Consider the following 576,716-nt stretch of genomic DNA (forward strand, 5'->3'; position numbering starts at 1 on the left):
GCGGCTGTTATATGTATAGGAAAAAGTTGTTCAAAATATTGATTTCTACAACATATTTAAAAATTATCGAAATCGGTGGTGCCGTCTCTAATCCAAATAATTACCTTCACCCCGGAATCTAGATTTGCGCCTTCAGAGGTTGATTAGAACAAAATCCTGAATTATATTTTTAATCAATTGTATGGGTGACCTTCGTAAGCAGAAACCAAGTCGATATCTCATCGGGCCTAAGAGATATTGAAGAAATCCGTGTAAATAGATTTTAACCCTTTTTCCACACTTAAGGGTCGAATTTCTAAAAATACCTTCTTAGTGGGTGCTTACGTCATGAAAGGAATACACTACCCGAATTTCATGTTTCTAGGTTCAGGGGTTTGGGCTGGGTGTTGATGAGTCAGGACATTTGTCTTTATATATGTATATGTGTATATATATAGAATATAGATATAGATATAGATATAGATATAGATATAGATATAGATTAAATGCCCAGAATCGACACCTCGGCTGGATATTTGAAACATTAAATGCCCAGAATCGACACCTTGGCTGGATATATGCAACGTCTGGGTCCCAATGTTTGTTGCATATATCCAGCTTTTACTGTATTAGTAAAAAAGTTGTTTCCGAATATTTCGACAGCGTGATATTTCTATCAAAAACAAAAATCATATTCGCATTCATGTAATTCGTATTCGATTAATGTAAACGCGAGCCACAGTTTACAAAATAATGCGCTTTATACATATATGACACCCTGTAGATACTCAGGTCGAGACCCCCTACTGTGACATCGGTTACTTGACACTTGACGACTACGGTTTCTACACCGGGGATGGTTGTGTTAGTCGCGTCTGTATAGGCAAAATTCTACGTATTATGCCGAAAGTTTTTAATTAATATCTCCGAAACTACTGGGCTGATGTGGATACCGTTTTACATTTGGGGTTTTCTCCCTCCCCCTCTCGCCCCTCCAAAGCCAATGTCGATCGGCCACCGGGGCAATTCGAAACTACAGCCAATGTCTCTTTGTAGTTAAAATACAAGCTGCCACTGTGCTCTGGTGCCACTATTTGTAGATGCGTTCCATCAATCGAGCCCAGACATCGAGAAAAGTTCGTTATCCTGTTAAACTGTTCGCTTATAGCTCTCCATCTAGTTTCTGAATTCGGTTTCTACAACATACAGGGTGTTACCTGTAACATTACTCACGACTTTTCACCTGCTTTCAACCATCTGACAAAAAAAAGTTTAGAACAAGAGTTGCAGGGTATGAAGTGCACAATAGATATCAGTAACAAAAATTTCGAAAACTGTTTGTTTTCACGGCGAAGTCGAGGTCACCTTGGGTTTAACAAATAGGACCATATATTTTTTTTGTTTACCATATTTAAAGGACATTGAGACGAATTCAAATCACATATTACATGATATTTTTACTAACATATTACTTCATTTACAGAAGCGGAAATGTGAAATATTTAGCTTTTCGTCATATTTGGAAGTACGATCTTGTGTGGAAACAAGAGAAGACTAACGAAGAAACTGCAATGACGAAATAACGATGGCCAGCTCGTTCCCCGTACTTATTTCCACTTGATTTTTTTTATGGGGATATTTGCAGTCCGTTGTATATCAATCACCAATTAATAATATTAAAGAAATGCAAGAAAGAATTATCTCAGCATGCAGAGATGTAGATCCAGCAAGTCTATCTGCAGCAACGCATTCAAACTTCTATAAAAGAGCAGAATATTGCGTCGCAGAAGGCGGAATGCATTTCGAACATCTTATGTTCAAGTCGCGTGTTTACATTCAGTAATCTCTTCGGGGTCAAATAATGTTTACACTGTCAAAGTCAAATACGACGAAAAGCTAAATATTTCACATTTACACTTCTGTAAATATTAGTAAAAAATCATGTAATGTGTTTTGAATTCGTCTCAATGTTCTCTAAATATGGTAAACAAAAAAAATATATGGTCCTATTTGTTAAACCCAAGGTGACCTCGACTTCGTCATGAAAACAAACTGTTTTCGAAATTTTTTTTACTGATATCTACTGTGCACTTCATACCCTGCAACTCTTGTTGTAAATTTGTTTTTGTCAGATGGCCGTCAGTGGGTGAAAAATCGTGAATAACGTTACAAGTAACACCCTGTATACAAACCAAACAAGGAAACTATTAGTAACTACGGTATTAGATTTGTTTTTCGTGCTGTAATAAGGTATTTTTATATAAGGGAGCAATAAGATTAATAACAGCTTTCATTGCTTCTCAGAGTGGCACTAACCCTGACGAAGAATTATCTTACCATGAAACTTTTACTACTGATGATGGATCGCAGAAAGAGATTCCTCTAACCCCATTCAAACCCCCTACAAATCTAAAGCGTCTACGGAAAAGTGAGGATACAACAGTACAACAAGCGGTAAAATGCATGCAGCCTCTGTCTGAAGTAACTTCTGCCAGAGATGAGTATGCAGTATTTGGGGAACACGTAGCTAATAAAATGAGAAACTGTAAAAGGTCTCATTTAGAAATATCTATAGCCCACCACTACATCCATAACATTCCACTGCGTTTGGAAGTGGGAAAGTACATCGAAGAAATTCCGAAGTCAACTCCTTCGCCGCTTCTTTCTCCATTATCGTGCTCCTCACATTCCCCCAGCCCTTCAGTGTGAAACACACTTCTGCTTCAAACAGTGAATGTACTATTGGTACAAATATTAAAAATAACAGTGAAGATATTCATTCATTAACCAAGATTGTTCTTTTGCAAAATAGTATTTGTGGCCCTGAAAAGGGCCAATTGGTAGGTATTTTTCAACGAATTACTTTTTCGCTGCTGCTCTTGTAAATTTGGGAGACTTTGCTGTTTTTGGTTTTGGAGTTTTCGTCTTTGCTGCTGGCGCCTTTGTAGCTTTCTTTACTTTTGACAAATTCTTCGGTGGTGCTGCTGTCTTCTGTTTCAGAGATTCTGCTTTCTTAACAGCAGCAGTTTTAGCTTTCTTCGGAGAAGGTTTCTTGGTTTCTGTGGTTTGTTTAGTTACAGCAGCTGTTTCCTTCGGAACAGCCGCTTTTTTAGAACTCGTTAGCTTCTTTTGCGCAGGTTTCTTTTCAACTGCAGCAGATGCGGTCTTTTTCACGGAGCGTTTGGCTTTGCTGTTTGATTCGGAACCCTTCGAAGGTGTGGATAGCTTGAACGAGCCAGAGGCACCTTTTCCCTTGGTTTGCACCACCGCACCGGCAGTTACGGCAGTTTTTAAGTATCTCTTAATAAATGGCGCCATTTTTCCACCATCAACTTTATATGTCGTTGCTATGTATTTCTTGATAGCTTGAACTGACGATCCCTTGCGATCTTGTAACGCTTTGATAGCAGCATTCACCATATCTGCAGTTGGTGGATGCGACGATTTAGAACGTTGGGATTTTGTTTTCGATTTTGCAGACTTTTTTGGAGGCGACGGATTTTTTGCGGCATTTTCGACTGCCCCGGTGTTTCCAGAGTGGTTTTTCATCTCCATCTTATACAACTTATACAATAACTGTGTAAACACGATTTAGTAACAACTTTCACGATCTGTTCACAGAGTGCGCGGTCAACTCAGAAATTGAACTACTAGTAGAAGAGGCGCGGACCGCGAAGAGAGACCTCTTGTCTATTTCCCATACTACGTTGCTCAGAATTCCAGACCCGCATAGAAAGATTTGCGATTTATATAGTTATTTGCTCGATTCAAAGCACATATTATATATACAGGGTTTTAATTACTGTTAGTAGTTTGCAACAGTGTCGTTGAATGACGATTTTACATCCATTTTTAGCTGTTATATTTGCCTGAAGTGATAAAGTCCTATGGTTGTTGTTACTTAACTCTACACTGATCTTGGAAATTAAGCAAAAAATAGAAGAATATTTAACCCAAAACGATTTTTCATGCTAAAATAAACGTTGTAATGTTAAAACTATCAATTTGTGTGTACCAATCGTTAAGGGAGTTTTAATAATATCACAAATTCCATAAGTTTTACGTGGAAAGAAATACAATCATCAAGAAGACATAACACAAATGATTGACATTAAAGTTATTTGTACAATACCATTAATTTGATTAAAAACACTCAATTATGGACGACAATGTAAACGGGAATCTAAAAATTGATTTATTTAATAACTTTCTATCACATAAATTTGAATACTGGTCGAGAAGTTCTGGATCACTATACCTTGGTGCTTTGAAATAATATTGCAGGTTTATAAAAGTGTTTGTACACTACTGAACGTAATGCAATTTGAATTTTATTTAACATAAATGTTGATATTGTTAAAAAGTCTACTTGTCACTGACAAAATACAACATTTAAGTGTGAAGTATAATATTACGAAAGTTCGTGTGAGCACAATGAACTACACCTACCATTACATGGTTATCAAATGCTTCAACGTTAAAAGAAAATAATGTACCATAATATTGTAAGAAATAGAACTGAACAACGTAAGAAATTAATAGACCAAATATTTCTAGTGAAAAATAAAATCGGTGATTTCAGAGAGTTATGATGATTTGACAATATTGTTTTGGTGTTCCAGTACTGTAGTAATGAAACCAAATGAATGTATCGTAGTACGAATAATTATAAATCGAATGCAGTGTTAATCGTGTTATAGTTCTTACAATTAGTTCACTTTGACAAGCAACAAGGAAGCACCTCTGTTAGAATTTTAATGGTTTGAGGCGAAGTATTTTCTTTTAGTTTAGAGAAATACATGGAGATTTGTTTTGTAGAAATAAACACCAAAAGTTCGAGCAAAATAAATAAAAAGTTCCAATTCTATTCATTTACATGCTACAATGAATATAATTCCTGCTTGATAATTCTATGCTTCGGCCTCTAGAGGCGAGTCTTTCTATCCGAAAAACGCGGAATTATCAATCATCAGTGACGCATGACGTGTGCACATTGCTTACACTTTATTTATTTATGTAATACAGCTACAGCTACTAGTCATACGACGCTCATTTGTTTATGTGACGCAGGTACTCATTCACAACCTATTCATTTTGGTAAAGTTCCAAATGTCCCCGGTCGCCTATCAAGATGAAATTTTGAGGGGGAGGGGACCCCAAATATAAAGTGATATCTTCGGCTTCCTATTAGTTTCCGAGATATTAATTAAAAACTTTCGGTACAATACATAGAATTTGTCTTATACAGACGTAATTAACCCAACCGTCTTCGCTTTATATTTGGGGTGGTCTACCTGCTCCCAACCAACCCTCCAAATTTCATGTCGATCCGCGACTTTATCTTATATGAAAAATACTGGTTTTACTCAAAATAATATAATAGACCAGATGCCATCGGGCCCAAAGACCTGTAACTTTTTATACACTAAGGACGTGGGTAATAAACCGTACGCAATCCAGGTTTCTTTTGTTCTTAAGTGAATAACGGATTTTCTGCCATGTCCTCACGAGTTTTTCCTCACTTCGAGTTCGATTATCAAAGCGTAAAGACGTCCTTCCGTGCCAAAAAATAAAGCAAAGTTAAAAAGGAATTCATAGTGTTTATTATTTTGTGGCAATTTATTCTAGTTTTTTAACCGACTTCGAAAATATATATTTATATATATATAGAACTACGCATTCAGAACATAAATCCTTCGATTAAGCACGAGATATTAATGTCTAATAATGTCTAGATTTTGAGATATTTTGCTCATAGACTTTAAAAATATAGTTTTGAGAAAAACGCGTTTAAAACTGACGAACTCAACAGTATCATGTCGAAAGTCGCACTGTTTTGTTTTGTTGCAAGTTTTCTTGAAAGCATTTGTTGTCGGTTGTTCTTTGTCTGTCGTAGAGTAACACTGACAATTATTCATTATTGAGAATTAGAAGCTTTAACGACGTGTTTTAGTCATAGTTGACATGTTTAGTCAACAGTAACGGTTAAAATACCCTGAGGTGCAAGTATATGTTGGATACCGTCATAGATTAAGCAAATATTTTTACTCTTCGCGTTTCAGTTAAGATCAGGAAACTCTAAATTCTGTCTCCAGCTGCACTATCTTCTATATAAATACAATTACGCATACGACCCTTGAATTCCTTATTCACCATCCCTGAATCATACGCGTGACCCTTCGAACCTCATTAATATCCAAAAATTCCTATTGGTTCTAATCCTCATTCCCACCACTTTCAAAATCAGACTTTCAACTTTTTAAAAACAGTACAAGAACACTTTTCCTTCAGAATCAAAATACGAATCAGAGTCAGAAATAGATATGTGTAGTCACGTAAGAAAGAATCGCTAGCAGTAGAAAATTACTTTAAGTGTCTAATGTAAGAATTAGTATAGTAAGTTTAATAAAATATTTATTAAACATCGGAATCTAACAACCTTATGTTTAGCTAGGTTGGTCGTCCTGTTTTGTAATGTAGAATGTTTACAGGACGTATTTCAGGCATTCGCAGGGATTATCAAATGTCTGTAAAATATCCTCAACATCTGGAGCAGATATCTGTAGAATGTTTCACCGATGCTTCTGTGCTATCTGGGTTTAGGTTATGTCACAGATAATATTTTCTTCAGTATTATTAATGGTAAAACTGTTGATCCACTATATTGATGTGTTACACCGTTCAGGATAAGATGACAAATTTTATAAATCTTATAAATTAAGAAAAACAAACTACATCATTGATCGTTCCATTGGATGCTACACTATATACAGTGCGCAAGTCAAACAGTAATCGCGGAGAAGCATTGAAAGTGTAGATTTTAAATTAAAATAACATGATCAAATAGTTTAGCAAATGCTACAATTAGTATGGTTACTTTTGGTAATTATAATGTTCGACATAATTATGCGAAAACAGCTGTGAGAATTTTCATTAATATCATATATCACGGAGTAAAAATTAAGAAAATGTCAGAAAGGAGGGTGGTTTACGTAATAAAAATTGTTGGCCCTTAAAAGGACCGATTGGAGAAACATGTAGCGGCGTTTACTTCGAACTGGTGTATTTAGTAACCGCTTTGGTGCCTTCAGAAACAGCGTGCTTCGCTAATTCACCAGGCAACAAAAGTCTGACAGCAGTTTGGATCTCCCGGGATGTGATGGTCGATCGCTTATTATAATGCGCTAGGCGTGAAGCTTCAGCAGCAATTCGCTCAAATACATCATTCACGAAACTGTTCATGATGCTCATCGCTTTGCTGGAAATTCCAGTGTCAGGATGGACTTGCTTCAGCACTTTGTAGATATAGATTGCATAGCTTTCCTTCCTCCTCCTCTTCTTTTTCTTATCAGTCTTGCTGATATTCTTTTGAGCTTTTCCAGCTTTCTTCACAGCTTTTCCACTTGCTTTAGGAGGCATTTTCACAATGATTTTATACACTCAAACACGCTACGACAGTGAAAATCCACTTCTGAATGTCGGAACCAAGTGAAGGCGCTGTATATATGGTGTGAAAGGACAGCCGAGGGCGCACCAATCACGTGCGAGCTGCCGTCTCATTGGTCGACTCGAACCGTAACGGATAGCTATATAAACGGAGCTCTACCTCCAAAACCGTACTTTGCTTTTGAATCTATTGAGGTTCGTTTCGTTTTTTGTTTTTAAAGTTGCTAAAAAAATGTCTGGCCGTGGCAAAGGTGGGAAAGCTAAGGGAAAGGCGAAATCCCGTTCCACTCGGGCAGGACTCCAATTTCCTGTTGGTCGTATTCATAGACTTCTGAGGAAAGGAAATTACGCCGAACGTGTTGGTGCAGGAGCACCAGTATACCTTGCAGCCGTAATGGAATATCTAGCAGCTGAAGTATTAGAGTTAGCTGGCAATGCTGCTCGTGACAATAAAAAGACCAGGATTATTCCTCGACATCTTCAATTGGCCATCCGTAATGACGAAGAATTAAATAAATTACTGTCGGGTGTCACTATCGCTCAAGGTGGTGTATTACCGAACATTCAAGCAGTACTGTTGCCAAAGAAAACCGACAAGAAAACGTAATTCTACAAAGAATTAATCATACAAATGGCCCTTTTCAGGGCCACAAAATATTTTAATACGAAAGAATCTCGATCTGTTCATTGATTTTAGTCAACTTGTGAAATAAATTTTAAAAAATAATATTGAAAAAGTGAATTTTATTGCACTTTTTTAAAGTAGCTCAATATTATTTCAGATCACTTCACTTTTATCAATAAAACAATCGAATGTTTCGTGGGTAGCTGAAAATTGGGAAAATACAAGTACTAAAACACCATTTTAAAGAGCTACAGTATTGCCTCGAAATAAACAACTCGCTATTCTTTCTTCTTTGTTTGAGGTGGCCCGCCAAGTTAGAGATCGGTGAAAGCGAGAAGCCAATGTTTTGGGTAATAAATTGTCACGCTCGACTGAGCACTGACATAGGTTAGTAAAAGGATGGTATATATATATAAATAATGCTTTCTCATTCTGGTATATTTGCCTCGAAATAAGCGAAATAGTGCGAGAATGAGAGGGCATGCTATATTTTATCCTTGTTCAAAAAATAACATCGCTGCTCGGCCGATCACTTTATGATTTGCCGCTACTTCGGATCTCACTTGTTTCTCGTGTTCTCGATCGTCCCGTTTCGAGAACAAAGTCAAGCCGAATAGCATACCTGCTTCGTAATAAGCAACTGCTCGGTCCCGAGCGGGTTGCTTATTTCGAGGCAATCCTGTATACCATGCACAAATTCTTGCCGTAGCGGGCCTGTATTCCAAACATCTGACCCAGGTGGTTGATACAGATGTTTTATTTTAAGTAAGAAAGGAACCCATATACTATAGGGCCTATAGTCAGCGTGCTGTACGGTCGAATTGGAATGTCTGAGCTCCATACTACCTGCAATGATAAGTAGGGTAAGAAAGGACGTCAAAATCCTGCCAAGGGAAATACTTGCAGGTAACTCTCTCCCTCTATAAAATTCTGTTGTCCCGTTGGTGTAGTAGCCGCAGGTATAGACGTGTACTACATACCTTCAAATCATGCATACGACTGGAATTTAATACAGTGAATGCTACTACACCGTATTCCGCGTCAATAAGACGTGTTCGCATTCCAGATAAGGGTGATTCTCTCGCAACGTTAACCAACGGCGATACTACCTGCTTTTCAGTGAATTTGTAGAAAAGGAACTCCCCTAACTAATTGCGACAAAGTAAGACAGGGATATCGAATATCACTGTGTCTCATACTATCGTATTTTGTTTCCGTCCTCGAGCCTTCCGAGGGAGTTGTGCTTTCTACTGATGCGCGGACAATACATTGAGTCTCATTGAATCTGTCTAGGCGTGTGTCTCTAACACATATTCACGCTTGCAGCCAATAGGCGAGGGACATATGAACAGGGGGCTACAGCCAAACGGCTGCCGGCGTGATTCACACGCCGCGACAGATTCAATGAAACTCACACGATTACGAACGATCAATATATAAGTACTCATAGTTTTTCGCGAATATCTCAAAAACTAAGCGAGTTCGATATATAGGTTAGAGAAAAAAAATTATTTAAAATGTCGAATTTTACAGTTGTCTACTATCTATTCTGTAGTTTAGAGTTCAGTCGTTGAAACTAATACAGAAAGAGAGATATTCCCGTTGTGGATGACTTCTCACTTCTCACTTGCACATCGCGAAAGGTGGGGAGAATGAGTCTCGGATGGAGGACGAGAAAGACGGCGTCAGGCACGCATACAAGCCCCCCCCCCCCCCTGATACATACTAAAAAGACGGGGAGCGAAGTTGTGATCTCTTTTTCGTCAGGAGATTCTGGCTTTTAAGATACATTCTCAAGCTTTGCTTTTATGTACTAGAAAAATCTCCGGATTGATAGAAAAAAAAAGAAATGAAAGAAGTAATTTGTGTGCTTTGCTTCTTCCCTACCTAGGCCACATTGCTAGCACAGGCAAGGCAAGGACCCCAAACATTCAGGCCAGCTACGTGTCTATCTTTTCTTGTCAGTTACCGCTTTAGGAAATACAGGACAATCGTAAAATCATTTACACAAGAGTTTCGAGAACATAAGAATTTGGAGACTCATTCATGACGGTACGATGCAAACTCGGAATTAGTGTTTCTCATTCTGTGTAAGGTACTGCACATTTCAAACAATTTCAGTTTCTTAGACCGAATAAACTTAACTGGTCTAAACGTATCTTAGGCCTATGGTATGTAGAAGGTCCTAAATATTTTTTTTATAGAAACAAAGTATTCATGAAATAGAAGAAAAAAGTTCTAATGAACACCTGTCAAACAGTTCGTATATTATAAGTTATAACCAATGTTCTATTTAAATTGCAATACTCTGTAATGCTTCTGGTAATATCGATCATGATTACCACAGCGCCCGTAGCTTGTGGGATTTGCGCAGCGAACTTCTGATTGGGTAGAAGTAAAGTGGAGGGGAAAGTGGAGTTTCCGCTCTATAAAAGAGCCATGTTCTTGTTTCGAAACGTAGTTCCAAACATTTGATCGTTGAGTTACAATCGTTTGCGAGAAAAGTACAACATGACTGGTCGTGGAAAGGGAGGAAAAGGATTGGGAAAAGGAGGAGCAAAGCGTCATAGGAAAGTTCTTCGTGATAACATTCAGGGTATCACGAAGCCGGCCATTCGTCGTCTGGCCCGTCGTGGTGGAGTCAAACGTATTTCTGGCTTGATCTATGAAGAAACGCGAGGCGTTTTGAAGGTATTCTTGGAAAACGTTATCCGAGACGCTGTGACTTACACTGAGCACGCTAAGAGGAAAACTGTTACGGCTATGGACGTCGTCTATGCCTTGAAACGCCAAGGAAGAACCCTTTACGGTTTTGGCGGTTAAATTGTTATTCTACACTTCTGTTCGACAAAAACGGCCCTTTTCAGGGCCACCAAATTTTTCTTACGTATGAACACTGCGTTTGTTATTTTTCAACAGTCAATTTTGGCATTTTCATACCTTGTATCACTACTATGGTATATTTCTTTTTATGTATTAAGTGACTCCGTATAAAAAAGAAAAATATTCTGCATTGAAAATTTAAATTGATACATAATGTTACTAACGAAATATATAGATTTGAAATAAATAATAAATTGAAGTTCATAATATGACAGTTTTATTTTCTTTACCTGAAAAAATGAACGGTAGTATTAAACGTCTGCTGCAAAATGTATCTCAACAAAAACATCCTGTAAACAGGAGCCAAGTTCTTACGGCTGTAAAAAGTTGTGAGATCAAACTAACGATAAATACGGCCAAGTTCGTTAATTTAGAAATACCTCTTGCAATACTGAAAAAAGCTTTTGTGAAAATTAGGTTAAAAGAACGCTATTTAATTTTTGAAGAGTTACATGGAGGGATAAATTATTCAAACTTGGCCGTTACTTTTTAAATCAATGGCCATAAAAGGTGTTAGGTAACATAGCATTTAACAAGTATACGAAATTACATCTCTTCATCTGCCTCCAGTGCCGAGCTATAAGCCCCTTAAAAACGGCTAAGTTGTTTCGTGTAAAAGGAGGTATGTAGTGCGAGAACTTGGCTGGTGCACTATCGTGCACCTAGACAATGATGAAATTGCAATTGGTATGTGAGTACACTGAAGAAAAATATAAAATAACGATTTATGGTTATGCATTAGTGCAGTGGTTTTTTTACTCAGGGCGCTCTTTACAACAAATGAAGAAACTTCGGCGCACCTATTATATACATATATACATATATGCATATATTTTAGTAGCTAAAATATAACGGTTTGGGAACCACTGAAATATATAATATGTAATATTTTTTTATAAGCAAACTATCATTCAGATTAAACCAAGCAGTACACAAAAATTATGCAACATTTTATATTGTTTTTATTTTAATGATTTATATTGAGAATAGTATTTCATATTTTACTCATTTTTGATATAATTTTAATTATTTCACGACGTACCCAAATATTACTTCGCGGCGCACGGTGTGGGAACTACTGCATTACTGTGTAACATTGTACGAATTCAAGATAATTTTTTTACTTTTTAATACTGTATGTAATACGGCAGGCCTGGTCAAGTAGGGGAAAACCACTCCTGAAACACATGTACCGGTTCCCCTTCCAACGCTGCTCCTTCAAGTAAGATGGGACGGTTCCGACTAGGGATGTTCAATTCACCGGAAAGAATCGATTCTCGAATCGCTTCTGAATCGGAATGAGAGAATCGATTCCTTTAAAAAATCGAAACCAAAGAATCGATTCTGCAAGAATCGGTTTGAAAAAAATTGACTTTTTATGTTTCCTTTTTTATTTTCATTTTTGTAAACAGACTATTCCATACGATTCTTCTGTGCGGCATCGATTATTGTAAAGAATCGATCTTTTATTTTTTATATTTCGTGCTCTTACATCAAAAACAGGCGCTCCACATTGTTTGTATTTTAATCGCTATTCTTATATTTTTTTAGGAGTGAATGTGTTTTTATGGATCAGAAAAATCGATTCTTCTAAAAATCGATATAAAAAGTGAGAATTAATTCCCTAGAGCAGGCCTGTCCAAGTAGGGAAATTTACTCCTGGAACACATGTTTTGGGTCCGCTTCCAACGCTGCTCCTTCAAGTAAGATGGGACCGAGGAGACAATACCGCCGCTAGGAAAGACGGAGAGACGGTAGTCGGAACCGTTCCATCTTACTTGAAGGAGCAGCGTTGGAAGGGGACCCAAAACATGTGTTCCAGGAGTGGATTCCCCTACTTGGACAGGCCTGCCCTAGAGGGCAAAAAATCAATCTTCGATTCTCACATGAAAGAATCGATTATGGGGAAAATAGAATACCAAAGAATCGATTCAAAAGATCGATTTTTTTACCGAAAAAATCGATTTTCTAAATAATCGAATCGGAATTGAACATCCATAGTTCCGACTACCGTCTCTCCGAGAAGACAGTACCGCTGCTAGGAAATATGCTTTTCCTAATATTTTTAACGCTAAGCGCCCCAAGCATATTTCCTAGCGGCGGTACTGTCTGCTCGGAGAGACGATAGTCGGAACCGTCCCATCTTACTTGAAGGAGCAGCGTTGGAAGGGGAAGGAAAGCGTTGACCAGGCCTGCAATACGGGATAAGTTCTCTCGAAATGCTGCTTATTGATAGAATAGAAAGAACCTCTTGCAGACAGCTGAAGCTCTGTGAATTCTTTTCGAACAACACGACACTTTACAATGGCTATCGGTGTGTTGTTAGGTTTTCTTCTGAGAAAACCAGTACAAAAATTAATCGTTCTTAAATGGTTTTATTCTGATGGAGAGAAGTGCTGAATTTCTGTTACGCATATTGCCTCGTAGAATTCGGCTGAATGTTTATATAAAGATGCGATAGGGCCTCGTATAAACACAAGAGAGGCTTTTAGCGGTCGGTTCTCATTTGGCTGCAGAGTTAGTTCTCCCATGAAAATCATATTGAAAGGTGTCTCCTCCAAGAGCGTACACTAAAGGATTAATTATAAAAATACAAATAAAGGATTCATTTAATCATAACGCAGTTCCTAACAGCTGTACGGGTACGAAAAAACGGGAACCTTTAGCTACTTAGGAGGCATTCTATGGTGGCATCTGCGCACATTCGTTCCAGGCGTTCTATGTACCAAATCCCACACCCCGAATTTCGAAGCAGCCTTTCAGTTTGTCAATACTTAGGGTTTACCTTAATCCTCGTACTGACTTGTGCATTTTGTGTTAAAAAATCTCGACCTTCTTGAAACAACGACCATTTTATAAAATTAGAAGTTAATTACTTTTTATCATTTTCTGTTGAAATATTTGGTTAATACTTTTCACTTAAAACTTGTAGTTTTCTTCGAAATAAATGCCAAGCGTAGCAGTATACACTTGGAGTTCTTATATTTTATATTGAAAATATTTCCCTTAATCTGATACGATTTTTGAAAGATTAAAGTTACATTTTATAATGATATTGGCATAGATAGTGTGTATCTGAAAATCTAATAAATTGATCACGAAAGTGTTCTTCATTTGAAAAAGAATTGGGCCCTGAAAAGGGCCGATTGTTATAAAAGTCGGAACTTTAAACCTAAGCTCTTTCTCCACGAATACGTCGAGCAAGTTGAATGTCCTTTGGCATAATTGTAACTCGTTTGGCATGGATAGCGCACAAGTTGGTGTCCTCGAAAAGTCCAACAAGGTAAGCTTCGCTGGCTTCTTGTAAAGCCATCACAGCAGAACTTTGGAAACGAAGATCCGTTTTGAAGTCTTGTGCTATTTCACGGACGAGACGTTGAAAAGGTAATTTACGGATTAAGAGTTCCGTACTCTTTTGGTATCTTCGAATTTCTCTGAGAGCTACAGTTCCAGGCCTGTAGCGATGAGGTTTCTTTACTCCTCCAGTTGCAGGCGCACTTTTACGAGCAGCTTTGGTAGCCAGCTGTTTCCGTGGAGCCTTTCCACCGGTAGATTTACGAGCGGTTTGCTTAGTACGAGCCATGTCGCTAAGTATGCTTCGTTCAAACTCCGAAACTAAAGTGACGCGACGAAAATTTCGTTTTCTATATATGCTTATTGAGCGGAATTCCCTCTCCACTCTGATTGGTTATTGTTCGTGTGATGGGGAGAGCATAGTAGCGATTGGAGGAGGAAGGATAGCTGGTACTGCTACAGGGTGATTCTCTCGCTACACAAAAGCCGTGCCGCACAATGGAACCCCTGCTGTTCCGTTCCTTGCTTCGTCTCAGCCATAAACACACATAGAGCAGTTTTGGGTCCGGCGATATGACCCCTGGGTCTCTTTACCCGCAAAAATAGCAGGATTTGATTGTGCGGCACGGCTTTTGTCTTGCGTAGCGAGAGAATCACACTGTATATAGCAGTTCAACTTTGAAGAAAGATCACATTTTTCATTTTTTCATTTCAAGACTTGTAATGGTACGATCTGAAACTGATGTAACTAGATCAGTAACCTCTCAAAAATCTAATAGTAATAAATTAGATACAACTGCATCAAAAGTGATCGAAATTAATAAAAATGCTGAATTAAGTCCTGAACTTAATAAATCTGCGATAGGAACAAATACACACAATGAATCTTATAATAATAATAGTAATAGTAATTATAACAATAATAATAATGGAAAAAGGCAAATGTCTCCCGAATTAAGGAGGAGTGAGAGGATTAAACATCGTCCATCTCTTTCTTACGATGAAAGTGAAATGCCAGATGATTATCTTTTGTCTGCTTAATCCATAGTTTGCGAAATTCCTAAATCATATCATGAGATTAAAAATAGGGATGATAAAATTAAATGGTAACAGGCTATTAAAAATGAAATCGATTCTTTTTTGATTAACAATACATGGAATATAGTACCAAAGCGTGATAATAAAAATATTGTTGATGTAGGTGCTTGAAGCTCGTCTTGTTGCACAAGATTTCAGTCAACAATATTTAATAGAGTATAATGAAATGTTTGCACCTATTGCAAGAATTTCAAGTTTTAGATTTATTCTGACATTTGCTAATCAGTTTGATTTATTAGTACATCATATGGATGTAAAGACAGTCTTTCTAAATGGTATGTTGAAAGAAGAAATTTACATGAGAGTTCCTGAAGGAATTAAATGTAGCAATAATAAAGTATGTAGATTAAATTAAGCGTTATATGGACTCAAACAAGCAGTAAGGTGCTGGTTTGAGGTTTTTGAACAATCGCTCAAAGAAAAAGATTTTAAAAATTCTTCTGTTGACAGATGCATCTACATGTTAGATAATGGAGATGTATTTCGAAACATATATGTCGCGCTTTATGTAGACGATTTAGTAATAGCTACTGCTGATATTGAAGTAATGCATAGTTTCAAAAACTATATCAAAAGTAAATGCATGAATGATTTAAAAGATATAAAAGACTTTTCTTAGGCAGTAAAATTGAAAGAAAAAGGAATGAAATATGTATGGATCAAAGCGCATGTATTAAAACAATCTTAAAAAAGTTCAATATGTCAGATTGTAAGGCAGTTAGACCCCCCCTCGAAAATAAATTAGATAACATGGCATTGAATTCCGATGAGGAATATGAGGCTCCTTGCCGAAATCTTTTCGGATGTCTAATGTACGCGATGCTGTGCACCAGACCTGATCTGAGTACAGCTGTAAATATACATATTGAGTAGATATCTAACTAAGAATAATAAAAAACTTTGGCAATGTTTAAAGCGGGTATTTAGATATCTTAAAGGATCCATGCACATAAAATTGACCTATATCAAAGGTGATTATAATGATCTTCTATGCGGTTATGTTGATTCTGATTGGGAAGGAAGTGATAAAAATGATAGAAAGAGTACCACAGGCTATTTATTTAAATTATTCGAACGATGTACAATATGCTGGTCTACTAATTGTTAGTAAAAATGTTTCTCTATCGTGTGATATGATTAGATTTTCTCCTAGATTGTTAGTTTTTGAAATATAACAAAAAATATCAGCAGACGTTCCTGCGATCCAGCAGGCGTCTCTTCCACTTCCATAATTATTTAAACATATCTACATGTTTGTAATGTAGTAACAATTTATATCACTTTATTCTGTAGATTCTACAGAATTATTGCGTGAAAAAAGAACCTGAGTATCTGCTAAAGCATAAATCTTTTCCCGTACCAACTTGAGCATTTTGTCCGAACGAATGCTCTCGGCGAACGAACGTTCGTTCGGGTGAAATTTCTTCGTTCTCTCGAGCATCGCATTCGTGCGTACAAAGTCGTACTTCGGCTGTTCGCGCAAACCTTTCTACCTGGGGTACCGTAAACCTTTCTATCTGGGTTCTATGTAGAAAGGTTCTTTCTACCGTAAACCAGTCGAAGTCAGAATGTCGACAGGAACAGATGTCACGATCGCTAGTGCAGCGTATATTGTTATGAACACAATAATTAAAAGAAAAAGAAGAAAAAATCAAGATAAACGATGATGGATTAGTCAGATATATAAAAATAGAGCAACCTCTAGTGGTAAAAAACTAGTTAAAGATTTACAGATAGAAGCTGGTGGACATTTTACAAATTTTGTGCGGATGTCATCGGAAGATTTTGAATTTTTAATAAACGCAATCGACCCCAAAATTCAAAAAAAACGACACCAGATTCAGAAAAGCTGTGACGGTGAAAGAACGCTTAGCTATAACGCTACGTTTTTTAACAACGGGAGATTCATATACGAGTCTTCAGTATCTATTTAAAGTATCCAAACAATTAATATCAGAAATTGTTCCGGAAGTATGTCAAGCGCTTGTTGAAATTTTAAAAGAACATATAAAGGTAAATGTACGTATTTAAAAATACTTATTTATTAATTTATTTAATGTATACATAGAGTTGCTTACTAAATAACACATCTTTAATGATAAATAATAAATTACAAATCTTTTTCGGTATTTAAAATATTAATGATCGCAGTTGAAATAGGTGAAGCCGGTTTCCTATGGAAATTCCTTGACGTTTCATGATTTTGGAAATGCTGAACGTAGGGAGTATGATAATGCTGAGTTGATGCAGCTACATCATACATCCCCATATCCGCCTCGAATAAAATTTTGTTAATAGCGTACTCCACTTGAGCACGTGTGCGAATGCTATAGCTTCGGAGCTTATTGGCAATATGTTTTGTATAAGTCTCGCACTCGTCCGGTTGCTCCTTTGATACTGATTGTTTTAAAATCTTGAATGCCTCCTCCAATCTCTCCTCGTCCCTTTTTTCGTAAGCTCGCTTACGACGTTTCGGAGGCACTGGAGTAGCAATTTCATTCGTATCCGTATTTTCGATCGGGTTTTTGTGGGGTATGGGCTGTTCTGCATTAATTTCCTTATTGCAGCTTTCCTACAAATTTAATTTGTTACATTACTTTTAAACATTTATGTGGTTGGAACAAATGTATATTTTTATTTTTATTTTTATTTTTCCAGATGCCATCATTGCCAAACGATTGGCTGGCAATTTCGCAAAAATTTGAAGACTTATGGAATTTCCCACATTGCATAGGATCAATGGATGGAAAGCATGTGGTATTGCAGGCACCTGCCAACAGTGGGAGCGATTTTTACAATTATAAATCACAATCCAGTATTATCTTATTTGCCATAGTTGATGCCGATTATAATTTCATATATGTCGATGTAGGATGTCAATGTTGAATTTCAGACGGCGGATGTTTTAAAAATTGCGAATTATCGAAAAAAATACGTACAAATACTTTGGGGTTACCAGAACCCAGATAGCACCGTACATCCCAGGGACGTCCGTTTCATGTCCAGATTATGTCCGAACGTCCAACGTCCATTTTGAACATCCTTGGGATGTCCACAAAACGTATATTTCGTATGTCCTAGGAACGTCCGTCTTGAAAGTCCTACGGACGTCCGTGGGGCCAACATTTCGTATGTCCTAGGAACGTTCGTCTTGAAAGTCCTACGGACGTCCGTAGGGCGAACGTTTCGTATGTCCTAGGAACGTCCGTCTTGAAAGTCCTACGGACGTCCGTGCGGCCAACATTTCGTATGTCCTAGGAACGTCCGTCTTGAAAGTCCTACGGACATAGATGAGACGTATGTCCAAAATAGGGTAGAATGACCCGTACGTCACCCGCGCGGCGAGAACGACCGAAGTTTGGGGCCTGCTGTTTTATGACAAGGCCTAAACAGAAAACAGATCCCGGGCGCTGACAAACGATTGGCGGAATTTCCAACTTGGGAATATGACGAACCACCATCGACACTTTTTCGTGAAACGTTGTTGCGACAAGACGTATAGCGAGTCTCCGTACACTTTGAGTGTGAATTTCAAGCGTTGACGATCGTCATATTACGAGTGAATATTAGTATTTCTTACTGGTGTTTATAGTGTGTTGACGAGTTTTTCTGCCATCTCAGGTAAGTGTCACTTTTTTCTTAATTAACTTAATTCCTTAATTTTTCTTAATAATAGGTAATTATGCCTTTTTTGAGACGACAACACATATGTTATTCGTATACGATGCATACCGATTTTTTATTTTTCTTTATGAAATGGTTGTGCGTACAATTCTATGTATAAATATATGAAAAACATGTAGTCGGTATCCATCATATGTTATTTTTTATATTTATTTGCTTCGAATTGAATATATTATTCAACTGAATTTCTGTAGTTTAGACGCAGCACAAACATCAAAAGTGTGCAAAGATAAGAAAGAAACGAAGGTGTCCATACAGTTTTGGCTAAGGAGAGCTGCGGAACGCAACAAGATCATTGTAAAAGATTTGTAGTAGAAATAATAAAATAAATAATAGATATGTAATAAAAATAAAGATTATAAAAAAAAGTACAGAAAACGTTTTGTAATTTTAAATGATCGGAAAACATTCCTTATATGGCTTTCAAGACGTTAGTATAGCGTTCTGCAACGTTTTGTAAACGTTCACACAACGTACAGAGAATGTTACTTTCGGACGTTCCGAATACGTTCCGTGTACGCTTTTCAAGACGTTAGTATAGCGTTCTGCAACGTTTTGTAAACGTTCACACAACGTACAGAGAATGTTACTTTAGGACGTTCAGAAAACATCCTGAGAATGTACGCACAGGACGTCCCCTGGACGTTCCACTTTTTAACAGGCACCTTCCTAGGATCTTTAAAGGACATAACCAGGACTTATAGGGGACATATGGATGTTAACGGGACATTCTCCGTACGTCCGAAACGTCCAGCATGGACGTTCGATGGACATACATGAAATGTTTCTGTGCTATCTGGGAAAAATCGGTCTTGCCAAATAGGACCAAAGAAATACCATACGTATTTCTTACAATTAGTGACAGGGCAATTGCTCTAAGCGAAAATTTAATGAAATCTTTCTCTGGTGCTTATAATAAGAAATCAGCCGAAAAGATTTTTAACTATCGACTCAGTAGAGTTCGACGAGTAGTTGAAAATGTGTTTGGAATTTCTTCGGCAGTATTTCGAGTATTGAGAAAACCAATGTTATTGGAGCCGAAAAAGGCGCAATTAATTGTACTGATGGTGGCGTATCTGCATAATTTTTTAAGGAGAAATAATAACACGCGTTCATTACACTCTCCTGCAGGGACGACTTTTGACTCAGAACAAAATAGAGTATTCGTCGAAGGTGATTGGAGACTAGAAACAAATCCAAATTCACTAATTTCAATAACAAACATTCCTCGGAGATCACCACTAACAAGTAAACCTACGGAAGTGTCAGACTCCGATTTTTCTGAAATTTGGATACGTGATAATACATGAAAAACTAAGGGACACGTATTTTTTTATCGGCGGAAAATATCTTTCGATAGAAGACGAAAATCGGCCTAGGTATGTTGGAAGAGGAATGAAAATTAGGGGGTGAACTACCCCTAAACTGACCAATTTCTTGCTGCACAAAATCAGTTTTGATCTGATCGAAATAAAATCTGTTAAAACTTCAAGAGGAAAGCTAATTATGAAACACATATTTTTTTTTTTATATAAATATTTTGGAGGTAAACAACTAAATTGCCGCGCTCGTTTGGCATTGCGCATGAAACTATATTTTTGAACTGTTATAAACAATTAATATTTGTAACATGTTTAATTCACTTCACATAACTAACAATAAATGACAAAAGTTGATCTCATTGTATTTTGAAAGTCCCATGTCGAGTTACTGTTTATTCAAGTAATTTTTCGAGTTTTCGTCCACTATATTGGATCCGCCATATTGAATTTTGAAAATCTGATTTCAGATTCGAATTCAGCAATATAAAAAACCAATATATTAAAAAGATCGAACAGTTAAAAAATATAGTTTCACAAGGTGTTCCATGCGCAATGCCAAACGAACGCGGCAATTTAGGAGTTGTTTACCCCCAAATATTTATATATAAAAAAAAAAATACGTGTTCCATAATTAGCTTTCCTCTTGAAGTTTCAACAGATTTTACTTCGATCAGATCAAAACTGATTTTTTACAGCAAGAAATTGGTCAGTTTAGGGGTAGTTCATCCCCTAATTTTCACTCCCCTTCCAACATACCTAGGCCGATTTTCGTCTTCTATCGAAAGATACTTTCATATCAAAAATCATCAAAATCGCTTCACTGGTCTCAAAGATATCGCAATTTTTCCATTTTACCCCCCATTTTCGAGGGGTCGTTTCACCCCCTAAATGTGTTTTACCGCCGATAAAAAAAATATGTGTCCCCTAGTTTTTCATGTATTATAACATATCCAAATTTCAGAAAAATCGGAGTCTGACACTTCCGTAGGTTTACTTGTAAGTGCTTAAGAAATTCGCGACGTGTTTAAAGAGTACTTTATTACTAATGGGCGTTTAGAATAGCAAGACGAATATGCATAAATTTTATAAATTGTACTATTTTTTACGTACCTTCTTTGTGTCTAACGTTGCTCGCGGTTCGTCTTTGTCTAATAAATAAAGCATTCGCTTGAAAGCGAACCACTTTGATATGTACACATCCTTACGAGCTGTCAATAAAGAATTACTTTGTATTAATTATAATTATATACAATATTTACACCTGATTGAACATAGAAATAAATAAATACCTTTTCCCTTTCCAATACTCCTTGCACCCTTTGCTTTTTCCCGGCGAAAAGACGCTAGCAAACTATTCATTTTTTGTTTCGCTTGACTGCTTTGCATTCCAAAAACTTTAGCAATAGCTTCCCACGCGTCAATTTTCTTATTTCGCGAATAATGAAATTCGTCTTTCAAATTCCACAGTATTGGGTACTTCTCATATTCATCAATGAGACGAAGTGCCATTTCGTTTGTCCACTCCATGTCGACTTTCCTCAAGAGAGCTTGTATCGACAACTGGCTACTCTCGTGTTGCTCGTCCATTTCAAAGTGAGTACGACCCGTTAGTGTGTTCGCGAAGGCCCCGAGCACGAACGAACGCTTTCCGACCGCTGTCGGTCAGTCAAAGGATGTTCGTGCGAACAAGCGCTCAGTGTGGACAGGTTTCTGGTAGTACGTCCGTTCCTGACGACATTCTTACCTCGACTGGTTTACGACACCCCAGGTAGAAAGGTTTGCGCGAACAGCCAGAGCACGATTTTGTACGCACGAATGCGATGCTCGAGAGAGCGAAGAAATTTCACCCGAACGAACGTTCGTGCGCCGAAAGCATTCGTTCGGGCAGAAATGCTGAAGTGAGTACGAGGCTTAAGAGGGTAGACACGGGTAATGTAGCGAGGTGACATTACCGGCAAAAATGGGCATAAACATGGGTTTACGCGCTTCCGTTATTCGTCCTTGTATGAGAACATTTAGGGCTGGGTGAAGGCTTATTCGAAAGAGGAAGGTCCAATGCACACCGCTCAACTCATGTTTCAGTGGGATTATGTTAATGTTTAGTAATATAAGCGTCCAAAGTAGAAGTAAAAAATCGACAAAATGCATTCGCGGAATCGAAGCATTTTTAGGCCACTAATAGAGTGCTGTGATTGAAATCATGAGTTGAGCGGTCTAGCCACAACCCTTACCTGTAAATTAAGATCTATTTTGTCTTCATTTGTTGCGAAATAAGGACGAATAACGGATGCCCGTAAAAGCATTCTCACAGACCAGTTCCGCCATTTTGTGGATAAAACAGAGCAAGTCACGTGACAAATTTAGTTCTGCTAGTGGTTAGAAGGTGGCGTATAAGGAGAACGTCTGCTAACGTGTAATCATAGCAAAAGACAATATCTTTACAGTAAAAAGTCAGTATAAAATAGATGAAGAAACTTATATGCACAAATATAATTAAATATAAATATTGTTCTTGTGTAAAAAAACGCGATACAAATAATTCTTCTTGCCAATTTAAAAAAAAAATTGAATATGTATTTATTTTACTTATTTTACTTTATGTTTTTTATACACCTATATATTAAAAAATTATATACTAGTAATATTATATTTACTTATATTATATGGGTATGGGTAGAATGTACAACAAAGAAACCATAATAATTTTTTTTTTTTGTTATTTATTTAAAAATGATCGTTGGATTATTTTTGGCATAACCGCCCTATTTTTCTCCGCCTCTTCCTCTACCTCCTCTTCCCGTACCCTCTCCTCCGCCTCTTCTCCTACCTCCCCCTCTTGCCCCTCGACTATATTTGAGTTTCTTTATTTCTTTTTTCAGCTCTGCATTCTGTAAGATGGAACATAAACATAATTATTGTAGTATAATCATATGGATGTTGATTCCACGCTGAGAAATCGCAATTATATGTATATACTTACTTGTTTCTTATATGCTGCAAGTAATTTAATTAATTCCTTGTTAATTTCATTATTTTGTTTATCACTGCCTTCCTGATTTATCTGTTCCTAAACATGAAAATTTAAAATATGTATTTTTATCGTTTTTAAAAATTACAATTTGTTCATTAAAAAAAATGGAGAATGGTAATTTTTCAACTGAAATGACTTTCGTAGATTCAGATAAGTTGTGTGTATGCTAAAAATTTAATCTATATCGGTGAACGCATAAATAATTAAAATTTCCGAAAATCGCGACTTTTCATCTAAGAACAACACATAGAAGAATAAAAGTGATAGAGATAGTGAGCGTAAAGGTACTTACGTGATTCTGCTCTTGATTTCCGGTCACTTTATTATTTCGTTGGCTCTCCGCCATAGTACAATCCATTTTTTCCTAAAAATATGCACAGTTAATAATAAAAACTTCTTATTTCATAAAATAAGAAAGACACTAATGTACCTGCGTCTTGAAGGTACTCTTACCATCTTGGATTTCTGATGCTCTCTCTGATTCTTTTTTGTTTTCCGCACAACGGTGAACACGCGCAAGAAAGCAATAGAGTTTTCAATAGAATTTTCTGAGAATACTTTTTAGAAAAAGTTATTAATTTCTTTAAATAAATGTTTCTTAATTAATAAAAGTATACAGGATACGTCATGCAATTGGGACGGGTTATATCTTGAATTTGGTAAGAGATAGCAAAAAGCTGTTTATGTAAAAGTTCAATGGTATGATAATGTTTATTTTTCTATGACTTCATTTTCTTGGTGAATGCAACGATGCACTAAAAAAATGCAGATGCACTTTTTGTTTAAATAGAATTGTATTTCTTTCTTTACTCGCATCAACTCGGAAAATTCTGGATAAAAAAGTAGTATTAGAACTAATAAATGGAAGGGCCCCGGCTCCTTCTCTCCTTCTCTCCCCTCGCTGCTATTCCCTCTCACTATTACCTATCACCTATATCTAACAGTACAATGTTTAAAAAACTAATATTTCGTGAGATATCTCATATTTTTCATAAGTCATACCATTCAACTTTTACATCAATAACTTTTTCCTATCTCTTACTAAAAAGATATACTTCGTCCCAATTGCGTGACGCTTGTATTTCCAAAAACCTATAGTAAGTTTGTTTTTCGAAACTACTAAAAAATACAAAGGAGTGTTAGTCAATATTCTGAGTGAATGCAAATAATTTAAATAAATAAATATGTACAACTTATGTATGTAAACATTTGCAGAATTATTGCAAAGAGGAGGTATATTCTTCTCTTGTTATACCTCCTCTTTAAGCGAGGTTCGTTATGGGGCACTGCGAAAAATCCAGGCGGGCGTCAGTCAAAACTTAGCGAAAAGGGACGATCTCAACATTCAGAATGAGAGAATCATTCATAAAATGATTTTATGAAAAAAAAATTGAACATTTATGGGGCGCGAACCTGCGACAAAAAACTTTCCATCGGATCAGCGGTCGGACCCACCGACATTATTGAAAAACTGTCGAATATTTTAGGAGATAACGTGCATAATTTTCAATTAATTACAATTCCTGCTCCATCCGATTCAGAAATGTTAGAAATCATATAATGCACTAACAATAAGTGTGTAAAGGAGATATAATAAAATAATTTTTAACAAAAAAAAAATCCGACTTCGAAAAGCACTAAAAAATATAAAATAATTTCTATTTCATTTATATCTGTATTCCACAGCTATTAATACAATCTATTTAATCGTTAAATAGGATACTAAATATATTTCAACCTTTTCGGAGGCGGCGCAAAATTAAAAGTACCTGACTATATGATCCTGCCACTAACGATTTGATTGCGGTATGGCAAACTTGGTAATTAATACGTCGTAAGAAAACATATTCGAAACGTTATAGATACGGCAGAATACATTTGTAATTGTAGCGATTGTATCAGAAGTTGGTAGCTCTTCTGATGTACATGTATGTATACTGCATCACAAGGTCTAAGGAGATTTTTAATAACGTGTGAGATTCCCCTCTACAGCTTGCTTCTTAATTTGCGATCATATAAATGGTGGACAGAAATATATTACGTACGATAATTGATAAGGGATGATGATATGGTAAAGATAGACGATATAATGAAATTCCTATTATTTTTCAAAGAATAAATGAAATAGAAATTATTTTATACTTTTTAGTGCATTTCGAAGTCGGATTTTTTTTTGTTAAAAATTATTTTATTTCACACTTTTTAGTGGAACGAGCAGTATTCGAAGTTTACTTGCAGGGACAACTTTGAAAAATCGCGATCGGTATATTCCTTGGACGGTAACCCTAAAGAATAGGCTTTTTATTATAATAACAATAGTTATTAACAATAAGAAGTTACATAAATTTTGGGAAATGGAATCATCGTGGAATGATCTACGAAATGTGAAAACTTTCATCGCAATCAGTGCATTCCTTGAACCAGAACGTATTTTGCAATAATGAAAACCGTTCGAAATAAAAAAATGCGAAATGTTTTTATAACGGGACCAATCGGAAGACATATCCTATAAGACGCAAAAGATTTCATTCCGATTGGTCCATCCATCTCGGAGTAATCGGTGAACAAAGCCAGGAAAAAAAAAATATATACTAATCGAATTGAGTATCCTCCTCCTTTTCGAAGTCGGATAAAAATTAAAAGTATTTCTCATGTTATCGCATGAGAAATATGTCGAAAATATCGGTTTTTGATTTTTTTAAACACGACGCACCCGACAGAAAAATCTGAAAAAAATTGAGGACACCAGTCCTGCTAGTATCTAAGTACGGTGAAAGTAATAAAAATCTAGTGTCTCGAAAGTTCCTACCCGAAATCTCAATTTTTCTACTTTTTTTTGCGTTTTTGATTTTTCACGCCTAGGATTTGCAATCGAAAAATTTGAAAAAATTCACAATCATAAAGAAACATCGCTAGAATATTCTAGAATTTTTTCAGATTTTTTGAATGCCATTAAATAGGGAAAATATGGCAAAAACTACTTTTTCTTTCTCACCTTGTAACTACCCTCCCGGTTGAGATACAGGGTTGAAACTTAGTGTACAATGGTTTTTTATTATAAGCTATAAAATGGTGCATTGCTGAATAAAATCGGCTCAAGGGCACTTTTGACCATCTTATCCTGCTGTACCCTTTCTTCGGCCTTTGGGGCATCGCATTCGTGCGTACAAAATCGTGCTCCGGTTGTTCGCGCAAACCTTTCTACCTGGGGTGTTGTAAACAAGTCGAAGTCAGAATGTCGTCAGGAACAGACGTACATGCTACAGGGTGATCCTCTCGCTATTGAACTCAAAGGAAGTGCCGCCACAATAGAATGAAGAAGTCGACATCCCATTTCTGTCATCGCTTACTTGACGGAGGTGGCTCCTGTAGCGGAGACGGCTGTTTGCGTGAAAATGTGTTAAGAAAATGTGTATTCTGTTTTCCGCAGAGTTTAAATGGGACTCTTCTGCTCATTACACATATTTTCACGCTCACAGCCGTCTACGCTGCAGGGGCTACCTCCGTCAAGTAAGCGATGACAGAACTGGGATATTGACTTCTTCATTCTATTGTGGCGGCACTTCCTTTGGGTCCAGTAGCGAGAGGATCACCCTGTACCAGAAACACGTCCACACTGAGCGCTTGTTCGCACGAACATCTTTTGAAGCCCCGTACTGACCTGAGCATTCGTGTGCCGAAAACCTTCGTTCGGGCAAAAATACTCAAATGAGTACGGCCCGTTAATGTGTTCGCGAAGGCCCAGAGCACGAACGGACGCTTTCCGACGGCTGTCGGTCCATCAAAGGATATTCGTGCCAACAATTTTACTGTGCCGGTTACAAATTTCCAAGTACCGTTAGTCGACCGCTGTCGAATTTACCCTTCAGAAAAACTCAGTTTATGATATGGCCTGATAAACCGTCATAAACTGATTTTTGAAATCCGACATGTGCATAGCACTCCACCCTGCGAGTGGAGACCTTATTAAAGGATTTTAGCATTTATTAAAAATTCCAAATCTTTCGACGACATCCGCACAAAATTTTTAAAATGTCCACTAGCTTCTACCTGTAAATCTCTAATTAGATTTTCACCACTAGAGGTTGCTCTATTTTTATATATTTGATTAATCCACTATCGTTTATCTTGATTTTTTCTTCTTCTTTTTCTTTTAATTATTGTATTCATAACAATATACGCAGCACTGGCGATCGTGACATTTGTTCCTGTCGACATCCTGACTTCGACTGGTTTACGATAGAAAGAACCCAAATAGAAACGTTTACGGTACCCCAGGTAGAAAGGTTTGCGCGAACAGCCGGAGAAATTTCACGTTCGTTCGCCGAGAGCATTCGTTTGGGCAAAATGCTCAGGTCTGTACAAGGCTTTACACACATTTTCACGGACACAGCTACTGTGGCTACAGTATGCACCACCTTCGAGATATCGATGACAGAAAAGGGCTTGGGTCCATTCATATTGGTGTGGCGGCATTTCCTTTGAGTAAACTAGCGAGAGAATCACCCTGTACCTAAGGGCCTGAGTAACAGACTACATATTATACAGTATTGCCTCGAAATAAGCAAGTGGTCTCTGCTTCGAAATAAGCAACTCGCTATCCCCTCTTCTTTGTTTGAAGTCGCCCGCAAAGTGAGAGGTACGAGAAATGAGTGAGAGGTCCATGAAAGCGCGAAACTGATGTTTAGGTTAATAAATTTCACGCTTGACTGAGCAGTGACATCGGTTAGTAGAAGAAGGATGAAATATACAGTGTGTCCCACCTTAAGTGTTATAATTCCGTTATTCCGTAACTATTAATGATACAAAAAATTGTTGATATGGGAATTGCACAGTAAAAGGGGGCCTATGTTTTAGCTGAAGTGAAAAATCTTTTGCATTATTAGTTTAAGAGATATGATGGGCAAGTTTCGTTTTTCAAATGGAACTATATATTTTTTTTTAATTCATGTGATAGTGCTTCTCAAGACGAATTTATTAAGCTTTAATGTATACACTCGATTTTAATTAGTTTTCAAAATATAACGTTTACAAATTTCCCGATTTTCAGTAGATGCGTCTCGGTTTTAGTGGCAAGTTGTAAAAGCGGCCCTATTGTTGCGGTAAGTGCCATAGCGGGGGTCTACGCTAGGAACGGCAGACCCAAAGAATAACCGCTGTGACACTTACCGCAACAATAGGGCCGCTTTTACAACTTGCTACTCAAATCGAGATGTATCTACTGAAAATCGAGAAATTTGTAAACGTTATATCTTGAAAACTAATTAAAATCGATAATGCTTTCTATCCTTGTTCGAAAAATAACATCGCTGTTCGGCCGATAACTTTATGATTTGCCGCTACCTCGGATCTCTCATTCATTTCTCGCGTTCTCTATCGTCCTGTTTCGAGAACAAAGTCAAGCCGAATTGCAACCTGCTTCGAAATAAGCAACTGTTCGGTTCCGAGCCACTTGCTTATTTCGAGGCAATACTGTACTTTCAGCAATAGTTTGCAAAGGGCGCGTCTATCGAATTTTAGCGCTGTTGCCACATTTATGAGTTCGCGCGCGCACGGGTTCCGAGATAAATGGTAGACCCTGTATATGTATGTATGTATGTACTGTGCAGAGATGAGATGTTGTGGAGGCTAAGGAATGCGGGTACGATTGGTCAGAGTTTTCCAGTCACGCGTTATTGGTCGAAACGCTCACACATACTAAGCACGCCGCTTGATAAAGAAGTGTGTGGGTGCGTGACGACGCGACGTGGTGACTAGGCGGGGCAGACCAAGTGCTCCCCTTGCCCCTGTGCCGTCCCTCTCAGCAACATCTCATCTCTGCACATTGCACAGTATATCGGCCCTAATACGGACTTAGGAACGTCTTACGAACGTCTTAAAGATGGCTTTGATAATAGGTAAATGTTAGTTGAAATAAAGTCAAGGTGAATATAAAAACTAATTTTTTTCAATAATATAAACAATATAAACAATCAATATCAATATAACATAGAATTAAAATTTTTTTGCGACACTTATCAAGCAACGTATCAAGCAAAACTTGCCATTTCGTCGAGGTTGAAAGGAAAAGCGTTCGAGTGGTTTCACTCAAAACCTAAGTACATCGCAATGACGGACAAAGAACTTTTGGGAAGTTTACGAGAAATGTTTTATCACGAGCCGAGCAAGATTCATTTACGGCAAGAATTCGAGCGGCGTATTTGGAAACGGGAGGAAGCGTTTAGCCAGTATATGCATGAAAAAGTGATCATGGCGAATCGTCTTGGCATGAGTGACGGAGAGACTGTAGAATACATTATTAAGGGAATCCCAAATTTGCTCGTGCTCAGAGGCTGAACACGAAGACGTCATTGTTGCAGGCATTCGGAAAGGTATCGTTGTATGGGAAATCTTTGTCGACGACGTATCTACATATATACAAGCAAAGAAGAAAATACGTTTCGACCATGGAGGACAGAAGAGAGGACGTTTCAGCCATCGAGGGTAGAAGAAAGAATGTACCGTCAACTGAGACCTGATGACAGAGCGTATGGACCGCTGCGAGTGGAAGAGAGGCCATTGCGACCATCGAGGGAGAACGAGAGATTTACATCACCAAGAGTCAAGGGATACGAGAGAAGGGAAGTACCCAGAAATATTACTCGTTGCTTTAATTGCGGTACGGACACTATACCGCAACTATAGTGCAAACTGTCCTTTGAAAAATCGCAGCGCGAAATGTTTTAAGTGCCAAGCATTTGATCACGTAGCGGCGAATTGTTCAAAAACAGACGATGTAAAAGACGTTTATGATATTTCGCGGAATACGCGCGAAAAATATTATAAAAAAGTAGTGATAAATGGCAATAGTCTAACAGCGCTAGTTGATACCGGTAGTGATTTGTCGGTAATGCGTGGAGAGCAATACGTGAAAATAGGGCCACCAGCGTTGTTACGACGAGAAATTACATTTTGCGGAATTGGATCCCAAAGTAATAAGACGATAGGCGAGTTGGCAAATCATGCTGCATTAATGTATCGGATATTACCCAAATATTAATTGGATATTGATTACTATCTATTAAATACTTTTATTGAAATAACTGATTGTAAGGGGAAAGAATCGATCATATCGATTCCTGGAATAATTTCCAAGATCAATAAGTCTCCGTGTAGTGATCTGGTTGAATTTTTGATCTGAATTCGGAATCTGTTCGTAAACGGATGTATTTTACGTCAAGAAAACATATCCTATTCTGTATAAAATGTCCCCCAGAATGACATTTAGTGCAAGAAAAATATCCTGGGTGTTAAACCTATAAAAGACTTTATTTTCAAACGATATAATTGGTTATTATTAATCTATAACACGGGGCATATCTATTGAAATCATTTAAAAAGTGGTTGATATATTTAGGTTTTTCGTAACCACAGTATTAAACAGCTCGCAATCACATTAATCCTTCGAATTTTGATATGCGGCCATGGAATAATATTTTTGATATGACTTTTCGAATTATTTAAAAGAAAAAAAAACGGAATTTCAGACGTCGCATAGTGGCGAATTTGCCCGAAATCGTGAATAAAAGTGATACAATTTTCATGCTCATCTTAAAATTTTTCGGATGAAGTTCCGAATACGACCGGTCGCCGATCAAGATGAAATTTTGAGGGGGAGGAAGGAGGGAGGAGGGGACCCCAAATATAAAATGGTATCTTCAGCTTCCTGTTAGTTTCCGAGATATTAATTAAAAACTTTCGTACAATACATCGAATTTTTACTATACAGACGTAACTAACACAACCGTCTTCGTTGTAGTAAGCTGACATCGTCAAGTGTCGAACAACCGTTGACACAACGGGGGTTTCAACCAGGCCCTCCAAGCTCCACTCTTGTGATTTTGATGCAAATTTTAGGTTTACGCCTCACTACCAGGAGGCGCTGATGTCACTTCTCTACATGCATAGCTTGTATCACTGATTTTAACACACAACTAAAGATATCGTGACGTCATGTTCCCGCGAAATTTGTCGCCGCGTTTTTCAATTGTTTCAAAATTTAAAGAGACAAAAGAAATATGGCGCACATGGTTGCACATGGTGTGATGGTGGCAGCGTAGGTGATTGAATTTCCAGGTTCGTGAATTCCGTTATTATAATTATTACTATTATTATTACTATTGCTATTATTATTATGACTATTATGATTATTGAAAAAGATATTTTTTAAAGTTTTTTCTAGGTGTTTAGGTTTGTCAATAACTTCTGCTGATGAGATGCAGTAACAGGAGGAGAAGCTAGAAATTAAGTAAGTACAGAATGTTTTAAAATTGTTACTGAAAACATAACTGTTTACATTGCTATTTTAGTAATATATTTAATTTTAATTATTAAAATGTATCTTTAAAGAAATAGGAAGAAATTATGCATCAGAGGGTGTATTAACGAAAACAGCAGGTTGTTCTCCTTCCCCTTAGAGAGAAAGGATAAGAAGAGGATGGCACAGTGGGTGGAAGTATGTGACAACCCAAAGAAATTCTGAGTGATCTGTAGTAGATACTTTAAAGAAAAATACTTCATGAGGAAAAGATTAACAACATCAGCAGTTCCAACACTGAACTTACTTGGTAATTACTCTTATGTATACTTTTTATAGCATATGTAAATAATTGTTAATGAAAATATTTATTACAGTGTCAGAGACTACCTCTATTAAAATAGAGCAACAAGACACCTGCATGCAAATGAAAAGAAGAAAAAGAGGAAAATTGTAAGTGTTCAGTTTACATATACAATATATGTATAAAACCATTAACATGGTATTAATACACTAAGCATATATAATAATACTTTTTACATGAAGTGTATGTATAATATTATATAATTTTGTTGTTATAGTTAAACCTGACTGCACCAGAGGAGTGGAGAACGTGATTTTCGATTGCATGTTATTGTATATTATTATTGATATATATATATTTATTATATTTTACGAAAAATTTAATATATTTCCATTACTATACATATATTGTTGTAATATTTTCCTTTCCTTTATTTTTATTTTTCAAAGTTTTGAATAAGTAAGACCATGCACACGTATGTAGGGACCATGTGCTTGTGTGTGTACCTCACCGATATCATTTATATGTGTTTGTAGCGTCACCAGCGATCCTGGTAGTGAGGCGTAACACTAATTTTAGTTACAGCATTAAATACGGGAGTTTGGAGGGCCTGGTTTCAACCTGACTATCTATAAAGTGTCCTATTCAAAACTTTGGAGATACGACGAGTGCTGTAGCGTTGCCGGCCGCCTTCCGGGTGGCCGGAAATTTATCTAGCCTAACCTAACCTACGTATAAATCAAATGTGTTTAATTCCTTGAGAATTAGTAATAAAATATAAAACATAACGTAATGTAATTAAAAAAATGGATTTTACATGGAATACCCTATAGAAACGGAAGCCGATATCGCTATGGTGTAAACGGCTGTCCGACACTTGACGATGACGGTTGCTACAGCAAAGACGGTAGTGTTAGTTGTGTCCGTATAGGAAAAATTCTATGTATTGTACGAAAGTTTTTAATTCATATCTCGGAAACTGATAGGAAGCCGAAGATACCACTTTATATTTGGGATCCCCTGCCCACTCCCCCCCCCCTGCCCACTCCCCCCCCCTTCCCCCTCAAAATTTCATCCTGATCGGCGACCGGTCGTATTCGGAACTTTATCCAAAACAGCTACTCCCAATACGATTTTGATGATTTTTATCCGACTTCGAAATGGAGGAGGATACTCAATTCGATGAGTATATTTTTTTTTTTTTTTTTTTCTGGCTTTGTTCACCGATTACTCCGACATGGATGGACCAATCGGAACGAAACCTTTTGCATCTTGTAGGATATGTTTTCCGATTGGTCCCGTTAAAAAAAATTTTGCATTTTTTCATTCCGAACGCTTTTTATTGCAAAAAAACGTGCTATTTCATGTACGTGCGGTATACGTTCGCCGATTACTCCGAGGCGGATGGACCAGTCGGAATGAAATCTTTTGCGTCTTGTAGGATATGTTTTCCCATTGGTCCCGTTATAAAAACATTTCGCATTTTTTTATTCCGAACGGTTTTTATTGCAAAAAAGCGGGAAGTTTCTAATCTCAACATACAATGACTTCAATGATGCTTTAATATATTGTCAGGGGCATGATTCTGAGCAACTTTTTCATTATACATAATTAACGGAAACCTTTAGTTTTCGAGATATTCGTGAAAAACTATTGTTAGTTTTTCTGCCTTTGTTCGCCGATTATTCCGAGACGGATGGACCAATTGGAACGAAACCTTTTGCATCTTCTAAAGTATGTCCCCCGATTGGTCCCGTTCAAAAAACATTCTATATTTTTTCATTCCGAACGGTTTTTATTGCAAAAAACGTACTATTTCATGTACGTGCGGTGTATGTTCACCGATTATTCTGATACGGATGGACCAATCGGAATGAAACTTTTTGCATCTTGTACAGTACAATTCCCTATTGGTCCCGTAAAAAAAATATTTTGCATTTTTTTATTCCTAACGACCTTTTTTTCTAAATGTGCTTTCGCTGATTACTCCGAGACGGATGGAACAATCGGAATGAAATCTTTTGCGTCTTGTAGGATATGTCTTCCGATTGGTCCCATTATAAAAACATTTCGCATTTTTTTATTTCGAACGGTTTTCATTATTGCAAAATACGTTCTGGTTCAAGGAATGCACCGATTGCGATGAAAGATTTCACATTTCGTAGATCATTCCGCGATGATCCGATTTCCCAAAATTTATGTAACTTCTTATTGTTAATAACTATTGTTATTATAATAAAAAGCCTATTCTTTAGGGTTACCCTCCAAGAGATATACCGATCGCGATTTTTCAAACTTGTCCCTGCAAGTAAACTTCGAATACTGCTCGTTCCACTAAAAAGTGTGAAATAAAATAATTTTTAACAAAAAAAAATCCGACTTCAAAATGCACTAAAAAGTATAAAATAATTTCCATTTCATTTATATCTGTATTCCACAGCTATTAATACAATCTACTTAATCATTAAATAGGATACTAAATATATTTCAAAGTTTTCGGAGGCGGCGCAAAATTAAAAATACCCGAACAAACGGTGCTGCCAATAACGATTTGATTGTGGTATAGTAAACTTGGTAATTAATAAGTTGTAAGAGAAAAATTATAGGTCCGGTTGAAAACATTTGTAATTGTAACGATTGTATGAGAAATTGTCAGCGCTCCTGATGGACATGCACTATACTGCAGTTTACAAGAGACCATACTTAACTCGCGCCGCTCACTAGGTCTAGAGAGATTTTTAATGACGTGTGTTATTCCCCTCTCCAGCTTGCTTCTTATTATACTTTGCGATCATATAAATGGTGGGCAGAAATATATGACGTACGATAACTGAAAACCGGTGATGATATTGTAAAGTTTCACGATGCAATGAAAAGTACGCAAAGTAAGAAGCAAGCTGTAAAGGGGAATCACACGCACTATTAAAAATCTCCCTAGACCTCAGTAGGTCACTAGCTGCGCGAGTTAAGTGCGGTCACTCGTGAACTGCAGTATAGTTAATTCGTAATGGGTATTGTTGCGCGTGGATTTCAGGTGTCTAGGGATTTTTGGATCTTTACTACGTGGGTAAGGTGCCCGTGGAGCGCTAAAGCACTCTGCTCGCGGCGCGGGTTTTAATAAAGTACACTTTATTTTTAAGGTAAAAATTAATAGTTTGTATTTTATTCAATTTGACTCAAGTCGGGTTGAAGCTTTGAATCGTTCTGAGCTTGGCGGTGAAGATCCTCGATCGATGTTGGCTGCCATCCCCTCCTCGCTGGATCCTGAATCCTCCCTCAGGATCATCCCTGGTCCAATGGTAGTGGGGCCCATCCCTGTCCGGAGGCGGTCCCTCTCCCTGGCTTCGGTCCACCCTTGGGCGAGCGGAAGATGGTGGTGCTCCGCCAAGACTCGAGAACGATTCCGTGCACACGTGTTAAGAGAAAGCGTGGGATCCAGAGAAAACGTAAGATAACAAAAGGTCTCGCGCTAGCGAGCCAAGGCAACCCTTAAGAGAATTTACGACCCTCTGTAAATAAACAGGATGTCGAAGAGACTTCGACAGTTTCAAGAACCAACATGATTTTTGTTACGAGTAACGAATTAGATACAGCCCGCAATAAATTAGCTCTTTAGAAATTTCAAGTGTGATAGTCTTATTTCTCCGGATTTCCAACTCTCTCCCAGCACGATCACCCGTGTTGAGAGTTTTACAATATCTTATCTATTGTTTGTACATTCCTTTGAATTTTGGCTCCTAATTTATGAGCATTGATATAACATAATGCAGACATGCTGCAGTCATACCCTTATGGCATTGTCGCCATATTACATTTCATTCAGCGCTAGTGATTACAAGCTTGCGGCTAAATTCACATGATATCACACACATACATACAAGCGAGGTTCGCAACAGTATATTGATTCCCATTGAATATTGTTTACTTGAAATTATCAAATGGGTCATTTGTCACTGGTTGCCGACACCTGAACTAGGATCTTCCTAGTAGAGGAAAAGTTTTTAATTTTGCGCCGCCTCCGAAAACTTTGAAATATATTTAGTATCCTATTTAATGATTAAGTAGATCGTATTAATAGCTGGGGAATACAGATATAAATGAAATGGAAATTATTTTATACTTTTTAGTGCATTTTGAAGTCGGATTTTTTTTTTGTTAAAAATTATTTTTTAAGCATGTTGTAAAATTCGTTATTTTTTCTCTGAACTTGTAGAAAACCTACTCTCCCTCTGATTTTGATGATTTTTATCCGACTTCGAAAAGGAGGAGGATACTCAATTCGATGTGTATTTTTTTATTTTTTTTTTTTATGTATGTATGTTAACTGATTACGCCGAGACGGATGGACCAATCGGAACGAAACCTCTTGCATCTGGTAGAGTATTGTTGGAGACCGGAGTTGCAGGAATCACGGTGCAACAAAGATACTTCCGTAAACTAGTTTATTGTAACAGACGTATTGATCGTACAGTTGACTCTGACAAAATGCGCCCGTTTCCCAAATTCTGCATCTATTTATATATTATGAGAATGGCAGTGTGGAAGGGTCAAAGAAAGGAAAGGACAAAGGTTGTAGGTGACTAACTGTAGAAGGCGAGGCAGGATGAGTACGAGGATGACTGATTGTTTATGGGAGATATAGGAGATAGGGAGTAAACGGAGTGACTGTAGATGTGATTTTTGTCCTTTGCAGGAGATAGGGAAGGTGGTATCCAACACCTCCCCCCTTTTAAGAAATTGAGTGCGGCAGAATTCAATTCGTAGCTTAAGTTCTAACTTATGAATTATAATTTGCATGTCGTTAATCCTACATTACATACAAATTTGCATTTTCATGATCATATGCGTAGAACCTACATAATAATGTTTAATATTTATACAGACATCTGGGGAGGTACAAAATACATAAAAGATATATAAAGTGTATAATGGTGCGCTAAGTATATGATGTGATAATGTATAATTGGTGTAAAAATGAAAATGTAATAAATATATATAATTATAATCTAAACTGTGTGAAAGTGTACTAAAAATATAATTGGTATTATAATATAAATTGTCGACTATATATATATCTATATTTATATATACGTGTGTGTGTGTGTGTGTGTTATTCGATACAATTGTTTCATAAGGGAACAGTACTTTTTCTAGTTTTTATTCGATTTATCGGGGTAGTGTGTTGTGGCGAGGGAGGTCTGGAAGATTCTCTTCTCGGTTGGTACTGTACCTCCTCTCCTTCGGCGAGTTGGACCATTCCTCCCCTCGAATGGTAGGTGACTACATCTCTGGACGTCTCACGATATTCGCTCCGAATATCCGAGTCAAAGTTGCAGTTGATGAAGTTTTTTATTACAGGTGGCACGATTTCTCCATTCCTAGGATTCTTCGTAAAGCAGAAGAGTCGTTGGAGAAACTTGAAGCAGCCACACCAGCGACAACAGTTGAACCAAACTATTAAAACTACGATAGCGACTAAGATTGCTAACGCGATCGTGTACCAGTGTGTATGTTGAACAATAAATGGTTCATTTAATCTTTTGGTTAGAATTTGGTCGAATTCGTTTAGCTTTTTATTTGCATAACTAAACTCGGATAAATCTATATTTGTTAAGCGAACTGGCTTTAGTTCTGTAACTTCGGGCTTTGTGATATCCAAGTCAGTCACACAGCAATCGCTACCTGTTATACTGATAGTGGGTGCGTAATGTGTGATATTCTTCCTTGATTGCTTCGTTGGTTCCAGGCAATAGATATCCGTGTATCCTTTACATTGGCTTTCTAGCTTTAAAATACCTGTTTGATGCAAAACGACGTCCTCCATGTGCTCTTGGTTGTCCTTGCAAATAATTGTCAACGTAGTTGGTTTTTGTAACACATAAATCCAGTGGTTGTTACTTGTATATGACCACGTCTCGATAGCGGCCTTGATTGTTTTGGTATTGCAGTCCTCTGGTATCGTGGTTATGTGTTGAGACAGCAGTTGAACCTCGCAGGTTGGTCGTTCCGTTGATTTCCTGGTATGGATCTCCGTGCATACGTATTTCCCGTCCAGATACATTATGCAATTTGACAAATCTTGCAGGAAGGAGAATTGAGTTTTGGATTGGGAAATTATTAAGTATGGTTGACTAGGTATGATATAAGAAAATATGGATGTATTTTGATACTGTATAGGTAAAGGTAATAGATGGAATAGATCGAAATGAGTTGTTGTGGCCAGTGGAAAATTTAGCGCGAAAACGATGAGCTTATTAGCAAAAATTAGTTGTAGATTCATGATCTTGTAGAATATCGATATATTTTCAAAATTTGGGGTTGCCACTAATTCGTGTTCACCCTTGAACGCTTTCAACTCTTCGATTAGAATTTTCGGTGTTACAATTAGAGGTGAAATGATATTATGCCTTCCCAAATTGATCGCTTCTATATATTTGTCATGTTCAGATGAAATCCTGTTAGTTAGAGATAATAATGTGGCAATGTGTTGTTCTATTACTGACCTTAACTCTAGACGAGATAGAAATGAATTTGTCTCGATGGAGAACTTGTTGATACGCTTAACATTATCGTTCATCGTGTCTTCATTACTTTTTAGTGACGTTAGCGATTGATTAAAATTGCGAATTGTACTACTGATAATTTGAATTTGTGATTTTAGTAATGTTTGAGTCTCTCTATTGCCACTCAGTAACATATTAATGCTATTTGTATAATACCGGGCATCATCAGCATCTGGAGTGCCAAAGAGCCAATTTAATGCGTACGAGACGCCATTAATTAACCCGCGTCGCTTCCGAATGCTCGAACCCTGGCTAGATAATTGTTCGAGGATTTCGTGTTTATTATCGATATCTTCTAATCCTTCGCCTATAATTTTAAGGGTTTGCTCACAGTGATGATTGCGTTCAGAAGGATCTTTTAGTGACAAGGTACAAAGATTTTGTGATTTTATATAATGTGTTTGTAGGATTTTCCGTGCTTGTTTTAGATAAGTAATATTTATATGTGTTAGTAACGTAAGCTTTGTATTGGATAGCTGGGCTATTCCCATCTTATCGTAAAATAAACCACTTGTATGGGAAAGAGGAGTATTGTTATACATTTGGTAGAGTACAGTGATGGGAAGTAGAAGGAATAGATAAGTTGTCGTCATCTGCAAAATAACGTTTCAGCTGATTAATATGGATTCTTTTCAATTTCTTGCCTATTTGGATTTCTACTGTTTGATTAGGATGAACGCGTGTTATCTTGTAGGGACCTTTGAAATTTGGAGATAGCTTTTTACTGTGACCAGGTTTAATTTGTTTTTGATATATACAAACAAGGTCGTTAATCTTAAAATCGATGGGGTTGATTCTCTTATCATAGTACTCTTTACTTTTCGTTTTGGATTCAATGATTTTATTTCTAGCTATCTCAAATGAGGTATTGAGTTTGTATTGTAACGATCGAATGTAGTCATCGTATGTGTAATGAAATTTCGGTTGTTGGGTAATGGATGAAGGTAAGTAGGGTTTGTTACCGAATAGTAATTCATGAGGAGTGTAATTGGTAGATTTGTGGATTGATGTATTGTAACTAAATATTGCGAACTGTATATATTCATCCCAATCTGTTTGGTTTGGTTTGATATAATGTTTTAAATAATCCTTTAGAGTTAGATGATACCTTTCGAGAGCACCATTTGACTGAGGATGATAAGGAGTGGTGGAGATGTGCTTAGTTTTAAAAAGTTTGCTCAAATTTTTTATTAACTCAGACATGAAATCAGAACCCTGATCCGATAGGAAGGTTTTTGGAATGCCGAAATGCATAAAGATTTTAGTTAAGGTTCTAGCGACAGTTTCGGCTTCGTGATTAGGTATTGCTTCTGCGATACAAAATTTCGTTAAATCGTCTTGGGCTGTTAGGATATATTTATTTCCTTGTTCTGTCAGCGGCAATGGTCCTACTATGTCGATAGCTAATCTCTCGAATGGTTTTTCGGCGGTAGTGGTTATTTCCATAGGTTGTTTGATTGGTTTAAAATTAGTTTTATTTATCTGACACGAGTGGCATTGTTTTATGTATTTCTTTATATCAGATTTCATACTTGGCCAATAATAAGATTCCTTGATTCTAGAGTATGTTCTATGAAATCCGCTGTGACCTGATAATTTGCTATCATGATTTTCTCTTAATATTTGTTCGATCTCTTGTTTTGTTTTTGGGGTGATTCTAGGGTTGGCGAGAAGAGTAATTTCGTTTTCCGGAAAGACGAATTTGAGCATTTCAGACAATAAAGGTACTTTAATATTTGTGTGTTTTTCTGGAAGAACTAAAGTGAATTTGCAATTGGCTATGACCGCCTTGAAATTCTGTAGTGTTAAGAAGATATTTTTGTATTCTAGCTTGTCAAAGTGGAGGTTCATAGGAAAGAGTAGATACACTGACTGATCATTGTTTTCGAGTTTATGTACTCCGTTGAATTCTGCTTTAATATTTGACACTTGAAAATTTGAAGTTATATACTCAGAATACTGATTAGTTTCATCAAGATCCTGTGACCAGAATAATACTATCGGATTCTTGACTTTGGCTAGAGACGACATTTCTTGCTCATACGTAATTATTTCCTGATTTTCGTAATGGAATTTTATAAAATCTAGATATGCCTCCGAATTCTGAATGGTAAAGTGTATTTGATTGTCCTTATTTAGCGGAAGTCGGGAGAGGCCGTCCGCATTGGAATTTATTCGACCAGGCTTGTATTTAATTTCGTACTGGTATTCATTCAAGCGTAGTCGCCATCTGACTAATTTTGACGTAGGGTTTTTACAATTAAAGAGCCATTGTAATGGCCTATGGTCACTGTAAATAGTGAACGTTCGTCCGTACAAATAAGGTCGAAAGTGTTCCACGGAGTTTATGACGGCTAGTAATTCTTTTTCAGTTGTGGAGTAGTTCTGCTCCGCTTTGTTTAATGTCCGAGAGTAATAGGCGACTGGCAAATCCTTTTCACCTGTCATTTGAGAGAGTACTGCTCCGATTCCAAAGTTTGATGCATCGCACGTTAATACGAACGGTTTCGAAAAATCTGGATATTGTAATAAGGGATTCTCTAACAATTTTTGTTTTAGTGTTTTAAAAGCAGCTTCTTGCTCATGAGACCACGCAAAGATTTGATCCTTCTTTAGCAACATAGTTAAAGGCTTCGCGATGGTTGAAAAGTCTGCGATGAATTTTCGATAATAACCGACCATTCCTAAAAACATTTTTATTTGTTTCACATTTCCCGGACGCGGCATGTCTCTAATTGCTTCGACTTTCTTTGGGTTCGGTTTTACCCCTTTATCGGAAATAACATGCCCTAGATACTCGCACGATTTTTTTAAAAACTCGCATTTGGTTGGCTGTAATTTTAAGTTATTTTCGCGTAATCGTGAAAAGACGTTCTTCAATTTCCTATTGTGATCTTCAAGATTAGAAGCATATATAATGATATCGTCTAAATATACAAAGCATTGACGGTTATTTAATCCAGTTAAAATATTGTTCATCATACGTTGAAATTGTGCGGGCGCGTTTTTTAACCCAAACGGCATACGCGTAAATTCGAAATGACCACTGGGCGTAGAAAATGCTGTTTTTGGCGAATCGCGGGAATTCATGGGGATTTGATGGTATCCGCTTGCAAGATCTAACGTCGTGAAATAAGTCGCGTGTCCCAATTGATCTAATATGTCTTCTATATTTGGAAGAGGGTACGCGTCACCTATAGTTTTGTCATTTAGCTTCCTATAGTCTATCACTATACGCCATTTACGTTCACCTGATGCATCAATTTTCTTTGGGACTACCCAAAGGGGACTAACCCAAGGGCTTGTTGAAGGTTTTATTATCCCTTGTTGTAGCATTGACTCTACCTGTTTGTCGACCTCTCGTTTATGGATTTCGGGGTATCTATAGCTTTTCACGTGTAAAGGCTGTTCATCTATTGTTTTGATTTCGTGAGTGCATGCCGTTGTTGCGGTTAGTTTATCGGTAGGCAAATGAAAGATATCATTGAATTCGTTGCAAATAGATTCCATAGCTCGTCGCTCTTCGGAATTCAAATGATCGAAGCGTAAATTTTCATGCAAGACACCTAATCGATTACTTAAATGATTATTTTCTTCTTCCGGGGTTAGCTGATAGATTCTTCCGTCTCGAGGTACGGGTTCTAAAGATAGTTCTGGAATAGGTATTACTTTCTTTAAATGAGATCTGTTTATTATGCTAATATATGATTGCTTCTGATTATATACCTTGACGATAGCATTAGGAATAAGTAATTTTTGTTCGGCATCGAGTACCTCTGAAGAAACAATTCCTTCAGCTAGATCATATGGGTTTTTTACTCTGATTGGAATAATGGTTTCAGTTCTTGGATTCAGTGTTACAGTGGATACAGAGGTTTGAGGTATATTAGAACCTAAAGGAATTGGAAAAGGAATCGATTGAATGCGTATAGTTAAAGGTTCGTAATCAATTTTGCACTTTAACGCGTGCAAGAAATCACTACCTAATAAACCATCAAAAGGAATGTTCGTGTTCGAATCGATCACGTGGAATTGCGCATTTATTTTCTTTTTTCGGATTTCTAATTCGATATTTGTTTGTCCCTTACTGGTTATTGGACAGTTGCGAGAGATTCCGTTCAGAGATATGGGATTTGGGTCGATTATATCGTAACCATTTAAACTAGAAGCTTTGATGAGAGAGATTGATGCACCCGAATCGACTAAAAGCTTTAATATTTTGTCCTCGGAATTAGAATGTTTTGATTCGAACAATACATAAATAAGTTCGCTATTATCAAAAGAACTTAGAATAGTTATATTAGGAACTTCTCGAATTGGGAATTGAGGTGATCTGGATCGTGAATCGGTGGAAACAGGGTTTGTTCGTTCGTTATCGGATTCGGAGGATTCGGTGATTGGCGTGTATCCCAAAAATTTTGTTGTTGGAAATTTACGTTTGACCTCTTAGGAGGACATGTACTAGAATTATGTGCAACAGGAGATTGAAATTGAACGTGACGTCTGGAATTGTTATATTCGCGTTTCCTACATTCACTTATTACATGCCCTATGTTTTTACAGTAATTACACTGTTTAACTGGTCCGATCTGAGAAGCATTGTTAGCTCTTTGATAGGAATTTGGAACGGAACCTTGACGATTTACCCAAGGAGCATTACCGATTCTTTGAGTGGAGCCTGATGCGAAATTCGGATGATTTTGATAAGAAGTATTATTAGTTCTTTGATAGAAATTTGAACTGGTATTTGGATAGTTTTGGTGAGAACTTCTACTAACGTTTTGATAATGAACAGGCTTAGGAGATTGGACAAATTGTGGTTTCCTATTGTTGGAAAAGCATTCATGCGTGGAGTGATTGGTTCTGTGGCAATTTTTACAGATTCGTGTAGGATATGTTAAACGCAATGCCTTCTCTTCGCCTATGGCAGCAGTAAAAGCTTGACTGATTGTTCTGAATTCGCGGTATCTTAACATCTGTGATATCTGAGGATGCGTGTGATAAATAAATCTGTTTAATGTTATGTCGTTTATCATAGCTAATCTACCTTGAAGTGTATCTTCTGCTAATTCACTAGAATGCAGGAGACCTAAGATTCTCGACGTTAATTCTTCTAACCTTTGATAAAACTGCGTAACATTTTCGTTGTATTCCTGCTTCATATTATTTAATTCCTCTAATAATTGATCTAAGCTTTTTCTATCTTGGTATAGGGTCAGTAAGAGATCAGCTACTTCAGGCCACGTAGTTAAATTGCAGTGAATGTCCACTTGCTCTCGCGCTTTGCCTATGATTTTACTTTTTGTGTAACTTAGAAGCGGTCGATGTTGAAAAGGTTGGGATAATTCAAAAGCAGCATCTACTTGTTTAATAAAACTACGTAATTTGTATCTGTCGCCATCAAACGTATCTGGGATTAATTTAACTAAAAATTCTAGCGAAAGAATCTGTGGTCGTTCATTTGTTGTTATATCGTTTTCAGTCATCGTACTGGCGCGTTCGTTTAAATATAATAAATGATTAGAAAATAAGAATGAGATATGGTAAGAATATTGAAGAATATACAAGATTTAGAATTGGATTTAGGAATTGAGTTTAGGAGTTGAGTTACAAGATTGTCGCAAGCAGAGTATCTTCAAACGGTACTTACGATGTTTATACGTTGTATCAACGCTGACAATAGTTGCACGTAGTTCTCGATGTTGCTACTGGACCGTGGTTCACTTCCTTGATCCCGATTCTCTTCTTTGTTGGCCCCAATTCAAACGATTGAAATCGTTCCTTCACGTTCAGTACGGAAATAATAATTCCGTCCTATGACTGAATGCGTGAATGATGGACCATCCCACTTCTGACACCAAAATTATGTTGGAGACCGGAGTTGCAGGAATCACGGTGCAACAAAGATACTTCCGTAAACTAGTTTATTGTAACAGACGTATTGGTCGTACAGTTGACTCTGACAAAAATGCGCTACTTTCCCAAATTCTGCATCTATTTATATATTATGAGAATGGCAGTGTGGAAGGGTCAAAGAAAGGAAAGGACAAAGGTTGTAGGTGACTAACTGTAGAAGGAGAGGCAGGATGAGTACGAGGATGACTGATTGTTTATGGGAGATATAGGAGATAGGGAGTAAGCGGAGTGACTGTAGATGTGATTTTTGTCCTTTGCAGGAGATAGGGAAGGTGGTATCCAACAGTATGTCTCCCGATTGGTCCCATTGAAAAAACATTTTGCATTTTTTCATTCCTAACGAGATTTTTTTCTAAATATATGTTCGCCGGTTACTCCGAGACGGATGGACGAATCGGAACGAAACTTTTTGCATCTTGTAGAGTATTTCTCCCACATGGTGACGTCAAGAAGAGATTTTGCATTTTTTCATTGCTAACGACTTTTTTGCAATGAACGTAATGCTTGATTTCCCTTTTCCACCGATTTGTTAGAAAATTTGAAATAAACGAACGGTTGAGGCAGGCCATGTGCGTTCTGTCAGCGCGTTTCTCCTCTTTAAGGGGAAGTCCTTTAACTTGGGGGTGTTATAAACAAAAAGGGCATACTGTCGAAGGCGTTCTCACGACGGAGGATTTTTGGGACGGCAGGGCATTCTTGTTCTGACCGTCGACTTGTACGAAGCATTCGAAATACAGAGCAGAGTCAATTTTAGCAAACGCCCACAGTGTTTTGTTTTATATTCATTTCCACACCAAATAATAATCCGCTCCGCATAATCTGATCTTACAGATTACTCCGAGACGGATGGACCAGTCGGATCGAAAATTTTGCATCTTGTACAGTATATCTGCCGATTGGTCCCGCAAGAAAATTTGTATTTTTTCATTCCTAACGACTTTTATCGCAAAAAACGTAATACTTCATTTATATCTTTCGACGTTTACGCTGCAGGGTATGTACCGATTGCGATGAAACCTTTCACATTTACTAGGAGGTATATCCGCGATGATCTCACTTGCAAAAATTCATGGAATTTGTTAATAACTACTGTTATAGCAAAAGATCTATTCCTTCACGTTACTCTGGAAGGAATGTATCGTTCGCGATAAAACCTCTCATATTTAGTAGGACATTCAGGGTGTCACGCGACTACGTCGACAGGCTGGGGCATGTTTCAGCATGTTTATGTTGGAGCTGCGATAAAATATAAGAGCATCAATCGATGCGGCGCTTTTTTTCTTTTATCTAGTCTCTTCTTTTCTAATCAACGCTCTTATCGTTTATCGCAGCTTAAATACTAATTTTTTCGTTTTCAATAAAAGGTATTTATATAGATAACATATTATGGTTATGTAGGTGGTTTCATATTATGTACGTAATACAAAGAAAATACACCAAAATGTTTTTTATAAATTATATCTTTATTTATATTTCTAAGTCTTACAATATTTTGATATTTTTTTCACGTGTTGGTTATTTTCTGTATTATCATTTAATTGTTTACAATATTCTGATAATCTAATTTCCAAAAAATAATAAACAATATATGAAATTATATCCAGTTTATGGTCTCCGCAAGAAAACATCAATATGTTTGATTCAATGCTGCTATTAAGTATAGCATCTACGACATCTAGTTTGTGGCAATGCTGTACAAATAGATTCTCTAATTTTTTTATAAAATTAAAAAATCCTATATTTGAATGCACAAAAATACATGACAGCTCGTCACCGAATTTTTGTTTGGCACTGTAAATTAGTATTTGCAGTAACTGCTTCCTTGCATGTTGTACATTGTATAAATGTCAACAATTGCTGACAAATACGTCCAGTAATAAAATATATGATGCAATCAAACGTTGCTGGCATGCTATAATCATACTCATGTTCAAAACAATCAAATACACTCCAATTAGCATTTTTGATTGCATTATCTAATGTTAATTTAATTTTATTGAGTAATTCATTTGGTTGCTTCGATTTGTATAAAGATTTTATGTCAATCAGAGAAATGAGAGGTGGTTTGATTTCTTTCTCCACTGTACAATTGCCGTACTTCGGCGGGGATAAAATTGAATACGAACGCAGAATTTTGTACATCTGCAGAAATGTCGGGGTTGCAGAATGATCATTACATCCTCCTGCTTGACGAATGCAACCAAAGAATCGCTGTAAATAGTACAAATATATGAATTAGTCTGATCCGGTAGACTCGGTCTATATGACATCGAATAATGGAGATTCTACTGCAATTAAAACTGCTTCATTAGTACGAAAGTGATGTCAGGAAAATCAATTTTTTATATCATTAAAGATCATTATATCATTAATCTCAAGAGCATCCTGATTTATATTCCCTGATAAAACACAAGGGAAATTAAATTCATTAGTTAAGTAATTTGTGATATCTATCGTTGATCGCAAAGTCACTCGAAGTCCTTCGGCAGTCTGTCGACTAAGAAATTCGTTATTGCTAATAATTCCTTGTTCTAATAGATAATGAATAAATTGTAATAAATTTAATAAATTATTCACATAAATTATAACAAATAATACCTTTAAATCGTTGTCATATAATCGATTACGAATAGTTTTAATAAGATGTGGTGTGTCAGAGAACACAAAAACTTTTCTTGATGAATCAATGACGTGTGGAAACCAACTTTTTAATTCGTTTTTTTTCCCTGACACGCCCATTACATTCCAAAATTTTCGATTTGTAGCCGCACCATCAGTGACAACGCCGTGAATTTTAACTGCAGAATTTTCTAATATAATTATAGCTTTAATGATAAGCTCTGCCAATACTGTTCCTGGAGTTGGCCCTCTTGAAGAAAACACACATATGGGTTGTGCTGCATGTAAAGCATTTAATGGCTGATACATAAATACCAGTCCGTGGTTTGCTTTCTCGTTAAAACTCTCAGCTTTCAAATCGCCCTCTCCAAAATCGACTAAACCAGTAAAAGTTAAATTTTTCGATTTTATGTAAACACTTTCACGTGTGACCATTTCATCGATCAATATTATTCCATGCCTCTCATTTTCATTTCTATCTAGCATTTTAGTTTTGAACATTTCAAAAAAACTAGAATCAAATCCACAGCATGATTCTATGCAAGATAGATACCTGAAATTAGAGCAAACTTTAAAAATAAAGTACATGTTTATACATATTAACATACATTTATAATTATTTTAACATTTCCTTCTTGGGACAATAAATTAATATACATCATGTAAAATAATCATACCTGCGTATAGTACTTGGAGAAGGCAATGGCAATATTTTATTATTTAATATAAAGTCATATCCTTTTGGAGACCTCATATGAAACAGCAAACATAATAAAATCCATTTCTCAGAATAACTTGTGCCTTTAGCATTCTTTCTCAATGAAGATGATAATATTTCTTTCAGAGCTTCTTGTTGATATGTTGGGATCTTTCTTTCTTTCATTACATTTTCCAACATTTCTTCATTTCTATCATTTAAATCTTCTAGTATTTTTTCTATCTCTCCTCGTATCCTTTCAATAGTACATGTTTTACGATTTTTAAACCTTGTTAGATTATATTTCTGTTTCCTAATATCATAAATTATATTTTTCTTTGTCAGGGATAAGTTATCCACTCTAATTCTTTTTATCTCAGTTCCTTTATCATTTAAGCGCTTTCTCTTTCTGTCTACAGAGTAACTTAAACTTTTACAAAAGTCACATTGAATTAAATCTTTTAATAGTATAGGACATTTTTGATGTCTTAATATATTATTGCTTTCTTTTAATGCAACACTGGTGCACTCAATTTCACATTGCTTCTCTTAAGCTGTGCATATCTGAAAGGTTTCAACCATCTTTATCAAGTCTTCTAATATATTTAGTAATGACAGGAACTCATTACTTATACCAAATATGTTTAGATTAATAGGCTTTCCTAAAGCTTTTACTTGCATTTTCATGTCCTCAGTTATCCATATTTCTTTTATTGAAATTAACTGACTTTATGTTTCATTGATTTTACATACCATTCTATAAAATATTATGACAGAGGTATTTTCTAATGGAAATGTGTTTCTATTCCAACCAACAGGAACATAAAGCTTATCATTACATTTCAATTCATTAAATGTTAAAGTGTCTGAGATGTCTTCATAGTTGTTGTGTTTAGTACTTTCCCCTATACAGATATTGTTTATATTGTCTGCATTGTCTGTTACAGTACTTCCAGTATTTCCAAACTCTGTCCAAGGAAACAGTGAAGGTACTACACCTTCCTTAAGATATGCTCTTTTTAATGGAATCTATAAAATCAATATTAAGTACTCTTCAATTACATTCTATTACTTATAGCCTTATAGCTATAATATTTACAATAATTTTAACCTACCTCTTGAATAATTTCACCATCTTTGTTACGAAAATTTTTTTACAAATAATTTCTTCTTTTGCGAAGTGGTGTTCGCAAAAACAATGTGATGGATTTAAAACTAAATCCTTTCGTCGTCATGCTTTTTGCCATTCTTCCGATCTATTTTTATTTTTCGGTACACGAAAAAAATGTACCTTTTCAGGATTGCTTTTGTATCCCGATGTGCACCCAACAACTATGCACCTCATTTTTCAATATTTTAATCTATACAATACGAAATTAATTTCCTTTAATTAAAGTTAGAAAAAACTAACCTAACATATAGTATTTTTCACGAGAGAGTAAGAGTGTTTCACGCAGCTCGACTGAGCCAGGCCCTCCAAACTCCCGTATTTAATGCTGTAACTAAAATTAGTTTGGCGCAGAAAATCCAGGCAGCGCTAGTGTCGATACAAACACATATAGATGATATCGGTGAGGTACACACACCCAAGCATATGGTCCCTATATACGTGTGCATGGTCTTACTTATTCAAAACTTTCAAAAATAAAAATAATGAAAGGGGAAAAATGACAACAATATATGTATAATAAAGAAAATATATTAAATTTTTACAAAAATATAATGAATATATATATATCAATAATAATATACAATTAATCACAATCATACATACAATAAAACACACACTCTGCTCACAGATTATACTTAATATATTAATACTATGTTAATGGTTTTATATATTGTATATGTAAACTGAATACTTACAATCTTCTTCTTCATTTCATTTCTTCTCTATTTTAATAGAGGCAGCCTCTGATATGCAATATTTATTACAGCCTCTGTAATAATAGTTTTCATTAACAATTATTTACATATGCTATAAAAAGTATATAAGAGTTATTACCAAATAAGTTCAGTGTTGGAACTGCTGATGTTAATCTTTTCCTCATGAAGCATTTTTCTTTAAAGTAGCTGCTACAGACCACCTGGAATTTCAGTTTTCAGGTGGAAGCACAGACTTTGGGTTGTCACATACTTCCACCTACTGTGCCATCCTCTTCTTATCCTTTCTCTCTTGGGGGAAGAAGAACATCCTGCTGTTTTCGTTAATACACCCTCTGATGCTGCATATTTTCTTTCTCCTTCTTTTAAGATACATTTTAATAATTAAAATTAAATATATTACTAAAATAGCAATGTAAACAGTTAATGCTTTCAGTAACAATTTAAAAAAATTCTGTACTTACTTAATTTCTATCTTCTCCTCCTGTTGCTGCATCTCATCAGCAGAAGTTATTGAAAAACCTAAAAACGTAGAAAAAATTAAAAAAAACATCTTTTTAAATAATAATAATAGTCATAATGATAATAGCAATAGTAATGACAATAATAATAGTAATAATTATAATAATGGAATTCACTAACCTGAAAATTCTGTCACCACTGTCACCCACTGTGCGCCATATTTCTTCAGTCTCTTTAAATTTTGAAACAATTGAAAAACGCGGCGACAAATTTCGCGGGAACATGACGTCACGATATCTTTAGTTGTGTATGTTAAAATCAGTGATACAAGGTATGCATGTAGAGAAGCGACATCAGCGCTGCCTGGATTTTCTGCGCCGAGTTAAAATTTGCATCAAGTTCACAAGAGTGGAGCTTGGAGGGCCTGACTGAGCTCAGAAAGTTCCCCCACCACTAGCGCTACCCCACCATGATTTACTTCCATTGCGTTCCGCCATATACGCGGTAGACAAAATATACTAATATAGGAACGGCAGAGGTAATGAATCTTTCTAACGATAAGCCAGAATCAAAGTAAAAATGTTATAAGTAAAAAGTCGCGGGTAAAACGTTTGAAGTCAGTAATTTAAAAAATAATCAACCCGAATCTGAATGTAAGTAGCTATAAGCAGTACAAAATCGAAATTAATCTTAGACAATAATAAAATTGCTAAAAAACATTTTATTACACAAAAGAATACTTTGCGCTGAACAAAAATCATAATTCACAAATTTCTGGTCACCCGATATACAGCCTGTCCAGCGTGGCTCACGACATACAGCCGTACGGCGCTTGCGCGTTACCTTGGTAGCGGAGCGTGGCAGAACCAATCAGAGCCAACATGCGCAGACGAGACCAAAATTCGTTCATCCGTACTCTTACTCTCTCGTGAAAAATACTATACATGTAACTATATATTCTTTGAATAAATAATAAATAGGAAACTATCTACATATAGTATTCTACACTTATATACGGATATACATACCAAACTTAATTTAGATGATGGAACGTTATTCACAGCAGATATCACGTATTACGCTTACTAATTCACTTCGACTCGACCTACGGATTTGTAGTCACTGCGGCCAATTAGACAGTATCGCCACCTACGATTTCTTGGTCATTACGTCGCCACGGTAATACAGGCAACATATAAAAGCCGGGTATCCACCGGTATCAAACGCCCGTATCGTATCACCGTTCCGAACCCTTTTGAATAGGCAGACGTTGCCTCGTTGCATGCCACGGCGTGCTACGGCTCGGCCAATAGTTCTTCGTTTCTTGAAAGAAACTCCTATAGGTGAGAAGTTTCGATTTGCTGCATGCTGTTTCTTTACTGTAGGAGTCCGTCGCTTACAATTAGTACTGTACAACTTTTATTACATCTGCAATACGAATTTCAACCAATAGAGGAAGTAGAAGTTTCTACACCGAAACCCCCCACCACGATTAGGAAGTTATACATATATTTCTCATCAATACGGAAAAAGATCAATGTTGTTTCGACAACAGCAGTAGAAGCATTTGCTAGTTTCAACAGATTTATTCGATTTTACTAAGTTATAGCACAATGAATTTGCGAGCACAAGAGAATCACACTGTAGGAAATACTATTATAAATAAGAATTGTCCAAACCATATCGTGTTTGGTATCATTTTAATCAGAAAAACGTCACAAATATCTTGGTAACAGTTTTATAAGAAAAACATGAAACATAACAAAGTTCAGTCGTTGCATTAGTATTATCTCACTGATATATCCGATTCCAAATCATATTATCTCGTGCCTCAAGTGTCATGTTTCCACTTGACATAGCATTTCGGGCCTTCGCCTGGGTATGTTGTTTTTACGTTTCAAGTGGTCTCCGAACCTATGCTTTGAACGGCAAGAAACCGACAATTTTCGGATCGGCCCGTTCCATCACCTCCGTATCACAGCCCAATAGAACTTTCGATACTCGGCAACGGAAAAATCTCTGGAAAATTAACATTGTCCTTTTTCAATAATCATACAGGTGATTATTAACATTGCTCTTTTATGTACAGCGTATCACCGAAGATAATTGATCTGTTTAAATATATTTAGACGATAAAATTTATCTAAATTAAATTAGATTAAGTGCATAAATAATTTCATCGATTTTGAAATGAATCCAATAATACTGCAAGATTTCAAACAAATTGAAACCCAAGTGACGGCACGAAACGCTATGTCAAGTGAAAACGCATGAACCTTTCCTTCGATGGAACGGCAAAAAGAATCGACAAATTTTTCGGATGGGTCCGTTGCCTCCGTTCCTTTGGAACGGCTCGCAGCAAAACGAAACTCCTCGCCTGTAGTGGCCCAGTCCTATTGCCTAACCGTTTCTATCAAGAAACGAAGAAATGTTGTCCGAGCCGCAGCACGCCGTTGCATGCAACAAGGCAACGCCTGCCTGTTCATAAGGGTTCGGAACGGTGATACGATACGGGCGTTTGATACCGGTGGATACCCGGCTTAAGAGTCGGATAGGGCTGGGTTGTATGTATGGCGTAAGCCACGCTGGGCAGAAAGTATATCCGGTGATCATAAACTTGTGAATTATTCACTACCTTTGTCCTTTGATAAGCTGTTCCGTTCCTATATTAGTATATTTTGTCTACCGTGTATAAGGCGGATGCAATGGGAAGTAAATCATGGTGGAGTAGCGCTACTGGTGGGGGAACTTTCTGAGCTCAGTCGAACTGCGCGAAATGATACTACTCTCTCGTGAAAAATACTATATATACATACCAATTGCTTGAGCGTTCACGACCGAGAACGAAGATTATCGAATGGACATTCAGTGGGTTGTATCACTTTGCCTCTCTCTACAAGTACATACATATGTAAGTACTTAGTTTCCTTGTCAGTGCACTTCTTGTTTACTTACTCTTTGCTTATAGTGTAACTCAAGTTAGCCAACTATTGTTGATTTTGCTGGTAGTGATACCAACAGTGCACAAGAAAAAAACAGTTACGGTAAAAGTGACTAAAAGTAATTATACGGCAACACGGCAACTACATCAACTTACCATACTGTCAACGAAACGTCGAAAATGTGGGCAGAGCGTACGAATAGTGATGAAATTTTATCGTATTTATTATAACGATTGAATCATGCAATCATGTGGTCGATGAGGCATGAAACGATGACCCGCGATGAATGCAGAAAATGTTTACGATGTTTAGGTAAGGTTATGTTTCAATTAATTGTTGTTTTTTTTTGCGTTAGTAATGTATAATTCTTTACAGTCGCAAAATAGAGTTATACACATTGGAAGTATAATTTTAATTATAAAGCACGCATTGAATATATTATAATACGCGTGATTTATATCATTGAGAAATAGAAAATGGAAAGATCAGCTGAAGAACAGTATTCGATTATCATCATTATTTATGATTGTACATATTAATAATTATTAGCGCTGTATAAAAATGTACTTATGTGTTATTAAATATAACTAAAACATTCTAAATAGTTTTCTTATACTTAATGACATCTTTGTTGTTATCGGAAAATACTGTTATTTTAATTTATTCATTTTATCCTGTGAGCACAACCGCGTTACGCATTATGTTGTATCATATCGAATTAACTATTTTTTTTATTATATCATAATAATTGCAATATGAAAATAAAAATCAATAGTTATTTAAATATTTTTTTGTTATTTCATTAGAAATATTAAAATAGAGTAGAAATAGTTGATTTTTTATTAATTAAACTTTGAACATAAAATTTGCGTATAAACTAAATTATCTAATTTTATACCTAGAATAGTAAAAGAAGTAGGCAAAACAATAAATTTAATGAATTTTATAAAAGTTTTAAACATTATCACAAGATTCGATAAAAGTTAATTGTATATGAAATGTACATGTTATGTATTATAACTATCATATGATTTATGCAACCAAAATAATTTTTTTATGTACAGAGTTAGATGCTTATGGAAGTATGGTGTCTGTGTTACGTGCTCAAGGTCCTTTCACTAATGAGAAACAAAAATTATTACAAGAACTCGCTAAAGTTTTACATATTTCTAATGAAAGACATCGTGCTGAAGTGCGGAGAGCTGTTAACGATGAAAAGCTAGCAACAATAGCTGAACAGTAAATAGTTATTAACCAAATTATATCATAATTTTTTTTTATTCAAATTTTAAATTTTATTCAATTTCTAATATAGGTTAAATGGTCCAAATACTGGTACAGATTGGACTATCGAAGGGCGTCGTGTTATTCCACTTTTACCAAGGTTAAAAGCTCGATCTGCTTTTACAACATTAGCAAACAGCTTGGCCCTTGCAACATCAGCGGCAAACAAAAGGAACCTTCCTGTTCACGAAAAAATGGAGGATGCAAAAGGTTTTAAGGAAAAATATTATCTATTTTGGTAAATGTGTGGTTTTAGTCTATGTAAAATGGTGTATGATTGTAGAACTGTAAGTTACTAACTGTAAGGGGCTTTCCCCTCGCATTAATTCAAGGAACAAAGACTAATTTTGAAATATGTTCATTTTACTAGATATTAGAAGTGAATCTCCAGTGAAGATAAAAGTACAAGAAAAATTGCTTAGCAATTCTGAGTTTTTGCTTAACAAAGATAAATTAAGTAATGAAAATGTAGTAAACGAGGTAAAACCATTTGCTTGTTTGCTGCATAATATGAAGATATGTTCAGTTATCTTATCTCATTTAATACATTGTAGGAATTAAATAAGGATAAAGATGTAAATAATGAAAGTAATACTTTTGAGGTCAGTGAAAAATGTAGTGTTTCTGAAAAACGTAAACCTTCTTCTCCTTTGCAATCACTTCCAAGCAAGGTACTTGAGCAAAGATTAAGAATTTTATTTGTAATTAACATAGTATTTATAAACACCGTATGATATAGGTTCTAGTAGTGTCTTCAAGTTCGGTAGGAACTTTGAATCATGGTACTGCTGAAAAAGGATCGCTTGAAAATACTATTCATTTATCACGAATACCAACAAATTCATTACAGCATCAAAATGTCACGATAATACCACTTAATATTAATTGCGGAGAAAATGTTACAGGTTATTATCTTTATTATCATGTATTTATGATATATTTAAAAAAAATCTAAATTATTTACTTTAAAACCAGATTGTAAAGAGTCAACAGTACAAGAAAATGCCAGTGGTCGTTCAGAAAAAGCATCTGGCAATCTTGTGAATGCAGTAATCCCAGTAGGTACAACGAATATTACGAAAACTAAAGGAAGAATAATTACAACCCAGAATAAGCTTAATACAAAAATTGGATCTGCAATTTTAATGTCTAATAACGTATCATGTACATCAGAAAATAATTCACAATCTGATATTCAGGATTCATCAAACCAGGATAGTTTAAGTATGAATATAATATTCTGAAGAAACACAATAGAATTTTGATCATAATTCATTGTTTCGAATTTTCTGCATTGTTCTAGGTTCTAAAGTATCATCCATATCTCATAATTTACAAAAGACATTGAACGCTGATAATTCAAATTCAGTTGTTAGCCATACAAAGCGTATTATACCAGTGATACATTCTAACGTAAAACCTCCCATAACTAAGGCTATTACATCAAGTAATAAAACTTCTATTCAACTGTAAATTATCTTAAAAGCCGTGCTATATTCGTTCATTTTTTAAAAACATTTTTAGATAATCCACATCAACTTATGGCTGTATGTCCTGTTACAACTGTTTCCAATGGACCAGGACCACCCCAAGCGAAGCAAGTAACAACACTGACTTGTAAAAAGTTACCTACGACACTCAGTAATCAAACCACTGCCAAAATGGTATAACTTTATATGTACAACCAAAAAAAGTTTTATTAACATTTTGTCTGAAAATATAATATTTATAATGTTTTAGGGTGTTACATTAAACTCTAATACAACTGTAAATATAGCTCACCATCCTGACGCGAAATTAGGTTCTAAAACAAACGTGATCGTTATACAAAAGGGTCAAACCAAAGGTGTAACTCTTTCTCATGCTGGCAAGGTACGCAGATATAAAATTTGTAAAATAACAATTTTATATTTTAAATTAAAAAGCATTATGCACATTATAGGAAGTATTGGGAACCATGATAATGGGTGGAAAGAGTTTATGTGTCACAAATCAACACAATGCCTCCATTAGTGTGCTACCACGTCATATTACATTAAATAACGGAGATCAAGCTGTGACTATGTTATCTACAACAAATTCATCTCATACAGAATCTGTAACATCCAATATAAAGGTAATGATTGCTTACTTTTATCACGATAGTTACTTCTAAAAAAGTTTTATTATTAAAATTTTAATATGCAATAAATCCTTGACTACTACGATGATATTTAGCAGAAAATTGATCGCGGTTTTTCTACTTTTCAGTCTGGTAATACCATTATGTTCAATCTTCGACAGGATGTTTTAGAAAAAAATAAGACATTATCTCATCTCTTTGAATCATCTAACGTTCTTACCTCTGAATCTAAGACTGTGATACAAAATACAAATGCTCGTCTTTCGAAAGAACCAAGTAACAGTGATTTACATGTACAGGATAAAGAATTAGTTGTAAAAACCGATGCTGTAATTACTACTGTTAAAGATGAAAAACACAGGTCAGTTTGAAACTATGGAAATGTATTAGAAAATTGTTATTAAGAAGTGCATGTAATACCAATAACTAACTTTATAATTACTTTGAAAAACCTTTTGTAAATTGTTCATTGTAAATTAATAATATGTTTTATGTGCAAAATATTTTGCAAATTGAAATATATTCGAAAACTTAAGCTTCTTGAATAGAATAAAACGGTGTAAATTTTGTACGACATTAACGAATACAATTGAACGCATGCATAATTAAAAAGACTTTTATGAATAATTTAAAAATAAAATGAGAATTATTTTATTTTTGACTATAACATTTATTTTTTATTTTTTAAACTATTTTTTTATCATTACTCCTACAATTAATTAATATTTTTCTCTTTAAGGAAAGTAAAAATATATATGCAAACGCAAATTTTTTGTTTAAAGAATTCTGTGGATCCTATAAAATGTTCAAAAAGTAAACAAATACTTTCAAATTCAAAGTAATATGTAAATACATAAGGTAAATTAATGAAATTCTATTTAATAACTTTCATTATTAGTATTATTTTGTTCGCTTATATTATCAAGTATTATTCATACTTTGTTATAATCTAAGTGATTTGTAGGGCTTATTATATAGTTTAAATTATTTTCAACAATTACAGCTTCTACACTTTGTCTAAAAACTTTTATTTAATGATACTTCCAATTAAAGAACGGGACATAATATTAAAACTGTAATTAAACAGTTATTAATTTCATAAACTTCAAATATTTAGTACATAATCATGATGCAATTAAAAATTGTAATAATTTATAGCAAAAATTTGTGTGATGTATATTATTAAAGAAAAAAGAACAATTTCACAGAAAAACTGAATATATCATTATTTACATAGACGCATATTTCTGTGTATCTTTTTTTTTATAAACTACAGTCTTCAAGAAAATCGGTACTTTGTTAACTCAATTTAATGACTTATTCAAATACATAATAAATTTTTATGTGACATGTGCCAAATGTATAAATTACAGATAACTCAGTGGTCAAAGAATATACTGATGTGAATAGCATTTTATTAAATTTTCAGAAAAAGCTGAATTATAATTTCTTTTAATAAAGAAAAGTATAACTTTTCTATTAATGTTTTTCATAATATTTATAACGTTGATATTTTTCTTTGTAAATATTGTTGAGTTTATAAATGGAAATTAATAAATCTATTTACAAATTAATTTATGTTAAATAATATCAACATAATTAGGATTATGGAAATAGTAAACGAAACGAGGAATAATCTCAAACATTGTTCCTTTCACATCGTACAAATATCAATAAACTATATATTTTTTTAAAATACTATTAGTAGAGAAATGTATTCATATTTATTGTATTACCCTTCTAGTGCTTTGAAATATCGTTTATTAATGTAAAATTATGTTGATATATGTATGTATATATTTTAAGCTTTTATTCTTCAGATTCTTTTGTTTAACTATGAAAACTATCTTTTATATTGTTACAGTAATGATGTACTTTTTATATTTAATAAGAGATGAAAAAATTCAGTTTTATAGTCCAAACTGCATTATTAAAGTAATATATGTATGAAAAATAATCTAGAGTTTGTTTATATGATAAGTAAAGAAACTACTACAAACTAATTAGAATAATAAATAAAATTAAAATGTATGCAAATTACAACTGTATTTAGGTTAATCTGATATTTATAAAGAAAAATTTTGAGGTAGTCAAAAACTGTTTTCTTTTTTGTTTGGCACAAGACAAATTGTTGTTTCTTTAAAAGAAAGTTAGTGATGATCTTCTAAATAATGAACTGCTCAACAATACTAATTTCCTTTTGTACTTATGTTCTTGTACATAATTTTATAACTCAGCTATTTCATCAGTAAAAATAACATAATTCGATCATTTTATTAAATTGATTCAAAACAACAGTTTTTACAATTTCGAAGCAATTGAAAATAAAATGAAAAAGGGATGGCTGAATGCATTACCATTTATACTGAATATCAGTTTTCATGTATTTATCTGTATATAATTATAGGATGGCAGTTAAAAATACAAATTTAAAAAAACTGCAACATTAATAGCGTAATTTCTTATAACTCGCGAACTATGGTACCTAATTATGGTAATTATTTCATAAATTGTAAAATTTTATTACGTTTTTCAACTTTTCCTTGTACGTTTATTTGTATAAAAAATATATTGTTTTTGTTACTAGTATCTATTTTAGACAATTTACGTATAATTCATAATAGACTGTACATTAATGAAAAAATATTATTACAACAGTGTTTTTTATTGTTACCAGATACAGTAATATAATAGTTTAAGAGTTATTAGTACGGACGAGGTGGTGGTCCACCACGCATCATGCCAGGAGGTGGACCTCTCATTCCTGGTGGTCCCATTGGTGGACCTCCACGTCCCATTGGTGGCATTCCTGGTGGCATACCTATAATTAAACACAACAGTTACAGTTTCTGTATAAATGACTTAAAATAGAAATGTTATTTCTTAGATAAAAAGTTATTGTTAGAGAATTATGTTATTCTCTGGAACAACAAATGTTAAATGTTACCCATCATTCCTGGTGGTGGACCCATCATCCCAGGTGGAGGACCTCCAACTGGCATACGTGGAGGACCACCCGGATGCATTTGTGGTGGAGCAGAAACTTGACCTCTACCTCCTGGTGTCATGATTTGTTGCGATGGACCACCAACACCTCTAACAGGTCCTTGCAAACCAGCAGGTACTCCAGCGACATTAGCAGGCATACCACGGCCTGCGGCTCTTCCCATACCAGGTCCTGGTGCAGCACCAGGAATAGGTACTCTAGGTAATCCTTCTTCTGGAGGTGGAGGACCTTCTACAGTTAAAGATACGATATTTTCTCCTCTTAACAGAACAAAGCCCAGCACACGTTTATCTTCTCTTTCCGGTTGTTTTGTATTCTTTGGTTTAATCTTACGGAACTCCTCGCAATCTCCAAGTATCAGATTCATATGTTTGTCAAAGGCCTTGAACGTGCCTATAAATGTTCTAGAATCTTGCAAAATAATCCTAATTCTATAATTGATATGCTGCAGCATTTTATTGTTTTTGCCGATAGTCTGGAAATAACAAATGTTATTTTAATTTACAAAACCAATTTTAAAAATAAAAAAAAAAATATTGCCCTTTTTTAAAACGAAATAATGATCTCTTACTTCATTTAACGTTCATTAAATTATGATTACACTTATAGTTGAGGTTACGTTAACTTTCCTCAAACATTTAAAAATTATAACGTTCATATTATTGTTTTACACTTACCATTTTGATGGGTTTGTTTACGGTAAAAAATTAGAAAGAAATTATTTTTTACTATTTCATCAGTAACTAAGGGCAATAAAATATTAATTGTTACCGGCTACATCAAACTATTCGTTCCAACAATACAACCTTTCTCAGGCCCACCAAACTCCAAACTCCCGTATTTCATGCTGTAACGAAAATTAGTACGCTCCGCGAATTTCAGGATCGCTGGTGTCGCTACGACCCATATAAATGATATCGGTGAGATACACACGCAAGCACGTGGTCCCTATACATGTGTGCATGCACAGCCGACTCTAGTACTAGCCATGCTGAACAACGTGGCAACACCGCTCACGTGACAATCGGGAGTCCTATTTTCAAAAACAGAGTCTTGCGCTAGGAATTGTAATTAACGGCTTTTTCAATTAAAAGCTGTATGTAGTAATATACACTATTTTGTATTAATTATGTATAAACAATACATACACGTTGCAACTATGGCAAGTAGAAGTGATGTGGTAGTATAAAACTGTTATAAATGTGATATATATTTTGTGTACTCTCGAAGTAGTTTGGTGTTGTGAAGCATGATATTTGAAATATTTACAGTGGTTTCAAGAAAATTTAGGTATGAAGCAAAATGAAACCATCTTTGGATCAAATTGAAACATTTAAGAATTGATAAACGTGTATATAAGTTAATAAAAACCTTGAAACAAGCGAAATTATTGGAACGAAACCAAAGAGGTTATGTGAAGAAGTCTAGAAAGTAGTCGGGAGTCTGAGGGCGTTGATTGGCTGGGAGTCTGGGAATCTGGGAGGCAGATAGAGTAGGGTAGGTGTTGATATATTCAGACCGGACTTCCGCGGTGTTGCCATTTTTACTTCAGCACGGCTAGTACTATATAGAGTCGGCTGTGGTGCATGGTCTTACTTATTCAAAACTTTGAAAAATAAAAATAATGGAAGGGAAGAAATTACAACAGTATATCTACAGTAATGGAAATATATTAAATTTTGGCTAAATTTGACCTCAGGGGCCCAAAAGTGATGGCCTTTTTTTTATCTTCTTGAAGTATTTAACGAGTAGAATCTAAAAATCCTAATTTTAAGGCGCGGAATCCATCGGGTCAGAAGTTATACGTGTGTAAAAGTGAGCGTTTTTATCGTATATCACGGGTTATTTCGACGCCATATTGACTTGTAGCCTGTTGTCGTCCAATGAGTGGAGTCGCCGTCAGTAAAACAGAATTACATGAGTAGCGGCCGTTTAGGCGAACATTTTGGTTGAATTCGGGAAAATGGGGCACCCTCCGATCAAGCTGATTTTTTTACCATAGATAGCCCTTGAGATGGGGATTCCAACGGTGGCCATCCCATCTCTTAACTCCCACCCGTCGCCCCAGTAGAGGCCAAAAACTAAAATCGCTCAAAAAGTGGTTTCTGCAGCGATCTCGGTGAGTACATAAAAAATATTTTTTAAAAATGGAAAAAAATTTGAAAAAAATGAAGAAATAAATATACGCGTATACCTATGCGTCTGTGGTGACGTGTGCGTCAACATACCATCGTCGATTTGTTTAAATGTAAACAAATTTAAATTTAACTTTAAACAAAAGCGTGGGCGAAGCCCCTCCCCCTGCACCGCCTCCCCCTGCACCCCCTCCCCATTTATTATAACCTAACCAAAAATATAAAGAAAATGAAAAAACAAAAGTGAGAAAAAAAATGAAAGAAAATTTTTTTAAAAAATATTTTTTATGTACTCACCGAGATCGGTGCAGTAACCATTTTTTGAGCGATTTTAGTTTTGGACCTCTACCGGGGCGACGGGTGGGATTTAAGACATGGATGACCACCGTTGGAATCCTCATCTCAAGGGCTATCTATGGTAAAAAAAATCAGCTTGATCGGAGGGTGCTCCATTTTCCCGGATCCAACCAACATTTTAATAAAATGTCTTTTGTTACATTTTTCACGTGTTTTGTTTTACTACCTGTAGCTTGCATTGTTTCTCCGCCTGTACCTCGCAATTCTCGTCTTTTCCTAAAGTTTTCCATTATCATGCAAAATATTAAATGGAATTTTACCAATTTGCCTCAGTTGACAGAAGCGGCTGTTGCATGGGCTCGCGAACATAGATTATTGCGGGTGACTAAAATGTACCGTGTTCATCGGACAGCGATGAAATTGTTTGCATCAGTCCACGGAATTGGTCGCTTTCGATGTGTCGTTGGACGCGACAAATGCAAACAATTTGCAGCAACCATAGATTCACTGTTTTATTGTTATATAATATTTTCCGCTACTTATGTTGTTGTTATTTATTCCCCTATTCCTTATCCTGTGTTCTGACGAAGTACATGGGTACATTCACAATTTCCTTTAGATGAATAAAGTAACCGGCATTCGATTTGTAGGAATTCGGAGTACAACATCGAGACAAATTATTAAAAGAAAACTAACTTTAGGCATTCGAATTGTAGGAATATTCTTCCCTTGGTTATGTTATATTACAAGAAATGTATACATATATAATATTTGGCTGAAGAAGTTAGATCATTCATACATTTCTTAGGTCATGTAGCATCATAGCTGTCGTAGCATCCGTGTGTCATTTAAGTGTATGCGAAAAGTGACGTAAAATAGCATGCTACTCGGGGTAGACACGGCACGTGACGTCACCGATTCGGGACGTCGGTATTACAGCAGTTTTTTCGTTGGGCCTGGTGGAGCCACTTGCGTGGCCTGTTACGAACTTGAAAGGTTTAATTCTCAGCTAGCGTGCGCGCAACACGATCTAGGAAGGCAACAGTGCTTCAAGTATTTTTACAAACACATTCAAACGCTCATCTCGCCAGAGGCATCGCGACGATCCGCCTGAAGAACGAAAGCGAAACATTGGCGCGTGATTAGAGTGAGATGTAGGGTGATCATGCTATCCTTCTTTCTACCTAAATGATATAATTGTCCCGCTCCGGTAAATTCTGACTGACCAAACGCGTGGATTTTACATAGCGCACCGTAGCATCTCTCGCTGCTGAAAAATATATGCCTACTCTGAAGAACCGAAGGAACGTGCTATCTGAGAATAATTTTTGGAAAAGTTATTAACTTTTTTAAATAAATGTTGTTTAATTAATAAATACGTCATGCAATTGGGACGGGTTATATCTTGAATTTGGTAAGAGATAGGAAAAAGCTGTTTATGTAAAAGTTCAATGGTATGATAATGTCTATTTTTCTGTGATTTCATTTTCTTCGTGAATGCAACGATGCACTCAAAAAATGCAAATCCATTTTTTATTTAAGTGGAATTGCATTTTTTTTTACTTGTGTCAACTCCTTGAAACATTCTGCATAAAAAAGTACTATGGTACTATTAGAACTAATAAATGGAGGGACCTTGTGTCTATCCAGTAAAAGCTGAATACATATATGCAACAGAGACAGGGAACCAGACGTTGCATACATCCAGCCAAGGTGTCGAATCTCGGATTACATGCGACGACCAGCCAAGCTTGAACGTAAAAAGGGACAGACAGTGGAGGAGAGAAAGAGAGTCCAATGTTCAAAGGAAAGAGCCGAAACGTATCGGTGTGACTAATCCTAATTCAATTATAAACCTTTTTTATTTTTGACTTTTTTTTACTGAAACTTTTACTAGCGCATTGGTGAAATTTTTCTGATTAAAATGATACCAAACACGATATAGTTTGAATGGGGCGCTGTGAAAAATCCAGGAGGGCGGCAGTCAAATCTTAGCGAAAAAGGACAATCTCAACATTCAGAATGAGAGAAGGACAGCATGACTGTAGTGCGTCTCACTCAGCGTTCGGGCGGTGTTGCCTTTTTCGATTGCCTTCGCAGCACAGTTTGAGTGACGTACTCAAGCTAACGCTTGATTCTGACTCCGATTCCAAATCGGCAGCCTTGTGGCGACCTCTGCTGATGGTCGACCGTCTCGCCGAAGCGTACACTTCCGATAAATTTACCGCGACATCTACTTCCGGGAAAAGCGTCGTTTTCCCGTTCCGGATGGAAGTTATTCCATTCTCGTGGAGACGTTTGAAGCGGTAGCTTTGTGTTTGAGAAATCTTGTATTCCGTGCGTGGGTGTTTTCATCAGAGAATTGAAATGCGTTGTTGGGCGTTCTAAGCTGTGTCAAGTGCATTAGGACCAGTTAAATGTACATCGTAGTTACAAATTTATAACAATTGTCAATTAATAAAATCCTATATGAAAAACGGTGGTGAGCTAGTTTTCCATCAAGTGATAAAGTAGGAACCCTAACTCCTAAGGAATCACTTATTCCTACAATTGGTGACCCCGACGTGATCGTCGTAGTGCAACCGTTATTGAGCGCGTGAAATCAAAGCAAAAAAAAAAAAAACAGTAAATGCCGCTAGAACATTCACCCACGCGAGAGGACGGACAGCAAGACAAGATGGCGGACCGAAATGAAACGGTAAATGAGCCCGCTCCTGAGGCATCCATTAACTCAGCTACCTTACGACGGCTACCGCCGTTTTGGAAGGAGAATCCGGCTGCATGGTTCATTACAGTGGAGATGACCTTTGATCTGGCGCGAATAACCAGCGACGATACGAAGTGCCGTTACGTGGTGAAGAATTTGGACCACACTGTACTGCCCTTCATCATGGGCGTATTGATCTCTCCATCGCGTGGTAAATACGAGGAAATAAAGAAACGGATCATCGAAGCATTTGATGAGTCCCACGAGACTAAATTGAGGAAGCTGCTGCGAGGAAGTGAAGTGGTGGACGAGAAACCCTCGCATTGTTTGCAGAGACTTAGAAATCTGGCTGGTGGGCAAGTCGGAGAAAACGTTCTGCGTACGCTCTTTTTGGAGCAATTACCGGAGAGCATGAGAACTGTTCTCGCTATTAGCGATACGGCGGATCTGCAACGGCTAGCGCTCCTAGCTGATAAGATTGCAGAGATGTTTGTGCCAAGGGTGGCGGCCATTGAAGCGTCAACCCCTGTGATTCCACCACCGTCCACCAGGATAGAGGCGCTGGAGGCTAAGATGGAGAAGTTAGTCTCGATGGTGGAGACGCTCACTACGCGACAGTCCCGCCAACCCTATAGGTCCCAGCCAAGATGGCGGTCACGCGGTAGCCCTGGAAGGGGGCGATCTGGAAGTCGGTCAACTTCACGCGAAGGAAACAACTATTGTTTCTACCACCGGAGGTTCGCTGAGAGGGCCCATCGATGCGTCATTCCTTGTGGATGGCCAGGTCCACCGCCTACTGGAGCTTCGGCTAACCCTGCCACGCAGGGAAACTGATTGCGCAACCCCGGATCGAGATGGCGTCGGATGGTCGCGACGAGAACTGCCGTCTCACTATTGTAGGATTAGGGCGGGAACGGGTAGTTTAATCGACACTTATTATAATTAATTGATTAATTTATTGAAAAAAATAAAGTAAAGCGAAAAAACGAAAATAAAGAAAAGAACAAAAAAACGATTTGGGTTTGAATTGACACGCAATCGGCAGCACAGCTTTCCGCCGAGATCTCACAGCACACTGAACTCGAGCTTGTCGCTGTGCAAAGCGCAACGGGAAAAAACAAAAGACGAACAGCTTCTAGAAATCGACGTTTCCAGAATTCGATGTTTCCAGAATTCGCTGTTTCCACGCAATACTCCCACAACTCGGCCATCCTACCCTTCATCCGCCCCGGATGATAAACTATTTAGTACCCATGGCTTTACATATTCTGCACAGGTGGTCGTTGTCTTTGGGCCATCGCAATACCCCTCTTTAGTTACGTCATAGGTGTTACTATCTTTTACTTTGATAATTCGATAGGGTCCCAAATATTTCGGTTTCAATTTACTACCTGGTTGAACCTGTGTACGCTTAATAGCAACTAAATCACCTATTTTATACGCATTCGCTGATTTTCTACGCAGATTATATGTCTTTTTGTTTTCGTTTTGCACTTTAAGAATTTGCTTTTTCGCTTCTTGCCGTAGTTTTCTCTGTCGCTATTAAAATTATTAACAAGTTCAATTTCGATTAATTCCTTTAACATAATATCTGTTTTCCCTTTCATTTTTGTTCCTAAGAGGAGTTCGAATGGTGTCGTGTTTATACTTCTTTGGTAGGTATTGTTTATTATTCTTTGGATGTCGTTTATAAATTTATACCACTTAGTAGGATCATCTAGAGTTAATTTGGAAAAAACAGGGATAATTGTGCGATTTAATCTTTCTACCTGTCCATTAGCGCGTGGTAACCCTGTAGTAATAGTTGACAGTTTAATATTTTCTGTATCGCAATAGTCTGTAAACTCCTTGGAGGTGAACGCTGTACATTTATCTGTAATGATATGCGCCGGGCTTCCGAAAGTAGTTTTTTGAATTTCTAGCTTAACAATTACTTCCGCGGATGTTGTCGACTTAGTAGAATATAACCATACAAATTTCGTAAAACTATCGATAACAGCTAGAATATAAGAATATTTCTTGCTCGTAGACTGTAACGGTCCTAAATGATCAAGATGGTACGTTTGCAACGGAACTTCTCCTTTAAACAAAGGGTGCAAATATCCTTCTTGTTTGCCAGCTTTCTTATTTACTAAAATACATGGAATACAACTCGAAATATAATCTTTAATCTTTTGTTGAAGTTTCGGAATATAGTAATTTTGTTTTATTGCGCCTGTTTAATTAATTCCGTTTGCATATTTTCAGGTACGACTAATAACTCACGACCTTCCGAGAATTTATATAAAATATCGTTTTTAACAAAATAGTCTTCGTATGGTTTTTCTTTTAACAAATCTTTGATTACTTTAATAGATTCGTCTTTATCCTGCGCTCGTTTAATATGTATCGCAATACCGCATACCTCGGTAAACATAATCGGATGTCTACTTAAAGCATCTACGTGTTTCATTCTGACGCCAGGCTTATGCTCGATTGTATAGTCATATTCTTGGAGTAATAAGGCCCACCTCGCTATCTTTGTTGCAATGTCTCTTTTACTCATTGTTTTCTCGAATGCTTGACAATCAGTTACGATTTTAAATTTAATTCCTAGAAGATAAACACGCAGTCTTTTTAACGCTTCTATTACGGCTAATACTTCTAATTCATAACTAGAATATTTCTTTTCTGCTTCGCTTGTCTTTTTACTGAAATAATACACCGGATGTAATTGATTGTCATCTAAAGATTTTTGTAATAAAATGGCACCGTAACCTTTGCTACTTGCATCAGTGTGTAACTCCGTTTCATATTTCGGATTATAAATATTTAAAACTGGGCCTCGCGACAAACAAGCTTTAAGCGTTTCAACGGCAAATAGTCTCTTTTTTAAGCATATCACTTAAGGGTTTAGCTATTATTGCAAAATTAAAAATAAACTTGCGAAAATATTCAGCAAGTCCGAGAAAGCTTCGTACCTCTTTTACGGTTTTTGGTTCTGGGAATTTAATTACCGCTTGTGTTTTGGATAATGAAGGATATATACGGCCACTTTTTATTACGTGCCCTAAAAATTCTACTTCTAGTTTCAAAAAGGCACACTTTTTAAGATTTAATTCTAATCCGAATTCTTTAGCTGCATCCAGTACTAATTTTAATCTTGAAAACGCTATGTCTTCGTTTTCAGCAGGAATGATAAAATCGTCAATATATGGCACTACGATTCCGTCGTTTATTAATTTCCTAAAAACATGATTAACGAAACGTTGGAAAACCGCGGGAGAATTACATAGGCCAAAAGGAACTTTTTTGAATTGAAACTGACCTTTATGTGTGACAAAAGATGTGTATTTTCTGCTACCTTCCTCTACATTTTTAACCGTTAACATTCTTAAACCGTTTTTCATATCGAGCGTCGTGAAAATTTTGGCATCATGCAATTTATCAAGCTGGTCCTCTATTAGTGGTAGCGGGTATCTATCCTTCACTATTACCTTGTTGATCTTTCTATAATCTATGCACACTCTTGGCGAACCATCTTTTTTTTTTACTACAACTACTTGGTTACAAAAGTCGGATGCGCAGGGTTCAACAATATCTTCCTTGATCCATTCCTCCACCTGTTTATCTACGATTTCGCGTTCTGGTACCGGCAAACGTCTAGGTCTCTCGAAAATTGGCGTTTCGTCTTTCAACACGATTTTCATTTCCACATCTGTACTTTTAGTTTTTTCGAGTTTATAATCGGTAATTAACTTTTCAATACTTTGACGAGGTTCAACGCTCGTGCTTTCTTCAATATTTAAATTAGTATCGTTTTGTACATTGATTTCAGCAAGAAAGATATTTTGCGATATTTTTTGAATAGAGATACCGTTTGGATCGATTTTTACCTCCGCTTGACTTAAGATATCTCTGCCTACTATTACATCTAAATATATCGCATTATCCGGGACAACATAAATATTACATGGAAAATCAGAATTATCAATGTTCACGACAGAAGAAAAATAACCTAACGTGGAAACCGTATGTTTTCCTAGTCCCGATAAAGTAACATCTACTTTGTTTAAAACTGGCGCGTTCAATTTATCAGCCGAGCTTGCCCGAATTATGGTGAGTTGACTTCCCGTATCAATTAATGCATTTAAAGTAATGTTGTTAATTTTAATTTCTTTTGTCATATTATTTGAAGGAAGAACAGAAATGTTATTTATTTTCGGAGAAGTAACTAAATTTTCTTTTTTAATACTCGGACAATCGGACGCAATATGACCATGAGACTGACATTTGAAACATTTTCTCCCTAAAGACTTATCTTTACAATCGTTCGCATGGTGTCCTTTCTTACCGCATATGAAACAACGAATTTCACTTATGGTTGTCTTACTGTTGGCGGGTTGTCCTGGTGATTTCGAAGCTGCAGCAGGAGATTCTTTGTTTGTTTGCGTCGGCTTTTTATAAAAATAACTTTTCTCTCGGTGTTTCCTACGTAATTCCTCATAGGTTTCCAGACGCTTCTTCAGCTCCTCCAGGGTGGTAGCAGCAAATAGGATGAACTTGTTGGGTGTATCATCTGTTACACCATCCACGATGTACTGAATCAGCGCCTCCTCTTCCACCGAGCCCCTCGACGCTAATTCCTTCATAGTTAGATAGTATTCTTGAACACTTTCATGTACTGCCAGCTTCCGTTCTGATAACATTTTATGAATTTGTGCACTGTTTGACTTGGAAATGAATTCCTTTTTTAGCGCATCCTTTAGTTTATTCCACGAATTTACGGCGCGCTCGCTTTGAATGAACAATTTCGCTAATCCAGATAGGGATCTTTTGGCGAAGACTAATTTTTGTAAGTCTGTCCAGCGGAATATTTCGGCCGCTTCTTCGAAATCTTCTATCCATTTCTCCACAGGATATGCATTGCTGCCATCGAAAGTACGTAATGTATCTTCTACGTCTTTGTAGTTGAAAGCAAAGTTAATGTCTTTTCCTTGCGGTCGCACAGAAACAGTTTGGATATCGTGTTCACTACCACTGTCATTTTTTACTTTGTCAGCAGTTTCCTCGTTGTCTTCTTCTTCACTCTCCTCTTCTTCTTCATCGTCTGGTTATGCTAATAGGTTCAAATCTATTAACAAACTGCACATTCGGGTTATTATCTCTTTTTTGCTTCCTGTGAAATCGATTCCCAAAACATTACAGCTAGAAATGAGATCGCCGGTAGTCAGACGTCTTGCATACTCTAATTGCGCTGTGTATTCTTCCGAATTAGCGGAAAACGGAAAACCTTTAAAATTTCGTAACCTTTTACGATTGTTCCGGTCTCCCTCTTCGCGATAAATAAATTTGTGCAAGGCTTTTATTGCAGGCACAGAGGCTGATTTTATTTTTTTCTCAATCGCTTCGATTTGCCCTAGACACTCCATGGCGTACAAATAACGATGGTAAACCACACGTCACACGGTTTGTTTAAAAAAAAAAACAGGATAAGCAGAATGTTTAGTGCTTAACAACCACAGTTTTTTTTTTTTTTTTTTTTTTTAAACACACTGTTCTTGTTTTAATCCCACTGTTTCTCAATGTTCACACAAAAGCTTACAGCAAAGTTCACACAAGTTTTTTTTTTTGACGAGCCCCCAAATTTGTAGGATTAGGGCGGGAACGGGTAGTTTAATCGACACTTATTATAATTAATTGATTAATTTATTGAAAAAAATAAAGTAAAGCGAAAAAAACGAAAATAAAGAAAAGAACAAAAAAACGATTTGGGTTTGAATTGACACGCAATCGGCAGCACAGCTTTCCGCCGAGATCTCACAGCACACTGAACTCGAGCTTGTCGCTGTGCAAAGCGCAACGGGAAAAAACAAAAGACGAACAGCTTCTAGAAATCGACGTTTCCAGAATTCGATGTTTCCAGAATTCGCTGTTTCCAGAATTCGCTGTTTCCACGCAATACTCCCACACTATTAAGGATAGGAATAGTAACTTATATTTTTTAATTGATACATGGGCGGATATCTCCGTATTGCCGCACAGATCGGTAAGAGGAGAACCCGCCGTTACTAACTCTAAAATTTATGCGGCGAATGGCACTCCGATAAGTACATTCGGATCGCGGAGGTTGACTCTGAACCTCGGATTGCGTCGTCCGTACACGTGGGAGTTCATTGTCGCGAAGGTTCAACAGCCTATTATCGGTGCTGATTTTCTCAAGCGTTTCGGTCTTCTGGTTGATTTACGAAATAAGAGACTGATCGACGAATTAACTAAAATACAAACTATTGTATTGTATAGATCATAATAAATATAAATAAATATATTATAATAACACATGGCTTGTCATTTTTTAATTATTAAATCCGTTTTTATTATAGTTATTAACAGTTTTGAGTCAAATTTTTGTTAAATGACATAAAATATGTCTAACAAATGAAGGATATTGAACGCGTTACACTTTATACGTGAATCTTTTGACACCCTGTAGTTCAATATGATTTATATTGGTACAACTTAAGTACCATAATATAGGCAAAAACTTCCCAAAATTTCATTACAATATCTCCAATAGAACCGAAGCTATAGATTTTTGATCGCCAAAAGCCGTTTTGTCCCACTGTGCGGCGTCTAAACAGCATTATAGTCCCTGACAAATATCCAATTCCTCACGTGCAGGATTTCGCACATAGACTTGACGGAACGACAGTTTTTACTACTTTAGATTTAACGTGGGCTTATCACTAGATACCAATCAATCCAGAGGATCTAGCGAAAACCGCCATCATCACGCCATTCGGGCTATTCGAGTTTAATGTGATGACGTTTGGGTTAAAGAACGCAGCACAGAGTTTTCAAAGATTCATGGACGATGTACTCAGAGGTTTGAACTTCGTTTTCTGTTTTGTGGACGATATTTTGATCGCCTCGGCCAATGAGCTTGAACACGAGGAGCATCTGAGGTGTGTTTTTGAAAGGCTAAAGGTTTACGGGTTATCGATTAATTTGTCGAAGTGCGTTTTTGGGGCACATTCCGTACAGTACCTGGGGTACCTGATAGACTCCATGGGAGCCAGGCCTGTACCGGAAAAAGTTGAAGCTATTAAAAATTATAATAAGTCAAAGACAATAGCCGATTTGCGCAGATTTTTGGGTATTCTAAATTTTTATCGAAGGTTTATTAAGGATGCAGCTGCGATACAGGCTCCACTTTATAGATACTTAGAAGGAGCAAGGAAACGCGATAAGCGAATTATTCAATGGACGCCTGAGGCTGAGGAAGCCTTCGATAGGTGTAAAGGCTCATTGGCGGATGCAGCACTGCTGGTACATCCACGCGATAACGCATCTTTAATGTTAGCTACAGACGCTTCCGATATTGCTATGGGAGCGGTTTTGCAACAAGAAGTTAAAGGAATGTGGGAACCACTAGGTTTTTTTTCAAAGAAGTTCACACCCCAAGAGACAAGGTATAGTACGTATGACAGAGAATTAACAGCAATTTTTAAAGCAATCAAATATTTTAGACACATGTTAGAAGGACGTGACTTCACCATACAGACGGACCATAAACCACTGACTTACGTTTTTGCACAGAAATCTGATAAAGCCGCACCTAGACAATTACGTCAACTAGATTATATAGGACAGTTCACTACTAGGATAGTTCACATTTCGGGAGTAAATAATTCAGTGGCTGATGCTCTATCACGGCTGGACGTTGTCAGTATGCCAGTCGTGGTGAGTACACAAGAAATAGCCCAACAGCAGGAATTAGATACAGAGCTTACACGTATTCTGCAGGGTGGTTCTTCATTAGACTTGAAACAGCTTAAATTAGATGGTTCCGAAACTATAGTTTACTGTGATATATCCACCGACAATATCAGGCTTTATATACCAGCGGTGTTAAGAAGGCGCATCTTTGATACCGTCCACAATCTAGCGCATCCGAGTGGTAGAGCTACGAAGAGGATGATTGGCAGTAGATTTGTTTGGCCAAAAATGAATAGAGATGTAGTTCGATGGGCCAGAACTTGTATTAATTGCCAAAGAAGTAAGGTTGCCAGACATACTGTCAATGTTCCTCAAAAGATGGTTGTTCCAGAGGGTAGATTCGACCATGTACACTTAGACATTATAGGACCTCTGCCCATAGCGAAGGGTTATAAATACTGTGTTACGATGACAGACAGGTTTTCCCGGTGGCCTGAGGCTGTGCCAGTCAAAGATATTTCTGCGGAAATCGTCGCCTCAGAATTCTACGCCGCATGGGTGGCGAGGTTTGGAGCCCCGGCTACTATCACAACCGACAGGGGAGCTCAATTTGAAGCTCAACTATTTACTGCGTTAACGGTTCTTGTAGGGTGTAAAAGAATCCGCACCACTGCTTACCATCCAGCGTCGAATGGCATGATAGAGCGGTGGCATAGGTCCCTAAAAGCGGCAATAATGTGTCACGAGTCACGGGACTGGGTCGCGGTGCTTCCCACGGTGTTATTGGGACTGCGATGTAGTTTTAAAGAGGACATAGGTGCATCGGCAGCTGAATTATTGTATGGTGCACCCCTTAGATTACCTGGCGAATTTTTTATGAACGTTCAACCTCTTGACAGTTTTAATATTAGTAAATTCCGTGACGCCACGAGACAAGTACGACCAAAACCCACGGTGCATCACGCACGCAAATCGCACTTTGTATCCAAAGATTTATATTCGTGCAGTCATGTATTTGTGCGCGTTGACACTGTAAGAAGGCCCCTGGAACAGCCATACGAGGGCCCATTCCGTGTATGGCGGAGAATATCCGATCGCACCTTCCTTATAGAGTTACGAGGAAAGGAACAGGTCGTTTCGGTGGAACGGTTGAAACCAGCATTCATGGAAATATTGGAAGAGTCAACGCAACCCTTAAGGACCTATTCGAGGGTGTCGTCTGCTCTCCCTAACGGGTCGAGAGATTCGGAAGGGGGTAGTGTGGCGACTTCTGCTGATGGTCGACCGTCTCGCCGAAGCGTACACTTCCGATAAATTTACCGCAACATCTACTTCCGGGAAAAGCATCGTTTTCCCGTTCCGGATGGAAGTTTTTCCATTCTTGTGGGGACGTTTGAAGCGATAGCTTTGTGTTTGAGAAATCTTGTATTCCGTGCGTGGGTGTTTTCATCAGAGAATTGAAATGCGTTGTTGGGCGTTTTAAGCCGTGTCAAGTGCATTAGGACCAGTTAAATGTACATCGTAGTTACAAATTTATAACAATTGACAATTAATAAAATCCTATATGAAAAACGGTGGTGAGCTAGTTTTCCATCAAGTGATAAAGTAGGAACCCTAACTCCTAAGGAATCACTTATTCCTACAGCCTTTCTACTTAGACGCCACCTTATAACTACTAGCTGAACTAAATTTGTCACGTGACTTGCTCTGTAATATCCAGATAATGGCGGAACTCGTCTTTGGGAATGCTTTTACGGGAATCGGTTATTCGTCCTTATATGAGAAGATCTTGAGCTGAATAAGGGCTCATTCGAAAGAGGAAGGTTCAATGAAGGGGGCTCAACAAATCGTTTTAGTCACAAAACTCTTATAGTTACCTAAAATATACTTGGATTCAGTGGGCGTATTTTCTCGATTTTTCCTCTACTTTGGACACTCATATTATTAGATATCAACACAATCTCGTTAAACCATCGGTTGAGCCCCCTGCATTGGACCTTCCTTTTTCGAATGAGCCCTCACCCAACTCTAAGTGTTCTCATATAAGGACAAATAACCGATTCCCGTAAACCCATTAATAGGCCCATTTTTGCCGGTAATGTTACCTCGCTGCATTACCCGTGTCTAATAACTGAGGTAGCGCTGAAATCAGTTTTTGTTCGGCCTAATTTTCGACGAAACGTTGATTGTTTTACCGACGCGGAATTCGAAGTTCGGCCTCGACGCTCGCATCACCACTTTAGAAATAAGTTGCGACTATGAATATAGGCCTATAATTGTATTTATTTAGTTTTTGACTAAGTAAGAAAGAATTAATTAGTTGTTTACTTATCATATTCAGGGTTAGAAGGAAAAATATGGATCACTATGAAATATTATTTCAGTTGACAACAATTGATAAAAGTGACGATGGTATGGTTTCTTGTCATGTGTAAATAATTGTAATATTATGAAATTTTTAATAAAATTTTATGTTTTACAGAAGGAGCTAAAGATTTTAATACTAGATTGCAACAAATTTTACAAAAAGTACAACCGATGTTAACACAACATGACACAAAATTTATAACAAACAATATTAGGTAATATTATAAATGTTTTACAAATCAAGGTTAATCTATTTGTTGCTAAGATTGACGATAGTTGTTCTCTACAAAAGGATCACTATATACTAAGAGCAACTATAAGTGCCCAAAGCAAAGCGTTTATGTTTCAAAATAGCAAATATCAGATGGAACTAACATCTGATGAACAAGATTATTCTGTTTAACTATTCAGTTAAACTATTAGGTAACTTAACATAGAAAGGCTTATAAAAGTTAATATTTTCTGTATGTTTAGGTATCAATATGTATGGACACTTATTCATGAGTTACTAAATATAAAAGCATCCAATTCTGTAAATGATGAATCCTTATTTAGTGTTAAACAATTTAAAGCTTTAAAAGTTTCTATCGAATTGATAACTGCAATGGGAATTTTACCTGGACTTTTACCTGGTGTTGGAATCAATATGGCTAAATTATGTCCTAGAGTTACACAGCTACCTGAAGAAAAATTAACAGTTTCACATGTATGAAGAGTCTTACATTTATTAAACATGAAAAGAAGAAATCATAAGAATAGTGTGATTTTCTTCTTTCAGAAATATGAAAGACTACAATTCTCAATTCGTTCTCTCATGGAATTGTACAATGACCTTACGTTTCGTCCAGCAATACTTGCACAGATAGGTCCTCTACTGGCTGCGCTTCTACAAGTGTGTTATGCTCCATTGATGAAACCTAAAACATTTGAATCAAGCAAACAGAAAAATACAAATGAAACTGAATTCGAAATGACGGAAGAATTATATAATAAACTAAAAAACGATCAAGAATATTTCACTCGTTTGTTTAACAAATTTTTAAGCGAATGTCCGGTATCTACAAGTATGAGAGAATTGATGGTAATTCTCGGTGTGCCAGAAGCACCTGCCTGGCTTCGTTGTCGAACTCGTCAACATTTAATGCAGCTACTTATGCAACCTAATGGAGTTATTTCGCTTGTAGCTGCTGTTTGTGAAGATGTCTTGGATCTTGGAGAACATTGGAATAAACTGGATACTGTTTCCAGATTAATAGTTGTACCACCTCTAAAAAATTCAGATAAATATTACGAATCTATATGTTCACAAGTACTTTTTACATTTCATCTTCATAATTTTTTTTATATAGTTCACACATTTACTATATTTGTTTCAGTTACTGAACATTTTAACATCTACTCAGGTAAAACATGCAGCAGCAATAGCAATCTGTTGTATCACTGCACTTTATGAACATAATCGGGAGATTTTTGATAAAAATATTATGGATGTAATATGTGATCCACTGATCGTAAATGCAAATAGTGTACCAAAGAGTGAGAGCGAAGTAGAGAAATGTATAGAAAGTTTAACAAAATGTTTCATAACAATAGAAGCTAAATTACCTGTGAGATTTTTAATGAAAGTAGCGCTTCCATTATTTTGTTTGTATAACAATGTCAGGCAAAGTGCTTGCGTGTTGAAATATAAAATTAAACAACTTATATTACACCTTTTGCATGAAGACTCATTAAGAGATGATTTATTTGCTGACTTTCTTGGACACGGTTCAACAAAAGATTTTGGAAAGCATTTGGTATCAAAGTTTGGGCCAACAGGTGGAATTGAAATTACGGGAATAGATGAGACTCTTAAATACGAAGAATTTGCAGATACTTTATTGGATTTAACATCTACCACTAAACAATTATCAAATAAATTATTTCACTATTTATTAAAGTTTTTAGCACAGCTTATGCTATCGAAATACAGCAAGAAATCTGAGAAGTTACTACGAACAGAGGATGATGTAGTGGAAGAAATTGGGAAACAATTGGCTGCTGTAAAACTTTTATCGAACTTAGCTGATATATCTACTGTGCAAGAAACACAATTAGAACACCCACACGAATTATTTTGCTTTGTAGAAACATTATTTAATAGCTACATCAAACATACAAGTAATATGTCGAAAGAAAATGATTGTGAAATTTTATGTATGGGTTTGATGCTAATAAAACTGATCATAAATGAAAGAAAACAGGGGTTAGATTGGGAAATGTTTAAAAGTTTTGTAGAATCTTTAGAAAAATTTTCTCGTTCAAAGATTCCAAAACAGTTGGCGTCATTAACGAAGGAAGTAATTGAACTGATTAAGACTCAAGATCGATTGAAACAAAAACATTATCAAGATTTATCAGTGGATTATAAATCATCAGATAAGTTTGAAGAAGCGCTTAAGGACCTTACGGATTCACTCCTCCCTGTTCGTGCCCATGGACTTATAACTCTTACAAAATTGATAGAAAATGCGGACCCATGTACTATTAACAGAAGAGAAATTATTTTACAGCTATTTGAAGTTGGTAAAAGGAATCAGTTTTAAATCTAACTCTTCATCATCAACGTTATAATTGTGCTTCCTATTATTTTGTAGGAAAATTTGAAGCATGAAGATTCATTTATATATCTAACAGCAATTAATGGATTATGTACTTTTGCTGTTGCGTATCCACAGATTGTTATAGAAACATTGGTGCAGGAATACATCGATATGCCTCGACGTATCTCAATAGGAGAATTAACAGCAGAAACTAGAATGAAATTAGGAGAAATACTTGTAAAAGTAACGCGAGGTTTAGGTGCATAATCATTTATTTCTCTAATTCTTTTTCTGCACTAATTTTAATTGATTTATATGATTTGACAGGTGAGATGGTATCAGTCTATAAAAATCTTTTAATAAATGGATTCTTGTGCGCTACACGCGATCCAGATTCCTTAGTACGTTCTTCCAGTCTTTCTTGTTTAGGAGAATTGTGTAAAGTACTAGGTTTCCGACTGGGAGATACTGTTCTTGAGGTACGTTTAAACATTTCACAAAAAAATTTGAAAGTTATACTGTCAAGGGCCTGGTTCCTGATCACTTAAAAGTAATTATTATGATCTTAAAATTAAACAAATCCAAGAGTTTTTATTATTCCAGTGCAATAATTACAATAAAAAATGCAAAAAGAGTCATTTCTGAACACCTAAATTATTTTAAATTAAATAAAAAAAATAGTAAGTGGTTTTTTTAAAACCGTAAGTTTTTGGGAATTTTTTATTATAAATTTATGACATGGTTATTTATACACTAAATTAACCAAAAGTTCGACTCTGATAGACATTGGTGTAACTAGGTAAGAGCCATAGTGTACCTGCCCTCTCCCCAAAAATGTGGTCTAGCCTTCTTACCATTCTAAAATTTTCAACATTTTAAAATTTCAAAATCTTTAAATTCAAAAATTTTCAAATTTTCAAGAGACCAGAGTCCAGAGACCATCCCAGAAAAACATTTAAAGTATACCAATGCTGACCAGGAACAGGTTCCTTAACGGTACATACCGCCATGCATTTTTATTTAAAATGAAGTTATTAAATGAGTTAGATGCAGTATTACGCCATTTATTCGCATTTCATTTACTGGAATAAGTTAATAGATAGTAAATACAGTAAGCTAAAATAATACGTCTGGAATGATTATTGCCATGCCAACATTTATTTTCTATGTTTTATCAAATAGGACAGTTTTTTGATAAAACTGGTGGCCCAGCTACCATCCATATAATGGATGAGTTTAAAAATCAAATCAACTGATTTCAATAAGTTTGAATTTTATTTTGCGTGGAAATATTAATTTAATTTAACCTATCCTAACTTAATCCACTGATTAAGTGGATTAGGTCGCTTAATGGCAATTCAAAATTATTGAAATCAGTTAAGTTTGATTTTTAAATTAGGGTCTCACCCATTATATGAATGATAGCTGGGCTACGTGGTGCTATTGTCAGAAACAGTAGATAATTGAGGATCGATTGCTGACGCACACACGGCTACGGATGTGCACGTACAAGTGAAATTCAGTGTAGTAGTACTCACAGTTTTTCGCAAACATTTCCGAAATACAATGTCTTACGAGAGAAACTACCCGAGTGTAACACTCACTTATTAATGAAACATTGCCACTTAGTAGAGCTCGTTGAGCTGAACACGCCTATACCCCATTTTAGAGGCAGGCGGCTAATTGTTTAAAAGATATTAATTATTAAAGTTAGTTACTCCTTACATTGAGAAGTATGACAAACTCACACATACAAACGGTTAGCTCCGCGATAAAACGCTTCATTCGTAATCTAAAGGACCACGGTTCAAATCCATGGTTCCCAAATGCATTTCATTGCATTTATTAATAATTAATTACATACGCTGCAATTTTTAAAGAAGTTAAGTTGTGTTTTTTTATCCTTACCGCATTCGAAATTTACACGCGTTTATTTGTTATTACACACTCACACACAATTATTTTTTGCAACTTCAGTTTTGATCTGTTATATACAAATTTGCTGTACATACATAAATTTATAATCTTCTGCTCATTACTGTAAATACTTGTAAATATGAATTATAAATTGGCATGGTAGTATAAATGAATGTACCCTTTTTAAATAAATTGGACTTGTAAAAAAAATTGTGTGTGTGTGTAATAACAAATAAACGGGTGTAAATTTCGAACGCGGTAATGATGTTAATGTACGTACTGGATAGAAAACATAATTTAAATTCCTTTAAAATTGCAGCGTATATAATTAATTATTAATAAATGCAATGATTATAGCACAGCTGTAATAGTTATTTAAAAAGAGACAAATTACCTTTAAAAAAAAAAGAAAAAATAGTTTGGGATCAAGGACTTGAACCGTGGACACTTAGATTGTGAGTCATGTGTTTAACCGTGGAGCTAATTGTTTATATGTGTGAATTTGTTATACTTCTCAATGAAGGAGTAACTAACTTCAATCGTTAATATCTTTTAAACAATTAGCCGTCTGCCCCCAAAATGGGTTATAGGCGTGTTCAGCTCGACGAGCTCTACTAGGTGGCGAGTAGATCTCTTCGTTAGAGGAAAAAAGTTGCTTAAAATGTCAAATTTTGCAACATATTAAAAAATCGCTGAAATCGGGGGGGAGGGAGGGGGGTGAACCTTTTCTACAAGTTTACTGAAAAAAATTGCATAAAATATCAAATTTTACAATATGTTAAAAAATCATCGAACTTAGAGAAAGAGTGCCTTTTTTCTAGTTCACCGAATTTCAGAGTATCTGAATTTGAGAGTTTTGAAATTTTTAAATATTTGAATTTGTGGGGTTTAATCTAAATTTTTGTCGGAGGCCCACCCAAAGCTGTCTTAACAGCTCTATAGTCCCTGGGTAAAGCAACACATAGGGTCCTGTTTACTCATGGGAATAAAATTGCAAATGATCAATAAAATTAACATAATTAATGTAAACACAAATAATTAACACAAGCTTTTAAAGAATGTGACATAAGCCTTGAAAAACACAATTTTTTTTATGCGGAGTCGCTATAACCATGGGACCCCTGGCGATTGCTTAGCATGCCCATGCCTTAAAATACTTGGCCCACCTTAGTCCTTATCATGTTATACTAATAATAGAATATTCTATTATTTAAGTTTATGTAAGTCAAATTAGAAAATAAGGTTTAATTCAAAATTTTTTCCAGGTAATATACTGCATCACTTGCATTATAAAATCAGATAAAGCACCTGAATGTCGGCGAGCTGCAGTTATGACCAGTACTCTGTTACTTCGAGGTATTGGAAAGGATACATTAACTACCCTTGGGAAAGATTTGGTAGATCTGTATCGCGGGCTGAAATATCTACGAGATAATGATCAAGACCCTGTGCTGCGTTTGCATGCACAGTTGGCCTTGGAAGAATTAGATTGCATCGTACAAGACTTTTTGTTTTCACCTCCAAAACTTGAGAAAAAAATATTACTGTTAAATTCGTCATAATGAACAGTGATTGACTTGAAAAAATATTTCACAGTTAATTTTTTTTATAAAGATCATTTATATTCAGAATTTACTTTTTAACGTATAGTTTTGAAATTGTTGAATAGTATGAATTCAGATGCCTGATGAAATGTTAGCAATACCTTTCTTTTGGACCCTGCTTTTATTCGTATCAGTTCTGTTATGTTGCACTTTTTATAATTAATTTAACTTAATAAATATTTATCAAAATAATTAGCTATTTATCAGAATGGATGATAATTTATTATGAAAATGACTAATTTAAATGCATGTAAGAATAAATTAATTAACATTGAAATATTTGTTAGTTTCTTGAGAATTATTATAACAATATTATTGGGATTTAAAATGCTTTACAGTAATTTTCCATCTTAATGCTGTATCTAATGTATTATTATTATTTATGATACTTTCACCTAGTACTTTAGATTCATTTTTCAAAGCAAGTTGATTATGTTGGGAATTATTTTTAATTTGTTTAAGCTTTTGATTAGAATTTTCTCTATTCAATTGATTTGGGTCAATAAACTTTGTTAAACTTTTAAGGCTATGAAATATACCTTGATCGGATTGAATAAATGGTTCTTTATCATTGCCTTGAAATTCATTGAGATATGTATGTTGTCTTGAATAATAAATTTTCTGCTTATTTTTTGATTTAATTATAGATTTTGCATCTCCAAATTCTAAAAATGAATAAAAATGAATTATCAGCTTTTTAAAGCTAGCTGCTAATGTATAAAAGGGTTTAAACCTTTTTTTGTTAAAACAACTTCTGGAACACAAGTTTCAGGTTTAATCATTTTTTGTTTCTGACCTTTATTGTTAATTGGAGTAATTTGTTCAGTATTTCTAGCCAAAATACTTTTAGGTGTATGTATGTTTGAACAACAAGGATCTTTAATCCATTTTTCGCATTCTTTCAAGTCTGGATGTAAACTAGTCAAAGTATTTATTAGTTCGATTATCCTAGCATCGTAATTAGTAGATAATGTAAGTTTGTTGTTTATTTCATTTGATATAACTGTATTTGAATCAACCTTCATAGATTTATTAACAATTGCTACAGGTATTGTATTTTCATTTAAATCTTCAGAACAATATAATATTGATTGAGTTTCTGAAGTATTCATTTTTATTAATGGTTTCTCCACATCTTTAATAAAATTATCATTTCTAATTTCTGATGCATTTGTAAGTATTCCAGAAAAGATAAAAGGCACACGTTTAATAACAAGTTTTTCAACAATATAATCATAATTGTTAGAATTATAATTTGTAGTGCCTTCTTTAGATTTTCCTTTATATGTATTTTTAAAACAGCTGAAAAATAATTTATAACATTTTCTTTTAATGCTGCAGCTAGAACTTGCTTGTGAATTAGACACTGCACTTTCCTGCAAATTATTAGAAGTTTGTAACTGATCACTCATGTTTAAAATTTTTAAATGTGTTTAAAGTATGTATGCTTTCCCATAAAATAATAGTTAATTTTTATCGTTCAAATGAATCGAGAAAAAAAGGTTTGAATCTCAAAGCATTGAAATTGTACCATAATGATCACATTATAACTTTCAATGTAATATGCAAGTTTGGTAATAACAGTGGCTATAATTTACAACCAAAATTTGATATCTAGTTTTCTATTGTTATTCTCTTTTAATTCTTGTTATAAAAAATTATAGAAATTCTAACAATTTGTATTTCAAGTAAATACATTTAAATTTGGTATCAACAATTATTTAATATGTAAAATGTAAATAATAAGTTTTCAACTTGACAATTTCAAAACTAATTTACCGGCAAAGATTTGTTATATATATATATAAATATTATTTTTCTGGATAGATGGAGCATTTATAGCTTTGAGAATGTTTGTATACGCGCAGGAATGACAAGTATGGTTAAGTAAAATAAGGAAAAAGAAGTGAATTAAATTCATTTTAATTGTAATAAATCTGAGAGATAAAACGGTTTTGTAAATACTTGTAGAAATAATTAAAATGGCAGCAATAAAGACAAATCCATCAAGTTCACCTTCTGTTGAATTAAGTTCATATCGTGATCAACATTTTAAGGTTAATTGAACAGTATAATCACATCTCTTTTTTTAGTGTTTTAAATCTCCACATAACATTTTAATATTAGCAAATTTTTGTTGTGTTTATAACAATGTATGTATATTTTGCTATTATAATATCTCTTTTGTAAGTATAACACATTACATTGTTTTTAGGGTTCAAGGGCTGAACAGGACAGGCTATTGAGAAATTCTACAACTTTATATGTTGGAAATCTCTCTTTTTATACTACAGAAGAACAAATATATGAACTATTTTCCAAATGTGGTGATATTAGGAGAATTATAATGGGCTTAGATAAATATAAAAAGACTCCTTGTGGTTTTTGTTTTGTGGAATATTATCAAAGAGGCGATGCTGAAAATTGTATGCGATATATTAATGGAACGCGTTTGGATGACAGGATTATTAGAACAGATTGGGACGCTGGTTTTATTGAAGGCAGACAGTATGGAAGAGGAAAAACTGGAGGACAAGTATATGACATTATTTTTATCATTAAGGTTGCTAGTGTTATGTTACAATCAAATTTATTAATACAATTGTATTGTAGGTAAGGGACGAGTATAGATCAGACTTTGATAGTGGACGGGGTGGTTATGGTAAGATAATACAACAGAAAGTTACGCCTCTTTCGGATGGAGCATTTGGACGCTGAGATTTTGTAAATGTGACTACTTTTCTATATACAGTTTTGTATGTATAAGAAAATCATTAGAGTATCTAATTACTCGCATTTAAGGATAATTAATATAATATTTCAATTAATAATTTTTACAGTTGTGTATATAGTATAAGTAAGAATAAATAAATTGACAGAATTAGTTATTTAATATTTGTTTTAATAATTATCACTTCATACTAATCATTATTTATTTTTTTTTTTGCAAAAAGAAACCATGTTAAACAGAAAGTTTAACACATAAAGTAGGATGAACAAAATAAATTTCCTTTTATTAATTTGCTCTATATACTACTTATAGGTATACAATGAAGTTTACTTAATTCTGTAAAAAGCATTAATACATTTCTCATTTTTTAGTTTTAATCTAAAAAGAATACTGAAGAAATGTAAAATCTTTGGAATGATAGTTTTGTTTAAATATTAAAATTATTACAAGTTAATGCTTTTTACAATTTACTATAAATATTGTTTCATAATTTATTATTCAAAACGTGCAACATAGTTTATTCGATGGTTTTTTCAGTACTGCCCTAATGGCTTCCACGAACACTTCTTCCAAATTTTCACGTTTCAAAGCTGAACACTCAACATATTTGTAAGCCTTTATTTTCTTTTTCATTTTTTTGCATTCTTTAAGGGTAATTGTATCCACATTTTCTACATTTCTGAGGTCTCCTTTAGTACCTATCAAGAAGACATTCAAACAATTATAACTTAAATTATTAAATAAATTTATAAATAATAAAATACTATATTAAAGATACTTGCCAACAAGAACTATAGGTGTGTTTGGACAGTGATGTTTGATTTCTGGATGCCATTTGTTTGCAACATTTTCATAAGAAGTACGAGAATTCACTGAAAAGCAGATCAAGAAGCAATCTGTCTGAAAACAAAATTAAACAATGTATTGATGAAATTTTGAAATTTTATTACAAATTCTATACATATTAACACTTTGTTGACTGGTCACGAGTATACTCGTATTTCCATGCAGCAAAATGACCGACTGCACAGGATAGTTTTGGCATGAAATAGCCAGTCAGCAAAGTGTTAAAATACATATGTATAATATAAAATAGAGATGGGCAGATCAAATGCCCGCTGAAGAACTCAGACCACCGCGCACATAGATATATGTTGGTAAGGTGTGGAAATTTATAAATTTTTAACTTTGGTAATTTGAAAATTTATAAATTTTTAATTTTTACACCTTCAAAAAAAACAGAAAAATTCGGAAATGCAGAAATATATAAATTTTAATTTTTCGAGTTCAGAAATTGATTACTTCCGGGCGCAATTACCCATTACTGTTATAAGATACTATTAAAGAATAAGTAACTTACATTTGGGTAAGATAAAGGCCTAATTCTCTCATAATCTTCTTGACCTGCAGTGTCCCATAAAGTCATATCAAATTCTTGTCCATCTATATATATTGTCCCTGCATAGTTATCAAAACTAAAGAAAAGAGATTACAAACATCATAAAGGTATGTAGATACATATTCACAAAAATAATATTAAATATATGATTTTACTTTTTAATTAGATTTTTATTTATACATCTATCCCCCGATTTACACGGAAGACCGATTCTTCGATTCCTTTGGTTCTTTTTCAATTCCGCGTAAATCGATAAAGAACCAAAATGCGCATAACATAGTCAGTTATTTAATTAACTTCATTGATTTCAACGTAAAATAAAAATAAAATGCAAATGAAAAACAAAATATGTCAGTCTATTCATGCAATAATAAATATACATACATAAGTAAATACATTTAAAGTTATATGTATGTATGTAGTGTCCACCGATGACAAGAAGTCTCTTGGGACGGCACAGGGGCAAAAGGGCGTACTACGCACACACCGACTGACCCTATAGTTTTACACGAACTTAATTACATACGTCACGACCGCAAGTAAGTACGTGTAACATAATCAGATTGCGTTATTCTCATCATGGGACTTCTTGTGATCGGTAGACAGTAATTGATTTTATAAAAACTAGAAATACAAAATTAATAAAAAATTAGTCCAAAAGTTTAATTTCTATCATCGCTATCATAGAATTTTACGTATCACTCGATAGCATTTAAAATGCGATTTTGATTCAATTGTTGATGTGACAATTTCAAATCGAAAAGACTTGGTAATGAAATCCGTAATTAACAGTGGTGTTTGGTTTTTGATTAGATCTTCATAGACCTCTTCATGTAATTGAGCTAAATATTGATTAATATTTCAGTGGAATCAACGAGCCCGAGCAATACTCAGAATACCTATCTTTCTGTCTAATATTCAGCGTTGACTGTGGATCCATGTGGACCCTAGTGATGTGCGGCCCGATTGATATGTCAGGTTCCCGACTATTCGGGTTGGTTCCGAAAACATCGGGCGGGCTCGGACGGGTGTCCGAACATACAGGGTGATCCTCTCGCTAGGGGACACAAAGGAACTGGCGACAATGAATCTCTTGACCGCACCACGAAGACACACAGAGTCGTCTCGGCCCGGGTAGGTCCCCGATGATACGTGACAATACGGACCTCTTTATGGTGCGGTCAAGGGGTCCATTGTCGCCAGTGTTCCTTTATGTCCCCTAGCGAGAGGATCACCCTGTATGTAAGTACACTGAGTTGCATTGAACTTGTCGCAGTGAAGTTGGCTACAAATTCACTAACGCATTCACGCAGCGTTGGTGAGCCGATTTGTAGCCAACTTCACTAACGCATTTACGCCGCGTTGGTGAGTGAATGCGTGGCCAACTTCACTGCGACAAGTTCAATGCAACTCAGGGTACATACGTGCAGTCAGGTAGTCCGACTGTTTCGGGGCAGGTCGGATAAAGTCGGGTAGATTTGGACGAACTCCCGCGGTCTAATTCTTATGTATTTGTTAATACTTGCAATAGGCATATGCAAAATCTGTTTTATGTGGAATTTTGGAATAAGATAATTTTTATGTGGAAAAATAATACTTTTAATGAATTTATTTGATATGAATTTCATTCCATGTCATCTGTATGTTCATTTTATACAAAATAGATTTTGAACATGCTTATTGCAAGCATTAACAAGTATGTACATTGAGTCCCATCGAAGTTGTCGCAGTGAAGTTGGCTCGCTAACGCCGCCGCGGCGTGATTGCGTTAGCGCGCCAACTTCACTGCGACAACTTCGATGGGACTCATTGTACATACACGAGAGTTGAGTCGTGGGAACTCATCTAAGTCTGCCCCGCTTTATCCGACCTAACTCGAAATAGTCGGGCTATCCGACTGCACGCATGTATCGGACACCCGCCCGAGCCCGTAATATCGGATACCCGCACATCCCTAGTGGACCCGTTCGAGCGAGCAGAAAGCGGGAAATACTGTAATATGAATGCTTTTTGTGTATGTATGTACAAAAAAGGAGGCAGAGGAGGGATTTAACAAACGAACCATACTAAAAAAAGACTATGTACATATCCCCCCCCCAAAAAACATAGATGTGAAACAAAGGCCAAGCCCCCCCCCCCCCAATACCCCCCTCCCAAAAAAATCCTTTGGCCTTTGTTTCACATTTATGTTTTTTTGGGGGGGATATCATTACTTTTTTCTAAGTGTTTAAAATAATGCAGATTGTTTTTCTTGAGAAAGTTTTCCATAAAGCTTCCTTCTTCCTACCAAAACAGTTTTAATAATTCTTCTTACACGGGAACTGGTTTATAGAATTATAATATAAAAACTCTACCCTCTACTTTCATAAAGAAAACCTCTGTGGGCGGGACACTATTACACTTTTTAGGCATTTTTGATAATTTTCTGTACTTGTGCTAAAAGAACCTTCTTTCCACCAAATTTCAACATTTAACCTACCCATGAAGTGGTTTATTATAGTATATTAGTATGCCCTAGCCGCTAACAATTGAAACCCCTGTGGGCGGGGTACTTTCAAACCTTTTGGGATTTTTCGATTTTTCCCTTTATTTACACGTCAATATCTACCACCATGCCAAATTTCAAGTTTCTACCTACACGGGAAGTGCTTTATAATTTTGATGAGTCAGTAAGTCAGTGAGGCAGTGAGTCGTATAAACTCCAATTTTCCACCGCCTATATCTTGGAAACGGCTAAACGTAGAACTTTGAAACTCTTAGGTTTTGCTTATCTCCACTCTCGTAATATGTATTTTAAATTTCATGGGTTTATCTTGAAGTTGACAAAAGTTTTCAACTCGAAAACTACTAGGGCTAGAGATACGTTTTATACGTCATTAGAAAGGTCTCGTCGAGACCAGCTCAAAACCGTTTCGTTTGTGTTTCTAAGTGGTCGGAGTCAAAAGTTACAGAGGTTTCAATTTTTTTTATAGAAAGTATAGGTCGCATACATATTTTAGGTGCGCGTGCGGCGGCACGGGCTCTAGATACGCGAGGGACGAGCGGGTTATACCTAGTATACGAATATGTGCACAGCATAAATTTTTGTTTTTAACAGTTTCTATTTTTAAAAAACCGTTATTTTGAAAGCCCAATAAACCAGGGGATAGATGAATGTACTTGACAAACATTTTGCTTAACCACTGTATAAAATTATTTAAAACTTATGAATTACAAATATCTTTTACATTTCATTATATATGAAGATAAAATTTATGATCCTTGATTAATATAATACTTACACAGTAGGTACATACTCGGAAGGAAATTCATTTGTTGTGTATGTAATAAGCATACATGTTTTTCCTACTGTACCATCACCAATTGTAGTGACTTTAATTGGTCTATGTCGGGAAAGTGTTTTTTTATTTTCTGAAAAATATAAAAGTAATTTCATTTGTTTTAGTTTGCAATGTATTTTTATAAATGAGAAGCTCAATGGAAAGGGGGCACATTTCGCGCTTACGTTGATTTTTAGTTTTTTGTACCGTCAACAAGCTTTATTTTAATTTTTTTCCATGTAAATTTTATAATATTGTGGCATCTGCCTTTTTCCCACTGAGTCCTTCAAATATAAAAATAACCAACTTTTATTATTGTATAAGTACATAGATATGTACGTAGTTATTCAAATATTTATTTTATTTTAATGAATTTTCATTTCTGAATAGTAAATACATATAGGATTAATTCTATTAAGATATCAAATGAATAAAGCTTGCAATAAGTTTGTAATTTTTATGCCTTTTTTGTCGATGAAGGTAATAGGTAATTAAGTATTTACATACATCCGACGAGTGAACATCAAGGCTGGCTTTGTCATTGTTTGCTGTATGGCAAATTAATTAAAATCGAAAGTTTTTATGTTTTTATCAATTATATAAATATAATTTATAAATAATATATTACCATCCCATCATTATTAGTTCTAATAAATAAAAAAAAAAACACTTGTGATAAAATATTGAATTTTTTGGTTTATATGAAATTACATATTTTTTAAAAAAATTATCTATTTATAAAATTAAACATTAAAATATTATTTATTTTCAATATCAAAATTTTAACACACATTTTTCAAATAAATTATGTACAATATTAAACAAATTTTTAAATTCCATTGAATTAATTTTATAATGTACTTTTAATATTAATTAAAAAAATAAATCGAGTAATAATGTACATAAACAGTTTCAGTTGATATGAGAAACAATATCTTTCCTGTTAAAATCAGTAAAATTTGATGGTTTATGTTATGCATATAAATATGTGTATATGTAATTTATTTCATTCTATAATGTGTCGTCCGCATCACATATGCTGTGTTCGTACCTTTTTGAATTGCATACCTTCATCATTCTATATCTTGAATCACCAATGTCATTCCTCTCTTTTTTATCCGACTTCGAAAAGGAGGAGGATACATACTCAATTCGATCAGTATTTTTTTTTCCACTATACAGACTTTCGCTACAAAATTTCTAAATCTTTCTCTATTGATCAATATTTATCGAATATGTGAATAAAAATCAGATTTTGTTTTGTAATTTCAATAAATAATACTTTAACCTTAGAACTTTTATAATACTACACAGAAGTTAAAAATACATACCTTTCATTTCCGAAAATGAAAAAAAGAATTGATTTTATATACAGTATGTCTGGTTCAAGTGTATACACGCTATTATTTCCAGGGATGTATAACCGGTACGATTTTGTTACCGGTATAATGTCAACAAGATTATATCGAAATTAATACAGGGTGTCCCAGAACTGGATCGAATCCCGTGAAGGTATTATTGCCAAGGTGATTCTAAACAACTTTTTCCTTTGCCAAATGTTGGTTAAAGCTTTGTTTTGGGGGTAGCGCGGGCTGAACCTGCAAAAGTGTTGGCTATTGATTACGTTTAAACAGCAATCATGAACAAACACGGCGACACCACATCGATACAATTTGAAGCATCCTTTTCGAGATATACACAATTGAAAATTGGGATATCAACTTCCAAAGTGCGTGTTTTGTTTTCGAACAGCTGATAGCTAAGCAGGTAGTCCATTCTCTAGTATCCGAGGTCAGCGTCCGCCCAAAGAGACATGTGGAAAGACAAGGATGCACATCTGCCGAATCAACGAACCATTTATGGTTTTAAAAAACCATAGCTGCATAGCTGTCAGCTGTTTGAAAGCAGAACACGCGCTTCGGAAGTTGATATCCCAATTTTCAATTGCTTATATCTCGAAAATGAAGTTGCAAACTGTACCGATGTGGTGTTGCCGCACTTGTTCATGACCGCCGTTCGAACGTAATCAATAGCCAACACTCTCGCGGGTTCAGCCCGCGCTCCCCCCAAAATGAAGCTTTAATCAACATTTTGGCAAAGGAAAAAGTTGTTTAGAATCACCTCAGCAATCATCCCTTCACGAAATTCGTCTCAGTTCTGGGACACCCTGTATACTATTGTGTCCATCACACTTTAAACGCCTTTCTTTTCTCAATGAAATTAAATAATAGATAAGATTTAGAAAATTGATTAAGTATATAAGAAACATAAAGTAAAATAGTCCAACTTTTGTTTCTGATCTTGTATCAACATTAAATTTAGGTGCTATGAGCCGGAGGGAGCGGTTGAGTAGCAGGGGCTTTCTTTAGGTTATGGCGTTTGTCAGTTGACTCGACCAGTGTTGGTAGGTAACACTGGAAGTTTAAGGAAATAGACGCGTAGACGAACCTCCGTATGGCTAACGTGGAAAGCCGCAAGAAATGTTAGTAATAGGCCTCGTAACTTGAATTCTTGGTTACCTCAAGTGGTTAAAGTACACCTTAATGGGTTCTCCAGAGCGGTTATTACAATTGAACAACGATATATAGGGTGTCCCAGCTTATATAAGTGTTATAATTCCGTTATTCCGTAACTATTAATGATAGAAAAAATTGTTGATATGAGAATTGCACGGCAAAATACATTTTTTTTTCATACCATGTAATTGTGCTTCTCAAGACGAATTCATTAAGCCTTAATGTATGCACTCGATTTTAATTAGTTTTCAAGATATAACGTTTACAAACTTCCCGATTTTCAGTAGATACGTCTCGTTTCGAGTAGCAAATCGTAAAAGCGGCCCTATTGTTGCGGTATAGGTCTGTGTCGGACCACCACTCGCATATAAATGTTTACGCGAGAAACTTTGAATTAATACTTACTTTGCTATTAATTTATATTAAATTTTATAATATTTGATAATTGAAAATTATATTATTCATTTTTCTAAATTATTTTTCATATTTTGGGAATTCCTGTTTCCTGTATATCGCCATTTTCCCATATGGAAGCCTGATTTCATTACGAGTCTTTGTACAACTGTAAGTATTATACGGAGTGTGTTACTCAAAAATTGTTATAGAACGTTGATTTTTAATATTCGAGTATTATCACTGAAGAATTCGATGTTTTTGAAACCTGTGTACTCATTCTAGAGTTCGAAACTAAGCTGTATTATTGTGAAACATTATTGTTAGTAAACAGAAACGTCACGTTAACTTTTTCACAGATGTGGAGTTTTGTCAATTTCCTCTCATTAATAAATAAAAAATTTGTTTTATACATTTAGTGCAATAAAAAAATAAGAGTTCTTACTCGTTTTCTTACTTCTTTTTGCGCGTGCATGAGCTATTTTGAACGGCGTGAATTTTAAATATCAACAAATATAATTTACACCAGCTTTATTTCTTAAAAGTTTTTTAGAAAGCAAGATCTGCTTTCACAACAACTATCATAATACATTTAACGCCCCTCCTAATTTTTAATAATAAAGAAAGCAATTATAACTGCAACCTAATGCAAATTAACTTCATTTAAAAATCTGATAATTAATCACAAATCGTATTTTGCTCATAAGTGTTCACATCCTATAGGTAATCACTGATCAGATTTTGAAATAATCTTAATTAAGTTTTGAAAGATATGTTAATTAAAACAATTAAATTATGATGCAGAAAACTTTTATAGAATGTAAGCTGATTATTTATTTGAATAATGGAAAATCATAAAAGGATACAGCAAAAATAGTTAATAGAGGTCTTTCTACGTCCCGATATTAAGAAATAATATCAGAATTTATCTAAAGAAGAAATTAACTAAAAGTAAGAGGTGAATAATCAGAAAAGTAAAAAGAAATCACCAAAATAACCTGTTCCAGCAATAGTTGCTAATATTTAAAAATATTTTACATGGTGAAAGATTAGAAGGATAACGAGGCGCAGACAGTGGTACTCAACGCCAATATGGTATCCAAGGTTACGGGCGCAAGTCAAGTTGAAAAAAATCGGTGCAAATCGGGTTCGGGATTGCTTGGAATTCAGATCGATTCGGAAAAAAATGGCGATAATCGAGCAGGATTGGGCGAGTATTCGAATGTATCTTTCGATAAGTACGAATGGATATTCGATCTCGTCCGATTTCACCCGATTTCTTCCGACGGTAAATTATTGTTCAAACATAATCGTTATATACATCACTAAATTCGTCTGAAAATGCGTAATAAAGTAACAGTAATAAAAATATGCGTATAGTTCCATTTGAAAATATCACACCCATATTAATATCTCTGTAAATAAGATCTAAAAAAACAATACTTGTATGGAACAAGTAATAGCGTGAACACACTTAAATCAAACATATTGTATACACATGGTAAATGGTTTTCACAAAGGGTTATGGTACTAATTTTATTTCTAAGTCTGGTACTTTCTTGCTATTATAATAATAATTGTATTGATCGTTACAATTGTTTGTTAGATATACAAATTAATTCGACGTTTTGAACAATACGTCTTCTTAATGTCTATTTTAAATTTAAGTATTTTCCCAGGCTTTTGCGGATTTAATGTGGGGTAAAGTTCCGAAAGCGACAACCCTCCGATTTTTCTGAAATTTTTGCCAAAGCTTATCCTTGATTAGAGAAGAAAGTCCCTAAAAGGATTTTTGGCGACAAAGCCTCGTTTGCCCCCCCCCCCCCCCCCCCCAAGTTTTGACAGTTCTTACTAAATATCTTTGAAAATATTGATTTTAGAGAAAAAAGTTTGAAACAAAAAATGAAGCTCATAAAAAGCTCTACAAGAAAGATTATACGCAGTTTTTACGTAAACCTATTATTTTGGCTGTTATGAACAATAATAGTATTTTTTCCTCAGCTGTACACTCAGTCCCATCGAAGTTGGCGCACAAACACATTCACGCCGCGTCGGTGAGCCGATGCACCCCACCTATCGGCTCACCGACGCGGCGTAAATGCGTTTGTGCGCCAACTTTACTGCGACAACTTCGATGGGACTGAGTGTACCCTGAGTTGCATTGAACTTGTCGCAGTGAAGTTGGCCACGCATTCACTCACCAACGCGGCGTAAATGCGTTAGTGAACTTGTCGCAGTGAAGTTGGCTACAAATCGGCTCACCAACGGTGCGTGAATGCGTTAGTGAATTTGTATAATTATTATTGATGTATTTAAGTTAGGTTAGGCTATATATTTAAATCCGGAATTAAAACAAGAATGATTACATTTGGACACGTAATTGAAATTACTACGAATTGCTAAAAATAAATCTTCAATTAAGAAAGAGAAGACACCAAATTAATTTTTATTTTTTTTTTTTTTTAATTTTGCAATGAGGTCGGGAGGCAGGGAGGGTGTGCCCCAACCTCCGGGACTCCCGTAAGTTGTCCCTGCGGGCAAATGCTCGCTTACCAACTAATAAAAATTAACGTGGCGTTACCGACATGACTGTAGTAATTGGAAGATTTGAGTGAAGAGCAGGAAAATTTTCAAAAAACCCGCTAACAAAATAATCACAGTAGGAAGCTTTGGGAGGTAAGTTGAAAGAGCACTGGGGGCACCGGTGCATATACAGGGCAGAAGCCAAAGAATGTAGCTATACTAGGTAACAAGGAAAGAGGAAGCGCTCAAAAGACACCAAATTAATTTGTACATCTAATACCTTTAACCCTCGGACGGCGGACCATGGAGAGAGCCACAATTTTAATTTAAATTTGTATTTCACATTATTTGCATTTTCTAAACTCGACACTGTTCTTTTAAAATTATCCTTCTAATATATCAAACCCTTTGGTTTAAAAGTTATACATTTAACTTTAGATTAATATCCTTGTATACGTATCCAGGCTCCGTTGTTCAAGGGTTAACCATTAAATGGTATTAACTTTAAACAATAGAAAATTGTTTTAAATTTAAATTATACATATTATGCATTTATTATATTATATTTATTTACCTTTATTGTTGTTGCACATGTCTTATAAAAATGAGAATTCAGTGATCACGAGCCCAAAGCAATTTACTCTCAACTTCCCGCTCAATTTGATGGCGTTTCTTATCAACAGTAAGTGTTGCTAGTTATCTATTTGTCATCCGGTCAACTCCATTATCCGCTACATTATTCGGCTGTTGAGAAAGGGAAGAGATTGATAGTGCTGTGATATTTCATATCCATAAGACTTATTGATATGCATATGTCGATCTGCATATAAATAAATATTTCCAAATTTGCCGACGATTTAGCGAGTTTAGTTTTTTATAAGTTAATTATGTTATTAACAATATATTAATACAACAAGCTAATATTTATTCAATATTTAAATAGTAATGTAGTAACCTAAAAAACTACAAGTACTCGAGTTTAAGATAAAAAAGCTAAAAAGAACAAGTATCCCAAAAAGATAATAAACTAGATGTGTTCGAAATAATTTAAACCATCATTTATATCAATGCAGTTGAAACAGTGACTGTAGAATACTTTGTGCCTGATTCACTGCATCGCAACGGTGGACAATTGTTTGATTAAAATGATGGAATTATGTTTCCTAATTTGTGAAACTGCTCGACCCCATAAAACTGAGATCATCATACTTTCCTGTCAATTACCTTCATACGTGTTACCACGTTTTCTGAAGAAAATGGAATATTATTTTAATTATAATCTAATTAAAATTCAGTAACTTATAACCATTACAATGAATTTATTAATTAACAGTTTTTGCTTATGAAAAATATCGTTACGTGATTTAAATGACAAAATATTGATGATTTACGCGGTGGTTTTGAGTAATCCTGGAGAATAACAGGTCCATGATACAGGAAATAAGAGAGTTACAGTGAGACGAAAAAGTGGGTAGTATGCGTAGATAGATTGAGGGTGTGCCTTCAACACGCTTCGCATCAAATAATTCTAACCACGCCCTTCCTTCCGCATTCCATTTTTCTTTGCACCAATTTCGGAAATACAGTAATTAAATTTCGTTAGTGCATTGTTCTCATTTGTCATAATTTAAAATTCACAGATATCTATATTTAATTATATCAATAATTGAACTATATTGTACTTATATACATGTTAACAATATTAAAAAAAAAAAAAAAAAATAATGTGGAGGCATTTGATGTATGTAAATATTGTTATTGAGGTTACATGCAGTGTAGTTGTGCATCCATGAAAAGTGATTCTGTGTCCAAATCCTTGACACACAAGAAAGGTAATGTTTTAAGCACTAGAAACTATGATTCAGTTAATTTTTATTTAAAGACTAATCTTATATAAATTACTGTAAACGTTACAATTTGAATCTTTGAACCTTTAAATCTTTCACAAAATTTATTATTGTTCAAAAAATAGAACAATAAATATCAGGTGTGGTAAGTTCATCACAATTTACTTATACATACATATATGTATCTGCTATTATTCTATCATATTCAATGAACCAAATCGATAAAAAAGGAGCGTCATTGAAGAGTTTTTATCGGTGTAACCTAACTCGTCTCTTTGACGCCTCACAATTATTTACCTTTCTCCCGCGCAATGATACAAGACTTTTATGTACCTACATAAATAGGTTGCTAACATACGAATGAAGTAGCGATGACATAATCTGGTTGTTCGTGAACCTGTGTATTCGTGTTAGGCCTTCTGAACAACGTAATTAAAAACTATGTACTTAGATACGAAACATTATATCCTCCACGCGACTCGATCATTTAAATGCTTATGCTTACGTAAAAGATGCATTTCAATAATAGCGTACGTTCAAGGCTTAGTTTGTCAGCAAATCGTGCTAAACCGATAACCTTTATCTTTACAATATTTTTTATCTTATTTTGATAGTCCTTTCGGCGAATGTACTTTTCTTATAAGATAAAAAATGATTGTACAGTTTTTATTATTGCCTGAAATGTGTAAGTATTGTGGTAAGTTTTCATGAAACGGTAGAGGATTAACAAATGCTCGCGGTTTGTTATCAATCCCTCATCCTGTTTGATAGAAGTTTCATTCTTACCGCGGTACAGAAAAATATCCTTTCAAAGATACACTTCTATCAAGAACTGAAATAATTTCAATAATAATCAGTGTTTCATTCTCTCTGCGAATATTTTGCGCGAGAAAATGGAGGCCAAAGATGGTACTATAATAAGTCGCTATGCGGCTGATTTTTTGTGTTGATAAAGAATGATAACGTTATCACAGCGTGATCATACATCTGAAGATCGGTCATTTTAATGAAACTCTTTCAATTACGATAATATCTTAAAATATTTAAGAACTTTTAAGTAACTCGATAAACCCATAGCGTTCATTTATTACATTAATTTTGTAGAAAATAATATCTAATTTGATAAAAGTTTATTTTAAAAAAGAGAGAGATAAATAAATAAAAATTATATGATAATTTACAAAATAAGATGAAAATCACATCGCAATTAATAAGGAAGTGAAACTTCACTTCGATATAAGTTAAGTAGAGAAAATAATTTTATTAAATATAACGTTTGGTATTCAACGAAAAACAATGTTAAATAATTGATCGCGCGATTACGATTTAAACAATGTTAACGTATTTTCTTTTACACTGCAAATCGGTAAACTGCAAATTTCTTTAATTTAATCCTCAGACAACGGATCATGGAGAGATCACTAATTTTAATTTTTGTATTTCATATTACTTTTATTTTCTAAATTTTACGCTGTTCCGCCCAAAAATTATTCTTCCAATATAATATGAAACTCTTTTGTTTAAAAATCTTTGTATATGTTTTGTAAGTTTGGGTCCCAATTGAGCCAAACTCCGCTGTTCAAGGGTTATTAAATTACCGCACAATTTGATCGTGTAAATTCATTCCATGAAATAAAAGATTATATTTTTGTTGTAAGTGTGAAAAGTTACTTACCTTACAATACTATTATTGATGAAGCAATATATAATAAAATAGCTCGTGACTCACCGTTAATTACAAAGTTTTAGTCGAACAAAACAACCGATTAATGCGACAGTATGACATATTTTCACTTTTCATTCGATGCATGAAAAGGTACGTTCTTCAGGTTTGATTTTATCCACTCGAACTGATTGAAATTCTCTTAGATACCGACGGACGTAACGGGAAACCTGCGTGGACACAGTTCGCGCGACGACTGCTTCACGACTACGAAACACCGCCGACGCGTTTTAAACATTCACTGATACATCATTTCTACACATAGCTTACAAGGAGAGCTTTACATATGACTCAATCAGATCGTAATAAACTTTAGCATAATAGTGAATTGTACTATTATAAATTTCTTTATATATGCATTTAGGTGTAGGCAAACAATAGTTTAAAATATATTCAAGGTTAAAATTGTGATAAGCTTTATGTATGTATATTTGCGATCAGATTAGGCTTCCCTAGAGACAATGGTGATATAGGGGAAACAAGAATTCTCACAATTCTTATTTTGTCGATATTAATATTAAAAGTGATTTAAATTTTTCCTACGTAAATGTTTATACGCAAACGGTGGGAGATCACAAACCTATATGTATATCTGGGGCTTCCTTCCTTACATTGTCATTCTTCTCAGGAACGCCTAAGGGGAAAGCCGGGAGTTCGAATATGGGCAGGAACTACTAGTCTCTCTGGAGAAGCTTGATTTGATCGCGAGTGTACTCTATTGCAAAACTTTCTTTTAAATAAATTATCCATAAAGCAGATAGATTGTAATAAAGAGTAGTTTCTTAGGCGCGAATTTGAATCTGCTGCCGGAGAAAATTTTCCAAATTGCATTTAATTTTTAATTTTTTTTCAATTGTATATTAATGAAATCGTTAGTAAAATCAATTTTAATTCCATTTCATAGCATTGTGATAAGAACCATCAACTTTTTCTTTAAACTACACGTTTTAGGAAAAATATTATAAATTGTAAGACTTCATTAATCGTTATACTATAATTAACATTATAATTAATGTTTAATATATGTTTAATAATGTTTAATGATATTTAAAATTCATTCTAATAAATGTTTCCTAAACAAGTTTATAGTTGATTTATTTATGATTTAAATTTAAATATCTATTATCCGGCCATAAATATGTATATCGCTTATCATGTATTATTTAAAGAAATATTTTAATATCGATTATTATAATAATAAACAGGGAATTTAATTAATCGAAATAACTTTCCAGACATTGTAACGAAAGTTAAAAATAATTTTTAACCCGTAAATGATCAGTTGCTTATGATTGATTGTGTACATAAATTAAAATTCTAAATTACACACACTCTGTGCTCGGAATAATATTTAATTTCATGTTCATAAATGGTATTCGATTGATGACGTAGGTGGTTTAATTAATGACTGCACGACGGAACATTATTCAATTGTTTGACAAGTTTGGTACAATACCGCGATTTACATTTTTTCAATAGTATTAGAAACATTCTGTTCTTTAAATATTAAAAGTTTCATAAATTTTCTTATTGACTAACATTTGTTACTTTATTTGTATTTAAATTTGAAATAAAACGATGTATACGGTTACTAAGCGCGATAAGTCTCCTTAGAGAAAATGGCGATGTTGAAGTTCCATCAAAATTTCAATTTAAACTTTTACTCAAAGTTAAATAAAAATTAATATAATTTTTAGTTTCTGAATAGTGTAAAATTTAACATGTACATCAAATCTGAAAGCTTCAAAATTCAAATTTCGAATTTCAGATTTCAAAATTTCAAAATTCTAATTTTTAAGTCTCAGAATGAAATATCTCACAATGCAAAGTTTTAAAATGTCGAAATTTAAATTCTAAAAGTTTCAAAGTTCACTAAAATGTCAAAGTTCAAATTTAAAAGTTTCAGAGTTTCAAAATTCAAATTTCAAGATATAAAATTTTGAAAATGCAGATTTTATGTACGAAAATTCAAATCTTTTAATTTCTAAATCTGCATTTTTGAATTTTAGAATAGAAAACTCCAAAATTTCGAGACTCAAATTTTACACTTTCCGAAATTACCAAATTTCAAAGTTTTAGTTAGTGATCCTCTATATGTTTTTTCCACCGATCACAAGAAATCCTACGAGAATAACACAGTCTGATTGGTCGAGGTGGTTATATCACTAATTAGGCTCGTGCAAAAGTAGGGGGTTAGTCGATGTGTAAGTACGTTATATCCTCTCTCGGTGGACAGTCATGGACTTATGTAAATACATACACATACTTATACATATACATATCTGTGTTCTTCAAATATGAAAGTATCATTGGGTCCCAGATTAGGAAGATACATAGAGAAAGTTTCAAGGAGAGCAGAAAGCTTGCATTTAATGAGATAGAATACTATATAAATAACATTAATAAAATGTATTGCTATTTTGTACGTTTGCAGCTAATTTATTATACGAATACCAACATTTGTTGCAAGTATAAGAGGAACTGCAGAAAGTACGCAGAAAAACTACACGAGTCACTTTCATGAGTGTAAATGTATCTACTAGCGGGGTACCGAGTTGTTCGTTCGAGACTTATCGTTAGGTCAAGCCCGCGCGCTAAGATTGGTTAGTGTTTTTCCTTAATAATTTAAAAACGAAGCTTTAAACAACATTTTCCTCTGCGAAAATGTTGTTTAGAATCACCCCAGCTATCACCCTCTTAAGCGGCTTACACTCTTTCTGGGACACCCTGTACATATATTGTTGCGTGTGGATTTAGTGATCTAGGGATATTTTAGGATGTGCAGAACGTGGGTTATGTGCCCGTGAAGCGCTGAAGCGCTCTGCTCGCGGCGCGGCTTTTAATAAAACAAGACACCTTTGCGTAAAAAAAAAATAGAAATTATATGACTTCATTTTTCTCTCTATATCTTCAACAAAAATGAATGCAGGCGGTTTGAAGCTTGGAATCGATCTGAGCTTGGCGGTGAAGATCTTCGATCGATGTTGGCTGCCATCCCCTCCTCGCTGGATCCTGAATCCTCCCTCAGGATCATCCCTGGTCCAATGGTGGAGGAGTCCATCTCTGTCCGGAGGCGGTCCCTCTCCCTGGCTTCGGTCCATCCTTGGGCGAGTGGAAGATGGTGGTGCTCCGTCAAGACTCGAGAATGATTCTGTGCACACGTGCTAAGAGAAAGCGTGGGATCCAGAGAAAACGGAAGATAAAAAGGTCTCGCGCTAGCGAGCCGAGGCAACCCTTAAGAGAATTTACGACCCTCTGTAAATAAGCAGGATGTCGAAGAGACTTCGACAGTTTCAAGAACCAACATGATTTTCGTTAAGAGTAACAAATTAGATACGGCCCGAAATAAATTAGTTTCTTAGAAATTTGAAATGGGACAGTCTTATTTCTCCGGATTTCCATTTCTCCCAGCACGATCACCACCCGCGTTGAAAGTTTTACAATGTCTTATCAATGCTTGTTTATTCCTTTGAATTTTGGCTCCTAATTTATGAGCATTGATATAACATAACGCAGACATGCTGCAGTCATACTCTTATGGCATCGTCGCCATATTACATTTCATTCAACACTTGCGATTACAAGCTTGCAGCTAAATTCACACAATATTGCACACATACATACAGGCGAGGTTAGCAACAATATACACAGCTATGGCATGTAATATACAAACTTATAACTGTTTGGAATGTCACCACCGACGCGACGAGCGATTGTCTCTCGTCGGTGATGTCATTCACGCAGCTCCTTAGTGAGAAAAAATCCCACGAAAGCGCATCACTGACTCTAACCAAATTTTTATGCGCCTCGCTTATCTATCTACCATATATCCATAGGTAATAATTCGAAAATCATATTAGACACTTCGCCGCTAAAAAAGTACCGATTTTATTAATGTAGGTAGTACGAAGAAAAATGGCTGAATTCTCGGTAAATGTGGAAGGAGTTTCTGACAATCAAGCCGATCGAATTAACTGTTTGATCAAAGAAGTAATAATTTTATTTGAAGTTTATATCCTTTTCTATATTATTCCAAGTTAAATAAATTTAAACGAATCCATACTTAGTTACACGATTATGATTATGTATTTTCAAGTATATAGAGTTGAAAAAAATGATTAATAAATATAAAACGAGCCGGTACTATTGGGAATTACACTATTCTACTTTATCGATAAATATTTGGTCAGGACAAATCAAATACACAAAACTGCAGGAAAATGAAGCTCGTCTGCGAACAAGTATTATCGAGTCTACCAAACTAACAGACTTTAAAGAACAGGAATTGAAAAATTTGATTGCAGAAAGAGGAATATATTTCTCTGAACAATGGTCTCTCATATAGAATTTCTTTATTTAATATTAATTAAAAATTAATATGAATTCATTTTTATAAAAACTCCACGATTTTTCTAGTGACAGTTTCCGAATCAAAAGTACAAAATTCACTGATAATTTTTTGCGCGCGCAAAAGGAATATGTAAGTTTACACATCATTTAAAATATTTTGAGAAAAAATTTGTGAAAAGGAAATTTACACGTGTTTTCTAGTCAGTAGATATTTTATCGAAAGATATCAAACAATATTGCGATGAATATGAAAAAACAAATAAGGAATTGCTAGAACTTAAAAACAAATTAACAAAACTCGAAATAGACTGTGGTTTTAACTGTTTAAGCTTAGCCGAAGAGAATGATGAAATATTAAAAATTAATGCTGTTTTGATTGATGTAAGGTAAGTATAAGAATATCAAAAAGAAAATTTGTTAAATATTTTATGTTTATAACTAGCACTTTAAGTATCTTTTATTAAGTATTTTGTTTTTATTTATTAATATAGGGAAAATAATAATATTAAATTATTGAAGATTAAATCTGCGCAAGATATGTTGAAAGGATTGAAAAATGAAATAAAACAGAAGAAAATGTTGACTAATTTTTTTAATAAATAATTTATCTCATCATTATATCTTATTATTACTACTACTTGCAGTACATATGTAAATTACAATTTTTGTTAATGTTAAGCTATTATAAAAAACGCTGAGATAAGACAAAAGGATTAAAAATATATTCCATTTATGTAAAGTTTTGGTTTCAAGAAATGTATTAAATTCAAATTTCGCTATTAGGTAAAATAATCACTTTTTATATTTTTTACGTGCAGCGTTCAAAACATTTATTTACTTGATTTGACTATATGTATGTACAAAATAAAATGCAAAGAACCACAACAATTGGTTTTTATAATTGTAGATTTATTGTCCTTATTTGTATAATTTGAAGAATTTACGAGAATATAATGAGCACGTTTTATTTTAATGTATAATTTTCCCGCGCAAAGCATGTCAGTAAGCGCCAACCGACGGTGAGCATTGGTTAGAAGATTTAATTTATCAAAAGCCGGTGTATATGTACTGCGTTGTTTCGAGATTCTTTTCTGAAGATTTAATATTTTTTCACTTTGAGGAAAAGGAAGAATTTTTAAGTTAAGCCGATATGGAACTGACGGATGATAATTTGCTTACGCTTAGTGAATATTTAAAGCATACACTTAGTCCAGACGTAAATGAAAGGCGACCAGGTGAATATATAACCTCTATGTTCTATATGAATTATTGAAAATAACATTAAATTTTTCATACGATTCTGAACATTTAGGTATTCTAATTTACAAAAGTGCTTTTGTCGTCATTTTTTGTAATTAAACATGTAAACAAATCACGGTTTGCATTTTAACAGATTCACTTTACAAAAGAATTTTACTTGCAAGTGTCAAGAACTACTTCAATCCTTTTCTTTAAGTATTTAACAAACCAAGTTAATTTCTAATAACAATTATTTTAAAAACAGATATTCATTACTTGAATTTACGAAAGAATATAAAAAAGTTAAGAAAAGTGACATTCTCTGGTACCAATAATAAAGCGATTACTAAAGTATTCTATTTTTTATGGATATTACATAAATATGTGCTACACAAATTTTAATTCATTACATCCTGTATGATAAATTAAGAAATAAAATTATTAATTATTTTTGTTTGTTTGCTTTAGCTGAGAAATTTCTAGAATCTGTTGAAGTGAATCAAAATTATCCATTACTTCTTCTACATCTTGTGGACAAATCTGAAATCAACATAACCATTAGAATTGCTGGTGCAGTTGCATTTAAAAACTATGTCAAACGTAACTGGAAAGTGGTAATTACTTATGTTGTAGCTCTTATCGAATTCTTTATTAAATGATCTAAGTACTTTAATTCATGCAATTGGATTTCATTTGTATTAGGAAGAAGATTCTGTTGATCGTATTCATGCCCAAGACAGAGAAACTATAAAAAAATTAATCGTTAATTTAATGTTGCATTCTCCTGATTCTATTCAGAAACAGTTGTCCGATGCTGTTTCAATTATTGGAAAATATGATTTTCCAAATAAGTGGCCAGAGCTTATAGACCAAATGGTTGAAAAATTCAATACAGGGGATTTTCATGTTATTAATGGCGTTTTACATACTGCACATTCTTTATTTAAAAAATATAGATATGAATTTAAAAGTCAAAGTCTGTGGACCGAAATAAAATTTGTATTGGACAGATTTGCTAAACCTTTAACAGATTTGTTTGTTGTAAGAATTTGTTTATTCAATTTTTTACACAATATAGCATATTAACTGCTTCTTTCAATTGCTAAATTATATATTGTAGGCTACAATGAATTTAACACAAGTACATGCGAACAATGTAGAAGCATTAAAAGTTATATATAGTTCTTTGGTAATTTTATCTAAAGTGTTCTATTCTCTTAACTTTCAAGTAAGTAAAATAACTAATAAAGTAATATAAGAAAGTATTATATTAAAAAAAAAATGAACAATATTTTTTATTCTAGGATTTACCAGAATTTTTTGAAGACAATATGGCTGTGTGGATGAGAAATTTTCATACCCTGTTGAATACAGATGTTCCATCTCTACAATCTTCTGTATATTTACATATAAATCTGTTCTTATACTCGTTTTATGTAATAATATTTTTGCATTATAATGTTTGATGTATGTATAGGATGATGAGGAGCCAGAAGTAATCGAACAACTAAAATCACAAGTCTGTGACAATATTGGCCTTTATGCTCAGAAATACGATGAAGAATTTCAACCGTATTTACCTCAATTTGTAACTGCAGTTTGGAATCTACTTACGTCTACAGGGCAACAACCAAAATATGACACTGTACGTAAATATAAGAGAAAATTATACGTATTTAAATAAATTTCATTCTAATAAAACTATATTTTTGCAGTTAGTTTCGAACGCTTTACAATTTTTAGCAACAGTGGCAGATCGTGGTCAGTACAGATATTTGTTTGTGGATCCAGGTACTTTAAGTTGTATATGTGAAAAGGTTATAATTCCGAATATGAAATTTAGAGGTAATCACTGCAAATAATATATGTATTTAAAGCACGTACAGTTTCAATAAACATACGTTATTATCGGCTTATAATAAAAACTGTTTAACAATTAACAGAATCGGATAATGAATTATTTGAGGATAATCCTGAAGAATACATTAGGCGAGATATTGAAGGTAGCGATGTAGATACAAGAAGACGCGCTGCATGTGATTTAGTTAAAGTGCTTTCTAAATATTTTGAAGCAAAAATAATGGAAATTTTTGGCGCCTATATTCAGGTAAATAAATCAAATTATATAAACCACATGTATATGTCGTCATATTCCATTTATCGGTTTTAGGTAATGTTACAAAATTATGCGGAAAAACCTGCTGAAAATTGGCGAAGCAAGGATGCTGCAATTTATCTAGTCACTAGTAGTGCAAGTAAAGCTCAGACGCAAAAACACGGCGTTACACAAAGTAGCGAACTTGTTCCACTACCTCAATTTGCAATGCAGCATATTGAACCAGAATTAGTAAAACCAAATGGTACGTAAATTTGTTAAAGAGTGGAATCAAATTTATAGAATCATAACTTTAAACGTTGCATTTCAGTGAACGAATTCCCTGTACTTAAAGCCGATGCAATTAAGTTTATAATGACCTTTAGATCAGTATTGCCGAGAGAAATGATACTTGGAAGTTTACCGCAACTAATTAGGCACTTGAGTGCTACGAATATTGTTGTTCACACATATGCTGCTTGTGCAATTGAAAGAATACTTGCAATGAAAGGACCTGATAATTTGTATTTGTAAGAAAACAAATAGTTTATTTAAAAATGTTATAACCGTATTGTTGTGCACATTGCTTGTAAAATTCTTTTGTAGAGTTAAAGGAACTGATTTATCGCCGCTAACAGCAGATCTCTTAAAAGGTCTGTTTGCATGTTTAAACATGCCTGGTTCAGAAGAGAACGAATACGTCATGAAAGCTATTATGAGAAGTTTTGGTGTTTTACAAGAAATTGTTGTGCCATTTTTAGCAGATCTTTTACCGAAACTTACAGAAAAACTTGCCATTGTATCTAAAAATCCGAGTCGTCCTAATTTCAATCATTTTCTCTTTGAAACATTTGCATTATCCATTAAGTAAGTATTAAACAAACAAAAAATAATGATATCAATAATAAAAGTTATACATTTCTTATACGATTTTAGGATCGTATGTAAAACTCACAAGGTAGCGGTTTCATCGTTTGAAGAAGCATTGTTTCCAATTTTCCAAGAAATTTTACAACAAGATGTTCTAGGTATAGTATTGTATTAATTCTCGCACGCTGAATACAGGGTCATTTTGCCCCTGTACTTTTTTTTGTTGTGTATATGTATATTAAGGATATGTCGAAACTCGGGTTCGGCCGCAGAAATCTAAAATTTTGGAGTTTTAAAAATCTGAAATTTTGAAAATATGATATTTTAAAAACCTGAAATTGTGAGATCTTAGAATTTTTAGATAGTGAGGGGGCCAGTCCATCAGGTCGGGAGGGGGTAGCAGATTCACTCTAGCTCCCTACTTAGTTACACTAATGTCTAACTAATAACCTCGGACAAAATACTTTCGAATTCATGTCCAATTCTACCCGATTTTTCTCGACCTGACCCGAAGTTTCTACATGCTTTGTTATACTTAAATATATTTTTAATTTTGTATATAATTATGATGACATAATTATGGGTGAAAGTGATCCTATATCCAACTACCACGTTTTTCGAAGGTTACAAGAATTTCATCAGTCTTTTAATGAATGATGTTTTCAGAATTTCTACCATACGTTTTTCAAATTCTTGCCTTGCTTTTGGAATTACGAACTCAAGATATGCCAGAAGCATATTTGGCTTTATTCCCTTGTTTACTGTCATCTGTGCTCTTTGAACGTCATGCTAATATTCATCCATTGAATCGGTTATTAAGGGCTTTTATTAGCCATGGTGCACACCATATAGTAGCACAAGATAAAACAAATGGTTTGTTAGGTGTATTTCAGAAACTGATTGCTTCAAAAGCTAATGACCATGAAGGCTTTTTATTGTTACAAAGTATTATTGAACATTTTGCACCGTAAGTTTTCACGTAAAAGCAAATCATCTTTTTTTTATCTGTATTAACAATAATATAACATTTTCAGGAATGTTTTGGAACCATACGTGAAACAAATTTTTGTATTACTTTTTCAAAGACTCTCATCATCAAAAACAACAAAATTTGTAAAGGGTCTAATTGTATTTTTTGCATATTATATCATTAGGTATGGTGCGACTAATTTGGTTACAATTATAGATCAAATACAATCTCAGTAAGTTATTTTTACATTCGAAATTAAAAGTAAAATTAATTCAGGTAATTATAATGTTCATCTTATTTACAGAATGTTTGGTATGGTTATAGAACGTGTATTATTAGCAGACTTGCAAAAAGTATCGGGTGATATTGAACGAAAAGTAGCTGCAGTAGGAATCTCAAATTTACTGATCGACTGTCCCGCAATGCTAGAAAGGCCATTCAATACATATTATCCACGTTTATTAGCAACATTAGTAGAATTCTTTGAATTGCCGCAGGATCAAACTACATTACCAGAGGATGACGCGTTTCCTGAAATTGAGGATGCACCTGGTTATCAAGTAGGATACAGTCAACTTCTTTGTGCAAAAAATCCTCCAAAAGATCCATTAGAAGGTATAGGTTTTATAATATTTGTTTACAATGCATTTAAATGTATAGTATCTATCTGAACTTCCCTCGGGAAGATAGCGTTTTAGAGAAAGAAGGTCCCACTAGGTGCGTGTAAACATTCACTTAGAAAAATTTTATTTAATATTTTTGAAATTTCGCATTCTGAAATTTTAGAATTCTGTTTAAAACATACCTGGTAACTCTCGAGTATTATAACGAGTAGTGAAACCTCCTTTCTCTGTGTCGTCAATTGCCTTACAGAAATCTATTATGATATTTTATGTTACAATTTTTAATCATTTAGCGGTTGGTGACGTACGTTTGCATTTAGCACAAGGATTAGCAAGATTATCACCACGACAGTTACTCAATATTCTAGACCAAATTCCAGAGCCTAACGCAAATCATCTGAGGACCTATCTTCAAACAGTTGGCATTACTGTTGCATAATACAAGCTAGATGTCCGAGATAGACTAAAGATTCATCTAATTACTCGGAAAATAAACAATATCGAACTAAGTGAACTGTAACAAAGAGGCACAAGAAGTTCTTTTTTAATATTTGTTACGAAACGCTGCGAGACTGAACATTGTATCACTTGGTTATCATATGTAATTAAATAATTCAGCATTTATTTATCATTTTTATGTGATGCTGTTTGGAATCTGTGACTCCGACATCATAGAAATATTAACATTGTAGCACAACACTGATTGAAACAGTCAGCCGCTGTGTTATTTATATATAACATTCCTGAGGAATTATTTAAATCAATTCACTCTTTGTACATTAAAAAAAAAAAGTAAAACACGTCTCATTAGATTAGGTGATCTCTTGTTTAATAAACAGGTGAGTATCTAATCGAATGCTATGCTGTTGTATAATGGCCTGTGGATGAACTAATTGTTAAATAATTTTCAAAGTGGGATGTACAATTTTTATGCCTACTGTATTTGTAATGATTGTTGAACAAAAAATTTTAATCACATTTTGTATTTTGAACAAATTTGTTTCCACGTTGTTCCTTCTCATTCGTAAATGTAATTGAAATTTCCCGCCTTTAAGTCTTCCATAACCGGTGTAGGATATCTCTATTAGAATTGTATAACTAAGATGAAAATATTACTTTTATATTAATAAAACAATTTTACATGTCAAGAATATTACAAACACATCATTTAATAAATTTTTCAATAAAATAATACGTTATCACCTATTACACTTTTTTAAATGAATAAAAATAATTTTGTAAAGTGTTCTTCATATTTAAAATACGATTGGTTGAACTAGAACAAAGAGGAGGTATAACTTGGTATGTACATACTTACATACACCCTCGATCATGCTCGGCGTCCCTCTAGGAAAAATGGCGGTCTAAGCTAATGGAGGGGAAGGTGTCTCCACCACTGGGTATAATATCGTGAGCCAGCAGGCATTATGCCTAATTTACAAGAAACACTTTTGTATTCGAGAAGAAATAAAATTTTCTTAAATGCGTTGAGTTAGTTTAGGCTACTAATGATCAACGTTTACTGTAAATGAGACAGCTCATACATGAGTAAGGAACTGTAAAGAAGCGCAGATTTTGTAAGAGTGGAGTGTAAAGTGCCACAAACGAAAATCAATGTAATGCGACAAATTGGAGTAAAAACACGATTTGAATTTGAATGAGAGAGATTGGCGCGGTGCGGCGGCTATACTGCTAACCTACGCACGGACGCTAATTTTTTGGTGGGCAGAAAGGAACCATAGTTCCTAGAGTACGCTACCCTCAAAGTAAAGGGTATGTGTAACCCTTGGAGGGAAATACTTAAATAAATAATCGCTAAAACAGTCGGTTTGTTAATTAACCAATAAAATGAATAATGAGCTCGATTGGAAAGTCGGTTGTCAAAATAATTGATTATGCTTAGTTAAGCTTAAAGACGTCTGTGACGTCGGGTTCATTCTTAAGAATCAAGATTAATTAATCTTTATATCGTGCTTACTGGGTCATTGATGTTCTTAATAAAAAATGGCTGTATGCCAATTACAGCAAACAATGACTATAACTGGCAATTTTCAGTCTCCTTCATGAATATTTCAAACATATATGATTATAATTAAAGAATTTGTTTTTATAGTTTATTTATTTTGCAAGACTTTATTTATTTAATGATTTAAATAATCGCTCTTTTACAATTAATCCGCATCGGTTATGATATTGTCTTTATTTTTTTAAGTTTAAATTGTAAATTAAAGTGTTGTAATGGTTTAATTTGTGTTGAAAATTAGAGTTTTTGTAAAGTAATTAAGTTAATAAATTGAAAAAGTTGTAAAAACTTAAGTTTAACTGATTTTTACGAAATAACCTTCCCACGCACCGAAACCGGTACAGGTAGCGTTCGGATACTAGGATCGTTGGTGTCGCTACAATCACGTATAAATGATATCGATGAGATGCACTGTATACCTGTTGAATCGTCTTTATATGTATCTACTTACTACAAAAAGGGTATAGCAGGATAAGATGGTCAAAAGTGCCCTTGAGTCGATTTTATTTAGCAATGCACCATTTTATAGCTTATAATAAAAAACCATTGTACACTAAGTTTCAACCTTGTATCTCAACCGGGAGGGAAGTTACAGGGTGAGAAAGAAAAAGTGGGTTTTGCCATATTTTCCCTATTTAATGGCATTCAAAAAATCTGAAAAAATTCTAGAATATTCTAGCGATGTTTCTTTATGATTGTGAATTTTTTCAGATTTTTCGGTTGCAAATCCTAGGCGTGAAAAATCAAAAACGCAAAAAAAAGTCGAAAAATTGAGATTTCGGGTAGAAACTTTCGAGACACTAGATTTTTACTTTCACCGTAGTTAGATATTAGCATGACTGGTGTCCTCAATTTTTTTCAGATTTTTCAGTCGGGTGCGCCGTGTTTAAAAAAATCAAAAACCGATATTTTCGACATATTTCGTGTGATAACATGAGAAATACCTTAAATTTTTATATCTCCTTTATACACTGAGTGCATTATATGATTTCTAACATTTCTGCATTGGACGGAGCAGGATCTGAATGGAGAGAGTGAAGTTATTGTAAATAATTGAAAATTATGCAGTTTATCTCCTAAAATATTCGACAGTTTTTCAAAAATATTTCGAAAACTAAGACCGAGCGGCGCGGCGGTTATATGTACATATAGGAAAAAATTGTTCAAAATGTTGATTTCTACAACATATTTAAAAATCATCGAAATCGGAACAGTCGTCCGCAATTTAAATAATTATCAAAGTTTTCAATTTTAATAAAAATAAAACAATAATAATTGAAAATAATTACCATCTAGACTGAACTATTACAAATTTATGAATATATGCGTTAAAGTTTATGAAAATAACCCATACCATTGAATTCGGTGGAATAATATTTTATTACAGAAACGCACGTAAGATGATAATATGGATGCCAAAACGAAAACGATAAGAGTAAGCCTATAAAGAAAAACGCAAAAACAAAGGAAGAAAGGAAGAAACAAAAGAATGAAATCCGGAATGAAAGGAAAGAACGCTAAAACCGCAATGTACAAAACTTAAACCAACTCGAAACTCCCTTGCTTTCATTGCTATCCTCAACAATATGCAATATAAAATTAAATATTAAATATCATATATGAATATTATATCTTACCTGCTCTCATTCATATTGTCTTGCAATCTTCGACTTTCACACAATTCACAATATTATTTTCAGAAGATATCTATTATATCTAACGTATCATAAATCATAAGTCACTTTGTTTACACGGCGTATGGCGTTTTTATTTAGTCGCGTTCCAAAATTCTCTGCCAGTACTGAAATCTAGTTAAGTAATGTAGATTTTCAATACTGGCAGTGAATTTCGGAACACGACTTATACCCAATGAGCATACATTTCTCGAAAATTATACGCTCATTGAATAGCGCGTGTCGCGTTATCATGCTGGTCTGCCGAGCAGTGTTCAGTTTTTTCACAGAGATAAAAAATATCGATGTTATGTAAAAAAGTATTGATAATCGATTAATTGATTTACAGAGACATCGACAAAAATAATCGATTATTGGGAAAAAGAACCTATCGATATTTAATTAATCGAAACATGTTGCCCATCCATAATTCCGTGATAATGCTGCGAGTAGTGTCTAAGTAGTAAGTAGTACTCACTACGCTCTGCAGTGTATAAATTAGTATTTGTCACGCTAGTATTTCTAAGCAAAAAGGTTTCTCAAACAACAGTAAGGTATTGTATGTACTTAAATACATATTAATTTTAGAAAAGAATTCTGTGCTTTTAATTTTTATTATTATAGAAGATAGTGTGCACTTATGAAAGATAGTATGAGTTTGTCTGTTGTTTACGATATACATAATTCAGAAAATAATCATGGCTACCATCACCGCCAATAAAGCGAATATCTGCCGCTGTATTTTCTCGCTGTATCGTACAAGGTCTATCGTAGGTTTATGGTTACTAAAAATTAAAAATTAAAAAAAAATTAATAAAAAAATTAGAAAAAGTTGGAAAAAATTTAGAATACAGAAGACAAGAAAAATAGAAATTAAACATCTATGCCAGATTACACCTTGAACGATAGCCGTTCTGATTTATACCAGGCTTGGAATTTAACCGCTCTTTTCGGCCAATTTTCAAATGCTACGCCTTTCTCTCGCCGCGCCTCGCGACGACCATCATCTTTGTGACACCTCAGGCGCGTGCCATATTTGTATTAATAGCTTTCCACATCATCCATGGAGCACGGTTCATGTGGTACACGTCTGAGGTGTCACAAAGAATATGCTCGTCGTGCGGATCAAGACGGGAAAAAGAGGGCGGGCGTCTGAAAATCGGCCGAAGAGTGGTTAATTTCCAAGTTTGACTTATACTATGTGTAAAAAATTATATCAACAATTCTATAAGATATTGAATATTGAATTTAAAAATTGCTCATACTCCGGAAGCCCTTGCAAGTTCTAAATAATTCTCATAAATCATTGGAGAAAAGCTCAAATGCGACTAGATATTAATCATTTTAAACGATAATAAATTAGAGAAAAAAGGACCATTCTCTGGTTACGTAATTCGCAAAGTTTGAGCTTAGGTTTAAAGTCCGATCAGTATGAATCACTGATTAATTATCGCTCGCTTATCGTTGATGATCATCACATCGGAACTATATACCAAGTTTCTATCGCAATAGTATCCGATTGCCCGAAAGATACAAAAAAATCATTAATAAAAACAATTATTAAGAAAAAAAAACAGTTAATTTTCAAATTTCAAATTTTAAGCTTTCTATTTGCCATTTTCCATTATTTGTACCATAACAAAATTACTTAAAATAACCTTTTTCTATTGTTTTCTTTTAGTTATTCAGGTATGTGTAATTTGCGGTGTAGATCACCGGTGACCCCCATGGCGTTCAACGTGTTAAGCGTTTAATGTATTTTGCGACATCCTGGAACCAGGAACGTTTTTTTCGAGTGTGCAGTAAAAGTGTAGAGTATAATGATCAACAGTGTTGATCATCAACAATGTGATCAACGATGATCGCCTTCCGGCGGCCGGCAACACTGTAGCGCTCGTTGTATCTCCAAAGTTTTTAATAAGACACTCTATAGATAGTCAGGTTGGAACCCCCACTGCGTCAACGGTTGTTCGACACTTGACGATACCAGCTACTACATACAGCGAAGACGGTTGTGTTAGTTACGTCTGTTTAGGAAAAATTCTACAGGGTGATCCTCTCGCTAGTGGACTCAAAGGAAGTGCCGCCACAATGTAGCATGAATGGACCTAAGCCGTTTTCTCGACGGGGGTGCATGTTTCGATGACAGAAAAGGGGGATATACAGGGTGATTCCCTCGGCGCGCAACACAATAGCCGCCCCGCACAATGGAACCCTGCTATGTATGCGGGTAAAAAGACCCAGGGGCCATATCGCCGGACCCAAAACTGCTCTGTGTATGTTTATAGCTGAGACGAAGACAAGAAACGGAATAGCAGGGGTTCCATTGTGCGGTATGTCTATTGTGTTGCGCGCCGAGAGAATCACCCTGTAGTTCCGAATAGCCCTGGCGGAGAGGGGGGGGGCCCAAATATAGAGCGGTATCCATATCAGACCAGTAGTTTCGGAGATATTAATTAAAAACTTTCGCAGAATACATAGAATTCTGCCTATACAGACATGACTAACACAACCATCCCCGCTGTAGAAATCGTGGTCGTCGAGTGTCAAGTAGCCGATGACACAGTAGATGGTCACTCATTCAGTTGCAATCATTGCACCATTTTTTAAAGTAATTATTCTTGTGGTTTAGGCCGGCACTCCTGCCACGGAGAATATAACCTAACCTAGCCTACTACGGTTTGATATTCGTAGACGAACAAAGTGTTACCTTCTGTTTGTATATGTATAACTGGCAAATTCGTCTTACATATGCCTTACATTATTGGGTAAAATTCTGTATAAAGTTGTTTGCGAATATTTCGACAGCTTGTTACTTCCATTAAAAACAAAAATCATATTTGTATTCAGCATATCAAAACGAGTAAAACGACAAGATTAATGTAAACGTAAACCACAGTTTACAAAATAATGCGCTTTATACATATAGGACACCCTGTAGATACCCAAGTCGAGACCCCCTACTGTGTCATCGGCTGCTTGACGCTTGACGACCACGGTTTCTACAGCGGGGATGGTTATGTTAGTCACGTCTGTATAGGCAAAATTCTATGTATTCTGCGAAAGTTTTTAATTAATATCTCCGGAACTACTGGTCTGATGTGGATACTGTTACGCGGCATGGCAGCTTTCACAGTTTATTGCACTAATTCAGAAACACGATCAGTCATATTTAACATGACTTTTAAAAACTACCATAAGCTGGCCGGAGTGGTAGTTCATCCCGTATTAAAGAAATTACCACCCAGGGCTTAGAAGGTTCCAAACCATAAACTCAGAACATTCATTTCCACTGCCTAAACAAAAGGCCCAAACCTTCTTCTCTTTCGGGTCTTAGACGGACCCTGTGTGATGCACGTGTCTGCGCAGTCCAGTTGTCGGTTCCAGGCACCAACGGTCACCTTGACCATAAAAGCATTCATTCATTTATTGCCTGGGGTACAACCGATCCTTCCAAACCAAATGGCTCCCATGTGCATCGCGGCTGTTGGGTTCGGCTGGTTCGCTGCAGCTCCTAACTGACCGTTCTTGAGACCCGGGAAAGGGAAAATAGAAACTAGAGACAAAACATCAAACGCAGCACACTTATTGTCGATCTTCCGACCAGATCACTTCGTTCGTATTCTAAAGTCTCCGTTGAGACTCCGATCAGTTTGCTTCATAAGCATTCTTTAAATCACATATACGAACAACTGTTAACACTTGAGTCAGAGTAACTCATCAAATCATTAAGTCTTTGTGCAAGTATCAAATACATCTAAACATCACAATCATTCTATAATTAATTACAACCCTAATACGCTCTGTCTCTTTAACCGGTAGCAGGGTAGTACGCGGTTCGTGGCGTCGCGTCGCGTCGGTCAAACCGTAGCGAGGACTTACGACCTTCGTTGACGCGGATCGAATCGAAACCGCTAATCTCGTCGCAGACGCGTACTTGAAGAAACAGATACCGTTTTATATTTGGGGTTTTCTCCCTCCCCCTTTCCCCCCTCCAAAGCCCATGTCGATCGGCCACCGGGGCTATTCGGAACTAAAGCCGAAAAGGGCTTGTACCAAAAGTTTTTAATTAATATCTCGGAAACTGATAGGAAGCCGAAGATACCACTTTATATTTAGGGCTCCCTCCCCCTCTCCCTCCCCCTCATCTTGATCGGCGGCCAGGGACATTTGGAACTTTATCCACAATTTTTTTTATTTAACGGAATTGATATACCAAATGTACGGCAAAGTTGAAGGGGATGTCAAGAGAATGCTAGAAAAATTTTGTTGTTCGAAAAATTCCAAGTATTGATCGACTTGTAAGATCTTTGTAAGACCTTTGTAAGATCTATCTTACAGACTTGTTTACGCTTGTATCATTTATTTAATTTCTTATGCTATTATTCCGACTTATCACTTCCGCAGTGCCCTCTCTGAATTCATTTTCTGTTTCGTTTGGTTTCGTACCACTGTGTCAGCAGTCTTTCTGCGTTACGATATTTTGTCATTATTATTGTATGTTATACACTGTTACGAACCGGAAGGGGCAACTGCGTAGTCAGGACTATCTTTAGGTTATGGAGTTTGTTAGTTGGCTTTACCAGTGTTGTTAGTCACTTGTAACATAAAAATGACTTTAAGTCGTACAAAAAAATTGTCAAAGATCACCTTTTTTTTCATCTGCTAAAGACTTTAGGCTAACGTAGGGAGCTTCGGGAGGTTGGTTATCGTGGACGAATCTACGTATGGCTAACTTAGGGAGTCGCAGGAAATGTTACTAATAGGCCTCGTAACTTGAATTATCGGTGCACCTCGAGAGGTAAAGCTACACTAAGCCTTAGTAGGTTCTCTGGACAGATTATTACAATTGCACAACAGTATATAAATTACAAAAGATCTAGATGTATTCTCTTGTGCCGAGACCTTAAAATTGTTGCGTGTAATTTGTCGCGGTATTGAATGAACGATACCAGATTTACAACCTTATCAAGAGAAAAAGCGAATTGAGTTAAAGTGTTGATTTTCGATTCCGCGAAGCAAGAATCAAATCCTTCTCGGTTTTAACGAACGCGAACAAACAGAGAACGGAGTACAACGGTAAAATAATGTCTCACTAGTCTCGCAGCAGTCTAACGTACTGTATGATTTAGTGGAGCTCGAAGGGGATTTGAATACCTTATCTTGCAGAGTTTCCTCGTTAAAGAGATTTTCCGTAAGCGAACCGTACCTACTGACGCGTACCGAATTCTTTCTAGTTTCTAACTATACATATAGACCCGAGGTGCTTTCGCCGTCACCCTTTTTATACCCAAAAATTAAAGTAAGAAGATTGATGGGGACGTACGTTACGCGGTTCCGCGAGATACATCCTTGCTTCGCGTTGGTCTCGAATATTCTAGAAAACTAGTTGAATGTATGCATCCAACTCCATATAAGGACATTTTTGAAGACGAGAACGATAATTGATTAATTTTAATAATTATTGATAATTTAATAATATAATTATTAATAATATTATATATACATATATTTACTGTTGTATATTTCATACCACAGAAGTTCATTACAATTTAAATTCATTGGTGACTCCAAATTGAAACATGAATGCTGATTCTGTAAGTATAATATACAAAAGTATATATAGTCTAAGACAATTCATTTAATATCAAACATTGTAAATCACAAAAAATGTATATTTTGTAGAATGCGCGACTACGCCAATTACAATTAGAAGCAGAGGAACTCACCATGTATGCAATGCGGATACCTCCATGCACCTACGAAGAACGCGTGTATTCATCGCAACCATCAAAATTTGCGGTATCGTACACAATAAATCCTAATATAAGAAAAATGCCGCAGGAAAGGAAAACTGAAGATCCTGACTTATATTTACTGGAATCATCAACATCTGCGGCATGGTTACCAGCAAATACTAATATAAAAAAAATGCATCAGCAAAGAAAAACTGAAGATGCAATAAGCAAAGGTAGATTTTCATGATATATTATTCTTTTCTTATAAACACACTTTTTAACTATATTTTATTTATAGAAAAAGAACTTTCGTGCAGGAGAAGAACGAAAGTACTATCATATTTTATTTGTAAAGCGATGATGCCTTTATCAATAGTGGAAAACAAAGCATTTCAGCGATTTGTAAAAGACCTAGATCCTGCTTATAAATGTCCGTCACGCGATACCTTAAAAACAGAAATAATAGATCAATATAATAGTTTATCTCAAAATTTAAAAGAAAAATTAAAAAACAGACAAAATCTTACTATTACTCTTAATGTTTGGTCAAATACCTCGCAAACAAACAAATTTTTAGGTATAACAGTTCATTACGTAGACAACAGTAACTTAGAATCTATAGTATTGGATTTTATAAAAATACCACCATCGCAAATAAAAAAATCAAATATAGTAGAAGGTGTAGAGAACACGTTAAAGGTAAATTCTTTTATTTCATTACTTCCATTCTTGAAATGATATTTTTTTTTTTAGACTTATCTTCAAAATTGGAGTATCGAAGATAATCAAATAGTAGCTGTAATAACAGACAATGCAGTAAATATATCGATAGAAACCAAAAACTATTATATTTCCTGTTTTGCTCAAACAGTGGAATCGATTGCGGTAAATTTAATAAATAAAACAGAGAACTTTTTTAAAATAATTCGTTCAAATGTAAAAAGGGCCATAGAAGACTCAAAACTTAGTAATGCGTTAAGGAAAATGCTGGATAAGAGGGCGATTAGAAGAGATTGCCAGAAAACACTAGTCTTAGGTAAAATGAGATTTTTAACAGCAGGTTAATTCAGGAATTAATTAAAATAATTTTTAGACAATCCTGAGAAATGGAATTCAACACTTCACATGGTTGAAACGTATCTCGAACTTTCACCTTTCCTAAATGATAAAGCAGAGTTCAAGTTGGATTCGACTGAAATGGAAATTTTAAAAGAGGCAGTTGTGATATTACGTTTTGTGAAAGAATTAACAGATGAACTATCACCAGATCACCATGTAACAATTAGCGAAATGATACCATTGATTAGTTGCTTTCAGTCAAGTCTGAACGAATTAGAACTAAAAACAAACTTCGGTAAAAAATCAAAATCGATCTTAAGCAAAGAAATGAAAAAGTTTGAGAAGAAAGAGGAAAGTTTGTTGTGTGCACAAGCTACATTACTGGATCCCAGATTTAAAACAATTTATTTCACGGATGGATTTCTTCCGCTATTAGAAAAAGCTAAGAGGTGCATTATAACAGAAACAACAAAACATACTACAACTCCACAAAATAATTCAGATGATTCAGATGATTCATATAATGTAGATAACGAAAGCGATTTACCGAAAGGTATATGGAAAGAGCATGCAAAAAGAATCTATAAAAGGACGAAAACATCACACTATGATGACGCTACAATTAACGAAGAACTATCAAAGTATTTAATTTCAAAAATAGAAAAAGGTTCTTAAGTATTTCGCTTACATATTATGCTATCTCTACACTCTACACGTTGGATCAACTAGACCAAGTTTCCAACGTGAACCAATGAGTCCGATGGCCAACGTATCTGAATATTGCTATCCACACGTTTGCTGACATTTGCTTATCAATCAGTGATTATGGTAAAAACTGAGCTTATAAAACGAACATCAACACGAAGGGGAGCGGTAGCCAATGTTAGCGTGCATAGGCCAATCCTGACAAATTACATATGTATCTATACCGCAGTTCATCAGAGTCCATAATTGCGAAAAGACCAGTTTTCGTTCTTCGCGCATCTCCAGTGCGCATCTTCGCCCTGATTGGCGATACTCTCAAACGAAGTGGAAAGCGATTAGCAGAGAGCTTGCTGCGTTCCCCCACCATCTTCCAACCTACGCGTCGCAGTTATGGACTCTGTTGAACTGCGGTATACACAGATGGTTGGCGTTGCTATACATTCGAGCACATTGACCCAACGTGTAGAGGTAGCATTACATATCTCACTGTTTTTCTTTTGATATAGGATATATGACGCTTTTTCTTTTCTTTCCTTTAGATCGTAAGCAAAATCCGTTTAAGGTGTGGGAAGAAAACAAATTTTTATATCCGAATTTATATACTTTGGCTCAAAAGTTTCTTTCCCCTGTAGTTACGGTGTTGCCAACGGAAAAACTGTTTTCGAAAACTGCTACGATAATAATGGAAGAAACAAACTTGTCAAATACTCTATTGAGTAAATTAATATTTCTACATAATTTACCTGAAAAATATTGGGATCATGAACAAGACATTGAATGTATTGATATTTAAAACCTGAACATAATACTTCAATGGAATTTATTTGCCACACAAGTTTTGCCCTGAGACGATTATAGAATTTTCGGACACTGATGACCCTTCTGAGAAAACAAATTTCAGTCATCCAACGCGGCAGTCAATGTGTTAAAAACTATGAGTGACATAAACAGTGATGTTTTATTACCAATATATCTACGATCATCGATGTTAATAGGCCGAGGGGAATTATGTATATCGATACATCGATGTATTATCTCGATTAGGAATGGAGTGTAAAATCACTAACAGTGATTCATCACTAGACTACGGAAGTTTATGCAAATGCATATTTTAGAAAAATGGATGGCTGTAGTTCCGAATACGACCAGTCGCCGATCAAGATGAAATTTGGAGGGTTGGTTGGGAGCGGGTAGACGACCCCAAATATAAAGTGGTATCTTCGGCTTCTTATTAGTTTCCAAGATATTAATTAAAAACTTTCGTACAATACATAGAATTTTTCCCGTACAGACGCAACTAACACTACCGTCTTCGCTGTAGCAATCGTCATCGTCAAGTGTCGAACAGCCGTTCACACCATAGCGATATCGTCTTCTGTTTCTATAGGGTGACCCATGTAAAATCCATTTTTTTTTTCTTAACTTTTTGTAACTTTTTTCTTTCCTTGTCGTAAGTTACCGTAACTTACCATTTATATGTAGGTTAGGTTAAGATAGGCCAGGTTAAATAAATTCGCGGCTGGCAATGCTGCAACAATCGTCGTATCTTCATAGTTTTAAATAGGACACCCTATGGATAGTCAGGTTGGAATAACGATGACAGCTACTACAGCGAAGACGGTTGTGTTAGTTACGTCTGTATAGGAAAAATTCTACAGGGTGATTCTTTCGCTATTTTACTCAAAGGAAGTGCCGCCACACCAGTATGAATGGACCCAAGTCCTTTCCTGTTATCGAAATCTTTTCATGTACATAGCTACAGTATACACCTCCGTCGAGAAAATGGCTTGAGACCGTTCATACTACATTGTGGCGGCACTTCCTTTGAGTAAAGTAGCGGAAGAATGACCCTGTATGTATTGTACAGAAAGTTTTTAATTAATATCTCGAAAACTAATAGGAAGCTGAAGTTAGTATTTCTGGCTGTAGTTCCGAATGTCCCCGGTCGCGGATCGACATGAAATTTGAAGGGTCGTCTACCTGCTCCCAACCAACCCTCCAAATTTCATGTCGATCTGCGAACGGTGAGATTTGGAACTTTATCCGTCATTTTTGTTGTTTAATAAAACAATTTATCAATGAAAAGAATTGTTACAAATCAATGTAATAAGGACTGTAACATTTATCAAGATCGCAGCTGTTTATAGATATCATGAAATTGAAGTATTAATTAAATATTATCCACAAATCTATGAATATAATATTTATTACCTTTAAAATATTCGATTTACAGGCATTTTTAAAAAAGTGGTTAAAGCAGGTAATTTACCATTACATGTATTTAAAGTATACAACATGATACAATTATGTAATATTTTATGACAATTATGTACAATTTTGCATTCGTTGCGTCGAAAAATTAAACATTATTCATAATAAATGCAGCATCCTTTCTCCTTTCCGTTGATCGAGTTACCCAAAGTAAATTGCTTTGCTGAAACAAAAAAAGAAGTATTGACTTCAATAAATGCATAACAGGTTCTCTGTTAATATTGACTAAATTATGTAATAAATATACAGGGCGATAACTTTGAAACGTAACAGGTGGAATATCTCATAAACAACACATTGTAGAAAACAATGTTTCGTACAAAAGTTGTAGGGTGTCGAGAGGTACACAACATAAAATAATTTTTAACAAAAAATACAACCGACTTCGAAATGCACTAAAAAGTATGAAATAATTTCTACTTCATTTATACAAATACCCAACAGCTATTAATAAAACCTATTTACTCGTTAAATAGTATACTAAATACATTTCAACCTTTTCGGAGGCGGCGCAAAATTAAAAACTTTTCTTATACTAGAAAGATTCAAGCGTCGATAACCTATCAAATCATTATTGACAGCATCGTATATTCGGGTATTTTTAATTTTGCGCCGCCTCCGAAAAGGTTGAAATGTATTTAGTATACTATTTAACGAGTAAATAGGTTTTATTAATAGCTGTTGGGTATTTGTATAAATGAAGTAGAAATTATTTCATACTTTTTAGTGCATTTCGAAGTCGGTTGTATTTTTTGTTAAAAATTATTTTATTTCACACTTTTTAGTGGAACGAGCGGTATTTGTAGGATGCCGTAAGGTGGTTTACCGTTCTTATTGGTTAATTGCAACAACGATAGTTTTTAGTGATAACAAGTTCCATACAAGTTATAACAATAGTTATTAACAATAACAAATTGCATAAATTTTTGCAAGTGAGATATCGCGGAAATGTGAAAGGTTTCATCGCAATCGGTTCATGCCTTGGAAAGTATACATGTATACAAGAAACAGTAGAGAATCGGCGACTGCATGTTGACTCATACACTGGTAAAGACACGTAGGCATACGTAGAATTCAATGTAGTAGTAACAATAGTTTTTTACGAATATCTCGGAAACTAAAACTTTCCGTTAATTATGCATAATGAAAAAGTTGTTCAGAATCATTTCCCCGACAACATATTAAAAGTTCATTGAAATCGTCCAATTTTGACATTAAAAACTTCCTGTATTTTACAATAACAATGAAAAAATGAAAAATTTTTTTTCAATGGGACCAACCGGAAGACATACCCTACAAGATGTAAAAGGTTTCGTTCCGATTGGTACACTCATCTCGGAGTAATCGGTGAACACACACAAAAAAAAAAAAAAAAAAAAAAAAAAAAAAAAAACATACATACTGATCGAATTGAGTAACCTCCTCCTTTTCGAAGTCGGTTAAAAAATAATATTCATGTGACCTTGAGCACCGGTTTCAGCGTCAAGGTGAGGCGCGAATGAACTTTTTAAAATAAGATACGCACTTTTTATTATAATATCTTATTCCACTAATTAATTTGAACAAGTTTTATTGAAAATATTTTTTTATTTATCTAATATCTTTTGAGATATTAAAAAAAAACTTGGGAACTTGGAAACATGATTTTCTACGTAAAAATTCCGTGTTTTTGAGATTCTATTAATAAAGTATTTTTTCTTTTCTGAGTCTTTTCAGTTTTTGATTTTCAATTGTATTGTAGTCAATTAGGGAAACACATAACATGTGTTTGAAATGTCTAAATTGTATCGCGAACGCCAATTCACGAAATTTTATACTCAAGAAAGAAGGTGGTTACACTAGCGCGACTTATGTAATCATTATAATGATTGTTACAACATGTGATTCGATAAGTGCCGAAGTGATAAGAAATACTACTCAATCCATGATAATTAGATTGTAGCATTGCATTGATACCAATGGCAATCACTTTAAACACCTTCTGTAAATGTAAGTTTATTTTGTCTTTTTTGTCATAAATGACCTTTGTTGACCTGTGAAGACCTTAATTTTGCACTTTATTAAATTCGTCTCAACAGCCGCTATCAGAGAACAAGTACCAAAACATAGAATTCTAAAAAAAAACAAAGGTGATCTTCGTATCTCTAAAGCGACTCCACCTAGCAACAAAAGATTCCATGCAACTTTCGTTTTGAAAATTTTCCTGCTACTATCATACTTTCAAAGTTATTCTAGGTAGCAATGGTTAGCCTATATACAAACAGAAGCACTTCATAAACACTTATTGTTTACGACCCAATCTTAGTTATTCTAAGAACAGCCAACAGGGTCGACAGTTGCTTCAAGGCATTTAAATTTGTTCAGTTTTCGACGTTTTGATAGCAAATTGAGGTTCGTAAACAGCAGAGTATCCGTCCGCAAAAATTGCCAACTCGAGGATTTGGGCCCCAAGAGCTATTCAAAAGTTACAAATCAGTTGTTTTTGAGTCACTTCTAATGCAATTATACATATACATATGTGGTACCGCAGCAGGCGCTACCGATTAGTAACCAGTTAGTAATGCGACACTAGTCCATTCCGAATGGCTCGGCTTCTCAATCGCATAGTGACTACGGTTAGCTGTTTCTTGTTGACATTCGTGCGGTATTTTTGGCTGTAGTTCCGAATGTCCCCGTTCGCGGATCGACATGAAATTTGAAGGGTTGGTTGGGAGCAGGTAGACGACTCCAAATATAAAGTGGTGTCTTCAGCTTCCTATTAGTTTCCGAGATATTAATTAAAAACTTTCGGTACAATACATAGATTTTTGCTTATACAGACGTAACCAACACAGCCATTTTCGCTGTAGCAACCGTCAGCGCCAAGTGTCGAACAGCCGTTGACACCATAGCGATATCGGCTTCCATTTCAATAGGGTGTTCCATGTAAAATCCATTTTTTTAATTACATTACGTTATACTTTATATTTTATTACTAATTCTCAAGAAATTAAACACATTTGATTTATATGTAGGTTAGGTTAGGCCAGATAAATTTCTAAAGTCCTAAAACTTTGAATAGGACACCCTATAGATAGTCAGATTTGAACCCCCGCTGCGTCAACGGCTGTTCGACACTTGACGATGTCAGCTTACTACAGCGAAGACGGTTGTAGTAAATTTCATCTTGATCGGCGACTGGGGACATTCAGAACTTTATCCGTATTTTTATTACATAAAATATTCATATTTTTTATAACATATTTAAGTGAAACTTCCGAAAGGCCCCATCACCCTAGGACAGCCAAACTTCGGATTTATAGTAATTGAGGGACGAGAAATCGAATGAGACCATTTTCAGAACTGGCAAATAAACCGTTCTCGAGATAGACAGGGTATTCTAAAAGTGCGGAAACCCCCTATTACCTCGATAAGAACGCATTTTCACGGAAAATGACTAACTTAACCTAGGTTAGGGTTAGCGTTGGGGTTAGGTTAGGGTTAGGGGTAGGTTAGTCATTTTGCGTGGAAATGCGTTCTTATCAAGATAATAGGGGGTTTCCGCACTTTTAGAATACCCTATATAACTCGAGAACGGCTTATTTGCCAGTTCTGAAAATGGTCTCATTGGATTTCTCGTCCCTCAATTACTGTAAATCCGAAGTTTGGTTGTCCTGTGGTGATGGGGCCTTTCAGAAGTATACCCGCGATTGCGCAGCCCCACTACCTCACAGTCTGATTTTCAGGCCGAATGTAAGTATATTTCATACAGAGTATTCGAAAAGTGTTGAACCTTCCTATTATCTCGAAAAGAACGCACTTTTGCGCAAAATGACTTACCTAACCCTAACCTTAACCCTAACCCTAAGAACGGTTTATTTGCCAGTTCTGAAAATGGTCTCATTCGATTTCTCGTCCCTCAATTACTATAAATCCGAAGTTTGGTTGTCCTGGGGTGATGGGGCCTTTCGGAAGTTTCCCCAAGTGAAATATTTCTTCTGACGGATTAGCAAGGTTTGATCATCAAATTTGTTGGAGAAGTGGAAAAGCGGTCGATTCTGTATGATGAACCAAACATTCTTTTTTTCTGTTTCCTTTTCTTCTATCATAATAGTACACTACCATATTTTCTTCGTCACTAGAGTCACTATTTGATATAATTTTACTTCCTTGCACGGTAGATCATACTTAACAGAATCAACTTTTGTTACTATTGACTAGCTGCGTGTATGGAATAGACTCTCTAACCAGTAAGTAATTACTGTGATTTCAGTCACTAACCAATTACGTTTCTGTTTAGTAGCTTCATGTGCGGACGGCCTAAGGATCACGGTTATGGAAAATTCGCCGACCTTGTCAAAGTGCCGCTCACCGACCAAGTCCGCGTGCTACCATTCATTCCTTACGCCTTACGCCTTACACCAAACGTAATAACTTTTTAACTAGCAACAGGCAATGGCTTTAACATTTTGAAGATTGTTCAGGAGAACGTATTCCGTTTTAAAGGGTGTTGACGTACAAATGAACGGAGTTGTATGTACATGCAATCATTTTCCTAAAGTTTCAAATAGTGTCAATTGCAAACCAAGTCATGAAAGCTTCGAAATCCTGATAAATAATTAACCTTTAACAATAAAAGTTTAATTGATAAATTAAATCAGTTAAATTTAACTTTATCATAGAATATTACACATACTATACACAGCTTCATCAGGACTTCACATAAGTTCGTGGACAATTTATTGAAGTCACAGATAAGAAAACTCGACTGTATTACTTTTTAGCATTTACAAAATAACAATATTTTTGCATCATACAACACGTAACAGTATGTATAGGTTTTCGTATTATAGGAAGGTTATCTATATTAATATAATTACAAAAAATTCTTTAATTTTGTCCTTTTCCTTTCATATGTAACCTAATATGAATTTAGTCTATTACTTTTTACGTTAAAGTAATAATAAAGCATGAAAAAAGTAGGATATATACCTGAAAATAATCTTCAATTTCTTCAAGTGTACGATTGTTTGTTTCCGGAAGTGCAACGTAGATGAATGCTCCTTCCAGAATTGCGGAGATTCCAAAGATTATAAAAATGCCAGCAATGCCCACTGTTTCGCACACCTTTTCCAATAAGAAATAAGAAATTATGACATGTATGTAATTTTATTCGGATGTTTGAACTTGATAGTTTGCAACTTTATAAATATTTATTCTGTATTTCGAAGGAACGGAAAATTTGTCAGTAAACGCAGTTGTACAATTTCTCCATTGATAATTCAGCTGTCGCTAATAGAATTGTTTTTCGAGGGAAGGATCTTAGTGATTGGATGTCTCGTTAATATTCAAATATGATTGAATAAGGCGTAATGGTAAACTATAAAATGAAAGAAAGAAGTAAGTGCGACAGAAGCTATGCGAAAACACACTGACAACTGTTCTGCTCTGCCTAAACAGTTTTAAGTGTCTAGGAACAACATATAGCCCGCTTTATCCGGGCGTTTCAAGGCCTCTCGCATACAGGTTCTATCATTTATCTGGGAACCCGTGTACGCGTGAACTTATGAATGTGGCAACAGCGTAAAGCCGAGTATCCACCGGTATCAAACGCCCGTATCGTATCACCGTTCCGAACCCTTTTGAATAGGCAGGCGTTGCCTCGTTGCATGCAACGGCGTGCTGCGGCTCGGACAACATTTCTTCGTTTCTTGATAGAAACGGTTAGGCAATAGGATTGGGCCACTACAGGCGAAGAGTTTCGTTTTGCTGCGTGGCGTTCCAAGGGAACGGAGGCAACGGACCCATCCGAAAAATTTGTCGATTCTTTGCCATTCAAAGCATAGGTTCGGAGACCACTTGAAACGTAAAAACAACATACCCAGGCGAAGGCCCGAAATGCTATGTCAAGTGGAAACATGACACTTGAGGCACGAGATAATATGATTTGGAATCGAATATATCAGTGAGATAATACTAATACAACGACTGAACTTTGTTATTTTTCATTTTTTTCTTATAAAACTGTTACCAAGATATTTGTGACATTTTTCTGGTTAAAATGATACCAAACACGATATAGTTTGGACAATTACAATAAAGAAACAGCATGCAACAAATCGAAACTTCTCGTCTATAGGAGTTTCTTTCAAGAAACGAAGAACTATCGTCCGAGCCGTAGCACGCCGTGGCATGCAACGAGGCAACGCCTGCCTATTCAAAAGGGTTCGGAACGGTGATACGATACGGGCGTTTGATACCGATGGATACCGGCTTAACGTTTGGCATGATCGGCGATACTCTGGTCCGAGATTCGATTCGGGATATGAATATCTTTGTCCCTCTGCCGATCGCGCTCGAGTTTTGCCGACCCGAGCCGAGCCGAGTCGATTCGGTTCGAAGTTCTACTGCTCGTCGTGCATACTCGTATCCCAAATCGAATCTCGGACCAGAGTTCGGTCGATTACCAACTTAACTCTAGGGATTTTTACATCGCTCCCCACAGCTCTCTACATATGTATGTACAATATCACAGCCGACTCTAGTACTAGTACGCTGAACAACGTGGCAACACCGCTCACGTGACAATCGGGAGTCCTATTTTCAAAAACAGAGTCCTGTGCTCGGAATTGTAATTAACGTCCTTTTAATTAAAAGCTGTAGTAATATACACTATTTTGTATTAATTATGTATAAACAATACATAAACGTTGCAACTATGGCAAGTAGAAGTGATGTGGTAGTATAAAATTGTTATAAATGTGATATATATTTTGTGTACTCTCGAAATAGTTTGGTGTTGTGAAGCATGATATTTAAAATATTTACAGTGGTTTCAAGAAAATTTAGGTGTGAAGCAAAATGATCTTTGGATCAAATTGAAACATTTAAGAATTGATAAACGTGTATATAAGTTAATAAAAACCTTGAAACAAGCGAAATTATTGGAACGAAACCAAAGAGGTTATGTGAAGGCCAGAGAGTAGCCGAGAGTCTGACGATGTTGATTGGCTGGGAGTCCGGGAGGCAGATAGAGTAGGGTGTTGATATATTCAGATCGGACTCCCGCGGTGTGGATGAAGTTCCGAATACGGCCGGTCGCCAATCAAGATGAAATTTTGAGGGGGAGGGGGGAGGGGAGAGGGGACCCCTACAGTAAAACTTGGATATATGCAACAAACATTGGGACCCAGGCGTTGCATATATCCAGTCAAGGTGTCGAATCTCGGGTTACACGCGACGAGCAGCCAAGCGTGAACGTAGAAAAGGACAGACAGTGGTGGAAAGAGAGAGGTCCGATGATCAAAGGAAAGAGCCGAAACGTATCGGTGTGACTAATACTAATTCAACTATAAAACTTTTTTATTTTTGACTTTTTTTTACTGAAACATTTACTAACGCATTGGTGAAATTTTTCTGATTAAAATGATACCAAACACGATATAGTTTGAATTATAATTACTTGCTAAAATTGATGTTAAAAGTTGGCGAAAAGCAAAGGAGGGTTGGAAATGTAAACCGGTTGCGGCGTCGACTCGGGTTTCAAACGTTGCATATATCCAAGCGAGGTGTCGATTCTGGGCATTTAAACGTTGCATATATCCAAGCGAGGTGTCGATTCTGGGCATTTAAACGTTGCAAATATCCAAGCGAGGTGTCGATTCTGGGCATTTAATGTTGCATATATCCAAGCGAGGTGTCGATTCTGCGTCCGTACAAATCGTTTGTACCGTGCCGCGTTACCTATTCTACGTTCGTACACAACATGCGACGTGTTGAACCGGGTATCCACCGGTATCAAACGCTCGTATCGTATCACCGTTCCGAACCCTTTTGAATAGGCAGACGTTGCCTCGTTGCATGCCACGGCGTGCTACGGCTCGGACAATAGTTCTTCGTGTCTTGAAATAAACTCCTATAGGCGAGAAGTTTCGATTTGCTGCATGCTGTTTCTTTAGTGTAATTATCCAAACCATATCGTGTTTAGTATCATTTTAATCAGAAAAACGTCACAAATATCTTGGTAACAGTTTTTTAAGAAAAAAATGAAAAATAACAAAGTTCAGTCGTTGCATTAGTATTATCTCACTGATGTATCCAATTCCAAATCATATTATCTCGTGCCTCAAGTGTCATGTTTCCACTTGACATAGCATTTCGGGCCTTCGCCTGCCTATGTTGTTTTTACGTTTCAAGTGGTTTCCGAACCAATCCTTTGAACGACAAGAAACCGACAATTTTCGGATCGGCCCGTTCCTTCGCCTCCGTATCACAGACCAATAGAACTTTCGATACTCGGCAACGGAAAAATCTCTGGAAAATTAACATTGTCCTTTTTCAATAATCACACAGGTGATTATTAACATTGCTCTTTTATGTACAGCGTAGCACCGAAGATAATTGATCTGTTTAAATATATTTAGACGATAAAATTTGTCTAAATTAAATTAGATTAAATTCATAAATAATTTCATCGCTTTTGAAATGAATCCAATAATACCGCAAGATTTCAAATAAATTGAAACCCAAGTGATGGCACGAAACGCTATGTCAAGTGCCAACGCATGAACCTTTCCTTCGATGCAACAGCAAAGAATCGACAAATTTTTCGGATGGATCCGTTGCCTCCGTTCCTTTGGAACACCACGCAACAAAACGAAACTCCTCGCCTGTAGTAGCCCAGTCCTATTGCCTAACCGTTTATGTCAAGAAACGAAGAAATGTTGTCCGCGCCGCAGCATGCCGTTGCATGCAACGAGGCAACGTCTGCCTATTCAAAAGGGTTCGGAACGGTGATACGATACGAGCGTTTGATACCGGTGGATACCCGGCTTTGCATGTTGCATGTTGCGTGTTTCATGTATCTTTGGTGTACGGCCTGCCTTATACATATGTAGCCAAATCATATCGTGTTTGGTACCATTTTAATCAGAAAAATCTCACAAATGCATTAATAAAAGTTTCATTAAGAAAAAGTTAAAAATAAAAAAGTTTTATCGTTCAATTAGTATTAGTCACACCGATATTACGGTCGGATCATATTACACGGTTTCCTCGCCGAGCGGCTCGGTTCGGCTTAGGGGGATCCCCCCAAGTGGAGGGTATAGCAATGTTGCATATATCCAGGTTTTACTGTATTAGTTTCATCGGCTTCCTATTAGTTTCCGAGATATTAATTAAAAACTTTCGTACAGTACATAGAATTTTTCCTATACAGACGTAACTAACATAACCGTCTTCGCTGTAGTAACCTGGCATCGTCAAGTGTCGAACAGCCGTTGACACAGCGGGGATTCCAACCTGAAAATCTATAGGAAGTCCTATTCAAAACTTTGGAGATACGACAACTGTTGCAGCGTTGCCGCCGCCTTCCGGCGGCCGGAAAATCTGCCCCAACCTAACCTACGTATAAATCAAATGTGTTTAATTCCTTGAGAATTAGTAATAAAATATAAAACATAACGTAATATAACTAAAAAAATGGATTTTACATGGAACACCCTATAGAAACGGAAGCCGATATCGCTATGGTGTGAACGACTGTTCGACACTTGACGATGACGGTTGCTACAGCGAAGAGGGTAGTGTTAGTTGCGTCTGTACGGAAAAATTCTATGTATTGTACGAAAGTTTTTAATTAATATCTCGGAAACTAATAGGAAGCCGAAGATACCACTTTATATTTGGGGTCCCCTCCCCCCTCCCCCCTCCCCACAATAGTTCATCTTGATCGGCGACCGGTCGTATTCGGCACTACAGCCAAAAAGGCTAATAGTACAACTAGAAAATAAAGCGTTGCTTGTATATTTAATTTTTTCATAGAGGTTCATCTATCTCATCTGCTCAAAGCAAAACTCCGTGCATTTTTTGCAATTAATTATAATCAAAATTTAGCCTAAAAAAGTGACCCTTTCCTCCAAAAATTACCCACTAACTTTTTACAGCTTATAAGGTGAAATTAATTATTTAATGATGTATAGTTGCATACGTACCATAGGGAAAACTTTTGTAACTATAAAAATAAACAAATTGAAAAAGAAAAAGTTACAGCCACCACCGATTCCTCGAGCTCTTTGTGGAAGTAGTTCGGCAACCATTAATGCCGGAAGTGTCATCAGACCCAAAGTATTTACACCCACGTATAACAGTAAGCAAATGCCGATAACATAAATCTGAAACATGTTGAAGCAATATAAGTCAAGCTATTAGTTACTACATCATTATTTTAATTTACATTTGTGTCGTCTTTATGAGATGGGAGTTTGAAGTGTTGTTAGTTGGTCACAATTTGAAAACAATAATAAGTTTACAATTCTCACTGCTGTTCAAAATCAGCTTGAAACAGTAAAATTCGGAGAAGTAGTTTTTAATTTTCCAATTTTTCACACATTTCGTGTTCTTACAATCGTGCCTGCATCGTTACCTTGAACAGGATATATTCTATGGATTTTCTCGAATAAAATAATATTAACTCTTATTATAGTATAACCATAAATATTTTAAGAAGGAAACGATTTGCAGATTCAGAGTATCATGTATGTTCACGCGGCTAATAACGCTGCCCAGTAGCATTTATAGTTGGCCAACTGTTTCTAACAGCTGGGAATCAGTCGGGATATAGTTAATGTTTTTGCCTACTGTTAGATTTTCGTGGGATGACCAAAATCTTTCCGTTTTCAATAACTTTATTAGTACACTAGTCTTACGTCTCTACGTACATACACGAGGCTTGTATCTAGCCGACTCTCTGCTTAATTACTCTCCCCACTCACCCACGTACATACGCGCGGCACACGTTCGCAACGCTCACCTAAAACCTACACATGCCCAACTGTGGGCCTACGTTAAAAAAATGATGACAGTTTTCCTACAAATATCCAATTTTGAGCCAAAAATTACTATAATTGGTTAATTAACAAGAAATTTACAACAATACTACATACTACGTTGGAGTAACCAGAGCACGCCAATGTTTAAACGTTATCCTTGGGCGCGGTTTGCTATTTGTATGCCATAGTTGGCCCACTAAAGTTTTCTTATGTACTTACAGTGTATTGAACTTTATTAATTGATTATTCTTCAAATTTTTCTACTTTAATGTTAGAAAGCAAAAATAAAATCAATTGAAAAGCTTTCTTGCCGGCGCAACGGAGTGAGTCTTTCGACTTGTAACCATACTTATTACATATACAGTATAGACTCGATACAGTAAAACCTGGATATATGCAACAAAAGTTTGTCTGGATATATGCAACATCGCTATCCCCTCCACTTGGGGGGATCCCCCTAAGCCGAACCGAGCCGCTCGGCGAGGAAACCGTGTAATATGATCCGACCGTAATATCGGTGTGACTAATACTAATTGAACGATAAAACTTTTTTATTTTTAACTTTTTCTTAATGAAACTTTTACTTTACTTTTACGTCGCATGTTGTGTACGAACGTAGAATAGGTAACACGGCACGGTACAAACGATTTGTACGGACGCAGAATCGACACCAAGACTGGATTATGCAACGTTTGAAACCCGAGCCGACACCGCAACCGGTTTTCATTTCCAATCCTCCTTTGCTTTTCGCCAACTTTTAACATCAATTTTAGCAAGTAATTATAATTCAAACTATATCGTGTTTGGTATCATTTTAATCAGAAAAATTTCACCAATGGGTTAGTAAAAGTTTCAGTAAAAAAAAGTCAAAAATAAAAAAGTTTTATAGTTGAATTAGTATTAGTCACACCGATACGTTTCGGCTCTTTCCTTTGATCATCGGACCTCTCTCTTTCCACCACTGTCTGTCCTTTTCTACGTTCACGCTTGGCTGCTCGTAGCGTGTAACCCGATGTTCGACACCTGGACTGGATATATGCAGTAAAACCTGGATAAATGCAACCAAGATTGGGACCCAGTGGTTGCATTTGTCCAAGCGAGGTGTCGAATCTCGGGTTACAGGCGACGACCAGCCAAGCGTGAACGTAGAAAGGGACAGACAGTGGCGGTAAGAGAGAGGTCCGATGATCAAAGGAAAGAGCCGAAACGTATCGGTGTGACTAATACTAATTGAAGTATAAAACTTTTTTATTTTTGACTTTTTTTTATTGAAACTTTTACTAACGCATTGGTGAAATTTTTTTGATTAAAATGGTACCAAACACGATATAGTTTCAATTATAATTACTTGCTAAAATTGATGTTAAAGGTTGTAATGTAGAAACCGAACGCGAAATGGCGGGCCCCCGCGGACCCGCAACCGCGAGACCGCGAGCGCACAGGTTCGCGGCGCGACCACCAGGCGGCGACCGCGAGAACCGCGTAACTCGCGAGGCAAACAGCCTCATACATATACCGCGCCGCGAACCGAGGAAAGGCAGATCTACTCTTCCGAAGCGAGTCTCATGACAAGCGACAACGAAAGTACGATCATCTGCATTTCTGGGCTCCTACAAACTTCCTCCAACAGTGTTCGTCGGACGAGACGCGTACCGCGGTCGTCCGCAGGCCCTCCAGGCTCCACTCTTGTGATTTTGATGCAAATTTTAGGTTTACGCCTCACTACCAGGAGGCGCTGATGTCACTTCTCTACATGCATAGCTTGTATCACTGATTTTAACACACAACTAAAGATATCGTGACGTCATGTTCCCGCGAAATTTGTCGCCGCGTTTTTCAATTGTTTCAAAATTTAAAGAGACAAAAGAAATATGGCGCACATGGTTGCACATGGTGTGATGGTGGCAGCGTAGGTGATTGAATTTCCAGGTTCGTGAATTCCGTTATTATAATTATTACTATTATTATTACTATTGCTATTATTATTATGACTATTATGATTATTGAAAAAGATATTTTTTAAAGTTTTTTCTAGGTGTTTAGGTTTGTCAATAACTTCTGCTGATGAGATGCAGTAACAGGAGGAGAAGCTAGAAATTAAGTAAGTACAGAATGTTTTAAAATTGTTACTGAAAACATAACTGTTTACATTGCTATTTTAGTAATATATTTAATTTTAATTATTAAAATGTATCTTTAAAGAAAGAGGAAGAAACTATGCATCATCAGAGGGTGTATTAACGAAAACAGCAGGATGTTCTCCTTCCCCTTAGAGAGAAAGGATAAGAAGAGGATGGCACAGTGGGTGGAAGTATGTGACAACCCAAAGAAATTCTGAATGATCTGTAGTAGATACTTTAAAGAAAAATACTTCATGAGGAAAAGATTAACAACATCAGCAGTTCCAACACTGAACTTACTTGGTAATTACTCTTATGTATACTTTTTATAGCATATGTAAATAATTGTTAATGAAAATATTTATTACAGTGTCAGAGACTACCTCTATTAAAATAGAGCAACAAGACACCTGCATGCAAATGAAAAGAAGAAAAAGAGGAAAATTGTAAGTGTTCAGTTTACATATACAATATATGTATAAAACCATTAACATGGTATTAATACACTAAGCATATATAATAATACTTTTTACATGAAGTGTATGTATAATATTATATAATTTTGTTGTTATAGTTAAACCTGACTGCACCAGAGGAGTGGAGAACGTGATTTTCGATTGCATGTTATTGTATATTATTATTGATATATATATATTTATTATATTTTAGGAAAAATTTAATATATTTCCATTACTATACATATATTGTTGTAATTTTTTCCTTTCCTTTATTTTTATTTTTCAAAGTTTTGAATAAGTAAGACCATGCACACGTATGTAGGGACCATGTGCTTGTGTGTGTACCTCACCGATATCATTTATATGTGTTTGTAGCGACACCAGCGATCCTGGTAGTGAGGCGTAACACTAATTTTAGTTACAGCATTAAATACGGGAGTTTGGAGGGCCTGGTCGTCCGCCGATAGCTTCACTGCATCCGCCAGCCACCAGTGATGCTAGAACCGTGGAACGTGGGACAAATTTATACCCTCTCCACGACGTCCCACGACGTCCCAGTGACTCCCCTGCCGCAGTTGTTCCATCTAACACAAGTGCGTTGTCCCTCGTGTCCGTGTGAGCTGTGCGGGTTTGGCAGAGTTCGGCTGCTCTCGTCATTTCTACGTTATCGGCTCGATGTTCAAGCCGCTAAAGCACGTGGCAGCAGCATCGACGAATCAACAAAATAATATAATTTTGTCCATGGCAATATGGCTGAATTAAGAAACCAGGAGAATCAGTTCGAATCCCGATTTTACGGTTTCAGTTCTAATTCTTAATGCATTAACGTTTTTTTAATACATAAAAATACATTTTTAATACATTAACACTTTGACGTACATTAACTTGGGAAGTAGTTAAAAAACGGAGTTGAACTGCTTCCTTTATTTATATTTTTTTAAATATTTAAGTTTTATATATATACATATGTATGTATGTGATACAAAAGTGATTTCTTCAATTAGATATTACCGTTATTCTATTTATTACAATACGTAAATACGAAGACATACATACGAGGAAAATTGGTTAGGATGGAATGTAAGGATATAAAGCAATCTTTTACGGTTTGTTAGTTTTATTTTTTATTCGTAACAACTATTTTCATTTTATTCTGTGAATAGTCATTAAAATGAAAGACAGAAAAGTGCAGATTAATTTTTTAGTTAATTTGTACTACATACAATTTCATCAGGTTTCCGGCAACTGTTGCAGCTGGTCCACGCTTATACGATGCTGAATATTTTACCTTTATATAATATATTTAGGAAACAAATAAAAATATAGTTTAGTAATTGCTATAATACAGTATCAACTGTTAACCTTATTAAAAACTTAGGTAATTATTGAGATTAGGTTACACCTCACCGATTTTGATGAAATTTAAATATGTTGTAAAATTAGACATTTTGAACAACTTTTTTCTATACATATAACCGCCGCTCGGCCATAGTTTTCGAGATATTTTTGAAAAACTGTTGAAACTAACGCATTGAATTCTGGGCATCCGTGTGTGTCCGTGACAACGTACGCATCAGTATGGGATCGCCGCTTTTCTACTGTTTTTGCAGGCAGCAGCACGGTGACCGACATCAATATACATATATATGTTACAGTGAAACACCGAAATCTGGAGAATGTCGACTTTCACCGGTGAATGTCAACATTCACATAGTCGCTTGGTGTATGTCCGAAATATTTGCTAAATACCCTTATTTCTGACTTACACCGGTAAATGTTGACATTCACCATGCACTAATGGTGAATGTTGAACATGTTGGAGATTTATATTTTCTTCTCCGTAATTCAGTCGCTATAAAACGTCACAAGGGGGACGTAACTTTTTCGCCTCCCTTTCTGAAAGGAATGACCAAGAATTTAAAATACACAGTACATTCTACATGAGAAAAGAAAATAATAGTAATAAAAAAATTACTTACTTATGTGATTCAAATCTTATTTATTGCAACAACTTAAACTATTATGACACTTTGAATTGCACAAGAGTCCCTTGCTTTTACAACTGCATTTATTTGTGGAACACTTTCTTTTGCAATGACAGCGTGTATAGCCTTGTCCCCCGCTTTTCGAATTAGCTGCAGCTGCTTCTCTCAGCGACATTTCTTGAAAAGAAATCTCATCTATGGAAAGTAACTTTTCTTTGCAAATTACGAACTGATTACGTGTGTAAAGCTGCTTGAGGGTACCATTTTTATTTGCCAGTTTATAGAAGTCGGAGTCTTCTATTCCAACAACAACCGCTAACACATTTCGGCTATCTGTACGATCACGGTCGACATCAGGGACTTGTATTCGTACATTATCACCAATTTGAGCAGGAGGAAATTGTTTTTGTGAGGTTCGTAACATTTTTGTTGCTTGCAGTAGAAGATTTTCTTTCGCGGCCGCTCTTTTTGTAGAAATCAACTCGTGTTTTTCAGTCAGAATTTGATGTGAAGATGTTGTAGGTTGTAGGTCCTCTTCAATATTTTTCTTTGGAATATGGTTTTCGGTATGACCACCGCTCAAATTTTTTTTATAAGCATTAACAGTTTCTTCAAGCTGTTCTTCGGTTTCAGAAGTATTGGCAATTTCTTCGAGTTGTTCTTCAGTTTCAATATTTGCGATTTGTTCGCCAGGCAAAAAAGACGATGCTATGCCTCTTTTTGCTTTAACGCCAAACATGGCTTCATAAGGACTTTGGCGTATTCCTTCGTGGTATGTAGTGTTCTTGGCAAATTGAACAAAGGATAAACCATCTGACCATTTATTTGTATCGTTATCGTTCATCCATGCAGTTAGCATATTCTGTATATCCTGATTGGCCCTTTCAACTGAGCCTTGTGTTTGACTGTGACGAGGCTTTCTATGAACTATTTTAACATCTTTCCACATAGCGCATATTTCGGATATGACTTGATTACTAAATTCTCTACCTTTATCTGATTGCAATATTGCTGGTGCACCAAATGTTAAAAATATTGAAAGAACGTGATGCGCTACTTCTTCAGCTCTTTTAGTTTTCAAAGGTCGTAGCTGGACAAACTTAGTTAAATGATCTTGATACACCATTATGAACTTATATTCGCCATCTCTGTTTGACTGCAGATCTATCAGATCAACTTGACATCTTGAGTTTAATTCAGAACTAACCATCGGCTTCACAACAATACCTTTCTTAGGTGCACTGTGTTTCATTTGACACTGTTTGCATAAATTTAAATACAACATTACAACTTCATATGTGATATTTTTGTATTTAACTTGCAACTCTTTAAGCATACGTGTTCTTCCTCCGTGGCCTATTCTGGTGTGAGTTTCATATAGTATACTGTACAATTCTTCATTGGTAACATAATACTGTATGTTCGTTTCCCCTGGTTTTAATGGTACAATTAACTTCTCTTCATCATTAATTTTTAAAACATCAAAACGTTTTAATCGTCTGTAATCCAAAGGTGTGTTGCATTTAATTTTAGCAGAAACCACTTCAGAAAGTATTTTAGAATACTTTTCTTGAGAAAAATAAAAACAATTGTCTTCTCGTTTACCCGCAATTAATGCATTTAACTTTTCAAGAAAAAGATCACGATTTACTGCAGTATCCATTTAGTATAAATTAGGGTATCGGAAAAACAATTAAGAAAACGTTGCTCGCGTTATCAAAGCTTGCATAAGACTGACAAACCTGATTGACTCCGAGCAGAACAAAGGATTTGGCGGGAGAGAGCCAGTCGCTTGTTTTTTGACTCTTCTGTTTTGGACCTCCACCAGAGCATATCTGTGATTGTCGACACACACCGGACAGGGTCAGAATGTACAACAATGTAATAAAATATTCGATCTTTCACCGACGTATTTGGTATCTGTTGACATTCACCGGTGAAAGTCGACATTCTCCAATTTCGGTCATTCACGGTAACATATATACATATATTACGGGTGGGCTTAAAAATTAAATTTAACTAATTTTCATGATTTTGAATCTCAGTATGTGTGTCTGGTCGCCGTTAGGCGACCAGAATATCACTTTACCCTAACCTAACTTAATTCACTTATTGGGTAGAGTAGATTGGGTTAGGTTAGGCTATATTAAATTCCCAGGTGCCATCATAGCTACGATACATTGAAATCATGAATGCAGAAGTACACAAGGTATATATTGGTCATTGGTCGCCGTGCTGTTGCCTGCAGAAACAGTAGAAAAGCGGCGATCCCATACTAACGCGTACGTTGTCACGGACACACGCGGATGTCCAGAATTCAATGTGTTAGTTTCAACAGTTTTTCAAAAATATCTCGAAAACTAAGGCCGAGCGGCGGTTATATGTATAGGAAAAAGTTGTTCAAAATGTTGAGGTTTACAATATATTTAAATTTCATCGAAATCGGTGAGGTGTAACCTAATCTCAATAATTACCAAAACTTATCTTATTTTGCGTAATTATTCTGCATTTTCGCTTCCTTGCTTTGTAATGACGAATGACTGATTTTTTTTTCAATGAAACTTTTACTAGTGTATTTGTGAGATTTTTCGATTAAAACAAGATCAAACATAGTATAATTTGAATTATAATTTTTATTTACTTATTTATATTTAAATAAGTAAAAATAATGCAAATTATATGGTGTTTGGTCTTATTTTATTTAGAAGAACCTTACAATTACATTGGTAAAAGTTTCATTTAGCAAAAATGCAAAATAAAAAAGTTATTGTTGAATTAATATTGTCTCACTCAAGTGTTTTTTCTCGGACCCTTTAATTCTCGGACTTCTTTCTCTTTCGCTATTTGTCTTTTTTTATGTTCGCCTGCATTCAAGAACTCGTTCGACCTGTGTCGTTCTGCCAGCGTCACACACTTTCAGGAGAATCGGGAAAATCCAGCAGAATAACACATTCTATACTGAAAGAATATACTTATCTGTCTAAAAAATTTTAATAAATCTGGCAACAGATTTATTTTTGGACTGCTTTTCTTAAGTAATCAGAATTTCACCATTCTTCTGTACGGATCGTGTGTAGCAGTTTGTAGCAAATTCAACATATTTTCGATATTATGTAGAATACACAACCGATCGAAAAATATTAAAAATCCAGGATATTTTGTGCCGCTTTTTATATGTTAAGGGCGATTGAAATGAAATAAATGACCAACAATGAATAGTATAATAAAGGTGATCGCTGTTCATCTATTTCCTTTCTACGATGTACAGAATTGCCTCGAAATAAGCAAGTGGCTCGGGACCGAACCGTTGCTTATTTCGAAGCAGAGACCACTTGCTTATTTCGAGGCAATCCTGTATTTCTTCCACAAGTGACGGTTTCCTAACAATTTACAGTACAGTAAAATCTGGATATACATATGCAAGAGAGATTGGGATCCAAGCGAGGTGTCTAATCTCGGGTTACACGCGACGTCAGCCAAGCATGAACGTAGAAAGGGACAGGCAGTGGAGGAGAGAGAGAGGTCCAATGATCAAAAGAAAGAGCGGAAACATATCGGTGTGACTAATACTAATTCAGTTATAAAACATTTTTATTTTTGACTTTTTTAAAATGAAATTTTTACTAGCGCATTGGCCAGATTTTTCTGATTAAAATGATACCAAACACGATATAGTTTGAATTGTAATTACTTGCTAAAATTGATGTTAAAAGTAGACGAAAAGCCAGAGAGATCGAATCAAAACATTGCCTATATCCAAGCGAGGTGTCGAAGTTTGACCGAACGTCTTGCATATACATACTCAGCTTTTACTGTACTGTAAATTGTTAGGAAGCCGTCTCTTGTGGAAGAAATATATCGTAGAAAGGAAATAGATGAACAGCGATCACCTTTATTACACTATTCATTGTTAGTCATTTATTTCATTTCAATCGCCCTTAACATATAAAAAACGGCACAAAATATCCTGGATATTTAATATTTTTCGATCGATTGTGTATTCTACATAATATCGAAAATATGTTGAGTTTGTTACAAACTGCTACACACGATCCGTACAGGAGAATGGTAAAATTCTGATCACTTCAGAAAAGCAGTCCGAAAATAAATCTGTTGCCAGATTTATTAACATTTTTTTAGACAGATAAGTTAGTACATTCTTTCAGTATAGAATGTGTTATTCTGCTGGATTTTCCCGATTCTCCTGAAAGTATCTGACGCTGGCTCGAGCGAGTTCTTGAATGCTGGCGAACGTAGAAAAAGACAAATAGCGAAAGAGAAAGAGGTCCGAGAATTAAAGGGCCCGAGAAAAAACATTTGAGTGAGACAATATTAATTCAACAATAACTTTTTTATTTTGCATTTTTGCTAAATGAAACTTTTACCAATCTAATTGTAAGGATCTTCTGATTAAAATAAGACCAAACACCATGTAATTTGCATTATTTTTACTTATTTAGATATAAATAAGTAAATAAAAATTATAATTCAAATTATACCATGTTTGAACTTGTTTTAATCGAAAAATCTCACAAATGCACTAGTAAAAGTTTCATTGAAAAAAAATCTGTCATTCGTCATTACAAAACAAGGAAGCGAAAATGCCGAATAATTACGCAAAATGAGATAAGTTTTTAATAAGGTTAACAGTTGATACTGTATTATAACAATTACTAAACTATACTTTTATTTGTTTCCTAAATATATTACAGAAAGGTAAAATATTCAGCATCGTATAAGCGTGGACCAGCTGCAACAGTTGCCGGAAACCTGATGAAATATGTAGTATAAATTAACTAAAAAATCAAACTATACTTTTCTGTCTTCCATTTTAATGACTATTCACAGAATAAAATGATAATAGTTGTAACGAATAAAAAATAAAACTAACCAACCGTAATAAATTGAAATTTCTTTATATCCTTACAATTTAACCTAACCAATTTTCCTCGTATTTCTTCGCATTTACGTATTGTAATAGTTAGAATAACGGTAATATCTACATAATTGTAGAAATAACTTCTATATCACGTTCTTTTATTATATGTACGTACATACATATGTGTATATATAACACTGAAATATTTAAAAAAATATCAAAGAAACATGCAGTTCAACTCCTTTTCTTAACTGCTTCCCAAGTTAATGTACGTCACAATGTTAATGTATTAAAAATGTATGTTTATGTATTAAAAAAATGTTAATGCATTAAGAATCAGAACTGAAACCGTAAAATCGGGATTCGAACTGATTCTCCTGGTTTCTTAATTCAGCCATATTGCCATGGACGAAATTATATTATTTTGTCGATTCGTCAATGCTGCTGCCACGTGCTTTAGCGGCTTGAGCATCGAGCCGATAACGTAGAAATGACGAGAGCAGCCGAACTCTGCTAAACCCGCAGAGCTCACACGGACACGTGGGACAACGCGCTTGTGTTAGATGAAACAACGGCGGTAGGGGAGTCACTGGGACATCCTGGAACGTCGTGGAGAGGGTAAAAATTTGTCCCACGTCCCACGGTTCTGGCATCACTGCCAGCCACTGCCGGGACTCACCCATGCGGCATCCCGACCGCCGGACTGGACGTACACGACATCCGAACGTCCACCGGTGCCACGGTCTTCCGATTGTCGAGGTGGGACGAGACGCGCACCGCGGTCGTCCGCCTCAGAGACATCTCAACCCGTCTCCCGAGTATCATCCGCCTACCTCCGTCGCAATCCGCCGGGTCACGCCCGCGCCGCGACCGTACCGCACCGCGACCGTGCCGTACCGCACCGTAGCCGTACCGCGCCGCGACCGTACCGTAACCGTACCCCGCCGGTATCGCACCGCGCTCGTTAGTCTATAAGCCGTAGGATAAGCCGTAGTTGTAAGAATAGACCTAGATTAACGTTTAGATTGGAAGGACGCTCAGGGCCATAGAGTAAGAATACTGTAAATACACGAACCTAGACTAAGCACAATGTAACTACATCACTAGAATAAACCACGTTATTCCGCTAATAACCGTAGCAATTCTTACCCGAACCGCGGACACCCCGACTGAGTCGGCACCCCGGCGGAGTTAACCGTAACAAGGTTGGCGAAAAGCAACAGAGATCGAAATCAAAACCAGTTGCGGTGTCGACTCTGGTTTCAAAGGTTTCATTTATCCAGGCAAGGTGGCGGTTCTGGGCATTTAATGTTGCATTTATCCAAGCGAGGTGTCGATTCTGGGCATTTAATGTTGCATTTATCCAAGCGAGGTGTCGATTCTGGGCATTTAATGTTGCATTTATCCAAGCGAGGTGTCGATTCTGGGCATTTAATGTTGCATTTATCCAAGCTAGGTGTCGATTCTGCGTCCGTACACATGTTTTGTATTCAGCCGACATGCCGATTCTGTGTCCGTACATATGTTTTCTATTCAGCCGACGCGACATGCCGATTCTGAGTCCGTACACATCTTTCGTATTCAGCCGACATCATTTATATTCAGTCGTGGTGTCAATTCTATGTTGTTTATTCGATTACTATTGTTTATAAATATAATTCAAACTATATCGTGTTTGGTGTCATTTTAATCAGAAAAATCTCACAAATGCGTTAGTAAAAGTTTCATTAAGAAAAAGTTAAAAATAAAAAAGTTTTATCGTTCAATTAGTATTAGTCACACTGATATTACGGTCGGATCATATTACACGGTTTCCTCGTCGAGCGGCTCGGTTCGCCTAGGGGGATCCCCCCAAGTGGAGGGGATAGCGATGTTGCACTTATCCAAGCATTCTTTCGTTGCATTTATCCAGGTTTTACTGTAAATGGAAAAGTAAAATGAATACACGAAGATAGAGTCTTTTGCCCTATTTGCTATTTTCGAACAACTTAGAACAAAACTTGTCTCTGAACCACTTCGCGGACCCGCCGACACGCTGCTCGCGATTGTACGTCGAAGAGTGTCGCAATCTGCACCTCTCGGAGAAGACCAGAGTGGGCCTCGTCCGAAATTGTTTACATTGCGTTGTTGTGCGCCTAACGAATTAGGCGGCGGTCTCGATGCGTAAGGAGGCGGGATTTGCTTATCGGTGGTGCAGCAGGGATATATGCGCTCCTTTCTCTGTTTCAATCTTTCTCTTTCTAATTCGCGAATATTCCTTCACTCTTCCTGTCATACTAGAGATTTCGTTATTCATTAAAATATAATAAATTTTACAAAAATTGTTTTGATCTCAACGTTATAGGGAGGAAACATGCTTTCCAAAATTATTGCAGATTACTGAATTTGAAAGAATGCTAAATAAACATTTAAATTTGCAACCTGGACCGACCGGCGTGGTGGAAATACAACATTACGGTGTTTAGTGAATTAGTAGAAAACCTGGACTACTATAATGTATGTATGAGGAATTTCGATCATTTTCGCGAAACCGATAAGGAACGCTCCAGAGTGGTCAAGATTATCGGACCACACGAATGATGTTTTCGGGTTTACATCCGGCGATACTCAGAACCAAAGTCGACACGTGATTTTGAGTCGTGGGACCACGCTGATTTCGAAGAAGGAATTTGTTACGCTAACAATCGGAATTATGTCTGGAAAAGATAGACCATCTCGAAACATCAAAGATCGTTCTGCGCTCAATCAAGGGAGGTCCGGAATGTAAAACAAGCTATCGATGTTCATGGTTTCCGTTCGCACCTCCGACCAAGGTCAAGGGTACGATGGATCAAGATGATGGGAACAGGCCCATCAAAAGAGACAGTGTTCCGTTCCGAGGAACACGCGGTACGAGGATTTCGAAAGTTAATTTATGACGGTTTCGCGACGGTATAGCTATTTTTGAGTAACCTTGTAATATTGTAATAGTAATTTCCCTTTTTGCAACAATGGAGTTAGAGTTTTATTTTTTCGTTTCGGTCTCAATGGCTAAAACACGTCATAAATTGAGTCTTTCCGAAGGGTAATGTGACAACGGTCATCTAACGGTACGGGGCCTTCGAAGGCCAACCTGGATGGAAAAACCCCGGCGTTGTCGAACTTTCGAGGTCCTCTGGTACCTCAGGTACCGCTCCACCCTCTCCTGGACGAAATCGCGCTACAGGCGTAAGGAAGGGCGGACTCGGTGCTTGAGGGATGCGCTGATTGGAAAGTTGGCTTTTTCGAAAAAGGCCAATCAGCGTAGTCTCCCCGCTTACCGGGAAAAATCGACATTAAAAACAGCGACGTTCGAACGCGAGACAGACACTTCGACTGATTTTTCCGGTCCGTTACAAGTCAACGTTCGTGACTATCAGAATTAGAATAATTGTTTCAATCTCGGGCACATCGTGGACGACGAAAGCCTGCGGACTGACCCAGAGAAAGTAGCCGCCGTAGCAGACCTGCCAGCACCAACCAACGTCAAGGAACTCAGAAGGTTTTTAGGACTCCTGTCGTGGTACAGACGCTTCGTACCAGACGTCTCCAAAGAAGCCGCCCCGCTCACAGCCCTCCTACGAAAGGCCGTGAGATGGACATGGGGCGAACCACAACAGCAAGCATTCGACGAACTGAAGACGCCCGTAACATCCGCCGGTTTGTCCGCGGGGTTCCAGGCGCTAGCTTACACGGCACCGCATCCGGCCTATGACAACCGATTCCGTCCCGTTCCGAGGTTTGACCCAGGGCGAGCCAGGATTGGTCGTCGCCTCGTTCACTGCTAGGCTTGACCACGGCGTACGAGAAGACAGCCACCTCAGGCAAGCGGGCAGCAACTCCACCGCAGCGCGAAACCCCGCAGCGCGAATTTCAAATAAAGACCGGCGGCCCGAACGGGCCATCCCCGCTCCTGGTCTCCAGCGACTCCGCGCACGCCGAACACCGCGTCCCTCTCTCGCTCGCGCTCCGCGCCGCGCTTTCACTCCGCACGTTAGCCTGTAAGACCGCGTAGCGACAGCTACGACCGGCGTTAGCTCGTAAGACCGTGCGACTTATGTGACGGGCCGGGTCCCGAGCGTAGTTCGTAAGACCATGTACATAGGTTTAAGCGCGACACGGCTCCATCGCCAGCTCACGGTTATTTTTGTTGTAGCGAGAACGGCAGGAGATACCGCCGACACCACCGACGGCGACACCCGGGGCCGCGGCCGGCGGCCCACCGACCACCGCATAATTACCAGTCTTACTTATTTTTAATTTTTTGAATAAATATTTCTATTTTTCTACTAACACCGACTCGTTATTTACCCGAACCTGTTCCCAAGCGAACCCTGGCACGGGGAATCCGACCGCGGTGCGCAACGCCGTGCGCACCGGCCAGGCCGCCCCGTTACAAATGTTTTGGTTATAAACAAAGCACTTTTTATAAAATCTGTGACCACGTTTTGTTTTACCTCAAGAAACCATGAATCTTATCCTTAAGGGGGTAGACACGGGTAATGCAGCGAGGCGACATTACCGGCAAAAATGGGCGTAAAAAGGGGTTTACGGGAATACACTTTTCGTCCTTATATGAGAAGATTTGGGGCTGGGTGACGGCTCATTCGAAAGAGGAAGGTCCAATGCAGCGCGGTCTGGTCATGGTTCAACAAAATTGTGTTGATATCTAATAATATGAGTGTCCAAAGTAGAGGAAAAATCGAGAAAATACGCCCATTAAATCCAAGTATATTTTAGGTAACTATAAGAGTTTTGTGACTAAAACGATTTGTTGAGCCCCCTTCATCGAACCTTCCTCTTTCGAATGAGCCCTTATTCAGCTCAAGATCTTCTCATATAAGGACGAATAACCGATTCCCGTAAAAGCATTCCCAAAGACGAGTTCCGCCATTATCTGGATATTACAGAGCAAGTCACGTAACAAATTTAGTTCAGCTAGTAGTTATAAGGTGGCGTCTAAGTAGAAAGGCTATGGGTACTGGAAATAATCCGACACGTTTGCGGGGAGAAGCACAATGTTTATTGTGAGGCTTTACAATGAGAAACCCACTAAACATCGAGCACGCTAAATCTTAATCGGACGAGGAATTCAGATGCGTACCGTAACGGTTTTCAATCCAGACGCCATTAAAAATCTTAGTTCGTACTTCGGGGAAAACCCGAAAAAGGCATCGAAACCTAGAGGGTGAACTCTAGCGCGACAGCGAGCCGCTGTTGGCGCAGTAGCGCCACACCATTCCCCCTTTTAAGTAAGAAAGATAATAACTAATTTACATTACAAACTAACAATAAATGATTAAAGCTTACGGAGTATGTACAATATTTACAATAATACCAAGGTTTATGGTACAACGAGGGTAACAGTCTTCCTTGTGCGACCAGGCGCAGCTGGATAAGTTTTTAATATTCCCTTGGTGGGAGCAGATTGAGACGCGTGGTGCACAGTAGGTTTTGGACGTAGCCTTCTCATCATGACGCGGAACCTCTCGACGAAAACCTGTGGGTCGGAATCCAGTTCCTCCGAGTCAAAAAATTCCGCTGGAACTTTAAGGGTGGTTCCGTACAGCAGTTCGGCCGGCGATGCCTTAAGGTCTTCCCTGTAAGCAGTCCGGAGTCCGAGGAGCACCACCGGGAGAGCGTCCATCCAATCAGTCGGCGCGTGACATGATAATGCCACTTTCAAGGAGCGGTGCCAGCGCTCGACGAGGCCATTCGACTGCGGGTGATAAGCGGTCGTCCTGCAGCGGCGGCCTCCAACCAACTTCACCAGGGCGGCGAACAGCTGGGCCTCGAACTGGGATCCTCTGTCTGTTGTTATTAGACGGGGTGCTCCAAAACGCGCTATCCAATGAGCGAAAACAGCTCGTGCGACCACGTCGGCAGTACATTCGCTGATAGGCACGGCCTCCGGCCAGCGAGAAAATCGGTCCATTATGGTTAACAGGTAACGACAACCATGAGATGACGGCAGCGGACCCACAATATCGATGTGGATATGATCGAAACGATTATCCGGGACGGTAATCTTGGCAGGAGTCAGGTGATTGTGTCTGCCGATCTTAGCCCTTTGGCAGGTTAGACAAGACTTAACCCAAGAGGCGATATCGGCGTTCATTCCTGGCCAAACAAATTGATCTGCGATGTACTTCTTGGTCGCGGCTGTTCCGGGGTGCGACATGCTGTGGGCGATATCAAAGACACGCTTGCGTAGCGGTTCCGGAATGTAAGTCCGGATGCCCTTGTCGGATACGGCGCAATATAGGGTGTCGTTCGTCCCTGTAAGCGTGTACTTGTGTAACTGCAAACCCGAGGTTGGAGTACTGAGGAGATCCGGCAGTTGACTGTCCAGGGCCTGAGCCTGAGCAATTTCCCGTGTGTCTAGGGAAAGCGGCATAGTAACGGCGTCGATCCTCGACAATGCGTCGGCCACCTGATTCTGGGAACCGGAGACGTGCCTAATGTCGGTGGTAAATTCGGATATGAAGGACAGCTGCCGTGCCTGTCGATCAGTAGCCTGACCGTGCTTCTTATTGAACATAAACGTCAGAGGTTTATGGTCGGTTATGATGTGGAACGCCCTGCCTTCCAAGATGCTCCGAAAATGTTTAATTGCCTTGTGGATGGCGAGGAGCTCGCGATCGTAGGTACTATATTGGCGCTCCGCAGGAGAAAGCTTCCTTGAGAAAAAACTCAGCGGCTGCCAGACTTCTCCGATCCGTTGTTGAAGTACCGCGCCAACGGCGGTATTTGAGGCGTCGGTCTGGACTGAGATTTCCGCTCCCGTGGCTGGAAAAGCTAACAACACCGCCTGAGCAAGGGCGTCCTTAAGCCGCTGGAATGCCGCTCGGGACTCGTCCGTCCAAGCAATTGGCTGCGAATTCCGCACCTTTGTGCCGGCCACCAGCTCCTGCAATGGTGTCTGAACGACCGCAGCGCTGGGGATGAATCGGTGATAAAAGTTGACCATTCCCAAAAAGCGTCTGAGTCCCTTGACGTCTGAGGGAAGCGGGAACTCCGAGATGGCCTGAACCTTGGAAGGCAGGGGGGCAATTCCATTCTTGCCGATGCGGAAACCCAGGTAGTCGACTTCTGACTTGCCGAATTTGCATTTCTCGGGATTGATGAGTAACCCGTACCGCTGGAGCCTGGTGAAAAGGGTTCGCAAATGATTACGATGTTCGTCATCTGACCGAGATGCGACAAGGATGTCGTCGATGTACACTGTGCAGAATTCCAGTCCCGCGACGACTTCGTCCATAAAACGTTGGAAGGACTGGGCAGCGTTGCGCAGCCCGAACGTCATAAACGGGAACTCGTACAAGCCAAAAGGTGTGATAATTGCGGTCTTGGCAATATCTTCAGCGCGTACCGGAATCTGCTGGTAGGCTCTCTTGAGGTCAATAGTGGAGAAAATTGTCGTACCGTGCAGAAAGGCTGTGCAGTCCTGGATGAACGGGATGGGATAACGATCAGGAATAGTGACCTGATTCAGACGTCTGTAATCTCCGCAAGGACGCCAAGAACCGTCCTTCTTCCTGACCAGATGTAGTGGGCTGGCCCAAGGGCTGTTGGAAACTCTGCAGATACCCTGCTGCTTCATTTCCATGAAGACGTCGCGTGCTGCCTTAAGTTTCTCCGGGTCCAGTCGCCGTGCACGAGCCGTCAACGGTGGGCCAGTGGTTTCAATGGGGTGCACCACACTGTGTGCCACCCTGTTGACCGGGGACCAAGTACTGCTCTGGAGCGTAGGAAAATCGGCTAGAACAGTGCGAAAATCGTCGCTCCGGGTTATGCGGCTGATGGTGGAGACCCTGGAAGAGCACACACGACAATTAATGCTCAGTAACGTCTTGCCGTCCACCAGCTTGTGCGTGCGCACATCTGGCAGTAAGTGGAACTGCTCGAGGAAATCGTTCCCAACGATTGCCTTGGTGACGTCGGCGATGGTAAATGTCCATGGGAAAGAACGTCTGAGCCCGAAGTCCAGCTCGATCTTCTTCTCTCCGTATGTGGAGATAGTGGAACCATTGGCAGCCAAAAACGGTGCTCCAGGCTGACGACAACGATCCAGACGGGATGCTGGGAAGACGGACACGTCGGCGCCGGTGTCCACCAGGAATCTGATGCCTGATCGGCGATCCGCTACGATGAGGCGACGTTCAGGGGCGTCGCCGCTGTCAGCCGCCGCGACAGACGGCGAGCCTAGTTTTCCGCCTGCCTCGAGGTCCACGAGCATGGTGCATGGCAATGGCGAGCCCTGTCACCATATTTGCAGTGGACGTAACACAGCCCGTCCCTGGATGGGGCCCTGGGTCGTGACGGACTTCTCCCGCGTGAACTGGAGCGACCTGGCCTGCGCGCAAATGCCTCGAGCCTGCTGAGCCGCGTACATATCTCGTTCAGCTGTGCGGTGATCCTAACCAGCTCACCAGAATCGGCCAGGGTTGAAGGCGGCTTGGCGATCGCGCACGCCTCACGAGGTGATTCTAGAACGCCGAACTGCTCGCAAATTCTGTCCGCCTGTTCGGCGAGCACCGACAAGTCCGCGTTAACACTAACAGCCAGGATGGTCCGCACCTTCTCTGGCAAGCGTTCTAAAAAAAGAGTGCGCAGTAAATTGTCCGGGCACCTGTCGCCCGCCAATGAGCGTAACTTGCACAAGAATACGGAGGGTTTATCACTGCCTAACTCCTGCTTGTGTAGCAGACGGCGCAGTTGAACCTCCTGAGATTCACCGAAGGAGTCAAGGATACGCTTTTTTACCGCGTCATATTTCCCGATCGCGGGCGGATTGGTGGCCAAATCACGCACGGCCATGAGAACGTCGCCGGTTACGTTCATGATCACCAGACGGAATTGCGTTTCGTCGTCGGCGTATCGAGAAAACGCGAAATATGTCTCCAGTTGCACAAACCATAGTGCCGGGTCACCACTTATATACGGCGGGACGCGGGGGGCACGACCTGCACTCGCGTCACCATTGTTCGTAGACTCGGCCATATTGTCACTGGGCTCTCTAACTGGTGTAATTCGCGTTTGTGAACGCGTTTCCGGCATATCACTTAACACACAGCAGAATCTGTCTTTTTGGGCAGAAAACAGTCCTCAAAAAAAAAAAAACGCTTTACACTGTCTCGATTGTTTTTTTTTTTTAGGAGACACTTGCACACCACGCGGATGACACGCTACACGTACTGTTTTTTTGTTTTCCCGATCACGTCGGGGTCACCAATTATGGGTACTGGAAATAATCCGACACGTTTGCGGGGACAAGCACAATGTTTATTGTGAGGCTTTACAATGAGAAACCCACTAAACGTCGAGCACGCTAAATCTTAATCGGACGAGGAATTCAGATGCGTACCGTAACGGTTTTCAATCCAGACGCCATTATTAATCCTAGTTCGTACTTCGGGGAGAACCCGAAAAAGGCATCGAAACCTAGAGGGTGAACTCTAGCGCGACAGCGAGCCGCTGTTGGCGCAGTAGCGCCACAAGGCTGCCGATTTGGAATCGTAGTCAGAATCAAGCGTTAGCTTGATTACGTCACTCGAAGTGTGGTGCGAAGGCAACATCGCCCGAACGCTGAGTGAGACGCACTACAGTCATGCTGTCCTTCTCTCATTCTGTATGTTGAGTTTGTCTCTTTTCGCTAATATTTGACTGCCGCCCGCCTGGATTTTTCACAGCGCCCCATAACAAACCTCGCCCCATTCAAACTATATCGTGTTTGGTATCCTTTTAATCAGAAAAATTTCACCAATGCGCTAGTAAAAGTTTCAGTAAAAAAAAGTCAAAAATAAAAAAGTTTTATAATTGAATTAGTATTAGTCATACCGATACGTTTCGGTTCTTTCCTTTGAACATTGGACTCTCTCTCTCTCTCCTCCACTGTCTGTCCCTTTTTACGTTCAAGCTTGGCTGGTCGTCGCATGTAATCCGAGATTCGACATCTCGACTGGATAAATGCAACCACTGGGTCCCAAACTCGGTTGCATTTATCCAGGTTTTACTGTATCAGGATTTCGCGAAAGTACTTCGTAATATCACTTTGAGGATGCGTCAAGCATTTCCAGCTCTCCCCAATAAGGGATTGATTTGCAACGCTTGTCGCCTTAAAATATATTATGAACAGAAAAAACAGCAAGTGGAAGTTTCATTACCTGAACCAGGGCCTTTCGGATTATCACATGGAGAAATACGTAATAGTAGTGACAGTTCCAGCAACGTTTCAACGTCAGTAGAACCTTCGGTAATTATTTAGAAGTTGGTCCTCCTCACCGATTTTCGTGACCTTGAAATATGTTGTCAAGGTCATCATTCTGAACAACTTTTCCCTATACATGTTACCGCCGCTCGGCCTTAATTTTCATGATATTCGTAAAAAACTGCAGTTATACTTATGTCACTAGTACACTGTATTCCGGGAAAAATGGAGACTGAATAGTGATTGAAAGAGTGATTGAAGTGGTTTGAGGTTAGGGTTAGTGTTAGGGTTAGGTTAGGTTTAGGTTAAGTTTAGGTTTAGAGTGTACATGGCGTGATATGAGAGCTAATATTCCTCGTTATGGAACTCGTACGTCTCATTACGTGGGATATATAGCTGAGTTTTGATTCCAACGTCAACATGATGTTAATGAGCGTATGATGGCATTTTTCGACATCATGGGCGAAATGTTTTCGATTTCTGACAAAACACAAAATGAATAATAGGTATACAATATATAAAAAGTGAAAGAAAGAGTAATTATAACGTGAAAAAATCAAAAACAAAACCCTAACCCTAACCCTAACCTCAAACCACTTCAATCACTCTTTCAATCACCATTCAGTCTCCATTTTTGCCGGAATATAGTGTACTCGTAATCTAAGTTTAGCTAAAGATTTTTGCAAATATCTCGCGTTTGGAAACAGCGGGGAACTGTTTTATGATATGGTCAAATATTCTTAGCTTTCGGGCCCGTTAGTTCCTTGTAGCATTTCTTTTAGCAGGCCGGCCTGCAGCCAGGGTGTGGCACTTAGGATCCTTCAGCTTATAAGAGGTCAGCCATTGTGCAGTTTTAGCTTGCCGAGTATATCATAAAGTCACTTTCCAAAAGGTCGCCTAGTTAGGATTTTTAGGACTGAGCCACGGTAACGGTCCTTCACGACCAGATCACCAAGTCGACCCAGCGGAATTTTTCCGGCTGTTACAAACGACGGAATCACCCCTGCTCCAGGGACATATCGCGCTACGTGCGCACTGGAAAGGGTGTCTCCGGATAGGTCAGTTCCACCTAAACAGGAACCGCCCTTAAGGCCCACCCAATGAGGGTGGAAGGAGAGCAAGTTTTGCTAAAGGCCATCGTGGCAGTTTTGAGTCAGAACTAGCTTTTCCTTCAAACAGAACACTTTGTAGGTTAGAGCAACCAAGATAAGGATAGTTGTGATTAAAGTTATCAAATCAATATTAGTTCATTTTTTCCCACATGTGGTCCTTCAACCAGTCCTCAGACGGCACAAATTGCAATACAGAATTCCAAGAACGTGCAGATGAGAGGTCACGTTCTAAACATCTCGGAAACTAAGGCCGAGCGGCGGTAACATGTATAGGGAAAAGTTGTTCAGAATGATGACCTTGACAACATATTTCAAGGTCACGAAAATCGGTGAGGAGGACCAACTTCTAAATAATTACCGAACCATCCATTGTTGTAAGTTCCACAAATGTTTTAACGTCGTCTTTGTGTAATTTTCCCATAGAACATATTCAATTAGTATAGAAACCAACATCTATAAATGAAATTATAATTAAAAAGGTGTCGTTGGCCAAGAGTGGTTAATAATATAGTTCTCGAGGTATAAATAGGGTCATTTAATCGTATACGAGGTCTGCTGGTATTTCTTGAGACCAGCGGTACAGACAAACGACCATAATAGCGGAGTGCACGCCTCGCACTGATATGTATACTATGGATACGAGATTCCCGTAAGCCAGCTGTACAGCGGTTGAAGCGAATTGAAGCAGACTTTAGCCGCCACCGTTCGAACGATGTATTAAAGGAAATAGTGCAAAGCTTGAAAAATGTGGTTTAAAAGAGACTAAAAGAACATATAATGTATTACAATTATATAATACGAATTGCTTGTATGATGGTTGAAATTTAGAAAAGTTAATCAGAGCAAATGAAATTCATGAAAATAGTGAATTAATTTTTTAAATGTAATATTAAACAAACTGTATTGTATTGTATTGTATTGCGTTTATTCAATTCCCTTACGGGTTTTTGAGGCGCTTTTGTCAGGAGCGTACCCAAACCTGTTACATATTTTTCCTCCTCTTCTTTCTACAATTCTCCTAACCTTCTCTTTCCCTTAATAATTTCTGCACCTATTAGTGCTTACAATGAGGAAATGTATCCAGATCATCTCCTATATATCCTTAACATTTCCTTAACCTTTCTGCTGTCTGCTTCCTGACTAAATGATAACTAAAGAATAAAGAATTAACCATGATATACTGAAGCAAGAACAAAATGTAAACCTGAAGCAAATAGCAGTACAATCGACTATAATCCCTTATAATATAATACCTAATACTATCAAAATCACAATATCAAAATATCAAAATAACAAGTAGCGCTTAACTAGAGCTACAAATAAAAATAAAATAAATAAATAAGCTAATCTAAGCATAAAATAAGATAAAATAGAATGAGATAAACATCAAACAAAAATAATCAAAACAAAAATAAAAATAAAAATAAACTAAACTATAATCCAATGAGCAAGAATAAAATAAAAGTAAAATGATGAAATATATAAGTAAATATTTATATAGAGGCTTAGCTCCCTGGGCTTCTACTCTCTAGTTTTCATATCAAAAATAAACTAAACTCTCTTTGTTAATACTATAAATGCACTCTCGCCTTACAGAACTTCTCAAACATAATCACATTTAGTTTTATCATTCTCCCTTGTCCTTTGTACTTCTTGTTTTACTTCATCTTCTTTTCCTCTTCCTCTCTGCTCTTCTCCTAATTCATTGTCCTCTCCAGTCTTTCTCTCAGTGTTATTTTTTCCCAGTTTTTCTTTTCCTCGTTCCACTTTATTTCCGTCCCCTCCACCCATATTCTCCTACTATTGTACATGACCTTCCTTCCTGCGTCTCTTTCCTTTTTTGCCTTCTCTTTTATTATCCACTTTAGTCTTCTTTCTTCCTTATTTAGGTCTTCATCTACCTCCACCCTCCACCTTTCCCATATCCCATTTCTCATCCATACTATCTCTTTTCTGTTGTCCTCTTCCTCCATTTCCGTGATTACTATTGCCCTTCCTCCCTCCCCTTCCCTTTCTACTGCACTTTTTATTTCCGCTTTTTCTCCTAGTTCCTTCTTTAGGATTACCTTAATATTTTTCAGCCTCTTTTCTATGTTTTCCCCTTTCACTCCTTTCCACACCAGGCTCTTTCCTCTTCTTATATTTTTCCTTCTTTCTTCTTCCCTTATCCAGCGCTCTCTTCTTTCCTCCGCCTCCTTCGTCATCTTACATGACTCCATTCCTCTCATTCTTTCTTTGTTTTCTTCCACTCTCTCCTTTTCCTCCTTTCTGTTCTCCCACTCTCTCTCTTTCTTCTTCTCTGGTTCTTCTTGACCTTCTTCTTTCTGTATTTTTCCCTCCTCTCCTCTCTTTTTCCTTGTTCCTTTTTTTCCTCTTCCTCCTTTTCTTTGGTCTTTCCCTCTGTCTCTTCCTCTGGGGAATCTCCATTCTCTCTTTCTTCGTCTCTTTTGTATTTTTCCTTTCCCTTTGTTCTTCCCTCTTCTAGCCTCCATCCTATCGTTCTTTCTTCCCTTGCGGCGCATCTTTCCCAGACGTGTTCACAGGTTTCTTCCTCCCATCCGCAGACTCTGCACTTCCTTTTCTCTTCCTCTTCCTAGTATTTTGCCTCGTTCACTTCGTTTCCGAGTCTTTGCAGCTCCTCTCTAAGCAGATATCCTGGTGTGCGCCAGTCCACTCCTAGTGTCCATCTTAGGAACCTCTCATGTAGTGCTTCTATCTCCTTCCATTCCCTCCACCCCCATATCTCTGCTCCGTATGCTACGATCGTCCATACTAGCCTGTCCCATATCCAAATTCTTCTCTTCCAGTTTTTCCCAAATCTTCTTTTTCCTATCCCCCATATTTGTCTCATCACTACTCCGGCCTTGTTGATTCTGTCCTTTACTTGCAGCTCGTTTCCTCCGTTTCTTCTTAAAACATATCCTAGGTATTTGAACTTGTCCACCTCTTCTATTTTCTTTCCCTTCCACCACCAGCTCATCTTTTTCCATCTCCCTGCTCCTTTCCTGAACCTCATTATTTTTGATTTGTCGTGGTTCAGTTCTAATTTTTTCTCCTCCAGGTATCTTTCCAGTCTTCCTAATAACGCTCTCATATCCCTTTCCTCTTCCGCTAGCACCACCACATCATCTGCATAAGCTAGTGTGTAAATTTTTCTCTCTCCAATCTTTATCCCACCTCCTTCCCCCTCGCTCATCTTCTCTTCCATATCTGCTGTCAATAAGTTATACAGCAGCGGACTTAGTGGACACCCCTGCCTTACCCCTCTCGCTGTCCAAAATGGTTCCGTTGTCTCTTCGCCTGTTCTTACCCTGCTTCTAGTTTCCCTTAGTATCTCTTTTATCCTTGTCCTTAAACCGTCTCTTACTCCTCTCTGCTTTAGCGCCTCTAACAACACTCCTCTGTCCACTGAATCGAACGCTGCCTTCAGGTCTACGAAGAATGCTATCACTTTTCCCTTTTCTCTCTTTATCTGCCTGTTCACGAGGTAGTTTAGCACATATATGTTGTCTACTGTTCCCATCCCTCTTCTGAACCCCGTCTGGTTTGCCGGTATCATTCCCTTTTCCTCCGCTTCCTCTCTCAGCCTTTCTGTTAAAATCGCCGCGTATATCTTATATAGCGTGGGCATTAGTGTCACCCCCCTATAGTCCGTTGCCCTTGTCCCATCCCCTTTCTTCTTTATGGGCGCTATTATCCCTTCCTTCCACCCCTCCGGCCATCCTTCTCCCCTCCACACTCTGTTGCATACTTCCCATGCCCAATCCAGGACCTCTTCTCCTCCGTATCTCCACACCTCGTTGGGAATCTCGTCCCCCCCTGTCGCTTTCCCATCCTTCAGTTTCGCCACCACCTTCCTTATTTCTTCTTTGCTTATATCCGCTTCCTCGTCTCGTTCTCTTTCTCTTTCTCCTCCCAGCACTACTTTTTCCTCTGATCCCCCCAGTAGATTCACAAAGTGCTTCCTCCACTCCTCTTTTTCTATGCCCGTTTTCACCCTCCCTCTCCTCTTTTTCTCCTTGTTAATTATTTTCCATACGTCACTTTCTGTTCTTGCCTCCTCCACTTCTCTTTCGAATCTTTCGTTTTCTTTTTCCTTCTTGGCTTCGCACAGTCTGTTATATTCCCTTTTGGCCTCCCTGTATCTCTCCCCCCCTACCCTTCCCTTCCTCCAGTCTCTTATAGTACACCGCTTCAAGCATTTCCAATCCATAGTATGTACATATATATATCAGTGACGACTCGCCTAAATACCTGAAACGGGGGTATACACCGCGTCCTTTTCCAGCTCATCGTGACGCCAAATTTCAATTCTCCATCCTTCTAAAGGGCTCACTTTGAAAGAGAAACTTCAAAGAATATGACCATATTTTTTTCAAAATTTAAATCGCTTTTGCCCCTTATCGAAAAAAACACAAAAAAAGAATTTGTTTACATTTTTCGAGATTATAAAGTTAATTATAGAGGTTGAAAAAATTATTTTATAATAGCCCAATCCATTCTGAATAAAACAAAAGAAAATCTAGCTCAATCAGACAAACAGTTCCTGAGATAAAAATTCGTAAGCCCGTTTTCGTCAAAATGGGCAAAAATTGCAAACTTCGAAAATCTGTAATTTCTAAACAAATTCGGAACAGGCAAAATGATGACTTAAACCCCCCTAATTTCACATGGACTACAACATATTTCATTTAGAACAATATCGCCGATGGTGACGTCAAAAATTGATCGATTTGGCATGGAATGATTTGTAGGTAATTGAGGAAACGGTAACAAGTAACCTACAGATTTAAACAATAAACTCTCTCGACACTCCAGAATCTAGATTCTACGCTCGTTTCACATTATCTTACTCGGTATCAATGCACCTCATTCACTTTCTTCATCACATGACCTTAAGTAGTATGTGTGGCCGCTTTAGCCAACACCTCGTTAGAATCGAAAATGCGTATGAAATGAGGTGTGTCCCTTCTATTTTGGCCAATCAAATTTGCGGCCTTCTCATGGGACTTCTTGTCATTAGTGAGCAATACATAATTCTAATTGTAAGAATCGAACCACAGTGAAGAAATATGAAATTGTTTATCATTACGGACTGTACGCTACTTCACATTTCGGATTTCACAATATCTTTTCTAGGTAGCATAAAAAGTAAGTATTTAATTTTGTTACGTTTATAGATACTTTTCTTCAAACGAACTTTTGACATTGAAAGCTGTTTTGTATCCAACAGTACAATTACCTATACTTAAAAAATGAGACTAAGTTTAATAATAAACTAGTTTTAAGCAATGACAAATAAACGCTTTTCGAATAATAAAGCATACAAAAGTATTATATTTTCATTAAAAAATTCAACTACTGAACTCATTTTTTAGAAAGTTTTATACATCTTGATAAACAACAATTTTCTTTTTCTCACTATGAACTAAAACACAGAAGTCAGTATGGTTGCTTCTTAATTTAAATGATTGTGGTCAAACGTTTCGGTGTTCCATTTCACGTATTGTTTGGTATTACATGCACCTATCTTATGTTACACAATAACTTTTTAAAAAATATTTTTACTTACATCAGCAGAAGATGACTCTGTTTTGAATAACATGTAACCCGCAAGATTTAACGAGGCGAAGGCAGTGCCGAAAGCCGAAAACATTCCCAAACTTCTTCTGCCTACTTTCAGTAATAAGACGCTCGAAATTGAACTGAATAAAAGTCTGACAATCCCTGTAATTACGGCTGCCAAATAATTATTTATGCTATTGCCACCTGCGAATGAACAAATGACAAAATAATATACTTATTGTTAGCACAGTTGCAACATTTAATGACATATGTTATATTCTGTTAGATAATATATGTATAATAGAAAAACATAACATAAAGAAGGAAAATTTTAGCTAAATTTTAGGTAGCTCAGGCACCTAAAATATTGATAAAGTGTCATTTTTTAAGTTCCAAGAAAGTGTAAACCCACCATCATTTATCGGCAAAACGTTGAGAAATTTGTTTAAAAAGTGCTGTCCTCGGATCATAAGAAGCCACGCGGGATGGCAGATGGGCAAGAGCGGTATTAAGCACAAGTCGACAGACTTGAATCAAATATAGCACACAACGGTCCTAAAGACGTCCATTTTACGACTTTACCTGGACATCTTTATGACATCTTATCCCTGACGTCGTAAAGACGTCTGAAATTTACGTCTTTAAGATGTCTTAAAAACTCATACCTGTATTTATTTACATCCCCACAGTGTTAAGAAGAAAGTAACGAAATAAATATGTATTATTTAAATATTTGTAATTGTAACCGTTTAGGCCTGCCATAGAGTTAGTTCCTCGAATAGATTGTGATAGGTAGTAATAAGGACCGCCTCGTAATGCGTTTTATAAGACCCACTTTGGGACCCTGAACCGTACCGTGGCAACCGTAAACTCATGAAGCCATAAAGAACTCCGCAATTTTCACTTTAACTTCTAGCCACAGAAAGATTGGAATCCTGTAGAACTCTACCACTTTTTGTCTCTCGTGTATGTAAGTACACTGAGTTGCATTGAACTTGTCGCAGTGAAGTTAGCTACAAATTCACTAACACATTCACGCCGCAGCGTCGGTGAACCGATCTCGCCATTGGCTCACCGACGCTGCGTGAATGCGTTAGTGAATTTGTAGCCAACTTCACTGCGACAAGTTCAATGCAACTCAGTGTACATACACTGACGATGAGTTCCATCGAAGTTGTCGCAGTGAAGTTGGCTACAAATTCACTAACCCATTCACGCCGCGTCGGTGAGCCAATGGCGAGATCGGTTCACCGACGCTGCGGCGTGAATGTGTTAGTGAATTTGGAGCCAACTTCACTGCGACAAGTTCAATGCAACTCAGTGTACACTGACTGAGTTCCATCGAAGTTGTCGCAGTGAAGTTCAATGCAACTCAGTGTACACTGACGATGAGTTCCATCGAAGTTGTCGCAGTGAAGTTGGCTACACATTCACTAACACATTCACGCCGCGTCGTCGGTGAGCCGATGCATTCATAGGCATATGAAAATATACAGAGTCTACCATTTATCTCGCAACCCATGCGCAGTTATACACGCTCGGATTGGTCAGTGTTTTTGCTTAATAATTCAAAAAGGAAGCTTCAAACCACTTTTTCGCAAAGGAAAAAGTTGTTCAGAATCACCCCCCCTACCACCATCTAGGAGGGTGAAAATACGTTACATGACACCCTGTATAATTATATTTATGATACACACTGCTAATCGTTAAATTGTTATATAGAACGAATGCTAAATTTATTTATAAGTACGTGTTCTTCAGTTAACAAACAACCCTTAGTTATAAATGTACCAGTCACCATACTGTTAGAACCACTTCACTGTAAGAATAAAAACGTGATTGAAAAAACCGATTGCTAGGGCAACTCTAGCAGTCCTAATTGCCCTAGTAGTATTCCAATGGTTACATTGGAATAAAGTACGGTGTAGGTAAAACTCCATGCTCTCTAATCCTATACTATAAATGTACCACTCGTCGAATTGCCCGGATCTTTTAACTGTAGGAATAATAACATGATCGGAAAAACCGGTATTATAAAAATACCAACTTTGAACTTGCATATTTCTAACAACCAGATGGTGAGAACTTTGGACTCTCAGATTGAACCCAAACTTATACTGTTAAAAAGTACATACCATAAGTGAACTAATTCCAAAATATCTCATCCGAATGACCATTTGGTCAGAAGTTATAAGCCCGCAAAAGTTGGACAGCGCGCAAAGGTCGATTGTTGTAGTGCGGTAGAAAATAAGCGTGCAGCTGTGAATAAAGGGTCGCACCGTGAGGGAGCATCTTAAATCCATGACAGGCTGACAAACATAGAATTGCCATCGATCGCCCACAATCAACTTTGATCTCTAGGCTACAATTCATATATGAGAAATTGTTGATATGTTTGTGATTATGCTATTCCTGCCCCCACGAACATAGTCAATCCAACACAATTTGCATTCAAATTTAAAAAAGATCCATTTGGTACAGTTGATAACTGTGAAGATATTGCGTGTCTACACGTTGTAGCTGGTGTTGCAAGACTTACTGTTTTCAGCATTTTTTCAACGATGAAAGTTATCATTTTTCCAAATGTAATTCATATCAAGTTGACTCCATTTAGCTATGCTAAAATATTCACTATCATTTATATAAAATGGGTGTAAATATTTCAATATTATAAATCTATGCAATTACAAAAAGCGGAATTAACAGTGTTGTGGAGTGATACAAAATGAGGATTGCGGAGCGCGCTGCGCGCATTGTGGCAGAGATAATTTTGAGCTCGCAATTCGATGTGCATCTTCGACATTCGCGCGCTTTCCAACTTGGTAGGCTTATAACTTTTAACTAAGTGGTTATTCGGATGAGATATTGTGGAATTAGTTCACTTAAGGTATGTAATTTTTAACAGTATACGTTTGGGTTCAATCTGGTAGTCCAAAGTTCTCACCATTTGGTTATAAGAGGAGGGTTGAGGAGGGAACCCCAAATATAAAGTGGTATCTTTGGCTTCCTATTAGTTTCCGAGATATTAATTAAACACTTTCGTACAATACATAGAATTTTTCCTATACAGACGTAACTAACACAACCGTCTTCGCTGTAGTAAGCTGACATCGTCAACTGTCGAACAGCCGTTGACACAGCGGGGATTCCAACCTGACTATCTATAGGGTGTCCTATTCAAAACTTTGGAGATACGACGATTGTTGTAGCGTTGCCGGCCGCCTTCCGGCGGCCGAAAATTTATCTGCCCTAACCTAACCTACGTATAAATCAAATGTGTTTAATTCCTTGAGAAATAGTAATAAAATATAAAACATAACGTAATGTAACTAAAAAAATGGATTTTACATGAAACACTCTATAGAAACGGAAGCCGATATCGCTATGGTGTGAACGACTGTTCGACACTTGACGATGACGGTTGCTACAGCGAAGACGGTAGTGTTAGTTGCGCCTGTACAGGAAAAATTCTATGTATTGTACGAAAGTTTCTAATTAAGATCTCGGAAACTAATAGGAAGCCGAAGATACCACTTTATATTTGGCCAGCTTGAATGCTGCGAGGTCTGTTTCGCTCTTTGTCCTTTTCTATATTCGCTGACTTCAAAGGGTCGACACGAGTCTCTCTCTGTTACTCTTGGTTATCGAGAATAACAGATTTATGATCAGGAACCATAACCTATTTCTGAATGTAGAAAAAGACAAAAAGCGAAATAGACCTCGCAACAATCAAGCTGGCAGTACCATTTGAAGTTGGAAAGAAAGAAACGTCGTGAAAACGTTGCGAAGTACACTGACAATGAGTCCCATCGAAGTTGTCGCAGTGAAGTTGGCCACGCATTCACTCACCGACGCAGCGTGAATGCGTTAGTGAATTTGTAGCCAACTTCACTGCGACAACTTCGATGGGACTCAGTGTACATAGTGTGGAATATTACATGTTTTTCATTTGTGTCCAGTGCAATAGCAACGTGACAATAAATAAAAATGTTTATTTACCTGAAAGAAAATTCTGTGAAAAGTGATAATGACCGTGTGGTTGAGTGAGTTCAATGATCTCGTCTGGAGATCAGCTGTTCTTCGTAATTTGCTCCCTCCTCGAATGTTCAAGATCGACACAGTGAATTATCTGCTTTCAGCATAGCAGGTTAATTTAGGAACGAATGGGTAAGTTTCATTTAAATTGTTTTCAAAATTTTATTAATTATTCCATTTTAAACATTTTTATTTGTTGTTTAGAATGTTTAGAATTTCCTTCTTTACATTATGACAGGCGACAAGATTTATATTCATTTTAAACAACAACTAAAAATGTTCAATCAGTTCAATTTTTTTATTGTGCTATGCCAACGGGGTGCCGAGCCCCATAATGACATTTTAATGGAAAGTCGGTAGATTTTATTGTTGCTAAACCTTCCGGGGACTATGTAGATGATGTAGTTAAAAGTTGGTAACGATTGGTTCAGTAGTTCTCGCGGTTAGCGGTTCCAAACGAAAAAGGGGCTGTCCTTTTATATAATAGTAAGATTAATAAAATATCTGTACGACATCTTCAAGATATCCTATTTTGTAACATAGGATGTTTACAGGACGTATTTCAGGTATTCGCAGGACTTATCAGATGTCTGTAAGATATCCTCAACATCTGGAACAGATATCTTTGGGATGTTTCACCGATACCTTTGTGCTATCTAGAGATCTCTAGCTTTACACCGATGTGACCGCTTCGACCAATCAGACGTCACAACCAAAAATACGCGTGAACTGAGGTGGACAGCGGATGAAGTAGAAAGCGCATAGAGCGAAAAATTAAAACCCTTTATTTTGGATAGTTATCGCTTCGTAACAAATGCATAAAATGTAAAAATTAAAACTTTATTTTTTACTTAAAAGTTAATATTTATATTGTACGTAGAAAGAAACGGACAGAAATCTTGCTTAACATTGGTGGATAGGATAAAGATAACTATGATAGTATTGCAATTTACATATAAATTCTCGAATTTTCAATAAAATAATTATGAAACATGTTCGCAGACAAGTGGATGTCAGTTTGATGCCATGAAAAGCCAAAAACGTACTGTTGCAACATGTAAGCAACAACCGACTACACGCTGAATAATTTTACACGCATATGTAGGTCCAATAATTGAGGATAGAAAATATTTTACTGAACTGACATGGCGTGAATTCAGCTGTTTTGTGAGTAAAATACTATTTGGAAAATCTAAATTAATTTGGTATTTCCAGTAGTTAATCAGTAACTTTTGATAAATAGAGTTAGCATTTGTTACGTAGCGATAACTATTTGAAATTAATGATTTGCAATTTTTCACTCTACGTGATTTCTACTTTATTTACATTTTTAACAAGTTTCCCATAATTTTGCCGATAAAGTTTACTTTAGGTGTCTAAGCTAACCAAAATTTTGCAACTTTTTAATATCCTCCTTTACAGTCGCAAATTGATATACCAAATATTCATTAACAGTTTTTACGATTTCTGAACAAGAAAATGTTATTAATGATTTAATTAGATATACAGCAAATTGTAATAAAGGATATGTATACATTTTCTCTTCGCCTTTCGATAAAATATGAAGATCACTTTGACTTTTATTTATATTTTATAGATAATATCTTGGAGCATGTGAAAAGCACGTTAAATTAAAATTATTTAACTCCAAAACGTAGAAAGCTAGCGATATTATTTGACGATATAAAAGTACCATAAAATAGCATTTGCTAATTATGTACAAAAAGACCACAGTCGCCGATGACGTTGACCTTGACATATGTTGTCAAGGTCATGACCCTGAGTAACTTTGACCTTGACAAACGGGGCGGTCGCGATCCGTTCAAAAGTTATTATATTTTAAAACGTTGAAAATATTTTGTTATTCTTAGGAAAAGTCGTAAAGTTGCTGCTTTATAATTATATAATTACCAATTATATAAACAGATTACGGCGGCCGAAACCTAAGGAGTATAACGGGTGAACTAAAAAATCGAACTTAACTGATTTCAATGATTTTGAATTTTGACTTGCGTGGCCGGCCGCCTGACGGCGGCCGGAATATTAGTCTAGCCTATCCTAACCTAATTCACTGATTAACAAGTTCACTAATTTAATTTTGCATTAGATTAGATTAGGTTAGGCTAAATTAATATTCCGACTGCCACACAGTCTGACGTTTGGCCGGTCTAGCGGGACAAAAATCAATTTTGCAACTGACATAGATATGCCCAATGACATTATATATCAATAGTAGAATGTCCATTTCATCAGAAAATGTAAAAGTTAAGTTAGATCGGCCAAACGTCACACTGTGCGCCGGAAGGCGGTCGGCCACGCATGCCATAATTCAAAAAATGCCTGCCGCTTGTCGTCTACTACTTTTATAAACAACACTATGACCGGTAAGCAATACATATGTGCATATTAGAATTTACCAAAAGGCCTTTCTCACCAGCCATCGATGGACATCTGGATTGCCCTTGTTTACAATGATTTCTTCGACCACTGTCGGTAGGGGAAGGGCGGGTAGCCCCGGACACTTGAATAAAATACCAAAAAAACATAGAAGCAATCAATTTTAATCAAATTTCTCTTTCAGGTAATAAATATAAGGTCTTTTTGATTCATTATATCTTAAAAAAAAAAAACATATTTCTTACATAACTTTAGAACAACAAGCAATAAACTGGAACCCCTGTTTTTACTCGGTCGAAAAAATGACGGGTAGCCCCGGACACTTGAATAAAATGCAAAAAACACATAGAATCAATCAATTTTAATCACATTTCTCTTTCAGGTAATAAATATAGGGTCTATCTGATTCATTATATCACAAAAAAAACATATTTCTTAAATATCTTTAAGACAACAAGCAATAAACTGGAACCTTTGTTTAAGCGTCAATGAAATTTGATGATCTCTGTAAACTCACCTTCAGCGATACTAAAATTTATATTTATAATGACCTAATTTGCTTGGCATGCATGCAATTAATGGTTTGCAATTGTTTTTTAAGCACAGAAGCCATGTTGTCATATGTCATTTGTATTTCTATATGACGTAACAATAAAGATATAAAAATGTCCGAGGCTACCCGCCGTCCGGGGCTACTCGCCTTTCACCTACTATGGCCAAGCGGCGGTTATATGCATAAGAAAAGGTTGCTTAAAACGCGAAAACGCGAAAAAAAGCGAAAACTTTAATGCTTCGTAACTTTTGAACGGATCGCGACCGCCACTTTTTTCAAGGCCAACGTTACTCAGGATCATGACCTCGATAACATATGTCAAGGTCAAGCTCATCGGCGACTGGGGTCTTTGTGTGCATAATTACCTTAATTTCTTATTTCTAATTTGGTACTATTTTTTTCAAATAATATTTTTTAAGGTATAAAACTTTATTGTTTAAAAATTGATAGATTTAACTTTAATTAAGATACTTTTGGATACGTTTCATGGTTTTCGAGTTATGATTGACCCGGCTTGACCATCCACGGATTAAGGTTTAAAAGGCTGTCAAAAGTTTTTACTGTTTCTAATCTAATTATCCTCTAATCTAATGAGGGGGCTAGTTGTCAGTTGCAGTAAATCAATATGAAATTGATTAATTCTGAATGATTCGTAGCTTTGAAAAGAATAACAAATTTTTTGGAATATGTTGCATTAAAAAAGTTACATTATGTAGGTAGATGCTGGAAATTCTGTCAATAAACTGACTGTGTTGCCGGTAACAATCTAATAGAAAATGATATTCTTCCACAACTTAATTTCAAAAATTGATTTCATGCAATAATTTTCTTACAAATAATTGAGCGTTTCAAATGTCAAATTACAAAACTTAATTTTCTACAGATTACGGTGGTAGAATATTTTTTCTATGTTTATAGTACCTTAATGTGTTCATTTCTTATTTTTCATTTTCCAATCTTTTGAAATTAATTAATTTGATTTTTGAGAAGCTCAATTAATTACCTATTACATATTTTAAAGATAATAAGACAATTCTTACCAATATCTGCAATGAGATCTACTGCATAGAAAACAATAACATACGTTCCACTGATTAATTGCAGTAAATTGAAGACATTAATGATTGTTAAAGGTTTTAAAACACTTGGATCAAGAATGGTAGAAATTGCTGCCGAAGCTTGTTCAGCCAATGACATGTTTAAATCCATTCGTGCTAAATCCGTTTTTGTTCGTGCTTCTAAAATTGCTATCTCAGTATTAACCTGTCAAAGAAAACATTACTTTAGTCAGTTTGCTCGATAAATGCTTTCCCAAGCACATGAATATAACTGTTTTAAAATTACCGTACTTTAATTAACTAATAATAAATTATAGTTAGTAAAATTAAGTAACACGTACATGCAGACTCTTAATAGAAGATGCAAACCGTGTAAATCATGGACAGGTTCAAAAGTATTGTCTGAGAAGATAAATTATGTAAAAGTATATATTTAAGCTTCCTTTAAACAATTTTTTATTTTGAGTTTATTCATTGAAAATGTTATTTAATAGTAGTCTAAGTAATCAAGTACACTTCGTAATAATTGAAAAAGAAAGGCAGCGTCTAGAGAGGGTATAGCACGGTAAAATGTTCATGGCAACGCACTATTCAATTGCTTGTCAAAAGAAACCCTTGTACATCAAGTTTCAACCGGGAGAGTAATAAAATAGAAATAGCGGTTTTAACGCCATATAATAATCGTAATTATATTAATAATTTCTTATAAATATATCCCACAATTTAAATACAGGAAGAGAAATCAAGAAATGAATTGAAGTGATAAAAAAAAATACCAAAAACAGAACAATCCGCCAATTATTACACAATCAAAACGCAAATAACTTATTGTTAGTCGAACACGAACGATATTTACTTTACTACCATATTATTGTACTGTTATTACGCATGTACTGTAGTATCATTTGTTTATCGTATTGTATGCTTATAAATAAAATCGAGATTGCGAGCACTCCCTCTTCAGAAGGGGGAGGAGGAATGCTGTTCCTCGATAAGCGCTTACAATTCAATTAGTGTTGCATCGTGAGACCATCCGTGCGACGACGGTCTCTCGGTCAAACAATGTGCGAAATCAGCCTTATGTGCCTACCGAGGTTGCCACGAGCATTCAAACTTATGACCAAATATGGTTATTCCCACTAATTCGGCTATCATAGGACGATTTTATAAAAGATGCGAATTCCACCCTACAGGCAGAAGAAACAAGACGGTAAACTTGTAGAAAAGGCGCTTCCCCTTCGATTTTGATAATTTTTAAGTATGTTGTAAAATTCGACATTCTAAGCAGCTTTTTTCCTTTAAGCTATACATGTCGGACTCAATTAGTTTGCGAGATACAGTAAAGATTCGATAAAACCGAAAAAGATCTATACTATAAATGCGAAGAACTCATCCCCATCGCTGGAGGGTATACCCCTGAGACGCCGAGAAGTTCGCTTGCCGAATAGTGTAACATGATCTGGGATCATATATATCAATGAGGTAATATTAATACAACGACCTCATTTTGTTATTTTTCATTTTTTTCTTATAAAACTTTTACCAGAATATTTCTGATATTTTTCTAATTAAAATGGTACCAAATACAATATAATTTGAACTATATTTACTGGTTAAATTGACGATAATAAGTTTCGGACATGGGAAAGGATAGCGAATGAAAAAGAAAGAGAAACCGCGATCGCGACAATTGGTAGGGTGGACCTCGAACTGCACAAATTACTTTATAGCAGTTTATGGCAGGGCTATAAAGGGCCCACTCGAAGGTCCTATACGAAGAAGCCAGCTAGGCTCCTCCTGCGCGCATTACACAGTACAACCTTTAACCCGTTCGATCAGCAGCAGGAGCTTTCTTTTAGTTTCGATTAGATAGAAAAAGGTTAGGTTAGGTCAGTCAGCGAAATGAAGGTCCGGCAAGATGCCCTGGACCGATGGCGTCGCGAGATCATCGCGAGCGGTGCCGCCGGCCAGCGAGCGGTCGGGAGGTCCTGCCCGTTATTAAACAATGACGGGACCGCGGCTTCGGGAGGATCACCTACCGGACCACGCAGGTGCTCACCGGGCACGGTTGCTTCGGTGACTTCCTGTGCCGGATCGGTCGCGAGGCGACGGCTGTGTGCCACCACTGCGGGGCGGGGCGGGACTCCGCGCAACACACGCTGGAGCATTGTCCAGTGTTCGCACGGGCCCGTCACGCCCTGCAGTGCGAGTTGGGGGTGGATCTCTCGCCGGTAAGCATTATGAGGAACATGCTCGCCGGCGAGGATCAGTGGCGGGCGATGACCTCCTTCTGCGAGGAGGTCATCGCCCTGAAGGAGGCCGCGGAACGTGATCGGGAGTTAGCCGACCCCACAGGCAGGATAAGACGCCGTCGGGGGAGAACCCCCGGCGGCACCGTTAGCTTAGGAGGACGAAGCGGTGGGCCCTGATAACTCTGCCCATCGCCCCCAACAGGATGAGCGGGGGAGCTTCGGCTTCTCCCCAAGGTAGATGTAGTAGGGGGAGGCTACGGCCTCCCCAAGGAGAGTAAGCCCCTCTCCCCCATCGCAGATCGGCGGCTCCAGGTGGCCGGGGCTGGGGCCGCGGTCGCCATTGTACGTGATCCGAAGAGTGGCTGGCGTCGGCGGAGTTGGCACATAGGGGGAGGGTCAAAGGTTAGACCCTCCCCTGAGATGGGCGCAAACGCGCCAAAGGTGGGGGGGGTCCCGTCGTGTTCGACAGAGGTTCCGGGGCCCTCCCTCAAGTCCAGTGCAGGCCACCGTGGGGGTTTTAGCCGGTAAAAACCCGGCACTACCCCCGGCCCCTCCCCAGGGTGGCTGGGGGCGTCTTTCGAAGATTTTCCCCACGTAAAAAAAGAAAAAAAAATAAGGCAGTCAGCGAAAAAGTACTAATAAATAAAATAATTTTTAACAAAAGAAAAATCCGATTTCGAAATGCACTAAAAAGTGTGAAATAATTTCTATTTCATTTATACCAGTATTCCACAGCTATTAATAAAATCTACTTAATCGTTAAATAGGATACTAAATACATTTCAACCTTTTCGGAGGCGGCGCAAAATTAATAATATCCGAATATACGATCCTGCCAATAACGATTTGATTGCGGTATGTCAAACTTGATAAATAATATGTCGTAAGAAACGGAACGTTATAGGTACGGCTGAAAACATTTATAATTGTAACGATTGCATTAGAAGTTGACAGAACTTTTGATGTACATGTAGTTAATTCGCATTGTTAACTTGAAATTATCAAATGGGTCATTCGGTAACTGGCGTGTCATCGGTTGCCAATCCCTGAACTAGGATCCTCCAAGTAGAAGAAAAGTTTTTAATTTTCCGCCTCCTCCGAAAAGGTTGAAATGTATTTAGTATCCTATTTAACGATTAAGTAGATTTTATTAATAGCTGTGGAATACTGGTATAAATAAAATAGAAATTATTTCACAATTTTTAGTGCATTTCGAAGTCGGATTTTTTTTTGTTAAAAATTATTTTGTTTCACACTTTTTAGTGGAATGAGCAGTATTTGTAGGATGCCGTAAGGTGGTTTACCGTTGTTATTGGATAATTACAATAACAATAGTTATTAACAATAACAAATTCCACAAATTTTTACAATTGGGATCATCGCGATCGGTACATTCCTTGCAGAGTAGCGCTAAAGAATAGGAGTTTGCAATAACAATAGTTATTATACAGGGTGTTATGTAACGCATTTTCACGCTCCTAGGTGGTGGTAGGGGGGGTGATTCTGAACAACTTTTTCCTTTGCGAAAAATTGATCCGAAGCTTCCTTTTTGAATTATTAAGCAAAAACACTGACCAATCCGAGCGCGTATAACGCGCGGGCTCAGGGGCGGCAGCGTCGGCTACGAAGCGGGGTTTGACGTAGGTCGCGAACGAACGGCTCGGCACCCCGTTTGCATAGCACAATAAAAAAATTAAACTAGTTAAACATTTTTTGTTGTTGTTCAAAACGAATACGGAATCTAATCTCTTGTCGCCTGTCATTATGTAAAAAAGGAAATTTTAAACATTCTAAATAACAAATAAAAATGTTTGAAATGAAATAATCAATACAAATTTTAAAACAATTTCAGTGAAACTTACCCATTCGTTCGTAAATTCCTATCTGGGTCAATCCTGGGTTATTGTGTCAGTCTTCATCATTTGACGAAGAAACGCGTGTGCAGAACAGCTGATTTCACGGTCGGGCTAGTGAACTCGCCTCGTTCATTGCACTTAGGTATCGCACTCGCGCAGCCCCTTTCGGGGTCGATTTTTTCACTGAAACGACCACACAAAATCGTTTATTATACTTAGGTAGCCCCTTTCGGGGTCGACTTTTTCATTAAAACGACCGCACAAAATCACTGTTGCTTTTCACGCACTGTAACCTTATGACTTGAATTATTAAAGTTAGCTGCATAATGAATAAGTATACTTATGTTTACTGTACGCTTAATAAGTTGCTGGCCGATTGTTTTAATCGATGAACCAATGTTTACTCTACGTGTAAACAATAGGTGGCCCCGAAAGGGGCCGATTGTTTTAATCGATGAACCACTGTTTACTCTACGTGTAAACAATTGGTGGCCCCGAAAGGGGCCGATTGTTTTAAGAATGCATGAAGGGTTCCACGTATCCCCCTCGATGCTCCAAACAAATCGCTGCGCGTGCGGCAACTGACCGCTGCACCTTCCGCAACGTCTCCACGCTAATGTTTGCGACGGCACCTTGGATTAGTGCCATTGCCTGGTCCATTGTTTCAATGGGTTGCCGATATACCTCGCTCTAAAATAATTATTGAATAAAAATAATTATTATTAAAAATACAAAAACATAATTAAATGGATACATAACTGTAAACATACCTTCAGATACCCCCAAAGAAAAAAATCCAACGGATTCATATCCGGTGATCGCGGGGGCCACGCTACAGGCCCACCGCGGCCAATCCACCTGTCCTGGAAGGCTTCATTTAGGTAGTCGCGAACATTTACGGCGAAATGTGCAGGTGCACCATCATGTTGATAGACCATGTCCCCCCGAATTTCAGGAGGAATTCTCTGCATGAGATCCGGAAGGACATGTTCTAAAAACACTCTGTACGCCGGGCCGTCCAATCTACTCGGTAGAATGTACGGCCCAACGATAAAATCGCCGCAAATCCCGGCCCAAACATTTAATGACCAGCGGTGCTGCGCTGCATGTGGGCGAATCGCGTGCGGATTCTCATCGCTCCACACGTGTGAATTGTGGGAGTTGAAGCACCCCTCTCGTGTAAAGAGGGCTTCATCTGTCCACAAAACAGACGTGCAGAACGACGGATTCCGTTCGATTTTACCCAACAACCACCGGGAATACTCCATCCGCTGGATGTAATCTTGCGGATACAGATGCTGCACCCGCGTGAATTTGTACGGGTGCAGTTTATTCTCCCGCACGATCCGGTGCACGGTTCCACAGCCAACACTAAAATGAAATAAAAATATTAAAACAAGAATTATATTTTCATATTAAAATTATTATAATTACTTGAAATTATTACTTACTTGGTGCGTCGGCTGACCTCGCGTATGCTGGTGGTCGGATTTTCCTCAAACTCAGCAAGAACATGTTCTTCCTGAGCTACGGAGGAACGGGTGGTGCGGCCGGTTTCCGTTGTTTTCGGTACCAGCGATCCTGTTGTTCGAAGCCGCGAAGCAAGGTGCCGAAAAGTAGGTGCACTTGGTGCATTTACGGGGCCGTACTGTGCACAATATTGCTCGGCAGCAAGATTGGAGTTATAGTTGCACTCCACATAGATGCAAAACATATTATAATAGTCCTCGATCGAATGCGTCATGATGTTTTCACCTTGCTTTTAACTTTGAAAATGATTTCTGTTCCAACAGTTTGACGGCTTTTATACAAAGTTTATGAGATCGGTTTACCTGAATTTGACTTTTTCGCTTCATCCCCAAAGTGGGTTTTTCCGGAAGGGTCAATTAGCAATCGGAAAACGTGTTACAGTAACTTCGACATCGAAGGGTCTACCTGCCTGGAAAAAGTCGACGCTGCCGATTTTTCGAATGGTTGGAACAATAAACATTTCCAAAGTTTGAAACGGCGGACCAGGCAATGGCACTAATTCATGGTGCCGTCGCGGAAGGTGGAGCAGTCAGTTGCCTCACGCGCAGCGATTTGCTTCGAGCATCAAGGGGGATACATTGAATCCTTCATGCATTCTTAAAACAATCGGCCCCTTTCGGGGCCACCTATTGTTTGCACGTAGAGTAAACATTGGTTCATCGATTAAAACAATCGGCCCCTTCCGGGGCCACCTATTGTTTACACGTAGAGTAAACATTGGTTCATCGAATAAAACAATCGGCCAGCAATTTATTAAGCGTACAGTAAACATAAGTATACTTATTCATTATGCAGCTAACTTTAATAATTCAAGTCATAAGGTTACAGTGCGTGAAAAGTAACAGTGATTTTGTGCGGTCGTTTTAATGAAAAAGTCGACCCCGAAAGGGGCAACCTAAGTATAATAAACGATTTTGTGTGGTCGTTTCAGTGAAAAAATCGACCCCGAAAGGGGCTGCGCGAGTGCGATACCTAAGTGCAATAAACGAGGCGAGTTCACTAGCCCGACCGTGAAATCAGCTGTTCTGCACACGCGTTTCTTCGTCAAATGATGAAGACTGACACAATAACCCAGGATTGACCCAGATAGGAATTTACGAACGAATGGGTAAGTTTCACTGAAATTGTTTTAAAATTTGTATTGATTATTTCATTTCAAACATTTTTATTTGTTATTTAGAATGTTTAAAATTTCCTTTTTTACATAATGACAGGCGACAAGAGATTAGATTCCGTATTCGTTTTGAACAACAACAAAAAATGTTTAACTAGTTTAATTTTTTTATTGTGCTATGTAAACGGGGTGCCGAGCCGTTCGTTCGCGACCTACGTCAAGCCCCGCTTCGTAGCCGACGCTGCCGCCCCTGAGCCCGCGCGTTATACGCGCTCGGATTGGTCAGTGTTTTTGCTTAATAATTCAAAAAGGAAGCTTCGGATCAATTTTTCGCAAAGGAAAAAGTTGTTCAGAATCATCCCCCCTACCACCACCTAGGAGCGTGAAAATGCGTTACATAACACCCTGTATATAGCGGATTAACTACATATACAACAAAAGTGCTGCCAATTTCTAATACAATTGTTACAATTACAAATGCTTTTAGCTGTATCAATAACGTTTCGTATTTTTTCTTGCGACTTATTAATTACCAAGTTCTTGATGCCGCGTCGCAGTCAAATCGTTATTGGCAGCATCGTTTATTCGGGTATTTTTAATTTTGCGCCGCCTCTGGAAAGGTTAAAATGTATTTAGTATACTATTTAACGATTAAATAAGTTTTATTAATAGCCGTGGAGCATTGGTAAAAATGAAATAGAAATTATTGTACACTTTATAGCACATTTTGAAGTCGGTTGTATTTTTTTTTTTAATTATTCTATTTCACACTTTTTAGTGGAACGTGCAGTATTTGTAGAATAGTGCAAGGTGATTTTGCGTTATTATTGCTTAGCTAATAACCATAAACCGAAAAAAAAAATTGACCGAATTTAGATGGTTAATAAACAACAAATTCCACAAATTTTTACAAGTGGGATCATCACAAAAATACCACCTACTAAATATGAAAGGTTTCATCGCGATCGGTACATTCTTTTGCAGAGTAACACCAGCGAATAGGTTTATTGTTATAACAATAGTTATTAACAATAACAAATTCCATAAATTCTTGCAAGTGGGATCATCGTGGAAATGTCCCTTATTAGATGTGAAAGCTTTCATCACGATCGGTACATTCCTTGCAGAGTAATCGCCGAAAAATATAAATTAAGCATTACGTTTTTTACGATAAAAGTCGTTAGAAATAAAAAAATGTAAAATATTTTTTTGCGGGACCAATTGGGAGAAATACTCTACGAGATGCAAAAGGTTTCGTTTCGATTGGTCCATACATCTCGAAGTAATCGGTGAATATATGCCGAACGTACATGAAATAGTACGTTTTTTTGCAATAAAAATTGTTCGGAATGAGAAAATGCAAAATATTTTTTTATCGGACCAATGGGGAGTTATACTCTACAAGCCGCAAAAATTTTTGTTCCGATTGGTTTATCCATCTCGGAGTAATTGGTGAATAAACACAGAAAAAGAAAAATATACTGATCGAATTAAGTAACCTCCTCCTTTTTCGAAGTCGGTTAAAAATGCATAAATAACTGCAGTCTAATTATTATTATCAACATTTCCTTTTGCATTAAAGATTATGGAAATTTTGTAACTTTTTTCTCATAAATAGGTAATACAACAACCTCCATTCGCAGTTCAAATAGATTAATATTATGTTAGTACTGTGAAAATTGGGGTGTACTTCCGAATACGGACACATTCCGATCTGGACCATATTTGGTCTAAGGAGATCAAGACGAATCGAATGCGCATATTTTTGACGTGCGGAAACTTCCGGTTCCGGAGATAGAGAAATCCCTGAATTCTGGGGTTTTTCCTCCGATTCTGGTGTTTGAGGACATAAACCGTTGATTTATATGCAATTCAAAAAATTATATCGCCTTTCCTTGCTTATTTCGTTCATTCTGTTCTGGTTAGTTTGGTTTCTTGGTTGGTTTGGTTTGGTTTGGTTTGGTTTGATTTAGTTTGGTTTGGTTGGTTAGTTGGTTGGTTGGTTTGGTTGGTTTGAAATAAGCAAGGAAAGGCGATATAATTTTTTGAATTGCATATAAATCACCGGTTTATGTCCTCAAACACCAGAATCGGGGGAAAAACCCCAGAATTCAGGGAATTCTCTATCTCCGGAACCGGAAGTTTCCGCGCGTCAAAAATATGCGCATTCGATTCGTCTTGATCTCCTTAGACTATATACCAAATATGGTCCAGATCGGAGTGTGTCCATAAACGGAAGTACTCCCGAAAATTGTTACTACATTGGTAAATATGGATGCATGATACCTGTTTTGCGTTTCCTCCTCTTAACCACAATAGAGCTTTTCTTGCTTCTTCGGGTTTCTTTTGTCTTACAAGCCATGTAGGACTTTCCGGTATCAAGAGTAGAGCACTCAATGCCAAAACAGGAAGTATAGTACCGCAGAAAGCCACCATATTCCAAGCTAAAGTTGCCCCTAAGGCGTATATTATGACGATACCGAGGCAATAAAAAGCAAGTGTGCTTCCTGTTAGAAATCCGCGTAGTCCTGGATCAGCCATTTCGCCTAACAAGACCTATTAAAATAAATTCCACATTTAAATTAAAACTTAAGAAAAAGAAACATTATTACAAATGTCTGATAATTAAAAAAAAGAAACTATAATCTATCATAGTATTTTGAGTGTTCTTAAAAAATTCAGGATTATACCGCATAGATTTGTATGTACAATGCGAATTTGAACGGCTTTAAAAATATTCATACAGTAAATAATGTACCATTGCAGAATTGAATGTAGAAGCGGGAAAAGTGAATTAGTTCAAAAGATAGTTTTTCAATCTATCACGATTTTAGGCTGATAAACTTAATTCACATAAAAAACAGTTCCAATGTATACATAAAACTTTTACACGTACATTGTACATAATTTACATAAAATACTGTATCAGTATTTTCAAATGGTGGACAAAGGATATGAATTAGTTTTTTTCTGCTTCAAATATCTCAATTTCTGCAAAGTTAGGATCGCATTGATATCTACTGTCTGTGCCTGAAAGGAGTTCGTACGACAGAAGAAGGCCGAACTCCGGCAAGCTAAAATGTCACAGAGGCAAGGGGAATTCACACCGCCCAATTCTTTTCTAATAGGTCCACTGCGTGACGAAATGTGAAAACGAAACTAAATGCGACAAAGTAAGATAGCGATATCGAATTTTGCTGTGTCTCATTTTGTTGTATTTTGTTACTAGCTGAACATACCTTTTCTAGAGACTAAAGAAGACATTGTGATACACGTCACAGATTGGAGCGTTAAACGGTTAAACCAAAACTGGCGAGTTTATAAACAATAGAGAGAAAGAAAGATAAAGAATAACATGAAAAGATGAAACAATATTATTCTGTACCTGTGCTGGTACCGCCATTAAACCTACTGCGAGACCAGAGACAACTCTTCCTACTAAAAGAGTAGGAATGTTCTGGGCGAAACCCATAATGATCCATCCAGTACAAAGTGGTACGGCTGTAAGTCGTAAGGAACCACGCCTGCCTATCCCATCCAAGAGTGGACCAGACATTAGAGATCCCACTGGAGTTGCCAGACTATGAACCGAAGCTGAAATATAATATATTAAAATTAGTTTAGAATGTTAAATGTTAATATTGTATTAAACATTTTTAAATTATTCACATTAAATATTAGGGATTAATAAAAATCCTCGGTAATTATTTAGATTACGGACGGCAGCTCCGATTTCGATTATTTTTAAATATGTTGTAGAAATTAACATTTTGAACAACTTTTTCCTATACATATAACCGCCGCTCAGCCTTAGTTTTTGAGATATTTTTGAAAAACTGTCGAAACTATGGCATTGAATTCTTCCTATCTGTGTGCAACCGTGCAATGTACGCGTTAGTATGGGATCGCCGCTTTTCTACTGTTTCTGCAGGCAGCAGCACGGCGCGGCGGCCGGCAGCCAATACATATATACTTACATACATGTATTATTACCCAAAACATCGGCTTCTTGCTTTCACGGACCTCTCACTCATTTCTCGGACCTCCCACTTTGTGGGCGACTTCAAATAAAGAAGAGGGGATAGCAAGGTGCTTATTTCGAAGAAGAGATCACTTGCTTATTTCGTGGCAATACTGTAGTAGTAATAATAGTTTTTCACGAATATCTCGGATACTAAAGCTTTCCGTTAATTATGCATAATGAAAAAGTTGTTCAGAATCATGCCCCCGACAACATATTAAAGGATCATTGAAATCATCCTATGTTGAGATCAGAAACTTCCTGTTTTTTGCAATAATAATTTTTAGCAATAAAAAAATGCAAAATGTTTTTTTAATGAAACCAATCGGGAGACATACTCTACAAGATGCAAAAGGTTTCGTTCCAATTAGTCCATCCGTCTCGGAGGAATCGGCGAACATACATTTCAAAAAAAAAAGTTGTTAGGAATGAAAATATTCAAAATATTTTTCATTCGGGACCAATGGGGCATTATACTCTACAAGATGCAAAAAGTTTCGTTCCGATTGGTTGTTCTGTCTTGGAGTAATCGGTGATCATACGCTGAACGTACAAGAAATAGTATATTTTTTTGCAATAAAAATCGTTCGGAATGAAAAAATGCAAAATGTTTTTTTAACGGGACCAATCGAAAAACATACTCTACAAGATGCAAAAAGTTCCGTTCCGATTGGTCCATCCATTTCGGCGTAATCAGTGAACAAACACAGAAAAAAAAAACAAAAAAAAAAGAAGTATACTGATCGAATTGAGTAACCTCTTCCTTTTTCGAAATCGGTTAATTAAACGTTCCCCGTTGCGTGCTATCAACCGATAGTGAACACATTTTGCATACAAATTCGTAGCTTTTCAGACGCTTCAGAAAGAGCTTACCGGGCTTGCATATACTTGCTTTCCCGGAATAGAACAGGTTAATTGGTATCGCGGTTACTATGCGCAAAGTCTAGGGTAGTTCTGTTAAAGTCGATTTCCTTGCTTCGATTAGAGTTAGATGGCGTCTTATTATTAGCTAATTTAGACAATAAACTTAGAACAGCTACGAACTTGTATAATTTTGTGAAGTATCTTTGAACGGATTCAAGAATTATTCTTCCATGGCTTTATAGTCTACCAGGTGGAAAACCTTTGTGGCCAATCAGGTATTAGAAATTCAAAAATTGCAGACATATCCCCATGCATGGATAATCCTGCTAATTTAATATCACGAGAAGTCAGACCCACAATATGAGTTCAATCCAGCATTTGATGGCTCGGTCCAACTTGGTTAACATAAAATAATTTTTAACAAAAAACAAATCCGATTTCGAAATGCACTAAAAAGTGTCAAATAATTACTATTTCATTTATACCAATATTCCATAACTATTAATAATATCTACTTAATCGTTAAATAGGATACCAAATACATTTCAAAGTTTTCGGAGGCGGCGCAAAATTAAAAATACTCGAACAAACGATGCTGCCAATAACGATTTGATTGCGGTATGGCAAACTTGGTAATTAATAAGTCGTCAGAGAAAAAGCGGAACGTTATAGGTCCGGCTGAAAACATTTGTAATTATAACGATTATATCAGAAATTGGGAGCACTCTTGATGTACATGCACTATACTGCAGTTCACGAGAGACCATACTTAACTCGCGCAGCTCACTAGGTCTCGAGAGATTTTTAATAACGTGTGTTATTCCCCTCTACATCTTGCTTCATATTATACTTTGCGATCATATACATAAATGGTGGGCAGAAATATATGACGTACGATAACTGATAACCGGTGATGATATTGTAAAGTTTCACGATACAATGAAATTCCTATTACTTTTCGAAAAAAAAAAAAATGATGTGAACGCAAAGTAAGAAGCAAGCTGTAAAGGGGAATCACACACGCTATTAAAAATCTCCCTAGACCTAGTGAGATAGACCGAGTTAAGTGCGGTCACTCGCGAACTGTAGTATAGTTAATTCGCAATGGCTACGTTGATTCCCGTTGAATATTGTTTACTTGAAATTATCAAATGGGTCATTTATCATAGGTTGCCGACGCCCGAGTTAGGATCTTCCTAGTAGAGGAAAAGTTTTTAATTTTGCGCCGCCTCCGAAAACTTTGAAATATATGTATTTGGTATCCTTTTTAACGATTAAGTAGATATTATTAATAGCTATGTGTGGGGTGTGCAGTACGCGAAATAAATTCACTCTATGAATCTTGGCACACCTTTATTGCAAACAAACTTTCTTGCGCTTTTACATTAAGCGAGATGTGACTCGCACGAGCTCCTGGTTACTATTACTAACTCGATTCGCGAAGAGACGCGTGCCGAACGGTAGCCGTCTTCCTTTGTTCTAAAGAACGGCGCTGCATCCGGTGTATCATTATGCCAATTCTTTAGCCGTCGATAATGCAGGAACCAACACTATGGAATATTGGTATAAATGAAACAGTAATTATTTGACACTTTTTAGTGCATTTCGAAGTCGGATTTGTTTTTTGTTAAAAATTATTTTATTTCACACTTTCCAGTGGAACCAGTAGTATTTGTAGGAGAGTGTAAGTTGATTTTGGGTTTCTGTTGCTTAGTTAATAACCATAAACTGAAAAAAAATTGACCGAATTTAAATGGTTAATAAACAACAAATTTCATAAATTTTTGCGAGTGGGATCATCGCAAATATACAGGGTGTCACGCGATTACCTCGACAGCCGAAGAGGGATGATTGCTAAGGTGATTCTAAACAACTTTTTCCTTTGCCAAAATGTCGGTTAAGGGTTGCTTTTCGAGTTAATAAAAAACACCGACCAATCCGAGCGCGTATAGCGCGCAGTCCCCGGGACTGTAATGTCGGGTACGAAAACCGGGCCTGACATAGGTCGCGAACGAACGGCTTGGCACCCCGTTGGCATAGCACAATAAAAAAACTGAACTGGTAGTCGCGTGACACCCTGTATATCCTACTAAATATGAAAGGTTTCATCGCGAACGATACATTCCTTGCAGAGTACCATGAAGGAATAGATTTTTTGCTATAACAGTAGTTATTAACAAATTCCATAAATTTTTGCAAGTGGGATCATCGTGGATATACCTCTTACTAAATGTGAAAGGTTTCATCGCAATCGGTACATTCCCTGCAGCATAAACGCCGGAAGATATAAATGAAGTATTACGTATTTTGCGATAAAAGTCGTTAGGAATGAGAAAATACAAAATGCCTTTCTGGCGGGACCAATGCGGAGTTATACTCTATAAGACGCAAAAAGTTTCGTCCCGATTGGTCCATACGTTTCGGAGTTATCGGCAAACGTACGCCGAACGTATAGCAAATAGTACGTTTTTTGCAATAAAAATCGTCAGGAATGAAAAAATGCAAAATGTTTTTTCAACGGGACCAATCAGGAGACATACTCTACCAGATGCAAAAGGTTTCGTTCCGATTGGTCCATCCGTCCCGGAGTAACCGGCGGACATACATTTAGAAAAAAAAGGGTGTTAGGAATGAAAAAACGCAAAATATTTTTTTTACGGGACCAATGGGGAGTTATACTCTATAAGACGCAAAAAGTTTCGTTCCGATTGGTCCATCCGTCTCAGAGTAATCGGCGAACGTACGCCGCACGTATATGAAATAGTACGTTTTTTTGCAATAAAAAGCGTTCGGAATGAAAAAATGCAAAATGATTTTTTAACGGGACCAATCGGGTGACATACTCTACCAGATGCAAAAGGTTTCGTTCCGATTGGTCCATCCGTCTCGGCGTAATTGGTGAACATACATAAAGAAAAATAAAAAAAAATAAAAATTCATACACATCGAATTGAGTATCCTCCTCCTTTTCAAAGTCGGATAAAAAGAATAATGCCGGTGGCCAGATTCAGTAATACAAGTAGCAAAGCCGCTAGAAGAAAAATTTTCGAAGAAGGATTATAGTATTTCTAAGAGATTCTAGCAGTACATACGCTTGCTCTGAATAAACTTTTTTTAATTTTATTGATACCGAATGTCGTATTTTATACAAAGTAATAATAGTAATGCATAACAAATACATATACAACAGAGAAATTCTAATATGTATCATATGCTTTATTCCTACTGGTTTGTTATATGTAAAAGCATAAAATATTTATTTGATCAAGAATATGCGAAAGTTCGCAGTGTAAATTATTCTGACATGCAAAAAGTGACGAAATAATCGATTTTTAATCTTTCCAACTATGGCGCATGAAATAAAAAAGTCTAATCACAAATATCTCACTGTAAAAATAATTTTTGTATTATATAAGAAAATATGTTATAAAAGCCAGCGGTAAGTCATGATGGTGATAAGGATTTGTCCCACATTTCACGATTTCAGCACCAGTGGTATGATAATTCCATGTTGTATCTATTATAATAAAGTATTGTGTTTTCAATTACCTTACCTTTTACATTTCGTATACAAAACGACATAAATAGTCAATTCATGCAATAAGAGTTGTAATGTTCAATAAAAAAAAATATCACGCTGCATTTCGCAAGTGCACTGACGAAAAAAGCTATGCAGTCGGCTATATAGAGATGTTTTTCTAACTTTACTTGGAACAAAGCTATAGTCCAGCCAAAAATCATTTTATATATTCTTAACGTTTACTATCATTTTTTTAATAATAGTCAGTGTATACACATATAATCGTTTCATGCGAGTAAAGTTGAAAACATATTTCCATAATTATTTGAACAAATTTAAAAAATTCAAATTTTGCAAAGATATACGTACCTATCCAAGATCCAAGCTCCCTATCAGCATGCATTGTACCATTGTTTTGAGCCAATTGCGGCAACAGAATGGCACTATAACCAATTGGCATTCCACCACCAGCTGCTAGTAACAAAACTGCACCAGATACCAAACACTGAAACAGATTTCACGTAACAGACATTTGAAGGAGAAGGTGTATAATAGTAACAATATTGTGCATCATAAATGTTCAAATACATAATACTTCTATAAAAACATTATAGCACTATAGTTTTGTGAAGTAAACCATGGAAATTCATTTATTGCCAGTATACGTGATCTGATCAAGCAATGCTGACAAAGAAATGTCTCAAATGATCAGACGATGATCCGTTGTAAGAAGTGAAATCATCCTCCACAGTTTGATCCCTTAAAAGCTAACTCGGTAACTTTTGGAGATAGGAAATTTTTATTTTAGATTTTAACGTATTAAAATAATAAAAAAGCAAAGATTGACTAATACTGTCCAACAATTACTGAGTTAGCTTTTAAGAGGTCAAATTTTTGAGGGTAATTTCACTTTTTACAACTGACAATAAGTTATCGCAATTAAAAAAAAATACAAAACTATTATGAGAGGTTGTTAGCGTATTTGGCGATAAGAGTGTGGGGGTTATTTAAGCGGAGTATAGCGCTCCGGCGCCTGGGCCTCATTCCCGTGATGGCCGCAAGGCGCCGCGCGAGTAACACTTCATCATTTCTCGCAAGTGCTCCATCACGTGCCTTATCGATATATATATATATATAACATCTGAGAATATAGAACCCAGATGTCTGGAACAGGAGCTGTCCACGTGGGAGTCCGGCTTGGGACGCAAACGTGAGAGCGTCGCGTGGTCAGCGCTGAGAGAGTCTTTTTGTGATTTTGGCGGGTGTACTTTATAAATTACTAGCATCCCCATCGCGGCTTCGTCTGCTCTCATAAATAAAAACTTCGAGAATTTGAAGTAATAATGGTTGTATGTATAATTTTCTGGTGATCAATCTCTAGTACTTCAGAAAAGTATTGCTGCCTGCGGAAACAGTAGAGAAGCGGCGATCCCATACTAACGCGTACGTTGTTACGATCGCACACGGATAGGCAGAATTCAATGTGATAGTTTCCACATTTTTTCGAAAATATCTCAAAAACTAAGTTCGAGCAGCGGTTATATGTATAGGAAAAAGTTATTCAAAATGTTGAGGTTTACAATATATTTAAATTTCATCGAAATCGGTGAGGTGTAACCTAATCTCAATAATTACCAAAACTTATCTTATTTTGCGTAATTATTCTGCATTTTCGCTTCCTTGCTTTGTAATGACGAATGACTGATTTTTTTTTCAATGAAACTTTTACTAGTGTATTTGTGAGATTTTTCGATTAAAACAAGATCAAACATAGTATAATTTGAATTATAATTTTTATTTACTTATTTATATTTAAATAAGTAAAAATAATGCAAATTATATGGTGTTTGTATAGGAAAAAGTTATTCAAAATGTTGATTTCTACCCCACATTTAAGAATCATCGAAATCGGAGGTGCGGTCCATAATCTAAATAGTTACCTTCACCCCTGAATCTAGATTTGCGCCTTTAGAGGTTGATTAGAACGAAATCCTGAATTATGTTTTTAATCATTTGTATGGGTGATCTTCGTAAGCAAAAACTAAGTCTGGTTTGTATAATCCGTGTAAATAGATTTTAACCCTTTTTACACTCTTAAGGGTCCAATTTCTAAAAATCCCTTCTTAGTGGGTGCTTACGTCATGAGAGGAATACACTACTCGAATTTCATGTTTCTAAGTTCAGGGGTTTGGGCTGGGCGTTGATGAATCTGTCAGGACATTTGTCTTTCTTGTCCGGTCAAACTTCGACACCTCCAGTGCGTATATGCAATGTTTTGATTCAATCTCTCTGGCTTTTCGCTAACTTTTATCAATTTTAGCAAGTAATTATAATTCAAACTATATCGTGTTTGGTATCATTTTAATCAGAAAAATCTCACCAATGCGCTAGTAAAAGTTTCATTAAAAAAAATAAAAAATAAAAAAATTTTATAATTGAATTGGTATTAGTCACACCGATACATTTCGGCTCTTTCCTTTGATCATTGGACCTCTATCTCCCCTCCACTATCTGTCCCTTTCTACGTTCACGCTTGGCTAGCGTCGCGTGTAACCCGAGATTCGACACCTTGACTGGATATATGCAATGTTTGGGTCCCAATTTCTCTTGCATATATCCAGGATTTACTGTATACGCCCAGAAACCTTCGCGGGCGTTCGCACAACAACTCACCAAAGTTTCATTGCAATCGGATGAATGGTGTAGGAACGCATACAGGACAAACAAAGAAACATTCATTTTTATATATATAGAAGAAGAAGATAGATTTAGTTGGACTATTGTGCTGTGTGCTATTGAGGCTTCGTTAAACATTTATGCGGGTTTATCCCGTAAAACTGCCTTGGCTATGGCCTCGCCAGCCTCTAAAAACAATAACGGCAGAACGCCATCAAATAGTGCGCGGGTAGTGTTGTCTGATCTTTCGGAACAAGTGCGTGCCCGACAGGAGCCCAAGCCTCCGAAACTGCATTCATTGCAGTTAGATAAACTGTACAAAGACTTATTGAAAGAAAATAATCGAAATACGATAAATACTAAACAGGTGGTTTCTAACCTACAAAAGACTAGGAAGCGACGCAGTTCATTGTCTTCCAATACTAGCGCCATCTCTACGCCCGATGAGCAAACACCGAGCCCATCCACTAGTGGCTGGGTTGCAACCGAAAAAGACTGCCAGGGTCCGTGACAATAACTCTTCTGTACCTACAATGTCTGCAGAAGATGGAAATAGATTCCAGCCTCTTGTGGACAATATTAAGAATGACGATGACATGCATACGGAGGATGATTCTCATGGCATTCCACAGACCTCCAGTAAGGCTGGTAAAGGGCCCAAGCCCCCACCTATTTTTGTTACAAGCTCGTCATTTAAGGCCTTAATAGACTTGGTGAAAAGCATCTGCCCATGCAAGACGGATTTCTTGATTAAAGAAATTGACAAAACTAACCATACTATTAGTGCGAATCAGCTGGGCCATTTTTATAAGCTGAACCTTTTCCTTAAGGGGGTAGACGCGGGTAATGCAGCGAGGTGACATTACCGGCAAAAATGGGCCTAAAAAGGGGTTTACGGGAATACACTTTTCGTCCTTATATGAGAAGATTTGGGGCTGGGTGTGGGCTCATTCGAAAGAGGAAGGTTCAATGCAGGGCGGTCTGGTCATGGTTCAACGAGATTGTTACAAACACATTCAAACGCTCATCTCGCCAGAGGATAGCGACGGTCCGCCTAAAGAACGAAAGCGAAACATTGGCGCGTGGTTAGAGTGAGATGTAGGGTGATCATGCTATCCTTCTTTCAACCTAAATGATAGAATTGTCCCGCTCCGGTAAATTCTGACTGACCAAACGCGTGGATTTTATATAGTGCACCGTAGCACCCCTCGCTGCTGAAAAATATATGCATACTCTGAAGAACCGAAGGATCTGACAGTAATTTTTAGAAAAAGTTATTAGCTTAAATAAATTATTAGTTATTAGTTTAAATAAATGTTTTTTAATTCATAAAAGCATACAGGGTGCGTCACGCAATTGGGACGGGCTATATCTTGAATTTGGTAAGAGATAGGAAAAAGCTGTTCATGTAAAAATTCAATGGTATGATAATGTTTATTTTTCTATGACTTCATTTTCTTGGTGAATGCAACGATGCACTAAAAAAATGCAGATGCACTTTTTGTTTAAATAGAATTGCATTTCTTTCTTTACTCGTATCAACTCCTTGGAAAATTCTGGATAAAAAAGTAGTATTAGAACTAATAAATGGAGGGGCCTCGGCTCCTTCTCTCCTTCTCTGCCCTCGCTACTATTCCCTCTCACTATTACCTATCACCTATATCTAACAGTATAATGATTAAAAAACTAATATTTCGTGAGATATCTCATATTTTTCATAAGTCATACCATTCAACTTTTACATCAATAGCTTTCTCCTATCTCTTACTAAAAAGATATACTTCGTCCCAATTGCGTGACGCTTGTATTTCCAAAAACCTATAGTAACTTTGTTTATCGAAACTAATAAAAAATACAAAGGAGTGTTAGTCAATATTCTGAGTGAATGCAAATAATTTAAATAAATAAATATCTCATATACAACTTATGTATGAAAACATTTGCAGAATTATTGCAAAGAGCAGGTATATTCTTCTCTTGTTATACCTTCTCTTTGAGCGAGGTTTGTTATGGGCCGCTGTGAAAAATCCAGGCGGGCGTCAGTCAAAACTTAGCGAAAAGGGACGATCTCCTCATTCAGAATGAGAGAAGGACAGCATGACTAGTTCGTCTCACTCAGCGTTCGGGCGTTGTTGCCTTTTTCGCTTGCCTTCTCTGACACAGTCGAGTGACGTAGCCAAGCTAACGCCTGATTTTGGCTACGATTCCAAATCGACAGCCTTCTTAGTTAGACGCCACCTTATAACTACTAGCTGAACTGAATTTGTCACGTGACTTGCTCTGTATTATCCACAAAATGGCGGAACTAGTCTGTGGGAATGTTTTTACGGGACTACACTTTTCGTCCTTATTTGGCAACAAATGAAGACAAAATAGATCTTAATTTGCAGGTAAGGGTTGTGGCTAGAGCGCTGCACTCATGATTTTAATCACAGCACTCTTTTAGTGGCCTAAAAATGCTTCGATTCCGCGACTGCATTTTGTCGATTTTTTCCTCCACTTTGGACGCTTATATTACTAAACATGAACATAATCCTACTAAAACATGAGTGCAGCGCACTGCATTGGACCTTCCTCTTTCGAATAAGCCTTCACTCAGCCCCAAATGTTCTCATATAAGGACGAAAAGTGTAGTCCCGTAAACCCATGTTTAGGCCCATTTTTGCCGGTAAAGTCAACGCGCTACTATTACCCGTGTCTACCCCCTTAAGGCCGGGCACGAGCTTTGCCCAAGCCCTCAATTATAAGCAGGAAACGGTACCCCCGCCGCCATCTACCGACCATCGACCGAAAGAGGTCCAGCCATTCTCGCTCAAGGCCGCCAACCCAGAAGCACCGACAACGACTCAACCTCCGACAACCACCCAGGGCCCTGCAAACTGGATGAACGAACTAAAAACGGAAATTGCCTTGGTAGTATTGCAACGCCTCAAAACCCTATCAGCCTAAATAACGGCAGATTCTGATAAGATCGAGTTCATTCTCAATTCCATGTTTTACGTATCCGTCTTGGAAATTTCCTTATATGGAATCGGATGTGTGCACCCGACACCAACCGTCTTCTAGAAAATTCGAGACCAACGCAAAGCAAGGGCGCGGTCCTACGGGTCACGTAGAGTCAGTCCCCACCACCCTTTTTACTCTAGTTTTTGAGTATAAAAAGGGTGGCGACAAGGGCACCTCGGGTCTAGTTGAAGTCTAGAATCAGTTCGATACACGTCAGTACGTTCTTTTCGGATAATCTCTGCAACGAGGAAACTCTGCGAGATCGGGTATTCAAGTCCCTTTCAAGCACTCACAGTAACTATACAGTACGTTGTCGGCTGTTAAGCATTATTATAATCGTTGTAATCCGCCCCCGTTTGCTCGTGTTCGTGAAAACCGAGAAGGATTAGATTCTTGCTTCGCGGAATCGAAACTAAACTTTATTTATTCAACTCATTTCAAACGTGCAACCTAGAGTTCAATTCATTGAATACCGCGACAATTACACACAACAATTGTAAAGTCCGGAATAGAGAATAAACTCATTCTAGTTTAATTTACATACTATTGTACAATTATATTTACTGTCCAGAAACCCACTAAGGTGTACCTTTACCGCTCGAGGTACATCAATCAAGTTACGAGACCTAATACTAACGCTTCCTGCGGCTCCCTACGTTAGCCATACGTAGGTTCGTCCGCATATCACTCTCCTGAGGCTCCCTACGTTAGCCATACGTAGGTTCGTCCTCCACTCTACACCTTTCCTGTGGCTCCCTACGTTAGCCATACGTAGGTTCGTCCACCATAGCCAACCTCCTGGAGCTCCCTACGTTAGCCATACGTAGGTTCGTCTCCACGTCTACTTCCTTAGGCTCCCAGTGTTAATAACAACACTGGTCAAGCCATTAACAATTACCATTTACCTAAATTAAGCCCCGGCTACGCAGCCGCCCCCTCCGGCTCGTAACACATGTTTAACACTTATAATACCTAATCAACAAACCCCTTTAACTAACCTCAGAATAGCCGCTATCAATGTAAACTCTATCTGCGCCCAATACCGAAGACTAGAATTGCTCAACCTTGACGCCATATACCTATCCGATACAAAACTCAACGCCAAACACAGACTTTCCTTCTCCAACCATCATTTCATAAGAAACGATAGACCGAATGCCAAGTGCGGTGGCGGCACTGCCATCCTCATTAGAAAAAACAAAATTTGGAATAGTCACCCTACCGCAGAGCCTTAAATTCCTGGTCAGTCTGTATGCCAGAAAAGATAATAGAAGGCTCTTCATAGAAGAACTCAATTCCCTCATTACCGCATTACAACTCGAGGACACAGACTCTTACTATATAATAGCTGGTGACTTTAACGCTAGACGCAAGCAATGGGGCGACCGAGCTAACAACCAGCGGGGTAGACTCATCGAACACTGGGAAGAGGTCCACGAGCATAAGTTCAGACTAAAAATAATCACCCCGCAAACTCCAACGTATAAACATGCGCATACCTATCTAGACATATGTATGACAGACGCGAGGATCAAACTAACTAACAATTACACATCGTTGAATAAAGCCCCTACACTACCCTACGACAGAGACCACGCTGCGATCTCTCTCTCCTTCGAACTCCTAAACGACACCATCTCTACAGCGAACCCGCCGCAACCGACCCAATTTCTAAATTTCAAAGCTACCAATTGGGAATTCTTCTCTTCCAAACTAAATAGCAGCTTCTCAATAACAATCCCTGATAACCGCAACCTAACCATAGCTGAAATCGATAATGAACTACTCAATATCAACAATATTATAACCAACGCACGGTCCCTCGCTTTCCAGTAAACAATACTCCCATCCTCATAAAATATCTCAACAAGAAAATCCTCAAATTCCAAAGAAAAGAGCGCAAAATAGTCATCATACTACACAAATTACATCTTTCTGACCCCACATCCAGGCTAACCATAACTAAAGCCTTAAAATCATTACTCAAAGAAACCGGACTAACCATCTACTTAGAGCTCAGGAAAACGACCGAAAAGTACTGGAAGAAAATCCTCAAATCTATCGACTACCGAAATCCAGACCTCTTTTTCCCTAAACTTAACCCTCTGTTCCGGCCTAAACAACCGCCGTCAATTAATGACCTACACATAGATACCAATGATCTCCCCATAATCAATCGAAGCAAGTGCTGCATCAACAACACCCTCGTCTCCGACAACAAATTAAACGTTCTGGGCTCGCATTTCGAAGCCATAAACTCGCCGAGGGACCTTAATCAGAACACGAGGCTAAAGGGGATAGTTAGTGTTACCGCTGACTTACTAAAATCCGAGGCCAACATAAACAGACAACAGGGATTCACATTCACCACATTCTCAGACAATAACCGAGCGAGCACACCGCTCCTCACAGCTACCGAGTGTCACCTATTCTGTAACCCCTTCTCAATTGGAAAAATCCTTAAAAATCTGCCAAACAAAACTTCGTACGGATTAGATAAAATACCGCCAATAGTACTTAAACACCTACCCGATAACCACTAGCACTAACAATTATTTTCCATAACTGCTTAAACCATAACTACTTTCCAACTGCGTGGAAATGCGCCAAAGTCATTCCTGTATTTAAAAAAGGCAAAGATCCTAATAACCCATCCAGTTACCGGCCGATCAGCCTCACGCCCACGATCAGTAAAGTTTACGAAGCTCATATCAATACTATCATCACTTATCATTGCAGATCACTAAATATTATTCCCGACTGTCAATTTGGCTTCAAACACAATCACTCCACGACCCATGTTATCCACAAATTAGTGTCCGACCTCAATATCAAGGTCGGCAACAGTATGTTCGTTGGCGCAGCTTTGCTCGACCTAGAAAAAGCGTTCGATTCCGTTTGGACTGACGGCCTATTATACAAATTAAGTAAGAGGAACATACCGCAATGGCTCATACATCTAATCTGGGACATGGTCAGTGCAAAATCCTTCCACACCACAGACGGCACAAATCTATCAAGCGAGAGATTCCACATCCATGAAGGGCTACAACAGGGCACCGTCAATTCCCCAGTTCTATTCAACATATTCACCAGCGACCTTCCTAAACTCTTCGATCTTAACCAACCCCAGAACCCTAACCTATTGATATTTGCAAATGACGCCATTGTATACGCGGCGAGTAACAAGGTCTCAGAAGTGCAGTCCTCTCTAGGCTCGATTGTAAACAAAATCAACAGTTACTATGCGACGTGGAACCTTAAATTTAACCCCTCCAAATGCGAGACCATCGTGTTCAGAAAACCATTAGAGCGCCTCTCTACTAGCAACCGAAGAGGATACAAAAATTTCCAAATTCAAACCAATATCCCAGGTTCCAACACGCTCGTGACCATCCCACATAAAAACAATGTGAGATACCTAGGATACCAGCTAGATTACCTCCTCTGCGGCAATACCCACATCGAACTTCAGCTGAAGAAAGCTCGCTCAGTGCTCCAAGCCAATAGCAGAATATTCTACAACTCTCACCTCACTCCTAACACAAAAATAATCTTATACCAGCTTCTAATCCGATCAGTGATCACATACGCGGCCTCCATATGGTGGAATTGCAACCACTCGACTATGGAAAAGATCCATGTATTTGAAAGAAGATGCCTAATGGCATGCTTCAGACTGTATCGATCTCACCACACTAACTACCAACAGTACACCAGTAATAGCACTATCTACAACAAAGCAGACATATCTAGAATTGACACATTTCTGATAAGACTAATAAGAAACTATTTTAGTAAACTCCCTAAATTACAGAATACTACACTACAACCGCTTACCAAAACCGATCCAGCTCTCGCCCGCAGACAACTATCCATTGGATACGTCTCGCCCCAAACCTTCATGTATTGTGATGATAAGGGACTTATCTAGGATGCTAATAATGCATCGATCATATACCACTGGCGACGTAATAGGGCCGACAAACGCATAGCCTTAAACATGGCTAACGCCGGGAGCAACCAAAACTCCCTCAGATACTCGATAGCGCTACCGCGAATAGATAAATACGACTTCTCTAGAAATGGATACCACAGGCGGCCAGTGGGACGGCAGGCCCAAACTTCACGGGCAAACAGGATCCCTGCTGATATTTCCCACTGAAGGGAATTTCTCCCGTGAAAAATCTCCAAATTTGTTAGCGCAATATCTCGTAAACAAATGAAAATCAAGTGTATACATGCAAGCTTAATGAATTCGATTTCAAAAGCACTATCAAATGATCGAAAGAAAAATATATAGTTCCATTTAAAAAACCAAACTTTGCCATTATATTTTTGAAAATAATGATGCAAAAAAAAATTTGTCTACGTCAAAATGTTGCTCTATCTTATCATGCAATGACCACCAAAACAATTTCCTGTATCTTTAATAGTTTAGGAAATATTGGAGTGTTTCCAGTTACGTGGGACACACTGTATAGGATTGCCTCGAAATAAGCAACTCGCTCGGGACCGAACAATTGCTTATTACGAAGCAGGTATGCTATTCGGCTTGACGAATGAGAGATCGTTAACCCGATCTTATTGAAGTGAAAACTTCTTTAGGCGCGTTGAGCGATTTTCGGTAGGGGAAAATCTTATGGGTTCGCGTCACCGACATGCTCGAAATGACGATCTACTGCTCTGGTACCAGACTGGCACACGCGCTATAAGGGTAACGTGTCGTGCAACATTAGTGCTGTGTATATCTATACAAGTAAAGTTAAATTGACTACGTGGAAAGTATCAATATTTGTGTTTAAAAACTTGATATTATTTATTTTTTAGTTTTTTAATATTTAACCGGTAATTATTTAGATTACGGACAGTAACTCCGATTTCGATGATTTTTAAAAATGTTGTAGAAATCAACATTTTGAACAACTTTTTCCTACACATATAACCGCCGCTTGGCCTTAGTTTTCGAGATATTTTCGAAAAACTGTTGAAACTAACACATTGAATTCTGCCTGTCGTGTGCGTCCGTGTACTTCTTACGCGTCAGTGTGCGATCGCCGCTTTTCTATTGTCTTTGCAGGCAGCAGCACGGCGACCGACACCAATATATACATATATATTCATATATAACGGTTGGGCTTAAAAATTAAATTTAACCAATTTTAATGATTTTAAATCGCACTTAATCTACAAATTATGAAATTTTAATTTTTGATACTACAATTAATTTGAAAATTCAAAAAAAGCCACTGTTATTTCATAGTTTTAAGTTTTCACTTCTGTCGACAGTCCCCATGACTGTTTTCGATTTTTAAATTGGAGTTAGACCTCCACTCATTTTTCGGACCTTTCACTTTGCGGGCCACTTCAAACAAAGAAGAGAGGATAGCGAGTTGCTTATTTCGAAGCAGAGACCACTTGCTTATTTCGAGGCAATCTATTCCTTTGTAATCATGCGGTATGTGAGTACACGCTGGTACGTGCGTTAACCGTTTCATTATAATAAAGTATTTCCCTAGTGATAGAAACCGAGTTTGTCTCGACCCGCCACATTCCTACTTATCAAGTTATGGGCCCAGGTGGTCACGTTAATTAGTGTGGCACAAAATTCGTTTTAATATTGCGCAAAATAGAAAAGTTAAGTTTGAGGTTAGGAGAGCACGTGTATGGAGAATGATGAGCTCTGTAGGGCTATAGATTTGAGTTATTAAACAAAGATAACTTTGACCCGTGGAGAATAGAGGCAAATAGAGGCACTGTTAACTAAAAATGATTTATGGCAGAACACTAGTAGTGAGAAAGTAAAGCCAAAAATAGTGGAAGGTGAAAGTACATAGCTCGCGAGAAGCATATGATATGTGGATCAAAAACGATAAGAAGGCAAGATCAGATCTAATTTTAAGTATATGTACCACCTAGTGAATTGAAGCAATTCAAATAATGTGAAAGTTTTAGAGAAAGGGTATATGTAGCAGGATAAGATGGTCAAAAGTGCCCTTGAGCCGATTTTACTTCGCAATGCACCATTCGATAGCATATCCCAAAAATCCATGGTACACCAAGTTTCAACCCTGTACCTCAACCGGGAGGGTAGTTACAGGGTAAGAAAGAAAAAGTAGTTTTTGTCATATTTTCCCTATTTAATGATATTCAAAAAAGCTGAAAAAATTCTAGTATATTCTAGCCAAGTTTCTTTATGATTGTGAATTTTTTCAGATTTTTCGTCTGCAAATCCTAGGAGTGAAAAATCAAAAATGCAAAAAAAAGTCGAAAAATTGAGATTTCGGGTAGAAGCTTTCGAGACACTAGATTTTCACTTTTACAGTAGTTAGATATTAGCATGACTGGTGTCCTCAATTTTTTTCAGATTTTTCATTCTGGTGCGTCAAACCGAAAAAAATCAAAAATTTATATTTTCGACATATTTCGTGCGATAACATGAGAAATACTTTCAATTTTTACATTTCCTTTACACACTTAGTGCATTATGTGATTTCTAACATTTTTGCACTGGATGCAGTAAAATCTGAATGGAGAAAGTGAAGTTATTGTAAATAATTGAAAATTACGCACCTTATCCTCTAAAATATTAGAAAGTTTTCCAACGTCGGCGATAGTTAAGTCGATAAGGTTTCCGTCTATGGAACCGCTGGAAACTTTTTTGTCTGGAGTTCACGCTCCATGTTATGGGTACAGTAAAACTTGGATATATGCAACAGAAGTTTGTCTGGATATATGCAACATCCCTATCCCCTCCACTTGGGGGGATCCCCCTAAGCCGGACCGAGCCGCTCGGCGAGGAAACCGTGTAATATGATCCGACCGTAATATCGGTGTGACTAATACTAATTGAACGATAAAACTTTTTTATTTTTAACTTTTTCTTAATGAAACTTTTACTAATGCATTTGTGAGATTTTTCTGATTAAAATGGTACCAAACACGATATAATTTGGCTACATATGTATAAGGCAGGCCGTACACCAAAGATACATGAAACACGCAACATGCAACATGCAACACGTCGCATGTTGTGTACGAACGTAGAATAGGTAACGCGGCACGGTACAAACGATTTGTACGGACGCAGAATCGACACCTCGCTTGGATATATGCAACATTAAATGCCCAGAATCGACACCTCGCTTGGATATTTGCAACGTTTAAATGCCCAGAATCGACACCTCGCTTGGATATATGCAACGTTTAAATGCCCAGAATCGACACCTCGCTTGGATATATGCAACGTTTGAAACCCGAGTCGACGCCGCAACCGGTTTTCATTTCCAATCCTCCTTTGCTTTTCGCCAACTTTTAACATCAATTTTAGCAAGTAATTATAATTCAAACTATATCGTGTTTGGTATCATTTTAATCAGAAAAATTTCACCAATGCGTTAGTAAAAGTTTCAGTAAAAAAAAGTCAAAAATAAAAAAGTTTTATAGTTGAATTAGTATTAGTCACACCGATACGTTTCGGCTCTTTCCTTTGATCATCGGACCTCTCTCTTTCCACCACTGTCTGTCCTTTTCTACGTTCACGCTTGGCTGCTCGTCGCGTGTAACCCGAGATTCGACACCTCGACTGGATATATGCAACGCCTGGGTCCCAATGTTTGTTGCATATATCCAAGTTTTACTGTACTGCAAATAATCCGACACGTTTGCGGGGAGAAGCACAATGTTTATTGTGAGGCTTTACAATGAGAAACCCACTAAACGTCGAGCACGCTAAATCTTAATCGGACGAGGAATTCAGATGCGTACCGTAACGGTTTTCAATCCAGACGCCATTATTAATCCTAGTTCGTACTTCGGGGAAAACCCGAAAAAGGCATCGAAACCTAGAGGGTGAACTCTAGCGCGACAGCGAGCCGCTGTTGGCGCAGTAGCGCCACAATGTATTGCAACGTGGTGACACCTGTGCCCCCCCGTTACAATCGTTGCGCTTCTCCCACCTCACATCCCACCTAAAAATGACCCTTAACCCTTCCAACACCTTACCCCTCTCCCCTACCCACCGGTGTCGGGCCGATGGAGGCGACGGAAAGAAGGCAACAAGGACCACCCGCAAAAAGGAGCTCCGAGGCCGGCGACAGATCTTCAACCCTTCCAGAAAGGAAAAACAACGCGGGACTTCGGAAAAATAGACGAAGCGGCCCAGAGCTGATACAAACGTCCACCCGGAGCCATCTGTCGCCGAGCCCGAAAACCTCAGCCCACCTGCCACTGCAGGAGATCCGCCAGCCCCATCGACCCCGAACACCGGCAGATCGACAATCGATAACCGATCTATTCCGTTGCCAGAAGAGGCCCCCCTTCCTATTCCCCATCCCCTCCCAAAAATATCCCGCGACGGTCTCGTCGTCGCAGCGGCGACGACGAGCCGTCATTGAGCCCAGGGCTATCTAATAGAACGAATATTGAGATTATATAGAAGCGATATAGAGAAGCGAGTTGTGCGAGGGAGTAGTAGCGAGTGTGTGGAGTCTGAAGTAAGTCTCTTTCGATATCAATTGTAAAGAGTGAGTGCAAGGCAACGGCAATCTTCTCGCCCGCGTATTTTCGCGTCCGCGTATTGTATCGGCTATTCAACGTCTCCACGTTTGCGAAACCCCTTTGTCCTACCCCTATTAATCCTATCCACAAGAATCCTCCTACGCGTAACGTGTACGAACTTCCTGGAACCCTTCCGTGCCCTGAGACCTCTCCTAGCCCTAGATAATCCGCCCTGCGCACTCCCCCGCGATATTGTAAGGACGTATGTGCCTCGAGTCCCATCCCCTGTAACGACCCCCATTCTACCCCCTTTTTCCTAATTTTCGATTGCCACCGCGAGTGACTGGCGCCCAACGTTCGTAAGAAAGAATTTTGTACTGTAAAGAATTATATAGAGTGAACCCCCGAAAGGGTCACAGTATATACAATTTTATTTTTTTTTCATAAAATAATTTTTTTTTAAATTATTAATTACATAAGAATATACAATAATCATTTAATAACGTATGAAAATAATTTTGAAATATTTTATTATTAAGTATACTGTAACGTGGTGACACCTGTGCCCCCCCCCCGTTACAATCGCTGCGCTTTCCCCACCCATGCGCCCACCTAACACTAACCCATAACCCTTCCCTCACCTGGTGACGTCGCCGCTGCGACGACGAGCCGTTAATGAGCCTAAGGTTGTTCTAAAGAATCACACGTATTGGCGTCGGGAAGTCTTTATTTTAACTGTCGATTTCAGTTAAAATCGACTTAATTAATATCGGTTACCGACTACCGATACTATATTAAAAAACAAAACTGAGACATTGGATGCATTTAAAAGATACAAGAATATGGCAAAAGATTTTACGGAACATAAAATCAAGTTTTTGCAAAGTGATAATGGACGTGAGTACTGTAAAACTGAATTTGATGAGTTTCTACAGAGAGAAGGGATACAGAGAAGATTGACAGGGCCATATATGTACCCCCCAACAAAATGGAAATGCGGAACGGAAAAATAGAACGCTTGTAGAAATGTAGAGGTGTATGCTAATACAGGCGAATATGCCAGTTTCTTTTTAGGGAAAGGCGATCATGACCGTCAACTACATCAGAAACAGATGTCCCACCGTAAGTTTAGAAACATACACCCCTTATGAATTCTGGTATAAGAACGCTCCGTACTTAAAGCATTTTAAAGTATTCGGAGCAAAAGCGTTTGTACTAGCCAAGACACAAAAGGGAAAATTCACTAATAGATCGAAGGAAGGGATCTTTGTAGGATACTCTGAAAAAACTAAAGGATATAGAATATGGATAAAGTCGATTAGAAAAGTGATTGCCTCAAGAGATCTTAAATTTTTAGAGAAAGCAGAAAGTTTTGTAAAGAATAAGGAGTTGGAGAGAGAAAGAAATAACCTAGATTTATTAGAAGAGGATCGGAGCGACAAGGAAAATTTAAAAGATTATAGTAACGTTGAGATATTGACTGAAGAAAGTCCGGAGATCGAAAATCCACAGGAAAGCAACACTGAGGGAATCGAGAGAAGACCACTAGGGAGACCTAGAATCATAAGAACAGGAAGACGGGGTCGTCCAAGAAAGAGATACAATACAGCAAATAGCGATATAAGTGGATATAGAAGTAACGATGACGAGTTGGAGGATGACATTTTTGGAGACGCAACTCCCAATTTTGCTAAGATATCTCTGGCAGAAGCCATTCAAAGTGAAGAGGAGAGTGAATGGGAGCAGGTCATTGTAAAAGAAATTAAAAGTCTACTAGAAAATGATACATGGACTGTAGTAGATTCTCCTGAAGGTAAAAACATAGAGGACAGTAAAATAGTGTTAAGTAACAAAATCAACAGTGACGGAAGTCTTAATCGTAGAAAAGCTAGACTAGTAGCAAGAGGATTTTCTCAAATAACAGGTATTGATTATAATAAGACCTTCTCACCTGTAGCGAGACTAGAATCCTTAAGAATCCTAATGGCACTAGGGATAAGTTATAATTTATTAATTCATCAGGTAAATGTTGCTTCTGCTTTCCTAAATGGGGATCTAGGTGAAGAGGTTTATATGAAGATCCCAGATAACTTAGAATATTTTCTTGAAACTATAATAAAGAATGAAAAAGGATTAATTAAAGAAAAAGTCATTAAGATACTTAGAGATGTACAGTCAAGTGACAAAGTTTGTAAGTTAAATCGTTCTCTTTATGGCTTAAAACAAGCGAGTAGGCAATGCAACCGAAAACTAGATTTAATTTTAACACAAATTTGAAACAGTCGTTATCCGATCCTTGCATATATTTCAATAGAAATGATTATGAGTTCACAATTGTGCTAGTCTATGTTGATGATTTGTTAATCGCGAGCATCAGCATTAATAAAATAAAAGTACATTTAATGAAAAGCATAACGACTAAGGATTTAGGTGAGGCAAAGTATTGTTTAGGTATAGAAATTATTAGGGAAGATGACAAGATAAAGCTGACCCAAAGGAGATACATTAGAGAAATCCTAAAAAGATTTTAAATGGAAAATTGTAAGCCTTATGATACTCCTTTCGCGGCACATAACTTCTTCACAAACGGCGTTGACAGTAAAAGGGTTAACATACCATATAGAGAATTGATAGGGCTATTAATGTATTTATCCGTGTGCACAAGGCTTGACATTATGAAAAGCACGGTTTACTTATCTCAATTTGTTTCCGATTTTGATAGTACACACTGGACTGCGGCAAAAGCGGATACTGCGGTATTTACAGGGTACAATTGACCTGGCTTTAACATTCAAAAAGGATAGGGAAGATCTGATAGGTTTCGCAGATGCTGACTGGGGCTCGGATAAAAATGATAGGAAATCTTTAACAGGGTACGCATTTATATCGAGTGGTAGTGCCATATCATGGAAGTCGCAGAAATAAGAAACGGTTGCTCTATCCTCAGCAGAAGCGGAGTACAAGGCTATAGCGGAATCAATAAATGAGATAAGTTGGTTGAACAACTTATTCAATGAGTTAAACATTAATTATCAGCTTAAACTATACCATGATAATCAAAGTGCGAACTTGTTAATTAAGAACCCTGTGTACCATGCCCGCGCGAAACATATCGATTTGCGATACCATTTTGCGAGAGATGAGGTGAGAAAATGAGACATTTGTTTAGAGCATAGGTTCTCAAACTTTTTCGGGCCACCGCCCACTTTCCTGAGCATAAGTTGCTTATAAGCCCCCCCCCCTGAAGTCTGAAATATCAGGATGGTGCCTGCGACTGACTGACTAATCGCCCGTGGACTGCGCGATCGACGAACAATACACGATCTACGAATCGGCTTTCCTTACAAAGAGCACGCCGCACCACATCGAATCGAGTGTCGGCTCTTACACAAAACCGAAATCAAAACAAAAATAGTTACTGGGTACACCGATTCTGATATGTTATTACAATTAACCTTATACCACGACTATAATATAAATACGCCACCGCCCTCGCTAGGCCTCCTGAAGGCCCCCAAAATTCTTTCACACCCACTGCCGCCCCCCTAATACTTCCAGCGCCCACTGGGGGGCGGTGCCGCCCACTTTGAGAACCGCTGGTTTAGAGTATGTGCCATCTGAATTGATGGTTGCGGATGGTTTAACAAAGGCGTTAAGCAAGGAAAAGCATTGGTTTTGTGTTCAGGGCTTGGTACTAAAGGAACTATAATTAAATTTGTATGTTTTGTTTATTTTCCAAACTATTGTTGAAATTACTTTTATGCTCGCATTGAAGGGGGAGTGTTGAGAATACGTTAAATTGCAGTCAATGTGAGCATGCGTAGCAAAGTTCTTTTGTTCTCCTGTGCTCACGATATATATTCCTTTGTAACCATGCGGTATGTGAGCACGTCCGTTAACCGTTTCATTATAATAAAGTATTTCGCTAACGATAAAAACCGAGTTTGTCTCGACCCGCCACATTCTTGCTTGTCACCAAGATTAATGTGATAAACTAAAATCATGATTTGTATCAAATTACCAGCCGAGTAGGGTCTATGATTAAGAATACTGAAGAATACTTGAGAATTCGAAGAATAACTGATGCCAAATAGCCGTTCAATTCAAAACATCAACCAGACCATTTAAAACCCAACATTCAGTATCATGGTGGAATAACAAATGTGATACTGCAATCAGAAACGCTAAAAGAGTATTCAATAGATAGAAAAAAACACAAATCAACGGAAAATCTAATAGAATTTAAAAAATTTAGAGCTGCTGCAAAAATAGTAATTAAAGTAAAAAAACAGTCTTGGTTCTACCCTCACTAAACAACACTACTCCTACAAAGATAATATGGAGCAAATTAAACTCAATTCAGGGGTCCTTCCGTAAAAACAGTATCATCGTATTAGCAAGATCCGATAACTCAATAATTTCAAACCACATAGAAATTGTTAACCTATTAGCCGAAAATGTTGCTAATTGTAAGAACTCCAGCGATTCGAATTACTCCAATGACTTCCTCTTGTGCAGATCAAACCAAGCAACTGCCATACCCGAACAAACCCGTCAAATTAAAGCTGATGAGCTCCTATTAATAAATAAACAATTTAGGCTTGAGGAGTTAAACAACGTACTTAACAAATGCAAAAACACCAACCTAGGACCTGATGGAATACCAAATATCCTTGTATCTAACTTGTCGCCCAAGGGTATTTGTAAAATATTTGAAATTTTTGTATGTTAAATTTCATTTTTAAACTTAAAATATCTCGTAAGTTACTGATTCGTTAAACATTATGTTGTTGTTTCAGTATGTAACAACAAAAGTATGTTGTTAATACTTTTCCACGCAAAATGCTCTGAATAATCAACCTATCTAACAATAACAAAAACTGCACCATTCTGGTTAAATAAAGAAAGTTGCCTTTGAGACTTTTCTAGCACATTCACCTATAGCGTAGTTGTGTATATGGTAAATATTGTTTCTCCCGAACAAAATATTTTTTGCTCAACTGTGTTTTTTTTGTATCTCTCTTTTTAAGGAAAACTCAATTGGCCACTTAATAAGAATCAATCTGTATAATAAACAAATGATATCTATATTTTTGTTAACTATAAACTATAATTCAATATAGAATAATACACACATTTTACTTGCATATCTTCTTAAAATAGAGAAAACTATACTGGTGTCTGAATATTTTTGTGATCGACTGTAAATATTGTAAAGGAATATTTCTTTTCTGTTCACTGTCAAAACTGGTCTGTTTCTACTATTGTCCTTTTATTATATAAAATATTTTGCGTAATCTGTATTGCAATAGAATCAACATAAAGATGCATGTTTTTCTTGTAACTCTAATTTTAATTCTATTTTATCCTCACCTGTGCAAATACACCTTTGGAATTTGATGAGAATCGTGTTACTATGTTTCTGTCGTCAAAAATATTGCCTTTATCATCAGTGTTGTTGTTTTCAATATCCTCGCAAATATTATCGACTTTAGTTATTTTTACATAATCAACCGTATCGCATCCAAGCATCCGGCTCTCTTCGCTAAAAATATTTAATAAAAATAATAAAAATTAATGAATTAGTTTTAATCGTAGTAAAGATCGTTATATGGTAACGTACAATTTTACTTATTAACCCTTTAAGGACGGAGCATTTTTAAATTTACACAGAGTATTATTAATTTAAAGTGAAATAAGTAATAATTCCATCCTTCAAAGTATATATTATAAATCTTTACTGTCTACACATATACAGTGGTACCTCGGTATACGAACTTAATCCGTTCCTGATATTTGGACTTATTCCGAATAGGACATATACCAAACCAATCTTTCCCATAAGAAGTAATGTAAAAATGATTAACCCGTCCTTAATGGGGTTTGAAAATAATTTAAACACTGTTTATGTCATGAACAGCATTTAAACGATTTCCTAGAAGTTTATAAAAAATATTCGCTAGTTTATTTAACATAATTAATTTGTAAAATATAAATGTAACCTAATGATAGATTCTAAATTAACAAACCAAATGGAATAAATTTTATTGCCTCCTGTTTTGCGGTTATAGTTTGTTATATGATATCTTTACTTGCTTACTATCCTTACTATTTTAAAAAGTTTTAATTGTTTTAGAACTTTAAATTCCGGCCAAATTTAATGCGCACTCGATCTCTTAAAAGCATTTTAAGAGTTTAACTAACTTTGATTCGAATCCTCACAGTCTTGAAAAACTGCGATTCGTTTCTAAGTTTAGATTCGAAAACCCATCACTATTGGTCACTTTTATTTCTGTTTCTAATTAACATCTACATAAACTGTGTTTTTATTACTTTTGTTTTTTAAATTCACGAAGCTTTCATATCTTGAAAGCAATGTAACAAAGTGTACAACACCACAAAAAAAAAATTCGAATGCATAGTAGGTATTTGGATTAAGTACATTAAGTTTGCAAAGGAACTTGTATTACTAAAATGTATTACTAAAAAGAATAACATTTTTTATACATTGATAAGTATAACGTAAAAACTCGATAGAAGTTTTGAAAAACTGATACGAAAATGAATAAATAAAAATTTGGAATCAATTTTCTCGCTTGTTTCTAAACTTTAGTACCATTATGTTCAGCTGTTCATAAAAATGAATAATTTTAGAACTGTATTTATTTTGCTTATCAATTTACCAATCAATGCTGAACTTGTTCTTTTTTACATTCAGTAAGTTACAAGAATTCAATGGAATTTGTAGAATAATCTTGTACATCGGTGAAAGCTGGGTAAGACAACGTATTATTATTTTTCTGTAATAATAGATATGCAATAATAATTACATTCAGATCGTCTTCATAATAGTTCGTGATCAACTATAAACCTCAATACTAATAAACTTTTGTTAAAGCGAGTATGAAAACATTACTTTTTTATCGGACTTCAATCTAAAAAATCACTTACAATACACACAACAGTATTTTTACTTTCCAATCGTTTATTTACCTAACAATGGTATATATGTCATTTTTTAATGAAACATTTCATGCGTAGGCAAAACGGGGTAGCTTGTACAGTAGTATGTAGCAAAAAAAGGAACACACTAAAAAAAGAATTCGTTCTCAGAAGAAAAGCTTGACAATCCACGCAATCTTTGTAAATTACCATGCGTTAATTCCTAATCGAAGGATTGGATACTAGAATGGGCCGAAAAAACTAAAAATTTCTTTTTCAAGACGTAATACGGCGGAAAAGTTACGAATTAGGTAGACAGAAAAAAAAGAAAAGAAGATTCAATTAAATCGATTGATGTCGTCCGGTCGCGCATCCGACTTAAAGTTTGTGAAAATCGGCAACATTTTTATGATGATTTTGAATATTCTAGAACTTGCCACAACGTAAAGGTAATAGCTCTAGTCGATTAGTATTTAAATCATTGAAGAATTAAAAAAAAATTGTTTAAATTAGCCAACGCCTTCCGGTCGCGCAACAATTACATTTTTCCATTTTTTTAATCAATTTTAGAGGCAATGCGCGATCGGAACTTTTTTTTGTATACATTGTGCTTTACAATTTGTCCAATTGGATATTAGGTAAAATTTTTTATCGCTTTACTACTATATAGCATGTGGATGGCTACCCCCCGCAGGACACCATCTTACGATTTGTCTATTACATTTATTTAGCGAGAACGGTGGGATGTTTTCTTCTTAGCCTTCTATTTATGTAGATTTTGTACGCTTCTGCAGCCAGCTGGTTTGGATGTGTTACAATTCTTTCTTGGTATCTTTTTGCATATCTACTAATTATCCGATTTCCAAAAAGGAGGAGGTTACTCAATTCGATCAGTATATGTATGTTTTTTTTCTGTGTGTGTTCACCGATTACTCCGAGATGGATGGACCAATCGGAACAAAACCTTTTGCATCTTGTAGGGTATGTTTTCCGATTGGTCCCGTTAAAAAAAATTTTTTTATTTTTTCATTGTTATTGCAATGGAAAATTTCAGTTGCAGAATTATGTACATGCTTTTGTAGCAATTTTGTATGCTCGGGGAGCATATAACGCAGGAGCAATGAAAGCTAGTTATTTATGATCCAAGAAATAGGACCCATCTTTCCTTACAAACGCAATACCCAGAGACAGATTTATGGAGATTCTTAGGTTGATACGTTCTGATAAATAAAATAATTTTTAACAAAAAATACAACCGACTTCGAAATGCACTAAAAAGTATGAAATAATTTCTACTTCATTTATACAAATACCCAACAGCTATTAATAAAACCTATTTACTCGTTAAATAGTATACTAAATACATTTCAACCTTTTCGGAGGCGGCGCAAAATTAAAAATACCCGAATATTCCTAGTAGAAGAAAAGTTTTTAATTTTGCGCCTCCTCCGAAAAGGTTGAAATGTATTTAGTATACTATTTAACGAGTAAATAGGTTTTATTAATAGCTGTTGGGTATTTGTATAAATGAAGTAGAAATTATTTCATACTTTTTAGTGCATTTCGAAGTCGGTTGTATTTTTTGTTAAAATTTATTTTATTTCACACTTTTTAGTGGAATGAGCAGTATTTGTAGGATGCCGTAAGGTCGTTTACCGTTCTTATTGGTTAATTGCAATAACGATAGTTTTTAACGATAACAAGTTCCATACAAGTTATCACAATAATTATTAACAATAACAAATTGTATAAATTTTTGCAAGTGAAATATCGCAGAAATATCTCCTATTAGATGTGAAAAGTTTCATCGCAATCGGTACATGCCTTGCAGAGTACCCATGTATATAAGAAACAGTAGAGAATCGGCGAGTGCATGCTGACTCATACACCAGTAGAGATACGTAGGCATACGTAGAATTCAATGTAGTAGTAACAATAGTTTTTCACGAATATCTCGGAAACTAAAACTTTCCGTTAATTATGCATAATGAAAAAGTTGTTCAGAATCATGTCCCTGACAACATATTAAAAGGTCATTGAAATCGTCCAATCTTGACATTAAAAACTTCCTGTATTTTGCAATAACAATGAAAAAATGAAAAATTTTTTTTCAATGGGACCAACCGGAAGACATACCCTACAAGATGTAAAAGGTTTCGTTCCGATTGGTACATCCATCTCGGAGTAATCGGTGAACACACACAAAAAAAAATACATACTGATCGAATTGAGTAACCTCCTCCTTTTCGAAGTCGGTTAAAAAATACACCGATCTCAGCGCTTACGTACAGATAAGTTTGCCCTAATATCTGAAACATGGAATAAATTTATACATAACAGTCAAGCGTGCTACAAACCATATAAGTTGATGAACAACTATTTCCAACGAAAGCTTGATGTCGCTTTACGTAATATATGCCTAACAAACTTAAAAATTTTGGCATAAAATTTTGATTGGCAGTCGATGTCAAAACAAAATATATTATAAATGGTTGTCCGTATTTGGGTAAAGACGAAACCCGATCTTCCACACCTTTAAGGCAATTTGTAGTCTTGAAATTGACCGAACCGTATTTACACCGAGGAAGAAATATAACTACGAATAACTTTTTTCACAGTATATCACTTGCAAAAAAATTATTAGCAGAAAAGACAACTGGTTGGGATCATCCGGGCGAACAAGAAAGAGTTATTGAAACCAGCAAAAGTATGCAAAGATAAAATGATTTATATACTTAACATGATATTTTGTTTTCTTCACTGCATTATAAATCAGACAACTGCATTCTCACTATTTACCAGAGTAAACCAAAAGTAAAAGTATTATTACTAACAATACAAAACATACATTTGTGACATTGTGTCATCGCAAAAGTGTCCCGGAAACAATCAGATTTTATAATAAGACCAAGTTTGGCTTAGATGTAGTCGACCAAATGGCGCGCAAATACAGTGGGTGATCAAATTATTATAAACAGATGGAAAACTTACATATTTTATGTATTCCATAAAAGTGAAATATACCCTTTCCAGCAAAACCCGTAACAGCCTACCTAACTAATAAAAAAATTCAAGTTTTACCGTGGCCTGGAAACTCGCCAGATATAAACCCAATAGAAAATCTATGGGAATTATTAAAGCGTCGCATTGCATCAGAGACAATAACTAACAAGCAACAACTGATTGACAAAATTATATTCGTATGACATCACGACTCAGAAATGCTAAAAAATTGCTGAAAAAATATGGAAAGCATCCCGAGACGTATTCAGGCAATTATAAATACCAATGGCAGCGTGACCAAATATTAACATTATATATGTTTTAAATTATAAAAGTTGTAAAATATAGCAATATCATAATAATAAAAAGTAAAACAGTAAGTTTTGCAATAAAAAGGGATACCATTTTAAATATATTTTCAATTCCATTCCCGATCAAACTTCAAATAAGTGGTAATTTCGAAATGTTCATAATAATATGATCATCCACTGTATAGTGTAAATGCAGGGTCTTTCTGCTGACCTCTTCAGATTTTTTATAATTTTTTTTGAATTTGGCACTCATAAATTCCTGGATATTGTACAAGAAATGGACCGGTGCAAGAATATCCCGAAAATATTTCATGTTCCAATTGGCCGAAGAGCTTGTCGGCAAATACAAGAGAACAGAGCCATGGATTCTCCTTTCATCCACTAGCAGTTCGCAACTGCGCAAATCGTGTAAAATCGGCTATTGGATCAAAAATAGAAGTAAGGGTATTTGTATTAAATGCAAAAAGAACGTTTGTGGAAAATGTATACAGACAACAGAATATGCCTGCAAAAAATGCGCGGAATAAATGTATGAACAGTAAAAGTTTGTATAAGTTTGTGATTATTTATGCAATCCTATCAAATTTAATTAACTTTTATTAAGTCTGTTAAGATCGTAATTGTTTTTGAATTAAATTAATCGGTTTTCTTTACCCGTCAATTTGACGGGTGTCCGTAAACCTAGTGTTAACAGTTCAATAAGGGAATCTATTATTTGGGCATCGATGTAGATCGATGATGGTTTAACAAGATGTGTTGTGGTTTTTCCTTTAGGTTCCATTTCTACTTCTTCTGTCAGTGGGCTGAAAGGATTTCGGAGTGGGATGTCTTGTAACCACTGTTGCGTTTCTATATCGAGGGTTTGTGTAGTGGTTGTAGTTGGGATTATTTTACGCTTGTTATCAGCTGTTGTTACCTTCCAATTTTCATCTTGGTAGGATAGTTATTGTTTACAAAATTAGCATATTTGTAACTTTGTTTATCAAATCATTTTCGCCGTTAGTTGAAATTTTGACTGATGGTATTTGATGCTACATTTTGAAATTTCTACCGTTCGGCAGCGACCATTGATACACACGTCTGTCTACTTCAGTTGCTCGAGCAGAACTGATTAACCAATTTAAGTATTTTTTGAAACATTATTTTCGGTGGTTCTGATACATAACAATTTGAGCTATTACATTGGGATCATGGCAGGTTCGATCGTATTAAAAATTATCGTAAAAATGTGAATTTTTGCCGATTTTCACAAACTTTAATTCGGATGCGCGACCGGAAGACATCAATCGATTTAATTTATTTTTTTTTCTTTCTTTTGCCTACCTAATTTGCAACTTTTCCGCGATATTACGACTAGAAAAACAAAATTTTTGAATTTTTTCGGCCCACCTAATGAACACGCTGTGTTCGTAACGGAAAATTACATGTAGGTACATATGACAGAGAATTATCAAGCGGCTACTTAAAAAGTATATTATTTTTTAATTTATACTTAATAGTAGTTATTAACTTACCTTTCTGTTGATGCCATATTGTATTAATTTTTCAATATTAGATATTCTGAAAATCTTTCATTAACGTTTTTAATGACACAAATTTAACTTCTATCCATAAGTCCTTGTAATTTCTTATTTACTTCTCTCTTTCTTCTCATTTCTTTTTCATTTTTTTATAGAAAGTTTGAGTTCTTAAGTTTTTATAGAAATACTTGGGCTTAAGCTTTTAATTGTATTCTACTGTCTTCAACTTTCCTGTGGTAATCGGCTTCTTTTAAGAATCTGCGGAATCAAAATTTTTCATTTTTCTGACCAAAGATTGTCGCCAACTTCTCGTCATACGAGACGTGACCAACAATTAACGTACTTTAAATTCCAAATAATTACCTTCGATAAGAATCTCTCTTCATTACACAAAGAAAAAAGCGACGTCCTAGTAGCTATGAACGCGTTTCTTTATCGCAACGATCTTGATGATGATTAACTAGAACGAATGAAATTAACATAACCATTATTAGATCGTATACAGTCAGAGTCAAGGGTGAGTATACATGTTCCTATCATAAAATTCATATAATATTTTCTATAGTATTCTATTAAAATCAAAGTGATAATATAGCGGAATATAATATTCTGGGCAATCTAAACAAATATCTAGTTACGTAATGATGTAGATTATGGTTTTGAAAGTGTACTTAAGAAACTCCTATATAAAGAATGATGCACCAATCCTGTGTTACGTGCGGCGCGTGTGACGCCGTAAAGCCGGAAACTTTATTAAATATTTTGTGAGTTCGGAGATACGCTAGTCCCATACGGGCCCTTTCATCAGATCGCTAATATGATAGGATTTATGAAGGAGGCTAATAAAAGGTTATGTCAAAGAAAATTAGATTTGATTAAAATGAATCAAATGGTATATTATAAAAATAAAAATGTTAAAGTATAATGGAATACATAAAATATTGAAATATATAAAACATTGGAATGTGAAGAATATATATATAATGTTGAAATATAATGTAGTTTATAAAATATTGAAATATAATAATAATAGGTATAAAATATAGAAATGTAATGAAATATAATGATGCGATTAAATATAAGGAAATGCAGATTTAACTCATGAACAATTTAGTTTTGAGACACACAATTATTGGCCGGAAACAGACAAATACATGTGATCAATTACAATTTAGAATAAGGAATCTCCAATTGGAGAGACTCTCAGAATCAAAATTGACGTAGCCAATTTTGACTACTGGAGATTCCTTGACAAAATATTCGTGAAACGACCGGAAGAGTAATGGAAACGACTCACCGGATTATGGGGAAAAATTCCGTATAGTAATCCAAATTCTCTGCCGTTTCTCTGTTGGCTGATTTCTGAAGGCAGGGGAGCAGAACGCACACACCTTCAACTATCGCACCGTTACACAATCCTAACGCGTGAACTACTGCAAAGTCTATTAAACTAAAACTGCGTAAATATAAGTATTTATAAAGAAATAAAATTAAATTGAAGAATAAAAATAATGAACAAAATAATAATCGGAATAAATGAAAAAAGGTAAAATGAATACACGAAGATAGAGTCTTTTGCCCTATTTGCTATTTTCGAACAACTTAGAACAAAACTTGTCTCTGAACCACTTCGCGGACCCGCCGACACGCTGCTCGCGATTGTACGTCGAAGAGTGTCGCAATCTGCACCTCTCGGAGAAGACCAGAGTGGGCCTCGTCCGAAATTGTTTACATTGCGTTGTTGTGCGCCTAACGAATTAGGCGGCGGTGTCGATGCGCAAGGAGGCGGGATTTGCTTATCGGTGGTGCAGCAGGGATATGTACGTTCCTTTCTCTATTTCAATCTTTCTCTTTCTAATTCGCGAATATTCCTTCACTCTTCCTGTCATACTAAAGATTTCGTTATTCATTAAAATATAATAAATTTTACAAAAATTGTTTTGATCTCAACGTTGTAGGGAGGAAACATGCTTTCCAAAATTATTGCAGATTACTGAATTTGAAAGAATGCTAAATAAACATTTAAATTCGCAACCTGGACCGACCGGCGTGGTGGAAATACAACATTACGGTGTTTAGTGAATTAGTAGAAAACCTGGACTACTATAATGTATGTATGAGGAATTTCGATCATTTTCGCGAAACCGATAAGGAACGCTCCAGAGTGGTCAAGATTATCGGACCACACGAATGATGTTTTCGGGTTTACATCCGGCGATACTCAGAACCAAAGTCGACACGTGATTTTGAGTCGTGGGACCACGCTGATTTCGAGGAAGGAATTTGTTACGCTAACAATCGGAATTATGTCTGGAAAAGATAGACCATCTCGAAACATCAAAGATCGTTCCGCGCTCAATCAAGGGAGGTCCGGAATGCAAAACAAGCTATCGATGTTCATGGTTTTCGTTCGCACCTCCGACCAAGGTCAAGGGTACGACGGATCAAGATGATGGGAACAGGCCCATCAAAAGAGACAGAAAAAGGGGGGGGGAACAACATGGCTTTCGCCTAAACAAATCCCAAAATGAGGGGGATCACTTTCAAGAAGGCGGAAAGAGGGGAACAGACATGGCTTTCGCCTAAACATGACTCGAATTGACAACACTGAGGACAATTCTATGATGGTGACGTTAACGATACCGCCAGTTAATGCGGAGGACAATCCAATGAAAAAAGGGGGGGGGGGAAGAACACAAGGCGAATGTGTAAAAATCTCTGTTCGGAACGTAACACCTGTTATAAACCAATGTCTATAAAGTTATTAACGGTACTAAGATGATATAGTTGCTTCTATTGTATATGATGCTTTTACAGTATGTGAACAAAAAGATCTAGTTCCACTTCAAGCGTGGAAAACGAAGGGTAACATCAATTTTGTAAACGAAGTATGGGCTTTTTAACCGCTAAAAGATATAGCAGGATAAAATGTTTCAGCTTCAACTCTGTATCTCAACTAGGAGGGTATTGCATAGGGATGGGATCAAGTATATTATTGTATAAGTAGGTTCGAATCTAACTGGATAGTTTCAAATGTTTCATAAGTAGTACTTTAAAGAAAAACAGAAGTACTTTTAAGTAGACTCGAACCCAGACGAGAAAACTTCGAACCATTCGTAAGTATTTTAAAAAACGTAAACAGTACTTCCAAGTACTAACTTACATGCAGTTCACCAGAGTCCATAACTGCGACGCGCAGGTTGGAAGATGGTGGGGAACAAAACGAGCCTCGAACTCCCACTCCGCAAGTCGCTTAAACCACGAGTTTAATATACAGGGTGAAACAATAGTACGGTTGAATAGGAAGAATACAGAATGATACACGTGAGTACAAGAACCGTGCTACCCGTTATACACTCCAAATGATGCACTTACGCGTAGATGCATCGCGTGGAGACGCCCCAGTGACGCTGTGCGCAAGCGTATGAAAGTGAGAGTATCGCCAATCAGGGCGAAGATGCGCACGAAAGAACAAAAACTGGTCTTTTCGCAGTTATGGACTCTGGTGAACTGCACTGTATATTCGTACCTTGGCCGAATAGATTCGAACCTTTTTATCCGACTTCGAAAAGGAGGAGGATACTCAATTCCATTTGTATATTTTTTTTTATGTATGTTCACCGATTACGCCGAGACGGATGGACCAATCGGAACGAAACCTATTGCATTTGGTAGAGTATGTCTCCCGATTGGTCCCGTTAAAAAAACATTTTATATTTTTTCATTCCGAACGCTTTTTATTACAAAAAAACGTACTATTTCATGTACGTGCGGCGTACGTTCGCCGATTACTGCGAAACCGATGGACCAATCGGAAAGAAACTTGTTGCATCTTGTAGAGTATTTCTCCCAATTGGTCCCGTCAAAAAGGCATTTTACATTTTTTCATTCCTAACGACTTTTATCGGAAAATACGTAATACTTCATTTATATCTTCCGGCATTTATGCTGCAGGGAATGTACCGATTGCGATGAAACCTTTCTCATTTAGTAGGAGATATATCCGCGATGATCCCACTTGCAAAAATTTATGGAATTTGTTTATAACCATTGTTATAGCAAAAAATCTATTCCTTCATGTTACTCTGCAAGGACAGGCGACAAGAGATTAGGTTCCGTATTCATTTTAAACGACTAAAAATGTTCTACCAATTCAGTTTTTTTATTGTGCTATGCCAACGGGATACCAAGCCGTTCGTTCGCGACCTACGTCAGATCCGGTTTTCGTAGCCGACATTGCAGTCCCTGAGCCCGCGTGTTGTACGCGCTCGGATTGATCGGTGTTTTTTGTTTAATAACTCGAAAACGAACCAACATTTTGGCAAAAGATAAAGTTGTGTAGAATCACCTTAGCAATCATCCCTCTTCGGCTGTCGAGGTAGTCGCGTGGTACCTTGTATATCCGCAATGATCCCACTCGCAAAAATGTATGAAATTTGTTGTTTATTAACCATTAAAATTTGGTTAATTTTTTGTCGGTTTATGGTTATTAGCTAAGCAACAGAAACCCAAAATCATCTTACACTATCCTACAAATGCTACTGGTTCCACTAAAAAGTCTGAGATAAAATAATTTGTAACAAAAAACAAATCCGACTTCGAAATGCACTAAAAAGTGTAAAATAATTTCTATTTCATTTATACCAATATTCCATAGCTATTAATAATATCTACTTAATCGTTAAATAGGATACTAAATATATTTCAAAGTTTTCGGAGGCGGCGCAAAATTAAAAATACCCGAACAAACGGTGCTGCCAATAACGATTTGATTGTGGTATGGCAAACTTGGTAATTAATAAGTCGTAAGAGAAAAATTATAGGTCCGGCTGAAAACATTTGTAATTGCAACGATTGTATCAGAAATTGGCAGCACTCCTGATGTACATGCACTATACTGCAGTTCACGAGAGACCATACTTAACTCGCGCCGCTCACCAGGTCTAGAGAGATTTTTAATAACGTGTGTTATTCCCCTCTACAGTTTGCTTCTTATTATATTTTGCGATCATATAAATGATGGGCAGAAATATATGACGTACGATAACTGATAACCAGTGATGATATTGTAATGTTTCACGATACAATGAAATTCCTATTATGTTTCGAAAAAAAAATGATGTGAACGCAAAGTAAGAAGCGAGCTGTAAAGGGGAATCACACACGCTATTAAAAATCTCCCTAGACCTAGTGAGCTGCGCGAGTTAAGTGCGGTCACTCGTGAACTGCAGTATAGTTAATTTGCAATGGGTATGTCGATTACCGTTGAATATTGTTTACTTGAAATTATCAAATGGGTCATTTATCATAGGTTGCCGATGCCCGAGTTAGGATCTTCCTAGTAGAGGAAAAGTTTTTAATTTTGCGCCGCCTCTGAAAACTTTGAAAGTTTAGTTTAATTCCTATTCTATTCCACTGCATGTAAAAACATTGAACAGTGTATATACCATGTATTTGATAAATAACAGACGAAAATTCGTTGAATAAGTACCTCTAACACGCAAAAAACAGCGAAAAAATCGGTTTTTAATTTTTTTAACTATGGCGCACCTCTGCCAAAAATCTGAAAAAAATTGAGGATAATAGTATCAATAATATACACTTATAAACAAAATATGATCGTAGGACCTCATCTCCTTCAATACAAAATCGCCATTTTTCAGGATTTTTCGACGTTTTTGATTTTTCACGGCTTCAGTTTTCAATATAAAAATCTGAAAAAATTCTGTAATATGTGCCTCATAAGTAGAAATGTCTCCGATTTTTTTTCAGAATTTTCGAATGTCATTAAATAGGAGAAATTGGCCAAAAACCTCGCAATCACATTTTACCCGTAACTACCCTCCCAGATGAGATACAGGGTTGAAACTTGGCACAGACTGGTTTTTTTTGATCACCTATCGAATGATTCATAGCAAGTCGAATTTGGTTTGGGGGCACTTTTGACCATCTTATCCGGCTATACCCTTTCGGTAAGTCAATCCGGGGGAGTCTTACGGTACTGCCTCGGCTCGCGAGCGTCGACGACTCATTTCCGCGACTTACTTCGCTACCCGCGGGACTAACGAGCTTCGCTAAATACTCCGAAAAATAATCGGTTACTTCGAGGTACTGCTCCTCGGTAGCATAATACTCATCGGCGGTGAAGTAGCTCAGCTGCTCCTTCTGCTCGGACGTCACCAGGCTCTCGATGCTCACGTGGTTGTCCTGGAATCTCCCCCAGGTGTCAGTCAGGATGATCATACGACTGCGTAGGACGGCTGCGGTAATCCTCGATTTCCCGAGCTTCTTGAGGTTGGTCAATGCCCGGGCAATGGTTTGGCCCAGCACTCGTTGAGCCGCGAGCAGACGTGCCAAGACATCGGCAGCGGCCGCCGATGCAGCAGGGACACTCATCTGTGTTTCCTTTTGCTCGCGTCGAAACGACAATCAACTATTGACACTGGCACGGGATGACCCACTTTAAACAAAGAGACTCGTCGAAGAGCAAGTACGTTGACTGTTTACATTCTTCACAAGGTCGTATCGACACAAATCTGGTGATAACGACCGTTAATGTTCAAGATTTCTAGCACTTTCACTTCGCTTTTCCGGCACTTTAATGACGATTCTGCGATTTAGACTTCGATCCGGCTCGAAGGAGCATTTATTTGTTCATTAGAGAACGAGCGGGACTCAGCAGGTTCGACTCTTTGGCCGGTCAAGCGTTCGGCAGAACGCTCGAAGTTCTGGACGCGCGTCGCGCGGAAAGCGGGTGTAGAAAGTGAACAATTCAGCAGGTGTATCGAACACACAATAATTTGTTTATTAAAGGTTTATGTTGGCGACAACTCAATGTACGAGCGTGAGAGTTGGACACACGCGATTGTCACACGCGGGGAAGCCGTCGCTCCGACGTTAACTCTCAACGGTTCGGTGTTTGTCGAACAACTAATTAGAACGTTACGGAATTTAGCCCGTAACGAAAGTGGGGGGAAGGCCCGCGCCGTCTTCCCCGACTATTGTCTCCCAAACAAATAGTCTCACTTACCTTCCTCTTAGGCGGGTCGTAAGAACTGACATGAAGCTCCTTTCCTTTTCTGCTCAACTGACTTTTATTTAATAGGTTAAAATTTTACAAGTGTAGATAGCTTATAGTCAACTTATCGATGTGTGACGCCCTCATGAATTTTGATGACCCTCAAATATGTTGTAAAATTCAACACTTTGTGCAACTTTTTCGGTAATTATTTAGATTACCGACAACACCTCCGATTTCGATGATTTTTAAATATGTTGTGGACATCAACCTTTTACACAACTTTTTCCTATACATACAACCGTCGCTCGGTCTTAGTTTTTGAGATATTTTCGAAAAACTGTCGAAACTATCGCATTAAATTCTACCTATTCATGTGTGACAACGTACCCGTTATGGCCGATGTACACGGTGCGAGAAATCTCGTACGAGAAGCCCTCGAATGCTACTCGCATGCGAGCTCGTATCGTGTACACGTTTCACGTGCGTGCACGCATATTAGCATGCACGAGCTCGAATCGGTTTCCAACATGTTGGAAATTTGGCGAGCTCTTGTTCGTGACTCGCACGAAAATGAATTCGGGAAGAACGACAGGCCAGGCAGGCTATGTGCGTTCTATCAGCGTGTTTCCCCTTCTGAAGGAAAAGTCCTTTAACTTGGGGGTGTTGTAAACAAAAGGGTATACAGTGGCCGAAATAATGTTAGGTTCATCTTATTTTTGTGGCATAAAATAATATCTGATATAACATTTTTGATTTTGTTTATCATAATTTATTTTTCCTAAGATAATTAGGAGAAAACATAATGTAGTTTTATAATATAACATAATAATAAGCTTCTTATTATAAAACATTAAAATTTATGTGCGAAATAAACAGTTTCACTTTTAAGAATTATGTCCACTCACTCACATTATCGAATCTAAAGTAATTGTTACCACAATTATTGGAACAAACGCTAGTGAAACAATAGCAAGCATCGTCATATATTTCCGAGCATGAAAAATGAATTTTTATTCTGTCTGTCGTCGTGAACGTTGAAACATCATTTCTGCAAGAATGTCAAAGTGGAACGATAATCAAATGATGACTTTTGTGCATCTGTATGAACCACACCCCTGTCTATGTTTTCCAGTTATTAACGTTTAAAAATTCGAGTAAAAAGCGCCAGAAACCTGCAATTGGCTCAGCACCGACAACCGAACGTCAGGTCAACAGGGGTCGGTACAGTCATAACCAAGAATCGTTGAATAGTAGAAACTTACCTCATGCTATTCTGTTTCTCGGTACTGCAGCATTCGGCTTCGATTCTTGGTTATGAATGTACCGACCCCTGCTGACCTGACGTTCGGTTGTCGGTGCTGAGCGAATTGCAGGTTTCTGGCGCTTTTTACTCGAATTTTTAAACGTTAATAACTGGAAAACAAAGCCGTAAACGCTATTTCGTTATTCTTGATTTTCGTCTTATTTTGATCCCTAGAATCACCCCTTAAAATATTGCCCACCTGTTGTCGAACACCCTGTATATGTAAATCGATAGTCATCGTCCACAAGCGCCATTAGTACTATACTGTAATTTCCTTTATAATTATAATAATCTGATCCACTGCTGATGGGCAAAATTATATTTACATGTTTTCCATCTAAAGCGCCAATTACGTTTGGAAAATTCCAATGATGTTCGAATCCGCGTTGAATACGCTCCCATTTCTCAAACGTAGAGGGTACCTGTAATAAAGTAACATATTAAACATGATAAGAATATATATTTTTCATTTTTAGATTGTTGATCACACAAATGTTACTGAAGACGACGAACGAAACCAAATAAAAAACGTTTCAAATCATAGTACAATTGTTGATCTAACAGCATCAAATGAAATAGATGTTAATGTTTTGGAGGAACCAGTAATCCAAACTGGGACTATGTTTCAGCAACAACCAACGAGCCATGAATCAACTATTTACTCATAACCAACATTTTCTGGACACTTCAAGAAACAAAAAAAGAAAAAGAGATAGTGACGAAGCTGATGAAAAATTTCTATCAGCCCTACATGGATTAGAAGCTATTTCAGTCAATGCAATCGTGACGTCGAAAAAAACCGAATTTGATATATTCAGACAAAGCATTTCTGCGCAATTAAATAATATATCGTTGGAAGATGCGCTTCAATTGCAGTTGGAAATCCAACAGTTAATTACTAGAAAGCGTATAAATTATCGTATGCAGCTATTAAGCAGACAATTACAGCGAAATAGTAATAATAGCCCTTCTCAAAACAGTCATTCTCCCGTTCCTAATTATGTAATGAGCAATACACCAGGAACTACCAGCACTACTTCCGATTTTTCTCAAGATTCTATCGATGATTCTATATCCTATTTTTAATTACTTTAATTTTATATATTTATCAAAATGTTCATAAAATAAAACAATACATAAATATTATCCTGTATTTTTTACACTTACCTGTAAATATTCTTTCAAAACTGTTGTCAAGGCATCACAAACTTTAGGTATAAAACGGGATATTGTAGTACTTGGCACTCGAAACAGATATGTACATCAAACTACTAAACGAGTCACCCGAACATAAATAACGTAAAGTAATTTCTAATTTGAGTTTTGATGACAGAGGCTCACGCATATTTGTCCACTTTTTTTCAATAAGTGGGTGCACTTTTTGCAATAAAACATCAAATTGGTCTGGACTAAGTCTAAATATGTTTCGAAATGCAGCCACATCTTCGTTTCGCAATTCTTTCACTAATTGATCAAAAGCTCCAAAATATCTGCGTCCATCGATCCAGTTTTTTACCCACACTCTTTTCTTTTCTTTTTTTTTCTTTTTTGTTTGTATTAACTTTTTAATTATATAATCACTCAACATGACGCTAACTACAGCAAGACCTTCATTCACAGAGTCCATTTTAAGTACTGAGCTCGAAACGCATTACAACATCCGATTTATTTCTCGAACCGTGTCAACGTCTTCACGCATGCAAGTTTCGAGATGCGAGCCTCGAACGCTTTTCACGCACGAGATTTCTCGCACCGTGTACACTCACAAGGAAGGTTAGGGAACCCGGAAATTCCAAAAATTATGAAACTTCGCATACAAGTACAGTAAGTCATCCGTAATACGACCCTGTTTTCCGTTGGTGCCATAATTCGGTTTTAAAGGGTGAAGTTACCCCTTGAAAAAAATTCGGAACTTTCTTTTTTGTGGAATATCTTAAAAACGGTGAGAGATATGAAAAAAAAGTTTAAACAAAAGTTACACAGTTCTGTTGTGTTTACAAAATGGCGTCAAGAAAATGTTGGGGGGGAGGGGTAACTAAAAAATTATGCACTTTTCAAAAATTTTCTTGACGCTATTTTGTAAACACAACAGAACTGTGCAACTTTTGTTTAAACTTTTTTTTCATATCTCTCACCGTTTTTAAGATATTCCACAAAAAAGAAAGTTTCGAACTTTTTTCAAGGGGTAATTTCACCCTTTAAAACCGAATTATGGCACCAACGGAAAACAGGGTCGTATTACGGATGACTTACTGTACTTGTATGCGAAGTTTCATAATTTTTGGAATTTCCGGGTTCCCTAACCTTCCTTGTCAGTCCCATCGAAGTTGTCGCAGTGAAGTTGCCGCGCTAACGCCGCCGCGGCGTGAATGCGTTAGCGCGCCAACTTCACTGCGACAACTTCGATGGGACTGAGTGTACATACATCGGCCATTAGTATCGGAACGCCGCTTTTCTACTGTTTCTGTAGGCAGCAGCGCGACGACATATGTATACACATACCCATAACTGGTGGGCTTAAAAATCAAATTTAACTAATTTCAATAATTTTGAATCTCAGCTTATGTGTTTGGTCGCTTAACTGGGACCAGAATATTACTTTAGCTTGATCCAACCTAATTCACTAATTAGGTAGATTAGATTAGGTTAGGTTAGCCTACTTTAAATTCCCGCCTACCGTCATCGCTACAATACGTTGAAATCATGAATACAAAAGTACACAAGGTATATATTGATCATCGGTCGTTGTGCTGTTGCCTGCAGAAACAGTAGCAAAGCGGCGATCGCATAGTAAAGCGTACGTTGTTACGGACGCACACGAATAGGCAGAATTCAATGTAACAGTTTTGAACATGTGTAATGTTAGCCCCGCGCTTCTCGAATTTTGTATTTTTTGAAATTTTGCTGCATTGTACTACGTTTGTGCAGTATTGTGCCGTAAACCGCAACTCTGTAAGTCAAAGCGTACTCAAGAAAATGTAAAAAAAAATTATTGTTAGCCCCGCACTTTTCGAATTTTGAGTTTTTTTTTTGTACCGTATTGTGCTATGTTTGTGCTGAATTGTGCCGCAAACGAGAGATCGATAACATCAATAACAATTAAGAAAATAAATAAAAACAAAATTATTCTAGCCCCGCACTTTTGCTGAAGCAAACTTTTTTTTTTAATAATTTGTGATAACTTGTGCTACGTTGTGCCGTCGATAGAAACTCGATATCTCTATTCATTTTGAAGATAAAAAATGTTGAATTTTTAGGAATACAAAATTTAATATTCGTATAACTTACGAACGGCACAGATAATCGAATTCTGCAAGTTGTGCTGAATTGTGCTACTTACAATCTGCGAGATACATGCGTTAAAAGTTGATATTAGCTTAAGTGTCAAAAATGAACAAACAAGGGTGGGGTGATTAAAAAATTTGAGATTTTCGAATTTTCTTTGATTGTGCCGGATTGTGCTAGACTAGCACAACAACTTTTTCTAATGACAAAATTTCGTCAGATTGCCAGATTTCGCAACACTGGCAAAGTTAGGAATCAGACTTTAGGAATTTGCATGCGTTTAATAATTTTTAACAAAAAAAACATCCGACTTCGAAATACCCTAAAAAGTGTAAAATAATTTCTATTTCATTAATACCAATATTCCATAGCTATTAATAATATCTACTTAATCGTTAAATAGGATACCAAATACATTTCAAAGTTTTCGGAGGCGGCGCAAAATTAAAAACGTTTCCTCTACTAGGAAGATGCTAACTCCGGCGTCGGCAACCTATGATAAATCACCCATTTGATAATTTCAAGTAAACAATATTCAACGAGAATCAACAAACCCATTGCGAATTAACTATACTGCAGTTCACGAGTGACCGCACTTAACTCGCCAGCTAGTGACCTACTGAGGTCTAGGGAGATTTTTAATAGTGCGTGTGATTCCCCGTTACAGCTTGCTTCTTACTTTGCGTTCACATCATTTTTTTTTTGCGACAAATAATAGGAATTTCATTGTATCGTGAAATTTTACAATATCATCACCGGTTATCAGTTATCGTACGTCATATATTTCTGCCCACCATTTATATGTTTGCAAAGTATAATAAGAAGCAAGCTGTAGAGGGGAATAAAACACGTTATTAAAAATCTATCTAGACCTAGTGAGCGGCGCGAGTAAAGTATGATCTCTTGTGAACTGCAGTATAGTGCATGTACATCAGGAGTGCTGCCAATTTCTCATATAATCGTTACAATTACAAATGTTTTCAGCCGGTCCTATAATTTTTCTCTTACTACTTATTAATTACCAAGTTTGCCATACTGCAATCAAATCGTTATTGGCAGCATCGTTTGTTCGGGTGTTTTTAATTTTGCGCCGCCTCCGAAAACTTTGAAATGTATTTGGTATCCTATTTAATAATTAAGTAGATATTATTAATAGCTATGGAATATTGGTATTAATGAAATAGAAATTATTTTACACTTTTTAGGGTATTTCGAAGTCGGATGTTTTTTTTGTTAAAAATTATATTATTCTACACTTTTTAGTGGAACCAGTAGTATTTGTAGGATAGTGTAAGGTGATTTTAGATTTCTGTTGCTTAGCTAATAACCATAAATAGAAAAAAAAAATTGACCGAATTTAAGTTGTTAATAAACAACGAATTTCATAAATTTTTGCAAGTGGGATCATCGCGGATATACCTCCTACTAAATGTGAAAGGTTTCATCGCTGTCGGCACATTCCCTGCAGCATAAACGCCGGAAGATATAAATGAAGTATTACGTATTTTGCGATAAAGGTCGTTAGGAATGAAAAAATACAAAAATTTTTTTGCCGGACCAATTAGAAGATATACTCTACAAGATGCAAAATTTTCGATCCGACTGATTCATCCGTCTCGCGGTAATCGGTGAAAAATGTAAATCAAGCATTACGTTCTTGCAAAAAAAATCGTTAGCAATGAAAAAATGCAAAATGCCTTTCTGATGGGACCAAGTGGAAGGTATACTCTACAAGATGCAAGAAGTTTCGTTCCGATTGGTCTATCCGTCTCGGAGTATGCAATCGGCGAACGTACGGCGCACGTACATGAAATAGTACATTTTTCTGCAATAAAAAGCGTTCGGAGTGGAAAAATGCAAAATGTTTTTATAACGGGACCAATCGGGAGACATACTCTACCAGATGCAAAAGGTTTCGTTCTGATTGGTCCATCCGTATCGGCGTAATCGGTGAACATACATAAAAAAAAAAAAAAAAAAAATATACACATCGAATTGAGTATCCTCCTCCTTTTCGAAGTCGGATAAAAAGCATGCACTTTGATTTACAGAGTTGCGGTTTACGGCACATTAATCACATTTACCAGAACATGTGAAAGACCGTTATGATTCGGTTGGTGAATGCGCATGCGCGAACGATTGTGTTCTTCAGTAAAAAGGGTTATGCGTTGAAGTTACGTTCTAAGATGTGCTTTCTATAAGTCTTATTGTTATATTTTCTATGAGTTTTCTTCATATGCTTTTTTAATGTTCAGTTTTTTGTATTTACCATTAATCTCTAATCATTAAATCTATGCTAAGTATAAAAGCCTCTATCTTAATAAAATGCGTCCCATTCAACATGTACATACTGAACTTGATCCCGTCCCGAGTTTTTATTATTGCTTGATCGATCCATCATCTTTTTCGCGCGCTGTCTTTTTCAACGTTCGAAGCTGTCGAACTATGCGATGTAAGCGAAAGTTTGGTCCAGAGCGTTTCTCTTTCATCGTATCTTTACTGTATTATATTTAATTAAAAAGTTATATGGAAAAACAAGTACCAATTATTTAATTTAAAAATGTTGTAATTTGAATGAAGGAAAATTTATAAGGAATAATGTGATAATGTCATAGTAACAAATAAACTTGAACATTTTAAAACTGTTATAAAAGAAAACAGAAATTTACATAAATTAATAGAATGTAAATAAATATAAATTCACAAATTACAAGAATATTGAAATAATTAATTAAATAACAAGAGTAAAATAATTATTGGTTTGAATTTCCTTCTTCGTTTTCGTCAGTTTCCATTGGTATTAGAATTGTATAACGTTGTGATTTTTTGCAGATGATGTGCTATTGATGAATGCCTTGTAAAATTCAGGAACAATTCCTTTATTTAGTAAGTGTTGTTAGCATAAAGGTGAAATTCGGCATCTTTGTTGTCAAATTCCTAACCGTTGTCAGGAATACCGCGGATCAACTGTTGCCTACTTCCTGATAATTAACGAATCAGGACATATCTCTGTTGATTGGCCTAATGAACTTCGGTAGGGATATTGCCTGGAAAGTGTGTATGTGTGTGTACGGGCAATGTGTGTAACGTGGGCATTTTGTACAATGACCCGGGCATTGTGTAGAATGCCCATTCTTTTGGGCAATGTATATAATGGACAGGCATTTCACAAATGGACCGGACATTTTACATAATGCCCACGGTTCGTTGGGTAATGTGTTAAATCCATAGTTGACATTGTTAGGCTAGGCTACATATTTGAATCCGGCCGCCGTCAGGCGGCCGGTAACACTTTCGGTATTATTTAAACAACACTGTTATTTTAGGAAAGCGTTGCCGGCCGCCCGACGGCGACATGCCGCGGCGGCCTGATTTAAATATATAGCCTAACCTGAGCTATCACATCTATGTATGGTTTTAATAATAATAATAATAATAATAATAATAAGTTTAATATTTTATTTCCTACTCAACCCGAGGCGATTGAAGGTGGGCACTAGGGTGGCCCTTATTTTTCGATTTCCAATCTTTCTTCGTCGCACCCGCTAAAATTTTGACACTTGGTGAAAAAATGATAATTGCAAAGTCTCAGCATGATTGAACAATAGGAACCCGTGCCGCAATCGAGTTGAAGTTTTAAAACTTATACGATTTCGCGTTGACATCGAATGTATTTGTGTCATTTTGGTTTATAAATATTTGCTTCGAAATAAAGAACACGCTCTGGATGATACTGACATAGTGGGATATGTATTAACTGTGAGTAACAACAATATACAAAATATACAAAACTCCTTATCGATGCGCCAATGAAAAAGAGTTTTACAACATATTTAAATTTTCTTTATTTCTTCAAGAGTGGCATTTAAAACATCTTTTCGTATATTATATATCCATTTATGTATATCAATAATTTAGGGAACATTTGGAATATTTGTAATTACGTGTCCTGTGTATTATTTAAAACCTATTAACTGGAACAGCAATAATTATATAACATTCGTACACAGATGTGCACTAATATTAAAATAATCGTCAAAAGAAATAAGAGGGAGTGTAACACGCAATTAGTAAATTAGGAATTAGTTAAACTAATTGTAAGTACATGCCTTCGGAAACGCATAGTGCGAGAATGAGAGGGCATGCTATATTCTATCCTTGTTCAAAAAATAACATCGCTGCTGGCCCGATCACTTTATGATTTGTCGCTACCTCGGATCTCTCACTCGTTTCTCGCGTCCTCTATCGTCCCGTTTCGAGAACAAAGTCAAGCCGAATATGTAGCAACCTGCTTCGAAATAAGCAGCTGTTCGGTCCGGAGCTACTTGCTTATTTCGAGGCAATCCTGTATACCCGAAACAGAAATGGTGAACAGAGTCGTCTAAGTCTGAGGAGCCCTCGAAAACGAAATAAACACCTTTTGACCTGAAATATCCCAATAGTGTAGGAAATTTTTTTCTTCGCGATTGATATTGGAACTGTTTTATTAAATTTTTTATTTGATGTTAACCTTTAACTGGCATTATGGAGTATGAGACGACCCTAGTTAAATCAGCATTTTTTTCCTTTCTGGCTAAAATTCATACCTTCAACTCTCCCAATAAATACCTTTTCTGAAACCACGACTTTTGTACTACATACTTTTTCCCTTAAAATGTTCAATCTCAACAGTGTCCAACTAAAATTTTAGCCCTTTATATGAAATTTTTTGTGAAAACTTATTTTTTCGATTTTTCTACGTTTTTAATTTTTTTTTTCGTGTTCAATATTTAATTTTACTAAAATTAACTATGAAATATATTAAAACAATTTTCAAAGATTATCTAGGAATTTTTTCAAGTTAAAATAATAAATAGCTTCGTTGCAGAAAATATTTTAGTGGTCGGTGTCTTAAACATCCCAATGTGCCAGCCATGTTATTCTGATGAAGTGTACCAGCTAAGAGTTAAATATTTCCAGATATTCTCCTCCAGGTTTTGAAATATTAAATTGTTGAAAATTTTCATTCAAAATGTTGTATTTATTATATTACACACTTAATGGTTTACATTTTTCAAACCGCATCCACTTGATGGACACACCATTGTGCAACCAGAATAATAAATTTAGGGACATACAATAAACAAAAATATTATTTTTTTAAGAATGTATAAAATAAATATAAATATATAACTATTTGTTGCATATAAAAACTCAAATTTCACAAGAAATGGTCATACGATATTTATGCAATAAGCCTTCGATACATGTCAGATTTGTTAATATTTTCTATCATTAATTTGTGTTTGTGTACACTTTATATCTTTCAATTGATTTTAATAAAAAGTTGAATAAATTCCGTGCTGTCAACACAGTGTTATGTGTACTCACTTTTGTCTCTTACTGTACAAGAACTCCATTCATCCTCGTAGTATGTTGAACTTACGATGGATGGCCTTTGACCGCTGCGCTGTTTCCTTCACGTATTACTATTCTTCGCTCTATTTTTCGCTATTCATTTAGTATAAATGAAATCGATTACTTTTCCTTTTTATGTTCTTGAAAATTTGTACTGTTGTGACTTTTATAGACTTTAAAATGTTTTACTTTTTACTTATCATTAGACTGGATTTTTCGAATCGAATTTATAACACATTATGTACTTTTTAATTTTGTCTCCTTTCAACTAATGTAAGTACCTTATTTCGGTCGTAAATTTGTTCAATGAATTCTTTAGTTGAAAATGTTAATTTTAATGTTAGATAATTATGCTTACAGCATCAAACAACACTTAGGTAATCTGATGTATTACGTAAAATTCGCTGACTTCATTTACAATGATTAACTTCAAGCAATCTTCAGACAAAATCTACTTATGTAAGTATTATTTGATTAAGTGAACAAGACTAGAATTTATTAAATCTTTCTCGAGACCAATGATAATTTCAATTCGAAATATAATTCCTTGAAATAGGTTCAATAATAAGAATTTGAAACAAATATTTTTCATGAATTCATGAAACAAAATATGTAATTTGGATATTATTAGCGAATGAAAATTCTGTATAATTTACACTCGGAAAAATGTAATTAATCCCACAAATCACAATAAATCCATCACCTTTTTAAATTGGTCATCACTTTTATATTAAGAATAATATTTGCTGAGATAGACGTTTAATTATTATATACTGATTTAATACAACATACATACATCGGATGGAGTTCAATTTTGAAAAAAATCAATCGTTTAACTGCAAATCCGCACCGTTTATCGATAAAGGGTATAAAATTAATAACACTGATGATTAAGAATAGAAAAACGATAAATGATAAGCAATTTGTTCGTTAGATAAGCACCAGGGACTCGTTTGCCTTGAATCACGTTGACTGTACTGAATGAAGCATTCGACTGTCGCGCTCTTATAAGCTGCTCACTTTGATTAAGTCCCTTTCTCGGCGTTGCTCATGGGCATAATAATACATGGTGTAGTTACGATAGCTCCTAACTGGCTCACCTTCGACAGGAAATGCCCGAAGATCAATTTCAACAATGAAGAAAGAATTGATTACGTCACTATGTCCTTACTATTATTTAAAACTGACAATTTTATTAATTTACAAAAATAAGAGATATTTTTTTAAGGGATGTAATTAGAAATCACGGTCCACGTACAATATGATATTTTTTGTACAACGTACATAAATATAGTAAAATTTAATTGATAAATTACTCTGTTTCAAAGCGTAGTTCATAAATCAAACTTTAGTATTATATTATATAAGACATTACGAACATTAGATACAACAACAATAAAATGTACTACATACAACATTGTCAGCATTTTAATTACATATAATAAAAAGAGATATATGTATATACACATGTATTAAACGTATCCACCGAGTAGGCTAGAGATATGTGAATAATAACACATTCAACGCGTATTTGAACAATTAGTATTCAATAGTCATTTCTTGTAGATTTTTATCCGACTTCGAAATTTGCGATCATATAAATGGTGGACAGAAATATATTACGTACGATAATTGATAAGCGATGATGATATGGTAAAGATACACGATATAGTGAAATTCCTATTATTTTTCAAAGAAAAAATTATATGTTTAATTTTGCGCCGCCTCCGAAAAGGTTGAAATATATTTAATATCCTATTTAACGATTAAGTAGATTGTATTAATAGCTGTGGAATACAGATATAAATGAAATAGAAATTATTTTATACTTTTTAGTGCATTTCGAAGTCGGATTTTTTTTTTGTTATTATGCACTAAATACGAATTCACAAACCGTTTTCGACCAGCAACTTTAGCTTTTTAGAAATTTGAGTTTAAAAATGATGTCAATTTTCAACTTTGAAGCCGGTTTGTGCTTAAACGTTTTGGCTTAAAAGTTATTCGGTTTCTTTCAATATGAAATTATATTGTGAACTCTTCCAAATTGAATTATGCAAGGTGTTGCTTCGTTAAAAGCATGTAAATATGTTTCAATAACGATCAAATTGGCAATGACACCTGAAACACATCAATTGTCAAAAACTAAAACTGTAGAATCTGATCATACCACGCGATAGAATGAACATTTTTCTTATAGATATAATCGAAGAAAACTGTTGATCCGCTTTTGTTTTCAATGCAGAAGCAACATAGTTTGGCAATACCCGTGAAACCGGCAGTGGTACTCATTGCACACATTTATTGGAAAGACGAACGCCGTCGATGAGTATCATTGCTTGTTTCACGCGTTTTGAAAGCAGACCATCAGTTTTCTTTAATGATTTTCGTAGGAAAAATGTTTGCTTTATCGCGTGGTGTGATTAAATTCTCCCTTACAGTTTTAATTTTTGAAATTTTATAAATATCACTTTAATTACTGTTTAAACAAAGACTACCAGCCCCTTTATAAGCGATTTTGGGCCCTCTCCGAAATTTGATGGTTTTCAGTATAATTTATAGTATTTGGTACCATCTGTTTTGAATTTTATCTGCCGTTGCTTAAGCCTCTACAACTTCTATAGGAGAAAAAAGGCAAAATGTGATTTTCGATGTTTTCTCTCATAACTTTTATTAATGTAAAGCGAAAAACCTTCCATTTTTCTGAAATTTTTGCCAAAGCTTATCCTTGATTAGAGAAGAAAGTCCCTAAAAGGATTTTTGGCGACAAAGCCTCGTTTGCCCCCTAGTCCCCTTCAAAGTTTTGACAGTTCTTACTAAATATCTTACTAATTACTGAAAATATTGATTTTAGAGAAAAAAGTTTAAAACAAAAAATGAAGCTCATAAAAAGCTCTACAAGAAAGGTTATACACATTCTTTACGTAAACCTATTATTTTGGCTGTTATGTAAACAAATAGTGATTTCTACACTATCGTTGATATCATTTCCGCATTCACGAAATAATAATAAATTAATGATAAAAATATGTGTAAATGAAAGCGTTACCGGCCGCCTTACCGCAGCCGGATTTAAATATATAGCCTGACCTAACTTAAATACATCAATATTTATGTTAAACGATAATTGATGTTAATTCATAACAGCTAAAATAATAGGTTTACGTAAAAAGTGTGTATAACCTTTTTTTTAGAGCTTTTTATGAGCTTCATTTTTTGTTTGAAACTTTTTTCTCTAAAATCAATATTTTCGGAGATATTTAGTAAGAACTGTCAAAACTTTGAAGGGGCCTGGGGGGCAAACGAGGCTTTGTCGTCAAAAATCCTTTTAGGGACTTTCATCTCTAATCAAGGATAAGCTTTAGCAAAAATTTCAGAAAAATCGGAGGCTTGTCGCTTTCGGAAGTACACCTCTACGCTCCATTTGCTTTTTAGTAATGGCAATTTATATTTTTCAAAACCGGTTAATTGTATGATTCTATGGATTTTCCACAAAATTTTTCTTACATATAATATCTTATAAATGCCTCTACAAAATAAGACAGGTTTGAATCAAATCACACATGCATATGCATACTTTTCAAATGAAAATTAAAGTACGAGGTTTCCCAAAAACAGTGCATTCTACATGATAAAACAAATCGAAAATCCATTTACCATTTTGCAAGTTGTGATTTCGTTTTTGAAATATGTATAAGCGATTGAAGATTGAGTACTCCCTGTGTGTGTGTGCATGTCTGTACTCACGCTTTCCTGGCCGCACATAACGTGCTGTTACTTGTTTGCGAGTTCTAATCGTGCCACCATACAGTACGGACGTGTTCACATTCGCCTCTTGTTATTGTATTGTTCGTATGTTACATTTACATTCTTAATTCAGTTCGACGGCGTACGAAAACCTCAGCGTAGCATTGCGTTAGTACGTTAATGTTTAATGTGTACGTTAAACAAGACGACAACGCGGGAACCCGCAACATCGTGTGAGTAACCGCAACTACAAGTCACTATATCATTAAACAGTATCATACCGACAATAAAATAATTTTTAACAAAAAAAGAATCCGTCTTCGAAATGGACTAAAAAGTGTAAAATAATTACTATTTCATTTATACCAGTATTCCACAGCTATTAATAAAATCTACTTAATCGTTAAATAGGATACTAAATACATTTCAACCTTTTCGGAGGCGGCACAAAATTAAAAACTTTTCTTCTACTAGGAAGATCCTAGTTCATGCATCGGCAACCTGTGACAAATGACCCATTTGATAATTTCAAGTGAACAATATTCAACGGGAATCAACATACCCATTGCCGATTAACTATACTGCATTTCACGAGAGACCATACTTAACTCGCGCAACTCACTAGGTCTAGAGAGATTTTTAATAACGTGTGTTATTCCCCTTTACAGCTTGCTTCTTATACTTTACGATCATATAAATGGTGGGCAAAAATATATGAGGTACGATAACTGATAACCGGTGAAGGTATTGTAAAGTTTCACGATACAATGAAATTACTATTATTAAAAAAAAAAGGATGTGGACACAAAGTAAGAAGCAAGCTGTAAAGGGGAATCGCAATGGGTATGTTGATTCCCGTTGAATATTGTTTACTTTAAATTATCAAATGGGTCATTTATCATAGGTTGCCGACGCCCGAGTTAGGATCTTCCTAGTAGAGAAAAAGTTTTTAATTTTGCGCCGCCTCCGAAAACTTTGAAATGTATTTGGTATCCTATTTAACGATTAAGTAGATATTATTAATAGCTATGGAATATTGGTATAAATGAAATAGAAATTATTTTACACATTTTAGTGCATTTCGAAGTCGGATGTTTTTTTTGTTAAAAATTATTTTATAATCAATAAAACTTGACACTTACATTGATAAAAGTTTCATTCAACAAAAATAAAAAATAAAAATGTTTTATTGTTAAATTAGTGTTGTCTCACCGATATGCTGTTTTCGGTTGCTTTGATTCTTGGATCTCTTTGTCTTTCGCTGTCTGTCTTTTTCTAAGTTCGGCAACATTCAAAGGTTCGGCCCGTGCCATTTCTATCAATAAAAATCTATACCTCCACTTCATAAATGCATGGCTTGACCCCTGATTTTTAGGTGCTCATCCAACTTATACTGTACTAGAACGTAAATTATAAATCCGTATGGTAAAAGATGATCTTGTCCAGCCATTAGAAATAAGTGATTGTATATTCGGTTTATTCGTTAATGTCTGATAACCTTGACCTGATATTCAAATAACTGGCCAACAAGGCTAACGGCTCAACTTGACCGATTACATTGAGGCTACTTCATGCTCGCGGTCAACTACATAAGCGACCGTTTTCTATAGAAGATGACCTAGAGAGACTACCAGATTATACAGGGTGTCACAGAAAGAGTGAGAATCTTCTGGAAAAATGATTGCTGAGGTGAACCTGAACAACATTTTCCTTTACCTAAATGCTCCACGTGCCCCGCTTCTGCTACAACACATAACACTGTTCATGCGACCGCTGCCACGTTGCTATTGTACTGGGAAAATATGAAAAACATGTAATATTCCGCTCTATTTCGTAACGTTTTCACGATGTTACTGATTGTGCTTTCTAACTTGAAATGGAACTGCTAGCTTGAGTGGCCATTAATCTGTTATTTTTGACAACCGACTTCGTACCACGATGTCATTAAAAAACAAGGACGCACATATTCACAGCCGACTCTAGTACTAGCCATGCTGAACAACGTGGCAACACCGCTCACGTGACAATCGGGAGTCCTATTTTCAAAAACAGAGTCCTGTGCTCGGAATTGTAATTACTGTCTTTTTTAATTAAAAGCTGTAGTAATATACGCTATTTTGTATTAATTATGTATAAATAATACATAAACGTTGCAACTATGGCAAGTAGAAGTGATGTGGTAGTATAAAATTGTTATAAATGTAATATAAATTTTGTGTACTCTCGAAGTAGTTTGGTGTTGTGAAGCATGATATTTGAAATATTTACAGTGGTTTCAAGAAAATTTAGGTATGAAGCAAAATGAGACCATCTTTGGATCAAATTGAAACATTTAAGAATTGATAAACGTGTATATAAGTGAATAAAAACCTTGAAACAAGCGAAATTATTGGAACGAAACCAAAGAGGTTATGTGAAGTCCAGAGAGTAGCCGAGAGTCCGACGACGTTGATTGGCTGGGAGTCTGGGAGTCCGGGAGGCAGATAGAGTAGGGTTAGATGTTGATATATTCAGACCGGACTCCCGCGGTGTTGCCATTTTTACTTCAGCACGGCTAGTACTAGAGTCGGCTGTGACATATTCTACATCTAGTCCTACTGGTAATAACCGATTTAACGCTGGCAGAACAACAACGACTCGTGCCGACTGTTTGAATGTTGCCGAACGTAGAAAAGGACAAAGAACGAAAAAGAACGAGGTCCAAGAATTCAAAGGGACGAGAAAAACACATCGACCAGACAATATTAATTCAATAATAACTTTCTTGTTTTCTATTTTTGCCAAATGAATCTGGTAATTATTGAGATTAGATTACACCTCACCCATTTTTATGCAATTTAAATATGTTGTAAAACTCAACATTTTGAACAATTTTTTCCTATACATATAACCGCCGCTCGGCCTTAGTTTTCGAGATATTTTCGAAAAACTGCTGCTACTACTACAATGAATTCTACGTATACATACCTATGCATGTACAGCAGCGTATACGTCACTATCGGACCGCCGCTTTTCTACTGTTTTCACAAACACATCGCGGCGGTCGAAAAGCCATATATATAACGGATGACCTTTTTAACACGGTATTGACGGTTTATATTTCTTTAATTTATAGATACATATTGCCTTCGAGAAAGTTCAAAATCTAAACGCATTGGCACCCCTTCCCCATAAATTATAACCTAACCTAACTTAATTATCCTATTTACATATTTACACAGTTATGCATCCTCCATCAATAGAATAAGTATGTAAGGTTAGGTTAGGTTATATTTTATGGGGCAGGTGTGAAGCCCCGCCCACGCCTTTAAGAATCCAATGCCTGCTATTTGTTCTACTGACTAAGTATGGTTTCGTAACCATCATTTGTTTTAAAACATTTACCCGTTATATCTATGGCTTTTCGGCCGCCGAAATGTGTTTGTGAAAACAGTAAATAAACGGCGGTCCGTTGCTGACGCATACGCCGCCGTAGATAGGTATACGTAGAATTCATTGTAGTAGTAGCAGCAGTTTTTCGAAAATATCTCGAAAACTAAGGCCGAACGGCGGTTATATGTATAGGAAAAAGTTGTTCAAAAAGTAGAGTTTTAAAACATATTTAAATTTCATCAAAATCGGTGAGGTGTAACCTAATCTCAATAATTACCGAAACTTTTACCCATGTACTTAATTGTAAGGTTCTTCTGATTAAAACAAGATCAACCACGACATAATCTGAATTATAATTACTTATTTACTTAAGACATCATGTAAATAAGTAAATAAGTAATTATTGTATAGTTCAAATTTTGTCGTGTTTAATCTTGTTTTAATCAAAAAAATCTAACAAGTACACTAGATTCATTAAAAAAAAATACAAAATTTTCGTCGTTGCAATAGTACTGTCCCGCCGATATTTCAGCTCAGATCACCTTACATTATTCGTTCATCGATCTCGACAGATTTTTGCAACAGAAGAATAATATTGTTTTACATTCACAATCTTGATGAGCAATAAAACTGCATCGTTTTATACTACAGCACGTACGCAGAAACAAAAGCCATATCATTTTTTTTCGGAACACTTTTACTTTGTTAGTTTCCACGAACATCCCTTCCCGAATGAAAATAGGATCCACCTCGCACACGCTCAAGCTAGTGATCCCATTTCAAGTTAGAAAGCAAAACCAATATCATCGTGAAAATATTACAAAATAATGCTGAATATTACGGGTATTTTATTTTTATCCGACTTCGAAAAGGAGGAGGATACTCTATTCGATGTGATTTTTTTTTTTTTTTTTATGTGTTCACCGATTACTTCGAGACGGATGGACCAATCGGAACGAAACTTTTTGCATCTTGTAGAGTATGTCTCCCGATTGGTCCCGTTGAAAAAACATTTTGCATTTTTTCATTCCTAACGACTTTTATCGCAAAAAACGTAATACTTCATTTATATCTTCCGGCATTTATGCTGCAGGGAATGTACCGATTGCAATGAAACCTTTCTCATTTAGTAGGAGGTATATCCGCGATGATCCCACTTGCAAAAATTTATGTAATAACTACTGTTATAGCAAAAAATCTATTTCTTCATGTTACTCTGCAAGGAATGTATCGTTCGCGATGAAACCTTTCATATTTAGTAGGATATACAGGGTGCCACATGACAGCCGAAGAGGGATGATTGCTAAGGTGATACTAAACAACTTTTTTCTTCGCCGAAATGTTGGTTAATGCTTGGTTTTCGAGTTAATAACAAAAAACACCGACCAATCCGAGCGCGTATAGCGCGCAGTCCCAGGGACTGCAGTGTCGGGTACGAAAACCGGACCTGACGTAGGTCGCGAACGAACGGCTTGGCACCCCGTTGGCATAGCACAATACAAAAACTGAACTGGTAGAACATTTTTAGTCGTTGTTTAGAATGAATACGGAACCTAATCTCTTGTCGCCTGTCATAACGTAAAAAAGCAAAATTCTAAGGATTCTAAATAACAAATAAAAATGTTTGAAATGGAATAATTAATAAACGTTTGAATTGGAGGCTAGGTTAACGACGAGAAATTTGAAAACAATTTAAATGAAACTTACCCATTCGTTTCTAAATTAACCAGCTACGCTGAAAGTAAATGATTCCCACTAGGTCACTGTGTCGATTCAGCACATTCAGAAATTGGGGCCCAGACGTTGCATATATCCAGCCGAGGTGTCGAAACTCGGATTACATGCGATGGCCAGCCAAGCGTGAACGTAGAAAGGGACAGACAGTGGAGGAGAGAGAGAGAGCCCTTAAGGGGGTAGACACGGGTAATGCAGCGAGGTGACATTACCGGCAAAAATGAGCCTATTAATGGATTTACGGGAATCGGTTATTTGTCCTTATATGAGAACACTTAGGGCTGGGTGAGGACTCATTCGAAAGAGGAAGGTCCAATGCAGGGTGGACAACTCATGGTTTAACGAGATTGTGTCCATATTTAATAATATCAGTGTCCAAAGTAGAAGAAAAAATCGACAAAATGCAGTTGCGGAATCGAAGCATTTTTAGGCCACTAAAATCGTAAGTTTTGACTGCCGTCCGCCTGGATTTTTCACAGCGCCCCATAACAAACCTCGCCCCATTCAAACTATATCGTGTTTGGTATCATTTTAATCAGAAAAATTTCACCAATGCGCTAATAAAAGTTTCAGTAAAAAACAGTCAAAAATAAAAAAGTTTTATAATTGAATTAGTGTTAGTGACACCGATACGTTTCGGCTCTTTCCTTTGATCATTAGACCTCTCGCTCTCTCCTCCACTGTCTATCCCTTTCTACTTTCAGGCTTGGCTGGCCATCGCATGTAATCCGAGATTCGACACCTCAGCTGGATATATGCAACGTGTGGGTCCCGAGACTCGATAAGTGTTCGAAAGGATCTATTTTATCCCCACCACTGAGGGGGTTCCCCCTCGGAGCAAGCCCGGGAGCAATATGACACGGCGCGGCTCTCCTTTGAAAATCTGTGTCGCATTTGTAACGACGAGACAACATTAATGCAGCGATTAAATTTTTTTATTTTACCTTTTTTTTTAATAACAATTCCATTAACATATTGGTGAGATTTTCCTGATTAAAATGAGACCAAACACGATATTGTTATAATAATTTTAACTAATCTGAATAATATTAAAATAATTTACTTTCTGTGAATGTTCACTTTATATACTAAATTAACGGCGAATGAATAGCAGCAATGATTAGGTAATTTTTTGTAAAAATGAATAATTTTAATCAGAAAAATTTCATGTATTAATAACATTTTTATTTAAAAAACATAATTTATAAATAAAAAAATGTTGTTATTGCATTAGTGTTGTTTCATGAATATGTAGGCATTTAATTTTTAACCCTTATGTCAGCTCCGAATTCATGTCTCTTTCTACGTTGACGTCGCGCCGGCAAAATACAAACAGTTAGAGAATCGATTCTTCTGTTCGCTAAATGTTCCTCGCCGGTCCCAAATTCTGAACACTTATCGAGTCTTTACTGTATTCAACTTTTACTGTATAGACGTGAAGTCCCTCCATTTATTAGTTCTAATAGTACCATAGTACTTTTTTATGCTGAATGTTTCAAGGAGTTGACACTGTCAAGTCTGGGAAAATTTTACAAATTTGTCCGCCTCACGTGCCCTTATCAAGCCTTCGGGTTATAGGGGTCTCCTCATGTAAGGGGCGTGAGGGGAACAAATCACTTCTACATCATTTTGATTTTCTCCTCGACTCTGTGCTTTCCCATCAAGCCTTCGGGTTGTGAGAGACTTCTTCATGTGGGAAATGCACAGGGAAGAGTTTGAGCTTATAATTATTCTATTTTGTCTTTTCTATCCTTTACTCTCTTTACATTTCTTAATTCCTTTCTTTAGTTATTACCCCTCCTTGAAACTATCGTCGTGCTCAACTGCGTAGTAACAGATTTCGAAATAGACAAAAACTCGGGTTCGACCGAGGAGAAGTATCATAAACAGCGTTCGCTGCGCAGATAGCCAGTGCTTCGCATTATAGGGGTCTCTTCAGGTTAACTGCGCAAAAGCGTAAAGATCAATTTATCTTTTGGATTTTCAACCGATACTCTCCTCTTTTTCACGCGTAGGCGCCAGTCGGTCCCAAACCCGATCGTATGTGCGAATTGAGTGTTGGAATGAAAGCATAAAATAGCATGAAATTCAAATATTCGAATGAGTGCAAAGGGCGAGGAATGAGAACCCTCACCCGCGAACGTTAGCAACATTCGAGAACTGTTTAGAGACGAAGGGTCACACAGAGTAATAAAAGTCATTGTATCGAATTCCAAGAATTACCTGAAATTAAGACCCAACGGTACGACTTTGAACAGGAAGAACGTTCTCGAACAAAGTTCGCTGCGAAATACAGGAATGAATATTCGAATATCGAACAATTGAATACTGCTGAAATTATCAGTTAAATCATCGTATGCTATTAGGATTTTTAACGAACAACTTGCGCTACCACCGCAATTCGTATTGTTGATCGATTTCATTGCGAACAAAATGATTATGGACAAGCCAATTGTTAATTAGAGAACCTCGTGATAGCCGGTCCATTATTCACACATAATAGTACAACAGATATAATTCATGTTTATAATTATCCGCATATTTATTGTTCAATAATTCTGACTTAAACTATTAGTTGATAATCGCATCATTTTATATCTAATATTGGAATTATTGATGAGAATAGAACATTCCAGAAATTCTACGGCGTAGAAACACCGAAAAGCCGTTAGACAGAGATGGAACACCAGGAGAGAGAGAGAGCATGATCTAGAGCAGAGCCCGGCAAGATTTGCACTTTTCAGCCGATTTTCAGCTGGCTCCGCCTACCGCTATTCCCCTTGCCATGACGTTCAGCGCGCAGCCTACGAACCGTTTGAGACTCAGGAGTGTATCACTCGTAAACGTATGCTGGCAACCACTTAAAGAAAAACGCATCGACAATAGTACCTCGCGGGTGGGGTGGAAAGCTATTGCCGGCATATGTTCACAAGTGATACGCTCCTGAGTCTCAAACGGTTCGTAGGCTGCGCGCTGAACGTCGCGGCAAGGGAAATAGCGGTAGGCGGAGCCAGCTGAAAATCGGCTGAAAAGTGCAAATCTTGCCGGGCTCTGATCTAGAGGATTTCGTCTGGCACGCGCCCTTAACCAATAGCGACGCACGTGACGCTACCGTCACACGCTATGATTTGTTGAGATGTCCCCACGCAGGACATCGTCCTCGCGACGGGCCCTTCCGGCCAGGATCGCGATCGATTCCGATCAGTGATGCCAGAACCGTAGGACGTGGGACAAATTTTTACCCTCTCCACGACGTCCCACGCCGTCCCAGTGATTCCCCTACCGCAGTTGTTTCATCTAACACAAGCGCGTTGTCCCACGTGTCTGTGTGAGCTCTGCGGGTTTGGCAGAGTTCGGCTGCTCTCGTCATTTCTACGTTATCGGCTCGATGCTCAAACCGCTAAAGCACGTGGCAGCAGCATCGACGAATCGACAAAATAATATAATTTCGTCCATGGTAATATGGCTGAATTAAGAAACCAGGAGAATCAGTTCGAATCCCGATTTTACGGTTTCAGTTTTGATTCTTAATGCATTAACGTTTTTTTAATACATTAATGCTATGAAATACATTAACTTGGGAAGCAGTTAAAAAAAGGAGTTGAACTGCATCTTTCTTTGAGATTTTTTTTATTAATATTTAAGTAATTTCTTCAATTAGATATTACTGTTATTCTAACTATTACAATACGTAAATCTGAAGGAAAATTAGTTAGGTTAAATTGTAAGGATATAAAGAAATTTCAATCTTTAACGGTTTGTTAGTTTTATTTCTTATTCCTTACAACTATTATAATTTTATTCTCTGAATGGTCATTACAATAAAAGGTGGATTAGATACAATTTGATTCCTCATTTAATTTGTTATATACATATCAGATTTCTTGCAACTATTGCACCTGGTCCACGCTTATACGATATTGCGTATTTTACTTTCCTATAATACAACAAGGAAACAAAACTATAATATAGTGATTACCATAATACAATAGAAAATGTTAAGCTTGCTATAAACCTTATGTTTTTTTTTGTGTACTTATGCTGCACTTTCGCTTCGTTGCCTTATAATGACTGATTTTTCTTTTGATGAAACTTCCACTAGCGTATTGATGAAATTTTTCGATTAAAACAAGATCAAACACGACATAATTTGAATTATAGTTACTTTATATATTTGCATTAGGTTTTAAATAAATAAGTAAATATAATGCAAATTATGTCGTGTTTGGTCTTATTTTAATCAGAAGAGCCTTACAATTACATTGGTAAAAGTTTCATTTAGCAAAAATGAGAAATAAAAAAGTTATGGTAGAATTAATATTGTCTCACTCAAATGTTTTTTTTTCGGGCTCTTTAATTCTCGGACCTCTTTCTCTTTCGCTGTTTGTCCTTTTCTACGTTTGCCAGTATTTAAGAACTCGCTCGAGCTGTGTCGTTCTGCCAGCGTCACACACTTTCAGGAGAATTAGGAAAATCCAGCAACATAACACATTCTATGCTGAAAGAACATATGTACTAACTTATCTGTCTAAAAAAATGTTAATAAATCTGGCAACAGATTTATTTTCGGACTGCTTTTCTGAAGTATGTACAGTAAAACCTGGATATATGCAACAAAAGTTTGTCTGGATATATGCAACATCGCTATCCCCTCCACTTGGGGGGATCCCCCTAAGCCGAACCGAGCCGCTCGGCGAGGAAACCGTGTAATATGATCCGACCGTAATATCGGTGTGACTAATACTAATTGAACGATAAAACTTTTTTATTTTTAACTTTTTCTTAATGAAACTTTTACTAATGCATTTGTGAGATTTTTCTGATTAAAATGGTACCAAACACGATATGATTTGGCTACATATGTATAAGGCAGGCCGTACACCAAAGATACATGAAACACGCAACATGCAACATGCAACACGTCGCAAGTTGTGTACGAACGTAGAATAGGTAACGCGGCACGGTACAAACGATTTGTACGGACGCCGAATCGACACCTCGCTTGGATATATGCAACATTAAATGCCCAGAATCGACACCTCGCTTGGATATTTGCAACGTTTAAATGCCCAGAATCGACACCTCGCTTGGATATATGCAACGTTTGAAACCCGAGTCGACGCCGCAACCGGTTTTCATTTCCAATCCTCCTTTGCTTTTCGCCAACTTTTAACATCAATTTTAGCAAGTAATTATAATTCAAACTATATCGTGTTTGGTATCCTTTTAATTAGAAAAATTTCACCAATGCGTTAGTAAAAGTTTCAGTAAAAAAAAGTCAAAAATAAAAAAGTTTTATAGTTGAATTAGTATTAGTCACACCGATACGTTTCGGCTCTTTCCTTTGATCATCGGACCTCTCTCTTTCCACCACTGTCTGTCCTTTTCTACGTTCATGCTTGGCTGACGTCGCGTGTAACCCGAGATTAGACACCTCGCTTGGATCCCAATCTCTCTTGCATATGTATATCCAGATTTTACTGTACTGTAAATTGTTAGGAAACCGTCACTTGTGGAAGAAATACAGGATTGCCTCGAAATAAGCAAGTGGTCTCTGCTTCGAAATAAGCAACTGTTCGGTCCCGAGCCACTTGCTTATTTCCAGGCAATCCTGTACATCGTAGAAAGGAAATAGATGAACAGCGATCACCTTTATTATACTATTCATTGTTGGTCATTTATTTCATTTCAATCGCCCTTAACATATAAAAAGCGGCACAAAATATCCTGGATTTTTAATATTTTTCGATCGGTTGTGTATTCTACATAATATCGAAAATATGTTGAATTTGCTACAAACTGCTACACACGATCTGTACAGGAGAATGGTGAAATTCTGATTACTTAAGAAAAGCAGTCCGGAAATAAATCTGTTGCCAGATTTATTAAAATTTTTTTAGACAGGTTAGTAAGTATATTCTTTCAGTATAGAATGTGTTATTCTGCTGGATTTTCCCGATTCTCCTGAAAGTGTGTGACGCTGGCAGAACGACACAGCTCGAACGAGTTCTTGAATGCTGGCGAACGTAAAAAAAGACAAATAGCGAAAGAGAAAGAGGTCCGAGAATTAAAGGGCCCGAGAAAAAACATTTGAGTGAGACAATATTAATCCAACAATAACTTTTTTATTTTTCATTTTTGCTAAATGAAACATTTACCAATGTAATTGTAAGGTTCTTCTAAATAAAATAAGACCAAACACCATATAATTTGCATTATTTTTACTTATTTAAATATAAATAAGTAAATAAAAATTATAATTCAAATTATACCATGTTTGATCTTGTTTTAATCGAAAAATCTCACAAATACACTAGTAAAAGTTTCATTGAAAAAAAAATCAGTCATTCGTCATTACAAAGCAAGGAAGCGAAAATGCAGAATAATTACGCAAAATAAGATAAGTTTTTAATAAAATTAACAGTTGATACTGTATTATAACAATTACTAAAGTATATTTTTATTTGTTTCCTAAATATATTATAGAAAGATAAAATATTCAGCATCGTATAAGCGTGGACCAGCTGCAACAGTTGCCGGAAACCTGATGAAATTGTATGTAGTACAAATTAACTAAAAAATTAATCTGCACTTTTCTGTCTTTCATTTTAATGACTATTCACAGAATAAAATGATAATAGTTGTTACGAATAAAAAATAAAACTAACAAACCGTAAAAGATTGCTTTATATCCTTACATTCCATCCTAACCAATTTTCCTCGTATGTATGTCTTCGTATTTACGTATTGGGCTGAACTTCGTCTTGGGGGACCACAAATTTTTCGATGAAAAGTATCAAATCTTATAGTTTTTGACCTGAAACATTCGAAAATGCAAGTTATATGTCCAGGAAACCAATAGTTTAAGAAATACAAGTGTATAAAAATGTACGTTTTTAGTGACGTTTGACAGGTTACAATGACGCCATGTTGCTTCTACCCATCTTCTGATTGGTTCGCACGAAGGTTCGCGCATAAATTTGAAATCTGTTCATTTATTTCAGGTATCATTTGTTAAATCTATCAATTTTTTATTCAACTGTTATATTCTTGGTAGCATCATTCTCAGAACCGTGTTTTATTGTTGCTGTGTTTTTTGTATGTTTTATTGATTTTTTGTGTGTTTTTTCTATCTTCTATTTATTTTTTCTATTTTTTGTGTTTTTTTGTATATTTATATATAAGAATGAGTACGATAAAGTATAACTTATGCAGGTATTTGAATTTTATGTGTTATTTTCTTTATACATTTTAATGTTCTGTATACAGTATTGTCTCGTAATAAGCAAGTGGTCTCGACTTCGAAATAAGCAAGTCGCTATCCCCTCTTCTTTGTTTGAAGTTGCCCGCAAAGTGAGAGGTACGAGAAATGAGTGAGAGGTCCATGAAAGCGCGAAGCCGATGTTAAGGGTAATACATTTCACGTTCGACTGAGCAGTGACATCGGTTAGTAGAAGAAGGATGGAATATATGTATATAATGCTTTCTATCCTTGTTCAAAAAATAACATCGCTGCTCGGCCGATCACTATATGATTTGCCGCTACCTCGGATCTCTCACTCGTTTTTCGCGTTCTCTATCGTCCCGTTTCGAGAACAAAGTCAAGCCGAATAGCTACCTCCCTCGAAATAAGCAACGGTTCGGTCCCGAGCCACTTGCTTATTTCGTGGCAATACTGTATTTTGTATATATTATCTGGGTTTTTGTGAATATTATTTAATATGATTTATGCAGCTTGCCCGCTTCGAAGGAATCGGCTGTTTCATGGGCCTGGGAGAAGGGACTTCTTCGTACTACAAAGAATTGTAGTACCCATCGACGGCCCATGAAGCTCTACGCAGGCGGGGAACACGGTCTTGGCCGTTTCCGATGCCCTGCTGGCCGCGGTAACTGCAAGCAGTACGCGGCCACAGTCGATTCCTTCTTTCAGGATGTCCGTCTGCCGTTGCATAAGGCAATAAAGTAAATTTTCATTTGAAATCATTTGATTATTAATTTCAATTAAATTTATAATCGTTTCTTATATATACATTTTTTTTTAAGGCTTATGTATTGCTTCACTTCCGACTTCTCCTACGAGGTTACCGCAACGGAGGTATTCGACGTAGGAGAAGATCAGGAAGTATTATCAACGGACACGATTGCAGCGTGATTCCGCTATTGTCGGGAGATGATAGTGGACCACGTTTGCAAAATGCAAGCGGGCAAGCCGAAATTAGGCGGGATCGATGAAGGAGGTTCTGCAATCGTTGTACAGGTAATTTTGATACTGTTTTTCATTAATTTTGTTATTATTCCTGTCTTCTACTACTGCACTTTAAATATTATTTCAGATCGATGAGGCCAAATTCGACAAGTGCAAGTATAACCGTGGCCGTATCATCGACGGCCACTGGGTACTTGGCATGGTCGACACATCGACCAACGATTGTAGAATGGTTGTCGTTCATGACCGGAAAGAGGCAACCTTCACCCCCTAATCAAGGAAAACGTTGCTGCAGGCAATGAGATCCATACGGACTCATTTAGGAGTTACATGGGTCTCGCTGCTGAAGGATTCACCCATAAGATGGTGAATCATAGCGTCGAATTTGTTGGTAATTATTTCAGTTTGGTTAGGCTACACCAAAATTTCCGGCCGCCGTAAGGCGGCCGGTCACATTGGTGTGATAATAAATAAATGTTTTGTGTATCTTTTAATTACAGCGCCTGATGGAACTCATACGCAACAAATCGAAGCTAACTGGCGACCGGCAAAGGATTGGATGCGCGGAAGAGGCCGCTTCCACGACGAAGACTTTGCCGATCGCCTGTGTGAGTATTTGTAGTGAAAATTCTGTAAATCTCACACAATTCATCTTATGGATTTCTTGATCGCAGCAATCAAGGAGCAGTACGTTTTCGAATAAGGTAACTTGAACTTAGTCACTTAAACGAACCAATCAGATGATGGGTAGAAACAATATGGCGTCATTCTAACCTCTCAAATGTCACTAAGTACGCACATTTTTAAACACTTGTATTTCTTAAACTATTGGTTTCCTGGACATTTAACTTGTATTTTCTAAAATTTCAGGTCAGAAACTACAAAAAAAAAGGACCCCTTAATTTGTGGTCCCCCAAAACGAAGTTTTACCTGTATATATATAAAACTTAAATATTAAAAAAAATATAAATAAAGGAAGCAGTTCAACTCCGTTTTTTAATTACTTCCCAAGTTAATGTACGTCAAAGTGTTAATGTATTAAAAATGTATTTTTATGTATTAAAAAAACGTTAATGCATTAAGAATCAGAACTGAAACCGTAAAATCGGGATTCGAACTGATTCTCCTGGTTTCTTAATTCATCCATATTGCCATGGACGAAATTATATTATTTTGTCGATTCGTCGATGCTGCTGCCACGTGCTTTAGCGGCTTGAACATCGAGCCGATAACGTAGAAATGACGAGAGCAGCCGAACTCTGCCAAACCCGCAGAGCTCACACGGACACGTGGGACAACGCACTTGTGTTGGATGGAACAACTGCGGTAGGGGAGTCACTGGGACGTCGTGGGACGTCGTGGAGAGGGTATAAAGTCCCACGTCCCACGGTTCTGGCATCACTGATTACAAATCACACCGGCCAACCTGATTGAAGAGCCATCTACAACTTTTTCATCACTAATTAGACGAAAAGGTGGAAGCTCAAGTCGGATAGGCCTGCTAAAGCATTCTGCTCACGTTATGTTTGTTTATTTGAAATGTAACTAAAGAAAACTTTTTTTAAATAAATTCAACTATTCAAACTTGTAATCACTTTTTAATTAAACGATTAATAACTTGAACAAATTAATAAAACTGAATTTGAAATGTTTATCACAGACTATGCTTTTTCAAAACGCAGGACAAAGAATAACTGATTATGCAAGAACTTCTGCTATATATAGCTCTTGATTACTATGTAAATAATCATTAGCAACACCAGTGTGCTTTTAATTTATAGGTATCTAAGATTAATTATCAATCAAGTTGGTGGGCAATATGTTTCGATTAATTATATATCGATAGTTTTTTTCCTAATAATCGATTATTTTTGTCGATGTTTCTACAAATCAATTAATCGATTATTATCGATACAGTTTTGCAGAATATCGATATTTTTTATCTCTGTGAGAAACCTGAACAGCATGATATGATAACGCGACGCGCACTATTCAATGAGCGTATACTTTTCGAGAAATGTTGTATGCTCATTGGGTATAAGTCGTGTTCCGAAATTCATTGCCATGCATATCTATTCTTAGAATATCCCATTCTCTATAGATTTAATAAAAACATTTTTTCTAGTCACGAAGTCAACCCTGTTACACTTACAGGTCAAGAACCCGCGAAATACTATTACTACTTGGGGGAAATTCATTAATATTCATCGAAGTTAACATTGAATGTACGATTCTGATTTAACTATATTTTTTAATAAAACTTAAATAAGAAAGATAGTGTAATATTTTTCGTTTACCTGTATATGCATTTTCTAGGCTACACTCTAGGAAATGTGCTCACGGTGATGTTTCCAAAATCAGCCCTAGTAAAAAAGAATTCGATACTTCGATATTTTTTAAAAAGCTCGATGTTTAATTATCGATTTTTTAACTAATCGATTATTTTAACATCGACATTTTTTTCGAACATCGTCCATCCCTACAATCAACCTAATTGGTTCTCTGATTGAATTTCATTTCTCTTTAATCGAGCGTTTAATTACTTGGCGTTGTTTTAATCATGCTAATCAAGCTTTATAATAAGTACTCCTTGATAATTAACAATTTAATAACAAAAACCGATTTTCCATCTTAAAGTTTGAATTTAACGCGCTTAGAATAACTTCAGGCACTACGTTCAGATTTTTCATACAGCCTAATTCTCAATTTATTCTACAACGAAATGTAGCTACATTCACACATACAGGCGAGAATCGCAACAAAGTAGACTAGTATGGTATTTCGGAAAAATCAAAAACATTTGAATGCTCATATGTGCGAACTATCAAATTACGGATAAAAGCAATATGGCGTCATAGTGACCTGTCATAATATGTACCGTATGTACAACACTATATGCTACTATATATATAGCAATTCTGATGTATAGTAAGTAAGTGCATATTTAAGTACCTAAGTACATCTTACTACATTTAAAAATTTTATTAGGGTTATGTTAGTTAACATTTAACATAAGTTAAATATTTTTCATAAAAATTACAATTACAAGATATGGCTACTAATAAAAATGTTATTGTACTTGCACCAAATGGTCGTCGACAAAACGTCAAAGTTACTGCCAATACTACAATATTACAAGTAAGTAACAAATTGATTTATGTCATTAACTAACTCAAAGTTCAATAATTAAAATTTATTATTTGCATTAACGTTAAATCAAATATGCCTTTCATAGGTGCTGGAGGAAGTTTGTCAAAAACAAGGCTATAACGTAGACGATTACGATGTCAAGTAAAGATTGTTTCACACATACATTAACATATATATAAAAAATGATATCAAAATAAATCTTAATTCATAATATTTTATTTGTAGACATTTCAATCAAGTGTTAGATCCCAATGCAATATTAAGGTTTACGGGTTTACCAAATAATGCACAATTAGAAATGATACCTTGTACAAAGACCCGTTTAAATTCTACTGTTACAATAGGTGTGCAATTAGAAAGTGGAGAGAGATTAATGGCTGAGTTTATGCCAAATGTAACATTAATTGAAGTTTTACAGCATCTGGATCTCAATGAAGATCTTGAAAAAGTTGCTTTAACCTACATGCATTGTGAGGTATGAACATATCTAAGAAATGTGTTATTAACCTATTTCAATAAGGATTTAATGCTATATGTGCATGTGTATGTATTGTTTCAAGAATCAGTTATAATGTATGAATTATTATTTTATCAAACTCAGAGTCATTAAATAATGACGTTACAGGACGACAAGGAAATAGATGGCCAAACTTTGGTCCAATGTTCCTAAGAACGGAATAAGATCATATAAACATAGGTCTAAAAACTCTTTTTTGCCAAAATATAGGCACCTTTTGATTATGATAGAGTATTTTAGGAATGTTTAGGACTTACTTAATATCAATTTCCTTCTACTACAAATACACACTTCATATCAATGTCTCAAAGATTGTTGAAGATGTTACAGAATTTCTGGTGTATTCCAAATTATCAGGCCATCAATAGTGTTGTTATCATAAACTAAATTTTTAAGATGTCTCCAGAACTAAAACTCCAAAAGATTTAAGATAGGAAAGCATGCAGGCTATTAAGATATTTCTGTACAGCTTCACTAAAATGTTTGTGCATAAATTTGAGTGCGTATTAATGAACTATGGTACATTATCTAATGAAATGTGGAAAGCTTATTTTCCAAAAATTGTGTGTAATTTCTATCTTTTAGTGTAGATGGAGGAAAACATGGTCAAATAACAAAACTTTCAACAATCACAACCCTTGTATAACATGTTGATATTAGAATGAATCATTTGAATAGCATTGTCTTCATTATAAAACGTTCAGATATGTACCGATTTACTGTAAAAAATACTGTCTTCAATGTCAACATGACTTAACATGCTCTAACATATTTAATTCTAGCAAATGAAATAATGACAGTGCTTAAAATTCTATGTCTGGCAGCTATTCTAGAGAATTTTCGATGTATGCAAAAGGTGTCTATATCTTGGAAAGGAATAATTTTACATTTATTGTTTATATGATTTCTTTTCATCGTAAGAAACAGTAGAATATGGTGCCAAAGTTGGGCTACTCCCTTGTTACATCATATACATGTTATGGTTCATTGAAATTACTTAAATGGTCATTATTATAAAAAATGCAGATACAGTAAGATCTCTCTAATTGTCCGTTTGTTGCCCTGCTGACAGTATTCATCAATTTTGTTCTACACTTATGTATTTCTCACCCGACGCCTATGTTCTCTTCCTTCGACTCAGTCACGCGATACGCGACGCGGCTTCTTTGATGAGAGTTAGAGTTTAGTAGTTTATAATAAAGCGCTGTAACTTTTTTAATATTGATTTTGTTTACCTACGGATTTTTTAAACATATTGGCCAGACTCTTCTGATTAAAATGAGACCAAACACGATATAATTTGGGTCATATTTATTTTAGTTTATTTACAAGGGAACATCCCAATGCGAATTTTTTTTTCGTCCATACAGCCTAAATTATGTCATGTTTGGTCTCATTTTAAACAGAAAAAGTGTACTAATATGTTCAAATAAAAAACAGAAATATCTAAAAATAAGAAAGTCAAACCGTTATTAATTTCTCAGCTACTATGGCTCTCATGTTATCCTTCTCTTTTACGACTTGTTGCCGGAGATCAAAAGCAGCCGCGAAGCTCGAAGAATCGTGTCTATCCTGCCCACATTGTCCATGTTCGCTTCTCAACTTACGGACAACTAGAGAGATTTTACTGTAATATGTTTCCACTTACAAAAAATTGTCGCTAGAGCTTTTGTAAATATCATTCTATATGTTCAAAAATATTTTTGATAATGTATTTTGCATTCCTTAAAAATTGAAATATGTATTCAAAAATATTTACTACTTATCAACACTTTCCATTGCTACACAATTTCATTATTATGCTTGATATAATTCAAGATTCTATGTAGTAACTGTACTTAATATGATACATTTTAATAATTCAATAATTATATTGAATTATCTGTTTGTGTTTATAAATTAAAAGGGAAGCGTAGCTGTACTGATTTTTACGTGATCTTTCCGCATTACCGATGTAAAGTAATTACAATCCTAAAGTTTATTGTTTACAGCGAGTAACTTTAATGTGCCCCCCCCCAACATGGTTAGGTATAATATTAAGATACTGTGTCTAATTAACAATAGTATAGATTTTTGAAATAGCTTAATCGATTCTAACTTCACAGGTATCAATTGATTCGTGTTCGTCACGGCTGTGCGTAGGCCAAACCTACCTGAACCTGGCACCCGACTTTGAAAAAATCAATTTTTTCCAATTGCATTGTATTCTCCTTCGTTTGTACCCGTTTGTACCACTTTTCTTTTCGTTTGTACCCTAAGGGGTGAAAAGATATGAGGGGGTGAAAATAGCCTAGCACCCCACTTTAACATTTTTCAAATCTTTTTACGGGTGCTGTTTCCTAATCGTTTGTACCCGTTTGTACCACCTTCACTTTCGTTTGTACCCCAAGTGGTTCGTTTGTACTGACTTTTGAAAAAACTCGCAAGGGGTAACTTCGCCATTTTTAAAGATTTTTCAAATGTTTTTACGGGTGCTGTTTCCTAATCGTTTGTACCCGTTTGTACCACCTTTACTTTCATTTGTACCTCAAGGGGTTCGTTTGTACCGTTTTTTGAAAAAACCCCCAAGAGGTAACTTCGCCATTTTTTCAGATTTTTCAAATCTCCTTGTGGGTGCTGTTTTCTAATTGTTTAAGCATTAACGCGTATATTTGTTCTAAATATTAAGTACCTTTAAATATTTTCTAATGACTACCTGTTCAAGATTGTCGATAATGAATGATCAAGGTTGTCGATAATTACGATCACTATACAGGGTGTTACTTGTAACGTTACTCACGATTTCTCACCTACTTGCAGCTGAAAATCTAAATATTTCACATTTACTCTTCTGTAAATCAAGTAATATGTTAGTAAAAATATTATGTAATATGTGTTTTGAATTCGTTTCGATGTCCTCTAAATATAGTAAACAAGAAAAATACATGGTCCTATTTATAAAACCCAAGGTGACCCCGACTTCGCCATAAAAGCAATCTATTTTCAAAGTTTTTGTTACTGATATCTATTGCGCACTTCATACCCTGCAACTCTTGGTGTAAAATTTTTTTAATCAGATGGCTGCAAGTGGGTTAAAAATCGTGAGTAACGTTACAGGTAACACCCTGTATATCTGAGAAGACTTGTTCACTTATCATCAAATTTGATTCCGCCGTCCATAATCTAAATAATTACCGAGAAAAACATTACTGTTTCCAACAAAGAATTATTTTCGCGACTCAACAGCACATACAATGAAACATAGCGAAGTGTAACACGCCTATTTTGATGAAATTTTGGGGAAATATAGGTTTTATAAAAATATTCAACACGTATTTTCTTTTATCTGCCATCGTCCATGTTATGGGGGTGGAAACAGTTTTGCGTTGTTTTCTGTTATTCAGCACATAAGAGATCTCAATCATCACAAATAGTCCCTTTCTTTTAACGAGCCACTATAGAGTTTCCGACCAACGCATAGACGATGAAATACAGTAGGTCGTAGATTTGAAGTTAGTAATACTAGTTACGCAATATTTAAAGTCTTTATGTCATTAATATAAAAAATATACAAAAATGGCGCAGTTACCCCTTGGTGCTTTTTTCAAAAGTCGGTACAAACGAACCCCTTCAGGTACAAACGAAAGTGAAGGCGGTACAAACGAGTACAAACGATTAGGAAACAGCCCGCGTAAAAAGATTTGAAAAATCTGAAAAAATGGCGAAGTTACCCCTTGTGAGTTTTTTCAAAAGTCGGTACAAACGAAAGTGAAGGCGGTACAAACGGGTACAAACGATTAGGAAACAGCACCCGCTTTCAGATTTCGAATATCTTAAAAAATGACGAAGTTACCTCTTGGGGGTTTTTTCAAAAAGCGGTACAAACTAACCCCTTAAGGTACAAACGAAAGTGAAGGTGGTACAAACGGGTACAAACGATTAGGAAACAGCACCCGTAAAAAGATTTGAAAAATGTTAAAGTGGTGTGCTAGGCTATTTTCACCCCCTCATATCTTTTTACCCCTTAGGGTACAAACGAAAAGAAAAGTGGTACAAACGAAGGAGAATACAATACAATTGGAAAAAATTGATTTTTTCAAAGTCGGGTGCCGACTACCGTCTCTCCATCTTTCCTAGCGACAGTATTGCCTCCTCGGAGAGACGGTAGTCGGAACCGTCCCATCTTACTTGAAAGAGCAGCGTTGGAAGGGGAACCGGAACATGTGTTTCAGGAGTGGTTTTCTCCTACTTGGCCCGGCCTGGCGTGAGCTATACAGGCTGATAATGAGTCAGATAAAGTCTTGGAGGCATCAAAGAATTTAAACTGACATATTTTGCCTTAAAATTCATTTTATTAAATATTGAAAATGACGACCATTTACTTGTAAACATATATTTCTTTTTTTTTAATATTATGACCTTTATAATATTGTGTATCGGACAACATTATTGTAGGTATCGACTTTCAAGCATTTTGCATTCAATTTTTTCTTGTGAGGATATTTGAAACCTAAAGTAATGGAAACTTTACTTACCACAAAAAAGATATAAAAACTCGAATACAAAATGCTTGTCAGGTGGTAAATGCAACAGTACTGTCTGATGTACGGCATAACATTATGAAATGAATAAATACATGGTTACAAATAAATGGTCGTCATTTTCAATATTTAATGAAGTGAATTTCTAGGCAAAACACCTCTGTTTTCATTTTCCTTCGACGCCACCACGTATTCGCTCCTTCAATATTCCCTTTGCCATAAGTCATGGATGAAGTTCCGAATACGACCGGTCGCCGATCAAGATGAAATTTTGAGGGGAGGGGGGAGGGGACCCCAAATATAAAGTGGTATCTTCGGCTTCCTATTAGTTTCCGAGATATTAATTAAAAACTTTCGTACAATACATAGAATTTTTCCTTTATAGACGCAACTAACACAACCGTCTTTGCTGTAGTAGATGTCATCGTTAAATGTCGAACAGCCGTTGACACAGCGGGGGTTCCAACCTGATTATCTATAGGGTGTCCTATTTAAAACTTTGAAGATACGACGACTGTTGCGGCGTTGCCGGCCGCCGGAAATTTATTTAACCTGACCTTTTTTTTTCGTGGGGGAAATCTTCCAAAGACGCCCCCATCCCCCCTGGGAAGAGGCTGGGGGTAGTGCCGGATTTTTACCGGCTAAAACCCCCACGGTGACCTGCACTGGGCGTTAGGGAGGGCCCCGGGACCTCTTGCGAACACACTGGGACCCCCACCCTTGGCGCATAGCGCCCCATCTGGGGGGAGGGTCTAACCTCTGACCCTCCCCCTAAGTGCCAACTCCGCCGACGCCGGGGGCCACACCCGACGCCGGCCACCTGCTGCCCAGGCGCAAGCCCCTCCCCCCGTCCATTCCCCTGGGGTAGGCCGGAGCCTCCCCCGACTACATCTCACCCTGTTGGGGGCGGTGGGCAGAATTATCAAGGCCCACCACCCCGTCCTCCTCAGCTAACTGCGCCGTCGGGGTGTCTCCCCCGACGGCGTCCCCTATTTTAGGGTGATGACCTCCTCACAGAAGGAGGTCATCACCCTCCACTGATCCTCGCCGGCGAGCATGTTTCTCAAAATGCTCGCCGGCGAGAGATCCACTCCCAACTCACACTGCACGGCGTGACGGGCCCGCGCAAACACTGAACAGTGCTCCAGTGGTATCTTCGGCTTCCTATTAGTTTCCGAGATATTAATTAAAAACTTTCGTACAATACATAGAATTTTTCCTTTATAGACGCAACTAACACCACCGTCTTCGTTGTAGTAAGTTGACATCATCAAGTGTCGAACAGCCGTTGACACAGCGGGGGTTCCAACCTTGTCGGGTCTGGCACCTCCATTCCCGTTCGACCGTCTGCTCTGGCGGGTCTTCTCCAGCCTGGCGGAGGCCGCGCAAGCGCCAGAAAATCGTGGCGCAGGGCTCTGCCTCGTACTTGACAGGTACGAGACTCGCCAGAGTCATCGCCGCCGCGTGGGAAATCGTGCGGTATCCCCTCGCGACCCTGATGCCCATCCTCCTTTCCACTCGCCACAGCACAGCTAAGCTGCGGCGAGACGCCATCAGGGCCTCGGCCCATATAGGGCCACGCTCCGCACAATCCCCGTATAAAGGCGGCGAACCTTCTCGCTCGGCCCCCCGATATTAGGCAGCACCCGCCCAAGGGCGTTTGCTACCCCGTCTAATCGAGGGGCCAGACAGTCGAAAAGCCTCTCAAAGTGCCAGTGGCTGTCCAGGTGGAGGTCAAGATACTTGAACCTTTCACCCACCTGGACCCTGGTGTCACCTACCCGGATCCAAAACTGGGGCGGTGGTGCAACCCAGGCGAGTAAAACCACATCGCCTCGGTCTTGTGGGGCGCTATCTGCAGCCCCAGTCTCCGGACCGCAGCTGCGACGGCAGCCACACCAATCTCCACAAGACGACTGGTCCTGCTCCAGTCCCGGTCGGTGGCAAACACGTACGTATCGTCCGCAAAGCGCGTGATGCTGACACCGTCCGGGACCATGACCCGCAATACTGGGTTGTACCCCACGTTCCACAATGGGGGCCCCAAGCGGGACCCCTGAGGTACACTCTCATCGACGTCCCTCCGATAGATTCGTCCATCCCGGCCCACATACATGATGGACCTATCCCGTGGGTAAGCTCCGATCATCCGTCTCAGTACTGGGGGCACTTCGTGATCTTCCAGTGCCCCCAGTATCGTCCCGTGAGGCAGGGTATTAAAGGCGTTCACTATGTCTAGCGAAACGCCGATCGCCAACCCGCCCCGGGACGTGGCCGAGTCGCATTGGGAGTGCAGCGAATCGATCACATCAATGGTACTGCGCCCCCGTCTAAAGCCGTACAGCGACTTGGCCAGATCAGGGCCTACCCGGGACAGGTGCTCGGCGAGGTGGGCCATTTATTTAACCTGACCTATCCTAACCTAACCTACATATAAATGGTAACTTACGATAACTTACGACATGGAAAGGAAAAAGTTACAAAAAGTTTTAAAAAAAACATGGATTTTACATGAGTCACCCTATAGAAATGGAAGCCGATATCGCTATGGTGTGAACGGCTGTTCGACACTTGACGATGACTGTTGCTACAGCGGAGACGGTAGTGTTGGTTGCGTCTGTATAGAAAAAATTCGATGTATTGTACGAAAGTTTTTAATTAATATCTCGGAAACTAATAGGAAGCCGAAGATACCACTTTATATTTGGGGTCCCCTCCCCCTCAAAATTTCATCTTGATCGGCGACCGGTTGTATTCGGGACTCAGCCCAAAAATCAGGTCGATAGCTGTTATAGTTTCCGAAAAAATATAACACTTTATCTGATTCACTCTGTATAAACATATCGAAAAAAAGACAAAATGGGGAGAAATATAGTCTGTAAAGCGGATCTGGAAATCAACTACTCTTTTCGGCCATTTTCGGCTACGCCCCTTTTCTCCCACCGTTCGCCATGCACCCCCTGAATGCCCTATTCCTCAAGGCACCTCAGGCGTGTGCTGTATGCAGTTTTCAAGGTGCATTGGGGCTGCACTCGTATCAGTAGGTTTCACATCACCCATGAGGTACGATTCATACGACACGCGCCTGAGGTGCCTCGATGACTAGAGCCCTCGCGCGGGGCAAGGTAAGCGGCCGGAGGAAAGGGACGTAGCTTTAGAAAACTGGCCGAAAAGAGCAGTTAATTCCGAGCCCGGAATTAGGACGTAAGTATGTTCAATACGTATGGTGCATAGATGAAAAAAAGATAAATAATGTAGATCGTGTTGTAGCAGATCCAAGTCCCAGAATCTTTGCGAAAGCACAAGCATATGTAATTGCATAAAAGCTGTGTAAGATTTTTGGCTAAACTCGCCATATTTATAAATTTGACAGAAAATTAAAACTAGAATAAAGTAAATATGTTAAAAATATTGTTTCAATGTAAATGTGCTCAATATCTTATTTTTGATATATGTAATTGACAGATGAAACAAAACAGACCTATTATGTGTATAACATTTCTTCTTCAAAATGACATGTTGAATATCTCACCGAACACCCTGTATACGATGCATCTACATTATATTTAATAAGTCACAAATCCTAGCAAAACTTAGGTAAAGCTTAGTTCGTTGGTTCGGAAAATAGAAAAGCAGTGGTTATCTTCAGGCCAATGGTCTGTCATAAGGGATGAGGTACTAAGGTAGAAATTCGAAGGTGACTGTAAAAATGAAGTTATCAGTTGTCGGAGGAAGGATTTGCTGCTGCAAATTGATTTATTGTATAATGTTTGAAAGAAGATGAGGTAACCGGATTATCTAAAACTAACTTTTGGATACAATAATGTTTAATTCGATAATATAAATTATATTGGTATACACTTCGTTCATCTGAACCAAAAATATTTTTACTTTCGTCACGAAAGATAATATCATATCATTTCACCATGTATTATTTTTTAAACAAATTTTCTTGCAAAATTCAATTTGTCTTTTCTATTTTACTTCGTTTAAAAATGTTTTTTTTTTCTAAGCAACTCTTGTGACCATATTGCTTCAATGTTCTACGTATCATTTAGGGCTACATTTTTTTCCCAGTCTCTGTAAAGAATTGGTCAGCTAGTTTTGGTATACTAAAAACAGAACTTTTTTTTTTATTTATAATTTTCCTTCTGTTACGTATGTTCAACTTCTTCCGTGCTTATAAACAAACATTACAAACACACCTTCAAATCCCGAAGCATAAAAATTAACGAAAGTTGTTACATTTCTATATTAAAGTTACATTAAAATCAAATATTATTTCATTTAAAATGTATTATTTAACAAATAATGTAAATTATATAAATGAAATTTACACTATTGTCAACTAGACACAGTGCCTTTATATTATACCTGACCATGTACGGTCAAAATATAACTTGTATACTGTTTAAAAAAGAATACCTTTTTTAAAATTGTACCACATGACGAGATCTTTTGAAAAGCTATAAAAATTAATTAACTAAAATATATGCTTTTGCTGTATTTAAAAAATGACAGTTTGTCGAAATCGCAAAACAAGTAGCAAAGGGCAATTTTATAATTTTTTCATTTAAACTTGTAGCGAACATTAAAAATACCTGTTGTAGAGTTAAGTAAGTTTTACGTATTTTGAAAATATCATCAAGATCGATTAACACACTTACTTAGAGGTTACAAACAACTAATAAAAATTAACGAAATTCACGATTTTTCACCCAAGATCATAACCAGTTACGTTCTTCGGTGAAAAGTCGCGATTTTACAGTTTTCATTATATGTGATTATTCACATATAGTTTGTAGGAGAGGGGAGAAAAAGGCGTTTCGTCTCGGGATCGTTTGTCAGACTCATCAGTGGGGCTGACAACAGACGATCCCTGTCCCAGACACCTATGATACCGCAATTTGGAACTTCTATAAATTCGAACCGCATGCCGGGCGACCGCTTGTGAGAACACTGTCACCGATTTCTCGCCGCCACCTGGCGGTCCCCGGCCCGAACTAAAGACGTCTGGGGAAACGAAACCACCCTCCTCTCTCTCTCTCCACTTAAACGCCTGCAAGTTACAGGGTGATCCTCTCGCTACGCTACCCAAAGGAAGTGCCGCCACAATAGAATGTGGTAGTCCACATCCTATTTCTGTCATCGCTTACATGACCGTCGAGGTCCCTGCGGCGAAGACGGTTGTGTGCGTGGAAATGTGTTAAGAAAATATTCTGTTTTCCGTAGCGTTTAAATGGGACTCTTCTGCTCATTATACGCATTTTCACGCACACAGCCGTCTTCGCTGCAGGGGTCAAGTAAGCGACGACAGAAATGGGATGTCGACTTCTACATTCTATTGTGGCGGCACTTCCTTTGGGTAGCGTAGCGAGAGGATCACCCTGTAGTTAAAATAAATTATACATATTTGTAAATACAACAAATGATTTATCTTGAAATAAAATGATGAAACTAATATTTAAAAACAAAATTTAACTATTCTGTTGAGTTCTCCTATAAAATTGAACAACTTTCGTATAAAACATTTTTTAGCATTTTTAATGATTTGCAAAATGGTAGATGTTGTAACTTATTCGTGTACATGTTATATTCAAAATCTGAAAACAGTTAGTGACCGATAAAAGGATCGCTACACATTGTGGCTTTACTGAAAACTGTGGAGAAACAGTCGGAGCATAAAATTTTATGTCCTGGCTGTTCTTAAACTATCACAACACATTCTGACATGAAAAGTACCACTTCTTTAAATTGGTTTATTGAATAATACAGATTGATTAATTAACCAATTATTAAACTGGTTTATTGATTAATAAAAAAAATAGACTTATAAACAATTTATTTATTACTATTAATGTAAAAATTTGTTTCACATCGCGTCGCGGCCTTGAGAGATAGCAAACACAAAGTTGTGGTTTTTTCTAATACCAGAACGTATTGTGGTTGTTTCGTTCTGAAAACAGAAATTTCATATTATGGTATTTTGGTGTGACAGAATGCGATATGATTATTTATAAGCAGAATGAATGGAAATTTCTTGTTAAACCTGTACATACCTCTAAATTCTAAAGCCACAATAGGTTCTTGTAGTTTTTCTCGCTTATTAAGTGGTTTCGTATTTTGAGCTTATCATATATGTATATTTAAACCAAATGTACCTGCTTATACAGTTACACGTATTACATAAGTAAATAAAAGTAAGATAAAAATTATGAAACAATTATCCATATAATTTAATTAATTATAATCCAATATTCATTTTGAACTTTATAATTGTTTTTATAGATTTATGGAGTGGATACCTTAAAGAAAACAACTTTAAAATCATTAGGTCTGAATAATGGCAGAGCTGTATTACGTCTAATACATCGGCATCCTCGAAAGTCGAATGATGCCGTTTCCACAAAGTCGGAATCTGTAAAGGGTATTGAGAGCTCTATTTCAGATAATAAAGCAACGGCTTCTGATAAAACTGTAAGTCCTATAATTTCCTTACAAAAGGAGGAGCAAAGATCAAGAAAATTAGAAATCTGCTCTCAGCCTGTAGAAAGAAAAGAAGAGACAATAATAAGAACAGATGAAAAACATAAGGTTTTTAAAGGAGAAGAAGGTAAATCAGTAATATCAATGAAGAAAGATAGCTGCGAAAGCTCACCACAAACATGTTACAAACGCGAAATAACACGTCTACCTGATATAGAATTTGTAAGATATATTTATACAAAGGATAATCTCCTTTGGTATGTATGTATAATTCATAATTGTTTTTGTTATAGTTGGGTGAGAGAAATGCTTTAGTATTCAATCAAGCTGAAATGAAACCAATATCCAGAGATGAATTACCAGATGATTTTTACGATTTAACAGTTGATGATGCAAAAATACTACTAAGAGACGTTAAACGTTACAGGAAAGAACTGGAAGAAGCACCTCTTTTAACAACCGTTCAGCGACAATTAAGACAAGAAAAACGAACGTTAAATCAGTTGAATAAATATAACTTTACAATAATTCGCGTACACTTTGCAGATCAGTTTATTCTTCAAGGTTTATTTCAACCAAAAGAAACTGTACAAACGATCAAAGATTTTATCAAAAATTATTTAGCTGAACCAAATAGTGATTTCGTTATTTGTAAGTAGCACTAACATTTAACAAACTTACTAATTACGATTACCATCAGAACATCTTCAAAATTATAAGAAATATAAAAATATTTTTTTTATTAAGAAAAACCTATAACTTAGTTCCTTCTTTATAGATTACGATGTTATTCAATTAAGAATTAGCTGATATGAATTTAGCAAGTATTTAAAAACGTCGTTGTATAAAAAAACTTGTTTGTAATTTAACTTGATAATTAATTACTACAGAATAATCCTGCTTAAGAAGTAACTATTTATTTTTTCATAAAAATTTAGTCTTTTATAGGTTTTGAGAAGTTTAGATGGTAATTTTTAGATACTATGAATATCAATTACTTTAAATAATATATAAATAATTGAAACAAAAATTATATTATTCTTCAGAGATATTTAATACATATTTTTATTATTTAACAGTTACTACTCCACCGAAATGTATTTTAGATGTAAATACATCTTTGATTAATGAAAATTTAGTTCCTTGTGCTAACGTTTATTACTCTGGACCGTCAGCTCTCAAAACAGATGTAAAACAAAAAGTCACAGACCCTAAGAAGGTTAAAAGACAAGTAGCTGAAATTAGGTAATTGAAAATTGATTACATATTTTGTCAAATAGTTATTATTATAATACATATACTATACAATATACCGTACTGTTACTTCTGTAGAATGGCAATGATAAATCAAGGAGACCAAATCTCAGGGAATGATGTGAAAATAAATAGCACTACTCAAGGGGAAATCAATACATAATAAATATACCAACGAATCAGAAAACAGAATCAAAATACCAAAATGGTTAAGTTCACCACTTTAATAATTTGGTAGTTCTTATTGTTGTTAACAAAACTATGTAACTATCGTAAAATACAGGAATTAACGTAATACTACATTTGGTATTGTAATTATATATTCTTTATACAATAAACTGTGAAATATAAATCATATACATATACATTGAATTTTATCGTCTTTACTTCAACATTAGTATAAAATATAAGTAATCAAATAATGCGCAAGTGCTTATTAAAAAAATAATTAAACTTTTAATTTATTACATTACATCTCAATTGACTTATACATAATAAAAATGTTATTTAATTTAAATTTCTTATCGTCAACGTAATAAATGTTACATATTTATTTATTTACTATATCTGTGATTAATTGGTTATTAAGAATTCCAATTAATTAACAATTATTAACATACAGGATGTCTTAGAAAGGTTGTGTGCCGTGAACACATGGCAAATCAAATCAGAAACTCTTTTATCATTTAACCATTTGTGTTATTCAAACTAGGTTGCATTTTTTATTCAAACCTCACAAGGGGCACTACTCAAGTGTTACGCTCACTTATTAATGAAACTTTGCCACCTTGTAGAGCTCGTTGAGCTGAACACGCCTATACCCCATTTTGTGGGCAGACGACTAATTGTTTAAAAGATATTAACAATTAAAGTTAGTTACCCCTTACATTGAGAAGTATGTCGAAGTCACACATACAAACGGTTAGCTCCGCGGTTAAACACATGACTTGCAATATAAAGGTCCACGGTTCAAATCCTTGATTCCCAACATTTTTTCTTATTTTTTAAAAATAATTTGTCTCTTTTTGAATAACTATTACAGCTGTGCTATAATTATTGCATTTATTAAGAATTAAATACATACGCTGTAATTTTTATAGAATTTAAGTTATACAGTATTGTCTCGTAATAAGCAAGTGGTCTCGACTTCGAAATAAGCAAGTCGCTATCCCCTCTTCTTTGTTTGAAGTCGCCCGCAAAGTGAGAGGTACGAGAAATGAGTGAGAGGTCCATGAAAGCGCGAAGCCGATGTTTAGGGTAATAAATTTCACGCTCGACTGAGCAGTGACATCGGTTAGTAGAAGAAGGATGGAATATATGTATATAATGCTTTCTATCCTTGTTCAAAAAATAACATCGCTGCTCGGCCGATCACTATATGATTTGCCGCTACCTCGGATCTCTCACTCGTTTCTCGCGTTCTCTATCGTCCCGTTTCGAGAACAAAGTCAAGCCGAATAGCTACCTCCCTCGAAATAAGCAACGGTTCGGTCCCGAGCCACTTGCTTATGTATTTCGTGGCAATACTGTATTTTCCATCCAGTACGTACATTACCATTTTTACCGCATTCGAAATTTACACACGTTTATTTGTTATTATACAAATAATTGTAAATAGATACAAATACTTGTGTACTTATAGCGTATAAATTAATTATTAATGAATGCAATGATTATAGCACAGCTGTAATAGTTATTCAAAAAAAGACAAATTATTTTTAAAAAAGAAGAAAAAATGTTGGGAATCAAAGATTTGAACCCTGAACGTTTAGATTGCGAGTCATGTGTTTAACCACGGAGCTAACCGTTTGTACGTGTGAGTTTGTCATACTTCTCAATGTACGGAGTAACTAACTTTAATTGTTAATATCTTTTAAACAATTAGCCGTCTGCCCACAAAATGGGGTATAGGCGTGTTCAGCTCAACGAGCTCTACAAGGTGGCAAAGTTTCATTAATAAGTGAGCGTAACACTTGGGTAGTGCCCCTCGTTAAGCGACTGTGTGAACAACTAATTACGTGGCAGTAGAATGTATTTACAGAGTGATCCTCTCGTTAATGGACTCAAAGGAAGTACCGCCACACCAGTATGAATGGACCCAAGCCCTTTTCTGTCATCGAAACCTTTTCACGGACACAGCTACAGTATGCACCCCCGTCGAGAAAACGGCTTGGGTCCATTCATACTACATTGTGGCGGCACTTTCTTTGACTCCATTAGCGAAAGGATCACCCTGTATATGTGTCTACAACGTATATAAGTACTTATACACGCACATAACAATTTGCTGGCCCTTTTTGTAGCGCTAGGGCAATTAATATCTTCTTTATCAACAGTGCTCGTTACATTACATATATATATATCTACACGCGTTTTTCTGTACTATGAATATATGTAAACAATTTAATCATTAAAAGTTTAAACGAAGTTACAGACCGCAAAATGATAAATGACAATTCACAACTTTTTTAAGGCGCCCATTTTAATCGATTCTCCCTACATGTATGTAAAATTATTAACTCTGTAAATCAGGAGGTACTGTAGTAGGTGATTGTAACTGTAAATGCATAAGTCGTTGAGCAGGTCCACCTACTATATTTCCAACTGGTCCTGAACCACCTGCTTCTTCCTTTATACTTTGGAACAAATTATCTTCTACAGTATCAGGATTTTTATTTGTTTCAAAACTTTCATCTTTTCCAATTTCAGACTGTAATTCTAAATCTAATAAATGCATATATTTGTCCATTTCGCCACGTTTATCCTCGTCATCTTGACCCAAGGATCCTTCTGAACTCCCTTCAAATTCTCCTTCATTTTCCGGCACAACTAAATCTAATATACCTCGTAATGTACAATCAAATATGTCTGCATCAAATTCTACTTTCCCATTGTCTTCTGGATCGTGTATTATATCAGTGTCCATTGAGTGATCTCTAAAAATGGAGCAATAAATATGTTGGTATTCATTATCAAAATTATAACTTGTGTAACTTACTCTAAGAATTGTACACCCCCAATGTCACTGGTTCGACTTAAAAATGTTTTCACTTTTTCCTTAAGGCTTAGTGATTCTTGTTCGTATTTTTTATTTTTATCATTTGTCCACTGTTCACTTAAGAATGCTTCCAGTTGTTCTGGATCCACATTTAACCAACTGTCACTGTCTGCAGGACTTAATGTAGTTTCATCTTGAGCTGTGTACAAAGTATAAGATAATTTAATAAAAAAGCGGCTTACAGTAATAAAAGACGCTTATGAAATATTATTTTATAAATATTACCATGCAATTCAATATCAGTAGACTGTATGTTTTCCCAAGCTTCTAAAACTTTCTCTGCATCACTTTTATTAACATTAGTGATATGATTATTTGAATTTAGATGCTCTAAATAGTAATCTTTTGCTACGTTTTCAAAATTTTTATATTCTTGACTATCTCTCAATAACTTTCTAAAGTAACCACTACTTTCTAAACGTGTTAAATACGTATTCAGAGTACGTTCATTTACTTTTTGTTTTTCAGGGTCATTAATTGTTCTCTTTTCTGTTTTCCTACGATCTTCATTCGCACGAGCAACCAACATTTCTAATCCACATGCTATTTTAATACCAAGTGCATGAGCATTATACTTTGAAGAAGATACTGGTGGTAAATTCCAACCTGTTCTTGGATCTCCTGTATAGCGACAATGATTTGCCATTGCATATAAACACCTAGTCATTTTTATGTTAACCATAACACGCTGTTCAGGAGGAAAATATTTCATTGCACGACAAACCTGCAACATATAAAATATTGTTAAAACAACTTAAACTTTATTTATATTATAAACTAAAAAATATTGGACTTTTACTTTTCTCTCAAGTGGATCGGAGTGACATATTGTTCTAATGGCTAATGAAACAAATCTTGGTTCTTGACGAAGTATTAAAACTGCTTTTTCTGGTAAAAAGACTCTAGCTTTATGATGTCTTTTATTAATTTCATCAGGATAAATACTAATTCGTTTTCCTAAAGCATCTTGTACTTTCTCAGAAGCTTTGGAAAGATATGGTTTTTCTTGTATATTACTTAATAAATCGAACAATGTGTTATATTTTTCACGAACAATGTGTAATTCTTCATTATAAATGAACACACAATTTTCACATGTTTCAGGATTGGCCCATGAAGGTAAAGCATTTGCAGCTTCAATTAAAAGGAATTCTCCATCTGAGTCAGTTACTTTAGCTATTAATCCATTAAAAGTTTGTGTAAGTTTAAATATTAGAAACACTGTAAACCACTCATCACTTATATCTTCATCAAAATGTAAGCACACATAAATGTGAGGTAGTATATTACATTCTGTAACAAAATGAAAAAAATTAATATGCAATCGTTACATCCACAATTTGTCAAAAATATTTACTTTACCTTCTGAAACTGATGAACTTTCGATAAGTTTTTCTAATAATAATGCCTGTTTTGTTCTAGGATGAAAAGTTAATTCATCGCTATGCCAAATGTAATTCTTAACATAGGGTGCAATTACTTCATTAAATTTTTCAATTTCTTGCAAAAGTATTTCTTCTGTTATAGTCTCTGGAGGTTGTGTGTAACAAACTTTTGTGTACAAAAAACATTCAAGAACATCATCTTCTTTAATTTTAGACATCTTTATATCTTCTAAAATATAATTGCGTACAAATACTTCTGTCGTTTTTGTAACAACCGTGTTTAATATTTTATATTATATTATATATTAAACTTGAACACTGTGTGCATAGGAGAATCAATAACAAATGTTGACAAATATTTATAACAATTAAAAATTTTGTATATACATAATATTTTATTCACAAAAATTGATTTTTTTTTAAATAAACACTAACAGCAGATCAGACATGTTTTAATTGATATCAATTGATACCTTGATACATTACTTTTGAAAACACAAGTTATGAAAATGTAAGTAAGCAAGTACATACGTTAGTTTTATACTCCATTCACATTGATTCACATGCAGTTGAATCAGGTAACCGGTGTTGCGTGCGCCGTTACAGATTATGTATAGGGATTTTGGGACGTGAGTAAGGTGCCCGTGGAGCGCTGAAGCGCTTTGCTCGCGGCGCTAATAAAACACACACTTTGCGTTTAACAAAAATGAAGTTTGTATTACTTTATTCTTTAGACTTTATCTTTTCCAGAAAAATGTATCAAGACGGGTCGAAGCTTTGAATTGTTCTGAGCTTGGCGGTGAAGATCTTCGATCGATATTGGCTGTCATCCCCTCCTCGCTGGATCCTGAATCCTCCCTCAGGATCATCCCTGATCCAATGGTGGAGGAGCCCATCTCTGTCCGGAGGCGGTCCCTCTCCCTGGCTTCAATCAGTGACTATATAGTCACTGCTTCAATCCACCCTTGAGCGAGTGGACCAGGCCCTCCAAACTCCCGTATTTAATGCTGTAACTAAAATTAGTTCACCCCCGGACTTCCAGGCGGTGCTGGTGTCGCTACAAACACATATAAATGTTATCGGTGAGGTACACACACAAGCACATGGTCCCTATATACGTGTGCATGGTCTTACTTATTCAAGACTTTGAAAAATAAAAATAAAGGAAAGGAAAAAATTACAACAATATATGCGCAGTCATGCAAATATATTAAATTTTTACTAAAATATGATCAATATATATATATAGCAATAATAATATACAATCGAAAATCACGTTCTCCACTCCCCTGGTGCAGTCAGGTTTAACTATAAGAACAAAATTATATAATATTATACATACACTTTATGCAAGAAGTATTATTATGTATACTTAGTGTATTAATACCATGTTAAAGGTTTTATGCATATATTGTATATGTAAACTGAATACTTACAATTTTCTTCTTTTTCTTCTTTTCATTTGCATCCAGGTGTCTTATTGCTCTATTTTAATAAAGGTAGCCTCTGACACTGCAATAAATATTTTCATTAACAATTATTTACATATGCTATAAAAAGTATACATAAAAGTTATTACCAAGTAAGTTCAGTGTTGGAACTGCTGATGTTGTTAATCTTTTCCTCATGAAGTATTTTTCTTTAAAGTAGCTACTACAGATCACCCGGAATTTCAGTTTTCAGGTGGAAGCATTGACTTTGGGTTGTCACATACTTCCACCCACTGTGCCATCCTCTTTTTATCCTTTCTCTCTTAGGGGAAGGAGAACATCCTGCTCTTTTCGTTAATACACCCTCTGATGATGCATATTTTCTTCCTCTTTCTTTAAAGATACATTTTAATAATTAAAATTAAATATATTACTAAAATAGCAATGTAAACAGTTATGTTTTCAGTAACAATTTTAAAAAATTGTGTACTTACTTAATTTCTATCTTCTTCTAAAAACCTAGAAAAAACTTTAAAAAATATCTTTTTCAATAATAATAATAGTCATAATAATAATAGCAATAGTAATAATAATAGTAATAATTATAATAATGGAATTCACGAACCTGGAAATTCAGTCACCTACGCTACCACCATGTACAACCATGTGCGCCATATTTCTTTTGTCTCTTTAAATTTTGAAACAATTGAAAAACGCGGCGACAAATTTCGCGGGAACATGACGTCACGATATCTTTGGTTGTGTGTTAAAATCAGTGATACAAGCTATGCATGTAGATAAGCGAAATCAGCGCCGCCTGGAAGTCCGGGGGTGAGTTAAAATTTGCATCAAATTCACAAGAGTGGAGCTTGGAGGGCCTGGAGTGGACATGGTGGTGCTTCGCCAAGACTCGAGAACGATTCTGCTAAGAGAAAGCGTGGGATCCAGAAAAAATGGAAAATGAAAGGTCTCGCACTAGCGAGCCGAGGCAACCCTTGAGAGAATTTACGACCCTCTGTAAATAAACAGGATGTCGAAGAGACTTCGACAGTTTCAAGAACTAACATGATTTTCGTTGAGAGTAACGAATTAGATACGGCCCGCAATAAATTGGTTTCTTAAAAATTTCAAGTGGGACAGTCTTATTTCTCCGGATTTCCAACTCTCTCCCAGCACGATCACCTGTGTTGAAAGTTTTACAATGTCTTATCTATTGCTTGTTTAATCTTTTGAATCATACTCTTATGGGGGTAGACACGGCATGTGACCGTTCCGATTCAGGACGTCGGTATTGCAGCAGTTTTTTCGTTGGAGCCACTTGCGTGTTTTGTTACGAACTTGAAAGGTTTAATTCTCAGCTAGCGCGCGCGCAACACGATCTAGAAAGACAACAGCGCCTCAAGTATTTCTACAAACACATTCAAACGCTCATCTCGCCAGAGGTATCGCGACGATACGCCTGAAGAACGAAAGCGAAACATTGTCGCGTGTTTAGAGTGAGATGTACGGTGATCATGCTATCCTTCTTTCAACCCAAATGATAGAATTGTTCCGCTTCCCGCTTCGATAAATTCTGACTGACCAAACGCGTGGATTTTATATAGCGCACCGCAGCACCACTCGCTAAAGGAACATGGAATCTGAAAATTATTTTTAGAAAAAGTTATTAACTTCTTTAAATAAATGTTTTTTAATTAATAAAAGTATACAGGATACGTCATGCAATTAGGACGAGTTATATCTTGAATTTGGTAAGAGATAGGTAAAAGCTGTTCATGTAAAAGTTCAATGGTATGATGATGTTTATTTTTCTGTGACTTCATTTTCTTCGTGAATGCAACGATGCACTCAAAAAATGCAAATCCACTATTTATTTAAATGAAATTACATCATTTTTTTACTTGTGTCAGCTCCTTGAAACATTCTGCACAAAAAAGTACTATGGTACTATTAGAACCACAGCCGACTCTAGTACAGGGTGATCCTCTCACTACGCTACCCAAAGGAAGTGCCGCCACAATAGAATGTAGAAGTCGACATCACATTTCTGTCATCGCTTACTTGAAGACGGCTGTGTGCGTGAAAATGCATGTAATGAGCAGAAGAGTCCCATTTAAACGCTACGGAAAACAGAATATTTTCTTAACACATTTCCACGCACACAACCGTCTTCGCCGCAGGGACCTCGACGGTCATGTAAGCGATGACAGAAATAGGATGTAGACTACCACGTTCTATTGTGGCGGCACTTCCTTTGGGTAGCGTAGCGAGAGGATCACCCTGTACTAGCCATGCTGAACAACGTGGCAACACCGCTCACGTGACAATCGGAAGTCCTATTTTCAAAAACAGAGTCCTGTGCTCGGAATTGTAATTATCGTCTTTTTTAATTAAAAGCTGTAGTAATATACGCTATTTTGTATTAATTATGTATAAACAAGACATAAACATTGCAACTATGGCAAGTAGAAGTGATGTGGTAGCATAAAATTGTTATAAATGTGATATAAATTTTGTGTACTCTCGAAGTAGTTTGGTGTTGTGAAGCATGATATTTGAAATATTTACAGTGGTTTCAAGAAAATTTAGGTATGAAGCAAATTGAAACATTTAAGAATTGATAAATGTGTATATAAGTGAACAAAAACTTTGAAACAAGCGAAATTATTGGAACGAAACCAAAGAGGTTATGTGAAGTCCAGAGAGTAGCCGAGAGTCTTACGACGTTGATTGGCTGGGAGTCTGGGAGTCCAGGAGGCAGATAGAGTAGGGTAGATGTTGATATATTCGGACCGGACTCCCGCGGTGTTGCCATTTTTACTTCAGCACGGCTAGTACTAGAGTCGGCTGTGATTAGAACTAATACAGTAAAACTTGGATATATGCAACAAACATTGGGACCCAGGCGTTGCATATATCCAATCGAGGTGTCGAATCTCGGGTTACACGCAACGAGCAGCCAAGCGTGAACGTAGAAAAGGACAGACAGTGGTGGAAAGAGAGAGGTCCGATGATCAAAGGAAAGAGCCGAAACGTATCGGTGTGACTAATACTAATTGAATTAAAAAACTTTTTTATTTTTGACTTTTCTTTACTGAAACTTTTACTAACGCATTGGTGAAATTTTTCTGATTAAAATGATACCAAACACGATATAGTTTGAATTATAATTACTTGCTAAAATTGATGTTAAAAGTTGGCGAAAAGCAAAGGAAGATTGGAAATGAAAACCGGTTGCGGCGTCGACTCGGGTTTCAAACGTTGCATGTATCCAAGCGAGGTGTCGATTCTGGGCATTTAAACGTTGCATATATCCAAGCGAGGTGTCGATTCTGGGCATTTAATGTTGCATATATCCAAGCGAGGTGTCGATTCTGCATCCGTACAAATCGTTTGTACCGTGCCGCGTTACCTATTCTACGTTCGTACAAATCGTTTGTACCGTGCCGCGTTACCTATTCTACGTTCGTACACAACATGCGACGTGTTGCATGTTGCATGTTGCGTGTTTCATGTATCTTTGGTGTACGGCCTGCCTTATACATATGTAGCCAAATCATATCGTGTTTGGTACCATTTTAATCAGAAAAATCTCACAAATGCATTAGTAAAAGTTTCATTAAGAAAAAGTTAAAAATAAAAAAGTTTTATCGTTCAATTAGTATTAGTCACACCGATATTACGGTCGGATCATATTACACGGTTTCCTCGCCGAGCGGCTCGGTTCGGCTTAGGGGGATCCCCCTAAGTGGAGGGGATAGCGATGTTGCATATATCCAGACAAACTTTTGTTGCATATATCCAGGTTTTACTGTAAATGGAGGGACCTTGCGTCTATCCAGTAAAAGTTGAATATATGCAACAGAGATTGGGAACCAGACGTTGCATACATCCAGCCAAGGTGTCGAATCTCGGATTACATGCGACGACCAGCCAAGCGTGAACGTAAAAACGGACAGACAGTGGAGGAGAGAGAGAGAGTTCAATGTTCAAAGGAAAGAGCCGAAACGTATCGGTGTGACTAATACTAATTCAATTATAAAACTTTTTTATTTTTGACTTTTTTTTACTGAAACTTTTACTAGCGCATTGGTGAAATTTTTCTGATTAAAATGATACCAAACACGATATAGTTTGAATGGGGCGAGGTTTGTTATGGGGCACTGTGAAAAATCCAGGCGGGCGGCAGTCAAATCTTAGCGAAAAGGGACAATCTCAATATTCAGAATGAGAGAAATACAGCATGACTGTAGTGCGTCTTACTCAGCGTTCGGGCATGCCTTCGCAGCACAGTTCGAGTGACGTAATCAAGCTAACGCTTGATTCTGACTACGATTCCAAATCGGTAGCCTTTCTACTTAGACGCCACCTTATAACTACTAGCTGAACTAAACTTGTCACATGACTTGCTCTGTAGTATCCAGATAATGGCGGAACTCCTCTGTGAGAATGCAATCGCGATTTTTCGCTTTTCGTCCTTATATGAGAATATTTGAGGCTGGGTGAGGGCTCATTCGAAAGAGAAAGGTTCAGTGCAGCGCGCTCTGGTCATCGTTTGAGTCACAAAACTCTTTTAGTGACTTAAAAATACCTTGGATTCTGCGGATGTATTTTATCGATTTTTCTTCTACTTTGGACACTCATATTATTAGACATTAACAAAATCTCGTTCGATCATGACTAGAGCGCGCTGCATTGAACCTTCCTCTTTCGAATGAGCCCTCACCCAGCCTCAAATATTCTCATATAAGGACGAAAAGCAAAAAACCCCGGACTCCTTTTTAGGCCCATTTTTGCCGGTAATGTCACCTCGCTGCATTATCCGTGTCTACCCCCTTATGGCATCGACGCCATATTACATTTCATTCAATACTTGCGATTAGAGGCTTGTAGCTAAATTCACACGATATTGCACTCAAACATACAGGCGAGGTTCGCAACACCGCCGACTTTACTTTTGTTGCGTGTGCCGTCACAGCCGACTCTAGTAGTACTAGCCATGCTGAAGTAAAAATGGCAACATCGCGGGAGTCCGGTCTGAACATATCAATAACTACCCTACTCTATAGGCTGGTTCAGACACGGCTAGTAGTTTAGTCGAGTGGCGAGTAGTTTAGTGTATGGACACTAGAGTTATAATATAATATAAAGAATACAATATTAATAGTATGAAGGCTGTGAATTTACGGAACATAGGTTTCACAGAAATGGTAATCCGTAAAGAAATGTTGAAAGCAAAATGTTTTTTTACACCACGCACAAGTAATAATAGCAGCATTTCCACAAATATCACATGTTGGTGCTGAATTTGCACCGAAAGAAAAATCTACTGGATTGTCAAAATGAGGGGGTCTGTTTTCTATACATATAGCAACTCTTAAAATGTAATTCTGAAATTCAATCGTATTACAATTGATATCACGAATTGATATTTTATGCCCGTACGATATTTAGATATTTACAGAACGCAGCTTAAATTACATTAATTAAAATTAATTAATCTTCAACACAAGTGATTTCAACAATTATTTGTTATTTGCGTATATAATGGGTAGTTCTTTACCACACAGATATGTGCGTATAAAGATACATATGTTAAGTACATGATAATAATTTTGTTATCGTAATGTCTGCATGTCTCAACGCCAGCCTTTGTTAGACAGACATGACGCGAAATGCAGCGAAAATAAGATCTGACTATGATTAATAAATGCGTATCTCACAAAAATAGCTGCCCGTATATCTCGTGCGGCTGTATCCCGGCGGATTCGAGCGTTTTGTGTATTATATGAAAATTTACAAAACTGTAAGAGGCAAATCTATCATATTATATATCAATGAATTCAGAAAAAAATGTCGATTCTTTTTTGTCATAATGTAAATTTTGGTATCTCTTAAAATAATGTAACAATACATTTTTTTGTTATAAACAAAGCACTTTTTACAAAATCTGTAACCACCTTTTGTTTTACCTCAAGAAACCATGTATCTTTTCCTTAAGAAGTTTTCTTATATCTGTGATAGTTTTCGAGATACCATTTTTCTGCTGAAATATCAAGGGGTGATTTTACCCCCTTAACTTGCGATTGGGCCGCTATAAAAAAATACGTGTCTCTTATTTTCACCTGCTTAATATATCCACTGAGTTTCATTGAAATTGGAGACGGACAGTTCGGTATGGTTCCTTGTGAATACAATGTGTCCTATATACCATAAATATTGAATTGTTTTTTTTGAACACCCAGTATAGTTATTACATTATGTGATTCTGAATAGATGTAAATGTCGATGAAAGTTTAAATAAAATACTTTTTGACAAAAAATACAACCGACTTCAAAATGCGTTAAGCTATGTACAGACAGTGCGAGGCTGACTCGTGAGGCTGCCTCAACCGTTAGCTGCCTCGATCGAGTCGCCTCGCGACTTTAAGTAGAGTATGTGAGGCAATCTCGCGAGGCATGGTGAGCCAACAGTAACTGCGAGGCAACCATGGAATCAACATCGGCTACTGCAGCGTTTTCATTTATGGTGATTCATCGAATTTTAAGAAATAAAAGGACAGAGAAACGACAGCGACGATGGTGGATCAAAGAATTATATAAAATGGCATTAATTTCGGCTACAGGTCTGCCTACAATTGCACTTATTGTTCTCCAATTATCTTCTCTGATAATATTGTTGTAATAATTTTTATCTTTCGGGTCCCATAATGTTCGATACTCTTTGTACGTTTCGATTAGAAACAGGCACTGCTCACTATTCATTTTTTGTACGTGTCCACACGAAGCGTGCAACGAACTGCGAGGCATGTTTGATCTTGCCAAAAAAACCGACGATCATCGGCTCATTGCGCGGCTGCTTCGGAGCGAAGCAGCCTCAAACCGAGGCAAGTACACACATCGCGAGGCACGCCTCGCGAGGCAGCCTCGCGAGTCTGCCTCGCACTGTCTGTACATAGCTTTAAAAAGTATGAAATAATTTCTATTTCATTTATACCAATATTCCACAGCTATTAATAAAATCTATTTAATCGTTAAATAGTATACTAAATACATTTCAAACTTTTCGGAGGCGGCGCATGGTCGAACGATAGCTACGCGTGACACCACGTTACAATACATATATGTATCTTTTATGTAAAACCATAGTAAAAAATTAAATGTCCGAATATTTCTGCGACGCACGAATAATACATTTCCTAATATATTATTTGTTATGAGACAAATTATTTAGTTTAAATAAATAAAGCTTGCGTTATCGTCAAGAAGAATACATGCTTAAGCATGTATAATAAATTTATAATAAATTTATAATTTATAAATTTAAATTTATAATTTATTTTTATAATAAATTTATTATACTAAAAAATAAAAAATGGTGCCCGAGTCACTGTACTTTTTCAATGATTCCTGGTTCTGTAAATATCCTTTTATAGTACTATCAATCCACCAACAGGTACATACATACTAAAAAAATGGTATGACTCAAAATTAGGTTTCTGTGTTTTTAGTTATATTTTTTTCTCAAATATTATATTGGATAATTTCAAACATCGTTATAAATACATTAGATTTGCCTAATTACTATGCCAAATACATAATCGACATTGTACTACAAAAATATACAAAACATTAAAAAGTAAATACAATTTTACGAAAAAGTGGGCTTACCCGCTTTTTGTATCAAAATCTTCAATTATTACTTATATACCTCAGCTAGAAACAACGTCAAATATCCATTTATTATGCGAATGTGACCTTCTAATAAATGAATATCAACGTTAAATATTCATGGTCCCCATGGAAAAGACAAAATCTGTTGACCATGAAATAATATATAACGCTGTTAAATAAAAATGTAGACTACTTTCAAAGAAACAGAAAACTGAAATGTTTTCTACAAAGGAGGAGGGTCTGTTACATGCCATCGCATGCAAGGCGGAATTCATGAAACATTAGTTTATTGTTTATAAAAAAATGAGCTTATATATTTCATAATTCACAAATTATATTTTTAATTTCTTTTCATATTGTAATGACTTATCACTAGACAGCTCTGCTGTGATAAAATTAATGAAATAACGTATATAAGAGTGTTTATTGTATTATACCGTAAACACATAAAAGGAATATAACATCTTGTAGAAAAGAGAAAGAGAAAGAGAGAATGTTGGCACAAAATTGGTGTCACAAATCATCAGTTGAAACTGGTTGAAATTTACATTCTAATCACAAGCGAGTCCTTTTCATTTTTAGGTTAGTGTCATAAAACTTATAAGTACCAACAAATTAATTATATTTAAGTTCGTTACTTTAATGGAGAAATTAATTTAAATTTCAGCTTTTTACAATGAGGCGTTTAAACTGGGTTTTAGAAATTGTTTTGCAGTGTATAATTTTTGCGCTATGTATCCAATCTGAGATTTCTGTAAGTATATACAAATATTGTATAACAATTTATTTAAAAATTTAATTTATTATATAACAATTTATTTTAAAATATCATACAAGATAGTGGAAGATATTGTTTTCTATATAGCAGTACTGAACAAGTGCAATTTAATAAATTAAAAAATTATAACATTTTATTAATTATTGAACAACATTTGGTTAATTAAGGATTGTATTACAAAAAATTTCAAACATTAAAATATTATTAATGTTCTTGAAAAGGTACACAAAATTGAAAAATAATAGTAATAATAAAGCAAAATATATGAGTGTAATTCCATTAAAGTATTTTTAAACTAAGTGAAATGTAAAACAACAAAAGTCTTAATATTATAACGATAGTAGTAATATATATACATTATGTAATGTAAATAAATTTCTTTCCATTATTAAGCCAAATGTGTAACAAAGTAAGCAACTTACAGTTACGTTTAAAAATCAATTTTATCATTATATTCTAATATCATACCGTATATGGAAATTATCAGTTGATTTATTACATAATATTGTGATTAATATTTTCAAATATGTAAAAGTTTAGAATAGTAGATATTTTGAAAACTCTTATTTTAAACTAAAGATTCAATATGATTTTTACCTTCCAATTATAGTTGTTAATCTTGTTACATTAATTTTAAGGATGCTCAATCAGGGACAAAATTTTAATTGAATAGATTATAAAAATGGTAATCATTAAAATATACTGAGAAAAGTGTTCTTGATATAAACTTAAATTTGGATACATTTTCATAATATTCAGATTAGTACATGAATAACTAAATATAAGTACTGTGATATAATTAAATAGCGTTTAATTGAGATGGCAATGATTGAAGAAGGACATTATTGAGTGGATGATTAGAGAAGAGAATATTTAAAAGTAAATAGCAAGAATGTAAATTAAGTAACGATAGGTGATTTTTATCAAAGCTAATAGTTTATATTAAACTGTTATAGTGTTAAGATAACTGTATATTTGAAACTTACTTGTATCTCAATGTAATTGCTTGAATTGTTGTAACGCTATAAAATATCAGAAAGTACAGTTGACAAAATTTATGAATAGTATTTGTCATTTAATAACTATTGAATTTTTGGAAGGTTGTGCATGGAAACCATGTATTATTGTAAGGAATGATCCCAACAAAAAAACTCGCATTAAAAAAAAGGCCAAGTTCAGGATGCCTCCCAAAAAATAATCTGCCTATGAAAGTAGTGATATCTAAGAATTCCGGCCAAGCCATGCTCTATTTTGATACGTCCATCTCCAAGTTTTTTATTTGTCCTTGTGTATGGGAGTTTCTTTTTACTACTACCTTTGTTCAAACTTTCTTGAGAGATACTTGGCCAGATTCGGAATTGTTTGTTATTGTTTCCACTGCAATGGTGATTGTAATTAATTTTCAATCATTATAACAAGGTTCAGAATATACATAATTGTTTGGTAGGTAATATCGAATATCCAAACGGCATACAGTGGGACAAAACGGCTTTCGGCGATCAAAAATCTATAACTTCGGTTCTATTGGAAATATTTTAATGAAATTTTGGGAAGTTTTTGCCTATATTATGGTACTTAAGTTGTACCAATATAAATCATATTGAACTACAGGGTGTCAAAATATTCACGTATAAAGTGTAACGCGTTCAATATCCTTCATTTGTTAGACATATTTTATGTCATTTAACAAAAATTTGACTCAAAACTGTTAATAACTATAATGAAAACGGATATAATAATTAAAAAATGACAAGATATGTGTTATTATAATATATTTATTTATATTTATTATGATCTATACCAAATCATTCGTGAAAATAGTTTCGACAATTATGAAAATTTATTATGGCATATTGTAAGGTCAAAATAAAGTTTTGGATGACGAATATACACGTTGAATGCAGTTAACTAGTTAATAATCGTATCTGGTACTGCTTTTCCATCATCGTGCGCTGCGGCCAAGATGGATGTAATTTATTTCAATCGCCATTTTTTTGAGCAGTGGCAGGTTGGGGCAGCAGTTTTTTTCTGATTCTGATAGAGGAAGGTTTACTCTTTCATGCAGTAATAATTAAACATGTGGCAAGTTGTGGCATTTTTTAAAAATCAAACGCAAAGTTGAGATTTTAGTTAAATGTACTTCGTTTTAATCAGATCCTATTATTTAAAAAGTTGTTAACATTTTAACTTATTTTATGCACTGAATAGAATCTATACTAATCTAGTAAACTTTGTAATTCATTTCAATTTTATCTTTTCGAGTAAAATTCATTAGAATCGTACATTGAAGTTACGGGTAATATTATCAGCGTTTCGTCTTGACGAATTTCTACTGACTTTGAGTGCGAACCACGGCAAAACGGAAGCAAATATGAAAAAACGGATTACACTACGTTAAACTACAGTTTATTCTCTATCGATGTATGTAATTAGTTTTTCTATTTTCGAATTCACGAAAATCGAATTTTGATCGCCGAAAGCCGTTTTGTTCCACTGTGCGACGCGACGGTTCGGAAAAAATGTGAGTGTGGAGGAAAAAGTCTGGAACCGGTGAAATATCTCAAAAATAAGATATTTTAGGAAAAAATATTTGATACATAAGTTATAGGGTTTCAATAGATGCATGAAACGGTGGTACGTATTTGACCTTGAGCGTAAGTATGGAGGAACTATCAAGATCAAGTTAAAAATTTTTAATGGAAACTCCTACTTTTTATTTAATATTCTTGTAGTTGACATTGAGAGCTTTTCAAAACACTACCAATAAGCTTCTTTCGGTTGAGTACTTTTCGAGATATAAGTCGATAAAGTTCAAGTACCGCCGCGCCCGGCAGCATTAGCAGTAGCCAAGGTGTATACTAAGTCCCATCGAAGTTGTCGCAGTGAAGTTGGCGCGCTAACGCCGCCGCGGCGTGAATGCGTTAGCGCGCCAACTTCACTGCGACAACTTCGATGGGACTGAGTGTACACTGAGTCCCATCGAAGTTGGCGCACTAACACATTCACGCCGTGTCGGTGAGCTGATGGGCGAGGTGCCGACGACGCGACGTGAATGTGTTAGTGAAGTTGGCGCACAAACACATTTACCGCTCAGACTCATTGTCAGTGAACCGCGTGGAGGTTGCACGGTCGGATTGACACCTCATTGTGTGTGTATGCGCGTGCGTCTGCGTGTATCTCTGCACAACAAAATTTATTATACTGTAGAAAATTATAAGAAATAAAATTTTAATTTTTTTGTAAAAAATATATTCCTCAATATCTATAAATTCATATAAATCAAATATCATTACAATACATGGTGAACTTGTATAGAAAAGCTACTCCCACTTTAATTTCGATGATTTTCAAATGTGTTGTAAAATTCATCATTTTAAGCAACTTTTTTCCTCTAAGCTATATGTCGGACTCGATTAGTTTACGAGATATTCGCGAAAGAATATTGTTACTACTAGAGTGAATTCTGGCTATACATACGTATCCGTCGCGGTTGTGTATGCGTTGGCAATCGACCTTTGCTTCTCTACTGCTTTAGTGGAGGTTATTCCTGCCGCTTTTAGGCGGCCGGCCACGCGTGTCCAATTTCAAAATTATTGAAATTAGTTCATTTTGATTTTAAGCTGACCCGTTATATGCACGGTAGCCGGGTCATCTAGTTCTAGTACTGTTGACAAAAACAGTAGAGAAGCAAGCGTCGATTGCCGACGCACACACACGCGCGGCGCATACATATAGGTAGAATTCGCTGTAGCAGTAACAATATTCTTTCGTGAATATTTCATAAACTAATCGAGTCCGACATATAGCTTAGAGGAAAAAAGTTGCTTAAAATGACAAATTTTACAACATATTTGATGAAATATCGATAATTACCTTTATATCATCAAATCATGTAACAACCTAATATCTTAAAATTACATAAGTAGTCTTGATTGCAACATAATGAAATGTAAAGTTGAATATGTTACGCCTTTTTAATTTTTATATCTTCTTTTTATGTTACAGAATGTTGTAATTCCTGTGAAGACAGAATTTTCATGTTTAAACAAAACTGCGGGTTTCTATGCCGATATTGGTGCAAGCTGTAAAATATATCACACTTGTGACGAATATGGAAACAAATTTACGTATCATTGTCCGGAGGAAACTGCTTTTCGGCAGGATGCTTTGATATGCGATCACGCCCATCTTGTTCGCTGTCACGGACATACTATTTACAACTCCAAGTATATAGAAGAAAAAAACAAGAACTCTTCTTTAAATGTTTCTCCTATAAAAGATTTAGTGGAAAAAAGTCAAAATGTTTTTCATGTGACACAATCACTAAAAACAATCAATAAAGTGCGATATGGATTTACTATTAGTACAAAAGAGTATTTTGGAAATATGAATAAACCACAAGTTGCAGAACCTAATATAACAAATTTTCATATAACGAACGATACCAGTTTTACTGCAACTCTTCCTATTAACAATTTTATGAAGACAACATTGCAGCATGTATCTTCTGCCAACAATACTCAGGAACGTGGATCAATTAAAAATGACAATTTTTCTACTCAAAAACAATTTTTTAATAGCTGGGATAAATTAAATGAGAAAGATCGAACTAATCAGAAGGATTATTTGAATCGGAAAACAAATGATGCTTCGTACGACTTCGTGAAGTTTTCTGTTAATGTGTTTCCTGGAAATGCTCAAAATCAAGAAGATAATGCAAAGAATTACCAAACTATAAAAAATATTACAAATTTGTCAAAGTTACCTTTCACGAATCATAGAAATTATCCTTATTCAGAAACTTTGAAATCCGTACAAAAAAACACTCAGATTTCTGCTACTACAAATAGTATAAAACCAGAGCATACTTTAGTAGTCACCACAGAGTTACCTGTATATGCTTTGACATTGTCTTTGAAACCATTAATACCCAGTGAATTAGAATATGATCCGTATTATCCAAAATTGTCAACATCAACAGAATCATATTATACTCCAGCACATAGTAAGGAATTGTCTTACATGAAAGATCCTGTTCAAGCAACATGGTCAAGCATTCATTTCGAACTTCCACCTATTTTGCCGGATTTGAATTCCTTAGAAGACATTGTAGATCGTAGAAAACTGTTTTATATCCCACGAATTACATCCAATTAATGTTTAAATACCTTCTTTATATAAAGATAACGAAATGTACAATGAAAATAAATAAATAAAAACATATATACCGCAGTTCACCAAAGTTAATAACTGCGAAAAGACCAGTTTTCGTTCTTTCGTGCACATCTTCGCCCTGATTGGCAATATTCCCACTTCCATACGCTTGCGCATCTACGCGAAAATGCATCATTTGGAGTGTATAACGGGTAGCACGGTTTTTTACTCACGTGTATCATTCTGTATTCTTCCTATTCAACCGTACTATTGTTTCATCCCGTATATTAAACTCGCGGTTTAAGCGACTAGGGCAGGCCTGTCCAAGTAGGGGAATCCACTCCTGGAATACATGTTTTGGGTCCCCTTCCCACGCAGCTCCTTCAAGTAAGATGGGACGGTTCCGACTACCGTCTCTCCGTCTTTCCTAGCGGCGGTATTGTCTCCTCGGTCCCATCTTACTTGAAGGAGCAGCGTTGGAAGGGGACCCAAAACATGTGTTCCAGGAGTAAATTCCCCTACTTGGACAGGCCTGGACTAGGGGAATGGGAGTTCGAGGCTCGCTAAGTTCCCCCACCTACGCGTCGCAGTTATGGGTTCTGGTGAACTGCGGTATATGTATATATGAGTGGACCGAACTCTGTAGGAGAATGTCTTTTACTGTGTAAACAAATTATACAACAGTGTAGGCTCACGAGGGTAATTTATTGGGGAAATCGATGCAAAAAACGCTCCCACCGCCGATTCGCCGATCAGACTGAATACATATGAACCCATGAGCCCATGACTCATGACTCCCATGAGGCCAGTAACAAACACACTTGTGTTAGATGAAACAATTGAAGTAGGGGAGTCACTGGGACGTCGTGCGTCGTGCAGAGGGTAAAAATTTGTCCGACGTTTCACGAATTTGGCATTTTTGGCATCCGAAAACAAAAAGTAAACCCCACGTGAAAGGAGAAAGGGAAATATAGCAGTTCTCCACCAAAACACCTAACAGCATTCGAACAGAGCGGTCTCTCGTCTTTACACTTTTCACGCCGACACCCTCGTACATCCGGCCCATGGGCAGTCCTTTCTAGGCCCTCCAAATTCCCGTATTTCAGATCCAACTGTTGGAGATGTAGTCACTGCATGCTGTAACGAAAATTAATGCTGCGCTCTTTCGAAAAACTGTTGAAACTAACATATTGAAATCTGCCCATCCGTGTGGGTGGTATCGCTTGAATTGAATGAATGTAATACATATGGCGACAATGATACGTGAATATGGCTACAGCATGTCTGCGTTCCGTTGTCGATGCCCATAAATTAGGAGGCAAATACAAACAATTGAGCGAGCGATAGACAAAGCTTGCATTGTAAAACTTTCAACGCGGGCGATCGGGCTGGGGGAGAGTTAAAAATCCAGAGAATAAAAGCTGCTTCACTTGAAATTTATTACGAGAGGCTAATTTATTACGTGCCGTATCTAATTCGTTACTCTTAACGAAAATCAAGTTTGGTTCTCGAAGTCTCTTCGACATCCTGTTTATTCATAGGGGGTCGTAAATTTTCTCAAAAGTTGCCTCGTTTCATTAGCGCGAGATATCTTCATTTTCCGTCTTTCTCTGAGTCCCATGCTTTCTCTTAGCACGTGTGCACGGAATCGTTCTCGTGCCTTGGCAAAGCACCACCACTTTCACTCACTTGAGGGTGGACCAAAACCAAGGAAAGGGATCTCCTCCGGACAGAGATGGGCTTCTCCACCATTAGACCGCAGAGATGATCCTGCGGGAGGATCCAGGATCCAGAAAAGAGGGGATTCCAGCCGACATTGAACGAGGATCTTCACCGCCAAGCTCAGATCGATTTCAAGCTTCAAACCGCTTAACTACATTTTTCCAAGTCATTTTCTGAATAAAGCAGTTACAACTTTTACCAAAACGCTGAAGTGTTTGATTTATTTTGCGTGCCGCGAGCGGAATACTTCAGCGCTCCACGGGCACCTTACTTACTTACATCTAGGAATTTTCCTATACCGCAAGGAGGACACGGAGCAGCATCAAATTCACAAGAGTGGAGTTTGGAGGGCCGGGTCCTTTGCTAAACTGAACTCTCAATATATGTAGTAAGAACTAGATAAATGCAAGAAAAGATTGGCTGGATAAATGCAAGTTGACTATCCCCTCCATGTGAGAGGGTCCCCTTTGGCGAACCGAGACGCTCGACGAAGAAGTGGTGTAATATTGTACATACAATCCGAACCGGAATATCGGTGTGGCAAATACTAATTCAACGATAAAACTTTTTTATTTTTGACTCTTTCTTAATGAAACTCTTACTAACGCGTTTGTGAGATTTTTTTTGATTAAAATAAGACCAAACGCGATATAGTTTGAATTAGATTTACTTGTTGATACTGATTAAATACGTACAACAAAGTATAAAAACACGTTGTAAAATAATAAAGTACATTATAATAAATATAATAATACATTGAAATAAACATGATACAATTTAAATTATGTTTATTTATTAAAATAGTAATGAAAAGATAATGAAAAATAGTAATGTACATTATAATAAATATTGTAATACATTGGAATGAATATAGTAATACATTAAAATAAGAAAATAATATACATTATACATTTCAAATTTTTGTTATATGCAATGTGAAACATAACGAGAATTGTTTCAAATATGTAGTGCATAAGTAATGATTCTAGTGCAAAATGTTTTAAATGAAGGTTTGAAGGATAAAAAATAACGCACTAAAAGTTATGAAGTTCATTGACAAAGAGATCCTTATACGACGTATTGGAGCAAAATTTGCTGGCTTAGTTCATCGAAACAACTCTTGGTGATTTCATATCGAATGCCGTACTTGTGCAACAATTAATATACGTTTAGTAAAAGTGTATGGGCAAAGTAGAAGGGCTAATAAAGATTCCGCGAAAAAATGTTGTGATAATTTTATAAAATTATTGGATGAAGATGGCAATATAAATGAAGACAATGTATACAACATGGATGAAACTGGACTTTTATACTATCAAAAACATTAGAAAGAAAAGAAAGGTTCGTAAAGGAGTACAACAGCCGCAAAGAACTAATTACGGTAGCGCTATGTGCAAATGCAAGTTGATGCCATTAGTAATTAATAAATATGAAAATCCTAGGACCCTGGAACATTACAAAAGTAATCTTCCCGTCACCCTTAAATCTCAGAAGAATGCATGGATGACACAAACATTGTTTTGTGATTGGTTTCAAAATTATTTTAAGTGTACGGGCACACCAACTAAGCTCTGAAATGACTGGTAAAGCCATTTTATTATTACACAATTGCGGAGGATATATGTACAGTGCCGCTAGAATTATTAGATGAAGAAGATTTTAAAATTATGTATTCTCTTCCAAATACCACCAGCTTAATTCAACCGATGGACAAGGGTATAATAGCTAAGCTGAAAGCTCTGTATCGCCATAAAACAATACGGAAAACTGCTACGTACCAAGACGAAATAATTGAATTTCAAAAGCAATTTACATTAAAAGATTGCATACAAGTATTGCACGATTCATGGATGGAAGTATCAGCGGATAATGTCATTAATTTCTGGAAGAAAATTATTTCGAAGCAAACAGATACATATCGTTATGCTAAGAGGCAGGACTTGAGCAATTTAACACGGAAGAGGATATTGGACAATTTATGTCCAGTTGTTAAGAAGAAGAAGAAGAAAATCCGTATAAATGAAGACAATGTATACAAAATGTACGACACTGGGCTTTTATCGAAAGCCTTACCATCGAAAACATTCGCAGAAAGTAAAGAGAGACAAAAGAGAGGAATTTTTTTGTAAGCAGAAATGTGTAATATATATGTATGAAGATATGCGATTTTAGTTCCGTGTACCACCCTGCAAGTATTTTAAAATGATGTCTAGATTCATTTATCCTACATTCCGTGGATATTTCCAGATGTTAATCATCGGTACCTAAAAAATAAAAGTTAATTATTAAAATAAAAATTATGTTTATAATTTTTATAAAATTATATAACTGTAACAGTACCTAACAAATGGTTTTTGAAGACCTGATATATATTTTGAATAAAAGGCGCTTCTTGCGATACGTGTTGGTCCAAACGCTCAAATAAATATTGCAGTTCCTCTCTTTTATTCTCTTGTTCTTCTGTATTTTCTGGCATCTCTTGATATTCCTGCTTTCTTTGCATCTCTTGATATTCCTGCTTTTCTTGTATCTCTTCATATTCCTGCTTTTCATGTATCTCTTCATATTCCTGCTTTTCTTGTATCTCTTCATATTCCTGTTTTTCTTGCATCTCTTCATCTGTCTGCTTTTCTTGCATCTCTTCATATTCCTTCTTTTCTTCATCTTCCTCCTCTGCGGATCTTGTTTCTTCATCTTCACAACTGGACATAAATTGGGCAATATCCTCTTGTGTGTACGAATCACCTGTTAAATTGCTTAAGTTCTGCCTCATAGTACGACAATATGTATCTGTTTGATTTGGAATAAGTTTCTTCCAGGAATTAATAATATTATCTGCTGATACTTCCATCCATGAATCGTGCAATACTTGTATGCAATCTTTTAATGTAAATTGCTTTTGAAATTCATTTATTCCACCTTGGTATGTAGCAGCTTTCTGTATTGTTTTATGGCGATACAGAGCTTTCAGCTTAGCTATTATGCCCTGGTTCATTGGTTGAATTAAGCTGGTGGTGTTTGGAGGAAAATACATAATTATAAAGTCATCTTCGTCAAATAATTCTGGTGGCACTGTATGTCTTCTGCAATTGTTTAATAATAAAATGACTTTACCAATCATTCCAGTGCTTAGTTGGTATGCCCGCACACTGGGCTTAAAGTAATTATGAAACCAATCACAAAACAATATTTGTGACATCCACGCATTCTTCTGAGACTTAAAGATGACAGGAAGATTACTTTTGCAATGTTTCAGAGACCTAGGATTTTCATATTTATTAATTACTAATGGCATCAACTTGTGTGTCCCAGATGCATTTGTACATAGTGCTACCGTAATTCGTTCTTTGCAGCTTTTGTACCCAGTTACAGACTTTTCTTCTCTTTTCAATATTTTTAATGGTAAGGCTTTCCATAAAAGCTGAGTTTCATCCATGTTGTATATATTGTCTTCATTTATACTGCCATCTTCCAATAATTTTACAAAATTATTGCAACATTTTTTCGCGGAATCTTCATCAACACTTCTACTTTTCCCATACACTTTTTCTAAACACACATTATGTCTTTTTTTGAACCCATCTAACCAGCCCTTACTAACTTTAAAATCCGATGGCAACTCCATACTGTCCTTTAATTCCCTTGCTTTTTGCACAAGTACGGCATTCGATATGAAATCACCAAGAGTTCTTCTTTCGATGAACCAAGCCAGCAAATTTTGCTCCATTGCGTCGTATAAGGATGGTCTGATTCTTCGTCGCTTTTGCTGCAGCTTCCCTTTGTCAATGAACTCCATAACTTTTGGTGCGTTATTTTTTATTCTCCAAATCGTTGATGTATGTACCTTGTATTTTTTCGCAACGGTCGAAACGCTGAACGTTTTCAAGTCATCTAAGACCATTAATCGTTCCTCCACGGATAAAGTAACTCTCTTTACGCTAGCCATATCCAACACTTTAAACGGGCACAGACTCCTTCGATGCCTCCTGCGAATCGATGTAAGCGCCATTGGAAAGAATCGGGCAATCGTGAAAACACATAATTGAGAAATTCGACATTTGACGGTGTGACATCTAACGTCATTATGCAGAATAAGAAACGAAAGTGAGGTGGCATAGTTGCCAAATCACATCATTTGAGAGTTCTATCGCGGTGTTGCCGCATCTGTGACCATCTACCAAAATGAATTTGCTCGAGCCGAGCAAGACATAGAAAAGGTCAGCGCGACAGAAAGAGAAGGAGTATAATGAATGAAACAACGTAGGGCCGATCGGCGGAAATATAGTCACACGCTACGACAGATTCGATGAGACTCTGTAATACACATAACGTACGCGACTATAAAACTTATAGGAATAAAAACTATATGGCATTAATAATTTCAGGAAAGGAATGAAAAATAAAGACATGTCAATTGATCTATAATATACAATATTTATTGATTGAAATATAATCAATAAATATAAACAATGCCTTTTCTTTCTCTGCGACGCGACGTCTACATCATCGATTACCATGGCAGCCACTCCAGCCACGTGTTATTGAAATTTTTTTCATCTGAATATAATTGTACCTGCGGTAATTATTGAGATTAGGTTACACCTCACCGATTTTGATGAAATTTAAATATATTGTAAAACTCAACATTTTGAACAACTTTTTCCTATACATATAACCGCCGCTCGGCCTTAGTTTTCAAGATATTTTCGAAAAACTGTTGAAACTAACACATAGAATTCTGGCCATCCGTGTGTGTCCGTGACAACGTACGCATTAGTATGGGATCGCCGCTTTTCTACTGTTTCTGCAGGCAACAGCACGGCGACCAATGACCAATATATACCTTGTGTACTTCTGCATTCATGATTTCAATGTATCGTAGCTATGATGGCATCTGGGAATTTAATATAGCCTAACCTAACCCAATATACTCTTCCTATTCAGTGAATTAAGTTAGGTTAGGGTAAAGTGATATTCTGGTCGCCATGAGGCGACCAGACACACATACTGAGATTCAAAATCATGAAAATTAGTTAAATTTAATTTTTAAGCCCACCCGTAATATGTATATATATATTGATGTCGGTCGCCGTGCTGCTGCCTGCAAAAACAGTAGAAAAGCGGCAATCCCATACTGATGCGTACGTTGTCACGGACACACACGGATGGCCAGAATTCAATGTGTTAGTTTCAACAGTTTTTCGAAAATATCTCGAAAACTAAGGCCGAGCGGCGGTTATATGTATAGGAAAAAGTTGTTCAAAATGTCTAATTTTACAACATATTTAAATTTCATCAAAATCGGTGAGGTGTAACCTAATCTCAATAATTACCATTAAGTACAGAATTTTTTAAAATTGTTACTGAAAACATAACTGTTTATATTGCTATTTTAGTAACATATTTAATTTTAATTATTAAAATGTATCTTTAAAGAAAAAGGAAGAAAATATGCATCATTAGAGGGTATACAGTAAAACCTAGATATATGCAACAAACCTTGGGACCCAGCCGTTGCATATATCCAGTCCAGGTGTCGATTCTGGGCATTTAATGTTGCATATATCCAGTCTTGGTGTCGATTTTGCATCCGTACAAATCGTTTGTACCGTGCCGCGTTACCTATTCTACGTTCGTACACAACATGCGACGTGTTGCATGTTGCATGTTGCGTGTTTAATGTATCTTTGGTGTATGGCCTGCCTTATACATATTGTAGCCAAATCATATCGTGTTTGGTACCATTTTTTAACCGACTTCGAAAAGGAGGAGGTTACCCAATTCGATCAGTATGTTTTTTTTTGTTTTTTTTTTGTGTGTTCACCGATTGCTCCGAGATGGATGGACCAATCGGAACGAAACCTTTTGCATCTTGTAGGGTATGTCTTCCGATTGGTCCCGTTGAAAAATAATTTTTCATTTTTTCATTGTTATTGCAAAATACAGGAAGTTTTTAATATCAAGATTGGACGATATCAATGACCTTTTAATATGTTGTCGGGGATATGATTCTGAACAACTTTTTCATTATGCATAATTAACGGAAAGTTTTAGTTTCCGAGATATTCGTGAAAAACTATTGTTACTACTACATTGAATTCTACGTATGCCTACGTGTTTCTACCGGTGTATGAGTCAGCATGCAGTCGCCGATTCTCTACTGTTTCTTATACATATACATGTGTACTCTGCAAGGCATGTACCGATTGCGATGAAACCTTTCACATCTAATAGGAGATATTTCCGCGATATCTCACTTGCAAAAATTTATGCAATTTGTTATTGTTAATAACTATTGTGATAATTGTATGGAACTTGTTATCGTCAAAAACTATCGTTATTGCAATTAACCAATAAGAACGGTAAACCACCTTACGGCATCCTACAAATACTGCTCGTTCCACTGAAAAGTGTGAAATAAAATAATTTTTTACAAAAAATACAACCGACTTCGAAATGCACTAAAAAGTATGAAATAATTTCTACTTCATTTATACAAATACCCAACAGCTATTAATAAAACCTATTTACTCGTTAAATAGTATACTAAATACATTTCAACCTTTTCGGAGGCGGCGCAAAATTAAAAATACCCGAATATACGATGCTGCCAATAATGATTTGATAGGTTGTCGCCGCCTTCGAAAAGGTTGAAATGTATTTAGTATACTATTTAACGAGTAAATAGGTTTTATTAATAGCTGTTGGGTATTTGTATAAATAAAATAGAAATTATTTCATTAGGAAATAGAAATTATTTGATACTTTTTAGTGCATTTCGAAGTCGGTTGTATTTCTTGTTAAAAATTATTTTATCTTATTATACTCTTGTATCGTGCGGTTTTTAAAATTTATGTCGAATCTCACAGTTTCACTCGTTCCTGATTTGAATCTATTTGCGTTAATTGTTCAATTAGCGTACGCACTTTCTTGTCCCAACCTTGACGTTGGTCATAACCCAATAACAGTTTAACTTGGGTTTTATTGCTCTGTGAAAAGTATTATTGAAAACGCATTGAACTTATTCCAGTACGTTTTTCCATTTAGATGGATTCTCCGCCAATTTTGACAACGTAGATTTAAGGAATCTGTTAACTCTTTCTATTTGACCATCTGCAGTCAGAATGTGTTTTATCTTTCTGCCGTTTGGAAATGATGCAAAATTGTTTGAAGTGAACGCTGTTCATTGATTACTTACAAGGCGTTCTGGAAACTCAAATAAATTAAAAAGATGTGTCAAAATATGGAGAACTTCTATAGTAGCTGTTGCGAGATTTTACGTGGATTTAGGGAATTTTCTGTCCAAGGATCGTGGATAAGTTGCCCGAGGAGCGCTAAAGCACTCTGCTCCCATGAATTGTTTTAAGAAATGTAACTGATTATAAACTATTTAAATGAATTCAGCTTTTAACAAGAAATAACTTTTAATTAAACGAATTTGAATAAGAACAATTAAAACTAAATTTGAAAAATGGTTTTACACGAGCTTTACTTCTCTTGAATGCAGGACAAAGAACAAAAGGCAAAGATTTTGCAAGGACTACTGGTATATATAGTTCTTGATTACTAAGTAAATAATCGTTAGCAAAACCAATGTACTTTTAATGTATATTTTAGATCAATTACCGATCAACCTAATTGGTTCTTTGATTGAACTTCGTTTCTCATTAAACGAGCATTTAATCACTTGGCGCTGCTTAAATTATACTGATTGAGCTATATAACAAGTAATCCTTGATTAACAATTTAGTAACGAAAAACTGATTCTCATCTTAATATTTGAATTTAACGCGCTTCAGGCACCACATTTAATTTTCCATACAGCCTAGTTCACAATTGATTCTGCAGCTATATTCAGTCACACCAGCGAGGATCGCAACATAGTAGACTGAGTAGCGAAAAGCCACTTAAATTTGATAAACGCATCTACAATAGCTGAAATATATTTGAAATGATCTACTGTTCTTTCCAGTGGCCCAAAATGGTCCAGGCGTAATTTTCCTTGCGTCAAATAATTCTCTAGTCGGTAGCTTTGGTATCTTTTAGAATAAGTAGTTGGTAAGCCTAGTTTTTTTAAGACATGCACCTCCGTCTTGAAAAAATATATTAGATCGCATTGTGACGCTAAAGAGTACAGCCAAAGAAATAATAAAGTGCAATTGTTCTTGCATAAGATAAATCTATAAAATTATTTTACCAAAAACAACACTTCCTACGGCTCTCTCTGAACCATTCCATTACACTCAGCTGTTCTATGCTGCCCTTTATGATACGAGGTGACGTGCTGCAGAATTGTATATTTACAAGGGAACATCGGGGACTGATAGACTCCGATTTTGATGAAACTTTGCATAAATATTTATTAGACCTGTTTGTGAAGATAACTGTAATTCGTTGGTGCCCGTTTCTCACTTTGAGGGAGATATCAACCCTTTTATCCGAACCGCCCTTTCTATATACGTGCTTATAAATCGTAAACAACAAAAGATATCAAAAAATAGTTGAAATAAAAGTTATACCGTTTCTTAAGGTCTGTAAAGCTGCGTGTAAGATTTTTTTTTTAAATCATCCTTTTTGCAAAATTGAATTCCCCCTACCCCTCCGTTTTGAAAAACTTTACTTTTTTTTCAATCAATAAAAGCGCCTATTTATTATGAATTCAACGATGTATTATAGTGTATAGTTGATTTAATTATTGCGATGGAATTTTTGATTTAAGTTTTTTGATCTGTCTGCATTGACCGCTAACTCAACTTATACTTGCAACGTTGATAAGATCTTTGATAAGAACCATTTTACCATATGATAAGCAGTTCTCCGATGATCAATATTTAGTGTCAGAATCTTTGTACGTATGAAGTGTAAGAGCCCGTGTTGGGACAGCGACGTTGTCCAGAGTCCCGTTAGGTACCGTCGTAAAACATCTGGGGCCCTTATGACGACCGGAATTGGCAAGGGCCTGATCGTCCTCACCCCCTCGCACGGCGATGACGACCAGGCCTCGGAAAGCGGAAGGTTAAGGGTTTTTCCAGAAAGAGTGGGGCGCGGACCTTCCTTTTAAGGAACGGGAAAAGAGCGCCGAGGGCAGAAGAAAAGTAACAACGGATTTGACTGCATGTAACGATCAGAAGCGGAGAGTGTGAGAACGCGTATTAAAAATATATCCTGACTTTTGGACTTTTATTTAAACACCCTTACAGAAGAAGTAGACTGGCGAAATGTCAATATTTATAATATTGTTATTATTAATTTACTGTATTAAAATACTGTTAGTATTAATGAAATTTCCCTTGATCAGGCATCATTCAATGACAATTCAAAACTACTACAAATATACGATTAATAAATACTGGACGTATGAAGAAAATTGTCAATAAATTTAAATCGCGTTTGTCAATGAATACTGAAAGCTATAACTTTGGATATTGATCGTCTGAAGACCCCTTCGGGTTCCCTTCTGAAATTAGAAGACCCTTCTAAGTACATGCAAGTTACTTCAGAAAAAATTCAGAACAAAATTAATATAATATTTAAATATAAAATATTACAGATTTTAATACGCAACTGAGTAATATTAATAAAAGAATATACAGTGGTACCACGGTATACGACCTTAATCCGTTCCTGATGTTTGGACTTACACCGAATAGGACGTATACCAAACCAACCTTTCTCATAAGAAGTAATGTAAAAATGATTAATCCGTTCTCATGGAAAAAAAACTCCTATTGATATTATACCTATATTAATGGGGTTGTAAAATAATTGAAACACTGTTTATGTCATGAACAGCATTTAAACGATTTCCTAGAAGTTTATAAAAAATATTCAGTAGTTTATTTAACATAATTAATTTATAGAATATAAATGTAACGTAATGATAGATTCTAAATTAACAAACCAAATGGAATAAATTTTATTGAGCGCAGCGAGCGAAGCTCAATTTCTCCCGAAAAGTGTATTTCGTTTTCCAGAGACTCCTCTTAGACGGCTTATCCAATCTTCACCAAATTTGGCACAGCGTATCATGACCACAATGTGATGGTCATAGCCTATTGAAATAAAAAATTGGCCCAAGCATGGTGAAATAATCAGAAAAAAACTGATCTTCAATGAAAAAGCATTGAAATAAAAATGTAGCCGTCGCGGGACGGCCGACAAGAGCTAAGCACAAGTCATAATGCGTAAATTTACAGTTAAATAAATTAGAATTCTTTTTTAGTAATTTTATGGTACAATCGAAAACGAAAAAAAAAAAAACGCCGCTCTGCCGTACCATAGGGCGAGATCGTCTTTTGTCGCGGACGTTCTTGTACTGTTGGTTGCTGGTAAGTTGCCGTCCAATCAAATTCGTTGATCTGCCTCCAGTCACACGTATTATGTTTATTGGCCGAGGCCCTTACATCCACAAATCTATCGCGTGACGAACGTCGCTAAGGACAGACATTGAAACAGAATGAGATGAAGCGATAGCGAGCGACGATTCGGACGCATTGACGTAGACGTAGATTCGGGGTTTACATTATTAAGAAAAGAGGAGAATTTTTACACTTTCCATAATGTAATTACCATAAATTTTGCGTAATAACAACTGTTGTCAAGAACGAGTATTATAGAAAATCCATTAATATCCCGAAAAAATAGCATGTTTATATAGTTAAATGTATCCCCCGCGAATACGGAAATTTTACGCCTATGCAATGTGACCGCTGACTTCTCAAGTTGCGGGTTCCTGGAGGGGATTAGGTGGAGCGAATGCACAGTCCCCGTGCCCCTCTGTCGGTTCAGTTTGTCGGTGCTCGGCAACTTACCAGCAACGAACAGTACGTACGCACGATCGACGCGAAATTTCGCTGGATGAGAGAATTAGAGGAGAGGAGACCGAAATTCCCCTGTAGGGGAATCGTAACGTTCCTTCGAACCGATCTTACTGCCGAACGCGCCAAGGGGAGCTTCGATCTAAAAATTCATGCGCAAGAAAGTTCCTAAATTTGATTACAAATCGATATCACTATTTAAGCTTTTCATTACAAACTAGCCCTTACTGAATACGAGTTGCGCTCATTATTGTGTTAGCAGTAACGCGGACAACAGACCTACTTGCCTCCTATTTTGCGGTTATAGTTTGTTATAATGATCAGTCATGTTAGACTAAAAGAAAGGATGGAAATAAATGATTCCGTATAGACGATAGAATGTTTCTACGAGGGCAAGGAGCGAGTTGTCCCGTCGAAAGACTCATAAAGAATGCCCATTTCGGGCTTGGAGAGTCCTTTTCCTTCTCCGGAAAAGTCGAGGACTCTTGATGAGTTTATCGCCGTAGTGTCGGGCCCCGTCGCCCAAGTGTCCTGGCGACTGTCTTGTAGCCACGTGCATTCCATATGGGGTCATTGGTCAGTTGGCTTTCGAATTTTCCAACACTCGGCCAGCCTACGACCCAGCTTGTCCTCAAGCGTGTGATTTATGTCAGTTTCTGTAACAAAAGATTCAGCACCGGTCTGAGTACACAATTCATTGTCAAGAGTATCAGTTTGAACCTGCAACGAGAGTTTCTTAAAACATTTGTTAGTTGACAATACTCCCCTTTTCGTCGCAGTCATATTTTCCCTTGAATCAATGGTTTTAATATCTGCTGTCGCACATCACGTTGTTTTCAGTTTGTGACGGCCCATTACATGATGACTGCTGCGTTATGATTATCAACTAATAATTTTCTGCCTCTATCATGACAGTTTAAATACAATCATGCGATAGTGGCTTTACCATCTCTATCGCCATGATATCGAGTTCTTTGTCATCTGATAGTGACTAACATCACCATCAGCCTGACGGCAATAAAATCATCGTCGTCCAGTAGCGACTGAACTTCGCTACTGGCCCAACGGCAACAAGGTCGTCATCATCAAACGGTAGTTAAATATCACCGCTGACAATTAGACCATCATTTCACCGTACAGTAGCAACTTTTGCTCACTGACGTAACAGTTCCAGTACAACCACGCAATAGTGGCTATACCATCTCTATCGCCGTGATATCGAGTTCATCGTCATCCGATAACGGCAAAACATCGTTATCAGACTGACGGCAATAAGATCTTCGTCGTCCAGTAGCAACTGGACTTCATTTCGACGGTGTCTTTTTCCTTCACGGTGAAAATATTGGCCAGTAAGGAATCAGCACCTCAGGTAATCACAGCCGTTGCTGCTGTCTCTATTTAGTTACCTGTAGCTAAATATTACTATTAAAATTTGTTACTCACCATAAAATATATCATTTTCGTCCTTGAACAAAAGCGAGGTTTTACTCCACCACCGCCACCCAAGGTTTCAGTCGTTCCACCGCGGCAACGAGCTTAGCACGTCTGCCCCCTTCTCGTAGGTCTTCGACCTCGTATCGGTCGTTCATGAGTACCCGATGAATTCTGAACGGCCCCTTGAATTTGGGACAAAGCTTCCTGCTTTCTCCCGTCGCCTGTCCACTAGTGATTTCGACCATGACCAGGTCTCCCTCCTGATACTTCGTGGCCTCCCGTCGTGTTCTATCATACCGCTCTTTCTGCTTCCGTTGATCTTCCGCGATATGTTTGTTAATTCGCGTACGAAGCTCCTTCAAGTCCAGACGCTGCACCTCTGTCTGTACTTCTTGCAAAATCCGCGACTCTGCCGTAGTTCTGGCATTGAACCCCATTAATGCTTCAGCAGGTGTCGCAGCAATACTCTTATTGACCGTGGTATTCATTGCACTTTGAATTTGCTTTACATATTCATCCCATCTATTCGATTCTTTTCCAGCAACTGTTGCTGCTAACGATGCTACGATGGTCCGATTATAACGTTCGCACTGTCCGTTATCGTATCCCATATGTGGTACAAAATATTTTAAATGTCCTGGCTGTAAAAGCGGTGCCACGGTCGCTAATGATTCGTGATGGAACACCAAACAGATGGATTACATCCAGTAATATTTTCACCGCCCGCTTGGCCTTAGTGTCCTTGACAGCTTCTATGATCGTAAATTTTGTAAAACCGTCTACTATAACAAGCAGGTACTTATTTTTGCGCGAGCTTTCTTCGAAGGGTCCGACGTGGTCTATATGGATAGTATGAAACGGCACGGGAACCTTTTCAATGGGGTGTAGTTTCCCTGTCCCTTGCCTGCCGTTCGCTTGTAATATATACAATTCAAGCATGCCGCTACATACTTTTTGACAAACGCACTCATTCCTGCAAACCAATAGTTCTCACGAACTCGTCTCAATGTCTTCTCCAAACCTAGGTGACCTGCATCGTCGTGACACAAACGACAAATCTGAAATTTCGCCGCTTTAGGTACTACCCATGCGGTGCGCCCTTTCTCTAGCCGTCTATAAATTTTGCCGTTCTTGAGAACGTAATCTGTAAAATATTGTTTCGTATCCGCGTTTCGTATATTCTCGATCAATATTTGTCGTATTCGGTATAGCTGATCATCTTGCAATTGAGCGGCTAGTATCCAGTCCGCCTCGGTAATATCTACCAGATAGATTTCTACCCCTTGCGCAGGATTCCTACTAAGAGCATCAACGTGCTGCATTTTCGTTCCTGCTCGATATTCGATATTAAAGGTATAGTCCTGCACCTCCAACCACCATCTTCCGACGCGGGGTATTAAATCCTTTTTAGTAAAAGTAGTGCGTAGCGCGTTACAGTCCGTAACGACCGTGAAATTCATTCCTAAAAGGTAAACCCAGAAGTAGCACAAAGCGAAGACAACGGCCATTGTCTCCAACTCATACGAGTGATACCTGCTCTGATCGTGGGTAGTCTGTTTACTATAATACGCTACCACCCGCTGGCTACTTTCGGTGGTGTATTGAAATAAAATAGCGCCCAACCCTAGCGAACTCGCATCGGTATGTACCTCGGTCCGAAGCGTGCTATTGAATATCGTAAGGATTGGTCGCGTTGTAAGTGCCTCTTTTATTTTCCTAACTGCACCCTCTTGCGCGTTTCCCCATTTCCATGTCGTGTCCTTCTTTGTCAAGGCTGTTAACGGCGTAGTTATTGTCGCATAACCTTAAATAAATTTCCTGAAATATCCCGCTAATCCGAGGAATTGGCGTACTTCTCTGACCGTGGTCGGGTTCGGCATAGCTAAGACAGCTTGTATCTTTTTATTCCCTGGTTTAACACCTTCTGCGCTTATCTCGCGGCCGAGATAGTCAATGCTGGTCATCAGAAACGAGCATTTCTTCAGGTTCAGCGTCAAATTATATTCCCGCAGTTTGTCCAAAACCATTTGAAGCCGCTGTAGTCCCTCTTCGACGGTAGTTGAGGGTATTATTATATCGTCGATATACGGTAACGCTGTTGAATTTTTCAGGGGTCCTATCACTATACAGTATTGCCACGAAATAAGCAAGTGGCTCGGGACCGAACCGTTGCTTATTTCGAGGGAGGTAGCTATTCGGCTTGACTTTGTTCTCGAAACGGGACGATAGAGAACGCGAGAAACGAGTGAGAGATCCGAGGTAGCGGCAAATCATATAGTGATCGGCCGAGCAGCGATGTTATTTTTTGAACAAGGATAGAAAGCATTATATACATATATTCCATCCTTCTTCTACTAACCGATGTCACTGCTCAGTCGAGCGTGAAATTTATTACCCTAAACATCGGCTTCGCGCTTTCATGGACCTCTCACTCATTTCTCGTACCTCTCACTTTGCGGGCGACTTCAAACAAAGAAGAGGGGATAGCGACTTGCTTATTTCGAAGTCGAGACCACTTGCTTATTACGAGGCAATACTGTATTAATCAATCGCTGGAAGAGAACGGGGGCGTTGGTTAACCCAAACGGCATCCGCAAGAACTCATAATGTCCGTCAGGTGTCACGAACGCTGTTTTTTCTATTGACCCGCTGCTCATCGGTACTTGATAATACCCGGAAGCCAAATCTAAACCTATAAATATGTGTTCCCACCTAATCGATCGATTTGATCCTCTATTAATGGCAACGGGTACCGATCTTTAATGGTCATTGCATTCAACTTCCGATAATCTACGCACAACCGATAGTCGCCAGTTTTCTTCTTCACCAATGTTATCGGACTTGCATACGGCGATGTAGATTCTCGAACAATACCGTTACCGATTAGTTCGTCGACCATGTCCCGGACGATTTTCCTTTCTACTTCAGCCATTCGATATGGATTATAATACACCGGTGTGTCTGTCGTGCACCGTATCTCCATCTCGATTGCGTTTGTCTTTCCCAGTGTTTGCATCGAAGTTGTAACCCGGTCCGCATACAAAGTGATAAGCTCCATGCATAACCCCTTTTCCTCTTCACTAACGTTCCCAATACCATCTCATTAAAATCGACGGTTCCTTCCATTGCGCAAACATCCAACGTATCTCGAGCTAATCTGATTTGTGGCAGTTCCCGTATTATAATGCTATTCTGTCTTTTAATCATTTCGACATGCGGTTGATCTAAAAAGTCCCGTCCGACAATTACTTCGTAGAGCATCGCATTTGATTCAACAATTATCGCCTTTACTTTTGCTGTAGTTTCCATAATTTTTATAACCACTTCGGCAAATAGATCAGTAAACATTCCCGCTCCAGTAAATCCTTGCAATTTCAATTGATCACCCGTGACTACTTGAATGTTTAACCGGATTGCTACCGATTTCTGAATCAGCGTGTTTGAGCTCCCGGTATCCACGAGACATACCGTTCTTGGTCCATTAACCGTAGCCGGTAATAAATACATATTGGGTCTGTTTTGTCTCACCTTGGTTACGTTGGTCCGCCTTGTCTTGTGACAGAATTTGTCCATGTGTCCCTTCTTGTCACACAAACTGCAGGTATTCGGACCCTTGAGGCACCTGACTGAATAGTGCCCTACATTACCGCAATTATAGCAGGTAATCGTCGGTCGCTGTGTCCGTTCTTCGGCTGACGACGTGCCAGGTTTTCCTGCTGAGGTAGCGACTGCGTTTTCGGGCTTCCTGATGTTCGCCCCGTGATGAAACGTGCGTGGTACCACGGATTTGGCCGCCACCGTTTGAGGCATCGCCCCCATCTCGTTCATGGCCGCATACAACTCGTCGGTATTTACATACCTTTTGGAACGGATGGTTCGAGCAATATTCTCGTCCTCGATTCCTCCAATCACTGCATCTTCCAAATAGGTGTCCGGAATATTCAGTTTCAGAGCCCGTAGCTTTGATAGCTTCTCGAAACAATAATCACCTAGCCGCTGTCCGGGCCTAGCTGCGTACGTTGCGGCTTCCAACAGTAACCGCGCGAACGGTAAAGGTTTTTTAAACCGTCGTAACATCAATGCTTTAAACGACTTCCACGTGTGATTGTTGGCCATTTCCTCATCGTACACGCGTCGTGCATGACCTTTCAAATTTCGAGCCACAACGAGCAGGACATTGTCGTCACTCCACACGTAACGACGCGCAAGTCGGTCCACCTGTTTCACCCACTGCTCGACGTTTGCGTTATCCCGCGACGGATCGAATTTCGGAATCACAAATTCATCGTTCACAGGCCTACATTGAACAGTTTTTAACTCCTGTTTTAGTCGTTTCACCGTAGATCGTAAATCCTCCGATTCGGAACTATCCGTCGAACGCCGCCGACGGCGTGAACGATCTCGCGAAACCCTTCGCGCATCGTTTCGCCCGCGATCACGAGACCGTTTCCGCTCATTGTTCCTCCCGTGTTCCCGTGACGATTCACGATCGCGATCCGCTGAATCACCCCGCGAATAATGCCGCCGATCTCGCGATTCGTCGCGTTTTCGTCCCCGTGACCGATCACGTTCACTCTCCGATGACTCTGTCCTTCGTTTCCGCGAACGATCCTCCGTTTCATACGGCGTTAGTCTTCGCGAAACTTCTGGCGATCGATCGCGCACCATTTCACACGATGCTTCACGCGATCACACTTCCGGTTGGTCACGTTCGTGCGAGCGTCCCCGTGAACCATCCCGTGAGCGTTTCCGTGATTTCGCACTTGATCGACCCATTGTTTGTTGTCTAACCAAACACAGTCACAAGTCACTCCACTCTCCAATAATAGTGACACTGGCACAATTGCGTGAAAACGTCAAAAATTGCACTGCAGTGTAACTCCACGATAGCGCGAACGGATTTAACCAAAACACGCGGTTTATCCCACTTCTGGCTTGTTAGACTAAAAGAAAGGATGGAAATAAATGATTCCGTATAGACGATAGAATGTTTCTACGAGGGCAAGGAGCGAGTTGTCCCGTCGAAAGACTCATAAAGAATGCCCATTTCGGGCTTGGAGAGTCCTTTTCCTTCTCCGGAAAAGTCGAGGACTCTTGATGAGTTTATTGCGCCCTGTCGCCGTAGTGTCGGGCCCCGTCGCCCAAGTGTCCTGGCGACTGTCTTGTAGCCACGTGCATTCCATACGGGGTCATTGGTCAGTTGGCTTTCGAATTTTCCAACAGTCAGTTAATAACACATCAATTCCGAATGTAATTGATTATTAATTTAATTTTTCCTCTGAGATAATTATTTAAAACTGATGCAAAATTCACACAAAATATTTATGTCGTATACCGATCAAAATTTGTCACGCCCAAACAGGACGTATTTCGAATTGGACGTATTCCAAAGTAGACGTATACCGAGGTACTACTGTATATCAAATAAAATGTTCTCAAGTAAATTTTTCACGCAAGTGATATGACATGACTGTCCAACCCATGGCCCAAAGCACGTATCAATGCGGCCCAAGAAGCGAAAGAAATATCAATAGCCCACCCCGATGATTTATTTTACTGTTGCATGTTTAGTATTGCGATTAGACGATTATGAGCACAGTCGCGCATCGCTCGATATGTCGTACATTCCGTTGCATAAAACACGTATACAAATGTATAAAACAGTGTCAAACTAATTTCATGTTGTTGCCTTTATAATACAAAAAATCATAAATTAATAAAGTTTAAATTACTTATTATAAATATGTTAACTATATATTTTATGTAGCCCAAAACAACTCGTCTTCTTCCAATGTAGGCCAGAGAGGCTAAAAGGTTGAACATTAGTGATGGGCGATACAGTATCGATATTTTGTATCGATATTTAATATGACGATATATTGCAATATCGACACTTAATATATAAATATCGAAATTTTATAGTGTATGTATATATGTACAGTAAGGAGAAAATTAGATAGAAAAATATTTTGTAGCAAAAAGTTTCACTTATATGTTTATTTATATATAATAGAATGTATGCAATATTGATCTCAATGTATAGTAATGCATAAGTTAATAAATAGTTATGTAAACGTAAATTAGATACAAGCTGTTAACAGAAGATCTGTACATAGATTCTAAATAATCCTCGTAATGGATGCACGTCCAAAAAAATTAAAATATTAATTATAATAATATGTTTATCATATATAAAACAAATATTTGAATAAATAGTCAATTTTTTACTGAACTTCACTTCTAATTTAATTGTATGTATTGATATCAATAATATCGATACTTCATTCTCAATTGATGTGTATCGATACTTTGGTTATCGATACGTATCGATACCATATATCGATACAATTATGAAATATGCTCATCACTATTGAACACCCCTGTGGTAGGATCTCCTTCTTTACCGCCATTTTACTTATTGTTAGGGAAACTTACCGTGTTCGATACTGTATGTATGCACCACGATATCATATTCAATCATAATCTTTTACCCACTTATTTTTTAGAAGAGTTTGTACTCACAAAGGTATTTACATGCAATTGAATGTCGATTGTTATTGTCCAGTAATTAAATTTTTGTTAACGAACCGCTCTATCAGAAGCATTCATTATATGTTTGAAGTGATTCGCGTGAGAAATGTATCCTCGAACCTACGCTTACTTTCAGAACACTGCATACAAACAAATATTTACTTTTGCCTTGAACAACCTACCTCAGAAAAAGCGCTCATCAAATAAATGATTCTAATAGAATGTCGTATAATGAAGCAATAATTCTACAGAGATAATATACGTATGTAAACCGATAAGGTAACACACGTTGCAGATTTGCAAAGGAATGCATATTTTGCATAAAATTTGTACCAAAATCTCATTTTAAAGGAAAAAGGAATTTGAAACGAACAGATAAATTCTTGCCAAGTGCAAACAGATTGTTTCTTTGTAAAATATGATTTGTGGCCCTGAAAAGGGCCAATTGGTATGTATTCTTCAACGAATTACTTTTTCGCCGCTGCTCTTGCGTTTTTCGGCGATTTTGCTGTTTTTGGTTTTGGAGTTTTCGTCTTTGCTGCTGGCGCTTTTGTGGCTTTCTTCGCTTTCGACAAATTCTTCGGTGGTGGTGCTGCCGTTTGTTCCACAGATTCTGCTTTCTTAACAGTAGCAGTTTTAGCTTTTTTAGGAGGTTGTTTCTTGGCTGCCGCGGCTGGTTTCTTCACAGTGGGTGCTTTCTTTGGGGCAGCCGCTTTCTTAGGACTCGCTGGCTTCTTCTCCGCAGCTTTCTTTTCAGCTGCAGCAGATACGGTCCGTTTCACGAGGCGTTTGGATTTGCTCTTTGATTCGGAACCCTTCGAAGATGTGGATAGCTTGAACGAGCCAGAGGCACCTTTACCCTTGGTTTGCACCACCGCACCGGCAGTTACGGCACTTTTCAAGTACCTCTTAATAAATGGCGCCATTTTTTCACCATCAACTTTATACGTCGTTGCTATGTATTTCTTAATAGCTTGAACTGACGATCCCTTGCGATCTTGCAAGGCCTTGATAGCAGCATTCACCATATCCGCAGTTGGTGGATGTGACGATTTAGAACGCTGCGATTTTGTCTTCGATTTTGCAGACTTTTTCGCAGGCGATGGATTTGCCGTCGAATTTTCCACTGTTGCAGTATTTCCAGAGCTGTTTTTCTCCTCCATCATACACAAAATATACAATAACCGCGTAAATATAACTTTCACGATCCGTTCACAGAGTGCGCGACTAACTCAGAAATCGAGCTACTAGTAGCAAAAGCGCGGACCGGGAAGAGAGACCTCTCCTCTGTTTCCAATATCACGTTGCTGAGAATCCCGGACTAACACGGAAAGATTTATGATTTATGCAATTATTTGTTCGATTCAAAGCATATATTAGATATGTAAAGTTTCAGTTATTGTCAGTAGTTTTCAACGGTGTCGTTGAATGACAAATTTACCTCGATTTTCAGCTATTATATTCGACTGAAGTGACATAATCTCACCGTTGTTCTTATTTAGGACTACACCAATCTGGAAAATTAAGTAAAAAAAGGGGAATATTTAATCCAAAACGATTTCTCTTGTTAGAATAAATGTCCTAATATTAAAGCTATCAATTTATGTACATCAGTTGTTAATGGAGTTTAGATATTGTCAGAAATTCCAAGAGTTTTACGCGGAAAGAAATACAATCATCAAAAAGATGCGACGCAAATGGTTGACATTACAGTCATTTATATAATACCATTAATCTGATTAATAGTACTCAATTATAGACGACAATGTAGACGAGAATATAGAAGTGGATTTATTTAACAACTTATCTCGCATTAATTTAGAATATCGCACACTCTGTTCGAGAAGTTCTGGATCACTATACTTTGATACTTTTAAACGATACTTCAGTTTTATAAAAGTCCTTGTACACTGTTATACATAATGTAATTTAAATTTTATCTAATTTAAAGATTAATACTGTTCAGAAGCCTACTTGTTTCTGATAAAATATGACATTTAATTGTGAAATATAATACCACCACAGGTACTTTGAGCGTCATGAGCTATGCCTGCCATTTATATTATCAAATGCTTCAACGTTGAATACAGATGATGTACCATAAATGTTGTATAAAACAGAACTAGACAATGTAAAAGATTAGTTAATTAAATATTTATAGAGAAAAATTAAATCAATGATTTTGGACATATACTTAACTGGACTGTAGAAAGTTATTGATGATTTGACGATGTTGTTTCGGTATTGTGGTATTATACAGTGATGAAGACGAAAGAGTGTATCGTACGAATAATTATAAATGGAATACAATATTAATCATGATATAGACCTTAACTTTGACCAGCAACAAGAGAACGTGTCAGTTAGGATTTAAAAGCTTTGAAGCAGAGTATTTTATTTTAGTTTGAAGAAATACTTGAGGATTTGTCTTGCAAAAATTAACATAAGTTTGTTTTCACTATTTTGTTTATTTACATGCTAAAATAATTACAGTTCCTGTTTTGATAATTTCCTACTTTCAGGTTTCTATAGGCGAATCTTTCTAACTACGAAGCAGGGAATATGGACGATAAATAACATTCCACGTTCTTCACAACTCATTTGTTTACACACATATGTGACACAGATCCTCATTCATTCGGTATTTATTTCTTCATTTGATTGGCTGTTGTGTGCTGTAGCTAATAGAGGTGTGCGAGTACTCGATTTATTCGAGTACTCGAATTTTGAGTCTATAAAATGATCGGGTTGAGAGTTTGAATTTGCCGAGCTACATACTCGAAATCGACGAACTGCTTGAAACAAAAGCGAGCTACTCGAAAAAATCGAACTACTCGAATATTCGAGCTGAAAATTCATCTTCAAGTAAATCGAAGTTTTACGGCTCGAAGTTTTACGGCTCGAATATTCAAGTACAATAATTCAATTTTTTCGAGTAGCTCGCTTTTGTATCAAACAGTTCGTCGATTTCGAGTAAAGGTCGATTTATATTATCCGTTCAGACACGGGCCGTTTCCGATCAATTAGGTTCCGACAAAAACGATGTAGTATTTATATCATCAGTTCACGTCCGACAACGACAGGCAGCGAACGTTAATCGCCACCGTTCGAAAATGTTTTCGCATTTATCTTTAAAAGATTTATGTTGCATAGCCTTACTATTAGATGAAGAGGAAGAAAATAAGAAAAGAAAGCGACGTTTTGGCACCCATAAAATGTTAAAAATAAGAAAGATTAGTAGAGAATATTGGACGTTATTTCGACAATTAATGGATATCCTTTTTATAATTGTCACTATAATTTTTATCTTCTTGATTATACAAAAAAGTATAATGCCTCACTAACTCTATTAACTTTTCGTTCTGCATTATTATAATATATTGCTCACACCACGTCTGTTCTATCGTCAGATTTTGTCTGAACCAAATGCATATCATACGACAGCGTCCGTTCGGTCGCATTTCGATTGTTTCAGTCACGTATCGCTTCAGTCAAATTATTCTTTTCGAGAATGTCGGTCGTCTTATGTCTGAAACGGAACGCGTCTGAACCGATCCATCACGGTATATATAAACACTCGTATTCAATAACACAGAACAATATTTGTCGGAACCTAACTGATCGGAAACGGCCCGTATCTGAACGGATAATATAAATCGACCTTAACGTTCGCTGCCTGTCGTTGTCGGACGTGAACTGATGATATAAATACTACATCGTTTTTGTCGGAACCTAACTGATCGGAAACGGCCCGTGTCTGAACGGATAATATAAATCGACCTTGATGCGTGTGGACTGACAGCGTTTCTAACAGGGAATTGTATATAGCATGAAATTAATGAGCAAGTAAGTGCCATATATTAATTTTCTTCATCCTAAAATAAATTTTGCTTTCAATTTCTAAACTGTAATGTACTAACATTTTTTAAGTGTTCGCCTAAGAATGATTAATAATTTGGTTAACTGTATATGCACTGAAGGTTTTTAAGTAATTATTGTATTCAGTATTGTAAGCGTCCTATGGTGTGAAGGATGGTGTCTCCGAGTAGCAAGTCGTAAAAGCGGCTCCTATTACATATTGCGGTAAGACACCATTCTCTACAACATAGGGCACTTACCGCTACAATAGGGCTACTTTTACGACTTGCTGCTCGAACCGAGAGGTCTCCGCTGAAAATCGGTAAATTTGTAACCGTTATATCTTGAAAACTAATTAAAATCAGGTGTATACATTAAAGCTCAATAAATTCGTCTTGAAAAGCACTATCACATGATCTGAAAAAAAATATATAGTTCCATTTAAAAAACAAAACTTGACTATCTCTTAAACTAATAATGCAAAAAATTTTTTATTTCGGCCAAAACATAGTTCCTATTTTACCGTGTAATTTCCATGTCAACAATTTATTGTATCATTAATAGTTACGTAATAACGGGTCTGTTACACTTTAGCCGGGGCATCCTGTATATAATATATACAAGCACAAGACGCAACTAATAGGAAATTAAATGGCGGGAAATTATCGGGCGGTTACTCTAGCTACGAAACAAAAATACTGTTACCAAATGTTCATATTATTATAATATACACTGTTATGTACTTCTATTGGCATTCTTTTTCTGTCGAATAAAGTGTTATTGCAAGTTAGCAATAGTATCAAAATAATGTGTATTTGATAATAATTAATGGATAAGTTGAAATGATAGAAATTTCATGTTTAAATTTTTTGATGGTCCTAAAATGGGCCATTTTTAAGTAAGAACTTAATCGCAATGATAACAATTTAGCCACTAAAACCATAAAGGGTTCTACCCTGACGTTTCAAAACATAATCCACATCCATGGCAGTAACAGTCTTCCTTTTTGCATGTTCAGTGTAAGTGACGGCGTCACGAATTACGTTCTCAAGGAAAACTTTGAGAACACCGCGTGTTTCTTCGTAGATCAAACCAGAAATACGTTTTACACCGCCACGGCGGGTAAGTCGACGGATAGCTGGCTTCGTGATACCCTGAATGTTATCACGAAGAACCTTCCTATGACGCTTTGCCCCTCCTTTTCCTCCCTTTCCACGACCGCTCATTTTGGCTAATACACGCTATTTCGTCAAATCAACAGAATCAACGTGATATTTCTCCAAAGTAAAACTACCATATAGCAGTACCAGCTATCCTTTCCCCCTCATCGCGTCATGTCCATCACGTAACCCTGTCGTCAAGCGCTACTGAGCTCGCCCCACCACACGTACTTTAACCAATCAGAGCAGAGGTGGACTCTGCTCTACAAGTATATAAGAGAAGCAAAAGCACCGTTGCGTCAATGTAGTTTCGGAGTTTGAACGAATCATACCTTATTCTTAACAACATGGCTCGTACTAAACAAACTGCTCGTAAATCTACCGGTGGGAAAGCTCCCCGAAAACAGTTAGCTACCAAGGCTGCTCGTAAAAGTGCGCCTGCAACGGGAGGAGTGAAGAAACCTCATCGCTATAGGCCTGGAACTGTAGCACTCAGAGAAATTCGAAGATACCAAAAGAGTACGGAACTCTTAATCCGTAAATTACCTTTCCAACGTCTCGTTCGTGAAATAGCTCAAGACTTCAAAACCGATCTTCGTTTCCAAAGTTCTGCTGTGATGGCTTTGCAAGAAGCCAGCGAAGCTTACCTTGTTGGACTTTTCGAGGACACCAACTTGTGCGCTATTCATGCCAAACGAGTTACAATTATGCCAAAAGACATCCAACTTGCTCGCCGTATTCGTGGAGAAAGAGCTTAAATTTATGGCTTCGCCTATTAAATCAATCGGCCCTTTTCAGGGCCCAATTTTTTTCAAGCAAAGAGCACTTTCGTGATCATTTTATTAACACCTCAAATACATATATTGTACCTATATCATTATAAACTGTAACTTTCACCTTTCAAAAAGAATCAGCAAATCAGGTTCAAAAAAAATATTTTTACCATAAAAGTGAAATTAGCGAGTTGCTTATTTTGAAGCAGAGACCACTCTTATTTCGAGGCAATACTGTACTGTAATACACTCAATTTGGAATTTAATTCGAAGGTAGTTACACGTCTTATCGTTAGGTAAAAAATTTTGAAAAAATAATAGTCTTGATCCGTAATAAGCAACAGTTTTCTGGCTCGAAATAAGCAAATCTCTATCCCCTCTTCTTTGTTTTAAGTCGCTCGCAAAGTGAGAGGTCCGTGAAAACGAGAAGCCGATGATTAATTATTTAGATTACGAACGGCACCTCCGATTTCGATGATTTTTAGGTATGTTGTAAAAATCAACATTTTGAACAAATTTTTCCTATACATAAAACCACCGCCCGGCCTTGGTTTCCGAGATATTTTCGAGAAACTGTCGAAACTAACGCATCGAATTCTGCCCATTCGTGTGTGTCCGTGACACCGTACGCATTAGTATGGATTCACTGCTTCTCTACTGTTTCTGCAGGCAACAGCACGGCGACCGATGACCAACATATACCTTGTGTACATACTTTTGTACTGATGATTTCAACATATCGTAGCTATGATGGCAACCGGGAATTTAATATAGCCTATCCTACCCAATCAACTTTACTAAATCAATGAATTACGTTAGGTTAGGTTAGGTTAATGTAATATCACATTACACACACCTAACGGCGACCAGACACACAAACTGAGATTCAAAATCATGAAAATTAGTTTTTGAACAATAATTTACTCAGCCGTTGTAAAATGTCGTGTTGATTATAAAGGACTGATGCACCAACGGCAACATCGCAAGAGTACTAAATCTATTCCGTATTTTATTTAGCATTAAAAAATAATACGTTATCCTGAATTTATATGACAACAATATACACTAATGCATAACCACAGATCGTTCTTTTACATTTTTATTTATTGCACTCGTACACTAATTACAGTTTAACGATTATACATTTTGTGATAAACCTGTAGCGCCGATTTTTTTTGTGATATAAAAAATAAAACTGTTAAATTAAGTTATACATGAACTTATTGTTAGTTATGAATCTGTATATTTTGGGAAGGTGTTGGATTATTTCTAATAATAATGTGTCTTACGGTTCTTTTCTTCACTTTTAGTTCGATTTTCAAAACGTAAAGACGTCTGTCCACGCAAAATATAAAGCAAAGTTAGTAAAAAATTCACGGTGATTATTATTTATTGAAACTCACTTCCAATAGAAGAAATGTTGTACAGTTCAAATTTCCCGCACAGAATATTTTTTTTATGAACTTACATAAAAGGTAGTGCACGGTAGTATCACTTATATGGGGGTATGAAAATGTCAGGATTGTATTATAATTAGAACTAAGAATTCATACGCCAGAAAAATATGGTGGCCCTAAAAAGGGCCGTTTTTATTGAACAAAAGTGAAGAATGACACTTTAACCACCAAAACCGTAGAGGGTTCTTCCTTGCCGTTTCAACGCATAGACGACGTCCATAGCCGTAACAGTTTTCCTTTTAGCATGCTCAGTATAAGTCACTGCGTCTCGGATAACGTTTTCCAAGAATACTTTAAGAACACCTCGCGTTTCTTCGTAAATCAAGCCAGAAATACGTTTGACTCCACCACGACGAGCCAGACGACGAATGGCCGGCTTAGTAATACCCTGAATGTTATCACGAAGAACTTTCCTATGACGTTTTGCTCCTCCCTTTCCCAATCCTTTTCCTCCTTTTCCACGACCAGTCATGATGTACTTCTCTCACAAATGACTTTAACTCCACGATTAAATGTTTGCAACTACATTGTGGAAACAAGAACATGGCCCTTTTATACAGCGGCAACTCTGCTTTTCCCTCCACCTTACTTCTATCCAATCAGAAGTCCGCTGCGCATTCGTACGAACTACGGGAGCTATGGAAACTGCGTAATAATTGTCTCGTCACATTACAAACAGTGAGGTCATAACTTGAACTTCCAAGAAGTAATGTCCGTTATTGCCATGGTATATGCACATGTACTTACTTATCTATGAACGCATATCGCGTTCTGTTTTACGTTCGGTTTCAATGCACTACATAGAACATTCAGACTTATCATTAGACTGATAACTGACTAGGAAATACAGTAAAATTTCTCTAGTTGTCCGTAAGCTGAGAAGCGAAAATGGACAATGTGGGCAGGATATAGACGATTTATCGAGCCTGGCGGCTGTTTTTGATTTCCGACGACAAGCCGTAAAAGAGAAGGGTAGCATGAGAGCCGTAGCAGCCCAGAAATTAAGAACAGTTTAACTTTCTTATTTTTAGATTTTTCTGGATGCAAATTGTTTTAACATATTGGTACAATTTTTCTGATTCAAATGAGACCAAACATGACATGATTTGGACTATATAGACGAAAAAAAAATTCGCGTTGGGGATGTTCCCCTCTATGTACATAAAATTAAGTAAATATGCTCTAACTTATATCATGTGTGGTCTCATTTTAATCAGAAGAGTCTGACTAATATATTTAAAAAATCCGTAGGTAAACAAATTAATATTAAAAAAGTTACAGTGCTTTATTATATAGTATTGATCCGTAATAAGCAACAGTTTTCTGGCTCGAAACAAGCAAATCTCTAACCCCACCTTTTCGTTTAATGTCGCCCGCAAAGTGAGAGGTCCGAGAAATGAGTGAGAGATCCGTGAAAGCGAGAAGCCGATGGTGTGGGTAATAAATTGTCACGCTCGACTGAGCAGTGACTTCGGTTAGTAGAAGAAAGATGGAATATGTATTCTGTGGCATAGTTGCACGTCCACAGTCAATACAAGAGTGCCCTGTTGGCAGTTTCTTAGTCGTGAGGATGCCAACGTCACCATGGCCTTTAGCGACCGTTTTATGGCACCTTGGCCTTGAAGTTTCCCTTGTGAGAAGGGAAGCGCCATGACAAAATACACATGGCCCACTTTAACCGATACATCTATTGTTGGATACCCCAACGCTCAGGCCAACTTTCTCCTGAAAGTTGGGCATACCTGACGAGTGGAAAACTACCTGATTAGTCACCAAGGCCGAGCGGCGGTTATATGTATAGGAAAAAGTTGTTCAAAATGTCTAATTTTACAACATATTTAAATTTCATCAAAATCGGTGAGGTGTAATCTAATCTCAATAATTACCAAAATTATTTTATTTCACACTTTTTAGTGGAACGAGCAGTATTTGTAATATGCCGTAAGGTGGTTTACCGTTCTTATTGGTGGTTAATTGGAATAACGATAGTTTTTAACGATAACAAGTTCCATACAAGTTATAACAATAGTTATTAACAATAACAAATTGCATAAATTTTTGCAAGTGAGATATCGCGGAAATATCTCCTATTAGATGTGAAAGGCTTCATCGCAATCGGTACATGCCTTGCAGAGTACACATGTATACAAGAAACAGTAGAAAATCGGCGACTGCATGCTGACTCATTCACCAGTGAGACACGTAGGCATACGTAGAATTCAATGCAGTAGTAACATTAGTATTTCACGAATATCTCGAAAACTAAAACTTCTCGTTAATTATGCATAATGAAAAAGTTGTTCAGAATCATGCCCACGACAACATATTAAAAGGTCATTGAAATCGTTCATTCTTGACATTAAAAACTTCCTGTATTTTGCAATAACAATGAAAAAATGGAAAATTTTTTTTCAATGGGACCAATCTGAAGACATACCCTACAAGATGCAAAAGGTTTCGTTCCGATTGGTACATCCATCTCGGAGTAATCGATGAACAAAAAAAAAAGTAAATAAATAAATACATACTGATCGAATTGAGTAACCTCCTCCTTTTCGAAGTCGGTTAAAAATACATATACGTTTGAAAACTCTTTAAGTACTATTTTATTCGCGGGGTCACAGCACTATGTTAAATTTTGAATTTTCTAATAAGCTGTAGCCCTAGTAACGATGAATATTAAGTTATCATGTAAATATACAGAGTGCTCTAAATTAATCGTCAAAACGACGGGAGCGCATAGGAAACGTAAAGGAGACCAATAAGCTAAGAGAAAAGGTCGAGTAACTTACCTGAATGAATTATAATACTTTACAATCTTTATTTATACCGTTTTATATAATTACTGCATTTATAGAGAATATAATATACACTAAAATTTAAAATGGAAAACACACTACAATGACATTTTCTTGTTGATACTGTAAGACTAACAGAGCGGATAATTAAAATGTCTGGTTTATTCAATAACTGTGGGCGTATTTTAAAATAAGATATATGTACTCTTTATTCAAAAGCAATCGTACACGACGACGGTGAGAATAAGAATGCTCTGCAGTCCCTTTCCTCGGTCGTGAGAACGTTTTCGACAGTATGCCCTTTTGTTTATGATACCCCTAAGTTGGAGAACTTTCCTTTAAGAAGGGGAAACGCACTGACAGAACGCACATGGTCTGCCTCAACCGTTTGTCTATTTCGATTTTTCTAACAATATGCTCTCTCTCTTTTTTAAAAAGCTCTTCAGCTTTGCTATGGTCACTTTAACAATAACAAATAACATTTGAATTTTCATTCAGAGACTAACAAAGTAAGAACTTCCTAAGCATTATTACTGTAGATTTTAAATACATGTTGCTGTCGGATGCACTTACAATTTTTAAATACAGTGCATTAAAGTAAAGTTAAGTACATACAGCAAAGCATATTTTCTTATTTAAGTATTTTCCTCTCAGCCCAGAAATTTTTCTGATGAGAACAGAGCTTGAAGGTACCTTTAAAAAGTCACAGTTCTCTGCCCGAAAACCGAACACGTAGATCGTAACTCTGCTTGCGTGATAGCAGTTTATTTATTGTCATGGGATTGGTGGAGAGCATCGTATGCGTGCGAGATTCCATCCTCCTCGCCTGTCGGACGCTTGCTTTCTCCAATCCTTGTGATGTGTGAGTGAGAGGTCACCAACACCGGGACTACCTTTGTCTTTCGGTATTGGCTCCCTTGAAATAAAACATCTGCTCCAACCATGTGGGCCAGATGTTGCAATGTAGAACTTTCTGAATAGAATAACTTTACCTCTCCATTTTCATCTGTTCTCAAACCGTTTGAATACTGAAGTATTTTATTACCAGAATTAAAAAGTTATTCTAAATAGTATTGTATTATTGTAAAAATATATTACTACTTTCTTTATAACGTACGTACGTTAAGGTATTTGGTAAGTTCACAAATTGTAAAATAAAATAGAAAATAGATGAACAGTTAGTGATTCTTTCGTGATAAAATGTTTTGTGGCCCTGAAAAGGGCCATTTGTATGCTGGAATCCTTTGTGGAGTTACGCCTTCTTGTCGGTTTTCTTTGGCAACAGGACTGCCTGAATGTTCGGTAATACACCACCTTGAGCGATAGTAACGCCAGACAGTAATTTATTCAGTTCTTCGTCGTTACGTATGGCTAGTTGAAGATGACGAGGGATGATTCTGGTCTTCTTGTTGTCACGAGCAGCGTTGCCAGCCAATTCCAATACTTCAGCTGCTAGATATTCCATAACTGCAGCCAAATATACTGGTGCTCCTGCACCAACACGTTCCGCGTAATTTCCTTTCCTTAGAAGTCTATGAATACGACCAACAGGAAATTGGAGTCCAGCCCGATTGGAACGGGACTTCGCCTTTCCCTTAGCTTTTCCACCTTTACCACGGCCAGACATTTCCTCGATAACTTTGAAAAGAACAAGCGAATTGAACTTGAAGAGATTCAAGAGTAATGTGCGATTTCGGAGCGAGAGCTTCGCTTATATAGCTGTCCGTTGAGGTTCGGATCGACCAATGAGGCGGCAGCTCGCACGTGATTGGTGCGCCCTCGGCTGTCCTTTCACACCATATATACAACGACTGCACTCCGTTCCGACATTCAGTCGTGAATTTTCACTGCTGTAGAGTGTGTCTCGAGTTTACAAAATCGTTAGGAAAATGCCTCCTAAAGCGAGTGGAAAGGCTGTGAAGAAAGCTGGCAAAGCACAGAAAAACATCAGCAAGACCGATAAGAAGAAAAAGAGGAGGAGGAAAGAAAGCTATGCAATCTACATTTACAAAGTGCTGAAGCAAGTCCATCCTGACACTGGTATTTCCAGCAAGGCGATGAGCATCATGAACAGTTTTGTGAATGATGTCTTTGAGCGGATTGCTGCTGAAGCCTCACGCTTAGCTCATTACAACAAGAGATCGACCATCACATCTCGGGAAATCCAAACGGCCGTCAGACTTTTGTTGCCTGGTGAATTAGCGAAGCATGCTGTTTCTGAAGGCACCAAAGCTGTTACCAAGTACACCAGTTCGAAGTAAATGGTGCAGCATACTCTAATCGGCCCTTTTAAGGGCCAACAATATTTATTACGTAGACCAGCCTTCTTTCTAACATTTTCCTTATTTTTATCCCATGATTGTATATAATATAAATGATATTTTTTTATACTAAAGGTAATCATACCAGTTACATCATTTACCAAACTACTTAATAATTTTATTTCAATTTAAGATCTAAACTTTTAATGCTTTTCCGCGATTTCTATTTGACTTGCGCAGTAGGTATAGTGTTGTATCCAATGGAACGATCAATGATGGAGTTTCTTTTAATTTATAAAATTGTGTCCATCTTATTTTGCAGTTCAAAACAATACATCGATATAAATCAACACTTTCAGCATCAATAATACTATATATATTATATATATTATAAGTGACATACTTTAAAATACGATTATTTTAACCTAAATTTATATTACTGAAAAGTTTCATATATTTAGTATTTTTTTCTTTTTAATTATTTAATATTAAAATTTATTTTCGAGTTATGCAAGATACTGTTTGTCTTATATCAAATAAAATGTCATATGAAGCTACCACCTAGACTTATTTCAACAACATATACAATTTTAATTACGTGAAAATAAATTTTGTAATAAAAATATGAAATTTGTTGCAACAATTGTTTTCAAATTACTAGCAGAAACATTTCAACAGATGTCCCCACTATACAGATGTTGTGACGGCACCTACTTCCGGTGAGCCGTCCTGCCGGAAAGTGCATTTTCGGCTACCGCAGCGCCCCCTTTAATTGTAGAAAGCGGGAAAATGCGTTTCCCCTCCCACGCCAACGCTTGGCGTGGGTCACTCTTGCCCTCGCACTCATGGCGTATGGTAGTAACGTTTTCCAAAATTTCGGTTGTGAGACTTACGAGGGACATTATCCAATCGACACACGCCGATTTTTATGCCCTTTGAGTATGATATAGAACTGAAAAAAATATTTGACACGTATTTTTTTTTATCGGCCATCGTCCATGCTGAAGGGGTGAAAATAGCCCCCAATGTTGGAGTTGCAAAACATATTTTCTTGAATATCTCAGGAGCATTCTAAAATCTTGAATATTAGTAGGTGTAAACAAAAAATTCAAAATGGAATTTGTGTGTTTTTGAACAGCAAATTTTTTTATGTAGCCATCTTTTTGATAAATTTATTTGTTTAAAAAATATATTGAAAAATAATCTATTTTTGTCATTTTTTTTGGTAAAATGTTGATCTATCTTCATGAAAATTTGTGCAAGTAAACTATACATCTTGACAAAGAATGCGGATAAATTGGAACTTTTAAGTTCACCGTCATAGTAGATATTATTACGTTGCAAATTGTACTCACATCTCGCCTCTGCTGGCCCTCTATAGCGATGTCTATGTTTCATTTTGAAATAAATGTGTATAATATTATTTAATTAATTTACACTATGCTTTGTTAATCGCTTCATGAGTAGTCGAAAACGGCATGGCAAATAAAATTACCGGCAATCGTAAAAGAGGTAAATACGACAGGCGTGGGGAATGCCAGTGGTTTGTTGAAATAGGAGTCGTTGTTCTTTTAAAGTTGCTCCACGTTTAGAAGAGTATGGTAGCCTTGAGAAGAGCTGATGTTATTAGTTCTAAAAAGAGCTGATTTTGGTACCCTCAAGAAGGACTGGTTTTTTAATTCTAAAAAGTGCTGAAAAAAGTGCTTGAAAGTAATGATAAGGAAGCGATAGCTGATACTAATAGTGCATTCCAAATATTTTTGAAGTAGAAGAAATGTGAAAGTAAATAAAAATAAATTTTTTATACATCTATGCAATTCTATACTAATTTATATAATAGTCACAATAATGAAAACTTATGACTGAATTTCTGCATTCTTTAATTACTTTATGAGTTTTTCGAACATTACAATGCACCGCGTTGATTCTTCAAATTGTAGTTCCAGATGTACCCACCATAAACTAATTCATTTAACTGCAGCATTAAAATATTTCCTAGTTAATATTCCTTTTGTTGACTAGCTAATTTACATTTGCGTTTTATATTCTGAAGTAAAGACTCTGCTTTTATATTGTCACTCATCATTCATTACTTTCGAGGATAGGATTAAATATACAGCAGGGTATAAAATTAATTGTACAGCAAGATTCCTCACGCCTGTTGTATTTACCTCTTTTACGATGGGGACTGCCGGTACTTTTATTTGCCATGCCGTTTTCCACTACTCATGAAGCGATTAACAAAACATAGTGCAAATTAATTGAATAATATTACACAAATTTATATCAAAATGAAACGTAGACATCGCTATAGAAGGCCAGCAGAGTCGAGATGTGAGTACAATTTGCAACGTAATAATATCTACTATGACGATGAATTTAAAAATTCCAATTTATCCGCATTCTTTGTCAAGATGTATAGTTTACTTGTACAAATTTTTATGAAAATAGATCAACATTTTACCAAAAAAAATGACAAAAATAGATTATTTTTCAATATATTTTTTAAACAAATAAATTTATCAAAAAGATGGCTACATAGAAAAATTTGCTGTTCAAAAACACACATTCCATTTTGAATTTTTCGCCTGCACCTAATAGTTCCTGAGATATTCAAGAAAAGATGTTTTGCAACCCCAAATTTGGGGGCTATTATCACCTCTTCAGCATGGACGATGGCCGATAAAAAAAATATGTGTCAAATATTTTATTGAGTTCTATATCATACTCAAGGGGCATCAAAATCGGCGTCTGTCGATTGGGTAATGTCCCTTGTTAGTGTTATAAGTAAAAACTCCTGTGTATAATAACCAAAAGTTTAATCTTGGAACTGACTGATTTTAAATAAAAGGCTAGTATTTAGTTTTGTGAGCAATCAACCTGCGTAAAAAACTTTATTTTTCGACAAGACCAAGTTTCATCTGTTGGTAAAGTAAAGGCCACGATTTACCGCATTTCCGCGAAGGCCCCTACAATGTTTGTAGGTGTGGCGACCTCTCAGGCACTCGCGAAACCTCGTCGGAAAATTAGGTTTCTTTAAATTTTTATTTTTCGTGTAGCGACCTCTACTTCCGGTTTGGAGGTGGCATTTTCCCGGAAAAAGTGGAAAGCAACTTTCTTCTTCCTCGAACCACCGAGTAGTCAATACGCGTGTGATCAGAGTTTTCTGTAGTTAGATTTAGCGATTTTTGTACTCATTTATACATATTTAATTATTCGGTTAGGAATTACAGAGTTTAATTATAAAATTAGTTTTAGTGACTTAATTTGTGTTCCTAGTTTATTTACTAACATTTATAGTAAAATTAATTATTAAAACTTATGTGCTAAAGCACTCGTCGGTGGCTAAAGTTTTTATTTAATCACTCCCCGGATAAAACAGAGGGAAACTTACCGTCATGCTCTGATTTAGACCAAATTTTGCAGTGTAAGCTCCTTTTTTGGGAAAAGAAACATCTGTGAGAATGGTTTTTGGCGACTCGAGAAGAAATTTTTTACCATTTTGATGTCATTCCCTACCTTATCTGTTTATGTATGTTACCGCTAAAGTGCGAAAGCCGTTAATGTGCACATTACCTAGTTAATCTGCAGATTAACTGATTTGCTCCGTTAATGTGCGGAATCAAGAGCTTTCCGCACTTTATCTAGGTAATACGCACATTAACAGCTTCCGTATCCTTAAAGTGCGAAAGTTTGTTTCTCTCATTTCCTTCCCTCACTTCTTCTCCTCTATCCCACCATTTTTAGTTTGGTTTCGTTAGTGTTTTGTCGTCGCCGCTTGTTTTCATTTCTCATAATTTGCGTTGGCTGCTAGTGCGTAGCAAAAAAGTTATTAACATTTAAAATTTTAAGTATTCAATTTGTCCCTCCTACTGGGGGGCCGTGCCCCCCAGACCCCCCCTAAGAACTACACTAACTATTACCGATACCCGTTTTTGATATGATGTAATTTAATATAATCGTTTTATTTAAGTAAATATGTTACTTTGTAAATTGTGTTTATTATTTCCTTATATTAAAAATGGGTATCAGTATTAGTTAGTGTAGTAATTAAGGGGTGTCTGGGGGGCTCGGCCCCCCAGTCAGCAAAACGAATTTAATACGTTGTTCAACTCGTGGGGGATGTTTTCATAGACGCCGCAATTCTGTAGATTTACCATTGATTCTATCAACTGATTTGTTGATTGTTTGATTGTATTAACTCGATTCTTTATGCCGGGTCTACACTGGGTAGAAATGTTCGCGAACAGAATTCACACCTAAGCTCAGACATAGTTCGTGAACAGCTCGCAAACGGAACGCAAACGGTTGCACAATTGTTCGCTGGCTGATGACGGGCAGTTCGTTGTAGATTCTGTTCATGTGCACATTATCGTCAATTTTGAAATTTGAAAAAATATCTGAACAAGACCTGTTGCTTGCATCAGCTGCATATTTAATAATAAAAGGAAATAGTGTTGAAAGAAAAAAACTGCGTCGGTGCTGGCAGAGAAAGATTTTCGAAAACAGAAGCATTTCTGGTGGAGTTAGTTTAATAAAGGACTTGTTGAGAAATGAAGTAGGATTCAAAAACTTTACCAGGATGTCGTATGAAGATTGTGAAAAATTACTCAACATAATTGTACCACAAATATCAAAAAAGAACACCAATTTTCGACTAGGAATTTCAGCTAAGGAAAGGCTATTGATCACATTACGCTTTTTAGCAACGGGCGATTCTTATTCAAGTTTAATGTATCTTTTCAAAATGTCGAAACAAGTAATTTCTTTAATTATTCCGCAAGTGTGCGAAGCTTTATTAGCGGGCCTAAAAGATTTTGTGAAGGTAAGAAGGTTTCAATACATCAATTATTTTGTGAACAAAAAATTATAACCCTTTATTCTGTAATAATGACGTATACTGTTACAACAAAGATATTTGTAAGAAATGACACGAGTATGGAGAGGCAATAAACTTGCATAATGTGTTTTAAATACATTACAAAGAATGATATGTAGCATTACTTTCTTATTGTGTGTACACTCAGTCCCATCGAAGTTGTCGCAGTGAAGTTGGCCGCGGCGTGAATGCGTTAGCGCGCCAACTTCACTGCGACAACTTCGATGGGACTGAGTGTACATGTTAATATTATTTGAGGCTATTCTATCGGTCGGCGATAGTAAAGGAGTACTACATGTTGAAGAACTATCATTTCTCACGTTCACTGATTTCATATAATTATTTGTTGGATAATGGGGAAAAGCACCTAAATCTGTTTCAAAAAGAATATTGCTAATGCGATATTGAACAATAGCCCTTGTGCGACCATTATATTTTCGCATTTTATTTGTTATGTACTCTCCGAATACAGAACACTCATCTTTTTCACTTTTATATTTTTTTTCAAGAGATTTCATGATATTATAAGCCTCTTCGGTTCGCGGATCTTCTTTTATGATCCTTTTTTTATTATTTCTTTTCGATAGACGAAATAATTTGTCACCAGAATCTTCCAAACAATTTATTTCTATTGTTTCATTAACAATCTGTATGTCTTCAATATTTCTTTCTTCATGTACACAAATGCCTTCTTCCATATTTTCAGTTCTATTTATAAAACTGTCCTCGGCAGTGTTCTTATTTTCATCTCCAAAAGTATAAGATTCCTAAAAATAATAACTTTTTTTCATAGATGCCTACAACACCAGAAGAATGGAGAAATGTGGCAAATCTGTATGATAAATTGTGAAATTTTCCACAATGTTTAGGTGCTATAGATGGCAAACATGTAGTCCTACAGGCACCTATGCATTCCGGTAGCGAGTTCTTTAACTATAAAGGATCATTTAGTATAGTTCTATTTGCTGTAGTAGATGCAAAATATTCGTTTTTATTCGCTGACGTTGGTTGTCAAGGGAGGATTTCCGATGGAGGAGTTTTTAAGAATTCAAGTTTTGGAAAAAAATTACAGGAAGCAACATTATCTTTACCTATGAAATATTGTCAGGCCGACAGAAAGAAGTACCATACGTTTTTATTGCCGATGATGCTTTTCCATTAAAAAGCTATCTAATGAAACCGTATCCCGACACTCAAATGAAGGGTTCTTTAGAACGAACATTTAACTGTCGATTATCTAGAGCACGTCGGGTTGTCGAAAACGCATTTGGCATAATGTCGTCGGTATTTAGAGTTTTAAGAAAACCTATGCTACTAGAACCGAGAAAAGCGGAAATAATTGTTTTAACGTGTGTTTATCTACACAATTTCTTAAAAGAAAGTACCACGTCAAGAAATACATATATCACACCCGCAAGTGTTGATTATATTGAATCGAATAATGATATTGTTGAGGGATCCTGGAGAAAAGACCAGGAAGGTATGACTTTTCTTCTCCCTTTGAAAAAGATTGGACGAAAATCAACCTCGGAAGCACATGAAATTCGAAATGAGTTTGCGGAATATTTTTATACTACCGGTCGTGTGCCGTGGCAAAACAAATACGAGTGAGCCTTATCAATGTATTGTTATTATAAAACATGTTGTAAATACAAAAATGAAAAAATCTAGGAAATAAAACTTCCTTCCGTATTCCATCGCTGTAATAGCAGTCTATACTTACTTCAAACGTAAAAGTATCCTTCGTGATTCGTGCTTGATTTTTATCGTACAAAAATCGTAAACTTTTAAAATGTATCCACGTACTTTTATATAGATCATCTGTAGATGCTCCTGATTTAATTTTATTTTCAACTTTCTGTTTTTCTCTTCGGAACTGAGAAAGAATAACCTTCATTTTTCTTTCAAATTTCAGCAACGCCAGATTTCATTATTAATGCTATATTTCTCCATGCATCCATTCTTTTGGGTTTTATTTTATAAAATTCACTTTTTGTATCCCACAAACATGAATTATCACGATATAATTCAATTAATGTAGCTATTTTCGAATCGTCCCACTCCATAACTGATGCTTACTAGATGGAGATCACATGAAAACTGAAGTTTGACTGCGAACGGTCGTCAAATTCAACAGAAATATGTTACAACGCGTCCAGACATGTTTCGAGTTCGCAAACAGACCATTTGATGTACCGCCTCCTTAGCGAACAGTGTTCGCTGTTCGCTGACCAGTTCGCTGCAACCTGCTCGCTGTTCGCGAAAGTGTCCACATTGCCGGCGAACATGGTCCGCGAGCTGTTCGCAAACTGTTCGCGAACAGCAGTGTAGACCCGGCATTAGATATCGAGAAATAAGTAATTAACATTATATTAATTTAAGCGTATAAAAATGTTGCTGTTATTCCAACAAAGATCTTATTTTCACTTTAACGAGTGCCTAGTAGGTAATGTGGGAAATGCAATAATTTTCCGCACATTAACGGATCACTCTAGTTAATCTGCACATTACCTAGGTAATCTGCAGAATAATTGATTTCCGCACTTTAACGGTAACATATATACTGTCTAGATGGAAATACAACCTGAGTAGGATCGAAGTAAAGTTGGCGCGGAATATTAATATTTCTTAACAATTTATATCTTAAAAAGTTGCTCGTCATTTGCTCTCTCGGAATCTAAAATTGCTCTAGTCGCAAACATTATATTTAATAAGATATTCGCAAATAAAAAAGCAGAAATTTGTTATCTTCCAAATAGATAGTAAATGATCTTTTTACAAAGATATTATGGCACCAAAAAATTGCTCCTGATTTGTTTTATAAGATTCAATGGTCAAATATATCAATAACAATTTATTAACAAAGAGCGATTGAAAATAAATGTTGTTTAGTATCAGCCGGTAAATTATGACGTCATAAACGACCGTTGGATATATTCACCCAGTATAATTCGTTCTTGCCCAGAACTCAGAATCCGCAGCAAAGCATGTTCCGTACTATGCGCTGAGTGGTTCCGGCATTCCGGTTTTCGAGCTCAGTGTACACTGAGTTGCATTGAACTTGTCGCAGTGAAGTTGGCTACAAATCGGCTCACCAACGCTGCGTGAATGCGTTAGTGAATTTGTAGCCAACTTCACTAACACATTCACGCTGCGTCGGTGAGACGATGGGCGAGATCGACTCACCGACGCGGCGTGAATGTGTTACTGAATTTGTAGCCAACTTCACTGCGACAAGTTCAATGCAACTCACGTCAGTGTACACTGAGTTACATTGAAGTTATCGCAGTGAAATTGGCGCACTAACCGATTTACGCCGCGTCACAGCCGACTCTAGTACTAGCCATGCTGAACAACGTGGCAACACCGCTCACGTGACAATCGGGAGTCCTATTTTCAAAAACAGAGTCCTGTGCTCGGAATTGTAATTACTGTCTTTTTTAATTAAAAGCTGTAGTAATATACGCTATTTTGTATTAATTATGTATAAACAATACATAAACGTTGCAACTATGGCAAGTAGAAGTGATGTGGTAGTATAAAATTGTTATAAATGTAATATAAATTTTGTGTACTCTCGAAGTAGTTTGGTGTTGTGAAGCATGATATTTGAAATATTTACAGTGGTTTCAAGAAAATTTAGGTATGAAGCAAAATGAGACCATCTTTGGATCAAATTGAAACATTTAAGAATTGATAAACGTGTATATAAGTGAATAAAAACCTTGAAACAAGCGAAATTATTGGAACGAAACCAAAGAGGTTATGTGAAGTCCAGAGAGTAGCCGAGAGTCCGACGACGTTGATTGGCTGGGAGTCTGGGAGTCCGGGAGGCAGATAGAGTAGGGTTAGATGTTGATATATTCAGACCGGACTCCCGCGGTGTTGCCATTTTTACTTCAGCACGGCTAGTACTAGAGTCGGCTGTGGCCGCGTCGGTGAGCCGATGCACCTCACCTATCGGCTCACCGACGCGGCGTAAATGTGTTTGTGCGCCAACTTCGATGGGACTCAGTGTACATACACCTAGTGTTGGCTTCGCTTCCTTTGACTCGTCCTGAAAGCTCGCGTCTAGGCCGAGCGCTCTGAGTACGAGGCGACAGGACACAAGGCGAGGCGAGACCATCAAGTATGTACATGCTCGTGCTCGCCTGGGCTCGGGTCGCCTCGGCGAGCGTGTACTGCCGGCATAAGAGTTGCGGAGCGGACCCGTAATAGTTACACTTATCGAGTTTTTACTATACAAGCCATAACAATATCGTGTTTGGTCTCATTTTAATCAGGAAAATCTCACCAATATGTTGGTGAAAGTTTTATTTAAAAAAAATAAAAAATAAAAAAGTTTGTTTGTTGCATTAGTATTGTCTCACCGATATGTAAGTATATAATTTTCTACGACCACCTCGACTCTCAGTCCCTTTCTTCTTTATCAAACTGTCTCTTTCTACGTTCGTCGACGTCGGCAAAATACAAACGGTTAGCAGAATCGAATCTTCTCACTAAATGTTCCTCATCGGTCCCAAATTCTGAACACATATCGAGTCTTTACTGTACTTTCTTCAATATTATTGATGCTGAAATTGTTGATTTATTTCGATATATTGTTTTGTACTACGAAATAAGATGGACACAATTTTATAAATTAAAAGAAAGAAATTATATCATTGATCGTTCCATTGGACACAACACTATACGTACTGCACAAGTCAAATAGAGTTTAAAAGTTTAGATCTTAAATTGAAATAAATTTACCAAGTAGTTCGGCAAATGCTATAACTGGTATGGGTACTTTCAGTGTTAAAAAATGTCATTTATATTACAACCGTGGGATAAGAATAAGGAAAATGTTAGAAAGGAGGCTGGTTTACGTAATAAAAATTGTTGGCCCTTAAAAGGGCCGATTAGAGTATGCTGCAGCATTTACTTTGAACTGGTGTACTTGGTAACAGCTTTAGTGCCTTCAGAAACAGCGTGCTTCGCTAATTCACCAGGCAACAAAAGTCTGACGGCCGTTTGGATTTCCCGAGATGTGATGGTCGATCTCTTGTTGTAATGAGCTAAGCGTGAGGCTTCAGCAGCAATCCGCTCAAAGACATCATTCACAAAACTGTTCATGATGCTCATCGCCTTGCTGGAAATACCAGTGTCAGGATGGACTTGCTTCAGCACTTTGTAAATGTAGATTGCATAGCTTTCTTTCCTCCTCCTCTTCTTCTTCTTATCGGTCTTGCTGATGTTCTTCTGAGCTTTGCCAGCTTTCTTCACAGCCTTTCCACTTGCTTTAGGAGGCATTTTCGTAACGATTTTGTAAACTCGAGACACCCTACAGCAGGTAAAGTCCACGACTGAATGCCGGAACGGAGTGGAGACGCTGTATATATGGTGTGAAAGGCAGCCGAGAGCGCACCAATTACGTGCGAGCTGCCGCCTTATTGGTCGGTCCAAACTTCAACGGACAGCTATATAAGCGGAGCTCACGCTCTGAAATCACACAAACTACTTTTAAATCTCTTCTAGTTCAATTCACTTGTTTTCAAAGTTATTGAGAAAATGTCTGGTCGTGGCAAAGGTGGAAAAGCTAAGGGAAAGGCAAAGTCTCGTTCCAGTCGGGCTGGACTCCAATTTCCTGTTGGTCGTATTCATAGACTTTTAAGGAAAGGAAATTATGCTGAACGTGTTGGTGCAGGAGCACCAGTATATTTGGCTGCAGTTATGGAATATCTAGCAGCTGAAGTATTGGAATTGGCTGGTAACGCTGCTCGTGACAACAAGAAGACCAGAATCATTCCTCGTCATCTTCAACTGGCCATACGTAATGACGAAGAACTGAATAAATTACTGTCTGGCGTTACTATCGCTCAGGGTGGAGTATTACCGAATATTCAAGCAGTCCTATTGCCAAAAAAAACCGACAAGAAGGCGTAACTCTACAAAGGATTCCAGCATACAAATGGCCCTTTTCAGGGCCACAAAATATTTTAACACGCAGGAATCTCTAACAGTTCATCCATTTTCTCTTTTATTTTACTATTTGTGAACTTGTAAAGTATCTTACTATTTTAACGTACGTACGTCATGAAGAAAGTGACAACAAATTTTAATACATTTTTATTATAATACGGTACTACTTAGAATAACTTTGTAATTCTAGTAATAAAATATCTAAGTATTCAAACTGTTTGAGATTAGATGAAAGTTGAGAAGTAAAGCTATACTATTCAGAAAGTTCCACATTCCAAACATCTAGCCCAGTTGATTGTAGCAGATGTTTTATTTTAAATGGGAAATGAGTCCCCATAGTCTGCGCGCTTGCGCTGTTACGAGAGAGTAAATCCAATAGCGAAAGACAAAAGTAGTCACGGTGGCGGTGACCTCTCACTCGCACATCACGGTGGTTGGCGAAAGCATCTGGCAGGCAAAAAGGATGGGGCCTCGCATGTATATGATGCTCTCTACTATTTCCCATGACAGTACACAAGGCACTATCCCGCAACCAGAGTTACGATGTATGTATGTGTTCGGCTTTCAGGCGGAGAATTGCGGTTTTTCAAAGAGATCTTCGAGCTCTGTTCTTATTAGAAAAATTTCTGGGCTGAGAAGAAAAAGCATTTGTATGCTTTGCTGTATGTCTTTAACTTTGTTTTAATGCACTGTATTTAGAAGTTGTAAGTGCATCAGACAGCAACAGGAATCTAAAATCTACAGTAATAATGTTTGGGAAGTTCCTACTTTGTTAGTCTCTGAACGAGAATTCAAATGTTAATTGTTATTGTTGAAGTGGCTATAGCAAAAATGGAGAGCTTTTTAAAAAAAGAAAGAGTATCAACAAGAAATTGTCATTGTTGTGTGTTTTCCATTTTAGTGTATATTATATTTTCTACAAATGCAGTAATTATATAAATTAGTATAAACATAAATTGTAAAGTATTAGCTTATTGGTCTCCTACACATTCCCAACATTTTTACGTTTAATTTGTGGCACCCTGTGTATAATATCAATGTTAACTTAATATTCATCGTTACTCGGGCTACTGTTCGCTCTCATCCCCCCCTTCTCTCTACCAGGTTTCCAACCGTATAAAAATAATACCAGCCGTATTATGCCGTCAAGGTGGCAATCTTGACCACGACTGTTGTTCTCATTCTCTTTTTTCAATTTCAACTATTTTTATGTAATCCACAGTCTATATATATTAAGGGGGCCACCTCATGTAAATGGCCTGTTTTTCAATAATTTTTTGTGGAAAATGTAATGCGCCGATTGATTTACAATTTGAAGTGTCATTTATTCACATTATGATCTAAACAGAAATATTTTTTATAAATGTTGATTGTTAATAAGGATGGTGCAATGGCGGCTTGAAGAAGGCATCTTGCAAAATCGCCGTGCAGTGTACAGTGCACAAAAATGATTTGGAACAAAAAAATCAAAATGGAATAGCTACTTTATTCAAAAACGCTCAGCATGACATTTGAATTTTTTTTAAATTTTCAAAATTGCGAAAATGGCAAGGTTTTGAAGAAAAAACGGGAGCTTCGGCTATGAAAAATTCGTAATAACAGTAATTTAAATAAAAAAAAAAAAAATTGCAGAATGTCATGCTGAGGCCAATTGTTTATAGAATATATATACCAAGTTTCATAAAGATCGAGTAATTAGTTTTTGAGCTACGTTGCACGGCGCGAAAAATTTTGCGTTTCGAGAAAAACGCATTTGAAAGTTGAGTAACAGCCGCTCCGGCTAGTGCAGCCGTTCACTTGATTTTGAAAATAATATACAAGGACATCTCGGATCACTTTCTAACTTTTTTTATCGCATTCCCGAGGAAATTTCCTATCGATTTCAGCGAAAAAAAAAAAATGCGAAAAAATTTCATTTTACATGAGGTGGCCCCCTTAAGTAACAGGCTAGAACATCTGGATTTCTTTACTTGCTTACACCGAGAATTTTCACCTAGGAAAAATAATAGCTCCCTTTCTATCTAAGCTTTATTGGTACAAGCAAGGCAAAAAACCCAGATGTTCGAATTAGTTACGTGCCTATAGTTCTTACAAGGGACATTACCCAATCGACACACGTCGATTTTGATGCCCTTTGAGTATGATATAGAACTGAAAAAAATATTTGACACGTATTTTTTTTATCGGCAATCGTCCATGCTGAAGGGGTGAAAAAAATGAAAAAAATAGATTATTTTTCAATATATTTTTTAAACAAATAAATTTATCAAAAAGGTGGCTACATAGAAAAATTTATTGTTCAAAAACACACAAATTCCATTTTGAATTTTTCGCCTACACCTAATAGTTCCTGAGATATTCAAGAAAATATGTTTTGCAACCTCAACTTTGAGGGCTATTTTCACCCCTTCAGCATGGACGATTGCCGATAAAAAAAAATACGTGTCAAATATTTTTTTGAGTTCTATATCATACTCAAAGGGCATCAAAATCGGCGTGTGTCGATTGGGTAATGTCCCTTGTTAGTCCTACTCAATGCATCGAAACCAAATGTGAAACAGAACGCAATATGACATTAACGGACATTGCATCTTGGTAATTTAAATTATGAACCCCCCTGTAACGTGACGAGCCAATTATGCAGTTCCCTTTGCTCCCGTAGCTCGATTGTCGTATGCGCAGCGAACTTCTGATTGGGTAGAAGTAAGGCGGAGGGGGAAACAGAGTTGCCGCTCTATAAAAGAGCCATGTTCTTGTTTTCTCAACGTAGTTCTAAACATTTTGTCGTTGTGTTGCAATCATCTGTAAGAAAAGTACATCATGACTGGTCGTGGAAAAGGAGGAAAAGGATTGGGAAAGGGAGGTGCGAAGCGTCATAGGAAAGTTCTTCGTGATAACATTCAAGGTATCACTAAGCCGGCCATTCGTCGTCTGGCTCGTCGTGGTGGAGTGAAACGTATTTCTGGCTTGATTTACGAAGAAACGCGAGGTGTTCTGAAAGTATTCTTGGAAAACGTTATTCGAGACGCTGTCACTTACACTGAGCATGCTAAAAGGAAAACCGTTACAGCTATGGACGTCGTCTATGCCTTGAAACGGCAAGGAAGAACCCTCTACGGTTTTGGTGGTTAAAGTGTCATTCTTCACTTTTATTCAATAAAAACGGCCCTTTTCAGGGCCACCATATTTTTCTTGCGTATGAATTCTCAGTTCCAATGATCCATATTACAATCCTAACATTTTTATACCCCCATATAAGTGATACTACCGTGCATTACCTTTTATGTAAGTTCATAAAAAAAAATATATTCTGTGCAGGAAATTTGAATTGCACAACATTTTTTCTATTTAAAGTGAGTTTCAATAAATGATAAACACCATGAATTTTTTACTAACTTTTCGTTATTTCTTGGCACGGAAGGATGTCTTTAAGCTTTAAAAATCGAACTCTAAGTGAATAAAGAAAAAAGGCAGAAAAGTCGGTTGTCCAATTAAGAACAAAAGAGACCAGGAGTGCATACAGTTTCTTATTGAGGCCTTTAGGTATAAACAGCTACAGGCCTATGGGTCCGATGACATCTTGTCTATTATATTATTGTGACTAAAAGTAGTGTTTCTAATATACAGGGTGTCTCAGCTAAAGGAGGCCACCTAAATATTTCCTTTATCTTTAATGGTACATATAGTATCTATGGTATAATTTAAATGGTATCGGAGAAGGAATACCGTAGAAGACAAATTTTTTTATCCTATTATTTTTCATAGTTTTTCCAAGGTCATCGTTATTTTTGATTAGGGAAACTTCTATTTTTCTATATTCCATCTTGAAGCGGCTGAAAAAATACATTTGAATATGCTTAAGTTATGACCTGAAGGGTGATCTGGAGTTTTATTATAACATTATATGTTGAGAATTATAACATTGAATTATAAACAGGAAGCTCAAATGTGATTCTAATATGTATTACCCTACAAGTTTATCATATTTTTGGTACTCAAGATCACCCTTCAGATCATAATTTAAGCATATTCAAATGTATTTTTTCAGCCGCCTCAAGATGGAATATAGAAAAATAGAAGTTTTCTTGATAAAAAATAACGATAACCTTGAAAAAACTATGAAACATAATCGGACAACAAAATTTGTCCTCTACGGTATTCCTCCACAGATACCATTTAAATTAAACCAGATATATTTTTTGTATCATTAAAAATAAAAGAAATATTTAGGTGGCCTCCTTTAGCTGAGACACCCTGTGTAACACAGTTCATTTTTGTGTACTAGCTGACGCATTATTATTAGTAATAATCCCACACCTTCCCAAAATATACAGATTCGTAACTAACAATAAGTTCATTTGTAAATTAATTTAACAGTTTTATTTTTTATACCTGAAAAAAATCGGCGCTACAGGTTTAAGGAATTGGATGCCACATAATCTATAATCGTTAAATTGTAATTAGTGTACGAGTGCAATAAATAAAAATGTATAAGTTGGGGATGCATTGGTTATGCGTTAGTGTATATTGTTGTCATATGAATTCGGAATAACTTTTTATTTTTTAATACTGAATATAATACGGAATAGATTTAATACTCTGAAGATGTTGCCGTTGGTGATTTAATTTATTACGATGAACACGGCATTTTACAACGGCCGGACAAATTAATATCGGCATGTTCGGGATTTTGCTCAAAGGCAAACTGTACAGCTACGAACAAAGAACAGCACCAACGTAGCTGCGCAACATTCGTTTCAGACATTCTGCCGAATACTTAGGATTTATTTTGTACTAAAAAATCTCGACTCCCTGCAGCTACGACAATTTTATAAAAAATTATAAGTTAGTTACATACTGTTTTTTCAATACTTTTTACTTAAGACGTGTAAATACCTTCGAATTAAATTCCAAATTGAGTGTATTATAGTATACATTCGGGATTTCACCTTTATGGTAAAAATATCTGTTTGAACCTAATTTTATGATTTTTTTTTGAAAGGTGGAAGTTGCAGTTTATAATGATATGGGTACAGTATATTTTAAGTTTTAATAAAATGATCACGAAAGTGTTCTTCGGTTTAAAAAGAATGGGGCCCTGAAAAGGGCTGATTGTTGAGTAAAAGGCGGAGCCTTAAAACTTAAGCTCTTTCTCCACGAATACGGCGAGCAAGTTGGATGTCCTTTGGCATGATTGTAACTCGTTTGGCATGAATAGCACACAAGTTTGTATCCTCGAAAAGTCCAACAAGGTAAGCTTCGCTGGCTTCTTGCAAAGCCATCACAGCAGAACTTTGAAAACGAAGATCGGTTTTGAAGTCTTGAGCTATTTCACGAACGAGACGTTGGAAAGGTAATTTACGGATTAAGAGTTCCGTACTTTTTTGGTATCTTCGAATTTCTCTGAGAGCTACAGTTCCAGGCCTATAGCGATGAGGTTTCTTCACTCCTCCCGTTGCAGGCGCACTTTTACGAGCAGCTTTGGTAGCCAACTGTTTCCGTGGAGCCTTTCCACCGGTAGATTTACGAGCGGTTTGCTTAGTACGAGCCATGTCGATGAGAATAAAGTGTGCTTCGTTTAAACTCCGAAACTACAGTAAGGCAACGATGATTTTGCTTCTCTTATATGCTTGTAGAGCAGAGTTCCACCTCTGCTCTGATTGGTTAAAGTACGCGAGGTGGGGAGAGCTCTGTAGTGCTTGACGACAGGGGTACGCGCGATGGAGGGGGAAGGACAGCTGGTACAGCTATATAGTAGTTCGACTTTGGACAAATATCACATTATTCTGTTGATTCTGTTGACTTTACGAAGCAGCATACATTAGTCGAAATGAGCGGTCGTGGAAAGGGAGGAAAAGGATTGGGAAAAGGAGAAGCAAAGCGACATAGGAAGGTTCTTCGTGATAATATTCAGGGTATCACGAAGCCAGCTATCCGTCGACTTGCCCGCCGTGGCGGTGTAAAACGTATTTCTGGTTTGATCTACGAAGAAACACGTGGTGTTCTCAAAGTTTTCCTTGAGAACGTTATTCGTGACGCGGTCACTTACACCGAACATGCAAAAAGGAAGACTGTTACTGCCATGGATGTGGTTTATGCTTTGAAACGTCAGGGTAGAACCCTTTATGGTTTTGGTGGTTAAATTGCTATCACTGCCATTATGTTCTTACTTAAAAACGGCCCTTTTTAGGGCCACCAAAAAATTTAGACATGGAACTTCTATCATTTCAACTTATCCGTTAATTATTATCAAATACACATTATTTTGATACTATTGTTGATTTGCAATAACACTTTACTCGACACAAAAAGAATACCAGTAGAAGTAACAACGTATATTATAATAATAGTAACATCTGGTAACAATATTTTTGTTTCGTAGCTACAGCAACTGCACTTAATTTCCTGTTACCTACGTCTTGTGCTTCCATGTATTACATACAGAGTGTCCAGGTTGAAGTGTGACAGACCCGTTATACCGTAACTATTAATGATCCAAAAGTTGTTGACATCAAAATTGCACGATATAATGGGAACTGTGTTTTGGTTGAAATACAAATTTCTTTACATTATTAGTTTAAGAGATATGATGGTCAAGTTCTGCTTTTTAAATGGAAATATATACATATATATATTTTTTCGGATCATAAGATAGTGCTTTTCAAGAGGAATTTATTAAGCTTTAATGTATACACCCGATTTTAATTAGCTTTCAAGATATTACGTTTATCAGCGATATTTACCGATTTTCAGCGGATACGTCTCGATTCAAATAGCAAGTCGTAAAAGCGACCCTATTGTTGCGATGAGACCTCCACACCATGGGACACTTAGAATAGTGAATACTATAATTATGTAAAAACCATCAGTGGATATAGAGTTAACCAAATTATTAATAATTCTTAGGCGAACATTTAAAAAATGTTAGTACATTACAGTTTAGAAATTGAAAGCAAAATTTATTTTAGGATGAGAAAAATTAATATATAATACTTACTCGTTAATTTCGTGCTGTATATAATTTCCTGTTAGAAACGCTGTCACAGCCATGGATGCACTCCTTTCCCTTGGCTAGATAGCCAAATATATAGCTGATTCGCATAAACAAATGAATAGACAATTAATGTTTAGCTACAGTACACAACCTATGAATGAAATGAAGAAATAAATGTCGAATGAATGAGTATCTGTGTCATATGTATGTAAACAAATGAGTTGTGAAGAACGTGGAATATTATTGATGCTCCATATTCTTTGCTTCGTAGTCAGAAAGACTTGTCTATAGAAACTTGAGAGCAGGAAATTATCAAAACAGGAACTGTAATTATTTTAGCATGTAAATAAACAAAATAGTGAAAATCAACTTATGTTAATTTTTACAAGACAAATCCTCAAGTATTTCTCCAAACTGAAATAAAATACTCCGCTTTGAACCTTTTAAATCCTAACCGACATGTTCTATTGTTGCTGGTCAAAGTTAAGGTGTATATCATGATTAATATTGTATTCCATTTATAATTATTCGTACAACGATACACTCATTCGTCTTCATCACTGTATCATACTACAGTACCGAAACAACATCGTCAAGTCATCAATAACCTTCTACAGTCCAATTAAGTATGTGCTCGAAATCATTGATTTAATTTTTCTCTATAAATATTTAGTTAACTAGTCTTTTACATTGTCTAGTGCTATTTTATACAATATTAGCTGCGTTACCCGGCTCTGCCCGGGAATTTTAATCAACTATTATTATCCCTACTTCCTTATTTCTATCCCTATTTCCCTGTCCCTATCCCTACTAATATATAAAAGTGAAAATGTCTGATCGTTTGTTCCTTTTCACGTTTAAATGGTTAAACGGATTTTAATGAAATTTGCACTATTGGACTGCTTATTCTTTCAAGATGGATATAGGCTATGTCATATTGCGATTTGTTATGTTTTTGTCACCTCGATCGCAGCGCTGTCTGCCGGATCCAATGTAAAACATTCCAAGATCAACAACAACTTAAAAATAAAAAATTAATTAAAAAAACATTTTGTAGTGGACCGAATTGTGAATCTAAACCATTCTCGAGTCAACTTGAACACACACAAAAAATTTCATCAAAATCGGTCCAGCCATTTAGGAGGAGTTCAGTCACATACAGATGCACAGAAGAAATATATATATAAAGAAAAATTTATGGTACATCATCTGCATTCAAAGTTAAAGTACCTATCTAATAACATAAATGGTAGGCATAGCTCATGACGCACAAAGTACCTGTGGTGGTATTACATTTCACAATTAAATGTTATATTTTATCAGCAACAAGTAGGCTTCAGAACAGTACTAATTTTTAAATTAGATAAAATTGAAATTGTATTATTTATAACAGCGTACAAGCACTTTTATAAAACTGAAATATCATTTCAAAGTATCAAAGTATGGTGATCCAGAACTTCTCGAACAGAGTGTGCGATATTCTAAATTAATGCGAGGTAAGTTGTTAAATAAATCCACTTCTATATTCTCGTCTACGTTGTCGACCATAATTGAGTATTATTAACCAGATTAATGGTATTATATAAATGACTATAATGTCAAAAATTTGCGTCGTGTCTTTTTGATGATTGTATTTCTTTCCGCATAAACCTCTTGAAATTTCTGATAATATCTAAACTCCATTAACGGCTGATGTACATAAATTGATAGGTTTAATATTAAGACATCTATTCTCACAAGAGAAATCGTTTTGGATGAATATTCTCCTTTTTTTACTTAATTTTCCAGATTGATGTCATCCTGAATAAGAACCACCGTGAGACTATGTCACTTCAGTCGAATATAATAGCTGAAAATCGAGGTAAATTTGTCATTCAACGACACCGTTGAAAACTACTGACAATAACTGAAACTTTACATATCTAATATGTGCTTTGAATCGAATAAATAGTTGCATAAATCATAAATCTTTCCGTGTTAGTCCAGGATTCTCAGTAACGTGATATTGGAAACAGAAGGGAGGTCTCTCTTCCCGGTCCGCGCCTTTCCTACTAGTAGCCCGATTTCTGAGTTAGTCGCGCACTCTGTGAACGGATCGTGAAAGTTATATTTACCCAGTTATTGTTCATTTTGTGTAAGATGGAGGAGAAAAATAGTTCTGGAAACACTGCAACAGTGGAAAATTCGGTGGCAAACCCGTCACCTGCGAAAAAGTCTGTAAAATCGAAGACAAAATCACAGCGTACTAAGTCGTCGCATCCATCAACTGCGGATATGGTGAACGCTGCTATCAAAGCGTTACAAGATCGCAAGGGATCGTCACTTCAAGCTATCAAGAAATACATAGCAACGACGTATAAAGTTGATGGTGAAAAAATGGCGCCATTTATTAAGAAGTACTTGAAAACTGCCGTAACTGCCGGGGCGGTGGTGCAAACTACGGGAAAAGGTGCCTCTGGCTCGTTCAAGCTGTCCACATCTTCGAAGAGTTCCGAATCTAAGAGCAAATCCAAACGCCTCGTGAAACGGGCTGTATCTGCTGCAGCTGAAAAGAAAGCTGTGGAGAAGCCAGCGAGTCCTAAGAAAGTGACTGCCCCGAAGAAAGCACCAGTAGTGAAGAAACCAGCCGCGGCAGCCAAGAAACAATCTTCTTCGAAGATAGCAGCTAAAACTGCTGCTGCTAAGATAACAGAATCTGTGAAACAAAAGGCAGCACCACCACCGAAGAATTTGTCAAAAGCGAAAAAAGCCACAAAAGCGCCAGCAGCAAAGACGAAAACTCCAAAACCAAAAACAACAAAATCGCCGAAAATCGCAAGAGCAGCGGCGAAAAAGTAATTCGTTGAAGAATACATACCAATTGGCCCTTTTCAGGGCCACAAATCTTATTTTACAAAGAAACAATCTTTGTTTGCACTCGGCAAGATTTACCTGTTCATTCCAAATTCCTTTCTCCTTTAAAATAAGATTTTGATACCAATTTTATGCAAAATACGTATTTCCTTTGCAAATCTGCATTGTGTGTTATCTTATCGGTTTACATACATATATTCTCTCCGTAGAATCATTGCTTCATACGACATTCTGTTAGAATCATTTATTTGATAAGCGCTTTTTCTAAGGTAGGTCGTTCAAGGCAGAGGTAAATATTTGTTTCTATGCAGTGTTCTGAAAGTAAGCGTAGGTTCAAGAATATGGTTCTCACACGAATCACTTTAGACACACAATGTTGTTCATAGTGAAGTCATTAAAGTTCAAATAAAATTTAATTACTGGACAACAACAATTTGATTATTGAAAGTATAAATTCTTGTTTTATTTTTAAAGCATTTACTAATTTGGATTTTCCAATTATATTTCAAAATGTACGTACAATAGCTTTCCTTTTTAATAAAATACTGAAGTGTTCGTAACGCTTTAAATTGAAATGAATGCAGCATGTCGTTAAATATTTGTGAAAATACTTGTATAAGTGTTCAATACAAATTTCCCATAGGTTTAGTAAATATTTTATGGTTAGCAGAAACTCGAATCAGATCTGTATTAACATATGTAAATCAGTCATTATCTTCTTTTTTTATCAACTCTAAAGTTTTTTCATAACGTTGGAACTGCACTTTAGCAACAGTAAGCAACAATTTACATTCAATTGCATTTAAGTATCTTTGTAGGTACAAACTCTTTTAAAAAATATGTGGGTAAAAGATTATAATTAAATATGATATCGCAGTGCATACGTACAGTATCCCTGTACAGGGATACAAGTATTTTATTTTACTTTTAGATCTTATTAATTGTTCATTAAAATATATGAATATAATATGTATGTACATATCGTGTCGTTCTTTACAAATATATATTTTTATATTTGTTGCCCCGTAGACCCTTCAGATCCCGGTTAAATAGCCATCAGGTCGAAGTTTGTACCAGAGTCTATGAAACCGAGGTCTGGTCGACCACTCTTCAATAGGGTCATGAACCGTTAGTCGCTTCACAATTAAAAATTGAGAATTCCCAACAATTGCGGAAAAACCCACAGTAAACCTTCCACTTCCTCACCTTTACTCCTTCACACCTCCCACCAAATTTTTCCATCACTTTCTCCGAAATCAAAAAGTCCTGCCAATCTATAGCACAATTTTTCCTTCCGTTTGCATATTCCTTCCCGCGTTTCCACCAATCAACGATAGTTCCACCCATAGACAATTTTCATTCTTGTACATACATACTCAGAAAAGAGCGTTAGAATTCCGATATATGTCTTGTGCTAACAACAGCTCTGGTAAACTATATATACACTGCCATTGTACACCACATACTCTGTTAGTGTAATATATATTCATATTAAACCAATCAGTCTACTCAATTCTCTCATTATAAAATCAATTCTCGGGTATTAAATTATTAGAGGATTAGTGAGACATTTGGGAGCTAATCAATGATCTCAGGTCATAGTATTATTCAATATTTATTTCTTTAATTATTTTCATGTCCTACGTAAGTAAATATACACTCAATTATAAAGATTAGTTATTTGGTTATTTAAAGAAACTAATCGTGAGTATATCAATGACCATACAATGATATGATTAATTTGAAATATAATCCCGAATTGAATCATAGAGACCCGAAAATTTTGGGGTTCCGTGCATTCGTACGTAAAAGATACTTTCGGAATGTCGCTTGACTCCACCCGATTTTAGGGTGTTCACCTGATACAGGGTGTTCAGAGATTTACTAGCCAGCGTTTTTCGTGTAAATGATGTGAATAAAATGAAAAAGGAACTAAAAAGTATAAAGTAATTTCTATTTCATTTATACCAATATTCCATAGCTATTAATATTATCTACTTAATCGTTAACTAGGGTACCAAATACAGGGGGGACTCGAGCGGGCCTTCGAAGTGAACGGACGTGCTGCGTGTGCGCTCCGCAAATGTATTCGTTTTTTATGTGTTTTGCATGCGTTTTTTGTCGGAATTGTTGCGATTTCACGGTTAATAGCTGTCACGTGTACAGATTAAGTGCAGGCATCGGGTTGTTTCGCGTAATTAATCGGCGATAGCCATCGACGTGTTGTGCAGTGCCTCTGTGTGTTGTGCGTCCATATCTACGGCTTCCGATAGTTTATAATTAGACTTGCATTTAATGCAAGTAGGACAGAAATAGGATTACAATTTGTGAATCGGACAGGTGTTGGTTCCGCGGCAGTGAAAGGGACGCCTTCCTCATATTCAAAATGGCGGCGTAGCTATTAAAGAGCAAGAAAAAAGGGCAATAATTTTATGTCCCTGGAATCAAAGTTCAGCCCTTATGGTTAAACGCGTCCCTTTCATAATTGGCACCGGCATGAATGCCAAACACCGGACTTGGAATAACCCCACTTACAACCAAAACGGACGCACTCTCAAAAAACACTTAGATAGTACTCCTTACGTTATGCTATACCCCCCCTACTACACTCACTTCGCTCCTCGTTGCGCCCCGTCAACGATAGACTTCTTCCTAACAAACAGCCAACGTAGCTTCCATTGTTCCACAGTGGATGATCTCAGTTCGAACCATCTTCCGGTTCTTCTCTCTGAAACAAACTCAATGACCTCCCCGTCAGCCACTCAATCCCTTGCAATAGACTGGAATGCCTACGGTACTCCACGAAATCATATTCCCTCACCACCTCCCTAAACTCTACGATAGAAATAGACGACGCAATCCAGCATCTTGGTAAATTCCTTACCAGATGCAAATTTTCAACCTCCTCTCCCATTCAAGTAAAAACACTTGACTTCACCCCCGACTCTGAGTTCATTAAGCTAAAAGCTCTAAGGAATTCCGCACGCCGTTCTTGGTATCGTAGCGGTAATCCTATCTACAAGCAATTCTACAAATCACTCTCTACTCAACTTAACAAAAAAATTATCGCTCTCAAAGCCCTCGAAATCGAACATAAAATTAAAAACGCTTCCATCCGTGATCACACCTTTTGGCCGATCTACTGTAAAATAACCAACGCTAAAACCATGATCCCCCCCATCAGTGACAGTTCAGGTATCACTCTTGTCATTGAAACAGAAAAATGCAATGCACTGGCCTCCTCCTTCCAGGCGATACACTCCCGCGCTGCTAACGCCCACTCCAGGCTGCAAAACACCATCTCACACCAACTATCCCTGGCTTTCCCGCACGCTGATACACACCCACAGCTTCCCCCTAACCTAAACAATTTCCTCTCTCCGGCTATTATCAAAACCATTATCAAACAGCTAAACTCCAATAAAGCCCCGGGACCCGACGGTCTCTCACCTGACCTGCTCAAAAAGGCTGATCCTAAAATTATCACCCAAATCTACTACATATTCAAATCCTGCATCGCACTTCGCTACTTCCCGTCAGCTTGGAAAATCGCTAAAGTCATTCCTATTCCCAAACCTGGCAAAGACAGAAAGCTGCTACTCAACTATCGCCCTATCAGCTTACTTCCACTTCTCTCTAAAGTTTTCGAGAAAATTCTTGCCAAGCTTATCCTACAACATTCTAACGAACACCAACTCATTCCTGACTGCCAATTCGGTTTCAGACCTTCTCACTCCACAATACACCAGTTGATTAGAGTCTCACAATTCGTCATCCACGAACTCAACGTTAGGCGTTTTTCTGCCATGATCTTACTTGACCTCGAAAAAGCCTTCGATTCAGTATGGCACAACGGCCTGATTGCAAAACTGCTCAATTTCCAATTCCCTCTTTGGCTAGTTGAGATTCTTCGGAGCTTCCTTCAGGATCGCAAATTCTTCGTTAAAATTGGCACTGCCAAATCACCGTTAACATCCATAGAAGCCGGCGTTCCCCAAGGCTCTATCTTGGGTCCCATCTTATTCATATTATTCATATCAGACATTCCGCATCCTGTTTCTACAGTCCTCTCGCTATTCGCTGACGATACCGCCATTCTAGCCTCATCATGGAGCCTTCAACTCCTTCAGACCAAACTACAAAAAGCCTTAATTGCCATCCACAATTTCTTTACCGATTGGAAGCTATCTGTTAATCCTAATAAAACCCAAGCAATTTACTTCACCCGTAAACGCAGCATTCATCCTCCGCCACCGCTTTCTCTGAACGGCTCCTCAATACCATGGCAATCCTCTGTCAAATACTTAGGCATCGTTCTCGACTCCAAGTTAACCTGGAAACAGGCCATCGAAGACCGCGCTATAAAAGCCAGGAAAGCCATCGGCGCCGCCTCCAAGCTACTTGCAAATTCTTCTAAACTCCACCAAGATCTCCGATTAAAAATTTATACCATGTGTATCAGACCAGTCATTCTGTACGGCTCGCAAATCTGGTGTGCAGCCGCTCCGACAAACCTTCACCAATTACAAATCCTCCAAAATAAAGCTTTAAAATTTATCTATGGACGCCCCCGCGATTATTCTACAAATAAACTTCACGCTGAAGCCAAAACACCAAGAATCATGGATGTCATCCGCACACTCAATACCAGATACGACACTTCTACTCACTCTAACATATTAATTTCAAGCACAAATCCCATCTCGCACGATCTCATCCCCTACAGGATCAAATACAGATTCCCATTACACATCAAAGACACCTAATCAAACTCCTCATGCAATAACTTGCTAATACCCCCCAGGCCAACTTCGAGTTGCTTTCAGGCTTCAGGTTTTTTTGTAAATTTTTCCTGAACTACTTCCGGAGGTCTTGTACATTACCCGCTTCTAAATACTCATCACTAAATCAGCGAGCAGAAGGCTACACTGCCTCCCAGCCGCTACTATTTTCATGTCTCACCCACAAAAAAAAAAAAAAAAACATTTTTGTAAAGGAAAATGTTGTTCAGAATCACCCCAGCTACCACTCCCTCAAAGGACTAACACTCTTTACGGGACATCCTGTATATATCTGTAATATTTTTCAACTTACGATTTTTTGGAAAAGAGGTAACCCTAAACTTTCAGCCCTCATAACTTAGAAAGCTTACACAATATGGGGGAACAGAGCATCGATTTTTTGTTCATATATAGGGTTCTACAAACCTAGAAAGTTTAATAAAAATCTAAGACCATGCATTTAAAAGTATGACCACTTTGGGTGGAATGGTTCATAAATAAATAAAGAAATGAAAACCTTCTTGTTTCTTTTTGTGTGACTCTTGTAGTGACAGAAAGGATGTTTGAATGGGAATGGAATACGCGCCGAATGAGTGAGAGCAAATGAGAGCCGAACGACATGTATAAGGTATGGGTGATTGGTTGAATAATGTGCGAAAGAGGAGCAAAAAGAGAGCGAGTGAGATGAGAGCATATATGTACGAATGCAAAAGGATGAAAACAGAGGAGAATAAGAGAGAGTGTGAACGTGAACGCGAAGATTATAAAAGAATAAACAGACGTGGTTATCAACTTAGGAGTTTCTTTTTACCTACCTTAATCGCAAATCGTGAGATTGCGACACTCTTTTTAAAACGAAGCAAAAACGAACAAGCTTGCAAAAGACTGTTGTTACATGCCATGGGCAGTAATTCATTCCTCGCTGAGATTCTTTAACATCTGTTCACCGTCATGAACCAAGTAAAAGTTTCACCGTTGTCTATATCCATCTGGAAAGTCTCAAGTCCGTTCACGGCGCGGTACATGCATTGCCATTGTCTGCCGCTGCCCTTCAATTTCTCCTGGTCCGGTAACGGAAACGACCAGCCCTAAAACCATTTTTAGGCTTGGAGTTTTGGAGGAGCAGCGTGTCATATATCATTGGCGGGCATTGGCATGTGCCGCAGAGACTTGGGACTTTTCCAGCCGCGATGCGATCCTCGGCCAAGAGACCAAAAAGTCGCATATCCATGGGCAGGTCAGTTTGGCCATTGCAAAATGCCCCACCGCCCACGACCACTGACTCGTCGAACTGGGGGGCCAGTCGGAATGGAGTGAAACTTAAAAACACCCCTGATTGGTTCCTCAGCCGACGAGCAAATCAGGATACACCCTTAGAGTGTCTTCTTCGTTGACAGCGTGTCAACAGAGACTCACTCTCTGCATTCAAGTCAAGGTAAAACATCCTAGCCTACTCGCGACTCCATTACCGTTTACAAATCATTCACATTTTACATATACCGAAACTTCTTGTAATTTCTGTTAATAGTTTTCTGTCAAAATAGACATTTAGTTAAGTGACCATACACCTACAATTTATTTCCCTTATCACGAGAAATCGTCGTAAGGTCATACACGAACAGCGGTGTTGATATTTATCGAAACGAAGACTTACGACCTTCGTTTAACTCGGAACAAGCTACCCATAGTTGCACTGCGAACGTGTATGTATTCGTCAAAACAACTATTTCCCTTAAGTTATCGGTTTCGAGTATAATTTCGAAGTTTTTACATTTAAATTAGGGACAAGGTCTACATTTAAATTGTACAAGTTTAAAAATGGACAAAATGAAGTGGCATTGAGTGATGAATATTCTGAGACGAAGTTTATACACTTTTCTGCATCGATGCATGAGAAAAGTACAATCCTCTTGCAAAATTATTAATTACAAAACTTATTTTCACGCAAATAATATATATTGCTGAAATAAGTTTAGGCGGTAGCTTTATATTTTATATGAACTTTTATTTGTTTTAAGACTAACGTTAGTAATTTCGTAACTTGAAAATAAATTTCAATATTAACTAATTAAACAGAAAAATATACTAAATATACTAAATTTTTCACTGATATAAATTTAGGTTAAAACAATTGTATTTTGGATTATGTCACTTATAACAAGTATAATACTTTCTTCAGTATTATTGATGCTGAAATTGTTGATTTATTTCGACGTGTTGTTCTGTACTACGAAATAAAACGGACACAATTTTATAAATTGAAAGAAAGAAACTACCTCATTGATCGTTCTATTGGAATATTGGATACATATGTATGTACTACAGGATTACCTCGTAATAAGCAACACGCTCGGGTCTGGCCTGTTGCTTATTACGGATCAGGTAGGCTATTCGGCTCGACTTTGTTCTCGAAACGGGACGATAGAGAACGCGAGAAACGAGTGAGAGATCCGAGGTAGCGGCAAATCATAAAGTGATCGGCCGAGCAAGGATGTTATTTTTTGAACAAGGATAGAATATAGCATGCCCTCTCATTCTCGCACTATTTCGCTTATTTCAAGGCAAATATGCTAGACTGAGAAAGCATTATATATATTTCAACCTTCTTCTACTAACCGATGTCCCTGCTCAGTCGAGCGTGACAATTTATTACCCAAAACATCGGCTTCTCGCTTTCACGGACCTCTCATTCATTTCTCGGACCTCCCACTTTGCGGGCGACATTAAACGAAAAGGTGGGGATAGAGATTTGCTTATTTCGAGCCGGAAAACTGTTGCTTATTACGGATCAATATTGTATACCATACATTAGGGATATTCGATTCCGATTCGATTCGTTAGAAAATCGATTCGTTCGGTAAAAACATCGATCTTTTGAATCGATTCTTTGGTATTCGAGAATTTCCCCAGAATCGATTCGTTCATGTAAGAATTAAAGATCGATTTTTTACCCTCTAGGGAATTAATTCTCACTTTTTATATTGACTTTTTGGTTTCGATGGAATTTTTAGAAGAATCGAATTTTCTGATCAATAAAAACACATTCACTCCTAAAAAAAGTATAAGAATAGCGATTAAAATATAAACAATGTAGGGGGTCTGCTTTTGATGTAATACCACGGAATATAAAAAAATACAAGATCGATGTTTTACAATAATCGATGCTGCATAGAAGAATCGTATGGGATAGTCTGTTTACAAAAATGAAAATAAAAAAGGAAACAAAAAAAGTCAATTCTGTTCAAACCGATTCTTTGGTTTCGATTTTTGAAAAGAATCGATTCTCTCATTCCGATTCAGAATCGATTTTTTCCGGTGAATCGAACATCCCTACCATACATACTGCGAAAGTCAAATAGAAATCGCAAAAAAGCATTAAAAATTTAGATTTTAAACTGAAATAAAATAATCAATTAGATTAGCAAATGTTATGACAATTAGTATTGTAATTTTAAGTAATTGTAATGTTTAATATAACTATGTGAAGTGTGTGAGAAATTTTATTAACGTTATACAGGGTGAGTCGCCTAAGGCAAGTCACCTGAATAATTTCTACATTTTTGAAGATGGGAACAAATATTTCAGACAAAAGTTGTTTGGTTTCGATGAGCCCATTACATGGTGTACATAACTTTTCTTCAGATGGAGGCACTTAGGAGATTTGAAGGTCAATTTTGTTTTTTTAAATGGAATGGGGTACATTTTTATGCATCGGACGATGCAGCTAAACATTTTTTATAAAAAAGTACTGACCTATGTATGTCGAAAAGCTGGTAGTTTAGGAGATATTTCAGTTTAAATATTCGGTCTAATTTTCTATTCAGTCTAATATTCGTACTGACATTAGGGTTTATTTACATACATAGGTCAGTACTTTTTTATAAAGAATGTCTAGCTGCATCGTTTGATGCATAAAAAAGTACCCCATTCCATTTTAAAAAAATTAAATTGACCTTCAACTCTTCTAAGCGCCTACATCTGAAGAAAAGTTATGTACACCACATACTGAGCTCATCGAAACCAAACAACTTTCGTCTGAAACATTTGTTTCTATCTCCAAAAATGTAGAAGTTATCCAGGTGGCTTGCATTAGACGACTCACTCTGTATAATATCGCGGAATAACAATTAGGAAAATGTTAGAAAGGAGAGTGGTCTACGTAATAAAAATTGTTGGCCCTTAAAAGAGCCGATTAGAGTATATAGTACTGCAGCATTTACTTCGAACTGGTGTACTTGGTAACAGCTTTGGTGCCTTCAGAAACAGCGTGCTTCGCTAATTCACCAGGCAACAAAAGTCTGACGGCAGTTTGGATCTCCCGAGATGTGATGGTCGATCTCTTATTGTAATGAGCTAGACGTGAGGCTTCAGCAGCAATCCGCTCAAAGACATCATTCACAAAACTGTTCATGATGCTCATCGCCTTGCTGGAAATACCAGTGTCAGGATGGACTTGCTTCAGCACTTTGTAGATGTAGATTGCATAGCTTTCCTTCCTCCTTCTCTTCTTTTTCTTATCAGTCTTGCTGATGTTCTTCTGAGCTTTGCCAGCTTTCTTCACAGCTTTTCCACTTGCTTTAGGAGGCATTTTCCTAACGATTTCATAGACTCCAGAAACACTCTACAGCAGTGAAAATTCACAACTGAATGTTGGAACGCAAGGGAGGCGCTGTATATATAGTGTGAAAGGACAGCCGACGGCGCACCAATCACGTGCGAGCTGCCGCCTCATTGGTCGGTCCGAACCTCAACGAACAGCTATATAAGCGGAGCTCTCGCTCCGAAACCGCACATTACTTCTGAATCTCTTCAAGTTTAATTCGCTTGTTGTTTTCAAAGTTATCGAGAAAATGTCTGGCCGTGGCAAAGGTAGAAAAGCTAAAGGAAAGGCGCAGTCCCGTTCAAGTCGTGCTGGACTCCAATTTCCTGTTGCTCGTATGCTCAGACTTCTGAGAAAAGGAAATTACGCCGAACGTGTTGGTTCAGGAGCACCAGTATATCTGGCTGCAGTTATTGAATATCTATCAGCTGAAGTATTGGAATTGGCTGGCAACGCTGCTCGTGACAACAAGAAGAGCAGGATTATTCCTCGTCATTTCCAACTGGCCATCCGTAACGATGAAGAATTGAATAAATTGCTGTCTGGCGTTACTATCGCTCAAGGCGGTGTATTACCGAACATTCAGGCAGTTCTATTGCCAAAGAAAACTGACAAGAAAGCGTAAATCTGTAAAGATTCAAGCATACAAATGGCCCTTTTCAGGGCCACAAAGTATTTTAACGCGAAGAATTTCTGCTTGTTAGTTCAATTTGTATTATTTTTTACAATGCAGTAAACTAACGAAGTACCTTAACGATTTCACGTACGCACGTTAAGAAAAAAGTAATAAAGTTTATTGTATTTTTACCATAGTATAGTACTATTTAGGATAACTTTTTACTTCTATTAATAAATTCATAATATTGTTGAATCCTTTAATGAATCAAAACCGAGTAAACAACAACTAGTTTTTATTTCTCTTGGAGTACAAAAGGAAGGTCTATTAAGCTATCTGAGCCAAATCATCAGAATATAAAAAAACATGAAAATTTTTTTGCTAATTACTTGCTATTTCTTGCCGTAAAAAGTAATCTTTTTGCTCCAGCCATTAAAAAGTTACAGAAGGTTAGATAACTTTTTAGACTATTTTTAATTTATTTCACAAACAAAAAATTTAGAACTGGAATATTTTAATAGTAAATAATTCGGGGAACATTCTAAACCTTTAATATATATGTTTTATACCATGTTTAAAATTGTGATGTTTTTCTCTAAACAACTACACTAGTAATCTTGAGAACGAGGCGAATGAAATATAATTGAACGATCAAACGAACTTACCTGTAAGTGAAGTTCGATCGCAATTATATGAAGAGCCTCGTTCGAAGAGATTACTTTCCCTCCCAAAAAAAAAAAAAAAAAATTTATAGTAATAGATATATGTACTGTAACGTGATGACACATATGCCCCCCGTTACAATCGCTGCGCTTCCCCCACCCACGCGCCCACCTAACACTAACCCATAACCCTTCCCTCACCTCACCCCTTTTCCTCCCACCCACCGGTGTCGGACAGATGGAGGCGACGGACTGGCACAACGAGGACCACCCTCAACAGGAGCTTCGAGGCCGGCGACAGATCCACCCCTCCAGCAAATAAGGAGCAACGTGGAGTTTCCAGAAATGATGGTGAAGCGGCCCAAATCGACGCTAACGTCCACCCGGAGCCATCTGTCGCCGAGCCCGAAGACCTCAGCCCACCCGTCACAACAGGAAGTCCGTCAGCCCCATCGATCCCGATCACCGGTGTATCGAAAATCGATAATCGATCCATCCCGGGCCGGAAGAGGCCCTCTTCCAAAACCCCATCCCCTCCCAAAAAAATCCCGCGACGGTCTCGTCGTCGCAGCGGCGACGACGAGCCGGCAATGAGCCTAAGGCTACCGTATAGAGCGTTATAGAGATTTTGTATTGAGTAATTAAAGCGATTAGAGAGAGCGGATTGAGAGAATTGCGAGTAGTGAGTGTGAGGCGTTTGGTAAGCCCTTTGATTACCATTCCTGTGATTACTATTGTTTGCGATTGGCAACGAACCTCTTATCGCTTCGACCCCCCTTTTTTGTCAACCCCCCTTTTTTCTTGTAAACTACGCGTAACGTAGAGACCTCCGCGAGAACCCATCCTGACCCTGTACCTTTCCACCCCTAGCTATTTCCTCCTCGCGCACTCCCCCGCGAAAGTGTACGGACGTAAGTGCCCGAGACCCCTCCGTTGTGAATCCCCCAATACCCCTTTTTTCTCTCTCTTTTTTGATTTCGGTTGCCACGTTACGTGGCTGGCGCCCAACGATAAATTGTATTTTGCGACGTCCCCTTTCTTTTGCTGTATAGAGTGAACCCCCGAAAGGGTCACAAATTTGGCGCCCAACGTGGGGCCACGGAAAATAAAAGGTCTAAAACTCTCGCGTAGTCCCCCGTTATATTTGAAAATTTTCAAAATCAGCCGAGAAGGTGCCCGTTGCCAATTTTTTTTGCTAAGTATCGCCGGTCGAACGCGGCGTGGTGTTCGGAATTTGTTTCTCAAGAGTCCTAGAGGACAAATAAACATAGCCGACCCGACACGTACGCCGTTTTCGACCGAGCCGTTACCGGTATTGATATTTGTGTAACGACCCAGAGTGAGTACGTCACTGCACCGACTTGTAGGGAGAGCGGTTCCCTTAGAAGGCGACTCGTAATCAGTGTTTTAGGGATTATAGGTTCGTGTGGTGTGCGGCTAAGGAGTGAAATCCAAACACTAATGTGCTAGAAACTAATGGAAAATCGTTTATTCAAAAATAGAAAGGTAAGTGAATATTGAAATATAATACAAAATCGCTAGTATCACAATAAGTGCGGCTAGAATTAGGAATACAATAAGAGATTATAATACGTTCGCCCTAGATTAGGAATACAATTGAAAAATATGTAATTAGTAATTAATATATGTAAGTAAAAATTAATAATTGTAATTAATCGATAGCGCTAACGCGAATGCGGCGTGGTCTTCTTATACAGTCAACACTCTGTTTGTTTTCAACAATAATTATGGAAATTAAATTTCCAGAGGTTTGTACGAAACCATTGGAATCAAGTTAACCCTTCCTACAGGTCGCAATCGGTTTCTGGTTATACCAGAGCCGTGTTAGACGCAGGCCGTTCAAGGAGCTCCGCTCCTCGCTAGCTCTTTACACTTGAGTGTTGGCTTAGCGTAACACCTGTGTAACACGTTGCGCACCGCGAATAGGAGGTCCACTGATCCGTAGTCCTGCACGCCACCAGTGGAATAGTAGGAATTAGCTGTAGCTCGCGCTCTATCGCTGCCTAGACAGTTCAGCGCAAGCTCTTCTCTACTGATCAGAGTGTTGTCTGTTTCAAACCGAGGTCTGAGAAGATCTGCGATGAAACTGTGCGGAACGCCTCTATTTATACTCAGATTTTGCTGAGTCGGCACCTTTTTTCCGCATAGAGTTCTTGGGGTAGCTGGGTTTTTCCCGTCACGTGGTGGTCCAGCATCCCCACTCTAGAATACTACCCCACCGTATGGTTACTGGGGTTGCGCTCGCGCGTGCGCGGTCGGACGTCGATAATTTATCGGTAAACTGTTTTACCGTCCGACTTATCGACTAAACTTTTATCGATGTATTTAACAAACTCAGTTATCGGCGAAAATGAAAATATTTATTACAAAAATTTATACATTAAATATTAACAATAAAAATTAAATAAAATACTTTGTATGGAATATAAAAATTAGTTATAATAAAGAAATGAAATCAAAAAGATATTGCGTTTGTTACCGGGTCGTTACAGCTTCCCCCGCGCGTTTGTCTCTTGTCCTCAAGAGACTGTGGTTTTGTCTTTTCAGGTTGCACAGGGCGCAGCAGCATTTTTCTTCGCTGTTTCTTGGAGAGGCTGATAGGATTCCGAAATATCGCATGATTTGTCCATGTTCTCGTCTTGGGTCCTCCTTTTTTGAGTTTCTATAAGTTTTCCAGTCAAATTCTGGAACGTTTATTGTAATTAGCCTCCACTGTGGTGGTGGTGGCGGTGGTGGTGGTGGTGGTGGCGGTAGTGTTGTTTCCTTCTGTACAATAGTTTCTTCCTGCACCGCTATCTTTGAAATTTTGTATAAAACAGATAATTAGTAAATGAAATAAATCTTTGTGATACAATTCTACCTCTCTAAATTGTTTCAAGGCTCTTCTTAGTTTTTTCAATCTTTCTCTTCGTCCTGCGCGACGTACCATTTTCGCTCTCTATGAATTGAATATAGCAGCGCGTGCGTAGCGTCGCTTTCTATATCCTTCTCTCTCGCTCTTTGTTTCTGTCTCTCTCTATCTTTTCTTTTACTAATATGGCGGACTTGCGATTCTGCGCATTAACAGATCGAATGAAATAAAAATGTTCCAAACGAAAATGAAAATAAATGAACCGACTTATTTAAAAAAAACTGAATCATATTTATTGTTGTTGTTATTATCCTCTTTTTTTTTTTTCTTTTTACATATATATTTGTAATTTAAAGAATGTAATAATTAAGAAATAACATATAATTATAAATAATGAATAATTATTACAATGTTTGAACAATTCCATATTCGCCGTTATGAGAAATGATATTTCTTAAACCAATAAAATTGGGTACAGAAGTGGCTAAAATAAATCCCATTAAGAATACGCTTTCTTCTTCCTCGTCCAAGGTTGTAATTTTGTTTCTACAATCGATACAGGCGACTGCGGGTTGTATGTTGCTCATTATTTTATGGCACATTATACAAGTTGTGTAATTAATATCGGTATTAATGAGGACGAAGCTATGAGAGCCCATATAACACCATTGGTGCTTTGCTTCTGGTACCATATTTACACCGCATTCGAAACATATTCTTCCATATCTGCGTCCAAGACAATTGTTAAAAACTAGGTTGTAATCTTTAATGCATACTGCATCTATTATATTTTGGCTTGTGCCTTGATTCTATAATAAAAGTAGATTATTTATTTATTTTTTATTTTTTTTTATTACTTTTTCAAAAATTTATGTCTATATTATGGTTTTACCTCGTTTGGGCGCATCTTTTAGTCGTATATGATTTTAATTTCCTTTCTCTTTTCTTATATACTTTTCCACAAGGATGACGCTTCTCGTTTTGCACTTTGCTTCTTTACGCAATATGGCGGTAGGTTCGAATTTTTGCATGTGCGCATGCGCATGATATGGAAATTACATAGATTGGTATATCGATTTTCATTTTTGATCTATGTTGTAGATTGGCCGGTAGGCCCTCTTTAGTCTATCTTTGTGAACTATCCTAGTCTTTTTGGGACCTATTTGTAACTCTATATTGTTTTTCTCTATGTTTCTTAAAACTTTGTATGGTCCTGTATATTCTTTTTGCAGTTTACTTTTTCTTGGTGGGTTTAATAACATTACTTCTTCTCCTGTTTCATAATTAATTGGTCGTATTTTCCTATCGTAGTAGTATTTTTGTCTATATTTTGATTGCTCCAGATTCGTTTTTGCTATTTGCCTAATTTTGTGTAAATTTTGTAATAATTTGTCTATATAATCTGGGTATGTATCTAATCTGTCAGTAGGTGTAAATTTTGATGGTAGTCTGGCTTTTCTTCCGTATACCAGTTCATGAGGTGTGAATTTTGTTCCCTCATGAACGCTAGTGTTATAAGAAAACATTGCTTGTTGTAGCCATTCGTCCCAGTGTTCTTGTTTGGATATGTAGTGTTTCAAGTACTCAACTAGAACGTGATGGCTTCTTTCCAGGGACCCGTTTGACTGAGGATGGAAGGATGATGTACGGTACGTCTGGATGTGGAAGATTTTAGCTAGCTTCTTAATAAGTGAGGATGTGAAGCATGTTCCCTGATCGGTGAGGATAGCTTTAGGACTGCCGAATTGGCATATAAATGAATTGGTGAATGTTCTTGCGACGTCCTCTGATGTAGCTGACACAAGTGGAACCGCGACGGAGTACTTGGTCAAGTTGTCTTGTATGGTGAGGATGTAACTGTATCCTTTTTGCGTCATAGGTAAGGGTCCCAGAATGTCTAGGGACACCTTATCGAATGCGTCTGAAGGAGTGTCTGTGATGACCATAGGCTCCTTATTCTTCATCCTTACTAGCTTGGTTCTTTGGCAGCTGATGCATGATCTGATATAATCGGTAATTTCTCTTTTCATGTTTTTCCAATAATATTTGTTCCTGATCCTGAGGTAAGTTTTTCTAATTCCTTTGTGTCCTGCAACTGTGCTTTCATGATTTTCTTTAATTATACTTCTTCTTTCATCCTTAGGTGGAGTTTGGATTGTTCCTTTGCAGATGATGATGTTGATGTTCGAATCTGCAAAGATTACTTGAAGAATTGCTTTTAACCCTTGCTTGTCTGGCATGCTGCATTCCTGGATTCCTTTTTGAATTAACATGTGACGAAGAGTTTTAATTTTCTGTGGTAATGTTTCTTTATAATCTATTAATATTCCAAAAATTAATTTATTTTTAATTTTATATTCTGTGATACTGTCTTGTGGTTTAGAAATTTTAATCTTTTCATTTTCTATTAACTGTTTTGATTGGTAATCTTCAGGTTGTCCTTCTTTGTTAATGAATACTACTGCTGTACCTCTTTTCATCCATAACTGGTCCTCGGTTTCTTCTATTTTGAATATGACTGGTCTATTGCTAATTATTTTTGGTTTAATCTGTTTAATCGTAGATGGTTGTTTAGGCTTTTCTTTTTTAATTTTGATAGGTGTGATAGGTGCTGATAATGTGTCACTTGAGGTTTCTTTTTCTACTTTTCTTTTTATTATAGGAGACCTTTCTCTTGTGCTTGAAGAGGAATCGATTCTGGGTGGTTCTCTGAAGATGTGTTTAGGTATGATTGCTTCTTCGTTATATTCTTCTATCTCATCTCCAATTATTACTGGTTCCCTTTCTACGAGTCGTTTCTGCGGGATGATGTATTTTTTATCTTGTGGAGGTTGATGTACTTCCACAATGACTTGTTGTTCGTTAGGTTTTCTCCTCTTCCTGATTTCTTCAGAGAAGTATATTTTTGGATTTTCGTTTGTTCTTTTTCTCGGTTTTGGTGGTTCCTCAGATACATCAGTATCGTAATATTGAGATTCATCTGAACTTGTACATTTTTCTCTTATTCTTTTTCTTGCTGCTTTTCCTTCTTGAGATGGGCTTCTTTCTCGTATTTTATCCTTTCGGTACCTTTTTCTTACTTCGACATCTGTGGAGTCATCACGAAGTCGTGTTAAATGTTTGTGGCTGATTTTCCTTTTCTTAATTTCTCGTGAACTGGACGAGGTTGTTGGCCTTGGTCTTCTTGGATACTGATGCCATTCCTTCTTCTTTTTATGATCTTCAGACTCAGTTGTAGTTGTTGATCTAGGTCTAGTTGGATACTGATGTGCTTCTTTTTTCCTTTTAAATTCCCTAGATTCTGACGTCGTTGTTTGCCTAGGGCGAGTGGGATATTGATGCCACTCTTTCCTTTTCTTACGCTTCTTCTTTGACCCAGACGTAGATGAGTGCAGCCTTTTCGCATTTATTTGTAGAGCGTTTATATCTTCGACAGGATTTCTAGATAGAGCATCAGCGTTCATGTTTTGTCTCCCTGGTTTGTATTTAATTTCGTAATCGTATTCGCTTAATCTTAGTTTCCATCTCATGAGTCTTGATGTTGGATCTGAGAGACTGTTTAACCAGATTAAAGGTTTGTGATCTGTGATTAAATAGAATTTTCTGCCGAAAATATATGGTCTGAAATGATTTATTGCGAATATTACAGCAAGTAGTTCCCTTTCTGTTGCGGAATATTGTGTTTCCGGCTTATTCATTACTCTTGATGCGTATGCTACTGGTTGATCTTTTCCTATCTCTCCTTGACTTAGGACCGCTCCTACTGCTGTTCCGGATGCGTCAGTGGTTATATTAAATGGTCTCTCAAAGTCAGGATATTGTAGGATTGGCTCTTCGCATAATACGTTTCTCAAGAATTCGAAAGCTTGCTGTTGCTGGCTGGACCATTCGAATTTTTGCTCCTTCTTCGTCAAGTCAGATAATGGTTTAGCTATTTTAGAGAAGTCTTTAATGAAACGTCTATAATATCCGCACAATCCTAGGAACTGTCTGATATTTTTGACAGTCTTCGGAACGGGGAATTTTTGGACCGCTTCAACCTTTGCTGGGTCAGGTTTTACACCGTCTTCTGTAATTATATGACCCAGGTATGCCACTTCTTTCTTTAAAAATTGGCATTTGTCGGGTTGTAAGCATAAATTTGCTTCTCTAAGCTTCATCATCATTCTGTTGACTTTTATCTCATGTTCTTTTAGCGAGCTTGCATAAATTACGATATCATCGATAAACACGAATAGTTCCAGTCCTTGTAGTCCGTCTAGGACGTTGTTCATCAGGCGCTGGAATGTGGCTGCAGCATTTTTTAAACCAAAAGGCATTCTATTGAATTCGAAATGCCCGAATGGTGTTGAAAATGCTGTCTTGTGCTTGTCTTCCGGATGCATAGGTGTTTGATGAAACTAGATTTTAAATCAAACACGGAGAAGTATTTTGCGCTTCCCACTTGATCCAGGATATCGGTGATGTTGGGTAGCGGATAGGCATCGCTGATCGTTTTTTCATTTAATTTTCTAAAATCAATCACTAATCTCCAGCATTTATTTCCTTGTGAATCTTGTTTCTTTGGTACTATCCACAAGGGGGAGTTAAATGGTGATGATGAATGTTTAATGATTCCTTTTTCCAAGAGATCATTTACTTGGTGATTGATTTCATCTTTCAACGCATGAGGATATCTGTATTGCTTAACATTTACAGGCACCTCATCCGTCGTGATGATCCTGTGGTAGATTTTATTTGTTACTGGAAGTTTATCTCCGTCTATATAAAATCTGTCAGCGTGCTCTTTTACTATATCCTCTACATTGGTGAGTTCTTCTTGATTTAAATGACCTGTTTGTAATATTTCAAGAATTTGCTGAGCTCTTTTAGGTTCTTGATGGGTTGTTTCTTCGTTTTGCGGTGCCTCTTCGTACTGTTGTAATTCAACTGTTGGCATACTAATTTCAATGTCTTCTGCTCCAACGTTGATCGCATATAGGAACGCTATACCATCACGATTCGTAACTACAGCGTTTCCCATATATATTTGTGGGTGAAGCTGTAATTTTGGGACAAAACCAGTTTTGATTTCAGTGTTTGATACTCTTATAGGTATCATGGTTTTTGTCCTGGATGGTATTACCACTGCTGGTTGCTTGAATGGTATTATATTGTTATTTATGATCAGTATAGACTTGGCGTAATTGATGCTGGCTCCACTGCTTTTAAAATACTCTGTCCCTAAAATTCCGTCTTGTTCTATTGGTAGTTCTTCGATGATGTGGAATATGGACTCAGTTTCTAGTATCTTTACTTTGATGTATCCTGTAGTGTAAATAGAGCTTTTAGTGATTCCATTTAATTGAAAAATTACATCTGTGTTTATAATAATTTCGTTTGATATTGCTTGTTTTTTAATTATATTAATGTCTGATCCTGTGTCGACCATGAATAATGCTTTTTGATCACTGAAGCTTTTGCTTAATAGTTCGACACTGGGAGATTTATTTATTTCTCCTAAGTTTAGGTACAAATTTGCCTTTTTACGTACCTGTTGTACTTGAGGAGTTTGCTGGAGTCTTTGGTTTCTGTTGCGTTCTTGATATGCCTTTTTCCGGCATTCCTGAATTGTATGGCCAATGTTTTGGCAGAATTCACAAATTGGAGGTCTTGCTCGTGTCCAATTTTGACCTTGTCTCTGCGTAGGCTGGTTTCTATAGGTTTGAGCTGGCTGCACAAAGTCCTGGGGGACTCCCGGTCTTGCTGGTTGGTCCTTAAACCAGCAAGTTTCCAAGGTGTGCCCGGACCTTTGGCAGTGTTGGCAGTGTTTTGCTGGCCAGCGGGCCCTCGACATTGATTGTCTTTGGAACCGCTGACTGCAGCATACACTGGCGTTATGCCCGTATCCATAGCAGTTGTCGCATTGTTCGGCCGTAGTGAATCCCTGTGATAACTTAGCTTTGGTCTGGCTTTCTAAATTCTCTGCCTCGGCTACAATTGCTGCACTGATTGCTTCGTCAAGGCTGTTGAAGTTCTGATTTTTCATTCGGTTATATACTTCCTGTTTTAAACCGGTGAGGAAAGCTTTAATTGTATTAGTTTCCGACGATCGGTTGTATCCTTCGATGTTATCTGGGAATTCTAATTCGTTGCAGCTTTTAATTTGTAGTAGAAGTCCTGAGACGCGGCTGCCGTAGTCCACGACTGCCTCAGTTGGACCCTGTGCGATCCTTGCCATGTCGCCGCATAGCTGCATCGAAGTGAAGAGTGGTGCGAACCGTGATTTTATTACGGCAATCAGTTCTTCAATGGTGTCGTAGTCTCCGTTTAGTACCACTCTTGCTGCTTGTCCGTAGAATTTGTTCTTGATTAATTGTACCAACCCATACTCAGCATTCGGGGAAATTATATTCTTCGCTTTGAAACAGCTCTTTGCAAACTGATAGACTGGTATGTTGCGGCCGTTGAATGCTGGTACGATGTCTGCTGCATCGCGAATACTGATCGGTCGGCTTCCTTCAGTCGATCCGTTGGCTGATCCGCTGGCTGGTTGATCGGCTATTCCGTTAGGCATCTTGATTCTTGCTTATTGATATAGTATATATGTATGTGTATATGTATTATATATTTGTATATATATATTTTATTTATTTATTTTTTTTTCTCTTTTTTTTTTTTTTTTATTCTTGTATTTTACTCTTTATTTGTATTTGTCTGTTTCTAGGCTAACCATTAATGTCCGCAGAGATACGATTTCTCCTTACCACTCGAACAATCCCACCGCTGTCACCAAATTTTTTATCATCTATCTACGTGTAACGACCCAGAGTGAGTACGTCACTGCACCGACTTGTAGGGAGAGCGGTTCCCTTAGAAGGCGACTCGTAATCAGTGTTTTAGGGATTATAGGTTCGTGTGGTGTGCGGCTAAGGAGTGAAATCCAAACACTAATGTGCTAGAAACTAATGGAAAATCGTTTATTCAAAAATAGAAAGGTAAGTGAATATTGAAATATAATACAAAATCGCTAGTATCACAATAAGTGCGGCTAGAATTAGGAATACAATAAGAGATTATAATACGTTCGCCCTAGATTAGGAATACAATTGAAAAATATGTAATTAGTAATTAATATATGTAAGTAAAAATTAATAATTGTAATTAATCGATAGCGCTAACGCGAATGCGGCGTGGTCTTCTTATACAGTCAACTCTCTGTTTGTTTTCAACAATAATTATGGAAATTAAATTTCCAGAGGTTTGTACGAAACCATTGGAATCAAGTTAACCCTTCCTACAGGTCGCAATCGGTTTCTGGTTATACCAGAGCCGTGTTAGACGCAGGCCGTTCAAGGAGCTCCGCTCCTCGCTAGCTCTTTACACTTGAGTGTTGGCTTAGCGTAACACCTGTGTAACACGTTGCGCACCGCGAATAGGAGGTCCACTAATCCGTAGTCCTGCACGCCACCAGTGGAATAGTAGGAATTAGCTGTAGCTCGCGCTCTATCGCTGCCTAGACAGTTCAGCGCAAGCTCTTCTCTACTGATCAGAGTGTTGTCTGTTTCAGACCGAGGTCTGAGAAGATCTGCCATGAAACTGTGTGGAACGCCTCTATTTATACTCAGATTTTGCTGAGTCGGCACCTTTTTTCCGCATAGAGTTCTTGGGGTAGCTGGGTTTTTCCCGTCACGTGGTGGTCCAGCATCCCCACTCTAGAATACTACCCCACCGTATGGTTACTGGGGTTGCGCTCGCGCGTGCGCGGTCGGACGTCGATAATTTATCGGTAAACTGTTTTACCGTCCGACTTATCGACTAAACTTTTATCGATGTATTTAACAAACTCAGTTATCGGCGAAAATGAAAATATTTATTACAAAAATTTATACATTAAATATTAACAATAAAAATTAAATAAAATACTTTGTATGGAATATAAAAATTAGTTATAATAAAGAAATGAAATCAAAAAGATATTGCGTTTGTTATCGGGTCGTTACATTTGTGAATTTGAAGTACAATCTGTGCCAAAAATATTATTTTCTTTTGTGTGTGCCCTCCAAATTCAAAAGTTTGTTCGCGGTTTGCCGATATCGAGGGCCCATGCCGTGCCTTTTGCCGACCGTGGGCACTCTATCGAGCCTCTTTCGGGTCAAATCTTTTTTTCAGCTCCCCCCTTTCTTTCAGATTGCGATTGCAGGATACAGTATTTTGATTTTACTATTATTATTGCATTTGATTTTGAAATTGTTGTGCCTGAATCTAAATTGTTTCCTTTTCCCTTGTATCTCTTTTCCTTTCCAGGACCCTTTAAGCCTCTTTTCCGCCCCCTTTCAAGTTTTGAAATACCGCGAAAATGGAGTCCGCCGAAGCCCGCGAGATGCGAAAGCACATCGGTGATTTAAAGATCGTGGAGCTAATTAGACTAATGGACCACGCGCAGTTAAATTTGCACGGTACCCCAGACGAGCTACGCGACCGCTATTTAAGGGCGGAAGTACGTCGCGTCCTTGGCCCGGAAGCTGCGCCGTGGGACACGGCAAACGATAATACCAGTGACCGACTCCCATTTACCCTTTCCGCGGCGTGGGTAGCACCCTCCGCCGACGATACACCTCCCGAAGATCCCAGTAATCCTCCCCCGAGTCAAGGCAACGAGCCTGCTGACGAAACCGATCCAGCCGCTCAGGAAACCACCCCTGAATCTTTCCCCGAACTCCCGCACACGTCCTATGTCCCCAATCCCACCACTATGGTTTCCACCGCGACCATGACAACCACCACCACCACGGTCACTTCCGTCTCCCGTCCGACCCCCGCACAATCTAGGTTAATCAACCCTGACCAGTCACCAAACGACCCACGGCGCGAAAGGGTAACGTTCGCGCCGGATCCGGTCGAGGAAAGACCCAACTTTACCGTAAATTCCCCTCCCAACCTCCCGGAAAATCCTTTCGATAACCCTCCCGTAATACCGACCCCTCCACGTCAACCCTATTACCCCTTTTCCCGCTTTTCCGACTTTTCCCACCTGTATCGCGACGACCAAGAAATCATTCCACCCTCCTTGAGTAGCACGCGTATCCCCGTACGGATACAGGAGCCCCCAATATCCCTTTCGATCCGATGGTCCAACCCTATCCCAGCCCCACGCGGACAATACCAGAATTTCACGTACTCATTGCCGAATCCACCGGACCACCAGCCCGACCCGGCTCCTCTCCCTTACCCGTCACTTCCGCCCACATCACGTCCTGAAGTTTCCCTGTCCCGTACCAACCCTTTCCACCCCTCGACCGGCGAACCCCGGGGCCCCACGCTCGGGTCAGGAGGAGACCGCGCTGCCGAACTTTTCCGCAAGTGGCGAATCTCCTTCGCGGGGGCCCCCGGGGAGGACGGAGAAGGGTTCCTAGAAACCCTAGCCGAATACGCGACCGGACACCGACTAACGGAGGAAGAAATGTTGCTGGCGATCCCCTTCGTCCTCACCGGTTCCGCGCGGGCCTGGGCCCGGGGCCAGACGAACAATTGGTCCACCTATGAGGAGTTCCTGGAGGGATTCCGCCTCCAATTCATCCCGACGAACTACCAGGACCGGTTATGGTGGGACGTAATCACGCGAACCCAGGGAGAGCGGGAGACCCTGGCGGAATATTTACGCAAACTGCAGGTGATGTTTGCCCGCGTCGATCCTCCCGTCCCCGAGCGCGAGCGACTGGCCATTGCGAAAAGAAACCTCCACCCACGATATAAATATGTCGTTGACTTCCATCCTCCCCGTTCGTTTAACGACCTCCTTAAATTAGGAGCATGGGTAGACGAGGCCCAAAGATACACCCGCGATTATCGCGAACCCCCACCAGCGGAAACGACCCTTATTCCCGAATGCGGGTATATACCCCCGCGAAGTTCCCGACCCAGACTGGCGGCGGCGGCCGAAACCGCCCCGCCATCCTCACACCGCCCTAAGCCTCGTAATCTTCTTCCCAGACCCTCTACCCCTCCTAACTCACCCCCAAGAACCCGTAGAGCACTCCCTGGGCCACGTACTCCTCCCCCGTCACCGCCACAGCCCCGAAGAAACCCTTATGCATCCCAGTACTCCAATACAGCCCGTTCCTCCACCCCTGATCGCCCTGCTACACCTCCTCCTCCCCTAACGATTACCGAAATCCCTAGTCTAATGTCTGTCCCCATGACACCACCTCCTGCCGGTAGTAATGTCCCGAAATCCCCTAATGCATCGACTACCAACCGCCATACTTCATACGCCCAAGCGACTTCCGGTTCCCGACAACTACCTTCCGTTCCGCGGCCCCAACCTCCCAATCTCCCCTGCCCGGCCAGTGCTGGAATTGCGGCCAGCAGGGACACTGGTTCGGTGCTTGCCAATAAACGCGGAGAAAATTTTGCTTCCGGTGCGGAACGTTTGACGTGATCGCACCGGAATGCCCGAGATGTCTGTCGGGAAACGCACTCGGAGGTCGGCGGTAAGGGTCGACGCAACCTCCCCGAAAACACCGATCCAACGCCCCGGATCCCGTGTCCTACGCTCCCCACAAATTCCTCCAACCGCCCCCATTCCTACCCCAAGGAAATCCCTTTTAGTAGAGCCCAGTACAGAACCCTATCCCGGCGATAACCGCATTTTCCTCCCTTTACAACACGGTAAATACATTTTCCAAGCCTTCCTCGACACCGGCGCAACCCATTCTTATGCAGGTCCCAAAATTGCACAATTATTTCGACCCCACTTAACCCCCTCCCAAGCCTGCATGATCCTAGCCAATAATATAAAAGAGAGAATCCTCGGGGAAGTCACCGTCGCGATACAGGTCGATGACGAAATCCACAACCTCCCCCTCCGCGCAAGCGAGTCATTGGGGTATGAGGTAGTCCTAGGGATGGATTTTATCGCCCAATTTGGAGTGACCATAGACGGAGATCTAAGGTCGTGGCGGACCCCGAACGGACCTCTTCACCCCTTTTACCCTGAATCCTATCCCCACCCTTTTCTCATGAACCCCGCGTGCGCCGGACTTTCCGAAGCAACTCCCGAGGAAATCTCGGGAATTCAAACCCTCCTGGACCACCTCATTCCACCCCCATCCTCCACTCTAGGAACCACTCCTCTCGTAACCCATTCCATTGATGTGCAAGGTCACCCTCCAATTAAACAACGTCCCCGTCGTATGGCTCCCCGCGTTTTAGAAGCTGCCCAAAAAGAAGTAGATACAATGCTCCAAGCCGGCATAATTGAACCCTCCTCTAGCGCTTGGTGCAGTCGTCCTGTCCTAATTCCCAAACCCAATGGCTCCTATCGATTTTGTATTGATTACCGTGACATTAATAAAGTCACTAAAAAAGACGCCTATCCCCTCCCTAGCATGGACCGTATCCTTGATAGCCTCCGAACAGCCCGTTATATTTCTAAATTAGACCTCAGCCAAGCGTACTTCCAAGTCCCCCTTGACCCCTCCAGTAAAGAAATCACCGCTTTTGCAGTTCCCGGTAGAGGCCTTTTCCAATTCACCCGCATGCCCTACGGCCTCACCAACGCCCCCGCAACCTTCCAACGAATACCCCCGATTGGGAACCCCACATTTTCGCATACCTAGACGATGTAGTAATCGCAACCGATACTTATGAAGAGCATCTAGAATGGCTCGCTAAAGTTTTGACCCGATTAAAAGAGGCAAATTTAGAAATAAACCGTGAAAAAAGTGAATTTTGTTGTTCCGAAGTCCGATACCTTGGTTTCCTAATAAATAAAGACGGCATGATAGCCGACCCCGAAAAAATCGAACCCATCCTTTCATACCCTCCTCCTACAACCCTTAAACAACTCCGACGTTTCCTGGGAATGGTTAAATGGTATTCCCGATTCCTAAAAGATGTTTCCAAAGATCAAACTTCCCTTACCCGCCTCCTACAGAAAGATGTTGCTTGGGAATGGGGTCCCGAACAAGAAACCGCTTTTGAAACTTTAAAAATTGCCCTCACCAAAACTCCCGTCTTAGCCCGTCCCGATTTCACCCTCCCCTTTTCCCTCCAAACCGACGCTAGCGATACGGCTATCGGGGCAGTTCTCGTACAAACCGTGGACGGTGAAGAGCACCCGATAGCCTACGCTAGCCGTTCCCTTACCCGCGCGGAGAGAAATTACTCCGTAACCGAAAGAGAGTGTCTGGCCGTCGTGTGGGCGACCCAGAAGTTCCGCCCCTACATTGAAGGTTCCGAAGTCACCGTGGTGACGGACCATAACAGCCTCCGGTGGCTTCACCACCTTAAAGACCCCACAGGACGATTAGCCCGTTGGGCCTTGACCCTTCCGCCCCGTCGTCGGCTGCAGTTTAGAATATGGGACACGCCCCCTGATGACGTCACCTATTTTTTTTTGTAGCTTATCACACAAGGTGTTCATATATGTAGACCATAAGTGCCACAAATTTTTTTTTAAGCGTCACAATACTTTTTTGTAAAAAGTAAAATTCCAGCCCTTTCTCATCTGTCCCGCTTAAGAGGGGGGTGCCTCGTATTGTAAACAATAGAGAGGGTCCTGGGGGACACATTGGTGGTGATTTCATTTGTAGGAGGCGTGGGAGGTCAAAGATCAGGACATTCAAAATTTGTGAATGAAGCATTGATCTTTTTTTCAACATAATAAGCAACCTTTCTTACAACTTTTTTTTTTTGAGAGGGGAAATGCCTTACGCACACCGGGCATGTAATGATAAGCCCGGTAGTGTGGGACTCCCAGGATAACCCGGTATACCCACTACAACCCAACCTCTTATCATGTCCCTATTCGAATTCTTGAACAGGATACACAGTTTTTATATCTTTCCACAATTGTTTAAATGGATCTAATTTCCTCTGTCGCACATCTCTATGCCACAGATAGGTGCACAAATGCATTGCCAAATCGTCCTGCTTGTACCCTCTGTTAATGAGGTCATGTTTTAAGTGCTTCCAGCTGCCTTCAATCGCTTGGGTGTGGGCTCCGGTCGCAGGATTGACAAATTTTCCCTCACCTTGAGTGCTGTGATTTACGGTCTTGTGTATGTAACTCATGTTCGGTATATTGGGCAGATCTTTGTATGCTGCCCACTCATCAGTATGAATTTCAGATCCGGGGGCCACATGTTTCACGATGAGTGGGAAGAGGGTTTCCCTATTTCGTTTATTCTCCTTGCATATCTCCAGACGATAGGAACCTTTCTCATCTATCATACCCAATATCCAATTACCTTCACGCAATCGACCTCTATTGTACTTCCTTTTCCCTACTTTTGTTTCGTCGATCTGTTCGATTTGTCCTTCTGCTTCGTAACGCTCGTCCAGTGCTATCATGCACACCGCACGGCAGTAGCTATACCAGTCGGTAACTGTAGCTGACGAAGTGGCCACATCAGTAATTGATGACTCCCTTATAGCACTATTCTGGCTCATTTTATTTGCAAAAGCATACGTTACGATAAGTACTCGTTCAGGATCCAGCTTCACATGTTCGAACCAAGTTCCGGACGCTGCACTTCTGGTATAAGGTCCTCGATTTCCGTGCCTTTTCCTACACCTAAACCGTCCGAATGTACCGTGAGATGCTTCAAATTCCATTTTTACTGGTCTCGGACATCTTGGGCACGATTGCTCTATTTCGGGTATTATTTCATTATCCCTGAGCCACTGTAGACAAGTGTTCCTGTCTTTAATAATGCCAGTGGTAAGCTTGAATAGGTTCATGGCGAAAACACAAAAAACACAAAGCACAGTACAATAAAAAAAAAGAAACAAGTATCACAATCGTAACCCAAATCGTTTTCCGTGTCGTGTCCGTGTGCAAAGCCGTAATCGTGGTCGTTATCGTAATCGTATTCCGTAAATCGTTAGCCGTGAGTCAAAATCTGTAAGTCGCCAATTCGTAAAGTTCGTGTATCGTTTCGTGGTTCGCGTTATTATAAACCGTGATCGCTCTCGTGAGCTCTCCTTATCCGTTAGCGCCGGCTTCCTACATTACTAAACAATGAAATCCTTACTCCTTCAAATTCAAATCAATTTCTGTTATGATAACAATGTCGGAACGGTGTTAACGTTTACAAAATAGATATGAGGCGATTAAACGTATTTTTCATAAGTAAATACTACCTTTGAGGAAGTTGAAGATCCAAACGCGTGGGCGGGGGAGGGACTTCGCCTCTCCCCCTGCACCCCCTCCCCATAGATTGTACCCTAACCTAACGCAATTATCCTTGTGAATAATTGTGGAAAGATATAAATACTGTGTATCCTGTTCGAGAATTCGAATAGGGACATGATAAGAGGTTGGGTTTTAGTGGGTATACCGGGTTATCCTGGGAGCCCCACACTACCGGGCTTATCATTACATGCCCGGTGTGCGTAAGGCATTTCCCTCTCAAAAAAAAAAGAAAAAAAAATGTTGTGGAAAAAGTTGTAAGAAAGGTTGCTTATTATGTTGAAAAAAAAGATCAATGCTTCATTCACAAATTTTGAATGTCCTGATCTTTGACCTCCCACGCCTCCTACAAATGAAATCACCACCAATGTGTCCCCCAGGACCCTCTCTATTGTTTACAATACGAGGCACCCCCCTCTTAAGCGGGACAGATGAGAAAGGGCTGGAATTTTACTTTTTACAAAAAAGTATTGTGACGCTTAAAAAAAATTTGTGGCACTTATGGTCTACATATATGAACACCTTGTGTGATAAGCTACAAAAAAAAAATAGGTGACGTCATCAGGGGGCGTGTCCCATATTCTAAACTAGAGCCAAGATACTATTGAAAGAATTCAATCCATGATTGATAGATTCGTCCTGGGTGAAAACCGAGGCTCCTGTTCCAAGATTATTCTTGGAACCATCAACATAGATGTGTTTAAAGGAGGGGTAATTAGCACATAAGGCATTAAATCGGCCTCTCCAATCCTCGTCAGATAAATCTATAACTTCATCCAATTTGAGCGAGGTATCAACAACTGGAGCTTGAAGCAACCAGGGTAGATCCTTGTGGAATCTATTTTTCTCCATTGTGGGTAATGTATAGTTGATATTGTCGAGATACTTTTGAATTCTTAGCCAGGGGGGATCATTACCATGTTGACGATTTACTCTGGACTGGATTTTAGGAAAAATGTCATCGTGAATGATACCATTCCTCGAAGTCGCAGCTTTAATAGAGTATTTAATACTAAGTAACTTCCTTCTGTGTTGAAGAGATGGTTCACCAGCTTCAATCAAAATACTACCGATGGGACTAGTATGAAATGAACCAGTTGAAATTCTCAGTCCTGTATTATGAATTGTATTAATTTTATTCAATATGGTTGGTTTGGCAGAATTGTAAATAATAGCTGCATAATCAAGTTTGGAGCGTACAATCGCTTTATAAGCTTGAAGAAGAATGGTTTTCTCAGCTCCCCAGTTACTATAAGCCAATGATTTTAGTATGTTCAACCTTCTTTTGCAGTTGTCAACAAGGCTGTCAATGTGACGGTTCCATTTGAGTCTACTGTCAAAAATTAGTCCAAGAATCTTCGTACAAGAAACCACTTTTAGAAGATTAGTTCCTAAAGTTAGTGAGGGCGGCTGAGATCCACAGCGATTGGTGAATAGAATGCATTCAGTCTTGGTGGATGAAAACTTAAACCCAGTTCTTTTAGCCCAGGCATTTAACTTATCAAGAGACAATTGAATAAAATTTTGAGAGGTACCAATAGATTTTCCTCTACAAAAAATAGTAATGTCATCAGCAAACACTCTTGTGATTGTCGGAAGTTGTGTGATGCTGCACGCTTCGTTGATAGCAATCAGGAACAGAGTAACGCTAAGAACAGCTCCCTGTGGCACACCATTTTCAATCACAGTTTTTTGTGAGAGGAAACCATTAAAACGGACCCGGATACTCCTATTGCTAATAAAGTTGTTAATGAAATACCACATATTGTCCGTAATACCCATCTCTTTGAGATTGAGCAGAATTTTGTATCTCCACACCATATCGTATGCCTTTTCGATATCAATGCTAACAGCGAGAACATGCTGCTTGTTGGCAAAGGCTTCACGGATCCGCGTTTCGAGGCTAACAAGGTGTGAGATGGTGGAGTGGCCAGTTCGAAAACCGAACTGATTGTCAGCTAAGAGATTATTGCGCTCGAGAAACTATCTCAACCGAAAATTGATGATCCTCTCAAGGATCTTGCACATATTACAGATAAGAGAGATGGTCTATAGTTGTTAGGTTTAGATGGGTCTTTACCAGGTTTAGCAATAGGGATTACGATCGCTTCATTCCACTTTTTAGGGAACACATGATTAGACCAGATGATATTAAATATATCAAGAAGTATTTCCATTCCAATAGGAGGTAAATTTTTGATGAAAACAATAGGGATATTGTCGGGACCCGGGCTAGAGTTTTTAGATCGAGAGATAGCTTCATTGAGTTCCCTCTCAGAAATAGGGGTATTAAGAAACGGATAATTGAGATCATCGGTTACATTGATTGATTCTTCCAGGTTACCTTTATATTGTCTGAGGTCCTCATCATATGTAGTTCAACGTACTACAATTATTTGCGAATGTGAGTGCAAATATATCAGAGATCTGTTGAGGACTAGAGACTATATCATTCTGGTTACTCATAATAAACTGCGTGCCGCAACTCTTCCTATTGCCCCTGATTGCATTAATTTTATCCCACACTTCTTTGATGTTAGTCTGTTTGGTTAAGGTTGAGACAAATTTCATCCAGCTATTCTTTTTATTCTGTTTAATAATTTGCCTGGCAGCAGCACGCAACTTTTTAAACTTAATTTTGTTCTCTTCCGAATTATGTCTTTTATAATAATTAAAAGCTCGTTTAGAGTTTTTCAGGGCTTCCCTGCACTGATCATTCCACCAGGGAACAGATTTGTGCTTTTTCGGTGGAGCAGTCACTCCAATAGTTTCGTTAGCCGCCTTAATAATAATCCGGAAGTTTGTTTACATCATCCGGGTGTACAAAGACCTGACGCCTAAAACTAAGGATATGCGAGTAACCTTCGTCTGATAATCCAGCTCTTAGGAATGACACAGCAGACATACGTCTAATGTTCATGTCATTCAGAACGTTTTCTATAAGCGAGTGCGGAATCGTAGGATAAACGTTGGACAGTACGATGCGTACATTTTTAGTAATAAGAGGACGCATTTCAAGACGTTGGTTATTAACCAATATTTGCGAGTGTTTAGCCGTCAAATCATTTACAATGTCTTTACTGGCTAAGAACAGACAAATTCTAGCATTGGAAATTCTAGAAGCAAATCGGATGTTTTCTGGTTTCACTAATTTTCCTACTGACTTAATATATTCCTTCAGCTCAATGCCTTCTTTAGATTCGATAACTATTGCTTGATCTCTTTTCGGAAACTGACTATTTTGAGCAATACTTGCGTAGCTTGTATTCTTGTTCTGACTTGACTCATTCGTGTTAGCAACTTGGGATGTAGATGGTCCAGTATTGTGGGTCATTGGATGACCCCTGTAGTCAGAAGTCATCTTGGCGTTTAGGAGTCTCGTAGTACAAAAAACCACACAAACTGGTGGTCACCCTTAAGTGATTGATTCACAAGTACTAAATATATAGCTGATTACACACTCTACAATTGGAACAGAAATAATGAAACACGCAGAACTAGCGACACAACGTAAACAAAAGAGAGGTTAATGTCTGATCGCTTTGACCGCTCGTCGAAGACGTTTTCCATCATTGTTCTGTTTATCCTCTCGGCTTTTCCATTCAGCTGTGGTGTATAAGGTGTTGTTGTGTCTAATTCTATTCCCCTTTTTCTACTCCAAACTTTAATTTCAGGATTAACAAATTCTCTTCCGTTATCGCACCTTATTTTTCTCACTTTCATATTCTTCTCTCTTTCTACTCGTTCTACATGTTCTTTAATTACAGCTGGGACTTCGCTTTTACTTTGAACTAAGTACACCATTAGATAATTTGAAAAATCATCCAAAAACGTTAAAAAGTATTTCTTTTCATCCCACGTATCGGGATCAATAGGCCCACACAAATCAGTATGTATTATTTCCAGTGGCCTATTTGCTCTAGTCCGTTCACCACCAAAACTTAATCTAGTCTGTTTTGATTTAACGCACACTTCACACAAATCTTTAATTGTATCAATATCTTTATTTGTTATGTTCAACCCGTTTGATATTTGTGTAAGTCTTTTCATACCTTCATGGTGCATGTGTCCCATCCTTCTATGCCAAAGCACTGCATCATGTTGTTTCCCTTCGGCCAAAAATACTTCCTCTGATTCTTCTGGCTGAAGTTTTACTGCATACAGACCGTTCTCTGTCTTGTCTCCTGCTAACATTGTTCTGTTCCCTTTTTTTATTAGGACTTTATCCTTTTGAAAGATTACCTCACCACCATTTTTTGTAATTTCGTTGACAGACAGTAAATTAGTGTGCAAGTCTGGTACATACATTACCTCTTTCAAATTACACTCTTTAAATGTCAGTGAGCCTTTTCCTTCCGCTTTCATTGATTCATTGGCCTTTGCTACCCCAATATCAAGTTTCTTCTCACCATTCTGTCGTTGTTATTAGTCATATGTGCTGTAGATCCTGAATCCACAATCCAATCTTTACAGTTACCTATTGAACAGGCTAGAAACTAACTTTATTGTCAGTAGTTTTCTTAATGTTTTTATCTTTATTACGAAAGTAACAGTCTTTGTCACTGTGATTTGTTTTTTTGCAAATTGTGCACGACACCTTATGTAATCTATTAGAATTATTGGTCACATTCTGTTTTACTTTACTCCTGCATGCCTTAGCTAGGTGACCCATTTTATTACAGTTAAAGCATTTCACTGAAGCCTTGAATGCTAGTGGTGCTTCCTTTTCTCCTTTGTCTTTTTGTTCTTCCAGTAACATCCTTGCTGTGAGATTTTTCAGAGTCTTCGCTGGTTGAGCTGTCGACTCTCATGCTGTTGTAAAATTTCTGTATTGCTCTGGAAGCGTTGCCAAAATCTTTGAGATTATCATCTCTTCACTTATTTCTTCTTCTAATTCTTTTAATTTATAAGTTAAGTTTTCCAGATTTCCAATATATGTGGCGATATCCGACGTTTTGTCATAAGTGCAGGCAAAGAATTCTTCCATCAACTTACACTTCTGTTGTTCGTTATCCCTCTCATAAATTGATTTTAGTTTTGTCCACATCTCATGCGCAGTTTTACAATTCAATAAGTGCATAAGTGCTTTTCTTTCCACAGTTTTTACAATTGTCTTTTGTGCAAGCGCGTCTTTTTTCTTCCATGCAGCTGTCATAACTACTTTCTCGACCTCATTCTCTACTGTCTCTGTTAATTCATGGGCATTAAACAGAATATGTAATTGAAATTTCCTTACCTGATAATTGTCCATGCCGCACAATTTGTCAACGTGCCCAAGATCATCCGCCGTATCTTTAGCCATCTTTACATATATTATTTTCCTTTCTGTTTTATTACTTTACCCTACGCAGCTTGAACTTTTATATATTATTATTTTCTTCTCTTTCTCTTTTTTTTAAATGGTTTTTACTTTCCTGCGCAGTATTCTGGGCCCATAACCTGTTGTTTGCACTTGTTCGGCTATAGGTTTTAATTAATACTCTTTGTATGGTTTAGACGAATATATATTTATATTTAGAAAAGGAAAATAAAACGAATGAAATGAAATAACTGTACATAACTTAAAATTATTACGATATATATAAAATAAATCAGTCTTCTTTTTAATTTAACGCTTTTGCTTTCTCTGATTTCACACGTGTCTTATACCACGCTTCTCTCTATACACCTAGCTCTCTCTTTTTCCACTATCACCAACCCTGTACGGAATTACTAGGGCTACCAACAGGGCATAACTGCCTCCAATCACAATTGTTCCAGCAACGGCACACTGGTTGGTTTCCATTTTATTGCTTTCGTCAGGTTCACTGTGGATTTCACGTTTATATTTGCACATATCGCATATTACACCGAGGGTGGTCCTTAGGCCCGACCGCTTCATGCCGGTTATTTTTAGGTGTCTAATTCCACAGTCTTCCCTGTTTTTAGCACGGTCACCTATTTTCTGAAATTCAGCAAAGATGTGCTGCAAAGATGTGGCTTGAGATGTCCACGATACTCAAGCCATTTGGTATACAGAATTGTTCTTCAGACTCATTCGTTACAATTTCCTGTATCATCAATTCTTCATTTTCGGAATGTGTGCCTTCCATATTTATCCCATCTTCTGTATTGTTTGTTTCTTCAATTTCAAACAATTCTTTCGTCGTTTCTTCAAAAATTTCTTTCGAATTTGCCGTATTCTGAGGGGCTAACCGCCGTCTTCTTTCGCGGCATGCTCTTTTTTTCGAGTATCTTCTTGTATGAACTGTTAATTTTGGCCGTCGATTTCTATTTGCCATCACACATTGATGTTTGCATTCATTTCTCCTATCTTCAATCACTTCAATCGTGAGAACATTTTCACTATCACTCATTGTCACTATCTCACAACAATATTCACCTATCACTTTGATCACTTCACACTTTCAAAGCTTTGAAATAAATTCAATGATGCTATCTATTTCTTGCTCCGAATGCAACTGTCGCGAAAACGTAAAATGCACTACGGAGAAATATAGGGCACCATGGTGGGGAGTGTTTCTAAGGACTACGAAAAATAAACAACAATGACGTCAATATTTATTAAAAAAAAACGTTTGAAGTTGTATTCATTTATAATATTATGATTTGAAATTATAAAAAAAAATATCACATGAAAATAAAAATTCAATCCTAAAATTAGAAATTAGAAATTAGGAAAGGGTCTATTTTTAAAAACAGTGAACACGGTCCTGATCCCCACCAACATTCGAGTGGTTTCAGCCCAGAAGACAATCAAATTGCAAGATGTCGAAAGAGAAAGTACGTAAAATCGGCCAGTACAATATTATATCATTAATATTACGTTATTTATACATATATAAATTACTTTCTTTTTTTTTTTTTTTTTTTTTTTGGGTGAGACATGAAAATGGTAGCGGCTGGGAGGCAGTGTAGCCTTCTGCTCGCTGATTTAGTGATGAGTATTTAGAAGCGGGTAATGTACAAGACATCCGGAAGTAGTTCAGGAAAAATTTACAAAAAAACCTGAAGCCTGAAAGCAACTCGAAGTTGGCCTGGGGGGTATTAGCAAGTTATTGCATGAGTTTGATTAGGTGTCTTTGATGTGTAATGGGAATCTGTATTTGATCCTGTAGGGGATGAGATCGTGCGAGATGGGATTTGTGCTTGAAATTAGTATGTTAGAGTGAGTAGAAGTGTCGTATCTGGTATTGAGTGTGCGGATGACATCCATGATTCTTGGTGTTTTGGCTTCAGCGTGAAGTTTATTTGTAGAATAATCGCGGGGGCGTCCATAGATAAATTTTAAAGCTTTATTTTGGAGGATTTGTAATTGGTGAAGGTTTGTCGGAGCGGCTGCACACCAGATTTGCGAGCCGTACAGAATGACTGGTCTGATACACATGGTATAAATTTTTAATCGGAGATCTTGGTGGAGTTTAGAAGAATTTGCAAGTAGCTTGGAGGCGGCGCCGATGGCTTTGCTGGCTTTTATAGCGCGGTCTTCGATGGCCTGTTTCCAGGTTAACTTGGAGTCGAGAACGATGCCTAAGTATTTGACAGAGGGTTGCCATGGTATTGAGGAGCCGTTCAGAGAGAGCGGTGGCGGAGGATGAATGCTGCGTTTACGGGTGAAGTAAATTGCTTGGGTTTTATTAGGGTTAACAGATAGCTTCCAATCGGTAAAGAAATTGTGGATGGCAATTAAGGCTTTTTGTAGTTTGGTCTGAAGGAGTTGAAGGCTCCATGATGAGGCTAGAATGGCGGTATCGTCAGCGAATAGCGAGAGGACTGTAGAAACAGGATGCGGAATGTCTGATATGAATAAAATGAATAAGATGGGACCCAAGATAGAGCCTTGGGGAACGCCGGCTTCTATGGTTGTTAGCGGTGATTTGGCAGTGCCAATTTTAACGAAGAATTTGCGATCTTGAAGGAAGCTCCGCAGAATCTCAACTAGCCAAAGAGGGAATTGGAAATTGAGCAGTTTTGCAATCAGGCCGTTGTGCCATACTGAATCGAAGGCTTTTTCGAGGTCAAGTAAGATCATGGCAGAAAAACGCCTAACGTTGAGTTCGTGGGTGACGAATTGAGAGACTCTAATCAACTGGTGTATTGTGGAGTGAGAAGGTCTGAAACCGAATTGGCAGTCAGGAATGAGTTGGTGTTCGTTAGAATGTTGTAGGATAAGCTTGGCAAGAATTTTCTCGAAAACTTTAGAGAGAAGTGGAAGTAAGCTGAGTAGCAGCTTTCGGTCTTTGCCAGGTTTGGGAATAGGAATGACTTTAGCGATTTTCCAAGCTGACGGGAAGTAGCGAAGTGCGATGCAGGATTTGAATATGTAGTAGATTTGGGTGATAATTTTAGGATCAGCCTTTTTGAGCAGGTCAGGTGAGAGACCGTCGGGTCCCGGGGTTTTATTGGAGTTTAGCTGTTTGATAATGGTTTTGATAATAACCGGAGAGAGGAAACTGTTTAGGTTGGGGGGAAGCTGAGGGTGTGTATCAGCGTGCGGGAGAGCCAGGGATACTTGGTGTGAGATGGTGTTTTGCAGCCTGGAGTGGGCGTTAGCAGCGTGGGAGTGTATCGCTTGAAAGGAGGAGGCCAGTGCATTGCATTTTTCTGTTTCAGTGACAAGAGTGATACCTGAACTGTCACTGATGGGGGGGATCAAGGTTTTAGCGTTGGTTATTTTACGGTAGATCGGCCAAAAGGTGTGATCACGGATGGAAGCGTTTTTAATTTTATTTTCGATTTCGAGGGCTTTGAGAGCGATAATTTTCTTGTTAAGTTGAGTAGAGAGTGATTTGTAGAATTGCTTGTAGATAGGATTACCGGTACGATACCAAGAGCGGCGTGCGGAATTCCTTAGAGCTTTTAGCTTAATGAACTCAGAGTCTGGGGTGAACTCAAGTGTTTTTACTTGAATGGGAGAGGAGGTTGAAAATTTGCATCTGGTAAGGAATTTACCAAGATGCTGGATTGCGTCGTCTATTTCTATCGTAGAGTTTAGGGAGGTGGTGAGGGAATATGATTTCGTGCGAGTACCGTAGGCATTCCAGTCTATTGCAAGGGATTGAGTGGCTGACGAGGAGGTCATTGAGTTTGTTTCAGAGAGAAGAACCGGAAGATGGTTCGAACTGAGATCATCCACTGTGGAACAATGGAAGCTACGTTGGCTGTTTGTTAGGAAGAAGTCTATCGTTGACGGGGCGCAACGAGGAGCGAAGTGAGTGTAGGATGGGGGGTATAGCATAACGTAAGGAGTACTATCTAAGTGTTTTTTGAGATTGCGTCCGTTTTGGTTGTAAGTGGGGTTATTCCAAGTCGGGTGTTTGGCATTCATGTCGGTGCCAATTATGAAAGGGAAGCGAAAAGACGTGAGGGTGTCCAGAATTTTGTCTGTGAGCTTAGATAGAGGTGGGCAGTAAACGGAAATAAAAGCCAGATTGGGGTGTTTGACTTTGACGGCAACTGCTTCGATATCTCCAGTATCTGGCAAGTTAATGCAGGAGAAGGGGATGTTTTTGTGGATAAGGATCGCCACACCGCCATACCCAGAATTGTTGGGACGATCGGTGCGGACTGCGACGTAATCTTTGATATAAAAGGAATCGTGGGGTTTAAGCCATGTTTCCTGTATAGCGGCGAGAGCTATGTCGTTATTATGTAAGAAAGATTCGAGTTCCGGAATTTTGTGTGAAATGGAACATGCGTTCCAGGACATGAAATTGAGTGTAGGGGAGTTATTATTAGCCATCGAGAGCTACGGCGAATTCTTGCAGGATTAACAATTTCTCCATATTAGATTGGCATGAGGTTAATTTATGAATGAGGGAAGTTATAAGGCTAGTCATTTTCTTGATATCGATCATTTGATCAAGTTGGAGAACCGCACGATTAAGGTTTTTTAAATCGTCCATGAGAGTGTTTGCTGAATTTACAGGAGAGGAATTGGCAGACTGTGTTACGATATCGGCGTAAGAAGATAGCTTGTTGGTGTTCAAGGTTGTAATGTTTTTAATATGAGGTGGAGGGGTAGTGATTTGTAGAGCAGGGGTGGGATAGGCAGGTTGCAACCCTGCGTGTGGGGTAAGAGGTCGAGATGGTGCTGGTGTGTTGGGTATAGAACAGACTTGAAGTGTGGGTTTTCGTTTATTAAGGAATTTGTCCAACGCGGGACATCCTGAGAAGTTTGCGGTGTGGTCGCCGCCGCAGTTAACGCACTTAGGAGGATCGTTGGGGGATTTAATACAGTCGCTAGTTGCGTGAGCAGCGCCGCATTTTACGCATCTGGCTGCACGATTGCAATTTGCTGACGGAGAATAACTGACAGCGAAAGCATTGGGTATAATTTCTGCGGTTGTAGAATTTTTCCCAGTAAATCCTAAGATGGAATAAATGGTTCAACTTGGCCACTTCACCAAAAGTGGTGCCGGGTTGGAAGGAAAGCTTGAAAATAGCGAAATTTGCTGTGGGTTTGCCCGGGAGTTGCTGGCAGTTAATGATATTGAGACCAGATGTTTTAAGTTCGGCAGAAATTTCTTGGGGAGAGATTGGAGGAAGGCCTTTGAGAATCATGGTGAGCGGTTTCTTGTTTTTAAGTGAGTATGTATGGAATTGTAGGCCTTTGTCAAAGAGGGACTTTTTGAAATCTAGGAAATCTTTAGTGTAGAAGAAGTTGAGGCGGACTTGGCTGCCCAGGTACTTGAGGTGAAATTTGTCGCCGATGGAAGCTTTCAGCTGGCGTGCCAGGGTAATAACGCTGTGAGCCTCAGCGTCGATGAAGAGGGGAGGAGGACGCTCCTTATCGGAATTAGGATCTTTAGCCGGATGTGGTTGAGAAGAGATTGAGGTGGAAGGGGTAGGGATAGAGGTTTTCGCATTGGTGAGAAAGAATTTGGAGTTGAGAAAGGAGAATCGGTTGGAAGTGGGAACGTTAACCTGAACTTCAGGGTTGGTTTCCATTTCGGCCTCCGGGTCGGTGTCCAACTTACTCCGTTTGGCAGCAGCTTGAGTCCTTGGATTTACTGGCATGGCCGTGGATTGAATGGTGGTCGATGCCGTTGAATTGGTGAGCTTTATTTGCCTAGCCCATTTGGCTCGTTTGAAGACGAGGGTCGATTTTGGCGCGCCGGTGGCGCGCGCCCGGACGTGTCCCTTGATCGTTAAACCAATGTTTAGCTGATCGGGGAGAAGTGAACGCGTGAAGATTTAGCACTGTTACAGCTGTAATCGCGAGCTGCAATTTGTTGAGGGATACGATCGGTTGCAGGAATAGCGATCCGCACGGTCCGAAGGTTCGTCCCAAACTCAAACTACAGTGAGAAGTAATGTGAAACTACAGTCAAAAGTGATCGAAACTACAGTGAAAAGTAGTGAACAGAATAATGTGAAACTACATTGACGACGAACAGAATAATGTGACGACTGAATGAACAGAATAATGAAACTACAGAACAGAATAATGAACAGAATAATGTGACATATATAAATTACTTTCTTTACAGATGGAAGTTAATATTAGGGCAGTGGTGGAAAAGATTAAAGAAACAACAACAGATACCACAGGAGATAAGATGGGAGAAAGGAAAGTAGAAAAGAAAGAGGAGTCAACGAAAGGAGATAAGATGGGAGAAAGGAAAGTAGAAAAGAAAGAGGAGTCAATGAAAGGACATAAGATGGGAGAAAAGAAAGTAGCAAAGAGAAGTTGCCGTCGATGTCGGAAGTAAGTAAAAAACATTAATTTTTCTATGTAATAAATGTGGCAGAATTAGATTTACGTGAAACGGAAATCATTTCTACAATAGTAGCAAATGAATTTCCACGCTTATTTTTTGTTTTTTAATAATGTCACAATTATTGCAAAATTCATTATTATATTTCATATGAAAAAAATGATAAAATTATTGAATGGCATACGTCGCGGCGGACGCCACGTACGACGAGGAGGATGGGGCGGAAGAGGACGACGGGGCGGAAGGGGACGACGGGGCGGAAGGGGACGACGGGGCGGAAGGGGATGACGGGGCGGAAGGCGACCTGTCATTTAAAATTTTTTAAAAAATATATATGAAATTATAAAATATCCTAATTTAGTAATTAATAAAAAGTTTTATGGTTTGTCACACATGTTGTATTGTTTCATTCTAGGACCTCGATATCGACTCGAGCTGATTCATTGTTCTGATGATCACAATTGTAACAGATGTGAACAGCGTGACAGAAATTTAATACGTTGCGGCAACTATGCCTTACTTGTGGCTTTATTCGCGTATTCGCGTTTGTGGTGTCAAATTAGAATTTACATTTATCGACCGTGATGATAACGTGGTCAAATATACCATAAATGCCACTGACGGAGAATCATTGAACTATTCTTACGTCTATTTTACGTCTGATGCGTGCAAATCGTAGAATCGATTTTACGTCTTCTAGAAGTGATAAATTGTGAACAAGCAAATTTCAGTGATATTGTGCTAGTTCAAGGAAGGTCAGCCTGGTGTGCTATCGGTGAAAAAACCATTAAATCGTCTAATATTTGCTAAAATGCAGCCGAACGCAGCATTCGGCAGCCATGTTGTTTGCTTTACAACAGCATCTGTCTGAATCTTACAGTTTTACGTTATTTATATATAAAATACTTTCTTTACAGATGGAAATTGTCAAAAAAGATGAGGAGGAGAAGATAGAAAGCAAAGCTGAAAAGAAAGAAGAAGAGAAACAGAAAAAAGAAGAAAAAGAAAAACCACAAGAAAAAGAGAAGCCGTCGTCGTCAAAAGTAAGTAAAAACATTAATTTTTCTATGTACTTTCTCTATGCACTTACAGAAAATACGATTTTTCTCAACGTATGGTGTTTATTAGCGTTAAAGCGGACCAGACCGATCTGCAGCGAAGTCTACCTGTGTGTGCTGTACCCGTGAAAATTTCATTTGTGCAATTATCGAGTCTCTCTCGCGCATGGCGAATACGTGCATGCTTTCCGTTGATTGTGTGAGTGCACACAACATACAGGTGCACAAGGAAACAAAGCTTCTGTGGGGGCGACGGTCAGGTTGGCTGGTTTTTGTCAAAATAGTCATGGCCAACGTTTTTGGGCCACATGGTACAACGACCATGAGAGGTATGTGTATTTCTTGAGAATACCCCAAAGTTTCTCCTTGGACCGTACAGGGAAACTTTTCGGTGGACGGGCCTGCCTAGCACCCCCTTGAAAAGGACAAGCAGCACGACGGTCATTCGGTCGAGTACGCTAGCTTGTGCCGGTCGTGCGAAAGATTTCTTCACAAATAAATATCTATGCAGAATATAGTGTGTCAATCATTTACACACCCACGCCATCACTTCACTTCAAACAACATTTTCTCAAGGGAAAATGTTGTTCAGAATCACCCCAGCTACCACCCCTTGACGGGACCAACGCGAGTTCTGGGACACCCTGTATATCGTAATTATCTAGTTAATAGTGGACAGGAAAATCCTCGAAATATTCCTGATAGACGCAATTTTCAAAGACTTGAGGAACATTTTCAAGACATGGAAGTTACTATCAGTCGTGAATATGGAAGGGCAGGTCGACCTCGTATTCACTGGAGAAAAGAGGAACGTGTGATTGCACTTGCGTATGTTCATTCCGTTTTGGGTTTACGTAACTTTGCACGTAGGGTTGGTGTTTCGCACATGACTGTGCACCGTGTTGTTTGAGATAAAGGACTACACCCGTATCGGATTCGGGAAGTGCAAGCTTTTCAGCATCAAATTCGCTCCATGAGACGCAAATTTTGTCGTTGGATGTTAAGAAAATTAGATTACGATCCACTATTTCTTCGAAATGTGCTTCACAGACAAAAGTAACTTTTCCAACACAAGTATTAAAATTTCGCAGAATACTAGAATCTGAGCATTTGGAAATCCACACTCAATTAATGTGTGGGAAGGGAACATTGGGAACCATATTATCGGTCCTATTTCTTTTCATAATTCTTTGACAGGAGCACGTTACCTTAATTTTCTTCATTCACAATTCATAAACCGGTTAAGACAAATCATATCAAATTTATTTTATGCATGATGATACTCCACCGCATTTTATTAGACCGGTACGTGAATTTTTATCAGAAATGTTTGGAAGTACGTGGATAGGCCGTAGACCACCATCTCACTTGTGGCAGCCTCGATCCCCCGGCCTTACACCTATGGATTTTTTGGGGGGGGGGGACAGTAAAGCATATTGTTTACCGGTCAGGCCAATCAATTACATGTATGCAACAATTAAAATTACGAATTGAAAATGCTTTTCGTCGTGTGGAGTCAAAAGTTCGCAACAATTTGAAAGAGAGATTAAGTATCTGTCTACGCAATAATGGTAGACACATCAAAGCCGGTGATCAAGCACGATTATTAAGATGCGTGAATGTCGATGGTTCTGTCCTGTGGCAAAGAAGACGCTCAAGACTCAAACGGCAACGTTAAAAACTTTTAAGATCGTTATTCAGGTAAAGGATTCATTTGCGACCTATGGTTTCTTTAAGACTTTTGTTCCTCCAAATGACTACTATACGACGCAAAAAAAAAAATTTGACCTTGAATTTCTTCGTTAAGGTCAGGTCGAGTACTTTTGCGGCTACTTTTTTTTACAGATCTCCACCGATTCAAAACTGTAGAATCAACTGGTAAAGTCATGACAAAACATTTTATTACACCCTGTACAAGCCGATCCTTTTCTACTTAGTAGAAATGAATATGGACTCGAGTGGATTTAGGTCTGAGAATGTGCTTCATGTTTGGTTCTACTTACAAATGTGAAAGTAGTTTTTCTGTTTTGAATAATATTAAATCAAAATACCGTTCCTTGTTGACCGACCATTCACTCGCCTCTTTGCTAAGAGTAGCAATTAGTAAAATCTCAGTCCATATTTCGTCACTTGTTGACAAAATGACACGACCACAATGCTCGCATTAAAAATTGTGATTATTTATTTTTTTTCTCAGAATAGAAACCTTTATTGAACTCCAATAGGCACACAGTCATCATTTTATGTACACCGCAGTTCACCAGAGTCCATAACTGCGACGCGCAGGTTGGAAGATAGTGGGGGAACTTAACGAGCTTCGAACTCCTACTGTGGTAGGCGCTTCAATCGCGAGTTTAATATACAGGGTGAAACAATAGTACGGTTGAATAGAAAGAATACAGAATGATACACGTGAGTAAGAAGCCGTGCGCGTCTGCACACGTTCAGTAGGTGTTAAATATTTTTAAAAAAATATCCGTATATACATTGATACGCTATTTACATATTTACAAGGAAAATTTAAAAAATATGTACTCCGAAAAAAAGATCTTTAAATATCACTGTCATCTTCGGAGTTATCGGGTTGATCCACCCACTCACCAGCACCTTCGTCGAGAATGGTATCAGTGACATGGTCGATTTCTACGAATCTATTTTCTTCAGTGGTTGTATGGCGAATAAAATTTTTCCACGATTCGGCGGTTACATTCTCCACGGCTTCGTGCACCAATTTTTCCACATCAGAAAGTTTGTAGGTGGTATTCCGCGCCCTTACATAATCTTTGATCTTTGCCCACGCTAATTCGATGGGGTTCAGCTCGCAATGATAGGGGGGAAGGCGTACCACAGTATGGCCATGCTGCTTTGCGTATTCATCGATGACGTATTCATATCGTCGATATTTATACGATAATTGTAACAACTGTGCTTTGACATACTGTGGTTCAACCTGTTCCCCCTTACCGACTAGCCATGCGATGATGTCATTTTTTTTCCACCCCATGGTTGGAAATTTCTCCACTTTAATACTGTGATATGGAGCATTGTCCATAACAATCACTGCCCCATCTTTTAGCATGGGCAAAAACCTCTGAAACCAGGCGAAAAACGTTTCGCCGTTCATTTCGGCATGGTAGTCTTCAAGATTTTTTTTTGATTCGAAGCAGAGTAAGGCTCCAGGTACGAATCCATCGGATGACCCGACATGTGCTATGATCAAACGTTTTCCTTTATTTGCGGGCGACGGTATGCCCGTGGACAGGTTCCTTCTTTCTGCATTCGCGGGGCACGTTACAGAAGTATCCACCCAAAGCTTCCTTCTAACGTCTCCTGCGTTAACCCATGATTCGTCGAGATAATATATAGGCCGTCCTTCAGCGCGATATCTTTGGATGTGCTCTATGTACTGCTGCCTCCAGGCGATAATGTGTTCCTTTTCTATGAGCGCGTTATTGCGCGCGCGAACGATGTACTTGAATTCCATTCGTTTTAATAGCCTGTATAGCGATGATCGGGTAAAAGTCGGAAGCTCGGGATCCTCGTTCACGGCTATCCAAATTTTAGGACCGTTCGGAATTTCCCGCCGCAACCAAAATTCGTGTACTTTTCTCCTTATGGCCAGTATGTCATGGTCGGACGTCTTTTCCAACACGTTCATACGCGGCCTCTTTTTGTATGGGGACGTAACGGTTCCCGTTGCCTTGTATTCAGAAACAGCCCTAGAAACTGTCAGTTCCCAATTCCAGTTTGTTTCGATATCAATTGCATAAGAGGTCTGTACCGCATATTCGGATGCTCCACCTTCAGACTTTCGTAGAGATTTACGATCATCATCTTTTGTGCAGATCCAACGAACTGCAAAGAGAACAAAGTATGATTTCAAATATACAGATTTTATGTAAAGAAAAAAGAAATGTTTCGCACTTATGGTATCGAAATGCCGAAAATTTAAAAAATTTATTAACATTATATATCTTCATAACGCGAGCTTACCTTTCCCGATGGATTTCTCTTCGTTGGAGACTGACCAGATGGTCCCGGAACTCCTTCCTCCATTTCACACAGTTTTTATACGATAAATAAATACAATAAAATAAAAAATATGAAATAAAAAATATAAAATATAAAATATAAAATATAAAAGAAATACTTACAACAAATAATATAATACAGAAACAATACACTCCACAAGAAAAGAAAAACAACAATAAAACACGCCCCGACTACCTATAAAATAAAAAATATGAAACAACAAATATAAAATATAAAATATAAAAGAAATACTTACAACAAATAATATAATACAGAAACAATACACTCCACAAGAAAAGAAAAACAACAATAAAACACGCCCCGACTACCTATAAAATAAAAAATATGAAACAACAAATATAAAATATAAAATATAAAAGAAATACTTACAACAAATAATATAATACAGAAACAATACACTCCACAAGAAAAGAAAAACAACAATAAAACACGCCCCGACTACCTATAAAATAAAAAATATGAAACAAAAAATATAAAATATAAAATATAAAAGAAATACATACAACAAATAATATAATACAGAAACAATACACTCCACAAGAAAAGAAAAGCTACGACAAAACACACTCCGACTACCTATAAAATAAAAAATATGAAATCTAAAATATTAAATAAAATATGAAATATACAATATAAAAAAAGGAATAAAATATAACATATAAAATAAAATATCAAATATAAAATATAAAATATAAAAGCAATACTTACCCACAAATAATGCAATACAGAAACAAATACACTCCACAAAACAAATACAATACACTTGAATAAAACACTCTTTGGCTACCCGATAGACGCTCCAAATGATGCGCTTTCGCGTAGATTCATCGCGTGGAGGCGCCACAGCGACGCTGTGCGCAAGCGTATGGAAGTAAGAATTTCGCCAATCAGGGCGAAGATGCGCAAGAAAGAACGAAAACTGGTCTTTCTGCAGTTATGAACTCTGGTGAACTGGTGTATATGTACATATATTCACAGTCGTGCGAGCCGTGTGAGGCGTACACTGAGTTGCATTGAACTTGTCGCAGTGAAGTTGGCTACAAATTCACTAACACATTTACGCCGCAGCGTCGGTAAACCGATCTCGCCATTGGATGTATTTTGTCGATTTTTCCTCTACTTTGGACACTCATATTATTAGATATCAACACAATTTTGTTGAACCATGACCAGACCGCGCTGCATTGGACCTTCCTCTTTCGAATGAGCCCTCACCCAGCCCCAAATCTTCTCATATAAGGACGAAAAGTGTACTCCCGTAAACCCCTTTCTAGGCCCATTTTTGCCGGTAATGTCACCTCGCTGCATTACCCGTGTCTACCCCCTTAATCGAAAAATTTCATCAATACGTTAGTGGAAGTTTCTTTCAAAAGAAAAATCAGTCATTATAAAGCAACGAAGCGAAAGTGCAGCATAAGTACATAAAAAAAACATAAGGTTTATAGCAAGCTTAACATTTTCTATTGTATTATGGTAATCGCTATATCATAATTTTGTTTCCTTGTTGTATTATAGGAAAGTAAAATATGCAATATCGTATAAGCGTGGACCAGGTGCAATAGTTGCAAGAAACCTGATATGTATATAACAAATTAAATGAGGAATCAAATTGTATTTAATCCATTTTTCATTGTAATGACCACTCAGAGAATAAAATTATAATAGTTGTAAGGAATAAGAAATAAAACTAACAAACCGTTAAAGATTGAAATTTCTTTATATCCTTACAATTTAACCTAACCAATTTTCCTCGTATGTCTTCGGATTTACGTATTGTAATTGTTGGAATAATATTATAATGTGTATACAAAAACGAATCTCTATGTTGAGGGACACTGACCATCAGACAAAGGCCTACCTCTGTCACCAGAGTGGATAGGTTTCGAGCCGTACCAGACCTAAGGGTCTGGGGCAATAAACACATTGAAGGCCCGGGGCCGTTATTTTTCTTTCTGAAAGTGGGCGCTAGTTTTCTGCGTGCATTTTCAGGAGGTTTCATTCCTTGCTCGTTCACAGCACAGTAAAGACGTTCTTCTAAGCTTTTAAAATAAATATCGTATTTAATAGAAGTGCTGAGTTTTATTAAACTAATCCCATAATCCAATAGTAATAGTTAGAATAACAGTAATATCTAATTGAAGAAATTACTTGTTACGCCCGGGCAGGATTTTCATCAACCCGACCTTGCGTTCCTCATCGGGTGTGTAGCACTTGAAAGTATTCCACGTGAGGGATGCAAGGAAGGGCCTGATTTTTCTAAATTTTCCGTTTCTGTTCGCGCTCCTCCGATCTCGTGCTTCTTCGTCGGGTGCGTATGCACGTGAAGGTATTCCACACGAGAACACGAGAAAGGAGTTTGAGATTTAAATTGACCTTTCTTTTCCTTTTACACTTTTATTTCATTCAATAGCTACTTTCCAGTATACCTAATTTGTGTGCCTCGCCGGTGCGACGCACTTGGAAGTATCCCAGGCGAGGAACACAAAGAAGGCTATATTTGGCTCTTTCAAATAATATAAACTAATCTTCCTTGGGACGATTGCCGTTGGAACTACGTTTGGAAATGTACAGAAATTCGAAACCGTTGAGGTCAAGGAGAGGTATCATAAACATCCTTCGCCGCGCGGTTAAGCAGTGCGACGCACATGGAGGAATCCCAGCTTAACTGCGCAGAATAAAGAAAACGCGATTTTCGCCCTAGTTTACAAGCGGATACCTCTCATACCTGTAAAGCATGCGTCAGCCGTTCCTTCCACGGGAGAATGAGTGCCATAAAGAATGAGAGTGATTTGTTTGAAATATTATAAAATGATCTGAATGGAATGAAAAGCGAGGTTTGCGTGACAACCACTGAGAGTTTGAAAACGTCGACGAACGTTTAGGAACGTTCGAGACAACGGTCGACGAGGATCGTAAACGCGTATTGTCACAAATAGGCAACAAAAACTGCCAAGCAATGTTCTGGAACGAATTCCAAGAACATGTTAACGGATATATGTATATTATTCGATAAGCGTGAACTTATGAAAACGCGAATAACATGTTCACGAAACTAATTGAAATTAAAACATCAATCTTTTTGTCACGGAAGCCGGGAAACGCGTGTAATAAAACAAACATCGATTATAAAAATACCTCGAATGAATCAAAAAGCCCTAATACTATTACTACGCGAATATTATAGTAATTGACATAAATAAAATGTTAATCGACACCAGAGATTCGTTGTACAGACTTCGTTAATTAATTGAAAGCGAATAGGATTAAATTAAAGCATTTGGAAGATTCTAGAAGGCATAGAAATTGCGACGCACAAAATTCATGAAGCGCTGTAGGGGTGAAAGAGAAAGATGGTCAACTATTAGACAGAGTCAGAGGAAGGTCAGGGAGGGATGAGAACTCGGGAAACGCGCCTAGACGAAACCAATACGCGCGGGCTCTCCCCTTCGACACGTACCCCGATTTGCCAAATGATGTCCCCACTTTGGGCCCACGATCGCGGGTCGAACCCTGAGATACGATCGCTTGACTGAGGCAAATCACTCTTCGTCGAAAAATCACAAGGTGTGTGTCGGGGAGCCCGTGTCCGCGTGGAGACAGAGTTGTCTCGATATCGCGTAATTAGATTGCTCGGCAAAGTTCCTCCGTGTAACGAGGCAGAGTGTCGAGAGTGTTTCGGTTCGCGATTTTCGTGGCAAGGACTCAAACGGATACGTAAAATCTTTCACACTTTTCAATATCCTATCCTTTTCTCTTTCTATTTTAAATCGTGCGTTAATAATTATATTTTTTTTTTCGCGTCGCGTCGTATTTCGAATATCGTATTTGTATTTCGTATCCGTAACGCCGTAACGAAGGCTCAAACGCGAACGCGTAGTGCGTGTGCAATTGGTTCTCATCCTCTCTTCGATTTTCCAGATTTCAGACCATCATCACAGTATTCAAAACCCAAAACTTATTGCAAATATTTTATTACATCGAATTGGTGAGTTGCACATTTTATATCTTCGTTAACACAACGAATCTGGTGTCGAGTGAGAGCAAAACGGCAATCTGAGGGACAGTTAGTCGCGGAAGTATCCAACTAGATTGTTCCGTTCAAAATAAGATACGAGGTAATCAACAAAATCATTTTTCGTTTACACGAGCGTGAAGACGGCCCACGAGACTGTTAGTCCTGGAAGTATCCTACTGGGACCGTCCTTTTTTCGGATCGTAGAAAAATATAACAAACAAAACACCGAAGTTCGGATCGCGATCTTTAAAGTCAACATAGTTTTGTCAATTTTCTGTTAAAAGTTCATTTCAATTAACTTCATTGATCTAATATTCATTCTAACCTGTTATTTTCTAATACTCTATTTATATATTTCATACAGCTCGTACACTTTGTTAAATAACTATTTCGTTGTAATTATTTTTCTCAGAATTATACACATCTTACCCATATTTAAATTTTTAATCATTGCATTCAAACACCCTTAACATTTCCTTATTAATACGTCTACCTTCCTGCACGAATTCACACGAGGGGCCCGTATGGGACTAGAGCATTGGCGGACTCAATCAATCAATTCAGAATCCTATTATAAATTAACGATTCTTTTTAAATTGTCCTGATCGTTATCGACCTAACATCGTCGAGCGCGATTGGGACTGGTGGCAGCGATAATACCGTCCTGATCCGTATCAATCATCAAATTTTCTAATTTAATAAACTTGCTTTCTTTCTTTTCTTTTATTTTTGTACGTCGCGCGCCGTATCTCGCTCGCGACGTAACATACTTAAATATTAATAAAAGAAATATCAAAGAAAGATGCAGTTCAACTCCCTTTTTTAACTGCTTCCCAAGTTAATGTATTTCATAGTATTAATGTAAAAAAATGTTGATGCATTAAGAATAAAAACTGAAACCGTAAAATCGGGATTCGAACTGATTCTCCTGGTTTCTTAATCCAGCCATATTGCCATGGACGAAATTATATTATTTTGTCGATTCGTCGATGCTGCTGCCACGTGCTTTAGCGGCTTGAGCATCGAGCCGATAACGTAGAAATGACGAGAACAGCCGAACTCTGCCAAACCCGCAGAGCTCACACGGACACGTGGGACAACGCGCTTGTGTTAGATGAAACAACTGCGATAGGGGAGTCACTGGGACGTCGTGGGACATCGTGGAGAGGGTAAAAATTTGTCCCACGTCCCACAGTTCTGGCATCACTGCACGCGACCTCTTTGATTCGGGACGTCGGTATTACAGTAGTTTTTTAGTTGGGCCTGGTGGAGCCACTTGCGTGTTTGTTACGAACTTGAACGGTTTAATTCTCAGCTAGCGTGCGCGCAACACGATATAGGAAGGCAACAGCACCTCAAGTATTTTTACAAACACATTCAAACGCTCATCTCATAGAGGCCGCGAACTCGCGAGCCCTTGCGGGCCCGCAACCGTACCACCGCCGACTCGCGCCTACTACCGACGCCGGCACCAGGTGGCCACCGCGCGGATCGCGAACCCGCGAGGCGAACGGCCTCGCGAGGACATATATACCGCGGTGCGAGCCGATTCAAGCCAGATCGGTTCTCCGAGCGACATTCCACTTATGCGCCATAGCGAGACAGATCTACCACGTTTTTGGACTCCTTACACTCCTCCAGCAGTGTTCAGTGACGAGACGCGTTTGCGACCGCCACTGAAGGTATCACTGTTCCGCCAGCCACTGTCGGGGATACCCCAGACGGCTTCCTGACCGCCGGGCCGGACCATACGCTCGCCGGGTGTCCGCCGGAGCAACGGTCTTCCCACTGTCGGGACGAACGAGACGCGTATCGCGACCGTTCGCTCCAGATGTGACATCCAACTCCGCGAAACGACATAGCTTCCTTGCTACTGTACCGAACCGCCGGACCGTGACCGCGCCGAACCGGACCGCCGGACCGCGACCGCGCCGAACCGGACCGCCGGACCGCGACCGCGCCGATCCGCCGGACCGTGACCGAACCATACCGAACCGCCGGCCCGTACCCGCGCTGAACCGAACCGTGCCGCGCCGCGTCCGCTAGCCGTAGTTATAAAGCCGTAATTATAAGCCGTAGCCATAAGCCGTATCCATAAGCCGTACCGATACGCCGTAGTCATAAGCCATAGTCATAAGCGATTAGTTTGTAGGGACGCCTAGGGCCGTAGGTTAAGTGCTTGTAAATACGAATAGAATAAACCCTTTTTGCGACACACACACACACTCGCCTCACTCATTCTCGAGTCCCCCGGCCAACCGACTGAGTCGGCACCCACCGGCGGGGATAAACCGTCACAAAAGTTCAACGGGATGATAATGTTTATTTTTCTATGACTTGATTTTCTTCATGAATACAACGATGCACTAAAAAAATGCAGATGCACTTTTTAATTAAATAGAATTGCATTTTTTTTTACTCGTATCAACTCCTTGAAACATTCTGCATAAAAAAGTACTATCGTACTACTAGAACTAATAAATAGAGGGACCTCGCGTCTATACAGTAAAACCTGAATATATGCAACAGAGGTTGGGAACCAGACGGTGCATATATCCAGCCGAGGTGTCGAATCTTCAATTACATGCGACGACCAGCCAAGCGTGAACGTAGAAAGGGACAGGCAGTGGAGGAGAGAGAGAGAGGTCCAATAATCAAAGGAAAGAGCCGAAACGTATCGGTGTGACTAATACTAATTCAATTATAAAACTTTTTTATTTTTGACTTTTTTTTACTGAAACTTTTACTAGCTCATTGGTGAATATTTTCTGATTAAAATGGTACCAAACACGATATAGTTTGACTGGGGCGAGGTTATGGGGCGCTGTGAAAAATCCAGGCGGGCAGCAGTCAAAACCTAGCGAAAAGGGACAATCTCAACATTCAGAATGAGAGAAGGACAGCATGACTCACTCAGCGTCTCACTCAGCGTTCGGGCGATGTTGCCTTTTTCGCTTGCCTTCGCAGCACAGTTCGAGTAACGTAATCAAGCTGACGCTTGATTCTCGCTACGATTCCAGATCGGCAGCCTTTCTACTTAGACGCCACCTTATAACTACTAGCTGAACTAAATTTGTCACGTGACTTGCTCTGTATTATCCAGATAATGGCGGAACTCGTCTGTGAGAATGCAATCGCGATTTTTCGCTTTTCGTCCTTATATGAGAATATTTGGGGCTGGGTGAGAGCTCGTTCGAACGAGAAAGGTTCAGTGCAGCGCGCTCTGGTCATCGTTTGAGTCACAAACCTCTTTTAGTGACTGTTCCTTCAAATTTCGTCGCGGCGTATTTTCCACGATTGGAAATCTTTAGGAGATGAGCGAGGTGCCGGATCGCGATTACCGAAGCGCGGGATTATGGAAAAGGCGGAGGCAATGAACTCCACAACAACGTGTTGCGTAATCTTAACGAAAACTAATTGTATTTAATAAAATGAACACGTAGTCGTAAAAATAAAAGAAACGAAAAGTTTTGTCTTAATCCTCGATTCACTCAAACTAATCCGCGTTATTGCAGTTCGCCGAAGCACTCGGTTCGTGCGAAGCGTTGAAAAAGGGGATTTTCTGATAGGAATTCTCCGAAACGGCTCGTTAGAATTTCCTGGAAAAGAGAGAGTGTATCGTCACAGCGCGACAAAAGGTTCGAACCTCTCCCTCTCACCCCCGGCGTCCTCGCCCCACACCGCTGGCCAACGGAGTGAGAGAGACGGGCGCTGAGGAGAGAGCAGTAACAATATAATAGAAGTTAGCCGCGAGAGGTATTCCTGAAATAGTTCGCTCGAACACTGATCTAAAAATACCTTGGATTCTGCGGATGTATTTTCTTGATTTCTTCTCTACTTTGGACACTCATATTATTAGATATTAACAAAATGTCGTTCAATCATGACCAGAGCGCGCTGCATTGAACCTTACTCTTTCGAATGAGTCCTCGCCCAGCCTCAAATATTCTCATATAAGGACGAAAAGCGAAAAATCCCGGACCCCTTTTTAGGCCCATTTTTGCCGGTAATGTCACCTCGCTGCGTTACCTGTGTCTACCCCTTTAAGCTTGGTTATGAACCTCACACGTAAGAGAACCGTTGCGAACCGATGATAGAGCGCTCCGGGTCTATAGTGGAACCTACGCCGTTTTATCGACAAAAGAATTGGCTACAAAACTTTATGTGATAATCGCATCAGAGATTCGCATCAGACTACGATCAGAATCGAAGTGAGTTCTCGCTGCGCGGCACGCGTCTGTTTATACAGTAAAACCTGGATATATAGGGTGTCCCAGAACTGGGGTAGGAGCCGAAGAGGGATAATTGGTGAAGTCATTCTGAACAACTTTTTCCTTTGCCAAAATGTTGGTAAAGGCTTCGTTTTCGAGTTATTAACGAAAAACACTGGCCAATCAGAGCGCGCCGTTAGTGCGGGCCGAATCACGAGAGTGTTGGGTATGCTCCGTGATCAAGTGCCGAGGCACTATGTCGGTATAATAGGATTCGTTGGGCAAAAGTTGTATCGAATAATGAATTAAAAAAAGAAAGAAATAATAGTATCGAATTATTGATTACTCATGAATAACGAATCCTATTATGTACACCGACGTGGTGCCGATGCACTTGATCACGACCACGGTTTGAACGCAGAGCATATCCAACACTCTCGTGGTTCGGCCCGCGCTAAGGGCGCGCTCTGATTGGCCACTGTTTTTCGTTAATAACTTGAAAACGAAGCCTTACATAACATTTTGGCAAAGGAAAAAGTTGTTTAGAATGATCTCAGCAATCATCCCTCTTCGGCTCCTACCCCAGTTCTGGGACACCCTGTATGCAACAAAAGTTTGTCTGGATATATGCAACATCGCTATCCCCTCCACTTGGGAGGATCCCCCTAAGCCGAACCGAGCCGCTCGGCGAGGAAACTGTGTAATATGATCCGACCGTAATATCGGTGTAACTAATACTAATTGAACGATAAAACTTTTTTATTTTTAACTATTTCTTAATGAAACTTTTACTAACGCATTTGTGGGATTTTTCTGATCAAAATGGTACCAAACACGGTATGATTTGAATTATATTTATTTATTAAAATAATAATAACCCGAAAGTGAAATATACTAATCCCGAGGCAATAGAGGTAGGCAATCAACATGAAAATATTTCTAGCAAAGTACTAAACTGGTCGATGGCTTTATAAACTTATTGTTGCCACGGTTCAGTTCAGAATATTTCTAAGCAGCGGAACTACTGACTGCAAATTAGGTGCTTTAGGATGTTAGGAACAGCCCGTGATTTCCATGAAACCGGTAGCCGAGCAACTTCCACTTAGATTAAACGAAACCGGTATAATGATTGTAGTGGAAAGTCTCGAACATTTGGAGCGACAAAGACAATTTGAAATAGACGTTGGCAAACTTCAAGTAGCTTTACAATGGCTATTACAAAATAATGCTTTATACAAAGATGTGCGACCATGTTTTTCTAATATTACCAATAACATTTTGGAAATAGCTGATGCCGTTGAAGAGCCTTGTATTGTAAGAAACGAAATACTGAATCAAACAGTAGATTTGTGAATGTTTGAAAAGAATGTAGCTATTTTACGAGGCTCGTGCCATCAAGCTAGCGATCGCTTCAGCATTGAATCTCGCGATAAGCAATGTACTGGCATAGCTGCAGTTGCTTGTGTTGCGTTTCATTTGCTCGACCCTAGTACGTGGTGTATTAGTGATGTCGATTATGTACTTCTAGTAGGAGATAAATATTACCGTGATTGCATTGAAGCACGAAGTAATCCTGACCCCAGAGAAGTCAATGTCGACTATTTAGCCGTTACCGAATTATTGCCACACATATCATTTAATAACAACAGAGTCAATATTAACATTGGCTATGAAATGGCTGTAAATGGTCATATTGATATTGATAACGGCGATGAAGGATTTCCAAATTTAAAGAACGCTTTGATTACGTTTTACCAACAGTATACGTACGGAATTCTTACTGCCAAATTTACATCAGTAGCTGTATCATGCGGTAACCAGTCGGAGACTACCTACTATTGGTTGTTTGATTCCCATGCAAGAGGACCAAAAGGATATAAAGCATCGTCTCGGGGCGTCTCATGCTGTATGAAATGTACTAATATTGATGATTTACACATCATCTTGCGTCGTAATTAATAGCAAATAATATGTTAAAGGAGGCAATAGCAATGTGCTAAATATCTATTCACTAACACCTCTAAAAATAGCACCCAAAAGGAATAGATCTGCTGAAATAGAAAGGATACAACAATCATCTGCTGCGACCGCTCGTACAGAATCCGGCGGAACAGAAATTATTTTCACCACAAGCATGTTACGTTCGACTGACGAAGATGTTCCCAACATCGACAGTATCGTCTCTGTCAGTAATGATAATAATAACGCAGAAAATGACCCGATAAACCTTGCGAATATACATAGAAAAACAGCGCCTACTTTGAATCTAGAAAGGGAGAGAAGGATGGAAAACTGTGTTGGTTCTTCCTGTTTCCGGATGGTAAAAATGGATTCGGAGAGCATCGAGACATCTCAATTACACCACTAGATTACTTCCAAGCGCGTATTCTGAGCAATGACAAACTATTCCAACGAACAGATTATTTGGTCTTCGCATTATCTATTGTTGAATACTACCGCGCAAAAGCTAGCGTTTCAGTATCATGTAGAATGCGCCAAGAGGAACATACTCCACAGGGATTAGTAGATAATATGCACCTCACGATGAGAAACATAAGAGGATCGGCATCATACTGGAAACGCTGCTGTTCGGAATTAATCGCCATGGTCCGAAGTCTTGGACCGCTCACATGGTTTGCTACGTTCTCTTGCAATGATCTATATTGGCCAGATATGTTGAAAGCATTACTACTATCCGATGGTCGCCCCATTACCGAATTTGAAAACCTAACTTTTGCAGATCGACTAAAATTGGTTCAGAGATACCCTGTAGTTATTGCAAGACTATTTACGTTTCGTGTAAACTCGTTAATGCAGTATTTAAGAAACTCCGATTGCTTAGATGGCGTTGTTATCGACTTTTGGTATAGAATAGAATTTCAGAACAACGGAAGTCCAGATTTGCACATGCTTCTTTGGTGTGCAAACGTACTTGATTTCCTTACCAACGAAGGCCGCAACGTTATCGAGAAAGTTGTATCTTGTTCATTGGAAGCAGAAAATCAAGATATGAGGGACATAGTTCAAAAGGTCCAAATTCATAAACATTCTGCTACATGTTACAAAGATCGTAATAATAGTTGTTGTCGTGTTGGATTCCCCAGACCGATAAGTGAAAGAACGATGTGCTTGGGTCCAGATGACACACTTGCGAACAATGGACGTTTCTGCGTACTTAAGAGAACAGGAAATGAAATTATGGTAAATAATTACAACCCAACTCTTTTAAAGCTTTGGGAAGCAAACATGGATATTCGAAACGCCGCGCCGGAGCGGTACCGTTCGGGATCAACTATTTTCGGTATCTATGGCAATTCTGTCTCAACGTGTGCTCCAGAATGTGGTTATCGGTTATGTCATTTGCCTCTGAAAATGAGCTCGCGAAAAGCTGTATTTATAAATAGCTCTCAGCCTGAGCAGAGATATAGAATTTTGCGATTCGAAGAATATGAAACATCATTTTTCAATAACATATTCGATCGTTACGTAAAGAGACCAGACAATCTAGAGGATTTGAGCTTAGCTGAATTTGCTGTCCGATATGAAACAGTTTCCAGTGGAATGTGGACAGAAGAGGATGGAGACGCAGAACTTAGAAATGACGATGAAAAAATATCAAGGTCGAGATTTATAAAATTAAAGGACAATACCTGAATGCGAATAAGAAATAAACCAGCTGTACTTCGCCGCCGATATTATACCCTGAACAGTGACAGAGAAGGATATTTCTATAACTTAATAGTGTGTCACATTCCATTTCGTGATGAAAGTACACTTATGTCCGAAAACGAATCTTCGGAACAATGTTTTCTTCGACGGCAACACGACTTGAAACCTATGATGGGTAACGCAACCGTCGAACAATTTACTCACGCAGAGCAAATTATTGAAGCGGAGCTCGCCCAGGCTGCTGCTTTAAATGTTGTACACGAAGAAGAAACCAATGAACATTTAAGAGATCCAGTCAGAATTCGTGCTGACGAAACAATACATTACGATCAAGTTGATTTATATGAAGATCAACAGCAAGAAACAATTGCAATGCCAGAAGACGTGTTCCTTAATAGTATTCGATGTCTTAATATTCAACAGAAAGACTTATTGAAATCAGTTTCCGCAGTAATTGAGAAAGATAGTAAAGAAGATGATGATGAAAATAGGGAACAAATGTTGCTTTTTATTACCGGAGGAGCTGGTAGCGGTAAGTCGTTTATTTTAAAATTACTTGTTGAACATGTTAAACGCTGCTATAATCTTACAGTTGATACGATGATAAAACCATCTTTCATTGAAGTAGCTTCTTTGACTGGCGTCGCCGCCCGTCAAATATTCGGGAAAACTCTGCATTCCATGTTCTCCTTGCCTATTGAAAAAGGTACTGCAATGACGTATCGGCGACTGACAGGACAAAGACTCGAACAGGAGAGACGAAAGTGGCGTCATACAAGGTGGTTGATTATTGACGAGATATCAATGGTATCTTATGAGAATTTGCGAATAATTCATTTAAGATTGCAAGCATTCAAAAGCAATGATAAACTATTTGGCGGCGTAAATGTACTTATCTTCGGCGATATCATGCAGTTGCCCCCAGTAAAAGGATACTGGTGTTTTGAACAGCCACATTGGTGTACTGCAGAAATTAATTTATGGCACCAATTTTCATTCTGCGAACTCACCATTAATATGCGACAAAGAGATGACGTTGAGGTTATCGACTTACTGAATAACCTTCGGTTTGGAGAAGTGACAACTTCTCAACTACAAATACTATGCGAACGAAGAAGAGTTCCCCTAACCGGAGAGTTCGAGGATGGTGCAGCAGTAAGAATATTCCCAACGATAAAATTAGTGGATGAATATAACACAAAGATGACAGATGAATTAGCAAAATCACGTCGAATGTACGTCATTGATTCAATAGACGAGTCCCGTGAGGCAGCTACATATGGAAAAAGGCCACCAGAAAATGTCATACCTGTAAATGTAAATAATTGTGGCGGACTGTTACATACAATAACATCTCGAATTATGCTGCGACGAAACCTATCAATTTCTGATGGTTTGATAAACGGCGCAATGGGAATTGTAAAGAAATTTACATGGCCGGCACTTCGAAGAGATCAACTAGAACAGGGAGAATTGCCGGATTCAGTACTTATAAAATTTGACGACGAATCCATTGGAAATAGATTCAAAGATATTGATGGTAACATTCCAATATCTCCAGTTTGAACAACGTTTCAAGCGTCAAAAGGATTTGGAGACGTCGAGCGCAGAATGTTACCACTTATTCTAAGTTGGGCAGTAACGGTGCACAAATTACAAGGGACTACATTGAACAGAGCTGTAATTGATCTTGGCAAAAAGAATTTTGCAAAGGGCCAAATTTACGTTGCACTTAGTCGTGTTAAAAGTTTAGATGGTCTAGTTTTATCTGATTTAGCACCAAACAAAGTCCTCGTTAAACCTCATGACGAGAGAGCATTCGTAGAAATGCAAAGATTACGACAGTTGCTTTTGCAAAGAAACAGTCCAAATCAGCTTCCAGCGCCTGATATGTGAAGAAGCAAGCCAAGCCTTTTTTTTATTTGTTTTATTATTAGCGACCAAGTAGTAAAGAAACTGACAAAGTTTACTTGCAGGGACAAGTTTGAAAAATCGCGCTCGCTACATTCCTTGCAGAATAACCCTAAAGAATAGGTTTTTTTGCAATAACGATAGTTATTAACAATAAGAAGTTACATACATTTTTGTAAATGAAATGATGGTGGAAAGATGTACGAGATGTGAAAAGTTTCATCGCAATCGGTGTATTCCTTATAGAGTTGCGGTATAGAATCGGATTTTGCAATAACAATAGTTATTATTATATGTATATGCATACTGGATTTCGATCAACGCGATATGTGTATAGAAACAATAGGGAGAATCGGCGACTGCATGCTGACTCATACACCAGTAGAGACACGTAGGCATACGTAGAATTCAATGTAGTAGTAACAATAGTTTTTCACAAATATCTTGGAAACTAAAACTTTGCGTTAATTATGCATAATGAAAAAGTTGTTCAGAATCATGTCCCCGACAACATATTAAAAGGTAATTGAAATCGTCCAATCTTGACATTAAAAAGTTCCTGTATTTTGCAATAACAATGAAAAAATGAAAAATTTTTTTTCAATGGGACCAACCGAAAGACATACCCTACAAGATGTAAAAGGTTTCGTTCCGATTGGTACATCCATCTCGGAGTAATCGGTGAACACACCAAAAAAAAAAAGAAAGAAAAAAAACATACTGATCGAATTGAGTAACCTCTGTAAGCGCGAAGGTAGCCACCAATGCTCGTGGCCCCCTCCCCAGCGTTCCTAACGCGTAAGCGAATTCGCGTTATTAGGAATCGAGGCGATAACGGCGAAGGACTGCTGCTATCGGGAACGAGGGAGCGTTCAGATTGCTAATCGGGAATCGTTATTAATAAGGGCGAAGGACAGCTCTGTCGCGATTAAGACAAGTTTTGGTTTATATAATTAAACTGGTGGCATTGTGTGCAAAAATAAAAACATTATTTGTGTTCAGTTTATCACATGTGGTCTTTTATTCATTCTACGGCTTAACACGTGGTCGATTGTTCGAGAAAGCCTGTTCTTACAGACTTTATTATTCAGAAGTGGGATAAAACACCTGCTCGCGAAGTGATATTTGATACATTTAACATTATTTTGAGAGTCTTGGGACATTTTTTAAGCTGTTTAGCAGCCGTAAGGGAAATCGGTGGTGCCAATAGTGGTGCGGTGATAATCCGAACGAACATTCGCGAAGCTTCTGCGAAACGGAGGACATCTTGAATTGTAAGTGTGGCCCTTTATTCGCATAGATTGTGCTAGAAACGGAAGACATTTTGAATTTTGAAAACACGTATTTAACAACCTTTTTGTTTGTTTGTTATTGTGCGCCTATAATAATACATATATTGCGTAATGTTTCGAGCGGACTTAGAAAAACTCGACGTCACTGTTCTAAGAGAAAGGGCAGCCACATTAAAATTAGATTCGAAAGGGTCTCGTACTAGTGTGCTAGAGCGTGTTATAAACCATTACGAACAAAACGGTGGATTGATAGAGGTGTCGTCGGACGGTGCTATCGGTGCTGCTGGTGGTGCCGACATCGGTGTACGAGTGGCTTCGGGTGTGCACGCAGGATCAGCCCCGGAAAACGTCGCTGGGCCTTCGTTCCAGGTTCGACACGGAGGAAACGAGTTGGCAAATACAACGACGATAAGCGATTTCGATATAAACGAAATTGTTCGATCGGTGGTTCGAGTGGTGAACGAAAGACAGCGATCGACACCATCGGGGACAATTGCGGCGAGTCCTCCACCGATGGCTGTGCAAACCAGGGAGACGGAGCGGAACCCTGCAAACACGTGGCACTTAGTAAAATGTGCGGGAAAGCTGATTCCCTCCTTTGGGGGTAAAGAGGAGGAATGTATACTGAGATGGCTTGAGAGGATCTCATGTATCGCACGTATGTATAATTTCAATAATAACACCATGTTGCTGGCGGCCATTAGCCAACTTCAAGGTCGAGCTCTCGACTGGTATAACCGTCAACCGCTAGAGTCCGTTACGGAATGGGAGGAGTTCAAATTCCAAATCAGACGGTACTTTGAACGAAAAGAAACATATACGGCAACGATGTCCAGAATCAACGCTCGCATTTGGAAGTCATATTCGGAGAAATTTATTGAGTATGCATAAGCGAAATTAAATTTAATGCAAACGTTGACTCTGAATGAAAGGGAGAAAATTGAGCTATTAGCGGATGGTGTGAAAGACCCTGTTTTCCGTAGATTAATTTTGGATACATGGATTACAAATGTTCCAGACTTTATCGAGCATGTTAGGAAAATCACTGAGGACGGCATAGCTATGCGCAGGATGGAGCCTGCAAACAAGTTGCCAGTACGAAAGACAGCCATGCAGGTGCCAAGCCGTAGAGGAAACACACCAGAGGAGAGAGTTTGTTTTACCTTGCTCAAAATTGTACAGTGAGCAAGCCAACGTGCTTTAAGTGTGGGCAGGTGGGGCATTTGAGTTCAACGTGTTCCAAAAGAGAAGTCAACCGAGGAGCCGCTCTTCACTACATGGGAAATGAAGATGAAGAAGACGAGGTGACACCGTGTTCGACCCAGGATGAAGCCGACACAGAAATTGGACAAATACAAGAAGAAAATGGTGCAAAACCTTATGTGTTTATTGAAAGACTGAATAATGGCGCTAGGTTATATGCATTAGCTGATACAGGTAGTCCTGCAAGTCTGGTTAAGAAATCAGTGTACGAAAGGTCCGTTAAAAACTTACATTTGTTGAGAGTAAAGAAAGAAAAGTGTTATAAGGGAATTAATGGTTCACCTGTGATGGTATACGGGAAAATATATGATCAAATTGTGTTAGATAAACTAAGAGACGCTTGGTTCGATATTGTATTTCTAGTAGTAGATGATAAGACGATGCAGTTTGATGCAATTATAGGTCGTGACTTTCTAAACAATTCTAAACTTAAGTTCACATTCCATAATGATCGGTGTGCGTTCGAATGCGTAAAGGAATTGGAGGAATCAGAGCGTGATATCCTTACAATAAATGCAGTGGAGGTTAGAGAAAAATTCGACGACGTAATGGAAAATTTAGACAGGGATCTTAGCCTGCAAGATCACCGCTTGTTATTAAATACCCTAAAAGAAGTAGACGAAATGGCAGTACAAAAGATTGATGATGGTTACCAGGTATCAGTATATTTGAAAGATCAGTCTCTTTTTAGATACGCACGTAGACGAATGTCTGTGATGGAGAAAGAGGAGCTACAGGAAATTATAGATAATCTATTAGACAGGGGCATCATTCAGACAAGTATTTCACCATATTGTTCACGCGTAGTTTTAGTATCTAAAAGGAATGGCAAGAAAAGGCTGTGCGTAGATTTAAGGCCTTTGAATCAAAGGATTTATCCTCAAAAATTTCCATTCCCAATTATCGAAGATCAACTAGATAAACTATCGGGTATGAAAATCTTTTCTAAATTAGATCTTAAAGATGGATTCCACCAAATCGCGATAAATCCAGAACATACAAAATATTTTTCCTTTGCCACTCCTTCTGGACAGTACGAGTTCCTAAAGATGCCTTTTGGCTACTCAGAAGCTCCGGCAGAGTTTCAGAAACAGGTGTTACAAATTTTAGATGCGTTTATCCGAGCTGGAAAAGTTCTGATCTATATTGATGATATACTTGTAAAGAGAATCAAGACAGCCGTATACTGGTGTCGTTGCTTTTCTTAGATGAGCCGCTCAGTGCACACATCGATTAACTCCACTTTTTGAAAAATCTTAAATTTATGTGTCAAAGCACTTGATATAGTCATAACTTTTTATATTTATAATAAATTTCCTGAATAATAAAGAATAGCACCATTAAACGGCAAAATTTTTTTGGCCATTGAATAATAAGTAATTTATTTCAGAAGCCATTTTGATTAACTCCATACTCTAATGTAAATCGTTTCATTAATGCTGTATCTGTTCGGGCCGTGCATCAACACTTTTTTGTTTTTAAACAGCCGAAGATGCTTTCTCCCTCTCAATAATATTGTTAATAAAATCGCATCGGCAAACAAATAAAAAGAAGCGCAATGCAAACGGTAGTTAGTATAACAGTGATCTCGCACGCTGAATGTTACTGTATACTTCACCAATATTACACGGACTACATATTTTCTTGGTCTTTTCAACATTACTCCCAGATTGTTTTTAAAGAAATAAATATTATACCGTTATAATCAAGATGAGTGAGACTAATAACTATGTGGGTGAGGAAAACAGTGATGATTCTTCAATACGATTTATCAACAGAAAGTCTGGTCCAAGAAGACGTTTATCGTTTTCCTCGGATTCATCTGATTGCAACAGTACAAACCCAACAAACACATTGATTGGGAGGAAAAGAAGTCGTAATCCTGATAAATGGACACGAAATTTATAAATAAATGGACAGAACAAAAGGTTTGGCATACAGGAATAGGGGAGGAAATTTAATACCTGCAAAATCATTTGTCGATATACAATGCAGATGCCGTCAAAAGTGCAACCAAAAAATTATTTCTGATGAGAGAGAGGCTGCCATAAAGGCGTTTTATAGTTTACATAGTCAGCTTGACCAAAATATTTTCTTAAGAGGTTGTATCAAAGTTAACGAAATAAAAAGAAGGCGCCCCACGAATGAAACTAAAGAACGAAGATCACATCCTTTTACATATTACTTTCGAAAAGAGAGACTTGATATTCCCGTTTGCAAAAAATATTTTAGAGATACTTATCAGGTGAGTGACGGGCGGATATACGATTGTTGTTCTAAAGAACAAGTTACATCTTTGGTTGATCAGCGCAAAGGCCGTGTTGCAAGCAATAAAATAGATGATACAAATGTTATAAAACATATAAAGTCATTTCCAGCCTACAGTAGTCACTACACCAGAGCTCATAATCCAAGACGACAATATTTAAATCCTGACTTAAATATTAACAAGATGTATGAACTATACGTCACAGAATGTGAAAAGGAAAATGTAGTACCAGTGAAAGAAAAATATTACTATAATGTGTTCTCTACAAAATTTAATTTACATTTTAAACAAGCATCAAAGGATACGTGTCAAACTTGTGATGCTTTTCAAATAAAAATTCAAACTTCAGACGGTGAGGGAATTAAGACGGCAGAAATTGAAAAGGAAACTTACTTATTGTTAGAAGAGGCTGAACGGGCTCGCAGTCAAATGGCTGCCGATCGAATGGCAACATCAGAAAAAATTTTCGTATTTTCTTTTGACTTGGAAAAAGCTTTAGCCTTTCCCAAGCTGACCACATCCGTAGCTTATTATAAGCGAAATTTATATGTTTATAATTTTGGATGTCATGAATTCAGTAAACATATAAGCCACATGTTTGTTTGGCCAGAAACTGAAGGATCTCGTGGGTCTCAAGAAATTTCATCTTGTTTAATAAAGTACATAAAGACTTACGCTACAAATTTCGAAAAAATAATAACATATTCGGATTCGTGTATCGGGCAAAACAGAAATATTAAAACTGTCTTAAATTTATTGAAACTTGTTCAAAGTACGGAAATCAGAGCTGAGTCAATTGAAATGAAATTTTTGGTAAGTGGACACAGCTATTTGCCCAATGACTCAGATTTTGCCATTATTGAGTCACGTGCGAAAAGAAATCAAAACATTTTTTCACCAGATGATTGGTACAATATAATCAAAACATGTAAAAAGAAAGCGCCATTTCATTTAATCCAAATGATCCACCAAGATTTTTTGTCAACAAAACCTTTAGAACAATCAACCATTAACAGAAAAGTAACCGTCACAGGGCTTCCAGTAAATTGGCTTAAAATACGCTGGATAAAGTTAGAAAGGTCCAAACCCCATCTCATACAATTCAAATGTGACTATAATGAAGATACAGAATTTAAAGCCATTAATATAAGAAAATCTGTACTAGGTAGACCGCAAAGTTTGAAAAATATAGATCAGCCTTTATTATATCCTAAAGGTAGAACTGTGACAAGGGAAAAATGGAGAGACACGATGGACCTGTTAAAATTCATTCCTCCTGTTAAACATGATTACTATAAAAACTTGACAACAAATCGAAATGACGAATCCTCACATACAGCTGATGAAGAAGACATTATTTATTATAATACTGCTGAATTATCCCAAAGAATAATGCTGCTAAAATAAAGCTGCTATGAATTAATCACAAAAAATATATTATAACAGAACTGTCAACATTCATTTTTATGGAAAAGCTGTAATAAAAATATATAATAACTAACTTTTTCTGTAATAAAAAACTTAAAAATTTAAAGACTGAATTTAACTTTATTACTTTTTTCAGTTGCCAAATCGATTAACTCCACCAGTCACATAAAAACTGTAACATCACTGACGATTATTTTTTGACTATTCTTTCTTATTAATTTTATATACCGTTAGATGAAAGCTATATCTGTATTTATGCATTCTACATTATATATTTGAATTTATATTATAACAGGAATTTTAAAAAACAATATACATTACTTCATCGCATTTCTCAACTTTTTGTTTTATGGAGTTAATCGATGTGTGCACTGAACGGCAGAGATTCGAATCTTCCGCGTTAGAGAGAGAGAGAGGGACAGTGAGTCTCGAGACAAAAGACAAATCGGTTGAGAAGAGAGAACTCATTATAAAGCATATTAAATTAGTTTATAGGGAAATAAAGGCTGTAAATGTTGTTTCTTTTGTCTTACAGGTATGAGGTAGTTGTAAGATAGTTTGTACATAGTAGGGTAATTAAAAACTTTTGTCTTACAGAGAAACGCAGTTACGTTTTTAATTTCGATCTTCCTACTACCAATCGGACCGAAGATAAACTTTATTACATACTTATTCCCACAATTACAATCGCAGAAAATTTAAGTATTCTAAAAGAGGTGCTCATATGTTTAAAGAGACATAGTCTAGAATTAAATTTATCAAAATGCGTATTTTTAACTAAACAGATAGAATATTTGGGTTATTTGATAACAGGTGAAGGTATCACCGTGTGTACTCGGCACGTACAAGCTATATTGGATTTTCCACAACCGCGAGACGTCAGAGAATTGCGAAGTTTCTTAGGGTTAACTAACTACTTCAGAAAATTTATCAAAGATTATTATATTAAAGCGCAACCATTGCTAAACCTACTGAAAAAGGATACGAATTTTGAGTTTAACGAGGAATGTAGACATTCTTTTCTAACGTTAAAAGAAGAATTAACGACTGCGCCCGTACTTTGTATTTATAACCCCAGAGCGGATACCGAGCTGCATACGGATGCAAACAGTCTAGGATGCGGAGCAATTCTGCTGCAACGACAATCAGAGGGACGTTTAGCCCCAGTTGCTTATTTTAGTAAAGCCACTTCTTTAATAGAGAAAAACTATCATAGTTACGAATTAGAAACATTAGCTATTGTTCGGGCGGTAGAGCGCTTCCATATTTACCTTCAAGGGATAACGTTCAGAATAGTTACTGATTGCAATGCGTTAGTTCTTGCGATGAAGAAAATAAACATCAACCCGCGTATAGCGCGATGGAGTCTGTTGTTACAAAATTATAAATTTGATCTAATACATCGTGCATCTAATCGAATGTTACACGTGGACTGTTTAAGTCGTAACATTATGACCATTACGATAGATAGTATAGACGACGAATTAATGTTTAAACAATTAGCAGATCCAAAATTAAAAGAATTAGCGGAGGGCTTGGAAATCAGGGACGACAAATATTATACGCTGATAGAGGGACTTGTTTTCCGTAAATATAATGATAAACATCTGTTCGTGGTTCCTGAAAATATGATTAATAGTGTGCTCAGACTATACCATGATGAGATGGGTCATGTCGGGATAGATAAAGTATTAAATGGAGTCCTTGGTCATTACTGGTTTCCGTGCCTAAAGTTACGTATTAAACAATATATTGATAATTGCGTTAGATGCATAAGTTATACATTAACCGGAGGCAAACCCGAGGGCGAACTACAAATATACGAGAAAATAGCGGAACCTCTACACACCATACATATTGTAGATCATTTCGGACCATTAGAAGTAACTCATGACGGCTTCAAGTATTATATATTCTATCCGTTATAGATGCGTTTACAAAATTCACGTGGCTTTTCCCAGCCAAATCAACCACTGCAGGGGAACTTATACAAACGCTAACCCTTCTATTCGATTTGTTCAGATTTCCAAAACGCATAGTAAGCGACCGAGGAACCAAACTTTCTTAGATGATAAAAACATAAAACATGTGCTAACTGCAACTGCGTCTCCATGGGCCAACGGCCAAATTGAGCGAGTTCATCGATTTTTGAAATCTATCTTAGCTAAAACGACAGAAGAACCGTCCAAGTGGAAAACACGATTAGGGAAAGCGCAGTTTGTTATCAATAACACTAACATAAGGCAATTAATTGCTCTCTCAGTAAAATGTTGTTAGGGTACGAACAGCGGAAAAGTCAAGACCGAGATCTTAAATCATTAATTGAACAATTAACACAAACCGATACCGACATTGAACAAGAACGAGTACGTACGCGTGACGTAGGGCAAATCGCGAACCGGGCTCTACAGGAATACAATAAAACTAAATATGATAGCAGACATAAGAAATCCACCAAATATAGTAAAGGCGATCTCGTTATGATAAAAATCTTGCACCCGCCGCCGGGTAAAAATTTGAAACTATTTCCTAAATATAAGGGTCCCTATCAAGTCAAAGAAGTGTTGAAAAAGAATCGCTTTGTAATCACCGACGTACCTGGCTTCAACGTTACACAAAAACCGTTGAATACAATCCTTTCGGCAGATAAAATCAAACCTTGGATTAGAGTACGAGACAAGTAGGAGAGAAAAGGAAAAAAAAAAGAAGAGATAGTTTATTGGTTATAATTTTATATATTTTTGTACTCCTCTTTACATTAAGCGCCGATCCTTAGGCAAAGTTTTTTTTTGTTCTTTTTCTACTTTTTATTTTATACATGTTGCACATAGATGTAATTCGTTAAATTGTTCATAGTATGTAAGCTTCAAGTTATATCCAAAGTTCCTATTATATTATAAGTTTATATCGCATAGTATTTCTGTTAAAACTTTCATTTGTAATACTCAAAGCGAAGCGTTTGAGGACGAACGCCGGGTCAGGATGGCCGAACTGTAAGCGCGAAGGTAGCCACAAATGCGCGTGGTCCCCTCTCCCCAGCGTTCTTAACGCGTAAGCGAATTCGCGTTATCAGGAATCGAGGCGATAACGGCGAAGGACTGCTGCTATCGGGAACGAGGGACCGTTCAGATTGCTAATCGGGAATCGTTATTAATAAGGGCGAAGGACAGCTCTGACGCGATTAAGACAAGTTTTGGTTTATATAATTAAACTGGTGGCATTGTGTGCAAAAATAAAAACATTATTTGTGTTCAGTTTATCACATGTGGTCTTTTATTCATTCTACGGCTTAACACGTGGTCGATCGTTCGAGAAAGCCTGTTCTTACACCTCCTCCTTTTCGAAGTCGGTTAAAAATGAGAGGACAGCATGAATGTAATGCGTCTCACTCAGCGTTCGGGCGTTGTTGCCTTTTTCGCTTGCCTTCGCAGCACAGTTCGAGTGACGTAATCAAACTGACGCTTGATTCTGGCTACGATTCCAAATCGACAGCCTTTCTACATAGATGCCACCTTATAACTACTAGCTGAACTAAAGGGTCTAGCCGTATAAGCATAGTGAATCGGCCCCAGCAACACTTTCGGTTGATATTTATACCACATAATGCTTTTTGCCTAAACAACAACTGTGTGCAATTTCAACCCCCTACCCCCTCTGATAAGGGAGATATGAGGGTAAAACTCAAAACCTTTATCATTTTTCTTCTCGGAAACTATTTAAGATATATGATCACATTAAAGTGCAAATAGTAGGTATTCATTAGCTGTATATCATATTTTTTTTTCAAAATTTTTATTCGATGATTAAGGGTTGAAAATTAATAAATAAATTTTTGAAAATGATTTTTATAAACAATCCCTTGGATGACACCCACCGAAAAAATTAAGAATAATCCTTTACTATTTAACTATTATCTGTAAAAATTTCAAGAGTGTCGGATTGGTACATCATAGTTAAAAAAAAATAAAACCAATGCAACGCCCTTTCATAAGGCAAAGCCGGCCTGAACGTTAGAGGCGCTTAACCTAACCGACCTACAGGGCAATGCGTAACGCCGACCCGCCACATTTCTCGTACCAGAAACAGCTCTCAGAAAAGTATGAGCTCTTCTTTCCCTAAACTGTGTGTTAGTTAACAGTCATTTATTTAAATAATATATTAACAATTTAAATTTTTTAATTAAGTTTTCTGGTCCTAACTGTTAACATCCGTGTTTTTACGGTGTTTCTCGTTTTAAGTATGTGGGAGCCCTAAATCACAGATTTATATCATGTCTTGAACAATGGCACTGTGTTAGATGCCATTAGTTGTCCTTTTAATAGTCGAAGAAGGTATCACAGGTATAACTGCAATATCATTCTATTCAACGCTGTAAAGAACATAGACTTCTATAACTATTTCCGTCTTTACCTTTTCACGTACGTATTACTTTTAATTAAATTGTAGTTGGTACCTGTGAATAGTTGTAACTAAGGTTTTCCTCGTTTTAAGCATATGGTCGCCCTGAAAAGGGTTAATTATATTATAGCGTACCAGTACTACCTGGAAATGTACTAACATTATTCCAGTTATTGATGAAAATAGCGACGAAGATTAAAACTTATTTACAAGCGTGTTTTTTTTTTTAAAGTTTTTGAGTGTTCTGTTTTAAATCATATACTTCAACCTGACAATACATAACACAATCAGCTCTTTTTAGGGCTTAATAATCAGCCCTTTTCAGGGCTCCCACATACTTAAAACGAGGAACACCTTAGTTGCATTTATCAAAGGGTGCCATTTGTAACGTACAACATAATCAGTTCTTTTTAGGGCTCCCACGTACTTAAAACGAGAAACACCGTGAAAACACGGACGTTAAAAGTTAGGACCAGAAAACTTAATTAAAAAATTTAAATTGTTAATATATTATTTAAATAAATGACTGTTAAGTAACACACAGTTTAGGGAAAGAAGAACTCATACTTTTCTGAGAGCTGTTTCTGGTACGAGAAACGTGGCGGTTCGGCGCTACGTATTCCCTCTGTAGGTCGGTTAGGTTGAGCGCCTCTAACGTTCAGGCCGGCTTTGCCTTATGAAAGGGCGTTGCATTGGTTTTATTTTTTTTTAACTATGATGTACCAATCCGACACTCTTGAAATTTTTACAGATAATAGTTAAATAGTAAAGGATTATTCTTAATTTTTTCGGTGGGTGTCATCCAAGGGATTGTTTATAAAAATCATTTTCAAAAATTTATTTATTAATTTTCAACCCTTAATCATCGAATAAAAATTTTGAAAAAAAAATATGATATACAGCTAATGAATACCTACTATTTGCACTTTAATGTGATCATATATCTTAAATAGTTTCCGAGAAGAAAAATGATAAAGGTTTTGAGTTTTACCCTCATATCTCCCTTATCAGATGGGGTAGGGGGTTGAAATTGCACACAGTTGTTGTTTAGGCAAAAAACATTATGTGGTATAAATATCAACCGAAAGTGTTGCTGGGGCCGATTCACTATGCTTATACGGCTAGACCCTTTGTCACGTGACTTGCTCTGTATTATCCAGATAATGGCGGAACTCGTCTGTGGAAATGCTTTTACGGGAATACACTTTTCGTCCTTATATGAGAAGATTTTGCTCTAAATAAGTGTTCATTCGAAAGAGGAAAGTTCAATGCAGGGCGGTCTGGTCACCGTTTGAGTCATAGAACTGTTTTTTGACCTAAAAAATACTTGGAATCTGCGGATATATTTTATCGATTCTTCCTTTACTTTGGACACTCATATTATTAAATATCGACACGATCTCGTTGAACCATGACCAGACCGCCCTGCATCGGACCTTCCTCTTTCGAATGAGCCCTCACCCAGCCCCAAATCTTCTCATATAAGGACGAAAAGTGTATTCCCGTAAACCTCTTTTTAGGCCCATTTTTGCCGGTAATGTCAACGCGCTGCATTACCCTAGTCTACCCCCTTAATTACATTAATTCACTATATCATTTAATTCAATATTTTTTATATTACTTACCTTTTTTATTATATTATAAACAAACACATTTCTTGAATAAACACATATACATATTTTTTGAGAAAGGAATTAACGTTGGATTTTACTCCTTTACCGCGTGCCACCCGAACCTATAACCCGTTCTTCATTATAAAAATACGAGTCGCCTTCTTATAGAGAACCTACACTATTGTAACGTCCCGGAATTATTACGAGTACGCTACTGCACCGACGCGAAGGGAGAGCGGTTCCCTAAGAGAAGGCGACTCGTATTTTTATAACAAATTAATAAAGGAGGGATTATAGGTTCGGGTGGCACGCGGTAAAGGAGTAAAATCCAACGTTAATTCCTTTCTCAAAAATATGTGTGTATTTATTCAAGAAATGTGTTTGTTGTTTGTTTGTTTATAATATATAATAAAAAGGTAAGTAATGTAATAAAGTATTGAATGTAATTAAATAATATAATGAATTAATGTAATTAAGTAACAAATGTTGCGCCCTGTTTTTGAAATACAAAAAGAAAATAATTGTATTAGTGGAGTACAGTGAGTACGCCTTGGATAAGAAAATACAAAGAAAATAACAATCGCGTTTGTGCTAAATTTGAAATACAATGGAAGAAAATCAGATTATTAGTTACAAAATAATTCAACCTAAAATAAAAATACAGAGAAAAATAAATTGACTAGTGAACGCGGCTCTAGATACGATTATCAAACTTTAAATCTATAATTTGAATTTATAATATAATTTAAATGAATTGATCGTTTGTCGGAAAATTGGCTAGGATCCGTTCTGACACTGTAGGAGCTAACTCGTTCGGCCGCAGTTCAGTTTCTGGGCAACTTAGCTGTCACTGATAGGCCGCATCCAAGGAGCTTCTGCTTTTGCTCGCTCGTTAAGCTTGGTAGCGAACACTGCAGGACGGTATCGTCGCTCTAGAGCCAGTGTACTGGTAGGTCGCATCCAAGGAGCTTCTGCTCTCGCTCGCTCGTTAAGCTTGGTTGCGAACCTGATACTTATGAGAACCGCTGCGAACCGGTAGTTGAGCGCTCCGGGTCCAACGCGGAACCTTTGCCGCATTGCCGACAAAAGAATCTAAAGCCGGGTATCCACCGGTATCAAACGCCCGTATCGTATCACCGTTCTGAACCCTTTTGAATAGGCAGGCGTTGCCTCGTTGCATGCAACGGCGTGCTGCGGCTCGGACAACATTTCTTCGTTTTTTGATAGAAACGGTTAGGCAATAGGACTGGGCCACTACAGGCGAGGAGTTTCGTTTTGCTGCGTGCCGTTTCAAAGAAACGGAGGCAACGGACCCATCCGAAAAATTTGTTGATTCTTTGCCGTTCCATCGAAGGAAAGGTTCGTGCGTTTGCACTTGACATAGCGTTTCGTGCCGTTACTTGGGTTTCAATTTATTTGAAATCTTGCAGTATTATTGGATTCATTTCAAAATCGATGAAATTATTTATGAACTTAATCTAATTTAATTTAGATAAATTTTATCGTCTAAATATATTTAAACAGATCAATTATCTTCGGTGATACGCTGTACATAAAAGAGCAATGTTAAGCAATAATCACCTGTATGATTATTGAAAAAGGACAATGTTAATTTTCCAGAGATTTTTCCGTTGCCGAGTATCGAAAGTTCTATTGGACTGTGATACGGAGGTGAAGGAACGGGCCGATCCGAAATTTGTCGGTTTCTTGCCGTTGAAAGCATAGGTTCGGAGACCACTTGAAACGTAAAAAAACAACATACCCAGGCGAAGGCCCGAAATGCTATGTCAAGTGGAAACATGACACTTGAGGCACGAGATAATATGATTTGGAATCGGATATATCAGTGAGATAATACTAATGCAACGACTGAACTTTGTTAATTTTCATTTTTTTCTTATAAAACTGTTACCAAGATATTTGTGATGTTTTTCTGATTAAAATGATACCAAACACGATATGGTTAGGACAATTACAATAAAGAAACAGCATGCAGCAAATCGAAACTTCTCGCCTATAGGAGTTTATTTCAAGAAACGAAGAACTATTGTCCGAGCCGTAGCACTCCGTGGCATGCAACGAGGTAACGCCTGCCTATTCAAAAGGGTTCGGAATGGTGATATGATACGGGCGTTTTACCAGAGGGTCCCCGGACCCTCCCCACTCCGTGGCGCGATCCTTTATTTCGAATTCTTATCTCTCTGCACGCGCCATGCAGCACCATGACTTTGGGTCATCGGCCACATGCGCGTTTCTTGGAAGCTCGGCGATCGAACTCTGTATCGCAGTTTCATATACAAAACATCCGCGACTCTTAGAATTCGTCGCACCTCAAGTATCAACTACCACCGGCCCAAGTCCGATGACAGACATATGGCTCGGGGTATCGATATTCCAAAGAACCCTGAGAAGTCGGTTAGAGTCCTTGAAAAGCAGGTCAAAGCCCCAAATGCATTGACTCTGCCACGTGTCGACCCTTGCATGCGTGCTAACATGCATTTTTTCATTCCTGCTAATTTTTATGGCCAAAAAATGTACTGCTTCATTTATATTTTTTTCGGCGTTTATTCTACAGGGAATATACCGATTGTGACTTTTCAACATTATCCATGCAATGAAAAAAAAATAGACTTCGTCATTTTCTCTATCAGTTGGTCGCTAAAAGAAGGGTTGGCTTCCTTCTTCACATATCTGGCGCTGGAAGCTGATTTGGACTGTTTCTTTGCAAAAGCAACTGTCGTAATCTTTGCATTTCTGCGAGTGCTCTCTCGTCATGAGGTTTAACGAGGACTTTGTTTGGTGCTAAATCAGATAAAACTAGACCATCTAAACTTTTAACACGACTAAGTGCAACGTAAATTTGGCCTTTTGCAAAATTCTTTTTGCCAAGATCAATTACAGCTCTGTTCAATGTAGTCCCTTGTAATTTGTGCACCGTTACTGCCCAACTTAGAATAAGTGGTAACATTCTGCGCTCGACGTCTCCAAATCCTTTTGACAGTTGAAACATTGCTCAAACTGGAGATATTGGAATGTTACCATCAATATCTTTGAATCTATTTCCAATGGATTCGTCGTCAAATTTTATAAGTACTGAATCCGGCAATTCTCCCTGTTCTAGTTGATCTCTTCGAAGTGCCGGTGTTGGCGAAATTCCCTACGTACACGCAGCGTGACGAAGTTGGCAGCGAAAATAATTCGTTGGTGCGCCGTTACCGATAGCGGCAGCACCTCTCGGGCCCACTTTGTCCACGCGGCCCCCTCTCTACGCCTGAACCGGCAAGATCGACGCCATCATCGATTTCGTCCTTCTTGATCGAACGCTCAGAGCCTATGCACGCGCTTCGTTTGTTCTCGCTCTCGCTTAGATCAAGTTTCTGGTTTTCATTGTTAATATAACAATCATTTTGACCGCGCATTGGCCACGCATTTACTTTGTTGTATTATATTGACGACGCTTCGTCCACGCGTTATTATTGTACGTTTAGACCACGCGCTGTGATCGTTTCACGTTGTTTGTGTTTGTGACTGACTTTGTACATATTTGACGTGCAATAAACGCATTGTGTTTACTGCAAAGTGTGCCTCAGTTTTCTGTCCACGCAGCCCACGTGAACTCGCTTACATTTTTTGGTCCTTCGAGCCGGATAGAGGCACACTCGGTTTCGAAGAAACGTGTAACGGTCGAAGCCGCCATTACGCGTAACGGCCGCGCCCGTTCAACGAACACGCAGTGCCATTTTGAGTGAGGTGTGACAGGATTGCAGTGACTCTTTCAAGTTTCTGTGTCGTTCGCATTTGTGCAGTGACCACGCAGTGAATTTCGACAATCAACATGCCGAAATCGCGAGACACCTCACCGGCTTCGCAAGACAGTTCGGCCCGCTCCAACAAGGCGGACGAAGACTCGACCACGGCGACCCCGCTCTTGGAAGTGCCAGAAGAAACTACTCAATCCTCGCAGACCACGCGCCCACGCTCTCCAGCACGCCTCTCCTCTGAGTTACAAGTCCGAGCGAAGATGCAGGAGGAACGCCTGGACATGATGCTGTCTATCGTGGAAGATCTGCAGGCATCCACCGCGAAGGAGCCACTGACCATCATTCCGTCTGAGGTGGAGATCACGAAAACCACCCTGATGGAAATGCACCTAATGTTTCATCAAGAGCACCAAGCTCTTAGCCGTCTGTGGCCGGTGTCGCAACTCGACCACGGCTATTATAAAACGAAGGTGGCCTCGCAGGAGGAGAAGGTCGTACTGACGGCCCGAAAGCTGATTGCTCAGCTGGAGCATCGACTTGCACCCAGCACGACCACGCAGACCACGACGTCCACGCAGCCACTCGCAGCCAATCACGCTTGCCGGAAATTGCACTCCCAAAATTCGACGGGGAGTACAACAGATGCCAGGCTTTTAAATCAGCCTTCACATCGGTAATCATGGAACGCGACGACCTCGCAGAAGTGGACAAGCTCCACTACCTCAAAGGAGCAGTCACAGGCAACGTAGCCCACGTTATTGAGCACCTACCCTCTACAAACGAGGCCTTCCAAAAGGCTTGGAAGCTCCTCGATGAGCGGTTTGAGAATAAGCGGCTCAATGTCCAGTCCTACATGGACCGGATTTCTGATCTGAAGCCGATGAAACAGCGACGGGCTAGTTCGCTGATTAAGATGACTAATATCATCGGCGAAACGCAGGAAGCTTTGACCACGTTCGGGCTCAATGATCCACACTCCTGCTTCCTGCTAAATCACCTCGTCAGGCTGCTCGATTCGGACACGCGAAAAGGCTGGGAGTCCTCTCTGAGTACGCAGACGGACTATCCGACGATGTCGCAGCTGACGACATTCTTGCTGGGACGCGCCAGAACACTGGAACAGCTGGAGCGGGTAGCCGAATCAAAGACGACGCAGAACACGCAGACCACGTCAGGACGCCCCGCCAGTCGCGACATCCGGCTGGTGCAGCAGAGAGCCGCCGTCCACGCAGCCGCCGCAGCGCAGTCCACGACAACGACGACTCCATCGTCATCAGCTCGCCCACGCACGTCAGCGTTATATCCTTGTGCGCTCTGCGCCAAGGACCATTTCTTGTCCGCATGCCCTGCATTCAGGGACAAGACCGTGGACGAACGCATCAGCGTTGTGAAGGCCCAACAACTCTGTGTGAATTGCTTGGGCCACCACAATCTTAGAAGCTGCCGTACACCACAACGGTGCAAGCTCTGTAATGAGCAGCACCACACAGCACTTCATGGTGGCAATCTCATCAGAGTGTTGGTGCCATTCCCGCCGACCACGCAGCCCGCGACCACCTCCACGTCTTCGCAGCCCACGGCGAGAACATCTCAGACCACGCAAACGTAATCGACAACACATTGAGATGTCGGTGCAGTCGTCGACGCCCACGTAGCCTGCTCAGCCCACGCATTAAAGGACCACGCAGCCCACGCACTCAGACCACGCAGACCAGGTACCACACTTCTAGCAACGGCACTCGCCAGAGTGCACACTGACCTCGCAACGCAGCAAGTAAGAATTCTGGTCGATTCAGGCTCTGAAGTTTCTCTTATTTCAGAGTCTTTAGTTAATCAGCTTAGACTCAGACGGAAATGCTCCTCATTGGATGTCCACGGAGTTGGTGGAGCAAGGACCTCGCAGACAAATGGAGTGGTCAATATTACCCTCCATTCTAATTACAGACCACTCGCAGTCACCGTTCAAGCACACGTGCTTACAAATGCTTGCTTGTAAGCTTGCCAACTTGCTTGCCATCAGAACCACCATCTCAGCCCACTCTGCCAGCGCATTTGGAGAAATTGAATCTCGCAGATCCTCAATTTCTCGTATCCAGACCGGTGGACATCATTCTTGGAGCAGACGCATACGGGCAAGTCATCAAGCCAAATATTATTCGGAACACGTCATCACCGTTGATCGCTCAACTCTCGATTTTCGGTTGGCTCATAATCGGGCCCCTCGAGGGCACTCAGACAATTCGCAGGACTTCTCATCAAGTGACAGTCAATAATACTGATCGCCAATTGAGTGAGTTACTCAGCCGCTTCTGGACGCAGGAAGAGCCACCGCAGGACACGGCACCCTTGCTCACGCCAGATGTGCAAGAGTGCGAAGATCATTTCAAGACCACGCATTCAAGAGACTCCACTGGAAGATACATCGTGCGATTGCCGCTCAAACTTCATCCTCGAGCAATTGGCAATTCTTATCAGACCGCGCACAGTTGCCTTCAACGGACCCTCAGACGACTCAGTAAGGACGCCCAGTACAATCAGCTGTACACCAAGTTCATGCTCGAGTATGAGCAACTTGGTCATATGGTAAGACTGAACAACGACTCAATAACTAGTCCGTTTCAGTACTTTCTTCCGCATCATGGCGTTCTGAAGTTGGGCAGCACGACCACCGCACTGCGTGTGGTTTTCAATGGCTCCAGTCCAACTTCATCAGGATACTCGCTGAACGATCTTCTACATACTGGTCCAAATCTGATGCTGAATATCGCAGATCTTCTCATTTGGATACGAAGATACAAACATCTGTTCGCAACTGACGTCACGAAGATGTACCGACAAATCAAGGTGCATCCAGATGACTGGAGCTTGCAGCAGATACTCCGGCTTGATGACACGCAGAAAGAAACGCAGTACCAGCTGACCACGGTCACGTACGGAACGAAAGCTGCACCGTACTTGGCTGTCCGAACACTCTTGCAACTCGCTGACGACGAGGGGTCGAAATATCCCCTTGCCGTGGAACCCATCAAAAATGGCAGGTATGTCGATGACATTTTTGGTGGCGCAGACACCGCAGAACATCTACAGGACGTTGCAAATCAGCTAACGCAGTTGTGTCAAGCGGGTGGATTTCCACTCGCAAAATGGCATTGCGCGTGGAATGAAAATCTGACCTCACACCAGAACAGACCAACGCAGTAATCTCATTCGACGACTGTGCAACCAAAATTCTCGGAATTAAATGGATTCCACATCAGGACACGCTCAACTTTTCGACCATATCAGCCACGCAGCGCACGCAATTTACAAAACGCCTCATTCTCTCCGAAGTAGCTCAACTCTTTGATCCACTCGGTTTTGTTGCACCTATAATTATCAGAGCTAAAATTCTTATGCAAGAGCTTTGGTTACAGGAACTCAGTTGGGACGACATTCTGCCGCTTCACATCACTCAACGATGGTTATGCATCAGGGAAGATCTAACCAGCTTGGCCAAGCTTTCCATCCCTCGATGGTTCAACACCACGACCACGTCTACAGTTGAACTTCATGGCTTCGCTGATGCATCAGTCCTCGCAATGGCAGCCGTCGTCTATCTCGTCGTACACGCACCGTCCACGGGTATCCAAGTTTCACTTGTCTGCTCGAAAACGCGAGTGACACCACTCAAACGTCTGACCATCCCGAGGTTGGAACTCACAGCAGCGCTGCTACTCTCTAAACTGATACGTCATGTTCACGCTACTTTGAACATGACCGTTTCTCAGACATTTTTGTGGACGGATTCAGAAGTCACGCTTGCGTGGATCAAAACGCACCCCTCCAAATGGAAGGATTACGTTCGCAACAGGGTACTCCAGATCCAGGAGATCACGTAGAACTTTTACTGGAGGCATGTACCAGGATCATCGAATCCAGCTGACTGTGCGTCAAGAGGCATGACGACAGAACAGCTTCAACAGCACACGCTTTGGTGGACGGGACCACCGTGGATCACGCAACCGCAGAACGCATGGCCCACTCAGACCAGTGTAGACGCAGACGAGCTAGGAGCTCCAGAAGCTCGTGCTGTGGTTTCACTGCACACGTCTAACGTAAACGCAGGGAAAGAATATTCATGGGAGTTAATCTATAAATATTCTTCCTTTAACAGATTGCTCAGAATCACCGCTCTCTGCCTCAAATTCGTGGACAAGCTGTTCAAACGACAGGACGCTTCGCCCACGCATTTTATCTCAGCAGCTGATATGGAAAGGGCCAGAATCTACTGGATTCAGGCCACGCAGTCCGCATTCTTCAAAGACGAACTCGCTGCACTCGCCAGGGGAACAACGTTTCCAACAACTCATCCATTCACGAGGCTCACCGCTTACCTCGACCATCAAGGAATCGCCAGGGTAGGCGGACGCCTCCAACATTCAGAACTCTCGCACGATGGCAAACATCCTGTTATTTTGCCTCGTGATTCACGACTCTCTGCACTTCTCATCGACCACGCACATCTTCAGACCATGCATGGAGGTACGCAATCCACCCTCGCTTTTCTCAGACAACGCTACTGGATTCTCGGTGGACGAGCTCCAGTGAAAACGCATATCCTAAGGTGTGTGAAGTGTGCTCGGCAGAGGGGGATCCGTGCTCATCAACTGATGGGCCAACTACCTCTTTGTCGGGTCACTCCATCACGCCCGTTCACCCACACAGGGGTGGACTACGCAGGACCGCTCATGCTGAAGACTTGGAAAGGCAGAGGAGCCAAGACACAGAAAGGGTGGATTTGTGTATTCGTCTGCTTCGCAACATCAGCTGTACACTTGGAAGTTGTTACCGACTACTCAGCCGACGCGTTCATCGCAGCCTATCGCAGATTCGCAGCAAGGAGAGGAACTGCAGCCTCTCTCTACTCAGATTGCGGCACCAACTTCCAAGGAGCAGACGCGCAGTTGAAGAAACAGTTCAAGGACAGCACACGCGAAAATCAAGACCTCGCAGCTTTACTCGCCAAGGATGGTACGCAGTGGCACTTCAACCCTCCTGCCGCTCCACACATGGGTGGAAAATGGGAGGCGGTGGTCAAGTCTCTCAAATTTCATCTGAAGAGAACGATTGGAGATGCTTTGCTGACGTTCGAGGAATCAATAACATTGCTCGCGCAGATCGAAGCCATCCTCAATTCAAGACCGTTGGAACCACTCAGCGATGATCCAGACGACCTCTCAGCCCTTACACCAGGACATTTCCTGATCGGATCGCTGCTCAACGCAGTGCCAGAGCCCACGCTTCTCGACGTCTCAGTCAACCGATTGTCAAGGTGGCAATTTCTGCAACAGCGTCTCCAACAGTTTTGGAAGCACTGGTCCACGCAGTATCTTCAACGACTCCAAGCAGTCTCGAAGTGGCATCACCCGTCAAATGAGATCAAGGTAGGCACTCTTGTTCTTATTACTGATGAACGCTTGCCCCCAGGAAAATGGCCCATGGCACGGGTTCTCAAACTCCTACCAGGCAAGGACGGATTGACCAGAGTCGTCGAGCTCAAGACGGCCACCACGACGCTCACACGGCCCATCGCCAAGCTGGCCATTCTACATCAGCCCTCTCAGGACGACGCGGACACGCAGACCACATCATCGACCAGTCGCTGATGGCCGGGGGGAAATGTTGGCGAAATTCCCTACGTACACGCAGCGTGACGAAGTTGGCAGCGAAAATAATTCGTTGGTGCGTCGTTACCGATAGCGGCAGCACCTCTCGGGCCCACTTTGTCCACGCGGCCCCCTCTCTACGCCTGAACCGGCAAGATGGACGCCATCATCGATTTCGTCCTTCTTGATCGAACGCTCAGAGCCTACGCACGCGCTTCGTTTGTTCTCGCTCTCGCTTAGATCAAGTTTCTGGTTTTCATTGTTAATATAACAATCATTTTGACCGCGCATTGTCCACGCATTTACTTTGTTGTATTATATTGACCACGCTTCGTCCACGCGTTATTATTGTACGTTTAGACCACGCGCTGTGATCGTTTCACGTTGTTTGTGTTTGTGACTGACTTTGTACATATTTGACATGCAATAAACGCATTGTGTTTACTGCAAAGTGTGCCTCAGTTTTCTGTCCACGCAGCCCACGTGAACTCGCTTACAGCCGGCCATGTAAATTTCTTTACAATTCCCATTGCGCCGTTTATCAAACCATCAGAAATTGATAGGTTTCGTGGCAGCATAATTCGAGATCCCTCAGTTAATGTTATTGTATGTAACAGTCCGCCACAATTATTTACATTTACAGGTATGACATTTTCTGGTGGCCTTTTTCCATATGTAGCTGCCTCACGGGACTCGTCTATTGAATCAATGACGTACATTCGACGTGATTTTGCTAATTCATCTGTCATCTTTGTGTTATATTCATCCACTAATTTTATCATTGGGAATATTCTTACTACTGCACCATCCTCGAACTCTCCGGTTAGGGGAACTCTTCTTCGTTCGCATAGTATTTGTAGTTGAGAAGTTGTCACTTCTCCAAACCGAAGGTTATTCAGTAAGTCGATAACCTCAACGTTATCTCTTTGTCGCATATTAATGGTGAGTTCGCAGAATGAAAATTGGTACCATAAATTAATTTCTGCAGTACACCAATGTGGCTGTTCAAAACACCAGTGTCCTTTTACTGGGGGCAACTGCATGATATCGCCGAAGATAAGTACATTTACGCCGCCAAATAGTTTATCATTGCTTTTGAATGCTTGCAATCTTAAATGAATTATTCGCAAATTCTCATAAGATACCATTGATATCTCGTCAATAATCAACCACCTTGTATGACGCCACTTTCGTCTCTCCTGTTCGAGTCTTTGTCCTGTCAGTCGCCGATACGTCATTGCAGTAGCTTTTTCAATAGGCAAGGAGAACATGGAATGCAGTTTTCCCGAATATTTGACGGGCGGCGACGCCAGTCAAAGAAGCTACTTCAATGAAAGATGGTTTTATCATCGTATCAACTGTAAGATTATAGCAGCGTTTAACATGTTCAACAAGTAATTTTAAAATAAACGACTTACCGCTACCAGCTCCTCCGGTAATAAAAAGCAACATTTGTTCCCTATTTTCATCATCATCTTCTTTACTATCTTTCTCAATTACTGCGGAAACTGATTTCAATAAGTCTTTCTGTTGAATATTAAGACATCAAATACTATTAAGGAACACGTCTTCTGGCATTGCAATTGTTTCTTGCTGTTGATCTTCATATAAATCAACTTGATCGTAATGTATTGTTTCGTCAGCATGAATTCTGACTGGATCTCTTAAATGTTCATTGGTTTCTTCTTCGTGTACAACATTTAAAGCAGCAGCCTGGGCGAGCTCCGCTTCAATAATTTGCTCTGCGTGAGTAAATTGTTCGACGGTTGCGTTACCCATCATAGGTTTCAAGTCGTGTTGCCGTCGAAGAAAACATTGTTCCGAAGATTCGTTTTCGGACATAAGTGTACTTTCATCACGAAATGGAATGTGACACACTATTAAGTTATAGAAATATCCTTCTCTGTCACTGTTCAGGGTATAATATCGGCGGCGAAGTACAGCTGGTTTATTTCTTATTCCCATTCAGGTATTGTCCTTTAATTTTATAAATCTCGACCTTGATATTTTTTCATCGTCATTTCTAAGTTCTGCGTCTCCATCCTCTTCTGTCCACATTCCACTGGAAACTGTTTCATATCGGACAGCAAATTCAGCTAAGCTCAAATCCTCTAGATTGTCTGGTCTCTTTACGTAACGATCGAATATGTTATTGAAAAATGATGTTTCATATTCTTCGAATCGCAAAATTCTATATCTCTGCTCAGGCCGACAGCTATTTATAAATACAGCTTTACGCGAGCTCATTTTCAGAGGCAAATGACATAACCGATAACCACATTCTGGAGCACACGTTGAGACAGAATTGCCATAGATACCGAAAATAGTTGATCCCGAACGGTACCGCTCCGGCGCGGCGTTTCGCTCGTAAAATGGCTTCTTTAATAATATTTCCTGTGTTCTGCGGCTCGCGTTTACTTGCGTATTTAACAATATAATATGCGACAGCTGTAACATTTCCGCATGGTTGAATATCCATGTTTGCTTTCCAAAGCTTTAAAAGAGTTGGATTGTAATTATTCACCATAATTTCATTTCCTGTTCTCTTAAGTACGCAGAAACGTCCATCGTTCGCAAGTGTGTCATCTGAACCTAAGCACATCGTTCTTTCACTTATCGGTCTGAGGAATCCAACACGACAACAACGATTATTACGATCTTTGTAACATGTAGCAGAATGTTTATGAATTTGGACCCTTTGAACTATGTCCCTCATATCTTGATTTTCTGCTTCCAATGAACAAGATACAAGTTTCTCAATAACGTTGCGGCCTTCGTTGGTAAGGAAATCAGGTACGTTTGCACACCAAAGGAGCATGTGCAAATGTGGACTTCCCCTGTTCTGAAATTCGATTTTATGCCAAAAATCGATAACAACGCCACCTAAGCAATCGGAGTTTCTTAAATACTGCATTAACGAGTTTGCACGAAACGTAAATGGTCTTGCAATAACTACAGGGTATCTGTGAACCAACTTTAGTCGATCTGCAAAAGTTAGGTTTTCAAATTCGGTAATGGGGCGACCTTCGGATAGTAGTAATGCTTTCAACATATCTGGCCAATTTAGATCATTGCAAGAGAACGTAGCAAACCATGTGGGCGGTCCAAGACTTCGGACCATGGCGATTAATTCCGAACAGCAGCGTTTCCAGTATGATGCCAATCCTCTTATGTTTCTCATCGTGAGGTGCATATTATCTACTAATCCCTGTGGAGTATGTTCCCCTTGGCGCATTCTACAGGATACTGAAACGCTAGCTTTTGCGCGGTAATATTCAGCAACAGATAATGCGAAGAACAAATAATCTGTTCGCTGTAATCGTTTGTCATTGCTCAAAATACGCGCTTGGAAGTAATCCAGTGGTGTAATTGAGATGTCTCGATGCTCTCCGAATCCATTTTTACCATCTGGAAACAGGAAGAACCAACGCAGTTCTTCCATCCTTCTCTCCCTTTCTAGGTTCAAAGGAGGCACTGTTTTTCTATGTATATTCCCAAGGTTTATCGGGTCATTTTCTGCGTTATTATTATTATTACTGACAGAGACGATACTGTCGATGTTGGGAACATCTTCATCAATCGAACGTAACATGCTTGTGGCGAAAATAATTTCGGTTGCGCCGGATTCTCTACGAGCGGTCGCAACAGATGGTTGTTGTATCCTTTCTATTTCAGGAGATCTATTCCTTTCGGGTGCTATTGTTAGAGGTATTAGTGAATAGATATTTAGCACAATGCTATTGCCTCGTTTAGCATATAAATTACGTCGCAAGATGATGTGTAAATCATCAATATTAGTACATTTCATACAGCATGAGACGCCCCGTGACGATGCGTTATATCCTTTTGGACCTCTTGCATGGGAATCAAACAACTAATAGTAGGTAGTCTCTGACTGGTTACCGCATGATACAGCTACTGATGTAAGATTGGCAGTAACAATTCCATACGTATACTGTTGGAAAAACGTAATCAAAGCGTTCTTTAAATTTGGAAATCCTTCATCGCCGTTATCAATATCAATATGACCATTTACAGTCATTTCATAGCCAATGTTAATATTGACTCTGTTGTTATTAAATGATATGTGTGGCAATAATTCGGTAACGGCTAAATAGTCGACATTGACTTCTCTGGGGTCAGGATTACTTCGTGCTTCAATGCAATCACGGTAATATTTATCTCCTACTAAAAGTACATAATCGGTAAATATTAAGAATAAGGGAGCCACCTCCGATTTCAAAGGACCGGCGACCTATGAATTGCGTCACCCGGAAATGGGAGAGGTCAAGGGCACATTCCACGCATCAAATTTGCGACCATACCGGCATCCCTTCCAGGAGGCGGCAGCCACCTAAGATCGATCTGGAGGGGAGAATATCGATCTCGCCTGATGACTGCGCAGAAGATCAAGAATCGAACATCCTGAAGTGGGGAGAGGCCCCCCCTGATGTAATCACGCGTCAGCGGAAGCGATCAGTCGTAATCCAGCAATTATGGAACCGACAACGGGACCTCGCAGCACCTCACGTGGCACGCAAGCCTACGCATTCTGGCTAATGCATAGTAAGCAAACGCAAACAGGCATCGACCTCAATTATAAAGAGATCAAGGAACCGCAGCTCCGTACAATTGAGCCCAGGCCCTGGGTCAGGGTTAAGATAACCGCCCGTAAGGTGGATGGCAGGACGCAAACCCCATGGAAGGGCATCGAAAAACCCAGTGGGCAGCAGAGGTCAACCCGGCGCAGACGCTGCGCCAGACCGCAAACAACAATGAGAGATGCAGCGACCACGTACGACCCTCCAAACCCGGAAGCAACGACAGACGAGAGGGACGTGAGTCAACAGTTGGCCGCGGCAATGATCGAGACGACGGAACCGGCCATTGCAACAGAGGCTGTGACGGAAGCCGCCTTCACGTACGAAGCCGTGAACGAAGCTGCGGACACCGTCGATCACATAAGACAGCCCACCCCGACAAACGACCACGAGTGGGAAACATTGTCCAGCGACGACTGGATCCTCCCAGAGATGCCCGAACCGGATGACCAGGAAGATGGGGAAGCTCCACTAGAAGACCTGATCCAAGTGCCAACGTTAAACACCTGAGTGACAGGCTCAGGGTAAAAAAAAGTGACAGTTTATTTTTGTTCGTTTTGGTGATCAAACAGAGAAAGTTATTTTATTTTAGTTTTTGCTCAAGTGATTCCGTTCGTTTATGAGTTGTTTTTGAAAACAAGACTGTTTCTTTTTTTTTCGTTAAGATATAATCGATGCGTTACATATAAGTAAATATAGAAGTGTGAATGGATGGATGCATGAAAATTAATAAATCACCATATATTTTTTTTTGTAGTCGGCCACGCCAAAGATATTTATTCTACGATTTTTGTTTTGTTAGAAGCGAAAGTTATATATTTTTTTTTTATTTTATACAAGTATATTTCATTTTTAGTTTTCTTTTGGTATGCGTGTGTGAGTGAGTGTCGCGTTCATTAGTACCTACCAACGCTCTTGATCCGAGAGGGGGGTATATATAACCGTACATTCGTACAGTTACATAGTATAGTACAAGTAGTGTAGATTTTTCTTGGGAGATCGGAACTATAGCGATGGTATGTGCTATCCCTACTTATTTATCACAGTGTAGCGCGTGCGCGGATCCCCTCCTTCGAACGCCGGATCGAAGGAGCTCAGTGTCGATCGATGGATCCCAAACGACAAGCAGAACGGACGCTTTCGCCTACGGCTCTCTTCCAAGAGATAACCGTCTAAAGATTGCGATCCAGCAAGTCGTGACTAGAGCCCGAGGTTGGACATCTCCCTTTCATTAAGTAGTGGCCTTCTATCTTGGGACTCAGCACCCTTGAAAGATCGCTCTACACAGGCATATCCGAGACGACGTTGATTTCTAGGGAAACCTAGTCGAGTCATCCTTGTTTTGCTTGTGCTCTGGCAATTTTACATTGCAATTTGGAGGGCCGTGATCTCGCTCTTGGCAGTCTTAATTTCTTCCTTGAATACGCTTCGTACAACAGGAAGAACGTTGACGGATTCCGGCAAATCCACGGTTATCGGATACTCTTAAATTCACGTATTTCAATCTGCAAAGGAGTCGAAGGTCGGGGCTTAGTGCGCGACTTTCTCATCCTTTGATTGTGAGTGAAATCGTGAAGTCAGTGCCCCTGTCGATCTGAGGTTCGCAGGTGAAAACCTCGCAGGACCGGAAGCATCCTCGGAATCCACTGGCTCGCCATTCTGCGATTTAAGAGGCGCGTAAAAGCTAATATTTCGCTGCACGGTTAATTTTAAACGTTCCTTTTTGCCTACGCGCTCCACGATCACGCGACCTTCGTGCGTCGTGATTTCGGTGTATGTTTCCGAAACAAATCGAGCGATAATAACTCGTCCTTGGCGAAAGACGTTTGAATCGTAGACGACCAACGAAATTTTGTAATCGTCGTGCATATATTACTTTTCGTATTCGTAGCAGAGTCACGTTTTTGCGTTTTGAGACTGCGTTATTCTTTTCATATATATTTTCTTATATTTCTTAAAATGCGTTATTCAACCAGTCATTTTTCCGTATAAATGAAGATTGAGTTTTTTGAGTCGCGTTAAAGTCGCTCGACTGGTTGAGATTTTTCTTTACGTTATATTTTCTTATATTATTTTATATTCTATTATAACTATTCCGCGAGATTTAAGTGCGTTATTCAACCAGTCATTTTTCCGTATTAAAAGAAGACTGAGTTTTTGGGTCGCGTTAAAGTCGCTCGACTGGTTGAAATATTTTCTTTTGCGTTACCATTTTGTATTCCACTTCCGATTCGTGTAACTCCGATCTGCGTGCTTGGTACGAATCATTGACGATCAATCTAGTCAAGTTCGTTATATATTATATTTTTATAATTAGCGCGTCTATTGAACATCTAGTAGATGAGAATTGCGTTCCGTTGACTGTTAACGCGTAAACTGCCACAATATTTGCGGTGCTTCTACCATTCTGTGATAGGCTCTTTTGCCATACTCCAGTCACTATTTTTATTGAATAAATCAATATTTTGTTACACCGCAAACTTACGTCTCGTTACTGACTTCACCGTTCCTTCTGCCTTCGCGAACGCGCAGCGAACGCGAACCACTCCTTGAGACGCGTAGGGGAAATCGTACGCTCGTACTACTCGCGTTATCTTCTCCTTCGCATAAGTAGCAAAAGATCTAAAAGTTACAATATATTGCAGTTATGTTATACATAAGATCAGTATAATCGTGGGACGATAGGGCTACCGGCGAACTACCCACGTACAAAAAAACAGTAACGTGCCAGGGGTAATACCTCACAAAGGTGGTACGGAAAGGGATATAATTTTTTTAACTATGGCGCACCTGACTAAAATTTCTCAAAAAAATTGAGAATAATAGTATCGATAATATACACTTATAGAAAAAATATGAATATAGATCCGCGACTCCTTCCATACAAAATCTCCATTCTTCAGCATTTTTTGACGTTTTTGATTTTTCACGGCTTCAGTTTTCAATCTAAAAATCTGAAAAAATTCTGTAATATGTGCCTCACAAATAGAAATGTTTCTGATTTATTTCAGAATTTTCGAATGTCATTAAATAGGAGAAATTGGCCAAAAACTTCGCGATTTCATTTTTACCCGTAACTACCCTCCCAGATGGGATACAGGGTTGAAACTTGGCACAGACTGGTTTTTTTTATCACCTATCGAATGGCTCATAGCAAATCGAATTTGGTTTGGGAGCACTTTTGACCATCTTATCCGGCTATACCCTTTACCCACTTTGTTTAAATACGATAAAGTGATAAAATATAAAAGGCGTATATATGTATTTACGGATTCAGTATCATATTTGATTAACATATGAATTTTTCAGAACGAATTATGAACCGGTGGAATATTGTGCAATTTTTGGAAGATGGTACGGTAGAAGCGGTACCGTCAATGTGGATGGTAGATGGCTATTGCCATTGGCCATCTTTATCGTACACCAGGCTCACAAATGCAATCAAAAAATATGAACCGATGAACGACAGCTGGGAAAAATACAAGATCAAACTTTTTTCGAATGGCACATTTGGTAAGTTATAGATTTTATTATAAAATGAGATTAAAATAATTACATGATATTTAAAAATTCTTTCAGATGATTATGCAAGAGCTAGGGCGAAAGCTAGAACCGCAGAAGATACTTCTGACTTACAGTCAGAAATAGAAGGAAACAAGAGGAAAAGAAATAAAGAACGGTAGCAATTATTATTAAGTACCGATGAAAGTAATGACGAAGAGTCGGACTCGATATTACCTTCGCCTCCTATATTGAACAAGAAAGGAAAGTTTGGTATGTAAATAACAAATTTAATGCTATGGTATATTGTTGTATTTGTAGTTACGTAACTTTTTTCCTTTTGTACTTGTTATATCTCTGTTGGAAAAATGATTATTTTTTTTAGCTACATGCACGAATAAGAACGGTGGACAAAATGCAGCAGATGTATCGATAAATTCTGTAATTATTGGTAAGTTTACAGATCTGTAAAATCCCACAGGATGAGGAATAATTATAATACAGAAGAATTGAAGAAGAGATTATATGTAAACATTTATTTTTTATTTTATTTTTTTATAATTCTGTAACAATTTATTTATTTTGTATTCTTTTGATTAATTGTAATAATAATCACCTTTTCGCTTAAGAGCTAAAAAAATCTTGTATTTATTAACGATAACCGTGTTCAACTAATAGTTATGATTACTCATTAAAATAGATCGATAATTGTCGCGTCGATAATACTACCGCGTCGATAAGAGATCGACATAGAGCGCGCGTTAGTAGAGAGAGACAGCAACTGCACCGTAAAGAGAGATAGCGATACACGCGAAGTTACGTACGCACAGGTCAAAGTCCAAAAACTTCAGGTAGTAAAAGTACGTAGGAAAAAAGCTGCTACGTCAGCAGATCCCAGGTACAAATAGAGGCGTGCCGAGCAGCGCGAGCTCACTTCGATCCCATACAGACGTGTTTTGTATCTGCTCCGCGCTAGTGCTCACGAGTCTGTTTACTTGTTTTTGCTTTTGCGTTAGTCAGTTCAAGTGCTTCTTATCTACGTTCATTTATTTTGTGTTCTTGTATTCTCGTTTAGTTTCACTCATTCTTCCTATAACTTTTACGGTCTGGCTCCGCCAATCACGCGTTCTAAGCGTAACCCTAAAAGGGTCGAGTTATTCCGCCGAGCGCCGAGTTCGTTCTCTGGACCGGCGCTCACAGCCGAGAACATCCGGCTTTTTGCCAACTCAAATTCAGTTGACACTAATTGTAAAAGTGACATATGTTCTAGTGTAAGTGACTGTTTCGCTGAAAAACTGCGTGATTCCTACATGTCCAGATCCAAACGACAACTTGATCTTCGCCCAGTGTCTCCAGCATACTCTCAAGGCTCAGTGGAATCCGATTTGGATGCTACATCTGGGGCTATTGATAATCAATCGAACATTAAAAAAGTTTCTCCAAACCGTTCGTCAAGCTCAGTCAACGTTTCCAACGTTCCCAACGCCCCAGCTTCTAACGAAGATAAGATGGATACAGAAGTGATTCCTGGAATCCCGGTTGCTAACCGTTTTTCCTTACTAGCAGCATTCCAGCACGCAGATTCCAACAACATAAACAATGTGAATCCGGTCACACGTGCTGTCACTAAGGCCGATTCTGCCAAAGCTAGTCGCGCTCAACCGCGTATTATTGACTCCGAAATTCTTAATAAGCGTGTCACCATCAAACCTCCCCCTCTATACATTTCAAATTTTTCTTATAATATTGCAAAATTCAACCGGGAACTTGCCGAGGTATATGGTAATACTTTTAAAATTAAATATCTCGGTAATAAGATTCGTTTGCAATTTGATAAAGCAGATGCTTTCAACAAATTCCAATCCACTTTTCGCGATGGCAATATTCCGTTTTTCACTTTTACCATTAATTCTGAGAAAGCTCTTAGTATGGTGTTGAAGGGTCTGCCTGATACGCCTACTGATGAAATCATCGAGGAATTGAAATCTAAGGGCTTAAACCCTTTATCCTGTGTCCCAATTCGTCGTCAGGATTGTACGTTACCTCGTAACTTCTCGGTTTTCAGAATCAATTTTCCTCCTGGCACCTCGGTCAGCGACGTTAGTAAAGTCAGTTTTCTGTTTAATGTGAGAATCTACTGGGATAAGTTTTGTCCAACAGAAATTACACGCAGTGTTTCCGTTGCCAGGCCTATGGGCACTCTGCCTATAATTGCAACTTCCCACCGCAGTGTGTTAAATGTGCTGGGAAACATCACTCTTCCTCTTGCGAAAAAACTTTAAATGAACCGCCAAAATGTATCAATTGCGGAGGAGCCTATACGGCTAATTTTTCTAAATGCCCTTCGCTAGAGTCTTATATTCAGTCTCGGCAAAATAACGTAAAATCCGCTCGCGGTATGGCCATTAAAAATTCAGCTCTATCTCCAAATTCTACTGCCACGAATCAACAATCTTACCAACAATCTCATACAGCTCTTTTCGCGTCATCCCCTGTGTCCAACACTCGAGCATCTTATGCTAGTGTTGTTGCTGGTACTAAACCCAGACCTCTGGCCAATTCTGCTCCTTTTCCTCCGGCTGGCGACAATGTGGGAACCATGGTGGAACTCATTGATGCTATGAAGGAGTTAAATTCTCTTGTCAATCTGGACCAAATGTTAGATATAACTAGAGCTCTGATATCCAGACTGCGTGAGTGTCACACTCAGGCCGAGAAATTTCAGGCCTTCTGGTCCGTTATCCAGACTCTTGGCTAAATCTTCACGTTCCCTAGGATTTTGCTTTGGAATGCCTGTTCTCTAACGCCTAAACGCAACGAATTACTGCTGGCCATAGCTGACCTACAGGCTGAAATTATTTTGATCACTGAAACTTGGTTATCTGCCAATGTACACTTTTCTATACCGGGATTTACTGTAATTCGTCAAGATAGGCTTGGGCCCCGGAACGGAGGGGGAGTCGCGATTATCATTCATAATTCACTTCATTTCTCTACTCTGAACAACCCACTGAGTAATAACCACAATATTGAGGCCTGCTTCATCAAAGTTGAAAATCCACGTTTGTTTGTTGGAGTCATTTATGCCCCCCCTCGTCAACACCTGCACAGTTCTGAGCTGGACCTGATTGAGAGGATCGGGTCTCCCTTCATTGTTGGCGGTGATTGGAATGCTAAACATACATCATGGAATAACTATAGTTCTAACTTGGCTGGCAGGACGGTGTTTGATCATATGCTGAGAGACTCCTATCGTATAGTTCATCCTGACTCCTTCACCCACGTTAAACCTAATTGCAGACCATCTACCATTGACTTCTTCCTTACTAATTATCATTTTAATCTCAAATGCAGTACGAATGATCGTTTCAACTCAGATCATCTACCTGTACTATTAACCCTTGCCGATGAGCCTGGCCCTGTTGGCCTGGACAGAATCACCAACTGGGATACTTTTTCCCAACTGACTGACAGATTTCAAATTAAGTCTCATCTTCATTCGACTGACGACATCGATGATTCTGTCCGAAACTTAACCTCGTTCCTGTATGCCTGTCATCGCAGAGCGTCTTCACGGCTTGACAATTCCGTCACAAAGCACCTACACCTGGTTGCTGACGACGAACTACTGTCGTTGATCACGCCAAATCAAAGATTTAACAGCGGCAATTAAAAAGAGAATTTCTGTCCTTCGTCACCTTGATTGGGTGAACACATTGGCATCCTTCAAAAAAACCGATCCTACCTTCTGGGCGACTTTCAGAGCCGTCAATTCCGACAAAAAAGCTAATGTTCTCCCTTCTCTTAGCGTCGGCTCGACCACTGTCTGCTCTGACAGGGATAAAGTTGAAGCATTGGCTAAGAACTTCATGGATGTCCACACCAAGGCATTTCAGTTGCCGTCTCCCAATGCTCAAAGGGTTGATGATTTCATTTATGAACTGGGTCTCGACCAGGGGGGTCCTATCTGGCAGGGCGGCTTTTCTCCAGCCTCCATTGCTAAAATAATAGTTGGCTTGAAGAACAAAAAATCTCCGGGACCGGACCGCATCACTGTACCTATGTTGAAGTACGCCTCTAAAAACGTCTTTTGCCAGATCTACTATATATTTCGTAAATCTGTTATCTTAGGTTACTTTCCCTCGGCGTGGAAAGTGGCCAAGGTTGTCCCCATTTACAAACCGGATAAGCCTCGAAATTTAGTCTCCAGTTTTAGACCAATCAGCCTCCTCTCCATTCTGGGCAAGGTTTTTGAGAGGTGTATTTTTGACATACTTTTAAAACGCCTGAATGACATGGGCACGATCATTGATCAGCAGTTTGGCTTTAGAAGGGGTCACTCCACTATACAACAGGTCATTCGAATAGCACAATCCATTACTTTCAATCTAAATGTTCAGCGTTGTAGCGGAATGATCTTACTTGATTTGGCCAAGGCGTTTGATACGGTTTGGCATGACGCGCTGCTTTACAAGCTGCATTGCATGGGCTTTGATCATGGCTTTATACGTCTTATTCAGGCGTACCTGAGTTTTAGACTTATGTCGGTCTATTATCGAGGCTCTAGCTCTCGCTCGTACCATGTGCCCGCTGGGGTCCCTCAGGGCTCAATTCTGGGTCCTTTACTTTTCATTCTCTACATCAATGATATACCGTCTGCCTTTAACTGCCTTCTCGCGTTGTTTGCTGATGACACTGCAATCCTTTCCTCCTCCACATAGGTATCTACTCTCGTTACACGACTGCAAAATTTTCTAAACTCTATTTTGGACTTCTTTAAGGATTGGAAGCTTCTCATAAATCCTGATAAAACGGAGACCATCCTGTTCACCCGGCGTTTCAAGCTGAGTGCTGGTAAACGAAACACTGCGCTTTCTGTTGAAAATCATACTATTCCATGGTCATCTGAAGTCCGCTACTTGGGGGTTGTCCTTGACCAAAGAATAAATTGGTTGGCAGCGGTTAATGACCGCATCATTAAAACGATCAAAATGGCTGGCTTTTTAACCCCTCACATCTGTCATTAATCCCCCCTCCAAGTGTCAATCAGGCTTAATATCTATAAGATGTGCATTAGGCCGGTTTTAACCTACGGTGCGCAGATTTGGTGAAACCTCATATCCAAGAGTACTCAGAAAAAATGCCAGACTGTTCAAAACAAAATCTTAAAAATGATTTTAAATAAACCGCAGCGCTTCTCCACCGTAGCCCTGCACGAAATGACTTCCATGCCAACTCTTGGTGAATACATTTCCAATATGATCTCCAACTATAATGTTGATGATCATCCAAACCCTCTGGTTAGATCCACTCATTCCTTCAGCAGGGATGCCATACCCTTCAAAATTAAGGTTCCGTTCCCAATGATGAGGATGTAGCCTTGGCGTCTAATATCCATGTCTGTTTTAAATTCGTTTGAAACTTCTTACGGACTCTTGCACATGGCCTTATGTTCACGCGCGCAGCTTGGCGGCACTTGGTGCACTCGTCCATGCACCCTCCTGTAAATAGTTTTCTTAACTTCATCTTTATTCTTTATTTTTTATCTAATCATGTTCTGTTTAATTTCTGACTTGTGGTTTTTTCGAAAATTTTTCCGAACACTCCTCCTCGCCGTAAAATCACCTCATGCCGGTAACACCTTATAACGTTGTCTTCTGTCGGTGAGAGGGCCTTCGCTCTCAGGTACGTCAAATGAGAAAATGGTTTGAATCAACCTTTTTCTCTACTTATTGCCAAAAAAAAAAAAAGCGCGAGCTCACTTCGATCCCGATCGTAGTCCGACACGAATCTATGATACGATTATCACGTAGAATCCTGTAGCTAGATTCTTTTGTCGGCAAGGCGGCAAAGGTTCCGCGTCGGACCCGGAGCGCGCGACTACCGGTTCGCAGCGGTTCTCATACGTGTCTGGTTCGCAACCAAGCTTAACGAGCGAGCGAAAGCGGAAGCTCCTTGGATGCGGTCTATCAAGTACACTCGCAATCAGTCCCATCGAAGTTGTCGCAGTGAAGTTGGCTACACATTCAGTAACACATTCATGCCGCGTCGTCGGTGAGCCGCTGAGCGAGGGGCACGCGGAGGGGGGACTGCATATGTTAATAAATAGAATACTAGTGTATCGACATTGTCGTCGGTAAGTCACATAGCGATCTACCTATAAGGTCGAAACCTACTTATGAGGTCGAATGTGAAATGGACTGTCGCGAAAAATGATAAAGATGCGAAAAATCTATTTTTACGTCTTCTTGCTTTCTTATACGTCAAAGTATGTTCTTTACAATAAGAACAACCAGAATTTTATATTATAAATATCAATTTTATAATACGAGCTAAAATCATATATTGCTTTATTTTATATTTTTCCCTAGTTAACCTGTTTTTACTAGAACACGTCACTTCCATATTGTCTGCTATTTTTGAACGTTGAAGAATATTGAAATGCTAGACTTGGATATTATCAAGCAATATAAATGATAATTATGAATGTGTAAATTAGAACCACAAATAACATAAATTACAACTACAAATAATATAATACAAAGTTAAATAATACAAATTTATTACAATTTCTTATATTGAGAACGTATGGTCTCAAATGTGGCGAATGTGTCGGTTTCATGGGATTGTAAGAACCAGGGAATGTATTGTAGACCATGCGATGCGCATAAAAATTTCAGTACATGTAATTAATTATTAATAAATGCAATGATTATAACACAGTTGTAATAGTTATTCAAAAAGAAACAAATTATCATTAAAAAGAAAAAAGAAAAAAAAGTTGGGAATCATGGACTTGAACCGTAGACAATTAGATTGCCAGTCAAGCGTTTTACCGCGGAGCTAAGCATTTGTTTGTGTTAGTTTGTCATGCTTCTGAATGTAAGGAGTAACTAACTTTAATTGTTAATATCTTTTAAACAATTAGCCGTCTGCTCCCAAAAGGGGGTACAGGCGTGTTCAGGGCGACGAGCTCTACAAGGTGGCAAAGTTTCATTAATAAGTGAGCGTAACACTTGGGTAGTTCCCCTTGTCAGACGCGACAACACTTGTTTTGTGTTATACTGTAGGACAGCAGCAGCACATCTTCCCGTGTAAGATCCTCTCTCTCCAAAATTCAATCTTTTGCCTCCTGTATATTTTGCGATGATTCCGTTGAAACTTTCGACGGCATTATTGTTGCTGTTATACAGGAAACTCTCCACATGCGCCGACAGAGGTCGAAGTATTTCTTTGATGTGTTCGTACACTCCCATCTTCATCAATTCGGGAACAATGTTCTTTTCATCTTTTTTACTCGTTCCATCGCAGAAGTATTGTAGTTTTGAACAATCTGCGTGTTCACCAAAAACGTGGCTAGGAACATTGTGTATGTCGGCATACAAATTCTTAATTTTCTCAGCGGTTGTTACTTGCTAACTGTATCTGAATTCTGCGGCTTTTACTATGTCCGTACGCATTCGCCAAATGCTGCTTTCAACGATTCTTCTCAATGGACCAGGTGTTGTCATCTTTACAACTTCTTTCATTTTTCTGCAAAAGTTTCTCAACAAATGATTTGTGCATTCAATTTTTTTTACACGAATCTGCGTTTTATATGGATCCGCATCTATAGTTTTTTTTATAAACGCTGCTGTCCCCATCAGCAATCAGTGTTGAATAAATCAGCCCACGTTTTTCTACGCTGGTCTTGAAGCCTTCGACTATAGCGTCACTTTCCATCGCCGTTGATGCTTGGCTTGCGCTCCAATTTTTGAAACAGGTGTGTTTCCGTGGCTCTTCTTTCTTTTTCGCAGCACATCGACAAATCCGGCACACCTTGTTTCTCACACCGATAAATAAAACTTTCTTCGTATGGTATCCAATTATAACGCCGACTCCAGACGCGGAATCATACGTTCCAGTCCGATATGATCGTTTCATCCAGCTTCCATCGGCCACAACGGGGATGTGTGGGATTCCAAATCCAGGAACAATATCGCCTCTTTCAATGGCCAAGCGTTTTTCTTCCTCTGCCGCTGCTACCATCTCTTCTTCTGCAGCAATAATTAGTGCTTTCACGATTTTATCGTGATGCTTTCTAAATTCTTTCTTCGACATGGAGGGTATGTTCATCGCTGCAAGGAACTCCTCCATTTGGGCATAACTGCCTCCATTCACAATTGTTCCAGCAACTGCATACTGGTTTGTTTCCATTTTATTGCTGTCGTCAGGTTCACTGTGGATTTCACCTTTATATTTGCACATATCGCATATTACACTGAGGGTGGTCCTCAGGCTCGACCGTTTCATGTCGGTTATTTTTAGGTGTCTAATTCCACAGTCCTCCCTGTTTCTAGCATGGTCGCCTATTTTCTGAAATTCAGCAAAAATGTGCTGCATGTCCACGATACTGAAGCCATTTGGTATACACAATTGTTTTTCAGGCTCGTTCGTTACAACTTTATGTATCATCAATTCCTCATTTTCTGAAATTGTGTCTTCAATATTTATCCTATTGTAACATCCAGCAGGAAGAGGAGTAAATAAGAAGAAATTCAATAATTAATATTTATTAAAATATTTATTCAATTTTCGTTTTTTTTTCATAATTATAAACATGTAACAGTTCATTTTATTTATTTTGTACGACATTGATTTAAATAATTATATTTGTATTTAAACAGAATCTTATATTTATTAATATTTACGTTTGACAAAAATTTTATATACTTCAGAATTTACGTCGATAATTCTACCGCGTCGATAATTCTACCGCGTCGATAAAAGACCGACACAGCGCGCGAAATAAATAGAGAGAGATAGCAATAGCGAATAGAAAGAGATAGGAACAAGCGCAGAGTAGAGAGAGACGGCAATAGCGCGTAGACAGAGACAGCGATACGCACGGAGTCACGTACGCGCAGGTCAAAGTCCGAACACTTCCGGTATCGAAAACACAGGTAGAAAAAACTGCTACGTCAGCAGTTCTCCGGTATAAATACGAGAGTGCCGCGCAAAGAATTTTCACTTCGATTCTGATCGTAGTCCGAGACGGGTCTATGATACGATTTATATAGAATTCAGTAATCTTAGACTCTTTTGTCGGCAAAGCGGCAAAGGTACCGCGTCAGACCCGGGGCGCTCAACTATCGGTTCGCAGCGGTTCTCCTACGTGTCAGGTTCGCACCCAAGCTTAACAAGCGAGCGAAAGCCGAAGCTCCTTGGATGCGGCCTATCAGTACACTGGCTCTAGAGCGACGATACCGTTTTGCAGAGTTCGCTACCAAGTATAACGAGCGAGCGAAAGCAGAAGCTCCTTGGATGCGGCCTGTTCATTGACGGCTAAGTTGCCCAGAAACCGAACTGCGGCCGAACGAGCCAACTCCTACAGCGTCGGAACGGATCTTGGCCAATTTCCCGACAATTCTTTCGAATCATTTATATTGTATTAAATTATATTAAATTATATTAAATTATAAATTCAAGTTTTATAATCGTATCTAGAACCGCATTTACTAATCAATTTATTTACTCTGTATTTTATTTTAGGTTGAATTATTTTTTTGTAATAATCAAATTTTCTTTTATTGTATTCCAATTTAGGCACAAACACGATTGTTAATTTCTTTGTATTTTTCAATCCAGGGCGTACTCATTGTACATTACTAATACCATTATTTTCTTTTGTATTTCAAACACAGGGCGCAACATTTGTTACATTAATTCAATTCAATATTTAATTACTTAAATTCATTATTTAAATTCAATATTTAATTACGTTCAATAATATTCTTTTATATTACTTACCTACCCTTTTTTTTTAAATTTTATTATACACAAGACACCACAATTAATTTCTTGAATAAACTCACTACATATTATTATTTTGAGAAAGGAATCTAGCGTTGGATTTTACTCCTTTACCGCGCGCCACCCGAACCTATAATCCCTTCCTATAATTAATAATACATAATATATATAAATACGAGTCGCCTTCTCATAGGGAACCGCTCTCCCTACGCGTCGGTGCAGTAGCGTGCTCGCGAATAATTCCGGGACGTTACACGTAGTATATTAGATAAAAAAATTTGGTGACAGCGGTGGGATTGGTCGAGTCATTGAAACAGGTAGAATCCGTCGAGTCAGTTCGGTTCATATAAATTTTCTGTTCGACAGTGTGGCAATAGAATACAATTCTTAGCGGACGTTGGAACCTTTCTTAAAACAAATTAGAAGATAAGCATAGATATAATTAATTATATAAGTACATATTAATAAATTAAAGAAAAAAAAAAAAGGAAAAAAAAAATAATAATAAATAAATGTATATATAATAAACAAAAAAATATATATATATATAAATAAGCAAGAAAAAGAAAAAAATATATAAATAAATAAAAAAAAAAAGGATACATACGCAGAAATAAAAAAAAAAAAAATTATTCACATATATATATATATACACATTAATAAATAGTTATAAGATGGCTAACGAAGCCAACGTACCAGTCGAGGGCAACCGACCTATTAGCATAAGGGATGCAGCGGACATAGTGCCACCTTTCGATGGCCACAACATATCCGTATATCAATTCACGAAGAATTGCCTTAATGCTAGAGGAATGATTTCACCGAACGCCGAATACGGCCTAGTCCAGTTAATTAAAAACAAATTATATGGACAAGCTTCGAGAGTAGTATTGAGCGGAGACTACAATACAATCGAACAGCTAATTACGGTATTAAAATCACGATTTGCTCCTTTGTACTCATCGATACAACTATACGGAGACATGTCGAAGATGGCTCAAATGGCGAACGAAGCAGTCGTCGACTATAGCAGCCGAGTCTCTAGTATCCTGCTGCAAATTCAGAACTGTAATGAAATCGAAGTTCCTGATCATACGCAGCAATATAATGTATCTGCAGAAGCCAATGCTGTCAAAGCATTTCTGACTGGGATGAAACCAGAAATCTTCAGTCGATTGCGAAATTGCGAATTCGACACCTTAGACGATGCAATTAGCGCAGCTATCAAAGGCGAAGCGGAATACAAAGAAAACATGATGAGAACGAAGATAACTGAGGGATATACCCAGGCCGTTCAATGCAGCAATTGTTTTGGATACGGCCACAGCACCAACACCTGCAGTAGCCGTTCATTCCAAAGGCAGCAGGTATCATCAATCCAGTGGCAGCCAAAATATTGCCAGCATTGCCAGCGCCCGGGACATACGATTCAAAATTGCTGGTTTAACAATAATAACAACAACTTCAACAGCAACTACAACAACTACAATAATTACAATCAGCCAAGAAATCAATGGATGCAACCAAACCGGGTTCCACAAAACCAAACCCCGGTAAACCAGCTTCAAAATATGGGTCGTAATCCTTCATATCAACGCCAAGGAACGGGACAACCACCGGCTTTTCAACATCCGGCAAACCAACCTTTGGCAAATCCAACAAATCAAACCCCGGGAAATCAACCTCCTAATAACTGGTACCAAGGCACCGCAAACTGGAGAAGACAACAACCTCCAATATGCGCTTATTGCCAAAACATTGGCCATACTATTGAACAATGCAGGAAAAAAGCATATCAAGAAAAAATTAAAAACCAACCACAACAACAAACTACAACTCAAGAACCACAGGTACGTAAAGAAACAAACCTGTGTTTAAAAGCAAATTACGCAGAAAAACCTCCAAGCATCAAACTCATAAGTGAAAATTTTCATCAAGGAGTAGCATCATTAATGATCGACACTGGATCAGATATAAATATTATAAAAAAACATATTATATCAAATAAAGCGATAATTAATACAAATATTATCTTCGAATTAAACGGAATAACCGAAGGATATCTTTCAACCCTAGGCTACATCGAAGTAAAAGCGCTGGATACAGAGTCCATATTCCACGTCGTGGAGGACCTTCCAATAGCACACGATGGAATACTAGGAACAGAATTCTTCAAGAATAGCGGAGCGAACATTGACTATGCCAAATCTATGCTCATAGTCAACAATTATATTATACCATTCCAAGAACCTTTAATCACCATACCATCAAGAACTAGGACAACAATACCTATCAAAATAGAAAATACAAAAGAAACAACGGGCTTTATACCAAAAATTGATATACATCCACAATTATACATGGGAAACGCAGTCGTAACAAACAGAACTGGAATAGCCTTCCTTCATGCAACAAATGTCTCTTCTGAAGAAATAAAAATTGAAATGCCTACCGTACAATTGGAACCATACGAAGAAATCAAAATAGAAGAAGAAGAAGAAACGCTATCAGACTCTACTAAACGCATAACCACACTATTTACATCACTTCGCCTGGAACATCTAAATAAAGAAGAAAAATCAAGCATAAAAAATTTAATTTCAAACAACGCTGATCGATTCTATTTAAACGAAGATGAACTTGGAGCTACAAACAAAATTTTTCATCGAATAATTACAACCGACGAAGCTCCAGTTAATATAAAGCAATATAGATACCCGCAAGCACTAAAAGAAGAAGTAAATAAACAAGTCAATGAATTATTAGAGAAAGATATCATCGAACATTCATCATCACCTTACAATTCTCCAATTTGGATAGTACCAAAAAAAGAAGATACACAAGGAAATAAATCATGGAGATTAGTTATCGATTTCAGAAAATTAAACGAAAAAACCATTAGCGACGCATATCCATTGCCAAATATAGTCGATATTTTAGATCAATTGGGAAGCGCAAAATACTTCTCAATATTCGACTTAAAGTCTAGCTTCCATCAAATACCCATGCATCCAGACGATAAGCACAAAACAGCTTTCTCAACGCCATTTGGACACTTCCAATTCAAAAGAATGCCATTTGGTTTAAAAAACGCTGCAGGTTCATTCCAGAGGCTTATGAACAACGTTCTGGATGGACTACAAGGGGTTGAAGCATTCGTGTATATTGATGACATAGTAATATATGCTAGCTCAATAGAAGAACACGAAACGAAATTCAATAGACTTATGGCAAGACTAAGAGAAGCAAACCTATATCTCCAGCCGGAAAAATGCGAGCTATTAAAAAAGGAAGTAGCCTATTTGGGACACATTATCACAGAAGATGGAGTGAAACCTGACCCAAAGAAAATAGAAGCGGTCAAAGAGTTTCCAGTCCCAAAAACAGTTAAAAATATTAGGCAATTCCTTGGTTTATGCGGATATTACAGAAGATTCATAAAAAATTTTTCAAAAATAGCTAAACCCTTATCAGATTTAACAAAAAAAGAACAAAAATTCGAATGGACGCAACAGCAACAACAAGCCTTCATCATCCTCAGAGACAAATTATGCGAAGAACCAATTCTTCAGTATCCAGATTTTACAAAACCTTTCAATATTACCACAGACGCATCCGGAATCGCCGTTGGAGCAGTACTTAGCCAAGGCGAAATCGGAAAAGATCAACCGGTATCATACACTTCAAGAGTTTTAAATAAGGCAGAAACTCAATATTCTGCCACAGAAAGAGAATTACTAGCAGTCATATATGCCGTAACTCATTTTAGGCCCTATATTTATGGAAGAAAATTTTATCTAATAACAGACCACAAACCATTAACGTGGCTGCATAATCTAACAGATCCCGCATCAAGATTAATGCGTTGGAAACTAAAACTAAGCGAATACGATTACGAAATTAAATATAAACCAGGAAAACAAAACATAAACGCCGACGCATTATCCCGAAATCCTATTGTAACACTACCAATTCAAGCAAAACGGAAACACTCTACTACAGATTCAAAAGAAGTAAAAAAGAAAAAACAATGGCATCAATACCCAACACGCCCTAGACCATCGACGACATCCGATTCTAGGGAATACAAAAAGAAAAAAGAAACTCACCAATATCCTACACGTCCTAGACCATCGACGACATCCGATTCTAGGGAATACAAAAAGAAAAAAGAAACTCACCAATATCCTACACGTCCTAGACCATCGACGACATCCGATTCTAGGGAACACAAGAAAAAAAAGGAAACTCATCAACACCCTACAAGACCGAGACCAACAACATCATCAAGTTCAAGAGAAATCAAAAAAAAGAAAGAAACACATCAATATCCAACAAGACGCCGAGACACATCTTCAGAACAAAACAGAAGAACAAAAAAGAAAAAACAATCATATCAACACGCCACACGACAAAGAGATACTTCCTCCGAATCCGAAAGAAGTATTGTAAGAAAGAAAACAACACACCAATATTCTACTCGCCAGCGAGATACTTCATCTGATTCAGAGAGAGAAATAAAAAAGGGAAAAATTACACAACACCACAAAAGACCACATAAAACAAGCAGCAGTCAACATCAAAAACGTCTAAAAGAAGATACTACTTCCAGTGAATCAGAATATTGCGATACTGATGAATTCCAAGATCAACAACACAGGAAGAGGAAAAAGGAAACATCAAGCTCTACAAACAAACAATATAAAAAGAGAAAACCGAACCAGGAAAAAATCACAGTAGAAATTCACCAATTACCTAAAAAACAACTAATTTCTGAACCTCCTAAACCACTTAAAAGGAGACATGAACCAATAATAATTGGTGATGAAATTGAAGATTTTGAAGAGGGAATAACTCTACCCAAACATATATATAGAGAACCACCCAAAATAGATTCATCTTCAGAAACTAAAAAAGCATCCTCAGAAATAAAAATATCATCATCAGAAATAAAAAAGGCATCTTCAGGAACAAAAAAAGCATCTTTAGGAACCAAAGAAGAATTTTCAGAGCTGAAAAAAGAAGAAAAAACTGATTCAGGAAGTACATCTACAGCACCTATAACTCCTATTAAAATTATTAAAGAAGAAGACCAACTTACCACACATAAAATAACACCACCAAAAGTGATCAGCAACCTACCAGTCACATCAAAAATAGTAGAAACAACTGACCACCTCTGGATGAAGAAAGGGATTGTAATTGTATTCCTAAATGAAGAGGGAAAACCAATAGATAATCAATCAAGAGAATTTTTACAAAAAGAAAAAATGAAAATACACATACCTCAACAGGAAGAAATTATCATACATTTAAAAAAGAAGAATAAAGAAATATTTGGCCTAGTAACACAATCAAGAGAAGACCTACCTAAAACACTAAAAATACTTTATCAAGAATTCCATAAAAGACAAATTCAAGAATGCTCTATACCTGAATTAAAAGGATTACATAAACTCCTACAAGTAATTTTTGCAGAATCAAACATTTCCATCACATTATGTAAAGGAATCATTATCACACCACCTAAAGAAGAAAGAATACAGATCATTAAAGAAAACCATGAAAGCCCAGTAGGAGGACATAAAGGAATAAAAAAGACTTACCATAGAATAAGAAATAATTATTATTGGAAGAATATGAAAAAAGAAATCACTGATTATATTAGAACCTGCATCAGTTGTCAAAAAGTAAAATTAGTAAGGATGAAAAACAAAGAACCTATGGTCATCACTGACACCCCTATTGATGCATTTGACAAAGTATCTTTAGACATATTAGGACCACTACCAATTACTACATCAGGAAATAGTTATATACTCACCATCCAGGATAATTTAACTAAATATTCAGCTGCAATACCTTTAATATCAACCACATCTGAAGAAGTAGCAAAAGCTTTTACAGAAAACTTTATATGCAAATTTGGTAGTCCAAAAGCCATACTTACAGACCAAGGTACATGTTTTACTGGTTCATTAATGAAGAAATTAGCCAAAACATTCCAGATCAAAACATACAGAACATCTTCATTCCATCCTCAATCAAATGGATCACTAGAAAGAAGTCATCACGTTTTAATAGAATATTTAAAACATTATATCTCAAAGGAAAAACATTGGGATGAATGGTTACCACAGGCAATGTTCTCCTATAACACCAGCATCCACGAAGGAACGAAATTTACACCACATGAATTAATTTTCGGAAAGAAAGCTCGACAACCATCAAGTGTCAAACCGATTGATAGTTTAAAAACATACCCCGAATATATTGAGAAACTAATTCAAACACTGTACAATTTACGCGAAATAGCAAAATCGAATTTGGAAAAAGAAAAACACAGACAAAAACACTACTACGACAGGAAAATTCGACCAATAAATTACGAAACAGGTGAAAAAGTTATGTTATTAAACCCGCCTAGAAGAAACAAATTTGAAAAAGAATACACTGGACCATACACTATACTTCGAAACATAGAACCAAATAACATAGAATTGGCAATAAGACCCAATAAAAAGCGCATCGTTCATAAAGATAGGCTAAAGAGGGCCTATCTACCAATCAGCATCATAGATCAAACGTGAAAATCGATGCAAAAATCCACTAGATTCGCGAACACGCGCATGCGCACTAACGAAAATCTGAAAAAACCGTTGGAAGCATAGTGGAAGCACTCTAAAAAGAACGCCACTATACTATACAAAAAGCAACTGCCGAAAGAAGCGGAGCACAAAGTTCTCTGAGAAGTAAGAAGTGAAAAAAAAGTGATAAAAAAAAAAAAGATTTGTGAGAAAAGTGAAGAAGAGTAAAAAAGTAAGCATTAAATAATTAGTATTCAGAAAAATAAATACTAAATATTATAATAATTTATACAGATAAGAAGAAAAATGCGTGCACCAGCGACAGTAATTGACGCCCTATGTATCGTTGATTCAAGCGTAGCGTTCCAAAATATGTACAACCTAAAATCAAAGAGGATGTGCTTCCATTGTGCAAGGCGGATACAACCACCAGTCCGAGGACAGTGGATTAATCAAGGAACCCACCACGTAGTGGTAAAAGAATTTGGATTGGAACAAGTCCAATGTATAGCATGTGGTTGGGAGTATGCAGACTTTCAACCAGCTATTGCATGCAATAAATGTATGACAGCCATCAGAAGAATGGATGAAGAAGATAAAGAGTTGTTCGAACAGGGAATGCTTTTCCCTTCTGAAGATTCTGATATCATATATTTAAATAATCTATTTTGGCAACACTGAAAAATAACCACATTGTATATTTTAAAAATAAAAAATAATATATAAATAAAAAACTACAATTCTGTTCTCTATAAAAGTTTTTTTTTTATTTATCGAACCCACAATCGCCATTATGGTCTTTCCTAAAAGAGGAAAGACAGAGAGAGAAAGAAGGTTAAAGAAAGAAAGAAGGCGTAAAGCGCCACCTACGCAAACGCCATATTTAATTTCAAAATTCTAACTACCAAAATGACACGACGAGCTGGCAAACGACAACAGTTGAAACGATTAAGAAAAGCGCTAAAAAAACTAAACGAGGTATAAGTATCCTTTTATTTATTCAATGATTTTTACTAACAATTCTTAAAATTCTCCAAAGACTCCAACACAGCAGAAACTAGAAATGGATACACCATGGAGGTTAACCCTCATCGAGATTCCAGAAGTAAGTTGGAAAACCTATAAGAAGACAGATAAAAAGGATCCAAGACGAAAACATGCAAGGATCCTCAAATATTTTGGAAATCTGGCAGCATCCCCCAGAAACGACGAAGAAAGATGTTTATGCAAATTCTGCTCCGGAAAACGAACAACAACCAAAGAGTCTCTTGAGGACAAGAGACTAACACAGGGGGAAGGCTGTAACATCCAGCAGGAAGAGGAGTAAATAAGAAGAAATTCAATAATTAATATTTATTAAAATATTTATTCAATTTTCGTTTTTTTTCATAATTATAAACATGTAACAGTTCATTTTATTTATTTTGTACGACATTGATTTAAATAATTATATTTGTATTTAAACAGAATCTTATATTTATTAATATTTACGTTTGACAAAAATTTTATATACTTCAGAATTTACGTCGATAATTCTACCGCGTCGATAATTCTACCGCGTCGATAAAAGACCGACACAGCGCGCGAAATAAATAGAGAGAGATAGCAATAGCGAATAGAAAGAGATAGGAACAAGCGCAGAGTAGAAAGAGACGGCAATAGCGCGTAGACAGAGATAGCGATACGCACGGAGTCACGTACGCGCAGGTCAAAGTCCGAACACTTCCGGTATCGAAAACACAGGTAGAAAAAACTGCTACGTCAGCAGTTCTCCGGTATAAATACGAGAGTGCCGCGCAAAGAATTTTCACTTCGATTCTGATCGTAGTCCGAGACGGGTCTATGATACGATTTATATAGAATTCAGTAATCTTAGACTCTTTTGTCGGCAAAGCGGCAAAGGTACCGCGTCAGACCCGGGGCGCTCAACTATCGGTTCGCAGCGGTTCTCCTACGTGTCAGGTTCGCACCCAAGCTTAACGAGCGAGCGAAAGCCGAAGCTCCTTGGATGCGGCCTATCAGTACACTGGCTCTAGAGCGACGATACCGTTTTGCAGAGTTCGCTACCAAGTATAACGAGCGAGCGAAAGCAGAAGCTCCTTGGATGCGGCCTGTTCATTGACGGCTAAGTTGCCCAGAAACCGAACTGCGGCCGAACGAGCCAACTCCTACAGCGTCGGAACGGATCTTGGCCAATTTCCCGACAATTCTTTCGAATCATTTATATTGTATTAAATTATATTAAATTATATTAAATTATAAATTCAAGTTTTATAATCGTATCTAGAACCGCATTTACTAATCAATTTATTTACTCTGTATTTTATTTTAGGTTGAATTATTTTTTTGTAATAATCAAATTTTCTTTTATTGTATTCCAATTTAGGCACAAACACGATTGTTAATTTCTTTGTATTTTTCAATCCAGGGCGTACTCATTGTACATTACTAATACCATTATTTTCTTTTGTATTTCAAACACAGGGCGCAACATTTGTTACATTAATTCAATTCAATATTTAATTACTTAAATTCATTATTTAAATTCAATATTTAATTACGTTCAATAATATTCTTTTATATTACTTACCTACTTTTTTTTTTTATTTTTATATTATACACAAGACACCACATATTAATTTCTTGAATAAACACTCACTCATACATATCATTTTGAGAAAGGAATCTAGCGTTGGATTTTACTCCTTTACCGCGTGCCACCCGAACCTATAATCCCTTCTTATAATTAATACATAATATATATATAAATACGAGTCGCCTTCTCATAGGGAACCGCTCTCCCTACGCGTCGGTGCAGTAGCGTGCTCGCGAATAATTTCGGGACGTTACACTATCTTCTGCATTGTTTGTTTCTTCAATTTCAAACAATTCATTCGTCGTTTCTTCAAAAATTTCCTTACAATTTGCCGTATTCTGAAGAGCTAACCGCCGCCTTCTTTTGCGGCATGCTCTTTTTTTCGAGTATCTTCTCGTATGAACTGTTAATTTTGGCCGCCGACTTGTATTTCCCATCACACATTGATGTTCGCATTCATTTCTCCTATCTTCAATCACTTCAATCGTGAGAACATTTTCACTATCACTCATTGTCACTATCACACAACAATATTCACCTATCACTTTGATCACTTCACACTTTCAAAGCTTTGAAATAAATTCAATGATGTTATCTATTTCTTGCTTCGAATGCAACTGTCGCGAAAACGTAAAATGCAGTACGGAGAAACATAGGGCACCGTGGTGGGGAGTGTTTATGAGGACTACGAAAAATAAACAACAATAACGTCAATATTTATTAACGAAGAACTTTTCAAGTTGTATTCATTTATAATATTATGATTTTAAATTATTAAAAAAATATATAACATGAAAATAAAAATTCAATCCGTAAAATTAGAAATTAGAAATTAGGAAAGGGTCTATTTTATAAAACAGTGAACACGGTCCTGATCCCCACCAACATTCGGGTGGTTTCAGCAGCAAAGACAAAAGACAATCAAAAGCAAAGATGTCAGACCAGGAGGTGCGTATAATCGGCCAGTACAATATTATATCATTAATATTACGTTATTTATATATCAAATACTTTATTTTCAGATGGAAATTGTGAAAGAAAACAAGGTGCAAGAAAAAAGAGAAGAAGAACAGGCGAAGGAAGGAGATAAAGAGAATAAAGAAGAAAAGATGAAAGAAGAAGATAAGGAAAAGGCGTCTTCATCAAAAGTAAGTAAAAATTTTTCTATGGAATAAATGTGGAATAATTAGATTTTCGTGAAACGAAAATCATTTTTACAATAGTACCAAATGAATTTCTACGATTACTTTTTGTTTTTTAATAATGTCACAATCCAAAATAATCGAATATATAAATTCATTATTATATTTCAGATTAAAAAAATGTTTAAAAAACTTATATATGCCGGCAACCAAGGCGGCCACGGAGGAAGAGACGGCCATCGCGGCGGCAGGGGCCGCGGACGACGAGGGGGCCGTCGTGGAGGATCTCATGTTTTTAATTTTATAAATTGAACAACAAAAATAAAGAATAAAAATTAGACATTATTACACATCTGTTTATTTTTTATTCCCTTCGTAGCGGATCTCCGGCGAATAATCGCGACGGACGGACCCGCGGGCGAGAATATTCGCGACGAGAAAGACAAAACCGATGCCGTTCCGTGCGAGAAAACACAGTCCATCTCGCAACGCCATCGGTATCGTCATCTTGCTTTCTCACTCGCACTCGTACGCATTACGCCGTCCGCGCGATCAGCTGTCACCGGCGAGCATCGGCCGCCGATTATTTGTTTTCTATTTATAGACGCGTTTAGAATTACTGTAAGAGTTAGTCATCACCTTTTTGAAATTATTAATGTCCTGTAGTTTTCATTCCTATAAGTTTTATGGTCGCGTATGTTATGTGTATTATTTCGTAAAATATTGCGAAATTTTGCAAGTTTTATAATTCATTTCTCTGGCATACATATTTCTAATTGCATTGTTAAAAAAACATGATTATAAATATGAATAAAAAAGTTGTATGGTTGCACACATTAATATATGTATTGTTTCATTCTCGGACCTCTTTCTCGGCTCGAGCTGATTCATTGTGCTGATGATTAGAATTGTAACAGATGTGAACAGTACGTTGCGGCAACGATGCCTTACTTGTGGCTATATTCGCGTAGCCATTGGTGGTATCAAATTAGAATTTACATTTATCGACTGATTTGTATTTTTATCGACCCTGATGATAACGTGGTCAAATATACCATCAATGCCTCTGACGGAAAATCATTGAACTATTCTTATGTCTATTTTACGTCTAATGCGTGCAAATCGTAGAATCGATTTTACGTCTTCCAGAAGTGATAAATTGTGAAAAATCGAATTTCAGTGCTATTGTGCTAGTTTAAGGAAAGTCGGTCTGGTGTGCTATCGGTGAAAAAACCATTAAATCGTCCAATATTGGCTATAATGAAGCCGAACGCAGCATTCGACAGCCATGTTGTTTGCTTACAACAGCGTCTATCTCAATCTTACAATTTCGAAAATACGATTTTTCTCAACGTATGGTGTTTATTAGTGTTCAAGCGGACCAGACCGACCTGTACCGAAGTCTACCCGTGTGTGCTGTACTCGCGAAAATTTTATTTACGCAATTATCAAGACGAAAAATCGATTCTACGAAATTGAATGTCTCTCTCGCGCATGGCGTATACGTGCATGCTTTCCGTTGATTGTGTGAGTGCACGCATACAGGTCATGGCATAAGGAATCTGTGCCCTTAATTAATATTAATGTAACTGTTATTACTTATACCTTTTTTTGCAAATATCACATCTACATATTTTTGTTTCAGAATATAAATAAACGCAACGATAATAAAAAATGGGAGAATCTGAGAACAATTGTAAGTATTATTCCAACTTTAATAATAGCAAAAGAGTACAAGAAAAAATTGAAAGAAGCTATGCAAAATGTATATAGTGCATAATTTAGAAACATGCCTGCAGTATATACATATATATCTTTTTTTTTTTCTCTTTCAGATCAACAAATGTTTAGAGATATTCAGCTGCTGCTGCAGCAGCAGCAAGAACAGCATCAACGGCAGATACAGCTGCAGCAACAACAGTTGCAGCAGCTCAGGGAGGAGCTCCTCCCTCAGCAACAAGGTCAGCAACCGAGGGAGGGGCCCCTCCCTCAGGAGATATGAAGGCGGAGGAGGCGAAGGAGGCGAAGAAGGAGGCGAAGCCACCGCGAAGTATGTATTACAGATTATTCTTTATTATACTATGAATTATTGCCTCGTACAGAGGAATACAATATTGCCTTTATCAGAACATCTCTGTTGTTCAAAATAAGGGCAAATATTTATAATAATAATATTTTTTAAAAATACATATCTAATAATGTATTTTTGGCTGGCAGGTCGCGGCGCCTGAGGGGGTGCCGGGGGGGGGAAGGGGGGTAGGGGGGGTAAGAGAAATATTGTTCACCTTAGTTTTTATTAATTATTATTTTATTTATTTATTGTTCTATAATAAAAAAATTAAAGTCATTAAAAAAAAATGGTATTCGGTGTTCTGCTTTTTTATTATTATTAACCACCTGTATTTGATCCTTATTTAACCATTAAGAACGAAATACCACCTTACGGCATCCTACAAATATTGTTCGTTTCTCTAATTCCACTAAAAAGTGTGAAATAAAATAATTTTTAACAAAAAAAACATCCGACTTCGAAATGCACTAAAAAGTATAAAATAATTTCTATTTCATTTCTACCAGTATTCCACAGCTATTAATAATATCTACTTAACACGTTGAGTGCTACGCCGGTCCCTAGGGACCGGCAGTGGACTTTCCGTTCAGCCGGCGCCGGTCCCTGGGGACCGGCAATCGATTTTTCGTTTAAGGGGGTAGACCCAGTACGTGACGTCACCGAATCGGGACGTCGGTATTACAGCAGATTTTTCTGCACCGAAATGGTAATACCCATAGATATAGGGCAGGCCGATGAAAACGAGAGGGCGCTTTTGGCTAATTCTATATTCTATTCTGAATGTAAAAGAAATAGTCAGCTGTCACATTGTACTTGACAAAATTTAAACGCAAAGTTTGGTTGATAGTGCAAGTGTAGAAAATTTATTATACTTTTAATTAATTAAAATATGCTTATGCTACAATATGTTACGTTGGAGTGAGGAACTATAAGTGAAAAGGAAAAATAAAAGATGGGAAATCCCAGAAAAATAAAGTTCCTTACGTTACACCTTTTTCCATATAAAAATGCTAAACGGTTAGGTTAGGGTTAGATTAGTAAATAAACAGTGAATGAATATTTACAGAAAAAAGGATTAAAATTTTTATTAATAAAATACTACAGTGGAACATGAACTGCGTACATTTATAAGATAATTGACAGTAATTATTGAACAAACATTATCTATACAATTTGGTTGAGACGATACCGAATATCTTCAACTATCATGCTGTACACCCTTGTCTGATCTGTAAAAATAAATAAGTTTAATAACAATTACTTTTGAGTTTATCCTACTTTAATGTACAAACTAGTACCTACACTTCCTGATGAATCCACTATTACTTTCCTATTTCTCACCAATATTTCTTGCAATGGTGTACAGAGTATATTCTCATTGAACCTACGATGAAAAATTAGAATCAGTTGTAATCAATCTGCATGCAATAAATTTGTAAATGTATGTGTTTTACTTATCTTTATGCTTGCATTGCGAAGACCTGGTTCCTTTCCTCCCTTCGTAGAACAGGATTTTCACCATTGATACTGGTCACTGAAAATAATTAAAATAAATTCATATATGAAATTCATGATCATTTCCAATTCATCCAACTACTTGTATACCAAAAGTATAAATGTGATACTTACGCTGTCATACATTGTACTCTTCCTGTGAAAAGTAAGGAAAAGTAGCTGCAAGTATCAATTATTAGGAGAGTGTGAAGAGACCCACCACCACCCCCGTCATAGACGGTCCTCTTCACTCTGCAAATACTTTCATACTTACATTCTTTTACGTACTTACATTATTTTGTACTTCTATTATTCGACAGCTCTCCATATGAGCTGAATGCACTCGTCGGTGCATTAGTGACTTTGGATTGCAATTGTTTGTTTGACAGCTGTTCATATGAGCTGAATGCACTGGTCGGTGCATTAGTCACTTTGTATTGTATTTTCTTCTTTGACAGCTCTCCATATGAGCTGAATGCACTCGTCGGTGCATTAGTGACTTCGGGTTGCAGTTGTTTCTTTGACAGCTCTCCATATGAGCTGAATGCACTCGTCGGTGCATTAGTCACTTTGAATTGTATTTTCTTCTTTGACAGCTCTCCATATGAGCTGAATGCACTCGTCGGTGCATTAGTCACTTTGAATTGTATTTTCTTGTTTGACAGCTCTCCATATGAGCTGAATGCACTCGTCGGTGCATTAGTGACTTCGGGTTGCACTTTTTTCTTTGACAGCTCTCCATATGAGCTGAATGCACTCGTCGGTGCATTAGTCACTCTGTACTTGTGTACTTGTACATGCTCCTCCTGTTTTTATATACGGTGGTTCTCTAATCGGCTGGTGTCGATTGAATCTACTATCTATGATTTCTGGCAACATGCAGTCCTCATAAAACTTCCTCAGTTTTTCCTCCATCTCTGTTGCCCAGAATGTATCATTTCTTGGCACTTTTATAATTTTCATTCCTTTCGGCGTCCATAAACAGAATAGAGCGCATTGTCTATTCGTTATGTGCAACTGTCCTTGCACTTGATAATAGTAATAATGAATTTTGTTCATTTCATCCCCCGGAAAATACGTCGTATTGCAGGAAGTTGCTCTATAGCTTCAGCAGGCGATAAATCCTTCGCCGATTCCGGACATTTTACTTCGACGATGGTATCATCGTCTACGATGCCGTCAGGTGTTGCACCTAAGTAAGGCACACTGGCATCGATGAAGAGACCACATGGTCGAATACGAATTCCTAATTCGTCTTCTAATTGCCTCAAGGCGTTTGCTTCGTTCTCCCTTCCGTATTCGAGGGAACGTATATTCGGTATTTGCGGATACAGAATACTCTTCACAGTATTTGCCCGCGGTGTAACTTTTCGTAATCTGCATATCTTCCCGAAATTTGATGCGGTTAATAATTTTCTCCTGTAAGCTATCCACTTTTCGCTTTTCGCTTGATCGCGAGTTTCCGCTTCGATCGTGTGCCGCATCGTCTGCCACTCATGGAGTATACCCATATGCCTTTCATACTCGGAAGAGTATACAGTCTCTTCCATATCTGGTTTTGCTGCACTGGGGCCGTAATCCTGGTCGTACGATTGTTTCTCATTTCTGAAGGAGGATGCTTTCGCTTCTTTTTTATATTTCGATGCCATTTCGGCTGCATGCTTCCGACGTTCTTCCATCTTTCTTACGATGGTTGTCGGCTCTTTATTCATTGCCATACTCAATTTGCTAAAGGTCTCTTTACTGTTAAATTGGACGACAGCAGCGGAGACTCTACCATGATACGAGCCTCCTCGTCCAAAGTTTATCCTTTTTCCTCCGATGAATTTGGCAATTATATTATTAAAGCTTTCTACAGCATTATTATTCAAAGCGTACAATAAACTTTCAGCTTGAGCGAAGAGTGGCTGCATCGCTTCTTCTATGCTTTGATATATACCAGCTTGCTTCAATCGTGGAACATAATTTACTCTGTTCGGGTCAGAATACTTGTTGCAGAAATATGCTAACTTCTGACACTCCTTGTGTTCACCGAAAACATGACTCAGTACATTTTTCATGTCCTCCTTCAAATTTTTTATTTGATCGAGTAGTTGGATTTTTTCTTTGAATCGGTATTCTGCAGCTTTCTTTATTCCAGTACGTAGCCGCAGAGCATTGTCCTTTACGACAGCTCTTAGCTCCTTGTAGCGGCCTTTTGCTACGATGTCGTTTATTTTTCTACTGAAATTCCGTAGCAGGTGATTGGTGCATTCTATTTTTCGTATATGCACCATATACTCTTTATATGGATCATTGTCCAATATTTTCTTGTACACGCTGCTATCGCCATCGGCAACTAATATAGAATATACTAGTCCGTGCATTTCTATGCTGCATTTGAATCCTTCGACGATAGCAGCACTTTCCATACCGGTTGAACTTTGCTGACGACCCCAGTTTTTGAAACAGCGATGTTCGCGTGCTGCTTCTTTCTTTTTTTGCTGCTGTTTGGCAAATCATACAAAATTTATTTTTAACGCTGATATACAGCACTTTTTTCATATGATATCCCACGATGGCTCCTACGCCAGAAAGAGAATTGTAATCTCCTCCGCGGTACGATCTTTTCATCCAGCTGCCATCTGCGACAACTGGAATCCATGGTATATTATAGCCTGCAAGCACATCGCCTCTTGCAATAGCCAATTCTCGTTCCTCTTTTCCAGCTTCTTCCATTTCTTGTTGTGCGGCCACTTCGAAGCCATCGATTATGTCATCCTGACATTTCTCGTATATCCTTCTTGTCATGCAAGACATGTTCACACCAGAGAGTAATTCCTCCAGTTGATTATATTTGTTGCAGAAACAGCGGCATGGTTAATATCCATAGTGCCATCATTCTTTCGAAGACACGGAATTTGTCCTACGTAATTGCACATTCGGCACTGTACATCATACGTTTTTTCTAAGCCATATTTTTGACATCCAATTATTTCGAAATGTTCAATGCCACAGCCAATAGGTGAATGATTTGCAAGATTTTTTATTTGTTCGAATATATATGCAAAATCAGCAAAATCTATTCCTTCCGAAATTGGTTCTTTTGGCTGTGGTGGTTCGGCTTTCTCTACCACCCAATTTATTTCTTCGTCTTCATCGGTGGTATTCAATTGATCTTCTTCTGTATAGAAATCTCCTTCCTGTACAATTTCTTCGATACTTTCCATTTCTTCAATATTTTCTATGTTTTCTTCATATATTTCCTCCGTAAGAAAATCATCCGCAGCAGATGTAGCTTCTTCGGAGGTACCTGCACAGGTACCTGCTTCCGCCGCGGTACCTTCACTTACCGTACCTTCACTTACCGCGAGGCACGCTGCCTTTTTCAATTGTTGCCTGCAAGGAAAATGTGAGTAATCAGTACAGTATTGCCTCGAAATAAGCAACTCGGTCGGGATCGAAAAGTTGTTTATTTCGGAGCAGGTATGCTGTACCGTTTGACTTTGTTCCCGAAACGGGACGATAGAGAACACGAGAAACGAGTGAGAGATCGGAGGTAGCGGCAAACCATAAAGTGATCGGCCGAGCAGCGATGTTATTTCTTGAAAAGAGAGAATATAACATGTTCTCTCATTTTGGCACTAATTGTAAATTGGCTTCCGAATGAACGTAAAATCACACGAATGAAACACATCAGAATCGCTAATGCCAGAATGAGAAAGGATTATATATATTGTAGTAATAATTATACCTAAATTCAGATTCTTGTTATAAATTTTAATTACGATTTGATTTTACAAGAATTGCTACTGTGGGAACTGTTTGGTTTGCCACTCGCTCTAAATCTGATCGCTCTGTCTTTTATAATTGCCGGTTGCTACACGCGCTTCTCTCTCATTCTCCCACTCATTCTCTCTCGCTCTTTCCTCATCGAATCTATCATTCGCTCTGTTTGAAAATACATGCGATCACTCATTCAGAGTTTCATAGTCGCGCACGTTCTCTTTCTCTCTCTCCCTCTCTCTCGGGCTGAAATCTTGGTTCGAGAACGATACAGTAAAACCGGGATATGTACAGTAAAACCTGGATAAATGCAACGAAAGAATGCTTGGATAAGTGCAACATCGCTATCCCCTCCACTTGGGGGGATCCCCCTAAGCCGAACCGAGCCGCTCGGCGAGGAAACCGTGTAATATGATCCGACCGTAATATCGATGTGACTAATACTAATTGAACGATAAAACTTTTTTATTTTTAACTTTTTCTTAATTAAACTTCTACTAACGCATTTGTGAGATTTTTCTGATTAAAATGACACCAAACACGATATAGTTTGAATTATATTTATAAACAATAGTAATCGAATAAACAACATAGAATTGACACCACAACTGAACATAAATGATATCGGCTGAATACAAAAGATGTGTACGGACTCAGAATCGGCATGTCGGCTGAATAGAAAACATGTGTACGGACACAGAGTCGGCATGTCGGCTGAATAGAAAACATGTGTACAGACGCAGAATCGACACCTCGCTTGGATAAATGCAACATTAAATACCCAGAATCGACACCTCGCTTGGATAAATGCAACATTAAATGCCCAGAATCGACACCTTGCTTGGATAAATGCAACATTAAATGCCCAGAATCGCCACCGTGCTTGGATAAATGAAACCTTTGAAACCAGAGCCAACACCGCGACTGGTTTTGATGTCGATCTCTGTTGCTTTTCGCCAACCTTTAACATCAATTTTAGCAAGTAATTATAATTGAAACTATATCGTGTTTGGTACCATTGTAATCAGAAAAATTTCACCGATGCGTTAGTAAAAGTTTCAATAAAAAAAAGTCAAAAATAAAAAAGTTTTATACTTCAATTAGTATTAGTCACACCGATACGTTTCGGCTCTTTCCTTTGATCATCGGACCTCTCTCTTTCCACCACTGTCTGTCTCTTTCTACGTTCACGCTTGGCTGGTCGTCGCGTGTAATCCGAGATTCGACACCTCGCTTGGATAAATGCAACCACTGGGTCCCAATGTTGGTTGCATTTATCCAGGTTTTACTGTATATGCAACAGAAATTGGGACCCAAGTATTTCGTTTATAGAATCGAAATGTCGAAGCGGGTTCCCCGCGACGCCAGCCAAGCGTGAACGTAGAAAGGGACAGACAGTAGAGGAGAGAGAGAGAGAGGTCAAAGAATTGAAAGCGAGGAGCCGAAACGTATCGGTGTGACTAATACTAATTTAATTATACAACTTTTTTATTTTTGACTTTTTTTAAATACAATTTTTACTAGCGCATTGGTGAGATTTTTCTGATTAAAACGATACCGAACACGATATAGTTTCAATTATATTTATTTATTTATTTATTCCAAATATGCTGCGGAACTATTGAGTGCAAATTAGGTGCTTTATGATGTAAGGAAAAGCCGGGATTTCAAACCGGACAGTTTTTTCTTATTGAAAATTAAAGTAATCTACGAGCTAACAATAATAATAGAATAATAATAAAATAAATAAGCAATAATAATAGAATAAAGAACATCGAATCGACACCTCGGCTGCATATAAACGATGTGTGCGGACGTAGAATCGACACCTCGCCTCGCTTGGATATGCGCAATGTTTTGATTCGATCTCTCTGGCTTTTCGCCAACTTTTTACATCAATTTTAGCAAGTAATTACAATTCAAGCTATATCGTGTTTGGTATCATTTTAATCTGAAAAATCTCAACAATGCGCTAGTAAAAATTTTATTTTAAAATAGTCAAAAATAAAAAAGTTTTATAAATGAATTAGGATTAGTCACACCGATATGTTTCGGCTCTTCGCTTTGAATTCTTTGACCTCTCTCTCTCCTTTACTGTCTGTCCCTTTCTACGTTCACGCTTGGCTGGAAGCGCACGTAAACATAGAATCGACACCTTGGCTGCAATGTGTGGATCGCAAATCACCCTTGCATTTATTGTGCTTTTACTGTACATAATAATAAGAAAAACATGCAGTAGAAAAGAAAAGCAGGCATAGTAAAAGAACATACAGTAAAATCTCAATTACTGCATTTTGCTCAGGATTGAATGCGATTTGTAATTTATACAGAGAAACAAAATACGAACGCTAATACAGGACACGTTTCTCGAGCGAGTTCATCTCGTCTTTTATGTGACAGCCGCTAATCGAGGCAGCGTACGGGGATAGAATCGCGTACTGGGATAGAATCGAGGCAGTCTATTATTGACCAGTTTTCTTTTCACACATACATATCTGCACAATCGTCTCCGCTACTCGCAAGCTGACGCAGACACAAGCAGGCATGTCTCTGCTGCGATTCACGGCTGTATGCCTTTACAAGCACACGTGCAGTTGACCGCTCGGAAAAGATTTCTTTTCAATCCTTGAAAAAGTCCAGGTTTGCGAAGTGTTCGATTGCAGAAAAAGTTTGGGAAACCTTGTTTTAGAATATCTCTTCAACGAGGGGCTGCAGGGTGGTATTTCATTTTATGGCAAGTTGTAAACTAATGAAGAAACGAAGGGGTCCGATAAACACGTGTTCGCCTTTCCCGAAGTAAACCCTGCTTGACCGCGCCGGTGACAGAAAGCAGACCTATTCAATTGTTAGAAACATTTTCTAAGCAGTTTTTCGAAGTATTCACAATTGACTAGTCAGTTTCGTACACGTGTTTAGGAGGTCATGGGAACGTTTCGGACAATATTATGATGACACTATAGTATTTTGTTAGTGAAACAATATTTTTATGAAACATGTTTAGGAAATATGATGTAGTATAGAAAAAAAAAAAAATATACTGATCGAATTGAGCATCCTCCTCCTTTTCGAAGTCGGATAAAAAATATAATTACTTTTCTTACGTCCGGATAAATATTTCTGGTACGCAGGAATGCATGAAAGATTTGACGATCGATATTGCTACGAAATGGGATCGAACGTTCTACGACGACATGCACGTTCCTTTTTTTCCCATTCAATGTGATCAAGATCTGGGTTACGTTTATTTATTTTAGACGAAGTCAACCGTACACATCGGTGGGGATATCCCAGACCTCCGAGCGAGCATCCGCGAACTATCCAAAGTATATACGGAACTGAGTAATAATAAATGTTATAAAACAGTTACGGGAATTTGAACTTTCATTTCCCCGGATTCAGGACAATAGCGACAAATTGAAATACCATCCTGTGACACCTCAATAAAAAAATATACTTCGAAATTGGAAAATATTCAAATTGTAAATAGGATTGTGGGATATGTATAGCTATATAATTCGTCGCGCGGTATTCTTACAAAAAACTGACTTGACCTTGACATCGCTTCTAGTACCTCATTCATAAAAAAACGTACTATTATCAAACAGAAATATATTAAACAATTTTCACTTGTTGCAATAATTCGTAAATAATAAAAGATTAAAAAGGGGACAGTGTTACAGCTATCTAGTAAATTTTATCATCGTCTCTCGGTTCGAAATCTAATTTGTACGACGTAGGTTCAGCGAACAGTATTCTTCGATCCTCGCAGTTACTTTGTCGCTGTCAATGGATCGTAAAAGAGAAGGATACAACGAGGGCCGTAGCAGCCGAGAAATAAAGCCAGCGGGTAGTAGAGCGAGAATAAAGGTTCCAAACACAACTGCATATGCGAGACTGCACGAAATGTCTGTTATAATTCAATTAGTAAATATCATGAACTAGTGAATGTCATACGCCTTACGATAGTCGAATTTAAATATATAATCTAAGCTAATACATCAATAATATTCATTTGTAATTGAGTTTTTCTTGGAGTCTTGTATACGCAGTTGTGAACGGAGCCTTTACGTTCCCCCGATCCTTATTTCTAAACAGCGGATAAGTGGCCAGCGGATAGCAACCAATCCTGACGCAAAACGTATAGAGTTTGAAATAAATTTTATGCCGTTTTTCAAATGAAAACAAAATGCTACATTAGTATTGTCTAAATATGTGTAAAGAAGAAAAGAGAAATAAGTATTCACAAATGTATAACATATAATGAAATTGAAAATTTGTACATTTCGTTTCATCGGTACAAAAGTTGTAGGGACGTACTACTCAGATTTTTGACATAAAAGTTAGTCAAAACACAGTATAAATTGCATTATTAATTAATTAAATAAAAATGATGAACGTAGAAATGGGAAAACAATGACTGAAGCAATAGTGCTGAAGTAATGACATGTGTTGCGGTACGCATAGCATAGATTATGTGTACGTAAAACATAACTTACCTTTGTCGCCACTTCTTATTTTTGGATAAACGTTTTACACACAACATAGGCTGCTTCCTTTTCTCATCACTCTTCAAATAACGACTATTTCTTGCATCCTCACTTTCTTTTGTTGGTTCCATACCAATGGAATTATCGCACATCGCACACACTTATCGCCAGTAGCATTAGAAATTACACAGAAATGGAACAATTCACAAATTATGAATGTTCCATATATAAAATCTCGATTTCCTTCTGCGTCTGAATCGTAGTGCGAACGACGAAAAACTGATCAGCTTTCGTTGTCACTGCAGTAGATGCAGATCTTGAGTGGCTGAACGAAAGATAATGGGAAAAGGACAGATACAGGCACTCACAGTGAAAATCGTCCACCCACAATGGGGCGTATATTAGCGTAAATAAAACAATAAATAGAAAAAAAATACAACGATTGCGCATATTAAATTATTCTACATAAATAACCACATAATGTAAAAACAGAAGATTCTGTGGAATAATAATGCAGATATGGCATTGCAAATAGAATCATGCCCGAAATGAACCTCACAGTGAAAATCGTCCACCTACAACAACGTTTGATAAATTGCAATAGTTATTTGATTTTGTAATTTTTATTGAGTGATTCATACCGAGTTTTGTGTGCTGAAAATAACTGTTGCAATTATCCTGTGCGTATACTTTTCACGTATCAACGACTTTATTAGGGAAGAATTCATATTTCATTGTACAGTTATCCTTTCCCACTTGCCTAACGGCGAAGGAACACCCCGCAAGTATGCACGTTTTTAAATGTTTGCGCATCCGAATTTTCACGCGGGCCGCTGACGTATCCCTCTGTCCTTGGTGCAAGTGAAATACAAAATATGGAGTGAGTGAGAAAGGGAATTTGGGCCCTGTCCACCCTTGAGGACAGCAAGGGCTGGATCGTCAGAAAAACAGTGACTGTCAAGAAGTCAACATCGTAAGTACCTTCACGCTTACTACCCCTGTCTTTTTCGCTATATGTGCCGGTAATATGAAAGTGGTCGAATTCAAAATTTTCCGTTTATTACATTTCATTTATTTGTTTCATACTTTTTTAGTGCATTTTGAAGTGGGTTGTATTTTTTGTTAAAAATTATTTTGTGTTTTATCGTATCATAAGTTGGGGCATGGATACATATTGTTGATTTAGCGAATTTATTACGTATTTTATCAACATGATACCTAACAAATGTAAAGTTAGATTTTTTTTGGTAATTTGAACTGACGCCACTTTCATAATAACTGACACGCTTCTACATTTTACTTTGAACCCAAAAGTGTATTTAGACATATTCCGGATAAAGTTTCATTACCGTCATAGTATTTATGTAATTTTTTGTGCAAAATCTATTATCAACTGTGATGTTTAGAGTGTACGTGTATTTCGAACGCTTAGATTCGTGTATTTCTTTTCACGTGGAATAAGAAAGTTATGTTATAATTTAGCCGCGATGTGTATAAAAGGTGTATACATTCAGGTATAATATAGGTTTCCTTTAGTTCAAACTGAAGACAAGTGATGAAAATTAAACAATTTCTGAACCTCAAAAGTAGAAATTGCAGCATTTAGAAATGTACAGATTCCCTCAGTGTGCAAAATTTTGATTAAAATAAGCCTATATTGTACCAGAATGTACAAACTTCATAAACGTGTACTTTTCTACTGCACTTTCAAATTACATGCAAATCTTTTACTGTTTCTTCTACTCGTTTTTAGATGAGTACCAAAGAAGCCGCGAGTGCAAAACCACAAACTCCCTCGCGTGATGAGAGTGGGTCCAGAGCAGCATCGTTGGGAAGGCGGAGTACGTCAGGGGACCCGTCGAGGTCTCCCCAACGGGACCGGAGCCGGTCCCAAAAATCAGCTTCGGGAAGACGGAATCCGTCCCGGGACCCGTCGAGGTCTCCCCAACGGGACCGGAGCCGGTCCCAAAAATCAGCTTCGGGAAGACGGAATCCGTCCCGGGACCCGTCGAGGTCTCCCCGACGGGACCGGAGCCGGTCTCAACAATCATCGTCGGGAAGACGAACTCCGTCCCGGTCAGTGATCAGTTCTCGCTCGGCAAACTGCGGGAACTGCACTTTCCTAAAAGAGCTGGTAGCGCAATACAAAAAAGAGGTACGTAGATACGTAGGCGGTCTCACGCAAAACGATCATACTGGATTCACACATTTGTTATATTTTTATGAAAATGTGCAAACGTCTAGGCATTATAGTAATATCATAAACTACTTGGCAAGATCCATTGACTTTTTCCAGTTTAGCAAGTTAAAACACAGAGATCAATTTTGGTTATAATCATATATATACGACTATTACACTTCTGGTGTTCATATAAATTTCAGTTGTTCCGAATGAAACAGGGCTTGAGACATGTTGATATCTAATATAGTTGCACAATTATGATCCTAATGTTTTAATTCTGTACACTGTAACGAATATATAAATTTTGCCATGTAGTTTATCGTACTGCGATAATGCCTGAACAGTATAATTGCACGTGAGTCGACAAAATTTGAGTATGTATCACCTACGATCGATTAGTGTAGGTCACTATTTGCATGAGTATACTGTTTCAATAAAAGTTATGAATTATAATTAACATAAGATTTATATTTATTTCTCGTATTACAGATAAAAGAATTAAAAAAAAAGCATCGAGAATCCTTGTATGGAGGAGGATCAAGGGCGGGAAGAGGAGGAAGAGGACGAGGAGGAATAGGTGAAAGAGGAAGAAGGGGTGCAAAACAGTTATTCTTTTTTAAATGATATATATATATATATTTTTATAAGAATATGAAGTAAATAAAATGAAATAAAGAATGAAGTGTTTTTTATCATTCGTCAGCCCACCCTTCTTTTGATTTTAAACTTTTTACTTTTAATAAACATACATGACAGACGCATATTTATATACATACATATAAGTTCACTATATGTTTTATACAATAGTCGGTAGAATAAAAAAGAATAATAATAAGAGGAATAATTTGAAATATTTTGTGTAACTTCTACACTTTGAAAATATGATATTAGCAAATCAATATTACCAGCATTAGTAAAAAAGTTGTAATCTCTCTTTTTTTATTTTAAATAATATTGCCATAAAATTACAATATAAATTCAACAGTGATTTGAAATAACCGATGACCTTTAAAATAAGCCGTCCCTACATACATATAACCTAACCTATAATCTTACGAAAATGGATATGTACATTGCCTGCATCACGCTTTTACTGTGACATATGTATCAAGCAAACACTTCGGTTTTCCTATGATTCCACGTTGGCAGTCCTCCTGAGTAGGCGCCATCTCCTAACCACTAGCTGAACTAAATTTGTCACGTGACTTGCTCTGTAGTATCCAGATAATGGCGAAACTCGTCTGTGAGAATGCAATCGCGACTTTTCGCTTTTCGTCCTTATATGAAAGTATTTGAGGCTGGGTGAGGGCTCATTCGAAAGAGAAAGGTTCAATGCAGCACGCTCTGGTCATCGTTTGAGTCACAAAACTGTTTTAGTGACCTAAAAATACCTTTGATTCTGCGGATGTATTTTCTCGATTTTTCTTCTACTTTGGACACTCATATTATTAGATATTAACAAAATATCGTTCAATCATGACCAGAGCGTGCTGCATTGAACCTTCCTCTTTCGAATGAGCCCTCACCCAGCCTCAAATACTCTCATATAAGGACGAAAAGCGAAAAGTCCCGGACCCCTTTTTAGGCCCATTTTTGCCGGTAATGTCACCTCGCTGCATTACCCGTGTCTACCCCCTTAAGCGGCATGGATTCTCGGCATCAAGTGCTCACGCGCTTGGGCGACACCGAGCCGAGCGCTGCCGGCTGAGCGGAAAGTCTAGCGAAATCGGCCCCGCACTCAACGTGTTAATCGTTAAATAGGATACCAAATACATTTCAAAGTTTTCGGAGGCGGCGCAAAATTAAAAATACCCGAACAAACGATGCTGCCAATAACGATTTGATTGCGGTATGGCAAACTTGGTAATTAATAAGTCGTAAGACAAAAAGCGGAACGTTAGAGGTCCGGCTGAAAATGTTTGTAATTGTAACGATTGTATCAGAAATTGGCAGCATTCCTGATATACATGCACTATACTGCAGTTCACGAGAGATCATACTTAACTTGTGCAGGTCACTAGATCTAGAGAGATTTTTAATAACGTGTGTTATTCCCCTCTACAACTTGCTTCTTATTATACTTTGCGAACATATAAATGGTGGGCAGAAATATATGACGTACGATAACTGATAACCGGTGATGACATTGTAAAGTATCACGATACAATGAAATTTCTATTATTTTCCGAAAATAAAATGATGTGAACGCAAAATAAAAAGCAAGCTGTAAAGGGGAATCGCACACGCTTTTAAAAATCACCCTAGACCTACTGAGCTGCGCGAGTTAAGTGCGGTCACTCGTGAACTGCAGTATAGTTATTTCGCAATGTGTATGTTGATTCCCGTTGAATATTGTTGACTTGAAATTATCAAATGGGTCATTTATCATACGTTGCCAATGCCTGAGTTAGGATATTCCTAGTAGAGGAAAAGTTTTTAATTTTACGCCGCCTCCGAAAACTTTGAAATGTATTTGGTATCCTATTTAACGATTAAGTAGATATTATTAATAGCTCTGGAATACTGGTATAAATGAAATAGAAATTATTTTATACTTTTTAGTGCATTTCGAAGTCGGATGTTTTTTTTGTTAAAAATTATTTTATTAGATCCACTACTAAAATCAGTTGGTAATATGTTAATTCTTCATTTTAGTTTTAACGTCTTTTTGTATGTTAGTTCAAATTAATTGACTTTTCATACCTAAACCTAAACTAACATACAATTACTTTTTATCGATACAAATCATTATAATTAAAATTATTTGTCTCATCTCTATACACAGGAAACAGCAGTAGCAATTCACCAAGATCTAGCATGAAATCAGTAAGTCCATTGTTTAAAAAAACCATATTATATGACAAAGAATCGAAGAGAAAAAAAGATATTGATAGTGCTTTAATGTTTATGATTGCTGCTGATTTCCAGCCTTTTAGTATTGTAAATAACAAAGGTTTTATAAACTTTGTTAAAGTACTTCATCTCCGATATACCCTACCTTCAATGTTGTTTGTGATCAAGGAAGTAATAATCAAAGTACAATTAAAAATAGAATTTCTGTTGATCGTCCTTATTTCATACATGGAAATCAAAAAATATATACTATTTTTGATATACCGCACATTTATAAATCCATTAGGAATCAACTTTTAAAATATGATATTTTTTATGATAGTAATAGAATTGCATCGTGGAATGACGTACGTTTATTATGGCAGTTAGAGGATGATAAAGCAATGAGAGCTGCTTGTAAATTATCAGAAAAACATGTAAATCCAAATAATTTTGAGAAAATGAAATGCCGTTTAGCTTTGCAAGTATTTAGTCGCAGAGTCTCGGTAGCTCTTTTAACCGCAGGAACAGTAAAAGGAATTAAAACTCAAACGGTGATGCATACCTCTGAATTTTTTACAATGTTTAATACTACTTTTGATTTTTTAAACAGCAGAAGTTGCAATGATCCCAATCCAAATAATTGCGCATTATCAGAAATTCGATTAACTGCGGAAAATAATTTAAGAAAATTATTAACAGATTGTTCCAAGTGGCGTACTATTACAAATAATGGTCTAAAAATACCACCATGTTTTGAAGGCTTGGAAATTTCTATTAAATCAATTTTGCAATTATGGACAAATCTGAAATGCGACGAAACTAAATTTTTTATGACATCCAGGGTGAATCAAGATCCACTTGAAAATTTATTTTTAATGATCCGTACATATGGTGTCGTACCATAAGCTTTTCGTTTGTCATTGCAAAAAAATATTGTAATAAATTTATCAAAACCTGCTCAATCTGCAAATTGTTTGGACCATGAAAATGACAGTTTACTTGCGCATTTTGAACACGCTGTAGCATCTAATGTTCAATTAATGCCAACAAGTACGTTATGTTTTGCAAGAGAGAACGAGCAGGAAACTTCTATTGACGTTCAACAAATTACTATTGACACATCATGTAGTAATGACGAAACATTAGAAGCCTCTACCGTTGAATATTTTGCAAGATTTGTAGTCATGAAATGCGTTACTAATTCTGGTTGTGAACAATGTTCGATCTCGTTAATTAGTGAACGCTATGAAACTGTACAGTATACAGTAAAACCTGGATAAATGCACCCAACATTGGGACCCAGTGGTTGCATTTATCCAAGCGAGGTGTCGAATCTCGGATTACACGCGACGACCAGCCAAGCGTGAACGTAGAAAGAGACAGACAGTGGTGGAAAGAGAGAGGTCCGATGATCAAAGGAAAGAGCCGAAACGTATCGGTGTGACTAATGCTAATTGAAGTATAAAACTTTTTTATTTTTGACTTTTTTTTATTGAAACTTTTACTAACGCATCGGTGAAATTTTTCTGATTACAATGGTACCAAACACGATATAGTTTCAATTATAATTACTTGCTAAAATTGATGTTAAAGGTTGGCAAAAAGCAACAGAGATCGACATCAAAACCAGTCGCGGTGTTGGCTCTGGTTTCAAAGGTTTCATTTATCCAAGCACGGTGGCGATTCTGGGCATTTAATGTTGCATTTATCCAAGCAAGGTGTCGATTCTGGGCATTTAATGTTGCATTTATCCAAGCGAGGTGTCGATTCTGGGTATTTAATGTTGCATTTATCCAAGCGAGGTGTCGATTCTGCGTCTGTACACATGTTTTCTATTCAGCCGACATGCCGACTCTGTGTCGGTACACATGTTTTGTATTCAGCCGACATGCCGATTCTGTGTCCGTACACATCTTTTGTATTCAGCCAACATCACTTATATTCAGTCGTGGTGTCAATTCTATGTTGTTTATTCGATTACTATTGTTTATAAATATAATTCAAACTATATCGTGTTTGGTGTCATTTTAATCAGAAAAATCTCACAAATGCGTTAGTAGAAGTTTAATTAAGAAAAAGTTAAAAATAAAAAAGTTTTATCGTTCAATTAGTATTAGTCACATCGATATTACGGTCGGATCATATTACACGGTTTCCTCGCCGAGCGGCTCGGTTCGGCTTAGGGAGATCCCCCCAAGTGGAGGGGATAGCGATGTTGCACTTATCCAAGCATTCTTTCGTTGCATTTATCCAGGTTTTACTGTAGACAAATATTAACATTTTTCCGAGCCTATGAAACAAGTGGTGGCGAAGTAATGGGACATTTATCTACTCCATCTCCAGAATTTTCATTTGTATTTAAAATAATGAACGCAATATTTGATAATTGTTATCCTAACATTAGAGAAAAATATGGAATACAAGATACCTTGTTTCCATTAATGGCGGAAGGTATATCCAGGTAGGTTTCAGCATGAAACTTGTAGTTCCCACCGAAAAAATCTTGCATATTATATGATGAAAGTTAAAATTCATAAAGATGTAGTTTGGTTAGGAAATAAAGTCAGAAGAAATGATTATCACCATAAATGTTCGAGCGTTCGTTAAAAAATCAGACAGTTTATAAAACGTGCCCGCTAGGGACCACCGAGGTGTTCTCTTCGGAGAATAAGATAACGTCGAGAAGTGTGAGGAGACGAAAATGTATCGCGTTCAAAAAAATCAGTCGTCAACGGATCTCGGTCGCGACCGGTCAAACAGTTATACTTTTATACCGCGTATTCGGGGTTAAACAGTTTCCTTTCATTGTGATTACGCAAATTTTTAATAATACCTTATCAGACCGCCTAAGATCTTGTCGTCAACGACAAAATATCACTTAACGTCTCTCACGACGAAAAAACATCACTTAACGTCTCTCACGATACGACGCACAGTGGTCCCAAATCGCAAAATCCTGGCCAAAATATGAATGTGTTCTTCAATTTAAATAAAAATTCGTACCTAGGGGTTTTCGAGGTCGATGATTACAAATCAAAAATCAAAATTGTAAAAAACAAAATGGTGGATCCTATATAATGAGCATGTGTACGCGTAGAAGACCCTAATTTATGCATTAGTTGAAAGAAAATTCTTTAAGTCTAATAATAAGTCCATACAAAACCATACATACAGTAACGCGCCTACCCTGCATTATAAAAAATAGCCATACGATCCGGGTGGCAGTTAGTGGCAGCTAATTTTTGCAAATACTGTAAGATAAAAGTATCAACTACAAGCCTGAACAAGAATTTTAGCGTAATATTGCGTAATATGCAACTTTTAGTTTACATCTTTAACATTCGCGCGTGAAGTTTTACCTTTTATTATTTGTAATACATTTCCTTATTATACAGCGTTATCGTTAACTATTTTAAATATACTAGTACAAATAAACATTCTACTTACTTCCAGGAACAGCATCCATTTTGTAGAATTCAAATTAATTAAGTCTGTTTAAAATTATTCACTTTTCACTATGCTCGTGCACACCGCACTTCACTGTACGAAAACTGCGTGACGAATGAACGCGGTAATTGAACGCTCACCATTTTCCAGGTATAAGTAATAAAACCTTTACTCCTTGGTTTTCTTGTAGACACACTATTCGAGTACACAACCCACCTATTAAAATAGTCCCAACTAAAAGTTCATTTTCGAGGTTTTGGCCAGGATTTTGCGATTTGGGACCACTGTGCGACGGCTGGACGTCTCTCTGCACAAGAGACTCCCACGGAACCTGGTTTCCGTACCATCATAATTGGACGTCTTTTCGCACGAGAGACTCCAACGGGAACTGTTTCCCGAAAAAACCATTATCACGCGATCAATCAATCGCTGATGGGCGCCCGACCTCGTGTACACGAAATCATTCATAACACACGCGACACACTCACATACAAAACACATAATTCAAATTCAAGGGTTTTTTACGCCTTCGGGCTTTTTCCCTTTTTCAAATAACAAAATCAAGGGTTTTTTATGCCTTTGGGCTTTTTCCCTTGTTTAATACAAAAATAAATCATCACTTTTTATACCGGATCAATCTTGACTCATTATTTAATAAACCAGCTTCGGTTTTATTATGCGAATAGATTGTAAATGAATGCATAATTGGCATTCCGATTATCGTAAATGCATCGTCCGCTTTTACACTGATAAGATCTTTGTTATAAATCAGGAAAGTAAATAATTTTGATCCTGTTAAGGGAAAAATATGCGGATGACGGTTTCATCTATTAAATTATATATTTTAATTTCAAACTGATTCTGTATTTCAATCAAATCAATAGTATCATTTAATAATAATAGTTCATCATCTAATAATCAACTAAATCAATAGCCGCATTTAGAAGTTATACATATAAAGGAAATACTGCGTAGTTTCTAGAAAACCGTTGGAACTATCATGGCGACGAAATAGAAAGAAAGAGGAACACCAAAGAAAGGGGATGAAGGATCTTCGTCTAGCTCGCGCGTCTTAGCCAATCATCGGGCACGCGACACTACCGAGCACGTGTCACGATTCGTCAAACCGTTCCACAGTGGTTCGAATGGCTGTGTTTAGGCCTGCCATAGATTTAATTTCCACGTCACTACCAACTAGCCATAAGACCCAGTCTCGCCGTGCCCTTTTTTACAACCGTCACTGCCGGGACGTCGGTACCTCGCCGTGGCAGCCATAAACTCATGAAGCCATAAAGACTCCGCGATTTTCACTTTAATTTTCCATCTATTGTCCACATCAGTTCTCGAGTTTTTGCATTTCTAACTTCTAGCCCGTTACCTTCAACATGCCTTTATTACAGTCAAGGAGTTTCCTAACTTTGTTACCTGCCACGGTCAAGAGTCGAAAAGGCGCTGAATCTTTTGTGAGTGTTCTTGCCTATTAGAAGTTAGCCCCCCACTTGTAAAATAATTAAAATTTGACAATTGTGCTGACTTGTGCTAGGTTTGTGCTACATTGTGCTCGAATATTAAAATCGTAATATGAAAAATACGATGAAAAAATGAAAAAAACCATTTTTTAGGCCAGCCCCCCACTTTCCATGTATTTCAATTTTTCCAATTGTGCTAAGTTGTGCTAAGTTGTGCTAACATTGTGCTAAAACACCGCTCTCAAAAAATGATTAAAAAAATCTTACGATAAAAAAGACATTTCTAGTAAGTTGGAACATATTTAATATTATTATCCGTATGCTTTGTCTGATAAATACAATATTGTATATTTGAGTTGTGCTAGATTAGCACAACCTAGCACAACTTTCAATTCCTCCGGAACATCGATATAAATGGCACTTTACTCTTGTTCGCGATGCGTCGCGCTACAGTTTTCCATCCAAAATATGCATTTGCAATCATCTGAGGGACATAATATTGTATATTTGAGTTGTGCTAGATTAGCACAACCTAGCACAACTTTCAATTCCTCCGGAACATCGATATGAATGGCACTTTACTCTTGTTCGCGATGCGTCGCGCTACAGTTTTCCATCCAAAATATGCATTTGCAATCATCTGAGAGACATAATATTGTATAATTTGTAATATATGTAATCAATTGACTTACCTGATATTAATCATTTAGAAGATATTTCTTCTTTATGTGCTTGTTTTGTGCATATGCACTGTTCCACTGCGACGTGCTGGAAGTCATTGAATCGGTTTCTTGTTTTTCTTTACTTTTTATTTTTTTTACTTTTTTGATCTTTTTGTATCTATTTATTTACATTACTTTAAAAGTATAAATTATGTAAATGAAGGTGAAATTAATGTATAATGTCAAATGAAATAAGGTTATTATATATATTATTTACATTATTATCCTCTTTTACATTTTTTTTGTATATAACTTGTAAGCGTAGAAACCGCGATATGGAATCTTCTCGAAGATTCGGGGATATCCCCACCACCGAAATAGGCAATAGGCATATATAGGTAACGGTCCGCGGACTAGAGACAGAGATTAGTCGCAGATTAAAACGAGATTAGACTGAGACAACCGATTTAGATAAACGGCGTGGTTTCGCGACTGTGATATAATAAAGTTAATTATATTATTAAAACGCCCAGTTAATGAACATTACGGTGAGAGCATTTATTTTATTTTTCCCTCGCCTACAACCTCAGAAGTGGGATAAAGGACTATTACGTGTTTACGTTCGACCACGTGTTATTTTCAGGTTACCGTGTTCGCGTTTAAATTTGACATTTTATTAACATTTGTGACTTTGAGTTTTGGACGTTGTTGGTCAAGCACTCGTTATTGTGACTTTTATGGTTTTATTGTGTTCTATTGTGATTTTGAACTTGTTTTGTTCGTGTAACGACTGCAACGGTTTCCATCATGGCGACGAAGGAGCCTAGCGAGTACACGGTGAGTGAATTGAAGGAAATTCTAAATGGTTTTAATTTAAGCACCAGCGGAACTAAGACTGAATTAATTACTCGCTTAACGAATTATAGTGCCGACATGTGGAAAAACCTTCCCGTCGTCCTCACAATGCAACGGGAGAGGGCCCTTGGTAATACGGCCCTGACGGTTGTTGACGATAACCAAAGGTTAAATTTAAATCCGAACATCAATATGATTAGTCACCTTCTTGGCGAATTTTCTGGAGCCGAAGAATCCTTCTTAAACTGAAAAACACAGGTGGAAATGCTACGACGAACCTATTGTTTGGACAACGAGGCAGTCAAACTGTTAATTGGAACTAAATTAAAAGGGAACGCCTCGAGATGGTTTCATTCTCGAGCGGAATATTTGACCATGCCAATGGCATTCCTGACGTGCGGCTTCGCGACCAGGCACGGTTATATGTAACTATGCGTTTTTTATAGTATTTGCGTTCCGTAGGTCAACTATACGTTTAAGATGATGATTGTTACTCATTATGTATTTTTAAGTTTCCTGATGTATGTTTTGTAATATTTAGTTTTATTGACTGACGATTGTCAATGTGACACACGTCTGTATGTGTGATTGATCGAGGACGATCAAGTTGTCAGGCTGGCCGAGCTGTAAGCGTAGAAACCGCGACATGGAATCTTCTCGAAGATTTGGGGATATGCCCACCACTGATTTAGATAAACGGCGTGGTTCCGCAACTGGGATACAATAAAGTTAATTATATTATTAACACGCCCAGTTAACGAACATTACGGTGAGAGCATTTATTTTATTTTTCTCTCGCCTACAAACTTGTAATTTTTAAAAGTTTTACAATTTTAGTTTTTAATTTATTTTTGTATATAAACAAACTGCTGGATTTATGATGGTGTCTTCATTAACAGATCTACATTTTTTCAATAAATCATCGAAAAGCATCCATTTGTCAGTATACAGAGCATAAGCCGTGTAATGTCCAGCGGAATTTTTATTGCGTCCTCCGTTATAATGTATAACACCAGTCAAAGAAAATGTTGAATTATGAAGCATGAGCATTTTCGGAAAAATTTTTAACGCTACTTTGCTGTCTTCGTCTCCAATGCATTCAATAAGTAAGTGCGAATGATAGTTTTTCCTTATTTCTACGTTTTCGCCACATTCTTTACATTTTTTATGATTATGAGTTATATAATCTTGAATAGCCTGGGCAACAGCGACGTATCCACGTGATTGAATTATTTGAAAATCGAGATTTATAAGGATCACGTTCCTAGTTATTACTTTTTTACATTTAGTACATTCCTTTTGTAAAGTACAACTTGGCTCTTCTTTGAAAAGATATTCGCATAAATTGGAAACATTTGAAAGCGCATTTATAGTAATGACATCAAACTCATTTTTGCTAACGAAATATTCGATACTGCGTAATATTGTTGCGCGTTGTCTATAAATTGATTTGATTGGACCTTTATGAATAAAATTTTTAATAAATTGGAATATGTTAGATGTAGCGTTTATTAGAATATCATAAAATTCTTCATGTATGCATGCAGCAGCAAACAGCTGAACAATACTATCAAATCCACATGTGTTTATAACGATTAGTCTATCTTTTCCATCTTTTAATGATTCGCAAAGATTTCCATTTTGTAACATAACTATATCAACTTTTTTTCTTTTGCAAACTCTTACAAAATCAGGTCGCGGTTGGAGGTATGTCCTTTTAACTGCTTTTGTCTCATTTTTGTTTCGCCAATTGTGCTCTTTGCTTAAATCGGAGTACTCATTTTCTGATTTCTCACTTGATACAGTATCACTTTCGTAATTTCCTTTTTTGTTAGTATTTATTTGTGCAGTCTGTGAAGTTTCGCTATACGTTACATTAATAGTGTCACTGTTCATCATAGGATTTTCATTACACAAATTTTGTTGTGGATGTAGTATAAATGATTCAATAAAATTTGTTTCCTTTTCTCTAATCTTGCTGTCTGATTTATTTTCTATATTTGTGAACACACTTTCAGTTTCAGATATCTGTTCCGCTATTGCAAGTTTTGCACGGCCAGAAAATGATTGCAAGTGCAAAGTTACGAATTTATCAACACGCATCGGACGTGAAACATTTTTTAACAATCGGTGTTTGCAATCATTAAATTCAGCCTCCACTGCGGAAGATGTTGCAGTTGAAGATCCATAACTAAAAATAGGCACCATTACGTTTGAATATATTGGAAAATATAATAATAAAGATATTATTCGCTTCCCTATTTCTATCGAATAATACGGGTTTATACTGCATCCTGGATTTTTTATAGCACTATCTTTAGCCATTGCTATATATTTAGCAGAGAATGTATTTAGCAAACCATGTAGTAATATCAGATTTATTTTGCGTCATCATTTCTTTCATTTCTGCATCAAATTCATTAACGTCAGTTACATGTATCATTTCATCGTTTTCGCCATCATCTTCTTCGTCAATAATTTCGGATGTAACAGTATTCTGCGTAACAATTGTATGTAATTTTTCAAAACACTGTTCTGCATAAGATGAAATATTATCTTTCGTATTCCCAAACATTTCACTATTTGTTAAAATAATGGCACATTTTGCTATTTCTTGAAATTCTTCAAAATTTGATACTTTTGTGAGAAATGCCATAATCGTTATGTAAAATAAACGTACATGAGGATGAATAGTTTTAAATTCTTTCCATCTTGAAACCATGTGGATAAAATGTGATATATCCAAACGCAAAAATGTAGGTGGCAAATTTTTCGATTTTTTATTCAAGTATATAAAGCACTGAGATAAGTAATCTTGTAAATTTTTACATTGACAAAATGCTCGAACAATAGCTCCTATTAAAGCCCTGTCAAAATCACAAACTACTTGTTTCGGCAAAGGAAAATTTGGCTTGTGTTTCATACCAATTCGTATTATTTCTACCAACCAAAAATATATCGTATTTGTATTTTGGGATGCGCTCAACATTTGAAACACTGGCATGTGAGATGTATTAGTTTTTGTAACAATTTGATACAAATAAATATGAGATGATAATTCGCCTGACGGTGTTTTTAATTTTTTTACTAAAGATCCTGTTCCGTCTATGCAGATAAATTCTGAATGTTGTATGAAAATAGCTACTTGTTCTGGTGTCCAGTAATGTACATAAAATGGATCTAAACCAATTGCATGTATTTGTCCTGCATGTTGATTGTATTTCAAACACTGCAAATTTTGAAGTGGATCGGAATTAGTCAGTGCTAAATTGATTTTGTCGCGTTCTTGTTTTGCTTTTGAAAGTATCTGATTCTTGGGTAAATGCGCGGGTTCTGGATCACCAAATTCCATTATTTTATTTGCTTCATTTCGGCGCCAAATGGATGGTAAAATATTTCCTCCTAACATTTTATTTGAAATTTCTATTCTTCGGTTTCCCTTTAAATGTCGCTTTTTGTTATGTATTATGGAAGCATTAAAATTCTCAATACTGCATTCCATAATAACATCTTGTCCTAATATCGGTTTATTTGCAATCATTCCCGAAAAGATACAATTACATTCCGAACAAGTAGCAACTATCTTCAAAAAAATTCCAGATTCGGACATTTTGTATCGTTTGAACGATAAAGCACATGGCATACGTATTTGCTGCCACAACTGTTCGAATAAAACGTCAGTCCAAATTTTTCGAAACAATACATTGTAACATCTTTTTGACCGTAGTTTGTCTGTATATTCTACTTTCTCAAAAACCATTGCTAGCCATGTCTTGAATGGCAAGATCAATTGTAATTCAATTTTCTGTTCATTGCGAGAGTCATCTAAAGTACTTGTTGAAATATCTAACATAGGAATGAGAGATTTTTTAATATCATGATATTTAAGAAATTTATCCCAAAGATCATATCTATTTCCTTTTAAAATCGTATAAATGTACTTTGGCGACAGATTTCTCCCAGTTACATTTTCAAAAACAATACTGATTGTTTCATATACCTTGGAACTCGGCGCAATAGGCTCTCCGGAAGAGTCCGAAAGAATCTTATATTCTTCTGCTAAAATTATGTTTAACAATTCCAACGCGTGTTGAGCCATAACTATATATTGAAAAACAATATATCACAAAAAGTAAAAACTTTCCCAACTAAAACAACTAGGTTCCGTTCGTAGGTACGTACATAAAGCATTAGCTGAAAACGAACGAACAAAAGCCGATCGTAGATTGTCGTATGTCGCAAAACTCGCGTGAAAGAAGGAGGGATTCGTAACATCGACGCATCGCGAACAAGAGTAAAGTGCCATTTATATCGGTGTTCCGGAGGAATTGAAAGCTGTGCTAGGTTGTGCTAACCTAGCACAACTCAAATATACAATATTATGTCCCTCAGATGATTGCAAATGCATATTTTGGATGGAAAACTGTAGCGCGACGCATCGCGAACAAGAGTAAAGTGCCATTTATATCGATGTTCCGGAGGAATTGAAAGTTGTGCTAGGTTGTGCTAATCTAGCACAACTCAAATATACAATATTGTATTTATCAGACAAAGCATACGGATAATAATATTAAATATGTTCCAACTTACTAGAAATGTCTTTTTTATCGTAAGATTTTTTTAAATCATTTTTTGAGAGCGGTGTTTTAGCACAATGTTAGCACAACTTAGCACAACTTAGCACAATTGGAAAAATTGAAATACATGGAAAGTGGGGGGCTGACCTAAAAAATGGTTTTTTTTCATTTTTCCATCGTATTTTTCATATTACGATTTTAATATTCGAGCACAATGTAGCATAAACCTAGCACAAGTCAGCACAATTGTCAAATTTTAATTATTTTACAAGTGGGGGGCTAACTTCTAGTAGGTAGTGTTCTTCGGGAATGGAAAAACCCAACAGAAACTATTTTGGCCACCAGGAACTTACTATAGCTTCCCCTTCAAAACCCTTCTCCAACATCATACTCCTTCCACCAGTCACTGCATTTTTACCCCCGTCAAGACAACCTTGCGGAGGTGATTTCGTAAGCGATTTCACGCACAAGCGTTAGAATAAGACTAGCTCTGTACTAGATAACACCACTAGGCACGTACACTTACCATAGTAGTTTTTGTAAAACATATTAAAACATATAGTTTTGAAACCAAAACGAATCCAATAGTTTGTCCTATCCTTCGTGCATGAAGGAAGGTGGTCCTTCGAGAAATTTGTTGGCACAAACGTGCAAACACCTACAAGGCTCGGATGCTCTAGAAGCAAACACGAGCATATTAACAGGCTGATTTAGGTGGACAAAAATCATTTTCGAATTAATAAAAACTAATTGTTTTTATGTAATCCAGAATAACCATAGATCAAAATTCTAATATTGTAAGACCTTCCAGCCTTTTCGTAAATGTGTACAGACTAGGCAAAGTACTACGTAAGAGCGGACAACTCATCGCTAGTCAATCGAGCGCATTTCCATGGTCGACTGGAATATGTCATAAGTTTGTTAAAATGCACTTAAGTTTCATGTTGATGATGAATGTAGCAGCTGAAAAGGTATATTTCAGTTTTAATCACCCCAAATCATCAATACCTTTCTTGTATTTTTGTAAATCGATCTTCGAGTTAGGTTATTATATCGTATGAAAAATTTTCATAATGTAACGATTCGTCAGTGTAGAAGTATATGCTCCACGTCGTTCCACGTGATGAAAGTTTTACCTATGAAAAGTAGAGATTGGCTGCTTTATTTTAATACCATACTCGACTTGCAAAAATTTGCAAAAGTATGTTAAATGTTAAAATGAAGTTAACGCTGACGTCCGTGACATATATTGGTACAACCAATACGCTCGTCAGTTAGTGGTCTTTTTTTAATAATTTATAGTTTCGTTGTTTTTAATTGTGATTATTATTATCCTGTTTTACCATGCAAAAGATATAATTCAATTTTTTATTGTCCCTATTGGGCAATTGTCGGAAGAAGCTCAAGAAGCACGCCATAAAGATTGCCGCAGATTCAGAGAGAGACACACCAGAAAAACAACACGATTCGACACTAGTTCGGACTTGTTAACAATGTTATTAGTTACCTCGGACCCGTTAATAAATACTTTTCGTGAAGTATCAAAAAAAAAACTCAACTTGTTAAGCGCCGAGGTATTTGAATTATTAGAAACAGATACAGATGTAAGTGACTTGCAAAGAGGAATTGTTAGTACTGCTGCTGATGAAGATGAACAAGCAGAATCGACTGAATGTACTTCGGGTGCTAATGACTCAAGTAGCGAGTAAGTTTAACTTGTAATATAGTTTAAATAGTCATTATTATGTATTATTATACATTAAATATTTATTGATTATTATGTATTTTCATATTCACATTTTTTTTACCTCATAGCTACAGTGCAATACCGTAATTTTATTTTTTTTTTCCTTTAATTAGTCATATTTTTATCTAACAAATGTTTATATTGAAATAATAACTTATAACACAAAACAGGATTATTTTCTAAGGATAAGAACCCCAACTAAGCCAAAAAGCTTGAAAAAATATTTTTGTCCTGCTAGCACCCTAGTGTTCGAACCACTGTGCGTCCCCTCCAAAGACAATGATCGCGCGACGGGCCCTTCGACCGTCGATCTCGCGCAAAATTTGGCACTCTTGATCGATCAATCGTCGATGTACATGATCGGGAGCCCGTGTGTCCGAGAGACAGAGTTATTTGGAAGTTTCGCGATATTTTCTCTGCGGTAAAGCCCTCCACGTAGCGAGGCAGAGTGCCGTGCGGGTTAAAATAATCGGAATTCTGAATAAGGACTCATAGACGCGCACGTAAAATCTTCTTCCTACTTAAATTGCTATCCTTTTCTTTCTGTTTTTAAATCGTTTGCTCGCGTATTTTTCGACTTAACTTCATTTCGCGTAATTATGTATTTTTCTCGATTCTTGTAATTCGTTTGTGTCTGTCTTTCGTCGACGTCCTCGTCCGAATAATTCATTTCCGAGAAATAATGCTCGCCGCGACAAGTGCAGTGATCGAAAATTTACCGTTCTTTGGTGTTCCAGATCATCAAGCGAATACATAGCAAACTACAAGCGAACATATTATCTTGTTTTATATTAAACAGCGTTTCGGTAAGTCGATCCTATTACATTTTGAACACGACGTCTATCAGTTGGCAAAACGGGCAATCTGGTCCAGCCCTCCGGGGTGCCGAGAAAATCTCCGGTCAGATCGTTCCATCATACGAGGTATCGATTAATATTTTCGACTATTATTGTGTTGCGGTTTCGTTTTCTATTTTTTATCATATCAAAAGGGACACCTTAGTCCAGCCCTTTCGAGGGTGCCGAGAGTATCTCCGGCTAGGGTGTACCCTCACGGCGAAAATACGCCGATTTCACGTTAATTCAAAGGAGAGCGAAATAGTAGCAATCGTTTACGCGACCGGTATACTACGTAAAGTTTCAAGTGTGATATCAGAGTGATCGTACATTATTATATATTTCTTGTTAAACTATACTAAGCATCTTTACACTTGTTAAACAATTTGCATGAACTGGTATTTTCAATAACGAGTTTTCCAAATTAATTTACATCTCAATTTTTGGCATTTAATAATTGTTATTTACTTGGCTTTTATTCAAAATTAAACCAGTTTCATCACCTAAACAGTTTCAAATTTCATTTCAAACACACCTAACACCTTTTCAGTTATACACGCCTACCATTCACATACAGATTCAAGGAGGGATCCGTACGGGACCTAAAGCGTTGAACAAACCCAACGAAGGACTAATAAGCTAAATTCTAATTTTTAAATCTTAATAAACCCGTCTTTCGTCTTTTAATTGTCGAGAGCGTTAACCCGCGCGAGACTGCTGGCAGCGATACCGGCTATGTGAACCTGGCACCCGACTTTTAAAAAATTAACTTTTTTTTCATAAAACGGTAGTATATCGTTTGTAGTTGATTGTAGTAAAAATATTTTCGTTTATAGTTGGATCAATTAATAAATAAACAAAATTGAAAAATTGACCAGCACCCGACATTGAGATATTTCAAATCGGTTTTTTGCATATAATAGAGAATCGTTTGTAGTTGATTGTAGTGAAAAAAGTTTCGTTTGTAGTTGAATAGTTTAAAAGTTATGAACAATTGTTTATCCGCACAAGAGGTGACTTCGTCAATTTTGAAGATTTTTGAAATCGGTCTTTTCCATGTGATTCAGAGTCGTATGTAGTTGATTGTAGTGAAAAAAGTTTCGTTTGTAGTTGACTAGATTAAAAGTTATGAGCAATTGTTTATCCGCATAAGAGGTAACTTCGTCAATTTTCAAGATTTTTGAAATCCGTCTTTTCCATCTGGTAGGGAATCGTTTGTAGTTGATTGTAGTGAAAAGAGTTTCGTTTGTAGTTGAATAGTTTAAAAGTTACAGTCGATTGTTTATACTCCGAAGAGGTAACTTTCTCAATTTTCAATATTTTTCAAATCTGTTTTTTCCATGTGACAGGGAATCGTTTGTAGTTGCTTGTAGTGAAAAATGATTCGTTTGTAGTTGAAGAGTTTAAAAGTTATACGTGATTGTTTATTCCCATCAGACAACTTCGTTAATTTTTAATATTTTTCAAATCCGTCTTTTCCAACTTGTTCGGAATGGTTTCTAGGTATTTGCAGTGACTGTATTGGATACTTGGGCATAAAATAAAATATTGATATTATGTTTCTACAGAAGTGTTCGCGCAGTGGCTTTCATGACTCGTTCTTTCAAATCATTATGAATTTCCCACTTACCAGTAATTCGTTTAATGATCGCGAAGTAATGAGCATCAATGTAGATAATCGCGGATACAAATTTATATGTATAATTATCGTAAACCAGCTTTTCTGGTATTTCCTCAACTGTAAATTGTTTTCTGCAATTGGGATAATTCATTCGAGCTGAAAGCAAAGCGTTTCCAACATCTTCGATGTTAAGCACCATGTGTTCGCCTCCGGAATGAATTTTCGTAATATTGGTACTTTTGCATCGTGAACACATGTTTGTATGACTTGGTTTACAGGCTTTCATTTACGGCTTCTTGTAGACCTGCCAGGCCGCATCTATATATAAAGGCTGGGTTAAGATGTAATACCGGCGTAATGATTGACTCTTCTATTAAACAATTAGTGCATCGAACGGTTGTTTCAAGAGACGGCACATCACGAAGAATAAATTTTTCCTGCAGATGTGAAATGTTAATCGAGCAATCAATTATTCCATCTTTTATTGCTTTAGTGGCACTTAAGATACGTCCTCGTTCTTTATATAATTTTGTCGACACACCGATCGTTGACAGTGTCTGAATAATGTTGTTATTTGCAAGATACTCGGAATATGTTTGGAAATCATGATAAGCAACTAAAATGCTTTGAATAGTAGAATCGAACGCACATGTGTTGCGTACGCTAACGATCTGTTTACCGATATTTATTGGTTTTAAAGAATTTCCATTTACAAGCATCGGTACCACTGGGGTAAATTTTGGCCGTTTGTGAATAATCTCGATATCAGGACATGCGGTGAGATATTTACCTCGTTTGTTCGCTGTATCTGATATTTTTGATTTAATTGGATTTGTCTTTTTAACAAGACCTTTCCAATTTTCGGTCTCGTTAAGAAAGGATGTTTCCGAGGGAACAGTGTAAATAATATCTCCCGATTGGGGTAAGACATTTGTTACGTCTTTTACCAAGTCCTCCGATTTATCAATGTGAGACTCGTCGCTTATTCCATTTATTACTGACCCGATCGAATTGTCAACAAAATCTTCAGATCCTCTTCTGCTATCGGTGGCTACTTCTTCACGTGAGTTTATTAGCGGAAGATTTCTTTTCTTAGTCTCTTTTTTCGGTACATTCAATAGTTTAGTAATTCCCATCAAAGATCTAAGATGAATAACGAGAAATTTGTCTACTCTGATAGCCTTACCCCTTCTAAAAACTTGATGTTTTAGTTCCCGAAAGTATTCTTCACTTCGAGCCGAACTAGCAACATGTATATCTCTCAACTCTACGAGAGTGGAGTTTTGTTGTTCATTGGGTACCGTTGTCATTACAGCTGTCCATAAAACAAACTGTTTCGATAATTTGAATAAAGAAGAACCAAAATAAGGGCAATGGTATGGATTTAATCGACCTTGTTTTAAGTTCTCAATGCTACCTGTTTCGATTTTTTTCATAATTACATTAAGTGCATTGCTCGATAAAGATATCTCGTCAAAAATATCGCAATGTTCCAGCAAATTGGGATCATTGTTTTCGGGATTGTTTGGCATATCGTTAGAAAGATGATAAGATTTCAAACGATTCATAATTCTATTGTGGGCAGCGAAACAATGACTTTCTTCATCCTCAATATTTTCATAAGTCGAAAATGCTACTGATAAAACGTCCGTGCATATTTGAATGAACTCGTCAATCTTTGTGCATGTAGTCAAGAAACCGACGCAGCGCAGATAAAAGTTTTTTTTTTCAGGAGATTCATGTTTGAAACAGCTCCAGCGGGCAACTAATTTTATCAGATGTGCAATGTCAATGCGAATAAGACATCGAGGATGTTGGACACGCATTGATGATGAGCTGTTATCGAAGACAATACAGTTCTCGATGTATGTTTTAATATCTCTGTTATTGAATGCTAAACAAGTTGCATTCAAAAGTGCAGGTGAGTAATCTATGATTACTTGTTTCGGAATCTCGCATCCAATACGTTAATGTGTTGGTATCGTGCTTTTCGGAAATCAACTGAAATAAACTATTAAACTATTAACTGAATTAAACTATTCAACTACAAACGAAACTCTTTTCACTACAAACATCTACAAACGATTCCCTATCAGATGGAAAAGACAGATTTGAAATATATTAAAAATTAACGAAGTTGACTGATGGGTATAAACAATCACCTATAACTTTTAAACTATTCAACTACAAACGAAACTTTTTTCACTACAAACAAGTACAAACGATTCCCTATCACATGGAAGAAACAGATTTGAAAAATATTGAAAATTGAGAAAGTTACCTCTTCGGAGTATAAACAATCGACTGTAACTTTTAAACTATTCAACTACAAACGAAACTCTTTTCACTACAAACAACTACAAACGATTCCCTATCACATGGAAAAAACAGATTTGAAGAATATTAAAAATTGAGAAAGTTACCTCTTCGGAGTATAAACAATCGGCTGTAATTTTTAAACTATTCAACTACAAACGAAACTTTTTTCACTACAAACAAGTACAAACGATTCTCTATCATATGCAAAAAACCGATTTGAAATATCTCAATGTCGGGTGCTGGTCAATTTTTCAATTTTGTTTATTTATTAATTGATCCAACTACAAACGAAAATATTTTTACTACAATCAACTACAAACGATATACTACCGTTTTATGAAAAAAAAAGTTAATTTTTTAAAAGTCGGGTGCCAGATTCACATAGCTTACCCGTGTCTACCCCCTTAAGACTTCGACCCCTGGAACAGCTTTATTTGTGATGCTCATCCGCCAAACTGTGTAACACCCTGCTTGAGGAGAGCAGCCCATATACTAAATCGGAGCCGAAATGACAACAATACATGATTGGATTAAAAATCCATTTCAAAATTTCAATAATAATAATCAGAATTTATTACTGACAGAACAGGAACAACTGATTGAACTATCAACAGATTCTACGTTAAGATGCAGATACGAATGAAAAGATCTTCTTGATTTTTGGTGAGGAATTTACACAGAATACCCTCAAATTTCTGCAAAAGCTATAAAAGCCTTAATGCCCTTCGTTACAACATATTTGTGCGAAAAGTGGTTTTCAACATATGTCGGAACAAAAACAAAATACAGAAATAAATTGTATGCTGAACATGAAATGCGTTTACAAATAACGACAATAGAACTTGACTTTAAAGTTTTGTGCAAAACAAAGCAAGCTCATTCCAGTCATTAAAACTGAAAATTTTATTTGTATATATTAACTTTATAATACTTTTTTAACTTTTATTATAATATAATAAAAGAATATTAAAATGTTTTTCTTTATATGTACTACCTAGATTGTGAATATTCTATTGTTTATGATCCTGGTTCCGTGAAATAATTTTATACTCATAAGGATTCCTTAAATTGACAAAGTTTGAAGACCACTCCCTTACAGTAAGACAGCAACGAAATATTTTGCGAGAAATAATAAAAAAAACCCCTTCGTCAGTGCTCCAACTTTATCTGTCGACATTGCGACATCATCGGGCGAAAAAGTTAGTACTCAGACTGTGAGAAATGTATTGCATTCTGCTGGAATTTATGGTAGAATAGCGAAAAAGAAACCGTTCGTAAGTGAAAAGAATATGAAAAAACGACTCCATTTTGCTAAAACGTACATACATAAGCCAAAGGAGTTCTGGAAGACAATAATAATATTCTCTGATAAGAGCAAATTTAACATTTTTGGTTCTGATGGAAAGAGGTTTGTGTGGAGGAGACCTCCGACCGACGATGAAACACGTTGGGGGTGTGTATCGTACAATGAAGTAAGAAATCTTGTATTCATTGATGTAACAATGCAATTAGGTCCATGACGACGACGACTCAAAGCACACAGCCATGAAAACACAGAAGTAGGTACTTTACAACGTGTTTAGACGACTTTCCATACCACCACAATCACCTCTAGAAATTCGGAACTTAGAAATTTAGAAAAAGAAAGTAACTAACAACTAACAAAAATGATTTGAAAACTGCACTATTAAAAAATTTCTTCATGTGTTACTAAAAATCTTGAGGCTGCAAATAGTAATTAATGCCAAAGAAATGTAAATATTAAACATTTGGTTTGTATTCGCTAAATGAAAACAATGCATTTTTTAAATAAATTGCAAGCTTGTCACTACTTTTTTGACTATGAAATTTTCTTTTATTCTTTCTGACTTCCACAAATTACATTATTCAGTGTTCTGAAAGAATAGGTACACTACTTCTGCATGTTACAAGACATTAAAGGATATGTTTTATATTAATATATCACTTAGAGATATAAAGATATTTTTAAATAAGCGAATATGCCAATACTTTTTTTACCCATTGTACATGCAATGTATCTATATTCTAACAAGACATTACATAGCATATGAACAATACATTGTTGACCAGTCATGAGGTAACTTGTATTTGCACTTGCATTGACTATTTTGATTTTCAAAACCCAGGATAATATGGCATATCGTGAAATTTTTACAATATCCCATGTTATTATTGTAAAATTGCTGGTCAACAAAGTGTTCAGTTGGCTTATATAAAATGTCATTTATCTATGGAGGTCTATCCTAACCACTGTGTGAGGTGTATCTATTTTTCCCAAGTAAGATTGTGGGAGAGACACTACAATTTGGATGCAAGAGTTTTAGTACTAAAGTACTAAGAGTTTTAGTGCGTAGCTTGCTAAAATCAAATTTCAAGATAATCAGGAAAGTCTAATCTAGTTCTATACCTTGCTACACCCAGATTTGTTACTGGATAATATAAGAATAAATGGATCCAAATCTAATACTTTTGATGTTTTGTTGCTGTCTCACTTCTTCCATCAGTTTACACTTACATCCGAATGCAATGAATTTCCAAAGTCTGAATTTCATAAGATCTTAGGTAGTAAATGTTGCTTGGTAATTAATAGTTATATATCATCTTAAATAAGAAGCAGTTTTTTAAAATACACAAGCATTATCTATTAGTAACACCTACAGTTAATTGTAAAAAATAATTTCTTGTAGCTACGAATGGTTTGAATCTTCAAGCAAACTATTTTTTATAAATATAAGTGAATATTAACTTTGTAACAATACAATGAAAAATGTTTTGAAAAGAATTAATTTATCACTAGAAGAATGTAATACAAATGTAAAAGCTAATAATCATTAATCTACAAAATTTAGAAATGGACATCCTTCATTAAAAAAAACTTATAAAGAGATTTACAATAATAAAATAATAAAGAGCAAATAATCGTTGACAAAAATATCAAAAAAATACACTTTTACAAATGCACAAATTATTTTGATTAAACATATCGTTTTTATAAGGGAAAAGATCATGTACTTTTAAGATTTCACTTTACAAAAGAACACTTCAGATACACTAACCTAATTGTACATGGAAAAATACGTACAGCAGAAATGAAGGATATACATATGTAATTTCTTAATGACGATTTATCATGTATTTGGTTTGATGTTTCGCAATTCCAATTTAACAAGCGTATAAAAAAAATTACCTAACATACATCAAAACAATTACATTTCTAAAATATAAGTATCCATTTATACTTACCTTGAATAAATCCAGGATGTCGTCTGACCTCGTATGTTGTTTTTCCTCCCATTTCAATTCGAGTTTTTCTCAATTTCATTCGCACTGAAATTATATTTGTGCGTTTTAGCAAAATCGAAATACAGAATTGCCTCGAAATAAGCAAGTGGCTCGGGACCAAACAGTTTCTTATTTCGAAGCAGAGACCACTTGCTTATTTCGAAGCAATACTGTACTTTTATCAAACATGTGATTTTACACAAATCAAAAAGTATCCTTACCATCTCTGTATGAATAAAATGATGCAACAGGTAGTCTAGAACGACGCACGTGAGGAACCAAACAACGATAACAGTGGATAACAGACTGCCGTGCTCGTTTCCTTCTAACCGTTTACCCCCTGCGATGGCAGAACCACCGATGTACATGTAGGAATAAGTGATTCCTTAGGAGTTAGGATTCCTACTTTATCAATTGATGGAAAACAAGCTCACTACCGCTTTTCATATAGAGTTTTATTAATTGTCAATTATTATAAATTTGTAACTACGCTGTACATTTAACTGGTCCTAATGCACTTGACACGGCTTAGAACGCTCAACAACGCATTTAAATTCTCTGATGAGAACACCCACGAACGGAATACAAAGTTTCTCAAAACACAAAGCTACCGCTTCAAACGTCCCCACGAGAATGGAAAAACTTCCATCCGGAACGGGAAAACGACGCTTTTCCCGGAAGTAGATGTCGCGGTAAATTTATCGGAAGTGTACGCTTCGGCGAGACGGTCGACCATCAGCAGAGGTCGCCACAATATATGGCGCTGTGGCGGCGTACAGAGTACCTAGTTTACCGACGCGGAAAGTGCATTTCCGATAAGGTTGCACAGGACGAAAGGAGCCACATACTTCCGGGGCGCGCAAGACTTTTCCAGAAAAAAGGAAAATGCTTTCTTCCCACGCGAACCGTCGAAGTGGATACATCGAGGATTTTTGTAATCTTAATAAGTGCGCATAGTTCCACTGTGTTATTTGTACGAAGTCAAATCCTTAATACTAATTAAGTTCGTTTATAGTTCGAGTTAGTTTAGAACAACTAGTTTAAAGAATTAGCAGCTAGTGCACTCAAAATAAAGCAGTTAAAACTTTACCCTGTAGATTCTTTTTCCCTCGACGGGTAAGACAGTTTGGTTACGCGTGAGAGTGTAGTTAAGGCTACAGCGCCCTCGACCCTCGCGCCATCTAGCGGTCACAGAAGGAAGCAAACCTTCCAACCGCGCCCTCTTTTCTAGGGTGCTTGGAGCCTTACGCCATCGCTTCAACGCACCCCCATTTTTACCCTAACTCATCCATTCTGTACTCTTCTGGCAACGCGATCGGAAGTAAAAGACACGCGTATTTTCCTACTTCCATCGCCATCTTGAATATCGCGAATCTTTGTCAATAAAAAGTATCACAACATAATTATTCCATCTTGTGTTTTATTTATTCATAGACATTAGTGTAGTGCCCGCGCAATCACATATACATATACATATACTAAACATATACATATACGAAATTTGGAAAAATTTCACAGTTGCATCGTTTGAGTTTTACGCAGCGCGATCGCGCTGTTCTGATTTCATGTCGAAGAGATCCACTACATTTCACCTTGATGTGAAATAAAAAAAGATACGAAAAAAATGTGAAATAAATTAAATAAAAATAATTTTTAACAAAAAATACAACCGACTTCGGAATAAGTATTTGGTATAACGTCAGGTACGATTAAAGTATCACGCGCTGACTCAGCGGGCATTCGCGCGAGACATAAACAATAAAAATCTGCGAAACTGTAGGAGGCAATATCATAAACATATATATCAATGGATTTGGAATAAAATGCTCTACATTTTTGTCATTACATAAATTTAAATAAGTTGTAAAATAATGTTATAAACATTTTTTTGTTATAAACAAATGGTATTTTCGACAATCTGTTAACGCCATATTATTGTATATAAAAAACCATTAAATCCGCCCATTAGAAGTTTTCACGTATCTTCTTTGGTTTTCGAGATAGCAGTTTCAGGTCGAAACTTTGAGGGGTGGTTTCACCCCTTAAAGTCGCGTCTCAGCCGATATAAAAAAATACCTGTCGCTTATTTTTACCTGCTTAACAAATGTACGAAGTTTCATCAAAATCGAAGGGGGACACCTCGCGGCCTTTCCTTGTTGGATTCAGCGGGCGTATTTTCTCGATTTTTCCTCTATTTTGGACACCCATATTATTAGACATCAACACAATTTCGTTAAACCATCGGTTGAGCCCCCTGCATTGGACCTTCCTCTTTCGAATGAGCCCTCACCCAGCCCTAAGTGTTCTCATATAAGGACAAATAACCGATTCCCGTAAACCCATTAATAGGCCCATTTTTGCCACTAATGTCACCTCGCTGCATTACCCGTGTCTACCCCCTTAAACAATACTGACCATGCATTAATTATTATTAATTTTCTTTACGTAAAATTATATTTGCAATGTGGTACACTTCAGAATCTTAAAGACATAGTTCCTGAAAAAAATATAACAGCGATTAAATAGAAAAAAAGCATTTTCGCAGCCAATTCGCTCGTATTATTTGCTGCATAATTAATAAATATAATAAATAGTAGAAATATGAATTTAAAGCAAACTTCAGTACCAAAATAAAGAGAAAAAAATTCAGAAAAATATATATTTGAGTTAAGTGATTTGAGTTAAGAACATTTAATTATTTCATTTTATTTTATTTAATATTCGTTCATTTCGCGACAAATAGCACACAATATTTTAATTGAAATAACCGCCTTTTACTGCAATATATAGTACGTACAACCACGACTCTACTCGACTTTATTGCATTATATTATTCAATACATCTTTCAATGCAAATTTATTGCAAATGGAAAAACTGAAAAAAAATCACGAGTGGACTACTTTGCTTTTCAGGAAAAGAATTTGAAAATTTATAAAAGTAATTTAATTAGCTTCTCCGTAAGCTTGAAACAAAACATCGCGATCAAAAATTAAAACTAAACAACGCGAACAACAATTATCCACTATTTTTGTTTAAATAAAGTAGAATTAAAATTTAATAAGTTATCTCGAATGAACAAATATTCCTTGAAATAATTTATCACCAATCATCACAAAATAAAATGAACTTTCATTTTAAATAAAACTTTGAATAAAGTTCTATTTAAAACTTTATCATATTTAATAATATTCTGAAAACATTAAATTCATATATTATTCAACAGTATTTCCAACAACCGAATGCTCAAAATTTTCAAAATTAAAAAATGGGAAGAAAAAAGAATGGGGCGGGGCAGCGGGAAGGAGGGTACAGGGGAACCTGAAAAGAAAAGTTTGACTGCCCATAAGAGCAATCCCTAAGCAAACCCTATAAAACAAACCGAAATAACACGCAACACTAATTTCAAAATTGCAAAAATTCTGAACTATGACAAAACATCGGCTGGCAACGAAGATTTTCAGGCCCTCTAGACTTGCGCCAGCTGCTACATACCACCCACCCCGCCTGAACGTCGTAACGCCAGGACGGGATGCACCCCTTCGCTAAGAGCGCTACCCACCTCTCGAACACGTCGCATCCGACGGTGTCCGGGTTGCGGACGCCTATAGTATAGACAAAAGGGCTATAGTTTAGAATATGGTAACATATGGAAGTGTTCCGTATTCTAAAGCTGCGCCTGCAAAGGCCTAGTAATGCATGGGTATATCTCCCAGAGATGGTGTTTCACGGTCTTATGCCGCGGAATCCTGGTAACTAATTTGATTAATTAAATAATACAAAGGATTGTGATTAAAAACCAAAAGGATTCCTACCGAATACTAGTCAGTGCATCGTCATACATATTTACTCTCGTGTCGGAAATTTCTCGCAACACTAATTTAATAAAGGCAAAACTCTAATAAAAAGGAATTTAATGTCAAAATTGAATTTGATATTTTATTAAAAGCAAAATAAACTAATTTTTAACAAAAAAAAATCCGACTTCGAAATGCACTAAAAAGTATAAAATAATTTCTATTTCATTTATATCTATATTCCACAGCTATTAATACAATCTACTTAATCGTTAAATAGGATACTAAATATATTTCAACCTTTTCGGAGGCGGCGCAAAATTAAACATATAATTTTTTCTTTGAGAAATAATAGGAATTTCATTATATCGTGTATCTTTACCATATCATCATCCCTTATCAATTATCGTACGTAATATATTTCTGTCCACCATTTATATGATCCATGTTAATGGTTTTATATATTGTATACTATTCTATATATTGTATGTAAACTGAATACTTACAATCTTCTTCGTTTTCTTCTTTTCATTTGCATCCAAGTGTCTTGTTGCTCTATTTTCATAAAGGCAGCCTCTGATACTGTAATAAATATTTTCATTAACAATTATTTATATATGCTATAAAAATGATATAAGAGTTATTACCAAGTAAGTTCAGTGCTGGAACTGCTGATGTTGTTAATCTTTTTCTCATGAAGTATTTTTCTTCAAAATAGCTGTTACAGATCATCCGGAAATTCAGTTTTCAGGTGGAAGCACTGACTTTGGGTTGTCACATACTTCCACCCACTGCGCTATCCTCTTCTTATCCTTTCTCTCTTGGGTGAAGGAGAACATCCTGCTGTTTTCATTAGTATTTTTCATTAGCTCTTTCTTTAAAGATACATTTTAATAATTTAAATTAAATACATATATTACTAAAACATCAATGTAAACAGTTACTGTTTTCAGTAACAATTTTTAAAAATTCTGTACTTACTTTATTTCTATCTTCTTCTGCTGTTGCTGCATCTCATCAGTAGAAGTTATTGAAAAACCTAGAAAAAACTGAAAAAAATATCTTTTTAAATAATAATAACAATAGCAATTATTATAATAATAGAATTCACTAACCTGGAAATTCAGTCAGCCACGCTGTCACCATGTGCGCCATATTTCTTCTGTCTCTTTAAATTTTGAAACAATTGAAAAACGCGGCGACAAATTTCGCGGGAACATGACGTCGCGATATCTTTAGTTGTGTATGTTAAAATCAGTGATACAAGCTATGCATGAAGAGAAGCGACATCAGCGCCGCCTGGAAGTCCGGGGGTGAGTTAAAATTTGCATCAAATTCACAAGAGTGGAGCTTGGAGGGCCTGGTCAGACGCTTTACCGCTGGACCACCGACACCGTTGAAAATACCTTCAATCTTTTGAAATATAACGGACGTAACGTACTTTTATCAATTAGGTTTATTTAGTTTAATTCCTATTCTATTCCACTGCATGTAAAAACATTGAACAGTGTATATACCGTGTATTTGATAAATAACAGACGAAAATTCGTCGAATAAGTAACTCTAACACGCAAAAACAGCGAAAAAATCAGTTTTTAATTTTTTTAACTATGGCGCACCTCTGCCAAAAATCTGAAAAAAATTGAGGATGATAGTATCAATAATTTACATTTATAAAAAAAATATGATTGTAAGACCTCATCTACTTCAATACAAAATCGTCATTTTTCAGGATATTTTGACGTTTTTGATTTTTCACGGCTTCAGTTTTCAATATAAAAATCTGAAAAAATTCTGTAATATGTACCTCACAAGTAGAAATGTCTCTGATTTTTTTCAGAATTTTCGAATGTCATTAAATAGGAGAAATTGGCCAAAAACCTCGCAATCACATTTTTACCCGTAACTATCCTCCCAGATGAGATACAGGGTTGAAACTTGGCACAGACTGGTTTTTTTTTATCACCTATCGAATGGTTCATAGCAAGTCGAATTTGGTTTGGGGGCACTTTTGACCATCTTATCCGGCTATACCCTTTGATATTGTCTGAGTTAGTTAAGTTTATATTTATCTTAGAGAGAGAGAGAGTACAGCTCATGCATTTGCTTATTGCTTCTACTGTATCAATTTTATGAGTAATTTAAATGCAGCTAGTGATGGAATCCGTATCCAAAAAAATTGAGTGTCCCCTAAAGTGTAGTTTAACCCTTTTGCCTTATATCTTGTGTTATTACACAATTCGACAAAACAATAACGAACCATTATTTTATTTCTAGCACTTTATATGTATACTTCTCTGACTCACTCCGATCGCGTGTAAAGATCACACAGTTATGCACAGTTATTAGTTCTTAGCTTGGCCGCTTTTGGAACCTAGCTCTGCCGCCGGTCATGGAACGCATAATGGCGACCTTTAGCAGTCAAAGATTCTTATCGAGAAATTCATCTTCACAAGCACTTTCAATGTTATAACGTCTTTTATTAGCGTTTAATTCTGTAACATCCATTTAACCCCTTGTATATTATTCTTTCCAATTTAAATAAAATTATCTTTTAAAAATACCGTTGTAACAGTTTGCACAAGAAATATACTGTATGAACATATACCGGCTAAAATATTTATGCAACTAAAGTGAGAATCTGCAGTTCATAATTCTACACTTGCACTATTATGTCAGGCACAATTGCGACGCTGTCTGGTAACAACCAAATTTCGCTCGGCGCGGCGGTCAAAATCTTCCTATCGTAAACGTAAGTGAGCCGGTTTGGTCTTCAACAGTTCAAGAACCAATTGTTGGTCCAAGTAATGTAGAACAAGTAATAAGTAACAATTCGTCAAATTCGGAAACAAATACAGATAGTTATGTAGAAGAATTAATTGTAAAATCACCCCTCCAGATTAAGAAAAAAGTATGTATTAGAAACAATTATTTACTCCAATTTGTATTTGTAAGCGGATAGACCGATAAAATAATTTTTAACAAAAAATACAACCGACTTCGAAATGCACTAAAAAGTATGAAATAATTTCTACTTCATTTATACAAATACCCAACAGCTATTAATAAAACCTATTTACTCGTTAAATAGTATACTAAATACATTTCAACCTTTTCGGAGGCGGCGCAAAATTAAGAATACCCGAATATACGATGCTGTCAATAATGATTTGATAGGTTGTCGACGCCTGAATCTTCCTAGTATAAGAAAAGTTTTTAATTTTGCGCCGCCTCCGAAAAGGTTGAAATGTATTTAGTATACTATTTAACGAGTAAATAGGTTTTATTAATAGCTGTTGGGTATTTGTATAAATGAAGTAGAAATTATTTCATACTTTTTAGTGCATTTCGAAGTCGGTTGTATTTTTTGTTAAAAATTATTTTATTTCACACTTTTTAGTGGAACGAGCAGTATTTATAGGATGCCGTAAGGTGGTTTACCGTTCTTATTGGTTAATTGCAATAACGATAGTTTTTAACGATAACAAGTTCCATACAAGTTATAATAATAGTTATTAACAATAACAAATTGCATAAATTTTTGCAAGTGAGATATCGCGGAAATGGGAAAGGTTTTATCGCAATCGGTTCATGCCTTGGAGAGTATACATGTATACAAGAAACAGTAGAGAATCGGCGACTGCATGCTGACTCATACACCGGTAGACACGTAGGCATACGTAGAATTCAATGTAGTAGTAACAATAGTTTTTTACGAATATCTCGGAAACTAAAGCTTTCCGTTAATTATGTATAATGAAAAAGTTGTTCAGAATCATATCCCCGACAACATATTAAAAGGTCATTGAAATCGTCCAATTTTGACATTAAAAACTACCTGTATTTTGCAATAACAATGAAAAAATGAAAAATTTTTTTTCAATAGGACCAACCGGAAGACATACCCTACAAGACGGAAAAGGTTTCGTTCCGATTGGTACATCCATCTCGAAGTAATCGGTGAACACACAAAAAAAAAAAATACATACTGATCGAATTGAGTTAATCCTTTTCGAAGTCGGTTAAAAAGTAACGGCGGCCAAGTGCAGCGGCGCATGGGGACCGGACGGCGCATGATGGTCCGCTGACAGGTCATACGCAGCGATAAAATTTTATAACTCCGGCAATTCTGCGTGTTCCATCATGAAATTTTCAGGGCATTTAGAAAACTCTTTAAAGATTCTACAGAAAAAGTTTCAGACCGATTCGTGCTCCCCTTTGGGGTTATTTTCAAGTTTGAAAACTATAAACATTATTTACAACAATTTGAAGATTGAGTTGACACATGTAGTAATTTTTTTATTAAACTTTGAAGTTTTACCTATAAAATGCCGGTTCAAGCATGTCGATATCTATAATACTTTCCGAGTTATGATTTTTTGAAAAAAAAGTGACCCTAAATTTTCAGTCCTTATAACTCGGAAAGTTTAAACAATATCGAGGAACGGAGCATCGATTTTTTGTTCGTACATTGGGTTCTACAAGCCTACAAAATTTAACAAAAATCCAAGACCATGCGGGAAAAAGTGTGATCACTTTGCGTGGAATGGCCCAACAGCAGGAATACTTGAGGCAAATTTGAAGGCAGTTCTGATGCTGTGAAATCTGCTATTTTCGATTGTTTTTTAAAAGGTATCGATGTATCAAGAATACTTGTATTACATGTATCATCAATTACTTGATGATATTAATTATGTATATTCTGCATATCAATAAAACTTTTATACAAACCTAATCCAAACTTTAACTTCAGTGAATTAGATTAGATTTGGACAGACGAATATTCGGGCGACCGGCCACGCATGCCAAAATCATTGATATCAGTTAAGTTTGATATTTAAGTCCACCCGTTATGTTTATTGGTTTTTAATTGTCTATAGATGACTTTGTAAAAAGCGTAAATAACAGTAGATGCTATGCCGGTAAAATAGAGAGTGACATTCATGTAATAACAAATGTTTTTTCAAGTCGCCAGAAATCCTTCTCGCAATCATCACTTTTATCAAAAAAGAATCTATTTCCAAAATTTGAACCAATTCGGAGTATGGAGGTTTTAGGAAGTTTAGCCATGAATTTTAATCAACTTTATCACGCGTTACCATGAGAGAGACGATAAAGTGGTGAGTTAGTTTTCCTTTTTCTGTTTTAACTCCCACTACTGACTAGAGACAGTAATATCTCGTTGATGCTCCCACAAACGTCTCTATAGTGGGGACATCTGCTGAAACGTTTCTGCTAGAAATTTGAAAACAGTTGTTGCGAAAAACTATATATTATTTTTATTACAAAACTTATTTTCACGCAACTAAAATATATAAATATTGCTGAAATAAGTCTAGTTGGTACATAGCTTCATATGACATTTTATTTGAAAATAATTTTCAATATTAACTAATCAAAAAGCAAAACATACTAAATCTATATAATTCTTCAGTGATACAAATTTAGATTAAAACAATTGTAGTTTAGGTTAAGGTAACAAGCATAATACTTTCTTCAGTATTATTGATGCTGAAATTGTTGATTTATTTCGATGTATTGTTTTGTACTACGAAATAAGATGGACACAATTTTACAAATTAAAAGAAAGAAACTATATCATTGATCATTCCATTGGATACAACACTATACGTACTGCGCAAGTCAAATAGAGTTTAAAAGTTTAGATTTTAAATTAAAATAAAATTATCAAGTAGTTCGGCAAATTCTATAACTGGTATGGATACTCTTAGTGTCAAAAAATGTCATTTATATTACAATCGTGGGACAAAAATAAGGAAAATGTTAGAAAGGAGGATGGTCTACGTAATAAAAATTGTTGGCCCTTAAAAGGGCCGATTAGAATATGCTGCAGCATTTACTTTGAACTGGTGTACTTGGTAACAGCTTTAGTGCCTTCAGAAACAGCGTGCTTCGCTAATTCACCAGGCAACAAAAGTCTGACGGCAGTTTGGATCTCCCGAGATGTGATGGTTGATCTCTTGTTGTAATGAGCTAGGCGTGAGGCTTCAGCAGCAATCCGCTCAAAGACATCATTCACAAAACTGTTCATAATGCTCATCGCCTTGCTGGAAATACCAGTGTCGGGATGGACTTGCTTCAGCACTTTGTAGATGTAGATTGCATAGCTTTCCTTCCTCCTCCTCTTCTTCTTCTTATCGGTCTTGCTGATATTCTTCTGAGCTTTGCCAGCTTTCTTCACAGCCTTTCCACTTGCTTTAGGAGGCATTTTCGTAACGATTTTGTAAACTCGAGACACCCTACAGCAGCGAGAATCCACGACTGAATGCCGGAACGGAGTGGAGACGCTGTATATATGGTGTGAAAGGCAGCCGAGAGCGCACCAATTACGTGCGAGCTGCCGCCTCATTGGTCGGTCCAAACTTCAACGGACAGCTATATAAGCGGAGCTCTCGCTCTGAATCACACAAACTACTTTTATATCTCTTCTAGTTCACTTCACTTGTTTTCAAAGTTATTGAGAAAATGTCTGGTCGTGGCAAAGGTGGAAAAGCTAAGGGAAAGGCGAAGTCTCGTTCCAGTCGGGCTGGACTCCAATTTCCTGTTGGTCGTATTCATAGACTTTTAAGGAAAGGAAATTATGCTGAACGTGTTGGTGCAGGAGCACCAGTATATTTGGCTGCAGTTATGGAATATCTAGCAGCTGAAGTATTGGAATTGGCTGGTAACGCTGCTCGTGACAACAAGAAGACCAGAATCATTCCTCGTCATCTTCAACTGGCCATACGTAATGACGAAGAACTGAATAAATTACTGTCTGGCGTTACTATCGCTCAGGGTGGTGTATTACCGAACATTCAAGCAGTCCTATTGCCAAAAAAAACTGACAAGAAGGCGTAACTCTACAAAGAATTCCAGCATACAAATGGCCCTTTTCAGGGCCACAAAATATTTTAACACGCAGGAATCTCTAACTGTTCATTCATTTTCTCTTTTATTTTACAATTTGTGAACTTGTAAAGTATCTTACTATTTTAACGTACGTACGTCATGAAGAAAGTGACAACAAATTTTAATACATTTTTACTATAATACGGTACTATTTAGAATAACTTTTTAATTCTAGTAATAAAATATCTAAGTATTCAAACTGTTTGAGATTAGATGAAAGTTGAGAAGTAAAAGCTATACTATTCAGAAAATTCCACATTCCAAACACCTGGCCCAGTTGTTTGCAGCAAATGTTTTATTTTAATTGGGAAACGAGTCCCCATAGTCTGCGCGCTTGCGCTGTTACGAGAGAGTAAATCCAACAGCGAAAGACAAAGGTAGTCCCGGTGGCGGTGAACCTCTCACTCGCACATCACGGTAGTTGGCGAAAGCGTCTGGCAGGCAAAAAGGATGGGGCCACACATGTATATGATGCTCTCTACTAATTCCCATGACAGTAAACAAGCCACTATCCCGCAACCAGATTTACGATCTATGTATGTGTTCGGCTTTCAAGCGGAGAATTGCGGTTTTTCAAAGAGATCTTCGAGCTCTGTTCTTATTAGAAAAATTTCTGGGCTTAGAAGAAAAAGCATTTGTATGCTTTGCTGTATGTCTTTAACTTTGCTTTAATGCACTGTATTTAGAAGTTGTAAGTGCATCAGACAGCAACAGGTATCTAAAATATACAGTAATAATGTTTGGGAAGTTCCTACTTTGTTAGTCTCTAAATGAGAATTCAAATGTTAATTGTTATTGTTGAAGTGGCTATAGCAAAAATGGAGGGCTTTTTAATAAAAGAAAGAGTATCAAGAAGAAATTGTCATTGTTGTGTGTTTTCTATTTTACATTTTAGTGTATATTATATTCTCTATAAATCCAATAATTATATAAATTAGCATAAATATAAATTGTAAAGTATTATAATTCATTCGGATAAGTTATTCGACCTTTTTTCTTAGCTTATTGGTCTCCTACACATTCCCAACGTTTTGACGTTTAATTTGAGGCACCCTGTGTATAATATCAATGTTAACTTAATATTTATCGTTACTCGGGCTACTGTTCGCTCTCATCCCGCTCCCCGCTCTCTGCGAGGTTTTCAACCGTATAAAAATAATACCAGCCGTATTATGCCGTCAAGGTGGCAATCTTGACCACGACTGTTGTTCTCATTCTCTTTTTTCAATTTCAACTATTTTTATGTAATCCACAGTCTATATATATTAAGTAACTGGCCAGAACATCTGGATTTCTTTACTTGCTTTCACCGAGAATTTTCACCCAGGAAAAATAATAGCTCCCTTTCTATCTAAGTTTTATTGGTACAAGCAAGGCAAAAAACCCAGATGTTCGAATTAGTTACGTGCCGATAGTTCTTAGTCCTACTCAGTGCAACGAAACCGAACGTGAAACAGAACGCGATATGACATTACCGGACATTGCATCTTGGTATGTAGTTCAAATTATGAACTTACTGTAACGTGACGAGCCAATTACGCAGTTCCCTTTGCTCCCGTAGCTCGATTGTCGTATGCGCAGCGAACTTCTGATTGGGTAGAAGTAAGGTGGAGGGGAAAGCAGAGTTGCCGCTCTATAAAAGAGCCATGTTCTGGTTTTCTCAACGTAGTTCCAAACATTTTGTCATCGAGTTGCAATCGTCTGTAAGAAAAGTACATAATGACTGGTCGTGGAAAAGGAGGAAAAGGATTGGGAAAGGGAGGTGCGAAGCGTCATAGAAAAGTTCTTCGTGATAACATTCAAGGTATCACTAAGCCGGCCATTCGTCGTCTGGCTCGCCGTGGTGGAGTGAAACGTATTTCTGGCTTGATTTACGAAGAAACGCGAGGTGTTCTGAAAGTATTCTTGGAAAACGTTATCCGAGACGCTGTCACTTACACTGAGCATGCTAAAAGGAAAACCGTTACAGCTATGGACGTCGTCTATGCCTTGAAACGGCAAGGAAGAACCCTCTACGGTTTTGGTGGTTAAAGTGTCATTCCTCACTTTTATTCAATAAAAACGGCCCTTTTCAGGGCCACCATATTTTTCTTGCGTATGAATTCTCAGTTCCAATGATCCATATTACAATCCTAACATTTTTATACCCCCATATAAGTGATACTACCGTGCATTACCTTTTATGTAAGTTCATAAAAAAAATATATTCTGTGCAGGGAATTTGAATTGCACAACATTTTTTCTATTTAAAGTGAGTTTCAATAAATAATAAACACCATGAATTTTTTATTAACTCTGCGTTATTTCTTGGCACGGAAGGATGTCTTTACGCTTTAAAAATCGAACTCGAAGTGAAAAAAAGACACGATAGAAAAGTCGGTTGTCCAATTAAGAACAGAAGAGACCAGGACTGCATACAGTTTATTATCGAGGCCTTTAGGTATAAACAGCTACAGGCCTATAGGTCCGATGACATCTTGTTTATTGTATTGTTCTGACTAAAAGTAGTGTTTCTAATATACAGGGTGTCTCAGCTAAAGGAGGCCACCTAAATATTTCCTTTATCTTTAATGGTACAAAAAGTATCTATGGTATAATTTAAATGGTATCACAGAAGGAATACCGTAGAAGATAAATTTTTTTATCCGATTATTTTTCATAGTTTTTTCAAGGTCATCGTTATTTTTGATCAGGGAAACTTCTATTTTTCTATATTCCATCTTGAGGCGGCTGAAAAAATACATTTGAATATGCTTAAGTTATGACCTGAAGGGTGATCTGGAGTCTTATTATAACATTATATGTTGAGAATTATAACATTGAATTATAAACACTAAGTTCAAATGTGATTCTAATATTACCCTACAAGTTTATCATATTTTTGGTACTCAAGATCACCCTACAGGTTATAATTTAAGCATATTCAAATGTATTTTTTCAGCCGCATCAAGATGGAATATAGAAAAACAGAAGTTTTCCTGATAAAAAATAACGATAACCTTGAAAAAACTATGAAACATAATCGGACAACAAAATTTGTCCTCTACGGTATTCCTCCACCGACACCATTTAAATTAAACCAGAGATATTTTTTGTATCATTAAAAATAAAGGAAATATTTAGGTGGCCTCCTTTAGCTGAGACACCCTGTATAACACAATTCATTTTTGTGTGCTAGCTGACGCATTATTATTAGTAATAATCCAACACCTTCCCAAAATATACAGATTCGTAACTAACAATAAGTTCATGTATAAGTTAATTTAACAGTTTTATTTTTTATACCTGAAAAAAATCGGTGCTACAGGTTTAAGGAATTGTATGCCACAAAATCTATAATCGTTAAATTGTAATTAGTGTACGAGTGCAATAAATAAAAGTGTAAAAGTGAGGGATGCATTGGTTATGCGTTAGTGTATATCGTTGACATATGAATTCGGGATAACTTTTTATTTTTTAATACTGAATATAATACGGAATAGATTTAATACTCTGAAGATGTGGTTTAATACTCGTCCGTGATTTAATTTATTACGATGAACACGGCATTTTACAACGACCGGACAAATTAATATCGGCATGTTCGGGATTTTACTCAAAGGCAAACTGTACAGCTGCGAACAAAGAACAGCACCAACGTAGCTGCGCAACATTCGTTTCAGACATTCTGCCGAATACTTAGGATCTATTTTGTACTAAAAAATCTCGACGACTCCCTGCAGCTACGACAATTTTATAAAGAATTAGAAGTTAGTTACATATTGTTTTTTCAATACTTTTTACTTAAGACGTGTAAATACCTTCGAATTAAATTCCAAATTGAGTGTATTATAGTATACATTCGGGGTTTCACTTTTATGGTAAAAATATCTTTTTGAACCTAATTTTATGATTCTTTTTGAAAGGTGGAAGTTACAGTTTATAATGATATGAGTACAGTATATTTTAAGTTTATTAAAATGATCACGAAAGTGTTCTTCGATTTAAAAAAAATGGGGCCCTGAAAAGGGCCGATTGTTGTGTAAAAGGCGGAGCCTTAAAACTTAAGCTCTTTCTCCACGAATACGGCGAGCAAGTTGGATGTCCTTTGGCATGATTGTAACTCGTTTGGCATGAATAGCACACAAGTTGGTATCCTCAAAAAGTCCAACAAGGTAAGCTTCGCTGGCTTCTTGCAAAGCCATCACAGCAGAACTTTGGAAACGAAGATCGGTTTTGAAGTCTTGAGCTATTTCACGAACGAGACGTTGGAAAGGTAATTTTCGGATTAAGAGTTCCGTACTTTTTTGGTATCTTCGAATTTCTCTGAGAGCTACAGTTCCAGGCCTATAGCGATGAGGTTTCTTCACTCCTCCCGTTGCAGGCGCACTTTTACGAGCAGCTTTGGTAGCCAACTGTTTCCGTGGAGCCTTTCCACCGGTAGATTTACGAGCGGTTTGCTTAGTACGAGCCATGTCGATGAGAATAAAGTGTGCTTCGTTTAAACTCCGAAACTACAGTAAGGCAACGATGATTTTGCTTCTCTTATATGCTTGTAGAGCAGAGTTCCGCCTCTGCTCTGATTGGTTAAAGTACGCGAGGTGGGGAGAGCTCTGTAGCACTTGACGACAGGGGTACGCGCGATGGAGGGGGAAGGACAGCTGGTACAGCTATATAGTAGTTCGACTTTGGACAAATATCACATTATTCTGTTGATTCTGTTGACTTTACGAAGCAGCGTACATTAGTCGAAATGAGCGGTCGTGGAAAGGGAGGAAAAGGATTGGGAAAAGGAGGAGCAAAGCGACACAGGAAGGTTCTTCGTGATAATATTCAGGGTATCACGAAGCCAGCTATCCGTCGACTTGCCCGCCGTGGCGGTGTGAAACGTATTTCTGGTTTGATCTACGAAGAAACACGTGGTGTTCTCAAAGTTTTCCTTGAGAACGTTATTCGTGACGCGGTCACTTACACCGAACATGCAAAAAGGAAGACTGTTACTGCCATGGATGTGGTTTATGCTTTGAAACGTCAGGGTAGAACCCTTTATGGTTTTGGTGGTTAAATTGCTATCACTGCCATTAAGTTCTTACTTAAAAACGGCCCTTTTTAGGGCCACCAAAAAATTTAGACATGGAACTTCTATCATTTCAACTTATCCGTTAATTATTATCAAATACACATTATTTTGATACTATTGTTGATTTGCAATAACACTTTACTCGACACAAAAAGAATACCAGTAGAAGTAACAATGTATATTATAATAATAGTAACATCTGGTAACAATATTTTTGTTTCGTAGCTATAGCAACTGCACTTAATTTCCTGTTACCTACGTCTTGTGCTTCCATGTATTACATACAGAGTGTCCAGGTTGAAGTGTGACAGACCCGTTATACCGTAACTATTAATGATCCAAAAGTTGTTGACATCAAAATTGCACGATATAATGGGAACTGTGTTTTGGTTGAAATACAAATTTCTTTACATTATTAGTTTAAGAGATATGATGGTCAAGTTCTGCTTTTTAAATGGAAATATATACATATATATATTTTTTCGGATCATAAGATAGTGCTTTTCAAGAGGAATTTATTAAGCTTTAATGTATACACCCGATTTTAATTAGCTTTCAAGATATTACGTTTATCAGCGATATTTACCGATTTTCAGCGGATACGTCTCGATTCAAATAGCAAGTCGTAAAAGCGACCCTATTGTTGCGATGAGACCTCCACACCATGGGACACTTAGAATAGTGAATACTATAATTATGTAAAAACCATCAGTGGATATAGAGTTAACCAAATTATTAATAATTCTTAGGCGAACATTTAAAAAATGTTAGTACATTACAGTTTAGAAATTGAAAGCAAAATTTATTTTAGGATGAGAAAAATTAATATATAATACTTACTCGTTAATTTCGTGCTGTATATAATTTCCTGTTAGAAACGCTGTCACAGCCATGGATGCACTCCTTTCCCTTGGCTAGATAGCCAAATATATAGCTGATTCGCATAAACAAATGAATAGACAATTAATGTTTAGCTACAGTACACAACCTATGAATGAAATGAAGAAATAAATGTCGAATGAATGAGTATCTGTGTCATATGTATGTAAACAAATGAGTTGTGAAGAACGTGGAATATTATTGATGCTCCATATACTTTGCTTCGTAGTCAGAAAGACTTGTCTATAGAAACTTGAGAGCAGGAAATTATCAAAACAGGAACTGTAATTATTTTAGCATGTAAATAAACAAAATAGTGAAAATCAACTTATGTTAATTTTTACAAGACAAATCCTCAAGTATTTCTCCAAACTGAAATAAAATACTCCGCTTTGAACCTTTTAAATCCTAACCGACATGTTCTATTGTTGCTGGTCAAAGTTAAGGTGTATATCATGATTAATATTGTATTCCATTTATAATTATTCGTACAACGATACACTCATTCGTCTTCATCACTGTATCATACTACAATACCGAAACAACATCGTCAAGTCATCAATAACCTTCTACAGTCCAATTAAGTATGCGCTCGAAATCATTGATTTAATTTTTCTCTATAAATATTTAGTTAACTAGTCTTTTACATTGTCTAGTTCTATTTTATACATTATTTATGGTACATCATCTGCATTCAAAGTTGAAGTACCTATTTGATAACATAAATGGTAGGCATAGTTCATGACGCACAAAGTACCTGTGGTGGTATTACATTTCACAATTAAATGTTATATTTTATCAGCAACAAGTAGGCTTCAGAACAGTATTAATTTTTAAATTAGAGAAAATTGAAATTGCATTATGTATAATAGTGTACAAGCACTTTTATAAAACTGAAATATCATTTCAAAGCACCAAAGTATGGTGATTCAGAACTTCTCGAATAGAGTGTGCGATATTCTAAATTAATGCGAGATAAGTTCTTAAATAAATCCACTTCTATTTTCTCGTCTACGTTGTCGACCATAATTGAGTATTATTAACCAGATTAATGGTATTATATAAATGACTATAATGTCAACCATTTGCGTCGTGTCTTCTTGACGATTGTATTTCTTTCCGCATAAAACTCTTGGAATTTCTGATAATATCTAAACTCTATTAACGGCTGATGTACATAAATTGATAGGTTTAATATTAAGACATCTATTCTCACAAGAGAAATCGTTTTGGATTGAATATTCTCCTTTTTTTACTTAATTTTCCAGATTGATGTAATCCTGAATAAGAACAACCGTGAGACTATGTCACTTCAGTCGAATATAATAGCTGAAAATCGATGTAAATTCGTCATTCAACGACACCGTTGAAAACTACTGACAATAACTGAAACTTTACATATCTAATATGTGCTTTGAATCGAATAAATAGTTGCATAAATCATAAATCTTTCCGTGTTGGTCCAGGATTCTCAGTAACGTGATATTGGAAACAGAAGGGAGGTCTCTCTTCCCGGTCCGCGCCTTTCCTACTAGTAGCCCGATTTCTGAGTTAGTCGCGCACTCTGTGAACGGATCGTGAAAGTTATATTTACCCAGTTATTGTTCATTTTGTGTAAGATGGAGGAGAAAAATAGTTCTGGAAACACTGCAACAGTGGAAAATTCGGTGGCAAACCCGTCACCTGCGAAAAAGTCTGTAAAATCGAAGACAAAATCACAGCGTACTAAATCGTCGCATCCATCAACTGCGGATATGGTGAACGCTGCTATCAAAGCGTTACAAGATCGCAAAGGATCGTCACTTCAAGCTATCAAGAAATACATAGCAACGACGTATAAAGTTGATGGTGAAAAAATGGCGCCATTTATTAAGAAGTACTTGAAAACTGCCGTAACTGCCGGGGCGGTGGTGCAAACTACGGGAAAAGGTGCCTCTGGCTCGTTCAAGCTGTCCACATCTTCGAAGGGTTCCGAATCTAAGAGCAAATCCAAACGCCTCGTGAAACGGACTGTATCTGCTGCAGCTGAAAAGAAAGCTGTGGAGAAGCCAGCGAGTCCTAAGAAAGCGACTGCCCCGAAGAAAGCACCAGTAGTGAAGAAACCGGCCGCGGCAGCCAAGAAACAATCTTCTTCGAAGAAAGCAGCTAAAACTGTTGCTGCTAAGATAACAGAATCTGTGAAACGAAAGGCAGCACCACCACCGAAGAATTTGTCAAAAGCGAAGAAAGCCACAAAAGCGCCAGCAGCAAAGACGAAAACTCCAAAACCAAAAACAGCAAAATCGCCGAAAATCGCAAGAGCAGCGGCGAAAAAGTAATTCGTTGAAGAATACATACCAATTGGCCCTTTTCAGGGCCACAAATCTTATTTTACAAAGAAACAATCTTTGTTTGCACTCGGCAAGATTTACCTGTTCATTCCAAATTCCTTTCTCCTTTAAAATAAGATTTTGATACAAATTTTATGCAAAATGTGCATTTCCTTTGCAAATCTGCAATGTGTGTTATCTTATCGGTTTACATACATGTATTGTCTCCGTAGAATCATTGCTTCATACGACATTCTGTTAGAATCATTTATTTGATAAGCGCTTTTTCTAAGGTAGGTCGTTCAAGGCAAAAGTAAATATTTGTTTCTATGCAGTGTTCTGAAAGTAAGCGTAGGTTCAAGAATATGTTTCTCACGCGAATCACTTTAGACACACAATGTTGTTCATAGTGAAGTCATTAAAGTTCAAATAAAATTTAATTACTGGACAACAACAATTTGATTATTGAAAGTATAAATTCTCGTTTTATTTTTAAAGCATTTACTAACTTGGATTTTCCAATTATATTTCAAAATGTACGTACAATAGCTTTCCTTTTTAATAAAATACTGAAGTGTTCGTAACGCTTTAAATTGAAATGAATGCAGCATGTCGTTAAATATATTTGAAAATACTTGTATAAGTGCTCAATGCAAATTTCCCATAGGTTTAGTAAATATTTTATGGTTAGCAGAAACTCGAATCAGATCTGTATTAACATATGTAAATCAATCATTATCTTCCTTTTTTATCAACTCTTTAAAGTTTTCTCATAACGCTGGAACTGCACTTTAGCAACAGTAAGCAACAATTTACATTCAATTGCATTTAAGTATCTTTGTAGGTACGAACTCTTTTAAAAAATATGTGGGTAAAAGATTATAATTAAATATGATATCGCAGTGCATACGTACAGTATCCCTGTATAGGGATACAAGTATTTTATTTTACTTTCAGATCTTATTAATTGTTCATTAAAACATATGAATATAATATGTACATATCGTGTCGTTGTTTACAAATATATATTTTTCTATTTGTTGCCCCGTAGACCCTTCAGGTCCCGGTTAAATAACCATCAGGTCGAAGTTTGTACCTGAGTCTATGAAACCGAGGTCTGGTCGACCACTCTTCATTAGGGTCATGAACCGTTAGGCGCTTCGCAATTAAACATTGAGAATTCCCAACAATTGCGGAAAAACCCACAGTAAACCTTCCACTTCCTCACCTTTACTCCTTCACACCTCCCGCCACATTTTTCCATCACTTTCTCCGAAATCAAAAAGTCCTATCAATCATAGCACAATTTTTCCTTCCGTTTGCATATTCCTTCCCGCGTTTCCACCAATCAACGATAGTTCCACCCATAGACAATTTTCATTATTGTACATACATACTCAGAAAAGAGCGTTAGAACTCCGATATATATCTTGTGCTAACAACGCCTCTGGTAAACTATATATACACTGCCATTGTACACCACATACTCTGTTAGTGAAATATATCTTCATATTAAACCAATCAGTCTACTCAATTCTTTCATTAAATTATTCGAGGATCACTGAGACATTTGAGAGCGAATCAACGATCTCAGGTCAAAGTATTATACAATATTTATGTTGGAATTTGGTGCGCCTATGTGCGGTCCGGGACGTAGAGGATGCAGGCGCCTTCCCCTTCTCTTTCTTTTCCTTAAAAAGGTGTAGTGGGGCGGCGCGGGTTTTCGGCGTGGAGCGATGGCACTCTCTGCCGGCTTCAGCGATTAGAATCAGATCTGACGCGTCATATAAAGAATAATAAGTGAACACAGTCGTTTTATTTTTACCCACACAATCAGAACTTTCAAAAGGTTATGGGTCCAGCACGCTTCCACTGCGCAAGAGATAGTGCATAAACTAAGTGTGGATAAAAAGAGATTTGAGTGAGAGTTTTGTTGTTTTCCGGCTGTATTTTTTTGTGACGTGCTAAAACTGCGAAAGTCTGACTATAGTCAACGGATACACAGGTGGTTTATTCATCGAACTGACAGAAAAGAAAACCCATCAAGAGGAAAAAATGGATTCGGACAGCAACAGCTACGGATTCGGTAAGCGCAAAATCACGGATGAAACTGTGAGAGTAAGAACAGAGGGTATGATTAAAGATGCATATTTCTTTTATGTTAAGTTATTAGTGTCGGGTACTTGCAAAGAATCTAAACCACTTGAGAATCGAAGAAGAAATCGGCATAATTAACTGCTTTACGCCAAGCAATATAAGACGTGAATAAATGATGGAAAAATAAATATTATTTGGAAAAAGAAAAAAATGTTATTAAGCTAATAATATGATCATATAATAAATGAAAGAAAGAAAAAAAAGGGCCCAATACTGCCGACAAAGGTAGATGCCGATTCTGAGAAACAAAAAGTAACGTCGTCAAAGACGTGAAACCGGATACGTTCAAGTGGGGGGGGATAGCCCACGTGTTTAAACTGCGGTACCCGGCAGAATGTGGTTTTATTTTTTTATTTTTTTATGAATCGATAATCGACATGTGATTATTTTGAATGTATACATTCCAAAGGAAGAATTTTTAAAATAGATATTTAATGAAGCGATTATTCTATGAAATAAGATTTGAAAAAAAAAAAAAAACGAAAAATTTCAAATGAATAATGTACATTATTAACGAATTAAGATGTGTATTAACTTAAAATATTTTTTTTATAGAAAAAAGGCTAGAAATTTTTCAAAAATTTCTAGAAACATGTACGAATACCTTTCGTCTCAATAAAGAGCATGTGAATGAAAAGGTGTGGCTAAAAGTACAAAAGGATATTGTACATGTAAACACCGAATCAGGTGCTAATTATCAATTAGGTACGTAAAAAGAACAGATATTTGATACAATAAGACGTGATTGAAGAAGAGAATTAAGATCTGCTTATATTGAATTAAAGTAAGGTAAAGATATTTATTTAAAATTAAATAAATTTGAAGGTGACACCGAAATTCTTGTTGGGTGATCTTCGCAATGGTTACATGCTGTGCGGGTACTATTGCGTGGGTCACTAAAGTGACATCGAAAATAATCTTGTGTCCAGATATTAACGATTTTACTTGTTTCGGTTCGGTTATGCTTATTGTTCGGCTTATCGAACTAGAAGCACAGTCTATTTGGCAAAAATCATCGTTTGAGATGATGAGAACTCTAAACAAATAAATCCATTTACAGCAAATATTGAATTCGATCCCGAGGAATGGAAACTGATAAAAAGAGTGATTATAACAGAAACTGTAGGGGAACAAGGTATAGAGATGCCAAGGACGGAAATCCAACAAGAAAATGCAGAGAACATTTCTGAGGAGATAGGAATGGAACTCCTAAGTGACGAAGTGAATGACAAGGAAGAGGTGAATCAAAAGGATGTGACAGATGTTAAGAGTGATGGCAAATTAGATCGATCAAAAGATGGGAAGAAAGATGATGTTCAGAGCATGGGAGTGATTAAAAGCACAGTTAATACCTTGTGCACAACTGTCAGTAACATGATGAGTTGTTGGAAAGAGCATGTTGTTTCTACTGGAAATGCGATTAGCAATATAGAAGCGACAAATAAGGAAAATGACGCGAAGCTTTCCAAACTAGAAGACAGTGTTAGAACTCTTACTGAATTGTTGAAAACAATCAGGCAAGAAAAGACTGGTAAGAAAATTGACGAGGAAAGTCAATCATTAAGTAAAAATAAAGCTGTAGAGTTTAACTCCGTTGTATCTGGGGACGAGAGCAACTCTGTAGATGAGAAAATAGCTCTGGCCGTAAGAAAAGAGTTAGAAAAATTAAACGCTAAATCAACTAGCGGTACAACAAAATCCTTAGCAGATGAATTTAGAGACACAATAAAATTTGAATTAGTCAGTAAAGAATCGGGAGTTAAAAGAGATTATAAACTGACTTCTCACATGAAGTTAGAACATATTTATGATTATTTTTCGTCAGAATTGAGAATGCATGATTTGTTGTATGTAGTTGATACAAAGTCTGTGTTACTAGCCGGGGCCTAATTTCGGTTATGGTAATTGTTAATGGCTTGACCAGTGTTGTTATTAAGGGCACAGACTCCTTGTGCCATGACCTGTATGCGTGCACTCACACAATCAACGAAAAGCATGCACGTATATGATGTGCGTGAGAGACACTCGATTTCGTAGATTTCGTTTTTCGTCTCAATAATTGCAGAAATGACATTTTCGCGGGTACAGCACCCACGGGTAGACTTTACCACAGGTTGGTCTGGTCCGTTTGAACGCTAACAAACACCATACGCTGAAAAAAATGGTATTTTCGACACTGTAAGGTTGAGACAGACGCTGTTGTAAGCAAACAACATGGCTGCCGAATGCTGCGTTCGGCTGCATTTTAGCAAATATTGGACGATTTAATGTTCTTTTCACCCATAGCACACCAGACCACCCTTCCTTGAACTAGCACAATATCACTGAAATTCGATTTTTCACAATTGATCACTTCTGGAAGACGTAAAACGAAATTTACGATTTGCACGCATCAGACGTAAAATAGACGTAAGAATAGTTCACTGATTCTCCGTCAGAGGCATTGATGGTATATGTGACCACGTTATCATCGGGGTCGATAAAAACTCAAATCAGTCGATAAATGTAAATTCTAATTTGACACCACAAACGGCTACGCGAATATAGCCACAAGTATGGCATAGTTGCCGCAACGTACAGTAAAACCTGGATAAATGCAATCAATATTGGGACCCAGTGGTTGCATTTATCCAAGCGAGGTGTCGAATCTCGGATTACACGCGACGACCAGCCAAGCGTGAACGTAGAAAGAGACAGACAGTGGTGGAAAGAGAGAGGTCCGATGATCAAAGGAAAGAGCCGAAACGTATCGGTGTGACTAATACTAATTGAAGTATAAAACTTTTTTATTTTTGACTTTTTTTATTGAAACTTTTACTAACGCATCGGTGAAATTTTTCTGATTACAATGGTACCAAACACGATATAGTTTCAATTATAATTACTTGCTAAAATTGATGTTAAAGGTTGGCAAAAAGCAACAGAGATCGACATCAAAACCAGTCGCGGTGTTGGCTCTGGTTTCAAAGGTTTCATTTATCCAAGCACGGTGGCGATTCTGGGCATTTAATGTTGCATTTATCCAAGCAAGGTGTCGATTCTGGGCATTTAATGTTGCATTTATCCAAGCGAGGTGTCGATTCTGGGTATTTAATGTTGCATTTATCCAAGCGAGGTGTCGTTTCTGCGTCCGTACACATGTTTTGTATTCAGCCGACATGCCGATTCTGTGTCCGTACACATCTTTTGTATTCAGCCAACATCATTTATATTCAGTCGTGGTGTAAATTCTATGTTTATTCGATTACTATTGTTTATAAATATAATTCAAACTATATCGTGTTTGGTGTCATTTTAATCAGAAAAATCTCACAAATGCGTTAGTAGAAGTTTAATTAAGAAAAAGTTAAAAATAAAAAAGTTTTATCGTTCAATTAGTATTAGTCACATCGATATTACGGTCGGATCATATTACACGGTTTCCTCGCCGAGCGGCTCGGTTCGGCTTAGGGGGATCCCCCCAAGTGGAGGGGATAGCGATGTTGCACTTATCCAAGCATTCTTTCGTTGCATTTATCCAGGTTTTACTGTATTATGACTTCTGTCACGCTGTTGCCACATCTGTTACAATTGCAACAGGCTCGAGCCGATTTTGATTCCTGCCAGACATAGAAAAGAATAGGGCGCTCGAGAGAGAAGGAGGTCCGAGAACGAAATAATACATGTACTAATGTGTGCAACCATCAAACTTTTTTATTCATATTTATAATCATGTTTTTTAATCAATGAAATTGCAGATAGAATACTTGAAATGATATGCCAGAAAAATGAATTATAAAACTTGCACCATATACAGTGAAAACTTGATAAATGTAACTATTGCCGGTCCACTTCGCAACTGTTATGGAATAGGAGAATCATTTTTCTGAATGGTAGGTCGATCCTGCTTCCTGGTTATAGTCAGTCGAATATTTGTTGTCCTGGTTTCTCTGAGAGCGGTTCTCAAGTTTTGCAGTGCCGAAACGACGTCCTCTTCTTTGATTTCTTCCCAAAAATTTCGTGTAACAAAAACGGTAGATTTGAAATTCTTGTCTGGATGTGGTAATAACTTGTCCCTTCTTTGGACTATTGTTGTTGAGGTCCTCCTTTTCGAGATAACCAACATCGATAAGCATTCTTCCTCCAGGGTCAATTAGTTGGCAATCTGCGGATGTCAAGTGTGCGTAGTTCCCTTTGTGGTGATGAGCGTTTCTTCGCAAGTTAGTATTTTACAGCGGCCGTGATCATGTTGCTCTTCTTCCGATGATGAGTCTTCTGGGTGTGATGATAATGAGTCCGCTGCTGATTCGTAGCAGATGGGTAGAGTATTACTAAGGTGCATTGGAGTGCTTTCTTGAATTTGGGTACCCGGTGGAGTCTGCGGTCTCGCAGGTTGCAGGGGTGCTTGTAAACCTTGGATATCTGGTCCGTCTGTTGGTGGTGTAGGAGGGTCAGGTAGTTCCACAACCGTAGCCGCAGGCCTTATGCTAGTCTGACTGTTTTCCTCTTCGTCGAAAGATATTAAATCTTCAGTATTTTGTGGAGTCTCGGAAGTGGTTGGACTTTGTATGAAATGACCAGCGGTTTGAGTGGAATGCGCTATTGGCATAAATGGAGAGGTTGGATTGATATCGTCCTGTAGTTCGAAAAGATTTTGTGAATGGGTAGGTAATGGTGATTTTATGATTGGTGTGATCCTGTCGGTTGGATCTTGATGTATTTTCCTTCTTCTAATTGATCGGGGTTGAGGCGTGGTTGTCGCTTCATCAGAACTGCTGGTGTCTTCCGTGTATGTTGGTCTTTTCTCCCGATTTCGTCGCAATTCATGGATGCGTCGACCAATGGTGTCCGGCTGAGGGTCCGGGTTTGGTATTGGCACTTTGAACTCCTTGTCATCTCGTGGAATCAGAGGGAGACAGACTGTAGGAGGGTTCCGTGATAAAGCGTCGGCGTTTTTGTTTATTTTCCCAGGTTTGTGAATGACATCGTACTCGGACTCTAAGAGTCTTAATTTCCACTTTACTAGCAGTGAAGTGGGGTCTTTAACTGAATATAACCAAACAAGAGGTCGATGATTCGTGACAAGTGTAAATCTTCGTCCGAAGACATATGGTCGGAAATACTGTACTGCGTATACCATGGCTAGACACTCCTTTTCCGTTGCTGAATAATTTCTTTCGGCTGGATTCAAACTTTGAGAAGCGTATGTAATTGGTAAGTCTCGTCCAATTTCCCCTTGGCTTAAAACTGCCACAATCGCATGATCCGAAGCATCCGTAGTGATAATAAATGGCCGTTCAAAATCTGGATATTGTAGTATTGGTTGTGTACAGAGTTCTTTACACAATAGTTCAAAACTCCCTTGTTGTTCTTCAGTCCATTGGAAAGGGGTTCCTTTTCCCAACAGCTGAACTAGTGGTTTTGCCTTTAGAGAGTAATCCTTGATGAATCGGCGATAGTATTCCGTCAGTCCCAGAAACTGTTGCACATTCTTCTGTGTTTTTGAAATCGGAAAGTTTCTTACAGCGTGAAGTTTCCTAGGATCTGGTTTAACCCCGTCAGCAGACAAAATGTGTCCCAGATAGGCAACCTCTTTGCGTAGGAATTCGCATTTATTAGTCTGTAGAGTAAGTCCATATTCCCTGAGGCGATCGAATAGTTTTTTAACTTTAATTTCGTGTTCACGCAGCGATGAAGAGAAAACAATCATATCATCTATGAACACAAGTACGTTTTCCAGGCCTGATGTTACCCGGTTCATGACGCGTTGGAATGTCGGCGGTGCGTTCTTCAAACCAAAAGGCATACGCACAAACTCGAAATGTCCATGTGGGGTTGTAAACGCGGTCTTCTGTCTGTCCTTTGGGTTCATTTCAATCTGATGAAATCCATTTGCCAAATCAAATATTGAGAAGTATTTTGCTCCGCCTACTTTGTCCAGTATTTCTGGAATATTATGTAATGGAAACTTGTCGCCTGTTGTTTTTTCGTTTAATGTACGGAAGTCGATTACCATTCGCCACCGTACATAAAGGAGAATTGTACGGTGAGGTGGATGGTCTAATAATACCCTGCGATAGCAGAGCTCCAACCTGTCGTTGTATCTCCTCCTGATGTACCGGTGGGTATCGATACTGTCTAGTATTAATCGGGATGTCGTCTGTTGTGTAAATGGAGCGATGAAAATTTGGAACCTTGCCCAGGTTATCTCCAGGTAGGAAAAATCTATCCGAAAATTCCCTGACAATTTTGAACACATGTTGTCGTTCTTCAGAGTTTAGATGATCGGTCCTTCAAAGATCTTGGATACGCATAGTTCAGTCTTCCTTTGTTTCCTTTGCTAGATGCGAAGGAATAGGATCGTCATCCGATGAGTCAAAAATCTCATACGGATGTATGCGTTGTGGTTCACTGTCGATTTCGATTTCGTCTTCTCCGGTGTTTGTGGCTAAGTCATAGCAAATTCCATCGTGATTGCAGACTGCTGCTTCTCCAATGTAGACCTGTTCAGGTGTCTTGATTCGTGCTAGGTACCCTTCCTTAACCTCCAGATTTGCGACTGGAACTGCAATTTGGAGAGCTCTGCGTCCTGGTAATCGATGTTTAATTGGCAATGCTGGATGCAGTTCCATCTCTTCAGCGTTACTGAAGAATATGGGTTTAATAGGTTGGTTACGAGTTACCAAGGTTTTATGGTAATAAGAAATTTCAGCCCCTTCCTGTAATAAAAGAGGGCTTTCTATGAGTCCATCAGCGGAAATAGGCAAGTCCTCTACTACGTAAAATTCTGTAGCAGATCCATTAATTTGCAAACTGGTAGTTCCCAAGGTTCGGATCGTAGATGATGCGAGCTCAGCGATTTTAAGACCTTCCTTCGATGTGATTCCGGCTTTTTCTCCTAGAGCATGAAGAACTACCAGATTTACAGAAGCTCCTCCATCAATTAGAAATTCTCCCGTTCCTTTTACCAGTTCTGGAACCTTGATCCTGATGCGCGGAGTTGGTGCTTCCTTGATTCGTCTTCCTGTTTCTGGTCTGCAAATCGGACCATTTTCCGGCGATCTTCGTTGCGTACGCTCACCGCCTCGCCGTTTGGGTGAGCGTTGTTGGAGTTTAAAGGTTTCCTCAAAGGTGAGAAATTCCCTCCTGACTCCCTTCGATACCGGAATCGGGGTCTTTCGCGGCGAGGTGATTTTTCACAATCCTTCCAACCGTGTTCGACCGTACTGCAGTATGGGCAATAAAAGTCGTAAACATCGTGTTCGGTGTTGAACGGCTCGTCATATTTTGGTGCCTCCGGTGAGTGGTTTGGAGAGCGTGAATAATCATGTTTACGTAAAGTCAATGCCATTGCGCGTAAAGCTCGTTCTTCGAACTCCGGTTCAGAACCAGATGTGCTGCGATCCATTGGTCCTTGCCGGTAGGGTGACGGTGACTGAGGGTACACACGCCTGTGTTCCTTATCTCGAGGACGTCTCCAGCTGAGAAAATCCTCTTCTCTACGACGACTAGGCGATACCTTCTTCTGAATCTGTCGTCGGTTCTTGAGACGACGTTCAATTTGTAACACAGCTTCATACGCCTCTTCTAAAGTTTTAATCTTTTTGTCCAGAGCGGCGATTCTCCAGGCCACACGCTCCGGTAAACCCTCAAGGAAATTCTCCAAGATATCCATTTCCATCTCCTTGATGAGCTGATCCACGTTGGTCGTATACCTCTCGCGGATCGCGATACGAGATCCATGGGCAAGTTTGCTGGCTCTATCGATGTACTTCCTTAGCGATTCGTCCTCACGGATTTTAAGGCGTGAAACCTCAGCTTGGAAATACGCCAAGTTCTTCCCAGGAGCGTATCGTTTTTTCAAATGTTATAACAATAGAGTTACATTGTTGAATTGTTTATCTTGTATACTAATCCGCGCCGGACCGGTGAGTTTAGTTAACAAGATACTCAGATACTCTGCTTCCGACGTATCTGGTATTAACGCGAGCCCGTTTTCTACACTCTGAGCGAAAACCGACAAGGCTGGATTCTCGCCATCGAAAGTGGGTATCGGCGCGGTAGCGAATTGAATGCAATTACGTTGTGTTAACAAGGCCATAGAATTAGCCATTGTTAAGGTAAGATTCGCGACTTCGTCAGCCGAAAGCCTGGTTTCTGGCATTTTAACGCGAAAATCTTATAGAACAATTATAATACAAGTCCAATTGTATCCACGGTATCCTCACGGATATTTATTAGTGGATCCCACCGCTGTCACCAGTTTTGTTACGAGCGGGAGGGGACGGCTGCGTAGCCGGGGCTTAATTTCGGTTATGGTAATTGTTAATGGCTTGACCAGTGTTGTTATTAACACTGGGAGCCTAAGGAAGTAGACATGGAGACGAACCTACGCATGGCTAACGTAGGGAGCTCCAGGAGGTTGGCTATGGTGGACGAACCTACGTATGGCTAACGTAGGGAGCCTCAGGAGCGTGATATGCGGACGAACCTACGTATGGCTAACGTAGGGAGCCTCAGGAGCGTGATATGCGGACGAACCTACGTATGGCTAACGTAGGGAGCCGCAGGAAATGTTAGTATTAGGTCTCGTAACTTGATTGATGTACCTCGAGCGGTAAAGGTACACCTTAGTGGGTTTCTGGACTAGTCAATATAATTGGACAATATTAGATAAGTTAAAATAATATGAGTTTATTCTCTATTCCGGGACCTTACAATTGTTATGTGTAATTGTCGCGGTGTTCAATGAATTAAACCCTAAGTTGCAAGTTTAAATGAATTGAATAAATAAAGTTTAGTTTCGATTCCGCGAAGCCAGAATCTAATCCTTCTAATCCTCGAACGCGAGCAAACGGGGGCGGACTACAACGATTAGAATAATGCTTAACAGCAGACAACCTACTATATAGTTACTGAGTGCTTGAACGGGACTTGAATACCCGATCTCGCAAAGTTTCCTCGTTGCAGAGATTATCCGAAAAGAACGTACTGACGTGTATCGAACTGATTCTAGACTTCAACTAGACCCGAGGTGCCCTTGTCGCCACCCTTTTTATACTCAAAAATTAGAATAAAAAGAGTGGTGGAGACTGACTCTACGTAACCCGTAGGACCGCGCCCTTGCTTTGCGTTGGTCTCGAATTTTCTAGAAGACGGTTGGTGTCGGGTGCACACATCCGATTCCATATAAGGAAATTTCCGAGACGGATACGTAACAAAGCAAACTTATCAATTACTAAAAATCATTAACCCTTTCGCTACGAGCGGTGACTATGGTCACCCAACGCCTGACGCTCGCCACGTACGAGCGGTGACTATAGTCACCCAACGCCTGACGCTCGCTACGTACGAGCGGTGACTATAGTCACCCAATGCCTGACGCTTGCTACATTAGGATTTTCGTGCGTTTGCACGAACAGTCTACATATATGTTGTATCCATGGCAACCCATTGCCATTATTTGGCATTTGTTTTGCATTCTTAGATTTGTAACTGGCAATATGCAGCGGTATTGAACGTACAGCGGGCGATTTCAGTTCTTCCGCAAGTGCACTCCCGTGTCGCGATGGCCCGTACCGCGGGAGTAGTGCGCCGTAGAATCTGTCCGTAGCGAAAGGGTTAAGTCAGCGATCTTATCGTTAATCAGAATCATCTGAATCGTAGTGATGGTAAAGATATATACATCGGTAATTCTGGCGAATACATGTGACAAATAACCCTAAATGTTCTGTGACAACTTGACCCACATCGATAAATAATTTAAACTGTCCACTCATTTATTAGGAAGTTCGAAAAATGCAAAAAGATTATCAGAATGAGTTAGATAAAACTCTAAACTATCGGATTTTAAAGACGTTATAGTCGATGCTAAGAAACAAATATACTTGCCTAATAGAAAAAATATTGCAAAAATTAACTTCAAGTGTACCAAAACTAACAATGACCCGTCGTGTCTTGATACTAATCTACAGCGAACTGAGCGATCGCGACGGAGAGGTGACAGTCAGGCCCTCCAAGCTCCACTCTTGTGAATTTGATGTAAATTTTAACTCGCCCCCGGACTTCCAGGCGGCGCTGATTTCGCTTATCTATGTGCATAGCTTGTATCACTGATTTTAACACACAACCAAAGATGTCGTGACGTCATGTTCCCGCGAAATTTGTCGCCGCGTTTTTCAATTGTTTCAAAATTTAAAAAGACAAAAGAAATATGGCGCACATGGTTACACATGGTGGTAGCGTAGGTGACTGAATTTCCAGGTTCATGAATTCCATTATTATAATTATTACTATTATTATTACTATTGCTATTATTATTATGACTAGTATTATTATTGAAAAAGATATTTTTTAAAGTTTTTTCTAGGTTTTTAGGTTTTTCAATAACGTCTGCTGATGAGATGCAGCAACAGGAGGAGAAGATAGAAATTAAGCAAGTACACAATTTTTTAAAATTGTTACTGAAAACATAACTGTTTACATTGCTATTTTAGTAATATATTTAATTTTAATTATTAAAATGTATCTTTAAAGAAAGAGGAAGAAAATATGCATCATCAGAGGGTGTATTAACGAAAAGAGCAGGATGTTCCCCTTCCCCTAAGAGAGAAAGGATAAGAAGAGGATGGCACAGTGGGTAGAAGTATGTGACAACCCAAAGTCAATGCTTCCACCTGAAAACTGAAATTCCGGGTGATCTGTAGTAGCTACTTTAAAGAAAAATACTTCATGAGGAAAAGATTAACAACATCAGCAGTTCCAACACTGAACTTACTTGGTAATAACTTTTATGTATACTTTTTATAGCATATGTAAATAATTGTTAATGAAAATATTTATTGCAGTGTCAGAGGCTACCTCTATTAAAACAGAGCAATAAGACACCTGGATGCAAATGAAAAGAAGAAAAAGAAGAAAATTGTAAGTATTCAGTTTACATATACAATATATGCATAAAACCATTAACGTGGTATTAATACACTAAGTATACATAATAATACTTCTTGCATGAAGTGTATGTATAATATTATATAATTTTGTTCTTATAGTTAAACCTGACTGCACCAGGGGAGTGGAGAACGTGATTTTCGATTGTATATTATTATTGCTATATATATATATATATATATATATATATATATATTGATTATATTTTAGTAAAAATTTAATATATTTGCATGACTGCACATATATTATTGTAATTTTTTCCTTTCCTTTATTTTTATTTTTCAAAGTCTTGAATAAGTAAGACCATGCACACGTATATAGGGACCATGTGCTTGTGTGTGTACCTCACCGATAACATTTATATGTGTTTGTAGCGACACCAGCACCGCCTGGAAGTCCGGGGGTGAACTAATTTTAATTACAGCATTAAATACGGGAGTTTGGAGGGCCTGGTGACAGTATGTCCACGCGTTGCCATGGGTTATGAATACATTTCCATTGTTTAGTTTCTTTGTTATAACAATTGCAACAACCAACCCATGTGACAACCATACCCGGTCTCTTATTAACTTTTTTCCACAAAACGGTGCTAGTATATTCTACCGGTAAAAATGTTTATTAAAAATTGTAATAAAAACAAAATACCAATATTACATAGTGCGAGTGCGAAAGAGTGCTTATATCAGCACCCTATGTGAGTTCACACCGTCCGCCAACTTGTTAACAAAATAAAATCCAGTCTGTTGTCACTTCAGATTTATGTTATAGTTTTTTAATAAAACATTTTCAAGCTATGTTTTATGACATACTCTTCTTATTTTTTAATCTTATAACATGTGCTATGTATTTGACCTTCTGCATTTACAACTTAGCTGATCGACCTTCATCGTGTTTCCCGTTGTAGTTACTAAAATCACCGTTTTTAAACGTAGTGTAATGTCGCGGAGTTCTCCCTCTCACAGAGTCCTCTACGTACTTTGTATAATTAAATCTAAACTGTTGATTAAGTAGAGGTTCTCACTTACCTTTCGCTGGGCGAGGATACCTGTAATGGCGAATCGTCCGGATATTGGAACGGTAGGGTAGATGTTCGAGTGAAGTTCACGCACTTCCGATCACAACAAATGTTTATTTGGTTCGAGTACAATCCTTAACTTGCGCACGTTTTACAAATGAGGTTTGCTCTGTCGGATCCCTGAGTTCCGGATCCCTGAGTTGCGGATTGCTAAAGTGATCTGATCACGACGAATTCTGAGTCTGCACTCAGTTTATACTGTTCTGTCTACACTGTTTCTGTACTGTTTCTGCGCGATAATTGATCTGGTCGCGAGCGGGCTTGGTCGCGTTATTATATATTGATAAACGAGGTCGACATTTGATTTCGCAATTCGGGTGAACCACCTCGTCCGGATCGTCAGCGTTCTCGCCGTACGACGACCCGGCTGAGTTGCTCACTCAGAATTTTTTGCGGAACGATGAATTTGAATGGTGCAATAGAAGTTTAAAGAATTTGCATGGCGAAATAGAAGTTTAAAGAATGCGTCACAGGACGTGACAGTAGAGTGCAAAACAAAACAGTTTGTGATGATAAAATGAGGTTTTGAGTCGTCGGTATTTCAGATATTGATGCTTGAATTTCCATAAAATAATTGGTTATGCATTATGTAAGTAAGTAAGTAAGTAAGTAAGTAAGTAAGTAAGCAAGTAAGCAAGTAAGCGAGTAAGCGAGTAAGCGAGTAAACGAGTAAGCGAGTAAGCGAGCAAGCGAGCAAGCGAGCAAGCGAGCAGGCAAGCAAGCAAGTAAGTAAGCAAGTACTTATATGTTGTAATCCTATTCTAAACTGTCAGTAATGCAGAAAGTGACATTCCCGTAGTAAAATGTTTCACAAAATTTTGGGTTTCAATTTTCGTATCATCAATGTTCCTTCTCGTAAATATTGTTCTTATTTGTAAGGAACCTATTTTTAAAGTTTTAGTCAAATCAAAACATGTTAGTTTTCAGTTACATAAAAATGATAAAACGTTTTCTTTAAAATTTTGGGGCTCAACTTTCGAGTCGCCAAAAATTCTTTTCGCAAATGTTGTTATTATATAAAATGAAACTATCTACAAAATTTCAGCTAAATGGGCTTTAACAGGTTTTCGAAAATACAGTTATAAGAATCATTATTAATCCACATAACTTGTGTAAAAGTAGTCCACGATCTGCTGTACAAAGTATAAAGTATGATTAATAGGTATAGACCAGTGCCAGATTAAGAGGAAGTTTAAGGGGGTAGTCACGGGTAATAGTAGCGCGTTGACATTACCGGCAAAAATGGGCCTAAACATGGATTTACGGGACTACACTTTTCGTCCTTATATGAGAACACTAGCTGGTGACCCGGGCTTCGCCCCGATGTACATGTAGGGCAAATAGGTGATAGTGTATATAGCATTTAACGCCAATAGATTTCCGCATCACCTTTGAGGTTCTATTGTGAATGCGTTTTTTTTTGTGGTTCCCCAGTAGGCTTATTCCACTATAAAGAAAAATGGCTTAATACTCGTGCTTTTCTCCGGTATTTAATTGCTTTAAATCCATTTTGTCTCCAATGAACATCAGTTGTATTGCGTGCCTATTTGTTGAGATCATATGGTAGATGTGCAAAGTTATTTATGGTTTTGTGATATAATAGTACAGTGCTACGCAAAGGTGTTTGCAAAAGTAAATGAAAACTAATAAAGAAAGACTATATACAGATTTGAATAAAGCAAACGGTGAAGTGAAATTTGAAATATTACATTTGGTAAAGAAATAAAAAGGGAAGATCGTAGTGAAAGAAATTACGCAAAAAATATCTACGACCTTTTTTTCTACTTGAGGGCCTCTTTATAGACCACATTTGTGGTTCTACCCTTAGGTGCTAGGATCACCAGGCTGCTGGATGAGCTCACCCTAGAGCAGGACACGTAGAATATAGTCTAATGTGAAAAACAGTCCTCACTTAATAAATAATTACAGGGTGTAGTCTGGACAACGTACACCTTAGTATGCGATCGCCGATTTTCTACTGTGTCTGCAGGCAACAGCACGACGACCAATGACCAATATACATATATACCTTGTGTATTGATGATTTCAACATATCGTAGCTATGACGGCAGCCGGGAATCTAATATAGCCTTATCTAACCTAATCTAATCTATCTAATCAGTGAATTAGGTTGGGTTAGGCTAAAGTAATATTTTGGTCGCCGTTAGGCAACCAAATACATACGCTGAGATTCCAAATTATTAAAATTAATTAAATTTGATTTTTAAGCCCACCCGTTATGTATGTGTATATGTCGCCGTGTTGCTGTATGCAGAAACAGTAGAAAAGCGGCGATCCCATACTAACGCGCACGTTGTCACGAGCGCACACGGATAGGCAGAATTCAATGGGATAGTTTCGACAGTTTTTCGGAAATATTGCAAAAACTAAGGCCGAGCGGCTGTTATATGTATAGGAAAAAGTGGTCCAAAATGTTGATTTCTACAACATATTTAAACATTATCGAAATCGGTGATATCGTCTGTAATCCAAATAATTACCTTCACCCCAGAATTTAGATTTTCGCCTTCCGAGGTTGATTAGAACAAAATCCTGAATTATGTTTTAATCAATTGTATGGGTGACCTTCGTAAGCAAAAACCAAGTCGATATCTCATCGGGCCTAAGAGATATTGAAGAAATCCGTGTAAATAGATTTTAACCCTTTTTACATACTTAAGGGTCGAATTTCTAAAAATCCTTTCTTAGTGGGTGCTTATGTCATGAGAGGAATACACTACCTGAATTTCATGTTTCTAGGTTCAGGGGTTTGGGCTGGGCGTTGATGAGTCAGGACATTTGTCTTTATATATTAGATTTGGGGCTGAGTGAAGGCTTATTCGAAAGAGGAAGGTCCAATGCAGGGCGCTGCACTCATGTTTTAGTAGGATTATGTTCATGTTTAGTAATATAAGCGTCCAAAGTGGAGGAAAAAATCGACAAAATGCAGTCGCGGAATCGAAGCATTTTTAGGCCATTAAAAGAGTGCTGTGATTAAAATCATGAGTGCAGCGCTCTATCCACAACCCTTACCTGCAAATTAAGATCTATTTTGTCTTCATTTGTTGCCAAATAAGGACGAAAAGTGTAGTCCCGTAAAAGCATTCCCACAGACTAGTTCCGCCATTTTGTGGATAATACAGAGCAAGTCACGTGACAAATTTAGTTCAGCTAGTGGTTAGAAGGTGGCGTCTAACTAAGAAGTATGTCGATTTGGAATCGTAATCAAAATCAGGCGTTAGCTTGGCTACGTCACACGACTGTGTCAGCGAAGGCAAGCGAAAAAGGCAACAACGCCCCAAAGCTGAGTGAGACGAACTACAGTCATGCTGTCCTTCTCTCATTCTGAATGTTGAGATCGTCCCTTTTCGCTAAGTTTTGACTTACGCCCGCCTGGATTTTTCGCAGCGCCCCATAACAAACCTCGCTCAAAGAGGAGGTATAACAAGAGAAGAATATACATAAGTTGTATATGAGATATTTATTTATTTAAATTATTTGCATTCACTCAGAATATTGACTAACACTCCTTTTTATTTTTTATTAGTTTCGAAAAACAAACTTACTATAGGTTTTACAAGCGTCACGCAATTGGGCCGAAGTATATCTTTTTAGTAAGAGATAGGAAAAAGCTATTGATACAAAAGTTGAATGGTATGACTTATGAAAAATATGAGATATCTCACGAAATATTAGCTTTTTGAACATTGTACTTTTAGATATAGGTGATAGGTAATAGTGAGAGGGAATAGTAGCGAGGAGGGAGAAGAAGAGAAGGAGCCGGGGTCCCTCCATTTATTAGTTCTAATACTACTTTTTTATCCAGAATTTTCCAAGGAGTTGATACGAGTAAAGAAAGAAATGCAATTCTATTTAAACAAAAAGTGTATCTGCATGTTTTTAGTGCATCGTTGCATTCACCAAGAAAATGAAGTCAGAAAAATAAACATTATCATACCATTGAATTTTTACACGAACAGCTTTTTCCTATCTCTTACCAAATTCAAGATATAGCCCGTCCCAATTGCGTGACGCATCCTGCATGCTTTTATGAATTAAAAAACATTTTTTTTAAACTAATAACTAATAATTTATTTAAGCTAATAACTTTTTCTACAAATTATTGTCAGATAGCACGTTCCTTCGGTTCTTCAGAGTATGCATATATTTTTCAGCAGCGAGGGGTACTACGGTGCGCTATATAAAATCCACGCGTTTGGTCAGTCAAAATTTACCGGAGCGGAACAATTCTATCATTTAGGTTGAAAGAAGGATAGCATGATCACCGTACATCTCACTCTAACCACGCGGCAATGTTTCCCTTTCGTTCTTCAGACGTATCGTCGCGATACCTCTGGCGAGATGAGCGTTTGAATGTGTTTGTAAAAATACTTGAGGCACTGTTGCCTTCCTAGATCGTGTTGCGCACACGCTAGCTGAGAATTAAACCTTTCAAGTTCGTACCAGACCACGCAAGTGGCTCCACCAGGCCCAACGAAAAATCTGCTGTAATACCGACGTCCCGAATCGCTGACGTCACGTGCCGTGTCTACGTAATCCTAGGCTCCACTTTGAAGGGGACCTCGTTATAAGCTTTCCATTTACTATGTCAAAAAATGTCGAATTAAAGTTTTCACTATTGTCCTGTTTTATGATCAAATGTTATTTAATTTAAAAAAAAATAAATTTCAATGTTTGAACCAAATTTATTAACCAAAGAAGTCCTTTGAGGGTTGAATAGTCCCGAGTCCTAGAAATCTAAATTCGGTCCTGGTATAGACTTTAAACTGCCAGAAAGTAACCGAAGAAGTGGTTAGAAAAATTATCGGATGGACTATTATTCGAATGATGATACAAAGCACAAAGGTAATACATAATACAATACAAATTATTGAACGCTTTAAAATAAGCACTTGCTAGCACATACTATACGCAAATTTCTACGATACCAATGATACCACGGTAAAGTAACCTTTGAAATATATTTTGTTCGTAAAGTGAATAGAAATGAAAGACTGGAATTAACGTATAATGACGAGTACATCAGTGAAATATGTAATGTAATAGAGTGATTCTCACATTTTTACAGACAAGAATAAGTTCAATAGTTTCAGGTCCGATCAGGATTTATACTGTGCGAAGTAAAAAAAAAAAAAAAATGAAGAGCTTAAATCAGAAAAGTCACTACTTACAATAGGTGCTTGATGATTTACTACCATGTATATAATCCCCTATTAAAAACAAGCTATGTTCGCATGCATCATTCACCTGAGTGCATTATACGTTAAATCAGAAAAAATCGGGTGGAGTCAAGCGACATTCCGAAAGTATCTTTTACGTACGAATACACGGAACTCCAAAATTTTCGGGTCTCTACGATTCAATTCGGGATTATATTTCAAATTAATCATATCATTGTATGGTCATTGATATATTCACAATTAGTTTCTTTAAATAACCAAATAACTAATCTTTATAATTGAGTGTATATTTACTTACGTAGGACATGAAAATAATTAAAGAAATAAATTTTTGAAAGTTCTGATTGTGTGGGTAAAAATAAAACGACTGTGTTCACTTATTATTCTTTATATGACGAGTCAGATCTGATTCTAATCGCTGAAGCCGGCAGAGAGTGCCATCGCCCCACGCCGAAAACCCGCGCCGCCCCACTTCACCTTTTTAAGGAAGAGAAAGAGAAGGGGAAGGCGCTTGCATCCTGTATGTCCCGGACCACACATAGGCGCACCAAATTCCAACATAAATATTGTATAATACTTTGACCTGAGATCGTTGATTCGCTCTCAAATGTCTCAGTGATCCTCGAATAATTTAATGAAAGAATTGAGTAGACTGATTGGTTTAATATGAAGATATATTTCACTAACAGAGTATGTGGTGTACAATGGCAGTGTATATATAGTTTACCAGAGGCGTTGTTAGCACAAGATATATATCGGAGTTCTAACGCTCTTTTCTGAGTATGTATGTACAATAATGAAAATTGTCTATGGGTGGAACTATCGTTGATTGGTGGAAACGCGGGAAGGAATATGCAAACGGAAAGAAAAATTGTGCTATGATTGATAGGACTTTTTGATTTCGGAGAAAGTGATGGAAAAATGTGGCGGGAGGTGTGAAGGAGTAAAGGTGAGGAAGTGGAAGGTTTACTGTGGGTTTTTCCGCAATTGTTGGGAATTCTCAATGTTTAATTGCGAAGCGCCTAACGGTTCATGACCCTAATGAAGAGTGGTCGACCAGACCTCGGTTTCATAGACTCTGGTACAAACTTCGACCTGATGGTTATTTAACCGGGACCTGAAGGGTCTACGGGGCAACAAATAGAAAAATATATATTTGTAAACAACGACACGATATGTACATATTATATTCATATGTTTTAATGAACAATTAATAAGATCTGAAAGTAAAATAAAATACTTGTATCCCTATACAGGGATACTGTACGTATGCACTGCGATATCATATTTAATTATAATCTTTTACCCACATATTTTTTAAAAGAGTTCGTACCTACAAAGATACTTAAATGCAATTGAATGTAAATTGTTGTTTACTGTTGCTAAAGTGCAGTTCCAGCGTTATGAGAAAACTTTAAAGAGTTGATAAAAAAGGAAGATAATGATTGATTTACATATGTTAATACAGATCTGATTCGAGTTTCTGCTAACCATAAAATATTTACTAAACCTATGGGAAATTTGCATTGAGCACTTATACAAGTATTTTCAAATACAGTAATGCTTCGAAATAAGCAAGTGGCTCGGGACCGAACAGTTGCTTATTTCGAAGCAGGTATGCTATTCGGCTTGACTTTGTTCTCGAAACGGGACGATAGAGAACGCAAGAAACGAGTGAGAGATCCGAGGTAGCGGCAAATCATAAAGTGATCGGCCGAGCAGCGATGTTATTTTTTGGACAAGGATAGAATATAGCATGCCCTCTCATTCTCGCACTATGCTTTATTTCGAAGCAAATATACCAGACTGAGAAAGCATTATATATATTCCATCCTTCTTCTACTAACCGATGTCACTGCTCAGTCGAGCGTGAAATTTATTACACTAAACATCGGCTTCGCGCTTTCATGGACCTCTCACTCATTTCTCGTACCTCTCACTTTGCGGGCGACTTGAAACAAAGAAGAGGGGATACGGAGTTGCTTATTTCGAAGCAGAGACCACTTGCTTATTTCGAAGCATTACTGTATATTTAACGACATGCTGCATTCATTTCAATTTAAAGCGTTACGAACACTTCAGTATTTTATTAAAAAGGAAAGCTATTGTACGTACATTTTGAAATATAATTGGAAAATCCAAGTTAGTAAATGCTTTAAAAATAAAACGAGAATTTATACTTTCAATAATCAAATTGTTGTTGTCCAGTAATTAAATTTTATTTGAACTTTAATGACTTCACTATGAACAACATTGTGTGTCTAAAGTGATTCGCGTGAGAAACATATTCTTGAACCTACGCTTACTTTCAGAACACTGCATAGAAACAAATATTTACTTTTGCCTTGAACGACCTACCTTAGAAAAAGCGCTTATCAAATAAATGATTCTAACAGAATGTCGTATGAAGCAATGATTCTACGGAGACAATACATGTATGTAAACCGATAAGATAACACACATTGCAGATTTGCAAAGGAAATGCACATTTTGCATAAAATTTGTATCAAAATCTTATTTTAAAGGAGAAAGGAATTTGGAATGAACAGGTAAATCTTGCCGAGTGCAAACAAAGATTGTTTCTTTGTAAAATAAGATTTGTGGCCCTGAAAAGGGCCAATTGGTATGTATTCTTCAACGAATTACTTTTTCGCCGCTGCTCTTGCGATTTTCGGCGATTTTGCTGTTTTTGGTTTTGGAGTTTTCGTCTTTGCTGCTGGCGCTTTTGTGGCTTTCTTCGCTTTTGACAAATTCTTCGGTGGTGGTGCTGCCTTTCGTTTCACAGATTCTGTTATCTTAGCAGCAGCAGTTTTAGCTGCTTTCTTCGAAGAAGATTGTTTCTTGGCTGCCGCGGCCGGTTTCTTCACTACTGGTGCTTTCTTCGGGACAGTCGCTTTCTTAGGACTCGCTGGCTTCTCCACAGCTTTCTTTTCAGCTGCAGCAGATACAGTCCGTTTCACGAGGCGTTTGGATTTGCTCTTAGATTCGGAACCCTTCGAAGATGTGGACAGCTTGAACGAGCCAGAGGCACCTTTTCCCGTAGTTTGCACCACCGCCCCGGCAGTTACGGCAGTTTTCAAGTACTTCTTAATAAATGGCGCCATTTTTTCACCATCAACTTTATACGTCGTTGCTATGTATTTCTTGATAGCTTGAAGTGACGATCCTTTGCGATCTTGTAACGCTTTGATAGCAGCGTTCACCATATCCGCAGTTGATGGATGCGACGATTTAGTACGCTGTGATTTTGTCTTCGATTTTACAGACTTTTTCGCAGGTGACGGGTTTGCCACCGAATTTTCCACTGTTGCAGTGTTTCCAGAACTATTTTTCTCCTCCATCTTACACAAAATGAACAATAACTGGGTAAATATAACTTTCACGATCCGTTCACAGAGTGCGCGACTAACTCAGAAATCGGGCTACTAGTAGGAAAGGCGCGGACCGGGAAGAGAGACCTCCCTTCTGTTTCCAATATCACGTTACTGAGAATCCTGGACTAACACGGAAAGATTTATGATTTATGCAACTATTTATTCGATTCAAAGCACATATTAGATATGTAAAGTTTCAGTTATTGTCAGTAGTTTTCAACGGTGTCGTTGCATGACGAATTTACGTCGATTTTCAGCTATTATATTCGACTGAAGTGACATAGTCTCACGGTTGTTCTTATTCAGGATTACATCAATCTGGAAAATTAAGTAAAAAAAGGAGAATATTCAATCCAAAACGATTTCTCTTGTGAAAATAGATGTCTTAATATTAAACCTATCAATTTATGTACATCAGCCGTTAATAGAGTTTAGATATTATCAGAAATTCCAAGAGTTTTATGCGGAAAGAAATACAATCATCAAGAAGACACGACGCAAATGGTTGACATTATAGTCATTTATATAATACCATTAATCTGGTTAATAATACTCAATTATGGTCGACAATGTAGACGAGAAAATAGAAGTGGATTTATTTAAGAACTTATCTCGCATTAATTTAGAATATCGCACACTCTATTCGAGAAGTTCTGAATCACCATACTTTGGTGCTTTGAAATGATATTTCAGTTTTATAAAAGTGCTTGTACACTATTATACATAATGCAATTTCAATTTTCTCTAATTTAAAAATTAATACTGTTCTGAAGCCTACTTGTTGCTGATAAAATATAACATTTAATTGTGAAATGTAATACCACCACAGGTACTTTGTGCGTCATGAGCTATGCCTACCATTTATGTTATCAAATAGGTACTTCAACTTTGAATGCAGATGATGTACCATAAATATTGTATAAAATAGAACTAGACAATGTAAAAGACTAGTTAACTAAATATTTATAGAGAAAAATTAAATCAATGATTTCGAGCACATACTTAATTGGACTGTAGAAGGTTATTGATGACTTGACGATGTTGTTTCGGTACTGTAGTATGATACAGTGATGAAGACGAATGAGTGTATCGTTGTACGAATAATTATAAATGGAATACAATATTAATCATGATATACACCTTAACTTTGACCAGCAACAATAGAACATGTCGGTTAGGATTTAAAAGGTTCAAAGCGGAGTATTTTATTTCAGTTTGGAGAAATACTTGAGGATTTGTCTTGTAAAAATTAACATAAGTTGATTTTCACTATTTTGTTTATTTACATGCTAAAATAATTACAGTTCCTGTTTTGATAATTTCCTGCTCTCAAGTTTCTATAGACAAGTCTTTCTGACTACGAAGCAAAGTATATGGAGCATCAATAATATTCCACGTTCTTCACAACTCATTTGTTTACATACATATGACACAGATACTCATTCATTCGACATTTATTTCTTCATTTCATTCATAGGTTGTGTACTGTTGCTAAACATTAATTGTCTATTCATTTGTTTATGCGAATCAGCTATATATTTGGCTATCTAGCCAAGGGAAAGGAGTGCATCCATGGCTGTGACAGCGTTTCTAACAGGAAATTATATACAGCACGAAATTAACGAGTAAGTATTATATATTAATTTTTCTCATCCTAAAATAAATTTTGCTTTCAATTTCTAAACTGTAATGTACTAACATTTTTTAAATGTTCGCCTAAGAATTATTAATAATTTGGTTAACTCTATATCCACTGATGGTTTTTACATAATTATAGTATTCACTATTCTAAGTGTCCCATGGTGTGGAGGTCTCATCGCAACAATAGGGTCGCTTTTACGACTTGCTATTTGAATCGAGACGTATCCGCTGAAAATCGGTAAATATCGCTGATAAACGTAATATCTTGAAAGCTAATTAAAATCGGGTGTATACATTAAAGCTTAATAAATTCCTCTTGAAAAGCACTATCTTATGATCCGAAAAAATATATATATGTATATATTTCCATTTAAAAAGCAGAACTTGACCATCATATCTCTTAAACTAATAATGTAAAGAAATTTGTATTTCAACCAAAACACAGTTCCCATTATATCGTGCAATTTTGATGTCAACAACTTTTGGATCATTAATAGTTACGGTATAACGGGTCTGTCACACTTCAACCTGGACACTCTGTATGTAATACATGGAAGCACAAGACGTAGGTAACAGGAAATTAAGTGGTGGAAAATTAAGTGCAGTTGCTGTAGCTACGAAACAAAAATATTGTTACCAGATGTTAATATTATTATAATATACATTGTTACTTCTACTGGCATTCTTTTTGTGTCGAGTAAAGTGTTATTGCAAATCAACAATAGTATCAAAATAATGTGTATTTGATAATAATTAACGGATAAGTTGAAATGATAGAAGTTCCATGTCTAAATTTTTTGGTGGCCCTAAAAAGGGCCGTTTTTAAGTAAGAACTTAATGGCAGTGATAGCAATTTAACCACCAAAACCATAAAGGGTTCTACCCTGACGTTTCAAAGCATAAACCACATCCATGGCAGTAACAGTCTTCCTTTTTGCATGTTCGGTGTAAGTGACCGCGTCACGAATAACGTTCTCAAGGAAAACTTTGAGAACACCACGTGTTTCTTCGTAGATCAAACCAGAAATACGTTTTACACCGCCACGGCGGGCAAGTCGACGGATAGCTGGCTTCGTGATACCCTGAATATTATCACGAAGAACCTTCCTGTGTCGCTTTGCTCCTCCTTTTCCCAATCCTTTTCCTCCCTTTCCACGACCGCTCATTTCGACTAATGTACGCTGCTTCGTAAAGTCAACAGAATCAACAGAATAATGTGATATTTGTCCAAAGTCGAACTACTATATAGCTGTACCAGCTGTCCTTCCCCCTCCATCGCTCGTACCCCTGTCGTCAAGCGCTACAGAGCTCTCCCCACCTCGCGTACTTTAACCAATCAGAGCAGAGGTGGAACTCTGCTCTACAAGCATATAAGAGAAGCAAAATCATCGTTGCCTTACTGTAGTTTCGGAGTTTAAACGAAGCACACTTTATTCTCATCGACATGGCTCGTACTAAGCAAACCGCTCGTAAATCTACCGGTGGAAAGGCTCCACGGAAACAGTTGGCTACCAAAGCTGCTCGTAAAAGTGCGCCTGCAACGGGAGGAGTGAAGAAACCTCATCGCTATAGGCCTGGAACTGTAGCTCTCAGAGAAATTCGAAGATACCAAAAAAGTACGGAACTCTTAATCCGAAAATTACCTTTCCAACGTCTCGTTCGTGAAATAGCTCAAGACTTCAAAACCGATCTTCGTTTCCAAAGTTCTGCTGTGATGGCTTTGCAAGAAGCCAGCGAAGCTTACCTTGTTGGACTTTTTGAGGATACCAACTTGTGTGCTATTCATGCCAAACGAGTTACAATCATGCCAAAGGACATCCAACTTGCTCGCCGTATTCGTGGAGAAAGAGCTTAAGTTTTAAGGCTCCGCCTTTTACACAACAATCGGCCCTTTTCAGGGCCCCATTTTTTTTAAATCGAAGAACACTTTCGTGATCATTTTAATAAACTTAAAATATACTGTACCCATATCATTATAAACTGTAACTTCCACCTTTCAAAAAGAATCATAAAATTAGGTTCAAAAAGATATTTTTACCATAAAAGTGAAACCCCGAATGTATACTATAATACACTCAATTTGGAATTTAATTGGAAGGTATTTACACGTCTTAAGTAAAAAGTATTGAAAAAACAATATGTAACTAACTTCTAATTCTTTATAAAATTGTCGTAGCTGCAGGGAGTCGTCGAGATTTTTTAGTACAAAATAGATCCTAAGTATTCGGCAGAATGTCTGAAACGAATGTTGCGCAGCTACGTTGGTGCTGTTCTTTGTTCGTAGCTGTACAGTTTGCCTTTGAGTAAAATCCCGAACATGCCGATATTAATTTGTCCGGTCGTTGTAAAATGCCGTGTTCATCGTAATAAATTAAATCACGGACGAGTATTAAACCACATCTTCAGAGTATTAAATCTATTCCGTATTATATTCAGTATTAAAAAATAAAAAAGAATTCATATGTCAACGATATACACTAACGCATAACCAATGCATCCCCCACTTTTACATTTTTATTTATTGCACTCGTACACTAATTACAATTTAACGATTATAGATTTTGTGGCATACAATTCCTTAAACCTGTAGCACCGATTTTTTTCAGGTATAAAAAATAAAACTGTTAAATTAACTTATACATGAACTTATTGTTAGTTACGAATCTGTATATTTTGGGAAGGTGTTGGATTATTACTAATAATAATGCGTCAGCTAGAACACAAAAATGAATTGTGTTATACAGGGTGTCTCAGGTAAAGGAGGCCACCTAAATATTTCCTTTATTTTTAATGATACAAAAAATATCTCTGGTTTAATTTAAATGGTGTCGGTGGAGGAATACCGTAGAGGACAAATTTTGTTGTCCGATTATGTTTCATAGTTTTTTCAAGGTTATCGTTATTTTTTATCAGGAAAACTTCTGTTTTTCTATATTCCATCTTGATGCGGCTGAAAAAATACATTTGAATATGCTTAAATTATAACCTAAAGGGTGATCTTGAGTACCAAAAATATGATAAACTTGTAGGGTAATATTAGAATCACATTTGAACTTAGTGTTTATAATTCAATGTTATAATTCTCAACATATAATGTTATAATAAGACTCCAGATCACCCTTCAGGTCATAACTTAAGCATATTCAAATGTATTTTTTCAGCCGCCTCAAGATGGAATATAGAAAAATAGAAGTTTCCTTGATCAAAAATAACGATGACCTTGAAAAAACTATGAAAAATAATCGGATAAAAAAATTTATCTTCTACGGTATTCCTTCTGTGATACCATTTAAATTATACCATAGATACTTTTTGTACCATTAAAGATAAAGGAAATATTTAGATGGCCTCCTTTAGCTGAGACACCCTGTATATTAGAAACACTACTTTTAGTCAGAACAATACAATAAACAAGATGTCATCGGACCTATAGGCCTGTAGCTGTTTATACCTAAAGGCCTCGATAATAAACTGTATGCAGTCCTGGTCTCTTCTGTTCTTAATTGGACAACCGACTTTTCTATCGTGTCTTTTTTTCACTTCGAGTTCGATTTTTAAAGCGTAAAGACATCCTTCCGTGCCAAGAAATAACGCAGAGTTAATAAAAAATTCATGGTGTTTATTATTTATTGAAACTCACTTTAAATAGAAAAAATGTTGTGCAATTCAAATTTTCTGCACAGAATATATTTTTTTTATGAACTTACATAAAAGGTAATGCACGGTAGTATCACTTATATGGGGGTATAAAAATGTTAGGATTGTAATATGGATCATTGGAACTGAGAATTCATACGCAAGAAAAATATGGTGGCCCTGAAAAGGGCCGTTTTTATTGAATAAAAGTGAAGAATGACACTTTAACCACCAAAACCGTAGAGGGTTCTTCCTTGCCGTTTCAAGGCATAGACGACGTCCATAGCTGTAACGGTTTTCCTTTTAGCATGCTCAGTGTAAGTGACAGCGTCTCGGATAACGTTTTCCAAGAATACTTTCAGAACACCTCGCGTTTCTTCGTAAATCAAGCCAGAAATACGTTTCACTCCACCACGGCGAGCCAGACGACGAATGGCCGGCTTAGTGATACCTTGAATGTTATCACGAAGAACTTTTCTATGACGCTTCGCACCTCCCTTTCCCAATCCTTTTCCTCCTTTTCCACGACCAGTCATTATGTACTTTACTTACAGACGATTGCAACTCGATGACAAAATGTTTGGAACTACGTTGAGAAAACCAGAACATGGCTCTTTTATAGAGCGGCAACTCTGCTTTCCCCTCCACCTTACTTCTACCCAATCAGAAGTTCGCTGCGCATACGACAATCGAGCTACGGGAGCAAAGGGAACTGCGTAATTGGCTCGTCACGTTACAGTAAGTTCATAATTTGAACTACCAAGATGCAATGTCCGGTAATGTGATATCGCGTTCTGTTTCACGTTCGGTTTCGTTGCACTGAGTAGGACTAAAAACTATCGGCACGTAACTAATTCGAACATCTGGGTTTTTTGCCTTGCTTGTACCAATAAAACTTAGATAGAAAGGGAGCTATTATTTTTCCTGCGTGAAAATTCTCGGTGAAAGCAAGTAAAGAAATCCAGATGTTCTGGCCAGTTACTTAATATATATAGACTGTGGATTACATAAAAATAGTTGAAATTGAAAAAAGAGAATGAGAACAACAGTCGTGGTCAAGATTGCCACCTTGACGGCATAATACGGCTGGTATTATTTTTATACGGTTGAAAACCTCGCAGAGAGCGGGGAGCGGGATGAGAGCGAACAGTAGCCCGAGTAACGATAAATATTAAGTTAACATTGATATTATACACAGGGTGCCTCAAATTAAACGTCAAAACGTTGGGAATGTGTAGGAGACCAATAAGCTAAGAAAAAAGGTCGAATAACTTATCCGAATGAATTATAATACTTTACAATTTATATTTATGCTAATTTATATAATTATTGGATTTATAGAGAATATAATATACACGAAAATGTAAAATAGAAAACACACAACAATGACAATTTCTTCTTGATACTCTTTCTTTTATTAAAAAGCCCTCCATTTTTGCTATAGCCACTTCAACAATAACAATTAACATTTGAATTCTCATTCAGAGACTAACAAAGTAGGAACTTCCCAAACATTATTACTGTATATTTTAGATACCTGTTGCCGTCTGATGCACTTACAACTTCTAAATACAGTGCATTAAAGCAAAGTTAAAGACATACAGCAAAGCATACAAATGCTTTTTCTTCTAAGCCCAGAAATTTTTCTAATAAGAACAGAGCTCGAAGATCTCTTTGAAAAACCGCAATTCTCCGCTTGAAAGCCGAACACATACATAGATCGTAAATCTGGTTGCGGGATAGTGGCTTGTTTACTGTCATGGGAATTAGTAGAGAGCATCATATACATGTGTGGCCCCATCCTTTTTGCCTGCCAGACGCTTTCGCCAACTACCGTGATGTGCGAGTGAGAGGTTCACCGCCACCGGGACTACCTTTGTCTTTCGCTGTTGGATTTACTCTCTCGTAACAGCGCAAGCGCGCAGACTATGGGGACTCGTTTCCCAATTAAAATAAAACATTTGCTGCAAACAACTGGGCCAGGTGTTTGGAATGTGGAATTTTCTGAATAGTATAGCTTTTACTTCTCAACTTTCATCTAATCTCAAACAGTTTGAATACTTAGATATTTTATTACTAGAATTAAAAAGTTATTCTAAATAGTACCGTATTATAGTAAAAATGTATTAAAATTTGTTGTCACTTTCTTCATGACGTACGTACGTTAAAATAGTAAGATACTTTACAAGTTCACAAATTGTAAAATAAAAGAGAAAATGAATGAACAGTTAGAGATTCCTGCGTGTTAAAATATTTTGTGGCCCTGAAAAGGGCCATTTGTATGCTGGAATTCTTTGTAGAGTTACGCCTTCTTGTCAGTTTTTTTTGGCAATAGGACTGCTTGAATGTTCGGTAATACACCACCCTGAGCGATAGTAACGCCAGACAGTAATTTATTCAGTTCTTCGTCATTACGTATGGCCAGTTGAAGATGACGAGGAATGATTCTGGTCTTCTTGTTGTCACGAGCAGCGTTACCAGCCAATTCCAATACTTCAGCTGCTAGATATTCCATAACTGCAGCCAAATATACTGGTGCTCCTGCACCAACACGTTCAGCATAATTTCCTTTCCTTAAAAGTCTATGAATACGACCAACAGGAAATTGGAGTCCAGCCCGACTGGAACGAGACTTCGCCTTTCCCTTAGCTTTTCCACCTTTGCCACGACCAGACATTTCCTCAGTAACTTTGAAAACAAGTGAAGTGAACTAGAAGAGATATAAAAGTAGTTTGTGTGATTCAGAGCGAGAGCTCCGCTTATATAGCTGTCCGTTGAAGTTTGGACCGACCAATGAGGCGGCAGCTCGCACGTAATTGGTGCGCTCTCGGCTGCCTTTCACACCATATATACAGCGTCTCCACTCCGTTCCGGCATTCAGTCGTGGATTTTCGCTGCTGTAGGGTGTCTCGAGTTTACAAAATCGTTACGAAAATGCCTCCTAAAGCAAGTGGAAAGGCTGTGAAGAAAGCTGGCAAAGCTCAGAAGAATATCAGCAAGACCGATAAGAAGAAGAAGAGGAGGAGGAAGGAAAGCTATGCAATCTACATCTACAAAGTGCTGAAGCAAGTCCATCCCGACACTGGTATTTCCAGCAAGGCGATGAGCATTATGAACAGTTTTGTGAATGATGTCTTCGAGCGGATTGCTGCTGAAGCCTCACGCCTAGCTCATTACAACAAGAGATCAACCATCACATCTCGGGAGATCCAAACTGCCGTCAGACTTTTGTTGCCTGGTGAATTAGCGAAGCACGCTGTTTCTGAAGGCACTAAAGCTGTTACCAAGTACACCAGTTCAAAGTAAATGCTGCAGCATATTCTAATCGGCCCTTTTAAGGGCCAACAATTTTTATTACGTAGACCATCCTCCTTTCTAACATTTTCCTTATTTTTGTCCCACGATTGTAATATAAATGACATTTTTTGACACTAAGAGTATCCATACCAGTTATAGAATTTGCCGAACTACTTGATAATTTTATTTTAATTTAAAATCTAAACTTTTAAACTCTATTTGACTTGCGCAGTACGTATAGTGTTGTATCCAATGGAATGATCAATGATATAGTTTCTTTCTTTTAATTTGTAAAATTGTGTCCATCTTATTTCGTAGTACAAAACAATACATCGAAATAAATCAACAATTTCAGCATCAATAATACTGAAGAAAGTATTATGCTTGTTACCTTAACCTAAACTACAATTGTTTTAATCTAAATTTGTATCACTGAAGAATTATATAGATTTAGTATGTTTTACTTTTTGATTAGTTAATATTGAAAATTATTTTCAAATAAAATGTCATATGAAGCTATGTACCAACTCGACTTATTTCAGCAATATTTATATATTTTAGTTGCGTGAAAATAAGTTTTGTAATAAAAATAATATATAGTTTTTCGCAACAACTGTTTTCAAATTTCTAGCAGAAACGTTTCAGCAGATGTCCCCACTATAGAGACGTTTGTGGGAGCATCAACGAGAGATTACTGTCTCTAGTCAGTAGTGGGAGTTAAAACAGAAAAAGGAAAACTAACTCACCACTTTATCGTCTCTCTCATGGTAACGCGTGATAAAGTTGATTAAAATTCATGGCTAAACTTCCTAAAACCTCCATACTCCGAATTGGCTCAAATTTTGGAAATAGATTCTTTTTTGATAAAAGTGATGATTGCGAGAAGGATTTCTGGCGACTTGAAAAAACATTTGTTATTACATGAATGTCACTCTCTATTTTACCGGCATAGCATCTACTGTGATTTACGCTTTTTACAAAGTCATCTATAGACAATTAAAAACCAATAAACATAACGGGTGGACTTAAATATCAAACTTAACTGATATCAATGATTTTGGCATGCGTGGCCGGTCGCCCGAATATTCGTCTGTCCAAATCTAATCTAATTCACTGAAGTTAAAGTTTGGATTAGGTTTGTATAAAAGTTTTATTGATATGCAGAATATACATAATTAATATCATCAAGTAATTGATGATACATGTAATACAAGTATTCTTGATACATCGATACCTTTTAAAAAACAATTGAAAATAGTAGATTTCACAGCATCAGAACTGCCTTCAAATTTGCCTCAAGTATTCCTGCTGTTGGGCCATTCCACGCAAAGTGATCACACTTTTTCCCGCATGGTCTTGGATTTTTGTTAAATTTTGTAGGCTTGTAGAACCCAATGTACGAACAAAAAATCGATGCTCCGTTCCTCGATATTGTTTAAACTTTCCGAGTTATAAGGACTGAAAATTTAGGGTCAATTTTTTTTCAAAAAATCATAACTCGGAAAGTATTATAGATATCGACATGCTTGAACCGGCATTTTATAGGTAAAACTTCAAAGTTTAATAAAAAAATTACTACATGTGTCAACTCAATCTTCAAATTGTTGTAAATAATGTTTATAGTTTTCAAACTTGAAAATAACCCCAAGGGGGAGCACGAATCGGTCTGAAACTCTTCCTGTAGAATCTTTAAAGAGTTTTCTAAATGCCCTGAAAATTTCATGATGGAACACGCAGAATTGCCGGAGTTATAAAATTTTATCGCTGCGTATGACCTGCCGTGCCGATGCCGATTGGACGCGTTCCTTTTGGACGCCGCGTCGTGCCATTTGGACGCCATATGTTTTATAATCATTGCCTTTGGAATTCGGCAGATGGTGGTATTGTTTGTCGATTTAAATTCCTATGCTATTTGAATGCGTATGCATGTTAAAGTATATGATTACATATATCTAACGATAAGGTCAAAGGGTTATGTGTAACGTTTGACAGGTATAGGTTATAGTGAAAAACATGTGGAAATTGAATGCAGTTACTTTCTTACAAGATATATCTGGAAGTATGTTTAACAATATCATTACTACCGGAGTTTAAGGAAAAAGAAATATTAAACCTTACTTTCTTCAATACATTCTTTATTCCAAATTAATGTTGTTGAGTACAATGTATCAATATATAATAATATGATTTCTTTTTCTTTATTTTCAGGATTTATTCAGACATTGATGAGGAAATTACAACCAAAAAGCTATGAAGTAGGAAAATTGAATAGATCCATTAAAGAAATTAAACAGTGTGGAATGAAATACTAGGACAAATAAAAAAAACATACTCTGAAAACAGATGCAATTACTTTCTCGCAGGATATATCAGAAAATATGTTTGAGGTAAAAGAAATATTAAACCATATTTTTTTGTGTACATTCTTTATTTCTAATTAATGTTTTTGAGTACAATGTATCAATATATTATGATTTCTTTTTGTTTATTTTCAGCATTCATTCAGACATTGATGAGGAACGTACAACCAAAAAATTATGGACTAGAAAAGTTGAAGAGATTCATTAAAGTAATTAAACAGTGTGGAATGAAATGCTAGGACAAATAACAAAAACATAGTCTGAAGACAGATGCAATTACTTACTCACAGGATACATCTGGAAATATGTTTAAGGTAAACGAAATATTAAATCTTATTTTCTTCAATGCATTCTTTATTCCAAATTAATGTTTTTGAGTACAATGTATTGTTACGTGCGGAGCAGGCGTAGTGGTAGGTGACTACTCTGCGGTATGTTATGTTCCGACTCAACGCTTAAACACCTTCTTTGTGAAGGAAAGATAATATAGGATTCGGATTCGGTCTAGACTTATACAAGCCTCTCGCTCGTTGGATACAAGGTTTAGAAAAGTACGCACTAAGTTATGATTAAATTTTGAATAAATAACTATTATATATTTTGATAAAAGAATGAATTGTTACAAAAATCTGATTGGTACACAAGTATGAGAATATAACGAGTATTCAAAAGATATTATGATTCCTTTAATTACTGAGGACAGAGAATCCAGATCTTGATTGGACTCACCGGATGTTTAGATGTACAGAAACGGTAAACGGTTAATTTGATGGATTGCTCCCTTCTCTCTCTCTTCCTCTCGACGTACGGATGTTGAGTCTTTATTTAACGAGTGAACTGAGTCTTTTCGTGTGACAGTTGATTTTCACGAAACTCTGCTCGACGTATTTCGCAATACTAAACGTTCCTCGGACAGAGAGACCGCGCACCTCGCGACTGTATGGCCGACTGTGTGTCTATTGTCCGTAATCGGGTTTTTTATTAGAGTCGAAAATGCTGATTTCGCATGGTTTGGAGGAAAGAGTTCATTAGTATATTGACCTGTTGGAATGTCTATCATTGCTACATATTTTCGACGCAGCGTTTCGAGAAGAAGAGAGAATTTGTTGACGCTGGTGACTCCAAGGAGGTCAGTCAATGAACCAACTTTCTGATTGCTGACGCTTTCATAATTTTGAAATTGAAGACAATGGAATTTTCTTTGTCGGGACGTAACAGTATCAATATTTAATAATATGATATCTTTTTCTTTATTTTCAGAATTTATTCAGACATTGATGAGGGAATTACAATCAAAAAATTATGGAGTAGAAAAGTTGAATAGATCCATTATAGAAATTAAGGACAATGTATGCATTTGTTGCAGTATGTTAATAAAAACATACTTCGGATAGTTGAAATTCTTTATGCATATTTAAAAAGGGAAAATAAAGATATAACACTAAATAAAAATAATGTTTAAATCAGTTGGATATTATACCTAACCTATCCTATATTTATTAATTAGTTCATTCTGATATAAATTAATAATAAATTACACCACATTTTTAAGCTTGAAGTGATGTGCCTAGTTTATAAGTAATGCGGTTAATGTGTATATTTGTTAGCACGAACGTTTATTTGAATCAGTGTTTTCTTATTAATACATACTATTGAAAAATGAAATGTGAAATAAGTGCTACCCTTAATAAAAAAAAAGTATTATTTCGATTGCTTGTGATTATCTCACAGTGATAGCAAAAGGAATAGAAAATTTATATCAGTACTATTCAATTCATGAGATTTTAGAAACACTATCAACTGTATACAAGGTTGTCAATTATTATTTGTAATAAACATATTTATTCAACAGACAATGTATACATTTTATGTAGCATATTAATAAAAATGTAGTTTTTAAGGTTTATTTCTTTACAGACATTGGAGACATGACAATGAACATTTAAATGCATTTTATTCAATAAATATAGGAGCACTCAGTTACATGAAATGAAATAAACATGTTTGCAAAGTATAAATCTTATTTAACTGATGACGGTATAATTCTATAGTTTTTCTTACAAAGTGTTTTTTATTTGCAGGTTTATGAGATGCTTTTAATATTTCATTCATATACAATAATGCGTGTACCTTGTCTGCATAATTATTAACTGATTACTGACTATCATGCAATGTTTAAGAAAATGTTTAATTATATTTCATTTATCACTGAATGAAACATTAATTAATTTGTATTGTTATTCTTTATTACTTGTACTTTAGTGTTTAAACCTATTACAAAAGAATGACTGGGTTCTTACACCTGACGTTGATACAGTGTGGTTCGACTACATTTTTCCTTACTAACTAAGAAACTTATTATATACACTACTTTTAACTATTATACTAATCACAAATTTTATAATCTTATTATGTTTATATCTTAATTAACAAAAGCATGTGTATGTATATATAATTTGTTATGATTTCCGCTTTCCATTTATGAGCTATAATTTAATGACAAATTTTTGTTGAAATCCTGATAGAAGATAAAATCATTTAGATTTAATACATCTATTAAATACTGAATTGAAAGAAAAATTCGTAATTTATATACATATAACCTAACATGTGTCAAACTACAAAAAACACAACCAGCATTTTGTAATGTGACATCTCTGTAATATTTACAGATTCCAGTTACTAGATGTTTTAAAGTTCTCGAAAATCGACTCTTTCGAAAATTGTCGTTACTAAGTTGTCGATCACCTGGTCAGGTTGTTGTCCCGACGACGTCGCCTGTCTATTGCTGTCTATGACTGACAGAGACGATATCATCGGGTCGTTGGCCTAGCGGATAGCTGACAGCAGCTGATAGATTGAGAAAGTAAACACTCTCGGTTTCGACAGGAGCATAACAAAACCTATCTCTATGTTTTGCTAGAAAATTTTGAAATATTGTAGATTATTAAGAAAAAGAATTGTAACTGGCACAATATATTGTCGGATTACATGTAATTAATATTATCTAGTACAATTGTCAAGAAATTTAGTGAATTCCGTTTCGTAAGATTTTAAGTTACTGTAAAACTTGGATATATGCAACAAACATTGGGACCCAGGCGTAGCATATATCCAGTCGAGGTGTCGAATCTCGGGTTACACGCGACGAGCAGCCAAGCGTGAATGTAGAAAAGGACAGGCAGTGTTTCTCGAATACGCGTCCGCGACGAGACTAGCGGATTGCAAGGTGATTCGCGTCAACGAGAGTTGTAAATTCTCGCTACGGTTTGACCGACGCCACGGATCGCGTACTACTCTGCGACCGGTTAAGGAGACAGAGCTCATTAGGGTTGTAATTAATTGTAAAGATTATGATGGTTATATGTATTTAATGGTTGCACAAGATTTGATGGTTTGACGAGTTACTCTGACTCAAGTATTAACAGTTGTTCGTATGTTTGATTTAACGTATATGTGCTTATGAAGCAAATTGATCGGAGTCTCAACGGAGGCTCTAGAATACGAACGAAGTGACTTGGTCGGAAGACCGACAAGAAGTGTCCTGTGTTTTGATGGTTTTGTCTCTAGTTTCTATTTTCCCTCTCCCGGGTCTCAAGAACGGTCAGTTAGGAACTGCAGCGAACTAGCCGAACCCAACAGCCGCGATGCACATGGGAGCCCTTTGGTTTGGAAGGATCGGTTGTACCCCAGGCAATAAATGAATGTATGCTTTTATGGTCAAGGTGACCGTTGGTGCCTGGGACCGACAACTGGACTGCGTAGACACGTGCATCACACAGGGTCCGTCTAAGACCCGGAAGAGAAGAAGGTTTAGGCCTTTTGTTTAGGCAGTGGAAATAAATGTTCCGAATTCATGGTTTTGGAACCTTCTAAGCCCTGGGTGGTAATTTCTTTAATACGTGATGAACTACCACTCCGGCCAGCTTAGGGTAGGTTTTAAAGAGTCATGTTAAATATGACCGATCGTGTTTTCTAAGTTAGTGCAATAAACTGTGAAAGCTGCCATGCCGCGTAACATCCTCCCCCCGTTGAGAGGACACCGATCAAATATTTTTAAAGTGTGCTTAGATGTCTGAATGTGTCTAGTGAGGTGTGATTATAATCCGTGTGGTGGATGGGTCGTCTTGGTCTGCTTGGTTGGGTAGTGATATGAGCCATTTCAGGCCCTGGTTCAGCGTCGTCGTTGCCAGTCCTGATGGTGACAGTTCAGATGATGCCATTGGAGTCTGGGTGGACCTTGATGATTCTGCCGAGGTGCCAGTGCACCGCTGGAATATTGTCTTCTCTGAGCAGGACGATGGTATCGTGCTTTGTTGGATAGTCCCTCTTTGATTATTGTTGCGGTAGTCAGCTCATTGACATGTTTTCGTTGCCATCTGGTCCAGAAGTGTTGCTGCATCCTTTGGATGTGTTGCCAGCTGGATAGATGGTTTGATGAAGTTTCCCTGAAATCTCGCTCATGAAGATTTGTTAGAAATTTGTCAATCAGGAGTTGCTCAGAAGTACGGAATAGAATGTCGTTTGGGTCTGAGAAATCGGTATGACCGGGCGAGAATTTAAAAACAGATTCCATTCTGATTATGAAGGTGTTGGCAATTTAAATGTCAAAATGTTTGCGCGTGCAACGCGTTTGAAAATAAAAAATGTAAGTCATTAGATGGTCACGTTTCAAGTCCTCAAATGGGGGTGTGAATGGAGGGACCAGATGCTAATTTATCAATGTTTGTAACGAACATGAGTTTCTTATTTAGATGATTCGTAGATTATAATGGTGAAGGAGATTCGCGCAATTCATTGTGTGTACTGATGAAGTTGGGACTGTTGTCCGAATACAGGTCAGCGTACAATTCTCCTTTGACAAAGAATCGTTCCAATGGTCAATTTCGACAATAGTGAATGGTCGAGACTCCTCGACCCTAGCTGCAGGTGGGTTAGCCATAACGCTCCACCGGCGATGGTTGACATCGGCGGCAACAGACGCCGGTTGTAATGACCATTTACACCTGAGTATCGCCGTCAAGGTCAGTATCGTCGTCTGGCCGCAAAAGGGTAGCTTGAATACCTGCTTGTGCTTGAGCTTGGTGCTCATTTCCGAGTGCAGGTGTGTGGCGTGGATTTTCGACGTGATTGTAAGATGTAATTGGCTAAATGGCATCGATGAGTTCTTTAGTCGGTTTTCGACTCGCGGAAGTCCGTGACAATGTAGAAATGAATTCAGATGTTGCAGATTGTGTTCTCATGCTTGACCGTGGCTTCTTTCGATGGTGTCTCATGTTTCCTTTGATGCATGGCTATGGTTAACCTTGTCGGTGTCTCGTTGCTAAATAATGTTCCTGTATCGCAGATGTTGCTGGAACCGATTTTGGCCGTGGTACTGTCTTCATTTCAATTAACATCAGGCGTTTTAAGATCTTTGATTTGAGTTCTCCATATTGCGATAATTTATCCTTGAACTGAGGTGTCGTTACATCTTTTGTTTCCTAATGCTGTGATTTCGGTACTGCTACATGAATAATGATCTGATAGATCTATGCGTGTAGTATGCTACGTTTATGCCTTGTATGTTTACGCGTATGGTTACGTAACTATGTATAACTTCAGTCAGTGTGATTTTGATTATGGTCAACCTGTGTACTCAATATTATTCTTGAGCCCTTTTGTTAGTTTATATAAAGGGTTTACACCCGTCTATATGAATAGATAAATGTATCTTGCTGTTGATGTTCCTCTGTGCGTTCCTCTGAAAGTGCTCCTCAAATATCCGTTCCGCGTCTGGGAGATGTAGAATTAGGGTTCCTTACTCTAATTCTCAAGAAGCGCCAAGTCGTCTTGTACGGTTGTGATCGCTTGACGGGTAGTGTTTCGCATGGTTTGGAAATTGGGGTACTCCCCCCGCTAACCCATCCTAATGTCGTCTGATGTGAGAGTGAGTTCGGACCGTCAGGAGATGATAGGTTTATTTTTTCCGACACTTGGTAAAGAGAGTGCCATCCGGCGCCTAACTGCAGGTCAGTCGGTGCAGGTACGTGGACAGTTGGGCCTGTTGGTTGTAAATCTTCAGGACTTCTGTGGGTGTACGGTCAATGGGTTGATCCGGACTAGACGAAGATATAACTGGTATTGTCTAGAAGGTCAGCGTCTGGATGTACCTGCTGTTTTCGACGGTATTGTTGTCGTACTTGTGTACGGTGATATAATCGTCATCGGGTAGGGCTTTCGCTTGAAGTTGGACATTTTCCTAAAGAAATGCTTAATCCTTTGGCGAGGGTTTCAGTCGTGAGATTGGTCGAGGTACAGGTGTCGATGAATTTCCTACGTGGGACAGATTGATGACATCGGTTCAAAGCGTTATTTGGATGGTCATCAGAAGGTCTTGAGTGACCGAATCGACGATGAGTGCTTTATGATCCTTGGTCACGCCGACGGCTCCAGTATTGTTTATTCCGATGGCCGCGGTGTTTCGATCAAGGAAGAAGATTATGTTGATCTTTGCGACGTAAGTTCTGCGGATAGTGCTCCTTGATGGCGTAACATATGAGGTCTTTGACGAGCGATGCAGCAGGTATCGCTTGTACAGGTGTTTGAACTGATCGACCCTTAAGCAGTTTTAACATGCTGCCGTTCTTCTGACAGCCGCTGTGGTCTTTCATTCGATCTACGCTCGTCATACGAGTGACGACGGGTCTTTGCTGAAAGAAATGCGTAGCCTCGCGATGGTTATTTTTGAAGGTTCGTGAGTTTCCTTAGGATCCTATTTTCAAGTCGATTGAACAATGGAGTAGTCCTTACGCTTGATGTCGGCGCGTAGTTCAACCCGTTTGTCCAGGGATTCGAGTGGACCAATTTGTGAGGTATTTCCTGTTTATCCTTTAGTGCGAGTTCTCAACGCCAATCGGTGTTTGAATTGATTTTGAGGAATGATCGATAGTAGAAGGTTATTTCACGAGGTTACATTTTGCTCAACTTTATTGGCGCGCGGAAGTGTTGATTGATGAGATCCACGAGATCACCCAATGCATCCGGCGTGTATTGGTGGAATTTGAGATGTCACGGAACGTATGGCGGTGACTTAGAATAATTTGGCAAGAGCAGTCGAACTTCTTCCGCAGCGATTCGATCGCGTCATTGTAATTAGGATCGGTGGTGCTTATAGCCTGTATGCAGGTCGCAACCTTGCCGGTCAGGGTTGATCGCAGGTGTTGTAATTTATGTACTGGCATCGGATCTTCGTTGCGGTCGATCGTTGATGCAAGGAGGATATAGAACGATGACCGTCTTTCGATTGTCCCGTAGAATGTAGGTAGACGCGTCTGCGGTGGGTTTATGGCCATCGAAGCCGATACGGACACCGTGGATGGATTTGTCGTATTGCGTTGTTTTTGGCATTGTGGAATGGGATTAAATGAACGTGTTAAGAGTTGGCGATCAAATGAGCCTACCTTTGCGATGTGAAGAGTTTACAATGGCTGATGTCAGTTTTGAGGTTCTGCTCGGGTGATCCTTGATCAAGTAGCTATGCTGCTGGACCGCCGAGTGATGCTGGTTTGGTGGCTGTTTCGTTGTCTTCGGAAATATCGGTCTTGTGCCAGGATGAGTGAAGAATGCTGCATTGAACCTAGGAGTAATATTATGGCCCATAATATGGGCCGTGACGCTGTCAGTGAGTGACAGCGTCGAGTTGATTGATACTGCGACTGATGAGGTGATCCACGACGCTGTCAATGAGTAACAGCGTCGAGATGATTGTGCTTCGGCCTATAATATGGCCCACGACGCGCGACGCTGTCAAGGGTGACAGCGTCGAGTTGATTTGTTGTTTCGGTCAAATGTGACCCACGACGCTGTCAGGTGACAACGTCGAGTTAGTTTGTTGTTGCGGTCAAAGTCGACCCACGACGCTGTCGAATGACAACGTCGAGTTAGTTTTCCGTTGTGGTCGATAATGTGACCCACGACGCTGCCGAGTGACAACGTCGAGTTAGTTTTTGTTGCATTCTGTGCCAGGAGGAGTGAAGAACACTACAGTACTCCTGGCAGTAATGTTACGGCCGTTAATGTGGCCTGCGACATTGTCAATGAGTGACATCGTCGCGTTGAGTGTACAATTCGCTCTGAATGAAGCGAATGGGCTCTGAAAGTGGGCCTTATTTTCACTCAAAAGAACTTAATGTGGTTTCACTGTGACACGTAATCCAGGTTATGACACTGAGTGACACATGGTTTTGATTGTAGCACTGAACTGCACTGATAATCCGGAACTATCCGGCTCGAAGGACCAATGTTTCTCGAGTACGCGTCCGCGACGAGACTAGCGTATTGCAAAATGATTCGCGTCAACGAGGGTTGTAAATCCTCGCTACGGTTTGACCGACGCCACGGATCGCGTACTACTCTGCGACCGGTTAAGGAGACAGAGCTCATTAGGGTTGTAATTAATTATGTAAAGATTATGATGGTTATATGTATTTAATGGTTGCACAAGATTTGATGGTTTGACGAGTTACTCTGACTCAAGTATTAACAGTTGTTCGTATGTTTGATTTAACGTATATGTGCTTATGAAGCAAATTGATCGGAGTCTCAACGGAGGCTCTAAAATACGAACGAAGTGACTTGGTCGGAAGACCGACAAGAAGTGTCCTGTGTTTTGATGGTTTTGTCTCTAGTTTCTATTTTCCCTCTCCCGGGTCTCAAGAACGGTCAGTTAGGAACTGCAGCGAACTAGCCGAACCCAACAGCCGCGATGCACATGGGAGCCCTTTGGTTTGGAAGGATCGGTTGTACCCCAGGCAATAAATGAATGTATGCTTTTATGGTCAAGGTGACCGTTGGTGCCTGGGACCGACAACTGGACTGCGTAGACACGTGCATCACACAGGGTCCGTCTAAGACCCGGAAGAGAAGAAGGTTTAGGCCTTTTGTTTAGGCAGTGGAAATAAATGTTCCGAATTCATGGTTTTGGAACCTTCTAAGCCCTGGGTGGTAATTTCTTTAATACGTGATGAACTACCACTCCGGCCAGCTTAGGGTAGGTTTTAAAGAGTCATGTTAAATATGACCGATCGTGTTTTCTAAGTTAGTGCAATAAACTGTGAAAGCTGCCATGCCGCGTAACAGGCAGTGGTGGAAAGAGAGAGGTCCGATGATCAAAGGAAAGAGTCGAAACGTATCGGTGTGACTAATACTAATTCAACTATAAAACTTTTATTTTTGACTTTTTTTTACTGAAACTTTTACTAACGCATTGGTGAAATTTTTCTGATTAAAATGATACCAAACACGATATAGTTTGAATGGGACAAGGTTTGTTATGGGGCGCTGTGAAAAATTCAGGCGGGCGGCAGTCAAATCTTAGCGAAAAGGGACAATCTCAACATTCAGAATATGAGAAGGACAGCATGACTGTAGTGCGTCTCACTCAGCGTTCGGGCGATGTTGCCTTTTTCGCTTGCCTTCGCAGCACAGTTCGAGTGACGTAATCAATGTAATGCTTGATTCTGACTACGATTCCAAATCGGCAGCCTTTCTACTTAGACGCCACCTTATAACTACTAGCTGAACTAAATTTGTTACGTGACTTACTCTGTAGTATCCAGATAATGGCGGAACTCGTCTGTGAGAATGCAATCGCGATTTTTCGCTTTTTGTCCTTATATGAGAATATTTGAGGCTGGGTGAGGGCTCATTCCAAAGAGAAAGGTTCAGTGCAGCGCGCTCTGGTCATCGTTTGAGTCACAAAACTCTTTTAGTGACCTAAAAATACGTTGAATTCTGCGGATGTATTTTCTCGATTTTTCCTCCAATTTGGACACTCATATTATTAGATATTAGGAAAATCTCGTTTAATCATGACCAGAGCGCGCTGCATTGAACCTTCCTCTTTCGAATGAGCCCTCACCCAGCCTCAAATATTCTCATATAAGGACGAAAAGCAAAAAATCCCGAACCCCTTTTTAGGCCCATTTTTACCGGTAATGTCACCTCGCTGCATTACCCGTGCCTACCACCTTAAGGGGGTAGACACAGTACGTGACGTCACCGATTCGGAACGTCGGTATTACAGTAGTTTTTTCGTTGGGCCTGGTGGAGCCACTTGCGTATTTTGTTACGAACTTGAAAGGTTTAATTCTCAGCTAGCGTGCGCGCAACACGATCTAGGAAGGCAACAGCCCCTCAAGTATTTTTACAAACACATTCAAACGCTCATCTCGCCAGAGGCATCGCCACGATACGCCTGAAGAACGAAAGCGAAACATTGGCGCGCGTTTAGAGTGAGATGTACGGTGATCATGCTATCTTTCTTTCAACCCAAATGATAAAATTGTCACGCGCCGATAAATTCTGACTGACCAAACGCGTGGATTTTACATAGCACACCGTAGCACTCCTCGCTGCTGAAAAATATATGCCTGCTCCGAAGGAACGGGCAATCTGAGAATTATTTTTAGAAGAAGTTATTAACTTTTTTAAATAAATGTTTTTTAATTAATAAAAGTATACAGGATACGTCATGGTATGATAATGTATCTTTTTCTGTGATTTCATTTTCTTCGTGAATGCAACGATGCACTCAAAAAATGCAAATCCACTTTTTATTTAAATGGATTGCATTTTTTTTTTACTTGTGTCAACTCCTTGAAATATTCTGCATAAAAAAGTACTATGGTACTATTAGAACTAATAAATGGAGGGACCTCGCGTCTATACAGTAAAAGTTGAATATGTGCAACAATTCATATATGTATTCAGCCGAGGTGTCGAATCTCGGATTATATGCGATGGCCAGCCAAGCGTGAACGTAGAAAGGGACAGACAGTGGAGGAGCGAGCGAGAGGTCCAATGATCAAAGGAAAGAGCCGAAACATATCGGTGTGATTAATACTAATTGAATCAAAAAACTTTTTTATTTTTGACTTTTTTTTAGTGAAACTTTTACTAGCGCATTGGTGAAATTTTTCTGATTAAAATGATACCAAATACGATATAGTTTGAATGGGGCGAGGTTTGTTATGGGGTGCTGTGAAAAATCCAAGCAGACGGCAGTCAAATCTTAGCGAAAAGGGACAATCTCGACATGCAGAATGAGAGAAGGACAGCATGACTGTAGTGCATCTCACTCAGCGTTCGGGCGTTGTTGCCTTTTTCGCTTGCCTTCGTAGCACAGTTCGAGTGACGTAATCAAGCTGACGCTTGATTCTGGCTACGATTCCAGATCGGCAGCCTTTCTACTTAGACGCCACCTTATAACTACTAGCTGAACTAAATTTGTCACGTAACTTGCTCTGTAGTATCCAGATAATGGCGGAACTCGTCTTTGGGAATGCTTTTACGGGAATCGGTTATTCGTCCTTATATGAAAAGGTCTTGAGCTGAATAAGGGCTCATTCGAAAGAGGAAGGTTCAATGAAGGGGGCTCAACAAATCGTTTTAGTCACATTACTGTTATAGTTACTTAAAATGTACTTGGATTCAGCGGGCGTATTTTCTCGATTTTTCCTCTACTTTGGACACTCATATTATTAGATATCAACACAATCTCGTTAAACCATCGGTTGAGCCCCCTGCATTGGACCTTCCTCTTTCGAATGAGCTCTCACCCAGCCCTATGTGTTCTCTTATAAGGACAAATAACCGATTCCCGTAAACCCATTAATAGGCCCATTTTTGCCGGTAATGTCAACGCGCTGCATTACCCTAGTCTACCCCCTTAAGGGCACAGACTCCTTGTGCCATGACCTGTATGCGTGCACTCACACAATCAACGTAAAGCATGCACGTATACGTCATGCGCGAGAGAGACATTCAATTTCGTAGAATCGATTTTTCGTCTTGATAATTGCATAAATCAAATTTTCGCGAGTACAGCACACGCGGGTAGACTTCGGTACAGGTCGGTCTGGTCCGCTTGAACGCTAATAAACACCATACGTTGAAAAAAATCGTATTTTCGAAATTGTAAGATTGAGACAGACGCTGTTGTAAGCAAACAACATGGCTGCCGAATGCTGCGTTCGGCTGCATATTAGCAAATATTGTACGATTTAATGGTTTTTTCACCGATAGCACACCAGACCGACCTTCCTTGAACTAGCACAATATCACTGAAATTCGATTTTTCACAATTTATCACTTCTGGAAGACGTAAAATCGATTCTACGATTTGCACGCATCAGACGTAAAATAGACATAAGAATAGTTCAATGATTCTCCGTCAGAGGCATTTATGGTATATTTGACCATGTTATCATCAAGACCGATAAAAACACAAATCAGTCGATAAATGTAAATTCTAATTTGACACCACCAACGGCTACGCGAATATAGCCACAAGTAAGGCATAGTTGCCGCAACGTATTAATCGTAAGACTACTGTCACGCTGTTGCCACATCTGTTACAATTGTAATCATCAGCATAATGAATCGGCTCGAGCCGATTTTGATTCCTGCCAGACATAGAAAAGAATAGTGCGCTCGAGAGAGAAAGAGGTCCGAGAATGAAACACTACATATACTTACTAATGTGTGCAACCATAACACTTTTTTATGCATATTTATAATCATATTTTTTTATCAATGAAATTACAGGTAGAATACTTGAAATGGTATGTCAGAAAAATGAATTATAAAACTTGCACCATATATAGTGAAAACTCGATAAATGTAACTACATATTGCCGGTCCACTCCGCAATGAAATAATACATATAACGTAAGTACGCGACCATAAAATTTATAGGAATGAAAACTACATGACATAATAATTTCAAAAAGGGAATAAGAAATAAAGAAATGTAATGATTTATAATGTTTATTTATACATATATATATTTTTAGTATATGTTAACAATAATAGGCAGCCCGCCACCGCCGCCTCCTACCGTATAGCATTTTCTTGATTAAGTTTTTCATCTGAAATATTATAATGAACTTTAATATAATTGTGTCACACTTATCGTTAGACTGGGACACCCTGCATATGCAGGTACAATTATATTAAAATTCATTATTTCAGATGAAAAAAATTTCAATAACACGTGGCTGGAGTAGCTGTCATGGTAACCGACGATGTAAATGTCGCGGAGAAAGAAGAAGCATTGTTTATATTTATTGATTATATTTCAATCAATAAATATTGTATATTATAGATCAATTTACATGTCTTTACTTTTTAATTCCTTTCCTGAAATTATTAATGCCATGTAGTTTTTATTCCTATAAGTTTTATAGTCGCGTACGTTATGTGTATTACAGAGTCTCATCGAATCTGCCGTAGCGTATGACTCTATATTTCCGCCGATCGGCCCTACGTTGTTTCAATTCATGATACTCCTTCTCTTTCTCTCGTGCTATCCTTTTCTATATCCGCCAGGAATCAAAATCTTACTCGGCTCGAGCAAATTCATTTTGCTAGATGGTCACAGATGCGGCAACACTGCGAAAGAACTCTCAAATGATATGATTTGGCAACTATGCCACCTCACTTTTGTTTATTATTCTGCATAATGACGTTAGATGTCACACTGTCAAATGTCAAATTTCTCAATTAAGTGTTTTCATGATTGGCCGATTCTTTCCAATGGCGCTTACATCGATTCGGAGGAGGCCTCGAAGGAGTCTGTGCCCTTAACGGCTTCCGTATCGTTAAAGTGCGAAAGTGTGTTTCTCTCATTTCCTTCCCTCACTTCTTCTGCTCTATCCCACCACTTTTAGTTTGGTTTCGTTACTATTTTGTCGTCGCCGCTTGTTTTTATTTTTCATACTTACAAATAGCTATTATATGAAGGGGCATCGCAAAAAATTCATAAATAAAAAAGTTATTAACATTTAAAGTATTCAATTTGTCCCGCCTACTGGGGGGCTGCGCCCCCCAGACCCCCCCTGAAAACTGCAGTAATTAATACAGATACCCATTTTTGATATAATTGTTTTATTTAAATAAATATGTTACTTTGTAAATTGTCTTTATTATTTCCTTATATTAAAAATGGGTATCAGTATTAGTTAGTGCAGTATGTAAGGGGGGTCTGGGGGGCGCAGCCCCCCGGTCAGCAAAACGAATTTAATATGTTGTTCAACTCGTGAGGGATGTTTCATTTTTTGCTCCACAGGGCTCATGGAACGAAGTTCCATAATTTTGTTTTTTTGTTGCAGGAAAAAAAATGTCTGAAATTAGATCATATTTTCACTTTAACGAGTGCCTAGTAGGTAATGTGAGAAATGAAATAATTTTCCACACATTAACGGATCACTCTAGTTAATCTGCACATTACCTACTGTCCACCGATGACAAGATGTCCCGCGGGACGGCACTGGGGCAAGGGGGGACCCACATTCGCTCCGCCAGTTCCCCACCGTTTGACGCTTTCGTAACGCCAACGTTTGGGTTTTTGACGACGCACGTTACATAGGCGTAGGATTTCTGTGTTTACGAGGGTCGGGTCTTTTGACCTACCGTTAATCATTTCGTACTTCATTTAGGGGAAACTTCCGAAGGGCCCCATCACCCCAGGACAACCAAACTTCGGATTTATAGTAATTATAGTAACCTAACCTAGGTTAGGTTAGTCATTTTCCGTGAAAATGCGTTCTTATCGAGGTAATAGGGGGTTTCCGCACTTTTAGAATACCCTGTATATTTCGAGAACGGTTTATTTGCCAGTTCTGAAAATGGTCTCATTCGATTTCTCGTCCCTCAATTACTATAAATCCGAAGTTTGGTTGTCCTGGGGTGATAGGGCCTTTCCGAAGTATACCCCAATTATTCTGTTTTAAAGCATATGCCACTACTTTTCGGATCCACTGTATGTCTACGCCAATGCTCGCCTCGCACTATCTCACTTAGTTTCGATACGTCTCATCGATTTTCTTCGTCACACGGTCTGAATTAGTGTGCGTGATCGTTTTAGCCAATAGCTCGCTAGAATTGAAAATGCGTGTGAAATGAGGTGTCTCCCTTGCATTCTGACCAATCAGATTTGCGGCCTTCTCATGGGACATCTTGTCATCGGTGCACAGTAGGTAATCTGCAGAATAACTGATTTCCGCAATTTAACGGTAACATAGTACATGTATACTGTTCAAGGCATGTAAGTACACCGAGTCCCATCGAAGTTGTCGCAGTGAAGTTGGCTACACATTCACTAATACATTCACGCCGCGTCGTCGGCACCTCGCCCATCGGCTCATCGACACGGCGTGAATGTGTTAGTGCGCGAACTTCACTGCGACAACTTCGATGGGACTCAGTGTACACTGAGTTGCATTGAACTTGTCGCAGTGAAGTTAGCTACAAATTCACTAACACATTCTCGCCGCAGCGTCGGTGAACCGATCTCGCCATTGGCTCACCGACGCTGCGTGAATGCGTTAGTGAATTTGTAGCCAACTTCACTGCGACAAGTTCAATGCAACTCAGTGTACAATGAGTCCCATCGAAGTTGTCACAGTGAAGTTGGCGCGCTAACGCCGCCGCGGCGTGATTGCGTTAGCGCGCCAACTTCACTGCGACAACTTCGATGGGACTGAGTGTACACTGAGTTGCATTGAACTTGTCGCAGTGAAGTTGGCTCCAGATTTACTGACACATTCACGCCGCGTCGGTGAGACGATGGGCGAGATCGACTCACCGACGCGGCGTGAATGTGTCAGTAAATCTGGAGCCAACTTCACTGCGACAAGTTCATTGCAACTCAGTGTACACATACACTTGATGTGCAAAATCCGCCTATCAACCTCTTCGTGGTGCACATTGATTAAAACTAATGTTGGTGGTATTTTATTTTTCAGTTACTTGTACGTCTAGGTCAGGTTAGGTTAGGTTAGACTACAGCAATATTCCGGCCGCCGAAAGGCGGCCGGCCACGCGAGCAAATGTTATAATTTGATTTCTCAGCTCACCCGTTGTATGAATAGGAACCGGACCACACGTTGTTGCCTATAGCAACGGTAGGCAAGAGAGCCGGTAGCAGCCGGTAGTAGTAACAATATTCTTTCGTGAATATCTCGTAAATTAATGGAGTCCGACATATAGCTTAAAGGAAAAAAGTTGCTTACAATATCGACTTTTACAACATATTTCAAAATGAACGAAATTGGAGGGGGAGTAGCTTTTCTACAAGTTCACCGTATCTTTTTTTATTTCACATCAAGGTGATATGTAGTGGATCTCTTCGACATGAAATCAGAACAGCGCGATCGCGCTGCGTAGAACTCAAACGATGCAACTGTGAAATCTTTCCGAATTTTAGAATCATCGTACATATGTATAGTGCACCGATGACAAGATGTCCCCTGAGAAGGACAGCTTTGCGGGCAATACATCGGTGGTTCTGCGCAGCGGTGTTGTGCCATCGTAGGGGGTAAACGGTTAGAAGGAAACTGGCACGGCAGTGCATCATTTTATTCGTACAGAGATGGTAAGGATACTTTTTGATTTGTGTAAAATCAGATGTTTGATAAAAGTACAGTATTGCTTCGAAATAAGCAACTGTTCGGTCCCGAGCCACGTGATTATTTCGAGGCAATCCTGTATTTCTATTTTGCTAAAACGCACAAATATAATTTCAGTGCGAATGAAATTGAGAAAAACTCGAATTGAAATGGGAGTAAAAACAACATACGAGGTCGGACGACATCCTGGATTTATTCAAGGTAAGTATAAATGGATACTTATATTTTAGAAATGTAATTGTTTTGATGTATGTTAGGTAATTTTTTTTATACGCTTGTTGAATTGGAATTGCAAAATATCAAACCAAATAAATGATATATCGTCATTAAGAAATTACATATGTATATCCTTCATTTCTGCTGTACGTATTTTTCCATGTACAATTAGGTTAGTGTATCTGAAGTGTTCTTTTGTAAAGTGAAGTCTTAAAAGTACATGATCTTTTCCCTTATAAAAACGATATGTTTAATCAAAATAATTTGTGCATTTGTAAAAGTGTATTTTTTTGATATTTTTGTCCACGATTATTTGCTCTTTATTATTTTATTATTGTAAATCTCTTTATAAGTTTTTTTTAATGAAGGATGTCCATTTCTAAATTTTGTAGATTAATGATTATTAGCTTTTACATTTGTATTACATTCTTCTAGTGATAAATTAATTCTTTTCAAAACAATTTTCATTGTATTGTTACAAAGTTAATATTCACTTATATTTATAAAAAATAGTTTGCTTGAAGATTCAAACCATTCGTAGCTACAAGAAATTATTTTTTACAATTAACTGTAGGTATTACTGGTAGATAATGCTTGTGTATTTTAAAATACTGCTTCTTATTTAAGATGATGTATAACTATTAATTACTAAGCAACATTTACTACCTAAGATCTTATGAAATTCAGACTTTGGAAATTCATTGCATTCTGCTGTAAGTGTAAACTGATGGAAGAAGTGAGACAGCAACAAATCATCAAAAGTATTAGATTTGGATCCATTTATCCTTGCATTATCCAATAACAAATCTGGGTGTAGCAAGGTATAGAACTAGATTAGACTTTTCCCATTATCCTGAAATTTGATTTTAGCAAGCTACGCACTAAAACTCTTAGTACTTTAGTACTAAAACTCTTGCATCCAAATTGTAGTGTCTCTCCCACAACCTTACTTGGGAAAAATAGATACAGCTTACACAGTGGTTAGGATAGATCTCTATGGATAAATGACATTTTATATAAGCCAACCGAACACTTTGTTGACTGGTAATTTTACAATAATAACATGATATATTGTAAAAATTTCACAATATGCCATATTATCCTGGGTCTTGAAAATCAAAGTAGTCAATGCAAGTGCAAACACGAGTTAACTCGTGACTGGTCAACAATGTATTGTTCATATGCTATGTAATGTCTTGTTAGAATATAGATACATTGCATGTACAATGGGTAAAAAAAGTATTGGCATACTCGCTTATTTAAAAATATCTTTATATCTCTAAGTGATATATTAATATAAAACATATCCTTTAATGTCTTGTAACATGCTGAATAATGTAATTTGAGGAAGTCAGAAAGAATAAAAGAAAATTTCATAGTCAAAAAAGTAGTGGTGCGCTTGCAATTTATTTAAAAAATGCATTATGTTTTCATTTAGCGAATACAAACCAAATGTTTAATATTTACATTTCTTTGGCATTAATTACTATTTGCAGCCTCGAGATTTTTAGTAACACGTGAAGAAATGTTCTAATAGTGCAGTTTTCAAATCATTTTTGTTAGTTACCTTCTTTTTCCAAATTTCTAAATTCCGAATTTCTAGAGGTGATTGTGGTGGTATGGAAAGTCGTCTAGACACGTTGTAAAGTACCTACTTCTGTGCTTTCATGGCTGTGTGCTTCGGGTCGTCGTCGTCGTGGACCTAATTGCATTGTTACATCAATGAATGCAAGATTTCTTACTTCATTGTACGGTAGACACCCCCAACGTGTTTCATCGTCGGTCGAAGGTCTCCTCCACACAAACCTCTTTCCATCAGAACCAAAAATGTTAAATTTGCTCTTATCAGAGAATATTATTATTGTCTTCCAGAACTCCATTGGCTTATGTATGTACGTTTTAGCAAAATGGAGTCGTTTTTTCATATTCTTTTCACTTACGAACGGTTTCTTTTTCGCTATTCTCACAGTCTGAGTACTAACTTTTTCGCCCGATGATGTCGCAATGTTGACAAATAAAGTTGGAGCACTGACGAAGGGGTTTTTTTTTATTATTTCTCGCAAAATATTTCGTTGCTGTCTTACTGTAAGGGAGTGGTCTTCAAACTTTGTCAATTTAAGGAATCCTTATGAGTATAAAATTATTTCACGGAACCAGGATCATAAACAATAGAATATTCACAATCTAGGTAGTACATATAAAGAAAAACGTTTTAATATTCTTTTATTATATTATAATAAAAGTTAAAAAAGTATTATAAAGTTAATATATACAAATAAAATTTTCAGTTTTAATGACTGGAATGAGCTTGTTTTGTGTTGAGGATATATGTAGGAAGCAGGTTATTCAGATCGTCTCTAGTGAAAAAATAACTTTATTAAAAGTGGAAAAGATAATGAAATACAAAACCAGGACGTCCTGTCCTGTCCGAACCGATGCTTACATCGAACTGTCCGAAAACTATAAAAGGTCGCCAAAACTTATACCTACGAAAAGTCTACCTCTTCAGGTATACTTACTCCTCGACACGACCAAGGAGCAAAACGTCATCTGCAATAAAACGACTTGGAAAAACCCAAGTGTTTTATTGCGCCTGGTATTTTTTAATGGGGAATTTTCTATACTGTTCCAACACTTTGTTTTGCACAAAACTTTAAAGTCAAGTTCTATTGTCGTTATTTGTAAACGCATTTCAGGTTCAGCATACAATTTATTTCTGTATTTTGTTTTTGTTCCGACATATGTTGAAAACCACTTTTCGCACAAATATGTTGTAACGAAGGGCATTAAGGCTTTTATAGCTTTTGCAGAAATTTGAGAGTGTTCTGTGTAAATTCTTAACCAAAAATCAAGAAGATCTTTTCATTCGTATCTGCATCTTAACGTAGAATCTGTTAATAGTTCAATCAGTTGTTCCTGTTCTGTCAGTAATAAATTCTGATTTTTATCATTGAAATTTTGAAATGGATTTTTAATCCAATCAAGTATTGTTGTCATTTCGGCTCCGATTTAGTACATATATGGGCTGCTCCCCTCAAGCAGGATATTACACAGTTTGGCGGATGAGCATCACAAATAAGGCGGTTCTAGGCAGTGATGCCAGAACCGTGGTACGTGGGACAAATTTTTACCCTCTCCACGACGTCCCACGACGTCCTAGTGACTCCCCTACCGCCGTTATTTGGCAGAGTTCGGCTGCTTTCGTCATTTCTACGTTATCGGCTCGATGCTCAAACCGCTAAAGTACGTGGCAGCAGCATCGACGAATCGACAAAATAATATAATTTCGTCCATGGCAATATGGCTGAATTAAGAAACCAGGAGAATCAGTTCGAATCCCGATTTTACGATTTCAGTTCTGATTCTTAATGCATTAACGTTTTTTTAATACATAAAAATACATTTTTAATACATTAACGTTGTGACGTACATTAACTTGGGAAGCAGTTAAAAAAAGGAGTTGAACTGCTTCCTTTATTTATATTTTTTTAATATTTAAGTTTTATATACAGGGTGTCATGTAACGCATTTTCACGCTCCTAGATGATGGTAGGTGGGGGGGGGGGGGGGGGGGGGGGGGGGGGGGGGGGGGGGGGGGGTGATTCTGAACAACTTTTTCCTTTGCGAAAAAGTGGTCCGAAGTTTCCTTTTTGAATTATTAAGCAAAAACACTGACCAATCCGAGCGCGTATAACGCGCGGGCTCAGGGACGGCAGCGTCGGCTACAAAGCGGAGCTTGACGTAGGTCGCGAACGAACGGCTCGGCTCCCCGTTAGCATAGCACAATATTAAGTTTACGAACGAATGGGTAAGTTTCACTGAAATTGTTTTAAAATTTGTATTCATTATTTCATTTCAAACATTTTTATTTGTTATTTAGAATGTCTAAAATTTCCTTTTTTACATAATGACAGGCGACAAGAGATTAGATTCCGTATTCGTTTTGAACAACAACAAAAAATGTTTAACTAGTTTAATTTTTTTATTGTGCTATGCTAACGGGGTGCCGAGCCGTTCGTTCGCGACCTACGTCAAGCTCCGCTTTGTAGCCGACGCTGCCGTCCCTGAGCCCGCGCGTTATACGCGCTCGGATTGGTCAGTGTTTTTGCTTAATAATTCAAAAAGGAAACTTCGGACCACTTTTTCGCAAAGGAAAAAGTTGTTCAGAATCACCCCCCCTACCACCATCTAGGAGCGTGAAAATGCGTTACATGACACCCTGTATATACATACATATGTATGTACGTGATACAAAAGTGATTTCTTCAATTAGATATTACTGTTATTCTATTTATTACAATACGTAAATGCGAAGACATACGAGGAAAATTGGTTAGGATAGAATGTAAGGATATAAAGAAATTTCAATTTTTTACGGTTGGTTAGGTTTATTTTTTATTCGTTACAACTATTATCATTTTATTCTGTGAATAATCATTAAAATGAAAGACAGAAAAGTACAGTTTGATTTTTTAGTTAATTTGTACTACGTATTTCATCAGGTTTCCGGCAACTGTTGCAGCTGGTCCACGCTTATACGATGCTGAATATTTTACCTTTCTATAATATATTTAGGAAACAAATAAAAATATAATTTAGTAATTGTTATAATACAGTATCAACTTTTAACCTTATTAAAAACTTATCTCATTTTGCGTAATTATTCTGCATTTTCGCTTCCTTGTTTTGTAATGACGAATGACAGATCTTTTTTCAATGAAACTTTTACTAGTGCATTTGTGAGATTTTTCGATTAAAACAAGATCAAACATGGTATAATTTGAATTATAATTTTTATTTACTTATTTATATCTAAATAAGTAAAAATAATGCAAATTATATGGTGTTTGGTCTTATTTTAATCAGAAGATCCTTACAATTACATTGGTAAAAGTCTCATTTAGCAACAATGCAAAATAAAAAAGTTATTGTTCAATTAATATTGTCTCACTCAAATGTTTTTTCTCGGGCCCTTTAATTCTCGGACCTCTTTCTCTTTCGCTATTTGTCTTTTTCTACGTTCGCCAGCATTCAAGAACTCACTCAAGCCAGCGTCAGATACTTTCAGGAGAATCGGGAAAATCCAGCAGAATAACACATTCTATACTGAAAGAATATACTAACATATCTGTCTAAAAAAATTTTAATAAATCTGGCAACAGATTTATTTTTGGACTGCTTTTCTTAAGTAATCAGAATTTCACCATTCTTCTGTACAGATCGTGTGTAGCAGTTTGTAGCAAATTCGGTAATTATTGAGATTAGGTTACACCTCACCGATTTTTATGAAATTTAAATATATTGTAAAACTCAACATTTTGAACAACTTTTTCCTGTACATATAACTGCCGCTCGGCCTTAGTTTTCGAGATATTTTCGAAAAACTGTTGAAACTAACACATTGAATTCTGGCCATCCGTGTGTGTCCGTGACAACGTACGCATTAGTATGGGATCGCCGCTTTTCTACTGTTTCTGCAGGCAACAGCACGGCGACCAATGACCAATATATACCTTGTGTACTTCTGCATTCATGATTTTAATGTATCGTAGCTATGATGGTGTTACGATCCGGAGGGGGCGGCTGCGTAGCCGGGGCTTAATTTAGGTAAATGGTAATTGTTAATGGCTTGACCAGTGTTGTTATTAACACTGGGAGCCTAAGGAAGTAGACGTGGAGACGAACCTACGTATGGCTAACGTAGGGAGTTCCAGGAGGTTGGCTATGGTGGACGAACCTACGTATGGCTAACGTAGGGAGCTCCAGGAGGTTGGCTATGGTGGACGAACCTACGTATGGCTAACGTAGGGAGCCACAGGAAAGGTGTAGAGTGGAGGACGAACCTACGTATGGCTAACGTAGGGAGCCGCAGGAAGCGTTAGTATTAGGTCTCGTAACTTGATTGATGTACCTCGAGCGGTAAAGGTACACCTTAGTGGGTTTCTGGACAGTAAATATAATTGTACAATAGTATGTAAATTAAACTAGTATGAGTTTATTCTCTATTCCGGACCTTACAATTGTTGTGTGTAATTGTCGCGGTATTCAATGAATTGAACTCTAGGTTGCACGTTTGAAATGAGTTAAATAAATAAAGTTTAGTTTCGATTCCGCGAAGCAAGAATCTAATCCTTCTCGGTTTTCACGAATACGAGCAAACGGGGGCGGATTACAACGATTATAATAATGCTTAACAGCCGACAACGTACTGTATAGTTACTGTGAGTGCTTGAAAGGGACTTGAATACCCGATCTCGCAGAGTTTCCTCGTTGCAGAGATTATCCGAAAAAGAACGTACTGACGTGTATCGAACTGATTCTAGACTTCAACTAGACCCGAGGTGCCCTTGTCGCCACCCTTTTTATACTCAAAAACTAGAGTAAAAAGGGTGGTGGGGACTGACTCTACGTGACCCGTAGGACCGCGCCCTTGCTTTGCGTTGGTCTCGAATTTTCTAGAAGACGGTTGGTGTCGGGTGCACACATCCGATTCCATATAAGGAAATTTCTTGAGAAGGGTTTGTAACACCATATAAGGAAATTTCCAAGACGGATACGTAACATCTCCCCTCTAAGATGAAACATCGTTTGTTACGATGCTTTCACCATTCGGAGTCGGATGAGTACACCAAAATTGCCAAATGATTCTATTACTTTTGAACTGAACTATTGCGATGTGTGGTGTGCGTGTATGTAATTGTGTATATGTGGGGACTTAGCTTAGGGAGTCTTTGATTGATGGCCACCGTTGCTGGTTGATCGGTTGGATGCTGGTCCTTGGAGTGGCTGGTCCCATGTTGGTGGAGGGGTGCCTGGGCGCAGTTTCCTGCGTTTCCTCAGGCTATCACCCGGCGTCCAGGTTGTGATGTTGTCATCGGTGATCTGGGCCAGGAGCAACCCATTCTCCCAGATGTAGGACACCGCAGGTTGTCGGTTCTCCTTTCCTCGTTGCGTTGCCATTGAGGTTCCCTGGTCGATTGCCATTGGGTCTCGTGTCTGGCTGGCACGTCCAAGGTTGAACTTGCCGCTGCCTGGCTGGAAAGGTCCCTGTGACCTTATAATGGACCCGGTGCGGTACTCCTTGAGCCAACTACCCATTTGTCCCGTTTGTATTGCGATCGTCCTTTGGCCTTCACCCTGCTCCGTTTGCTGGTATCTCGATTCCATGCTGGATCTTTACGTTATGGAAGAGTGGAGTTGTCTCCGCTCTTCTTATACCTAGATCCTGTTTATATTATAGTAGTGGACATTCGTGCAATAGGCTTGTTTATGTTTTGGACAACCACTGAAGGAGCTCTCGGTGGCTGCATATTGGTTGTGGTAGCATCTGTATCCTCTAAACTTCTGTTTCTTAGGTAACTATTCTCCATTCCTTCAGGAGCAGGGCTAGGTTGGTATTTGAACTTGAGATATAACAGGACTAAACAAAGTACAGCGATAATGATTAGTAAGATTGCGACACTCCCACCCGCGTAAGTTCCTACGCGTATCTGGTTCCTGGTTTTGTGGTGTTCTGCAAGAGTCCGTGCCTTTTCTTCTAGCTGCATTAGCGAAATGGTCGCCTCGTTTTTTGGCCAATTGTTGGTAGGTTGCGCTTGCGAAATGTTTGAATTGGTTAACTGCTTGATTGCCTCCATGTGGTGATCACCAAAATCCGGCAAAATTCTTGTTATATCTAAAGATATTGTCGGTGCGTAAGTGAATTCTTCTGTCGATTCGATTGTATCCAATGCCCGAATTCTTGTTGAATCCGTTATTGCAGTACAGCCTGGTTTTAATTTCAAGATCCCTGTTCCCTGAATGTATTGTGAACCAGCTGACCGGCCCCTACAGTAGAAATATATCTTTTTCCCTTCCTTCACATAGAACAACCAATCTTGCTTATATAATAGTGGTTGCCAAAGGTCCTTGAAGGTTGGCGTCAGGCGGACGTCGCACATGTTCCAGCTGTCCATGGTTGTCTGGGTCAAGAGCTCCGTCTCACAGGTTGGTTTGTTCCTCAGATAAGCTATTGGAATCGTAGCTTGACAGATGTAGTGTCCGTGGAGGTTGTAGCATTGTCGGATATATTCTTCGTCGGGAGTGACGTATGTTATGCCGTTCATAGCTACGGCGAGGTATGGGGTGCTAGGTTTGATAAAAACAGTTAACGTTGTTGTACCCTTTACCTGGGTTATTGGGCTCGAATGTACTTTATACAGGTCGTAAACTGTAGTATCCAGTAGAGGGACGATGAGTTCAAATAGTATTCTTCCTTTGGTATACGTTACATGAAATTTCGCAATTCCGCTGAATTGTTCCGAAAGTATTTCTGTAGGTGTCAGGGGAAATTCATAAGTGGTAGAATCCATTATTTTCCTTGCTGCATCTAGTAGCTGTTGTGGCGACAAAATTGCCGGATGAAGAGTCCCTTGTTTAGCAAAAAGAATAGCATCTATGATGATGATCAGGCTTGAGTGATATTCCTGAATGGCTTTGTCCAGTTGGTCAGTCCACCCTAACAAGAGGTTCCTGATCTCCATTCCCTTGATTTCAGTCTGAGTTTTATGTAATTCTTTCCCCAGAGTGATAACCTCATTCATTATAAAGTGAGCTTCTAACGTTGTGTTTAGGAGTTGTGCGTGGAGGTTGTCGAATTCAGAACGCATGATGTAAGTTTGATTTGCTATTATTTCGGCCATCTGTCCTTGACCGGTGTATAATTTATCCAATTCGTGGTTGTAATAGTGAGCATCGTCTTCTGTGAGGGTCCCAAACAGTACCTTGCTAATTGTTCCAATGAAAGAAAGAGGGGCGCTTCTTCTGATTCTAATCCTGTGGTATTGTTCCTTGGGGATGTCTCCCGTAAAAGCCTTCAAGAGATCGCTGTATCTGTCTGTCTGCGCCAGCTTGTCCCGCAATTGTTGTCTATACAGTTGGCTTGGGCAATTGGTGAAGTTATGATCCTTGCAAATCATTTCAATCTGGTGCACGTGTTCGTCCAGCATTGGGCGGTGTCGAAGATAGTTTTTGATTTCTATTGAGGTAACCAAACGCCATTGAATATGGTAGATCTTCAGAGGTGGTAATTTTTCAAAGTACAATCCCGTGTTCTGTTCAAATGTCGTTATTCCAACGTCATCTGATGCGTCCAAATTCATCGCCAACCCGATGAACAGCAGTAGCGTGGTAATTCGATCCATGATTGTTATCTGCAAGGATAGAGGTTGTGTTATTCGGAATATGCGATTTTGAGTTTATCTTGATGTTTAGTGATGATTTTATTATTTTCTGCTTTTAAGACGACATTGTTTAAATCGGTTACGTCTATTATTTCATATGGCCCGACATAATGGGGATCTAATTTGCTTCTTGGTTCCTTTAATACGTAAGCTGAGTCTCCAATTTTGAATTGAACTGGTCTTGCGTGTCTATCGTAATATCGTTTGGATCGTTCCTTTGCGGTGTTTAAATTATCTGCTGCTATGTTGCGGGTTTCAGTCAGTCTTGTGATTAGATGAATGAGGTAAGTTCCATAAGTATCCAATTCTTCTCCTTCTGGAAAAGAACTTGGTTGTCGGGCTGGTTTTCCAAAGATCAGCTCGTGCGGGGTGAAATTGGTAGCTTCGTGAACTGACGTGTTGTAGGATAGCGTTGCGAAAGGTAGGTACAGGTCCCAGTCCTCGTATGAATCCATGTAATGTTTTAAGTATTCTATAAGTACGATATGACTTCTCTCCAGAGAACCATTGGTTTGTGGTCTGTAACCTGAAGTAGTAACTTGTTTAATTTTGAAAATTTCTGCCAAGTGCGTCATGACTTTTCCCATAAAGCTTGTTCCTCTATCCGTTAAAATTTCACGAGGTGTTCCGAAAATTGAAATGAAATGTCTCGCGAACGCATCAGCTATGGTTGTAGCTTTGATGTTTGGTAGTGCAACGGCTATGCAATATTTGGTCAAGTTATCCTGCATGGTTAAGATGTGGCGGTTTCCCCCAGAAGTCTCAGGGAGTGGTCCAACAGTGTCTAGAGCGATTTTATCAAACGCTTCCAATGGTGTGTCTGTGATTAGCATCGGTTGTCGAGTTTTCGCTCTTACCAACTTCTGTTCCTGACAGCTTTTGCATTTCCTGATGAACTCTTGAATATCATTTCTCATTCTTGGCCATGAATATTTTGCTCTTATACGTTTGTAGGTTTTTGTTACTCCTTTATGTCCTCCTAATAAACTGCTATGGGCTTTCTCTATTATTTGTTTTTGGGTGTTTTCAGATGGTAACCTTATTGTTCCCAGGCATAGGGTAATCTCTATGCTGGTATCTTTAAATACTTTATTAATCAGGGCTTGATATCTCTGAATGGTAGGTCGATCCTGCTTCCTGGTTATAGTCAGTCGAATATTTGTTGTCCTGGTTTCTCTGAGAGCGGTTCTCAAGTTTTGCAGTGCCGAAACGACGTCTTCTTCTTTGATTTCTTCCCAAAAATTCCGTGTAACAAAAACGGTAAAGATTTGAAATTCTTGCCTGGATGTGGTAATGACTTGGCCTTTCTTTGGATTATTGTTGCAGAGGTCCTCCTTTCCGAGATAGCCAACATCGACAAGCATTCTTCCTCCAGGATCAATTAGTTGGCAATCTGCGGATGTCAAGTGTGCGTAGTTTCCCTTTGTGGTGATGAGCGTTTCTTCGCAATTTATTATTTTACAGCGGCCGTAATCATCTTGTTCTTCTTCCGATGATGAGTCTTCTGGGTGTGATGATAATGAGTCCGCTGCTGATTCATAGCAGATGGGCAGAGTATTACTAAAGTGCATTGGAGTGCTTTCTTGAATTTGTGTACCCGGTGGAGTCTGCGGTCTGGCAGGTTGTAGGGGTGGTTGTAAACCTTGGACATCTGGCCCGTCTGTTGGTGGTGTAGGAGGGTCAGGTAGTTCCACGACAGTAGACGCAGGCCTTATGGTAGTCTGACTGTTTTCCTCTTCGTCGAAAGATATTAAATCTGCAGTATTTTGTGGAGTCTCGGAAGTGGTTGGACTTGGTATGAAATGACCAGCGGTTTGAGTGGAATGCGCTATTGGCATAAATGGAGAGGTTAGGTTGATATCATCCCGTAGTTCCAACAGATTTTGTGAAGGGGTAGGTAATGGTGATTTTATGATTGGTGTGATCCTGTCGGTTGGATCTTGATGTATTTTCCTTCTTCTAATTGATCGGGGTTGAGGCGTGATTGTCGCTTCATCAGAACTGCTGGTATCTTCCGTGTATGTTGGTCTTTTCTCCCGATCTCGTCGCAATTCATGGATGCGTCGACCAATGGTATCCGGCTGAGGGTCCGGGTTTGGTATTGGCACTTTGAACTCCTTGTCTTCTCGTGGAATCAAAGGGAGACAGACTGTAGGAGGGTTCCGGGATAAAGCGTCTGCGTTTTTGTTTATTTTCCCAGGCTTGTGAATAACATCGTACTCGTACTCTAAGAGTCTTAATTTCCATTTTACTAGCCGTGAAGTGGGGTCTTTAACTGAATGTAACCAAACCAGCGGTCGATGATCCGTGACAAGTGTAAATCTTCGTCCGAAGACATATGGTCGGAAATACTGTACTGCGTATACCATGGCTAGACACTCCTTATCCGTTGCTGAATAATTTCTTTCGGCTGGATTCAAACTTCGAGAAGCGTATGCAATTGGTAAGTCTCGTCCAATTTCCCCTTGGCTTAAAACTGCCCCAATCGCATGATCCGAAGCATCCGTCGTGATAACAAATGGTCGTTCAAAATCTGGATATTGTAATATTGGTTGTGTACAGAGTTCTTGTTGAATTGTTTATCTTGGATACTAATCCGCGCCGGACCGGTGAGTTTAGTCAACACGATACTCAGATACTCTGTTTCCGACGTATCTGGTATTAACGCGAGCCCGTTTTCTACACTCTGAGCGAAAACCGACAAAGCTGGATTCTCGCCATCGAAAGTGGGTATCGGCGCGGTAGCGAATTGAATACAATTACGCTGTGTTAACAAGGCCATAGAATTAGCCATTGTTAAGGTAAGATTCGCGACTTCGTCAGCCGAAAGCCTGGTTTCTGGCATTTTAACGCGAAAATCCTATAGAACAATTATAATACAAGTCCAGTTGTATCCACGGTATCCTTACGGATATTTATTCAGTGGATCCCACCGCTGTCACCAGTTTTGTTACGATCCGGAGGGGGCGGCTGCGTAGCCGGGGCTTAATTTAGGTAAATGGTAATTGTTAATGGCTTGACCAGTGTTGTTATTAACACTGGGAGCCTAAGGAAGTAGACGTGGAGACGAACCTACGTATGGCTAACGTAGGGAGCTCCAGGAGGTTGGCTATGGTGGACGAACCTACGTATGGCTAACGTAGGGAGCCACAGGAAAGGTGTAGAGTGGAGGACGAACCTACGTATGGCTAACGTAGGGAGCCGCAGGAAGCGTTAGTATTAGGTCTCGTAACTTGATTGATGTACCTCGAGCGGTAAAGGTACACCTTAGTGGGTTTCTGGACAGTAAATATAACTGTACAATAGTATGTAAATTAAACTAGTACATATGAGTTTATTCTCTATTCCGGACCTTACAATTGTTGTGTGTAATTGTCGCGGTATTCAATGAATTGAACTCTAGGTTGCACGTTTGAAATGAGTTGAATAAATAAAGTTTAGTTTCGATTCCGCGAAGCAAGAATCTAATCCTTCTCGGTTTTCACGAACACGAGCAAACGGGGGCGGATTACAACGATTATAATAATGCTTAACAGCCGACAACGTACTGTATAGTTACTGTGAGTGCTTGAAAGGGACTTGAATACCCGATCTCGCAGAGTTTCCTCGTTGCAGAGATTATCCGAAAAAGAACGTACTGACGTGTATCGAACTGATTCTAGACTTCAACTAGACCCGAGGTGCCCTTGTCGCCACCCTTTTTATACTTAAAAACTAGAGTAAAAAGGGTGGTGGGGACTGACTCTACGTGACCCGTAGGACCGCGCCCTTGCTTTGCGTTGGTCTCGAATTTTCTAGAAGACGGTTGGTGTCGGGTGCACACATCCGATTCCATATAAGGAAATTTCTTGAGAAGGGTTTGTAACACCATATAAGGAAATTTCCAAGACGGATACGTAACAATGGCACCTGGGAATTTAATATAGCCTAACCTAACCCAATCTACTCTTCCTAATCAGTGAATTAAGTTAGGTTAGGGTAAAGTGATATTCTGGTCGCCGTTAGGAGACCAGACACACATACTGAGATTCAAAGTCATGAAAATTAATTAAATTTGATTTTTAAGCCCACCCGTAATATATGTATATATATATTGATGTCGGTCGCCGTGCTGCTGCCTGCAAAAACAGTAGAAAAGCGGCGATCCCATACTAATGCGTACGTTGTCACGGACACACACGGATAGCCAGAATTCAATGTGATAGTTTCAACAGTTTTTTCGAAAATATCTCGAAAACTAAGGCCGAGCGGCGGTTATATGTATAGGAAAAAGTTGTTCAAAATGTAGAGTTTCACAACATATTTAAATTTCATGAAAATCGGTGAGGTGTAACCTAATCTCAATAATTACCAAAAATTTTTCATTTTTTCATTGTTATTGCAAAATACAGGAAGTTTTTAATGTCAAGATTGGACGATATCAATGACCTTTTAATATGTTGTCGGGGACATGATTCTGAACAACTTTTTCATTATGCATAATTAACGGAAAGTTTTAGTTTGCAAGATATTCGTGAAAAACTATTGTTACTACTACATTGAATTCTACGTATGCCTACGTGTCTCTACATGTGTATGATTCAACATGCAGTCGCCGATTCTCTACTGTTTCTTATATACATGGGTACTCTGCAAGGCATGTGCCGATTGCGATGAAACCTTTCACATCTAATGAGATATTTTCGCGATATTTCACTTGCAAAAATTTATGCAATTTGTTATTGTTAATAACTATTGTGATAACTTGTATGGAACTTGTTATCGTTAAAAACTATCGTTATTGCAATTAACCAATAAGAACGGTAAACCACCTTACGGCATCCTACAAATTATTGGTTAGGGTATGTTAAATAAAATATACTCAGATATTTTAATATAATATTCTTTATTACACCGGCTCAGAAAGGATGTCTTTACTAAGCGAAGAACGGTTACGGACTGACTAAGAGACCCCCAAAAGGAAATCGGGGTCCGTTTTCCTCTGACAGAGTTTACAACATTACCTCTAACTGAAGGACCTCTTAACTTGAGAAAACCCAGATACATCTGGCAGCTTTCTCTTCCCTTTGTTATGAACAGAGGTTCTCCATGCAGTGAGGCATTTTTGTATTAAATTATAATTAGATAATTTAATTAATAATTCAACACAAATACTGCTCGTTCCATTAAAAAGTGTGAAATAAAATAATTTTTAACAAAAAATACAACCGACTTCGAAATGCACTAAAAAGTATGAAATAATTTCTACTTCATTTATACAAATACCCAATATCTATTAATAGAACCTATTTACTCGTTAAATAGTATACTAAATACATTTCCACCTTACAAAATTAAAAATACCCGAATATACGATGCTATCAATAATGATTTGATAGGTTGTCGACGCCTGAACTAGAATCTTCCTAGTAGAAGAAAAGTTTTTAATTTTGCGCCGCCTCCGAAAAGGTTGAAATGTATTTAGTATATTATTTAACGAGTATATAGGTTTTATTAATAGCTGTTGGGTATTTGTATAAATGAAGTAGAAATTATTTCATACTTTTTAGTGCATTTCGAAGTCAGTTGTATTTTTTGTTAAAAATTATTTTCACACGCAACACTTCTGGCGTCTTCTATATTTCGGTTTTCTTCAAAATGCGTTTCTAAAATTGATCGTGCATTATCACTGACTTGACCTGTCTGATTCAGTTCAAAAAGCAATTTACTAGGAGTAGATCCGGTTGACTTACAAAAGGTATTATTTAAAGCATACTCGACAGATTCGAGGACATGACACCACTTACTAGAACTTTCCGCCAATTTCGACAACATAGGAGTTATAACTCTATTATACCTTTCTACTTGTCCATTAGCTCGAGGTGTTCCGACTGCTATCAAGACATGATCTACGTTTTCATTGTTCAAAAATTCTTTAAAAATATTAGAAGTAAAACATGTTCCTCTATCACTAATTATTTGTCGTGGCTTACTATAATTTCGAAAATACTCGCGGAGATATTTTATAGCCTCTTCGCTTTTAGTTGATTTCGAAGGATACAATTTAATATATTTTGTGAAGCCGTCGACTACTGACAATATAAATTTATAACCCCGGCCACTCTTCTCAAGGGGCCCCAAATGGTCTATGTGAAGTGTATGGAACGGTACATTTTCTTTAGGTACACTATGCAGGTAACCCTCGGTCTTTCCTTCAATGGGTGAAAACTCAATGCATCGAAAACAGTTCCTAATATAATTTCTAATTTTGTCCCGCATTTTTGGAAACCAGTATACTCTCCCAATATACTCAACGACCTTGTCTACCCCAACGTGCCCCAAATCGTCATGACCAGATCTGATAACATTTGTCTCCATACACTCGGGTACATAAAATAACAGTTTGTTCATCTTGACTTTCCTATACACTAAGCCATCCCTTAATTCAAAAAACTTATCTTCACTAATTTCTAACTTACGCCGAATTTCAAGAATCTTGAGATCTTGCGTCTGTTTAAGAGACATCACTCGTTCAAAAGTATTTGCTTCTAATATGCAAATACCGTGACATCTGCTCAACGCGTCAACATGACCCATTTTACTATTCGTCCTGTGAACTATTTTATAATCATAGTTTTGTAAAAATAACATCCAACGATAAATTCGTGGGTTAACACTTTGCTTGCTAAGAGTTAACCGAAAACTATCACAATCCGTGACTATAGTAAATGATATCCCGTACAAATATATGTGGAACCTCTTAATAGCGTAAATTACCGCTAAACACTCAAGCTCAAAACTATGGTATTTGGATTCCTGAGTTGACGTTTTTTTGCTAAAATAAAATACTGGCCTAAATATGCTGTTAGGTTGTTTCTGTAACAAAATAGCTCCAAATCCGCTTGCGCTCGCATCGCAGTGCAATTCTGTTTCCAAATTAGGCGCATAAACGGCTAAAACTGGTTCATCAGATAATCGTTTCTTTAAAATCTCAAAAGCTTGATGTTCCTCAGTACCAAAACGAAATTCTGAATTTTTCCTCAGCATGTCATACAACGGTTTTGCAATTATTGAAAAATTTTGTATAAAACGGCGAAAATAACTAGCCAAAGAAACGAATCTGTGCACATCTTTAATAGATTTCGGAATGGGATATTTTAAAACTGACTCCACGTTCTCTTTACTAGGGCGAATGCCATGTTCATCAATAATGTAACCTAAATATGTGATTCGTGTATACAGAAAAGAACATTTATCCCAGCGAAACTGTAAATTATGTAAAACGGCTAAACGGAAAATTTCACCTAAGATTTCTAAACGTTCATCAAGAGACTGCGTAGCGACCAAAATGTCATCGAGATACAATAATAATTTACGTGCACTGATCGAGATGGTCGTCTATCAACGGTGTTGGAAAATTGTTTTTTATCGTAATTTTGTTTAGTTCACGGTAGTCGACACATAACCGTATGTCACCATTCTTTTTCCTAACGAGTACAATCGGGCTAGCATAAGGAGAATCACTTGGTCGAATCACACCGCAAAGTATATCCCGTCCCGACAAAGATAAACGAATCATTATACGCGTACTTGGACACATCCGATTCATACATAGCAGTTGATATATCGAGTCTAGATTTCATACGAATTAGTGACAAAGATTTAGACAAATGTAAAAGGTTAAACAACCATTACTTGTGCAAAATGTACCATCGCGTTTTCAAGGCCATCCCGCAAGGCCCATGCGAAGTACAAATGTTCACAAAAGTAGTTCAGCACCCAAAAAATTGCAACATTAGATTCATAACTTTAAATCAAACAATCCTAATCGAACTGCACCACCCCGGCACATGGATTTATGTAACTCAAAAACCGATCCAGTTAGTTATCACATGCGAGCATCACACCACTCAGATAATTCAATTACAAGACTCTGGTATTATAGCGATCAAAGCAAAATGTACGATTTCCACGACTGAATTTACAATAGAAACAGGAAAAATTTATAAATCCGAAAAAATAATAAGCTATTTACCTACTTATAATTTAACAGTACCCGATCTACCTAAAGTATTAGACATAACACACCTCCAACACGCCCAACAGTATAAACTACGAAAAATTATTAAACACCCCCAAAAATTGCGTGCGATTAGTAAAAGTCTATTAAATGTAAAAGCCGATCTCAGTGCAAATAATAACATTATACCTGTAGAATACCATTATAGCCTCATTTCATAATTGTAATTATCGCAAGTATAGTAATTTTTTATAAATACGTTCCTAAAATGAAATGTAAAGGTAATAAAATAATTTTTAACAAAAAATACAACCGACTTCGAAATGCACTAAAAAGTATGAAATAATTTCTACTTCATTTATACAAATACCCAACAGCTATTAATAAAACCTATTTACTCGTTAAATAGTATACTAAATACATTTCAACCTTTTCGGAGGCGGCGCAAAATTAAAAATACCCGAATATACGATGCTGTCAATAATGATTTGATAGGTTGTCGACGCCTGAATCTTCCTAGTATAAGAAAAGTTTTTAATTTTGCGCCGCCTCCGAAAAGGTTGAAATGTATTTAGTATACTATTTAACGAGTAAATAGGTTTTATTAATAGCTGTTGGGTATTTGTATAAATGAAGTAGAAATTATTTCATACTTTTTAGTGCATTTCGAAGTCGGTTGTATTTTTTGTTAAAAATTATTTTATTTCACACTTTTTAGTGGAACGAGCAGTATTTATAGGATGCCGTAAGGTGGTTTACCGTTCTTATTAGTTAATTGCAATAACGATAGTTTTCAACGATAACAAGTTCCATACAAGTTATAATAATAGTTATTAACAATAACAAATTGCATAAATTTTTGCAAGTGAGATATCGCGGCAATGTGAAAGGTTTCATCGCAATCATGCCTTGAAGAGTATAGGGCCATTCCACGCAAAGTGATCACACTTTTTCCCGCATGGTCTTGGATTTTTGTTAAATTTTGTAGGCTTGTAGAACCCAATGTACGAACAAAAAATCGATGCTCCGTTCCTCGATATTGTTTAAACTTTCCGAGTTATAAGGACTGAAAATTTAGGGTCACTTTTTTTTTCAAAAAATCATAACTCGGAAAGTATTATAGATATCGACATGCATGAACCGGCATTTTATAGATGTAACTTCAGAGTTTAATAAAAAAATTACTACATGTGTCAACGCAATCTTCAAATTGTTGTAAATAATGTTTACAGTTTTCAAACTTGAAAATAACCCCAAGTGGGAGCACGAATCGGTCTGAAACTCTTCCTGTAGAATCTTTAAAGAGTTTTCTAAATATCCTGAAAATTTCATGATGGAACACGCAGAATTGCCGGAGTTATAAAATTTTATCGCTGCGTATGACCTGCCGGCGGACCATCACGCGCCGTCCGGTCCCCATGCGCCGCTGCACTTGGCCGCCGTTACTTTTCGGTCTATCCGCTTACAAATACAAATTGGAGTAAATAATTGTTTCTAATACATACTTTTTTCTTAATCTGGAGGGGTGATTTTAAAGACTTTGATGTGATAGGCGATTCACCAAGAGATTTAAGGGCACTATTTAACGACGATAACGAATATTCCCTATCTATTTCTTCTACATAACTATCTGTATTTGTTCCCGAATTTGACGAATTGTTGCTTATTACTTGTTCTACATTACTTGGACCAACAACTGGTTCTTGAACTGTTGAAGACCAAACCGGCTCACTTACGTTTACGATAGGAAGATTTTGACGATTTAATCTAGATGTTCGAATTACTCGCATTCTACACATGCAGCACAAATTTTCTTCTAATATTATATTCTGATATTTTTCACGAAACGCGGTTGTAACTGAACGAAGATTTTTAGTTACATTTGAATGTCGAGGTAAACTAAATGGATTGGAACAATATCTTCGCGGCATTTTTGCTTTCCACCGGTACACAATTACAATTTTAAACTAAGAAAAACAAGAAACTGAAAAGTACACAGCACAGTTATGCACAACACTGAACGCTTAACTGAAACCGCTTGTCTCGTTGCTTTCCCACATAAAACTGAACGGTGTTCTGGAAAAGTGAACCGTCGAAGTCGTTTTGCGATACTTTTATTGCCTTTTAAGGGTTTGTAGACAAAAGTACCTAAAACGCGTCGACCTATTCCGTAGTTGTTAACCAATGGCTGGCTATTTGAAAAAATGTAGAGTAGCGGCGTATGGGGACCGGACGGCGCGTGATGGTCCGCCGGCAGGTCATACGCAGCGATAAAATTTTATAACTCCGGCAATTCTGCGTGTTCCATCATGAAATTTTCAGGATATTTAGAAAACTCTTTAAAGATTCTACAGGAAGAGTTTCAGACCGATTCGTGCTCCCCCTTGGGGTTATTTTCAAGTTTGAAAACTATAAACATTATTTACAACAATTTGAAGATTGCGTTGACACATGTAGTAATTTTTTTATTAAACTCTGAAGTTTTACCTATAAAATGCCGGTTCATGCATGTCGATATCTATAATACTTTCCGAGTTATGATTTTTTGAAAAAAAAGTGACCCTAAATTTTCAGTTTTTATAACTCGGAAAGTTTAAACAATATCGAGGAACGGAGCATCGATTTTTTGTTCGTAAATTGGGTTCTACAAGCCTACAAAATTTAACAAAAATCCAAGACCATGCGGGAAAAAGTGTGATCACTTTGCGTGGAATGGGCCTATACATGTATACAAGAAACAGTAGAGAATCAGCGACTGCATGCTGACTCATATACCGGTAGAGACACGTAGGCATACGTAAAATTCAATGTAGTAGTAACAATAGTTTTTACGAATATCTCGGAAACTAAAGCTTTCCGTTAATTATGCATAATGAAAAAGTTGTTCAGAATCATATCCCCGATAACATATTAAAAGGTCATTGAAATCGTCCAATTTTGACATTAAAAACTTCCTGTATTTTGCAATAACAATGAAAAAATGAAAAATTTTTTTTTAATGGGACCATCCGGAAGACATACCCTACAAGATGTAAAAGGTTTCGTTCCGATTGGTACATCCATCTCGGAGTAATCGGTGAACACACACAAAAAAAAAAATACATACTGATCGAATTGAGTAACCTCCTCCTTTTCGAAGTCGGTTAAAAACCAACAAACTAACAATTCGCAAATAAAAACAACGGAACAAATCCCAGATCCATCCCTCGACGAATCACAAATCGTCATCACAGCGAAACGCAATAAATCGGAACAGAAGCGAACATTATAAATATTAATAACACGTTAAAGCGGCATATTATTAAACACTGTTACCTATTTAATGTCATATATATAAAAAAAAATAATTAAAAAAAAAAGAGAAACCTTATATACGATAAGTAATAAGTAAGTCATTGTAAATCGAATAAGTGTAAGCGCACTCCTTCCACGGGGGGAGGGATGTTGTGCCCGGCAACGAGCATAAGGGTCATCGTACGACCATCGCCCGGCTAAAGAATGTCCGAATCAGCAGTACATACCGATAGGGAAACTCTGCAAGCTAGCAGAGCACGCGCCGGGCAACGCGACCTTGTTTGATCATCCACACGCAACGCGATACATTATAAAAGAGCGAAGAAGCTCGTTTTGGTAATAAACACTCGACTGTTACTCGGACACCGGTGAATTCAAATTCTTCAACCGCTCCAAAACCCGAAATCCCAAAAAATCGCCTGAGGGCACAACAGCAGATATTCAGGTTCTTTTTTCACATAATAATTCTGTGGAATGTACCGAATAAAGTGATATAAATTGTTATTACATTATAGACATGTAAATATATTTAAATAATAATGGAAGTGGAAGAGACGCCTAAATAGCACGAACGTCGGCTGATATTTCCTACTATATTTCAAAAACTAACAATCTAGGAGAAAATCTAATTATATCACACGATAGAGAAACATTTTTGCTAAGTATAACATTAAAGCAATGTGTAAAAATTAGGTTTCTACTTTGAAATTTAAGCCTGATAACTTGGCATAGAAGGAAGGAACATACTCGCAAAACGTACACGTCAAACAGGTCGACCGTAAGCGTTGAGAACTACTGCTTTCACCGCTATAACGCCATCTATCAGATGTCGCACACATTCAAAGTCAAAAAATCCAAGCATTACATTTATTAATTGAATATAGTATAGTTCAAAACTGTTACAACTGCATATAAATATGTATATACTTGTTTATTTCTAGTTTTAAAAATATGATAATGATGAAATATATGTAAAAAACATTATACAAAATTAAAACAAAAGTAACTAACGCTAAATAAAACTAAAACTATATACAAAACTTAAACTAAAACTAAATTTAATATTTAGTTGCGTATCCCTTGCTTCTTTAACTGCTGTCAATCTGTTGTTCATGGAATCAACCAATTTTTTTGTAATTTCGCTCGTGATATTTGCCCATTCCGCATGTAAGACAGTTTTTAATTGGTCTCTACTCTTGATGTGGTGCTGCCTAATCCTCACTTCTAATTCATGCCATACATTTTCAATTATATTCAAGTTCGGCGATTGTGGTGGTGGCTCCAACACTTTTGGGCAATTGTATAAGACCCACTCCCTTATTATTGCAGCTTTATGTTTAGGATCGTTATCCTGGTACATATGAAACGTGTTTAATATGCCTAACTTTTCCGCACTTTGTTTTAAATTTTGTTTCAAAATTTGCAAATATTGCCACTTGTCCATATTCCCTTCTACTATATCCAGATTTTCCACGCCGGATGCTGCCACGCATCCCCACACCTTTATGGACCCATTTCCATGTTTAAATGTTGGTTTTATATTTTGTAACTTCAGCTCCTCGTTGGATTTTCTCCAAACCAAAATTCTTCCATTCGTTTCGTTTACCGTGAATTTACTCTCGTCTGTAAATAACACGTTTTGCCAAAAGGAAATGTCTTTGTTGATATATTGGCGAGAAAATTCTAACCGCTTCACCCTATTTTTTTCGCTAATGTACGGTTTTTGTCGCGCCACTCTTCCATTATAATTACTTTTTCTTGACACTCTTCTAACTGTTTCAGGGTGCACTTCCAAATTAAAAAATTCTTCCATTTTACCAGCAATTTTCGGTGCACTTAGCATTGGATTCTGTTTAATTTGTTGCAAAATGTACCGCTCATGTCTATCACTGCAACTTTTCTTCCCGCTTTCTTTTGGTTTATTTAAAATTCGATTTTCGTCGCGATATCTTTTGATGATGTATTCAACTGTGCTCCGACTTCTATTAATTATATTAGAGATTTCACGTTGTGATTTGCCTTGTTGGAAATGGTGAATAATTAAATTCCGTTCTTCTACGATAGTCTGCCTTTTTGGAGTTGACATTTTTATATATTGACCTAATTTGCTTGGCGTGCAAGCAATTACTGGTTTTCAATTGTTTTTTAAGCACAGAAGCCATGTTGTCATATGTATGTCATTTGTATTTCTATATGACGTAACAATAAACATATAAAAATGTCCGAGGCTACCCGCCGTCCAAGGCTACCCGCCTTTCCCCTCCCTGCCAATTCCGCTGAATACTAAGAAAGCCAATTAAGGGGGTAGACACGGGTAATGCAGCGAGGTGACATTACCGGCAAAAATGGGCCTAAAAAGGGGTCCGGGACTTTTCGCTTTTCGTCCTTATATGAGAGTATTTGAGGCTGGGTGAGGGCTCATTCGAAAGAGGAAGGTTCAATGCAGCACGCTCTGGTCATGATTGAACGATATTTTGTTAATATCTAATAATATGAGTGTCCAAAGTAGAGGAAAAATCGAGAAAATACATCCGCAGAATCAAAGGGATTTTTAGGTCACTAAAACAGTTTTATGACTCAAATGATGACCAGAGCGTGCTGCATTGAACCTTTCTCTTTCGAATGAGCCCTCACCCAGCCTCAAATATTCTCATATAAGGACGAAAAGCGAAAAGTCGCGATTGCATTCTCACAGACGAGTTTCGCCATTATCTGGATACTACAGAGCAAGTCACGTGACAAATTTAGTTCAGCTAGTAGTTATAAGGTGGCGTCTAAGTAGAAAGGCTGCCGATTTGGAATTGTAGTCAGAATCAAGCGTTAGCTTGATTACGTCACTCGAACTGTGCTGCGAAGGCAAGCGAAAAAGGCAACATCGCCGGAACTCTGAGTGAGACGCACTACAGTCATGCTGTCCTTCTCTCATTCTGAATGTTGAGATTGTCCCTTTTCGCTAAGATTTGACTGCTGCCCGCCTGGATTTTTCACAGCGCCCCATAACAAACCTCGCCCCATTCAAACTATATCGTATTTGGTATCATTTTAATCCGAAAAATTTCACCAATGCGCTAGTAAAAGTTTCACTAAAAAAAAGTCAAAAATAAAAAAGTTTTTTGATTCAATTAGTATTAGTCACACCGATACGTTTCGGCTCTTTCCTTTGATCATCGGACTTCTCTCTTTCTGCCACTGTCTATCCCTTTCTACATTCACGCTTGGCTGGTCGTCGCATGTAACCCGAGTTTCGACACCTCGGCTGGATATATGCAACGTCTGGGTCCCAATCTCTGTTGCATATATTCAACTTTTACTGTATATACCCGAGGTCCCTCCATTTATTAGTTCTAATAGTACCATATTACTTTTTTATGCAGAATGTTTCAAGGAGTTGACACAAGTAAAAAAAAATGCAATTCCACTTAAATAAAAAATGGATTTGCATTTTTTGAGTGCATCGTTGCATTCACGAAGAAAATGAAATCACAGAAAAATAGACATTATCATACCATTGAACTTTTATATAAACAGCTTTTTCCTATCTCTTACCAAATTCAAGATATAACCCGTCCCAATGGCATGACGTATTCTGTATACTTTTATTAATTAAAAAACATTTATTTAAAAAAGTTAATAACTTCTTCTAAAAATAATTCTCAGATTGCAAGTTCCTTCGGAGCAGTCATATATTTTTCAGCAGCGAGGAGTGCTACGGTGTGCTATGTAAAATCCACGCGTTTGGTCAGTCAGAATTTATCGGAGCGTGACAATTCTATCATTTGGGTTGAAAGAAAGATAGCATGATCATCGTACATCTCACTCTAAACGCGCGCCAATGTTTCGCTTTCGTTCTTCAGGCGTATCGTGGCGATGCCTCTGGCGAGATGAGCGTTTGAATGTGTTTGTAAAAATACTTGAGGCGCTGTTGCCTTCCTAGATCGTGTTGCGCGCACGCTAGCTGAGAATTAAACCTTTCAAGTTCGTAACAAAACACGCAAGTGGCTCCACCAGGCCCAACGAAAAAACTGCTGTAATACCGACGTCCCGAATCGGTGACGTCACGTACTGTGTCTACCCCCTTAAGGCGATGCGAGCGTTGAGGCCGAACTCCGAATTCCGCGTCGGTAAAGCAGTCAACGTTTCATCGAAAATTATGCTGAACAGAAACTGATTTCAGCGCTACCTCAGTTGTTGCATCCAACTAACGGCATGCTATTCTACGTCACTCTTCTCATACACCTAAATGACACACGGATGCTACGATAGCTATATGTATTATGTATGACCTAGAAAGTGTACTCCTTCAGCCAAATATTATTGTATATACATTTTCTGTAATATAACATAGCCAAGGGAAGAATATTCCTACAAATACAAATTGAATGTCTAAATAATATGTCTCGATATTGTACTCCGAATTCCTATAAATTGAATGCGTAGGGTTAGTTTATCCTTATAAGAATAATTGCAGGAATAGTTCAACTAATGTCAATAGTATGATGTTGTACTCATGTACAGGTACTCGCAGCGAAAATCGTCCACCCGCAACGGAGCGTATATAAATCTAAATAAAACAATAAATAGAAACCAAATACAGTGATTGTGCATATCAAATTATTCTGCATACATAATTATATAACATATTCAAAAAGTAAAAGATTTTGTTGAATAATAATGGAGATATAGCATTGCAAATAGGATCGTGTCCGAAATGAACCTCACTGCAAACATCGTCCACTTTCAACAACGTTTCATAAATTGCAATAGTTATTTGATTTTGTAACTTTTAATAAGTGATTCTTATAAATTTTTATCTGGTCCTTTTTCCGCGTAATAATTCTGTGGACTCTACCGAGCAAAATGATCTAAATTGTTATTACATTATAGACATGTAAATATATTTACATAATAATGGAAGGGGGAGAGGCGCATAAATCCCACGAACGTCTGCTGATATGTGTATATCGTTAGTACTGTGACCCTCTCGGGGGTTCACTCTATACAAAACGGATGTCTCTAAATACAGAATTCACGTTGGGCGCCAGCCACTGATTGTGGCAACCGAAAGCATACAAAAGGAAAGGGGTATGGGGCGTTACACTGGAGGGTTCGCGGGCACTTACGTCCGTACAATTTCGCGGGGGAGTGCGCGAGGAGGAAATAGCTGGGGGCGGGAAGGTACAGGGTCGGGATGGGTTCTCGCGGGGGTCTCTACGTTACGCGTAGTTTTACAAGAAACCGGGGTCGAAACGAGAAGGGGTTCGTTGCCAAACTCACAATACAATATAATCTTAAAATCGGGGAAGCGAAGGGCTTACCAAAACGCCTTCTACTCCAAGCTCCTCACTCACACGCTCACAATATTCTCTATCTCGCAAAATGCTTCACAACTCTCAATACTCTCGATACTTCTGACACGGTAGCCTCAGGCTCATTAACGGCTCGTCGTCGCTGGATATTTTTGGGAGGGGATGGGGTTTTGGAAGGGGGCCTTTTCGGCACGGGCCTGATCGATTATCGATACTCGATACACCGGTGATCGGGGTCGATGGGGCTGACGGACTTCCTGCTGTGACGGGTGGGCTGAGGTCTTCGGGCTCGGCGACAGATGGCTCTGGGTGGACGTTTTCGTCAATTTGGGCCGCTTCATCATCATTTCTGGAAACTCCACGTTGCTCCTTATTTGCTGGAGGGGTGGATCTGTCGCCGGCCTCGAAGCTCCTGTTGAGGGTGGTTCTCGTTGTGCCAGTCCGTCGCCTCCATCTGTCCGACACCGGTGGGTGGGAGGAAAAGGGGTGAGGTGAGGGAAGGGTTATGGGTTAGTGTTAGGTGGGCGCATGGGTGGGGGAAGCGCAGCGATTGTAACGGGGGGGCACGGGTGTCACCACGTTACAGTACACATGATGGAATAGGAAAATAAATGAGAAGAACGTAACTAGTGGAAAATATTATAATATAATACAAATACATAATAATAATAATAATAGTAATTTAAAAAAAAGTGTAATTAAAATAAAATAATAATATGAAAAAAAATTTTAATAATTAAAATAAAAGAATAATAATTAAGTTAAGTAAATAAAATAGTAATTAGAAAAAATTGTAATTAAAATAAAATAATAATATGAAAAAAAAATTATAATATTTACAATAGAATAATAATAATGATAATAAACTAGGTCTGTAATAATAGTTCCTGAAATCAAACAAATCATATTTTTATATTATCTTTGTCGTTACAAGTTGTTACCTTGTCATATACAGATATTATCGTCATACTCACTTCAAGTGTGCCGCCCGCAACAGGGACCACAGGTACTGTGGTCCGCGCCGCAGTCGTGCCTATACCCGCACTGGCCGCTGCAGTGACTGCGGCTGCCGCAGTGACGGTGCATGGTTTGCCGCCACATCCGCTTTGCCTCTCGGCGGCGTTGCCGGATCAGCCGCTGCTGTTCTCCGCCGTATGCCTGGAAAAATAAATATAATGTTATTGTTCATAAACAATGAATAACAGAAATAACGTAAAAAAGCGACTTACGCTGGGCTGTTCCGGCGCGTAGAGCCCGGCTAATTGTGACTGGTGCGGCTGATATTCATACGGCTGCGGCTGCGTAGCCTGAGGCTGCGGCAGCACGTACGGTTGCGGCGGCTGGTGCTGCGGCTGCGGCTGCGGCGGCTGGTGCTGTGGCTGCAATAATAAATATTATGATATCATGTATAAACAATAAATAGCTGAAATAACGTATACACATGAACGCAAAAAAACTACTTACCACCATAAGCCCAGCATGTTGCCCCTTCATGTCTCGCACTTGCTGCCGCAGGGCTGTGATTTCCGCCATGTTACGCTGCATTTGCAGCGATTGCTGCTGTATCAGCTGTTCAGACTGCGGTTGCTGTTCAGACTGCGGTTGCTGTTGCGGTTGCAACCGCAGGTGCTGCACTTGCTGTTGCAGCTGCAACAGCGGCTCTGGCTGTTCCTTTTTGTCATCTTCATTATCTGAAAAGAAATTGCAAAACATGGGTAATATGTACCTCAAATTGAATCAAATGACTTTCGGTTTCTCGATAAGCTATACCAAAGCTCGACAAAATTTCCACTTTTCAGCCGATTTTCAGCTGTCTCCGCCTACCGCTATTCCCCTTGCCGCGACGTTCATCACGCAGCCAACGAACCGTTTGAGGCTCAGGAGCGGGCACTCGCTTGACTTTCTTGTTTGATAAAACATTTTCACCAGAAAGAATAACCTGTCGCAATTTGTAATCAAACGCTGCCTCGCTAGCTTCTCTACCACGGAGGCGATCTAGTCGATGCAGCGTTGCCAAGTAGGCGACAAAGTATTCACTTTTCGACGCGAGCATCGGGACGGGGGGGGGCAAACGCAGACAATGAATATTTGTGTATCTCACAAGTATATTATAAATGTTATTATATTCTTCAGAAAAGCTAGAAGCTGCTCTACACTGTACCACCAAAAATCTCTTAAATGTGTGCAATTTTGACTTCTACGAGAGCACTGTTGCATATTTGATAAGAGTGTCAAACCTTTCCATCACCGGAGTACACTTCTAAATGACCAAAAAAAGTCACTTTCACTTACCTAACGTCTCGAGTTTGCATAGGAAAGACCTGTCGCGCGGGTTGCCTATTCCAGCGGTTTTTCGAATTTTCAATCGAATTCTGGAGGCACAGGAAATTAAAATTTTCGAAATATCTTTTTTGCATCGTAACCAGCACTCTAAAAGGCATTGGATGCGATATGTCGTCAAGTCCATTTCAAAAATTTTTGAAAGATGAACACCCCTACTGTACAAAACGTCCTGGACAATAGCGACGACAATCTCGTCGTAAGCGTCGGACACTGTGATGTGGGACGTATTTCGGAAAATGTGCCAGAAGGCCGCCGCATTGTTGACGTTCAGTTCTATTGGAATGAAATACATAGAACGTTCGACAATCATGCACAAGGTATTGAATGTCATTTTCGCGATTGGAAAATGATCGGTAGTCGCCAGCATGGGTGTCTGACACAGTTTTTCTTCAAATGCCAAATGTGCAATTATGAAGATACTGTTTGGTCGGAACCTATGCATTCAGATATAATGAATGTAAATGAGGCCATGACGACCGCGACTGTTACAGTCGGAATCGGCTATGCACAATTAGAAGAATTATGCGCCGCCCTGAACATGTCCTGCATGGCTGAAACGACGTACCGCAGGTACCGTGAAAAACTTGTCGATGAGTTTATGAAAAGCGCAATGCATACCATGCAGGCAGCAAGTGAAGAAGAAAGACGATTAGCTTCTGAAAACAATGAAGTCGTTGACGGTATCCCGTACATAACTGTCATAGCGGATGGTAGCTGGATGAAGAGATCGTATGGTACGAATTATAATTCACTTTCCGGTGTTGGTGCCATTGTAGGTTTCCGCACAGGAAAAGTTCTGTTTATTGGCATACGAAATAAATACTGCACAATATGTGATATAGCGGAACGAGAAGCTAAATCCCCAAAACAGCATAAATGTTATAAAAACTATGATCGTTATGCCAGTTCTAGTAGCATGGAAAGTGATGCTGTTGCTGAAGGTTTCAATTGCAGCATTGAAATGCATGGCTTGATATATAGAACGGTTGTTGCCGATGGTGATAGCAACGTCTGTCATACTATTGTGAATAACAGACCTTACCGAGAACAAAAAGTAACCGTTAGAAAAGTAGAGTGTACCAATCACTTACTTCGTAATTTATGTAAAAAGTTCAGACACGTTGCGGAGAAAACGCAAACGAAAGGTCACAGAGCTCGGGGCTATGTTGTGCACCGAAATATCATTCAAAAAAATATTTTAAATATTCGTAGAGCTGTTGTTTTAGCAGTCAATGCGCGAAAACAAGAAAAAGGGCCCCAGCATATCAAAGCTAGAGAACTTCAGAAGGACATTTGAAGTATTCCTAGCCATATGGTGAGCACAAAGAATACAATAGCCGCAGCCATAAGTGTATGCGGGACGAAAACAGAGCTGAGAAAAATTACGTTCCATCTTTGAAATTGTTCGGTCTGTATAGCGAAGTCGAGAAAGCCATACGATTCCTCAGCTGCTATTCGGATAGTTTATTAATGAATGTTACAAACAATCTCGCAGAAACATTTAATTCAATTATCTGCAAAAAGATTGGTGGAAAACGTATTAATTTTGGTGCCAGAGGTTCCTACAATGCTAAAGTTGCAAGAGCTGTTACGCAATACAATACACAACAAGTACTTACAGAAATGCACAAGAACATGTGTAAAACCGTTCCGCCACTAGTAAAGAGCTTGGAGGAACGGCGGCAGAAAAAAGTTGCGAAAACGAAACAATTTCGAATGACCTATGGTAAGACAAGGAAATTAAAGCCAGTGCAAGGAACGGATAAATATTATGGTCCAAACTCGCAAAGACCAGATGTTCCGAGTGATATTCTCCTTTAACTTCGCAAGGAACATTTTCAAAAGCTTGCAGACAATGCAAAAAATCGTACAATAATAGAAGCGAATACAAGAGAGCAAAACGATTCAGATTTATGGAGAACTTTGAAGGAGGAAATGCTAACTGCTTCGAATTTTGGAGCAGTGTGTCGCATGAGACATATGTAAAAAACATTTTATATCCTCCATTTGTCGATACCGCTGCTATGAAATACGGCCGCGATAAAGAACACATAGTAAGAAAAGACGTGGCGAACGCAATGAAAACAAGAATTCGAACTTGTGGATTGTTCATTGATCGCGACATTCCATACTTGGGTGCATCTCCTGATGGACTTATCAACGATGACGGTTTACTGGAACTGAAATGCCCTCAATCTGCTGAGAATTTGACAGCGATAGACGCAATAGAAACAATACGTCACTTACGAAACATCTTCGATAAGAGACATAAGGTGAATGTCCCTATTTCTAACCATGTAAGAGTTCTGCTGTCGCGAAAATAGATTCTTTATTATTTGTTTATGCAATAATTAAGAACAAACTTATTAGATATTAAGTTGATATCTCCCTTTAACATTAAATTTAATGAAAAGTATTTTTAATATTATTTTAACTTAATAATAGTTAATTTAATATGAAATACAGAATGTCCCTATTTCTGCTCAGCGAAAATGGAAATGCTCGCATTTCTGCTCACGAGCGTGTCCCAGTTTGTGCTAAAATATCCAGTCTCAGTTTCTGGTCAAATATGCGATTTATATTGCAACTGAAATGTTTATAATTATAACATCACTTAAAATATAAAAATGCCTTTTATTTATGATACAAGGTACAAAATATATTAATACTGTAACACCAGTAAAAAAAGAAGCTTCGCGAAAGCGACGCAGTCTGGAAACGTCCAGACAATTTCGGAAAGTCGATGATAGAGCATCGCGGGAGGCAGGGACGCGAGGCGTGAGCAAAGCCGCGAGGCGCGAGCGGAGACGCGGAACGCGAAGCGCGGAAAACGCCAAATTCATTCCTGACGACGAGATCGTTGATTTCGGCGACCGCGGATAGCAACGAGCGGATATAAATTAAGCTGTAAAAATTCTGCTGTTAATCAGAGAGAAAGGACGAGGTAAGACCATCGGCCGCTCTTGGTCAGCAGGTTAGGGACTCCGGCAGGAGAGTACGGCGACAATACCTGGACGCCTGCCGGAGAAGAGAGAAAGAGAGAAAGATCCCGGTAGGAGAGTTCGGCGACAATACCTGGACGCCTACCGGAAGAAGGGAGAGTACGGGAGCCCTGTTCCTGGACGCTCGACCGACACGGAGAGTACGGCGATAATACCCGGACGCCTGTCGGTCGAGAGAGTACAGAGCACCTCCTGGACGCCCTAGTAGAATTGGTTTTCCTAAAAAAACGCCCGTTCGATATGGAGA

The 576,716-nt window shown here is 37.7% G+C and overlaps 60 protein-coding genes and 4 long non-coding RNA genes across 88 annotated transcripts; 33 read left to right on the plus strand and 31 right to left on the minus strand.

Annotated features, from left to right (window-relative positions):
- Nucleotides 1–537: 537 nt before the first annotated feature.
- LOC114881453 (late histone H1-like) lies at nucleotides 538–3,585 on the minus strand. Its single transcript, XM_046285611.1, has one exon. The coding sequence runs from the start codon at nucleotides 3,532–3,534 to the stop codon at nucleotides 2,839–2,841; it is 696 nt and encodes a 231-aa protein (XP_046141567.1). The 5' UTR covers nucleotides 3,535–3,585; the 3' UTR covers nucleotides 538–2,838.
- Nucleotides 3,586–6,991: 3,406 nt separating this feature from the next.
- Nucleotides 6,992–7,436, minus strand: LOC114881451 (histone H2B). The gene has a single exon (XM_029198253.1). The coding sequence runs from the start codon at nucleotides 7,396–7,398 to the stop codon at nucleotides 7,027–7,029; it is 372 nt and encodes a 123-aa protein (XP_029054086.1). The 5' UTR covers nucleotides 7,399–7,436; the 3' UTR covers nucleotides 6,992–7,026.
- Nucleotides 7,437–7,620: 184 nt separating this feature from the next.
- LOC114881452 (histone H2A-like) lies at nucleotides 7,621–8,069 on the plus strand. The gene has a single exon (XM_029198254.1). The coding sequence runs from the start codon at nucleotides 7,658–7,660 to the stop codon at nucleotides 8,030–8,032; it is 375 nt and encodes a 124-aa protein (XP_029054087.1). The 5' UTR covers nucleotides 7,621–7,657; the 3' UTR covers nucleotides 8,033–8,069.
- A 2,459-nt stretch (nucleotides 8,070–10,528) lies between these two features.
- Nucleotides 10,529–11,094, plus strand: LOC114882247 (histone H4). Its single transcript, XM_029199133.2, has one exon. The coding sequence runs from the start codon at nucleotides 10,562–10,564 to the stop codon at nucleotides 10,871–10,873; it is 312 nt and encodes a 103-aa protein (XP_029054966.1). The 5' UTR covers nucleotides 10,529–10,561; the 3' UTR covers nucleotides 10,874–11,094.
- A 2,986-nt stretch (nucleotides 11,095–14,080) lies between these two features.
- On the minus strand, nucleotides 14,081–14,535 carry LOC114882505 (histone H3). The gene has a single exon (XM_029199391.2). The coding sequence runs from the start codon at nucleotides 14,514–14,516 to the stop codon at nucleotides 14,106–14,108; it is 411 nt and encodes a 136-aa protein (XP_029055224.2). The 5' UTR covers nucleotides 14,517–14,535; the 3' UTR covers nucleotides 14,081–14,105.
- Nucleotides 14,536–16,132: 1,597 nt separating this feature from the next.
- On the minus strand, nucleotides 16,133–21,918 carry LOC123987836. The gene is made up of 4 exons (XM_046285987.1): nucleotides 21,621–21,918; nucleotides 21,442–21,539; nucleotides 17,587–17,897; nucleotides 16,133–16,175 (listed from the first exon to the last, which is right to left on the minus strand). Exons 1-4 carry the CDS (start codon nucleotides 21,916–21,918, stop codon nucleotides 16,133–16,135), a joined length of 750 nt encoding a protein of 249 aa, XP_046141943.1.
- Nucleotides 21,919–45,892: 23,974 nt separating this feature from the next.
- Nucleotides 45,893–46,584, minus strand: LOC114882300. Its single transcript, XM_029199192.2, is given in 2 exon segments — nucleotides 45,893–46,235; nucleotides 46,237–46,584. Coding segments are annotated over 2 exon segments (666 nt in total). The 5' UTR covers nucleotide 46,584; the 3' UTR covers nucleotides 45,893–45,916.
- Nucleotides 46,585–52,924: 6,340 nt separating this feature from the next.
- On the plus strand, nucleotides 52,925–57,920 carry LOC114881804 (BRCA2-interacting transcriptional repressor EMSY). 5 transcript variants are annotated; one of them, XM_046285709.1, is made up of 16 exons: nucleotides 52,925–53,014; nucleotides 53,072–53,357; nucleotides 53,421–53,573; nucleotides 54,110–54,284; nucleotides 54,361–54,539; nucleotides 54,700–54,809; nucleotides 54,884–55,000; nucleotides 55,069–55,234; nucleotides 55,305–55,553; nucleotides 55,633–55,776; nucleotides 55,854–55,993; nucleotides 56,070–56,201; nucleotides 56,272–56,445; nucleotides 56,580–56,812; nucleotides 57,191–57,309; nucleotides 57,455–57,918. In XM_046285709.1, exons 4-15 carry the CDS (start codon nucleotides 54,130–54,132, stop codon nucleotides 57,291–57,293), a joined length of 1,902 nt encoding a protein of 633 aa, XP_046141665.1. In that variant the 5' UTR covers nucleotides 52,925–53,014; nucleotides 53,072–53,357; nucleotides 53,421–53,573; nucleotides 54,110–54,129; the 3' UTR covers nucleotides 57,294–57,309; nucleotides 57,455–57,918. The 5 variants fall into 5 exon arrangements, with proteins under 5 accessions (XP_046141665.1, XP_029054508.1, XP_029054515.1 ...); XM_029198675.2 differs by lacking the exon at nucleotides 53,421–53,573 and having other exon boundaries at nucleotides 57,455–57,917; XM_046285708.1 differs by lacking the exon at nucleotides 53,421–53,573 and having other exon boundaries at nucleotides 52,926–53,014; nucleotides 53,113–53,357; nucleotides 57,455–57,917.
- Nucleotides 57,921–59,097: 1,177 nt separating this feature from the next.
- On the minus strand, nucleotides 59,098–60,449 carry LOC114881805 (small nuclear ribonucleoprotein-associated protein B). Its single transcript, XM_029198685.2, has 3 exons — nucleotides 60,136–60,449; nucleotides 59,399–59,933; nucleotides 59,098–59,272 (listed from the first exon to the last, which is right to left on the minus strand). Exons 1-3 carry the CDS (start codon nucleotides 60,136–60,138, stop codon nucleotides 59,157–59,159), a joined length of 654 nt encoding a protein of 217 aa, XP_029054518.1. The 5' UTR covers nucleotides 60,139–60,449; the 3' UTR covers nucleotides 59,098–59,156.
- A 4,118-nt stretch (nucleotides 60,450–64,567) lies between these two features.
- On the plus strand, nucleotides 64,568–65,431 carry LOC123987837. Its single transcript, XM_046285988.1, has one exon. It carries the CDS (start codon nucleotides 64,568–64,570, stop codon nucleotides 65,429–65,431), a length of 864 nt encoding a protein of 287 aa, XP_046141944.1.
- A 378-nt stretch (nucleotides 65,432–65,809) lies between these two features.
- LOC123987838 lies at nucleotides 65,810–70,008 on the minus strand. The gene is made up of 6 exons (XM_046285989.1): nucleotides 69,783–70,008; nucleotides 67,905–69,686; nucleotides 67,558–67,796; nucleotides 66,863–67,463; nucleotides 66,367–66,728; nucleotides 65,810–66,136 (listed from the first exon to the last, which is right to left on the minus strand). Exons 1-6 carry the CDS (start codon nucleotides 70,006–70,008, stop codon nucleotides 65,810–65,812), a joined length of 3,537 nt encoding a protein of 1,178 aa, XP_046141945.1.
- Nucleotides 70,009–74,471: 4,463 nt separating this feature from the next.
- On the plus strand, nucleotides 74,472–81,042 carry LOC114880701 (transport and Golgi organization protein 6 homolog). Its single transcript, XM_029196985.2, has 8 exons — nucleotides 74,472–74,707; nucleotides 74,778–74,877; nucleotides 75,137–75,368; nucleotides 75,441–75,971; nucleotides 76,039–77,223; nucleotides 77,299–77,503; nucleotides 77,572–77,723; nucleotides 80,427–81,042. Exons 1-8 carry the CDS (start codon nucleotides 74,653–74,655, stop codon nucleotides 80,721–80,723), a joined length of 2,757 nt encoding a protein of 918 aa, XP_029052818.2. The 5' UTR covers nucleotides 74,472–74,652; the 3' UTR covers nucleotides 80,724–81,042.
- A 12-nt stretch (nucleotides 81,043–81,054) lies between these two features.
- LOC114880699 lies at nucleotides 81,055–82,499 on the minus strand. 2 transcript variants are annotated; one of them, XM_029196982.2, is made up of 2 exons: nucleotides 81,562–82,499; nucleotides 81,055–81,430 (listed from the first exon to the last, which is right to left on the minus strand). In XM_029196982.2, exons 1-2 carry the CDS (start codon nucleotides 82,175–82,177, stop codon nucleotides 81,078–81,080), a joined length of 969 nt encoding a protein of 322 aa, XP_029052815.1. In that variant the 5' UTR covers nucleotides 82,178–82,499; the 3' UTR covers nucleotides 81,055–81,077. The 2 variants fall into 2 exon arrangements, with proteins under 2 accessions (XP_029052815.1, XP_029052814.1); XM_029196981.2 differs by having other exon boundaries at nucleotides 81,499–82,499.
- Nucleotides 82,500–82,617: 118 nt separating this feature from the next.
- On the plus strand, nucleotides 82,618–83,658 carry LOC114880698 (nuclear cap-binding protein subunit 2). Its single transcript, XM_029196979.2, has 3 exons — nucleotides 82,618–82,822; nucleotides 82,981–83,301; nucleotides 83,379–83,658. The coding sequence occupies exons 1-3, from the start codon at nucleotides 82,748–82,750 to the stop codon at nucleotides 83,481–83,483; spliced, it is 501 nt and encodes a 166-aa protein (XP_029052812.1). The 5' UTR covers nucleotides 82,618–82,747; the 3' UTR covers nucleotides 83,484–83,658.
- A 315-nt stretch (nucleotides 83,659–83,973) lies between these two features.
- Nucleotides 83,974–111,117, minus strand: LOC114880697 (ras-like GTP-binding protein RhoL). 5 transcript variants are annotated; one of them, XM_029196974.2, is made up of 6 exons: nucleotides 97,224–97,491; nucleotides 94,222–94,391; nucleotides 88,177–88,306; nucleotides 84,857–84,971; nucleotides 84,279–84,396; nucleotides 83,974–84,194 (listed from the first exon to the last, which is right to left on the minus strand). In XM_029196974.2, the coding sequence occupies exons 2-6, from the start codon at nucleotides 94,238–94,240 to the stop codon at nucleotides 83,995–83,997; spliced, it is 582 nt and encodes a 193-aa protein (XP_029052807.1). In that variant the 5' UTR covers nucleotides 94,241–94,391; nucleotides 97,224–97,491; the 3' UTR covers nucleotides 83,974–83,994. The 5 variants fall into 5 exon arrangements, with proteins under 5 accessions (XP_029052807.1, XP_029052808.1, XP_029052809.1 ...); XM_029196975.2 differs by lacking the exon at nucleotides 97,224–97,491 and adding an exon at nucleotides 95,832–95,856; XM_029196976.2 differs by lacking the exons at nucleotides 94,222–94,391; nucleotides 97,224–97,491 and adding an exon at nucleotides 111,025–111,117.
- Nucleotides 94,402–100,561, plus strand: LOC123987821. Its single transcript, XM_046285947.1, has 2 exons — nucleotides 94,402–95,479; nucleotides 100,147–100,561. The coding sequence occupies exons 1-2, from the start codon at nucleotides 95,416–95,418 to the stop codon at nucleotides 100,383–100,385; spliced, it is 303 nt and encodes a 100-aa protein (XP_046141903.1). The 5' UTR covers nucleotides 94,402–95,415; the 3' UTR covers nucleotides 100,386–100,561.
- Nucleotides 101,133–102,170, plus strand: LOC114880703. The gene is made up of 5 exons (XM_029196987.2): nucleotides 101,133–101,207; nucleotides 101,314–101,549; nucleotides 101,634–101,697; nucleotides 101,769–101,953; nucleotides 102,059–102,170. Exons 1-5 carry the CDS (start codon nucleotides 101,133–101,135, stop codon nucleotides 102,168–102,170), a joined length of 672 nt encoding a protein of 223 aa, XP_029052820.2.
- On the plus strand, nucleotides 102,575–108,342 carry LOC114880696 (exportin-2). Its single transcript, XM_029196973.2, has 16 exons — nucleotides 102,575–102,802; nucleotides 103,275–103,420; nucleotides 103,509–103,847; nucleotides 103,927–104,034; nucleotides 104,111–104,203; nucleotides 104,284–104,451; nucleotides 104,522–104,651; nucleotides 104,750–104,913; nucleotides 104,977–105,166; nucleotides 105,233–105,431; nucleotides 105,508–105,768; nucleotides 105,838–105,929; nucleotides 106,438–106,738; nucleotides 106,806–106,973; nucleotides 107,046–107,356; nucleotides 107,658–108,342. The coding sequence occupies exons 1-16, from the start codon at nucleotides 102,718–102,720 to the stop codon at nucleotides 107,801–107,803; spliced, it is 2,901 nt and encodes a 966-aa protein (XP_029052806.1). The 5' UTR covers nucleotides 102,575–102,717; the 3' UTR covers nucleotides 107,804–108,342.
- A 402-nt stretch (nucleotides 111,118–111,519) lies between the features above and the next one.
- Nucleotides 111,520–119,789, plus strand: LOC114880702 (zinc finger BED domain-containing protein 6-like). Of its 3 annotated transcripts, none has more exons than XM_046285949.1 (7): nucleotides 111,520–111,619; nucleotides 116,599–116,657; nucleotides 116,746–117,031; nucleotides 117,097–117,497; nucleotides 117,552–117,834; nucleotides 117,892–118,524; nucleotides 119,102–119,789. In XM_046285949.1, exons 2-7 carry the CDS (start codon nucleotides 116,643–116,645, stop codon nucleotides 119,353–119,355), a joined length of 1,872 nt encoding a protein of 623 aa, XP_046141905.1. In that variant the 5' UTR covers nucleotides 111,520–111,619; nucleotides 116,599–116,642; the 3' UTR covers nucleotides 119,356–119,789. The 3 variants fall into 3 exon arrangements, with proteins under 3 accessions (XP_046141905.1, XP_029052819.2, XP_046141904.1); XM_029196986.2 differs by having other exon boundaries at nucleotides 111,520–111,614; XM_046285948.1 differs by lacking the exon at nucleotides 111,520–111,619 and adding an exon at nucleotides 115,204–115,861.
- A 1,034-nt stretch (nucleotides 119,790–120,823) lies between these two features.
- Nucleotides 120,824–225,153, minus strand: LOC114880700 (facilitated trehalose transporter Tret1). Of its 3 annotated transcripts, none has more exons than XM_046285951.1 (12): nucleotides 224,125–225,152; nucleotides 207,509–207,605; nucleotides 207,140–207,403; nucleotides 200,743–200,914; nucleotides 181,558–181,693; nucleotides 176,169–176,377; nucleotides 175,070–175,339; nucleotides 166,014–166,236; nucleotides 157,996–158,192; nucleotides 130,805–130,984; nucleotides 125,805–125,939; nucleotides 120,824–120,996 (listed from the first exon to the last, which is right to left on the minus strand). In XM_046285951.1, exons 3-12 carry the CDS (start codon nucleotides 207,154–207,156, stop codon nucleotides 120,922–120,924), a joined length of 1,614 nt encoding a protein of 537 aa, XP_046141907.1. In that variant the 5' UTR covers nucleotides 207,157–207,403; nucleotides 207,509–207,605; nucleotides 224,125–225,152; the 3' UTR covers nucleotides 120,824–120,921. The 3 variants fall into 3 exon arrangements, with proteins under 3 accessions (XP_046141907.1, XP_046141908.1, XP_046141909.1); XM_046285952.1 differs by lacking the exon at nucleotides 224,125–225,152 and adding an exon at nucleotides 208,443–208,634; XM_046285953.1 differs by lacking the exons at nucleotides 200,743–200,914; nucleotides 207,140–207,403; nucleotides 207,509–207,605 and having other exon boundaries at nucleotides 224,125–225,153.
- LOC123987822 lies at nucleotides 132,999–134,171 on the plus strand. 2 transcript variants are annotated; one of them, XR_006829443.1, is made up of 4 exons: nucleotides 132,999–133,570; nucleotides 133,667–133,742; nucleotides 133,844–134,064; nucleotides 134,132–134,171. It is a non-coding gene; the product is annotated as an uncharacterized LOC123987822 (long non-coding RNA). The 2 variants fall into 2 exon arrangements; XR_006829442.1 differs by having other exon boundaries at nucleotides 133,844–134,150.
- On the minus strand, nucleotides 135,835–138,193 carry LOC114882307 (KRAB-A domain-containing protein 2-like). The gene is made up of 2 exons (XM_046285950.1): nucleotides 136,199–138,193; nucleotides 135,835–136,115 (listed from the first exon to the last, which is right to left on the minus strand). Exon 1 carries the CDS (start codon nucleotides 137,865–137,867, stop codon nucleotides 136,215–136,217), a length of 1,653 nt encoding a protein of 550 aa, XP_046141906.1. The 5' UTR covers nucleotides 137,868–138,193; the 3' UTR covers nucleotides 135,835–136,115; nucleotides 136,199–136,214.
- Nucleotides 215,682–216,555, plus strand: LOC114881095. The gene has a single exon (XM_046285990.1). The coding sequence runs from the start codon at nucleotides 216,115–216,117 to the stop codon at nucleotides 216,553–216,555; it is 441 nt and encodes a 146-aa protein (XP_046141946.1). The 5' UTR covers nucleotides 215,682–216,114.
- Nucleotides 225,154–227,877: 2,724 nt separating the features above from the next.
- Nucleotides 227,878–242,213, plus strand: LOC123987769. 2 transcript variants are annotated; one of them, XR_006829374.1, is made up of 7 exons: nucleotides 227,878–228,128; nucleotides 240,736–240,963; nucleotides 241,045–241,258; nucleotides 241,335–241,598; nucleotides 241,708–241,815; nucleotides 241,882–241,998; nucleotides 242,078–242,213. It is a non-coding gene; the product is annotated as an uncharacterized LOC123987769 (long non-coding RNA). The 2 variants fall into 2 exon arrangements; XR_006829373.1 differs by having other exon boundaries at nucleotides 241,708–241,998.
- A 1,735-nt stretch (nucleotides 242,214–243,948) lies between these two features.
- On the plus strand, nucleotides 243,949–257,506 carry LOC114881375 (tether containing UBX domain for GLUT4). Of its 3 annotated transcripts, none has more exons than XM_029198142.2 (8): nucleotides 243,949–244,345; nucleotides 244,443–244,498; nucleotides 244,583–244,832; nucleotides 255,683–255,871; nucleotides 255,938–256,102; nucleotides 256,174–256,531; nucleotides 256,960–257,125; nucleotides 257,213–257,506. In XM_029198142.2, exons 1-8 carry the CDS (start codon nucleotides 244,259–244,261, stop codon nucleotides 257,295–257,297), a joined length of 1,356 nt encoding a protein of 451 aa, XP_029053975.2. In that variant the 5' UTR covers nucleotides 243,949–244,258; the 3' UTR covers nucleotides 257,298–257,506. The 3 variants fall into 3 exon arrangements, with proteins under 3 accessions (XP_029053975.2, XP_029053974.2, XP_029053973.2); XM_029198141.2 differs by having other exon boundaries at nucleotides 243,950–244,139; nucleotides 244,196–244,345; nucleotides 255,683–256,102; XM_029198140.2 differs by having other exon boundaries at nucleotides 243,950–244,135; nucleotides 244,196–244,345; nucleotides 255,683–256,102.
- Nucleotides 257,507–259,145: 1,639 nt separating this feature from the next.
- LOC114881377 (protein ecdysoneless) lies at nucleotides 259,146–262,071 on the minus strand. The gene is made up of 5 exons (XM_029198144.2): nucleotides 261,555–262,071; nucleotides 260,992–261,485; nucleotides 260,418–260,916; nucleotides 260,133–260,331; nucleotides 259,146–260,070 (listed from the first exon to the last, which is right to left on the minus strand). Exons 1-5 carry the CDS (start codon nucleotides 261,793–261,795, stop codon nucleotides 259,650–259,652), a joined length of 1,854 nt encoding a protein of 617 aa, XP_029053977.1. The 5' UTR covers nucleotides 261,796–262,071; the 3' UTR covers nucleotides 259,146–259,649.
- Nucleotides 262,072–270,764: 8,693 nt separating this feature from the next.
- On the plus strand, nucleotides 270,765–276,682 carry LOC114881020. 6 transcript variants are annotated; one of them, XM_029197614.2, is made up of 3 exons: nucleotides 270,765–271,263; nucleotides 271,349–271,435; nucleotides 275,465–276,682. In XM_029197614.2, the coding sequence occupies exons 2-3, from the start codon at nucleotides 271,358–271,360 to the stop codon at nucleotides 276,614–276,616; spliced, it is 1,230 nt and encodes a 409-aa protein (XP_029053447.1). In that variant the 5' UTR covers nucleotides 270,765–271,263; nucleotides 271,349–271,357; the 3' UTR covers nucleotides 276,617–276,682. The 6 variants fall into 6 exon arrangements, 4 of the variants coding, with proteins under 4 accessions (XP_029053447.1, XP_046141726.1, XP_029053448.2 ...); XM_046285770.1 differs by lacking the exons at nucleotides 270,765–271,263; nucleotides 271,349–271,435 and adding exons at nucleotides 274,286–274,347; nucleotides 274,526–274,632; XR_006829396.1 differs by lacking the exons at nucleotides 270,765–271,263; nucleotides 275,465–276,682 and adding an exon at nucleotides 272,098–273,006.
- Nucleotides 276,683–280,513: 3,831 nt separating this feature from the next.
- Nucleotides 280,514–282,342, minus strand: LOC114881021 (jerky protein homolog-like). The gene is made up of 2 exons (XM_029197618.2): nucleotides 280,676–282,342; nucleotides 280,514–280,599 (listed from the first exon to the last, which is right to left on the minus strand). The coding sequence occupies exons 1-2, from the start codon at nucleotides 282,279–282,281 to the stop codon at nucleotides 280,586–280,588; spliced, it is 1,620 nt and encodes a 539-aa protein (XP_029053451.2). The 5' UTR covers nucleotides 282,282–282,342; the 3' UTR covers nucleotides 280,514–280,585.
- A 15,205-nt stretch (nucleotides 282,343–297,547) lies between these two features.
- LOC114881016 (histone H1-like) lies at nucleotides 297,548–298,322 on the minus strand. The gene has a single exon (XM_029197611.1). It carries the CDS (start codon nucleotides 298,281–298,283, stop codon nucleotides 297,585–297,587), a length of 699 nt encoding a protein of 232 aa, XP_029053444.1. The 5' UTR covers nucleotides 298,284–298,322; the 3' UTR covers nucleotides 297,548–297,584.
- Nucleotides 298,323–301,901: 3,579 nt separating this feature from the next.
- LOC114881018 (histone H4-like) lies at nucleotides 301,902–302,204 on the minus strand. The gene has a single exon (XM_029197613.1). The coding sequence runs from the start codon at nucleotides 302,199–302,201 to the stop codon at nucleotides 301,902–301,904; it is 300 nt and encodes a 99-aa protein (XP_029053446.1). The 5' UTR covers nucleotides 302,202–302,204.
- A 223-nt stretch (nucleotides 302,205–302,427) lies between these two features.
- Nucleotides 302,428–302,934, plus strand: LOC114881022 (histone H3). Its single transcript, XM_029197619.2, has one exon. It carries the CDS (start codon nucleotides 302,483–302,485, stop codon nucleotides 302,891–302,893), a length of 411 nt encoding a protein of 136 aa, XP_029053452.1. The 5' UTR covers nucleotides 302,428–302,482; the 3' UTR covers nucleotides 302,894–302,934.
- Nucleotides 302,935–304,480: 1,546 nt separating this feature from the next.
- On the minus strand, nucleotides 304,481–304,886 carry LOC114881028 (histone H4). Its single transcript, XM_029197626.2, has one exon. It carries the CDS (start codon nucleotides 304,835–304,837, stop codon nucleotides 304,526–304,528), a length of 312 nt encoding a protein of 103 aa, XP_029053459.1. The 5' UTR covers nucleotides 304,838–304,886; the 3' UTR covers nucleotides 304,481–304,525.
- A 3,489-nt stretch (nucleotides 304,887–308,375) lies between these two features.
- Nucleotides 308,376–308,827, minus strand: LOC114881025 (histone H2A). The gene has a single exon (XM_029197622.2). It carries the CDS (start codon nucleotides 308,788–308,790, stop codon nucleotides 308,416–308,418), a length of 375 nt encoding a protein of 124 aa, XP_029053455.1. The 5' UTR covers nucleotides 308,791–308,827; the 3' UTR covers nucleotides 308,376–308,415.
- Nucleotides 308,828–309,011: 184 nt separating this feature from the next.
- On the plus strand, nucleotides 309,012–309,458 carry LOC114881026 (histone H2B). The gene has a single exon (XM_029197623.1). It carries the CDS (start codon nucleotides 309,053–309,055, stop codon nucleotides 309,422–309,424), a length of 372 nt encoding a protein of 123 aa, XP_029053456.1. The 5' UTR covers nucleotides 309,012–309,052; the 3' UTR covers nucleotides 309,425–309,458.
- A 9,724-nt stretch (nucleotides 309,459–319,182) lies between these two features.
- Nucleotides 319,183–319,634, minus strand: LOC114881027 (histone H2B). Its single transcript, XM_029197624.2, has one exon. The coding sequence runs from the start codon at nucleotides 319,593–319,595 to the stop codon at nucleotides 319,224–319,226; it is 372 nt and encodes a 123-aa protein (XP_029053457.1). The 5' UTR covers nucleotides 319,596–319,634; the 3' UTR covers nucleotides 319,183–319,223.
- Nucleotides 319,635–319,821: 187 nt separating this feature from the next.
- Nucleotides 319,822–320,268, plus strand: LOC114881024 (histone H2A-like). Its single transcript, XM_029197621.2, has one exon. The coding sequence runs from the start codon at nucleotides 319,854–319,856 to the stop codon at nucleotides 320,226–320,228; it is 375 nt and encodes a 124-aa protein (XP_029053454.1). The 5' UTR covers nucleotides 319,822–319,853; the 3' UTR covers nucleotides 320,229–320,268.
- A 2,776-nt stretch (nucleotides 320,269–323,044) lies between these two features.
- LOC114881029 (histone H4) lies at nucleotides 323,045–323,441 on the plus strand. Its single transcript, XM_029197627.2, has one exon. It carries the CDS (start codon nucleotides 323,085–323,087, stop codon nucleotides 323,394–323,396), a length of 312 nt encoding a protein of 103 aa, XP_029053460.1. The 5' UTR covers nucleotides 323,045–323,084; the 3' UTR covers nucleotides 323,397–323,441.
- Nucleotides 323,442–324,774: 1,333 nt separating this feature from the next.
- On the minus strand, nucleotides 324,775–325,856 carry LOC114881023 (histone H3). Its single transcript, XM_029197620.2, has one exon. It carries the CDS (start codon nucleotides 325,814–325,816, stop codon nucleotides 325,406–325,408), a length of 411 nt encoding a protein of 136 aa, XP_029053453.1. The 5' UTR covers nucleotides 325,817–325,856; the 3' UTR covers nucleotides 324,775–325,405.
- Nucleotides 325,857–326,067: 211 nt separating this feature from the next.
- On the plus strand, nucleotides 326,068–326,414 carry LOC114881017 (histone H4-like). Its single transcript, XM_029197612.2, has one exon. It carries the CDS (start codon nucleotides 326,095–326,097, stop codon nucleotides 326,404–326,406), a length of 312 nt encoding a protein of 103 aa, XP_029053445.2. The 5' UTR covers nucleotides 326,068–326,094; the 3' UTR covers nucleotides 326,407–326,414.
- Nucleotides 326,415–329,329: 2,915 nt separating this feature from the next.
- On the plus strand, nucleotides 329,330–330,133 carry LOC114881360 (histone H1-like). Its single transcript, XM_029198123.2, has one exon. The coding sequence runs from the start codon at nucleotides 329,398–329,400 to the stop codon at nucleotides 330,094–330,096; it is 699 nt and encodes a 232-aa protein (XP_029053956.1). The 5' UTR covers nucleotides 329,330–329,397; the 3' UTR covers nucleotides 330,097–330,133.
- An 8,954-nt stretch (nucleotides 330,134–339,087) lies between these two features.
- Nucleotides 339,088–339,521, minus strand: LOC114881358 (histone H2B). The gene has a single exon (XM_029198121.2). It carries the CDS (start codon nucleotides 339,478–339,480, stop codon nucleotides 339,109–339,111), a length of 372 nt encoding a protein of 123 aa, XP_029053954.1. The 5' UTR covers nucleotides 339,481–339,521; the 3' UTR covers nucleotides 339,088–339,108.
- A 180-nt stretch (nucleotides 339,522–339,701) lies between these two features.
- LOC114881359 (histone H2A-like) lies at nucleotides 339,702–340,137 on the plus strand. The gene has a single exon (XM_029198122.2). It carries the CDS (start codon nucleotides 339,743–339,745, stop codon nucleotides 340,115–340,117), a length of 375 nt encoding a protein of 124 aa, XP_029053955.1. The 5' UTR covers nucleotides 339,702–339,742; the 3' UTR covers nucleotides 340,118–340,137.
- Nucleotides 340,138–373,147: 33,010 nt separating this feature from the next.
- LOC114881771 lies at nucleotides 373,148–374,254 on the minus strand. Its single transcript, XM_029198633.2, has one exon. The coding sequence runs from the start codon at nucleotides 374,252–374,254 to the stop codon at nucleotides 373,148–373,150; it is 1,107 nt and encodes a 368-aa protein (XP_029054466.2).
- Nucleotides 374,255–405,158: 30,904 nt separating this feature from the next.
- On the plus strand, nucleotides 405,159–406,088 carry LOC114882065. The gene has a single exon (XM_029198944.2). The coding sequence runs from the start codon at nucleotides 405,159–405,161 to the stop codon at nucleotides 406,086–406,088; it is 930 nt and encodes a 309-aa protein (XP_029054777.2).
- Nucleotides 406,089–429,842: 23,754 nt separating this feature from the next.
- On the plus strand, nucleotides 429,843–434,631 carry LOC123987841. Its single transcript, XM_046285998.1, has 2 exons — nucleotides 429,843–429,868; nucleotides 430,095–434,631. Exon 2 carries the CDS (start codon nucleotides 430,229–430,231, stop codon nucleotides 434,606–434,608), a length of 4,380 nt encoding a protein of 1,459 aa, XP_046141954.1. The 5' UTR covers nucleotides 429,843–429,868; nucleotides 430,095–430,228; the 3' UTR covers nucleotides 434,609–434,631.
- Nucleotides 434,632–441,477: 6,846 nt separating this feature from the next.
- Nucleotides 441,478–476,325, minus strand: LOC114881703. 3 transcript variants are annotated; one of them, XM_046285713.1, is made up of 5 exons: nucleotides 476,235–476,325; nucleotides 475,975–476,058; nucleotides 442,044–445,286; nucleotides 441,717–441,948; nucleotides 441,478–441,643 (listed from the first exon to the last, which is right to left on the minus strand). In XM_046285713.1, the coding sequence occupies exon 3, from the start codon at nucleotides 444,317–444,319 to the stop codon at nucleotides 442,964–442,966; it is 1,356 nt and encodes a 451-aa protein (XP_046141669.1). In that variant the 5' UTR covers nucleotides 444,320–445,286; nucleotides 475,975–476,058; nucleotides 476,235–476,325; the 3' UTR covers nucleotides 441,478–441,643; nucleotides 441,717–441,948; nucleotides 442,044–442,963. The 3 variants fall into 3 exon arrangements, with proteins under 3 accessions (XP_046141669.1, XP_046141668.1, XP_046141670.1); XM_046285712.1 differs by having other exon boundaries at nucleotides 441,717–445,286; XM_046285714.1 differs by having other exon boundaries at nucleotides 441,713–445,286.
- On the minus strand, nucleotides 466,298–467,055 carry LOC123987842. The gene is made up of 3 exons (XM_046285999.1): nucleotides 466,992–467,055; nucleotides 466,714–466,863; nucleotides 466,298–466,620 (listed from the first exon to the last, which is right to left on the minus strand). Exons 1-3 carry the CDS (start codon nucleotides 467,053–467,055, stop codon nucleotides 466,517–466,519), a joined length of 318 nt encoding a protein of 105 aa, XP_046141955.1. The 3' UTR covers nucleotides 466,298–466,516.
- Nucleotides 476,326–485,633: 9,308 nt separating the features above from the next.
- Nucleotides 485,634–486,078, minus strand: LOC114882365 (histone H2B). The gene has a single exon (XM_029199256.2). It carries the CDS (start codon nucleotides 486,035–486,037, stop codon nucleotides 485,666–485,668), a length of 372 nt encoding a protein of 123 aa, XP_029055089.1. The 5' UTR covers nucleotides 486,038–486,078; the 3' UTR covers nucleotides 485,634–485,665.
- Nucleotides 486,079–486,258: 180 nt separating this feature from the next.
- LOC123987803 (histone H2A-like) lies at nucleotides 486,259–486,709 on the plus strand. The gene has a single exon (XM_046285813.1). It carries the CDS (start codon nucleotides 486,295–486,297, stop codon nucleotides 486,667–486,669), a length of 375 nt encoding a protein of 124 aa, XP_046141769.1. The 5' UTR covers nucleotides 486,259–486,294; the 3' UTR covers nucleotides 486,670–486,709.
- A 1,668-nt stretch (nucleotides 486,710–488,377) lies between these two features.
- On the plus strand, nucleotides 488,378–488,946 carry LOC123987801 (histone H4). Its single transcript, XM_046285798.1, has one exon. It carries the CDS (start codon nucleotides 488,440–488,442, stop codon nucleotides 488,749–488,751), a length of 312 nt encoding a protein of 103 aa, XP_046141754.1. The 5' UTR covers nucleotides 488,378–488,439; the 3' UTR covers nucleotides 488,752–488,946.
- Nucleotides 488,947–490,719: 1,773 nt separating this feature from the next.
- LOC123987791 (histone H3) lies at nucleotides 490,720–491,206 on the minus strand. Its single transcript, XM_046285789.1, has one exon. It carries the CDS (start codon nucleotides 491,172–491,174, stop codon nucleotides 490,764–490,766), a length of 411 nt encoding a protein of 136 aa, XP_046141745.1. The 5' UTR covers nucleotides 491,175–491,206; the 3' UTR covers nucleotides 490,720–490,763.
- A 214-nt stretch (nucleotides 491,207–491,420) lies between these two features.
- On the plus strand, nucleotides 491,421–491,813 carry LOC123987794 (histone H4). The gene has a single exon (XM_046285793.1). The coding sequence runs from the start codon at nucleotides 491,453–491,455 to the stop codon at nucleotides 491,762–491,764; it is 312 nt and encodes a 103-aa protein (XP_046141749.1). The 5' UTR covers nucleotides 491,421–491,452; the 3' UTR covers nucleotides 491,765–491,813.
- Nucleotides 491,814–494,234: 2,421 nt separating this feature from the next.
- LOC123987790 (histone H1-like) lies at nucleotides 494,235–495,966 on the plus strand. Its single transcript, XM_046285788.1, has one exon. The coding sequence runs from the start codon at nucleotides 494,278–494,280 to the stop codon at nucleotides 494,974–494,976; it is 699 nt and encodes a 232-aa protein (XP_046141744.1). The 5' UTR covers nucleotides 494,235–494,277; the 3' UTR covers nucleotides 494,977–495,966.
- A 942-nt stretch (nucleotides 495,967–496,908) lies between these two features.
- Nucleotides 496,909–499,014, plus strand: LOC123987843. Its single transcript, XM_046286000.1, has 3 exons — nucleotides 496,909–497,053; nucleotides 497,680–497,829; nucleotides 498,185–499,014. The coding sequence occupies exons 1-3, from the start codon at nucleotides 497,023–497,025 to the stop codon at nucleotides 499,012–499,014; spliced, it is 1,011 nt and encodes a 336-aa protein (XP_046141956.1). The 5' UTR covers nucleotides 496,909–497,022.
- An 8,713-nt stretch (nucleotides 499,015–507,727) lies between these two features.
- Nucleotides 507,728–508,227, plus strand: LOC123987795. Its single transcript, XR_006829397.1, has 3 exons — nucleotides 507,728–507,883; nucleotides 507,951–508,026; nucleotides 508,155–508,227. It is a non-coding gene; the product is annotated as an uncharacterized LOC123987795 (long non-coding RNA).
- An 8,706-nt stretch (nucleotides 508,228–516,933) lies between these two features.
- LOC114882425 (histone H1-like) lies at nucleotides 516,934–517,735 on the minus strand. Its single transcript, XM_029199313.2, has one exon. The coding sequence runs from the start codon at nucleotides 517,668–517,670 to the stop codon at nucleotides 516,972–516,974; it is 699 nt and encodes a 232-aa protein (XP_029055146.2). The 5' UTR covers nucleotides 517,671–517,735; the 3' UTR covers nucleotides 516,934–516,971.
- Nucleotides 517,736–520,149: 2,414 nt separating this feature from the next.
- LOC123987793 (histone H4) lies at nucleotides 520,150–520,542 on the minus strand. The gene has a single exon (XM_046285792.1). It carries the CDS (start codon nucleotides 520,508–520,510, stop codon nucleotides 520,199–520,201), a length of 312 nt encoding a protein of 103 aa, XP_046141748.1. The 5' UTR covers nucleotides 520,511–520,542; the 3' UTR covers nucleotides 520,150–520,198.
- A 214-nt stretch (nucleotides 520,543–520,756) lies between these two features.
- Nucleotides 520,757–521,243, plus strand: LOC114881361 (histone H3). The gene has a single exon (XM_029198124.2). It carries the CDS (start codon nucleotides 520,789–520,791, stop codon nucleotides 521,197–521,199), a length of 411 nt encoding a protein of 136 aa, XP_029053957.1. The 5' UTR covers nucleotides 520,757–520,788; the 3' UTR covers nucleotides 521,200–521,243.
- Nucleotides 521,244–523,159: 1,916 nt separating this feature from the next.
- On the minus strand, nucleotides 523,160–523,549 carry LOC114881363 (histone H4). The gene has a single exon (XM_029198126.2). It carries the CDS (start codon nucleotides 523,514–523,516, stop codon nucleotides 523,205–523,207), a length of 312 nt encoding a protein of 103 aa, XP_029053959.1. The 5' UTR covers nucleotides 523,517–523,549; the 3' UTR covers nucleotides 523,160–523,204.
- Nucleotides 523,550–525,242: 1,693 nt separating this feature from the next.
- Nucleotides 525,243–525,657, minus strand: LOC114881362 (histone H2A-like). Its single transcript, XM_029198125.2, has one exon. It carries the CDS (start codon nucleotides 525,655–525,657, stop codon nucleotides 525,283–525,285), a length of 375 nt encoding a protein of 124 aa, XP_029053958.1. The 3' UTR covers nucleotides 525,243–525,282.
- A 215-nt stretch (nucleotides 525,658–525,872) lies between these two features.
- LOC114881357 (histone H2B) lies at nucleotides 525,873–526,796 on the plus strand. Its single transcript, XM_029198120.2, has one exon. The coding sequence runs from the start codon at nucleotides 525,915–525,917 to the stop codon at nucleotides 526,284–526,286; it is 372 nt and encodes a 123-aa protein (XP_029053953.1). The 5' UTR covers nucleotides 525,873–525,914; the 3' UTR covers nucleotides 526,287–526,796.
- Nucleotides 526,797–528,909: 2,113 nt separating this feature from the next.
- Nucleotides 528,910–531,423, plus strand: LOC123987796. Its single transcript, XR_006829398.1, has 3 exons — nucleotides 528,910–528,951; nucleotides 529,043–529,766; nucleotides 529,898–531,423. It is a non-coding gene; the product is annotated as an uncharacterized LOC123987796 (long non-coding RNA).
- Nucleotides 531,424–551,792: 20,369 nt separating this feature from the next.
- Nucleotides 551,793–553,422, minus strand: LOC123987789. The gene is made up of 2 exons (XM_046285787.1): nucleotides 552,802–553,422; nucleotides 551,793–552,116 (listed from the first exon to the last, which is right to left on the minus strand). The coding sequence occupies exons 1-2, from the start codon at nucleotides 553,407–553,409 to the stop codon at nucleotides 552,020–552,022; spliced, it is 705 nt and encodes a 234-aa protein (XP_046141743.1). The 5' UTR covers nucleotides 553,410–553,422; the 3' UTR covers nucleotides 551,793–552,019.
- An 18,677-nt stretch (nucleotides 553,423–572,099) lies between these two features.
- LOC123987844 (mediator of RNA polymerase II transcription subunit 15-like) lies at nucleotides 572,100–572,837 on the minus strand. The gene is made up of 3 exons (XM_046286001.1): nucleotides 572,592–572,837; nucleotides 572,354–572,503; nucleotides 572,100–572,282 (listed from the first exon to the last, which is right to left on the minus strand). The coding sequence occupies exons 1-3, from the start codon at nucleotides 572,835–572,837 to the stop codon at nucleotides 572,100–572,102; spliced, it is 579 nt and encodes a 192-aa protein (XP_046141957.1).
- Between the last annotated feature and the right edge of the window lie 3,879 nt (nucleotides 572,838–576,716).

The sequence above is a fragment of the Osmia bicornis genome, chromosome 5, assembly GCF_907164935.1.
Source record: "Osmia bicornis bicornis chromosome 5, iOsmBic2.1, whole genome shotgun sequence".
Taxonomy (NCBI): domain Eukaryota; kingdom Metazoa; phylum Arthropoda; class Insecta; order Hymenoptera; family Megachilidae; genus Osmia; species Osmia bicornis.

Bases quoted from the DNA above. Each gene is read 5' to 3' on its own strand.
- LOC114881453 (XM_046285611.1), bottom strand. From the start codon at position 3,534: ATGGAGATGAAAAACCACTCTGGAAACACCGGGGCAGTCGAAAATGCC.
- LOC114881451 (XM_029198253.1), bottom strand. From the start codon at position 7,398: ATGCCTCCTAAAGCAAGTGGAAAAGCTGTGAAGAAAGCTGGAAAAGCT.
- LOC114881452 (XM_029198254.1), top strand. From the start codon at position 7,658: ATGTCTGGCCGTGGCAAAGGTGGGAAAGCTAAGGGAAAGGCGAAATCC.
- LOC114882247 (XM_029199133.2), top strand. From the start codon at position 10,562: ATGACTGGTCGTGGAAAGGGAGGAAAAGGATTGGGAAAAGGAGGAGCA.
- LOC114882505 (XM_029199391.2), bottom strand. From the start codon at position 14,516: ATGGCTCGTACTAAGCAAACCGCTCGTAAATCTACCGGTGGAAAGGCT.
- LOC123987836 (XM_046285987.1), bottom strand. From the start codon at position 21,918: ATGGACGAGCAACACGAGAGTAGCCAGTTGTCGATACAAGCTCTCTTG. The intron at 17,898-21,441 runs GTACGTAAAAAA...TTAAATTTGTAG, and splicing joins CAACGTTAGACACAAAGAAG to GAAAGCTGCAATAAGGAAAT. The intron at 16,176-17,586 runs GTATGATGTAGC...GTATATTTACAG, and splicing joins TTCGAGGCGGATATGGGGAT to CTGTACTCAGATCAGGTCTG.
- LOC114881804 (XM_029198675.2), top strand. From the start codon at position 53,294: ATGTGGTCGATGAGGCATGAAACGATGACCCGCGATGAATGCAGAAAA. The intron at 54,540-54,699 runs GTTTTAAGGAAA...TCATTTTACTAG, and splicing joins AAAAATGGAGGATGCAAAAG to ATATTAGAAGTGAATCTCCA. The intron at 56,813-57,190 runs GTCAGTTTGAAA...TTTCTCTTTAAG, and splicing joins GTTAAAGATGAAAAACACAG to GAAAGTAAAAATATATATGC.
- LOC114881805 (XM_029198685.2), bottom strand. The intron at 59,273-59,398 runs GTAACATTTAAC...GTTTAATTATAG, and splicing joins TCCACCACCAGGAATGATGG to GTATGCCACCAGGAATGCCA.
- LOC123987837 (XM_046285988.1), top strand. From the start codon at position 64,568: ATGGCGGACCGAAATGAAACGGTAAATGAGCCCGCTCCTGAGGCATCC.
- LOC123987838 (XM_046285989.1), bottom strand. From the start codon at position 70,008: ATGGAGTGTCTAGGGCAAATCGAAGCGATTGAGAAAAAAATAAAATCA. The intron at 67,464-67,557 runs GTACGAAGCTTT...TGCTTAAAAAAG, and splicing joins AACCAAAAACCGTAAAAGAG to AGACTATTTGCCGTTGAAAC. The intron at 66,137-66,366 runs GTAGAAAGATTA...TAATTTTAATAG, and splicing joins TACCACGCGCTAATGGACAG to CGACAGAGAAAACTACGGCA.
- LOC114880701 (XM_029196985.2), top strand. From the start codon at position 74,653: ATGGATCACTATGAAATATTATTTCAGTTGACAACAATTGATAAAAGT. The intron at 74,878-75,136 runs GTAATATTATAA...CTGTATGTTTAG, and splicing joins TTTATAACAAACAATATTAG to GTATCAATATGTATGGACAC. The intron at 77,724-80,426 runs GTACGTTTAAAC...AATTTTTTCCAG, and splicing joins TGGGAGATACTGTTCTTGAG to GTAATATACTGCATCACTTG.
- LOC114880699 (XM_029196981.2), bottom strand. From the start codon at position 82,177: ATGAGTGATCAGTTACAAACTTCTAATAATTTGCAGGAAAGTGCAGTG. The intron at 81,431-81,498 runs GTTTAAACCCTT...ATTCATTTTTAG, and splicing joins AGTTGTTTTAACAAAAAAAG to AATTTGGAGATGCAAAATCT.
- LOC114880698 (XM_029196979.2), top strand. From the start codon at position 82,748: ATGGCAGCAATAAAGACAAATCCATCAAGTTCACCTTCTGTTGAATTA. The intron at 82,823-82,980 runs GTTAATTGAACA...CATTGTTTTTAG, and splicing joins ATCGTGATCAACATTTTAAG to GGTTCAAGGGCTGAACAGGA. The intron at 83,302-83,378 runs GTATATGACATT...ATTGTATTGTAG, and splicing joins GAGGAAAAACTGGAGGACAA to GTAAGGGACGAGTATAGATC.
- LOC114880697 (XM_029196974.2), bottom strand. The intron at 84,397-84,856 runs GTAAGTTACTTA...TTTTGTTTTCAG, and splicing joins GGCCTTTATCTTACCCAAAT to ACAGATTGCTTCTTGATCTG. The intron at 84,195-84,278 runs GCAAGTATCTTT...TCTTCTTGATAG, and splicing joins CACACCTATAGTTCTTGTTG to GTACTAAAGGAGACCTCAGA.
- LOC123987821 (XM_046285947.1), top strand. From the start codon at position 95,416: ATGCAGTGTAGTTGTGCATCCATGAAAAGTGATTCTGTGTCCAAATCC. The intron at 95,480-100,146 runs GTAATGTTTTAA...AAATGAATGCAG, and splicing joins ATCCTTGACACACAAGAAAG to GCGGTTTGAAGCTTGGAATC.
- LOC114880703 (XM_029196987.2), top strand. From the start codon at position 101,133: ATGGCTGAATTCTCGGTAAATGTGGAAGGAGTTTCTGACAATCAAGCC. The intron at 101,208-101,313 runs GTAATAATTTTA...TGTATTTTCAAG, and splicing joins TTAACTGTTTGATCAAAGAA to TATATAGAGTTGAAAAAAAT. The intron at 101,550-101,633 runs GTCTCTCATATA...CGATTTTTCTAG, and splicing joins ATATATTTCTCTGAACAATG to TGACAGTTTCCGAATCAAAA.
- LOC114880696 (XM_029196973.2), top strand. From the start codon at position 102,718: ATGGAACTGACGGATGATAATTTGCTTACGCTTAGTGAATATTTAAAG. The intron at 104,914-104,976 runs GTAAATAAATCA...TATCGGTTTTAG, and splicing joins TTTTTGGCGCCTATATTCAG to GTAATGTTACAAAATTATGC. The intron at 105,167-105,232 runs GTACGTAAATTT...GTTGCATTTCAG, and splicing joins AGAATTAGTAAAACCAAATG to TGAACGAATTCCCTGTACTT.
- LOC114880702 (XM_046285949.1), top strand. The intron at 117,835-117,891 runs GTAAAATGAGAT...AATAATTTTTAG, and splicing joins CCAGAAAACACTAGTCTTAG to ACAATCCTGAGAAATGGAAT. The intron at 118,525-119,101 runs GTTCTTAAGTAT...TCTTTCCTTTAG, and splicing joins AATTTCAAAAATAGAAAAAG to ATCGTAAGCAAAATCCGTTT.
- LOC114882307 (XM_046285950.1), bottom strand. From the start codon at position 137,867: ATGGATACTGCAGTAAATCGTGATCTTTTTCTTGAAAAGTTAAATGCA.
- LOC114880700 (XM_046285951.1), bottom strand. The intron at 181,694-200,742 runs GTGAGGATAAAA...AATCTGTTTCAG, and splicing joins CCAAAGGTGTATTTGCACAG to TGTTTGGTATCTGGTGCAGT. The intron at 158,193-166,013 runs GTAAGAATTGTC...GTTCATTCGCAG, and splicing joins AGATCTCATTGCAGATATTG to GTGGCAATAGCATAAATAAT.
- LOC114881095 (XM_046285990.1), top strand. From the start codon at position 216,115: ATGAATCAACTATTTACTCATAACCAACATTTTCTGGACACTTCAAGA.
- LOC114881375 (XM_029198141.2), top strand. From the start codon at position 244,259: ATGGCTACTAATAAAAATGTTATTGTACTTGCACCAAATGGTCGTCGA. The intron at 244,833-255,682 runs GTATGAACATAT...TTGTTTTTATAG, and splicing joins TAACCTACATGCATTGTGAG to ATTTATGGAGTGGATACCTT. The intron at 256,103-256,173 runs GTAAGATATATT...TTTTTGTTATAG, and splicing joins GTCTACCTGATATAGAATTT to TTGGGTGAGAGAAATGCTTT.
- LOC114881377 (XM_029198144.2), bottom strand. From the start codon at position 261,795: ATGTCTAAAATTAAAGAAGATGATGTTCTTGAATGTTTTTTGTACACA. The intron at 261,486-261,554 runs GTAAAGTAAATA...ATTTTGTTACAG, and splicing joins AAGTTCATCAGTTTCAGAAG to AATGTAATATACTACCTCAC. The intron at 260,332-260,417 runs GTAATATTTATA...CTTTGTACACAG, and splicing joins TACTGATATTGAATTGCATG to CTCAAGATGAAACTACATTA.
- LOC114881020 (XM_029197615.2), top strand. From the start codon at position 274,483: ATGGGCGAGGTGCCGACGACGCGACGTGAATGTGTTAGTGAAGTTGGC. The intron at 274,633-275,464 runs GTATCTCTGCAC...TTTATGTTACAG, and splicing joins GTATGCGCGTGCGTCTGCGT to AATGTTGTAATTCCTGTGAA.
- LOC114881021 (XM_029197618.2), bottom strand. From the start codon at position 282,281: ATGGCTAGCGTAAAGAGAGTTACTTTATCCGTGGAGGAACGATTAATG.
- LOC114881016 (XM_029197611.1), bottom strand. From the start codon at position 298,283: ATGATGGAGGAGAAAAACAGCTCTGGAAATACTGCAACAGTGGAAAAT.
- LOC114881018 (XM_029197613.1), bottom strand. From the start codon at position 302,201: ATGAGCGGTCGTGGAAAGGGAGGAAAAGGAGGGGCAAAGCGTCATAGG.
- LOC114881022 (XM_029197619.2), top strand. From the start codon at position 302,483: ATGGCTCGTACTAAACAAACTGCTCGTAAATCTACCGGTGGGAAAGCT.
- LOC114881028 (XM_029197626.2), bottom strand. From the start codon at position 304,837: ATGACTGGTCGTGGAAAAGGAGGAAAAGGATTGGGAAAGGGAGGAGCA.
- LOC114881025 (XM_029197622.2), bottom strand. From the start codon at position 308,790: ATGTCTGGCCGTGGTAAAGGTGGAAAAGCTAAGGGAAAGGCGAAGTCC.
- LOC114881026 (XM_029197623.1), top strand. From the start codon at position 309,053: ATGCCTCCTAAAGCGAGTGGAAAGGCTGTGAAGAAAGCTGGCAAAGCA.
- LOC114881027 (XM_029197624.2), bottom strand. From the start codon at position 319,595: ATGCCTCCTAAAGCAAGTGGAAAGGCTGTGAAGAAAGCTGGCAAAGCT.
- LOC114881024 (XM_029197621.2), top strand. From the start codon at position 319,854: ATGTCTGGTCGTGGCAAAGGTGGAAAAGCTAAGGGAAAGGCAAAGTCT.
- LOC114881029 (XM_029197627.2), top strand. From the start codon at position 323,085: ATGACTGGTCGTGGAAAAGGAGGAAAAGGATTGGGAAAGGGAGGTGCG.
- LOC114881023 (XM_029197620.2), bottom strand. From the start codon at position 325,816: ATGGCTCGTACTAAGCAAACCGCTCGTAAATCTACCGGTGGAAAGGCT.
- LOC114881017 (XM_029197612.2), top strand. From the start codon at position 326,095: ATGAGCGGTCGTGGAAAGGGAGGAAAAGGATTGGGAAAAGGAGAAGCA.
- LOC114881360 (XM_029198123.2), top strand. From the start codon at position 329,398: ATGGAGGAGAAAAATAGTTCTGGAAACACTGCAACAGTGGAAAATTCG.
- LOC114881358 (XM_029198121.2), bottom strand. From the start codon at position 339,480: ATGCCTCCTAAAGCAAGTGGAAAAGCTGTGAAGAAAGCTGGCAAAGCT.
- LOC114881359 (XM_029198122.2), top strand. From the start codon at position 339,743: ATGTCTGGCCGTGGCAAAGGTAGAAAAGCTAAAGGAAAGGCGCAGTCC.
- LOC114881771 (XM_029198633.2), bottom strand. From the start codon at position 374,254: ATGAACGTGTTGGAAAAGACGTCCGACCATGACATACTGGCCATAAGG.
- LOC114882065 (XM_029198944.2), top strand. From the start codon at position 405,159: ATGGAACGCGACGACCTCGCAGAAGTGGACAAGCTCCACTACCTCAAA.
- LOC123987841 (XM_046285998.1), top strand. From the start codon at position 430,229: ATGCTCATAGTCAACAATTATATTATACCATTCCAAGAACCTTTAATC.
- LOC114881703 (XM_046285713.1), bottom strand. From the start codon at position 444,319: ATGGAAAGTGCTGCTATCGTCGAAGGATTCAAATGCAGCATAGAAATG.
- LOC123987842 (XM_046285999.1), bottom strand. From the start codon at position 467,055: ATGAGTTGTCCGCTCTTACGTAGTACTTTGCCTAGTCTGTACACATTT. The intron at 466,864-466,991 runs GTCTTACAATAT...GTTTGCTTCTAG, and splicing joins ATTTACGAAAAGGCTGGAAG to AGCATCCGAGCCTTGTAGGT. The intron at 466,621-466,713 runs GTAAGTGTACGT...CACCTCCGCAAG, and splicing joins GTTTTACAAAAACTACTATG to GTTGTCTTGACGGGGGTAAA.
- LOC114882365 (XM_029199256.2), bottom strand. From the start codon at position 486,037: ATGCCTCCTAAAGCAAGTGGAAAGGCTGTGAAGAAAGCTGGCAAAGCT.
- LOC123987803 (XM_046285813.1), top strand. From the start codon at position 486,295: ATGTCTGGTCGTGGCAAAGGTGGAAAAGCTAAGGGAAAGGCGAAGTCT.
- LOC123987801 (XM_046285798.1), top strand. From the start codon at position 488,440: ATGACTGGTCGTGGAAAAGGAGGAAAAGGATTGGGAAAGGGAGGTGCG.
- LOC123987791 (XM_046285789.1), bottom strand. From the start codon at position 491,174: ATGGCTCGTACTAAGCAAACCGCTCGTAAATCTACCGGTGGAAAGGCT.
- LOC123987794 (XM_046285793.1), top strand. From the start codon at position 491,453: ATGAGCGGTCGTGGAAAGGGAGGAAAAGGATTGGGAAAAGGAGGAGCA.
- LOC123987790 (XM_046285788.1), top strand. From the start codon at position 494,278: ATGGAGGAGAAAAATAGTTCTGGAAACACTGCAACAGTGGAAAATTCG.
- LOC123987843 (XM_046286000.1), top strand. From the start codon at position 497,023: ATGGATTCGGACAGCAACAGCTACGGATTCG. The intron at 497,054-497,679 runs GTAAGCGCAAAA...TTTTTTTTATAG, and splicing joins CAGCAACAGCTACGGATTCG to AAAAAAGGCTAGAAATTTTT. The intron at 497,830-498,184 runs GTACGTAAAAAG...ATCCATTTACAG, and splicing joins AGGTGCTAATTATCAATTAG to CAAATATTGAATTCGATCCC.
- LOC114882425 (XM_029199313.2), bottom strand. From the start codon at position 517,670: ATGGAGGAGAAAAATAGTTCTGGAAACACTGCAACAGTGGAAAATTCG.
- LOC123987793 (XM_046285792.1), bottom strand. From the start codon at position 520,510: ATGAGCGGTCGTGGAAAGGGAGGAAAAGGATTGGGAAAAGGAGGAGCA.
- LOC114881361 (XM_029198124.2), top strand. From the start codon at position 520,789: ATGGCTCGTACTAAGCAAACCGCTCGTAAATCTACCGGTGGAAAGGCT.
- LOC114881363 (XM_029198126.2), bottom strand. From the start codon at position 523,516: ATGACTGGTCGTGGAAAAGGAGGAAAAGGATTGGGAAAGGGAGGTGCG.
- LOC114881362 (XM_029198125.2), bottom strand. From the start codon at position 525,657: ATGTCTGGTCGTGGCAAAGGTGGAAAAGCTAAGGGAAAGGCGAAGTCT.
- LOC114881357 (XM_029198120.2), top strand. From the start codon at position 525,915: ATGCCTCCTAAAGCAAGTGGAAAGGCTGTGAAGAAAGCTGGCAAAGCT.
- LOC123987789 (XM_046285787.1), bottom strand. From the start codon at position 553,409: ATGAACGGCATAACATACGTCACTCCCGACGAAGAATATATCCGACAA. The intron at 552,117-552,801 runs GAACCAGATACG...AACTGCGCCCAG, and splicing joins GCAGAACACCACAAAACCAG to GCACCCCTCCACCAACATGG.
- LOC123987844 (XM_046286001.1), bottom strand. From the start codon at position 572,837: ATGTTTTGCAATTTCTTTTCAGATAATGAAGATGACAAAAAGGAACAG. The intron at 572,504-572,591 runs GTGGTAAGTAGT...TTATTATTGCAG, and splicing joins GGCAACATGCTGGGCTTATG to CCACAGCACCAGCCGCCGCA. The intron at 572,283-572,353 runs GTAAGTCGCTTT...TTATTTTTCCAG, and splicing joins ACGCGCCGGAACAGCCCAGC to GCATACGGCGGAGAACAGCA.